The sequence below is a fragment of the Thermobia domestica genome, chromosome 2, assembly GCF_964235325.1.
Source record: "Thermobia domestica chromosome 2, izTheDome1.hap1.1, whole genome shotgun sequence".
Taxonomy (NCBI): domain Eukaryota; kingdom Metazoa; phylum Arthropoda; class Insecta; order Zygentoma; family Lepismatidae; genus Thermobia; species Thermobia domestica.
This window is the reverse complement of record NC_137455.1, coordinates 50,531,606-51,049,809: the sequence shown is the minus strand read 5'-3', so window position 1 is coordinate 51,049,809 and position 518,204 is coordinate 50,531,606. Positions and strand designations below refer to the sequence as shown.

Genomic DNA, 518,204 nt, shown 5'->3' with positions numbered 1-518,204 from the left:
CAACATCAGTTTAAGTGGAATAAAAAATGTTATTAAAAAGTACAAGGGCAAGACATACAACCAGGATCATTTCAGAGTGTGGGAGATTTGTCCGATTGTGTGGGGTTTTTGTCCATTTGTGTGGCAGTTGTGACAATTTCTGCATGTGGGAGTTTTGTCCATTTGTGTGGGGGTTTTGCCCATTTATGTGGGGATTGTGACCGTTGCTATGTGTGGCTGGTTTGTCCATTTGTGTGGGAGTTATGACCGTTGGAGGTTATGACCGATTACCAGTGTGGGGGGTTTTGGCTGTGGGGGTTATGACCGTTCGTGTGTTTGGGAGATTTGTCCATTTGTGTGGGAGTTATGACCGTTTGTGTGGGCGTTTTGACATTTCTTGAGTGTGGGTGTTTTGGCTGTGGGGGTTTTGACCAGTTCCCCAACTAATGTAATGTCGTATAATGCATTGCCCTTCTTCCTAAGACGCCACTATTGATACATAATGGGTTGTAATAACTTTATCAAAAACGTGGTATGTATAAGCTTTAATGTATGACATTTTAACGAACATTTATAAGACATTATAATACTTATATGCCATTAAATTGTATCATTGTGACTCTATATTACGTCTGCAATTGTAAAAAAGACACAGTACATTTTTTCTAAAAGGAAGTGACTGAATGAGAAATGGAAGAAGAAAACATGTTGATTTCGAAGTTATGACTACTTACTTTATAAATTTATAGTTTACAACTATTCTCAGGTTATCGAAATGAATAATGAAAAATATATTTTATAACTAGTTAGTAAATCAAAGAAATATGAGTCGAAATGTTAAGTTTTGTATGAATAAATTTATAAGTACAGAAAAGGGAACATGTCATACACATCGTTATTTTAGAGAGCCTAACCTATTCATTGAAAACCATAAAGTAAAAATTGTATGTAAGAGAATAACACTTACACAAATAATAAGAGAATATATATACATTATATATGCTGTATTATAAGTAAGCAATTTGTGATACTTTTATTGAAGTTATAGCATTTGTTCCAAAGGATCAATCTATATATGCCCATGAATATATTATAATGAAAGAAATACAAGAGAATACGAAGATAAATATGTGAGTAATGTGTTGGCTTATCGTATATTATTTATTCTTAAAAAGAATCTAAATGTATGTCGAGGAAATATTGTCTTGTAAAGGACAAACTGCGTTTCTTTACTAATATGACCGCAAAGGGGGTAACCGTGGCTAATATTGTGGAAAAACGGGTCTTTGGGGAGCCAGCTTATTTCTTTTCTTTGTTTATTTTGTTTATTCCGTTATGAGAGCCCCTCCGTGGCTAAGCGGTTAGCGTACGCGCCTTTGGCGTGGGAGACCCGGGTTCGATTCCCGGCGGGAGCTCATGTGGTTCGGATTCCACGTTAATCAGTAGGTCCACGTCTCATATATAGCCTCGCTGCTGAAACGGGCGCTAAACTAAAATCAACTCAACTCAATTTATTCCGTTATGAGTATTTCAAGTTTGAAGTTACCGACGAAGTGCCTGTGGTGCATCATCATGTAAGTAGCCCACTATGAGAGGGATACACTTTACACAAAAGCTCTTTTAATTTTCAAATTTAAAAGTAGTAGAAGAAATAATAAAGAAAAAGGACTTGAACCATATAAATATTGTTACTTGACTATTTCAACAAAAACGAAGTTGCAACTGTGCTGACGACCTTTACGGGGATGGAGATTTCACAAGTTTGGTTGGACCTCGCATAGAATTTGTGTGAAAGACCATGAAATCTACGAGCTATGGCTGACCTAATTCATTAAGCGGATGTCTGCTTCTTTTTTACATTTTCGAAATAAATCAATATATGTATTCCTTATTATAAGTAGAAAAATACTATCGGTAAAAGTTAATAATAAAAAGTCTTATATAGTAAGACTATTCATGGCTTTGCATTAATTGTTTTAACAAAAGAGACACTGACCAAAGCTTAAAATTTTACTTAATTTTAAATTATAATTTGTAACTGTTAAAAGAATTTAAAAATTTTTATAACAATGAATATATATATGACGGTTAAAGAATTTAAACTCTGTTATAACAACATTTATATATATGTCTGTATTTTCATTAATTTCGATCGTGTCTGAAGAAGGATATGCTAGATATCCGAAACAGTTACAAATTATAATTTAAAATAAAGTAAAATTTTAAGCTTTGGTCAGTGTCTCTTTTGTTAAAAAGTCTTGAACAAGAAGCTATAATCTTTAACAGAAAATGAATAAGGAAAGTAAGAAGAAACGCAATTATTTTAGCAATAATAACATCGTTAATAAGTAGGCAGTAGTTAGTATAATCATGACTTGTTTGCAAACACGTATCTTGAGATCTTTTTTGAGTACTCTATTTAGAACGTTTAGAATATATAGTTTTTTTATATATATAATTTATTAAGTCAGGTTTGCGGGGTTCTTAGATTGTAGGAACTTTGCCCATATTACAAGTAACTTTTGTCCTCTTGACCTGATTTACAGTCGTGAATTTTAAAATCGAAAGTTATAACAGAGAAAATTCTTTTACAACTATAAATTTTGGTATTTATTTTTTATACGATGTTGTACTTGGTGAGAAATTCTAGTTTGTAATTGTGAAAGTTGTGAATATTTGAAAGAATGTGAAGAAATATTTTCATAGCCTTGTAAAATATAAAGTAAATATTTTAAGTAAACACTTTTGTAATTTTCTTTAAAAATATTCTAAAGTGACGGCTTATATTTTGATGTCCCTATTCAAATTACCCGTTCCGAAAACAGGTTCGTATTCATTTTAACCAATTTGAAAATACTTATTACCAAGACTTTTTAATTAACTTGATTGTTATTACCTACGATTACAACTAGCTATCATGTTCGAAAAAGTGTATGTGTCACCTTACGAAAAGACAAGGAAACTGCTAGTTCAGTACTGCCAGGACAATGAATGAAAGCTGTCACTGATTATTGGCAACGAAAGATACAGTTGTTAGTGCAGCATTTTTTTTTTTTTTTTATAAACTAAACTTGTATTCGAGCATCTCATTTTATTTGGTTCGATGTGATTTATCGATTTATACATATATAATGTGTTTGACAATGTTATTTTTAAAGGAAGAAAATCAATCAACAGTGTGGACTATATCTCATTAACTGAGTAATGTAGTCTTAGAATTGGTGTAATAAAGATCTTAATGACAGCGACGACGACTTCTGTATAATTTTGGGGAGGTATTGAAATATGTGTATATCCTTGTCACAAATTCGAATAAAGATATCTACATCCAGGGAGGCCAATTCCAAGATCAGTGTGCATGGTTAATGACGATATAATTCAATTTCACTTTTATATCAGTAAGTAGCTGTAACAGAGCATCAATGTTCATATCTACGAATACGATATTTTATTACATGTTCTAGAAAAGTTTACATGGGTTTTTACACGCATGTATAACATTTTGTTTACCTCAATATTATCAATGGAATGATATATGTCTCGTCATTGGAAGACTGTTAGAACTACGCGTTTCATTCTTGGAAATATGTGTGTCAGTGTTAAGAGAAATCAAGTAACAAAACAGACAATCCGATTGTTAACAGTTAATATTTTTCACTTTAGAAATCTGTAATCAGGATCACAAAATTATTACAAAATCACTAAGCATACAAGTTACAAAACACCAGTTACTAATGTGTATTTACTAATAGATGCGAAGTGAGCTCAATTATACTAATTTTCCTTTTATATGAACTAATCTTGGATCATATTCAATCCACTTTAAACGTATTAACTACATAAAGAGAAACTTACTCTGAAAATTATTTGTTGGCTATCGAATAATTACAACAAACATTAGTCTTTTCGGGTTCGATTCCCAGTAAGAGGGCATTAAAATTCAATCGCGTTACGTCACGTTTCATATAACCTATGTACAGAAATGGGATACTAAACTCCAACAACCAACATCAGTAAACATTCATTTTGAAACATAACTGCGAATTAATTAAAGTAAAACACATCAAAATTAAAATACCCTTTTCCGCTTTCTTTCATAAATAATTCTTCTTCTTTTTCGTAATATTGTGGAATGATGATTGAAGAATACATCTAAAATAAAATGATAGTTCGGTGACTTATCCTTTGGCAGATTTGTCCATTGGCAGATTTGGTAATTGGCGGATTTGGTAATTGGCGGATTTGGTAATTGGCGGATTTGTCAATTGGCAGATTTGTCCATTGGCAGATCTGTCCATTCTCACGATTGGCGCATTTGGTCATTTTCGCGATTGGCGCATTTGGTAATTGGCAGATTTGTCAATTGGCAGATTTGTCAATTGGCTGATTTGTCCATTTTCACAATTGGCGCATTTGGTCATTTTCGCGTTTGGCGCATTTGGTAATTGGCAGATTTGGTAATTGGCAGATTTGTCCTTTTTCACAATTGGCGCATTTGGTCATTTTCGCGTTTGGCACATTTGGTAATTGGCAGATTTGGTAATTGGCAGATTTGTCAATTGGCAGATTTGTCCATTGGCGGATTTGTCCATTGGCAGATTTGTCCATTTTCACGATTGGCGCATTTGGTAATTGGCAGATTTGTCCTAGGCCCAAAATTTGGGATCAAGAGCAAAATTATACGTGGTTACGTTACTTGATTTAAAACCTATGGGATACTCCTTGTAGAATGAAAATTTGAAATTTGGCTCAAGTGAAGGGATTGTAATACGATCTTGCATCGTTTGGCCTAATCCTCGTTTCGCCTAACCAATTATCTGACCCTTTTATGACAGATAAAAGATAAGCTTTATGTCCGCCATTTTAGGCGAAGTAAGGATACTCGTTTGGCCTAATCCTCGTTTTGCCTAAAATAGTGGACTATAAAAAAAATCGTTGAGATAAAGCTGGAGGGAAATATTTCGAAAGAAAAAATCCCTACTATGTGAAGAACTGAGAAATACAGATGCTAAACGAGTTAAATCCCTCTTCCATATTCAGATTCATAAACTGTTAAATCCCAAACCTGCAAATAACCTAATGAGAAAAGCAGAATCAAACCCGGTTAATTCCATATTTCAAACAATTTGAGGTTTCGTACTGTATAGGATTAGTTTAGTAATCTGAATATTTATTGTAACTCTTCGTAAATCATTCGAAATTTTATTTGGCAGAATTTGAAGTGTGTGTTTTCATTATTTTTTTTTATTTTTGGACTGAAAATTGAGAAAAAAAAAAGAAAATGAAATCTTTAGTTTTACGTCCAACGGTTATGCCGGTTAGGCTAAAGGAGACGGTGATGATGAGAAATGAATGAAATGGTGGAATGAAGAAAGTGGGAGAAAACGGGAGAACCCCGAGAAAACCCGCAAGCACGGTGTTTGTCCACCACAAAGTCCACATGGTGCGAGCTGGGATCGAACCAGGGACCCCAAGCACCGGAGGTGAACGCTCTACTACTGAGCCACCGCGCACCCTGGACTGAAAATGGAGACACTATACGACTTAACCTAACTGTTCGTGAAACTTTTCTGTGCTTATTTGCTTTTCTTTAATAATTACTAGATAAATGCACGCAAAATCGAAAGAAAACAATACTCTAAGCAGCGATGATCATTATTTTATCAGACAACACCAAAATTGTCTAGAAAACGTACAAGACACATGAAAAACTGGAAAAGAAATGTAGCCAAAAAGATGAGGTGAGTGGACTATCTATGGTTAAAAGTCATTTGTTTTGTATTTCAGGGTAACTCTTTACTCTGAACAGAACATTGTTGGATTAGGTTCTTCTCTAAACGGCCTCTTCAGCTTCAGCAGAACCTCTTTCTTAAAATGTCTCGTGTCAATTATCATTCAAAATTATAACTGCTTCTGGCACAACATGTTAAAAAAATTTGCCACTTATTTACCATTTCTGATTCTCTTTCTGCTACTGTTTTGTTCAAACTCAACATTTGCACATTTTGTTTTGCTATATTTCAAATTCATATATTGGGATAATTGGCAAATTAACATTCACCCTATGTTAGTTCATAAAAGGTTACAAACTCTTCCAAAATATAGTCATTCAGTTTAGAAATGTATACGGATAGGTATAATTAACTCCGCTTGTAGCTACGAAGGGTTTGACGATTGAAAGCAGCTCAAAGCTCACGTTTTACAAAGAGGTTTTCGAGGAATAGAAAACCGAGAAAGTGGTGATGCACCAGAGGACGACGACGATATGGATTTCCATTTAGTAGATGATGATGGAGAGGAGGTTACATAATTCAATTTTTTGCACATTTAGATCCATTGTTTTCAATTTAGAACAAAATTAATGTAGCATTTATGTATCCATATTCATTTGTGCCAATCTTGTGCAATGTATAGTTGATAATACATCCTCCCCCCCAATATTTTAGTAGGCATAATACTGATTTCTGACTCCCTTTATTTTTGATAGGTTTTGTATCTTGAGCCTCAACAAAACTGGCCGCTCGTCCAGATGCAAAAGCTGTTATTTCCATTTACATACGCAAAACCTGTTAAATCCAAACTATTTTCTAAAATAACGCAATTCACAGACTAGTGTGATTATACAGTTTTCGACAGACCAACTGTTAGGTGCAGGTAGCCAGAGCCGAAACTACTGTTACCTAAGAACACCACCACAAATAATAAAAAAAATGAAGTGGAGTGGCTGGGAATATTCAAATTAGCAGAGATATTTACATAACATGCAAATACCTGACTTCTGAAATTATTTCTTCCCTCTTGGAGATAATGGTACTCTCCTGCAAGAGCCGCCACTCCTACAAGTTTAAAGTCGGTAGAGCATAAAATTTGTTAGTATATGAGAACAGCAGATCTCAGGGTTATCTGCATAACAGCCATGGTCAAGATGCTACTATAGTGAGTCATTGATGAATTATCAAAAAGGTTAAAAGAGAAAAAAAAATCTAATGTTTAACTTTACAGGTAGCAGCCTGTTTTAGAACTCACTATACTCATGGCTGTTATTTGGTTCCTTGGGCATTAATAGTCTCCCTGGGCCCCATTCAGGGAGCCGGTCAGACATACACAAGACAAGGGAAAATGCTTCCTTGTATCACACTCCTGAAAAACAAACATTCTCATTAGCAGTAGGTACTCACCCTGCAGCAAATTGAGTAGAACACAAATTCTGGATAGAGATGTAGTTTTATTTCCAATATAAGGCACATTTAGATGGGAGCGGACGAGGTATATTCACTCCAATACTCACACATTAATTTCCTTTTGTAGTGCACTACTCAACACTTACACAACTTTTATATATTTCTTTACTATATAAAAAAAATAAACAAAAAAGGGGAGGACGCAAACTTAATAAAATTAGGTCTGGTTGACCTTTAGAAGAAAAAAAAATATATATATATATACAGATTCTTAACTCCTCATTTTTGATGAGTTTATGGTCTCTGACTGTCTCAGAGAGGAGTTATCAATATTACACAGAAATTATTATCTTGTAATAACAAGTTAATTGACGAAACACAAGGATAACTGATTAACTAGCATAGTTTCTCGTGGGACAGTTCCTGTAGTTGAAACAGACGGTTAAACACGCACACAGTTCTAGTTCCACGTCACTAAGTCCTTCCACATTTCTATTCCACCACTGTAGGTTAAGAGTCATTCACAATGTTTAAAAAACTGGTTAATGACGTTTCTTGGAGTGGACATATGATATGTCCGTGAATGCCAGTAAATACCGATACTGGTAACCTTGTACAAAAATCCAAGGAAGGCTCTGTGTTAAGGACGATACAGGCCTTTTTAACTATCTCTACTAGAGATGTTGCACGTTACTGGTTCCAATAGCATATTAAAAAATGAAAATGCTTCCCCATAATTACTAGTGGGGTTTAGATAAGATATCCACTTATCTATACGTGACGGTTAGCACTTAAAACAAAAATTAAAAGTAATAAATGATTTCAATGGTTAAGTTCCATGATCAATTGCGGTAGTTGTATGTCTTAGTCGCAAACACTGCAGATATGCGCTCTGGTTAACACATACTTGGTACACTCGAAAGTGATATGAAGAAGATAAGTTCACTACACACACGAGTATATGGAATATCACGGGAATATCCACGGGGACTATGTCCAACACGTCTTCCCGGGTTAGCCGCCACTGATATGTAAGAGACGATATTTACATGTTATCACCACTGAATGCAAGAACGAACTCTCCTGTTTTCCCATGAAAACAAGTATATCTATCGCACAAAACCAGGAAACGAAGAAACTCGCTTCCTTTAGAGTCTCTGACAAAAGGTTTGTGCCTTCCGGCTATCTTCTGGGTGGCCCATACTGCAAAACACCCGTTCAGCCGCTTCTGGTTGCGAATTTAACCCTTCACCCCTCTGATAGGTGCTGCTCTTCGTAACTTTACGGAGAACTTGGAACTTTCTGCTCTCAGCAGAAGTCTATGAGAGTTTGTAAACAATATCTTTTTCTTCACTTATTACACACTTATGAAATAGAAAATTACATGTTAAAATACACAGAAATAAAGAACAATATTTATACAATACATTTTTATCCTATACAGAAACTGTCATCTCTCCCAGAAGCTAAAGTAAGCCCAATTTCCTGCGGCTGTCCTTCAAGCTGTCTGCTACTAATGGCTTCCCTGTTTGTATGGAGAGGGATAGAGGAAACATCTTTGTTTATTTTTACTTTTGATAATCACAAGATCCAAATGTCTTGTACGAATAAGGATCCACGCTAATAAAATAAATTAGGAATTTTGTACGGTATTTCCAAGAACGATTTGAGCGTAATACGTTAATATTAATATTATACCTAGAAAATAAGTCAAAACAGAGTAAAACATTTTAAACTGGTGTTGCATCTTGGGAGAAAACTAAAGGTCCGCTGGCTGACTTTACCGGTCCTGGGTGAAGAGGGGGGCGGAAGAGACGCTAGAGCTCGCTACATAGAAACTCACACCTATAGAAATCTAAAAACTCACATGTAGAAGCGAAAATTTTTATGACTTTTGAAACAATAGCAGTGGTGTGTTTCTACCCACTGTTTCCAAGTCAGTGTGGTTCCACTAAGGAAGTTTGTAGGCTACTTCCTGTGTATAGGGAGTCTTATTTTTCCATCTTCTGGTGATTTCTTTACATGGTGAGTTGTGAGGACCTCAGATATCGAAGTCTAGGCGACAAGAAGTCGGGAAAGAAAGAAAAAAAAACTTCTCTCAGCGCTCGCTCTGTCTTCCAGCATTCTAAAATCCATGCATGATTCCCATAGAATCTGCTTATTTCTTCTCTAATTAATCCATCGTAGATGAATTTAATATAATTCTTCCTTCATCCCCATTTTTGACATATATTATACAATGACTCGGTAATTAGATGCAACCCGTAAATACACTATAACTAACCTATAAAGGAAATAAACACAATGGAATAAATACAATCTAATACAATATTGTATTAATATTTCCGTACTACGCTCGGTGTTTTACAAATATATACTCTTAATATCTAATTAATATGCAACAAGTATGCTAATAATAAGCAATTAATTATATCACAAAATCATATATTTACATATTGATATGTAAATGTGCCCCTCATCTGCATTTCGATGTGCAGATGATGGAGAAGGACATTGGCCTTCTACACAACACTCATACTATTCTTAATTTTTTAATGTTCTCTAGTTTCTAAAGTTATTTTACAATTATGACGTGTTTAAACAGTTTTTCTTGATTTGTCACAAATTTTAAAATGTGAATTTAACGGGTTTTGCTATTCACCTACTCATATATATTCTTATATATCCATGGTCCTAGTAAATACATAAAGGAGTTTTGGTAATCCTAACTCCTCGAAAATAGTTAATATAATATTAGTCTATATATTTTGCATTTCTTAATTCTTTATATACTAGGAAATTTTCTCTTATATAATTTCCCTCTAGTTGAATTTCCGCGATCTTTTCTTATTGTCCGCCATTTTAGGCGTAACGAGGATTAGGCCAAACGAGGATCCGTTTTTCGCCTAAAATGGCGGACACAAATCTTATCATTTATCTGTCATAAAAGTGTCAATAATTGGTTAGGCGAAACGAGGATTAGGCCAAACGTGGCGACACGTTGTAATACAAATAAAGAAAATTAAATCCAAAAACTGAAAATTTTACACTCCAAGCAGGAAAATTAGGATAAAACATCAAAATTACAAATACTTACGTCTTGATTCCAATCTGTAGAGTACCTTCTAGTGATGAGCGCAAGAGTCTTGGTCTTGCAGTTTTTGCAAGTCTTGCATGCAAGACCAACACCAAGACCAGGTATCCCGATGCAAGACCAAGAGTCTTGCACAAGTACCGACACTCCTTGAATTTTTTTTATAGAATGTAAAGAAGAAGAAGATGGATTTCTTAGCTTCAGTAAAAATGCTGCTGGAGTGAATGTGTTCTCAGTAGTTTATGCAATCCGTGTGAGTCGATCTGCTCCTGTAGCATATAGCTACAATACATCGTTTTCTGAATTGGTTGTTCACGTTTTCTGTAGATTATTGCTCGTTTTCAAGCCACACAGGTGTCATCTTGCGCCATGTGAGCTTTTTTGGTGGACAAACACTGTGTGCGTGGATTTTCTCGGGGTTTTTCCGTTTCTTCCTACTTTCTTCATTCCACCATTTAAGTTATTTCTCATCATTACCGTCTCCCTTAACCTTGAGCATAATCGTTGGACGTTAAACTAGATACTTCATTTCATTTCAAAGTATATTAGTGGTGTTCTTCCAAAATCAAAGAAAAATGTAGTTTTGAATATCGGTAATACGGTACACCATAGGTGTCGCCTGGGTATGGCCATTAAGCAACCATTGGAAACTTTTAATGTGTTCTCATAAAATTAATATCGAAATAACATTTGCATGACATTGACAAAAACTTAGTGCATGTGAGCCTAAATTTGATTTCATGGGCGGATGCTTATACATTAAATAATTGTCTATTAATATAACTTTTAGCCTCCTTAGGTATACGACACATCGTGGATTGAACGATATAACATTATACTACAACAATAAAATTATATTATAAAATTGTAAGTGACTATTTTTGTGACTCCTAATCTCTTGAACCAGCCGACCGATCTCGATCAAATTTTCAACATAGATGAAGTTTGGGCCTGGGAGTGTTTTCATCATTTCACTTTGACGGTAAAACTTAGGGGAGAGAAGAAGGAGGAGTTATAAAATAATAAATAAAACTTAGTAACTCTTAAACCAAACGACCAATCTCGATCAAATTTTTAACATAGATGAGGTTCAAAACTGGAATGTTATCTATCAATTCACTTAGATTGAGCAACGCAGGGAAGGAGGAGGAGGGGGAGATATATAAAAATCAATATAAATAAAAAAAAAGTGACTAAGTTTGTGACTTAATAACTCTTGAACCGATCTCAATCAAATTTTAACATGTGTGAGGTTCGGTCCTGGAAAGTTTTTTTTTTTTTTTTTTTTTTTTTAAGATTTGTTTCACTTTGACGGTAGAACCTAGGGAAGTAGGAGGGGAGGGATATATATATATATATATATATATATATATATATATATATATATATATATATATATATATATATTAGGGATGGCCAAAATTTTCCGGAATCCGGATTCCGGAAATTTTGTTTTCCGGAATCGGAAAATTTACTTTCCGGAATTCGGAAAAATTCCGGAATTCGGAAAAAATCCGGATTTCGGAAAAATTCCGGATTTCGGAAAAATTCCGGATTTCGGAAAAATTCCGGAATTCGGAAAAATTCCGACATTCGGAAAAAATCCGGATTTCGGAAAAATTCCGGATTTCGGAAAAAATCCGGAATCCAGAAAAATTCCGGAATTCGGAAAAATTCCGGAATTCGGAAAAATTCCGACATTCGGAAAAAATCCGGATTTCGGAAAAATTCCGACATTCGGAAAAAATCCGGAATTTTTCCGAAATCAGGAATTTTTCCGATTTTACTTTCCGGATTCCGGAAAGTAAAAATTCTGGAATTGGCCATCCCTAGCTAGTAGCTGTTAAAAGAGAAACACAATAATGAATATATATACTGTATTAGTTTCTTGTAGTTGGATATGTCTTTATCACTTACGTAGACAATTGCTACTGCAGTTATTTACTGTTTTATAAGGGTCTTATTTTCACACACAAAAAAGTCGCCGGTATGTCTCAAACATTATCGCGTTCCCACCTACAGCTACTCCAAAGCACTGCAAACTACTTTGTAACCAGGCGAAAGGCAGTGGAGGAAAAGAAATCTCAACAAATATTCTAATAACATTCGCTTATTGTCAACATACCTACAGTGAGCGCAGAAAGTGTTCATACACTGTGCATACTTTATATTGAAAACAGCTAGCATGAGAACGGGAGGTGGAAAATATATATATAACCAGAATTAAGACTACACATTTATACATTTTATTTCTATATACAAGAGAAAGGAAAAACAAACTCAATCACTGTTTTGTTCAGAAGAAAAGAGAGAATTCCTTTTTTGTAAACGCAAAATGTCACCGTACACTTATGCTTGAATTAGTGCTTATAAAGTATATTACGTTATTTAATATTTTGTGGGATTACCCTGTGCGTTAATGATTGTCTGTAGTCTTCGTGGCATTGATTTCACCTGTAGTAGTTCGTAGTTCTGTAGCTTCGGGACTGATTATGTCCCATTCTTCTTGAATAGCTTTTCTTAGGCCTTCTTTAGTAGAGACAGGGCCGGCGCGAGAGAGGGTCGAGCCGTGCCACCGCCCAGAGCGGCAAGTCTAATGGGCGGCAAAATTTGAAAAAGAAAAGAATACTATCAAAATATAATGCTTCGTAATAGGCTCACATGGAAAAATAAGATTGTGTTAACCTGAGAATGTAATTGAACTTACTTCACTCACATTCAAGAAATACTCTCTCAGGAAATTCAGAGCATTCCTCCTCGTTTTCAATTATCAAACTACTAGCCACAGGTATCTCGTTCAATATTTCCCTTGCAGCAGTGTAGATAGGATTTTGAGCTAGAGTGCATAAGATTATCACGGTGTCTTTTTATATTTTTTTCTATTCAATAATGTTCTAACGCTCCGCTCCAAGTATGCAAAAGGTACACTCCCACTTGAGACAGGCCGTTCTAGCCTGTAGCATTCAGGGGCGGATCCAGGACGGACTTCTGGGGGGCGGTGGGTTGTAATACTGCTACTTAGAGCTACTTTTAAGAGCGTCAAAAAATAAACTATATATTTTATTTATATATAAAATAAAAAAGTTTCCTCTTCGGGGGGAAGGGGCGATCGCCCGATCGCCCCCCCTGGATTCGCCCCTGGTAGCATCTAGAGACATTTAGGTTCTAATAGCGAGTTTTTGACCAATTTACAAATTGTTCATTCCGAATATAGTAAATCGTACAGCGTATTATTTCTTGAGAAATGTTTCATTTTTTGTATAGCTAAAAAAAAGTTTGACTTTTTTTTCTGCGTCAGTTCAACGTTAGGCCATACTAAGGAACATATTAGTAGTCTCACTTTAAAATCATAATCCACCACAAGGTGGGAGAGCCGAATTGATGCTCTGACTCAGTTATCAAATATAGGAAGTTTATGATGCCTTACTTCAAATAAGTAATGACAATAGAACCGATAGAATGGTCGTCCACGATGCTCTGTGTATAGCAAACCAGCTGAGTTACTTTTCTTTCCTTTACTCACTCGTTGTCTGATATGACTTTAAAGCATTGATTCTCATGTGTTGGATGCAGTAGGATTTCTTGAAAATATATCTGGGTACTTTGAGAGGAGCAGAAATTATGCAAAGTTTAAATCTTACTTAGTTGATACGATGGACTTGGCATCAGCATTAGATACGGGTGGTCCACTGATACGTAATACAGTGCAAGCTCGAAGTCGAAAGAAGAGACAGTTTCAGTACGAGGCAGAGGATGAAGCTACTGAAAACATCCACAAACAAGATACAAGATCGATTTTTATTACAAAGTTCTAGAAGTGATTGTGTTAGCTTTTAAGAGAAAGATTTGAGCAACTTAAACATCACAGCGAATATTTCAATTTTCTTTGCGATATAAGTAATCGTAAAGATATAGCCTACCACCTGAACTTTTGGTCTGAAAAGTGTACTAAACTTACCACCATTTTAACACACGAAGAATTGAAAGATATTAACCCCAGTGATTTGAAAGACAAACTGAAAGTGTTATCCACTATAATTAAGCCTGTGAAAGTTCACAAAATAATAATAATAATAATAATAATAATAATAATAATAATAATAATAATAATAATAATAATAATAATAATAATAATAATTAAGGAACATGACTTTGCTCCCAATGTTAGTATTGCACGTAGAATTTTGTTAATCTTGCCTGTAACAGTGGCAAGTGGAGAAAGAAGTTTTTGGAAACTTAAGTTTATTAGAAACTATCTACACTCTTCTATGTCTGAAACACGCTTGAGTGGTCTAGCGACGATATCAATAGAACACAAATTGGCTAAAACATTGGACTACGTGATGTGATAAAGGAATTTGCTCATATCAAAGCAAGAAAAGTTTCTTTCAATTAAGATATGTTAAATTTATGTATGTCTATTGTGTTTTAGTACATTATAAGGCTTAAGCTAATCACTTACATTTACCATAATATCTGATTTACTGTATTATCTTCTTGCTCCATATTCTGTTGAAAACGCCTTTTGATATAAAATAAGCCTAAAAATTAAAATTCTTAGTCATGATTAAAGTATATTTTTAAAATTTTATTTTCTGTATGCGCTGCTCTATATTACAGATATACAGCGAAATCGAGCATACTGAATATTGTGTCAGTATAGAGTCGTTTAAATATTACGTGAACATTCCAGAAAGGTAGTTTTTTTTTTTTTGTTTACTTTTCCATTTTATACATGTTTTTAAATGACACTTGAACGTTATCTGTCAAAATAAGGTTTGCGGATTAAAGGGGCGGCATGTGAAAGCACCGCCCAAGGCGGCAAAATTGCTAGCGCCGGCCCTGAGTAGAGAAGCTGTGCCTTCTGATTGTTGTCTCCAGAACAGACCATAGATGTTCTATGGGGTTCATGTCTGGGGATTGGGGAGGTGTGCGAAGCTGTTTCAAGGTATTATAGAGTAGCCACAATCGAGTATTTTCCGCTGTATGTTTGGAGTCGTTGTCTTGCTGAACAATAAATTGTTTTCAAGAACCATCTTCTGCGCACTAGTATGGAGATTTTCCTTTAATATGTTAATATACACTTTGTGGATCATCACTCCATCGATAAGGTGGAGACGACCCACCCCTGAGGCACTCATACAACCCCAGACGAGCACGGACCCTCCTCCGTGTCTTACTTTAGGGACGAGATTTTGAGGATTCATCTCTGTATTCACCTTGCGCCATACAATACGCCTCCCATTGGACTCGATAAAGTTAAATTTACTTTCGTCCGAAAATATGACCCTATTCCAGAAAGAGGCCTGATCCCTTATCTTTATACTCTTTTTCAAACTTTAGTCTCTTTATACGATTTGTCTTGTTCACCCAGAACATTTTCCTGGCTATCCAACCATGATACCTTGCAAATATTCCGCACTGTACTGGCTGATACTTTAACACCGCGTGTTTCCAGATCCGTTGCCAATTGCACAGCACTATTTTTTGGAACCTTTTTTCTTTCCCTAATAATGTAACGTTTATCTTGTTCGCTCAACAGTCTTGGTCTTCCAGTTTTTTTTTTTTTTTTTTTTTTTTTTCGCACAGTGATAGAAACATTATACATCGCAATTATTGTTTGTACTGTTGTACGAGGCCTGTCTGCAAGGTTTGCTATCTTTCTCAAAGACTTACCCTTCTTATGCAATTTAATAATTACTTTTCTTGTCTCCTCATTTGTTTCTGTTCGGTTGCTTCCCACTTTGACAGCCCAACGTGCAGTTTTTTCACTTCTATTCACAACTAAACTCATTCTGTTACTCGTCATGCTATACAGAGGTGTATACTCAGGTGAATACTAGTAAACCCCAGTTGTGGTATCTTTGTTTCGTATTCGTACGTCAGGTGTACGATCACTTTTTGCGTTTACTCTATACACTTTCTACGGAATTTATTTACTTTCTGACCATTAAACTTGTCTTTGTGGTTCTTTATTGATACATTCATAAAGCTTAGTTTTCATTATTCACATTGTGTGTGTTATTACACTTCTTAAATTTTCTGTTTCTTTTTCGCAGGCATTCTCGTTTCAATAGCATAGGTGTACGAACACTTTCTGCGCTCACTGTATGTACAGTAAATACAAATTTATAATTTTTGACTTTACGAAGTGTACAATGTAATTGTTCAATAATTAACATAAGCAGGCATTCATTAATTTATATTAATATAATAATTAATAAAACTAATAAGCGGGTGATTGATGACTCAGTGGTAGAGTTTTCATCTATGGTATTCTAACCCAGGACATGTGGGTTTTCGATGGCTAATTTTGTGTTCGAAAATTTTCCCGGTGGAAGGCCTACCTTTCTTATATTTGTTCCATCATCACTCATTAACGAATTTAGTTTATCAAAACTCTATAGCCATATATTCATTCTGTCCGTCAGTGAAGCAAACAGTCTCAAGAACTATCTGATGGATTACCAATCAATTTTGTCCATGATGTACAGAGTCAATAGTTAAGAATCGAGTTCCCTGATGAATGTAATATTCAAACCGGAAGCGGTACAAATCAACCATTTCCGGTTTTAACGTTAATCATTATATAGTAAATATGGTAATAGATAGCGAGAAGCGGTTTCCAGTATTCGACATATATATAACATTCATGTAGATAGAATGTTACCCAATTTGTGCATCTGCTGAAAATAATGAGCTTAGGTATTTAGAGATCATTTTCCGCTTTAGAAAATGTGTGCTTGGTAAAGAATGTAGAGAATTAGCTGAGTCAGGCATGTAGCTAGAATATGGTAATAGGAAGGGGGGGGGTGTCTGTCACGAAATACTGTGGTTATTTACCAGGGGCTCAATCATTCTAAACTATTTTATTGGCAACATATATTGGTTCGTTTAGCCAAGATTTCTAAATGGGGGGATGATATGAAATACTGTGGTTACACACCAGAGGCTCGATCAATCTAAATATTTTACTGACAACATACCCATATTGATTGGTTAGGACAATAAAATAAGGATATATTAGTAAGTATTTTAATTAGAAGCTATGAAGAAATCTCGAGTAAAAGAATATAAAAAAGTATTGAAAAAGATATAGTTTTCCGAGGTCATTCGAACGGTGTCGAGAATTTTGCGTCTGGGAAATTTGCGCCCTACCTCAAGAACAGGGAAAATTGCGCCTGCGATGTACCTCCACCGGGAAGTTGAGCCCTGCGAAATAAAAGAACCTATTGGAGCTTACGCATTTGCTCGGAGGGGCTGACATTACAGCATAAACAATCCTCCCCCACAACCATGCCATTTGTGATTTATTTTCATTGTGGCTATAATAGGGGAGAATAAACTTCAATATAAGCCAAAAGAACACAACGGATCAAAGCAATCACTGCTTCTTCCAGAGATGATTTTGGGGGAACACTGGCCTCCCCAGAGCTCTCAGAGTGCCCCCTCGGAGGAGATCAAAATAATACGTCTATAATATAATAATAAATAGAATAGTACCAGCAGTGACCCCCCTCCGGAATACTAAGTGTGCCCCCCGGAACATTTTTTTCTGAAAGAACAACTGAACGCAATTGTGTGTTTGAATTCCAGCAAGTAAACACACTGTACATAGTTTTCTTGATAATATTACTGAACTGATTTTACATTCACTTTACATTTTCTTTTCTATATTTTGTGTCCTGAAAAGCCAAACAACTCGCAAGGATTGTGAACAGAGATATCTGGGTAGAGCCAAACAACCTTTTGTAGATTAAATTATACTCTTTGATTATATTAATAATTATATATCAGTCATTTATACTTTTTTGTAAATTTTGTAGTATAATGAAAAATTGTATTTGTATGGATTGCCCTTTAGTGAACTAAAATTGTATTTTTTTCATTTGTTCGGAATATTATAACGGATGGAGTAACTCACTGAGACGATGATAGGCAAGCCTAGTTCAAGTGTGAGTGGAAGTTACTTTAGACAATACAAAAATAAGTTGAATTGTAGGGCGCTAACATCCCAGTGCAAATATATAGCCGGCGCATTTTCCCCTCTTTTTGGGGTAGGGCGCAAACATCCCAGTGCAAATATATTGCGAGCGCATTTTTTCCTATTTTTGTGGTAGGGCGCAAATTTCCTGGGCGCAAAATTCTCTCATTCAAGGAAAATATAATGTCCGTGAAGTTGACAAGCCACTTATGTCAGACTCCAATTTCGACTTTAAACGTCGCTAGTGCTACGTTAGTGTTCGATAGTGACGCAAATCGTTAGTACTCCACAGATAACGTGTGCTTTTTAAATAATGGATATAGGTCTTCTAACTGCATGCCAACACGCCCCTTCTAAGAATCATCTCAAAAATGAGGTTAACCGTTAGAGCAAGTAAGTGCTCATCAGAGCCATTAACATTAATGCCTCCATCGTACGGCCCTATGAGTAGGCCTAATGATAATAGCACGCTCTTTGCTAGTCTCAATGCGTCCCTATATTCTCGCGAACATTCTGACGTGCCCAAGTTAGTTACTTTTTTTTTTTTTTTTTTGCAACTATTGTTTATCTGTTATTGTTTATTGCTAGTCTGCAGAGTAGTCCTTACATTAATATGCCATTGTCCTTGATAATCATTGCGTATTTACAAGCAGTTTGTTATTACTGTTAGAAGATATCAAAAAACAACAGATAAAATCTACTTAACGGTTCACATTTTTCTTTTACAGTACATAAACGATTAATAATAATAATAATAATAATAATAATAATAATAATAATAATAATAATAATAATAATAATAATAATAATAATAATAATAATAAGACTATTCCAGCATAAAAGTTATCAATTGCATCCCACTGGCAACAAGAGACGCATATTTTAACTTCACAAAAATTAGTTTCTCACGATTTTCTGGAAAACTACGTATGATAACATCTTCATTATGTCAAGTTGTTTATCTCAGTGTGATATATGTCTTACCTCTGGACAATATCACAGTAAAACAAAAATTAAATATTAGAAGTACATCGTACTTTTGGACTACATCTCATTAACCATGGGAAGATTGAGTAGTGTATACTTTAGGATGTAAGTTTCAGCTTAACTTGCATCATACATTCTTAGGATTACAAAAAGGAAATTTGTTCGTTTGCGTTTGAACAAAATTCTTAGGATTACAAAAAGAAAAAATATTTTTTCCGAATTCCGGATTTTTTCCGAAATCCGGAATTTTTCCGAAATCCGGAATTTTTCCGAATTCCGGATTTTTTCCGAAATCCGGATTTTTTCCGAATTCCGGATTTTTTCCGAAATCCGGATTTTTTCCGAATTCCGGAATTTTTCTAAATTCCGGATTTTTTCCGAATTCCGGATTTTTTCCGAAATCCGGATTTTTTCCGAAATCCGGAATTTTTCTAAATTCCGGAATTTTTCCAAATTCCGGAATTTTTCCGAAATCCGGATTTTTTCTAAATTCCGGAATTTTTCCGAATTCCGGAATTTTTCCGAATTCCGGATTTTTTCCGAAATCCGGAATTTTTCCGAATTCCGGAATTTTCCGATTTTACTTTCCGGATTCCGGAAAGTAAAAATTCCGGAATTGGCCATCCCTAATATATATATATATATATATATATATATATAAAACAACTTTTTAAACACCCAACCGATCTTGATCAAATTTTCAACATAGATGAAGTTCAGGCCTGGAGCGATTTTTATCATTTTACTTTGACGGTAAAACTTAGGGAATGAGGAGGGGATGGAAAATGTACAAAAATTAATAAAATTTAATAACTCTTGAACCACCCAACCGAACTGTCATATCACTTTGACCGTGCAGTTTAGGGGAGGGGGAGGGTGGAAATATTTAAAATGATCGAAAATGACCGATATTGAAATGAAATCTATACTCTAGGGAGTTTCTGAGATAAACAGTGACACTTCCGATGCTGTTTAAATCCAAATTCAGCCTCGAAGCATGGCGGAGGAAAATGAAGAGATATAAAAATGATCGAAAATGATGAACACTAATGTCGAATCCATAGTTCTCGAGGTCGCTGAGTTGAATACTGACACTTTCGATACCGTTTACGACCAATTTCAGCCTCGTAACTTGGGGAAGAGGGAGATACATAATAATGATAAAAAATGACCAAATATTAGTGTCGAATTCATAGTTTTCGGCGTCGCTAAGGTGAACAGGTGGCGGCAAATTCAGCACCGCAACTTGGGGGAGAAAGGAGACATAAAAATTATCGAAAATGACCATTATCAATGTCGAACACATGGTTTTCGAGGTTATTGAGATGAACAATGACACTTCCGAAGCCGTGCCTCGCAACATAGGGGAGGAGGAGATATATATAAGTTTATTGAAAATGACTGATATTAGTGCCGAATCCATAGTTTTGAAGATCTCTGAGACGAACAATGACACCTCTGATGCCGTTTAAATCCAAATTTAGCCCCGCAACTTAGGGAGGAGGAGGGGAGAGAAATATAAAAATAATCGATATGTCAGAGAGCACTTTACTAATAGTAAAAGGTGACTAACAAAATTTATTATTATTATTATTATTATTATTATTATTATTATTATTATTATTATTATTATTATTATTATTATTATTATTATTATTATTATTATAAATTTTAACCAAACGAAGTAGGTAATTGAAGCTAGTAATCCATATTCACAAGTGAGACTTCAAGTAGCTTGGAGTTTGATGCCGATATTTTGTATTTCTAATACAGGTGAAAAGTATTTATATAAATCGAGTTTACACAAAAGACATATTGACAGTTGAGTCGTTTTCAGTTTTCTCTCTCTCTTTTTTTTGGTCTATATTGGTAAACATATCATCATCATAATACCTATTCTGCCATTATTGGCAGGTTACTTGCTGCAACTGAGAAGGTTCGACGTTCGGTGGTCCTCAGCTAGTCTCATCGTCTTGACGTAGCAATTTTCTGTTTTAATACCTTCCTTCAACTAGTCTCCTTCCCTCCCTCCCCCTCTTTCCTTCCACAATACCATCGATCACGTTCCTCATCATACAGTTCCTCCTCAGCCTATAGTCTAACCAGTTCCTCTTCCTCCTCTTAACAATATCTAAAATTCTTTTTTTTTCTTACTGCTAATATTTCTAAATCACCTCATTCGTTTTTCGTTCAATACAGCTAATTCCGTCCTTTTTTTCTCCATATCCATGTTTCGAAAGCCTGCAATTTTTTCATCGCTTTTGCGTAATGTCCATGTTTTTGCCCCATAAAGTACATATTAGAATCAGTGAAACAAAATTTCAATATTTAATTGGAAGTTTGTACAAGGATTAGCTAATCGTTTTTGAAAAGAAAAATCTGACGCCTTTAGAGTGTAAAATATAATTTTGCAATTTATGGTATTTCAATAATCTGTGCCGACTTGATTTTCTTTCTTGCGTCTCAGGGGTAGCCTCCCTAGTTTGGGGACCAGTGAAGTGTTGGATCTGTTAAAAAATATAAACAGATTACGAAACGTTGTGATTTAGCATATCTTATAAGTAGTGAAGCGTGGGCACCCATTAAAAAAATAAAGGTCATCACCTATGTTGTACATTATCATCATACTTACACGACGTTAAATTATATTACATTTAGAAACATACATTGTATTTCCGTTACTACTGGTGCATTGTAGAGTTTATTATCTCTTATATCCATAGTAAAATTTACCTATGAAAAGCTTGAGATTTCTTAAATGCAAGACTTGCAAGATTCTTGCATGCAACACCAAGACCAAGACCAAGACTGGGTGTGCAAGACCAAGACCAAGACCAAGACTGGGTGTGCAAGACCAAGACCAAGACCAAGACCAAGGGTTCCAGTGCAAGACCAAGACCAAGACTGGATGTGCAAGACCAAGACCAAGACCACGACCACCCCGGTCTTGAACTTGGTCTTGCACTTGCTCATCACTAGTACCTTCTGTAGACATGTTAACTTAAAGTTTGACACAAACGTAAGATTTGGGATATAATAAAAGTAAAAGAGAAAATCCGAAAACCGGAAATTTCCCCACCAAAGAGAAAAATTAAAGGATAAACAAGGGCGCCGATCCTGGGAAGGCCCAGGCCTCCCAATGTTCATGTGGGCCCCACATGTATTTTTATGAAAATGTATTTTTATATACAATTTTTTATTGTTATATGTATTTTTTATGAATATACAATATTTGGCATAATTTGAATTGCATAAAAATCCTTCTTAGACTCCTTCTTAAAATCCTAATATATATACCTTCTTAGACTCTTGTCTGCAACCAAACACACATCTGTATGCCCCCTCCAAAGTTAGAGAGAAATCGGTACCCTTCGTGATAAGGCCCAAATTTACACAGTTCCGTCACTTATCTTCTGATGGGCTCTTTGGGCTATTAAATCGTCGTTGCAGATTAAGCAATAAATGCAATAACAGTTATTTTTCAAGATAACCCAATTATGTTTCTGTACCCGGCGATTGTTTTTATTATGTTCTTGTCTACCCATCTAAAATGGTTTTGACTTTCTTTGGAGAAATCTCCGGCGATTGCGGTAATCTAACACAAACTGGTTTGTTAAGTATTAGTGGGAGTCAAGGGCGCCGATCCTGGGGTCCAGGGGGCCCGGGCTCCCCAAAAGTTCTTGTAGCCCCCCTATTGTATTCATGAATATGCAATATTTGGCATAATTTGAATGTAATTTGTCTTAAAATCTTCATATATATACTTCCTGCATCTGAATGGGCCCTCCCAAATTTACGGAGAAATCGGCGCCCTTGGTGGGAGTCTAACTGAATATTATGGTTTGATACTTTTATTTGATTCCTTCTGACGGTTATTTTCACGAGTGAAAAAAAAAAATAATAAAGTTGTGTGTTTACGTCTAAGATCGTGATGGAACAACAAACTTGTGCAATCTATTGGCAAAGGATGGAACTAAAACGTACGCTACCAGTTGGGATGACTTAAATAGCAGGCTTGCCAACCATACTATATATTATAATTAAAGCCTTAATGCTATATACGATAATGCTCTTGCGATAATAGCTGAATATACGATAATTTTAAAAAGAATTTTTTTTTGCAGCATATGAATGTGCAAATAAATTGCAGATGTGCATTAAATAATTATAAAACACACACATTAAAGTTTTCAACAGTCATTTGTTAGTCGAAAGTCAAAAGTTTAGAGCTAGGTATCGAATTTTGAAAGTTGGAGGTTCTTCAAAGAATGTGAGGGTCACTCCCCACCCACAAGAGAGGGGGAGCTGCCGGAAACCTTTTAATAAGATATTAATATAGTAAAATGTCGTAAATAGGGTAAAATGGGAGCAGGTAAAATTTTAGTACTTTTTTCCCCAGATCCAGTACTTTTTTTCTGCAAGGGTTAGTACGAAATATTTTTGTTGGGTGGTCACACTGGTGGCAGCAACTGGAAACACCTGCTTGGAAAGCGCAGATTCAGAGCAGTTTTGCTATCGCTTTAAAGGTTTAGTTTTGCCTCAGCATTAATAAAAAAACGTAAACTTTCTGTTTACTATATACTTCTGTTATTTTTAAAGTCTCGACCAATTCAATTGGCTGAGAAACATGAATTTTAAACTGCCAAAGAAACGTAACTTCCGCAAGAGACCAAGTTTATCTATCACAAAGCCTGGTGAAGTTGTGTTCGGTCAGACTTGCTTATGCGATTATCCGTTGTCTCAAAAGTTTCTTCAAGAAATATAAAAGTAAATGGTAATACTATGTAGTTTATAAGTTAAAAAGAATACCGTGTTCCAAAAAAATGGACATGTTAAGAGAAAAATCTACTTACCCCTGGCGGGACTCGAACCCGCAATCCCCGGTTTAGGAGACCGATGCCTTATCCATTAGGCCACAGGGGCGACTGGTACCGTATACTAAATAAAATTATTCAATTTAGCGTCCAATCTTTATGCCCATAGGCTAAAGGAAACCCATGGTAAATGAAGGTGAAATATTCTGGAAGAATTGGTGGGTTGAGGAAAAGGTAGAACCCCAAGAAAATCTACAGACGCGATGTTGTCCACATAAACTCACATGCCTAGGGATGCAATTAGTGATTCTTATATAATTACTGTCTTGAGCAGTGTTCCACAACCTTTTTCTACTCACGGTACAGCATGAAATGTTCTGAACGTGGCACACCAAAATGTTATTCCGCCAAAATGTATTGTATTATACTATGAATATATATGTATATTGTAATTATTCTATTATTATTATTATTAGTAGTAGTAGTAAACAGAAAATGGACTCCTGCATTTATTAATTTATTAAATGAATTAAAATGTATAATGGCAAATAAAGGCAATATATTTAAACTCCATATTTGAAGTTATTGTCTGTAGAAATACACTTTTCTGTTACTACTACGCAGAGATGGAGTGGGTCAGTGGGTCGGTAGGTCAGTGGGTCAAGTGGGTCAAGTTTTCTGAGTGGGTCAGTGGGTCGTGGGTCAACAGCATGTGACCCACTGTGACCCAACACCCACCGTGACCCACTGCGACCCACCACCCACCATGACCCACTGTGACCCACCACCCACCATGACCCACTGCGACCCACCACCCACCGTGACCCACTGCGACCCACCGACTCAGTATGATCTACCGACCCTCTCTGCTCACTGCATTGTAGACAGTATCTTCTGAAGACTGGTAAATTTGTCTTCGTTTTACTTTCAAGACCTTCATTTCCCTTCCTTTTCCACTTGTTTCTGTCTACTTACCTGAGGTGAGTATATCTAACCAAGTGAAAAAAGAACTTCATGCACTTTTGGATATTGATATTTTTAATAGTAATAATAGCAATAGGACTTACACTACAACTTGGCTTTCGAGACCTGTGAGTTTTTAAAGCTAACTACTGGAAAAAATACATTTATGAATCACTGTAATATATAAATTATTTATAAAAAATTGAATATAACTATGTGTGCCTGATCATCACGATCAAACTGCAAAGTCAAATGAAATTACTTTTGGCATATAGTTAGGCCTCAATCCAAATTGGGATGTTATATTGCTTTTATTATAATGCATAATATCCTAAGGAGGTAGTGAGGATCTGAATTTTTGCGAAAAAATAATGAGTATCTCGCAAGCCGTTAAACTTACGGAGCTGAAATTAACTCTTTATTGAAAATAAACAGAATGTGTCCTAGCATTTTTTAAAATTCTCCTTTATGTGGGGGGGGGGACACTTTCTATATATGGAAAACTGGTAGTGAATCGGTTTGTAAAAATGATCGAAAACGATCGATGTTATTTCAGAAAAGAAAATCAGAAACAAAAAATACAGTGCTTGGCTTCATATATCCATTGCTTTCTGTTATAATAATTGCTGAAGCTTATGTTTATTATATGGAGCCCTCACAGCACAGGGCAATCAACCCATAAAGTTGTGAGAAAAATAGGCATAAAATTTGTACTGTAAGCTTTACACGGAAATTTGAAGTTTGGATTGTACGCATAATTGTACGGAAAATTTTACACTTTTTTCCCTTTACGTTGGTCTACTTACTTTGATTTGGAACTTTTAAATTTCGTCCTTTTTTCCACTGAAAAGTATTGATAATTCAACAAGGAAATAATTATACTATGATAATTTAATTGAAATGCATCGTAATTTGGCACATGGCAAACAGCAGTGTGGTAATTGAAGTTGAAGAAGGAGGGAAATTCCCATTCACCTCTGAATACTTTCCAAAAACCTCGTTCCCTTTCGCTTTCTAGACGGGGGAGGGAACTTGGTAATGGTATCAAACCTTCATGTGTAATTACAAAAATTAAATTTATAAACAAATAAGAAATCATCAGTTTATCAGGCTTTAATTGATGATTTATTCACAAGATTCCCTATCAAAGGCGTGGTAGATGACGTTTCTGTTCTACATGGGTCGACATTGCCAACTGACATGGTCGATATGGAAAAGATGTTGTATGATGATAGAGAGATGATACTTCTTGCTGAGTATTTCAAAACTGACCGAGAAAATCGTTGTCAGACTTAAGTCTAACAAATAGATTGTCGATGAGAAGTTGCAGAAATCGGGTAGAAGTATTATCAATTTCCACGACAGAGTGCGAACGGGGATTTCCCCTTATGAATTTACAGATGACTGATATTAGAAATAGATTAAGTGCTCAAAAATTGTCTAACTTGTTGCTCATCAATGTTAATGGCCCACCGCTAGACAAGCTCAAAGTAGACGAGCTAGTTATTTCTTGGCTGAAGGATGGACATCATTCCACTGCGGATGATTTACCGCCAAAAAGTTACCAACAGGAAATAAACCCGATTTCAGATTTGTTTTAAGGTGGAAAATTACGAGTTACGGAAAATGTATACTTGTATTACTAATGGCTTATTTGTGTTATTCAACTTTGTACCTACATTTTAGTAACTCTCTTCTTTGCTTTAGGTAAACTACTTTTGAATAAATATTCATAATAATTGCAATTATGCATATTTGTAACTTAAATTTAACGTGGTGTTTTAGTGATTACACAAATTACAATTATGAGCATACTTTATGGAGATGCTCTCACATAGGGTACCCGAGCACCTTTATACCATATGAACAACTGATTTTTCAAGTCTTTTGTAAGAAAAATACTGTGAACTGAGAAACCATAACCTTTTCCATATTGTACAGGGATATTTTCCTGCGAATAGAAGTTTCTTGTGGAATGCGTTCAGAAATTAACACTTGCAAGAATACTCTCTTAGTACAAGTATATTTTAGGCTCACACTAATTTCCCCCCACCTCGAACTGTTTCAATTTCCTCAATGACAAACACTTTACCATTTTATATCGTAAAGGTCAGATCCACCGTTATTGTAACAGAGTGGTGCTTGAGCGATTGACTAGAAATTCAAACTCCGATTAGTGACAATTTCACAGTCTTGTTTTATTACAAGTGTAAACTCTTTAGTCAGTTCAGAAGAGGCCGTGGATCGTGTTTAGAGTTGATGACGATGGATTTTGGCGAGTCTGAGTAGGTCAAAGTGGATGAGAGTGGTTCATGGTGGGTGGTGGGTCAGAGTAGGTGGTGGGTCAGTGGGTCGTGGGTCACGGTGGGTGGTGGGTCAGTGGGTCGTAGGTCAAGTTTTCATTGACCCACGCCAACTCTGCACTACGCATACGTAGACCGCTGATCCGCGGAGCAATCATTAGCAGAGAAGCCCAGTTTACACAGGTATGTAATTGAACATGGCTATAACAAGTTAATTATCATATCGGAGAGAGTCCGGTATTCACTCCTTGTTGTCAACCAAATACGAGGAGTTTCAATTTCAGTTTTCTGTCGGCTTTTAAACTTGCGAGATCTTCTTGTATATTAAGGAATGATTGCGTTCCGAATTCGCAACGAATGGATCACGAACCCAGTCAAAATCTTGAACATTCCCTCCGAAATGCTTTTTGAATCTCTGTTGCAGGATTTGTAAAAAACGTTGAATTAAGTTCGCCGCCACACAGTGGGAGATTTCATCGATCTAGGGAACTTTATTCAGTGTGTGATGCACATTTCCCTGTGGCATGTTTTAACGTTCTATTCGATTGAGATATGAGATTTCTTTGATAAAGAATGTTGTTTGTGTATTATTTACCAAAGAAGTAACACATGTGTGAGAAAGGTAAACACGATTACACATAATTGTTAAAAGGACAACAATAGGATTGATGTGATCAGCTTATATCTAAAGAAACGTTTAGTGATAATGAGTACATTACATTAGATAATCAGGACAATAAACAAGAGTCAGCGAGCACGCAAAACTGACGGGAAAAACAAGTTCATTAGTCTTAGTCACTGCTCTGTTCGGAATGATCAGAGAAATCAATCACATAAGGCGCTTTTAGCGATCATAGTACCTCGGACATTATGTCTGAATATTTGGTTTTGGCAGGAGCACGTTTACTAGCAATATATGGATCAGAGGTGGTCAGGAATCTATTAATTAAATCCATGTTGGTATTCACTCTGGATAATTTTCTTGTGAAGAGTTTCCTATATTTCTTATTGTCTTTATTTCGAGCCTCCTGTACTTCTTCGGAAAGCTGGCCTATTGGTAGAAATTGGACTTCAAGTACGCTTACGGGCATATGATACCAAGAATACTTTTGCAAATCCAGTTCCAAAGTGCAACGAGCGCACTCACTAAATTTGTTTGTATCAGTCGGAATAACACAATTTAAGCATTCTAAAATAATGTGTCATCGCTTAATTAAGTGGACATTTTACCCGAGTTATTTCGGACGATTTTTCAGCATTCCGAAAAAACTTGCAGGCTGTATTGCCATCATTGGTGTTTCCTGCTTGTTGTTGTGGCATATCTACCAATAGTCCAAGCTCACTACGAAATTTTGCTTGGATAAGTTTCTTTTTTTTTTTATTTATTCAATTTTCATCCGATTTTCTTTGCCTCGTACATGTCATGCTTTAATATCTAGGCGGTAGGCAATGTGAAGAGTACATTCCATAAGACGTATCCAAGAATAAACCGAAGATAGTCAGAGTCAAAAAGTTCGGATCTACAGTTTTATGAGAAAGAATACCAAGATTATTCATCTCTCTCGGTTTTGCTCCACATAAATAATATCGTCTGCTTAGACGCACATAAGAATACAAAATTACACACTTTTCCATCAATCATACAAAAAATCATCTTAGGCCGAACGATAAATTCCTTCTCATCTATGTTATTATGATCTGAGTGAGTTTCTCGATTTGGTCTTCTATTTTCTGGATTTCGTTTTGTACAACCTCAACCGTTTCTTTTGAAAACACAGAAGTTATTGGATGACAATATCTGGTAGAGGATGGAGCGGGATTTTGCCAAATAACACAGTTATGATTGTTAATGACACTGTACAGTTGAATAAGGACCATAGATAAACCAAACAAACTCTCGTCAGTTGAATGCTCATCTTCTAAAAAAGGTTGGCGATACATACTTTGTTGCTCACCATCACAGTTCCTCTTAATTGGTGATACATACTTTGTTGCGCACCACCACAATCCCCAGACAAAGTTCGAAACATATCTTCTTGTGTTTTACTGAGTCTTCTTGTGGTATTATGAAGAAGGGATTGCACCGGTATGTCAATGGATGTCTCTGTGATTTTTATTTCATCTGGATAACAACGTTGCTTAGCATCTCTAACCTTATTATAGGATGGATACATTTTACAGCCTGCTTATTTTGCCTGATCACGCATGACATTTTACTGGTTTTTCCAAAGATTCGTATCAACTTAACGACAAAGCTTCATCTTCTGATAATTTCGCCGGAACGGGAAGTGCAGCGCTTCCAGATTTCTTGATTTTTCGTACCCCGTGTGGGGAAAGAACAACAAAACTCATTGACGATCGCTGCCGAGTAGCGTTTTCCTGCCCATCGTAGTTTTAATTCAGTCACCATCGTCAGTTCCTCGTTGCTGGTTGATTCTATAAGTTCTTTAACTTTCCTACATTGTACTTTTGAGGTACATTTTCGGTCTACTGCATTTATTTTCAACAGAAGTATCCGTTGGCAGAACAGGCGCTAAGTTGAAGTCCACTTCATTTTCCAACCATATTACATCCTCTTCTATCAACCTCTCCTGGTGTGGATTGACTTAAAGGATATATACTATTCAGTGTTCAAAACCAAAATTCAAATTCTCAACAGACAATGCTGACCAAATCTGATTGTAAGGTGAACCAGCCTAACAATAATGATGCATTACATACCTAACAAAAATATTTTTATTCTTATTTTAGATGCCACGGACGTGCAAATGGAACTTAGAATCCTCAATAATAATGTCGAAAACAGATAATATGCTGGCAACTGTTGAAGCTTATGATCTGGTGAAACAGTTAATAATGTCCATACAATATTTAATGTTTCATTTGAGACATTACCCAGACGTGTAATCACGAGCAAAGGTAGAAAGGACATTGGTGGTCAACCTGTAGTTAGGGGCCGTCCACATATTACGTAACGCTATTTTTGACTAATTTTGACCGCTCCCAACCCCTTATTACACTTCGTAACGCAAGGCCGATGATCTATATTTATTTCGTCACTGACTTCGTTTTTACTTGTTCTTAACAGTAGGTCTAAATATTTAATTTCTTTCATTTTTCCTGTATTATTATTATTATATCATTATATTATTATTATTATTATTATTATTATTATTATTATTATTATTATTATTATTATTATTATAAATCAGTTTTGCCTTGTTACCATGTATTACAACGTTTTGAGAATAACCAATCTAGTTTACATAAAGTGAAATGGATTTATAAACGGAACTTTAGTTTGGAAGCTATGAAAAGAACAAGCTCTTTGGGCAGACTAAGAAAAGTTTGTTTTTGTTTCCATAGTGATGAAGATTCGAGTCTCTTAAAAGTATGGAATACGTACTTCATTTTCATTCATAAACCATTGATTTATATGGAAAAGTATTAATCTCTCTACTAAAACCGGATGTGGTAGAAACCCACTACCATTTCTGATTTCGATATTGAGAAAATATCACGCTATACAAACCAAACTCATTCACGTGGTGTACACGCGACCATGCTACTTGTTATTTATACAGGTGTGTTTAATTTATATATATAATGTAAAATATTTTGACAAAGCAAAGGGCATTCTACCAGACTTTCAGAAGAAATACGTAAAATCAAGCTATTAAAATACATGTTCATCTTAAAGAAAACATTAGAACTGTTCTCTATATAAGTGAAAAAAAAACCCTCATATATTTAGTTTTACGTCCCACGACCGGTTAGGCTCAAGGAGGTGACGATGAAAAACGAATGAATTAGTGGAATGAAGAAAGTGGGAGTAAACGGAAGAACCCCGAGAAAACCTACGCTCACGGCGTTTGTCCATCACAAGGTTCACTTGGCTTGAGCGGGGATCGAGCCAAGGACCCCACGCACCACAGGTGAGCGCTCTACCACTGAGCTACCGCAACCCCCTCCGTAATGAGATGGGCTATGAAAGTGAATATGGCGCTCGTAGTCAACTTCTATAAGTGGTTTGTAATTTAAAAGAATAAAATGAATTACTATTATTAGAATGCAATTAACGATATTCCTTTCAGTATTTCCAAGAATGCCTTAGGACGATTGCGTCTCCAGATACAGATTCCTACATCCTCCTCTCTCTCTCTCTTACATTCACCCACTCTCATACTAATAACGCCAGCTCAGAGGAATCAATTGACCCTGAAGAGCCCTATTGATTATAGACGTGTGCGTAAGAGTATATATAGGTTACATGGAAAATCAATTTGCTGGTGGCATAACTTAACTACTAACGGCGACATTGTATGAATTCAAAACCTTAGATTTAGTTTTCTTTCTAATACGTGATCGATTTACTAGTATTTAAATTAGAACAGTATAGTCATATATTTAATATTTTCCTTCTTTAGTTAATTTAGTTTGACATGTGAAATGATGTTAGCAATACAGATATCTCTTGTAGTTCTGATAAATATTTAATGCCGAAGGTTACAGAAAAATATCAAAAATGTCAATGACACCACAAAACTAAAGTATTGTATAAATAAATCCATGTTTGTAGTTATATTATTTAAATCCAGCATTAACCCAATATTTTCTCAAATGTATTCAATTAACATTTTAATAAATGCTTATAATCTATTTACTTTGTTGTGTAGGGACACTTGAAGAACAAATAAGTAAAAATCGTCAACTACCATAGAACTTACCTAATACTTGATAATTCCGTATCTGTCCTGGAAAATCATCTGGATTCCGTTCGAAAGCGACTCCATGGCTTTCCCGTAGTCCTAACAAAGTACATGAATGGTTATTTCTTTTTTTCATTCACTTATCCAAATATTACCAATGATTTTCAATTAGATAAGTATGGGGAGTTTGGGGTTATGCCCAACCTGGTCTTAAAACTCTTTCGTTCCTGTGAACAGGCAGTTCTGTCTTTGAAAGATGGAAGTATCCAATGCATGTTTGTCATGAAGATGGCAATATCTAATTACTGAGAGTATTTAAATAAACATGTTCATTCATGTTCACATTCACCTGTTTGACTGGGCTCAAGGGACGGTAAGACATTCCCCCTCCCCCCAACACATTATCACAAAACCTGTTTCAGCTTGAACTATCCTATGGGTGAAATGCCTCATTAGCTTTCCGGTGCACTCAACGCCTGTAGTCCAGTATCTGCTCTGGTCTCGAGCTCATTAAGGACTTGTAACAATGGGAGTGGCCTCTTTCAAAAGCCTATGATATTTTCAGAGCGTGAAATCGGGACATTTCTTGACAATGTAACTTAACGAAAATTTATTTGTAGATTAAGAGCAGGTTGTTTTGTTGCAGGTTTGAGGATTTCGGATTCTGACCATGTCTACCCGAGAAGCGGACATTTAAAATGGTGACTTGTCTTGAAAATTGGTCAAAAGTAGAAGTTAGGTCACTGATGCGGTTCCCGTTGGCCGAACATACTACAACTACTCACATTCATATGTAGATTATGAAGGCATATGAGGCGAGCTTAATTTCAAGGCATTATGTAGTGAAGTGATGTCGTGCCTTCAAAGAATTACGGACCAGTATTGTTAATGACAACCCTGGACACAGCGGTAGATCCAGTGCCTCAACCACTGACGTAAGCTGTGCTCGTGTGGATAGAAGAAGAACCTTACACTCAATATCAGCTGAGCTGAGACTACCATATGATGTGCAGAACATTGTAGTTAATCTCCTTAAGTATAAAAAAAGTATACCCAAAGTGGGTATCACGGGAACTATCCAAGAAACTTGTCCAGAATGGAGACGTCGCTGAGTTTGGCACCGAAGAGGAATAATTTTCTAATGCGGATAGTGACTGGTAATGAAATAATCTTGCATCTGTTCACTCCAACAAGGAAGCAGACGTCCATGGAATGGAATCATGCTTTTTCTTCACGGAAGAAGAAATTCAAACTAGTAGCATCGTTCAGAAAAGTTTCATGCACTGTATTCTGAGACGTGTTAGGTATGCTACTGCTCCATTATTTGGAACAGGGATATACCGTGAATACTGAAGGGTATTTCAGGAAACTTCTAAAATTGCGGTATCCTATCAGACGAAAACGTCCTGGTCTCCTTTGCCGTGGTGTGATTCTTCTTGATGATAACGTGAGAACTCATTCAGAAAAAAAAAAAAAAAAAAAAACTGTTGAATGTATAAATACAGCGTTAACGTTGGGAAGTGTCAGAATACCCCGTACAGACCTGACTTAGCTCTTTTCACCGTTTTCCTGCTCTAAAGAAAAACATTGCTGGTCACCATTATCTGACATCTAATGATGACAAAAGTGCTGTCACACGGTCGCTATGAAAACTTGACACGGAGTTCTGTGCAGCCAGTATAAAAATTCTCACCTACTGTTGTGACAAGTGCTAGAACAAAAAGGCGATTACATCGACGACTAGTGTTGAGTGCGCAACAGTGGCGGATCCAGGGGACGATCGCCCCCCCCCCGAGAAGAGAAAACTTTTTTATTATATATACATAAAAATAAAACCCTCCCAGAGTTTGAAAATGTTAAAAGTAGTTCTAAGTAGCAGTATGACAACCCACCGCCCTTCCCCCAGACCAGAAGTCGGTCCTGGATCCGCCCCTGGTACGCAATCTGTTATCAGGCATGTTGATCTTCCAGCTATGTCTGACACATAAGCCTTAATATGCTTCGTAACCTTTTCTCTTTCGATCATCACTTGCATATTATATTTTGGTAGTGCAATTACTAGCCACTTCAACAGAGCATGCTAGGCAGCTCGTAATATGATCGCAAGACGAAGACTTCTCAAAACTGAAAAATAAAATGCAGAATAATTTTTACTTAAATGCTATCAAATTGTCAGATTCTCTTTCTTGCTCGACAACAGTCAGTACTAGCATTAGGCTTACTCACAAAGCATGCCATAACATGTGCTGCGATCATGTTGTTTATGTTTTTCATTCAACTTCCAGAATGCAGATGGATGATTGCCATTTGTAGGTATAGAATATAACGGACGGTTTCAAGGGTGACACTGATAAGAATATTCAGCAGAATACATTAGGGTGTGATAGTGAACGCTTTTTTTTTTTCACCAAGGGGTAAACTTTTGTGACTGAAAGGATTAAGAAATGTTAGATAGAAATATGACGTTATTTTATACTGGAGACAATATGAATCAAAATTTAGGGAAAGAGTTGAGTTTGAGTTTAACGTCCCGTTCAGCAGCGAGGCTATATGAGACGTGGACCTACTGATTAACGTGGAATCCGAACCACATGAGCTCCCGCCGGGAATCGAACCCGGGCCTCCCACGTCAAAGGCGCGTACGCTAACCGCTTAGCCACGGAGGAGCTCAATTTAGGGAAAGAGTCGGCCTGGAACTATGAATGTATAATCCCTGTTTTCACTTAATGATATTAAGGGAAACACCTGAAAAAATCAACCGTAGATGAACGGACAGTTTTCCTGCTTCGTAAATGGAAGTTTATGATTCAAATTCCGAGACCGGTCAGTTTAAAGATGACGAGTGGTAAATAATTGCATTTAATACAAAGCTGCAAAATTTTGATGTTTCTTTGGAGCTCTATTCTCAAATTTAGTGTTCGTTTGAATTATTATTTTAGAGTCACTATAAACACTCTGGCTTCTTGACACTGTAGAATGTCAAAGTCCTTTATACGGAATGACTATTAATTGATGTTTATAAGCGACTACTTGTGTAAAGAATCTATAATTTCACAATTCTTCTACCACTAATCCCAAATCTCTTAACTTGTTCAATTTAATCCATCCCATAATTACCAGTTTGCTATATTACTTTTTGAGCCATGGGGAAAAGGAACTGGCCACCCGCCCTCTACTGGCTTAGTAACCCCCACATAGCCACCTTAAGGCAAATAGGCTAGAATCTGGCTTTGGTCAGAACACTCAGCCAAGGGTTATTTTGCACTTCCACCGTTAAGTTCCTTTTCATGAATTTGGTATTCATAGCCGTTTGGCCTTTTAAAGCAGTTTCAAAGACACACACACTCACAGAGAGAGAGAAAGAGAGAGAGAGAGAGAGAGAGAAAGGGAGAAAAAAGCAAGAAAAGAAAAGAAATGGTGAACGAGAACCACTCAAAAGTGAATTTTTCTTCTCTGCCCGTCCTGAATGCATTTATCGAGTGGAAAAGCTGTGCTTCAGTTAATGATAATGGATCAAAGGTTAGAGGAAAGGATAGAAACGGCGAGAAAAAAGGAATGGTTTTCCTGGTTACCCTTAGCAACCGTCTCGCATGAAGAAGGAAGAAAGGATTGAGAAAGAAAAACAATAGAAAAGCAGCCTAGTTTCAAGAAGTCAGAGCACTACATAAAAACATGTAGTGTCGTTCCCACTTTATCGTATATCTCCCACTTAAAAAGGAGCCACAGAATTTTAATGACGCCTTAGAAAGAGCTTTTTAAGAATCAGAGCAGTAAACTTGAATAACGATGATTCTTTGTAAAACTTCTCTCTTGTTCTTTTAGTACAAAGATAAATTTGAGGAAACTTTATATAATAATTACTTAGATTTGTCTTGTATTACTTGCAAATAATCGACTTTTTCTTTTTCCAACGTTGTCGCCTTTATTGAGGTTGACTTAGATTCAGTTCTGAGTGCGAGTTTGTAAGACTCGCATATTCCACGGTGGATGTACGTTCCATTTAATTTTGGATCTGATAAAGAACATGAGGCTCGAAACTATGAACCAACTCAGAAATTTGAATGAAAGTCAATAATTATGAAAAAATGGTGAAACAATAATGTAGGAGAAATGGGAGAACCTACCAGAAACTCATATAACATGTAATCTAATCAGTGACCTTCCATAAAACCTATGGGATTATTTGTCTATATGATATAGTTACACAAATATGAAAATATGTAAAATATAGAGCTGTTTCGTTACTAATCAGGAAACCTATACTGATCACCCTGATGCACCACTCTCTATATAACCAATTGAAATTCAAGAGTTCCTTCGCGGCTAAGCGGTTAGCGTACGCGCCTTTGGCGTGGGCGACCCGAGATCGATTCCCGGCGGGAGCTCATGTGGTTCGGATTCCATGTTATACAGTAGGTCCCGTCTCATATAGCCTCGCTGCTGAAAGGGATGTTAAACTCACAACCAACTCATCAGCCCAATTGAAATTCTAATCGTTCCCACATTGAAACGAAAGTGATATCGGCGACAGTGCCGATTACAGTCGCACTAATTAATTGCATCGTCTCCTACTGGAAACAGCTAATTATATCATTGTCTAATTCTATCAAACTCATTCGATTTGATTCGTTCTGCTACCCAACTGCTTTGAGTGGTGGCGCCACAGTCTCCACTCATGTGATTTAGTTTCAGTGGGAAGAGCAGCTGCAATCTCTCACATTAATCTATACTCTCTGAAACCTATTTTTCATGAAGCAGATAGATAACGTTCAAAATAGTGGATGCTATTTTGAGTACACAAATCAGATATCAAAATTCAATAACAACTTTATATTAGTTGCTATTAATAGACTATATTATTGAAAGATTGTCGGTAATTACTGAACGAAAAATAAAGTAGAAATACTTATTGGTCACGATACTGACTGCCATTGCATATTTTCTTCTTTAATATCACAATTTAGACAAATCAGTTCATACGAAATGTGTAGTAACGCCATCTTTATTAGCTACTTCCTTTATGACCGAAATAGATTACACAATTGAGTTGCTTTACTTTCCAAATATTTCCTTTATTGTCGGATTCTTGTTGGTTAGCATGGTTGAATGGTCCATTAGATTTGACTGGCGATTGCAAGGAATTGTCTGTCGTAGGTTCGAATCCGTCAGGACTTGGATATATTGTCATTTTCCACATTCTATTTTCCCAATTAATTTCTTTTTGTTTCTTGATCTAATGACAGATGCGTGGAACACAGAACTTCAAGGGTTGCAAGATCTGGAAGCTCCATGCGGTTGGCTAGGTTCGAAATACATTCTATGGGTCTACGTATCAATGGATCATAACTATATGCGTAAATAATAAATTTCCTATAATTAATTATCTATACCACTTACGCCTCATATGTTGCACTAAATTATTTCCGAGAATTACAATTTTATTATAAGCAAAGGCAAGCTTTAAATTATTGCGTCTGTATTATCACGTGGCAACAATATTGTTTCCTTCAATGATTCGACAGCAACAAAATCAGTACCTTAAAAGTAACAGTAGTTTCAATGGAAATGAACTGAACAATGATTTATCTGTTTGAAAATCTATCCACGTATAATAGTTATCAACGCTTGATACAAATAATAACAATTGTAAATTATGGAGTGGATTTCTCGGGAAAGCAGATATACCAAGCGTGTTTAAAAATAATGCAGTAGATTATAGCTATACCAGTCAGTAATGCACATGTCGCATGTCGATCTACCTAGGTAATGTTTAGTGAAATGAAAGCCAGATGATAGAAACAGAGTCTCAACAAAATTTCTGTTCAGATAAAGTTGAAAGTGTTTTGCCGAGCTTTCTAAAAAGGTGTCCTGAAATATATAATGGTTCTTCATACAGCTGGAAGTGCCAAAAAATGTAAATATTAAGGTAAGTTTCTATAAACACTAATGTTTTGTATTTTCATTTACTGTAATTTGGTGCACTTATAGTTGGAAAAAGAAACGAATTGTTTAACAGATTAAAATTAAATAATTATTTTAAGAATACGAAAAGATTCTACAATATTGTTAGTGTTTATATATCAATCGATAGTTGCCAGTAGAATAAAATGCTGTGCATCAGCCTAAAAGGCCATGCAGTTTACTAGAAGATTGAAATAAAGTAATTATTTTGTAAACCTAAAAAAGTGATGCTTAAAGAAAATTACACCTGCTAGAAGGATGAGACTGGTACTGACGTATATACTTAGGAAACTCTTCGTTATGACACTAGCAAGATGACAGATGATAGTTTAATGATATATAGCCAAAAATTATGTTTCTCTCTCTTCAATTTTATTACCTACTTAGCTAAAATAGCATCCAAAGACAAGACATACATCAGTTGATAGTTTTTATTGAAATCTTTCAGTTTATCGTCCGACGATTATAACCATTATGCTAAGGGAGACCCCTCACACCAAAGGTAAACGCTCTACCACAGAGCCACTGTGTCTCCCCCGATAGATGTAATTGAGCTTAACAAAATGTCATGCTTAAGGGTAAATTCTGATGTGCAGTTTCCGAAAGAATCGTCAAAAAAAAAAACTAGAATACTTTTATGGCACTAGAAAATATACAATCCGTTGCCAATAATAATTGATAGTTCTGCTAAAACAGATTGTTTAAAGTTATATTTATGTACTGTGTATGTAAAAAAAAATACTCTGTTAAATATGAGATCGTATCTTCTTCTAATAATGATACAAACACTTCTAGTAAAGATACACAAGGTCAGCCCTAGGCAATTGGCCGCCCAGTGCAATAGCATCATTTACCGTCCCCTTTCCACCAGAAAGAACAAACCTTCACAATTATTATTTTAAGTATGCTAAATTACCCCATCATGAACAGCGAAAGCAAGGGAAAAAGCATTCGCACTCCCAATTACAAGGGAATGGTCCCAACCTGACGAGTGCGAGTTGGACGAAATTTCGTATAGCTGCTAATTAGAGGTCGGTGAATAACGTGAGAACAGTAATACGATTCACTTTTGCATACTTTACAAGATATAAGGAGTGATGCGAAAGTAGGGTAACAGATACTTTCTTTATTACACCGATATAAAATGATGAAATCCTAAACGTGAATAGCAAAATTAATATGCGGAATCTCATGACGATAATGAGGAACGCAGTGGCGTCGCAGAAAAATCTTCCTTTCAGGAAAGTGTATGGTGCATACAAAATTGATACTTATATATTTTGCATATCAACTTGCATATTGCTCCATTTGCATATAGGGAAATGATCTTATTTGCGTATCAATATTTTAATTATATATATATATATATATATATATATATATATATATATATATATATATATATATATATATATATATATATATATATTAAATAAAGAGTTCTAGAAGCAGTACTCTATATTTAGGTAGTTTCATGTATGTGTAATTTTGTTATATATTTTGTAATTTGGGAAGGATGTAAATATGTCATTCTTTGATTAATCAAATATCTCAACAGCGATATGTATATATAGAATATTAGAAAGTTACTATATTTATTAAGTATTATATTGAATAATACTGGAACGTATAGAGCTTTATATTCTCTCAGAAAGCCACAATGTAAGAGCTGAGTTTTGAGAAAAAAAGAGTTTTATAGACAAAGTCTTTGTTTTCTAAGGCAGCTGTACTCTTGTACTGGAACATTTGAAGCAGAGTTGCTATCCGTAATGAGCAACTTATAGGTACTTGTTTCTGCATCCTGTGTACAGAGGCAACGTAGAAAAATATAGCTGATAATATTATGATAGAAGGATACAATAGTAGAAGGAGTCGCCGTGTCCAAATAGCTGTTGTTGGAAAAGTTCTAGAAAAGGTCGTAGCTACATGCAAAAACACGGAAAACAATGAACTGTGACTTCTGAAGGAAACGGCCAGTTTTCACATCTCGATAGGCGATAGCGTCACTTGGCAACGACTTCAACCGCCATGGAAAGCGAGCCTAAGATTTTGAACGACACGGATGCTTGGTTTGAAAACATGAGAGGGAGCAAGTATTCTCAAATGTATTCACCCTTGTAATGTAAATAAGCTTCCACAAGTAATTCTTTATATTTGTACAAATTTTCTTGAAATTGTCGTATTCGTAGTAGGCCGTATCTTGCAGTATATTTATATGTAAAATGAAAAGGCTTATTTCAAAATAGTGGTAGTAATCTCCAGCAGTCTCCATGGGGAGAAGCATGCTACAAGGAATAGCGGAAATATGGCCGAGCCTAGTAGAGGGTTTCTTGGTTGAAAAGCTGACAAAATAACAAAATTTTATTAAAATTCAGTAAAATACACATTGACAGGTCTTCATCTCTTAACTATATGTGTAAATATGTATATAGTTGATTTTAATAATGGGTTATAAGTAACCTGCTGCTTACTTTATGATTAAACAGCAAAAATGGTCAAAATTACCAAAGAAAAGCAGACACTCATGCAGGTGGAAACCTTTGGTATACCCACACGAAGAGGTAGCACTGTGTGGAACAAGAAAGTTACGTGCTGGAACCAAAATTTTGAAGAGTATTGTAGTGTTTTTATATTAATTTCAGTTTTTTATTCAAAAGTGGTGTATCATAATATACATCGCCCACCCAACACAAGTACATACTGGTCATGTGTAAAGAATGTTCCTCGAGGTACATTGGAATGTACATGATAGGTACGTGAATAGAGCAATCATGTGAAATACACATGTAAAGAATAAGGTTACTTCCGCCCAAAAGTACGTGCATGACACATACCGAGGAATGTACCTATCATGTGTATATCACGTACCGTGTATGTACTACGCATGTCAGTAATGTTCCTTAGGGCAGTGCTATGCAACCGGGGGTGCGAGTACTTAAATCCTAAAACCTTAACGCTTCATTTTTACGTTCGAATGTAGAAGCATGTACTTTTTAAAAAAGCCACGAAACTAACTCTGAAAAGAGATGCCCTCCTCTGGCATCTGTGTGGCAATTTAGCTATCTATTAAAATACTACAGTAACATTTAAGGGCGACCGAGCTCTAACTTATAATCTTAGCATTCAAATCTTTAACTTACGGTTATTTGTGATTTCACGTTTATAACAAAGACAAATATTTTTAAAAGAGTGTAGTTTAAATAAATTACTTAAAGAAATATTTTTTACAAAGTTTATCCTTTAAAATTATTGTTGAAAGGCCTTTGCCTTTAGTAAGCCTTCTCCGAAATAAATGCAAATGAATTGTGCTGCCATCTTTGGAGCTCTTTTAAAATACGCATATATGTTTCTCGACAATGAGATCTCAGAAACTACAGGCTCTAGAAAGATGACGTTTTCACTGATCGATTGCAAATTTCATGTAGATTGTCCAGTTCTAATTGAATATTTAAAAAACATGGGCACTATTTCTTTATTACATTTTTACGGGTACATTGGAAGTGTTGAAATTTTAAAAAAAATAAAATAAAACATCACATCCTAATCATTACACATTCCAACACCACACTGTTGTATATAGGGGTTGTATATGTCTCCGGCATTTGTTTCATAGCCAAATAATAATGGAAAAGGAAGGATAACCATTTCTCCAGTCTAAGATGAACTTTTTTGGGGAGTGTTTTGCCCAATAAACACCATATATAACTGACAATATATTAATTTTGTATGTAATGTATTTGCTTATTACATACTGCATGCAAGAAGAAAGAAAACACTGGTCGTACATGAATTAGAAACTCCAACCGGAAGTAGGCTCAAATCTTGCAAACGGTGCGAGATATTCAGAAAAATAATCGAAAAATCTCCCCTTTATGATACCCCTTGGCTATTTTTAAATCAATACGTCTTTAACTTGTGTCTGTAAAGAGACATGTACAGATGTTGTAAGGAATGATAAGGCGATTTATGCTCATATGCGAATAATGCGCTGTGTAGAGAGCGCAGGTTCAGCTAGTTTCTTGCAAAAATTCTTCAATCGAAGATTTATAATCGCCACTGATTTTCAATTTTGTCGATATTATCTTCAAATTCCACAGAAGGTGAAAGAAGAAGCTAAATCAGTAACAGATGTTTCACCGGTTTCAAGCTTATTGCCAGTGAAAAGCGACATTTCCTGAAGGATGTCTATATTATCAGGCTGAATTTCTTTAAGGAGTTAGTTTATACTTAAACTTACGACTTCCCGAAAATTTTATTTAACGTACAGGTTTTGAACTAATTCTCTGCTGTGTAACGTCACAATATAACCATCAATGCTAATTTTATGAGGACAATTCTGACAGTGGGGTTTAGAATGTTACAACCTAGAGAACGCATCAAACGTCAGAAAATTGCAAAATGACACACAGAATATATTAAAATGTGGCTAAACTCAGAAAGTGGCTATAGAAGTGAAAAGCATATGGCTAAAAAGCCACTATTGGCTCTTTGGAAATTATGTGACTAACGACGTTCTCAAAATGGCCAGATCTCGTCACAAAGTGGCTAAATTGGCAACCCTAGTCGCAATACGAAGCAACTTACGCACAACCATGCCATGGTACATGGGGTATGTGCCATTCACATTCCTCACATTCCAGTGAAGTATGTAAAAGTACCTTTCAAGTGTCAGAAATTCCTCGAAAGGCACGTACCTAGCGACACATGCTATGCATATGAAATGTACATTTCTAAAGTACCAGGTACGTAAACGATACATATGGAACTTAAATGGCACGTTCCTAGAATGTACCTGGTTGGGTGGGCGTTAGAAAGCTCGAACTTGTGTGAAGACAGTGGAAGTGTCGAATTTTAAATCAAATCCCACATACGAGTGTGATTAATTAAAAGAAAATAGTAAGTGTTATAATTAGGTCCCACAGAGCAAAGACTTGTAGTTACAAACCACCTCTCACCTCATATTCCCCGCCATAAGAATTGACCGAGCTTTAAGGCGAGCCCAAGAATTTCAAGCAACAAGGGTGCGTCTTAAATACAAAAACAGGGAAGGTATGAAGAGATTTGACTTTCAGACGTGAAGTAGTGAACTTCGACTTACGGTTCGAACGAGTTGTGCTTGTGAAAACAGCCATTATGAGCTGTGTGTATATACGAGCTATACGCCTAGTGTTGGTGACCTGAGAGTCAAGACTTTAAACACGAAATAATCACATAAAGTTTCTGTGGAATAATAGTATTTTCTTCTTAGTGAACTACAAAGTAACTACGATTACGAGAAAAATGACAGAACGTTGCAATTAGGTGTTCAGCACCTAGGACATTTACGTCTGTACACCAGTTCGCCTACGAAGACAGTGTTATCTTTCTTTGTATTATAAAGGGGATGAAGTTAGCTAGTCGTAATATAGCCACTTAACGCAGGTTGGATCGCGATAGTTAGTAAAGCTCGCGATCTCTTGAAAACAGCCCAAATTAAGCAGGAGCGTCATTTCAAATTTTGCTTGGGGGGCAAGACCCCTTGATATTAGTAAAATTTCGCGTTTTTCACTGATTTACTACTACTCTGTTGATAAAATCTATATACATCTCAAACTCAGGAGTGAAAATGCCCCTCTCTGCCCCCTAAATGACGCCCCTGAAATTAAGATGTCCGTCGTAGTATGAAGTGTGGGAACGCAAACACATTCACAAATCCAGAGTCTCTTGTTGCAAGAAGGACTTGTTAGCGCAGTAAAATGACTGAGTTACGTAGTGCATTCGAGATCTTCGAGACATCTGACTATAATCAACAGGCAGCCGTCTCGTCAAACGGAAGAGGCGAGACCTCCGTGGGATCAACAGAACATGGAAACATCGCAGGAACGCCAAGGACCAAACGTAGGACTAGGAACCGATTTGGTGAAAGTTCAAAATTTTGACGTGCACGAATATTTTCGCCAGGAAGAATAAAAGGCCTAACAAAGTAAAAGTGAAAATTTCAGAAAATGTTTTGGGTAAAGAATCAAATGTATCGCATTCTTTCGTGTGTATGAGTGAATTAAAGTTTATTTATCTCAATGGAATTGCTGTGACGTTTTTCTCCAGGAGGTCTACTGAGGTATGTAATAACATTTTCAGTATCATGTTTTCTTTCCAGCTGTCTGTAGTTGCAGCAAACCAACAAGGCATGATAACCACTAACTTATGTGTTGATGTGTGAGTGGTAATATTGGTTAAAATCTGAAGTTAAAACCACATATCGCCTGAAATCTAGTCTCTATTCACTTTTTCGAAATTATAAATTTATTTTGTTCAGTTAATCACTTTATTGTTTTGTTCTACTATATTTGCTCTACTGAATTTGTGTAATTAATTTGATCTTATTTGCATAATTTTTAAATTAGTCACTTGTTTTTCATATGCTTGTGGCCTTCAGCCATCTGTAACTCTTCTCCCCTAGAGCTAGCTGCACACCCCCTTTTTCACGTGAAGGTGAAAAGGGAAAGTGAGGTCGATGTTAAATTCCTGAAAAGAAACACCATTTCCCGTGAAGTCTCACCATCTCCGTGAAGTCTCACCATTTACCAGTTGCTGTAGCACAGTGGAAGTCAACATTAAAACGGAGGCCGACTTCCAGCGACTGTAAAGTAAACAGTAGTGAACAAAGTTTAGACGAAGTTTAGAAAAACAAACAGCGTGGATCACATGTTCGCATGCGGCAGACCATGCCCTCTTTGTCAGCTTCGCTTGCTGTGCATGTCAGGTTGTAAATCAGCATACACGATTGAAATTGACATACATGATCGTTTAACTCTGACTCGGATTATATAGTTGTCTTATGTTTCATTCTGTTTTGCATCACCTTGTATACCGCAAGAGCGAATTGAATGACTAGTCTCACGTTATTCATCGACCTGAAATTAGTATCTATACGAAATTTCGTCCAACTCGGACTTGGATTACATATTTGTCTTTTGTTGAATTCTGTTTTGTATTACCCTGTATATCTAGTAAAGTACTTAAAAGCGAATCGAATGACTATTCACACGTTATTCACCGACCTCCAGTTAGTATCTATACGAAATTTCGTCGAAATAGGACTCGTCAGGTTGGGATTATTCCCCTGTCAGAAGGTTCTAAACACTACAAATACAATCTCGTTGTGTCTGTTTTTTCTGTAAATAATCATTTATTATATTTGTGATAGATAATAAAATACACCTGTAGAAGAAAAATAGTAATCCTTTTTATAGAATTCAATATCCAGATTCAATATCAATATATCAGTTTGCAATTCTAGTGCTACTAGCTCTTTTATCTTTATTTATTTACTTTCTCCCTACAAGTGCAAAAAAATACACAAAAATTTGTTTCTAAGTTCAATGATAAGGAACTTGTTTCTGAGAAAGACAAGACTAGTTTCCATATCGAAACTGCGATAACTAACTATATTGAACAGGTGTTCACTACTGTTTGAGAATTGAGTTCTTCCATTGAAAAACAATCAAACAATTCATGCTGGGATTTGTTTGGTCATTTGCTTTAGCACTGTCCATTTTACCTTAAACTAATGCGACCTGAACAGGATTTATAAATGTAGTATTAGAATAGAAGGTAAGCTTAGTAAATTTAACTACCATCATCATGAAATATGTTTCCAACAAGAAATATTTATTTTAACTAACATAGTTATGATAGATTTTGCTATCGATCCCCAAGAAACTTGTGCCCCGTGGAAAAGCATATGTTGCACATATAGCAGAGCGAGCTCTGTTGACATTCAGACACACTCACAACAGTTATGATATTACTTGAACATGTTACAATATTTGGATATATAAAATCGGTTTTCACCAATGTTCTTGTCTTTTCCAAAAGTAGACCACTGATAAAAATTTACAGAGGAATCAAATTTCGTAATGTAAGTAGTTAGAATTTCATAATATTCACTATTTTCATTAATTCAAAGTACATAATTTAAAATTCAATACACATATATTAAAAATAAGACAAGATAAATATACAAACAATCTATTCAAAGTAATAAATTATTAGAACATTTTCAGAATAACACAATTCAGCAGAAATCAATAGATTTCAGATAGTCTAAAAATTGTTAAGCCTTTTGTGCACGAGAAAGCATTAGTGTTCCAAATATCAGGGTATGAGTCGCAGCGGGTTAGGCTTAACGTTATTCCACAGCTGATAGTTAAAACTAGTGGATGTACATAACATATTTCAATTTTTATAAACAGACGTTTCGTGAAGTGAACATTTCACAAACCTGCGCAATATTTTGCAATTTTATTTTTCAAACCGACGAAAAAGTTTGTCCTGCTTATGAAAAAGAAACATTATAAAAATAAACAGCCTAAAGATGGCTCAGTCGCTTTCACTCTGAAAATTTAGGTGTTCAAGAAACTCTTTATAGTGGGCAGCTAATCATAGTGAAAGTGGATAATGTTTGGCAAAAGTCGAGCAAAACCGGCAAGTAAGCAATTTATGGCATCGTCAATGACCTAAAATCCATCGGCAAACAGTGCTAAGCCATTTGGATTAAGTTGGCTACAAAAAGAAGTTCGACATTTAGATGCTGCATGATCTAACTAAAAATATGTACTAGATCGAATTTCTATCTGCAAATCCCTACCGAAACGTAGCAAACTCCAGTTATTTCTGAAGCAATTGATCTCAAGTGACGAAAAGTAGATAACCTATTGTGGTTCAAGCAAATAGAACTTCACAATCTGTGGCAAAGCCCAGACTGTCCTCTAGGAAGGTTATGCTGTATGTTCTGTGGGATTGGAAGGGCATTGTGCATTACTAGCTTCTGACATATATTCTAGCACATATGTACCATAGCAGAGGTGTATTTGTTCTCTTTGGTCTATTGAAAAAGACTTTGTACCAATCCTGTACTTCGTCGGGGACGCTACAGTAGTCCCAAAATACGATAGTCTTAAACTGCAGATTAGGGTATGCTCCGCGCAGAACCTCAAAAACTACAAAATTTATTAAATCGAAATTATGAGTGTCCTCTGTCTTTAAGTACAGAATACAAAAATATCTACAACACAGCACAAATTGGAGTTCTCCTGTTGTAGCAGAAAACCCACCTCTAGCTGGAAAACATCTGCGGCCACGGTTATGTAAGTTTTGGTATGTTAAATACGAATTGTAAAAATATGCCATGGCCTTATCAAAATCTCTACATGTAAGGTTGTAGGGACGTAATAGTTTTATTAACAGTCTGTTATATAGACATGAGGTTTTAGTAATAGTCTGTATAATTTTTGTTATGTTGAATATGTTCGCAGTCTGCTCATGTGTAATTGTAGCCGGAACTGGCATTGGAACCGAAATTGGAACTGCACATACGGCTCCAAGTGCTCCGTAACCCATGTGAGTGTGTGTGTGGGGGGGGAGGAAGGGTGAGCTAAAATCCAATTTCAAAATTCTAATTTTCCTATGTTACATAGGGGTTTAAAAATTGGTCGTAGTATTTCTTACGGAGAGGTTTAAGAATAAGTCATTCTCTTTTATTAGCTCTACTATGTTACATAGGGTTAAAAAAAGAACAGTATTCGCAGTTTTTGGTATTTGTCTTTTATATTTTTTTTTTTTTTTGCTATGTTAACTATGTTGATAGTCTGCTCCTGTGTAATCGGAACCGGAACTGACACAGGAATCGGATTTGGAACTGAACATACACCCCTAAGTACCTCCTTAACCATGTGTGTGTGTGAGAGAGAGAGCTAAAATACAATTTCAAAGTTTTACGTCCCACGGTTATGCCAAATAAGCTAAATAAGAGTGCTTTATTCACCACACGCGAGCTGAGAACGAACCACTGAACCATTACAGCTGTTTTAGGGGATGAAAAAAAGTGCTCGTAAAAGGCAACTGTTGCGTAGTATGCTCCTGTGCTCAATCGGAACCGGAACTGGCACAAGAATCGAAACTGTATATATGCCATTAAGTGATCTGTAAACCATGTGTGTGTGAATGAGCTGAATAACCACAGTTATAATGTTGTTAGTTTTAATAAATAAATGGGCATAGTCTTTTTCCACACCAAAAACGAGTAATACGGCTAGATATTGAGCGTTATTTAGGGTCAACGCAGCCGCCAACGTCACAGACTTTCTAGAGGAATATGTGTTGCGAAATATGCTATAACCTTTGCAGTCTGTGTAATTTCTGCATTTCTAGACTGAGTGTAATTTCTGCTATGTTCAATAACAGTTCATAACGCTCTCCAGGGGATGCTGTTGTGCCTTTCTTGTCTAAAGTCTACAATAGGTCATAGTCTTTTTATAACGGTTACAGCGTTCTGGAGGGCCATGTGTTAAATCGCAAAGATGGTATTTGAACTGGCGTTTCCAAGTAATGGAACAGGTGCAATGTCCGGGAAGTATGGCGGATGCAATATTGTTTCAACGTGAGGTTTACGATTGTTGTCCCGTAACACGAGGACAAGCTTCAGAGTTTTGACCAGCTGGTAGAAGTCCACCAAACACACAGAGTGAACGAGTACTATGTTATTTAGGGAATGAAAAATAAGTCATAGTCTTCTATAATGGTGCTGCAAAAACACCGCCGCTAATGTCATACTCATTCTTCTACGTTCGTAGTCTGCTGCCACTTCTGTGTTTTGTATACAGAACCGGAACTGGTACTGGAACTTGAGTCGGAACAGTAGTCGGAACCGGAACTGGAACATGAACCGGAACACTTAACGCATGCGTGTAATTTCTACTTAATTAAAACTGCGAATGCGCCACCAAGTGCTCCGTAAACCAAGTATTTGGTGTGCGAGAGAGAGAGAGAGAGAGCTACTTTGGGGGGGGGGTGAGGAATAGGACTTTGACCTCTAAATTTTGAAAAAATCATTTCTTTGTATGTAACTTGGTGCGCTGATTACGAATTTGAAACCACCGACTCACTGCGAGGTCATCTTGACCCATAAAACCCCACTTTCATGATTTTCAGATTTCGAATTTGACACCACCAAACTAATACCGATGTCATATACGCCAGGCACGAATTTGAGGTCCCCAGAGCTGTCACTCGTTGCGAAATAGGAGTTTGAGCCCTACATTTTGCCTGTTTTAAAAGAGAACAAATACACCTCTGCTGTATTACATAAGTGCCAGAGTATATGCTCTGTTAAATACTGATTGGAAAAGGGAACGAGGTTTTGGGGGCTGGAAAATACGGTCCATGCGAAAATACACCACGATCTTATAAAATTTCAGCATGTAAGGGTTAAAAGGTTGTAATGTTACATAGGTGTGTTTGTATGTTGTGTTTTAATCTCTGCTTCACTCTTTTCGTCGTAAAAGAGTGAACGAGTAAAACGGGGCAGACTTTGTATGTTATTTAGGAAAAATGATGAAATGCCGCCACTTTAGCTTTTCTAGACTGGAAGTTGGAATTTGTGTTGCGTAGTCTTTCTTGTGTAACCTTAAAACGTCTGTATGGTCGTACTCGGCTGCAACTTCTTGTGTGTTGAGTAGTAGGAACCGGAACTGGAACATGAACGGGAACAGTTTGCTCATGCGCCACCAAGTGTACTGTAAACCTAGTGTGTGTGTGCGTGTGGCAGAGAAAAAGAGAGCGTGCAAGAGGGGAGAGATCCACTGCTCCACTATGTTCATTTCAAAATTGTATGTGTTCGAAAAAGGTTATAGAATCACCAGCCTTCCTAAATTGCGTGTAATTTCTACTATGTTCAATAGGAGTTGGAATATGTGTTCATAGACCTATGTTGTAGCCTTTGTAGTCTGTGGCCATAGTCTTGTAGTCTGTTGCTGGTGGTGGTGTGCTTAATGGGAACCGGAAGTGGGAGTTGGGACTGTAGTTTTTCTGTGGCTGAGTGTAGTTTCTACTAAATTTGAAGTTTCATTTTACTGCGCATGAGCAACCAAGTGTGTGTGTGTGTGTGTTCGTGTGTATGAATAACCAGACTTATGCTATATTGTTAAATGCTGTTGTTATTTTTTAATCTCTGCTCTATTATGTTGAAATAGTTCTTTTTTTACATCAAAAAAGTGCTCGTAAAAGAGAACAAGTACATCCCTGATGTTATAATGGTTGAAAAAATACTACCGGCAGTGTCATGGTCGTTTTACTACGTTCAGAGTCTTGCTATTTGGTGTAATTTGAACTGTAATGTTTCTGCACATGTGTGGTCCGGTGTGGTGTTCATAGTCGTAAAAGGCCACTCGTTGCTCCGAGGGGAACTGGAACAGGTACTGGAACATGAATCGGAACCAAAACAGGAATTGGATCCGGAACCGAAACTGGTACTGGAACCGGAGTAGTTTGCGCATGCGCAATAGTTAAAAATACCCCCATGTGCCATCACCCTACTCTCAGAGAATACAAATTTAAATTTAAAAAAGACGTACAAAATTAAAGAACATCAAGGAGGAAGTGGTTTTGAAAGTAACTCGAACCGTCAACTTGATGCCTCAAAGATATTTTTTTCTGGTTCACCGGAAGAATCTCCGTAACTTGTCTCTATTATACTCGAATCCACTCGTTTTACAGTTATTTCCAGTAACCTTGAACGACAGGGACACGAACACAGATACATCGAGGACATTTAATATTTCAAAGGTTCTCCCACCGGGAATCAAAACCGAGACCCCGCCTACTCAACTATCTGATGGGTGGGGTACCTGGCTTGTTCCCAAGGCAAGTAAGCTTGAGACAGACAACATCGTGCTCGTGGGTTTTCTCGGGACACCCCTGTTTCCTCCCGCTTTCTCATTTCACCAATTCATCCATCATAATTCACTTGGTTTAGTCATGGTCTTCCACAAACTGACAGGCATAATCGTAGGACATTAAAAGCAAAGATTTCATTTTCTTTCATTTTGGAGCTGTTAACCCGAACCAATCCGAACCGGCAAACAGTTGTATTTTCTATTTCTTATTAATGAGTTCTGACTAAAATATTTAGAGAAATAAACATGGGGAATCGTAATTCCATTCAAAAATGAAACAGTAGATTCATAATACCTTAACTTAAAACGAAACTATTTACACATTTTTCGGAACTTTCCCCATATATACGTATATATGTATGTGGATATTCCGAAAGGTGGCAATATAATATCTGTTTTAAAACAAAGCTGAACCAAATTATGGTTCGATTTCTGAAATAAACGGGCACAATATGTTACAATCTTAAACCGAACCCAAACCAGTTAACCGGGTGTTGGAATACGTATAGTACCTAGTTGTAGTTGAGACAACTAGTATCAAAAGCCACCAATTCGTTTATTACCGAAATTGAGTTATATATCGCTTGTTATATGTTTGATCTAAAGGAATTCTATGAAAACGGAATTTTGTTTAAAACTATAATATTTGATAGAAAAAAACTGGTTCAAATATGGGAGTTTGTACACGTGTATATGGAGCTTTACTGCACGTTTTGCGAGATTGATCGAAACTAAGCGAAATGGATGTGGCGGATTTTGATACTAGGAGCCTCAGTTGATGTTACTATTGTCTCGTGAAATCAACTGTCAAGATAAGACAAAAAGTATAGACCAACCTGGGTGCACAAATGCTTCCTTTCGGAGTTATAGGCTGCCAAAACGACGAAAAAATTAATTTTAAAGGTTCATAGTTCCGAAACTATGGGACCTACCATGTTCGGGTCAAGACTTCACTTAGGAACTGGTATGTTCCCTATGAAAATATCCAATTTCACAACCCTACGGTACTTCCATAACAATTTCAATAGAGGGAGTTGGTGTGTACTTTAAATTATATTCCCGCAGCAGAACTCCCTCTTTAAAAATTGTTTCATAAGTGTCTTAGGATCCTGAAACATGAATTTTTGAATTGAGTATTGTATGCCTGCTTCCTGTTTATACAATATTCCTTGCTTGCATATTATCGAAATCTCGGTTTAACTCGCTTGTCCCAAAAATACATGGTTGCCCTGATAGCGTGATATTAACGGAACAAGATCAGTCATTCATCTTGAATTAAATTCTGATACTCAGAGTCCACAAGTATAGAAGTGTTAAAATACCAAACGGAACACTTCTCAAATTTTTTTACACTTGTAGGGTAATTCTCATAATAAGAGCATACTCATCGCTAAAATAGACAGATTCGAGTTTAACATCTCGTACTTGTGCTACAAATAAGCGACTTATGTAAAGGCGGTCCAAGCGACTAGCTGATTTTGACGTATGAATTGAGTGACCTGGGTCAGTGGGTCGAAAGTGACGCTACACATCAACTAGATTATGTGTCGATTAGTTGCTGGAGTTCAGGAGAAAAGTTAGTTTGGAGTCTGATCAATAGGCTTTAAAACTAAATTATAATCTCCACCTAATATACAAGGGTTGAAACCATTAACTAAAGCCTGTGCAAGGTCAGTGTTGAAGAAATCCTGCCCTTTTGTGAGAACCAGACGGGACATAAAAATTACATAATTTGATGTATTGAAGCATCCCAACGAAGATTCGTTCATTTGGGTGATCACTAACTGCTGTAAACCCAAGATCATTACAATAGATGATATCTGTACCTAGCCAACTCTCCGTAAAACGAGAATAGCATGTATGATTTGAGAGAGAACCATACTCTAGAAGGGCCACTTCTTAGCGAACAACACATCAATATCTGCTTTGTAAATAAAGTCTCTTAACGCTTCTTGTTTAACAGGAGAGGTAAAACCATTTAGGTTAATGGTAGCTAAACTATAACTATACATAAAGATAAATATAAACAGAAATATAAGCGAAATGGTAAGCACAGCATAAATGACTGAAATAGAGACCACAATATAACAAGAAAGATAATTATAAGTCGTCCCCAACGGGCGTACCAGCTTTCAACTTTTTTAAGGTGGCCTGGCTTCGTGCACCTGAAACTTGTGTAACATCAGAAGTACAGCCTCATTTCGAAGTTTTTGAAACTCCAGTAACAGTTGCCTTTAATTTGGAAAGTTTCCGTTTTTCGTATACAGGGGTACTGAGATCAGATTCAGTGGCAGTCACTGGTAAGTGATGGCGCATTCCTGTCAAGAGTGATGTTTGAGTCTGCTACCAAGTGTACATCAGACTTATTATCGTGATCCATGGGAGCACTAGGATCATCTTTTAAATCCTTAACTGACTGTTGGTCACCTACCTGATTAAGTTGTCCTTCCTGGATAGTTTCCTGGGCCTTGGGATCAGATTAGATGAGTACTGCAATAGTTTCCAGAGGGGCAAGAACTGCCGGGTCGGGGCGAGTGACGGAATTGTGGAATGTTTCAGGTACTGGAACATCATGACCTGAAGAAATACCAGGGCAAGCAGAAGTAAGCAGATTAAACTCAGTGTAGTTATCAGTATGCAAAGATTCTTTTTCATGCGGAAGATTATGAGTTGTACGAAGCGGGGGCGGTTGGGAACTTCGAACTCGCGGATTAACTTTGAATTGCGGGCCTCTTTTGCGGGGACATTCTTGAAGAAAATGGTTCTGTGAATTGCACAATGTGCAAGTTTGTATTTGACCTGAGTAACTACAAAATAGCCGCAAACCACACACTGTAACAAATGAACGAATATTTTGTTTAACCTTTATTTCAATTAATTTACGTCCAGTACGGGTGACATATACATGGTCCGCAGAATACTGTTCATCTAGGATTGACTGTTTCACCATAATAAGAAAAAAAATCGTGTTAACTGTTGATTACTAAGTTCCATGGGGCACAAAGATACTTTAACGACTGTAATACCATTGTCAGCGAGATCAACAGGAAGCAAATGTTCCTTGTCACTATCGGTGTATTTTACTTCACCATTAGCTGAAGAGAGAATTCGTTCACACAGAACCTTGTCGACTAACTTAATATATAGTTGTTTCCTTATGAAATCCATTTCTATACTATGGATTTAATCAATTGTTAGATTGAATGTTTCGTATCCATTCATGTATAAAAATTGAAGTAGGCTTGTGACTTACTTGACCAAAGTGGATACGTAAGGTATTCAATGCAAGCAACTCATGTTGAATTTTCGTCGTACAACGACCACAAAAATCTCTTAGAAAAAGAAACAAAGTATGTAGACCAGAATATTAAGAAGAACTATCACACTAGTATATTAACACAGTACACAAACAAATTTTGTGACTTGTCGTTTCTTACAACACAAACGGTCAGCGAGCGAGAGACGATGTAACCAGCACGAAGTCTCACGAACATATCCCGGCCACAATATTTACCCGGTCACTACGCGGCAAATGATTCGTTTTAGTCTGGTTACGTTCGGTTTCTTTGCCTCCGCTTGCAAAGTTGTACTTTATTTTTCTTCGTTTTAAAACGTATTTCTTTTATGGTTATATAAGTCAAGAATCTTCGGCATAGTTTATGTTAGTAACTTAAACTTTTGGTCACAAGTTTGTTTCTTCTCCATACGAAACTACAGATATGTCAGATTTAATTCTCATATTCTGCATTTGTTTCAAAGCAGACGCCATTACCTGATCAATGACTTCTGTCCGGCACGATACAATGTTCCCCTGTTTCATTGGAATATTCATTTTACATTTACTGATTCAACTACAAACAATTCTCTCACTTAATTCAGTGCATTGCATATTCAAAGCTAAAGATGATATTTAAAGAATTTACTTAAATATTCTAAAACAAAAACGAAGATCGAGACTGTATGACAAACAACATACAATAAAAAATGACCAGATAGATCAGTTAGCGAAAATGAAGATGGCGATTCATACCAATTGTCCTCATATTGTGCTGTTTCCAAATTCTCCTCTTAACTTAACATATGAACCATATGATAATATATTCCTGAATCCAAAAAACGACTTATAAATGTGTCGAACGTTTTTACTAAAGGCGAACCTTTATGAAACATTATTCCCATATAACCTGAAAATATCATTTCTTTCATTAAGAGGAACTTAATGGCGACAGTTTTGTTAATAGCATCATCATATGCTACATAACCAGTAGAAAATCGTGCACAAAGTAAAGCCAATTTATCCTCTTTGGCTAATTGAGTCATTTGATTATAATCTACAGATGTATGTCTCTCTACCAGTGTCTCTATTAAAGGGTGATTGGACTCTCTCAACACATCAATCCAGCCTACATCAGCTGGTCCCCATCTGAGCCCAGAATCTACTAACTGTTGCAAAGTATCAATAGGACGTTCGTATAGAGGAGACGTAAGAAATGATACAAGATTACAGTTATAAGCAGTTATCATGAGAGTTGAAGTTATAAAAAGCCATGTAATCAAATGTCCCATCACAGACGGAGTAACACCTATAGGCACTGGAAACCCAATTATAATGCTAAATACATATAAAAATATAGAACAACAATCTGGAAAATAATTTTCTAAGTGCACTGCGGAGGGTATCATTTTATAATACAACCCAGAGAAAATATACAAAACAATGCAAATAAATATCGTATATCCGATGAGAGTAACCCAAATTACAGACGATAATGGTGTAAATACAACTAGCAAATTGTACTGTTTTCTCTTGGGTGGAGGAGTTAAAAATTGAACATAAATCTGACTCAAGTAGGAAGAAAAATCGAATTCTTTTATGAGTGTGAAACTAATTTGAGCTTCTGGAACCCCTAAATGATATTCTAAATTCCTAAGTGATGATACTAATGAATTAGTTGTCTCGTTATCTATTAATCTACCATATCTGCGGAAAAAGCGTGTCTCCCATGTAAAATTATACCTTCTAGCAAGTTCTATCAATATACCATAACCAATCAAGTTGGCATGATAATGTTTAGTTTTATATAATTTATAATCGCCAAACACTGCTAGAAATAAAGTTATGCCGTTTAAGTCGATTTTGTGATCTTTGTTTATCTTATGATTTATATAGTCTGTTCTGTGCTTGTTCCAACTACTCAGTATATTCAAACTGACTGGATGTAGGTTTCTTCCAAAAGCGTGATACATAAAAATGCACTCATCAATTTTGTTTGTGGTTTCAGACATTTCTACGTGTTTCAAGATGTACGTAAACGGAAAGAACCTTACATACTCGCAATTTAGAAAATCATCTTCAGCAAATTCTTCGGTGTTTGTCATGATTATATAGTTCCTCATATTTCTAAGAATTGATAACTTGCTAATCTTATATATTATATTAAATAATGCACATATATGGTTAGCTGAGAGTATAACAGTATTACAATTCTCGCTCAATGATTTTAGTAATATTTCTTTATAGTTTGATTGTATAAAAATCCCTGGTATTCTCTTGATCATATGCCCTGATGTTTCCATACTTGGAGTTGTCTTATTAACATCATTCATAAATATAATACAGTATTGCTCCTTGAGTTCATTACCTACAAGTATTTCTAAAAAAGGTAAACAGAAGTTGTTCGTGTACACTGAAGAAGGTATATCCATCGTGTGAGACGAAACAAGTAAACTAATAAATTGTAAATAAAAAGATGCCATTTGAGTTCTCATTGCCTGAAAAAGGAAGAGATTTTTTTCTTGAATTTAGTAATACTTAAAATGCTTATACTTATCAAAAGTACGGTATAATTTCAAACACATCAAACGTCAGGAAATTATAACACAGAACACTTAAGGAACATCAATACAGACTTTCTGGAAGGTTGGAAACTTTCGTCCAAGAAATTGTACTACTGAGAAAGAGTTGGAATTCTGCTAGTTTATTTAACAGACGCTACGCTGTAATTAGAGGCCATTTCAACTCTCTAGCAGTTTTTAATTATTACATCAGTATGATTATTCGCAAGGTAGCCCACTTTAAGACCTTCAGTATAATCTTCAACCACTTCCCTTAAGCTACATAGGTATCGACCTATTGGTTCATTTACATTACCTTCATCAATATCCTATTCAAGATTAAGTTCTAAAATTAGTCATATTGTAATCTTTGATTTTTATAATTATCTTTTTTTAGAATATTATCATTCAATTCTTTTCATTAATCATTAGAGTCCGGATTTTTATGTAATATCAACTCCCTAAATATGTAACAAAAATCGCTTAAAATGTAAGAAATATGTAATATTATATAAGAATATGTAATATTACATATGTTACATATTTATGAAAACGTAATATTAACACGCGTATGAGTATGCAATATTTAAACGAATTATGAAAATAAAAAGGAAAATCTACTACACTTTATCCTGCTTAATGCAAGTCCTCCAATGAAGTGAAATCCCTGAACAGGTGAGACAGCCATACGTCACTGACGTGACTGATTGCAGGATAATAAAAATCAGACGCGAATGAAGGAAGATGTGTATCGGCTAGAGAGAAACAGGAAAGCCCCGAGAAAAGCAATTCGTACGGGATTTGTACGTCAGAAATCTCATGTGGTGTGATGTGGTCCGTTTTAAATTTAGAACCTTTTATGCGCATCCGTCACCATGGCCCAATCTCGAAAAGAATTATACGCAAAATACAAATTTAAATACTAAAAGCAACTTAAGACGAAATGTGTTGTTTTATATATATTTAATTCATGCAGGGAAAAGCAGTCCTATATCTTTTAAACAATACTAGCTGAACTAAGATTGAAGAATATTTCCACTAAAGAACATTTTTAATTTGAAATAAAGTACTTACAAAAGATGTGCCTGCAGTTCAACTGTGTGTTGCTGCACAATGGGTTACAAGGTACATTTCCAAACGATCAGAAATGAAATTTTGTCGGCAATCGGATAAAACATTCTTGTGTGCAGAGAATGATCTCTCCATATTACATGAGGTAACAGGATCGTATCTCAACAGGGGGATGTAGTTGGGGGAAATATCTTCAGCGGAGGTTCTTGTTTCACCACTCAGAATCTCATACACTGGCAATAGGCTGTCGAAACCCGGATTTCTTTTCAGCACTGCATTTAGTTTCTTTCGAACTTTTTCTCCTACATCTCCACACTCACACCTTACAGAAGTCTCTTTGCATCCTCGGTTCTAGGTCAAAACAGCGCAAACAATAACAACGATGGGTGAAAACCGCGTGTGTAAATACAGCGTGGGCAAAAACAGTGCATACAAATACCGTGTGGACAATAACAGCGCATGAACAAAAACCGCGCGAGGACAAAAACAGCGTATGCAAATATCGCGTGGACAAAAACAGCCCATGGACAAAAACCGCGCATGCAAATACCGCGTGGAAAAAAACTTTGTCCTTGCGCGGTTTTTGTTCATGCGCGATTTTGTCCACGCGGTATTTGCATGCGCGGTTTCTGTTCATGCGCTGTTTTGACCGGATACCACATCCTCTATGATTTTCATGGATTCCGAAAGAGGCCCGCCAACAGTCTCTAGCTTTTTAATGCTTGTAGGTAGCCAAACAAAATTTCTGTCTATGTATGCGATATTACACGCTACTTTTGAGTTATTAAACAGTTTCTGAGCAATGCCAACTGACACAGCAGACTCCGATGGAAATGAATGAACAACAGGCTTAATTTTTTGAAAATGTTCATTGTAGAAATGTACTGCCTGTATGCAAGTATCCCACGCGTTAGCACAGGCTCCGGAGGAAGTGGCACGTCTGGCAGTTGATCTCTGTAAACTTGAACACGTTGTGGCGCCTTAACAAACATTTTTTGTGGAAGAAACACTTCGCAAAAGTTGTCTCTCATCTCTTCAGCAACACGCTGAAGAGCATGGGCCATACAAGTGAAATAAATTAAGTGAGGGTAAAAAAAACTGTAAATGCTCTAGCCACTTTTAACATGTACGCTGCATTGTTTGTATAGAGAACAAGGACAGAGTTGAGAGTAAAGGGCGCTGCTGACGTACCCCGGAGGGAGGATTTTTACTAGTTTCTTCGTATATTTCTTTTGTTATGGGCGTAAATTCTGCGAAACATGGTTTGACAAATAATGAGAGAGAGAGAGAAAGAAAGAGAGAGTCAGTAAAGAAACGAAAAGATAGTCATAACAAAATTGAATCTAGATGCAAGCCTTGCACAGTTAGAGAGTTTATTATTTTTATTTTAAATTAAAATTTCAGTAAACGCAAAATTTTAAGACAGTTTTATGTAAAAATATGTAGAAACCATAGAAATATGTAATATGAAATTTGAGTTGAAGCACTCTACTGGTGTGAATCACAAAAATATGTTATTACATACAAATCCGGACATTATTAATCATTAGTCTTTTAAATGTTAACATTAATTACAAGTTTAAATTAGTTGTGTTGAACTAACATATATATACTCAGAGTTTTACAATATGTTTAATTTCTCTTAAATTTTTACTTTGAACATGTTCTATTCTGTTTGTGTTAGTGTATAGAATCCATTTTTACGGTAGCCTAAGAATGTTTATCTTTAGTGCCCTGTTGGCTGTTTCTGTTCTGTACTCTATCTGGTTGCGTATAATTTTCATTTTAATCAAAAATATATTATAATTATGTAAATGTGTCCGGAGTAAAATGGCCGACATCTAAAATTGACTTCAATTGCAATATGTTTCATTATCTTTCCAACACACATTTATTATCTCCAGAACAAACTACGTACCTCGTTAAAAATTTCCACCATAAATAAAACTTCAGCTACCTGGTCGGGAATATCCGGGAAATTTGTAAAAAAAAAAAAAATGTACATGACGTCAACCTGTTAAATTTTATTATGCAAGATTCCAAATGATATTCACATAACATTTGCTATTACCGATAGATAATTATTGTCTCTGTTAACGGACATATTAATTCGATAATAAGGCTTAATGAATATAAAACAAACGTAGCACCTTCACTTACTCGAAAAAATTACATCTGTTCCCTAATTAATTGACTCACTGGAACTTAATTTCTTTCTTAATAATTCTCTTATTTTAACTGCTGTAAATGTATTAAAGATGGATTGAAGATTTGACAATTAGAGTGATGTCATTATTTCTAAATTTATTTAATGATATAATAATATTTAACTAATAATTTCTAATTAATTAGGGGATGGTACATTCAATTATACGGAAATATGAGTTTTGATGAATGATTGAATATGAATTAAAATATTTCAATGATAATAAAATATTGTTGTCCGATATTTAATGCTTTTTTATAAATGGTATGAAAACAAACACTAATGGAATTAAGTAATTGGGTGTGTTTCATTGATACACACACATACACACACAAATGAAATTTTAAACAGAAGAAATCATCGTAAGAATTAAGTACTATTTTATATAAAATAAACTCTCTCTACTTTTAATATGGAAAGTCTGATATTCTGTTAAACGTCATTGCTTTGTCAACCGTCTATTCGCTCCATGATAGTCTTCTTCTAAAGGAATACTGTACTCATAAGGATCAAATTTATTTTATGCATGTGGGAATACATTTGTTGTACGAATTAAATATTTTGGAATTACTACTACTATTAGTACTACTAATCCCTACTAATACTAGAAAAATGATGAGGGTATAAATTAGGAAGAGTTTCGCGTAAGTATATGTAATACTACTCGGGTCAGCATCTGTATAAAGTTTAACTATATATTACAGGTCAGTCGTATCAGTTCCGAACTAGGGATCCCAGCTATCCTGATTGGAGCCGATAGGACGGACAATTTATATAAAGCGCAACGGAAAGAAAAAAAGTTTCAAAATATGCAGAACCAAGATCTTGTCCTTGGAAGATGTCGCAAAGAAAAAAAAATAATTAGAGTGATGAAAATTTCAAAAGCATTTCTTCTGTTCAACTGTTTAGTTTTGTTAATGATGATATTCGCCTACTCAAATAAACTATAGAAGGGTTTTCTTTAAAGTAGTCATGCATTATTCAAAGGAACATGGATGGTATTCGTTGATGACAGAAGGATTACAGGTATTTCAGAACAAAATAGAAAAAAAAATTACAGTTTTGTTATAAATCGTTGAAATATTTCTTTAGATATTATTATTCCCAAATTATCTTCCAATTAAGTTCTGTTTATGTAGTCCTCCTTTAATATTACCAGTTCTTCACCTTAAAATTAACCAATTAATGAATTTATCGACAAGAGACGGTCTTTCCACTAATGAGTAATAGTATTTCACTTGTGTTGCACAACCCAGTCTTTGTCATAGTTTATTTATTCACGTTTATTCACAACATACTTAAAATTCTACAAAGTCACTTGGTAACCAATATCTATACAAGATCAAAGTTATATCCCGCCTGGATGCGACTCGTGATACGAAAAGTGAGACAAGTTCAAACAATTCGGGTCGCCAATTAGAGAATAAAAGGGAACAGAGCATGCAATAATAATAATAATAATAATAATAATAATAATAATAATAATAATAATAATAATAATAATAATAATAATAATAAAGTCCCAACACCCACGACAATGCAACAAAAGCGGTACCATTCATATTAAGTCGGAGACACATTATAAATAGAGGAGCAGCTCATTCCGTTTGTTCATAAAATGCAAACGTACTTACATAAATCTTTCTTAAATTTAACATAAACACTTCTCAAAATAACGTAGGCATTAAACTAATATTTAAATAAAACGAACGACTAATCGCCTCTCAGAAAGCAGAAATGTGCTAAGCGCCAAAATGCAAATTTCTCAAGAGATGAATAAAAACAAATGAAACACTAATTAATTTTGATTCTTTCTTTCTTTCTTTCTTCTAGAATTTAGTTTTCAGTGCGTACATTTTATATTGTCTCTTGTCACTTGTCTCCTTTCTGCACAACATTAAACATGAAATGGGTAGTCAGAATATGCACTTAGTTGGAAATCAAGGAGAATGGCGCTTAGCACCTTTCTGCTTTCTGGAGGCGATATGTTTTCCATTCCAGCACAATAAAAAAATATCAACTTCTTCAGATTGACAACAAACGACATATCGCCCTGCCCCCAGAAAGCAGAAAGGTGCTAAGCGCCAAAATGCAAATTTCTCAGGAGATGAATAAAGACAAATGAAACACTAATTAATTCCGATTCTTTCTTTCTTCTAGAATTCAGTTTTCACTGCATACCTTTTATATTGTCTCTTACCACTTGCCTCCTTTCTGCACAAAATTAATCATGAAACGGGTACTCAAGATATGCACTTAGTTGGAACTTGCTTCGCTTCTTCGCTCTGGATACCACTTAGAAGGAAAATGACACTTAGCACCTTTCCTCTTTCTGAGGGCGTAATAAGGATTCAACGTCTCTCAACAGTATTATCGGTGAAGAAGCTAGGAGCTTGCAATCTCTATAGATGTGTGTTAATCATAAGGAGGGGATTTAAGTAATTAACTCTAAAGGACAGTAGTTACTGACTTTAGCCCATGCGAAGATTCCATATTACTTCAACCTTCATAAAAACCATATAAGGCAGTATTTAATCGCAGAAGTAAACTTTCAAATAACGAATACCTAAATAAAATGAGAAATAGTATTAATTATAAAGCTTAAAATCTAATGAACACACACACTAACTATAAAAAAGAATTCACAAAATGCTGTGTTAATTATCTGACCAATTACTCTGTATATTAACGGAAGGAGAGAGAGAAGCGACTATTCATCTTACCGCAAAACATTTCAAAACACAAATTTTAAGTAAATATTTATCAACACAAGGAGAGAGAAAACTCAATGAATGAAACAATCAAGTTCCAAATTATAACTATTTTACCCTTGGCAATAAATATCACTAATCGTTTACTTCTTTAAAGTCCCACAGCGATGGATGATTACGGGCTTCCTAAGTTTTTTTTTTTTTTTTTCATTTAGTCAACATTTCCTGGATAAAATTCACTTCATGAACTGCTCACACATCTTTCATACTTTATGCTTAATTCAAGGATTACTTGTACAGACACTAAGATAAGATTCGAAAATAACCACACTTGTTGGTATTAAAAAATGTGTTTTGATTGAACCGTCTTATTATTTTTAAACATCTTCTCGTAACCCCTTTTAAATGTCACTTAATCGGTGATATACCATCCACTCAGACTCCAAATCATTTAATGCGCAAATATTGAGCCACTTGTTCAAGGAATGACATAAGATTAGCTCACATTTCACAAACTAACTCTAGTTCTAATTATCTCCCTTTCTGCTTCACTAAATTTGTTTTAATTGTTTTTGTAAACGTTGATAAAAAAAAATGGCGCGTTCCAACATGGACGAATTTGCCTGTTCTAAGTAAATTTGTTTTTACACTATTTGTAAAATTCCTTGGGGGTTAGGACATATACTGTAAAAAAGGGTAATAGTATACATGAGAACCCCCTGATCTGCGTTTCTTCTGTGTTCTATTACCACTTCTACATGAAATACCATAAATTTCCTACGTAGTGCAATAGTACGAAGTATCCATGTGCACAAGACATGCGATATACGTTAAACCCCCCCACACACACACACACATAGTCATAGACAGTGGCGTAGCACACTTTTGCGGGCCCCCCCGCAAAGTAAAGAGATGGGGCCCTAGTCGTAAAGCCGATAGAAGTAAGGTTGAAGTTCTACTTCTTTAAATCTTTATTCATCGCAAGATTTCGGGGCCCTCTATACCTTGGGGCCCCCCCGCACTGCGGGGGTTGCGGGGGCAGCTGCTACGCCACTGGTCCTAGATAATGTACAAGGACACTACACATGCAGATATAAAGTACAGGCACGTTCTTTTTATTTTCGTATCAGTCGATAAGTAAATAAAAGTCGCTTTGTTACCCCCTTTGTAAGTTCGTACATACTCAATGAATAATCCCTAAAAGTATGAGCGTCCTGCTCCTTCGGGAACTGATGCAGCTTCATGTATACTATATCCTAAAAAAGATGTAATAATATATAAAAATTGTAAAGAAATTAAATCTTGTCAAAATTTAAAATTATGAACAAATTCACAGTTGCACAATTGTAAGAGCATGACATTCCAGGTGTAAAGATGTCCGTCGCCATCTTGTTCCCCCATTTCACAAACGTAATCAAATTATTGTATAACCTACATAGTTTTCCAGTTCTGTTCGGCATCATCCACTAATAAATCACTCAGAACTTCTTTAAACGACTGTTATCATCACTTAACTTCTACTGCACAATGCCTATAATTAAAGTTAGTGGATTAACCGATGACAGTTGATTAAGTTTGGGTTTTACGAACAAAATAATCTCCGCGTCTTCCTTCTTCCATAATTTCACCGTCACAGGCTACTCACCGTCCGACATATAATTGAAGTCGAAACCTATAGATACCAAGCACAACTATACATGTTAGGCTATTTGACATTAAAGTTTATTTAAAATACGTAAATAAAATAAAATGCAACATACGCTTTTTAATCTAAAATAAAACCTTAAAACTATTAAGTAGAAAAGAGAAGAAATGGAAAAGAGAAATAACTCAAATACGAAATAGGACCTGATTGCCTTCTCTCTCTCTCTCTCTCTTCCTCACTTGAGTACTTATAATGTGCGAACTGTTTATGTTTGTTCACGTTTATGTTTAACAGGGTAACTAAATGAAGAATGAGTCAACCCCTATACAGGATGACACTAATAAATAGCAAAACGTAAAATAACAAAACACTCAATCCAGGATATACGATACGCAAATAAAAGAATACATAAGAATAAACCGACAAAATAGAATAACACAACAAAACAAGTAAGTTTACATAAACATTAGGCAAATAATAAGACACAAAAGAAATAAACAACCATTAAATAGAGCACTTAGGCTTCTTTCACCTTGATGCGGCGATTTGCAGTCGTCGTTCGCAGCAGTTTGCCGGGTGAGAAGTGTACCCTTTCATAATACCCAGCGTTTTGCCGTGGATGAAAAATATGCGAGCAGGGTTGCCATGCAACTGAAGAAACAAAACTTTGTGACTCTTGTCATGCTTTGGTGGTTGCAATGGACAGACGTAAAAAGTGTTTTCTACTCAGTGTGCGAATTAGATAATCTATATGGGGGGGGGGATAAAATTAGGCCAACAGGACGTAAAGTCTAAAGATGCAGTAATTTAAAATGAAACAATAATATCTTACCCTCCCCCACACACATAAGTATTACATCTGTAATAAATAAGAGGTTTATTAATTCAATAAATCTAGACAATAACTATGTACGTATATATTGTCTGATATGCACACACCATGTTGTACTCACTCTTGTGCCAGTAACTCACTAAGGTTAATTTACTTAATAATTCGGCTCGAGTGATAGCCATGATCACAAACATAAATGTTAATTTTTCCACTCATATTGAAATCTTCCACTTCGACTTATTACACACAGCTTGCAAAAGAAAACCTACTTCAGCATTGTGAAAAACACTAAAATTATGAGTTCAGTTACTCATAAACCGGACTTACTTAAAAAAAAAAAAAAAAAAAAACTAGGTATTAGCCTATCATACGAGAAATGGATTGTTGCTGATCCCGATTTCTGGCATCAAGGTCAAATCGAAGGCCAAATATTTAAAAACTCTCAATTCAAATTTCGAGCTTGCGCTTCTACTCCCCGCTAAAGCTGCGCTCTTCATGCTTTTTAATTTAATTTAATTTAATTTTATTTTTCTTTTTTTTTTTTTTTAATCAAATATCGATTTCGTCACGGAGCTCAAGAAGTCAACACTTACAATTACTTTACTGTTAGGTTACAGATGAGTTGATTCACTATGTGCTACGTTATTCAAATGAAGTATAAACATTACATTGAAGTTTTCCAGACAACATTATTCGCGTGGACAGCAAACTGTACAGCGAAAAGAAAGATGGAAAAATGAAAGGTTAACTTTAAAAAGCCCGCTCCAGTTGAAATGCTTATACAGACACAGATAATGACATGGAGAACCAATCGTTTTAGCAAATGCTGAAACAAATCTTCAATTATGCGCTTACTCGCTTTCACTAACATGTCTGCTAGGGGGTGAATCCCCAACGTGTACGTTAACATATAGCCACGAGAGAAGATATACAGGGTGTTCATTTATTGTGTAGTCAAAATTCACTGGTGAAATCCTCACACCTAAACAATAAAAAAAAAGTCATTATGAACATAGGGTGAAAAACGCGTTGTTTCAAAGTTACGGGATGTCGAAATCGAGACAATTGTAATTTCGAGGCTGCCTAGCTCGAAAACTATGAGAGATATCAACGACCGTTAAACAAATATTAGAGAAACTAGTACACTGTCTATCTAAATAACCATGTTCCAGAGTTCGGTTGTACAGGCGCATATGATTTTAGAGAAAGGTGAGGAAGAGCGGAATCTATACCACATCTCCCTCTACAAATCCGTTGCGCCGATACGTCTCTATTCTGAAACATGGTTATTTAGATCGACAGCGTACTAGTTCCTCTAATATGTCTTTAACCGCCGTTGATATCTCTCATAGTTTTCGAGCTAGGCGGACTCCAAGTTACAATTTTCTCGATTTTGGCATCCCGTAGCTTTGAAACAACGCGTTTCTCGCCCTATGTTCATATGGACTTTAAATAAAGTTCCTCCTCAGCCAATGTCCCAACCAGTTCCTTTTTTTCCTCTTAATAACATCTAAAATTCTTCTTTTATATCCTACTGCTACTATTTCTAACACATTCTCATTCGTTTTCCGTTCAACCCAGCTAATTCTCTCCTTTATCGAAAGCCTCCAATATTTTTTTTCATCGCTTTTGCGTAATGTCCATGTTTCTGTTCTCTAGTGTACATATTGGAATCAGTAAAATAAAATCTCAATAGTTAATTGGAAGTCTCAATAGTTAATTCCAATGATTAGCTAATCTTGGTTGAACATAAAAAATATCTGACGCCTTTAGAGTGTAAAAATAATTTAGCAATTTATGGTATTTCAGTAATCTTTGCCGTCTTGATTTTCTTTTATGCTTCTCCCCAATTGGGGAACCAATGGAGTATTGAATCTGTTACAAAATATAAAAAGATTACGAAACGTTGTATTTTATCTTATAAGTAGTGAAGCGTGGGAACCCATTGAAAAAAAAATAAAGGTTATCACCTATGTTGTATACTATCATCATACTTACACGAAGGTAAACTATATTTCATTTAGAAAAATACATTGTATTTCCATTACTATTGGCGCATTGTAGAATTTACCCAGAGTAAAATTTACGTATGAAAGGCATAAGATTTCTTAAAAGCAAGACTTGCAAGACTCTTGCAGCAAGACCAAGACCAAGACTCGATGTGCAAGACCAAGACCAAGACCAAGACCAAGACCAAGACCAAGACCAAGACCACCCGGGTCTTGGCCTTGGATTTGCTCATCATTAAATCTATTCAACTGACTGTCACAAAATTTATGCTACACTTTTCCAGGCCTCTCCGCTAGCGTGCAGCAAAATAATCTGTTTCCTAACAAGCTTCTTTGAGCGTAAATTAGGGTGTTCGGCATTACCTCAGTGTTCGCGAATACCCCTCAGAATCTATCTATCTATCTATCTATCTATCTATCTATCTATCTATCTATCTATCTATCTATCTATCTAATCACGTAAAACACACACATCCATGTTATTGCAGCCACTCTACTCTTTCCTGGCAACACTTGCTCCCTCCCTAGCCCGGCAGATCGCAGCGTATATGTGAAGAGCTCCATTGCTTGTGATGTCCCGCTTGGCTATACACGGCGATCTGCCGAGTCGGATTTTAGCAGGGAGATCCGGGTGTTTTTGCTCGCCTTGTAAATGGACGGCGACCGCCGCACATATGTGAAGAGCTCCATTGCTTGCAATGTCTTACTACCCTGTCCAGCAATTTGCCGTCGCCGTACACGGCAGTTTACAGGAAAATGACAAAGGACTCTTATGAAGACAAATCTGTAACGAATGGGGTACGTTACACATCAGATGTCCTAATTGTGAGTTGCAGACGCACGTCAATACGAATATTGTCTTTGGATCCATAATCTTTGCAAACCACTCCACAACTTACTCAACTTCAGCTGCCAATTTGTTGCAGGTTTCGCGCAACTATCTAAATTGAAGGTGCAATGTTTTCCGTAAGGGTTGATCTCCATCCGCGAAGAACTGAGCTTCTGTGGCCCATTGAATACAGCACCCCATTTCCCCCAAAAGGGGAAAATTCCAAAATTCGTGGTAATAACGAGAGTTGATACGAAAAGGAATAATGAATCACAATGTCAGGTAAGTATTCAGCATGAAACCTCACGTGATATATCTTTTCCAAATTTTATCCTTAAATAGACTAAAATGATTCTAAAACATTTGATGTCAGGAATATATTCAGATATATACAGAACATTCAATATTTACAATACTTAAATTTTCAGATTAGGTTAGAGCCTTGCATTCAAAAACCTTATCGTGAAGAGTACGAAATTTCCACTTGTCTTGTCTTGTCTTGTCTTCTTCACCGTTATCGGTGTTATTTAAAGGAGCATCAGCTTTAAGCCTAGTATGCTAAAAATGTGGATAAATTGAATTACTTGTATTGAAATTGTAACTAATTTTACAAATGGCGGAAGCCGCCATTTGCATTTTTTTTGTCTACTTTCTAGTCGTATTACCCGTTATATATAGTAAGAAATATATATTTAAATATAAATTGTTAGTTATGTAGGTTAAAGTATAGAAAAAACAATTAGTGGAATCTAGGTTTAAAAAATATATAGTCATAATCACGTGTGAAAATAGTCAAAATCGAGAAGGAGTTCCAGCGGGAAGAACAGGGCCAGTTACCCAGATGTTCAGGGTGAAAATGTTGGATAAAGTGAAAAATAAATGAATTGAGTATACGTGTAGAGTAATTGTGAATGTATGTAAATGTTTTCATGAATATGTGTAAAGTGTGTAAATGGTGAACGATGAGAATTTTCCACTTTAACCACTTACTCTTCAGCAACTCACTATAGGAGATGTTTACGCTTTCACACTCACCGCGGAACTCCCATCTACATCAAATTCCCACATCGCGACGTTCATAAATACACTTGGACCTCACCAGACGGAAAAACATAATCAAATTGATCACGTTTTAGTAGATAGAAGAAGACGATCTAGCATAAATGATCTTCGGTCGTTTAGAGGAGCTGATTGTGACACTGATCACTATCTGGTAGTAGCGTTAATAAGAGAGAGAATATCGTAAAGGTAATAAAGGTAATAATCAATGTCCCAAAACGGAGAGTGTTAATTTAAAGAAATTAGAAGAGAGCCAGGTAAAGAGTAATACCAGATTGAAGTTTCGAATAGATTCTCGGTTTTACAAGATTCGGAGCACACTAGGGTTGAGGATACTACACAAAATTCCGCAGACGTCAGGCGGGAAGCTTCCAAAAGCTTTAGTTAAGCTAAAATTAAGGACCTTGAAGATAATAGTATAACTAAAAACATTCGGGACATTACTAATAAAACTCCAATTGACCAAAGCAGTATATATATATATATTTTAAGAGTATATATTTGGTTAGAGTTTCGGCTATGTAACACAAATATATAATCTTAAAATATATATACTGCTTTGGTCAATTGGACTTTTATTAGTAATCTTAAATTTTCCAAAGCTACAATGAATAATTTACAAATTCTTGACATGTATAAGGGGATCAATGAATTTAAGAAAGGCTATCAACCTAGTGCTTTTATATTAAAGAAAGATGACCGAACTATTCTTACTGATACAGATAGCATATTAAATATATGGACAGATTTCTTTGACGATTTGCTTAACACGTAGTCAAAAACTAATGTGCGTGGAGAAAAGGAAATACACACCGCAGAACCGTATATTCCAGAACCTAACTGAATAGAAATAGAAACCGCTATAAAGAAATTAAAGAAACATAAATCTCCGGGTGTAGACGAAATTCCGGCTGAGTTTACTTTAGCTGGAGGCGAAAAATTGTAGAACAAGATACACAAACTCATTCTCCTTATCTGGAAAAAGGAAGAATTGCCACAAGAGTGGAAAGAGTCAATCATTGTTCCAATTCACAAGAAAGGAGACAAAACTGACTGTAATAATTATCGAGGCATTTGTTTTTAGTCAACATCCTATAAAATCCTTTCAAACATTCTATTAGCAAGATTGACTCCATACGCAGATGAAATTATTGGAGATTATCAGTGCGGATTTAGACGAAATCGATCAACTATCGACCAAATATTTACCATTCGAGAAATACTCGAAAAGAAGTGGGAATACAATACCCCGGTATATCAACTATTTATTGATTTTAGAAAGGCTTACGACTCGGTTAGGAGAGAAACATTATACAACGTTCTTACAGAACTTGGTGTACCGAGAAAGCTAATTAGATTAATTAAGATATGTTTAAATGAATCCCAAATTAAAGTCCGGGTAGAAAAATTTTTGTCCACGAGTTTTCACGTCGAAAATGGCCTGAAACAAGGAGATGCGTTGTCGCTATTATTATTCAACTTTGTGCTGGAATACGCTATAAGGAAAATCAAAGATAGTAACCAGGGCCTAGAGTTCAACGGTATTCACCAGGTTATGGCATGTGCTGATGATGTAAATTTAATAGGGGGTGACAGGAGAACAATGGAAAGAAATGCAGAGGTATCATTAAACGCTTGCAGGGACATGGGTTTAGAAGTAAATGTAGAGAAAACTAAATACACGGAAGTTCGTCCGGATCGTAATACGGCAAATTATGGATGCGTTAAAATATCGAATAATATTTTTGATAAAGTGGATACTTTCAAATATCTAGGATCAATATTAACAGACCAAAACCATATTTACGAAGAAATTAAATGTCGACTAAAAGCAGGGAATTCGTGTTATTATTCAGTTTAAAATCTCTTGTCGTTGCGAAATCTGTTGAGAATTTTGAAGCTTAAATTATATACAACGATAATCATGCCTGTTGTTCTGTATGGTTGCGAAACATGGTCGCTTATCCTGAGGGAAGAACGTAGACTATAAGTATTTGATAACAAGGTCGTGAGACGAATATTCGAACCCAAGAGGAACGGGAATGGGGAACGACGGAAACTCCATAACAAGGAACTACATATTTTATACGGTGTACCAAACATTGTTAAGTTCATCAAGTCTTGGAGGCTCAGATGGACAGGTTATGTACCAAGGATGGAAGAAACTAGGAACGCTTTCAAAATCTTAACTGGAAGATCAATTGGAAAACAACCATTAGAAAGACCTAGGCGCAGATGGGAGGACAATATTAAGATGGATCTTGCAGAAATAGGAATACAAAGTAGAAACTGGATCCTGTTGGCTAAGGATAGACGTCAATGGAGAGCTTTTGTGAACGTGGCATTGAACCTCGGGTTTCATAGGCCATAGATTTAGTTTTTTAATATTGTAGAAGATAGAACTAGGTACCCTTGACCACGGGCATTTAAACACAAGGTGTGATCAAAAAGTACGGTGAATGTAGTTACACAGTCCCATCTATCGATGTATGCATTTCAACTAGTAAGCCCAGTAGTCTAAACCTTTGAAACAGTCAGTGTCGAGTTTAAACAAGTTGTGACATGTTAGTTGGCTTCCAGAGGCAGAAGGATGAAAACGTGTTACGAGTGTCTGTCGCACGCCAACATAAGTTTTGTTCTAAGCTGAGAAAGTGCCAAGGAAGTTCACAAAACGGCAAAAACAGTGTATAGAGATGAAGCTGTGCCATTGAAGTCTGTTTACAAGTGGTATAGGCGATTCAAAAGCAGCAAGGAGTCGTTTGAAAACGAGCAACAATCAGGACGTCCTTAGACGTCAGAAACAGTTCAAAACGTGCAAAAAGTGGCACAAATGATTTGTTCTAACAGGCGAAAGATTATTCGAGAGCTCTCCGAAGAGCTAAACATCTCGTATGGGTCCAAGAAAAGCATTTTGACCGCCGATTACATGGGCTTCCTTCTTCATCACGATAATGTGCCGTGCCACAACTTTCTTTATATTCGCAAGTTTTTGGTCGAAAAAATATTCCAATAGAGAAGGATCAATTAACTTACTGAAAGACCATCTAAATGATCAATCTCGTATCTCAGTGGTCTGTGCCAAATTGTGATGTTCTGTCAATCTATGAATTAAAAATTGCAGCTTTTTTTTTTTGTCAACACTACCTGAAATGTCTTGATGAATATGGCACCTTCAAAGTATTACAAAGTAATAAAAATAGAATAAATTAGCTACCATATTAGAATATACTTTTATGGTGCAGTTCTGAAATATCTGTCTCAAGTTTTACCGTAATTTACCCAAACCATATTAAACAATGTAGAAGAAATTAGTCATTGATATGATACATAACTATAGTTGCTAATTCTGGGAAATTAAATTGCTGGCACCCCATCACAAATTGCCTTTGTTATGAGCCTACGTTAATCAAACTATAGATATGCCACATTAACTTGACACCTAGTCTTCTGTAACAAGCGCTGCTATCGGCTGAAGGAATTCCACTCCCTTTGGCGTAGACGGCTGCAAGGCTCTCTGGCTTAGCAACGCTAATAATGATGTGTCATGGGTGGACTAAACTTAATTACAGTCCTTTAAGAACTAGCATAATAATGCACCTAAATGAGAAATAAAGATTGTCTGCCAGACTTTTCTCTTTGAATATCACAAAGCATGACAATGATGTAATTTAGTTTACATTTCATTCCTATGTAAATTCTTTATCAATTAATTACAAGACAACTTATTTTCTTTCTTTTTACCTCACATCTTACATTCTGTTTTTCATCCTTAAGCTATAATTTTATTTCAATTTACTGAGAACACGTATTTGTGTAGTTGTACACTATAAAATCTAATACGGGGCTTATTCGTCCAAATGTTATTTTCTTGATAAACTAATATGAGTTGATAGACAGCACTTTATTACTGTTTACATTGAAATTATTCTTACGTGTTTTCTCACATAGATATTCCCCTCAAGTATGCTTACTTAGTACACTCCGCATCAAAAAAACTTGCGACAGCTAACGCCGTGCAATTAGGCCACCCAATATACACCTTCTTATCCCATAATCGTGTCTGGTTAAGAGACCCCCACTCTCTCCTCCTTTTTTCTCTCCCATACTAAAATTAGCTAACAACATGTAGGCTATTCTAATTTCAAACTACGCATGTATTAGTATCGATAAAATGAAATAACAAAACCGAGACGAATCAAGATTCTTAAGTTTATTTAGGGAGAAACTGAAACACACACAATGAAAATTGAAACCAATGGATGTCTATTACACGGACGTTCAGAAATGAGGCAAAGAGAGAGAGAGAGAGAAGGCGAGAGAAGAAGAAAAAGAAAAGGGAGAACAGATAAAAATGTCGAATTTCAAACTTAGTAAGAAAAGAACATAATATTATAAAGTTCCGTTATCAGAAATCCAACAGTAATATAGAAATAACGTTTGTTTTTATATATATATATTTTTTTTTCAGGACTATTCGAATATATAGAGGATGCTTGAAACATTCATGAAGTCACTTTCAAAAAGGATAGCATACTCAATTTCCAGTAGAACTGTAGATCTCACAGACACATCTAAGATAATGTGAACAGTTTAACACATGCTTTGTTTTCGCGTGGTTCGGTTGTAAATTCGGTAGTGTTCAATGGACGAACTGATGCAAACTACATTCTAATAAACCCGTAGGTAGCGTAGGTCATATCTTCCATTCTAGACTACTAATACAAAGTGAACAAAAAAAAAAAAAAAAAGAAGAGAAAAAGTAAGAAAGATAGAATTGAATGAGTGCTATTTTACTGGTAAATTATCAGAAATATCCTATATTAAAAATCCAAACCGTACAATAATGAAAAGTTACAGATGTTGAAATGGAAAATTAGATGTTCCTTATAGATGTAGCAGACCTTGCATGTTTCAAATTTCAACGTAAATAAATCACATTGAATTATAAGATGGAACCAAATTTGTGACGAACTAGAATAAATAAATAAATTTTTGTTTCCAAATAACCAAAGAGGTTGCCATTTTCTAGTATTTTTCAGAGATTTATCTATTCCGAACATCCAGCATCACTTTCATCTGTTGCGAATATAACGTTCTAATTTGCACAGATAGAATGAACACGCTAGAGCTCAAATGGATGATGTTGCTTAGCTTATGGACCACCATTGGGTCGAGGATGCAAACCGGTAGTGACCCGGTAATTCTACTGAGACTCGGTAACCCAGATGAAAAAAGATATATTGCTTATTTCCTTGCGTTTAAACAGTATTTCTTTCAGAGATGACCAAGACTGGAGATGTTATACCCAGAGCACGAAAAACTCGACGCTGAAGTTGCCATTTTATTACATTTTCCAGACCAGGTCCATCGGTCTCTTGCTCCATTTTAACTTTGGAACATGAACACGCACATGTAGTTCGTATGTACGTGAGAGAGAGGGGGAGAAGTGAAAGATGCAACTACAGGATAGGGAAACGTCAAGAAAGAGAGAGAGAGACGAATATAAATATGAAACATACTTATCATTATAGTTTATGATGAAGAACGCACACGCTGTTTACTCGAATTCTCGTCAGTGATGCTTTCTAAATTCTCCAACAGAAGATAAATCTCTGTTTGCAGCCATTATTTTATACGAAAAAGTTATTCCACTTGATGGGTAATCGAACCCCGATTTTCCGCTTGGAAGTTTGGTACTTTACCACTACACCACCGATTGCTTTACTCAAACTTTGTTAAACAAATTCTGTAATATTTCATTCTGAGAACGATAACACGAAAAGTGTTTACTGCAGATGAATGAAGTGTTTCGAATGTCCTGGCAAATCCCTTGCCCTTTCACAATCAACATTCGTAAATCGTCTCTATCATGATAAAGGTGTTTACTTCCATATTCTTAAGCATTGCATGTCGAATATAAGAAATCGATTCTTCACTATCACTTTGTAGAAAAATGCATGTTTGGCGTGAACAGGATTTGAACCTATGATGGAGAGCGGTATTATTCGTAACTCCATTACGTTACCGCTACAGTATCAGTTTTATTATTTCCTTGCAGAAACTACAAACTGGAAACTCAACTACGTGAGCCAAACATAAACAACTTATAATTAAGTACAAAAGAAGGCTGAAACCTGCTTACTATATTACATAATGACAAAAATAACAATAACAACAACAAAAAACGGAGACGTGAGAGAAGAACGTTGTTACAAGAGAGTTGTTACAAGAGCCACTTCTAAAAAGCGGCTAAAAAGTGTCGGTCCCTGTCCGGGGAATATAACTTTCGACGTGTGCGTTTCAAAAAATCAAAATACGTGCGTGCATCCAACAAGGGTGTGTAGCGCTGAAAATATACTAGAGTGCTTGCAACAAGAAACAGCACTGCGCGATGTTTAGTGGGGGGATAAAAATGAAAATCAGGGAATAACATATATTGCACCGTGAACTATGGAGGTGTGCGGCGGGTAATACGTCCCAACATCTCCTGCATGGCGTGCCAAATTGGTTGTGAGCCGACACAGTGGTATAACGGTGAGCTAATGTGTCCTCTTGCTGGCAGTGCTCGCACAAGGCACCATTGAATCTCACAGACACGCGCCGGTGTGGGGAGAAGTTGGTGTACTACCTGGAACCAAAGAACCTGCATGTACTCAGGTAGAACCGGGTTCGATATATTAGACCACACTTGCAGCCAACCTACTTGTGGATACAGCTGTATCACTCGCAAAATAGTGGTGGAGGAAGAGTTTTCGGTGAGGGTCCTATATAATGAGCGCGCATTGTGTTATTGAAGATTGAGAAACACCCCGGAATAATTCCAATATCGGATAAAAGTCTTGATATATGCGGGACACTGATCAATGAATTTAATAAAAGGTGGGTTGTGCGGTTGGCCATAATCCTTCCAAAAACAACTTACCCAATGATTAGTGATAGAGCTGGGAGATGAGAGCGCCGCATAGGTGTCAGCCATTAACAACGTTTGGCATTTGATACGAATATTGACTAAGCCTAACCCGCCAGCGGAACCGGGCAAATAAAGGGCTGTACGGGGAATACGAAAATAAAAGCCACTCCAAATATGCCAAAATAATAATGATTCAAATCGTTTAGCATAGATTTCTGGGAAAGGAAAAACACGCGCACTGTACCACAACTTAGACACAACAAAGATATTGATAAAATGAATACAGGGAAGTAAATGGAGCCTACGGAAACGCTGGGAGTAGAACAACTTGCGAAATTGCGTTAAAAAAGGAGCCCAGACTTCATCATAGTTGGGAGTTGGGTTAGACGTAAAGGGGATGCCTAAAATAGTTAGTGAAGTGACATGCGGTAAGGCCGGAGAAACCAAGGGGTCCGCAGGTAGCTGGAAACTATTAAAAAACAACACCTGAGTTTTTATGTCGTTATATTGCAACCCCGAGCATCGGGAAAAACGGATCAGTACAGGAAACATGCCCTGTAGGGAGACAGGATCAACTCCGGTTATGGTTAAATCATCGGCATACCCAAAAATGTTTTGACTGCGGAAAAAGGAGGGGCCATTCGAGGACAACATTGCCAAACGATGTAGAAGTGGGTCTAAAACCAAACCAAAAAGAACGGTGCTAAGACAGCACCCCTGGCGCAGTCCGCGTCGTAAAGAAATATTTGAGGATAGGTGTCCATTTATTTGCAAACGGAACTGAGCCTTATCATATAGATTAAGAATAACCTGTCGAAAAACAGAAGGAAAACTTCAAGAATCAAGCGTCAGATGAAGAAACTGATGGTCTACAGTATCATAAGCTTTGGCTAAATCCACGGCGAGTGCGCCAGCGGGAACTTTACGAAGATGATAATACGCAAATAGATCTTGCAGGGAGCTAAACGTGTATTGAATGTTATACGAGTCATGTATCGCAGCCTGATACGGGCTAATGTACTTCTGAAAAATAGGACGGAGTCTGGCAGCAAGAACTTTCGTAAAGAATTTAAGGTCCACAGGTAATAATGACAGCGGCCGATAATCAGTCACAACTCGCGCAGTGGAGGACTTTGGAACGAGTACCACAATGGTTGTGTTTTGAAAAAAGGGGTCCCCAGATAACCATGCGTAATGTGTTGCTAAGAAAAGACCAATAACGTTTATAAAAAGCAAAGCTCAGACCGTCAACCCCAGGGGAGCTACGGCCTTTGTTTCCTCGAAGAACAGAAAAAATTTCATCCACAGTGATGGGACGTATTAAGTTTTGACAGTCAGTCTCTGTCAACTTGTGAGGCAGAGCAGACAAGAATTCAGGGGCGAGAGAGAGATCCGGAGTCTCCGCACACGTAAAGGCTGTATAATGCCTTATGAATTCTTGTAATATTTGTAACGAGTCAGAAACGATCATTCCATCCGCCGTTAGAATTGATTCAATGTATGTTGCTTTCCTCTTCCGAAACAGGAGGTCAACTTGATATATGGAGGCAGTTTCTTCCGGAAAACAATGATAAAAATCCTCCGTAAAATAGGCTTGTATTGTTGCGTGTGAATCTATGTGACGCAACCGACTTTTAAGTTCCTGAACTCTGCTCCTGTTAACCAAGGACGGGGGCAACCCATAACTCGCTAAGAGCTCGACAGAAAAATTCTGATAACGTACGGTCTTGTTGTCGTGCCAATTTACAGCGCAATTTTAAAAGACTACGGATTTTAGGTTTACCGTATAAATGCTACCATGTATCAACATTGAGGAAATGTCGCTGCATCTTACACCAATACTCAAGGCGTGTCGTAAATTCGTCTATCACTTCCTCACGAGACAAAACAGCGTTATTAATCTTCCAATACGATGGACCTCGTCCAGCTGGAAGAGAAAAAGTAAGCTTAAAAGCTACTTCAACTGCAGCATGATTGGAAAAAGGGGGCAAGAGGGTTAAAACGTGAAGCACCGCCTTGCATAAAGGATCTGTGACGTATACCCTATCGAGTCTGCTCTGAGTGGTCGCACAACGATATGTCATCACATGCGGAGAATTAGAGATGATAAGAGCATCATATAGCTTCATGGCACGCACAAGCTCAACTAGTGAAGGGGAGGGGGTGAGGGAATATCTGGGATCTATCACCGCATTAAGTCACCCACCATTATAAATTGATTGACACCGGGGGGATCAAAGACGGTATGGTTGTTGCAAAAAACTCATCCCTCTCTCTAATCTTAAGAAATCCAGAGTAAGCGTACAATAAAGTAATACAAATACCTGAGATATAACATCTGATTGCTCTACCGTCAGGTGAGAGCATGACACGGTCATAAACTAAACCTTTTCTCACAAGTATTGCTACACCAGTCGTAGCTCCACAATTGACAATTGCATTATAATCAGTGAGAAAATCGAAAGAATGAAAAGTCAATTCAGTGAGGCAACATACGTCAGGGCGTCGACGCTCTATAAACTGCTTTAGTAACGCTAAATTTTGTGCTGAACTGATCCTATTAATATTGAGAGTTATAAGGGTAGAAGCATTTAACATGGGCATGCTCTTAGTCACTATAAAAACACTCGTAACAGTACTTACTTGAAAAATCCTTAGAAATATGGGGAGAAATGACCTAATCAAATCTAATAATCTGATCCACTTGTAAACAGCTAACAAGAAAAAAGAAATGAAAAGAAAACCACACGTAACATGCGAGGTGATTCAACACATAAAACACTGTTTTGATCGTATCGTGAAAAGGAGTCAATCTATTAACACTCACTGCAGTTCAGAGTCGGAGGTAGCTCGTTCATGCGATAGCTTCTCACGTGAACTTGACTGTCTCGATCTTTGTGAAGCACACTGGGAAGCAGTTTGTTCATTCTTTTTATTTGCTGACCTTGAAACTCTGCGACGTTTTTATTGCGACAGAGAGTCAGACTCCTCGGAAATAACACTCTGCGATAAAGTAGGAAGAATAAAGATTTCAGAACAATTAGTATTAGACTGCCGAAATCGTTGTAACATTTTGATTTGAAAACTGCACCGACATCTTCGAAACTTCCAGTGGCGTATCGGGAGGTTGCTTCGGGGGCACAAGTACTGTGGGCGCTTCCATCTCGGACTGCAATGTTTTGTAAGACGAAGGGTCAACTGAACGACGGGGTAGTTCAGGAAAATCATCATCATCAAGAAAAGGAGTAACCTTCGCAGGGCTGGGCGAGGGGTCCCAGGGTGTCCCTGCCAAGCGATAGGCAAATCCATGGGTAGGAGCAGGACGCGTCACTTTCCCTATTTCCGTAATTTGGACAGGTACTGTGTTAGGTTTCAAACCCAGTGAAACCGATTATTTCTTGACTGGGCACGTACACACTGTGTGGAAGACACCCTGGCATAAAAAATGGGATATAGGTTGTCCCTCAAACGAGACGCTCACCTTATATACCTGCACGATTAAACGGGAATGAACGTGTTTCGTCAGTTCCATGTGTATAATTCCAACACCACTTTTTATACCAGTAGGAAATGGGGCAGTCCAACATTGCGGTTCTACTCGACGCATTGTACCATATGCCGAAAAATGGTCTTCTAACACCTGTAAGGGCACTTCAAGTGGAAAATTATAAACACGAACTATTTTCACTGGATCTTCAGCTGGCACAATGCGCACAATACTTGTATAACCATCAGCATGCTTAAAGGGCACAGTGTCCGGTACTGTCGATGAAAACTGGTCATAAGCCGTAACAGTTTTAAATTTGATATAGATACTATAAGACTCTTCGTGGAGCTGTAAGGCACAGATTTGCTCGAAGATACCTGGAAAAGTGTCAGTTAACCATTGGTAGACAAGGCTCGAATGGGGTTGAGAACTCCGGTAGCGCTTATCAAACATGAGTTTGTATTGCAAATCTTTCTTATATGGCATCGCACCAGAGTAGGAACCAAACTTACACTAAATTCACTAGAATATAATAACACAAATCAGCCAAAATAGGCTTCAACTACCGTCTGCTAACAATACACAACAGGTGTGGATAAAAAAAATAATCACTTCCTATACTCGCTGCGATCTGCACTGCTCGAAGTCTCCAGCGTAACTGACTATCATGCCACCTGAAACTAGAAACCAACCATTACGTACTTTAGCCTTGATCTTTGGAACGATCAAGCTTATTCCTGTATGGTTATTTGCACCTAAGTGCACAACGAAATTCATATATTTGACGACCTAGAGAGAAATTAGTGCCCACTAATAAAGGAAACCACATTCAATTCAGGAAAAAGTACAGAAATAAAAACATATTATGAATTAATTTCGCCCTGCAAGTTCAAAAGTACGTCAATAATAATAATAATAATAATAATAATAATAATAATAATAATAATAATAATAATAATAATAATAATAATAATAATAATAATAATAATAATAATTATTATTATTATTATTATTATTATTATTATTAGCATTAATTGGCCGCTTTGCTGGGCTAAATTGAGAAAAAATAATATGCTCCGTTATTCAGTCACCTTTTACTGTTACTAAAGCGCTCTTTGATATCGGTCATTTTTGATGAGTTTTATATAACCTCTCCCCTTCCCATGTTACGGAGCACGGTATCTTCAGTGTCATTGTTCATCTCAGCCACCCGGAAAACTATAAATTCCACAATCATATTGGTTATCTTGATCCGTTTTATATGTCTCCCCTCCTCCATGTTGCGGGCTGAATTTGGATTTAAACTGCATCACATGTATCACTGTTCATCTCAGGGACTCCAAAAATTATAGATTCGATAATAACATTGGTCATTTTTCTTTCTCTTTTAAATGTTTTTATCCTTTCCCCTTCCTTTAGTTACACCATCAAAATGATATGAAGAAAACCATATCAAGCCCCAACCTCATCTATGTTAAATATTTGATCGAGATAGTCGCGTGGTTCAAGAGTTATTAAGTTTTATTTAGTTTTATATATATATATCTCCCCTCCCCTCCCGTAAGTTTTACCTTCAAAGTGATATGATGAAAAACACTCCAGGCTCGAACTTCATCCATGTTGAAAATTTGATGCAGATCTGTCCGGTGGTCAAGGCTTATTAACCCATTAACATAGTCACTTTTATTTTTAATTACATTGATTTTTGTATATCTCCACTTCCTCCCCATTTTCTACATTCCAAACTCAAAGTGAAATGATTAAAAGCATTCCCCTGCACAAACGTAATCTATGTTGAAAATTTCATCCAGATTGGTCGTTTGGTTCAAGACTTATCAAGTTTTCTTTATTTTTATATTTTTCCATCCTCCCTCTCCCCTACGTAACACCTCAAAACGAATACATAAAAATACTCCTAGGTACAACCATTATTAATGTTAAATATTTGATCGAAAGTTGTCGGGTGGTTCAAGAGACTATAAGTCAGTCACTTTCAATTTTATAATATAGGTTATTATTATTATTATTATTATTCGCGTACTTTTGAATTTGCAGGGCGAAATTACTGCATAATATGTTTTTATTACTGTATTTTCCCTTGGATTGAATGTTTCCTTTATTAGTGGGAACTAATTTCTTTCCAGGTCGTCGAATAAATTAATTTCGTTGTGCACTTATGTGCAAATAACCACACAGGAAGAAGCTTGATCGTTCCAAAGGTCAAGGCTAAAGTAGGTAATATTTGGCTTTTAGTTTCAGGTGTCCTGATAGTGTAGCGGTAACGTAATGAACTTACGATTAATAAAGCTCTTCACTATAGGTTCAAATCCTGTTCACGCCAAAGTTGCAATTTTTACAAACTGATATTGAAGAATCGATTTCTCATATTCGACATGCAATGCTTAAGAATGTGGAAGTAAACACCTTTATCATGATAGAGACGATTTACGAATGTTGGTTGGGAAAGGGCAAGGGATTTACCAGGACATTCGAAATACTTCATTCATCTGCAGTAAACACTTTTCGTGTTATCGTTCTCAGAATGAAATATTACAGAATTTGTTTAACAAAGTTTGAGTAAAGCAATCGGTGGTGTAGTGGTAAAGTACCAAACTTCCAAGCGGAAAATCGGGGTTCGATTACCCATCAAGTAGAATAACTTTTTCGTATAAAATAATGGCTGCAAACAGAGATTTATCTTCTGTTGGAGAATTTAGAAAGCATCACTGACGAGAATTCGAATAAACAGCGTGTGCGTTCTTCATCATAAACTATAATGATAAGTATGTTTCATATTTATATTCGTCTCTCTCTCTCTTTCTTGACGTTTCCCTATCCTGTAGTTGCATCTTTCACTTCTCCCCCTCTCTCTCACGTACATACGAACTACATGTGCGTGTTCATGTTCCAAAGTTAAAATGGAGCAAGAGACCGATGGACCTGGTCTGGAAAATGTAATAAAATGGCAACTTCAGCGTCGAGTTTTTCGTGCTCTGGGTATAACATCTCCAGTCTTGGTCATCTCTGAAAGAAATACTGTTTAAACGCAAGGAAATAAGCAATATATCTTTTTTCATCTGGGTTACCGAGTCTCAGTAGAATTACCGGGTCACTACCGGTTTGCATCCTCGACCCAGTGGTGGGCCATAAGCTAAGCAACATCATCCGTTTGAGCTCTAGCGTGTTCATTCTATCTGTGCAAATTAGAACGTTATATTCGCAACAGATGAAAGTGATGCTGGATGTTCGGAATAGATAAATCTCTGGAAAATACTAGAAAATGAATACTCTTACTCTTTGGTTATTTGGAAACAAAAATTTATTTATACTAGTTCGACACAAATTTGGTTCCATCTTATAATTCAATGTGATTTATTTACGTTGAAATTTGAAAAATGCAAGGTCTGCTACATCTATAAGGAACATCTAATTTTCCATTTCAACATCTGTAACTTTTCATTATTATACGGTTTGGATTTTTAATATAGGATATTTCTGATAATTTACCAGTAAAATAGCACTCATTCAATTCTATCTTTCTTTCTTACTTTTTCTCTTCGTTTTTCTTTTTGTTCACTTTGTATTAGTAGTCTAGAATGGAAGATATGACCTACGCTACCTACGGGTTTATTAGAATGTAGTTTGCATCAGTTCGTCCATTGAACACTACCGAATTTACAACCGAACCACGCGAAAACAAAGCATGTGTTAAACTGTTCACATTATCTTAGATGTGTCTGTGAGATCTACAGTTCTACTGGAAATTGAGTATGCTATCCTTTTTGAAAGTGACTTAATGAATGTTTCAAGCATTCTCTATATATTCGATTAGTCCTGAAAAACTTTAAAAAAACAAACGGGAACGGTTCGGTTCGGTTCGGTTTGGAAACGGTTCGGTTCGGTTTGGGAACGGTTTGGTTCGGTTTAGGAACAGTTCGGTTCGGTTTGTAGAATGGTTCGGTTCGGTTTAAGAACTGTTGGACCCTGTTTGTGGACTATTTTGTTCAGTTTCAGTTCAATATTCGAAATCGATGGAAATGCAGTTTGCGTTATTAGGAAGCGACCAACCTGAGATTACAATAAGTGTGTAATGTTATGTTTTCGGTATAACTTTATTCAGATGTAAAATTATTTCGATATTACTGAAACAATTGAGGGTTTATACTGTGTGGGTACTTTTACTGATGCTTTGGAAATTGAAATAAAACTCTTAATATCAGTTGGAAGATAACTTTACAGAATATGCAGATTTAGGATAGATACCCTGGAAGGGGGGACAATTACTTGAAGGGTGGATGTTATTCCAGGAAAAGCTTCGTTTAGAATGAAAATTAAACTCATCCTGAAATGACTGGGTGGCCAATGGTTTACGACCTGTATGGTGAAATCAAATACAGAGCAGTGCACATACCTGATTTTTCTAGTGCCTGTTTTGATACGTTGTCTCCGGCCAGACGTTGCTTTTGTATAAAATGGGTAAAATAAAATATCTTCGGCAACTTTTGCTGTTATTAAATTAATATTATTAATCCTTGCAACGAAAAAGTAGAGGTGAACATGTATTAGGTATATAATAGGAAACGGTTCGGTTCGGTTTGAAAACGGTTCGGTTCGATTCGGTTTGGGAACGGTTCGGTTTAGAGACGGTTCGATTCGATTTCGATTAACCGTTCCAAACCGGTTTAAGTAAGAAACCGAAACCGCGGTTTACGTTTCCAGGAGCCGTCCACCCCTAGCGTGACTCCATCGTCAATTAAACCTGGTATCAGATGTACTGGAAATACACGTTAACTATTTTGCTAAACAGAAGATAACTTGAAAGTTCAATAAAGATATGACCGGTATTAAAGTGTATTTTATGTATAAGTATAAAAACGAGAAAATCTATTGTATATCTAAACGTACAATAATTCCGAAATGTGAAATTCTGTGATAAAACCTGCCACAAAATATGCATAATCCTAGTTTATTCATACAATCATTATAACTCTTCTTTCTGTTTTCACATAATAGTTACTTTTAGTAAAAATAAAGGGAGTGCTCAGTGTACGTTAAAATTAACTTATATTTTCACTTCTCGCTTTAGAACTGCAACCGTAATTAGAATAAGTGAGCTTCTCCCTTTAAACTGAGACGTTTGGACATTTGGCCAAGGAACAGAAAATACATACATTCATACATGTTGGAGATCTTTTTATCCCTGTTTCATTAAATTCTGTTCAGGTATCAAGTTATCATACGCACATTAATTTGTTCAGTGTCATTGCGAACATACATGAATGGCAGAAAAGCAGAATATGTTCGATCTTAAGTATCTAAATTATTTTATAAAATTAGTTTGTATGTATGTCTGGGTTACAATTTCATAACGTCCGTTCGTATTAAACCAGGAATGTGCAAGTAGGGACAGGGGTGGGCCAATCACAGAGGACTTACTGGCATCGAAGGTCATGTGAAACAATGTATAACATATCCATAGCAATCGAATGGCCATATTTAATGGAGAAATTCGATCGTCATACACTAACATCACAGGAACACAAAAACTGTTATAGCTGTAACCAAAATATTTATTTACTAATAAAGAAAAGCAGAAAAGTATATTTATTTATGATTTTACTGGGGAATTTAATTCTTCATGTTCTGAACTAGTCTTTCAATATTCCGTGGTACACTGGATGTTCCAATACACATATTTTGTAAGGTAGAAATAAGTTATCCAGGAAATATTTTCAATTCAGTTTAAGATTAGGTAAGAAGTGCAATTTCAGTAAGGGGTCAGGTGGGTCAGATGAAAGGCTTGAGTGGGCCTTAAGTCTTCATCCCGGCGAAATTAAAATACCGCTAATTTTACAGTAATTATATGATATCTTCAAATAGATAAAAAATAATTGAAATATGGAACAAGAGCGCCCTAGACAATATTATTTTGCGTGAGGTACCGTTATCACAAGTCACCTCTTGGCTTTCCGTTTCCAGCTGTTTAGAAACACGAAAATAAATGCCGATTTTCAAAATGGCTCGAAATCGAAAGCAGATAAGTGAGTCGCGATAACGGTTTCTCATGTAAAATAATATTGTTTAGGGCGCTCTTGTTCCGCATTTCGATTATCTTTTATCTATTTGAAGATATCACATAATTACTGTAAAATTAGCGGTATTTTAATTTTGCCGGGATGAAGACTCTTAACTGGCGCGGGGGCCAGCTGTTGCAAATGGCTGCTTTAAACACTTCTTTCATCACAGAAAAAGCTTACAAGTTTTTCAATTAACTCCCCAACACTAATCCAATACCTATGTAGTATTCAATTACAGTAACTTCTTCAGTCTTGTTCAGTGAACATTATACAGAAACTACAGTACTTTTTTATAAGCAGTAACACTCCCCAAAAAAGGATTAGTGGCTTTGAGGAACTGTCAATGAGTTAAATGTGGTTATCCTTCCGAAGTGAAACCTATACATATAGTTACTTGTCGTAGGCAAAAGAGACGCTGACCTGCATTTTCCTTAAATAATATTACCATGTTGGATTTTGATCTTTGGAGGATTCTTTTGTAGGGGAACTATCATATCATATGTCTTGGCAAATATTTTGGATCCAGATAAGAAATTTCTTATATTCTCAACGCTTAAATATATTTCCTTTATCGTCTTAACAATCCAGGAAATCTATCCTGTTAAATTTTATCACACAGAGAAAGAATTCAGTCTGTTATCCCTTTTCTACCATCCTACTAGTTTAGTTATTACATTTCTTTATTTAATGTCATCTTATATGACACTATTCCTTAATAAATTTCAACATCTAATTTTAATTATTTATACGCTCTTACAAAACCAATACGTACATTACCTCGCCAACGAATGTCACAAACCCAGTACACATTCCTATACACCAAATAATGAACAGATGTTTGATATGTTCCAGATATATTATAATCTTTGATTTTAATATTTTCTTACGTTTGAATACTTGTTGCAATTTTACATTAAATTCCAGATTATTCTCCCACTTTCTTTGTAATCCAGACTCAAAGATCCTTTCGGAAATGGTATTAAATCTTGGAAGATATGGAGAATGTCTCGGGACTGCATATCCTCCTATGTATGTTATCACAGACTTTTTCAGAAAATGTGCTGTTTTCCTTCTTCACTGACGTATTTTGAATCTAATAAATATTACAATACGGCAAAGTGGGCAAACGTAGCAGATGTTCCGTGATAAACTATTCTGTTCAATGATTCAGTAATATTTAAAGTACGTAGAATCCGCACATGAAATGCCATAGCTCGTAAGTGTTTATGTGAAGAGTTTTGTATTATTGAACATTGTGTAAAGTAACATTCAATATCCAAACTGGAATCTTGCAGTTCTTTTAAATTATTGACTTGATAATTATAAGGAGGCTGTGTAAGTAGAGCTACAAGTCTTCCTCTGTAAAGTGAATTCATTATTAAAGCAAACCACACGTACATAAAGAAAACTGTTCTTAATTGAAGTGATACAGGCTGGATAGGGATATCAATTTCCAGATACAAAGATAGTACAAACAATACAGTATTTGAATACCCATGTATCCTCTCTAGAGTGAGTATGGATTTTCGGAGCCAGTACCAAATCACAGTTATTAATAGAGTGATAGCAATACAATTCAACCACACTTGAGTTTTGAATGGCAAGATGAAAGCCATCCATTGGGGAACAATTTTAGTTTTTGGTACTACGAAATTCATACTTGATATAAGAGGCGGATTTCTGAACTCAGCGACTTCGGTACGATCTGCAGTTATCCTTAATCTAATAAGCTATATATCTGCTTTACGGTAACACATATCTCGTATCACTGAAGGTCTTCTTTCTCTTGTTCCATTTTCTATTATTTTTCCTATACTACTACGAATAATAATTTGACTTATAGTATAATTTACATATCGGGACAATGCCTTATGAAATTCCCAATCCAATCCTTGAAATACTTTAGAACCTGAAGTGAACTAAGGAGGAGCATATATACTTGATACTACTAAATGATGTTTTGAAAGATCTTGTAATTTATCTGGGAAAAGCGATGTATAATTTAGTTTATTCTTATCCATGAGTTCATTTACTAATAATGTTTTAATCGATATATCACCTTTGAAAGGATTAAAAAAAGTTAATTGTATAATATACGTCTGATTATTCGTCAAGTACAAGTAACAACATCTAATACAAAGTATTTCCAAAATATTTTAAGTATATTCTTGATTGTATCAGGACAAATTGTTATTCCTTACCACAAGAAACACCAGAAGTTTTGCTCTTGAATTCCAATAACCATATTTTTGCACTGTATTAAGAATTTCCTCAACGTAGTATTCATTCTCAAGATTCTCAAGTAATACATGAAATTGTGAAGGTTTCTTCCAAAAGTTTGATCCATTAAAATGTTTCTGCGAGAACAATGATATTAGATCTTCTAATAAAATAACTTGTTTTCTGCAATCTGTGTGAATACTATGTAGAACAACAAGGGATCGCTGCAGTTTTTGGGACATAATATAAGTAAATATTCTGAAGTAAGCGTTAGTGTTGCACAAACATATGGAGAAAATATGGTAAATGTGGGTTTTGTCTCAACAAAGTTGTTCATGGATTCATTCAAAGACAAATTGTAAGTTTCATTTGCGCTTAGCGAAACAAGCAGCAATATTACCTTCATCGATGATGTTGTTACCATTATGATTGGTACAATCTGAAAACAAAAACAATTATAAATTATTTGTACTTGTTACTTTAAAGAATGTAAGGTGCTACTTTCTAAGCGATTTAATAGTGTTGGTTAGCTTGAAATTATACTTATCTTTAACTAACGGTAATCGTAACGCACCACAAATCAAAATCATATGTTCACCCTTATAGAAACCTGAATTCTTTATTCTTCCATTTAATCGTATTCCTGTTCTTAAATCTTTTGACAACAATCTCTTTTCAATTTTACTAATTCATATAATCTTTATATAATCTTTCTATTCCTCGTCCTTACGACATATATTCTGTATCTTCGTTTCATCTTGTTTATCTTAACAACAACTGTTTTCACTTGACAACCATAAACTAACTAACCTTACGGAACACAGCATGTATGATATATTCTATCATGATATTTCTTACCAACAGTACTGTTTTGACAATTGTAAAAAAAACGAAACAATTGAAGGGCTCAATTCCAAAAGAGCCTAAGTCAAAAAAGTAACTTTTTCAGAATATGATTTTTACTGTGTGTTTCCATCATTCATTCTGTGAAACAAAAGTAATCTACATAAAAGAAAATTGTAATTGCCTACTTTTCGTGAAATTATCATCTATAGCGAGAGTTTTATAAGTGTTTTTAGGCATGAGTCAGAAAATAAAATCAGAGAATACTGTTAACTAAAGACATTTTGGAAAACAATGCTAGGACATTTTGTCTACAATTAACTTGATTTATAGACTTTTGGCATAAAACCCAGTTCAATATACGGAGATGCTAAACTGGAACTTAATATAACCAATGTCTCAAAATTCATAAAAATTGACATAGGCTCTTTTCGAATCCACCCTTTAATTATTGGTTTTGGGATTTATTTACTATTGAGCAAAGAACATTGAATAATATTAGAGTCTATTAACTGAATAGATAAGGTAACAATTATTATGCTTGAACCTTTGGTTGAAGTGGATAGAATTATTTATATTAATTTAGGTATTTAATGGAAGAACTTGGTTCTTTGTTTGGAACTAGATTGTAGTCTTGGTGTTTAATGCTGATATAAGCAATTCTTATGGTTTTGTAAAATCTTGGATACAACGGAAGACGAAATTGAAATTTTATGCGCAATGTTTCGATAAAGTAAAAACGTAATTGAGGTAGTATTTGCGTTTTAATTTGAGAGTATTATAAGGGAAATTCAAAGTCGTGTTTCTTTAGAAGGGTTCGTAAAGCTGATCATGCATCATTTGAAATTATAATTCTGATAAGAATAAACATGCTTAGTATTATTTAAGTTTAAATTAAATTATCTTTTTTTCAGACAATGAGTACTCAATTCACATCTCTATATTTACAATTTACTGCTTTACTTCTTGCCTCTCTAATTATGGATATACATATTTCAGTGGACAGAACAATTTCTGTTTACCTTATCTAGAAGAATTTTTCTAGTTAATGACCTCAGGGAGCAATATTGTATTATATATTTATGAATGATGTAAATAAGACAACTGCAAGTGTGAGAATAAGACCTGTGAACAACAGTATACCTGGGAGTTTTATGCGAGAGCAGTGTTGCCACAGCCCTAGCTCTGGAGCGGGCTGAAAAATGGTACGAAATAGAAACAAAAAGGGCTGAATTCATTATTTTATACCATTGTAATACATGGCTCTATAACACGAAACTAAAAGAGGTAAAGTTCTAACCCCCCCCTCCCCTATTCCAATAGTCCAAATCAAGAAAGTACTCTTTTCAAACAACTTAGCCCGGTAAGCCGCAACTACTGTACGTCAATATATTTTTTCGTACTATTATCGTTTTGGTGTAGAATCTTTGCAACGACACAAGACTTACTTGAGCACACGTTGGTCTTCTTCAGAATATTAAACACTTGATTCAACGTGTATGTGCTGCTTTCTTAAAATTTCCACCACATTGCTTCTTTCTCGTTTCCTTCATGCGCGGCGCAGATGCGCCCATCTAGCGTCATTTGTTTCCCGGTATAGTTCGAATAACGAATTTTCCACACAACGTTCGTAGCGTTATGCGGTTCAAGTGAGACAGAATGAATGTTCAACAGCATTTTTTAAGAGTCTAACACACAGTATGAGTAACATGAGATGTAGGAAAAGTCTTTTGAAAATGTGACAAGTATTTGTTAAATGGTGCTTAATTGGGTAAAATTGTACCAACTTTTACACAAAGGGGGCTGAAAATGCCAGCGTGGTACCAACGAGCCGATGAATGACAAAATTTGGTACAATTGTACCAAGTGTGGCAACACTGTGCTAGATTACTTAATATCACCAGAACGAACTACTTACATTTAAAAAATTTTCACAATAGGTTAAAATTTATACTGTATATAGAACTTACGCTACTTGGTCTTGCATATCTTCTAAAATGTAAAGAATCTGTCAAATTTTATTACATTAGGTCTCAAATGGCATTCACTTAAATTTGTAATTACTTATATGTAAGCACTACCTCTGACAATGGACATAACAACACGACAATGAGTCTTAATGAATATAAAACAAACAATTAACCCCTACTTATACGGGAAATATCACACATGTTACCTAATTCATTTATTCTTCTTAGACTTCGTTTTTTTTTCTTCCTACTTTTTTAAAATTTTAATTACTGTCAATTTGTTTAAGATGGAATAAGGATTTGACAATTACAATTACGTCCTTATGCCCTTATTAGTTTTTGAAGATATAATGATGTTTAGTCAATAATTGCCGTTAAACAATAGGTTGATATATGAAATTTCATGAAAATATGAGTTTTGATGAATAATCGAACATGAATTAAAATGTTCTACTAATGATATGAATTTATGTTAAAACTAATGGTCTACAATATTTAGTGTTCTTTTCACTAATTTTATGAAAACTAACGCTAATGACAAGTAATTGGACATGTTTCATTGACATAAATAACAAATGGAATTTTAACACAGAAGAAAGCATCGGAAGAGTGAAGTTCTGTTTTAAACAAAATAAACCATCTCTGCGTTTAATGTAGAAAGTCTGATATTCTATTAAAGGTCATTGTTTCGTCAACCGTCTATTTATAACATGACAATCTCGTTGTAAAGGAATGTTGTACTCTTAAAATTGTATCTAGCTTACTTTGTATGTGCGCTAGTGACGAATTTATATGAATTAAATATTTAGAAATTACTCCTGGAAAATATTTGAATAAAGTACACTCATTCTTGAAGGTTATAAAGAATGATCCATTTTCTTTTCGTCTATGTCAATCACATTAATTTCAAAGTATTTCATAAAATTTAGACTTACGAATGAAATTACATTATTATTCTTTGCATGTTTCCTGAAAGAAACTAATTGCCAACAATCCTATTTCCTAACATGAAAAGCATTCCTTTGAATCCTGATCATGTAGTTATATCCATCTTGTTCCTTTTGACTATGTCTTCGATAATATAGGGATAATATAGTCTCGTGCTATAGCAAGCGCCACTTAACTTGCATATTTCGAAATGTAATTAATATATCCACTAACAAGAGAACTTTTCCTGGTGTCACACGAAATGTGGACCGAGACTATGGTCAATCGATTTGTATTAGTGAACACAAAAATCCATAGACGGAAAAAAAAAAATACTTGATCGCAACCGCTCCGTACTTATGGAGGGGAGTAGGGACACTGGCAACAAAACGCGTTGTGGATAACGAGACGGAATATGGCGCCAGTTCGATGAAAATATGCATAGAAGCGCAGTTAAACATATACTACAATGTGAGGTAGCCAATCATTACATTTTTCTCTCATTGGGTATTACAACGTATAAAAGGAGTAATGTAGGCATCGCTAGCACTAACGCATCCCATTACTGTTATAATCTCCCTCTTTTGTTCTGTTGTAAAGGCCTGTACAGTTCGTCTTCCTTTTTTCTGCCAATACTTTTTTCAGGTTTGAAACTTAACTGTAATCCAGTTTCAGCACAATTGAAAATATGGGAAGATTGAATACGCTTTCCATTTGATTCAATAGTTAAAGCTTCAAGAACATTATGAAACTCTACATTCTTCTTTAATGCATCAGCTTATTCATAGGATAGTGGCTGCGCTTTCCGCACACCGACATTTGGATGTCTTCGTAGTAGTCCATATAACCAGTCACATCCTGCACTTTTTCTCCTCGGACTGAACTAATTGGGAAATTCTTTCTTCGTTGCAATGATAAGCTAGTCGCTTGGTATCGGTCATTGTAAGTGGGAAGCCTTTCGGGTCCAATTTTAACATATATGTTGAACTGATTCCTCTTCTCCAGAATCAAGGGAACTCGGAACCTAATTTAAGTTGATATCCATGGTCTTTCTGTAGTCTGTGTTGCAATATCCTTCGAGAAATTCCAAAAGTTTCACTGGTAATATATATTTTCATGCTTTCTCTTATCGCGAATAACAGCCTGCAGTGCTTCTTCTCCAAATGAACATTGTTGTGTCTGCTGTTGATAATCTCCAACCATTGGGCTGAAACAGGAAGAAAATACTTGTGTAGCTTCTTGTCATCAAAGAAACAACAATCATCAAATATCTAATTTGTTACGTGTTTGCTGTTGATAATCTCCAACCATTGAGCTAAAACAGGAAGAAAATACTTGTGTAGTTTCTTGTCATCAAAGAAACAACAATCATCAAATATCTAATTTGTTACGTAGTACGGAATCTTGAAACTGACTTGCAAATGTACACTATTATTTTTTAATTCTTTGTACTCCTCATTTGGGGTAATTTGCGCATGTGTGTTTTTTTTTAACCCAACAACAATATGAGAATTTTGCCCTTAACATATTATTTCCGTACATGTGCCAACTCTGATCTCAGCTTTCTTCTCAGCCAGACGGGCCATAGAATTGTATTCAATACTTCGCCTACCTTACTTCAATAGGTATATATCAACTAATGTTACATATTGTTTACAAACACTAGCATTTCTACAATGTATTAATATTTTATCATAAAATGTTAAAAAATATATGTGATATTTTATGTTCAATTTACCTACAAAATTCAGCGTTTGTTTCTGCAACTCTTCTTGCCTTGCAAAGGCTTACACGCGGTATCTCCCATATTAATCTGTGTTGCAAGATAACTAAGAAACTTTGTTCTGCGCATTTAACCCGCATGTGCGTTTTCCCCTGAATGACTCTACTTTTCCATTCTTACCGCAACTGCATTTAACATGCACAACGTGCTTCAGCTCACCTCTTAGTCTGCACGTATGATTTTTTAAATACCATCTAGGGTCAATCCATACGAAGTGGTTCAGAGGTGGTTGCTTGACCGTCTCCGAAAATTATAAAATAATTGAATGTGACGAACCTTGTGTATGAGAAGGCCAGTTCACGTTCACGAGTTCAAGTTCTCATATGTACAAGTGTTCCTGAATGGCGGCCATCTTTGTTATCTGTAGAGTGCCACTTTTTGCATTTGTATAGTTAAAAAAGTTTGACTTTTTTCTGCGTCAGTTCAACTTCGAGCCATACTAAAGATACATATTAGCAGTCTCACTTTAAAACCATTAAGCACCACAAGGTGAAGAGCCGAATTGATGTTCTGATTTCAGTTAGATATCAAATAAGGTATTTATGATGCCTTACTTCAAATCAATAATGACAATAGAACAGATAGAATGGTCACCCACGATGCTTTGTTTACAGCAAACCAGCTGCGCGACTTTACTTTTCTTTGCTCACTCGTTATTTGGTATGACTTTATACTTCACATAAACATAGTAATCAAACGTCTCCAAGGCATTGATTCTCATGTGTTGGATGCAGTCGGATTTCTTGAAAATATATCTGAGTACTTTGAGAGGAGCAGAAATAGTGCAAAGCTTCAATCTTAGTTAGTGCGATGAAGTTGGCATGAGCATTAGATATGGATGATCTACAGATAGGTAATACAGTGCAAGCTCGAAGTCGAAAGAAGAACAGTTTCAGTACGAGGCAGAGGATAAAGCTATTGAAGATCCACAAACAAGATACAAGATCGATTTTTATTACAAAGTTCTAGACGTGATTGTGTTAGCTTCAAGAGAAAGATTTAAGCAACTTAAACATCAACGAGTATTTCGATTTTCTTCACGATATAAGTAATCTTAAAGATATGCCACCTGAACTTTTGTCTGAAAGTCAGCATTTTAACACACGAAGAATCGAACGATATTAACCCCAGTGATCTAAAAGACGAACTGAAAGTGTTATCCACTATATTTAACTCTAAAGGTCACCAAAAGAGACTTTAAAGTAAGATAAGGAACATGACTTTGCTCTCAATGTCAGTGTTGCACTTAGGATTTTGTTAACCTTACCGGTAACAGTAGCAAGTGGAGAAAGAAGTTTTTCGAAACTTAAGTTTATTAAAAACTATATACATTCTTCCATGTCTGAACGATGCTTGACTAGTCTAGCGATGCTATCAATAGAACACGAATCGGCTGAAACATTGGACTACGCGAATGTGATAAAGGAATTTGCTCATGTCGAAGCAAGAAAAGTGTCTTTCAATTAAGATATGTTAAATTTATGTATCCCTATTGTGTTTTAGTACATTACAAGGCTGAGGCTAATCGCTTTGTTTTGGCGTAATATCTGATCCACTATATTATCTTCATGCTCCTTACCCTATTGGAAACACCTTTTGATATAAAATATTTGATATAAAATATAAAATTCTTAGTCGTGACTAAAGCTTATTTTTTTATTTTATTTTCTGTATGCGCAGCTGTATATAACAGATATACAACGAAATCGAGCTTACTGAATATTGTGTCGTGTATGGAGTAATTTAAATACGTATTACGTAAGCACTCGTGAGAGGTAGTTTAATTTCTTGTTTACTTTTCCATTTCAAACATTTTTAAATGGGACATCTTACTTTTTCGTGACATTTGAACGTCTGTCAAAATAAGGTTTGCGAATGAAAGGGACAGCATGTGAAAGTACCGTCCAGGGCGGCAAAACGGCTAGCACCGCCCCTGGTCCGAATATCCATCTCAGGATCTTGTTCTTAAATACTTTCAGTCTACGTTCTTCCTTCGAAGTAAGTGACCAGATTTTGCAACGATACAGAACAACAGGCATGATTATCGTTTTATATATTTTATGCTTCAAATTCCTCGGCAGATTTCGCGACAAGAGATTTTGAACTGAATAATAACACGAATTCCTTGCTTTTAGTCGACATTTAATTTCTTCGTGAATATGGTTTTCGTCTGTTAATATTGATTCTAGATATTTGAAACTATCCACTTTATTAAAAGTATTGTATGATATTTTAATGCATCCATAATTTGCCGTATTACGATCCCGACGAACTTCCATGTCTTTAATTTTCTCTGCATTTACTTCTAAATCCATGTCCCTGCAAGCGTTTAATAAGACTTCTGCATTTCTTTCTATTGTTTTTCTATCACCACCTATTAAATTTATATCATCATACGCCATGACCTGATGAATACCATTCAGCTCTAGATCCTGGTTGCTATCTTTGATTTTTCTTATAGCGTACTCCAGGACAAAGTTGAATAATAATGGCGACAACGCATCTCCTTGTTCATACATATATCATACATAGCTAAATGCAAATTTTAAAATAGAATCTTTGTGTAAATCAGGGTGACTTTTTTGCTTTATGATGAGTCTACTCGTTTGCCTATGTATTACAATAAATTATTAAAAAAAATACATATTTACCTGATATAAAATCAAATTAGTTTCCTTTTGGTTTAAATGTAGTATTTATAGACGCTAACATCCAACAATGCTTGTTACATAACAAAATGAAAATTTTAGAAAGGTAACTTTACACAAGTTATGGTTAAATATTTGCAGTAGTGCAATATTCCTCTGCTCCAACATACCCGGATACATAAATTTATTTCTTTCCTACATAGGAAATCCTAATAATGATGTATCATGGATGTACTATAGGCCTACTGAATTACAGTTCGTAATGTATACTATTACTACAATAATTAACAACTAGCATAATAATACACCTATACAAGAAATAAAGATTACTTGTCAAGTTTTTCTCTTTGAACATCACAAGATGTGATTATAATTTATCTTTCGTTCCCATGTCAATTCTTGATCAACCAATTGCAAGACAACTTAATATTTTCTTTCCGTTCGGTTCGCAATATTCATTCTATTTATTATTGTATACTTAATTAAGTTTCTTCCTACTGAGAACACGTATTTGTTCAAGTAACATTTACTCGCACAATCTATTGTATAGTAGGAAACTTATTCGTCCAAATGTTATTTTCTTGACAAATTAATACGAGTTGATGGAAGGTATTTATAGATGTTTACATAGAAATTATTCTTACCTGTTTTCTCACGTAGCTATTCGCCTGACATATGCTTACTTGTCTATTAATCAGATGTTCATGTGTAGAAATATACGAGTTAGTAATAGTAGAAGAGTAAAAGAGTAAGTAGTTTCTTCGCGTCCTACATTAACCCGAGACTGAGAATATTTCTTTGAATAACCCTTTGGCAATTTCGTTCTTTCCAATCGATTAGGAATCAATATTATACGAATTGCAAATGTAAACTGTCATAGCTGAAATCAAGAGTTTAAGGATATTTATTAGTTTCTCAAGTGCGGTTGATTCTCAGTAGGACCACATGTAGTGAGTCCCACGTTAAGCTGTAGGTTCGGGTCCCAAATATAGCTGCTGAAAGAAACGTTAAACTATAATTAACCAACTATTATCCTCTCATTCGTAATATAAATTCATTCAGAAAGATTTTCTTAACAAATATAGTATTTTACGAGGGTCGGCTGATAAGTTCTCGGCCCGACCTCCTTCCGAATGTACTACCCTGATATAATTGATGTCATGTGAAATCTTGATCTTTTATATGTTTAAGTACCAAATTTCACGATCCTACCGTTTTATTTTACAGATAATTGGATGAACCATGGCGGAGCCAGATGTCAAATTCACCAAAGAAGAGTTGCGAGGTGTAATGAAGTTCTTCTTTCTGCAACAGAAGTCACCCAAGGAAATCCATGGTTGCAATCTAGACACATTGGGTGGACAGTGCCCTTCATACTCCACTGTGAAGAAATGGTGTGCGAACTTCAAGCGTGGTGAATTTTTAACAGAAGATGGAGACAGGTGTGGCAGGCCAGTGACAGTGTCAACTCCGGAAAAAAGTGAACCAGATTCATGACCTGATTTTGAGCAACAAACGGATTTCGCTTCAGGAGATAGCTGACAAAGTGCATATTATCCAATGAACGTGTTGGGTCAATAATCCATGATCAGTTGGACATGCGCAAGCTTTCTGCGAAATGGATTCCGATATGTTTGAACGCGGATCAGAAACGCGAACGTGTGAGATCATCGCAGATGAATTTATGGCATTTACGATTTTTTGAATCGGCTTGTTACCCGGGATGAATCGTGGTTTCATTACTTTGATCCGGAAACCAAACAGCAGTCATGTGAGTGGCGCTACTCAGGATCTCCAAGGCCCAAAAAATTCAAAGCACAAAAGTCCGCAGGGAAGGTGCTTGCCTCAATATTCTGGGATAAGGATGGTGTTTTGCTCTCAGACTACCTTCCAAAGGGACAAACCATAATTGCAGAGTATTACTGCAGCCTGCTGGCTAAGGTAAAGGACGCTATTAAAGTAAAGCGCCGGGGAAAGTTGACACGAGGTGTCTTGTTCTTGCAGGACAATGCTCCCGTCCACAAGGCTGGCAGAACAATGGATTTTCTGAGGGATCTAGGGTTTCAGTGCATTGACCACCCACCTTACTCGCCAGATCTTGCCCCTTCTGATTATTATCTGTTTCCAAAACTCAAAACAGCACTGAAAGGGCAGAAATTTCACAGTGATGAAGAGGTGAGAACAGCTGCGGAACAGTGTTTTGCAGACCTTGATAAATCTTTTTTTTTTTTTTTTTTTTTTGGAGGGGTTGGAGAAGTTGCAACATCGAAGTGCCAAGACCTTCGAGGGGACTATGTTGAATAGCCTCACACTTTCATGCCTGCAGCTCAAGTCCTTCTGGGTCGGGCCGAGAACTTATCATCCCACCCTCGTATTTGCTTCTTGAAATGTATTTTGAAATGACAAAATCACAGCTTCTGTGTAAATGAATGCAGAAATTATAACAGAAATAACGGAAATCTTATCGTGTTTGACACGGATTTTTCTCTTAGCTCTGATTAAAACTCGACTACCATTTCGTAAAACAAGTCCCTTCTTAATAAAAACGGTACTTGAAACAGACAATTAACTCCAATTGGTTAATCAATCAATCAACCTAGCACAGTAATAAATATACAGTGCGTTGTAGAAATATAAGAACAATTTAGAGTGTAAGGAGTTTTGTTCTTTCTAAGAGTAAACACTTCATATCTTCATATGTAATGATCAAAACACATTTCACTTTTTGAAAGTTATATTTTTAGACATAACAGAGTATCAACATACCAAAATTCATATGCGTTGTATAGAGGTAAGATGTTCTTAGAAATAACAAGAGAAGAAACGTTCATAACACTTCACTGCTCATGCTCTGACCCAAAAATCGTTTTGTACCGGTTAGATCTAGTTAAGACCTGTCTGTGTACCAAATTCGATGTGTCTATACGATTCCATTGAGAAGTACTGTATGAGAACCTGATAACACATATAAATGGGTAAAAGAAGTCAGAAAATATTGTACTTTTATTAAATTTAACGTATCAAGAGGCAGGGGTGTATCCAGCTGGGGGGCCCCAGAAGATGAATCTTTATTATTTTATATATATAAATAAAACCCATCCTAAAGTTTTGAGCCCTTAAAAGTAGCAGTATGACAACCCACCGCCCTCCCCAGAAGTCGGTCCTGAATCCACCCCTGTCAAGGGGTAACAGATTTTACATTATCTTGTTTGTTATTTTCAATCTTTGAAATCGTATCACAGTCTGCTTTTTCAATTCACATAATTTTATTCCTTAGTATAACTTTTTCCACTCATTTCGTTGTAGACAGATCTAAGGCAAGGAAGTTACTATACTTTTTAGATTTATTAATTACACTGGATTCACTTTGTGCCTTAATACTAAAACGAGATTTACATAGTTCACTTTTTTGTAATGTTAGTATACGTGCTGTGTTAGGATTATTATGTACTGCCAGAGTTTACATTTCCAAATCTTTGATTCGCTGGACAAAAAGGGATATGATGCTTTTAATTCCACTATTAACATCTTATATCATCATAATACTTTCCATGCAGTTATTAACACATTATCAAAAATATATGGTAAAACGCTAAGGAGAATAATGTTTGTGAAAGACTTCACATGTCTTCTTACAAAGCTTCTTCGTACTGTAAAACTAGCTCTCTTCATTAATTCTTCAAACGATTGAAAACTGAATAAATAAACACATATATTGCTAACAGATACGCAAGAATCAGAACTTAGTTACTTGCATCTATAAAACCCAATACTTCAAGCAGATAATGGTCAAAAGTCAGTTCATTAACCAGATTGAAAATTACCTTTATTTTTCTGGATGGCATAATATTGACATTTTCCCCATTTGCTGAAGATACTATCACCCTTTTAATTAGATTTTTCATTCACTGTTATTGCCAGATGTACTGTTTGTGGCACTGATATTCACCACATATGTAAATGACGACAGTTCAAGATTCAAGTCTAAAAGTATAACTGGCAAAAATTGTTTATGAAGTTTGCGTTTATATTATTCTAAATCTACAAATCTTGCAGATTTCTACTGATTACTAAATTAGAAAAATACAGAAACAATAGATGAAAATGTGAAGAGGCAGACAAAATCTTTGAAAATTTTGTTGAACTTTTCAAGACCAAATTCTCAAAACCCACAGATAGACCGTGTTACAAATCGACAAATTATACATATTAAGCAAATTTATTAAATAACGACTTAATTAACTCGTTGATGTGACTTGTTTCCTCGAATTTTGAGAAAATATTAGAGTAAAGTTTCAAAAGAGTGTATTAAGTACGGAGAAATCAAAGTGTGGGTTCGAAAGGTTCCCTTAGAAAGCTGAAAATGGCAAAAACGCTTTCTTAATCTTTTTGATCAGCTAACAATTTCGATGTTTCTTACATCGTGAGTTGTAATTGAAAATATTGAACCCGAATAGAAACAAATTAAGGTGTGAAGATTTTTACTAAAGTTCCGGAGGAAAATTTAATTTATTGTGTTTTGAACATTTAACAACTTGTTTCGTTGTATATTTCTCAAAGTATAGTAACAATTTTACCCATCTACATAAGTTCATATGTGTTCCACATAACTCAGTGTACTAAACATCTGTCTTTCCAGTTAATATTTATAGAGTTTAATGAAACATTCTGAAACAAAAATGAATACCGAGACTGTTTGACCAATCACATACAATAAAAAATGACCAGACAAATCACTTAGGGAAAATGGACGTGGCGACTCGTTACAATTTTCCATATTTTCTGCTGTTTCCAATTTCTCCTCATGAATTAAAATATGATACATATGATCATATATTCCTGAATCCACAAAACGACTTATAAACATATCGAATGTTTTTACTAGAGGAGAACCTTTATGAAACATCATTCCATAATAGATTGATTGTATTGTTTGCTTCATTAGGTGCATCTTAAAAGCTACAATTTGATCAACAGCATACTGGTAATATATATAACCAGTTGAGAGGTGTTCGCAAAATAAAGCCAATTTACCTTCTTTGGCTAATTCAGTCATACGATCATAATTTACAGATATATGCTTATCAATCAGTGCCTTTACCAAAGGATCGTTTGACATTTCCAATACTTCTATCCAGCTCAAATCAGGCGGTCCCCATCTGACATCGGAATCTACTAACTGCTGCAAAGTATCAATGGGACGTTCATACAGAGGAGAAGTGAGAAACGATACCAAATTACAATTATAGGCAGTTATCATTAGATTTGAAGTTATAAAAAGCCATGTAACCAAATGCCCCATCATAGACGGACTAGCACCTATGGGCACTGGAAACCCAATTGTAATGCTAAATACATATAAAAATATAGAACAACAATCTGGAAATTTATTTTCTGAATGTGTTACGGAAGGTATTACTTCGTAATACAACACAGAGAAAGTATGTAAAAGAATGCAAATAAATATCGCATATCCAAAGAGACTAACCCATACTGCAGACGATAAGGGTGTAAATACTGATAGCAAATGGTACTGTTTCCGTTTGGGTGGAGGAGTTAAGAACTGATAATAAACCTGACATAAATAGGGAGAAAAATCAAAATACTTGTTCGAAGTGAAAGAAAGTTGAAGCGCTGGAACCCCGACATGATATTGCAATTTCATCAGTGATGATATGAATGAATTACTTGTCTCATTATCAGTTAATGTGCCAAATTCTCGGAATATATATGTTTCCCATGTAAGATTATACTTTCTAGCATACTCTTTCATTACAATATGATCAAACCATTCGGTCTCATTGCTTTTAACATGAGACATTTCGTAACTACTATATACTGCTAGAAATAAGGTTGTACCATTTAAGTCAATTTTATGATTTTGATTTCTACTATGACTTAAATGTTTTGTCGTATAATTGTTCCAACTACTCAATATATTAAAATTGACTGGATGTAGGTTTATACCGATCGTGTGCTGCATTAAAATACAGTCATCAATTTTGTTTGTGTTCTCAGACGTTTTAATAGGCTTTAGGACGTATGTAAAGGGAAAGAACTTTATATATTCACAACTTAAAAATTCATCTTCAGCAAATTCTTCGGTATTATCTGTCATAATTATATAGTTTCTTGTTTTTGTAAGCAAGGATAATTTGCTAATCTTATATATCATGTTAAATGCTGCACATACATGATTAGTTGAGAGTACTACTGTGCTACAATTTTTGTTCAGTGACTCGAGAAATAGTTTATTAACAGATGCAAGCAGTGTTTTATAATTTGATTGTATAAGAATAACCGGTATTGTATTCTTCATATTCCATAATATTTCAATATTTTGAGTTGTATTCTTGAAAACAATACAGGATTGCTCCTTTAGGTGGTTAACTACTAATGCTTCCAAAAGAGAGAAACAAAAATTGCCCTTGTGCGTTGAAATATGTAAATCCAATATTTGGGACGTAACTAGTAAAGTAAGAAATAGGAAAGAAACGAATGTTAGTTGGATGATCATTGCCTAGAAGAGAAAAAACAAAACGACATATTAAAATTTAAAAATTTAATTAATACTAATGACTATAAATTAGGATTCTTCTTCTACGTTATATTTGAAACTTTCTATGTTTAAAACTTTCAGAAAAATATTATCTGAAATACACGAAAATCAAGGAAATTAATACACAATTTCAGGTAATTCTTCTGAAGGAATATACAGAAGCCAGAACTACGAAATTTTCAATATCCTATTTGCCAAAAATAAGTCATTCTAACGATACATTTTTTTTGTATTCTATGTTAGACAGGTCACTTAGAGGTAGCTCCCTTCAAGATTTCCTACGGGATGGACACATTCCTAATCACGCAACTTTCTCACTTACTACGTATCAATTTCCTCTATATCTCAAAATTAAAACTACTTTCCTAGAGTTTTGAGTTACGTGAGTTACGTTGGTAGTGAAATGAAGCAAGTGTACTCATATGTCCGTTATTGCTTTTAGGAACCTTACGTGCTAAATCATAATGATTAAGTTCAGAACATCTGAAGAGAGTTGTAGAGCTTCTACAATGAAGGTGGATGTTCCTCAATAATTAATCTTTGGCTATGCTCAAGATTCTGCGAGTTTGTAATAAGTGGCGAATTTTCTCCAATATATATCCCAACCCAGAGATTGGAGCTCTTAAAAGTAGCTCTAAGTAGCAATATTACAACCCACTGCCCCCCCCCCCAGAAGTCCGTCCTGGATCCGCCTCTGGCCTAGATGCACAAAGCTAATCACCTGTTTCACTTTCTACCATTCTATGTTCGATACAGACTGCCTCATTCCATTAGCTTTCTCTTTCTAAAATTTACTTCCATACCATTCTCCGTATCTTTTGTTGAAGTGTTCTAATATCTTATTTATTTTATTTGCTGATTTTGCTACCAGTACAAGCACTATATCACATGTAAACGGTACAAATCTAATTTTTCTACCCCCTATAGAAATAATTTTCTTTCTTCAATATCTTTCCTAGAAATTATCTTCTAAATTCAAGTAATACACTGTTGTTCAGGCGTAGAACTCAGTTAATTTAAAAAAGAAAAATCATTTCATAAATACAAAAATGGCTAAGAGATAATTTCAAACTTCAGAAAAGATTAATGCAGTACCGTATGCCACAGGGAAAAAAGGCACTGTAGGACTCATAACAAATCACTATAATTGATTTTAGGATTTGGATATCTGGGATTTCGGCATCTAAGGCCATTTTAGCCCTTCACGATTTGAGGGATGACGTCCCTCGGCGAGCACACAATCCGGGGAAAGGTAAGGAAGAAAGGATTGGGGAAGGAAGTGGCCTGGGACCTACTTTAGGTACCACCCCGGCATTTGCCTGGTGTGAATGAGAAAAACGTAGGAAAATCTCATTCAGGGTGGCTGACCTGAAAAAATCGTGTTTCACTTTTTCGACCGGGTAAATCACTATAATTGAAAAAAAAAAAATATATGAAACTTTGAGACAATTGGAAGACATATTTGATCAAATGTAAAGGTTTGTTTCGGAGTTCTACATCAATTGACAGAAAAGTTAAAGTAAAACTTCAAATAAGATTTCTCTGTATATCAGAACATAGCTCTAAATGACTTATTATTTTATGTGTATATTCGTTTGTATAAATTTTACAACGATTTATAAAAAAAGTTAAGTACGTATTTACCTGGTACAAAATTAAATTATTTTCTTTTCTTGTGTAACTGTAGTACCTCTGGGCGATAACATGCAACAATATTCATTCCCTAACAAGATAGAAATTCCACAAAGGCAAGTTTGTACTTGGAGTGACGAAATATTAGCAATGGTGAAATACTTCTCTGTTCCAACATAGATTTCTCTCGTACATAGAACAATTGAAAGAACGTGCCAATTATATTTACTGGTACGCTATTATTTTTTTTTCAGCACTTAACGTGTATTATTATTGCAATTCATATTGACTAGCATATTAATGTATGTACAAAACAAATAAAGATTACCTGTCATATTTTGATCATTAAATGTCACAAAACATGATAAAAATATATTTCTTTCCTGTATCAATTCTTTATCAACATATTGTAAGAGAACATACTTAATTTCTTTTCAGATCACATCCTGCATTTTCTTTATAACTCTTTACTTATAATTAAGTTTCTGGAAAAACACATATTTGTTTCAGTATCATGAACAGAAACTGTTTATCTGTTCGTAGATATATATTAGCAATAACGACTCTCTATATTAGTAATAACTACTCTCTATCAATTCATCACTATTACTATATATATATGGTAATAGTGATGAATTGATAGAGAGTAGTTATTACTATTTTCGTAGAAGTGTTTTCTCAGATATGTAGATATTAGCGTATGCTTACTTAGTACTCACAAGACTAAGAAAATAGCTTGATATCACACTACGTCATCTTTACATTTTATCTATGTACAGTCTTATTTCAGAAAACCTGGACACCCAGCTCTCTATATAAAGCTCCATACTCTGTCACATTTGGAAGTAGATCAAACAAACACAATGGCGAAGCGTGCCGTGGGAAAATTGATTGATTGATTTTTTAAAGTTTAGCGTCCCTTTCAGCAGCGAGGCTATATAAGACGTGGACCTACTGATTAACGTGGAATGCGAACCACATGAGCTCCCGCCGGGAATCGAACCCGGGTCTCGCACGCCAAATTGGGAAAATTGAATAGGCAAGTAACACTACACACACACACAGAAAATCATATTTAGTCTATATGACCATTCTCATGTGTGTCCTCTATGGAGTAATGCCCTTATTTCTAGCAAATGTGATACCATTCGGAAGGTTTAAACTTTGGATGAACAACACACTAGCTTATGCTCAAAGACAAACAGTAAAAGATATATAGTGAACGATATTGAAAATTCAAAGCATATAATATGTATGAATAATCAGGAATTGTCAAAGATGGCCTTCACACAGGGAGAGCAGGCAACAGCCCCACCACTGAACAAATATTAATTTTCTTTGGCCAATTGAGATCATTATTTAGAGCCAAAGCTTTTAACTTTCCAGATGTTTACCAAAATATCTTTCTAAAGCATGGTGGGTGGCCAAGATTTTCTGAACATGACTGTACAAATAAATCTACTGATGATGGTCATCAGAGGAATTCCATTTACACACACCCCTATTCTGCAAAAATTTCTCACGACACTGTATCAAAAATTCTTTAGAACCTTCAATCTTCATTTTTCTCAACGATCCGTATATAAAGCTATTCAGTTTTTCGTGTACGGTGTATATAGATATATACATAAACGGGTATAATTAAGAACTTTCCCACCTTTTTGAAGTCGGTTAAAAATCAATGAAAACCTCAAAGTGGGGGATGGTGATTTTGCGGGAGAGGAGTAAAGCTGGTTTGTCCATCACTATTGATGTGACTTATTTCTTATAGAACAATGGAACCGCCACTGGATTCATGATTTGTATGTCATTTGACTTTAGAATAAATCAGGTTTCTGAATGGCACAGCATTCTCACGAGTGCGGACGTGAGAGATTATATCGGAATTTTCAACGAAAAGGATTTTTTTTTTTAATTTTGTTGCGGCCTTAGTAGGGCCAGGGTACTGGTACCTCTACGAAAGGTGGCTCAAAAACATGGCATGCCCTTACTTCGTGATGATTTTAGAATTATTTGGTTACAGGTAGTAGGTACCGTACGAAAAAGCAAAATATTTTCGAACAATTTGGAGCGAACTTCTGCTCACTCTGATTATCTAGGATTAATATGTCATTGTCTATAGAATAATCGTTATAATTTCTAAAAACTCAAAGAAAAATTCCCGAAAATGTTTTACTTGTTTCGGTACTCTTAGTGAAACTTCAGATGTTGATACTCGCACAAAAGATACTTTAAAAGTTTATATGTGACACCTATACTTTTATCAAATTTTATTCATGTACTTATACTAGGCATGAATATAAAACAGTTCAATTTAGAAATATCAAAACTAATATAAAATAAACTTCAGAAAATGCTATTTCTCTAATTATTTTAGATTCATGGTTTTTATAGCATTGTCTTCAGACTAGAGAAGGCTTTCAAATAATTTTATACAGATGTGTTACGATCCGTAAATTCGAAAACGTCTCAAAATTACCTTGTAAAAGATCTTTCCTAAAATTAAGGAGCCCCTATTGGAGCTATAGAGTCAAGTATCTACAAGAAAGATACCTTAAAAAAAGTGCTTCATGTCCTAGGATATATACGAGGGTCATTCGGAAAGTAAAGAACGTTTTTGTATAAACACTTTAATAACTGATATACAAAGGCGAAATTTGTGTTACATGCTATGTGATACTTCAGTTACTTTTCGACATAGTCGCCGTGTAAATTTAAACACTTGTCATACCGTGGTACAAGTTTTTCTATACCTTCGGCATACACAGTTGCCGCCAAACTGTTGAACCAATCACTAACAGCTTCCTTAAGTTCATCATCACTGCCGTTGTTGCTTCCACCCAAAAAGTCTTTCAACTTTGGGAATAGGTGGAAGTCACTGGGGGCTAAATCTGGACTATAGGGCGGATGCTCCCAAACTTCCCACTTAAACTGCTGAAGCAAGTCCCTCGTCAATGTCGCGGAGTGAGGACGGGCATTGTCGTGGAGGAGGATGACGCCGCTGGTCAGCAATCCGCGCCTTTCGTTTTGAATCGCGCGGCGAAGTCGACGTAACGTCTGACAGTAGACAGCTGCATTTATGGTCTCACCTCTCTGCATGTAGTCAACGAGCAAAACACCCTTACGATCCCAAAAGACCGTAGCCATAACATTTCTGGTGCTCAAAATTTGTTTGGCTTTTTTCGGCTTTTTCGGAGAATTTGAATGGTGCCATTCCATGGATTGGCGCTTTGTTTCTGGAGTGAAGTGCGAAATCCACGTCTCATCTCCAGTAACGATTTAAAAGTTCATCGCCATCCTTATGGTAACGGCTGAGAAAAGTCAATGCGGCTCCCATTCGCTTGGTTTTGTGTTCCTCCGATAACAGTCGAGGCACCCACCTTGCACTAATTTTTTTGTAACCAAGTTCACCACTGACAATTTCGTACAACACAGTTCTTGAAATTTCAGGAAAGAATTCGTGCAGCCCATCAATAGTGAATCGCCTATCCTCTTGAATTTTCCGCTCAATTCTTCCTTTGAGTTCGTCAGTCACAACAGAAGGCCGGCCCGAGCGTTTCTCATCGTGCACATTCGTCCGTCCGTCATTAAACATAATGCACCACTTACGAAGTGATGGTTCATTCATTACATTTCCATACACCTCAGTGATTTGTCTATAAATTTCTATCGGACGCACTTTTCTTGCATTCAAATATCTTATCACACCACGAACCTCACACTTGGCGGGATCAGTAATTGTATCGCACATTTTACAGTCGCACAGCGAAGCAATAACGTACCGTAGCGGATCGCAGCTGGTGCCAGACTGAGGCTAAAACATGCCCAGGGTGGGGGAACACGCGCACGCGCTAGCGCAAAATGTTCTTTACTTTCCGAATGACCCTCGTATTTACCAAGTCTTATCGAAATATTGATACCGTTATGAAGACATAGACATTTTTTGAACCAAAGTCATAAATTTTTGTAACAAATACGATATTGGAGAATTAATGGAGAGAGAAAGAAAGAGAGAGAGAGAGAGAATGAGGAAAGGAGTGTTTTCATATGTAAACTTCATGAGCAAAACGAGTGGGAACATGAATTTATAATGTGAGTATCATCAAGTAAGTAGTAGTACCTGATGTATTATCAGGGATTTATTTGTAGCCAGGGAAGCCTGGGAATTTCCCCCCTTGTAAGTTTTGACTTCCTTGTTTCTTAGTTCAGTCTTCCCAGGTAAAATACCCCTTTCATAGACTATACAATCTGTTATAAAGTACAATAATTCAAGTTCACGTTTTAGTAGCAATCCTTTATAAATATTCCCCCTTTCTACAAAATCCACAAATAAATCACTGTGTATTATAAAAAGTTCATGTTACTTTCATCCTATCTTTTGCTGTGAAATACTAGCTTGCAACTCTCCATGTTTCGTTTCGTAGTTTTCTGACGGTGAATGTTAGTGACCATGTCAAAACTAATAAAATCCATTAGAATACTATAGAATAAAAACCTTACGGTTTATACATTGCCGTTTTACTTTTAATGCGAAATTATTCCTTCGAAAAGCACCTTAGTTTTACCTAATGTATTTTTCAGTTACTTCTTTACTGTTGTTACTAATGATATAGTCTATGCTATCCCAAGTAGTAATTGCTTGCACCTTAAAGCTTTGAATTCTCAGCTTCTATAATTGAATTGCACAGCAGTTGAGCATTACTTTCGCCTTTTCTATATTCATTTTTAATTCGTCTTCCATGCTCTTGAAATCTAGCTCTTTTATGATATCTTGAGATTCTGTGACGGTGTTTCCCGAAGATGTTATCCACAAGTACTGACTTCAAGTTTAGATTAACCTACGCAATTATTTTAGGCAAAAAGTTAATATATCGTGAGGTGTTTTTATTTCGTGTTACTTTTAGCATTATTGTACTACACTAGAAAGCATGTAAGACTTTTCCCTTGAGACCTTGCAGCATTGTATTTCATAAGCACAAAATCAATTTAGGTTATGAGAGAAAGCTGTTACTATTAATCTTACAATAGTAGCCACACAATAAAAGGAGTATATGGTCCTACTAACTGAATTACATCTATGCCTATTGCTAGACGGGTTTATGATAGATGTTAAATAGATATCGGGCAAAAGATATCTTATTTACAATGTCTGACAAATATCAAAAGCCGAGAACGAGATCTCGAATTATTTATGTTATCAAATTAGCAATCTGACTTGATATTTAGCATTAATATCTAATAATATTTCATTTAATCAATATTTCACTAGTTACGGTATAGTTTCTCTTGGCAGATGTGAAGTAATTTTTCGTTTTTTTTTATTCTATATGAATTAATTAAGTGTGAAAGCAAATTGTTACAAATTAACTATCATGTCTAGTTTAGTTTCTTAATAAATAAAACCATCAACGTAGATTTAACTTAAATATATAGAGAGATAAATAGATAGAAAAACATGCTAATTATGAGATTTTATAATATCACTCATATTTGGATTATTGAGAAACATGCCAAGAATGATGTGAAAATAATTTCCTATCTGCTTATACACTCCTCAAAAATAATTGCTCATTATGCATGTCTTACGTTATTAGAGAAACGAATCGATTACAATTATTACTTTTGGAACGAGCGTTGATAATTACTTTGATGTAACAAAGAACGAAATTAATTACATTTTTAAATTTAATAAAAATATACTAATTAAATATAATATACAAATAATACAACTCTCCACATCATACAAAACATTAGAAACGAAATATATGTAATAATTTATCTCAAAATTCAGATCATAAGGTAAGAATCAATGTCCCTAGTGACACCTGACAAGACTTCAAAACAAAGTACAAGATGCTATCTCTAAGTTATGACTAATTGAATAATAAAAATGTTTTTAATGCAGTAGCTCAAAGTATACTTCTTCTTGCGGTTGAATTTGAAACCAAGGTTTTACTTTATTTAACTTCAATATCCGAAGGACTTTTATTAAAATGTCGTGTCCAATGATGTGAAAATTCAATTCTTTCAAACAACAATTATCTGTGAAATGTAAAATGGCATTACTATCATTAATATTCTATTAGTATAATTAATTTGCTTTTCTCGAAAAATTTGTTTCAGCAGTTAGATTAGCCTAGTGATGATGATATTCAGATCCATTAAACACCGTTAGAGGATAGTATTTCCAATTGTTAAACTTCCAATGAAAACCCTCTTGTATTTCATGATTAAACGAAATAGATTGTCACATATCGGGGAGAGTTCGTAAATATGTGTTCAATTGGAAGCTGTTTTACCTCTTTTAACATTGAAATGTCGGAGGTCAAAAACACCCCTATTAGCCAGGTGACTCTTCACACCCTTTAAGTTTCAACGTAAACCAGAACGAATACATCAGATGGTAATGTGATCATAATGTATAGTAAATTGAGCTAGTGTTGTACCAAATTTTGTTTTTATGCAAACGGGGTTCCTTACAATACTTTCTTGTTCAGTATATAAACATGTTATTGTTACTTAAGTAAAATAATGCAAGTAACATTAAAAGGTCTATATCCCACCATTAATTTGCACATAAAATCATTTCTGTTCTTACTTTCATTTTCCAATTTCAAAATCTTGAAGTACTTTCTAAATCTTGAAGAGCTACAAACAACACTTTATCCAAAGGTAACATTGATCTTTCGAAAAATGTTCCCTTCGGTGCCGCCTTTTCCCACATACATTTTTCATCCCGTATTCTTGCATTACAACGAAAACGAAACGTTCCTCCACGTTTGTTGATTCTTACTTCTTTCCCACACTTTGGACATTATGTTCTTAACTTCAGTACTCCTGGGCTTCACAAAAATTAACTGATTTTCTTCATTATTCTTGTACATTTCTACAAAACTAAGTGCTGAAATATCGCATCCGTTACACCTGTTCGCCATATTTTACGACTACCATGCTGCTGAAACCTTCCGCGAAAGCTTCTGCATCCTGCAAATAGTACCAATTTCCACATATCTTTTCTTGTATTAAATATAACTCTCCTGCCAAACTTACACATTCTAAACAACACATAAACACTCCAAATCATCATTTCTTACTTCATTTTTCCTGTAAATTTTCCTAATTTTTATAAAAACCGGAGGGTCAACTCTAAATTTAACCTGTGAAATGTTCTATGAATAGAGAATAATTTTATAATTAATAATAATAATAATGATACATATCTAAATATTAATGAAATAATATACTTACCCTTTAATGTGAGTTTGTTACTCTTCATTACGGGATTTGTCGGAATAGAAACATCACGTGGTAATCTGAAAGAATAAAAATAATAAAAATTACTATTATCTACAAATACAACCTAACTTATTGTTGAATTCATATATTATCGATAAAGCTTACTTGACTGATATATAACTATTTTGAGTACTCATACTGTAATGCAAGCAGCAAATGTTATTACGAACAAGCTCGATAAATCAAAATAATAACTGCAAGAACATTATACATACTGTGTAAGGGGCGATCAGCGTTGCCAATGTGTGTGTAAATACACAAAATGTGTGCAATTTTTCCTTGTGTGCATTTTGTGTGTAATGCCAATCTGTGTATATTTTGTGTGCACTTTGGTCAATTGACTGGAAGACCCATAGGAAAACGACCATTAGGAAGACCTAGGCGCAGATGGGAGGATAATATTAAGATGGATCTCGCAGAGATAGGAATACAAAGTAGGAACTGGATGCAATTAGCTAAGGATAGGAGTCAGTGGAGAGCTTTTGTGAACGCGGCACTGAACCTCCGGGTTCCATAGGCCATAGAGTTAGTTAGTTAGTTAGTTTGGTCAATTGAAAATTTTTATCATTGATGATTTTTGCGAAGTTCCTTTCATTCAAATATTCATTATTTCTATTTTTACTGAAAATTGCCTTTCAAAAACTACGATTGCCAACGTCTGACTCCAGGGCGGCGCAATAAAACCTACCTTGCTTCCTTGGTACCTCACTTCTCGTTTTCGAGAAGCGGGTGCTACGACTGTTAGCCCACATCCACAAGCAAAGCCTCTTTGTTCAAGCCAAGCAATATGAATGAATGTTGACTCTCGATGTTAACCAAAACACGAGGCCTAGGGGGGTAAGAAGTCTTTTTTGTCTTCTCACTAATAGTCAGGAAAAAGTCCTTTTTCAAGCAGATGAACGACAGAGTGAACGAGAGGGATGGGATGTTTTTTTATTGAACAAAGTATAAAAATAAAAAAGAGAGAAGTTAAATTAAAGATTCAATACTCTTTCTGTGACAATGGGCGGGAAGAAGGTGTCGGTTTTGCTATAATAATAATAATAATAATAATAATAATAATAATAATAATAAATCAAACTCTGAATCTGTGAACAATGGCTGATCGATGTACGTATGGTATGTTGTTATGTATTGTGCAATTTTATGTGCATTGTCTTCCAGTTTGTGTGTAAAATTGTGCAATTTGGACGGAAGGTGTGTGTAATTTCACTTGCCGTGTCTGGCAACACTGGGGGCGATATAATATGATGCTCTATCTAATACGCAATTTCTAACTCACGTAGTCAACTTGAGCTAACCGTAACCTAAACTACAAAGGAAGTGAACAATACTTACTTCAGTAACATTATTCTAAATTTTAATTCTACACTAAAACTAATATTCTAAGCTACCGATGGACCAAAAACTCTACTGAACTTATTTCTGTCAACTACTGAATCATCTAAAAGGTTCTAAGGGAACTTACGCACTTAACTCTTCAAAATATTTACCTTTTGGAATAGTTATTCCAACAGTTACCTTACTAACTGGAATACTTACCTGCATCAGTATTAAGCCCCGGCGTATGGCTCGCCGAGTCAGCAAAATTTTTTGTGGCGTCATAGGTCAAAGGTCAATGACCTTGGCCCGGGATCAATGACCTAGGGGTACTTAAGAACACCCCTCCAAATTTCGGCAGGGGTACAATGGCCTATCCCCTAAATTTTGGCAGTGGTACATAGGACCACCCCCTTAAATTTCGGAAATTGCCAAATCTAAAAATTGGGTATGGTAGCCTAGGACCATAGTATGTACCTCTATTAGTATTGGGGGTCCACCTCGTTCTCTTTCATGGGTAAAAAATTACCAAAAAATCAAATTTCGGGGTTTTTTGACCTCATTTATCCCCTTTGATGAGGCTTAATTACCTTATATAGTTATATGGGCGTATACAGGGCTACACTCCCTTTCACAGGACATGGGTATATTGATGCACCCCTTTAAATTTTTGGGAGGAGTAATTGGCCCACCCCTTAAATTTCGGAAATTGCTCAATTTAAACATTTGGTATCATAGTATAAGGCCTCAATATGTATCATGGTAAATTTGGATGGTCCACCTCGTTCTCTTTTAGGGGTACAAAATTGCCAAAATATAAACATAAGCAATACGTTGTACCACGTGTTTGGTTTTTGGTCCATTTTATCCCCTTTGATGAAATCCTATTACCTTATATAGTTATATTTTCATGTATAGGTGTTCATTCCCTATCATAAGACATGGGTATATTGGTACACCCCTTTAAATTTTTGGGAGGAGTAATTGGCCCACCCCTTAAATTTGGTAAATTCTCCAATTTAAGCATTCGGTATTATAGTGCAGGACCTCAATATGTATCATGATAAATTTGGATGGTCCATCTGGTTCCCTTTCATGGGTAAAAGATTATCGAAAATTAGTACGACCACGTGTTTGGTTTTGACCTAAGTTATCCCCTTTGATGAGAACCTATTATCTTATATGATTATATAAGGGTCAATTATCTGACATAAGACAGGTATATTAGTGACCCTTCTTAAAATTTTGGGAGGTGCCCACTTCTTAAATTTTGGAAATTGTTTAATATAAGCATTTGGTATTATAGTATAGGACATCAGTATGTATCACTATAAATTTGGGTGATCCATCACGTTCCCTTTCATGGGTAAAGAACTACTAAAAAATCAAATTTCGGAGGTTATTGACCCCATTTGATGAGGTCTTATTACCTTATATGATTATATGGGCATGTATAGGGGTCTATTCTGTTTTTTAAGATACAGATACATTGGCGCATCCGTTGAAAAATTTGGAGTACATTGCCCCCCACCTTAAATTTTGAAAATTGCCAAATGTAAACATTTAATATAGTACTATAGGACCCTAATACGTATTAGTATAAATTTGGGTGGTCCATTTTTGTTCCCTTTTATGGATAAAAATTGTTAAAAATTTAAATTTCGGAGGTTATTGACCCCCTCTTGGTGCGGTTATATTAGCTTATATGAATATATGAATGTGTTCAGGGGTTTATTTTCTTTTATAAGGCATGAGAACATCGATGCTTTCATCTTAAAATTTGGCAGAGGTACATTGGTTCACCCTTAAAGTTAGGAAATTACCCAATTTGGTATAATAATATAGATTCTTATAAATTTCGTTTCCTTTCATGGGTAAAAAATTGTCAAAAATGTAAATGAGCCCTTTGATAAGGATGAATGTGTACAGAGGTTTATTATTTTTATATTTTTATGTTCCCTTTTAAATTTAGGAATTATCAAATAACAATTTGGTGTCTCTCTTATGGAGAAATATTCGAATTTTATAGGTTATTGACCTATTTTATCTTTCTTGATACGGTTTTATTATTGAATGAGTAGAGGACTAATTTCTTTTTTCATAAGACAGGTGTATTTGTATACCAATCTTAAATTTTGGGAGGGGTACATTTCTTATTGTCATATTAATAATTGGTAATTGTTCTTAAAATTGGATGGTATCTCATTCATTGGGTAAATCATTGTCAAACATGAGAATGATCACGCGGTCAGTTATTGACCTATGATGGGACTAGGAGTCCAGGACATTGGTACATTGAAACTTTGTAGGATAATTTGAGAATTGTAAAAATGAAATTACGTCATTGGTTTTTATTATTCCCGCCAAATATAAACGTAAGCAATAAAATCTACCACGCGATTGACCTTGATGAGGTAGTGTATAGGGATTTATTTCCTTTGTTGTGGTACTTCTTAAGTTTGAGTACACACTTCTAGAAAACAGTTGGTTCTACTAAGGTAAACAATTGACGGACATTATTGACCTTATTGAACATATAATGGTATGATTAATTCTAAGACTTAGGTATAGGTACTCGAGAGAAGTATTCTTTAAATTTGGGAATTGTGATAAACAGAATTTTAGCATGAGGCGCGAAATTTGAAACAATACTTTGAACTTTAGTCACAGCTCATATAGTCTAAGATCATTGGTGGTGGTTGATTTGACCTTGAGCTTTATAAACCTGATAGCTAACCTTATTGAATCTTATGGCTCATAGTCTAAAGGCAATACATGCTACAACACTGAAATTTAGTCACAAGGTGATGTAATCTGACACTGGCAAAGTTATTGTTGATGCAATTTGATTGGTTCATCACTATCTTTCGTGCAATCTGATTGGTTGATCACTATCTTTCGTGCAATCTGATTGGTTGATGATTATCAAATCTTTGCTGAATTCAGTTTTAAGTTTTGTTTAACATTTATCGATTACTGTTTAAAAATCTTGGTTTCATTCAACATTTTACATTCTCTGATAAATATGATCAAAATCGTTTATTTGTTAATTAAATAGTTAAAAACCGGATAAAGTTTGACGGTTAAGCATGAAACATAAAATTTTTAGTTTGAAATTTTTTTAAAAAAAATTTATGAAATTTTTTCGTTTCAAAATTTTTGGTTTGAAATTTTTGTGTTAAATTTTTTCGTTTCAAAATTTTGTTTGAAAATTTTTTGTTTTCTAATTTTTTCGTTTCAAATTTTTGAACAAAAATTGTTTGATTTTTTAAAATTTTTTCGTTTCTAAATTTTTTGTTTAATTTTTTTTGTTTGAAACTTTTGTTTCAAAATTTTTGTTTGAAATTTTGTTTCGAAATTTTTGTTTGAAATATTTGGAAAATTTTGGTTTCAAATTTTTAAGTTTGTGCAATCATTGATAAAGAACCATTTCGTAACTGTTTAGAACAGAACCATCTGGCAACACTGTTTATCATGATGCAATAGTACACGTCAGACCATGAGGTTGTACTTGAAACGAAAAACACAAATCATTGAAATGGGCCATTATATTACACTGCACATACATCCATACCAGATAAAGAATCTGGATATTGTCGATACAATGTATTTTGAACTTCTTGCATTAGTTTGTCTTTAACGTATAATTCTAATTCCAACTTAAGTCTTTTAAGGCCTATTGCAATGTCAATTGGTGGAAACTCAATGTATATTTGATCACAAATAAACTGTTTATCAATACAGGTATGCACCCACGAACGATATTGACAACCATCACAACATCTAGATACATGTTGTACAATATGCATGATACATTTCTCAGAAAAGTACTTTTTCAGGAATATATTTGTTTTGTTGCACACTTCCACTGCATGTTTAACATACTGGAATACATTGATGAATTTGTTCCATTTCGTTTGAGTTAGATACACCATGTTGCAGGATTCATGCAATGTACTCTTTTTACGTAACGGAACCACCTTCTTCTCGAGGACTGTACGTAGCACAACTTCATGATTTGAGCCTAATGATTTGACTATGGTCACCTTTAGTTCATCATGAAAATAATCATTCATTTGCTCGATACGTGAACATAATATTTGCCATTCTTCAAAGTTCAGTTGTACACCAAATTGTTCTGCTTTGCCCAATCGAATCACAGGTTCAAACGTTGTAGCACAGATACCAACCATGACATGTTTTGTTTATTGGATAATAGCTTGCGAAGAGAAATTCTTTGTCGTTAGAAGTACACATCTTTCCTGCTGAAACGCACTTGCTCGAATGATTTCATGGCCTGACAGGGTATTTGCTGATTTCATAGAGTTATTGCTGACATCGAATGTGCTGACGTTTGAATTCATGATTTCATCACTATTGCTGACGAAACCAAGTTCACAGATCCGGCAGTGTACTAAATTCAAATCGATGACTCCATCCAACGAGTCACGTAATAGTTCTTCTTGTTTTGAAGCTTCCATGGTTAAATATCTTGCTGGTAAAACAATATCCTTATCACTACGATTCTTAATCCAAACTTTGTAGCTAGTTAAGATTCTATAAGGCACATTCTGTTGTAAATCGGTAAATGATTTCATCACATCATGTGAGTTTAGAAACTGCAGACAAGTAGCCATGATGACGTTATCATGAATACTATCTCGAACGATGATGCAAAACTGATGATGTTGCATAACCATATTCTGACGTGTACTATTGCATCATGATAAACAGTGTTGCCGGATGCTTTTGTTCCAAACAGTTCCGAAATGATTCTTTATCAATGAGTGCACAAACAAAAATTTGAAACCAAAATTTTCCAAACAAAAATTTCGAAACAAAAGTTTCAAAAAAAAAATTTCAAACAAAAATTTTGAAACAAAAATTTCAAAAAAAATTTAAAAATTTGGAAATGAAAAAATTTCAAAAAATTTCAAAAAAAACTTCGAACAAAAATTTGAAACGAAAAAAATTCAAACAAAATTTTCAAGCGAAAAAAATTTAACAAACAAATTTCAAACAAAAAAATTTTGAAACGAAAAACTTTTCAAAAAATTTTTAAAAAATTCAAAAAATTTTACGCTTCACGCTTAACCGTCAAACTTTATCCGGATTTTAACTATTCGATTAACAAATAAAAGGTTTTGATCATATTTATCAGTGAGTGTAAAATGTTGAACGAAACCAAGATTTTTAAACAGTAATCGATAAATGTTAAACAAAACTTAAAACTGAATGCAGCAAAGATTTGATAATCATCAACCAATCAGATTGCACGAAAGATAGTGATCAACCAATCAGATTGCACGAAAGATAGTGATGAACCAATCAAATTGCATCAACAATAACTTTGCCAGTGTCAGATTACATCACCTTGTGACTAAATTTCAGTGTTGTAGCATGTATTGCCTTTAGACTATGAGCCATAAGATTCAATAAGGTTAGCTATCAGGTTTATAAAGCTCAAGGTCAAATCAACCACCACCAATGATCTTAGATTATATGAGCTGTGACTAAAGTTCAAAGTATTGTTTCAAATTTCGCGCCTCATGCTAAAATTCTGTTTATCACAATTCCCAAATTTAAAGAATACTTCTCTCGAGTACCTATACCTAAGTCTTAGAATTAATCATACCATTAAATGTTCAATAAGGTCAATAATGTCCGTCAATTGTTTACCTTAGTAGAACCAACTGTTTTCTAGAAGTGTGTACTCAAACTTAAGAAGTACCACAACAAAGGAAATAAATCCCTATACACTACCTCATCAAGGTCAATCGCGTGGTAGATTTTATTGCTTAAGTTTATATTTGGTGGGAATAATAAAAACCAATGACGTAATTTCATTTTTACAATTCTCAAATTATCCTACAAAGTTTCAATGTACCAATGTCCTGGACTCCTAGTCCCATCATAGGTCAATATCTGACCGCGCGATCATTCTCATGTTTGACAATGATTTACCAATGAATGAGATACCATCCAATTTTAAGAACAATTACCAATTATTAATATGACAATAAGAAAGGTATCCCTCCCAAAATTTAAGATTGGTATACAAATACACCTGTCTTATGAAAAAAGAAATTAGTCCTCTACTCATTCAATAATAAAACCGTATCAAGAAAGATAAAATAGGTCAATAACCTATAAAATTTGAATATTTGTCCATAAGAGAGAGACCAAATTGTTATTTGATAATTCCTAAATTTAAAAGGAAATATAAAAATAATAAACCTCTGTACACATTCATCCTTATCAAAGGGCTCATTTACATTTTTGACAATTTTTTACCCATGAAAGGAAACGAAATTTATAAAAACCTATATTATTATACCAAATTGGGTAATTTCCTAACTTTAAGGGTGAACCAATGTGCCTCTGCCAAATTTTAAGATGAAAGCATCGATGTTCTCATGCCTTATAAAAGAAAATAAGCCCCTGAACAATTCATATATTCATATAAGCTAATATAACCGCACCAAGGGGGGGTCAATAACCTCCGAAATTTAAATTTTTAACAATTTTTTATCCATAAAAGGGAACAAAAATGGACCACCCAAATTTATACTAATACGTATTAGGGTCCTATAGTACTATATTAAATGTTTACATTTGGCAATTTCCAAAATTTAAGGTGGGGGGCAATGTACTCCAAATTTTTCAACGGATGCACCAATGTATCTGTATCTTAAAAAACAGAATAGACCCCTATACATGCCCATATAATCATATAAGGTAATAAGACCTCATCAAATGGGGTCAATAACCTGTGACTGCTAAAATTATTTTCCAAAAAACACTCACTAGTACTTCCCATTTTTTTAATAAGAACAACCATTCGTTGCCCTAAGAAGACCTTAACTTTTATGCAATTTGTAGTTCGGACTTCCATTCCAATTATCACAAGTCGAGCAGGTCCGGATATCATGCGTGGAAGCAGATTCACAGCATTTAACAAACATAACAATAGTCCTATAGATTCCTAATCTCATTTCCAAAATTGTAATGCTTATTTCAATTACCAGGATAGAAGAGCTATATTACAGCTGTCTGCTTTCTAACGATCCGGATTATAGGAGACATCCGTTATCTTATAACCATTTTACTTCCTACAGCAAGTACCTTGATTATTTCATTTACTATAAAGAATTCGACGTATATACTTCAATTAATTATAATATTTAACTCATTCATTACTTTAATACAGCGACGTATTGGTACATGACTGCGGAGCTTTGCGTAGCAATGGCTAAGAATACATATTTAAAAACATCCGTAACATCCATCTCGTAGTTTGAACATAAGCTGTAATATTAGCCTTTTAGATTCAAGAAACTCCATATTATTTAATAAAATAGTTATTTCATACGAAAATATAACTTGATAATTTAGCATTGGGAATCAACTGGGATACGGAAGTAGGAGGGGCTAAGCTCTTAGCAATTCATATTATTAACACATCTCAATGATATTCCACAAACACATCTTACCATATATATTAATTTGCCGCACAAAATAATATAATTGTCAATATTTTATGGCAATTCGATTAACACTATAGTACTCGCATGAAATTGTTGAAACATGAGTGCTCGCGCGGATTACGATTGTTGTCCATTTGATAAATACATATATCTTAGTGGTTATCCAATCGGTATTTTTTACAATATTTTTGTGGGTATTCACAAGCAATAAAGAACACATTTCAGTACTAACATTTTGTTTTTTTAATGAACAAAATGAATTAGAAGACAAAACTTTAGAATGCGTATGCAATTTTCTATATTTTTGTAAAGGTTCGTTTATTTTCTTACTATTTGATTAAACATTGAAATAAAAGAGGAAATTTGCATTTAAAGTGTTAAAAGCTGTTATAAATGTAAAAATAAATTGTTAAATTGTTTGAAAGTTTAACTTTTACACTTGAAAATAAGGTCAAAAGTATGCAAAATTTTGGGTGTTTCAGTCATAAGAATCAGTGCAAAGAGTGTGCTTGTGGTCAGAGCAGATCCACTTACTGCACCTGAAACATCTTTTTCGGGTACCCTTGTTTCTTCATCTTCCACAAAAAGGTTTGTTAAATTCTATAGCCACAGATTGCAAGAAGTTTCTACGGTTGATCATAGCATCATTGTTATTTTCTTTGAAAACAATGAGAGCGTTTACTCCACTAACGTTTAATACGTGGAAGAAGAGAGTGATTGGCCATCTTTGCGAATTCCTGGCTGTATCACACTTTGGACACAATTTATCCAATATGTCAACTCCAAATTTAGTATTGTTCTATCTTAATAACTATGCAGTGTAGGTATGATGTTATGACGCTGTGTACGCGTATTTCTTGGGTGCACTAGATCAATATACCATCTGGTAATTCTGTCCTTTCCAATGTAATATTCTCCGTGAAACCTCTCTTCCTGGATAACACCGTTCCTTTCTTCATCTTCTGTTTATTCCAAATCGTCACTACAACTTTCTTCAGAGTCACTACTCGACAACATCTTCCTCTATTTCATCTTAGTCTTTTATACTCAAAACACTTTCGTCGTCACTTTCAGTTTCTGTTAGCTACTGTCGTATCTATTCTTGCTCTGACATTTGAAACTATCATATATCACATATATTTGAGCGAATAATGTGAAATAATACATTCAAAACAAGAACAGTTAAAACGTTAGACAATAAACAAACTATCACGTCAGTGCTCGCACGGATTACAATAGTAGTCCATAAAAAATAACAATCCGTATAATATCAGTGCGTTGACTTTGGGTGCTATGACTCGACTAATGGTGTTCTAGAAATGTGGGAGGAAGGTAGACGACCGCTCAAGGTCACAAGTGTTGCCAACCCTCAGATACCAGAAAACTGAAACCCACTGGACTACAATAGTAATCCGCGCGAGCAGTGCAGTGTTAAATAACTCTTAAAATTACTTTAAACGTCAAATTAATTCGGTTTTACATTTCCCAACTTTCACTGTTTATTTTGTATATCCATCAATCGATCAACAATTAGAAAAAGATAAAAATGCATGTGTACAGAATTTAAAGCACTTTCCGCCCATTGATTCATTGAGTATTCCAGAAAAACTATAATTTATCGACTCATTTTAATAAAATTTGAGTTGAAATTTAATAATAACATTTTAAAATTAGTAACAGCAAATCTTAAAATGAAATTAACAAGTATTTACAATAAAATAAAACAACCAAATAATGACAATGTAGACCAAATAAATCAGATTTGTAACGATCGGTTTTCAGATCGTTACAATTCCCCGGCTTAACCGGAAAAATTTTATGGTCTTGATAGAGCAACATAAAATTTTCACCTTCTACTATTCATAGTTTTCTTACATTCGTCTCTTTTGATCTCTCAAAACTGAATAAACTAATTAAATACAAACTAAACAACAATTTGAAAACAGTAACATTAATAACATAGAATTCACTTTTTACAAACTCCTTTGTTTTTCGATATTTTACGTCACCTTTCAATTTATTTCGTTTCTTCCCCGTACATTGTCTTCCTTTTAATTGCTTTGACTTCTTTCTGGTATATTTCCGCATACTGGCTTCATGTGACTTCTTTACTTTCCTCTTCCGATGTTTCCACTGTCTTCTTTCATCTGGCTTTTTCCCTTTTATCCTCTTGTACTTCCTTGTCTCTTCTTTGAACTTCTTTCGTGTCTTCTTTTGATTTTTGAATTTCCTTCTTTTCCCTTTTCTACGCTTTTGAGTTCTGATTATTTCTGTCAGTCTCTTTCTTCTTTTCTGCTTCTGCTCTCGTTTTCCTTTATTTTCATCTTTCTTTTCCTGCAGCTCCTATTTTTACATATTATTGTATTACTTCTCTTCTCCAACTGTTGTATTGTTCTTTGTTCATTATATTGCTTTATCTTCTTATAAGGTCTTTCAACTAGTCCATTTGATGTTTTCGTACTTTCATCATATACTATCATATCTTCAATTACATTTGTTGTCCATTGGGCAGTGTTCGTCAGAATAGCTTCTATCAATCCGTCACGAGATTGATCCTTTTGTCCACTCACTTCTTCATTCAGTTGGTTCAAATGGATATCGACAGTTGGTATCTCAGTTCTCAAATCCTCCTTCATTTCTTGTCTGCAGTTAGTAAGTTCCTGTTTAGTTTCAATCATTCTTTTATTCATACGCTCTTCCAACTTCTGCCAATGAAGTTCAAAATTCTTATTCTGATTCTCGAATTTCTTGTCCAAATTTTTATTCATACGAGTCACCTCATCCTCAAAATTTCTATTCATACGCTTCATCTCCTGCCACAGTTTTGTCAAAATTGTTTCAGATCCTACATTACTACTTTCAACAAGTTCTTCTTCTTCAGAAGCCTCATCCTCTACTATTGACTGACTACTTTTACTGGTGCATCTACTACAAAGCCAAGTATTTAATATTTCTTCTGCTTTCGTTGATTCCACTTTTTCACAGGACACGTGAAAATAATTACGACAAGTATTATACACCATACTATTATCAGTATCCTGTCCAGTTACTTCCACACCTTCACAACACAGATACGTTAAATTGTCTCTGCTTTTAGCAGTTTTATCAACTTTATTCTTCCTTACCATATTATTCATATAATGTTCTGCCTACTTCCGAAGTCCCAAAATCTTCTCAAAAAATTTTTCTCTGGTATCCACTATCCTCAACGCTGATATCTTTTCAGATCATTGTCGTTATCTTCTGACTCTGGATCTGCTACCAGTAACAACATCTGTCTTCAAAGTCCGGTAACACGGTCGCCATTTTCTGTGGTTGCTAAAAATTATTTTCCTAAAACCACTCATTAGTACTACTCATTTTTTTATAGGAACAACCATTCTTTGCCCTAAGAAGACCTTAACTTTTATGCAATTTGTAGTTCGGACTTCCATTCCAATTATCACAAGTCGAGCAGGTCCGGATATCATGCGTGGAAGCAGATTCACAGCATTTAACAAACATAACAATAGTCCTATAGATTCCTAATCTCATTTCCAAAATTGTAATGCTTATTTCAATTACCAGGATAGAAGAGCTATATTACAGCTGTCTGCTTTCTAACGATCCGGATTATAGGAGACATCCGTTATCTTATAACCATTTTACTTCCTACAGCAAGTACCTTGATTATTTCATTTACTATAAAGAATTCGACGTATATACTTCAATTATTTATAATATTTAACTCATTCATTACTTTAATACAGCGACGTATTGGTACATGACTGCGGAGCTTTGCATAGCAATGGCTAAGAATACATATTTAAAAACATCCGTAACATCCATCTCGTAGTTTGAACATAAGCTGTAATATTAGCCTTTTAGATTCAAGAAACTCCATATTATTTAATAAAATAGTTATTTCGTACGAAAATATAACTTGATAATTTAGCATTGGGAATCAACTGGGATACGGAAGTAGGAGGGGCTAAGCTCTTAGCAATTCATATTATTAACACATCTCAATGATATTCCACAAACACATCTTACCATATATATTAATTTGCCGCACAAAATAATATAATTGTCAATATTTTATGGCAGTTCGATTAAATAACTCCTAAAATTACTTTAAACGTCAAATTAATTCGGTTTTACATTTCCCAACTTTCACTGTTTATTTTGTATATCCATCAATCGATCAACAATTAGAAAAAGATAAAAATGCATGTATACAGAATTTAAAGCACTTTCCGCCCATTGATTCATTTAGTATTCCAGAAAAACTATAATTTATCGACTCATTTTAATAAAATTTGAGTTGAAATTTAATAATAACATTTTAAAATTAGTAACAGCAAATCTTAAAATAAAATTAACAAGTATTTACAATAAAATAAAACAACCAAATAATGACAATGTAGACCAAATAAATCAGATTTGTAACGATCGGTTTTCAGATCGTTAAAAACCTCCGAAATTTGATTTTTTGGTAGTTCTTTACCCATGAAAGGGAACCAGATGGACCATCCAAATTTATCATGATACATATTGAGGTCCTGTACTATAATGCCGAATGCTTAAATTGGAGAATTTACCAAATTTAAGGGGTGGGCCTAGGTAACCCTCCCCAAAATTTAAAGGGGTGTACCAGTGTACCCATGTCTTTTGATAGGTAATGGACCCCTATACATGACCATGTAACCATATAAGGTGATAGAACCTCATCAAAGGGGATAAAATGGACCAAAAACCAAACACGTGGTACAACGTATTGCTTATGTTTATATTTTGGCAATTTTGTACCCCTAAAAGGAAACGAGGTGGACCACACAAGTTATAGTGATCTATATTAGCGTCCTATACTATAATACCATATGTTTAAATTGGGCAATTTCCAAATTTAAGGGGTGGGCCTAGGTAACCCTCCCCAAAATTTAAAGGGGTTGCACCAATATACCCATGTCTTATGATAGGGAATGAACACCTATACATGATCATATAACCGTGTAAGGTAATAGGACGTCATCAAAAGGGATAAATTAGGTCAAAAACCAAACACGTGGTACACGTATTGCTTACGTTTATAACTTAGCAATTTTGTACCCCTAAAAGGGAACGAGGTGGACCACCCAAATTTATAGTGATCTATATTAGGGTCCTATACTATAATACCAAATGTTTAAATTGGGCAATTTCCAAATTTAAGGGGTGGGCCAAGGTACCCCTCCCAAAAATTTGAAGGGGTGCACCAATAAACCCATGTCTTATGATAAGGAATGAACACCTATACATGACCATATAACTATATAAGGTAGTAGAACCTCATCTAAGAGGATAAAATAGACCAAAAACCAAACATGTGGTTGTAGTAAAATTTGGCAATTTGTGGCCGTGAAAGGGATAGAGGTGGACCATCCAAATTTATCATGGTACATATAGAGGTCCTGTACTATAATACCGAATGCTTAAATTGGAGAATTTCCCAAATTTAAGGGTTGGGCCTAGGTACCCCTCCCAAAAATTTAAAAGGGTGCACCAATGTACCCATGTCTTATGATAGGTAATGGACCCCTATATATGACCATATAACCATATAAGGTAATAGAACCTCATCAAAGGGGATATAATGGACCAAAACCAAACGCGTGGTACAATGTATTGCTTACGTTTATATTTTGGCAATTTTGTACCCCTAAAAGAGAACAAGGTGGACCATCCAAATTTATCATGATACATATTGAGATCCTATACTATGATACCAAATGTTTAAATTGAGTAATTTCCAAAATTTAGGGGGTGGGCCAATGTACCCCTCCCATAAATTTAAAGGGGTGCATCAATATACCCATGTCCTATGAAAGGAAATGTAGCCCTGTATACGCCCATATAACTATATAAGGTAATTAAGCCTCATCAAAGGGGATAAATGAGGTCAAAAACCCCGAAATTTGATTTTTTGGTAATTTTTTACCCATGAAAGGGAACGAGGTGTACCCCCAATACTAATAGAGGTACATACTATGGTCCTAGGCTACCATACCTAATTTTTAGATTTGGCAATTTCCGAAATTTAAGGGGGTGGGCCATGGTACCCCTGCCAAAATTTGGAGGGGTGTTCTTAAGTAATTCTAGGTCATTGACTCCGGGCCAAGGTCATTGACCTTTGACCTATGACGTCACAAAAATTTTGCTGACTCGGCGAGCCACACGCCGTGGCCTACTACTTGCATCTTTAGAAAATGTAACTATTTCTTGCAATACTTACCTGAAATACTACACTCTTGAAGTACATGTTTTATGTGAACTTTTGTTGAATACTTACTTTTATTTCACTGTTTGTTATGTTTTTGTTGTATTTGCTTGTAACTTGAAATAGTAAATTGCAATGTCATTTAAATAGGTTATCTGAGTTTCGTATTTAATCTCACTGTTTTCCTAAATCACTTATATAATATTGATGTACGAGGCCATATCAAAAGTAAGGTTCTTATCTTGTATGATGCAAGTTAGTTAAATTAAATATTTTAAGCTTATTCGTTCAATAAGTTTAACGCGGTGAAATTAACTTTACTGTAGAGTGTTATTTTTTTTTTTTTTTTTTTTTTTACCTTTTCTTCTATTGCAGAATATGAATGTGTTAACAGTTTTCGCGTTTACACGCGAAGGACGACTTCGTTGCGGGTCAATTACCTTAGCTTTTGCAAATATTGCCTCGGCCGATGGATGGATGGATGCACCGAAATCTTCATTATCAAAATTTAATCATTTTATCGTTCTTGGAAATAAATTCAACACGATAATCTGGAAATGGCGGAGCACTACATAGTGTAATCATGATTATATTCAGCCTAGAATACTTAATAGCACTGGTTATTCTTAACGGGTTAACATAAAAGGGCTAGCATAGATTGGTAAGTAAATGATTTCACAAGTTGGTGAACACTCTTAATCTTTAATGGTATCTTTCCGTATTACATAACTTACATGAAATGTCTTTTAGGGTTTTAAACAACTCATACAGTGGCGTAGCAACTGCCCCCGCAACCCCCGCGGTGCGGGGGGGCCCCGAGGTATAGGGGGCCCCGAAGTCTTGCTATGAATAAAGATTTAAAGAAGTAGAACTTCAATCTTACTTCTGTCGGCTTTGCAACTAGGGCCCCTTCTCTATACTTTGCGGGGGGGGCCCGCAAAAGTGTGCTACGCCACTGAACTCATATATTCTATATCAGTGGATTATAAATACTTATTTATCAAATCTAAACTATTAACTAAACATTATCTCCTTTTGTTACTACAATAATGTAACACAGCTATTCTTGTGGTTGTTTATTACATATTTTATGTACTTTCTGCCCGTCATAAAAATTCATATAAATCCGTCAGCAATGCTCCAGGATAATGCACCTTATACGTAAAAGAAAATTTTGTTTTGATCTACATTCAACGACTATATACAAGGTGTTTCAAAACAACACCGACAACGTCTGGGAGGTGATTCCTGACACCAAGATAATACGAAAAGTATAGACCAACCTGGGTGCACAAATGTTTCCTTTCGGAGTTATAGGCTGCCGAAAACATGAAAAAAATGAACTTTCGTGGTCCATAGCTACAATACTATGGCACCTACCGAAGTCGAGTCAAGACTTCACTTAGGAACTAATATGTGCGCTATTCAAAAATAAATGTTTCAGAATTCTAAGGTACTCACGCAACAATTTTTATAGAGGCAGCTTGGCTATGGGCATATAATTTGAAGTACTCACCAACTATCTCTATAAAAATTGTTGCGAAAGTGCCACAGAATTCTGAAACGTGGATATTTAAATAGGGCACGTATTAGTTCCTAAGTGAAGTCTTGACCTGACTACGGTAGGTCCCATACTTTTAGAGCTACGGACCTTTAAAGTTTATTTTTTCATGTTTTCGGCAGCCTATAACTCCGAAAGGAAGCATTTGTACGCCCAGGTTGGTCTATATTTTGTGTCTTATCTTGATATCAGGAATCACCTCCCAAACGTTGTTGGTATTGTTTTGAAACACCCTATATCTATATCTATATCTATCTATCTATCTATCTATCTATCTATCTATATATATATATATATATAGGGTGGCCAATTTTAATATTTCCATGAAAATATCTCGGAAACGGTTAAATATAAATGAACCAAACAAAATCTCAAATAAGAAATGCCATGGGCCACAATGAATGATGTAATTGTGGTGCCCGCTGGGCCACCTATCATGAGGCCCAGGGCCCAACATTAAAATTTTAAATGAAAACATGGGTCGAGTGATAACTCCTTCGATAGATCTTCAGACACTAAACAGTGTTATGGCAAAATATTTTTATATTTGTCACCGTGTTCAAAATGGCCGCCAGAGCATAGAGTCTGTATCAGATAAACGTTCCAGTACAACTAATATGAAAACGGTTGGACATAAATAAACAGAACAAAAAGTGAAACAGGAAAATTGCATGGAGTACGTCGAATGATGTCGCGGTGGCCCCCAGGGCCGCCTTTCATGAGGGGCCAGGGCCCAACTTTAAATTTTTAAATGGAAACATGGGACGAGTGATACCACGTTCAATAGATTTTTAAAAACTAAAAAGGGTTGTGGCAAAAGATTTTTCATATTGGCCACCGTATTCAAACAGGCCACCAAGACATGGTGCCTGTATCAAATAAAATGTCCAGTGTCCATAGAATGAAAGAAGTTAAAGATAAATGAACAGGACAAAAATTCTTATAGGAAATCACAGAGGGTATTTATTGTTCCCGCCTCGCGAATGTTGCAACAGAAGAAAAGATGATTAGAGTAAGAATCCAGTAGTATTCATAAAACCAGTTTGGGACCACTTCCTCAAACCAGGCTTTTTTATATATGAAATCCCCCAGCATAGAATCTAATTATACACATCGAAAATTACATCTTCCCCACATTGACCCCATACATCTTCAATCTACTTTTATGATATATAACCATAAAAGAATTTTACACCTAAACTTACATCTAAAACTTATATCTAAACATTTCTTAAACTTTCTATTCTTCGCTTTTCTTTTTCTTGTCTCCCTTTGATATAGCTATCCATTAGTTCTTTTAGCTTTGTTAGTAAATCTTCTTTCCTTAAATCTATCGAATAATGGCCCCAAGCTAGAGTATGTATCCCATCTTCTAATATGTATCTTTTATCATCGTAAGAGCTTAATGCTAGCTTGTTTTCTTCTACTGAATATACATTATGTCTTTTACTCCTAATAGTATTTTGCATTTTATATAATTCATAATCTTTTAAGACACAATCTTCGTAATCTTTGAAAGTTATTTCTGATTTAACAATATTCGATTTTATTCCTTTTGCCTTTTTACAACATTTGTCTTTATCAAATTTACTTTTAAAGTCTTTATCTTCGAGGTCTATTTGAGGTGCTTGTATTGAATACATCTTTGATTTGAGACCTACGACTTTTCCTATGATTTCACCTTTCAGTTCATCTTTGAATTTTCCTAATACTTTCTTGTTAACTTGTTTTATCCCATATTTGTTATTATCTTTGTAATCAGATGTATCTAGATGCTCATACATAGCTTTCATATCCTCATATACATCTTCTGTTTCTATATGTGCTATAACCGAGTCTGTGTCACTCATTAATAGTTTGACTTTATCTCCATATTTATTCTTCAATACATTGTAATAGAAATCATATAGACAAATTTTAGATATATCCAGAACAGACATCCCAACATAGATAGGCTTGTTAAAAGTAATTTTTGTCTTATACATATGAATAGCAGCTAGATCTTCGGAAAATATAGTTCTATCTTTAAAAGTAGGTTTAGCTATTAGTTTCTCTGCTAATTCTACATTATGTGCTAGTTTTATATCTACTCTCTTTCTTATGTTTTCCATAGTCTTTCCAAATACTGCATTATTCGCTAGTTTATAGAAGTCTTTTTCAAAATCATTCCTTGCATGCGACCTAAGTTCTGTATTTAATTCTATATATTTCTTTAACCAGCCTGATTGTTTAAATTCTAATATTTTATGTATCTTTTTAATTTTGAGACCTTGTGACACATAGAATTTTAAATTTTGATAATGTAATATATAGTTTTCTTTATTGTAAAGTGTTGTTAATAATTTTCGAAGTTTCTTGTTGTTTATATAATTTTCAGGAGCTAATGGCAAATCTGAATGTTTATTATGAAGTTCTTTTGGATACTCTAAATCGACTTCTAGTATATATCCAGTATTAGACTCATCGTCTGTCTCTAATATTTTATTTATCCAGTATTTATCATTTACACCATTAATAATCTTTTTCCATTTGAATTCTCCATAAGGCATATGATGATTTATAGCCCATCCATATTCGTTATTTGCATCCATGTACATTATGTAAGAGCTTTTCTCTTTAGGATTATAATTTTCTAGATACTTATTATTAGCTACTGCATATCTATTTGAACATTGAGAAATTCCACCTTTTATACCTTTTTCTATAAAGAGCAGTTTATCATAATCAGTTAACAATTCTAATTTTTGTTGTGTCATCTTTAACATTGCATCCCAGAAGAAGCCTGGACTTGTGAAATACCATGCAGGATCTAATTTATATGTATTAAGAGCTGTATCTCTGAAGTTTTCAATAATGTCTGTTAATTGAAGTAGATCTGTTTTGTTGTAGAATTGAGTATATTCTCTTAAGATTTTTAAATTAAATATCTTACAGATTAATAGATGATGGTTATAATCCTCGTCACTTATATCCTCTCCTGTTAATCTATTCTTAAACTTGTCTCTAGATAGTGGAACAGATTCATCTAGTTTTTCAGGTGAATCAGCATAATCATATGGATAGATACCTTTTCTTTTTACTAAATCAATTACATTTTTAGGAAAGAATTTTAATGTTTCTCTAAATTGTTCTGGTTTTAAATTTTTTGCTAATTCAGCTAGACTTCTTGATAAAAATCTAAACGAATCTACAAATCTTAATTGGATTGATCGTTCTTTATTTTCTTTATTCTTGTATCTTATCGTTTTTGAGAATGTAATATACTTTTCTTCTGTGTTAGGTATTATAGTTATCTTTTCTTCTAATTCTCCACCTCCTAGACTTTTTATAAATAGATGTGTATCGTATCCAGATAAGTTATGAATGAACACAGGAATAAATCTTGGGTTTGTATATTTTATGTTACAATAAGAATGAGCAGCTCCTCTAAATTTTCCAGTTAAATGATCATGATCAGCAACTTTGGTTATACATGATTTTATATTGTTTATAGTCTTTCTCAATTCTTTAGTACATTCATCAAGTATAACTTCTATATCCTCCTTTTGCTCTTTTATATCTATTAATATGTCATCTATATCATCAATATCATCATCATCATTTTTCATATACAATTCCTCTTCTAGATGTTTATAACCTTCTTCGATTTTCTTTTTTTAAATAACTAGTTAAAATATTTAACCTCTCTATTTTCTTTTCTAATAAACGTGGAAGTTCTTCAAAAGTTCTTTCACAAATATGACATTTTTCAGATGATTCAAATATATTTCTTTCTTCTTCTGTAAGGCGATTCATAGGTTTATAAGTATCATAAATCTTTGCAATTTTAATAGCTTCTTCTTTTAATTTTTCCACAAATACATCTGATACATTATCTCCTATATATTCTTCTGGTTTGCTTTTATAAAAATCTAAAGTGCTTTTGACATAGTATGTAAAACTATTTGGTTTATGTTCTTGATATGCGTTTGAATAAGATCTTTCTGGATCAGGTTGACATGTAATAATTTCCTTTAATAGTGATTCAAAGTCAGCAATAATTGTAAATGGAATTCTTAAAGATCGTTTATGATTAATAAATTCAAGTACCTTATTCCATTCTTTTGGTAAAACGATTTTTGCAGCTGAATATAATCCACTGTATTTTTCATGCTCTTTTAATAACTCTTCTGATTTAAAATGCTTAGCTAAACATCTTTCACATAGGAATCTTTTATGACCATCTTTAGTTATTTGACTGCCTACAAGCTTCCACAAGTCTTTAGTCCAACAATAATGAGTTTTCTTTTCACTTTTAAGATATAACAGATGAATATGTTTTTCTTTCTTTTCTTGTGCGATTCGAAGTGGAAAAATTGAATAGTTATCATCAAAACTAAATACACTAATGGAAATATCAGTTCTCTTTTCAAACTTGGCTATATCAGTAATTTGTACAGGAAATGGGATATCTTTAAAAACATATTTAAACTTATCTTCATGTTTTTTATATGTAGAGACCCTGTCTCCATGTTGCCCATGTTTAACTGGATATAATGCAGATATGACTGAGTATAGGAAACACTTTTGATCATTATTCTTTATATTAACACATGCTCTTCTCTTCTTAATCATGTATGGAAGTTCTATGTAAGAGGAACCTCTCATTGATACATACTTATTAATTCTTAATTCTAAAAAGTCTATAGAATGTAACATCCATCCAGATCCTTTACTTTGAAACTCTTCCATTTCTCTTATGAGTTTGTATGAAGGTTTTTTACAAAAGTCATCTAAATCTGTAAATTCGAGTATTATTTCATTTGAAGTTTTAAAATTATGTTCTTGTATCGTATTTTCGTTTTTAAATTTACAAATAAATGACATATTAACTTTAAGCGCATTGAAAAGTTTAAAACTGTCCTTGATTTTATTTTTAACAATCCTACTACTTGCATTTAAGAATTTCAAAGGATCTTTATATCCATCAATGTTTTCTATTCTAAATGTCTGTAATCTATATTTCAATGATGTTTCTTTCAATTCAACTTTTAGCTTAGATCTTTTCGGTTTTGGTCTTTCAAATACTTCTTCTTTAAATGGGAATATATTTCTAATCTGTCTTCTGCTTTGTTCATCATCATATTGTTTAAGAAGGTCTATCAGTTCTGCTTTTCTTAATCGGGAATATCTTCTGATTCCCCTCTCTTTACATTGTCGTCTTAAATCTATTACAGTAAATTTACTATAGTTACTCATCTTATTTATTATATAGAAAATCTTACTATTACTCAATTTTTATCTTCACCGGATTATTTCAGTTCATTTTCATTTGTCCTAATACAACGCTTAACATTGTACACTCCTGCCATTGTCTACATATTACGCGTTGTATTAGAACACGACTTTGATGAGAATACCCCATCAAAGTCACATATACACATATTAAAATTAAATCATTTTTGTAAACTTACTCATCATCATCATCATAATCATCACTACCATATTTATATTCATCATCACTACTCAAATCAGATTTTTTTGCTGCATTATTAATCATTCTTTTTCCTTTAACAGTATTTGCTTCTCTAGTAGTCCTGCTAAGAGTTTAAGATCATGGTGAATTAGTTTAAGTCTATTATGTAATAAATCAAATTCTTTTTCCATATTTGTCATATAGAAAACCAACAAAAATTAAATAAATTTAAAAATCTAAGAATAAAAACAAAAATGACTAGTGCTAAGGAAATATTATCTTACAAACCTATATTTGATTGTGTATGTAAATATTTAGATATTGGTGGTTATAATGATGAAGACAAAATAAATTTTAGCGTGTCCATAGGTATGTTAGATCATTTGTTCAAGAAGGCCACTAAAGAAAACAACTCATTTCTTATACAAAACATTCTCTATGCGAACGTTATGAACTTGTCTGATGAAATATTAGATTCACTGACTGATGAACAATGGCTATCTATAGGTTATGATGATTATGAGGAGGAATATAACTATGATCACATTACAGAAGACTTCATACGCAAATATCTGCAGAAAGTTAATTTGAGTGAAATATGTTCGTGGAAAAAGTTATCGGAAGAGTTTATAAGAGAATTAGCTGATAAAGTTGATTGGGGGATTATTTCAGGAAGCCAAGACTTATTAGAAGACTTTATAAGAGAATTTGCAGACAGAGTTGATTGGGAAGCAGTATCGTTAAATCAAAACCTATCTGAAGAATTTATTAATGAGTTTATAGACAAAGTTGATTTTGTTGCTATATCTTATGAAAGCACACTCTCTGAAGCCTTTATACAAAAACATGCAGATAGAGTTCATTGGTGGAGCTTATGTAGGACTCAGCAATTATCAGAAAACCTTATAAGAGATTACGCTGACGAAGTAGATTGGGAAATGATTTCGATGTTTCAAAACCTATCTGAAGAATTTATTGCAGAGTTCAAAGACCGCGTTTATTGGGATAACATTTCAATTTATCAAGACCTATCTGTAGACTTTATATATATATTTAGACACTACGTAGATTGGAGAGTTATAATAAGAAAATATCATAATAATCCCGATTTAGGTAGTATATTGAATTTAGCATTCGATGTTGCAACAGATGGTTTTGTTTAATGTTTAACTAATTATCTTTTATGGCTATTATACCATAAAAGTTGTAGCGCTAATTATAAGATAATAACGTATCATACAAGCAATCTATACTGTTAATCAATTCTTCTTCTGATAAGGGTGTCCAATACCCTTACCTCTACAAATCTCTTATACTTAAAAACAAATCAATAACAAACTCATCATCTTCTTCTCCATCTGCATTCTTTAGATCTACATGACAACCATGTGAAATAACGCAATCATACTTTTCTTTTACTTTATTGAGAAGGTTAATCGAGTTTGGGTCTTTGGTTTTAGACAGTATAGTCATGTCTGGATATTTTTCTTGGAGGCATTGTAATCTTGTCTTTATACTGCACTCTTGAATTCTTCCAATCCAATATCTGTAACTCTCATAGATCTTTACTTGCTCTCTTTTGTCTGTTTCGTACTTTTCTAATATCTTTTGTAGTTGAATAGGGGAGAGATTCTTTTTAATAATAACTAGTTTGTGTGCTTTCCCTGGATCTTCTGTATGTTCAGCTGCTATCTCTCTAAGTCTTGTGTTTTCTATTTTTAATCTTTCCATTGTTTGTTCTATCTCTACTACTTTTCTTTGTAGTTCCTCATTATTGTGTTGGCATTGTCTAAAACCCTGAATAAAGTAGTCTTCTATAATGTTACTACATTTAACATAAAAATCGAGCGATAACCATGAGGCTATTTCTAGAAGTATTCTTTTGTAAACATATGTTCCTGAAATTAATAAGTTACTTTTATTTGTACCTTTTGGTTCTATGTAATATGACTATTTTTGCCGGAGCACATCTGCTCCAGCTAATTTTTTTATCATAATATTCAAGTAGTTTTGTACTTCTTACTAATCTTAGCCAATCTTTAAATGATTTTCCACCACTCTGACACAACTTAGTAGCATTGAAGTATCCTGTACTCTTATCTATAATCAACTTGAAATCACCAAAGATACCATACCAATAGTTATCTTTGATCTGTTCATAGCAAATATCATTTAAACTAAGAGAACTATCCATAGTACCCATATTTATTATATAGAAAATCTTTATTTTTAACTTCATTTTCGTTACCAGCCTCCTCCTGTTATTTGACAAGTAGAGCGTCTGCCGGAAAGAATACAAGCGCTGGAAATATATGTTATGAGGTATCGTTTCGCTACCCCCTTATCTCATTTAAACTATCCTTTTATGGAAAATAGCCATAAAAGACAAACATCTATATTTACACTACAACATTACTTTTATCTATCCAACTATTATGCGAATCATCAAATCCTAGCCATTTAACATATACTTTATCACCTTTCTTTCTCAACACCTTTTCTACCAAGTATTCATCTTTGTGTTTCGTCTTTAATAGTTCTGGTTCGTAAAATCTACCTTGCACATCCTCTTCTTCTAAATCTTTAATTCTATATGGAGGCGGATTGGACGGAATAACTTCACTAATAACAAATACTTCTGTTGACCAATTAGGTGTATATCCTTTCTCAAATAACCCTTTCGACTTACTTATACGAACATGATCACCTAACTTGTATTTGGGCTTAACACGCTTATATTCTTTTTGATACACTTTCTCCAATATTGTTTGCTCATTCTTCTTATTAACTTCTATAGGCTTTAAACCAATTGTTCTATGAATTTGATGATTATACTCTTTAACTAGTGTTGGTAATATCTCTATCCATTTGTAATTCCCTTGTGTTGTGAACCTTTTTCACATGTTCTGTTTAAGTGTTCGATTAAATCTCTCAAAAACAGAAGCTTTCTTACCACTATAGGTTGAGTAATGATTAATCTTATTTTCCTCCATTAACTTCTTAAATTATTTATTGTAAAACTCTTTACCTTGATCAGTTTGTAAGTTACTAGGTTTTCTCATTCTTAATATGGATTCGATTGCTTCTGTAACATTCTTCCCACTCTTATCTTTAACAGGAACAGCAAACGCATATTTCGAAAACACATCTATAATCGTTAGCAAATACTTATAACCTTTATTTAATTTGGAAACACCTTTTAATACTCCACTATCCATTTCTACAAGATCAGCTTGCCAAAGATCATCGATACCTTTTATAACCACACTTAATCTGTCAAAGTTTTTTCTAGATGGTTTGTGAATTTCTTCTATAATGTCTTCTCTAACACCTTTACCTTCTTCTAGTCAATCAGGCTTTTTAACGAATTGAGTTTTAGTAACACCACATACAGAACAAATACCTTTCTTTAGATATCTTCCATTCTTTGTTTGTTCAATTCTAATGGTATCTTTCTCCGTATCTGTTAACTTCTTACACTTAACGCAATACATCCTGTTTATTATATAGAAAATCAATAACTATCGCTGTTTAATATTATGCTATCAACATTCTCACCATCATCATCATCACTATCTTCGTCTTCTCTTTCTACATGCATAATAAGCAATAATAATTTACCATGTTTCAGATCAGAATCTTTAGATGGTCTAACTGCTAATTTATCATTTATATTAAAGTGTAATGGAAAAGTTTCAATTAGAGAACCATTTAAATATATATATCTATAAAATACGTATTATAAGATGATTCTATATGCATTATCCTATCTTTATAAAGAAATTTGTATGCGGTAGATAGATTATGTATTAAAAAGAACGGAGTTTCAACATTTTCTGATATCAATCGACTTGGAAGCTCTATAACATAACTCCGTTTGATGAAGTTAAGCTCTTCTTTTAACATAGCAATATCTTTTCTCACAACTGTATTATCTAACTCTGATGTCATTTTAACATTACCAAAGATATCCATATTTATTATATAGCAAACGTCTTTAGGAAAGCTCTCTTTCTATGTACATTACAACAAACAATAATTGTCCTTCTTCCATAGCAGAATTTTTATTTGGTTTAATCGTAATTATATCGTTCTTCTTAAAGTCAAAAGGTATCTCTTTAGTCAAAGTATCACCCAAATATATATCTAGAAAGTATTTATCCAAACTTAATTCCATGTGCATTATTTTCCCATTATAGAGAAATTTGTAACCATTAGAAAGATTAAATATTCTAAAGATTGGCTCCTTAACGTTTTTATCTCTTAATCGATATAGTAGAGGCATGGTTTCTTTCTGCATAATCAATTTAGTAGTATCCATCCTAACCTTTTCAATATCTTCTTTCTTTATGTATGTGTCTTGTAACGTTTCTAATGCATCTTCAAATTGTTTTCTATCGTTCTCTAATTGGGCTTCTATTGATCTAAGTTGACTTACGCTAACAACATCATTTAAATTCTCCAACAATTTTAATTTTTCTTCACTAATATCAACATTATCTTTTCTATCTTTAACATTACCAAATATATCCATACTCATTTATTATACAGAAAATGTCCATCCTAATTTTTCAAAACATTTCTTTAACATCTCTATTTGTTTAGATGAGTGTTTAAAATCAATATCAACATGAACATCGTGCTTTTTCAACAGATAGTACAATACACATTTTAAGTTAATAAACAATGCTCTTTCCGGATACAGCTCCCTAAAGACCTCGTGTAAGTTTTCGAACTCATTTATAAGTGTTTCCTCCATATGTTGTAATTTTAATGGTTTTTGATCGGTAAGGTGATAGTGTATTAAATAGACATCATCATAATATTTTGTGTATTTGTTTTTCTTTAGTACTTCTAGAACATCTTTTGTTGATATTAAATCTTTTGATATATCTCTAAATTCATCATTTAACACTTTGAACACCTCTTCCGGAATAATTCTATCCTGTAAAGCTTGCAAATGAGATAACTGTAACTTAAATCTTTTAATAGTATCATACCATGGTTTTCGTACGCAAGCAGCTTTCGTTTCTTCACAAGTACTGTAAACCCAACCACACTCTACAGAACAATCATCACAAATGTATCTACTCATACCTTTTGTTAATGACTTACTACCACAATTACTGCATTCTAATGGTCTAGAGCTATAATTTGACAACAAGTCCTTTAAGGTAATTATTGGACATAACTTTTCCAACTCTTCTTCCGTGTAGAAAAATTTTGGTATTAGCATTTTCCATAAATCAATAACATTATATACGTTGTTTTTATCTTTTAAGCCTATCTCGCTAACATCCTGAAAATACTGATAAAAATTATATCTATTTAGTGCATCTAGTTCACCTTCATGCTTCTCAAAATAATCTAAAAATCTATTGTGTATAGCTTCCATATTTATCTTAAAGAAAAATTTTTATGGATACAAACCATAAAAGCACTTAATCATTTTTAATCATATACATAACATCGCTAAAAGAATACCCTTGATTTAGAAGATTTAAGACCTTAATATCAACGGGCATATAGAGATTTTAAAGGTGAGCAAAACGCTCACCTTAACACAAAGATGGCCACATACAAAACTTTACTAATATGGACAAGGGGGAGTAGAAGGTCAAAAGGAAGGTCGAGAGAAAGTCCAAGACTTCAACATGTATATTTTTGGTAGCACCGATCGGAGCTCCCTATCTCCCCCTTACAGAACGTTCATCCTCAAACAGTTTTTATCAACGAGTCTGGACTTTACTCACTTGTGTTTTCATCTAAGAAGCTCCAGACCGAAACTTTTATGGATGTAAACCATAAAAGCACTTAACCTACCGGGGGCTATGCTGTAGCCTCCTAATCATTTTTAATCATATACATAACGTCACTAAAAGAATACCCTTGATTTAGAAGATTTAAAACCTTAACACAAAGATGACCACATATAACTGAATTAAAGTCTTGTATTCGTTCGTCATTGTAAAATAAGTTTTCGGTACCAAGATATTGTACTAGTTGTTTAAGAGGAACACCACCATAAGAATCGAACACGTACTTTATGTTGTTATCTTTCCAATAGCATATCCAATGAGTACCAATGTTTTCTGATTTATCAAGGTTAACTACACCACACTCATTTACATAGGGTTTTTGTGGAAGTTCATCACTCATAAATACACTTCTAAATCGTTTTATCTTTAATTCTTTAGCCAACCTCTCTATATCGAAGTTGGTCAATGGTTTTAGTTTTTTGACTTCTTTGGTTTACCTGCTCCCTGCTTTTCTTCCATAGCCATATTGTGTCTTTTTTGTTCTTCAAGTTCTTGTTTATTCTTCTTAGCATCCAGTACAGTTTTAGTAATCGCTGCTGCACCACCTGCTAATGAGCCAACTGCTCCTAAAGCTGCTAAAATGGCTGGAATTGTAAAGATAAAACCACCCATATGCTCTTTCTTAATCTTTTTCATTTGTGCAGAAGTTAAAGTTAAATCCATTCCTTTACCTTCTTTAATTTTCTTAGATTTATCGTTAAGTTGTTTCTTTGTTAATACATGATCGATATTTAAATCCTTTAGTTCGTTATAAGGAACACTAAACATACAACCTTTAATAGAACACATCTTCCTATTTATTTAAGAGAAAATCTTAGTTAGTAAAAATACAGTTGTTGTTGCTCCACCAAAATCAATTAAGGAATCATTCTCATCTGTTATCCTTATCTCAAAATTATCAACCTTGTCTTTGGATATAGGGAAAAATAATGGATAAGTAGGCTCGTAAATAATACTATGTTTGAACTCGGCATCTGTTTTAAATGATGCAATAATTCCTGTTTCTCTATGTGTGTATTCTGTATCTTTAACAAACATGCCATCTGCTATATTACAGTGAACATTTATAGTATCAAACGGATGAAACTTTGGCAACTTACTTCCAATATGTGTTTTGTTCTTTTCTAAAACTTCAAAAACATTAAACCCGAGGACAGCGCCTATACTCCCAATTGTAACATCATTACTATCAGTTTCAATTTTAACTCTATTTCTTAAATGATCTTCTGATAATGTTATGTTGATGGATTGAGATTTTAAATATTCATTAAGACTGTTTAAGCTGTATTGCCCTTCTGGTATAAAAACTTGTCTATCACCATATGAGAAACTGTTTTTTCTGTTGTTATGTTTGGAGTTAGATGTGTACTGTAAAACCCAACTAGTCCTATACTTAAATTGTTGCTCCTGTTGTCTAATTCGTAATGGAGTTTCTTCTTTAAAACAGAAGTATCACTCGTTAGCTTAAATACCTTAGCCATGTATTATATAATAAATGAATGAGTTTGATTTACCTAGAGATATTCCAAGAGAGAAAGTAATCAAGTTAATAGAAGATGTCATTCAAACGTTAGAATACAGTTTAAAAAAAAGAAAAAGAGAAAACTACGAATTGTTAAATATGCATACTACACTTTGATCACGTTATACTTTCTGCAACAACTGGGTTTATTAATATTTTTATACCTGTAACAATTTACTCGATATTAACAACGTCTCTTGCAACTGGAAGTGCTATAATAACAGGTTTGTCTTCTAAGTTAAACATAAGCAAAAGAAAAGACGAATATAAAACCATTGTCACTTGTATTAACTCATTTAAAGAACAGTTAGAGATGATAATAACATTAAATGGTGAAATGGATAGCGAATATATAAAAGATACGTTGCTTAAGATCAGAGAGCAACTTAAAGATATAAGATAGTCTATGTAAATACAAGTCAAGTCCTTAAAGATAACGTAAGACCAAAGTTTCAGAGTAGATTTGAAGACCTGGAGATTACAAATGCGTCCGTAATCCGGACACCCTTCCAAATGAACAACCTCACACAACCTTCATCAACGAACCGGGTCTGTACTCTCTAATCATAAAAAGAGACGATTTTCTCTATAATAAATGAGTAAGAAAACTATTAATTGGGATGTAAAAGAGATGATAAAAGAAACAGCAGCTAAGAAAAGAAATGGAGAACTTATACCTGATGATATTCGTTGTCTTATCGTAGGTTCATCTGGGTGTGGTAAAACGTTTTTGCTACTTAATTTTTTATTACAGCCAGGTTGGTTAAACAATAATTACTTCTACATATATTCTAAAAGCATGAATCAGCCAAAGTATAAGCAGTTAAAAGATCAATTTGAAAAAGCAGAACTAAAGTTCAATAAGCATATAGCAACGTTCTTAAGCGGTTATGATTCTATTTAACCTATTGATGAATGCGAAAAGTACTCTGTAGTTGTGTTTGACGATTACATTTTGGAGAATCAAGATACTGTTAGAAATTACTTTACAAGAGGTAGGCATAGACATTTAGACTGTTTCTATCTCGCACAAACATATTCAAAAGTACCTAAACAGCTTATAAGAGATAACGTTAACTTCCTATGCATATTCAGGCAAGATGATACTAATCTTAAACATGTGTATAATGAGTTTGTTGGGGGAAATATGTCTTATGATAAATTTAAAGAGATATGTTCAAAATGTTGGCAAGAAGATTATGGTTTTATAGTAATTGATATGACAAGGAAGGTAAACAATGGTAAGTATAGGAATAAGATAAAACACTTCTTAAACGTTTGATGTTTTTGATGTTTGACGTTTTAACGTTTGACGTTCTTTGACGTTTATTAACGTTTTTTCACGTTTATTGACGTTCTCTGACGTTTATTGACGTTTGTTCGTTTGCTATATAATAAATGGATGAGAAAGATATTAATAAGAATATCAAGTTAAAGGAGTTCTTGATAAAGGGCTTCAAATCTTGGAAGAAAGAAAGAGCAGGTATATATGATAAATTTAAGACGCAAGAACAGCCTGTAATTGATGCTATTCAAAACTTAGGAAGTGAGATCAAAGAAGTAGCAGAACAAAATAAAAAATCTAATAACTGAACTGGTTCCAGTTGCACATAAGACGGCTTCAATAGATCCCAGTCTACTAGAAACACCTAAAAAGATATCTTATGATAGTTCTCCAAGTAGTAGTGATACGCCTATAACGGGCGAAATAAAACAAATGAGAAAACAAATTAAAGACAAAGTGGAAGGAGTAGAACCTTTAACAACAGCACAATCATTTGGTAAGATTGCAATGAAATATTATAGTAAAAGAAATGATAGTGTATTTGGAATAAGAGCTGCAGATGAAGATGGAAAAATAATAAATAAGATAGAAAATTCTGAAGTTAAAGTGAATGGTGATGATTTGATAAGTAATGGTAAAACTTATAAAGGAACATAAGGTCTATGGGAATTGTTAACGATGAATACTAATAAAACCATTGAAGATTATGATGATGATGATTTTAAACAGTACAAGGAAATAATAATAGAATCAGATGCCGCCTTCCAAAAATATAATCGAGATAAAAAGGTAGCATCTAGTAGAGGTTCTAAGTACATTAATATTATCAAACCTATTTGGGATAATTATATTAAACCATCTTTACCTCCAACACCGCCAAGAAAGAAAACACCAAAGTCTGGGGAAGGAATAAAAATATACAACGAATTACCTAAAGAATATATATGGATGGATGATGTGAGAAAGTTAATTGATCGGTTAATAGTTATAGACGGAGAAGAAAAGGCTGGAAATCATAACTTATACTATGAGAAAGTAGGTATAGTGAGTATGATTAATAATAAGCTTTCACAATTTATTCCTAATGATCCAAAAGGTATAGGGTATTTGATTAAGATCTTAAATACATTACCACCACGATTCTGGAATGATGAGAAGCTTGGGAAAGGACTAATGAATGATTTGATTAATAAACTTCCAGTTGAATTACATATTCGAGGTTTTAGATTTTGCGGGCCTGGGACTAAGCTTCAAGAAAGGTTAGAGAGAGGTGATGAAGGTATTAACCCATTAGATGAGGCTTGTAGTAAAGAACACGATATATACTACAGAGACAATAAAGATACAGAGTCAAGACATATTGCAGATAAGGAACTAGAAACTAAAGCATGGAAAAGAGCATTTAGTAGTGACGCATCAATTGGTAAACGATTAGCTGCTTTTGGGATTGGTACTGCTATGAATGCTAAGGTTAAAAAAAATGAAATCTGTAAGTTTTACGTCCCACGGTTATGCCGGTTAGGCTAAAGGAGACGGTGATAATGAGAGATGAGTGAAATGGTGGAATGAAGAAAGTGGGAGGAAACGGGAGTACCCCGAGAAAACCCACGAGCACGGTGTTTGTCCACCACAAAGTTCACTTGGCGGGGGCTGGGATCGAACCCGGGACCCCAAGCACCAGAGGTGAACGCTCTACCACTGAGCCACCGCGCCCCCCCGTGCTAAGGTTAAGTTGGGATGGGGATTATAAGTTTGTTCAAATGAAAAGAAAACAAACGAAGCAAGCAGATGGTACTAAATTTCAGAAAATTTTTAGCCCCTCTGTATTCGGAGGTCCAAAATGTCAAGTATTTTCATGAGTCTTTTATGGGTATATCCCATAAAAGCGCCAAGGGGGAGTTTTAACCCCCCTTACAGAACGTTCATCCTCAAACAGTTTTTATCAACGATGTTTCAAGATTTTCTTTATAATAAATGGATAGTGTTGAGAGTTACGAGTTACAAAGTTTTAAAGCAAACACAAGAACATTTAATAATTTGAATGAAGCTAACAAAGATATTGAGTTTGATTTCGATGTGGGTGATGGCTTTATACATCCACACAAAGCAGATTGTCATATGACTTTTGAAGTTGTTGGTGCATCAGTTGGAGGAACATTTGGCGCAAACGATACTATAAAACTTGTAGATAACTTCTTCCCATTCTTCTTTTCTCAAATTGAGGTTAGAAAGCATGTTGTTGTTATAGATAAGATTGAACTAAAAGGAATAACATCTACAGCTGTCGGAACATTAAAGATTTCCAAGCCAGAAGTTGAATATCTAAAACAAGCAGGATTTGAAACAGATGATAAACTTGGTCTAAGAAAGGACTTTAGTGTTTTGTATCCATTAAGATTAATTCCAGGCTTCTTAAGTGATTATAAAGAGGTTATGTGGAAAGGTGGATTGAGAATAACATTTACAAAAGCTAACAACAATAACAATGTCTTGTACAAATGGGCTGGATCAGGAGCAGCTCCTCATGATGGAAAAATAACAATAAAAAGTATGGAGATAAGAATGCCTATTGTTGAATACGAATCTAATTATGAAAACAAGTTAAAGTTGAATATTCTTAAAGAACCTAAAATCATGTTTTCATTCCATACTTATCAATGTGTTCAAAAGACTGTTACAGGTTCTTTCTTGGAGTTTGATGTTACTACTCAATTTAATTCTAGACAATTTGATATGCCTGATTTCGTAGTTGTAATGTTCCAAACTGATAGAAGTGGCAAACAAACAGCAGATGCAAGTAAGTTTGATCATTGTAAGGTAAAGAATATCTATCTTAAGAATGGAAGGAATGAAGTATTTCCAAAAGAATCAAGAAACTTAGATATTGCTAACAAGGATTATTTTAAGATGTACGAAGATTATACTGCATTTAAGAGAATAACATGTCGCAATACCGAAATGTACTATAACCCTAAAGAATTTATAGATAACAGACCAATGTATGTGATTAATTGTAGTAATCGGAAGAATATATCGGTAAATGAGAGAACAAACATAAAGATTGTGGTAGACTTTGCAGAAGCTGTGGCTGCTGATACTATATGCTATGCGATTTTAATTGGACAAAAGAACTTTACATATGACCCTAAGAATGAGAAAGTAGTAGAAGAGTTTTAGATAGTAATTTTCACTGTCCTTAACCCCTAACCTTGCTTTATAGACTTAGTCTATCAAGCGCTTAATCAAACTTCAACACACTAACGAAAATGAACCACTTGAGCCTTAAACAACCATACGACAACCAGTTATCATGAGCGTGTTTAAATTTCAAGACCAAGAGCTTCTAACTGTGATCGATGATGGCGGAGCAATATGGTTCAAAGGTAAGGACGTTGCTAAAATTTTTAGAGTATGAAAAGACAGCTGATGTCATTCAAAGCAACGTTAAAGAAAAATATCAGAAACAATTCAAGAATCTAAGGTCCACCAGCACTGGACCTTTATCAGTTGGTCACCCTCAAACTGTTTTCATTAACGAATCCAGTCTCTACTCATTTGTATTGTTTTATGGAAGTTTTTCCATTAAACGAAATTGACAAAAATGATTAAATATTTTTTGGTGAAGATAAAAATTGAAGAGTGTTGATTGATTTTCTATATAATAAATACGATGGCGAGTCATATTGAATTTTTAAACAAGCTTGGAAGTCTTGAACAAAAACAGGTTATTGGATTAAGAGAATTAGAATTAAATACAGAATATAAGATTGTGAAAATGGAAAAGATTAAAACTAAGTATGGAAAGAGCATTTTAATTGAGTGTGAGGAGTTTAAGGTTTTTCTTCCACCTAGATTTACAAAACACTTAACAGATAAAATGATTGATGAGATCGTTAAAGATGGAATAAAAATCAAATACACTGGTCTAAAAGATAACTATCCAACTGTTGAGTTCTGTATGTAAATTTCAAATGAGGATCGGTTTTGCGAATCCAAAAATAACAAAAATGAACAAAAATATGTCGTCAGAAGTAAAAATGGAGTGGTTAGAAATGGATCCCCAAAAGAAGTTCATTCTTACTAATAATTTCAATGTAATTGTGAAAAATGTGCAAATCGAAGTTCAAGTAGTTTTTGATATTAACGGTTGTCTATTCAGCTTGAATTATGATCAGTGGACGGAGTTTAAGAAGTCATTGTTTCCTATTGAGAACGAGGTTAACAGAAGATTCCATTATCAATATCCCAACTTGTAATTTTAAGTATGTTTTAAGTGTGTAAGTGTTTTTATAGTATCAACACTATAAAAACTATGAGTTTTTGTAAGTATATCCTTAGAGTTATGCAATTTATAAGACATTCAATAGATAGGAAATGTATTTCTCTATTGATTGCCGTTTGAATTTTGAAAATCGGTTAATATTTAATGAAGTTACAGCAAACTCGAAATTTCGGGAATTTTTTACGGGTGTATTTTTGAGTTTTCGGGAAAATGTTATTTTTTAAAAAAAGTCTTAAAATTTTATTTGACTTATGGTAGTAGTTTTTATTTTTTCGTTTTAATGAAATTTTGTAGAGATATTGAAAAAGGGAAAACTATCCTGTGGGTTATACAACCATTTATGCATTTTATAAAATTGGTTATGTTATTAGTATTCATTTACCGTTTGAATTTTTGAAATCGGTTAATTAGAGACTGAGCTATGGAATTTTAACGTTATTTGGGGGTGACTATCAATGTTGCCAACTCATTTTTAACAATTATCATATTTATTATTAATGGGGTGAATTCATCCCTATATGTTTTAAAGCGATATCTTGAAAAATTAAAATCCTAGAACGTTCCGAAAAAAATATTGAGTTGGCAACCCTGACTTTTCCTTTTTTCGTCTTGCAACTTAGGATTTAGTTCTGATATTCTGGTATCGCTGAGTGTTGATGGGAAGAAGAAAGAAAGAAACTCGAGAGATATTTCGTCACGGATTCAATGACGTCATGTATTACGTTTTCTCCCCGAAGGAGACTACGTCACGGATTCAATGACGTCGTGTATTACGTTTTCTCCCCAAAGGAGACTACGTTACTGTATAGCGCCCTCTGTCCGCTGCTAGCTAGAAGTTCTGTTGAAGGAAGAGGCTAATGCATATATATGTATGTTGGTGTGAGGAGAAGGAAAGAGAGAGGCTGTATACTCTTTGCTTCTCTGAACTAAAACTGGTTTGTAAGCTGAATATATGTATGTGCGTCTGGTGTAACCAGCGAATCAACATACTTAACTTTAACTTATCATCATTCGACCATCTGTGGACGGATTTCGATCAAACAAAAACTATTTTTCAATCAAAAACAGCACTATAAGTTATAAGTTTTAAATGTACGTTTAGGTGTAAAATTCTTTTATGGTTATATATCATAAAAGTAGATTGAAGATGTATGAGGTCAATGTGGGGAAGATGTAATTTTCGATGTGTATAATTAGATTCTATGCTGGGGGATTTCATATATAAAAAAGCCTGGTTTGAGGAAGTGGCCCCAAACTGGTTTTATGAATACTACTGAATCCCATAATTGAAAGAAGGAAATCTAATTCCTAGAATATTATCGCTGCAACCTCGCTTCGTAAGTGGGTGAAGCGGGAAGGAACGGTGAAATTGCAAATGAGAACCTTAGGCTTAGCAAATTGAATCTACACAACAAAATTATCTGAAATGTATTTTTATTAGAGACAGATGTCTCTGTAATGAGAAAAAGTAGTTAAAATTCGTGTTAAATTGTACCTTCCATTTTTATTGCAGGCAATGACTTGATGCAAAAATGAATCAACTGAAATTTGAAACAAAATTGTTGAACAATGCAGTTTTTAGAACAATGTGTACAAACGTTGGTTTTATTCAACTGTCATCTGCACGATATTGGTTCGATTTTTTCCTTCTGTGTCTTCTTGTATATTATGTACAGGGCTTTTTCTTTGTGAGTCTTCTCACCTCTCTCGTCTGGGGTGTTTTCCTTCGTGAGTCCCGTCTCGTTCATTATCTCCAACCGTTTTAATATTAGTGGTACTGGACGTTTTATCTGATACAGGTACTGTCTTGACGGACAGTTTGGAAACGGTGTCCCATATGGACAATCTTTTGTCACAACACTTTTTAGTGTCAGAAGATCTATCGAACAAGGTTCACTCGACCCGTGTTTTAATTGAAAATTTCGAAGTTGGGCCCTGGCCCCCTGCAAGGCGGCCCTGGGGGTAACCGCGACATCATTCGACGTGTCCCATGCCATTTTCCTGTTTCACTTTAGTTCTGTTCATTTATCTTCAACTGTTTTCATATTAGTGGTACTGGACGTTTTATCTGATACAGGCATCTGTCTTGACGGCCATTTGGAATACGGTGACCAATATGAAAAATCTTTTACCACAATATGAAAAATCTGTTTAGTGTTTGAAGATCTATCGAACGAGGTATCATTCGACCCATGTTTCAATTTGAAATTTTAAAGCTGGGCCCTGGGCACCCATGAAAGGCGGTCCTGAGAGGCACCACGACAACACCATTTTATATGCCCCATGGCATTTCTTATTTGAGATTTTATTCGGTTCATTTATGTTCAACCGTTTTGGAGATATTTCCGTGGAAAGATTAAAATGAGCCACCCTATATATATATATATATATATATATATATAGGTAGATATGACTGGATATGATTTAGTTTGAAAAACATTAGAAATGGATGTTAGATTTTCTCCATTTTCTTAAGCTATTCGTCAATCTTCCTCTGCTGGTACTGTTGTACTTTATACGATCACAAAACAGATGATAGTATTTACAATATTCATCATTTGGAAAATATATCGTATATATACAGGGAGAAAGCAACTAAAATTATTAGTCTCAACTATATAACTTTTAACATATTTTATAGTATTTAACATATGTTAACTAATTCTTGTATAGCAAATTACATCTGAATAGATTTTGACCAAAGAACAACAACAAACGCAATATTTCGTCTATGTTTCTATGAAATATCGAGAAATGAATCTAAAATTTACAACTTTTTAACCATAATATTATCACTAATATTTTGATATAACACATTTCTCAGTTTATAAAATATTTCTGTATAAACATTTTTTTTTTTTTAGGTAACCGAGTTTGTACTTATATTATTTACAGAAACTACTTAAATACTCTAGAGTGAAAGCGAAAATTGAGACTGCTTGACCAACGACAAAGATTACAAAATGACTAGATAAATCATTAAGAGAAAATGGGCACGGAGATTCTGTACAACTTTTCTCATATTCTTCAGTTTCCAACCTCTCTTCAAAACTTAACATATGGTAAATGTGATCATATATTCCTGACTGGACAATACGACTGAGAAAAACATCAAAAGTTTTCACCAAAGGTGAACCTTTATGGAAAAGTATTCCAAAATAATTAGAGCTTATTATTTCTTTCATCAAATGAAAGGTCTGAGCTACATTTCTATCAATAGCATCTGAATAATATATATAGCCAGTCGAGAGTACAGCGCAAATTAAGGCCAATTTACCATCTTTCGCTAATTCAGTCATTTGAACATCATCTACAGATAAATGCCTTTTGCTCAGAATCTCTACCAGGGGATCATCTCTCTCTTTAAGCACAGCTACCCAACCGTCGCTACGAGGTCCCCATACAATATCGGAATCTACTAATTGCTGAAAAGTATCAATTGGTAGTTCATATACAGGATGTGTAAGGAAAGACACAAGATTACAACTGTAAGCAGTGACCATCATAGCTGAAGTCATAAAAAGCCATGTAACTAAGTGTCCAATTACAGAGGGAGTAGTACCTATTGGTACTGGAAAGCCAAGTGTAATACTGAAAATATATAAACTAGAAGAGCAGCAGTCTAGAGATTTATTTTCTCTACTTATTGCTGGAGATGCTACTTTGTAGTGTAACATAGAGAACAGACGTAAAACCACAGAGCTAATCAACATAAAACCAATCGATGCAACCCACACTTCAGATGACAACGGTGAAAATACTGACAATAGATGAAATTCTTTTCGTTTCGGAGGAGGAGTTAGGAATTGGGCATAAACTTGACATAAGTAAGTGGAAAAATCTAGAACCTCTTTCAAAGAAGAACTAATACGTAATGTTGGAACTCCAATATGATATTTTAGTTTCTTAAACGCCGATAAAAATGTATTACCGGATTTATTATCAGTCTCTTTACCAAACTCTATGAAAAAATGTGTTTCCCATGTAAGATTATAAGTTCTAGAAAACTCTTTCAATACTTTATGATCACACCATTCTACAAACTTACGAAATTTCGGCTTATCCACTTCATAATCGCCTAATACAATTAATCGTAGTGTTATGCCATTTAGGTTGATTATCATATTATGATTTAATATATGGTACAGATATTTGGGTGTATAATTCTTCCAGCTGGCCAAAACATTAAATCGTACTGGATTTAAGTCTCTACCAATAACGTGCGACATCAAAATACAATCACCATTTTCCAGTGGTTGCACAGCCTTTAGTATATATACAAAGGGAAAGAAAGCTACATATTCACAATTCAGAAATTCATCTTCATCAAATTCTTCGCTATTCGTCATAACCAAATATTTTCTTATTTTCCTCTGGATTGACAATTTACTTGTATGATATATAGTGCTGAATAATGAACATGTATGTCTTCCTGAAGATATAATTGTGTCACAGTTTTCATTCAGAGATTTTAGGAAAATTTCATTAGCTGATGGAGACGTTTCTACTTCATTTCTCTGTAGAGAAATCACTGTTATTGTGTTCTTCATAACCAATGAGGTTTCAACATTTTCGGTCGTATTTACATCGTTCATAGCGATAATACAGAATTGTTCCCTAAATTCGTTAACAAGAAGTGTCTCCAAAAATGGTAAACAGAAAGAATTCTCCTGTAGTGGAATATATATGCCCATTATTTGTGATACTACAAGTAGAATTGCAATTAGTAAATAAGTAGAAGTCAGGGAGTTCATTTCCTGGAAATAAAAGAAGAAAACGTAATATGTTTTAGAATTTATTATATTACATCATTGAGATATTCAATGAAATTTGTGTAAATAGATTTTGGACATCTCTGCCATCATATATTTACTAGTTATTTTGGTACAAAAAAGAACTGAAATATACTAAAAACAAGCACATGAATACAGAGCTGTGATAAAGTTTGTTAGATATAAAGTAATTACCTTCATAGTAAGGAAACTTGTGAGAAAATCTAAGATACAAGTTGACAAAACGAGGAAAAAATTTAAAAAGGAGAGAGGGGGCGGGAGAACTTAGGCTAATTTTAGACGGAAGCATTTATCGTAGGATTTCTCGTAGCAGAGGTGCTGCCAAAAATCTCGTATAATATTCTATGGCATCGGAAGTATATGGTGCTTTTACACGATAGCATTTTGATAAGCATCTTGTCGTGACGTAGCAAACAAATTACTGGAGAAGAGCGCAATTATAGCTCCGAAACTAAATCGTGAAGTAGCTAAAGCTATAGTGGTTGTAACAACAGTTCTCGCCGGTTATATTAAAAAACGAAAACCACAAAAAGGTATGTGGGCAAAGAATTGGTTGTTGCGGAGGGATGATATTTCAGTTCTTTCTATGGTAAAGAAAAACTGAAGCCTGAGGGTCCTATTGCATTCAAGAACTTCATGCATATGAATAATGAAACCTTCGAAAAGTTCTTTGTACATACAAGGATGCTCCTCATATTTTTCAATCAGCATAATAATAGCATCCCTACTCCAACTTGTTTTTCTTTAATACAATTCAATTTCCCACACAAAACAATAGTATGGATATTTGGCACAAAATCTTTCGCTTCCTTTTAACACACCACGGCGCTGCAATCGGACCAGAAATGCTGGGGAAAATGTTACAAAATAGAACAGGTTCTATCGACAAGAAATGCCTAGGATATGCCATGGCATGTGAAATGCTATAGCATTTGCTACTTTACACGATAGGATATCGATGATACGATTTTTGCTAGGAGAAATGCTATGATAAATGCTTCCGTATAAAACTAGCCCAAGTCTTCAAGAATTCATACCTTAAAATACAAATGTCTAAACAACTTCGGGCTAAATTTGAACCTTGGTCCCTAGATTATCTACATATATAAAAATACTGATAAAATCGACGTTGTCTATCTCATCATCATGAAAAAGCAGCTGAATCATTTGAAATGAATGTTTTAATACAGTTAGTATCTACCTCAAACTGGCTTTTTAACACATCGTAAAAGGACCCCGCTCAGAGCTTATGGAAATCCGGTTTCCGTTAAATTGGTTGGTATTCCAATATTTATATAATTTCTATAATTGTGTATTTTGGCCCTCTGATGAAAAATCTCAATGAACACGACGCCCTAAAACCTCACGTTTTTGAGATATCCGCTGATAATTATCGTCACTTAAAGGCATACGCTCCCTCGTAAACTGAGAATAATAATTAGATCTACAGTTTATCTATGAAGTATGAACGAGTCTCACTAGAATATACTAGGGTTTCTGGGATCGCTGATTCCGAATCCGAGGTCGGTTAACCTCCATCACATCGGTTTCAAGGTCATTTGAAAGTCAAATCCAGATGGAACGTTTAAAAATCTGAACAAAAAGTACGTGGATGTTTCTTGAGTCTCTGGATCCGGTTATGTCATTCTCTTGACCTGACAAGATTATTTCATGGTCATTGCAAGGTCATTTCAAGGCCTAACTTGAAAATGTATGGAAAATCTGAAAAAAATCATAGATAGTTTTTTTTCTAGGGTAGCTGATTTTGAATTCTAGATCGGTGTTAATCGAGTTTACCGTTAGCATTGTCCATGAGTTTTTCCAGTCAGTCATTTGCAGTGTCTTCTTCTCCAATAAAGATCTGTTCTGCATCTCACATCTCATCATTCTTGAACTTCAACCTCCAGTATTTCACCTTCATGTCCATCGTTGTTCATATCATGATTACCAGCATATTGTATGCATTCTAGTGGAGCTCGATTAGAGTATTTAATTTGTTATTGATGCCGAGCCCATCGTAAAAACCATAGGACACTGTCTACATGTGTACAACAACCCAATGCCTTAGTACCGGACTTACAAGTACAATAATACCATAATATTCGAACACCTTCTACTTTCATAGCGGGCAATCCGTCATCATTCACTCCAAAGTGTATCCAAAGCTGATCTCGAGTAGCGTTTAAATCTTGAAAAGACTCTAAAACGTAACAATCCTCGCTCAAACCTATTTCTATCAAGTTGAAAAATATCAGTACTTTCATAGTCTAAATAATTTTGTATATACAAAGGTGCTAGTTCAATTTGATAAACACCCGACGTAATTGGAATAAGAAACGCAAAATCTAATTGAGGGAATTCTAGGATATTAGCTTGAATAATGTATTGTCCCATTGAATTTCTCCTTGCCAAATTCTCTGCTTCTACTCTAGCCTGCATGACATTACGATCTTAAATTTGCTGTACCAATTGTACAGTGTTCCAGCATCAATAAAAGACCACCATATATATTTATTATGGCACTAACAATCAAACCTAAAGAACTATCCCAGTACTTGTTGCATCCGACGAATGGGAAAGGAAATAAAATAGATAACATAGGTCATGGTAAGTCAGGGAAAAGTCAGAGAACTTTTCTCCAAATTGTGTGGACACCCTGTTTACATTTCCAAATGAAACTATATAAATTAGGGCTTCACTTCAAAAAAGTGGGGGGAAATGCTCCCTCTTGCCCCTTCTAATCGCCGCCCATGTGTAAGTCAGTTATGAAGCACGAGAGAGTGAATCAGGACAGTGCTGAAAGATCAAGAGAGACCACCGCCTTAGGCACCATCACCAGCATTTGAAGGCATTTGAAAGGGACCACATCGTGGGATTGCACGAGAATAACTAAGCATTTCATGCGATTTCCAGACAAGTGGGGCAATCTAATGTCACAGTGGTTCGATGTTGGGGCCAGTGGATACGTGAAGACACCAACACACGACATGAAGGGTAAGTTTGACCACGACCGTCCACAACACGGGAGGATATTTACATTATGCGTGAAGCATTACGTTACCCTGTGATATCTACGCCTGTCATACAGACACAAGTAGTGGACTCTCTACAATATCCTGCGCCGTGTCTTGATAACTGATATCAGCTGGATTGCAGGGGCGCGTCCCCTGCGTAGGTTGCCATTAGCACCAGTTCATAAACGACAGCATGTGGAGTGGTATCGTACTCAAGCAGTGTGAAAAAGTCATGAATGGTAATGGGTCGTATTCAGTTATGAGTCTCGATTCTGTATTACGACAGATAAGCATCGTATGCGTGTATGGTGGCTCCATAAGGAGAGGCCATATCCAGCCAATATTATGGAACGGTACACCGGCGTTATTCTTGGCGTCGTGGTAGGGGGGCATCGCGTATGACTTTCTGTTACCTCTCATAGTAATTCGCAGCACCTTTACGTCACAACGATACGTAGATAATATTCGGCGTCCGCATGTGATAACCCTTATGCGAGAGCACATTGGAACAATCTTTCAACAAGACAACGCTCGCCCACACACTGCATGTGTGTCTATGAGCTCTCCACGTCATGTTGAAATTGTTCCCTGGACAGCAAGTTCAGGTGGTCTCTCTCCAGTTGAACAGGTTTGGGACCAGCTTGGACGCCAACTCCATGCCACTACCACCAATCTGCAAGATCTCGAGGCGTGTTTACAGCAACTATAGACAGACTTGTCTCAGGTAATAATAAGGTAATTCTACGATTCACTTCCAAGCTTCATCAATGCATTTATTCGTGCCCGAAGGTGTGCTATAAAATTCTGAAGTGCACCAGATATTACACTCTTTTAACCAAATCCGTTGTCGGGTTGGTTCCTGTGCCTTGCAACCTGTGAAGTTTCATTTCATTCCCTCCATTCCCTCTGGGTGCTTAATGTTTTTGTCAATGAGTGTATAAATTACCAAACTTACTTCTGAAATTCTACAAGTTGAATATATGCAGCAGTTTTCTAGAATTCCAGCTCAAACAAGATAGTTGTATTCCTTATAAGATACCTCCGAAGAATGAGAGTTATGGTTTAATTATGATCAATATAGGAAAGTATAAGACTATAATCGATCATTTTCGTTGGTTATTCTTCCTCTATTAATTATATTTGATGTTGTCATATTAATTACTCTAACAATTAAGACTTGTTTTCGTAGTATTATGTATGTGAATGTTATTAATGTGTGTTTGTCGTAGGAGGAAAATTGTTTGATCGATGCGAAGTAAGGCGAAGCGAAAGGACATCTCTACATGTGTGTCACAATGAAGTATATGTCCAAAGTAAACTTAGAGAGTTCAGTGAATGTATATATATTCTCACTGAAGAGATAGAGCATGTAATCAACATTAACATCTTTTTCTTCAAAGCAACGCAATGTCAACTACTCATTTATTTCCTTCTCTCTACAAAGGTTATGGATTTTGGTCTGCCTCAAAAGTAGGGCTAGAATTAATAATAATTAAGCTGATCCATAAACCGCTAAAATCTACTTTGGTCTACTATACATATTTACTAGAATGTGTGTCCATATTTCCTAATAAAATCTTTAGTTCTGACCAGCGATCGACACCCGATTAAGATTTGACTTCAACCTCCGTTTTATCTTCAAAATCCATACTATGTTGAGACTCAGTGAGGTTTGTTTCTGGGACAAGCGTCCTTTCCCAGCGTCGAGTCTATATGAGACGTGAACCTACAGTCTGAACCATCGTAACGAATTTAAGGTCTTATACCGTTCCACCGGAAATTGAAACCAGAATCACTTGCACCAAAGGCGCACGTGCTAGCCACTAGCCCAGAAAGGGAAGGGTGGAATTCAGTAAGGTCGAAAGGTCTCGTTGGGATGGATTGAGGGTAAGGATGAGGGTTTGTAAGGTTGAAGCAGTGGCGTAGGCTGGGAGATTGCTTGGCTGAAGCGCCCTGCCTCCTCGCTTAGTATAGTGATATCGGAGAAGGATTCTGCTTACATTTGTGATTCTTTTGTTACGACGTTCTCTATAGTTTATCGCAAAAAAAAAAAAAAATGTACATCAAATTAGTTGTATATTGTATATTTTATACTTTTGAGCTCTTTCACCTTAATTTACCAACAGCGGGTACGAATATAGAACATTAAAAAGAAAAAAAAATTAAAAATATGTTACTGAGCTTCTGTTAGCTAGTTGTTAATACGCATCACTTCAGTGTGCTAAGCTCTTGAGAACAGACCTTCCCGGTGAGAACACTAAAAATTTCCTGTATTGATCCAGAATCATGCAGCAGTAGAGAACCTACCTGAATTAAGAGGTAACGAACTTTATTCTATAAAGGCCAGATATAATGGTTAGTGGGGACCAATGCGCTGATCTCGCCCCATCGAGTTGAATGTGTATAATTTGGCTGGGCATATCCTTTCATTCGTCGTACTTCCAGGGACATTAATACCTTTTATATTTGTGCTAATATAACCAATATTCCAATAAAGTTAAAATAAAGAAATTCGAAAAAATTGTAAATTTTTTGCTGTTGACCTGACAATTATCTCCACAATATTTTTCGGGCTACACTACTGTCTGAGAGATGAAGTAAATGCCTTGAGACTGAGGTTGTGTAATGTTTGCAACAACAAAAATGTGTTCTAAATATCGAGTACCTTTTTAAACATGAGTAATAAAAAGACCTTGCTGTAATAAGGAGTTAGCTCTAAATTTGGCGGTTTGGGGTATTTACCCCTCCGCGTCCTGCCCAGAAAATAGCTCAAATGATTGGTGCAAATATGAGTTAGAAATAATTGGGATTAACGCAAACTAAGCACGGAAGAGCAGTTTGGAGCTGGAGTAAAAATTGAACTTCTAAAACTTTTCCTTTAATTTCCCCAAAAGCACTAAAATTCTTATTGCAATAAGACCCCCTTATGACTACAGCTATTGGCAATCAATAATAAATTATCTTGAACAGGTTTTATAGCGTTATCAATGACGATGACAGTTTTACGTAATTGCATACAGAATGATACAAAAGTTTCGGCATACAAAAACATCTATTTTATGCATACAGAAAAGGATATTTCTTATTACTTGACCTACATTACAATACATCTCTCAGGGGTAGAAGTAGCCACCAAGGGGCCGTTCGCCCCCTTACCCCCACTTTGGTACAATCACTGGAGGTAAATACTGAAAATGGGCCTTTTTACCATCAAAGATATGGGTTTCTAATTTCGGACGGTATATATTTTCTATATGGTTCTATTAGATATTTTATAGATTTTTTTTTTACAAAGTATGTCTATTTCTTTGATAGTTCATTAATTATTTTTTTTTCTTGGATTCCTTTTCTAGCACTTAATAGCCCGAGCATAATTTGGACTGAGTGGACTGGACAAGGTAAGGAATTTAACATCAACGACATGAAATAATAACCATAGCCCTATTTACGTAAACGTAGAAGTCGACTCGAGTATATGGTTACAGCGCTAGCCAAAATATAGAGAAAGATAAATTCTAAAGATATAGGATTGGATTGTGGTATAAGGTAAGTTCTCAATTTGAACAACGTACCCTATCGCATCTATTAGTAATTATAGAAATCGACATAGCTTAAAAGACAAAAAATTAAAATACTATTCTGACTATCGTGACCACTGAAATAAACTAAGTAGAATCCATTGTAAGAAATTAATTGTATAGAATATTGTATCTGCAAGTGAAAATTGTAAATCTTGAAATTTGTGAAACTTTCAACTAACTCTGATAACAATAGAATTTTTAGTCTGCTTCAAGTAAAAACTTTAGGAATTTGGGATTTATATATATATATATATATATATATATATATATATATATATATATATATATATATATATATATATGGGATTTTATATATATATATATATATATATATAGGATTTTATATATATATATATAAAATCCCAAATTCCTAAAGTTTTTACTTGAAGCAGACTAAAAATTCTATTGTTATCAGAGTTAGTTAATTTTCTGACAAGAGGACAGGGTAAAAGATATCTACTTTTGTATTTTTTCATGACTAGACCAGTAAAGTTAAAAGTAATACAAGATTGCCCAACATTTTATTTGGAATAAAGAATCCTTTCAAACGAACAATATAGAGGTAATTCAATTATAATTGTACCATCATGCACAAAAAACTAATTTAATTGAACATACGAGGCCTATCCGGAAGGTACCAGACTTTTAGGCCTATCGCGTCAGTAGGCGTTGCTAGAGTCACCATCTTGGTGTCAGAACGTTGCCACAGTCAGTACGCATCCATCTGTGGTAGCGTGAGCACTGTGGTGCTCTTACTGTGCTTTCTGTGATGTGTTACAATGTGTGCTGTAAAAGAAAATCCCACCTCTTGTGAGGTGTGTTCTGTGATTAGGTGTTGGTTAACAAAAGAAAGAACACAAGCCAATTGAAATTCATTGCCAACTGTGTGAAGTGTACGGACATGGAATAATAAGGGAAGGCCGAGTTAGGCAGTGGTCCATTAATTTTAAAAAGCCAAGCGTACCCGAGAGTTTTTGGATGGTTTTGCATGGTAGATGTTCAATCACTCACCATACAGCCCGGATTTGGCGCCAAGTGACTAAAACCTCTTCCCAGCGATGAAGATATGGCTCGCTACACAACGCTGTGATACTGACGCCGAACTGTGCGCCAGTGTAAGCCAATGGTTGAAATCGCAGAAGGCAGATTTCTACCACGACGGTGTTGGAAAACATATGCCACGGTATAAGTGCCTTAATTTGCATGGCGATTATGTGGAAAAAATAGCTAAGGAGTATACCTTTACTTTCAAATGTATAGGCCTATAATACAATTCGGTTCGTTCATTATATTACTTTTTTATTTCAAAACGTCTCATACTTTCTGGACAGTCTTCGTATTAAATATAAATGATGAATTTATATTAAACACTAAAGAATACGGTATATTAATAATCTTTAAGTGTTCTTTAACTCATCTGAACAAAAGAAGACGAATACGATTTCTTACATTTCCGGCAACACACCTCTAACCTGATGTAATTCGACTCTGCTCTTTCTTTTTGTTCTATTTTTATGCCGTTATGTTTATTATTACGTCATATGTCGTTATTGATTTTAACATTAATTGATATTAAAATAATAATATTATGATAATTACAAAATTTCAGAATAGAAGTAGTAAAGTGATTTCCTCAATTTTAAACCTTATGAAATAAAACCTATTTGTATACACGATCCGCCATTAATTAATTACGCTATATATACTTTGTTATAACATTGGTATTTACAAAAGTTTAAAGAATACCTAAAGATTAAACTTTTATGGAAACAGTTTCTGTTGCTGAAGTAACAAACTCTTCAGATAACTTTCTTTATATAAACCAAAGATCAATAATCGTTTCTGAGGAGAACATTATCATTTTATTTTATATTGATTTCAGCATTCTCTTTTGTATATTCAATGCTATTATTAGTTTCAAAAAAAGCCTTTTTAATAAAACTTGAAGTAATATTTTGTTATTGTAATTTATGAGCTCTATAATTTTCATTTATGATTATTCAAAATTTAAAGTTTAGTGCAAAAAATGACATAAGATACTCTTGTCCAAATTTTTGTTTCATAATAAAGAAAGTTAGGAAAAGAAAAAACTGTAATAAGAAATATTAAATGTTGTTCTATTTCAAAACTAAATTTAAGATAGAAATTTCGAGAAATCATCTACTTTATTCGACATCTTAATATCCAGACTCCGGGAGTACGCAGAAATAACTGACTTGAAATTTCTTCATAAGATAGGTAATGGAAAAGATCGGAAACTCTACTTCAGGAATTACCCTTACGTGTCCCTTCCCGCATAACCCTGAATACCCACCTATTCCATCTTGTCCGTCCTTGGTTGGCAATTATACAGATATCTCTTTTTTACAGGATACCGAGCTATTGTAATCATCTAACAACTTATGTGGACATTGTTTCGAGCTACCCGATGTTTGAAAGAGCAATTAAACGAGTTTTGGCGAAATAATATTACTTTTTACATTCTTTGTTGACACTGTTATTTTGTTATTCGTTTTTTGTTTTGTTTTTTCCTTGTTTGTTAACATTTCCCTGTGTAAAATGACAAAGTTATGCTGTATCTCAGAATTTGTTCAATAAATAAATAAATAAATTTCGTTTTTTCATATGCCATATTAATCATTTATTTTATATTTTGTGGTTATAAATTAAAGTAATAAAGAAAACTGAAAAAGGAATTGTATCACAAATAACATAATGGATGAGAGATTTTGTTTGTTTGTTTGTTTGTAGTACAATAACAGAACACAAGAAAACACATACGGTGATCACTTCCCAGTCGTAAAAATTTAAGACTTCAACTACCACATTACATAACACATTCGACGTAAAAGGTAGTCGACCCGGCACTAATAGTATATCAAGAGAAAGACCAGGAAGTTAAAGGAATGGACAGCAGCAGTAATTAGTGAAATTAGCAATTGTTGCAAATTCAGTTCATAAAACTTACGAACGGTTACTAATGTAGGGTATTTTTCTATTTGTATTTATTTATTTTATTTATTTATTTGTAGAGTTTATAATCCAGATCAATTTATTAGTAAGATTTTTTAAATATAGAATCAACAAACAATCATTGACAATATTTTTGTTACATATTAGCCAACTTGTACTAACATTTGTTGTTATAAAACATGAAAGTAAATGTTTTACCACATTTTGCTTAGAACCTATGCATAGTTTCGTAATAAAAACGAAAATTCAATTCTTGTCTTTCTCATTTTCATCGAATATATTAATAATAATAGTGTGATAAAAATAATTAGCAAATACTAATTGTATTTTGTGATTTTCGCAAAAACACTATGGATTTCAAAGTTTCAGCTTAATCTCTGCATGTGATGATTACAATTAGCATTTCGCTAAACGTCTTTCGTTAATCGTTAGAATATAATATTTAATCATTTATTTCCCGCATAAGAATAGTTAAGATTTCATTTCTGTTAACAACTAAGTCTGTTCAGGAATCATTAATGTTAATAGTAAAGCCTATTACGGAGGCATTTTTGTTAATAATTAAGTCTTTTAAGTATTCGGTTCTGTTAACAAATAAAAGTTATTAGGAAGGCTAATCACTGCGAAATTAAAACACCACTAATTTTACAGTAATTATGTCATATCTTCAAATAGATAAAAGATAATCGAAATGTGGAATAAGAGCGCCTAGACAATATTATTTTGCATGAGATACTATTATCACGAGTCACCTAATAGCTTTCCGTTTGCAACCACTTAGAAACGCGAAAATAAATACCGTTTTTTTTAAATAGCTGGAAGTCGAAAGCAGATAAGTGAGTACATAATTACTGTAAAGTTAGCGGTATTTTAATTTCGCCGTGATGGGACTTCTTAAGGAGCAATTCTCTTAATTTGGAATTCTATTAAAGAGTCATTTCCTTTAATCATAAAATCTATTAAAGCATGACAAATAAACATATACCTTTCTAGAAGCTATGTTAAATGCAAGATGAATACTAGTAAGATCAAAACATATTTCATTGGTATTTGTAAAGCGCGTGATTGGTTTTCTAAATATGCTTTGGAAATTACAACCTGAAAAGAAAGAGTGATGATTTTAAGTTCTGGTTAAACGTTTTAAGCGATTTTATATTTCTTCTTAATGTAGAAGCTGAAAAATTTCATTTCAAAGACAAATCCTCTACGCTTTATAAAGAATATGATCTTTTACCACTTTTCAGTTCTTTTTCCTTTTTCATACCTTAAAATGACAACGAAATGAAGATAAAATTTTATATTTTTTTAATAAACATTTTATGACAACATTAAAAATATTTTTTCTTCTTTCTCCTTTTTCGACTGGTACCTGACATGAAGCACTTTTTATGAAATGCGTTCGATTTTCATTCACTGTGTACGGTATGCTTTCACTTAGTTATTATTATTACGTGCTTTGTATAACCTGCATTGATGGTTCACGTTTGGGGTAAAAAATTGTTCGTTATGGTAAAAGTTTTGAGAAAGTCTGGTTTAATAATTGTTACATGTTTTGAAGATCTTCAAATATTTATTTATGTATTCTTATTTTCATATATTTACAATGATAGTCATGCATATCACAGTAGTAAGTACAGAGCAGCGGAAAAATAAATGTTGGAAAAATACAATACTCCATGAACAGAAAGGTTGTTATCTTCAAGAGTTAAAGACTGAGCGTACACAATGTTATGTCCTTAATTTTAGAATTTTAATAATAGTCTTTAATGTTGACAGAACTATTTTTAATAGTTTTCAGGTGAAGATAGCATCTTTCTCAATACAATTACTGCAAAGATTCCGGAAAGAAATTTAAAAACATTTCTCAACAAACAGAATTAAACTTCACATTAGTTGTATATTGTTTCGTGCACAGCTGTTCTGCATATGCCATATTTACTCAAGTATTTGCATACTTTTTTTTTTTTTTTTTTTTTTTTTTTTTTTTGTAATGTAGGGCTAAAATTCTTGAAGAGTACTTATAATCACAATGGTTAAAATACCGGTAGATACCAGAGCATGCTTTTTAATTGTTGTTTATAATAAATTGTAAACAATATCAATGATTTTATAATTTTGGCAATGCAAAGTTCTATTGTCTATAGAATTAGTTCAAAATAGTGCATGTACGTTCAAGCATATTATTTTTCACAATGAATAGAGGTACTACTGATAACTCTATCTGTAAAGATACTTCCAACAAGTCACTGGCTTTGCTGCCAATGGCGATTTGTTAATTTGATAGCTGCGTGAATTTTCTGTACTGATCATACAGGGAATGTTTGTATCCGCACAATTAACGAATTCTAAGAACTTACACAAATTTTTAGAAGGAGCATATATTCGAGTAAATATGGTATTTTTCAGTTATACTTCTATTTGTATGTGACAAATAGTTACAGAACTTGTATTAAATGTGTATCCTTTCTTATTTTTTTTTTAAATAGCTTTAATTATATTTTATTATTAGATATTTTATACTTTATTAATTAAATATTATTCATGTAAATATTTTAGACATTATTTCCATGCTTTAATTTTAGATCACCTTAATATATCATTAGCTAAAATATGTATTAAATTACATAATGTTTATATCTCTGTCTACCATGACTTTCTGCTCTTATAAAGCTATCAGTAGCACATAAGGTTCACATTTTTATCATTATAAGTAAAATTAGGTAAACTTATGGTGTCTTATAGTCAAATAATGATACCATTTTGATTTATTCATAATACATAAGTAACAGTTGCTCAGAACAGAAATACAACAAAGGTCATAACAACGTATGGATGCTAAGAAAGTGTTTCTTAAACCACTTTTCTAAACTCAGATCTCAATATCGACTTAGTGCTTTCGTTAACATTGTATATATACATACGCACGTACATTAACTGACAGCGTTTAGTTTGATTTGTAATCACATAAGAAACGATTATATAAAATGGAAACTATATGGTAGAGATAGTATAGAAGGCAATTCCAAGAGATATGTACCAGTTGTATTATCTCCTAATCTACACAGAAAAGTACTCAACCAGCGAAGTGTATGTCACTTGCTTTGTGTGTTTGTTGGGTCAAATCTGATATCAAATGAGCTTCGATATGCATTTGTTTTAATCCCTTCTGAGTTTTAAGAAAAGAAGAACTATATTTTCACACATTTATCTAATATTGAGTAGTCTTGTATGGTTAAACACATTCAATAATCACGTTTATTCGACTGTAAATATATAGATGGTAGATTGTAGTTATGGTTGACCACGCTTGGATTTTGAAAGGAAATCAAAAGAGTGGGAAACAATCCTAGATGACTGAGGTACCTATTCAGTATAGTTGACAGAGGTTGTCAGATATTTTGTTTTCCATTTTTTTTTTTACACTGCTTTTGTTAAGAACTTGGCTTCCTAAAACCATGGTCAGAATGTCGAAGAAATATTAATTGTCGTTTGCAAGTAAATATCTATGTAATAAAGTTATAGCAACTCACCTATTCTTTAAATTCCAGATTCTCAAATACTAACTTGAAACAAAAGGAAAAGGAACTGGCTGTCCTACTTTTGCTCTTCTGGCTTAGTATTCCTACTAGTTACGTTAGGTAAGTGAATTAAATTGCCTTAGTTCAAAATATGTAGACACGATTTCGTTTACAGCTCTCTCGTGGCTAAGTGGTTAGCGTACGTGCCTTTGGTTTCGGTAATCTGGGTTCAATTCCCAGCGGGAGCTCATGTGTTCGGATTCTACATTAATCAGTAGGTCCACGTCTCATATAGCCCCGCTGTTGAAAGGAACGTTAAACTCAAAATGAAATGAAATCAAATGAAATGAAATCAAATTAAATCAAATGAAATGAAATCAAATCAAATCAAGATTTTGCTTTAAAAATTTAGATCTCTCATTCTTGAATGAACATGAAAAGTGTGATACTCAATTTACACGTAGTATGTGCATAAAGAGTATGTATGTCACAGTTAGGTAAATACGAACAACTTTACAGTTAACAGCGTATTTTGTTATATTATATATATATATATATATATATATATATATATATATATATATATATATATATATATATATATATATATATATACGTAAATGAACAAATAACAATTTTTTCAAGCAAAATAGAAACTGTCAATCATTTCCGACAACGGACGACACATTTTTTTAGTTCCATAAAATTTTGTTTCTCTTTCGATTTTCTCAAAAACTACACATGAGAATTTTCTTGAAGTATACCATTTTTGTTTACCGGTAGCTCAATGTGATCTTATCAATTAATTTGCACAATATTTTAGTTAATCAGAAATTAAAATTTAAGAGTTGTTGATAATTTTAGACTATATCTCGTTAACCATATTATGTACTGACATCTTGCTAGTGTCATAATAAAGAGGTTAATGACAATACATTTCATTATCAACTTCACCTCTATAAATGACATAATTCGCATAATATATATATATATATATATGCACATACTAAAAATAATACCAAATTTACCATTTTTTTGTTTGTTTCTCATAAGTGAAAGGAGATAATGAAGTGCAATTTACCACAATCATAGATAATGTTATTCTACAGCAGAAAATATGAACCTGAAGAATTTTCAGTGTTGCCATCCATAGAAATTAGTGTTGCCAGAATAGGGTTGCCAGTGAGGAATTAGTGTCTCCTCAAAATCTAAGTTAAGGCAGCGACTAGAGGAACAAACTTAATTGCATTTGATTACTTATCATGTTGGTTTTGGCATCCTGTGAACTACTTTTTAAATAACATTATTATTTAATTTTAATAAATGTATATTAAAACTGTTTTGTTTATTACAAACTAAATACGACTATTATTTAAAAAGTGGTTCACAGGATTTCAAGACAATACGATACGTAATCAAATGCAGTTGAGTTCGTTCCTCTAGTCGCTGCCTTAACTTGGATTTTGGGGGTAAATGTTATTCTGGCAATACTGTAATTTCTATGGATTTCAACACTGAAAATTCTTCAGGTTCATATTTTCTGTTGTAGAATAACATTATCTATGATTGTGTTGAGTTGCATTTCATTGTTTCCTTTCACTTATGAAAAACAAGCAAAAGAAAAATGATAAAATTTTTATTATTTTTAGTATGTCAAACTTAATATTTAATTTTATTCGAAAACTAAGCATGAGCTTTCACACTCATGCATGTAATTTTGTTCAGCTTAATAAGATCTATCAATTAATATATATGTCTCATCTTTAGACCATTTTTTTTCCTGTTAAACGCAAAAATTTTGTAAAATTTAAATAATTAATTACTTCAAAATAACAGAATTTGGTTGTTAATTAGGCATCTTTGTGAAGTCACCTTAAGATAACGAGCAATGAGTATTTTCTTTTCTTTTCTTATTCTTTTTTCTTTTTATTTTCTAGTAGAGAATATGTTACAGTAAATACAAAACACTATATTGTGTAACAATATTACACATTTTTTCTAATCCGTCCTTTTGATACATTTCTGTTCAAAATTGTTGCACTATACTTAGTTGCTTAGTAACCAAATGTAGTACAGATGAATCAAAAAATTAAGGAAGACAAAAGGGAAAGTTGTTAAATTCTACTTAAATGAATAAATCAAAGATATACAGTATTCGGCGATTTCAACTCTTTTTTTTTTTTTTTTTTTTTTTTGACATGAATGCATTTGTTCTAGAAATTACTAATGAGTTCTACAGTTAATATGCATCTACAATATTTAAGGTGAAGGTAAGAGAAATTATGCATAGGTTCAGAAATCCGACACTAAAGCTCCAATTTTAAATATATACTCTCTCATACTTAACAAATATGTGGTTGAGTGTTATATACAAGTCGAAACCAGTAATTATTGGACTTACTTGTTCTTTGATTAATGATAACAAATTTTCAAAAAAGGAGATAATAAAATGTCTGGTAGTTGAGAAAATGTATTGGGATAAAACAACGAGGGCAATAACACCATTGATAATTTTTTTTTAAGATTGTACACTACGTAGAACATTAGTTGATACAAATACATCAATCTCATCTAACTGTTGGTTTAAGTTAATTTACTGTAGAACATTTGAAAATGAAAACAAAATAGCATATATAAGAATTCAAGCACTGCTTTCTATCTTACACCTGGCAAATAAAATCTCAGCAAATACTAGCTATAATAGAGTACAAGGAACGAATAACTCTAAGAAGGTATCAGTTCTTCTTGCCTCAAGATGCCAATCTCGCACTTTTTGCCCTTTCTTGAGCATTAACTATAGCTCATACTCTCCATTCTTTACCTTACAAAGTAAATTCTCGGGAAGTTTGAAATGTGCACTTTGAAAACTACTATACTAAGCAAAACTAACGTATTTTCAACGTGTTCAATGACATTATTTAAAAGAGAGATCTTGGAGAAGTTAAATAAAATTTTGACGAATTAAAGTACGTAATACCTATTTGAATATATATATATATATATATATATATATATATATATATATATATATATATATATATATATATATATATATATATATATATATATATATATATAATAATTTGGTTTATTGGTTGTCAGTTAGTACCTTTTCAGAATGTCTTTATATTACCACTTAATTTATTTGTTAGAAATTTCACTTCTAATAATGTCACTGAAAACATCTACAGTTATCAAATGAGAATATAACGGCAATTTTTGATAAAATATTTCTGTATTAAAGTTCACCAGGTTGTTTCCTTATATTATATACGTAATATTGTTACTTGACTTAGTTATCCCTTGTAGTTATAATAGTAATCCTGTATCAAGTAAAATAAATATATTATTCTACATACTATATGTGTAAATTTTATCTCAACTTTATAAACTATAATTTCGGCGTCGATTGTATGTAGTCTAAGGCGTAAAATCAAGTACTTCAAAGTCCATGTTCAAGTTTTCAGCATCTACTATATGTACGATATGTTTCTCAAGTACAATATAATATTCATCATATATATTATACGAGATTTCTTTTTTTAAAAAGACAATATTCATACATACACTCCATGAATATTCAGATAAGAGAAATTAGAATTGAGAAAAGTCAATACAATTAAGTTTGGCATTGCAGTAGTTTAAAGATTACCATAGGTAAAAAATACCATAGGTAATTAGTTTATCTGTCTATTTTATTATTTATCTATTACATAAAGAAATTGTTTCGAATGATTCTATTTAAAAAAATACAGAAGTTACAAATAATTCTTTGGAGTTTAAAGCATATAGTTTCTACTTATATCTTAAATTTTACGTTACTAAAAATTTGACAACAGAAGGTATTCAGTTCGATGTTACATTATTGTGTTGATAATCATAACGTTACCATATATCAAAATATATATATATAATAAAATATAAAGATCAACAATATTGTATCATCAAACAATATATAAGAATCAATAATAATAAAATATTAGAGATTGACTGGAGAGCACTCTCGGAATATTATGAATTATTTCACATCAGACTTCAATTCCTGAATAATCCTTGCACTTTCAAGTTTTTGGCTCTCTTCTTGAGCCTCAGTGATAGAGGATAAATGAAAGAGTAACAGTAATACAAATCAATTGAAAATGCTCGAAGAGCATTTCCGGAACGAACTTAAAAAGAATTTTTTTCCCAAATTTATATGAAATTGTACATTAAATTTATTTGAATAAATTCAATAGATAATACAATGTCGTAGGAGCAATAATTGTTGAGACAATAACTAATGACGCAATCATTATTGAATCAATAAGTAATGATGCAATAATTATTGAGTAAATAACTAATAACGCAATAATCATTGAGTCAATAACTAATAACGCAATAATTATTGAATCAATAACTAATAACGCAATAATTATTGAGTCAATAACTAATAACGCAATAATTATTGAGTAAATAACTAATAACGCAATAATTATTGAATCAATAACTAATAACGCAATAATTATTGAGTAAATAACCAATAACGCAATAATTACTGAATCAATAACTAATAACGCAATAATTATTGAGTAAAAACTAATAACGCAATAATTATTGAACCAATAACTAATAACGCAATAATTATTGAGTAAATAACTGATAACGCAATAATTATTGAATCAATAACTAATAACGCAATACTTATTGAGTCAATAACTAATAACGCAATAATTATTGAGTAAATAACTAATAACGCAATAATTATTGAATCAATAACTAATAACGCAATAATTATTGAGTAAATAACTAATAACGCATAATTATGGAATCAATAACTAGTATTGGTATTGAATCAATATTGATATTGATCAACACCAATATCATCTCTCTATGACTTTGCCCGACATATGGTTTCTTAAATCTCCCGAAATAGGAACTTTTTTGGCCAATATATCGGGAACGGTAACAGCAATGCAAAAAAAAAAAAATCATTACTTCTTTCAGAGTGTTCTTGATGCTCTATCGAATGGAGGGTTCAAAATTGAAAAATTCGAAAATAAACAGACACATACACATACACAAACATAGAGAATTCAGTAAATAACTCTTTAAGTTAGTTGAAAATGAACAGACCTACCTGGGAGGAACAGAAATGTAAAAATACTTTATCCTAATAGCCAGACTTTCATTCGTCAAGTAACATTGAGACTCACTACGGCATTGAATGTAAGACTTTATGTCCCTTTGTTGTCTGTTAATATTGATGTTTGTGATTTACAATTATTTAATGTATTTTTAAATCACTCTTCTCCCCACCTGTACTTAACTAATTTTTATCTATGTCAAGATTTATTTGTTTTAAGAGAATAAAGAAATTATAAAAAAAAAGTCTCTTGAATTAATTTTAGCCCTAATAACACTGAATTTAAAATAACGTATTGCATTTCTTATTAATGTCTCAGAAGACCTAAAGTTGGTTTTCTGTTCTTGCTTTCCTGAGATGTTTCGCAAGCGTATTTTATAATTATAATTATATCTTGGAATACGAATTTAACACATTCTAGAACCCTATTTGAGTTTGAAATTATTCGAGTTTCAAGACAAGTTTGTCCATTAAAATAATAATCCATTCCTGGATCTCACCAACTAGAATGATTTTAACAATAATTGCATTGGATTTTAAGGTAAAATGTTAACAAATAATAATAATTCTTTTTTCTTAAAAAATGAATTTTTTGAAGACCAATGACGAACACTAAAGAATAACACAAACGGGTACAAAGGCTTAAATTAGCAGCCAAAATCACAGGAGATGTTTTCATTCCAGCTCACGACAACGAACTGCGCAACGAAGTGCAGAGAAGACGTATGCAATTAATAGAGACGAAATACATTCTGGGCGTTCGGATCCCAAAACAGCGTTCGTATTCCGAGTCCAAAATTTGCTCAAAGTTTTCGTTCGTATAGCAAGTTGTTCGAATACTGCGGCATTCGGATTTTGGAAGCAATACTGTATTTTTGTTCTATAATCTTTCTGACAACTGCATTTTATCGAGCTATTCCCTGTCTTTTCATTCGATTTCATGAACAACTTTTAAATTGGTTAATGTTTTTTTCTAAAGTTTTGGGGAAACTGAGTGCTACACGTAATTTAAATTTAAATATACTTTATTCAATGCTATTCGATGGTGTCAATGAGAGTGGAGATAATCAAACTTATTTATTCTCTGGTATCACGGTTTAAGTTCTGTCAATTTTATTACTATTTATTTAATCAATTTATTTATTACCTATTTTATAGAATGGATTCAGGATGCTCATTCAAGCTACGAATCCTCAATTCCTTTCCAAATTTGATGAAAATTCAAAGAAGATTCGCACCTATGGGTAATATATTGAGGAAAAATAGTTTGATTCATACTTTTTGACATAATATAAACTTTTCTGTCATCAATGTTCATTATATAATTGCTGGAATGTCGAACAAGAACCGAAGTTGTGGTACAGTTCATGTATTCTGAATTTCTGAGCACCGACTTCACGACTGAAGGATGTGTAACTGATCATAGAATGGACTGAGTAATTTACTAATTAGATCACCGCTATTGTAAGACGGAGACCTGGTTCGGTTCATGGATCAGTCGCATATTTTTTTACTCTGAATTCTTGCTATAGGATATATGGTAAGACAAATTGGTTGTTTCCTCCTATATCTTATACTGAGTGAATCTCGTTTAGTTTACTTATTAATAGATATAGCTGCGGGTTTTCTTTACAAAGGAAACATGAGTCATCAGCACATATATGAAAGCACACATAATTGTACTTTCAACTGTGGATTGAACTAGTTTAGCCAAAATAAGAAAAGCTAGTGAGTAGTGTATTTTCCATAGCAAAAACCTATATTTGGTGAAATATACCGTCCTCAAAAGAGAAAATTTTGTATGTTAAAAAAAAAAGAAAAAACTTGATTAACTTCAACATCTCTGATTTTAGCATTATGCAAATTTCTTATACAGAAAAGATGATACGCAAAAGAGAAACACATATTAACCAAACGTATAGAGGCACTTTAATGTTATTTACAGTATCCAATTTACAAATTTACATCTTCATTTCAGATACAGTATGGGAAAGTGATCATCTTTGAAAGCTCCTAGATAAATGATGCTGCTCTGACACAATAAAGCACAATCAGACACCTGATATGTGGAGCTTCTGAAGTCAAATGAATCTGAAACTTCAGCAGCATCCTAGAACAAGACATGGAGCTCCAACTACTATGTAGGACAAGGCGTTCCTCCGCTGCTCTTCTCTATTAAGTCCGTTCCTTTTCATATGGTAAACGCTTTTATTGTTCTTATTTCTATTTTTATCTTCCGTGATCAAGGTTCTAAGAAGAAGCTTGGACGTGCGAGTATTATTCAGTGATTGAAATCTGAAGTGAAGTGAAATCTGAAGTAAAATATGAAAGTTTCTGTAAATTAATGTTCTCTTTTCAAATATTAATTAATGAGTTTATAGTTAGTAGTAGATAGAATTCAATATCGGAAAATTTCTTTAATCAATGTTTATTTTAATAGATGACACAAAAAAATAGTATATTATTTTTTTAACTTAACTTCTTTCTGTAACAAATAAAAAAGAAATTCAATTCCAGACATTTTGTAATATCATTTCATATATAAGTCATTTGCATAAACGGTGGTCGGTAGAAGCTCCCATGGAGAAGAAGGATACCTTAAATGTTTTGAGGATACCTTTACCCAGCCGATTTGAAGTATCTCATGCAAGAGGAATCCTCAAAACATTTAAGAACAAGATACAGTAATTTTCAGACAACTCTTAGGCATCTCGTAGTTACTCCGAGATCTACATCATTGTGGCTTGGCATTACTAACTGTATAGAATATTGTTGTTTCTTGAAGTTTAGTGTCTCATTTCAACATCCACACTATATGAGACGTGGATTTACCCGTTTAAGGTAGAATCCATAATACCATTATGTGTTCAACTTTCAATATTCTCCCATCGGAAATCGCACCAGAAAACCCTGCACCAAAGACACGCACGAAAACCATTAGGCCAGTGGGAGGGCAACTAAATGTATAGAAACGTTTTTTTTATTTATTTATTTATTTATTTATCTGCCTACCGTTTGCAGTTATCTTTCTGTCTTTCCGTAGATTAGCGCGCAAAGCCATACACTTTTAAATTTTAGTGAAAATGCTGTAGCTTTCTCTTGTATGGACGCCTCTGTTTTGAACATATTTCACCTTACAATAGCAATATTAGATTACTAGACTTTAGGGGTTGAAGCATATTACAAGCTGAAAGTATTCATTTCGAGATCATCATCAGAAAGGTATTCTGCCATTATTGACGGGACACTTGTCGCAGCTGAGAAGCTTCCGTGCTCCACGGTCTTCTGCTCACCTCTTCGTCTTTACATACGATCTTTTCTGTTTTGGTATCGTCCATTAATTGTAGTCTCCTTCGCTCCCTCCCTCTCTTTCCTGCTACCATCCGCTCTACCACGTTCCTCATGATACAATTTCTTCCTAGTCAATGTCATGGCTAGTTTCTCTCCCTCTTCTTAATAATAACTAAAATTATTATTTTCTTCCCCATCATTTCTAACACCCTCTCATTCGTTTTCTGCTCGATCCAGATAATTCTCTCCATTCTTCTGCACACCCACATTTCGAAAGCTTCCAGTTATTTTTCATCATTTTTGCGTAATGTCCATGTTTCTGATCCATGCAGAACAATACTCCACACGAAACATTTTATGAGTCCTTTTCTCAATTCTTTATTCAAAGTCCCACAAAATAGCATTTTCTCCCTCCTAAAGGCTTCTTTCGCCATTCCTATCCTTGCTTTTATTTCACCTTCACACTTCACATCATCACTAATAATACTACCCAGGTATCGGAAACTAGATACTTGTTCTATTTTTCTCCCCTCCTACTTCTATATCTGACACCGACCGCTTTGTTCCAATTCACTTTGAGAAGAGCTACTAAAATTTATATTAATGATATCCATGTTTTTAGAGACTTTCTTATGTATGTTACAGAACGTTATGACTATCATATATTCCCAGTAAGCAAGAATAAGAAACAGACAAGGATCATGTCACATGCATATAACACATCGATGAATTATTTTTACTTTCTTTGTTTCAGTTACTCATTAAATTCCTTTTCTTCTCTAATTCTTGTTGTCTTTTTCTGTATACCAGTCACTCAAGCAAAAACAGTTACACAAGAAGTAATACCAATTGAACAGTAACCATTTCAGAGATTATCAATAGTATACAAACACTGCGATACACTTTTATTGATAGAAGTTGGTTTCTCCTATTTTTACTTCATTTCAGCAAAGATATTATCTAACTGTGAGAAACATCATAGAAAAATATGTATTCAGTTAAAGTTTGCAACATTTCTGAACTCAAGCAGCAAATATCACATTTTTCGACATAACACACAGACAATTGTTAACAAACTATGTCTGGTCACATTCAAAATAAAGGATCACGAGTCGTGTGTTTGATATACATTTCTTAGCGTCTCCAAACTCATATATACTGTATGTCATTTGTGTTATACAGTACAAGCTCGAAACAACGCGGTTCGAAATAACACGGATTCAGATGTAACGTGGGAAAAATCTCTCTCCCAATAATAATAATAATAATAATAATAATAATAATAATAATAATAATAATAATAATAATACCGTATTTTTTAATTAAAATTTTTCTTTTGAAAGTTCAGTTAAAATAGTAAATTTCTGCACAGAGCAGTTCTGCAGCACAATTTACAGTTAGAATATATTTTATATTACTGTATAATATTGTCATTTATTAGTGCACGAATGTTTCCCTCCTGCAATTCCACGGGGTAGATGTTTGTCACTTCTACGGTCATATTTCGGTATACCAAGATAAGACTATAACGCGAAGGTAAAGCATGTCTCTCAGCAACCGCGTTATATTGATCTTCTACTGTATTTACAGCTCCAATATTTTCCAGGAATTCTGGACAATAAAAGTCAACATTCTTAACAATTCTTACGGCATATGCTATGAAGCTAGCTGTTTGTATAATATGATAAATTGAGTAAAATAACCGAAATATAGCCATAAGTCACTTTACAGAAGTGTGTTTGAAATGAATTATTTCCCATCATTTGAGTCTTAATGTTTTCAGTGTCCTTTGGAGGCTTGTTTCTGAAACACCTAGCTATTTTGTTCGAAGAATACACAAGACATAGCACTACAATTATGATTTTTTTTCTGTGGTCAGACATTAAGACGTATTTGGTCTAGAAAGATCCGCCAAAGACACAATCTCTTCGAACCAGTTACCTGTCGATATGATGGTACAGTGTTTGGAAATCGGTACAGAAATAACTCTATCATATCTTGGTAATTGTAATTATGTAATAATTACTTTTAAAAAATGAATACATATTCATCCTTTGATAACTTTCTATTAATTATAAACTTATTTAATTACAAATGTAACAAGGTTTAAGTTTTTTTACTATAAAATCACTTCTTACAACGTATTATTCACGGACCACATTTTAATGTACTCAGAGCTTAATAACAGAAGCGACTTATGGCTTACACTGTATGTTAAATGCATGCTTCGTATATAATACAAGTGTTCGCAGAGATTATGCAAAAGATCTTCCAGTCAAGTAGCAAATTTTACCCAACATTTAGTCGCATTTAGTACACTGTATTACATTTTCTTACAAGCAAAATGCATACACATATACAGTATATATATATAGAGAGAGATACAGTACATGACAATGGAGAAACATCGATCAACGTTCAAGGGAAACAAAAGAAAATCACAATTATTTCGTTATCTGAAATTAATCTTATTCCTTTACGTTCTTCATTGAGTAATACAATCATTTTCTTCTCCTTATTTCTCCACTCCGATCACAAAAAGTCACGGACATCAAAGTTTAAAAAAATCTGTTTGCAGTTCTTTAAGTTACTTCTATAATCTATCATTCAGGATCACCAAGAACAAGCCATTGCGCAACTGCTGTTTTGCTGGTAAGAACCTCTTGAAAATATTCCAGTTCTTCCCCTTTACAATTTGGACCAATCACAACACGTCCTAACATTTCATTTTGTCCAAGAATACTATCGTTCATTACACAAAACTCTATTGAAGAATTCTTCAATAGTTCTTTTCCTATGCTAAACGTCAGTGCCTCGTTAAACACGGGATTCACAGTATTTCGAGTAACTGAAGTTTTCTTCTTCTTTACCTTTTTTCCTCCTTGAATAAGGGAAACTTTCACATACGGATCTGAAACAAAAACATACAATCCATTAATAGTGAAAGATCATGAGAGAACAATCATTATGTCTTCATAGAACAACATTGAATTACGTCATTATGACAAAATTAGGTCAGAATTCAACATAAATCTGACAAGAGAAGTTGTAGAAAACAAGAAAACGCTATATAGGCTAAAAAGAACGTACAGAAAAACAAAGTACAAACATGTCGAATATAAGACGGGAGCGGTTACCTGGTGTTAACTAGAAGCTGTAAAGAAGAAACTAAGGAAATACTGTTCGAAATTGTTAAATGGAAATCCCATACAATAAAACGAAAATTAACATAATATAATACAATACATACAATAGAACAAAAATTAAATACAACTTACTATATATATCAGTTTGAGAGCGGATTTAGGAAAACATTTAACCAGACATTAAATTCTAATGTCATTGGGATCGGGATACCTCAACCAAATGTTATTTTAACGTAAGATGTTGGTATAAATCGTGTAGGCTTATGCCAGTTATTGATCTTAATAAATTAAATATTAAATGCGTACTGTGTATATATAAAATATGTGAAGGGGTCATACAGAAGTAAGCAACAAATACCAAATAAATTACTCACATTTCATAAGTGTTTGATGCTGTTAAAATTGTTTCTTAAAAAGAAAACATATTTTTAAGTATAAATATTTTTTACCAATGACGTTTAGTTTTAACTGAGCGATTTAATGAGGAAGCTGAGATTTCCTCTATAAATTAGTGCAGGAGCTTAATAAAAATACCAAAGATTAGAAATCATGCCTGTTTTGAAGAGAGTAAAAAGAAAGTGTAGTAACTACCATAGAGGAACCTTAACAACCCAATATGCAACATTTTAGAAAGAATTTTGAAGGAATTCAGAAGAAATATCAAAAATAACGCGAACAATACGGTTTTACGAAACGAAAATCAACAATAGACCTCATATTTGCATTCGAGTAGTTAACTAAAAATAATGGAAAATAAGGTATGCGGTAATGTACTTAGATGAATGGTCAAGGTGAAATTATTGTTTATCTATAGTTCTAAAAATTTTACACAACGTATGCGTTTATTCTTGCTAGTAATGTGAAATTCTTATTACGCGAAATTCACTACTATCATTCTTTTTATCTTTATTTATCGTATCTATAATGTTAAATTATTTTAAAATATTATAAAGAAAAAGGCTCCGGCATAGATCTTTCGGATACAATGCACGAGTTTTACTGTTATTTTTATTACCGTCATTTTTAATGTAATTACATTGCTGCTTCCGCTGATTTTTAATATTCAAACTCTGACTTTTGTGCAATTTCTGTTGGACATTTATTATTTATGTTTAGGTAATTTAACAACTAATTGAACGTATAGAACACATTATCAATTAACACAGTACTGGCCTTGTATGTTCCATCAGTAATAATAAGTAATACCTATTCTTGAATTTCTCAAGTATAATTCTGGATTAGAAGTTTAAGGGTAGATGCTTAGATACTTAGTTATCATTACTGATGGAACATACAATATATATATATTACAATATATATATATTACAATATATATATATATATATATATATAATCTTTATAAAGTTAAGATGATATATTTAAGCTCCCAATTCATTAAAACTAACTTTAGCAACCAAAATTTACATAGATAATTACTCGAAAGAATAAAACTATTACTTGCTTGATTAATTGCTTATGTTTTTCTTAATATTTATTATTTCTGCGTTAGCAAATCAAACTTACATCTGATGCAAATGGCTTCCACACTGCTTACATTTTAACAATCTAAATGTCTGTCTGTTCACTATTTAATTGCATAAATGTGTAAATCTGGCCACCGAAGAAATCCATATGTTATGTGCCAGACTCTTGTCCTAGACAACATTTACATATAATTGTTGCAAAGTAATAGTAGAGATGTAAGGATATACTATGTCACCTTTTATTCTCAGCAAACCTACTTTGGCTATTTTAAATTTCTTAAGGAATTTGTTGTGGAAAATAATACATTTATCAGATATGCTAATGGTTCCACCATATACGTATGTTGTATCTTGTTTTAGGAAATTATTGTTAGAATATCGTTGAAATGTGCTGACCATTTGCTTTTTCGTCTGGATATTATTTAGTCAACTTCTGTGTTATAATCTTGTAAAAGAAGCGTTATTTTGTAAATTGTTTGGTACTTGTAAGTGCCATGTGTGTGATTGACTGTAAGTAGGGAAAGTTTTTATATATATTTTCTACGTTTATTTTTGGTGCGAGCTCTTGTGATTTGAATTCTACATTAATCTAAGTCCACATCTCATATAGCCTCACTACTGGAGGGGACGCTAAACCTCAAATCAATCAATTAGCCAAAGCCTTTATTTTTAATAAATTAACTACTGTATTTGTAGATGTATTTTAATGCCATTGGTTTGTAGTTTGAGAAATTCGTTTCCACGATTTGCTTTTCTTGATGATCAGTTTTTCTTGTTACTGTTCGTCTCTTCATTCCGAAAAAGTTACTTTTGGACGTCCACCCGTCTGTTTGTCTAGATGTACGTACACGCGCCTAGACGTTACACTGTTCAACATATCTGGAACAACGTTTAAACTTAGTATTGTAAAGTTTTCTGTCTTTTAGGGTAGAGCTAAAAGGTGGTACACGGGAGTTTGGACTTTCCCATCATCTTTCATTAAAAAAGTTTTCCTCTTGAATACAAAAATATTACAAATAAGTACAAATGCATCTAATTACTTTGGAGGTTTGTTGATGAAGTCTAAAGGAGCCCAATGACAATGCGGCTTAGGGTGTATAGGACAGGTATCTCTCAATGACTGTGCGTTTTAAAAAGGTAGAAAGGAGCTCAATGACCAGGCATCTTAGTGCGTATAGGAAGGGTAGCTCTCAATAACCAGGCATCTTAGAGAGTTGATGGTTTTATCAACCAGATGAGACTGATGTTTTCTATGGTGTCTAGTCTCCTTGCTATGCAGAAATGTTGCTGACAGCTTGCCTCTGCGTTACTTGCCGATCGTTGGCGATGATGGACGATGCTTTCTTCGTGGTTGTTGTCTGAAGAGTGTTTATTTCAAACACGTGGTGTAGGAACATATGGTTATATCCAGAGCTGGATTTAGGTTTGGTGGGGCATTAGGTTACTGAAGATAATGGGGCCCTTTATGTGTCCAGATGAGAGTAGGTCTCTATATACAGAAATGAAGAAACCAGTGATATTTTAGGAAGCAGACTTGCAGAAGGGGCCCCATTACTTACATCATAGGGGCCTACACAAACGAAGCACTGTTGCTATATGTAGATGTTACTTTATTTATTGTTTTTCTTATATTTTGGAAATGTACATTCAATTTCTTCCTTAATTTTTTGGGGCCCTAAGCTATAGCTTGTTTAGCTTATACATAAATCCGGAACTGGTTACATCCAGCATGGTGTGAAAACAGGTGGAAACTTACAATATTTTTTCCAAGATTCTCAGAGGGATATTTCTCGAATTTTCTTGCTAATTCCAAAATAAGGGTAATTTACTAGAGGGTGAAATATATAATATTGTGATTTTCTCGAAAACGGTTCTAACGATTTCGTTTATAGTTCATAAATATTTCACTAACAGTTATACAATATGGCGTAAGTCAGGGCTGCCCAAACAGTTAATCGCGATCAAGTGCCTCTGAGTATCGCATAGATCTTGAAACTATTTAGAGAAAGTGATATTATCTGAAAAGAAATCTTAAACGTCATTTTTTTTAGAGAGTTTCAATTGAGAGAAATAATTTCGAATAAAATTACGAAAACACCATTTCTGTAAAGAATGGGAATAGTATTTCTCCTATGTTTGACAAAGGATAAGTGAGTGTATTTGTTTTGCATTCTATAGACTTACACAGTACTCCTCCTTCTAAAAATATAATCTCTAAAATTTACAACTCAGCCAAGATATCCATTCGTACAATATACAACGATATGTTGTATCATTATCATTTTCTTGTATTAAGCTTGTAAATTTTTGGGCGATACTTGATTTTTATATGCACTAGCCAGCTATATTGATAGAAGAAGAAGAAGGCATTAAATTATGATTTTGTGTTTTTTAATGTTGTCATGGATACCTTTTAATGTAGGTAATGGAATGTTTTGGTAACCAGGACGACGGATTGTTTGTTTATTATACAAACGTAAGTTATAATGTTTTATGTTGTCCCACGTTAAGGATTTGAACTTTCTAATAAACGATATATGTGCGATAGTGAGTTAATTATTTTAGTTTATTCATATTGGCTCAATAATATCTTAAGGATCAGGACAATGTATGTTGTTAAAAATACTAGAAGCAATAAACTCATAAATGTCCCATATCAACAACTGTCCAAATCGTTAAATAGCCATGAGCCACTTGAAATAAAACTGTATAACAAGTTGCCTGCAATACTAACAAATAAACATATAGATAGATTTAAAAGTAAGTTGAACGATTGGTTAGTTGCAACGCCCTTTTATTCTTTACAGGAGTATTTTACATGTTTAATTGAATTGTAAAGTATTTCGTAATTTCGTGTTGAGATAATGTTTAATCTACGCATATCGTTATTGTCATTCGTTTTGTAATGTCATTTCATGATTAATTTTTAGATTATTATTCATTTATACTTATGTATCAATATTATATCATTTTGACGTTATCTATTGCTATGTATAGCTCAACGACAATATCATTATTATTATATATTATTATTATAACGCTTGTGTGGTTCTGATAAAGAAAGGAAATTTGAAAAGACATTATTCCACTTTGCATAAAAACAAATGTAACTGACTCTCCTCCAGAAAGTGAATTAGGGGAAAAGAAAGTGCAGTGCCGAGACAATTGCACATAAATAAATTGCTAAAAGACCATAGTGGAACGCCGAAGATTTTCACAGTCTTAAATAAATCACTGAGTCAAAATGTTCGACGACCCCTGGCGTAAGTAATTTGTTACGAAAAAGATCAACAAATAGTAGTTTACTCTTTGAGGTAAATTTTATACGGGCAGTTTTCGAAAAATAAATAAATACATAAAAAAAAATTAAAAGAAAATTTGTCCATATTTCACAAATAAATATTATATTATCAACTCTACAATGTGACATAAATTGTATCTTATGAAAACACCACAAACGATAATTTAACCATAGGTTAAGATTTTTAGGGCATATTTTTTTAAAAAAAATACCTTGGGTAATGTCGACGTTTTGGGTTCCTCGGGGCTGGAGAACGTCATTATTAATGAAAAATCTAGAAGGGTAGTTTACTCTTGGTTTTAGTGTATTTATCTTTTTTACTATTATTATTATTATTATTACAATTTTCTACAGAAGATTCAGTTGATTTTTTTCTTTTAATTTCATAAATAAATATTACGATATATTAACATTTCTGTAATATGGCAACTCTAGATTTAGTTTATTGTCACTAATTTAAATATTTTAGAGAAAGTGACAGTAAGAATTTAGGCCTATTTTATTCTTCTTTGTCTCTATTCTTCTTAAAACATTAAACTTTAGCTATTTCGCGAATTTGCTAAGCGAATTCCTAGAGAAAAAATAATAATACTTTCATCAAATATGCTAATGGTTCTTCGAATATGTTGAAAGTTTCTTTTGAAAATTATCATTAAGATATCGTTGAAACTTTACCAACCATTCACTTTATATATATTACTTGAGCATCTTCCATGTTGCTATCTTTTCTAAGATCAAAGAAACAGTTTTGTGAATTGTTTAAAGCTTGTTATCATCGTAGTGTTTAACGATGGCGAGTGCTTAGAAATATAGGGAAAGTTTTATATTTACTGTATATTAATAGAGTATTTTTGTTTTCAACAAAATGAAAGTGTACTTTAATGCCGTTGTTGTGAAGTTCAAAATATTCTTTTCCACGAATGCTGTTCTTTGAATGGTTAGTTTTTCTTCTAAACTATTAGCCATGGTTTTTTTTTCTCTTGTCATTGGACACGATTTCTTTTTTTAACTTCTGATCGATAACACAGGGCCGCATAGGTTCTGTTGTTTTTATAATTTTGGGTATTTTATATGTATTTGAACATGCTGAAACCGAAACTGGCACTAGTTTTCTCATATCACGTAAGAATGTCTTACAATTCACGATTTATATATGTTGATTGCGGTATGCATGTTTAAGCGTAATTCAACTGATTGACGCTAGATGTCACAAGTACGTGGTGAAATTATCCAGGCGGTAATAAAAATGAATGTGTTTTAAATGTAAGGAAGTTTAATTTAATTAACTAAAATTTTGCCTACATGAATATTTAAAATATTTATATATCAAACCTTGTTATCTCATTTCAAATAAATTTCATATTTAATTATCGCAAATCTTAGATGTGCTTCAATAGTATGAAATGTTAATATCTTAGGCTAGTTCTTTTTTGTAGTTCCTTGAATACTGTGTTGCCATGGCATCTCGTGGTTGTAAGAATAGATCAGATTTATTTTGTTACATCTGTGGTGAATTTGTTCCACACAAACAGAAACAGAAAGTTACAGATTTTGTATGAAGGGCATATTTCGGATACTTCCGTATGGAACTTGGAGATCAAGATAAATCGTGGACTCTACACAATCTGTGTAGATCTTGTGTGGAATCGTTACGAAAGTGGAGCACTGGAAAGCGGTCATCTATGCCATTCGCAGTACCAATGCTGTGGAGAGAACCCAAAAACCACAGCGACGATTGCTACTTCTGTTCCTGTGAAATTGTAGGACACAATACTCGAAACAAGACAAAGATAGTGTATCCCAATACTCCTTCTGCAATGAGACCTGTGCTGCACGGCCTAGACTTGCCTGTTCCGACACCTCCATCAAGTCTTGAGTCCGTAATGATCCTAGTTCGTACAGTGATTCAGTGGAAAATAGTGAAATTGAAGTTTACAACCTCCCTAGCGGATCTCGTGACCCTATACCACTCACTCAACGCCAGCTCAATGATCTAGTTAGAGACATAAATCTGTCTAAATAATCTGCTGAACTTCTTGGTTCCAGACTTAATGAAAATAACTTGCTGGCCTGTGGAACATTTTCCTGGCACAGATATCGGTAAAAATAATTTGTGCAGTATTTCTCAAAAGAAGGTTCTGTAGTGTTTATTTTGATGTGTCAGGTTTGTTGATCAAGTTAAATTTCCCTTGCCTTTCTAGTGATTGGAGATTATTCATTGACTCGAATAAAACAAGTTTAAAATTTGTTTTGTTATATAATGGAAATAAGTTCCCCTCAGTTGCTATTGCTCATTCTGTGTCACTGAAAGAAACATACGAAAATGTGCAATTTATTCTTAATAAAATTAAATACGACGTACATGGTTGTGTGGTGTGTGGAAATCTGAAGATTTTGAGCATTGTATGGGCAACAAGGTAGGTATACGAAAATACCATGTTACATCTGCGAGTGGGATAGTAGGGCACGAAATGACTACTGGGGAAGGAAACAGTGTCCATTACGGAAAACACTAAACGCGGGATCAAAAAACATCATTCAACAAAATTTAGTCAGTCCTGAGAAAGTTATACTACCTCCCCTTCACATAAAATTAGGATTGATGAAACAATTTGTTAAGGCACTCGACAAGGAAGGCGAATATTTCAAGTTCATATGCAACAAATTTCCTTCACTTTCATGTGCCAAAGTGAAAGAAGGTGTCTTTGTTGGCCCAGACATGAGGAAGTTAATGAAGGATAAAAACTTCGAGGCAACAATGACTAATGCTGAAAGGGATGCTTGGATAGCATTTAAAAGCGTGGTGGTGAACTTCTTGGGGAACCAAAAAATTGCTGAATACAGAGGTTGTTGAGAATATGTTAGTTAAATTTCAAGAACTGGGTTGCAACATAAATCTCAAGTTGAGTTCTCATCTTGATTACTTTCCACCAAATCTCGAAGAATTAAGTGAGTAACAAGGAGAACGGTTCCACCAAGACATGAGAGATATGGAGAAAAGGTATCAGGCACTTTGGAGTGTTAGCATGATGGCTGACTACTGTCGCACACTGCACACAGAAACTTCAAAAGAAAATCACAAGAAAATTAGGAAAGCTTATAAGAGAAAGCGTGCTAAAAACGATGTGAAAAATAAGTTATATGACAGTTATATGACTGTGTTGATTTCCATTTTACAACGTATATATTTATGTATATATTTCCATATTATATGTATATATGTAGTAATCTGTATGTGTAGAGAATCTTATATTCTTTTCTTTGTCTGTCTGCATTCACATTAAACAAAACATGTTCAGTTATTTACCATAATAAGCTCTTTAGTCTGATAGGAGATAAGAAATAAGGTATAATATAGCAGTATTGAATACGGAAGAAGGCCCAAATTTTGACATTGATTTGTAAGAAAACCTTACGTGACAGGGAAAAACGAATTCATTATTCGTAATCAGCTAGGAACAAAGAATTAAGTTCACCTATTAATCAAAAAACAACATGAACTTTTTTTCAATTTGCAGCCCTGTGTAATTAGTCCAGCGAGTTTCTCGAATTTTCTCCCTACCTCTCAAAATAGGATAATTTACTGGAGAGCAGGGCCCACTATGGGCCATGACCCGGGGCGACAATTTTTGGGAGGCGTAAAATTTTCTCAGATCATGCTTTTATACCCTCAGTTTTGGAAATTTTAGAAATTCATTACATACGCAAATATACATGTAGATATGACACAAGGTTTTTACATTTTTTAAATATTCATGCCACAAGAATCTGCTTTGCCAGAAAATCCCCAGCCATGATCCTGCAGCGAGGAAGGAATTATAACGTCAATTAAGTGCCAGGCTTAATTGTACGTCTAGCAAGTGTTTTTGTTAATATCGGAGCTATATATATGGTTTTTGCGTCCAGTTTCCGAGAAAAGGATTACAAGTTTTCTCTCTCACACACGCACACTCTCTCTCTCTCTCTGTGTGTGTGTTTATGTCTATTTATCATTCAACTAAGAACACAAGTAAAAATATACCAACATTTATTTACGAAAGTTTTTACCACATTTATGAACATGATAAAAACTCAGCTTTTAGAGTCGACTTGTTGATAAATGTAGTCAATTCTTTTTCTTTCTTTCTTATTTTTTCCTTCTTTCTGAAAACTTGCTAACAACAGTGAAAAATAATACACTTTTAGTAACATAATCAATTAAAAAAGTGCTCCATTGCAAATAAAACGAGCTATGATATGTGTTATTTTTGTAGTGTCGAACACAATACTCCCACTGCAAGCATTTTATGCGGTCATTGTCTGATAAAAGCTAAAATAAAACCAATTCAATTCTCCAAACACCCCTCCCAAAATCCCCCCTCAGATGATAATTATATTTTTTTTAAATATCCAAAACTTAAGATGCTATTGAACAGGCCCGGAATTAGGGAGGAGCTTAGGAGACTTTAGCAGTGAGTATCCAGTAAAAAATGAGGAATGGATTTTAAAAGATAATTACGTGATTATTATATAATTATGTGATTATTTTAAAATATATTTATTTTTAAATTCCTGACGTCACTTGAAACACGAGCACGAATGCACATACACACACACACACACATATATATATGAAGGGTAAGGGGAAAAAAGAAGGAATGTCACAAAATTACATTTTTGAGAAAACGGCATTTTAATATTGGAAATTACGTACAAAGAATAGGGTTATTAAATCTTTCGTCCCTTTTTACATGGATATTTCTACATCTACACGTGCATGGCACATACAATCAAATAGTACCAAGAGTCCCCAACAGATAGGACAAAGCACCCGGTAAAGCACATACATGGACATTCCTTGTTTTTTCCCCTTACCCTTCATATATAAGCAAAAAACTTACACTAATCATCATATGAAGCTGCGGGTAGTGGCAGAAGTCTGGGCGAGAAAGAAAAAACTAAAGTGTTTCCTGTTATTGCAATTTAACCCAAAAAAGGGTACTTTTAGTCGATAGGGGTCACGCCACATTACTAGCACCACGCCTCTCAAAATACATAAATCGGAGCTTGTTATTGAGCTAAAACTTAAGTAATGTGTTCCCTATTGATTACGATAAGTTTGAGTTTTTTACTCGATGTAGAGATAAGTTTTATATAATTTTGTTTTATTTCCAGTAGCAAAGTTTTGTTGTATTTCTCTGTTATTACAACAATGTCAAGGTGCTCATGAACTGGTACCAGTGTGTAAAAATCTATTTAATCACAAAGAAAAATAAGCTTTTATTTGTTCTCCTAATATAAACACGCTGGGAAACACGTCTACTTAAGTTAACTTCAACAAAACCATGTAAAGAGTAGCCATCGTCCATGCCTCCAATGTCTTATAAAATAATTTTAAATATGTTTTCCTATCAAGTTGTCAATAAGCCTAATAAATAAATTCATCACTATAGTGGTGTGTGGTTTAAAGGTGAAATAGATGAATCCTAAAAACACGAGAAATTCGGCCGAAATTGATAAGTATACAGCATATTGTAGCATCACTTTGATTTTTCTATATAAAGTTCAATGTTCAAATGTCAATTAGGCCAATGCACCAGGAACAGGGAAGAAACTTCAAAAAATAAAACAATACAAAGGCATTATACTCTAAGAGAATAGAAATGCAGACACATAAATGTTGTAACGCGGAACTGCTAGAAAACACTGACTGTAATTTTCTGTGTTTTCAAGGAATGCTTGGTATAATCATGTGTTGTCAAAGTTTCTTCTTACGTACCCATATTGAACAAGATATGAGGTGACAAACATCTGATGTTAAAATAATAAACAAAGAACCCAATTCAAGAACAAGATGAACAATGAAAACAAGAAAGTGTGAATTCGTATAAAAGATTAGAATTGGGAGAATTCGTGGTCTTTTTGCCGATGATCTTCGCCCGTGATCTTTCATTGTGGACATTCTGATTATTAGTCTTTGGACTGTTGGTCGCCACTCAACAATAAAAGACTCACTTGAAAGTTGATTGTATTCTCTTAAAAGTTGATTTAGAAACAAAAACAAAATATTAGTTAATCAAAGTTCACAATTGTAGTCAAACACTTTTTAATTGAATCAAAACACCATACAAAAAAAGAAAAAAAAAACACAACCGCTGTTAGGTTCATCGCCAGAAATCAACAAAAGTCACCATTTCTTTCTTTCTTTCTCTCTCTCTCTCTCTCAAAAAAAAAAAAAAAAAAGTGTTCCAGTACCAGTTAAAAGAAAATAAAAATAGTCTTGTTCATATATAATGTTGCGTTCCATGACAAATCGTGAATTCTGCTAAAACACTTTAAAACACACACACTCAAACATTCCTAAAAAATTAAAATAATATTAAACACATTCAACCAACTACATTCATGATTTTCATTTATACACTGAACAACAAACCAAAGGAGCTTAGGCTAATTTAAAGTTACTATTCACAATAAAGTGTAAGTAAAAATCGCTCACCCTCTTTAATATTAAAAATAACTAATTTTCTATCATACCAAAAAAGAAATCAAAAATATTTAGAAATTCAGTAACCAAACTCAAGGAGATTATTCCTAACACCAAATGAAAGAAAAAAGATCTAAAAAGCATGGGTCGAAAAAGTCTTTTTTCAAGCCCCGAAAATCCGAAACGTCACGCTTTCAAACCCCTACCTCGGAAACTATGGAATATCCAAATGATTGAAGGAATTACACAGGAACTAGTATGCGATCTATATAAATATTGATGTTTTCAAAGTCCACCAGTATCGGCGAAACGAATGTTCAATTAGTATTTAAAAGTGTATCTTCGTATTCCAACTTACTTTATACAATTCGATTCACCAGTACCGAGGATGATAAAACGTGGATATTTGGATAGAGTGCATTCTAGTTCCTGAGTAATTTCTTGACTCACTCGTGATAGAACCCTAGTTTGAAAAAATCGGTCGCTGCAGGATCATGACTGGGGATTCAGTATGACAGTACTATATATATATATATATATATATAAATCTTACTTCAAGGCTTTTCATGCGTGAAATAAATTGTTCTCACACCAGGAAATATACATATTTAATAAGTGCCTGGTTAATATTGGCATTTCATTATACAAATGGAAAACACATGGTACTTCCATATACGAAGATATGAGTTATATACCAAAATTAGGCACCGTTTTGTCATAGTTCAGAAACTAATAAAAAGGCAGATTAATATTATTACACATGAATCAACTTAAGATTTTAAGGCTTAACTGTGCACAACTTTTAGCTTCTAACTAAGTTTCCTTATAACAGATTAACCTGTGAAGGAAAGTATCTTCTGATACTGACCTGAAATGATAAATTTTAACATGAAAGGAACAATGTGCCGTAATAAAATGTTCGTCTGAACGTTATGAGAAAGTTGTCTATATTCATCGCTTGTTGAAGAACGTATTGGGGACACTTCCCTTGTGAATTGACTATGTGGAAATGGGTGCGTGAATTTACGTGAGACCAGGGATCAACTGAAGATCTGCCAAGGTCCGAAAGTTCAATTTATGTAACTACCGCAGAAAAGATTGCCCGTGTTGAAGTCTTGGAAGACAGAAGGCTAACTGTTCAGAATATCTGTAATCGTACAGGATTCTCTTATTGCGTCATGGAAATAATTTTGACGGATGACTTGAAACTTTTTCGAGGTCAGTTTACGTTGGATCCCTTGAGTGCTGAATATAAGAAAGGAGGCCTCCTGGATAAGAAGAAAGTCTTTTACAGAATTAGAATCGAAGTGGTCACTCATCTACCCTACTTCTCTGATCAAATTCCTAGTGACCTTTGGCTGTTTTTAAAACTGAGAAATTTATTGTGAGATTATAAGGCATACGCTTTGAGTTCACAAGTTCTCTCGGAAGTATCATTTTCCAGTGCTTTAAAAATACCCCAGAAAAATACTTCTAAGACGCTTTTCTAGTGGAATATAAAGATTGCAACGATGTATAGAAGTGAACAGGAACTGTGTTGAAATATGATATAAATATACAATGTGAAAACTGAAATATGCGAGAGTTATAGAAAAACAGTTCGTAATTTTAGTATGCTCGTACATTAAAAAAATGTATTAATGACACATGCTCTGGAAATTCAGCAAGTTACTGACTCTAAATCTCCTGATACTATACACAGAAGCGCAATATTTTTTATCTCTTTTTTTTAAAAAAATAGTAAACAATAAACTCACCTGATGATGTTTTCGTGTCATCCACCACCCTCAAATTTCGAGCCTTCAATACCACTACAGTTAATCTTTCAGCCGATTGAAGATATGCCAAGGAAACCATTAATTCACCCAATTCAACCTTAAAGTAAAACCCAAAGCATTATTTTTAAGTAGTAATCACAAGAATGTTTGATGAATCCAAGACAAATAGTCTAAAAATTTAAACAATACTTAAAACGACTTCTTTTAATGATTTTTATTCTTTTAACTTAACATTCTTTTATCCTTAAAATTGAAACTAATTTATTGTATGAACACTGAGATTTATTACGTAAACTTAGATTTCATTGAAGTAATACTTGGTTTTCAATGTTTCATTTCAACAGTTAAAAATTTGCAGAAAAAAAAAACTTAAGTCTAAGAAAGGTAAGAGCAGTTGCTGCTTCACATAAATTGCTTACTTCCTTTAATATAAAATATAAATATAGAATTAAAATGATTTATCTAAATCTTACTTTAACACATTGGCCGCCATGTGCATAATTCTGATGCACAAATAGTGGGGTGCAAAATACTCCCAAAATATGGCTTGGCGGCTAATTAGAAAGAAAAGACGAATACCAAAACTTTCCGAAACTACTTTGATTATCTCAGTTGATATTTTGAATATCATTAATGTTATTATTTCGATTATGTTTCTATTCTCGTGTTACATTAGTATAAGACCAACGCTGAAAGTTATTACTCAGACAAAACTGAAAAACATTAGATACTAAGTATTCTCATTAGGTTTTTCGAAAGAATTTCTCATTACAATTTATAACTTTTCCATTCGCTCAAACCATTTTGGAGTCATTCGTAGGTTATCTGTTGTGGGGAACCTATTCGAAAAACGTAAAAACATCTGCGATTGGACCTCCTCTCATGTTATTCCACTTTTCTGCTATCATAGAAGGACAGTTCAACTTGTTCTGGATATAACAAACATAAACTATCATTTGTGCTGTACTGCCACACTCCACAGACTATTGTCTGGTGGCATCAGCCTCTGTTGCTTTGTGTTGCCATCAGGCTTTCTTCCAGAAAATTTTGTCCTGGAGGGTTCAAATTCGTCTTGAGATGGGCTGCACTGGAACACTATTTGCGAAAGAACTTACCCGGGGGAAGCAAAGTCCTCCAGGAAACACATTTGGAAGAAATAGTGATTGCCAAGTCGAGAGAATAGTTACCATTTTCAGTGTCTTCTACGTATTTCTTCAGGGTTCTTGAAGACCTAGGAGATCAGGAAATATAGGGGGAATTTTATTTTTGTCAGGGAAAAATGAGGGAAGTTATTGAAAAGTTGTTTAATGTCGGGGAAACGAAGTAGAAGTTTTCGACAATGAAGCAACTTTGAAGTAATAAGGTTATTTGGAATTTAGAGATCATGCAACACAATAATATAGAATAATAGGTTACAAATATACCTATATTAAAGTATATCAAGCTGTATTGTGCCATGATGTATCATCACTGGATTATAAATGCGTGAGCTACAATATCTTGAATCTTTTAATGTATACAGTGTGACGTTTATGACCTTCTGGGCTAAGATAGATATGTCTTTTGTAATATTCATCTTAGTCACAATTGTTGCGTTATTCTTGCTAACAGCTATCTCTTTTTTTAAGGCAATAATTAGTATCACATCGTGAAAGACTTGCTTCAGTGATCAATAGTTGGATCAATCTGTATGTCCAGAATTTGCCGGATGGTTAAGACAACAGGATCAAATTCATGCCTTTTGGAGTGTTTACTAAAAGAAAAAAAATCAAATAAAGACCGTCAAGCAGTTGTGTCATATGAAAAATGTAAGTTGCATAGCAAACTGATGAAAATGAAATAATCTCAGACAATATTGACATCTTTTTTGAGTACACCTAATAGTGCAAGATTGTAAGTAGTTCATTAGACTATTCATTTCTTCCTGAGAGATAGCTACTACATATTTAATAATTCTCCAGCACATCTTGCCGAATTCATTTCTATAACAGGAGCAACCATGTAAAACATTGCACAAGAAGATGGCAAAGGACTGTTTTGAATCCACGGCTACTGATTCACTATGCTCTTCAAGCACTAGTACTTTTCCAAGGACAATTACTACATGTGTTGTCACTCATTGTTTCAAAGAGGATGTTACCCGAGCTAAAATTTTGTGAACATTGAAGGTAGTTCAAAGTAAAATGTCTTTTCATTCATGTGCTAAAGTAAGTGAAATGTTCAAAACTATGTTACAAGATAGTGTTGTGTTGAAGTTTCAATTAGGTAAAACGAAATATTAATAATTATACATGGACTTCTTTCTATCACATATGTAATTTTTTTTAAAAATGTAGAAAATAACCAAGTATTTTAAAACGTTATATGATGTTTATTTGTAATTTTGTAACATGTGCAACTGAAATAGAAGTAATAGGACTGAATTGAAATGTAGGGCTAAAAGGGAATGCTGGAGGACGCATTCAGGCTTATGTTTCTGTTGTAGAAATAGGTTAATCTTTGTCAGGAAAACTTCAAGAAAAGTCAGGGAAAACACTTTGCAAAAAATCTGTGAGAACCCTGTTCTTAGTTATAAAGGTTTTCGAATAAATAAAAGTATTTAAGAAATTTCGACATAACTATAAAATGCAAAAGTATCAAGAAAGCTAGTTAAGACATTATGAATGTTACGTTACGTTAGTTGTGTCTCAAACAATTTACAGAGTGAATGTAGTGAATAAAATTTCAATAGATAAAACTATATAACTATCATCTCTTCAATAAATAATTGATTGATTTGGAAGACGAATGCATGTTTTCTTCAGACAACCTATTAACAACATCTGGAGAACGTTTAGAGATGGATGCTGTTGTGAACACTACAGAAAGTTTCAATTTTTTCTAGTCTTAGGAGGGAAAGTAAAGTAATTTACATACTTCTGAAGAAATAAATACGTAAAATAAGATGTTGTATCTATTTTAAATACAAAAATAGGGCCAGGCGTATAGAACACATTGTATAACAAACTGTAACATAGGGAAAACAACGATATTATTAGCATTCAACAAAATAATAATAATAATAATAATAATAATAATAATAATAATAATAATAATAATAATAATAATAATAATAATAATAATAATAATAATAATAATAATAATAATAATAACAGTTATCCAAATATAGCAATCCGATTGATCTTATTTAGCTTAACAAAATCAATAAAATGATATAGGCAAGTATAAAATCTCATGCGTAGTTTTTGAAAAAATCAATAAAAACGAATCTGTTTGTAAACATAAAAATTGATGCTGTTTAAGAAACACGCTTCTTATGAAGCTGAAACCGATTCTGAAATATACCATAATTGAAGTTCTTCATTATGACTAGAGACCGGATGTTAGGCAGAATGCCTATTCTTTGATATTAAAGATATGATCAAAAATAGCGTTTTAAATTTTATATAGGAGGTTGTACTTTCAATTTAAGCCAATTTTGTTTTGCCCATTTTGTCTCTTATTGCCTAAATAATTGCTTTAGTGCCTAAATTGCCTATTCAAATTCACTTTCTTCAAAATAAGACTTCATTGGGAAAATATATAATATAAATAAGTTATATAAATAATGTATAATATAAAAATATATACATGGAATGTATGTCAAGCTTGTTTTCATTTATATACAGTAAAAGAAGATATTAACAAACAGGTATGTTTCTATATTCTTTGAACATTATCTATGGCTTGAATTTATTTTTTAATTGTATTGAGTATTTACCTTCATTATTTCGAGTTACATTTTAGTGCCTATTTTACTTCCTATTTTTTTTTTTTTTAATTTTAAGTGCCTATTTTCCAGGTCTTTAATTCCTAAACATCCGGTCTCTAGTTATGACACTAACAAGATGACAGTATACATAGTGTAGTTCATGAGATAATAGCTCAAAATTATAATTAACTTTTGAACGTTAATTTGTGTTTAACGAAAATAATGTTCAAAGTTGATAAATAGGCATCGATAGACGCCTATAGTCGATAGACGGCATCAAGTTAACAAAATAGTATGTTTGACGTTAAATTCACATGCATAACTATCAAGAAAATAGATAAATAAAATCTTATTTATAACTCACACCGCCATCCATATTGCATCTAAACTTCATCCTACCCTTGTCATACTTTAATTCTCAATACCTAACAACAGGGTTCCTGTTAACTCAATCGGTACTACATCAATTATGGCAAAAAAGAAATGTTACCTTAACATAATCTCACATAAAGTACTGTCAAAACCTATAAATCCTACAAAATACCGGGAAAAGACTTCATATGCTCACAGGCCAACATTAGTGATCATCTTGAAGATCAATATCAAGATATTTTTCTTCTTTTCAACCAGATAGTAATAGACATCCTTAGTATTTTTTCCATCTAACTTCAATCTAATACACACATTCTTAGCCTGATAACAATTCTTTATTTCTATTGTCAAACTAAATTACTACCGTCTTGGATATTAAGTAAATTACATATAGTCATATCATAAAACCTTCTCACTATTTTCTCCTTATTTATATTTTCATCTTACAGACAACATTCCACTTAATTAAAATGACATTTTTGAAATGCTAAACAACTACCTATTAAACCTCTGAACTCAGTTACACCCTACAGATCTTCCTATTGACTTCCGTTTCCATTAAAAATATCAAACGAATCCGTTAATTGACTTCACCCTCGTCTCGTATTAAGTACAAGCTACCTTTAATATCAATAATATGCTCTTATTTGTAGGGACATTCATATAGGGAAATACTTCGGATTTATTTACCTATATGGCGCAAGCAAGTAAGTAATATTAATGATGTTTCATTTTATGTTCCAGTTTTAATGCTATACCTATTTAAGATATTTTGGTTGACTTTTACGTTAAAATAAACACACACATTAAATTTATAACAGACCTTAGCGTCCTGTTCTAATCCTGGGCCCAATCCTTTCCACATGGTAACTTTTTCTGAAAGATCGATGTGGGCAAGAGGAAGCTGAACACAACCAATAGCATGATGACGTGAGTAGGCATCAAAATCGTAAAGAAAGATTTCCAGTATTCGACGAGGTAGTGCAGTTGCTTTCACCTCAAATACAAAGTCTTCATCAAATACTGAAAAAGAAATAAGTCAAAGATGTTAAATATCTTACTAATTTTCAAAACTTCCCACAAACAAAACTAACTGTAAGTATTATTCAAAGAAATGATGGGATGCATTTTTACCAGCTAGAAAGAATCAAATCTTTTTCCTACACGAAGCATTCAATAAAATGTATGGCTGCAAACAGTTTCGAAGTGAAACTCACTTCTTCTTCGCTGCTAAACGATCTACAGGGGAACGACTTCCTTTCACCTGTCCGATTCTGGAGTTTATTTGTAACAAAATAATTGTTATATGTCGTTTGTATCTCTTCTCACCTGATATAAAAAGCATGAAGATGTCGACATAAATTCAACTGAGCACTAAAACTGACATCCAGTGGAGTAGCCGTTTAACCTATTACTTTAGTGCTCAGTTCAGTTTTATGTCGATGCTGCACACTTTTATATCAGATGTCGAGAAGTAAGAATAACATAAAAACAATATATAGGGTGATACAAATAAAAGTGGCCGGACGAGTGGATACAATTCGACGTGAATGTAGGCATGGAACCACATCACGTGTACGTACACCACCGGTTCAGACCTTAGTGCGGGCTGTGTCAGTGTGAGTTGAGCAGTGCACAGGTGAAGATGGTATTCACAGTGCAGTAGAGGGTGTTCGTTGTGGAAGGTTACGCGAAAACAAATTTGTGGAAAGAGTGTGGTCAGTTGTTTGCTCATGAATTTCATGGTGCCAAAGTGCCAGCAAAGAGTGCAATGCAACGATTGGTCAGAAAATGGCGTCAGACAGGATCTGTTTTGAACAAGGCAAAACCATTCCGAAACATGTCCGAACACCTAAAATTGTGGTCATTTTCATTCACGTGTTCATTCAAGAGAAGAACACATTTTTAACATCTGCTATAGAAAACTATTTCCTTTCTTTTGCTGTGTTTCTTTGTACCGTGGAACTCTGTTCTCCGGGCCACTTTTATTTGTCCCACCCTGCATAACGATTGTTTTCTTAAAACTAAACTTCAGGAATTGAAGAAATCGTCAGTATGTAGTTCTTAGAAGCGTAGTCTTCGATATCTGCAGCAAGAAAGAACTGTAATGAGACAACATAAGTGGAGAATTACAACTTCGAGACTGTTTGCGGATGTACACTTTATTGGATGAATCAGGTAAGAGGAACTGACACTTTTAACTAAAAACTACGTATCTTTTCAATCCAATTTCGTTACTTCTGGTCTCAATAAAATTTTACGATTCCAGATACTACATCTGTGGTTTTAAACAAGTTAGTACGTAGGTGCAGAAACAATAGTTCGATTTAAGTCACATTTATTTTTTAAGTAAATACGTTTTATCTGATTAACTTCATCAGTGGTAAAGCATAATGCCGCAATCAAAGTATTATATTGAAACTAATATAATATTTATTCTGAAAGTATCATATCTTCAGTAAATGCAATGTTATAATTGAATCGAAAACACTAGCATATATATATTTTTATTTATTTTGCGAGTGTTTATTTTCGCATACTGCGGCAGTAACTTCATAGTAACAATTCTTTACACTAGGGGATAGCAGGTAACATTTTATTTACATTCAAAATAACACGAAAGTTCAACTGCGTATTCGAGGACATATACAATGGAGGTAAAACTATATATTGTAAAGCGGGGAAAATGTAGTTTTCTTTATTGTATATAGGCTCTACTTAAGGCTAAAATACGAGTAAAATTTATAAAATCTATTGGAAACTGTGCGCTTGATAGAATTGATAGTTAAATATTACTCTATTAGATTAGATTGATAAATGTTAATAACGAGTGATATATATATATATGAAGTCAGCGGGCTATGTTTTTATATATCAAAAGATAAAAAACGTAACAGTAATTTAGTTAGAGATACAGTATGTAAGGCGAATCAGGTTTGGAACTTGTTACATTGAAAGTGTTTTGAATAGTTACTAAAATCATATACGCGATAGATGTTGATTGAAAATTTCATTTCGGTATGCTAGTATATATGCTAGTATGTATATAGTATAGTATATATATATACACATTTTTTTAAAAATACTTTTTACTTATTTTCAGCATTCCAATCGTTAGCAATTTTGTAAAAATAATTTAGATTCCTTTCTATATTTTCTAGCCTATTATTATCGGAATTCTTTGAATACATGTAAAATCAATAAGACATGTAGAATAAAATGTTTACTTAATAATATTTAACATTGTACATTTGGAAGTTCAACGTGTAGACATTGATAAATTGTATGTATTGTTTATGTTTAATTTTCTTTTCTTTTACGTATTTAATTTTATTTGCTTTCTGTAATATATATATATATATATATATATATATATATATATATAATTGAAAGTGATCTTGTTTAGGATCGCATTCTAAAAAGATGGCTGAATAGTTTGAAATCTGAGTTTTTGAATAGTTTTGAATATAGTTTTTGAACAGAACTACCATTAGATCATGTCACTTTGATTAATATGTATATATATTCTAATAGGTTCTTCAATATTTATGCCAAAAATATAGTATTTCACGAGCACTTCAAGTTAGAAAGATGAAACTCCGCATATAAACTCATTAAAAATGAGCGGAAAGGTAAGCATAGTGTTTTTGAAAATTGTGCAAGAAGAAAGAGTGAAGCATTGTGTGTGTGTATATATATATAAGAAGGTATATCTAAAAAAACCGGAATTTTTTCACCTTGTTTTATTTTTGCTTACATGTACATCGTTTAGGTACATTTTAAAGTACATTTAGGTACGCATGCCTGCATGTGCATTATTCTAATCACCTTCAAAATATTGTCCAAGTACTTATATGCACTTATTTTAACGTTTTTCCACACTGTTGAAAATAGTATCGAAACTCTTCTGGCGCAATAATGTTCAAGTTTTTTTTTTTTTCCTAGTGTCTTTTACCTAATTGACGTCATTGAATCGCTTTTCTTCCAAATTCTTCTTAGGTCGTGGGAACAAAAAAAACAGTTACAGGGCCCTAAATTGGTTGAGTACGGCGAATGAGGCACAATCACCATGTTGTTCTTTGCCAAGAACTGTCGCATTGACATGCCCGTGCGGGCTGGGGCATTGTCGTGGTTTCACATTCGATCGAACTTGACATACTTTCTTAAAACATGGTGAATTTGGAGTTTTCCTCTGGCTGGAAATTTGTTTTGATTTAGGATCGTATCCGTAGCACCAGGACTCATCCCCAGTTACAATTTGTTTGAGAAAATTTGGATAAATACGTAGTTTAGTGAATTCGTGAAATTCACTCGAATGTTCCTCTGCTCCTCTGACAGCAAGCAAGACACTAATTTCACCGAAACCCGTCTCATCTTCAAATCGTCAGTTAAAATTTGGGACAGATACTCTAGGACAATACTCCTTTCTTAGAAATTTCCTCGATGATCTTCGTTAATGACATCTCGAACTTTTCGAATGTTTTCTCCATTTCTTCCTGTCAAAGGAAGACCATGCCATAGTAAGTTTTCAGTTGACATATTGCCATCTCTGAAGAGGGAAAATCACTTGTAGATTTGTGTCTTTCCCAAAGCAATATTATTAAAAACTTTGCAAAGCATAACAACGGTTTCAGCTGCAGCTTTATTTCAACAAGAAACAAAATTTAACACAACTGCTTTGCTCCTTGTGGTCTGCCTTCTTAACAATCAATCCAAAATCGTCGAACTCTTGCCGCAGCACCAAAAACAATACAATACTACGTACGAACCACTCAGCATAGAATAATGCCAACTTGCAGATTGATGTAAGATATCCCATACTAATGGCACTTAGTAACTACATCGATAATCCGCTCAACATTATGTTTCTGTTTTTTTTTTTTGGGGGGGGGAGGGGGGAGCTCTCCGACGTATATATTCGACACATTGAAATCGACACTCTTTGTTGTTCATGATTGCATCACGGAAACATCTGAATGGTTTGAAAGAAATTTGTGAATATAGTACCTACCTTGAACTGGATTTTTGTCATGGATTTTGATTAAACTGCTTTTCCTAATGGGGAAGAAGGGATTCAAATTTTCAGCCGAATATTTAGTATCTTATGAACCCCTCAAGTTAGGTAAATGAAAATCTGTACATATAAACGGACATGTGTCCCAGTGTTTTCTCAAATTTTGTTTCTAATGGAGGGTGCGAGCGGTCCCAGGTTCTCTTCCCGGTGGGGACACTCGGTAGAAAACGTGTAAAAGCTTTTTCAGGTCAGATATTCTGAGTGAGGTTTTCCCCATTCATACCAGGCAAATGGTGGGATGGTACCTAACTTATGGGTCCCATGTTGCATCCTTTCTTCCTTCCCTTTCTTCTGATAGTGTGATTGCCGAGAGAAATCATCCCTCATATTCCTAATCCTAATCTTAAGTGAGAGAAGAGAGATATTTCCTATAATATTGTATTTTTTCACTACCGAAAGTGAGAAAATGATTGAATTATTATAATGAAATTTTGAGCATAGCACCTGGACTGACTTGAGCTTTTGGTATTACACTTTGACTGATATGCGTATTTTAAGAAAAAAAAGGAAGTCCAAATATTCAACTCAAACATTTTCCTTAAACATGTGAAGAACGATCATTTCAGATGATTAATAAATAAATAATCATTTGAAATAGTGTGGCAATTAAAGTGCAGCAAGTGAAATATACGAAAATTAACAGAGAAGGCTCGCCTCAGGATCTCGTCAAACGCTTCCCCACTAAAGTAGCTCTTACTATTATAATCCTATAGTTTAGTGCAAAACAGATATCTACATAAAACTTATATTCAAGATTTAATTCATCAGTATTTAAAACAAATAAAAGTTGCCGTTTGTAACCGAGAGGCGAACGTGCGTTTACTGTGCGCTTAGATCTGGGTCTAATTTCCGCGTGAGATACTTCCTTTGGACACAAACCCGAATTTCAGTTTTACTTTAAACAGTAAGCTTCACCTCATATAGTCTTGTGTTGAAAGGAAACGTTCAACGTTAAACAATCAACCAATCAACCCTCACGAAAAATTATCAAAAAGCATTTAATATTTTCTTACTTCGCTTAGCAAATATAATTCCAGCTTTGATTATTTTTATTTTTTTCTGAGATTCATTTTCACCCTTTTGTGAAAGTGGCGTTTAGAAAGTTTTCGTATTTACACGAAAATGATAATGAAAATCTTAGCTAAATATACTACTTTCACTATTTCGCTAAAAGGACTATCACCAGTTTAAATTCTGATTGTATAGTTGTGTGAGAATTAACGAAAGTAAACAGCATCGAAAGTACAGTTTGTGATACTTACCCATTGATGAATGATTAAAGGTATAAAAATAACTTAGCATGTGTTCAATTTCCAATATTTGTTATAATAACTTTGGTAGCTAGTGTCCTGCATCTTCGTCAAGTCATGTGAGGGAATGTTTTCTTTCTTATCATTCTACTTACGGATTTCTGTAATTTCTGAATTATCTTTAAACTTCCAAGCTTTCGACTCTCTCCTGGAGTCTTGGTCACGAAGGACGAATAGAAACATCAAGGAATAAAACTGGAATGGACTACCAAGGGAAGAGTTGTGTCAAGTCTTTCAGTAATCTCCAGATGAAGATGATGTGAACTAAAATATGGCAGAGTCAATTTGTGCGCCTTTCTTGTTCCTTGTTGGAAGGTTGCCAACTTACGTTATTATTTTTATTGTTATATCAATGCTGTGAAAATTTTGTAATTATTCCGCCTCCCATTCGTCACTCAAGCATCCCTTATCTGAATTTAATTTCATTTTTATTAAATGAATAAATAAATTTTCAAAAAACAGGCTCTCTACATCATTTCTAGCTCCAAATAAAATTTTTGAATCTTCTACCCTGTGTTGTGTTTCTTTTAAATATTTCAATAAGCCTGACGCCGAATTTTCCGCTTTTGAACTTCCAATATGTTTCTTTACTCGGACTTTTATTTATTTATTTATTTATTTATTTTCATTTTGCCTATGTAACTCTCTTAGCAACTGCATTTTATTTCATAAATACAGACTTCTTCATTGAGATCCGTGTAATAACTTTTAATTTGTGTAATATTCTTTTCTAAAGTTTTGGGGTTTTTTAAGGCTGTACGAAAACTGTATTTTGTATACACGTATTAAATTAAACGTATTGTGTATATTGTGTACTTGCATCCACTTCATCTGGGGAATATTGACGTACTTTACAACGTGTTTCTGTACTACACAGCTCTTCCCTTTGTAAGTCTGTTCCATTTTTATTCCTTGATGTTTCTATTCTTTTTCTTCCTGGTTTTATCCTCTGTGACCAAGACTCCAGGGCAGAGTCAAAAATTTTGGAAGTTAAAAAAAAAAGAAAAAAATCTAGGAATTACAGAAATCTGTAAATAGAATGTAGTTAGAATTCTTGAGTGTGGTTTTACATTGAATTTCTTCTTAGGTTAAAATAATGTAAGGAAAAGTCAAAAGAAGAATATAAGTTGAAATGCTTGTATATATCTATCTACGAGTATATACACAGTATATAAAAATGAAAGTAACTATGTTTGTGACTTTATAACTCTTGAACCACCCAACCGATCTCAATCAAATATTCAACATAGATGAGGTTCGGGCCTGGGAGCGTTTTTTTTTTTTTTTTTTAATCGTTTCCACTTTGACGGTGCAAAAGGGCAGGGGAAGATATTTAAAAGTGATCGAAAATGATCTATATTAGTGTCGACTCCATAGTTTCCGAGGTCGCTGAGATGAATAGTGACACTTCCGATGCCGCTTAAAACCAAATTCATCCCCGGAAGTTGGGCGAGGAGGAGATATATAAAAATGATTGAAAATAACCGATATCAGTGTCGAATCTATAGTTTTTGGGGTCGTTGAGACGAGCAGCTACACTTCCGATGCCGTTTTATTTCAACCCAGCGAAGCAGGTAATCAACGCTAGTATATACAGTATATATATGAGTATATACAGTAGATATATATGAAAACTTTTCCAAAACTAAACTAAAAATCAATCAATCAATCAATCAAAAATAATTTTTTTTCTGTTTTTAAAAGTAAAGTTTATAAAAAAGACTATATGACATTTATTTCAAAGTGTTGTTAAAAAATGCTTTTTTACCTTTTCCACATTGAAAAGCTGACCATAAGATCATGGAGTGCTTATTTCACATTTTTTACAATGCATCAAATTAATTCTTTAATCTGCGCAACATGACTTCATGAGCAACAATATTGCTGAGACATAAAAGAAAAGAGTTTTTTTTTAATCCAAACGCAAGAAAAATAATAAAAATCGATTAGAAAACTTTAACTGCTCTCAAAAAACACGTAAAAACCAGTAGTCATATTTCGGAAACTATTCTGTTTCCATCATCAGGGCATTAAAAGAAAATTTGGAAACTGAAAGGGGAAGTTACATAAGATCTTCCAAATAGGGACAAAAAGAAACGAGAAAAGCGTAGAGTTTAAAATGACTATACTTAACATCTATTGACTGCCAATCCTAGACTAATATCATTTTATACAAGCTATACGTAACTTATACAGTTTTTTTCTTTTCTTAACTTTATGCATATACGACAATATAATATTTTATACGTTATATATAATAATAATAATGAATAGGACTTGGTTTGTGAGATGCATGAAAACCTAAAGCTAAACTGGTAGTGACATCTTGTATAGAAGCTTAGAACTACATCCGTAACACTCATTCCTGCAGAAACTCTGAGTATGCGAGTATTAGTCCAGGAAATCTAGAGCAATTTTACCCTCAACCTGGGCAAAATTGCAACACAAGCTTTTTAAACAGTTTTCGATTCAGGAATTACTACTGAATAACATATTCAAAATCCGACGAAATCGGACCACGAAAACACCCCCCAAAACGGTTTCAAAATGGCGGACCATGGTTTTTCGAAAAAATCGTAGACCTTTACGTTGGTGGCTCTAGTAACCCTCTTAATTGACACAGAGACATAAATAATACCTCGTTGAAACGCTCATAGACCACAAATTCCAACGAAGTGACTTTTGTACCCATCATGCCCAACCCGTAGAAGAAGAAGAAGAAGAAGAGGAAAATCGATTTTTGTTTTTTTAATTGATATTTCTTGGACCCTGGCAACACTGTGCGTCCTCATATGCCGGCAGAAAAATTCCTACACGTAGACCAGACATTGGTAACAATAATATTAAAAAATGAAGGACGTACGTTCAACAGTAAGGGAGATAAAAATTCGGAACCGCGGACCAAGGAGGGTCACTGTATATTTTTTACTGTGGTCTAACTTCTGTTTCTTAGATCTAGCATCCTCCCTAATTGTCACAGAGACATCAAGCATACCGCGTTGGAAAGCTTATGGAACCACCTTGCCAACGACGTATTGTTTGTGCCCCCTGTGCCCAACCTATAGAAAAAGAAGAAGAAGAAACCTTTAAAAAATTGGAAAAATATACACTTTTACCTTTCTTGGGCTCTGGCAACCCTGATAATCGTTGGGTATAGAAGGCACAAACGATACACCGTTGGAAATGGGGTTCCATAAGCTTTTCTACATATCATAGTTTTGCATGAACTTAGTCACTGAAGAACCATGGCTGATTCCCTTACACGTTTGAGTATCATCTGCAGAAGCCTAGATCCTGACGATAACCTCATCACACTTCAAGAAAAGGGAGGTGAAGGAGTGAACAATGCCAGTAAGGCTCGCGGTAGTAACATTCTCACCGCTACAAGTATGGTGGTTCATGTCTCTTGTCGCAAACGTTATATTGATAAAAAAGATATTGCGATTGCCCTAAAAAGGAAAACGTCATCGCCGATTCAAAAACGAGTTACTCGCTCGTCAGATGGGTCCTTCAATAGCGGAACGCCTGTCTTATTTGATGACCGTCACGTGTTGAAATCAGAAAATGTGCGAGTGAAAACACAAGCATTGCCACACAACATTTTAAAGTGTTGCAATAAACGAAACGATACCGGGTCACAAACTGTCCGAGGTCGAATTGAATACTTCTCATCTGATTTTCATGCAGGAGATTGTGTCTATCACAGATCATGTAGTATCAACGTTCGAACAGGTAAAGCAATTCCTCAACAATACTGCACCGATAATCAGTCAGCGTCAAAAAATTTCCGGGCTGGCCGACCTATGAGAGAATCCGAGCATTTCAGCGCATCTGTAGTTATTTGGAAGAGCACGATGATGAGCAACTAACTGTGGGAGAACTTGTTACAAAAATGGGCACATTTCTTGTAGGGACTGATCACATTGCATATGACAGACGGCACATGAAGCGTCAACTAATGGTGTACTTCGGTGAAAAAATTATAATTTCTAGTGACAGTGGAAAAAACGACTTCATTACACTTCGAGAAACTGCCAATCACATTCTACGGGCATATCGTGATTTACCACGAGAGTATGATGAAGAAAAGGAAAAAAAATAGAATAATAGAAACCGTAGCTCGACTGATCAAAAGCGACATAAAATCCAAATTACAAACTGGAAGTGATACATATCCTTCACCCAGCGACTTGACCATTCAGGAATTCCTTCAGTACCTAGCCTTAAACTATTCTATGCCACACTTTTTGCCGGAAAGGACAATGAAACCAAAATAGCATCGATTGGCCAGTGTTTGATACAAGCAGCCAGACCAAGAGATATGTTAGCTCCTCTGCAGTTAGGTGTTGCTGTGCAGCTACCACCACTATCGATCGAAATACCTGATTGTCACGCTGCATCACCTGGGATTTTGCTCTTCATACGCGGAAGTTCAGCGGTTTGAACGCTGTGCTGCAAGTACATTTGGTAATCGTGTGATCGAAATGCCAGCAGACCAGACTCTCCTCTTTGCAGCGGATAATGTAGACCATAATCTCCAAACGCTGAGTGGTTTAGGCACATTCCATGGTATGGAAATGTTGGCGGACATTACTCCATTCACTACTACCAGTCTAACCATTCTTCGGAAGTCCGTCTCTGATGCTGATGTGAAGTCCCTTGCCAGTGTTCCCATTCACGTATACACTGAAGCCAGGGCTATTCTTGAAAAGGTCAACTGTGAACTGGTAACAGCACTATCACCGAACGAAAGCTCCCTGGATATTTTGTGGAAACTTTCCTGGCACTTTCCGTCACGCACACCAAACTGGTCAGGAATGATGCAGGCCGTTCACGCAGATCCATCTCTTCAGCATTCAGGGAAATCCACTGTTCTTTGCTTACCGATTATTGACTTCCATCCATCTGAAATGTCATGCATCTATTCCACTTTAGTGTACCTGAATAATCTTGCGAGAAAATATAAAGTCACACCAATCATCACCTTAGACAACCACTGTTTTGGAAAGCTTCACGTATCCTGGATGACCGAGCACATAACACCAGTATTAAGGACACGGTTCTCCTGTTGGGCTCATTTCATACTCTGATGAACCTTCTAGGAGCAATTGGTTTCCTGATGGATGGTTCAGGCTTACGTGAAATCTTGCATGAGGTTTATGGAGAAAATTCGGTTGTACATATGTTAAGTGGGAAGTCCGTAGCAAGAGCCTTACGTGCGCACATGATGGTTGACCTCGCATTAAGTGCATTGCTTGTGGAAAATGTTTTTCTGGAGACCGACAACAGAACACACAGAGCTATCAACGTTGTTTACTCTCTCTACCAGAGTCTGATGTCGGGTGAGATTACTGTAACTGGAACTAGTTCTTCACCTCTTCTTCAAGAAGCCCGAGAAAAAATAGAAGCACGAAAGTCAGAACTTATTAACACATCAAAAGCAAGTCAGTTGTGGCTTGCATACCAGCGCATGTTGACTACAGCAAGGAAATTTGTGGCAGCAGATCGAACAGGAAGCTGGGAGGATCACCTTGATGCTATAGCAGAGTGCATTCCCATATTCGCTGCAGCAGGACACTTCAATTATTTGAAGCCGACGTGCTTGTACCTGCAAACAATGTTAACGCTGCCATCGGTTAATCCAACAGTTCACGAAAGCTTTCAATATCGGTTCGGAGTTATTAGAAGAAGCAACCGTTATTGGGCTGGGTTGTCCTCTGATCTAGTCATAGAGCAGGTTCTGATGAGATCGCTAAAATCCACTGGAGGTCTAACCCTTGGGAGTGGAATGTCGGAGATGCAACGATCTTTGTTGGTGCTCTCAATGCCAGAATGCTCCGAGTACAATCTGGCGATGCAAACTCTTACTCATACAGCATATGTCACTAGCGAAAACATAAAGAAGCCGAAACGTCAAGAATGTCACGTGATATCAGTGACACACGTCGCATTCTTGCAGGACTGCAGCCCATTTTACCACTTGACGGAGACAAATCGTTGAGAAACATTGCCACTGGCGTCACAGCGGATTCCTCAGTCAACATCCATAATTTATTTTTAGTTGGAGAAGGGCTTGCGAAGAAACTATCTGGGAAAGACCTGTTCACTGTGAAGTGGAAACCTGCAGATAAAGTCAAAACTCCAGCATCTCCGAGTAGTGTTAAAATCAGCAGCGATATCTCCGTCGATTCGAATCTTTTGTTTCAAAGACTGTTAGTTGTCGCTAATACAGGCAGCACATCTTTAGAGGAGACCTTAGCGCATGAATTATGTGCCTACCCACCAGCTTTATTTGAGTCACCCAGCATGATGCGTAAGGCAGACAAAGCCCCACTGGCCCGTGCGATACTAGAGTTCAGCAAGCAGCAGACCGCACAATATGAGGAAACGGAGCCAGACAATATTCTGTATGTCTTAGACGGAGGATCTCAGTTACATAGACTACCATGGTGTAAAGGCAGTTCGTACGACAATATCGCTGCATCATTTGCTGAGTATACGGTTCGTAAAAATGGCACATCAACCATCGTGTTTGATGGGTATGGAATTTGCTCACCATTGTTCATTGCAACTGCGCTACCGGATGTGCAAGGACGTATTGTACTTGCAGAAAGCATGCCCTTCCATATACTATTGCTTGTGGTGTGTGCCAAGAAACTGAATGTTTTAACTGTTTAAATGAATATGGTGAGGACAGTGTTAGTGTAGGCGATGACGATGTAGATGTGTAATTTGCCTCCCAAAGTCTTTCGTCTTCCTATTCTTTTGCTTTAGAATATTTTTGCTTCATATATATGATAAATTTAACTAGTCTTTTATCTCTTATTATATGGATTTTATTGTTTAAATACGTACACTCAGAAATAAAAGAAACATAAACTAAAACAACGTTAATTGAAAAGCACACTACTCAATATATCCGCTTCTTCTGTTTTTGAACCTACATCATAATCTATTCTTCCGGGTAGGTTACTAGAGTACGTTACCCTACTGAACAGTAACTCAACCAAAAACAACAGATGTTAACTTTAATTAACAGTTTGGTTACTTCAACACTCTCCCATGTTAATTAAGAGTTTTAATTAAAGACACACACATATATATAAAGACATTCAGACAGAAGAAATCTAGCAGTTTTTTTTTATACTAATCCCATTTTACTAATCAAAATTTGCAACCGAATCTTTGTTAGTGGTTTCGTCATAATGTCCGCTACCTGTTCCTGTGTACCAATTTGCTGTACTGCTAGTTTCCCTTCAACAACCTTTTCTCTAATGAAAAAGTTCTTAACATCTATATGCTTCGTTCTTCGATGGAATTCCGGGTTTTCTGCCAATTTTACAGCTGCACTATTGTCCACCTGAACAATTGGAATATGTTGTAATTTAGTAATTCCTCGAATGAGCCTGCTTAACCAAATAGCCTCCTTAGCTGCTTCACTAGCCGCTATAATTTCTGCCTCTGTGGTGGAAGTAGCAACCACTCCTTGCCTCTGACTAAGCCATGAAATGGCACCTCCTGCATGAGTCACCACCACACCTGAAGTTGACCTTCCCGTTTTGCTGCATCCACCAAAATCTGCGTCGCTGAAGCATTCCAAAACTCCTTTGTTCGCATTTGGAGAGTAAAGAATACCGAGCGTAATGGTTCCAGCCAAATAACGGAAAACCCTTTTCACTTTCAAAACATCATCTTGAGATGGATTTTCTAATGATCTCGACAGCACTCCCACACTGAACGCCAAATCTGGTCTTGTACCAACCATTAGGTACATCAGAGCTCCTACTGCTTGTCGATAAGGAAATTTATTTTCTTGAACATCTTGTGCCTCTTGTTTTGGCAAATCAGATGTCTTGAGCATTGGTGTTGAGACTGCTTTACACTCTTCGAACCTAAATCTTTTAAGGATTTTCCTTGCAAACGCCTGCTGACATACTTTGATAGAACCATCACTCCAGCGTTCTATTTCAAGTCCAAGGAAGTAAGATGCTGATTTCACAGAAACTTTGAATTCAGATTTTAGTTTCTCAATAAAACTATCTGAATCGCTCTTGTCTGTTGCCACGACAAGTCCATCATCAACATAGAGTGCAACTATAAGCTTCTTACCATTACTGTTTCTAATATATAAGCACGGATCTGCTTCACTCACTACAAACCCTAGACTTAACAAAAACCCACCGAATCTTTTATTCCAAGACCTTGGAGCTTGTTTCAGTCCGTATAGGCTCCGCTTGAGCTTGCACACACGATTGCTACCATCATTATAACCTTTCGGCTGTTGCATGTACACTTCTTCCTCAAGTTTTCCGTAAAGAAAAGCAGTCGACACATCGAACTGTGTCAAAAACATGTTTTCGCTTGCAGCAACACTTAACAATGTTCGTATTGTAGCTAACCTGGCAACCGGACTAAAGGTTTGATTGTAATCAACACCCTGACGTTGGTTAAAACCTTTTGCTACTAGCCTTGCCTTGTATTTTTCAATAGTACCGTCCGAATTTGTTTTTATCCGATACACCCACTTACAAGGGATAGCCTTAGTATTTTCAGGCAATTCAGTTAATTTCCACGTCTCGTTCTCTTTTAACGAAGTGATTTCACTTTGCATTGCCTTTTTCCATTCTGCACTCTGTTTGCTACTTACTGCTTCCTCATATGTTTCTGGCGTATTTATTTCACTGACAAAATCTTCTGCTTGCATGACAAAATCATCAAAGCGTTCTGGTCGTTTTAGCTTGGAACGGTCTCTAAGGCGTGGGCCATTAACAAATTCTCCTTCTTGTTCTGCATCTGTCTCTTCTTCATCCTGGAAGTCTTCATTGCGCTCTGTATTATACTCCTGATTCTCTCCCTCTTCCTTTGATCCTTCAGAATTCTTTCCCTGGTTGTTGTGATGACTTGTTTTCTCAGACTTTTCATCTAGAAGCGGGACTTGCACGTATTCTTCACATCCACTTGGTTTCTCTTGAAATGTTACATCTCTGGATATAATCAGTCTGTTTTCTTCCTTGACCCAAATTCTATAACTTTCATCACCATTGAATCCGACGAGATACCCTTTGATTGCTTTTCTGTCCATTTTCCTTCGCTTTTCCTTTGGAACATGGGCATAACATACTGAACCTACAATGCGTAAGTGCTTTATTCTTGGCTTTTTACCCATCCATACTTCATAAGGACTTGCACCTTCTACCGAAGATTTCCCGGTTCGATTCAGGACATGAATAGCTGTACTAACCAATTCCGCCCAAATTGCTGCAGGAAAATTTGCTTCTGGGTTTGAATACTTAAATGTTCTGGCCATTTCCACTACTGTACGCATTTCCCTTTCGCTTTCACCGTTTTGTTCAGGCGTATAAGGGGCTGTCAACCTTTGAACAATTCCACTTGCTCTAAGAATTGCTCGAACTTCTTCGTTGTCAAATTCACCACCATTATCACTCAGTAATTCCTGAACAGTGTGCCCTAGTGTTTTTACATGTGCTAACATGTCTTTCAAAACATTCTTTACCTCCGACTTCTGCTTAACAACATAACCATAACGAAACTTCGTGTAGCTATCCTTAAACAACACTAAGTACCGTTTCTTTTGAAATGATTCATCAAATGGTCCACAAACATCGGCTGAAATTAACTCACCAGGTTTTGATGCTGGCTTTCTATTACCAAACGGCAACCGATGAGCTTTACCGTAAATACAAGGCTCACAGAGTTCTTTACCTGACTGAACAGTAATACCTAACCTATCTTTCATCATTACTTTGATATGACGTTTGTCCTGATGACCCCACCTTTCATGATAGAGCTGAAGCAATGAACTGTCTGCGACAGCAATGTTTGTATCACTTGTTGGTTTAACTGGTTTAATACATGCTTTGTATAATGTACATCTAACTTCACGAAAGCCTTGAATCACCATTTCATTATTAATTACAAGAGAGCACTCTGTAGCAGATGACCTAAATTCGCTTTTGGTATTTCTATCCTGAGCAGCTAACACTGAGAACAAGTTTGTTCGTATATTGGGAACGTACCACACATCTTTTAATGTTATTTCCTTACTCTTCCCATTTACAGTTGACAAAACTTGAATAGACCCTTTTCCCACTGCCATCAATGTTTCCTTACCTGCTGCCTTAATACTACACTGATTACCGGTATCAAACATTTCAAAGTCGGTAAAGAAACAGGGACTATTTGTAACATGCCTAGTAGCGCCGTTGTCTACCCACCACGATGTTGAATCCGTTTGAGTTACGTAGGCCTCTTCATACACTGACATTAGTGCTGTATTCACTTCACTAGAACTTCTTTGCACTTCACTTCCAGTCATACTCTTGTTTTTGGCCGGTCTTCCATTTGCGATCCACTTTTTGCATGATTTTACCCAATGGCCTTTTTGTTTACAAAAATTACACACATCACTTTTCTTCGGTTTTCTTGGTTCTTTCTTACCACTCTGTTCATTTGATTTGAATAATAGCGCCTGTTGAGTTCCCTTTGCACTGTCTAAATTCTTTGTAAAATTTCTCTCGAACATACACAGCTGCACTGTTAATTCATCAAATGTTTTTTGAACATCTTTAGTGAGAAGCATCCAACTGGACTGAAATGTTTCAAATGTACCGGGTAGTATATGCAAAGTTTTACATACCAATAAAAGTTCCGGTAACGTATGTTCACCTTTCAACTTAAGTCCACTGTTCAATTCATTCCACAAACTTTTCAATTTCGCTACATGTGTAGACACATCTTCACCGTGAGTCCAATGGAACGCAAAAAAGTCTGTGCAGATCTTGAATAACTGGTCCTTTGAAGTTGCTTCAAACTGTTGCTTTAATGCTTCCCACGCATCATGGGCCGTTTCCTTGTCCATGATTTTCTGATACACCGAATCAGTAATCGTGCTTGTAATAACTGTTTTCGCGTAACTATTTGCTTTACGGTATAACTCACATTGTTCCTTGTACTTCTTTATCTCAGACTCTAAGGCACTTTCTCCGAGAGGTTCTGGTTTCACCAACTTTCCATCAATGGCATCCAGCGTTCCTTCGTGGTAGTCTAGAAGATCTCGAATTTTTCTCTTCCACATGGGCCAGTCTTCTACACCAGACAGGGGTTTGATGTTTCTAGTTAAGTCCATCTTGCGTACTGTTTGCAGCCTTTGCTATGTTAGCCACCAAACAGATACCTCTATGCACTTACTAATCTAACGTGTGCTTTTCAGACTTCGTTTAACTTCTAGTTCTTAATAAACTACTGAAGTATTACGCTTCTGAGTTGCTCTTTGTACGTACAAACAAAACTGCTACCACATGCGCTTTTTAACACGTGGCTGGGTTCCATAACCTGATAAATTTAACTAGTCTTTTATCTCTTATTATATGGATTTTATTGTTTAAATACGTACACTCAGAAATAAAAGAAACATAAACTAAAACAACGTTAATTGAAAAGCACACTACTCAATATATCCGCTTCTTCTGTTTTTGAACCTACATCATAATCTATTCTTCCGGGTAGGTTACTAGAGTACGTTACCCTACTGAACAGTAACTCAACCAAAAACAACAGATGTTAACTTTAATTAACAGTTTGGTTACTTCAACAATATATGTGTTATGTTTCTATAAAACGCATTGTCTTGTACACTGTATTATGGTATGACCTTCTATTTGCTATTGTTTGTGGTGTATGCCAAGAAACTGAATGTTTTAACTGTTTAAACGAATATGGTGAAGACAGTGTTAGCGTAGGCAATGACGATGTAGATGTGTAATTTGCCTCCCAAAGTCTTTCGTTATTCCCATTCTTTTGCTTAAGAATATTTTTGTTTTATGTATAGTACTTATATTAAAGCGACCTTTGATTTAAAGAAAGAAACAAGATTTTTTCATGCGCAGAACGATTATCAGGGTTGCCAGAGCCCAAGAAAGGTAAAAGTGTAGATTTTCCCAATTTTTAAAAGGTTTCTTCTTCTTCTTTTTCTACAGATTGGGCACAGGGGGCACGTCGTGGGCAAGGTGGTTCCATAAGCTTTCCAACGCGGTATGCTTGATGTCTCTGTGACAATTAGGGAGGATGCTAGATCTAAGAAACAGAAGTTAGACCACAGTAAAAAATATACAGTGACCCTCCTTGGTCCGCGGTTCCGAATTTTTATCTCCCTTACTGTTGAACGTACGTCCTTCATTTTTTAATATTATTGTTACCAATGTCTGGTCTACGTGTAGGAAGTTTTCTGCCGGCGTATGAGGACGTACAGTATTGCCAGGGTCCAAGAAATATCAATTAAAAAACAAAATATCGACTTTCTTGTTCTTCTTCTTCTTCTGCGGGTTGGACATGATGGGTACAAAAGTCACTTCGTTGGAATTTGTGGTCTATGAGCGTTTCAACGAGGTATCATTTATGCCTCTGTGTCAATTAAGAGGGCTACTAGAGCCGCCAACGCAAAGGTCTACGATTTTTTCGAAAAACCATGGCCCGCCATTTTGAAACCGTTTTTGGGGGTGTTCCCGTGGTCCGATTTTGTCGGATTTTGGATATTTTCATCAGGAGAGGTACCTAAACAAAATACAGGTGTAAAACTAAAGGTTGCAATTTTGCCCAGGTCAAACCGTATTTTGACTCGACTATATATTGAATTTCCAAAAGAAAAGGGGAAAATGATGCAATTAACATATAGTGCGTTAAATACAGGGTGCGGCACGTAAAACCGGCCCGTCGTAATATTCTGGTATATTGTGTTTTTGGCAACACTTAAATAATCTACCTTCCTACCAAGAGATGGCGTGTCGAGGTCGGGTCGACTTACGTGACCTGCAGCAGTCACGTGCAGCCGCAGCCAGTGAAACTTGTCGAAACCAGTTGAGAAAAAGGCCTCGTTGTGTTAAGCCGGGTGAGTGTCAGTGTGTGATAATGCCGTATTCGATACCCGAGTGTGTTGCCATTGTTGAAGGGTTCATTCTCACTGGATCTTTTGTAAAAACAAAGAATTTGTTTCGGGAGAAATTTCCAGGACGTTCTGTGCCAGCAAAAAGCACCATTCAGGAATTGATTGAAAAATGGCGGCGTATAGAATCGGTTCAAAATGCTCCCAGGAACAGACGACCATCTGTCTGCACACCTGAATTAAAGATGCAGGTTGAGGAGATAATGACAAGAAGTCCTCGAAAGTCAACCAGGAGATTGAGTCAACAGGTTCATGCGAGTGAGAGAAGTTGCAGACGTGTTTTAAGGGGACTGAAGTTAAAACCGTACCGGATAAGTGTTGTGCAAGAACTGAAGGAGCCTGACCTGCAGAAGAGGGTGCATTTCTGCTCATGGCTGTTGAGCAATGTTGCCAGTGGTTTCTTGGATCCACTAATGCTCATCATGAGTGACGAGGCGTGGTTCCACCTGTCTGGGTACGTAAATTCCTAAAACAACCGGTATTGGTCGACAGAAAATCCACACGCAATCCACCAGGTACCCTTGCATGATGAGAAGATTGGTGTTTGGTGTGCCATTTCCGCCACACGCGTTATTGGGCCCATATTCTTTGAGACGACAGTGAACAGTGACGTGTATATGGGAATCCTGGAGGAGTTTTATACACACTTGACCGAAGAGGAGCGTCAGTTATGTTACTTTCAGCAGGACGGTGCAACATGCCACACATCAGCTGCATCATTGTCCCTTGTGCATGAGATGTTTACACCAGAGAATACAATCAGCAAAGGCTTGTGGCCTCCTCGGTTACCAGACTTGTCCACGTGTGACTTTTACTTATGGGGACTGTTAAAGGGAAGAGTATACGAAACAAATCCACACACAATTGAAGAACTCAAGACCAGGATCCAGTATCTCACCAATAGCATTACAACACAAGAACTGACAAGAGTATATATGAATCTCCTCAATCGTGCTCACATGTGTGTTGAAGTGGGCGGAGGACACTTTCAACACCTGCTGTGAAGGTGAGTAGTCATATTCAATACATTACATTTCATTTATGTGTTGTAGTTAATCATATTCATTACATTACATTTCATTTTATGTGTTTACTTTACGGGCCGGTTTTACGTGCCGCACCCTGTAGAATTAACATAATATTTTATAGCCATCAGAGCTAATAGTGTATTCTAAAATTTAAAGAAAATTTGGTTTGTAATTATGGGTAAAATGTTAATTGCACTTAAGTTTGACTTAGAGAAACTAAGAAGCAACTAGAATTAACGCACAAAGATAAAATAATGCTTAAGTGGACTGTTAGAAGCAAGGTGTGGGCACAAATATTATATTGTTCATAAAAATGTTTCTGTAACAAAGCAAGTTATAACTTGTCTTCACTTCTTAAGCTGATTATTTGAAAAAGGTTAGAAATTTAGGAAATCGTTGTTAAAAATCTTATTTCAGGCCGAAATCATAATGATGTTTGATCTCGTTACGAAACAGATTAAAACTTTATTTATATATCTCAAAAGAAATAACGTCCCGCCAAAATACAATCCACATGTCTATCATTTGATGTATGATCTATATTTTGACAAGGTGTGCTTCAGCATAGCTCTACCTTGGTAAATCCGTTCCTTTTATTTGTCTCTGATGTATCCTGTCTTTATCTTCCGTGACCAATACTTCAGGCGAGAGTTGAAAGCGCGGAAGTGCAAGTGATATTCAGGAATTGCATAAACTTATAGATAGATTGATTTTTAAAATTCTTTTGAATTAAGGAGATGTTCTATTCAGCCAAAATTATTTTGTATGAAAAGTAAGACTTTGAGTTGGATTTAGGTTGTAATATTATGTAAGTAAGTAGTCATTGGAACTTAGGTGTCGACATATAAAAAAATGAAAATGCGAAAAAAAGTGGATTTAGAATGTTTTTCAATTCAGAACCTCAATAACAATCAAGGATTTAAAAAAGTGTTCAGAAGTCCTATGCCCTCAAACTACCATCGGGAAATATTTTTATTAGGAGAGAAAAAGAATTTTTCCAAAGCTTTTTTCAAGACCTATTCCTCCATATGTCACAGACTTATGTATTCTTATGTATCCTATTCCTCCTTATGTCAGAATACTACTAGAATAATACTAAGTAGTATTCTGACATTACATACAATTCCAATGATTAAAATGGCTAACTTTTTAGCTTAGTCATTAAATTAAGAGTTCGAAACTTTTTTCAGGTCAGCGTTCTAAGAGATATTTCACGTAACAGGACAGTACTTTATATAATAGCTTTAGTGGTTTTATTTTTCAATCGTTATTTCTTGAAAAAAAAAATCTTCAAAATTACAGAAGCTATCAGAATGACAGAATAATATATAACTGAAAATTAACCAATAACGACACACTTACTCAATCTAATATATTTTCAAATTTGACATACAATATTTCATTCAATTACAACTTATCACCTAAGTTAACCAGTATAGGTATAAAGAAAACAACATATAGCAAATATTTACCAGGATTAAGTGTCTTTTTATGTATCCGAGTCTGCCATACGTTTGTTCTATCAGGAAGCAGTCGAATTTTTGCATAAGGATCAGCAGTTCCACTGAAATCCCTGGGTTGTAGGTCATGAGCCTTAAAAAAAAAAGCGCTTGTTAAAACTATCTGCATATAAAGTTCTCACATTTTTAAGTTTACATCATATAGTTTGTTTAATACTCTAGCTTACTATAATATTAATTTATAGATTATAACTACGCATCAATTATACAGTAGCTTTATAATTTATTACTTTCCATACACAAATTCTCTTATTAATTTTCAAACAATATAGTATGAATATAACTGGAAACTTTTAAAAGATTACTTAAGTTCAAAAACAATCGACTTTACTCTGGATTTGTTATCTGACATTAATATGCTTTCAACACAAATTCAACATGTTGTAAACTTAAATAAATTCTAATTTTATAATTTTCGAAACTAGTTACTACTTCCAACGTCCCAAAGATTTGTGTGTTGTATCAAAATTTTCGAACTATATTTCCTCATTCAAAATAAGACATTATATCATGGCACATGATGAGAATTTATTTCTACTTATTTTGACATGACGAAGTTAAATTCAGTTCAATAAAAATAAAGAGTTATAGTTAATAATGCAATGAAAATAACGTACAGTATTTTTAATAAAGAAAATACATTGATATCTCCATGTCCTTAATATAAATTTGAAGGCTAGTATTTCCTTCATTCCACCATTTAACTCATCTCTCATCATCACCGTCTCCTTTAGCCTAACCGGCATAACAGTGGGACGTAAAACTTAACGATTTCATTTCATTTCGAATTACACAGCCACAGCCACAGCCACAGCCACACACACACACACACACACACAATAACAGTTTTATGCACCGGACTCCAGGCAGGCATGTTGCCAGGATTTCGTGAAGGCGGGGGGTCCGTGAATGAAATACTGTGATCATCACACCAGGGTCTCGATAATTTTAAACTATTTTACTGGAACATATATTGGTTCGTTTAGCCAGGATTTTGTAACGGAGCGGAGGGGGGGGGGGATGCGTCATATGAAATTCCGAAGGCTCAGGAGCTTCATCAACTACTTTACTATCAACATATATTGGTTTGTTAGGACAATAAAATGAGGATATGTTGGTAACTATTTTAATAACAAACTATGAAGAAATCTCGAGTAATAAAATAATAAAAAAAAGTATTGAAAAAGATTTTACAATATTTACGTTAATTTCTTTGTTCATTAAAATATAACAATTTTCCTTTCATTATGATCTCAACTATTATGAAAAGTACATATTCAGTATTATAAAAAGTACATACTCAATAATATCTGCGTTCCTTTTTCTGTTGAATCAAATGCTAATATTTCCTTTTCCATATGAATTTTTGTTTTTATTATTCCGTCAACTACTGTCGGTTCCAAATGACAGGTTAAAGGAGCAGTAGAAAATTGTTTTTGAAATAACATGTTTGATTATGCATTGATGCGATGACGAAAAATTATGATAAAAAATGTCTACGCTGTTACTCAACGGCACTATGCTTTCGGAAATTTGAAATCTCCCTGACTAGTAGCAGAAACTCTGAGAATTCTGTAACTTTTCTAGAAACTTCAAATTCTCAGACTCTTCCAGAATATCTCGCTCACCTCGCCACCATGTATTGCAAATGATACAAATCTCCTCATAAGAAGGAGTAACCCAAAGCTTCCTGTGTTTTTTTTATTATTATTTTTAACCCTGATTCTTCTTTTTCTCATTTCATTTTGTTTCATCCTTCGTTAATTTTTTTCATTTCTGGTCTCGAAGGGGGGGGGGGGGGTCCGGATCCCCCGGACCCCCCTTGGCTACGTGCCTGCTACAGGGTATGGACTTTATGTATTTTGTTACACAGAATCTAAATTTCGAAACTCCAGGACGATTGACAGTGTCAATATTTTGTTATGGGCGAAACACTTGGGCGATTTGGAATAGTGAGAATACATGTAACACAGCAATACAAAAAACAAAAGTTCTGTGCAGTGGATCGCAGGGTATGAATTCGATATACATATTTTGTAACACAGAATCCAAAGTTCGAAATCATAGGTCGACTGATTGTGTCAATTTTGTTTTAAGGGCGAAAAATGCGTGTCCTCCCTATTCAAAATCGCCCAAATGTTTCGCCTATAAAAAAATTGACACAGTCAATCGTCCTGGAGTTTCGAAATTTGGATTCTGTGTAATAAAATACACCGAATCCGTACCCTGGGGTCCACTTCAGAGAACTTTTTTTTTTTTTTTTTTTTTTTTTTATAGCTATGTTACATGTCTCCTCCCTATCCAAAATCGCTCAAGTTTTTCGCCCATAACAAAATATAGACACGATCGATCTTCCTGGGGCTTCGAAATTTGGATTCTGTGTAATAAAATATATCGAATCCATTCTCTGGGGTCCACAGAACTCTTTTTGTGTGTGTGCGGCTGTAAAATTCGTTATAAAGTTGTAAAGATTATAAATCCTAAACTAAGGTTTCTCATTGAGCTGTCTATATTTCATTAATCTCTTAATACGCCTAACTCCTTTCTCTTCCTACTACTGACTCAGACGATGACCAGGATCTTTACAGTCGAAATATCAGCCTTAAAATTTACAATAAGAACACTGAATTGAGAATCTATTTTGGGTATAAACAATATTATCTTTGAATAATAAAAGCGTACGAAACGAGTACAGATAATTTGAATTAAACTAAAGACACGAAAAAGAACAGCAGTCGTACTGAAAAAGTGTCTTTAAACCTCTACTCACATTGTCAGGTGTTTTCATTCCGTATGCATAACTATAATCTTGAAATTCTTAACGAAAACTTGAAAATAGTGTGAAAAAATTGGAAAATAGGTTATAAAATTTAATAAATAATAATCTGCGGATGAAAGAAAAAAAATATGTGCTCATTTTTACCTCTATAAGTTTAACATTAAGAATTCCAGCTGCTGGGTCATATGACAATCGAATATGAATTGATCCTTTTAAATCTTCTGGTTGACTGGGAACTCGTGTAGGAGCAGGCTGAAAAATGAAAAATATTACAGTAAAATATGTTTGTAGTGGACATTATGTTGATTCTACCAAAAATTAGCCAAGTTACTAAAATGATATGTAAAAAGCATATTCAAAATAATATATAATTGATGTGTTTTTAGTGACGTTATCGAATACCGTACCTACAAAAATTTTATAAAGAACACGTAATACTGAAAAGTATGTCTTATTAACAAAATTCATATGCATGTAATTACTATAGTATTTATTTTACATTATCATAGCCACAATTTATTTGAAATTAATATGCTATCAACCAGAAAGCACTAAAAGCTACATTATTTCTTTTACTTCTTCTGTCAGGCTCAATTGATATATGAATATTTACTAGTGACACTGAGGATGTAACTGTTTCCATAGAAAAAAAGAAAATGCTTTGAAGACAACATGTGATATGGAAAGATGTTCAATGATTTAAGAAGTGTTTACAACAGGTAGATAATCATGTTACAGACAAGTTAGAAAAAGCAATTAAATATAATTTTTCAATAATGAAAAAGGCACCGAGGGAGTCAACCAAAGTACTTAATTTAAATCTTTGAAATCGGCCTCCTTTAACATATTCCGTCCTCATTAATAAAGTGAGCATAAACTTTTCTTAGGCAAGCCAATTCAAAAGTGATTTTTCTAATGATGGATTAACATGAATCTTAGCAAGAAATTTAGTTCCTTTTTTTTTCTAATGAGCTAAAACATGCAAGTATTTTACATGTACATTTTTTATTCAGGAGGTTATTATGAGGACTAAATTAAATCTCTCATCAAGAAGTCCATTAAGAGAGTTATTAAATCTGAAAATACTAACTTTTCTATGTATAGTCATGCTCCAAAGGAGTTTGAACATATATAACCCCAGTTTCCGAAGTTAACTGTAGTAACGTCAGAAAACTCATCAGTGCTAAAGTTCGTTCTCCTAGTCCCGCTGATATATAGACTCTACTAAATAGGGAATCAAGCTAGTAATGTCTAATTTTATTATTTCTAATTAAGACAAGAGATACAAGGAACGAATGATCCCATAGATTGGCATAAATAGCCACTTTCTATATCATAGTAAAATTTCTGCTAAAACTCCATATGCTGTTTTTGTAAAACTTCATTGTAATATACGTATATTTCCGTTAACTCGGTAAAAAACGAATTTAAAAAGCAGGTACTTTTCCTATTGCTGTCTGAACGTCCTTTTGCCTATGGGATACTGTTGGTATACGAAAAGTCAAGGTATTACTATAATCGATATGATTATTTATATTTCTCACTTCTTTTACTCCAATGATTATTTATATTTCTCACTTCTTTTACGTCATTTTATTCATTTGTCACTATCTAAAATATGTTAATTTCATTCAGTTTTATCAGTAAATAATCATTGTTTATCTTTGCCTATTACCAGTATCATAACCGCTAAATATACATAAATTAGGTCGACTATTTAAGAGTTAAAATATTATTAATTTATACAACTCTTCTAGGAATTGCATAATAGCAATCATTAGTATTAATTACAAAGGCGGCTTAATTCCTAATCTCCAGGTAATTTTCACATTAAATTTCGATTTATGGAACACTTCTGAAAATCAGATTTCAACAACAATGTATATCAATATCGTATACTTATTTATCCATTAAAAGTTTTCAATAAGACAACATGACACTGCACTAGAACATATGTGACAGTTAAGACATATGTTAAATGACAGGATTAAGAATCAGAAATCAGGATTAAAGTCGATAATACACAACAATAGAAAATAAGACAGTTGGCTGTAAATAGAAAACCTATTAAACACAAAGATTATTTTTAAAAAAATCGAGTATGTACTGAACTAATTTGTTGATGGAGATAGCGATCTAGCTATGGAAATGATCATCAAAGTAAGATTAAGTTAAATACATATAACATTGTATTCACAAAGTTATTTTATATTATAGTTAAAAGGATAATCTAGGAAAACTCTACATTTTTCAATGTAGAGTTTTTCCTCAATTTATGCACATTGAATTGTAGAATGTAGAAAATTGTAGAATGTAATTGTAGAATGTGGAAAATTAACTTTATGAAATATTGGTAAAGTATTTTCTTGTTTCATAAAAAGTTCTACATTTACGGAAAAAAAAGTAGGACAGAGAAATAAAATCAATACGGAAATTATAAAGGAACGGTACAATAGTTAATTTGATATATGAAGATTTCACAAATTTTGCTTGCAAAACAATATTAACTTCAAGGAAAATGGACACGAAATGAATGCACATTTCGATGCACAATTAACTTTAAAGTGGAATGAAAAAACTTTTACCAATAGTATCATACATATAAATACACTCACAAATACACAGATAATCAAATAATAATTTTCTGTAAAATTGTTTATGGTAATAATGATAATAACAACTTCACAAGATCAGTATAAAATCAACAAAAAAATTATAAATCTATATTGAAAGGGTACTTAAATTACAACCAAAATAAAAATTATCTTTCAACCTGCAATCTCCCAAATATGCCTCGTTCTAATTATCCAAATAGGGTATCGTTCATCCTACCGAACTAGATAGGCTGTTAGAATTTCCCGTAACAGCCTATCCAATGCAAAATCTGAACAACTAGAGTTAAAATATACCTATAAAAATATTATCAACAATTTATAATAGAATACCATTAGAAATGGATATCGTATAAAAGGAAAGAAGAAAATCTGAGAACTATAAAAACATTGTTTAATATGAGGAAGAATTGGTTAAAATGAAAAAACTATCAATTAAATGCAGAATTTAAAGATTAAAATATTGTAATAACAGAAGGATAAGGAAAATATCGCCAAGAACAAAATGATGATTGATAAATATTATCAGCATTTAATGAAATGTTGAAAATTAATCGTGGTCATACTTTTATTTTCTGTGTTCACCAAAAATCAAAAGTATTCCCCGTTCTAAGCTATAATTATTCATGAGAATATTTTATCCTTGTAACTCGAAGTTAGTAAATATCATAGTCTGTCACAATGTACAAGTATGTAGTCTTAGTGCGCACTGTATTCTTGAAGAAGTCCCGAAGAGTGGGACGAAATATCCAGATAATTTTGAATATATTTAATAATACGGAACAGCCCAGTTTAAATCATTTTTGGTTTATAGATAAATTGAAACTAAATTATTAATGTTAAAACACATCTAATACCAATCTCAATCTCCACTGATTTCGTAAAGAGATTTATCGACTCACATTGGTACCTGAGTCAAATCAATTTACTGTTTCAACTTACTGTTACATTCACTTCACTTGCCAATCAATAAGCCTCGTTTGAACTTAGTTTCAAGAAAATCATTCACTCTAACGTCAAAAATAGTCACTAAAAAGTTCTATAGTTAAACTATTTCCTATTGTTACCCATACCTTTTGATATAATGAAGTATCAATTTTGGTATGATCTAGTTTCGTATGCATGGAAGACACTTTAGGCCTACTGGCGCTACTTGACGGTTGCACTGCATGCTTTTCCCCTCGTGCCAATGGAGAAAGTGCTTTGTCTGCTGGCACCACAATCTGTTGAACAGCAAATGGTGACACTTTGTATCCGAGTGGTGTGTTGGGAGTCCCAGGTGCTGAATCTTCTGTGAAATATAAAAATACAATCTTCGTCAGTTTCGCTAACGACATCAGTTAAAATCAAAGTATTTGCTAAGAAGTACAGTGTGTCCCACAAAGAACGCAACCTTTGAAATGTTCACAATTTCTGTTCTAGTAAATTGGTAGCACTGAATGTTACACAATCTTCGTCTGTTGTCCTTCAGAATTCGTTGCATGCTGCTTCTAGAAATATTCAATTGTTGTGAAGTCAGCGAATAGATTTCACCGGACTTACAGCAACATTATCACTTACGATGACGATGTTTTCCGCGGAACGACTAACACAAGGACACCTGGAGGGTTTAATGTCAACAACCAAACCGGTTTTTTCAAACCGTTTTAGCAATCAGTCTCATCACAGACGACTTATACGGTGCATTACATTGACAAAACATTCCATGGAGTTTGCGAATAATCTCTGCACCTCATTCACCACATTTGTAATAAGTTTTCACTATGACAACTTACTAGAACAGAAATTGGGCATTGGCGGGCAATTCAAAAGTTGCGTTTTTTTATGGGACACCCTTTACTTGACGTCTCATCAACAAAACTAATAACTTTATCGATGTCTGTACTTAATCATAATAGAATTATAAAGGCATCCAAGAAAGGTCTGTCGCTTTTTATGGAGGTCTGTGTCCAATTGTCCTTCACACCATAAGTTGAATGCGAATGGAGATAAGGTGAGGGTCAGTTGTTGGTATGGGTATATCAAACATACTATCCGGTTGTGGCAGTTCAGTTACACCGTGAACTTGAGTAAGGACAGTGAACATGGGACCTCCACAGAGCATCGTAAGGGTGTGTATGGTTTACGAGTTCAAACTGACGTCAAACGCCGCTGCAGCGGGGCGAAAGATATGCCAGGTCTTTGGTGAGGGTGTCGTGGCTACGCGGACAGTGCAGTGGTCGTTTAATAAGTTTAAGGACGGTGACGAAATACTCGAAGACGCACCACGTACCGGAACGCCAACACATATACAAAATGAAGATCTTCAGGCAGCAATTGAGGCGAACAGTGGCCAGACATGTGAGGAACTGGGATTAGAATTCAGTGTGAGTGGAGAAACGATTCGGCAGCACCTCCATCAACTTGGAAAGCACTACAAGTTGGGTCGATGGGTCTTACATGGTTTGACTTCGGGCCAGAAGGCAACGCGAGCAGACACCTGTGTTTCTTTGCTGTCTCGTGTGAGGAAGGAGCCATTTCTGGACAGGGTGTTGACATGTGATGAGGAGTGGGTGCTGTACGAAGCTCCACGGTGCCGTCATCATTGCTTAGCATCCCATGAACCAGTTCCAAAACAACCGAAACAGCACTGTACCAGAAGAAGGTACTCCTGGATGTTCGGTTGACTGCCTGCTACATCATGAATAGGGAACTACTACCAGTTGGTCAGAGTATCAATGCAACTGTGTACTGTCAACAGTTGAGCCGTGTTCAAGAAAAACTCAAAACCTTGGAGCCAGCACTTCTGAATCGCAAAGGGGCCCTCCTGGTACAGAACAATGCTAAACCCCACGTAGCTAGGATGTCCCAGGACACAATTCTATGCCTTGGATAGGGAACACTATTGCATCCGCCATACTCCCCGGACATTGCAACGTCCGATTGTCACCTGTTTCATTCCTTGGACAGTCACCTTAGAGAACGCCAATTCAAATCCCTAGTAGAGGTGCAAAATGCACTTGATAACTTCTTGGCTTCTCGGCCCACTGAATTCTATCGCGATTTAATCCATGGCCTTCCCGAACGTTGTCAGAAGGTCGTCGATGCTGATGGGGACTATTTATGATCTTCCAGGTACGTCTTAGGTGATATATCGAAGTTCGAAAGTGGTAGATGAAAAAGCAACAGAACTTTCTTGCTTAAGTTTATATTTGGTGTTCGAAGTGCAAAAGAAAGAGATATACCAATAATAATTAAAGAAGAAGGAGAAGTATGCATCCTGTCCCTTATATACACAAACTGTATTTTTTAGTGATGGTATGCAGTAGCAGTTACGGTATACTTTCAAGTCTATAATACTTAAACCACAAGACACACTGGAACTTAACCTCTAGGTTCAGTCGTTTGGCTTAACAGTTTGTTTTCTTGAATTATACAATAGCTAACGATATCTGATACAACTTGGTAAATATTTTATATAGAATTTACACTTAAAAAAAGAACTCATATTCACTCATTTTGAGGATATTTTTTCCAGTCTTTTCCCATGTTTCGACACAGTTTTACATAATATTAACAATGGATACTTAAAGGAATTTGTCTTTTTTAAAGCAGAAGTTTCCAGCTTTTTAAAAGTATCTTTTGTACGTCTTCGTAACACTTTTTTTCAAAGGTTGTATCCCTACTTAGATAAAAATACAGTATCTTCATTTACGAAATTATATACACATTTAATGTACCATAAAATAAACAGCTGTAAATATAGGTTTTGAAAACAATTTAGGGAAGAGCACGGGCGTCTCTGGCGAGGGGAACAGGGAGGACGCGTCTCTCTCTATATTTTGTACAGGCAGCAAAGTGATGAAAATTGGAAGTACTTATGTGGAAGAAGCAAAGAAATAGGAAGAACAAGTAAATGTTATATCTATTATTAAGCAAGCAATATTATTAGGCCTAGATTGTGTTTTTACTTATGTGAGCTTCTCTTCTGAATACCGTGGTATGATAGAAATAAAACAAAAGAGGGAAAGAAAGACTACAATTAACGTTTTCGAAATACCCTGTTCCTTGTCTTAACTACGGATATTTCGATTACGAAATCGTACTACAATAACTTTTGTAACACTTTTTATTGCATGTGTCTTTAATAAATAGAAGTAAAAACGGACTTCTTTGTAAACCCTTACGAAAACGCTTTAAATGAAGTTTAAAGATTAAAAAAAATACCTCCGCAGTTTACGGGTTAAAACATTAACCCCCGTAGTTTAAAGGTTAATGAATAATACCCAGGTATTAAATCATATATTTGCTATGTCAAGACATGATTTTTATACATAGAAATTTCGAAAGTTGTGGCAAGTGACCTATTAGTATGATAAAAAATTGTGATGAACGGCAATGGTAAGAGAAAGAATGCAAAAGTTGTCAGATCATCATGTTGTGCTGATTGAAGTTGAATCCCACTGAAAAATATAGCCAAGAATGAAATAAAAGGCAACAAGTTAGGTACTGGAAAGTTTAGAGGTGGAAAAGTAAAAATAATTCGCTTGAAATTTTGAAGAAAAGTAACTTGAGAGAAATAATAGACAGAAATAGGAACTAACTAGTAACTGAGCACTTCGAACTTTACGAGTAAGATATCGTATTACGAAACTACCCCCTTAACTAAAGATTATAGAATCTAGAAGAAACTTTCGGAATATGAAAAGAAAACTATGGAGAAAAGGCTGGAGTGAAAAATGTATTATAATATATAGAAAATTGAACTGAGAATTAACAAGGGATGCTGAGAAAGACACTACAACAAACGTAAAGGGGACAAGTTAAATTTTAAAGGACAGAAAAATTTAAATAATATATATAAAACTAAATGCAATGGAAATGGAGAGGTAGCAAGGGAAAACTACTATTTCTATTCCAATATGGAAACTAAGGGTAGAAAATTGTCTTTGACGAGCGAAATACAGCTTGAGACAAATGGAAGGGGTACTTTGAGATGTATGTCAGGAAGAAAAAACTGTGTATTTTTGGCATTAAAAAGAAAACGACGTAAACGAGAATGCCAAGAGATTATTATGCTAAAGTACACAGTTCAAGGACATGCAGTATATTGAAATGAGGAATGTAAAGATAGATAATATACGTACCTATTACGTTTATTAACAATGTAGAGAGGCAGGGAATAATCAAATATTCGGAACTTTTAATCAAATGACGAGGGAGTCGTCATAAGCTTCTTATAGAGAGTCAAGATTTCATTCAGTAAACAGATCTCAAAGTATGTAAGGACTATATAACTACACTAGCACGAATGTGTTTAAGAACACACAATACGAATTCACAGCTTTGGTCCAAAGTACGCTCAAAGAAAGTCATGTTAGGTAATGCTATTCTCAACATATCATCCATGGTACATCCTGAACATGCTACAAAACGTACAGTAGGCCTATTATCTTAATATAACGTGTGTCTTAATATAACATATAACTACCACAAGTGGCCGCACAACTGTTCGGACATGTGGCCAGTCAAATGCTAGGCTCTGTCTGTCTAGGAGACCATCGTTGCCGGGCCGGCTGGTGAACAGGGTCCGTTCCACCATATCTCATACGTACTCGAAGAGGCTTAAGTCCGGAGACCTAGTAGGCTAGAGTAGAAAGCGTATACTTAACAGAGTAACTGGGCTCACCGATTGGTATGGGAACGTGCGATGTACTGTTGAAGGACACAGTCCTGGAAACTGTCCAGATAAGGCTAGAGGACATACTCCTTTGAATGAAAACCAGAGATGAGTGGGATGTAGCTTATTGCCCCTTCTCTTACAAAGTACTAGAAAGTGAAGTATGAGTCCTATATGACGAATGAGAACACGCTGAATTTTCGCTCTCACCTGCAGATCTACATACGCGCACAGAACCATCTCTGTGTCTACTTTCATCACTAACTACCACCACTCTCCGTTCATCTTGTCACTGCAACCTTTCTCGATGTTACGGAAGGCAATTCTTGGCATGATCAGATTCCAGGAATAATTGTGCGAGAGTAAGCAGGATGGGAGATCAATATTCAGCAATCAATTGATTAGTATTTGTGCTCTCGCTTGTAAATAATTGTGCTGATAGATAGTATTTGTGCCCACTACCTTTGAATTCAAGTAGCTTCTCATTTGCCTCTCGATTTTGATGTAAATTTAATTCGAGTCCACAAACGTTCTTTGGTTTAGTCGTCCCCCTCAATTTTTGAATGCCAGAGACGCCCATGGGGAAGATAGGAAAATTAGCTTTTATTTTGTATTTTGTATGCAAGATGTTACATTTAAAAAAAAAAAGGTTTATTTGAATACAAATTCTATATATGACTACAAAATGAATTGAAATCATTAATTTACAGTTCTAATATTATATCCTTTAGACTAAGGAAGATGGATGATTAAAGGAAATGAATAATTATGTAACAATTATTGGAGGAATGAGAATGCTGGAGTAAACAGGCGAATCTTGAGAAACCTATAAAAACGATCTCGTTGGATATGATTACAATAATTACGTTAAATTAAAAGTAAACACTATTTACAACTCATATTGAAAACATTTTTGGTGAGATCCTTGAGCGCAGTAAATTTTTCAAAGTCAAGTTCAAAGTTTGTAAGGCACATACTCAAATCCGGACTTGTATTAAGCTTGCTCTCACATTTTCAGAAGGTTGATTGGGTTATATCTGACCAAATTTCAAAACATTATGGACTATTGCCTGACATTGCAATTTTAACTGCAACAAACTAAGTTCGAGCACAGGCATAGGAATTTCATCCCACTCCTACCTGTAGATTTTCTATACGCCATTGAGGATGTAGATGTTTTTTAATAGTACAAATGAACAGAAATTCATGGGGCTGACATCAGAGCTTTTTACAGGAATGCTATAGAAGAAAATAACAAGAACTTTTCCGTTTCTTGCTCTGAGTCATGATAAAACCGGAGGGATGATCTGGCGATATGACTGGAGGCTTTATACATGTAGATCCTTACAAACATTGGGGCAATCATGGATTCTTGGAAGTAGACCATATTCACCTTCACATTTTTGTCCAACGTACGTACTTTCAATTTCGCCTCGTATCATGATCTCCTATGGAAACTTTCTCGCCATTGGCCGTAAACCTTGACATATCCTTTGCTAGAGGTGTCACGCTATGCAATTGTCCAATTGTTGGTATAACGCGTGAGACAAATGTAGACCTCATCCAGTGTGACAACCGTCTTCCATTTTGACTCTGCCAAGAGTTTTTCGAACAGTTTGTCTTAAATTCAGCAAAGCGACACGGGAGAAGGTTGTGAACCTAACCCTTACTTATGCACTCCAACACAAGGCACTGCGAATGATGTGTCTGACAATAGACTGCGCCAGGTTTAATCACTGGGTCATGTTGCGTTGGTGTGTAGAATTCTTCCGGGTTGCCAGTCTACGAATTACACAAAACACTCCAGGCGATACATTTGCCTATAACTCGTACAGACCTCTTTTGTAGCCGAATGAGTTCCATTTGTGTTTGTGTGGTCATGATCTCTTTAGTTGAGGTCTCTCCAATGGTTAAATCATTTTCCCGACACTACTTCATTCTTCCCTAGTACGAAAAAAGTACGTGGAAAAGGTAAATTACGTACCGTTCCCAATATCGTCTCACTTTTGGCGGGATTTCACTAACATTAGAATCATACTAGCATTAGAATTATACTTCAGCACCTAGCAAGCTGAGACATCAAACTGATAGTGACACTAATTTCATGTTTTTGGCTCAACTACGGTTGGCGGCAGCCGTTGCCAAATCGATCGGATATAAACCGATTAACCTTCTGTTACAAAATTGGTAGGCCTACCCACATTTCTTATCCCCTATAGTATTTTTCGAGATACCTTTGGCTTGTATGCTTTTACCCAGGGCCACTCCAGAGGGGTCCAAAGTTGATGGGAGAGATTTCTGGAGAGAATTTTCCCGACATTCTCCCAATTTTTCCTGTTCAAGTACGTTATGGCCCCAATACATAGCACCTCTGGAAAGCTTGTTTCATGTTAAAGAGAATGAACTATAAACCATGACTTTCCAATGAATAGTGTTGATGCAATAACTATTTCACTGCAAGTCTATGATTTTCTTTATACTAACAGGGTTAATGGAGCCCAGAGACTTACTCCATTGTCCATGGCACCTAATTTTTTGTGCATGAACAGATCTTTGTTATGTTTATCGAATGGACTAGGTTTGATTTGGATGTCCGGATGATAGGTTCATGTCCCTTCCTTGTGAGACTTTCTTTTGAAGTCAGCTTTCAAAGAAAAAAACAGTTGAAAGCTGGATCAATTGTTCGTTTTCATTGAAGCTGCTTTAAAATTGTCTTCATTGGAAAGATAGTATGTTATTTATAAGTTCATGCTTTGGGAAGTAACGATTGAAAAATGATTTAAGTTCTTTGAAATACAATAATACTTTCTCTTTCATTCTAGACAAAGGTGCAGATCATTCTCGCGTAAGAAACGGTGCAGTGTGTCAGATACTCTTCGCTGGTCTTTCAACATCTGTTCCGCAGAGGATCAATTTCTTAGTAAAAATCTAATTTTGTCTTGCACTTTAAATATTGTTATTGAGCTGTTCTGAAGCCTCTCGTGAAGTTCGTTCATTTCTGAGAAGGTCTCATTAAAATAAGAACTTGATCACCATCGTAAAACTTCGAGGAAAAATGGAAAGGGTATCGTTTCTTTCTTTTTCTTTCTTTTTTTTTTTAAAAAAAAAAGAAAACTTCAGATCTAACACGTAAGATCAAAGAATCGTGTGAGCAATTTACCCCGAAAAAAAACATCTTAGTTCTGTATCCAAAGAGTAATGTACTGTGAAGACTGTCTATTTCCCCACACTGCTCTAAAAAGCCTGCAATTTGTTATTGTGGCTTAATAAAATTAACAACCTTTATAGGTTCATTAAGAATGTCTTTCAATGTTAGTTACTTGACAGAGGCTCGGATACGAGGCTTTATCTATGAATGCAGTAGTGGCTTCAGCTTCGTGTTACACGAACGAGAAAACGTCCATGAGGAGAAAACAAAGACTTTCTACCATCAGTATTCCCCTTTATGCCTTCGTTCAGAAGTGGCTCAGGGGAACATTCAGCACCTGAGGAAACCTTAGGACTAAAGGCAACTGGAGTGTGCTGCTGACAACCCCACCTCCTGTATGTGCCGAAGTCAAGAGAGTATGAAGGCTTTCCTCCAGAACGCTCGCTTAAGATATCAATATTGATTATATTTTATGACTTCTCGATATACAGCGTGAACCATTCATCCCCTTATCACATTTAAATTAGTACATAGAAAACGCTGAAATTTTGCGGTAAGATGGAGTTACTTTGCACCAGATTTAAGGAATATTAAAGGAAATTGCATGTAACTTACAAACATAATGATTGAGAACACTGTATTTTAAACATACAATAGATAGATATATAAGTAAAATATTCGTGCAAGTGCATTAGTAAACATTTAGTATGATAATAGTTATTGAAATATAAACTTTGGTGCATAGTAACCCCATAGGTAGGGATACTTGCACAACATACAAAAAAGTATGTTCAACATACGAACATAATGTTTCTGTGCAATGTTTTCCCTTCAGTATTTAAACATTTCACTTCCTACAAAAAACTGCATGCATTCTGCAAATATCGTTATTAGAATGATGGTCCAATATACACCCTGTTTCAAACAGAATATATGTATTACGAAGAATTATTTTGTCCAAACTATCGATCGCTGCGCCTCGGCTCGGCTATTGGAGAAACGAATACATAGTCTAGTTTATATTAATAGCCGCTAGATGTCAGTTGTCTTCTGTTTTGCTTGGTAACCGTCATATGTTTAAAATGGCTACTCCGCAGCAGAAATCATTTTGTGTTCTCGAGTTTGCGAAGTGCAATTCCGTGATTACAGTGCAAAGACGTTTCAGGTTGAGGTACCAAATTGATCCTCCGAATGGGTGAAACATTCGCAGATGATATCGACAGTTTGTAGATACAGGATGTGTATGTAAAGGAAAGAGTCCTGGCCGCCCTCGTGTTCCTGAAGAAAATGTTGCACGAATTCAAACTGCTTTCCAACGTAGTCCTTCAAAATCAACTCGTCGTGCCAGTCGGGAGTTACAAGTGCCGGCAACAACAATTTGGCGTGTTTTGAGACGTCGGTTGGTTATGAAGCCGTCCAAGTTACAGCTGTTACAAGCTCTGCGTCCTGATGACAAACGCAAACGTGTGGCATTTTGTAACGAGATTCTGGATGCTATCGACAATGATAACACTTTTGCACAACGCATCGTGTTCAGTGATGAAGCGACTTTCCGTGTTAATGGTCAGGTAAACAAACAAAACGTTCGAATTTGGGACCTACAGAATCCACATACAGTCATTGAACATGCACGAGATTCGCCCAAAGTCAATGTGTTTTGTGCGATATCCCGATCATCTGTTTACGGCCCATTCTTCTTTAATGGAAACACGGTTAACAGTCAGCAGTATCTCGCTATGTTAAAAAACTAGTTGTTTCCGAGACTGCACGAAGACAACTTCATTTTTCAACAAGACAGGACACCCCTTCACTGGAGTCGCCAAGTGCGTGAATATCTGAATGAAACTCTACCGCACCGTTGGATTGGTCGTCAAGGAGCTGGCGACTTAGCATGTCAGCTGGCCTCCACGGTCACTGGATTTTAATCTTGTGACTTCTTCCTGTGAGATTTCGTTAAAGACAACGTTTATGTACCACCACTCCCACAGAACCTGGAAGAGTTGAAGAACCGGATACGTACTGCCATAGCATCAGTGGCGCAGGACATGCTTGCCCGAGTATGGGAGGAGTTTGAGTATCGATGTGATATTGTTTGTGTCGCTGATGGAGGACATATTGAACATCTGTAATTTGAACTTTGAACTGTAATTTGAACTTGAGAGATTCGTAAATATGTGTGTAAAATTTCATATTCGTATGTCTTAAAGTTTAATAAATATATGCATTGGAAATACGTATATTCTTTTTGAAACGGGGTGTATTATTCGAACATTCGCTTTTGTCAGTCTGTGTAGTTTAAAATGTTTTCTTTACATGTTTAAATATCCAAATGATTAGGAGTAACACCTGTTCATTTATCTTACATAAACACACCAGACAAAATGTTATGGAATCCGACCATCCTGAACAAAAGTTTTTATACTAGCCTTGGAATAGCAAAATCTCGGTATACAATACAATGTCAAGTATTATAAGATACTTGTTACTGTTTTATCCTTTTCGTGACGAATGCATAATCATTTTTTTTTAGTACCGGTGAGTGGAAAAGATGTAACAGAGTGGCGAAAGGGAACAACTAAATTTGATAGGGAACATGATATTTCTCTGACGGAAATCGTGCAGTTTATAATGTCTCCAAGCCCATACATAGTGAATATGGCTGATTTGTGGTACGGTAAATCATTTCAGCACATACAAGCAATGTGTACATGGTATCAATTACACCTGAACATGAGCGAATTCCAGAAATTCCAGAAATTTGATGATAGACAAATGTCTCCCAAGGAATGGTTATGTCGGACGTTTGCTACTTGTATCCCACGTTAAAACATGAAGAAATATTTTTGACGTGGAAGGAAAGCAGTATTCAAGATAAGGAACAAAACATCTTCTCATGGTTTCATTACCAACTTTAATCAGAGAATGTGTCAATGTGATAGGGTCGATTTTCTGTAAGAATCACAGAAGGCTTCCCTGTTCGTTTTCATGTTCTAACAGGCTATTTATGCTGACTACTGCTACTGTTCCAGCACCTGGGACAATATAGATCCAATTAAAGTTCCCTCATAAATGCCTTACACGTATGCTCTTTCTTCAAAGCAACGCGCGGTACCACATTGCTCGCCAGACACAGCAGCAAACTTCATGAACGATTTTGTTCTTCTCCAACAACCGGCGTATTCAACCAACTTGGCTTCAAATTATCATCTCTTCTCTGACATATAGACACCTAATGGTAGAAAACTCACTTCTGGTCTGAAGGGTTTCTGGTTCGATATTAAACTATGTCATCTTGTAGTAGACCCAGTGGCGTACGCAAGTGGGATTTCGGCGGTTTTACTCCCCCTTGAGCAAAATAATCTTATATAAAAATAAACGTTCACCATATTAAGATATGTACACAACATATGAAATTATATGCACTTTGTAGCTTGACTCCCCTAACGAACTTCTTCGTACACCAGTGAGTAGATCACACATTGTGATTTTTCTCGGGATTGTATCGCTTCCTATTACCCTTTATTCCATCAATTCTTCCATCATTTTTCACCTCCGCTCAGAACCGGCTAATCTACCATGTGCAACACATGTATTTTCACGGGGAGACAAGTTTCGAGGGGCGGAAAAATCATCATAACTATATTATTTAAAATAATTATTTCTTGTTGGATGATTGTGGTAGTTAAATTTACTAAACTGAGATTCTATTTGAATAGTACATTCATCAATCATGTTTAGGTTGCATTAGTTTTAAGGTCACATAGACAGTGCTAAAGCAAATGGTCAAACAAACCCCAACATGAATTGCATGATTGTTGTCAAATACAAGAACTCAATTCTCGAACAGTAGCGAACACCTGTTCCAATTAGTTAGTTATTACAGTTTTGATATGAAAACTAGTCTTGTCTTTGTCACAAAGAAGCTCCTTATCATTGAAGGTGGAAACAAGTATTTTTATTTATTTTTTAACCAATGTAGAAGAAAAATCAAAAAATATAGATAAAAGAGCTAGTTGCACTGGAATTGCAAAATGATATATTGAGATTGAAGTCAGATATTGAATTCTATAAAAAGGATTAACATATTTCCTCTGCAGATGTGTTTGCTTTATCTTTCAATAACATAATAGCTTATTATTTAAAGACAAAATAAACACAAGATTATATTTGTAATGTTTAGGCCTTTCTGAGTGCGAGTACACTTTCCCTCCCCTTCATTGTTCATGATGATGTAGCCTACTTAAAATCGTGGCTTTTAAGATGTGTTCTTTCTGGAGAAAGCTTAGGGTCGGTACTGTTTCCACTAATCATTTGTCTTCTGTGGAATATGTAACTTGGAGGACGCTAAGTTAAAAATACAATCTCTCTTGCTCTTGCTTTTTTTTCCTTTTCTTTCTTTCTTTAATCATGATATCTGGAGTACGATGCTTTCATTGAAGTTTTGACTGGATGACTGGAGGACTGAATGACCCAAGAAGAACAGCATACAGCTACCCGTCTAACCATATACGTATATACTTCTATGTATAACACAATCGGTTTAGTGGCTAGTTGGTATATGTACACAGAACATATAGGTAATTGAATTTAAAGGATGTTTTTGACCTGCAATATACTCTAATAAGATTAAGAGAAACATAACTTAAGAGAAAGATAATAATAAATTACCTCCTGACGTATCTGGCACATCACTCTGGCAAACACTAGCTTGCCGTTGTAAATTTGGAGGAACCCAAAATTTATCTTCACTCGGTGATCTATTGAGGGTTCTACTGCTCCCAGCTTGTGACTCCACGCCAACCAAAGCTTCATGGCTGAAAGTAAACGAAAGAGAACATTTTTATTTTAAATGAATCTATACAAAATACTTTACAAACGCAATCTAAAGGGAACAATCTAATACATTATGTGTTTTAATAGGAGTTCTAGCGACCCTCTACAGGCACCAATGATCTATGAGCCAAAAGCTGCATCTAATATGAAATTAATTCGTCTGAGACCATGATACGAGGGCGGGTTCGAAAGTTCGTGGCCTGAATACGAAGGAAGTAATTATTTTATATTTGTATACAATAGCTGCGTAGCTATGTCCATTGGTAGTCACTGTGTAAAATTTCATTTCTCTATTGTTCCCAGTGAGAAGTTTTTATGGCGCTAAGTCGACGGAAATTTGTGACATGAAGAAAATCGCCAGGACAATGCGCGCGTTCACACGTCCATTGCATCAATGGCAGAAATCCATTCCTGCGGATTAGAACCGTTGGCGCACCCGCCCTATTTCCCTGATATGAGCCCCTCGGACTTTTACTTGTTCAGAAACCTGAAAAAGTTTTTGAGGGTCAGCGATTTTCTTCGGATGCAGAGGTAAAAAGTGCTGTACTAGGATATTTTGCAGGGCTCGAGGAATATATTTTTAAAAGTGGTATAGAAGCGTTACCGGAGAGGTAGCGCAAATGTATCTTGGTCGAGGGCGGTTACGTGGAAAAATAAAACATAACTTATCTAAATATGCTCTAATTTTGTAGGTCAGGCAACGAACGTTTCAATCGTCCCTCGTCTAATATGTAGCAGAAAAAGGAAAATAAACATCCAGAACTCAGGGTCCCACGTGAATGAAATTCTTTACTTATAAATATAACAACTAATTTTACGTTCTTCCATTTAATGAATTCCCGCATCTAATGAAAGATCAGATTGGTTTCGAAAAGTATCGCTGCATACAAAAATGAAATGAAACTTTAAAATAAATAAATAATGTTCTAAGATTATATCTTTTAGGCTAAAGGAGACGGATCACTGTATATAAAATCCATTTAAACTTACATTTGAAGAAAATCATATTTAGTAAATTTCTAGCATTTAACGAAAAACAATGCAGAAGAAACGTCATTAGTCAATAGAAAATAATGATGGAGCCCAGTGGTTCTCAACCTTTTCTGACTGACGACACACTTTACAGAATATCCAGGACACCGCGACACAATTGTTGATATTTTTATTATAAATAATAATAATAATAATAATAATAATAATAATAATAATAATAATAATAATAATATATATATATATATTATAATAGCGAAACCTATTGATATTTGTAATGACTCTATATAGCATTGAGCATTATTGCTACCGCTGGAGATGTTGACTAGAAAAGTCTGTCTCGATTTTAACTAATTATTATTAAATTCTTCATGATTTTTAAATTCTAAAATTTCGCGACACACCTTAGGAGACTGCGTGACACAGCAGGTTTCGCGACACATCGGTTGAGAACCACTGATATAGATTACTCAGTGGACGATGATAAAATCGGTAAGTCGATTTGTATTAGTTTTTCGCGAAACTATCGATAAAACTAGTGTGTCAATATTTCCATAACTACAGACTGACACTACGATCGATTTTTAGCTCGTGGCGTAAGCATACGAGAGCTTATACGTAGTTTCGTATGGATATGTGTATAATGTGTATCGGTGTATAGATCTTTATTTATCGGAAACTATTGGTCGGATTAAACAAACTTTGGTGGGCAAGTAGCCTATCACCCAAGGAAAAATAATGAAATGAAATCTTTAAGTTTAACGTCCCACGGTTATGCCGGTTAGGCTAAAGGAGACGGTGATAATGAGAAATGAGTGAAATAGTGGAATGAAGAAAGTGGAAGGAAACGGGAGGACCCCGATAAAACCCACGAGCACGGTGTTTGTCCACCACAAAGTCCACATGGCGTGAGCTGGGATCGAACCAGGGACCCCAAGCACCGCAGGTCAACGCTCTGCCACGGAACCACTGCGCCCCCTATCATCCAAGGAATATAGCTAGCTAGCTATATTTGGTGACCAAGCTTGGGCAGGCAAAGATTGTTTGACTTTGACTAGACTCGGCTCGGCCACATTCTAAGCTCAAAAATGTTAACATTAGCAATTCTTTTTGATAGCTTTTAATTTGTTACATTTTTGATCATTTCTGCTCTGGACTTCAGTACGGTATTTTTCAGTCTTGAGAAGATGAGAACAATAATCCTGTAGGTATTTTTAAGAACAGTATGTTAGATTTACTGGCTTGTTATTTAATAAACTGTTTGCAGCAATGTGTTTTATATGTTTATTTGAATATGGTAATTTTCGAACCATTTTAAAGGAACTACCTTTAAAGAAAAAAGTAAAAAATCAGAAACATTGTGTGTTCTGCTCCAGGTTCAATGCAGGCTAAGGGAGAATGCCGGATATCATAATGGAAGATGGCGTTCCATGCTTCTTCCACCTTGCGACGCAATATATATATATATATATATATATATATATATATATATATATATATATATATATATATATATATATATATATATATATATATATATATATATATATATATATATATATATATATATATATATATATATATCATGGTTTATTGCCGAGATTGAAGTAGAACTAGATGCCGTTGAACCGAATCTCATACCTATTCCATGTGTATAGGTCTGGTAATCGTGTAGCCCAAGGGGTGACATAGTTTGAACAGCACATTGGTAACATCATTGATATGTGAATGGTATTGTCTTGTTGAAAGAGCACTTTGACAGTATACGAACAGCATTTGAATGATTTGGGTGAAGCTCTGGCTGTACGCCGCACTGGTCAATGTTTCCTGTATAAACTCCAGATTAGAAAGGTCGTTGTGGGATATGATCCCCCTCTCCCCACACACTTTATGATGTCTGGCATGATATTGCTCCTGTGTGCCACTGCCACACACATTGTGAAAGGTGCTGCTCACCCAACTGATGTTACAACCACAAACGGTCATTACTAATGCCCAGGCTAACCGCCTCCTATTACTAAAAACAGTGCAATGATGCACCACTCGTCTTCCCACTACTTTATTTGGTGACACCGTTGGAGACAGACTGCACATGCGAAGAAATCCAGCGAGCACCATCAGTCACCATAGTCTTATGTAGAACAACCGATTGCGGATGGCCATGATTGATGAGTGAGCCACGATGATGACTGCAGTACAATTCGCAACTGATGTCGATGTCCAGTTGCATCCGTATGCTGTTGTTATCTGGAAGTGAACTGACGTGTGTATGCATCTTCCTCGAACTAATCTTACGGTTAGAAGAAAAAATATTCCTTCTTGTGAAGTAAAGCTGGTTAGAAGTCCCGTTATCATGAGTACGCCTCTCTTATGAATAGCAGAATGAGCTGTCAAAATATACAATATCTAAATTCTGATCGCAGTAGGCCTATAGCTTTTCTTTGCCTGTTTATTCGTATGAAAACATGCCCTTAACGGTTTGTAATATTTCAAACAGTGTTAAAACAGAAAGTGTAACTTGAGATTTATTTTCTTCCCACATGTTTTTAATTAAGGTGAAAGATATTTAAAATAACTAACTCCATAAACTTCAGTTGGAAATCTATTTAATTATTGTAGAAGAAAGAAATGGAGAAATAGATACAGACAGAGAGATTTTAGTAATATAATTAAGAATTTCATGTCAGCATGGCACAAACTTTTTCTTCATTATCATGCTTCCTTTGGTGATTTCTCTACTGAAGGATCTGGTAATGTACCTAATGCTTTTCCAACGTTATTTTACGAGATTAAAAGATCTCCTTTACTACGAACGCTACGGTAATATGAACCATGTGGCTCTCTAAATTAAGACTGATAATCCCGCAGTTTACGCACATGGCTGAAGAAAGAGTACCATGGTAGGACTTCGAGGCATGTGAACCCTGCAAAGACTTTCCATCTTTAGTAAAAGCGATATGTTCTTATTCTTGCTTCTCATATGAGAACTTGCTTACAGCGGATAATTTTCTACAAAAGCACCCAAAAGTTTAAACACATATTATTATTATTATTATTATTATTATTATTATTATTATTATTATTATTATTATTATTATTATTATTATTATTATTATTATTATTATTATTATTATTATTATATTTCCAAACTATGCTGTGCGTAAGTGTCGGAAGTCTTGTCTATAGAACGGCTTTGTTCGTCCGTTCGTCTGTCTGTCAATAGGAATCAGAGCAAGAACGGTAAGAGATATCGGTAAAAGGTTTCTTACAATCGATTCTGTGTTCCACGAATAGATTCCATCTCCTCCATTAGCATTCTATTAAAACCGAATGTGGTTCAAATTAACAATTTTTAGTTTCAACGTCTATCACCATAGAACAAAAAAACAGTAATAGACAGAGATATATGATTTTATGATATCGATTCAAGAGAATATAACATCATAACCCACGACAGTAAGTGGTTGAAATTTACTACACATGAAGTTTCATATAGATCCGACAACTAATCGTACTGGTACAGCTGGCCGAAGTGGATGTGTAACAGTATTTTTTTTTCACTGGACAAAATTGAACGGGGCGCGGACAAAATCCAAGCGGACAAAATCCAAGAGGACAAAATCCAAGCGGACAAAATCCAAGAGGACAAAATCCAAGCTAAATTCTGGCAAGGCGGACAAAATCCAAGCGGATAAAATCCAAGTAACAGTATCATGTGCATAGCTGTGGTATGTGCCTGTGAACACCCTAATTAAATTGTGTGTTTGTTTCTTCAATTGTCATGCATTCTAAAGTTTTATCTGTAATTCTTCAATTTATTGAAATAACATCTCATTTACTTTTAAAGAACTGAAAATCCAATAGAACATGTAAGATTGTCATAGTAAGAGTGCAGATGAGCTTTAATTACTTATCACATCCATATGAAAGTATGTACAAATACATTGTAAAAGTATGTATTTTCATCTCAATTTTATTATACACAGTATTTTGAAACAAATAATTCTGATATACTGATCAAATTATCAAATTTTCGTCAGAAATGATCAAAATGGAAATATGTACGGTAGTTGATTTTTTTTTTTTTTTTTGTATTCTCGTGTTTCGCTTATACTCAAAATAAGTGAAATATAGATGTATCTATCAAGATCAAAATGTGAATATGGTAATGGTAGAATGCTGAGTGTTTTTTTTTTTTTTTTTTTTTTTTTACTCGTTGCCATCCACCATTTATTATGTTTGAATGCTATTGAAGTGTGTATTTTCAATAATATAATAATGTGTGTGAATTAAATAATGTAACAGTGCTATCTAGAAAATCGAAATGTGAAAATGTGTCTAGACAAACTAAATGAAAATGTGTATATTATTGGTTATTTTCAAAAGTGTAACTGATTTAAATACTTTGAGGGTAGAGAAGTAATTTTTTTAAAATCTAAATTATATCTTTTTAATTTTATTTCTACTTTAATTCTTAATGAATAGAATAGAATTACGTAAGTGTATCTTTTTAAGACTGGGCTGCTTTGCTGTTATTTGTTATCTCTGATTTAGCAAGTCAGTGCTTTCATTTTCTGGTTATTTATGTGAATATACTCTTTTTAGCAAAATATTTCTGATCACCCTAAATTGGATCCACCTGGGCATGTTCTAGCAGTAGCCAGAATATTTTATGAGTAATTAAAGCTCATCTGCACTCTTACTGTGACAATCTTTCATATTTTATTGGATTTTCAGTCCTTTAAAAGTAAATGAGATGTTATTTCAATAAATTGAAGAATTGCTGATAAAACTTTAGAATGCATGACAATTGAAGAAAGAAACAAACATACAATTTAATTAGGGTGTTCACAGGCACATACCACAGCTACGCACATGATACTGTTACTTGGATTTTATCCGCTTGGATTTTGTCCGTCTTACCAGAATTTAGCTTGGATTTTGTCCTCTTGGATTTTGTCCGCTTGGATTTTGTCCTCTTGGATTTTGTCCGCTTGGATTTTGTCCTCTTGGATTTTGTCCGCTTGGATTTTGTCCTACACCCAAATTGAACATCGTGCAGAGATAAAATTCCTAGTTTTGGAAGGTGTTGCTGCAAAACAAATCCATGAACGATTGGTAAAAGTGCTGAGAACAGTAGAAAGATGCGTTGCTGAATTCACACTTGGTAGGGCAAGTCTTCAAGACGATCCACGTGAAGGACGTTCCAAAAAGTGCACCAACATCAGAAATCGTAGCAAAAATACAGGATATGGTTTTGGAAGAACGTCGAGTCACCAAGAGAGATCTAGTAGAAAGCCTAGACATCTCATTAGACAGTTTGAGCCATATTTTGGTTGACGTTTTGGGTTTCAGAAAACTGTGCAAATTGGGTGCCACATTCGCTAACAATGGAACAAAAACACATGCTAATGTGTCTTTCGCAACAACATTTGGGGCGTTTTCGAAAAGATAAAAATTATTTTGTGAGTCGTTTCATCACAATAGATGAGACGTGGGTCTCCTGAATCAAAACCAGAGGCGGAGGAGTAGTGTGTACCCGGTTCTTCGGCTCCGAAGCGAATTATGGTCCAGAAATCGGCTAAAAATGTGTTAGCAGAGGTGTTTTGGGATGCAAAAGGGATTTTGTTCGTGGATTACTTGCAAGCAGGGAAAACAATCAACGCAAATTATTATTGTAACCTTTTGGATTAATTGGATGCAAAACGTAGAGAGAAAAGACCTAGTTTACAGAGGAAAAAATCCTTTACCAGCATGACAACGCACCCTATCACACAACTAAAAGAAAAAAATATCGCCAAAATCAGTGAATTACAGAACGAATTGGTGGAACATCACCCTATTCGCTGGATTGAGTTCCCTCAAACTTCTGGCTGTTCTCATATGTAAAAAAAAAAAAAAAAAAAAAAAAAAAAAAAAAAAAAAAACTTGCGTGGAAAACGATTTGCATCGAAAGCTGAGGTCACAGCTGTCGTGGACCCATATTTCGACAGTTTTCCGGAGTCTTACTTCAAGGAGAGCATCCATAAACTGGAAGAGCACTGGAAAAGTGTATTGCAGTTCACGAAGAGTACATTGACTAATCACAGGTATGCCATACACTAATGTGTTTCGTATCGAACGACTAGCCTCGCTGCTGAAAGGGACGCTAAACTAAAATCAACAACAACAACAAAACTTAGTGAACAACCCGTTACATAGTACCTATCTCAATGGTTTTTATCATGTCAGATTGATCTAAGAGTGTATTATAAGGAGGATAGAAGGTATTTTATACCAAAAGTAGACCATCTTATTGGTATTTATAACTATACTTTCATTGAGATGTGTATCCTAAAAGGGGAAAGGAGGTACTAATATTTTCCATAAACCAAGTGGCTTGTCGATGTGAAGAATTGGAATTTTAATTAGTTACAAATACGAAAGTTGCAACAAAGAAGCTTTTAAATACCGTACAAAAAAGGTAACTATTCGGTAAGAACTATCGCTCAGTACCAATAAAACTGGTATAAAATAAATAAATGGCATGCAGAAGTCTTGCTGGAAATAAATACAGGGTTATTATAAATGATTGGTGCGATTTCACAGCTCTTTAATAACTGTTTTACTTTATATATTGCGATATTTTTTTCACACATAGAAAAACTCAAAACGTTTTTGTTAACAATTACAAAAGTTCGATATGTGCCCCCTTAATGATTCGACACACATCAAGCCGAAAATCAAGTTCTTCCCGCACACGGCGCAGCATGTCCTTATCAGTGAGTTCAGAAGCATTGTTGATGCGGGGTCGCAGTTCTGGCAGGTTTGCTGGTAGAGGAAGTGTGAACACTGAATCTTTCACATAACCCCACATAAAAAACAAAGGTCTACGCATGGGGTTAGGTCAGGAGAGCGTGGAGGCCATGACATGAAATGCTTTATCGGCGCCTGTCGCCATGCTCACTGCTGCGCTCTCGTGGGAGAAATCTGAAGTGCACCTGCAACAAACAAAACTTTTTGAGTTTTTCTACGTTACTGTTGAGTTTTGTTACAATATCTCAATTAATAGAGCTGCAGTTAATTTATGTAATCGCTTTATTTATAATAATTCTGTATAAATTGGTGAGATAATAATAATAATAATAATAATAATAATTATTATTATTATTATTATTATTATTATTATTATTATTATTATTATTATTATTATTATTATTATTATTATTATTATTATTATTGAGGATTTGAGAATTCAATGCTGCAAAACCCACGTACGATCAATGAGTGGGAAGGTGAAGGGGTGTAAAATGTGCAGGGTTTTCCAAGAGGCGTCATGTAAACAAAGTTAAAGGATCCCATTTTTCTATGGACTTACGCTTGACATTCACTTTACATTATACTATTACAATATAACATACTGTATTTGGCCATGAATCTTTTTGATCACATGCTCTAGATGAAGAAGCAGTTTGGTTACCGAAATTGCTTTATATAAATTCTGTATATTTATCTTTTCCCATGTGTCCGTCCGTTCATCTGGAATTTAAAAACAGTCTTAAGAACCACTGGATGGATCATCATCAATTCTGTCCAGAAGATAGAGGATCAAAAGTTTGGAGAGGTGATATATTTAAAGCGAAATTGTAGGGAAATTAGGAATGAGTTTCTGGGCCTTTGGCATCTATGGCCATGTTAGCCCGTTACATATGAGGGAAGACGTCCCTCTGTGATCACACTATCTGAGGAAAGAAAAGGAAAGGAAGTAGTGGGGAAAGAAGCAGCCGGCCTGGGACCTATATGTTAGGTACCATTCCGGCATTTGTCTAGAGTGAATAAGGAAAACCTGACTCAGGATGGATAGCCTGAAAAAGCTTTTACGCTTTTTCGACCGAGTGCCTTCACCGGAACTCGAACCCGGGACCGAAACCGAAACCGAAATTGTGAAAACATTTACGTTACTCCAGTGGAGTCGACCCTGCATCAAGAATTGTTTCGAAACCAGTAAAAAAAAATCTTTCGAATACTTTTCATAAACTTTATTCTTTCCGTACGAAGAACGAATATTCTACTGGTATATTATACGAGAAAAGATCGGAAACTAAGGTTACAAGGCCGATCGATATTTCTGGAATTTCGTCTTTTATAGAGGAATAAGGAGTATGTGGTAATTTTAATACATGGAGTTGGCAACTGTGCAGAGCTTCAGCCACCCACCACCTACAGCACTAGTTGTAGGTAAACACAAATGGTAACTTGTTTGGAAAACTGGTCTCGCGAAGAAGTCCGCTCAGTTATTCGATTTCTGTGTGCAAAACATGTAATCGCGACTGAAATTCGCCGGCAGAAATATGTATGGAGAGACTGTACTGTCTCGTCAGCATATCGCAGAATGGTGTCGAAAGTTTGCAGCTGGTAGAGAAAGTGTCACCGACGAAAAGCACAGTTACGAACCCAGCACGTCAACAAATTTAAACACAGGTCGCGTGAAGTCGCTGATTCAGGATAACAGGAGAAATGTTGTTTATCACATTGTCGTAGCTTCGCTCCAGACAAGGAAGTGAAACGTTCCATGACAACGTAGCTGAACACTCAAGGGCAGGATTTTTACCAGGAGGGAATCTTCAAACTCATCCCACGATGCGACAACTGCCTCAAACGATATGGAGCCTGTCGAAAAATACCCTAATGTATGTACTTCCGTTGACTGTATTAGTTGTATGAAATAATATATACACATTTCACTGAAGGTTTTCTAACCTTACTTTCTGATCACACCTCGTATATACATTGATAGCAAACTCTCAGTTACGCAATGACCACACAGCAATAAGGGAATACGTAGATTGCTGAGAAGAAAGGTTTGTGGGGCAGAAGGATTTGGTGGTAGGGCCTTCACTGTCTGTGTTATTAATCAAACAGGCTGTACTGAGCGATTTTCTCCGAACATTACTGTCTTAAGAAAGTATTGAAGTGCTTTGTAAGTTTTGAGAAGATCAAGAGGCTTTCCTAGAAAGCAAGCGACCATTTCTCCATGGGAGCTTATTTAGTTATTACTGATAAGGATTGGAAATGAATAAATATGGAATAAAAAATAACAGACGTAGTGAAAGAAGACGTTTTTTTTTTTATAGATTACAGCATCAACGAATAATATCTAGAGGTAGCATTATGTATTCCACTTGGTAGTAACATGTATTTTATCCTTGCGCGCCATCTGTCAGACACATCAAAAACTTCAGTAAAAATGAGGTACGTCTAGTTATGTGTAACACAGTTGTAAAACACAATGGCATAAAATATGTTGATATAGTTCGTACCAAATGTTTAAATTGAAATATACCGTAAAAATATACGGAATTTAAGATGGGTCAAAATGACCCATTGCGGGCATTTTAGGTATAACTATAAAATTTGCCTTAGTTTGTGAACCCACAATGCTCTGAATTTCAGCATTGGTGCAGGCCAATAGCATTAACAAATTCATAAAATATTATTAACTTAGTATTTCAAATACGTTTACAGTAGAATATTAAAATATGGTAATGGGTCATTTTGACCCATCCGGTCCTTCTAGTGTTAAAGCATTTCAACATCGTTCCACAAATTCATCAAATATAACTTAATTTCCATTTACGTACCGTACTCGTACATAGCACAATCCTAAAACGTTAAACTAAATGTTTCATTTCGGTAACGAAATGTTTAAGTGGGATTTCCTTCTGTGTGTTAGCTGCACTGCTTGTTGCAAGTTGAATTCCGTAGTGTTGTTTACCCATTTTTATTTAAATGGAATACATTTTTAAAATTTGCCAAGTCAAAAAAGCAAAAATGAAGATAAAGTAGAATATTTTTTCATCTATGCGTAAGGAGTTGTTTTGAATAACGTCGTACAGAAGTTTAATCCTAATGGAAAGGATCCTTTGTGGTTTTGAGTTCTTCAGGGCAAAGCCGTCGCTGTTTTAATTAATTCCTCTTGAATTAAAAATAAACTGCAAAATACAAAAATTCTCTTCTTTATGTTGTACTAGTGAATGTGTATGCTTTCTCTCTCTCTACTTGTGAAGCTGTATCACGTTCTTTATTTTGCAAATTACGTTTTCAGTTTTGCTTCCGAATTAACGTTTTAAGGAAACTCTAAGCTTTTACATGTTTATACTTTCTCCATTTTAGTTTGAGTTTTAATTCGTTGTTGCTAGGTTTTTTTTTTTTTTTTTTTTTTTTTAACTTTGGTTCAAAGTGCAAACTACAGGAGCAGGATATTGCTCTCTATGGAGAATTATAAATTGTTATTTCTGATTTCAGATCAAACACCAGCCCATAAATAAAATAGGTGAACGCTGAAGTACGTAAATTGGGTTCACGTTCACTGTTACACCAGGCCCATATCCAAGGGGGCATGGGGGCGCCCACTTAAATTTTTACTACTTCCCCTAAAACTTTTAAGGTAGGCTTGCAAATGAACTAATATGGCGATGAACTATAATATGATTGGATCTCCTCCCTCCCAACTTCTACCGGTCCACCCTACATTTTTGGGCTGGCTACGAGCCTGTTACATACATCGTTGTGTTGCATACATAAAGCAAGATTTCCTGCATGTCCTTTCTCACATAAAACGGGGTGTTTAGTCTAAAGAGTATATGTGCATCGGTGTGTTCCATATACAAAACAAGGTACCTCTGTATCCTTGACATGGAACCGTGCATTTCTGATATGGATTAGAGGAAGGTCGTTTGTACAACATTAACACTGTTATTCATTTCTTGTGTAACAACCCACAGATACACGTCCGTTGATAATTCCCCACAAATAATTATTAGTGTAGTAAGATCGGAAGCTCTAATGAGTTATTTAACGTCGGAGTACCGCAACTAATCCATTAACGTCCTGGAAAGTTTTGCCCTATTTCCGTGAAGTGTTAAGTGCATTCTTCATTTATTTTTGAGACAGAACGAATATGGATGTAGTCTACTAATCATGTGTCCAATATCTCTAAGTAAGCTACTATATTTATATGATCATCATAAAAAAAGGTAAGGATTAAACAACAATTTAAGACAGTAACAACAAACCAAACCAACTAACGATATTTTGCTATCGTCATAGTAATAGCGAGTTCACGCCCAGTCCGTAGAGTGAGAATTTTACCAAAATGAGTTAAAGGGGATCTAAATTGTCAATAGATATCTACACTTTCCCACATCTTAACCCACTGGAGTAAAATTTAAATATCTCCCGCTGTAAGGATAAAATTAGGTTTATATGTCCTAAGGGGAACCTCAACTGCATGAAAATTTTCAAAAATTCATAAAATAATAAGTTAAACTAAGAAATATTTTGTATGCATGGTTCTGAAACTCTAAAGTTAGATTCATTATAGGTCTAATGTGTTTCTATTGTGTGGTAGATCTCAAACAATTTCTGGTGTATATTGAGGAACAACATATATTTCATACCGCCATGCGCTTTTGCTTGACATCTCATCGTTCAATTATCTGGTCACCAAACTCATTGTGATCAACAAGTATAACAGTAACACCATAGATTAAGATAACGCTACCAATACCTGAAGAGTCACTACTTATAGAATCACTATCGAAAACACTTTCTATAAGTGCAGTTAGAGCTACTTGATCACTTGCACTACAATTCTTTGATGCTATATTAACTACTAGATATCACGCACTAAGAAATAGTTGCCTTTTTTCTCTTTCGTCAAACACATAACAGCATGTTTAACAAGCTGCTCCGGAGAGTAATACTTCCGGAAGTACGTTCTTTATGCGCGCTACCCTAGCCAACTGCTTTACGCGCTACCCTCGCCATCTGTTTTAAGTTAATCACAAAATTTATATCATAGGGGTCAAGGTGGAACAAAATGAGCCCTGCGGGGCTTCTAACCCGTTCCTCCTCCTCCTCCTCCTCCTCCTCCTCCTCCTACTACTACTACTACTACTACTACTACTACTACTACTACTACTACTACTACTACTACTACTACTACTACTACTACTACTACTACTACTACTACTGGGCCGTGGTGGCTCAGTGGTAGAGCGTTGACCTCTGGTGCTTGGGGTCCCGGGTTCGATCCCAGCCCCCGCCAAGTGAACTTTATGGTGGACAAACACCGTGGGTTTTCTCGGGGTTCTCCCGTTTCCTCCCACTTTCTTCATTCCACCATTTTCATTCATCACTCATCATCAGTCTCCTTTAGCTTAACCGGCATAACCGTGGGACGTAAAACTTAAAGATTTCATTTTTTACTACTACTACTACTACTACTACTAATAATAATAATAATAATAATAATAATAATAATAACTATTATTACTACTACTACTACTACTATTAGTACTATTTATCTGCATAAAAGTATGTAAATCACTTTTTTGAGTATTATTTTCATCTTATTTTAATGAAAGAAGTGCTATGAAAATTTTTAAAAATTAAAAAAAAAACTTTCCTCGAGCCGGGTTTGAATCCACGCCAAAAGCAATTTCCATTACTAGCCCGTAGCGTCAGCACGTTCGGCCAGAAGGGCAGACAGCAGCAAGGGTTTGATATCTGCTACATCTATGCTACGTGGGAAGACACTGATAACGCCAACCAATCAGAATCGTGTACTTAGTTCCTACCTCCAGGAGTATTACTCTCCCGATCTAGTTCTCATATTTACGTAGCAAATCCGTCTCATACGTCTACTCTAAAAGAACAACTGAATCCAAGAGACATCCATGAGTATGAAACTGTATATTACTTTCGATTATATTGACCTGCTACATTTTGTAAGTTTTGGTCTTCATGTGAAGCATCTACTTTCTATATTAATCCAATAAAATTATGATTGGTCTGTATTCATTTAATTTTTTTCTAGTTAAAAAAAAAAGAATACTTGTACTTTCACACATCTTTGGACAAGTCGCCCTACGATAGTACTATCTTGTTTCTATCCATTTGTGACCTAGTAATGGGAAAGAAAACAAGGAAGAAGAAGAAAGTGCTTAAAAAGTTTGTGTAAGTAAATCAAGGATTTTGGTGTAAATGCTCGTGTGATGGACAATCCAAGGGAAGAGAAAAAATATGTGAATTCTGTAAGTCATACCTTTGCCTTGACGTGTGTAGGAAGTGTATTAGCTTGAAACCAAAGGTTTTCTATTATAATAATGACTAGATTACAAAAGTAAAATAAAATACAAATAATTAACAATGTTAAAAATTCACTTTGATAAATTATTGGTAAATGATAATAACAATATGTTGATGTCTTTCTCGTTTGAAAGGAGATGATGGAAGAATGAGAACAAAGGTTGGTGTAATACGCAATAAACAAAGCTATGTTCTTCGCTCAGGGATGCAAAAGGTCTGAGGTAATGAAACTCAGCTCCTACAACATTTTTTTAAAATGACAAAGTAGTGCTAGCACGTGTAAAATTCTAAGTATAATACACAATTACTGTGCAAAATGCAAAATTACTTTGATAGACTCTGTGAGTGGTGATTTGAACATTTTCTTTGTTTATTTCAGCCTAAACTGCGTTCGTAGTCGTGTAAATGTTACTAGTAGTGGCTCACGGAGCTTTAATAAATGCAACGTACGAAAATTGTAATTGTGATTTAAGTATTGTAAGAGTGTCGTAAATGTTTGTATGTTTTTCAAAAGCTCTATTAACCAATAAATTATCAAAAATATTCTTGTCTTTCATTGAATAAGGATATTTACCAGATAGTAGGTATGATACATGTTGCATGATATGATGCTCGATCCGAAAGTAATGCCTCCTATTTTTTTCATGGAAACTAATCGACATACATCAATAACAACAGCACAGCTAAACAGATACAAACTGTCATTTTTACACATTGTTCCCACAATTCGTTATGCACTTTTTACAACGATGAACCAGAGGCTGCATGCCGTGCTTGTAAAAATCCATCCATGGACTGTCGACATGTCGCCATTCCATGGTCTCTTTCCATGGTCTGTGTTTTGGATTCTGACTCGTAGTGATGACACCACGTCTCATCTCCAGTGACGATGCTATCCAGAAAATTGTCACGTTCAGCTTCGTATTGGTCCAGCAGGTCCCGACAAATTTCCATTCGCTGAGTTTTGTGATCTGTAAGCATCCGCGGCTTCCATCTCGCACAGATTTTCCGATAATCAAGTTGTTCCAGTATTTTTTCCAAGGCAGCCGACATTCAGCTTTGTACACAATTCTCTGGTTGTTATCCGGCGATAAGCACGGATGAGTTGATCAAGACACTCTTCATTGCGAGGGATGACAGCTGTGCAGGGTCAACTGGGCCGTGGCTTGTCATGAACACCCTTTTCACCACATTGAAAATGTCGTACCCATCGCCTTACATTGCTCACATCTATTGTATCGTCTCCATAAACCTTTGCCAAGCGTCGATGGATTTGAATTTGCACAATTTCTTCAGCAGTGAGGGATTCAACCACACATCGTTGTTTTGTACACAAGTCCATATCAGGCTCCATTTTGGAACACTCCTATGCTGGCGCCAACTACCACAGAACAAAACGGACCAGCTTCAAATACAAGAGGAAGATTCAAGAATTAGCACTACACCAATATCTGGGACGGACATACAGTAAAAAAAAAAAAAAAAAAACCTAGGAGGGATTAACTGTGAAACGGCCCTCGCATAAGGTACTAATACAAAAGAAGGATGAAAGTTTACCTTTCCTCATTTTGTCTCTGTATTGTTTAGGCTAAGTGTTGATTGTATGACTTGCACCTACAGCATTGGGCTGTTTTCTTTTCATAAATACAAACATTTAGGAAGTCAATTTTGCTTCGGTTACCTCATCGCTTCAACATCTAAGTACGGAACTTTACCGGACTTAGTTGGGAGCGCGGTGCTAGGCAGAGCATAGCTAGTAATCTTGATCTCATGTTCGGAGGTGGTGAAGAAGTTCGGAATGAACCTACTTTGACTGTGATGAAATGCAAATGCTGGAAGTTGAATCTTTGCTCAAAAGATATCATACTGAATTATATGTATAGGATAATTCATAGTTTATTTTGATATTTTGTTTTGTTCGCTCTTTAATTTAGTTATTGGAAAGTATTTTCTTTTTGCCTAAAAGTAAATACATAGGAAAACTAACTTATGCTGTTTTATTAAAAAAGAAAATTCGCTTATGCTTATTTATTAAACAGGAAACTAACTTACTTATTTTGGTTATATTTATAACCATAAACCCAGTATTCATTAGTCTATTGAACATATCTCTAATAGGTTAGGTCAACTACAATAAGAATTAAGTAAATTGAACGAACTGTGTAAAATATCATTAAGTTTGTAAAATATCATTAAGTTTGTAGATAAAGTTTCAAAACGGAACTACATTCCTTAAAACAGACTTGACATATAGGGTTAAAATTGCCACAATATATTAGTGGTTGGTGTTCCTTTACACTCATCTTAAACAAAACACCATTATTAAAGAGGATGTGAGTATTTAAAATTAGTATTAGTATATTAAAAATATTTTGCCAATAATAATAAAGTGTTTAGACAGACATGATCTTAGATATTGTTTGGCAACACTTCAGCTAGAAGTCGTTTTACTTCAGGATGAAATCGAAATGTTCCCTGTCGCTTCGCTCCACTTTTGTGACTAGCAGTTCTAGTGGCTTCGTACGTGTTTCGAATGTACGTATATATATATATATATATATATATCTTTCCTCTTGTGAAAGCCTCCTATTTCTCTTCCAGGTCCTGAGGTGAAGTTAAATTGACAATATTGGTTGATAATATGATAAAGTAACAAACAAATTGAATTACCACATTTCTTCGAACTTCATACAAACAAAGATGTCTATATTAGAAGGCGTGCATATCATACAAATCGAAATCAACATTTGGATTTTCTTATGCTATTACAAAATGCAAAGGTAGGGTTATTCAATGAGGACTTTTACACGGTTTCCCACTTAGGAGTAGTTTTAAGGTAAAATATGTTCGTTGTAATATACGTAAAAAAATCTTGTGACACTTGTGATGGCTGACGTAACTTTTACAAATGCAATATACGAAAATTGTAATTGTGATTTAAATGTTGTAAGAGTGTCGTCAGGGGCGGCTCTACCGTATGTGCAACACATGCATTTCTACGGGGCAGCTAGTTTTGAGGGGCGACAAAATCTGTCATAACTATATTATTTAAAATAAATATTTCTTGTTGGAAACAGACTTCATGATGATGGTAGTTATATTCACTGAACTCACTTTCTATTTGAATACTGCATTCATAAATCATGTTTAGGTCTCATTAATTTAAGGTCACATGGACATTAGTGATAAAGCAAATGGTCAAACAAATTCCCAGCATGAATTGCATTATTGTTGTCAAATACAAGAACTCAATTCTCGAACAGTGGCGAACACCTGTTCCATTTAGTTAATTATCGCAGTTTTGATACGAAAACGAGTCTTGTCGTTGTCACAAACAAGTTCCTTATCATTGAAGGTAGAAACAAATTTTCTTTTTTTTTTAACAGATGTAGAAGGAAAATCAAGAAAGAAAGATAAAAGAGCTAGTTCCATTGGAATTGTAAACTGAAATATTGAGATTGAAACTCGATATTGAATTCTATAGAAAGGATTACCATCTTTCCTCTGCTTGCTTTATCTTTCACTAACGTAATAGATTATTATTTGAAAAAGAAACAGACACAAGGACATTGTATTTGTAGTATTTAGGCGTTTCTGAGTGCGAGTGACCTTTCTTTCCCCTTCGTTATTCATGATGGGTAGTATACCTAAAAGTGTGGCTTTTAAGAGTTGTTATTTCTGGACAAAGCGGGTGGCTAATGATGGCATTTCACGGGGCAGCAAATTGCCTAGGGGAGATATCCCTGAGTGTTGGAGATATTTGTTTGTTTCAAAAGATCTATTAACCACCATCACCAAGGGCATCCATCATCAAATATTGCAGAAAATATCACTTTTTTTAATCAAAGTTACTAGCTTTTGGAAACTACTAAAAAAAAGTATGTTGTAATAAAGATGCATTTACTCCAGAATATGATGGCAATATAGGAAAGACTTGTATGGGAACCCATACATGTTAAAGTATATTTTTCTTCAACGAATTATCACAACCTCCCTCATTTACAATTGTTTCATTATATGCATAAACATTGTTCCAGTCTCATGAAAAACATTCAAATGAGAGCATATTATTATCATATGTTATCATATATGAAAACATAATATACTATTATCATATGTTACCATATATGAAAACATAATATATTATTATCATATATTATGCATTTAATAATTTCGAATTTACTGTAGCACTAGTACTTGAGTTTCTCAAGAGAAAAGTCGCACTGATACAAACTAAAATTTTATCTTTTCATACTAGTGGAAAAACTTACTTACTGCACATTTTTTTACAATAACTCTTCTGTTTTTATATCTAACAATATATATATATATATATATATATATATATATATATATATATATATATATATATATATATATATATATATATATATATATATATAAGGTGTTACCTGTCTTCTTAATATAAAGTGGGATTACTGTTAGCATGCAGAACAGCTGTGATTCGTCGTGGAGTGATGTACGCAGAAGTTTGTTAAGTGAGTTCAAGCATTCATGTTTATATAATTTAAAATGATTGTAAACATAGATTAATATGATAAATGTTAAATGTTATGATTTATGCATAATATTGTGCTCAAAGTGGGAGTTAAATACTCGAAATCATCTATTGCTTACGCCACTACATGGAATGCAGGCATGTAAGTCATGGATGGTTTTCCAGAAGAATACTACATCATTCCTCATACAGTACAAAACTCTGTTCTGTCAGCAAGGATGATGAAGAATATACTTCGGGTTCTGAGCTCCACCACAGGTGTTCAAAAATGTTACGAATGGATGTACCGGAAACCGTTATAATTTTATCCCGATGTTCATGAAACGACGTATTAACAACTGTAGTAGTGTGAATTGGTGCAATGCAAACTTCGAAAATTGCATCTTTAACCGGAAACAACTTGACCATAAGATGCATGTACTCACTTAAAATGTCCACTAGATCACCGCCAGTAACGTATCCTATGAGTATAACCCAGGTTCCATTGAATATCAGAAAGTTGTGGTCCAGAGCATCACAAAGAAGCTGCATTTTTCAAAATAGAAAGGAGGCAGTTTGGAGCATACGCTTGTTTGAGTATCTATCATACATAAACACGGCCCGCTGTTGAAAACGTATATAAAGCAGTCTAATTGGACCATATTTTATCTATCTCCAATCATCGGTCCTCCACTTTTCGTTCTCTCGACACCATTTCTGCTGAGTTAAAGCGTTGTTAGCGGTGATGAGCGGCTCACAAACTGAATTTTACCGCGAACATTTAGATTATTCAACTTACATTCGGTTGTGTATACTCTGTTCCAGGAGTCGATTGTGTTTCGCAGTCACTTTTGTTGCATTCAATCTAATGGTAACAATACTCTTGAATGCTTTGCGATCCCTGTGATTGAAGCTTCTCTTCCGTCCACTATTCCTCTTGATTGATGTTCTTTTGCCTTGCTATGTAGGCTGTCATTATATTGGACACTGTGTTTTTGTGAAACATCTAACATGTTAAGTACTTTACATAGATTTGTGCAAAATAACCGCACACCTACAATCAATCTTCTTTGAACAAAGAAAGGTTTCCCTACTTGCATTACCATTGTCTAACCACTTCAACACACACTTCTGTTGCACTGAAATATTACAGACATCACCTGACACACCACTAACAGCAAGGAGCTGAAAAACATACTCAATGTTGCTATCTCACACATGTGTGGCAAACTATAACTATTTCCATTATTTTGATAATACTTTAGAAAATATACACTCTCTGCAAAACAAGATAATTTACATTTTCTTTTCTCAACAATTTCGAAGTGAATGTTGGTCTCATTACGTGTAGGACTTGACAAAGTTTGTAGATCTCAACGTAGTACAAATAATAATAATAATAATAATAATAATAATAATAATAATAATAATAATAATAATAATAATAATAATAATAATAATAATAATAATAATAATAATAATAAAAATAAACAATTATAACTGCCATTATAGTTGTCGAAAACTAAACGCAGGTTTCTCGCTGTGTTGACGCAAACCGTTAAGAAATGAGGCCATGAGTTGTGTCGTTTAGTGTAGTTTCTTGTAACTTCGAAACCATCATGTCTTCTTTAAATTACAGAAATATCCATCCAAATAGTTATATCTAGTTCGAAGTTATTAACAAAATAAATTGTATAGTTAGTTACTCACTTTTGCGAAAGTCTAGCTATACAAAAAGCAATCACTTTAAATTAAGCAAAATGGTGACACTAAGAACATATGTAATTGAGATGGTAATACCTTTGAGCAAACCCTTTGTTGCTTAGTCAAGTATTGAAATAGATTCCATGGGGAGAAGAAATACGCAGTGAATTGCTAGAAAGGGAATTCTTTTGTTTGAGTTTTCATTTACTAAAAGGTTTTCCATCGCTCCCCTCATTCGGTAGAGATTTGCGTATGGTATAAAGACCTTCCACGTGAATGTAAAGATATTTTTCTTATGCAAAATGGCAATGGCTTCACAGTGTATAAACCACAAGGATTTTATCTAACAATAAACAGAACTGAGACTAATATCTGTCTACAGATGGCGAGTTACGTGTTTTTCCTAAATACTCTCACCAGCTTCAATTTTGCTGTGTTGTTACTTTTCAATTGGCAAAGAAATATAGATTCTTTGAAAGAGAACAAAAGATGAATTGAAAATGAACTTCTAGACTTCCACAATATATTTTGCGTAAGTACGAAAAGTTTTATAGAATGATTGCGTACTTCTCCGTGTCTATCAATAAGTATAAATGTTATGCATATGTATGGGAAATCGTATAAAAGGACTTCGTCCTTCCCTGTGTCTGTCGATAAGTATTAATGTTATGCGTAATATGAGAAATAATAAAAACGATTTCGTCCTTTTCTCTGTCTGTCAATAAGCATTAATATTACACTTAAGCATAATAAGTCTTACCAAAAGGATTTCGTCTTTCCCTTAATCTGTTAATAATAATGTTATATTAAAGGATAAGAAGTCTTATAAGAAGGATTTCGCCCTTTCCTCGTCCGTCGATAAGTACTAATGTTATGCATAAGTATGAGAAGTCTTATAAAACGAATTCATACCTCCCTCTGTTCGTCGTTAGGTATTAATATTATGCAGAAGTATAATAATCTTATAAAACGAATTCATCCTTCCGTCTGTCTGTCGATGTGTAGCGTAAGTATGAGAAGTCTTATAAAACGAATTTATCCTACCCTCTGTGTGTCGATAAGTACAGCATAACTGTAAATTTTATAAAACGAATTTATCCTTCAATCTGTCCGTCGATAAGTGCAGCATAAGTGTGATAAGTTTTATCAAAAGAATTCATCCTTCCATCTGTCTGTCAATAAGTACAGCATAAGTATAATAAGTTATATAAAACGAATTCATCCTCCCGTCTGCCTGTCGATAAGTACAGCATACGTATGAGAAATCTTATAAAACGAATTCATCCTTTCCTCTGTTTGTCAATAGGTATAATGTTATGCATAAGAAATCTTATAGAACGGATTCATCCTTGTCTCTGTCTGTCGATATGTATTAATATTATGCATAAGTATGAGAAGACTTATGATAGGATATCGTCTGCCCGTCTCACCGTCGATTGGAATTAATCCAATGCATGTATGAAGAGTCTTAAAAGAACAAGTTCTTCCGTCCGTCTGTCTGTGGATAAGCATTAATGGTATTCATATGTATGGAAAGTCTTCTAGACAGACTTCATCTGTTCGTTTATCTATCGATACGTATCAGAGGAAGTTCGGTAAAAGATAGTATAACTGATATCTCAAGAATAGGTTTTGCTTCTATCCTATATTGATACCGGACGTGGTAGATAAATCACTTCCGGTTTCAATATTGGACCCCTATATCTCGAGAGTCTATGATAATAGTTTTACAATATTAAACGAAACTCATATTTTGTGTTTAAAAATTGATTATTTTTATTATAACAACAAGGATGTCTGTTGATTTTACATCGTTTTCCTTGTCTATGAGCGTCCGAAATATGTTGTAACTACAAAAGATTATAGCTTAGTAGCTAGAAGTATCCATCATTGCCAGGTCTTACTTCAGAACATGGATTAAAAGAAAAAGAGAGAAAGAGAGAGAGAGAGAGGAAAACGGATGTCTTTATCCCATTACCCGGGTATTTATCCTATGCTATTATATGAATCCGCACAACAAAGAAATAGGTGTGGGTTGCATATGCGCAAGGCCTTCTTATGTTAGAAATAAAAATAAATACTGTAATTTTTTATTTACCTACATTTTCAGCCCAAAATTAAAAAAAAAAAAAAAAAACCGGCTTCTTATACCACTAAATCTGGTGAAGATTGTAAGTGTACCAAATTTAGCGGCTCTAGGTGGCTTCTTTCTATGAGAAATTCTGTCCACAGACACGCATGCACGTCATTTTATACAAGTACTAGCTGAACCTGCGCTCTCTACACAGCGCATCATTCACATATGATAATGAATCTCCTTGTCGTTCCTCACAATATCTGTACATGTCCCTTTACAGACAAAAGTGAAAGACGTCTTGATAAAAATCGGCAAGGGAAGATTTTTTCGAATATTTTTTTCAATATCTCGCACTGTTTGCAAGATTTGAGCTTACTTCCGGTTGGAGTTTCTAATTCAGACATGATCAGTGTTTTCTTTCTTCTTGCATGCAGTATGTAATAAGCAAATACATTACACATACAATTAATTATAATGCCAGTGATATATGATGTTCATTGGGCAAAACACTCCAAACATACGATTCAACTTAGACTGGAGAAATGGTTATCCTTCGTTTTTCATCATTTGGGCATGAAACAAACGCCTGAGAGATATACTACTCCCGTATACAATTATGTGATGTTGAAATGTATAACTCGTAGGAAATGATGCTTTACTTTCTTAAAATTTCAACACTTTCAGTGAACCCCCAAAAAATGTAATAAAGAAATAACGGCCATGTTTCTTTAAATAATCAATTAGAACTGAACAATCAACACAACGTTCGCAATTAATTAGTAAAAATGTATTTTTCTCGAGCCTATAGTTCCCGAGAACTCGCTGTCGAAATGATTGGCTACAAACATATAAAGTTTTCTTGTCTACAAACATATAAACCTAGCATTTTAATATGCAGATAGAACATACACTTAATTTCTATCATTAATTTCATTAACGAAAAAAAGATTTCAAAAATATTACTTTTATGTACAGTAACAACTCAGAACTTAACGAAGGTTGTTCACTTTATTTTGCTCTATGTTTATATTCGTTATATAAATAGTTAATTCTGTTTTTAATAATAATTAACTATGTCTTATTGGCTGGATACAAATTAACTGGAATTGTAATACAGTGAAACCTCTGAATAACGGACACCACTGAGACATGAATTTTTGTTTGTTACTGAGAGGTGTCCGTTAAGGAGAGGTTACAGAAATTTAACTTCTCACAACGGTAATTGCATGCTGTAATAAACAGTAAATTAGTGCTCTCAACGGGTCGGGTCGGGTCGGGTTGAAGACCGACCCGACCCGACCCGTGACCCGAATTGACTGACCCGACCCGATGACCCGACCCGACCCGACTGACCCGAACCGTGATCCGATCTGATTGACCTGACCCGATAACCCGACCCGAGCTGACCCGGTTGACCCGACCCGACAACCCGACCCGAATAACCCGACTCGACAACCCGACCCGAATAACCCGACCCGACAACCCGACCCGAGTTGACCCGATTGACCCGTCCCGACAACCCGACCCGAATAACCCAACCCGACAACCCGACCCGAGCTGACCCGACTGACCCGACCCGAGTAGCCTGACCCGACAACCCGACCCGAACTGACCCGACAACCCGACCCGAACTGACCCGATCCGAGTCGGGTCGGGTCGGGTCGGGTTAACCCGACCCGTTTGAGAGCACTATGGTCACGACACTGGGTCAACGCCAAAATGCACTCACATTGGGAAACTAGTTTTAAAAGTATAATTTTAGAAAATAAAGCATAATTTAAAATATATAGCACAATTCTTGGAAAATTCTCTTTAACTGAAAGTTTAACATACTGTGTTAATATTTACAGCCAATATTTACAATGCCAATATTTAAAGCCAATATTTACAATGCAAAATCATTGAGAACATAACAATGCAACAATGAAAAGCTTATTTTCATTTCTGTAAACTTTTCGGTTTAATCCTTTGATGTGGAGAAAAGAAAGTAAAAGAAGAAATTTTTCCGCCAACAATGAATAGTATGCAAGAACTCCATACTATATTGTTACAGTGACGACGCCAGCTTTAAGTTCTTAGGGGGGCAAAGGAGGGGCAGATTCATTTTCGGGGGCGGCTATTTGCCATACCAAAAATGACATATTTATTACGTTTGACTTATTTTACATTACATTGTGTATTTCGTTGCTGTTTTTATGTTAGATCTATATGATTATAAATTAAACTTATTTCAAATAAAATTTGTAACTAACAAATAAGTAACGTCTTCACATGAAATATTTTTCAATGAAACTTTTGAAGCCTAAACATAAATTGAATTACTTTCGCGTATGCTACAAGTAACACATTCGTCTATATGCTACGTATCTCTCGCTCTCTCCCTCTCTCTCTCTCTCTCTCTCTCTCTCTCTCTCTCTCTATATATATATATATATATATATATATATATATATATATATATATATATATATATATATATATATATATATATATATATATATATATATATATATATATATGTAGAGAGAGAGAGACAGAGAGAAAATTTACGTGGAGCTGCTGAAAATGTCGTAGTCCAATCCAGAAGGAGTGTAGGTACTAGGTAGAAAAATGAAACCGTAGTTTAGAAAAACATATCTCTGTATGTACAAATATAAATTTTCATATTAATAATGAAATTCTTATTGTTTCTCAGGCCTCTGAAGTGATTATGCAGGGGTGCCCACAAGGGGGGGCTATGACGCAAACTGCGTCATTGAAATATTTGGGGGGGTTAAAATCTATATAAATATGTTTGATGAGGGGGGGTAAAATTAATCGAAAAGAAGATTTTGTTCATGGAAGAAGACCTACGGATAGACAATTGGGGGGGTGCGTCATAGACATAAGGGGGGGTGGGCACCACTGGATTATGTGTGCCCAAACAGATAATTTCACGAACATCCAGATCCTTACTGTTATAACATTTTTGTTCCACCAAGGAAAGTCACCGAAGTAAATTAATTAGGAAATCAGTGAAACACCACGGGACTCTCCTCCGTTATATATAGTGGTGAAGAAGTAAGTGGCTTAGTATAAACGTAGCAATTTCTCAACAAATTATGCTTTACATCCAGGATGATTAAAAGCAACGACTCTTCCTGAAATTATGGATGAAATTTGTGACATTATTCTTGAAAATTGCAGCATTTCAGCCAGTGGTGGATATATCCCGGGGCCGGAGGGCCTAGGCCACCCCAGTTTTTGTGTGACAAAAATAATTTAAGCTATTTATATTTTATTATAGTCTGAGGTCTGCACCCAGGTTTCTCAGTTTTTACCTTCTCAGCAAAACTTGTGTCAGGGATTCTGGGCATTTCTTTGGAACTCGTCGGTAGCATAATTCAGAAAGGCTTGGGTATGCGCAAGTTCTCGGCATAATGGGTTCCCAAAATATATGTCAGGAGAATAAAAGGGTAACGGCATTAAGAGAAGTATTCTTCCAATTTGACCGTAATGCTGATCAATTTCGCTGACGAATAGTAACCATAGATGAAATATGGTTGTACCACTATGATCCTGAATCGGAACAACAGTCAATGGAGTAGTAGCACTCATTTCTCCATCGCTCCAAGAAGTTCAAGACACAGAAGTAGGTTGAGAAACTGTTTGGAACATTCTTCTGGTATAAGTATGGTGTGGTAGACTACCTCCTCAATGGTCAGATATTTAATCCAGAATCTCTACATTACTTACAAAACTGAAAGAAAAATTCAAAGTACAACGCTGCGGAAAATGAAAAGAAAGGAATTCTGTTCCTTCAGGAGAGTACACTTGCCCATCAAGCCCCTGCGAACATAACTGACATTGCATAATCTAGGATTTCAATGTCTAGATTATCATTCTTATTCTGCAGATTTAGCTCCGTCTAACTATTACGTGTACTTATTTCCCAAACTTAAATAACACTTGAAAGACGCTATTTTAGATCTGATAGGGGTAGTGCTACGAACAGTGGTGCGAGGAAATCTAGATTTTTTCAACTTTTCTGCAAAAGCTGGAGCACTGTACAAGATAGTATATTGACTCTCGGGGGAAGAGAAGAAGAAGTAAAACCTCACCAATCCACGTGCACTCCTTCTGGGTTGGGCTACGAATTTTTCAGCAGTTCCTAGTCAATATGCTAGACGTCACGTTAGTACTTTGAAACAAAATAAGTAAAGGAGCACTAGTATAAACCAATTACTAACTAAAGATCAGCACTCTGACAATACATTTTATTGGGAATCAATTTCATTCCATAATTTTATTATTATCATTTGCAGGAAGGGAAAACACAACTCTTTTTATCTCCTTCAAAACATTAAGCCCTGGTAGTTGCAAACTAAGCTGTTATAAGCACATCCTCTGAATATTGGAAGCCGAGAATAATGTTTCAGAAAAAAGAAGTTTTAAATAAAACAAAATATGAAACTGAAAACTTCAAACCTGGACAAATACAAACAAGTTACGTAACTTGTATTACCTTTCTTTTGTTTCCAATCGAAGTTGATCCAATGAGAAGAAAACAAGTCCACCAAATCTACTATTGTTCGCTAGGCACAATTATTAAAAATCATAAGAAAGAAGTATAACTAAAATTTACCTCAAAAGGGGCTAAATTAGAAAACAGAAATATGCGTGCATACCCAGACGCTCAAAGAAGAAAGCTTGAGGATTAATCTGCCACATAGTAAATTCATGGAAAGTAGACTACAATTTGTCAATGAGATTGTTTATGATACTGATATATAATACTACATGAAGAATGTTTAAAGATTGTACGAGTCTGGGGGGGCAGTCTAGGTGGCAGTCAGGGGGCAGAAGTAGCTACTAGGGGGGCGCTCGCCCCCCTTGCCCCCCTCTGGCGTCATCACTGTATTGTTATGTTTACTTTTTGAACTTAAGCACTTTCTGTACTTTTTGGTGGCATCTTTTACTTTCCCTTTCTGTATATATGTACCTGTAAGGCGCACACAAATGATAGAAAAAATTTATTCGAGCAAAGCACATCTCTTTACAATGAATTAAGTAGAAAGTTCATTAAATATGAGAGAAACTAGTTGCAAAAAAATATCAATAAATAGATCAAGATATTTAGAATATTTGATGTATAATAAATATTCATTATACACGATTAATGTAAAATAATCATTGAAATCTATATATATATAAAAGAGAACGTACAAATCCTTTGTTCCCTCATCACGCTAATACGGCTGAACCAATTTCTTTTATTTTTGGGGGGTTATTAGGATTTGGACCCTAGATGGTTTTTATCATATCACTTTAATTTTTAATTACCAGTGTCTTGAGATAATTGACCATTCAAGTGTCCATAACGTACAAATCCTTTGTTAGATCATCATAGGTAAAAATAAACGTATTTATATGCAACCCGCATGACCGTGTCACTCGGCGGGTTAACATAAATGACAGGCGCTATAATGTTAACATTTACTGCAATCACTTGAAAGCGAAAAAGTAAAAATTATCTAAGTAACAAAGTTTATTGCGTTCCGGGGTGACCGCAGCGAAGCGGGGCGGGTTAACATAAATGACAGGCGATATAATGTTAACATTTAATGCAATCTTCTATGGTTTTTATCATATCACTTGAAAGCGAAAAAGTAAAAATTATCTAAGTAACAACGTTTATTGCGTTCCGGGGTGACCGCAGCGAAGCGGGGTGAACGCTGCTAGTTAACAATAAAGCATAATTTAAATAAAGCATAATTAAACAAGAAATAAAGCATAATGTGGGTTGCTCTAACAATTAAGTTGTATGAAGACGAGAAGAAAACGAAAGCTGATTCCTTAACGAATTTCGTTGAACTTCTTTGTGTCTACAGAAACGCATTCCTAGAAACCTACAAGCTAGATATCATCTCTGTGATTATATCAGTTTCTAGTGCTACATGTGAAAGGTCATTCTCTTCTTTGAAAAGATTAAAGACTTGTATACGCAAGTCAATGACTCATGATAGGTTGAAAAACTTAGTGTTACTTTATATTGAGAAGAAAATTGCTAAATCGTTAGATCTTTAACAAGTTGTGGATATGTTTGCTCCTGCCCACACGAATAGAAAGATCCTCTTCAAGTAGAGGCATGAACCTATAAGTTATTTTCTTTACCTGTAAAAGTGTATTTGCTTCCACTTAAGTCAACCAGCTACACATATTTTAAACGCCATGATTAAATAACTATTTACTTATATTAGAAATCAATTGCATTAATGAATCCTAGTTGTTTGAGGTACTAAATTCTTATATTTTCACTGTTTTCCAAAGAAGTAAAATCATGAACAATAAAGATGGAAACATTCACCTTGAATACACACACACACACACACACACACATACACACACACATATATATATATATATATATATATATATATATATATATATATATATATATATATATATATATATATATATATATATATATCTTGGAGATGTCCCCCTCAAAATCCTCTTGGGCCCTTCATTGCCTACTGTGAGGTGCAGGTAGCCTGAGCCGAAACTACTGTTACCTAAGAACACCAACACAAATAAATTTAAAATAATTGAAGAGGAGTGGCTGGGGATATTTAAAACTACAGAGATATTTGCATAAAATGCAAATTACAAAACATTTGAAAATGATTTCTTTTCTCTTGGAGATAATGGTACTTTCCTGCAAGAGCCGCCACTCCCTCAAGTTAAGTTGGTAGAGCATAAAAGGTTAGTTATGAAGCTGGAACAGCAGATTTTAGGGTTATTTGCATAACAGCCATGGTTAAGACGCTACTATAGTGAGTCATTTGATTTTTTAAAAGGTTAAAAGAAAAAAAAATATACTTTACAATTTATAGGTAGCAGCCTGTTTTTGAGCTCACTATACTCATGATTGTTATTATGGTTTTTTGGGCATTAATATTTTTTTTGGGCCCCATTTAGAGAGCCGGTTAGACATACACAAAACAAGGGAAAATGGTTCCTTGTATTACCCTCCTGGAAAATAAAAATTTTTATTAGCAGTAGGTACTTACCCTGCAGCAAATTGAGTTGAATACAGATTTTGGATAGAGATGTTGGTTTTATTTCCAATATAAAAACACATTAAGAGGGGAGCTGTTGAGGTATACTTACTTTACTACACTTACACATTATTTTCTTTGGTAGTGCACTACTATAACACTTACACGATTTTTATATATATTATATATATATATATATATATATATATATATATATATATATATATATATATATATATATATATATATATATATATATATATATATATGTATCACCTTTTTTTTCTATATATTGAAAAAAACAACAAAAGAGGGGAGGAGGAAACTGGAAAAATTAAGGTCTAGTTGACCTTAGTAATAAAAAATATATATACAGATTTCTTAACTCCTCATTCTTGAAGAGTTTATAGTCTCTGAACAGTCTCAGAGGAGTGATCAACTTTACACAAAATTTGTATTTGGTATAAATAAGTTATTAGACGAAAACACAAAATTAAATGGCTTAAATTGCATGGTTATCTCGTGGCACAGTTCCTGGTAGTTGAACAGACGGTTAAACACACACACAGTTCTAGTTCCACTTCACATGTCCTTCCACATTTTTATTCCACCGTGGGAGGGTAAATGTCCTTCACAATGTTGACGACTGGATAATGATGTTTCTCAAAATAGACATCTAGAATGTCCATGAAGGTATTCACATACTGATGCAGGTATCCTTGTACACAAGTCCAAGGAAGGCTCCGCGTTAAAGACGATATGGGCCTTTTAAAACTATCTCTACTAGAGATGTCTCACCATACTTGTTTCTCTGGAATACTTAAACTGAAATTCCTTCCCCATAGTTACGTGTGGGGTTTTGATAAGATATACACTTATCTATACGTGACGGTTAGCACTTTAAAAAAAATGGTTATTATAAAGATTTTCAATGGTTAAGCTCCATGATCAACTGCAGTTAGTTGTAAGTCTTAGTCGCAAACACTGCAGATATGTGCTCTTGGTTACCACATTATTGGAACACTCGAAAGTGATATGTAGAATTTTAAGTTCACTACACACACGAGTTTATAGTATATATCACGGGAAAATCCACGGGGACTATGTCCACACGTTCCCGGGTTAGCCGCCACTGATATGTAAGAGACGATATTTTACGTGTTTTCACCACTGAATATAAGAACGAACTCCACTTGTTTTCTCTCGAAAACAAGTATATCTATTCACAAAAACCAGGAAAGGAAGAAACTCGCTTCCTCCAGAGTCTCTGACAAAGGTTTTTGTCCCTTCAGGCTATCTTCTGGGTGGTCCTTTCTGCAAAACACCAGTTCAGCCGCTTCTGGTGGCAAATTCAACCCTTCACCTCTGTGACAGGTGCTGTTTATGTACATGACGGAGAACTTTGGAACTATCTGCTACTAGCAGAAATCTTTGAGAGTTTCTATAAGCAATATGTTTATTTTACTTATTTCACACTTATGGAGTAGAAAATTACATGTTAAAATACACAGAAATAAAGAACAATATTCATACAATACATGTTATTCATACACTGTCATCTCTCCCAGAAGCAGAAGTAAGCCCAATTTTCTGCGGCTGTCCTTCAAGCTGTTTGCTGCCAATGGCAACCATGTTTGTAGGGAGAGAGATAGAGGAAACATCTTTATTTATTTTTACTTTTGATAATTACAAGATCCAATTGTTTTGTACGAATAGGGATCACGATGATAAAATAAATCAGGAATTTTGAACGGTATTTCCAAGAACGTTTTGAGCGTAATACGTTAATATTAATTTTATACATAGGAAATAAGTTAAAACAGAGTAAAACATTTTAAATTGGTGTTGCATCTTGGGAACAAACTAAAGGTCCGCTGGCTGACGTTACCGGTCCTGGGTGAAGAGGGGGCGGAAGTGACGCTAGAGCTCGCTACATAGAAAATCACACCTATAGAAAACTAAAATCTCGCATGTAGAAGCGAAAAATTTTATGACTTTTGAAACAATACAAATGGTGTGTTTCTACCCACTGTATCCAAGTTAGTGTGGTTCCACTAAGGAAGTTTGTGGGCTACTTCCGGTGTATAAAGATACTTATTTAGTTCCTCTTCTGGTGATTTCTATACATGGTGAGTTGTGAAGACCTCACATCTCGAAGTATAGGCGACAAGAAGTGGGAAAAAAAACTTCTCTCAGCGCTAGCTCTGTCTTCCAGCATTCTGAAATCCATGCATGATTCCTATAGAATATGCCTATTTCTTTTCTAATTTATCCATCGTAGATGAATTTTAATTTAATTCTTCCTTCATCCCCATTTTTAATATACATTATACAAAGACTCGGTAATTAGATGCAAACCGTAAATGCACTATAACAACCTATATAAGAAATAAACACAATTGAATAAATACAATATAATACAATATTTTATTAATATTTACGTACTACGCTCGGTGTTTTACACATTTTTACTCATAATATCTAATTAATATGCAAGTGAGTATGCTAATAATAAGCAATTAATTATACCACAAAATCATTTAATTACGTATTGATATGTAAATGTGCCCCTCATCTGCATTTTGATATGCAGATGATGGAGAAGAACATGGGCCTTCTACAGTTTTCCCCCCTATGATTCTAGGTGCTGTACTTTCTAGTACAGGACGTAGATCATAAAGAGGGCACATTTTCGTTCCTGAAAATATAAGTACACAAACATCTAAGGTTAAAAAAAATTAAAGTAAAACACACAGTAAACATAATAAATGAAATATCAAGGCACAAAAGCTAAATATTGAGAATTCAGTATTTTTTGACTTTACTTAAACATGAATGACATAAGTCCCCATACATACACTAATACACTCATACACTAGTTCACTGAATACACACTAACACTAACACTATTTACACATGTCAACTCCGGGAATTGATGCATCATTGTGTGACCTGTTTTATTTTTATTGACCCATACCACTGTGATCCTTTTCTTCTTTAGAAATGAATGGCTTTAAGAGAAAAGCATTTCTGGTCATCTTGACCTCTTTTGTCCTGGATCACCTAGTGTGTACATATTTCGGCCAGTGGTAGCGACTATTTGCCATGGCCCCGAGTACAAAAGTAAGAGCTTTTTTGACACACCTGCTAGAGCATCCGACTTGGGGAAAACTCTAGATAGAACAAGATCACCCACTTTGTACTTTACAATACGGTGTGACTTATCGAAGTTACGTTTTTATGCAGCAGCATTCTTTTTGTGGTTTTTACGAGCAATTTCAATATAATACTGTACGTTATGGCGTTGGTCCACTTCTGGGATCTTAAATAGCCTTGCTATGTCTCTAGACATAGACTGTCCGAAATGACACTCAAAGGCTGACACGCCAGTGGTCAGGTGTTTCGCCGAATTTAAGCACTTCTCAATTTTATCCAAGTATTTGGGCCACAATCTTTGGTTATCATGGCACAATTTACGTAGCAAACGTACTGTCGCCTTGACAGCCACCTCGGCCATCTCGCCTTGCGGATAATATGGCGTTGAAGTGATGTGCCTGATACCAAGATCTGCTAACTCATTTTTCCAGCGGTTAGACTGGAAAGGTGACCCTCTGTCTGTCAAGACTAGTTTCACACTAGGGTTCACTTTTAAGTACTTCTTTAGTTTTTTAATTGCAGTGGTAGTGTTGGCTTTTTTACACGCATACAAACTAATGAGTTTTGAAAATGCGTCATAGAATACTAATATATAATGGACCCCCCCAATTCCTTTGGTTAGAGGCCCTAACCAGCCAGCGCAGGCCAAGTAGCCTGGCTTCTTAACAACTACGGGATTCAGTGGTCCCGGACGATAACATTGGAGAGGGTTGCTCTTTTGGCATAATTCGCAGGCAGCACAAAATTGACTCACACTTGCTCTTATCTTCGGCCATACGAAAAATTCTGATAGAAGTGGTAATAGTTTACTAGCCGACATGTGCCCTCGATCTGAATGGTAATAATCGAGCAGTGGAATTACTAACACTTTTGGGATGCATATTTGGACTCCTTCCCGGTCACGCTTGCATAAGCGCCCGTTTAAAACTTCAAAACGGTGACAAGCACCCTTCACCTTTGGTGAGTCCGTTTTTTCTTTGACATCTCTCTTGATCTTGCCGTAGACAGGATCGGAAGACTGCATTTCCGGTAGTATGGCTATCATCTTCCTCAACTCACATGGGATTTCCGTCAGGATGGACATCAGCGACTCCTGGAGGATAGGCTTCCGTGCAACACTGAGGTCTTCTTCTGTGTGAGGAGGGTATCTAGAGTGATAATCACTCAGATTCTTGTTTGACTTAACAAACTGGAATTCAAAATTGAAATTGGAGAGCAGCATCGCCCACCGGGTGATGCGCTGGTTTGTAAGCCTACAGTAGAGAATAAACTTAAGTGCAAGGTGGTCGCTGCGTATTATGAATTTAGTTCCTACTAAATATTGTTTAAATTTAACAACCCCATCTATTAGTCCAAAAAATTTTTTTTCTGTTACCGAATAATTTTTCTGTGCTGCATTAAACACACGTGATGTAAATGCAATGACACGGATATCATAATTATCATCACGCTGGTACAACAGAGATGAACACGCAATGTCACACGCATCACACTCTAAAATCAGTCGTTTGTCAGGCAGGACGGTTTTTAGCACTACTTCCTCCTGGAAGATCTGCTTGATCTTCTCCATCGCTGCCTGATGTTCTGGTTCCCACTTGAACCTCACGTTCTTCTTTAGGAGTTGGAACAACGGATGGAGAACTTTTGAGTACTTTCTACTAAAACATCTATAGTACTGGCAGTAGCCAATGAAGGAACGCAGTTCCTTTACGTTCCGGGGTGTTCTAAAGTCCAACACCGCCTTCACTTTCGCCGGATCTTTACTGATACCGGATTGCGAAAGATGGAATCCAAGTATGTTCAAGCTTTTTCTGGCGAAATTGCACTTTTTCAGCCTGAGAGTTAGGCCGCCCGCAGTGAGTAAACCCAACATTCTGTCGAGGTGTACTAAGTGATCATTGAAGCTCCTGTCGGCTAGAATCAGGTCATCAACGTATGCGCCGCAGTACTCTCTAGCTTTTGATTCAATCAGCATATCTAATGCTCTGACGCAAGAAGCAAGGCTTTGTTTTGTCCCAAACGGAAGTTTCTGGAAAACATAAGAAATGCCTTCATGTAGGAATCCTAAATATTTCTGGTCGCTTTCTTTTACTTTGATCTGCAAGAACATTTCCGTTGCATCGACGCAGCTAAACCAAGAATTGTCACAGATGTCCTGGAGAACAGATAGGGGTGGCATTGGTCTGTCGGAAAGATCACCTGAAATTTTGGCCAGAGCTCGGCCATCAATACAGACCCGAATACGTCCGTCACTCTTCGGTGTCACTACCAGAGGGTTTATATATGCCGTAGGCTGTTTCTTGATCACCCCCCAGGCCAACCAACGCGAAATTTCATTAGATACTAAATTCCTGAATCTCTTTGGGTAAGGATATAATTTTGTCTTGATTGGACGTTTGTCCGTTACTCCAATCTCATGCTCGTAGTTAGCTATGCAACCTGGCTTGACATCAAAAAGCGCTTGGTGCTTGAGAAGAACAGCTTTCAAACTTTCTCTTTGGGAGGCTGAGAGATCTGAGTAGTTCGAAACAAACTCCTTTATCTCTGAATGGGAGGCACGTGTGTTCACTTTCATCCACTCTTCTGGTGGGAATACGTGAACTGCCATTTCTTGGGCACTTGGGAATTTACAATCGTCCAAGTTTGGGGCACGAGCTGCCTTTTCTCTGCAGGTCTTAGGCTCATTATGTGCACTAACCCGTATGGCCTTCCGTCTTTCATCTGACGGGGAAAAATTACACTCAAAATTATCGACTTCATCATAAATACTAAAAGGTTTCTCGCACTCTCCACTCAATTCCAAACAACGAACTACTAGATCCTCAGTCTCGCAATTTACTGATCTAAACTTCACTTCTACATCATAAGGATGTTTGAGATGTAGAAGGCCGGTATCATAGTCTAACACGGCACGAGATTTGGTAAAGAAGTTGGACCCTAAAATCAAAGATCTGTTCAGACCTGAAATTATAATGCCTAGAGTATGAAATTCCTTCCCATGTATCTGAATGACTAACAGCGTTTGGCCTATGATCGTCGCTGATTTACTTCCAAAAGCAGACGTAACCCGTATATTCTTTGCACTCAAAAATGCGGGTGGGGGATGGCTATTTGAGACAGTGTCCCAAATTTCTTTTGAAATTGCAGAGCAAGTTGCCCCTGTATCCAATATAGAATTAACCTCTTTTCCAAACAAAACCACTTTTATCTCTGGCAGTGAGATGACGTTATTGGTAGGTAACTCATCATTACAAGAATCAAACAAATTCTTAAATATGCCATTCGCCTCTTCATAGATAGCCCTATCTAGATCAATGTGTTCTCCATTCCTACTCAATAATGTTAATTTATTTTCCAACATGCCTTCACTAAAATGCTTCTTTGATTTGATTGCTAAACATAAATTACAATTTTCTTCTTCTTTTTCTTCTTCAGTTACTAAATTTTTTTTACTGCGGTTTCGCAAGAGTTTTTATCAAAATGTCTATTTTCTACGTTATCTTCTAAATGTCGCACATACTTGGAATTTAAATTTGACAACTCGGGTGTACTCGTTTTCTCCAATTCCATCCTACCGTTGTTCCAAGCATATGCGGACAATCCTCATTCTCGTGACGAAGGAGAAGAGGATTGGTTATTCCTGGTATTGTTTGTGTTTTGACTGGTAGGAGGGGGCGCTCGGTCATAACGTTCGAGTAATTGAATTTCCTCGTCCTCTTGACGGAAGGAATTTCCTCGTTGTCTATCCGTGCTGCGCATTCCGCCCCTCCTACCGCGGGCTACACGACCGTTGTTGTGGGTGGAGTGGGAGTTCCCCCCACGTGACCAGCCAGACGACCCACTTCCGCTGTTCTGGTTTCGAGGCGGGGAGCGCTGGTGGTTGTTTTGGTTCGTGTTGTTTTGTCTCTGTCTCAGGTAAGGACGTTGGTTATCTCGGTTTCTATTTTTCTTCCGAGCCCCGTGCTTACCGCTATGGCCAGAGGGGTTATTTTCCTCACTTTCAATGCTCACTTGGAGCATGTTGACCCCTTTCCTCTGGTTTGTTTGGTAGAACTGGTCGCGATTAGTCATCGACGACTGCAGCTCTTGGACCAAATATAAAAGTTCGGCTATGGATTTAGGGCGAGACGAGACTATTGCCCTAAATAGCCAATTGGGAAAATGCCGCGGGAGTACCTTTAGTAATGTCGCATCTGACATGCGGGGCTCTAAAATACTGTTCTTGTGCAGCAAATCCAACAGATACTCTGCAGGGGATTTGTGCACTCTGCTGTCAAAATGGGAAGTTAGAATATTTGCCCTTAGGTTAGCCAGCCGCTCTTCGCTAAGATAGCAATTTCTAAATTCATACACGAAATTATCATAGCTTTTAATTTTACTTCGGTTCACCTGGAACCATTGGTAACAGGTGTTCCGGACGGCTCTAGGGATGAAGCTAAGTCTCATCTCGTTCGGTACTCCAGTGACCTCGAAGTACCGGTCGAGATCTTGGAGAAAATTATAAGTTTCAGTCTCTGTCTCGTTTCCTGTATACACAGGCAGGGTGACATCTCTGTGTATCAGTCCTAACGCAGTTGCTAGACTTTGTCTCGTCTCATGGGTACATGAGCGAGACGTCGATGGAACAGGGTCTGTCTCGTGTGCAGTAGCGAGGTTCCCAGGTTGAGAACCGGGCAGATCGCGACTCGAGGTGTTGGTTGGTGTTGGAGGACGTTTTTGGGTGGCGGAGACAGAGATGTTTGCGAGTCTCCCCTCAATCACCTCACTTGTTTCCTTCTGAATGGAGTTCTTCCACTCCTCCATTTTTTTTCTAGTTGCGTGCAAACATCCTGTACGGTATCTTGCATCTGCTGGATGCTACCGTTGCACTCGGATCGAATTTCCTCGAGTGGCGTTTCCTGCTCGATTTCCCCCCTGAGCCTGGCTAGTTGGGAAGCGAAACTCACTTCCACTCTCCTGACCTGATTATTAAGTTGGATCGTGGTCTGTTCAACACGAGACGAGACCTGTTGAATACTGTCAGTGAGATCAGAGTAATTTTCCTCCAGTTGTCTGGCTACGCTTGTGGCATTTTCCTGTACCTCGTCTAACCTACTAGAAGTTTCAGCTACACGAGTAGACAGTTCTTCTCGGGTATGGTTAATCTCCCCCCTGAGCTCTGCAGTAGTGAGCTCCAGACGCTCCGTCAGCTGACGCTCACTTTGCTCAAGTCTTGAACTCACGGACTCCAGCTGGAGTTCAAGACGAGCATTGCTAGACTCAATAGCCTGCTCTAGCCTTTTATTATTTTGCCTAGTTTCTGTACGGACTTGTTCTAAAGTGCAGTTACTCTCATCTATTTTTCTCTCTAACTTCTCCAAACCCTTTGAACTCTCTGCTAATTTGCTTTCTAACTAGGTTGTATTTTCTTTAAGCTTCAAGTTTAAATCTTCCCTTAGGTTCCTATTACTTTCTTCAAGCTTCCTTTGTCCCTGCAATATCTCACTAAACATGGCAGCTATATTTAAATTATTCATGTTATCCATAGAGCTACAAATGTTTCTGGCTGGGCTAACTTCGCTTTTATTTTCACTGATTTCTCCCCTTTCCTCCCGCAACGGCACTTCCGGTTCCCTACCTGTGACTGGCGGGACCGTTTCCACCACTTCAGCGTCTCCCACAACGCTGATGGTGCGCTCATTGTCACTATGTACTTCAACAAGTACCTCATCTGAGAGCTCGTCAGCTCTCTGACCGGACTCTTCATTCACGAACTCTCTGTCCATGATTTCAACTTTTCGAGCCTGTGCTCGCGTTAAGACCATTTACAATAGAAAACGGTTTTACAGAAATACTTCTCCCCTAAGTTCTAAAAAAAAACTGAATTCTCTAACACAATACGAAATATTCAAAACCACACATAAATTCAAAACACAAGACACCTTCGCTCTTGGAAATTTCGGGAAGAGAAAAAAAACATATACCGAAAATTTTTCTATAAATCGTATACTGACCAGGGAGTATATTAAGTATACTCTATGCCCCACGCTGGGCGCCACTTTTTTGTAAGGTGCAGGTAGCCTGAGCCGAAACTACTGTTACCTAAGAACACCAACACAAATAAATTTAAAATAATTGAAGAGGAGTGGCTGGGGATATTTAAAACTACAGAGATATTTGCATAAAATGCAAATTACAAAACATTTGAAAATGATTTCTTTTCTCTTGGAGATAATGGTACTTTCCTGCAAGAGCCGCCACTCCCTCAAGTTAAGTTGGTAGAGCATAAAAGGTTAGTTATGAAACTGGAACAGCAGATTTTAGGGTTATTTGCATAACAGCCATGGTTAAGACGCTACTATAGTGAGTCATTTGATTTTTTAAAAGGTTAAAAGAAAAAAAATTATACTTTACAATTTATAGGTAGCAGCCTGTTTTTGAGCTCACTATACTCATGACTGTTATTATGGTTTTTTGGGCATTAATATTTTTTTTGGGCCCCATTTAGAGAGCCGGTTAGACATACACAAAACAAGGGAAAATGGTTCCTTGTATTACCCTCCTGGAAAATAAAAATTTTTATTAGCAGTAGGTACTTACCCTGCAGCAAATTGAGTTGAATACAGATTTTGGATAGAGATGTTGGTTTTATTTCCAATATAAAAACACATTAAGAGGGGAGCTGTTGAGGTATACTTACTTTACTACACTTACACATTATTTCCTTTGGTAGTGCACTACTATAACACTTACACGATTTATATATATATATATATATATATATATATATATATATATATATATATATATATATATATATATATATATATATCACCTTTTTTTCTATATATTGAAAAAAAACAACAAAAGAGGGGAGGAGGAAACTGGAAAAATTAAGGTCTAGTTGACCTTAGTAATAAAAAAAATATATACAGATTTCTTAACTCCTCATTCTTGAAGAGTTTATAGTCTCTGAACAGTCTCAGAGGAGTGATCAACTTTACACAAAATTCTTATTTGGTATAAATAAGTTATTAGACGAAAACACAAAATTAAATGGCTTAAATTGCATGGTTATCTCGTGGCACAGTTCCTGGTAGTTGAACAGACGGTTAAACACACACACAGTTCTTGTTCCACTTCTCATGTCCTTCCACATTTTTATTCCGCCGTGGGAGGGTAAATGTCCTTCACAATGTTGACGACTGGATAACGATGTTTCTCAAAATAGACATCTAGAATGTCCATGAAGGTATTCACATACTGATGCAGATATCCTTGTACACAAGTCCAAGGAAGGCTCCGCGTTAAAGACGATATGGGCCTTTTAAAACTATCTCTACTAGAGATGTCTTACCATACTTGTTTCTCTGGAATACTTAAACTGAAATTCCTTCCCCATAGTTACGTGTGGGGTTTTGATAAGATATACACTTATCTATACGTGACGGTTAGCACTTTAAAAAAAATGGTTATTATAAAGATTTTCAATGGTTAAGCTCCATGATCAACTGCAGTTAGTTGTAAGTCTTAGTCGCAAACACTGCAGATATGTGCTCTTGGTTACCACATTATTGGAACACTCGAAAGTGATATGTAGAATTTTAAGTTCACTACACACACGAGTTTATAGTATATATCACGGGAAAATCCACGGGGACTATGTCCACACGTTCCCGGGTTAGCCGCCACTGATATGTAAGAGACGATATTTTACGTGTTCTCACCACTGAATATAAGAACGAACTCCACTTGTTTTCTCTCGAAAACAAGTATATCTATTCACAAAAACCAGGAAAGGAAGAAACTCGCTTCCTCCAGAGTCTCTGACAAAGGTTTTTGTCCCTTCAGGCTATCTTCTGGGTGGTCCTTTCTGCAAAACACCAGTTCAGCCGCTTCTGGTGGCAAATTCAACCCTTCACCTCTGTGACAGGTGCTGTTCTATGTACATGACGGAGAACTTTGGAACTATCTGCTACTAGCAGAAATCTTTGAGAGTTTCTATAAGCAATATGTTTATTTTACTTATTTCACACTTATGGAGTAGAAAATTACATGTTAAAATACACAGAAATAAAGAACAATATTCATACAATACATGTTATTCATACACTGTCATCTCTCCCAGAAGCAGAAGTAAGCCCAATTTTCTGCGGCTGTCCTTCAAGCTGTCTGCTGCCAATGGCAACCATGTTTGTAGGGAGAGAGATAGAGGAAACATCTTTATTTATTTTTACTTTTGATAATTACAAGATCCAATTGTTTTGTACGAATAGGGATCACGATGATAAAATAAATCAGGAATTTTGAACGGTATTTCCAAGAACGTTTTGAGCGTAATACGTTAATATTAATTTTATACATAGGAAATAAGTTAAAACAGAGTAAAACATTTTAAATTGGTGTTGCATCTTGGGAACAAACTAAAGGTCCGCTGGCTGACGTTACCGGTCCTGGGTGAAGAGGGGGCGGAAGTGACGCTAGAGCTCGCTACATAGAAAATCACACCTATAGAAAACTAAAATCTCGCATGTAGAAGCGAAAAATTTTATGACTTTTGAAACAATACGAATGGTGTGTTTCTACCCACTGTATCCAAGTTAGTGTGGTTCCACTAAGGAAGTTTGTGGGCTAGTTCCTGTGTATAAAGATACTTATTTAGTTCCTCTTCTGGTGATTTCTATACATGGTGAGTTGTGAAGACCTCACATCTCGAAGTATAGGCGACAAGAAGTCGGGAAAAAAAAACTTCTCTCAGCGCTAGCTCTGTCTTCCAGCATTCTGAAATCCATGCATGATTCCTATAGAATATGCCTATTTCTTTTCTAATTTATCCATCGTAGATGAATTTTAATTTAATTCTTCCTTCATCCCCATTTTTAATATACATTATACAAAGACTCGGTAATTAGATGCAAACCGTAAATGCACTATAACAACCTATATAAGAAATAAACACAATTGAATAAATACAATATAATACAATATTGTATTAATATTTACGTACTACGCTCGGTGTTTTACACATTTTTACTCATAATATCTAATTAATATGCAAGTGAGTATGCTAATAATAAGCAATTAATTATACCACAAAATCATTTAATTACATGTTGATATGTAAATGTGCCCCTCATCTGCATTTTGATATGCAGATGATGGAGAAGGACATGGGCCTTCTACACTACCCCCTGAAAAAACTCTAGCTACGCTACTGGACACCATGCACCAGAGATGAATTCTCTACCACTGAGCCACCGCGGCCCTGCTTGGGCTTGGTCGTCCATATCCAATCTCTCTTTTGGCGTTACTTAAACAACTTCTAGTTTTTTTCTAAATCCAGACTCCATATTGGCGTAGATATTAATATTACAGTCGATTGGTAAAATCAATCTTCCACATTTAAAAATTAAAGTACACACAAGTAGAAAAATAAACATTTATCATAAAAACACTAGCTGCAAGTGTTCAAAATAGATTTATGGTTTCTATAAAATCAATTGAAAATTGCTATTTTTAATTAGGCAGCTAGTGAAAAACAGGAGCTTTCGACTCCAGCCGAGTGTAAACTCAACCTAAACTCAGTTGACCAAAGTGAACTGACCCGACTGACCCGACCCGACAACCCGACCCGATAACCCGACTGACCCGACCCGACAACCCGACCCGAGTGACCGACCCGAGCTGACCCGATTGACCCGACCCGAGTTGACCCGATTGACCCGACCGGACAAGCCAACCCGAGCTGACCCAACTGACCCGACCCGATTAGTCTGACCCGACAACCCGACCCGAGCTGACCCGACTGACCCGACCCGATAACCCGACCCGAGTTGACCTGACCCGACCCGTTTGAGAGCACTACAGTAAATACATTATGTATGAGAAAAATACGTAAAATTCAATATGAAAATACTCTATTTAGTACGTATCTGAATTACTGGGAGAGATGAAAGAGAAATACATTTCTGTTAAATAAAATTATTGCCGGAGTTGTGTTAATATTTTCGTATACTGCAAAAGATAATGCGTGTATGGTAATTTTCTTAAGTACATGTCATCACCGTGTAAAAAAATCCATTAATTCACTTGTTATCTATGAAATTGTCGGGAAAGATGCAAGGTCCAGAGGAAAAAGGATTAAATTTGTTAGAGAAGGGAAAATCTTTTGCATAGAATTCTTGGACTAACGACTGACCCTGTACGAAAAAGAATAATTTCAAGTTCAGATTGAAGCTGTTCTGTTTGATAGTTCACCAGATCTAGACTCATCATGATAGATACACTTGTGGGAAAAAGACTTTTCTGTCTACTGTAATAAACCGCAGAACCGAGAATAATTTCTGTCCATTACGAAGAGATTATTTAAACGTTTTGGGGAAAAAAAAGGACTGTCCACGTCCGTATCTGAGAGTGTCTGTAAAAGGGAGGGTTTTGTTCTGTAAGAGAACATATTTTTGCCGGGACAAAAAAATCTATCCGTATTATAGAGGTGTCCGTTATTGAGAGGTTTCACTGTATTTTGATTTTAATCATTTTTTCAAATATTACTTAAACGTCCCTTGGTTTCTAAAAAATGAATTTCGATTATTATATAATTTTTAAAATTAAATTGAAATTATTAATAGATACTGAACATAGAAATGTATTTTACAGATTTTAATTTTCACAAAGAAACGGAAATGTATGTACACCTAAAAAAAAAGAAAGAAATCAGTAAAAATCAAATCAATCAAATCCCCATTCGTTTCAAAGAAAAAGAATATTTTTTTCTCCATAAATCAATGTGATGAGAAAGCAAAATGCTGTGAGCATTGAACAGCCGTAAGGTCTGATCATACTGTATAACGTTTATTATACCTATATAATAGTAGCTATTAAAAAAAAATTCTAGGAAATCTAATCTTTCGCTGCCAAACACCTAGATCAATTTCATCAGGTAATATAGTATGTTCGATACATCTCAACTTCACCTACAGACATAGCTCCGAGCGTTAGTGAAACCTAGTTTCCATATCCTTTATGTCTTTTGCAATATTAATGGCGTCATTCAATTTGTAACAGGATGCATCTGACACAGCATATCAACTTTTTTTTTTTTTAATCTAATTTCTCATTTTTAACTCTGTCATTCAACAGCAATTTAGACTTACTAAAGGTGAATTCTTCATTGCAATCTCTCTCTCTCTCTTTCAGGTTGAAATTATTTCAAACATTTAGAGATATTCTGCGTACGTTCCTGAATATAAAGAAAGAAACTAGGTTAGGTTTTTCTCCGATTAAAGCCATAATTGAGATGAGCGTGTTTACAACGAACGAACGTATTACTGATACCGGTAGCAGATCATGGACTACCATCCTGCCAATTTTGATCCAAGCGGGTGAGTTCGGTTGTTCTTGTTCGATGGATTATACAGTATTATACATATCAATTACACATATTTGTTGTACAGTATGAATTTTTTCGATTGGTCCCCAGACTTGCAGGTTAAGCGCCTCCCAGCTCCTGAACCAAACACATTTCAAATATATTCTTTACTTGGAAATTTCTACAAAACGGTACGAACCTGGCTCTGTGTGGACTTACAAGAATTCTGACAAAACTTCACTATATTAAATAACTGTACATACTTTAAAGCATATGAACAAACCCGCGTGCAACAATGTTTGATTTGATTGTCAGTTTAGCGTTCCTTTGCAGCAGCAAGGCTATATGAGACATGGACGTGGTACCCGAACCACATGATCTCCCACCGGGAATCGAATCCCGGTCTTCCAAATTCAAAGCCACGATACAGCTCATGCGCAACAAGAAAAGTCATTGTCGCAATGTTAAGTTTATGGAGCACATTTTCGGTGATCACTCCTCAATGACTTACAGGTCACCGATTTCTTTGCCATTAAAATCTAGTTATAGATAGCCTACTATGTAAAATTTGTTGATGTGAGTATATTCATTCTCTAGTTATAAATAGATAGTGAAATGCAAAGAGAATCCATAAGAACTTCGCTTGCCCCGTTCAGTTAAAACTACGAGTGTAATTAATGAAAAATTATTAAATAACGTAACATAACATAACTAACTCTGTGGCCCATGGAACATGGAAATTCAATGCCGCGTTCACAAAAGGTGTCCATTGACCCCTGCCTTAGTCAACTGGATCCAGTTTCTACCTGTATTCCTATTTCTGCGAGGTCCATCTTAATATTATCCATCTACGTCTAGATCTTCCTAATAGTCCTTTTCTGATTTGACTTCCAGTTAAAACTTTGAAAGCATTCCTGCTTTCTTCCATTCTGGGTACATGACTTGCCCACCTGAATCTCCTAGACTTGATGACCCTAGGTAAACGGTATAATATATGTAGTTCCTTGTTATGAAATTTTCGCCATTCCCATTCCTCTTGGGTCCGAATATTCGGTTCAGAATTTTATTCTCAAGCAGATACTTTCAACCTGGGTTCATCTCTCAGAGTAAACGATCATGTTTCGCAACCATACAGTACAACAGACATGATTATCGTTTTATATATTTTAAGCTTCAAATTTCTCGACAGAATTCGCGACGACAAAAAAATTTAAACTGGATTATAATACATGTTATTATTTTTCTTATGAAATAACATTTCATATGAAAAATGAATTTATGTCGGATCGAATGAATTCGGTTAATGGTTCATCGTTTGTGAAAATGACTTGAGTGCCGACACCTAAATTTGATGGCCGATAACTCGGAAATGAAAAACCTACATACTATAATATTTCACACGTTGGAGATGAAATGTTCTCTTCATACGATGAATTGAAAGGTAGGGGGGGGGGAGTCGTTTGGTATCGGACAGCGGGCGGTATCGGACAAAAGTAGTTTTCGTTACTTCCCGCTTGAGGCAGCACCTGTCAAACATACAGTGAGTTGATCGGAATGAACTAGCCAAGCCCACGCCATAGTAGATTTGTCCTATGAACGGCGCGTGTCGTGCTTCGATTTTCTTTGTGTGTTTTTGCGATTGATCTAGTGCACAGTGATATATTATTTCTATAACAATATTTATTACGGTGTATGTGTAATAATTTTAGACGTATAGTTGCATTCATGTTGTTACAAGCCGGTAGATAGCCATTCATTCATTGCAAGTCGTACGGCTGGTATCGGACAAAGTTCGAATCGGGTGGTATCGGACATTGCACTGGTAAATAAACTTGATGTTTTATAATGGTTTCTGGCTTTTTCAGGAAACCATAGGGGAAATAGGTGGCAATTAGGATTAAGAAAATATGAAGATGGCCATGGACAAAGTTATTTCCAAAGAAATGCCAGTACGTGCAGCCAGTGATAGACATGGTGTTCCTAAGAGTACATTAGGAGATTGTGTAAAAAAAAAACTGTTGTAAGGGAAAGAGGCAACAGATTAGCCTTACTGCTCGGATAACAAAGGAACGTTGAGTAGAACATTTGATCGTGACCTATACAATCATGTAAAGGCTTTGGATAGTCAACTAATGCGTCAAAATTCTTAAAACTAGCTTTTAAACTTGCTGAAAAACTAAATACCAAATACCGCTTCAACAAAGAAACACGTATGGCTGAAAAAAAAATTATTATGACTTTATGAACCGACACCCAGGCATAAGGTTGAGAACACCCGAGTCAACAAGCCTGCAGCGTGCTGTTGGTTTCAGTAAATATAAGATCAAAATGCTTCTCGATAAGCTAGCTAAGCTTATGGAGAAATACAAGTTCACACCGTCGCGGAGATTTCATGCGGACGAAACCGGTATATCTTGTGTAAATAACAACAGAATAAAGGTAATGTCTGTAAAAGGAAAAACAAATTGTGAAATTAACATCTGGAGGTTAGAAAGAAAAGAATGTTACTGTTCTGTTGTCAATAAATGCAGAAGGAGATCAGTTCATCCCCTCTCTGTTTCTATTTAGTCGTGTGAGGATTGATAATGACTTAAAAAAGGACGCTTCACCAGGAAGCACTTTTGATGGACAGATGAGTAGATGATTCTCCAAAGATGGATTACTGAAATAGAAAGTGTGTGTTGAACGTGTAAATCCTACTAAGAAGAGGCCAATGTTATGTCACACAAAATCATATTCACATGATAAGTTTGCTGCCGCACACTTCTCATAAATGCAACCAATGGATCGAACAATAATGAAACCATTTAAAAATGAATATAATGAAGCATGCGGTTTTTAGATGAGGAAGTACCCTAACATGAAAATAACCTGAAAGATATAGCTGGACTGGTGAACTCTGCTTTTTCCAGAATCTGTAGAATAGAATTGGCACAATCTGGTTTCGATGCACTAGAATGTATCCATTAAATCGAAATGTGTTTTCTGGCAGACCCTCCAGGCTCACTGATCAGGTCAACTCCGGAACCAGCAGAGAGATGAAAAACTCAAGTTCAGACATAGACGAATCCTGATCAAGTGGAACTTAATCAGTCAACTGATGTTTCAAACGTGTCTGATATTCGTGAGCCTAATTCAGACAATCCTGTTGATCAAAGACTAAACTTGTGGCCAGTGCCAAGAAGTAGCTACTTTGGTGTCACCGAGTACTCAACAGACATTGGAACTAATTTCATCACAACCAAGCACTTCAAGTTTAAAGCACAAAATACGAGAAAATCGCAGTGAAAATAATGAAATACTAACATTTTTACCTTACAAAAATAAGCTTGTGGAGGAAAAAGCCATTGTTGAAAAGAAGAAAGCTAAAGCAAAACATAAAATCAAATATCCTCAAAGTAGAAAACGGGGTTCTAATGCAAGAAACCTACTCTCAAGAAAACGTCTTAAACGTCATAAGTTTGATAGTTGTAACATTCCATATTGTTCAAGCAGCAGAGCTCCATTATTTTCATCTGTTCCTACATCTTCTTCACAGATCACATACTGCATACCCTGAGGGGTCTTTTGATGAAGATAGGATACAATGCAATACATGTAAAGGCTGGGTCTACGAACAGTGTGCTAATGTTGAAGATACACTTATCACTGTGATTTGTGTTAGAATAAAACATATACATGCTTGATGAGACTAAGAAGTTTAAGATATATTTTTCTGCTTTTATTTCAGGCTAAATTTCAAAGTCTAATAAAACTGTATTTTGTGTGTTTAAGAACTCCTGTAAGTAAAAAGTTAGTATTTATAATTTGTTCTGTTATTAAACTACTTGAAGAGACCAATTCTCTGTAGTTTTTTTTGTCCGATACCACTCTCCACTTTTTAAGACCACTAATTTGTGTTACCTTTGATTTTTTTACAAAAATATATATTATTAGTTTTTTTCCTGTCAAATCACCTTTAACATGTTGTGTATAAGATACCAAGGTATTATTTTGAACATTAAGTAATTGGATATTGGTATTTTTCAGCCTGACAGACTAAAGGAAGCTAAGGTGTCAGATACCAGACGACCTTATAACGTAACTCGTTATATACTGGTCCTCAGTCATTATTATAACTAAATTATATCACTAAAATCACTTATATATATATATATATATATATATATATATATATATATATATATATATATATATATATATATATATATATATATATATATATATATATATATATATATAGTCTATGTTGCATGGATTTTCCTGCCTTTTATTGTGGCACACAATTGTCGAAATAAATATACACCTTTTAATTATGCGTATCACACTTTATGATGGTTCCTGAATTATATTGTTTATTTTACAAAACGTTGCTATAACAACGTAAAAACAAAAACTGATCAAATCCAATCTCTACATAATAATCTTAGAATAAATTTTTATATATTCTTCTTCTTCTTCAAACTGGTTAGTGCATATTTTAAAATCATATATTGCCCGTACTGAAAATATAAGATGTCGTTACAACCTTCCCCTAATTCCCAGCAAAACAGCTTGTTGTTATTTCTTACCATTTTGTTCTATATCGATCAACGTTTAAATGAGAAACGGTTGATTACTATTACTTCCGTTTTTAATAAAGATTTACGAGAGGAGGTAAAACCTATTACGGTTAGCGGTAGCAGGTCGCGGTTTATCATCATGCCAATTTTGATCCAGAGCGGATGACTTGGGTTGTACTCGTTTCACGTATACTCTCCTTGATTTTTCAAAACGGTAAAAATAAACGAAAAATGAAAAATAAACCATTTGGGTGTATTTTTAAAATGCTAATTTTGAGTATTTAAGGAGTGAGAAAAAATATGACTGTGGGTTAAGTACCGGCAATGATTAAAAGAGTGACTTTTGTGGGGGGACAGTTTCAAAAGTATTTCTTGAGCGGTAATAATAAACAAATAACATTTTCCATTATGTTTAATTAGAGACGTAATTATCAGAGAACAGCATAAGTAATTTCTTGATTGTTTGCTTGTAATCATGGAAATATTATGAGCAGATTCTTACCGGAAATTTGAGAGAATTTATTTTACAATGCGAAAGCATATGTACATTCATGTCCAAAATTATTGTCGCAGGTCTATAAATATGTTGTTGTAGAAATATAATTTGATAACGAATTCCCCCAGTATTTCTTATAATGTTAGTATGCGTATAATCGGCAAAGACATGTATGCGGTAAATTTCATATCAAAAGAGCAGAAAATAAGAACAATAAAACGAAAATAAATCCTTCTTGTTTATTTAGTAACATTTTGTTTTACTCATTCTAATTTTCATATTTATATTTTTTTTCTATGAAATTTACCACAAATATACATTTCCCAATTATACACATAGTATCAGTATTAAAAGTACCCTGCAAAATCATTGTCAAATTATATGTCTACAAGAAGATATAGATATGCGACAATTATTTTGGACATGAGTGTACCTAAGAGTAGTGTTAATATGCAAACTTCAAAACAGTAAAACGTTTCAGGTTGCATAACTATCTAGGTGAAAAAATTAGTTATTCTTGAACCTTATTGCAAACACAAAAGGTTTCAATGTTAGCACGATAACTTTTAATAGTTTATTCTATTTATAATGCTTAAACATGTCAGTCTGTAAGGGACCGCGGTGACTCAATGATCATATCTCTGGTTCGATGTCAGCTCGTGCCATGTTCGCTTGTGATGGACAAACTCTGGATTTGTGAGTTTTCTCCAGGTTCCCCTGTTTTATCCCATTTACATTATTCCATCATTTAACCCATTGCCATCATCACAGTCTTCTTTAGCCTACACGACATAACCATAAGTTGTAAAATCAGGATGTGAGCATTGCCGTAGATCATATGCTAACTTGGAAACAAAATAGGGACCACGGTGGGTTAGTGATAGTGAGCTTACCTCCGGTGTGTAGGGTCCCTCGTTCGATCCACGGATAAGCAAGCTTGTCGTGGACAACATCGTGTCCGTGGGTTTTTTTCTACGTACTCCCGTTTCACACATGCTCATTCCACCAATTATGTCATCATCATTTACTTGCTTTAATCACCGTCTGCCTTACCCCAAAGGGCATAATCGTGAGACGTTAAACTGAAAGATGGTGGAAACATAATGGTTATGCAAAACGTCTTCAATATTATTCTTTTAATATAAGCTATCTAGATAAACAAACATAAAAAAATCAAGGAAAAATACTAACTTGAGTTACAGGTTGCATGAGCACCTAGGCTAAAATATATTTAGGTATTCCTTATCGTCATTATAAAAAGAAAAATGTCTTGGTTCGTTAGTCAATTTTTAATACTTTACCGTCAGGCTAAAAGATAGTTGTCGCTAATTGCGCTTGCTGCTACCTGACGGCAAGAGATCTTAGCGTGCAGAATTTGCAGAAGAACCGACGTCTTGGGAGGAACAACTAGATTCAATTTATAGGAAATATCCTGCATCAAGAGATTAATTATATTGTCATTTATTAGTGTGTTAAATATTTGTGTATTTAACTTAATTCTAATTATTAAGCCTTCCTCTGAGGTCACCCCAACTTTTTTTTTGAATTTCAATGAATAACATAAAGACAATGACATGTAGAAAGTAAGCCAGGCAGCATTTGCAAAATACTACTTCAAGAGCAAGAACTTTCTTATAATATTGTATGGTTACATACCCTCACCTTATAAACTCATGCTTCATCCCCAACCACGTACCATTGTGTGCAAACACTGATGATGGAAGAAGGACACTGGGAAATCACGAAGTTGGTTTGGAAGGAAACCGAAAATGGACGACCATCTCCTCATGTGCCGTCCTTTCGGAGGACACCCATAAAAGAGGACCGCAAATGGACTAAGGTATCAGTTAACAACTGATCATCAACCTATCAACATCTTCTCCGGGGGCTGCATTGGGTTAAAGAGAAATCCTTCTAAATCATATCTCTCGAAACTGCATTGGGCGAAAGAGGTATCCTACAACTACCTCCCTCAAGGGGTGCATTGAGCCACGGAGGAGTCCTACAACAATCTCCTAACCTTGCATTGGACAAAGGAGATTCCATGCCAAATTTAAAATTTATTGTTTTTCCCTTCAATTTTTAATATATACTGGAAGTACTTCTCTATCGATTACAATTTCTAGACAATAATTTTCTACAGGGTGCCCAAGAAGTCTCCGTGCTGCAGATAATTCATTGACAAACATCAGTCTAAATGCTTTCATATGCAAAACTTTCTTAATATGATTATGCATTGTTTAACGTGGTATATTTAGTTTGGTTGCTCTTTTGTGGAGCTATTTAGTTGAAGACATCACAATTGGCCGAGCGACAGCATCATATGTTTCCTCACGCATCTTTTTAACATCCACTATATAGCTTGTCTTTGACATATTCTGAAGCAAATGCATATTTTTTTCAATCAAGTAAGGTTACTCTATGAGATGAATTCTTGACAAAAACTTACACACACACACACACACACACACATATATATATATATATATATATATATATATATATATAAAGTGGCACTAACGGTTCCTCAACTGTGTAACTGGAACCATTCACATCACCCATGGATTCATAATTGAAATACTCCACATGACAAGAAGGGATACCAGGCAATACTTGAAGCATGTATATTAGACGATGCTGTCTGTGATCATGCACTGAGAAAAATCAGTTATCCGGACACCAGTATATTATACAAATATACGGAATGCATATGTTTGCTACGGAAATATGTACGGAGGATACATATGCCACATACATACTGCCTTTTGTAACGTACCGTACTGGTAACGTTGCATTCTGATTACATTTTAGTTGCACAGGGTTTAAATTTTCTTATTTTAGGTTGTGTTAGGTTGCACTTTATTCTTATAAGTGCTAAGTTGTGTTTAATCTGTTATCATCCGTGTTCCGTTCATTATATTTACTATTTTATATTGATGCCATACGTGGCGTACGTAATTTTTATCTGCGTCTTAGTTTTGGTACGTGTATTCTCTACCTGCGCCGTATGTTATTATCTTTAGAAACTAGTTAGGCGTCGGCTTAAATTAATTCAGTACTGATACGTAACGAATATTCTATGTTTGGTGAATATTATTGATCCGTGTATAGTATATCTGCAGACCTCGTTAGTGGAAAGAAACCCTATTAACTAATTATTACGTTGGAGAGAAAATTTAACATAGCTATCCATTGCGATAAGTGTGTGACCCTCTATACTCTAGAATGTGACATAACAACAAATGCATATTAACGTAAATTGCGCTATTATGTGGAAAATATATACTTGCATACATATGTATACATATTTTAGGCTTTACTCAACTGAAGTCGTGCATTTTATTAATACGATAATCGTTGGTATAAAGAAATTACTTACGTATAATAAATTTGTTACGTGTAATAAATAAATTTGTTACAAACGTTAAAGATTTTAGTTTAGGATTTATATATAGAGATAATAGTAGTAATGCAAATCTTTAAATTTGAGCGGGGAATGATGTTTACTTTTATTGTTATTATTCGTGATGTGAATTATCATGTATAATGTGCGTGCAAGCATGTCGAGTGTAAAATGTAAGAGGAAGAAAAGTGTAACATGTCTACTTGAGTTACCGTGACGAAGCAGAGTGATTTTAAGTTAGAAATTGTGGTGTTAAATTGATTGATTCAGCCAACCTATGGAAATTATTTGATTCGGTACAACCTCTAGACACATTTTGATTTTTTTAAAAAATAATTCATTTGAACTCTTTGAGTAATTCGTTCCGTTTCTCGATAGAACACTTTCTCCCACTTAGATATTACATCATGCTGCTGCAGGATGTCTCACATCTAACAGTTTTCCGTGTGTTACATACGTATGCGTATGTTACATACGTCCACCTGTATGTGAGATCCTTATACAGTTCTTTCTCTCATACGAAAAGTAAGTATAGATAGAATACTTATACGAAAAGTATTGTGAAACACGTTCTTAGTTATACGTTTGTTGCAGAATGTTACATAAAGTCCCAAAACTACAGGATTTGCGTATGTAACCTACGTTTTTACCTATCGCGCATACGTTTCTACTCTGTGTGAAAGCAGTGTTAACCAATATCACACCAAAATTACACTAGAATTGTTCCCTACGATACTGAAATATAAGAGTAAGGAGACTTCTCGGATTATTTAAAGATTCAATCAAAAATCTAATATTGAGGCCAAATTGAAGCGAGAAAACAATAATACTATCCCTTATATACCCTCTCATACAAGGAGAATGTGAGGTATATACCATCTCATACTCTAAGTATGTCAGATTTAACTTCACATTTTTTTAGATTTAACAAAAAATATTAAGCCTAAAAAAACTTACGCTCTAAAAAATTATATCTTTTAACTCTAGAAGATCTACTTCAGCACATTTTTCCATGTATGGGATATGGACAGCCAACATCAAATTCACTATTACCCATGAATATGATAACGGATTTACTTCATTAACGAATTCATTGAAGATAGTCTCTCTAGCTGTTTGATGAACAAACAAAAAGAGAATTCAAAAATTCGATTTCGTTCTAGGGTTATCATGTGGAGTAACGAACGGACGGATGGACGTCCCCTAATATTACCATCATATCAGGTCCACTAGCGTGTGATCCAAATTGTAATTTTTCTTCAACTCATTTCTAAATTCGAAATTGGATTGTTCACATTTCTTCTGGTACGTTACACATATCCAAATTGCTGTGAACACAGAATATGCAAACTGAGTCAATATCTTTGAAAAATGCTATTCGCTGTAACGCATATAAATGGGCTTGTTTTACTTGTTGCACAACCCTCTTTTATGAGCTTTTTTTATGCTACGATATCTGTTCTTTTGGGAATTACCTTGCTATTCTACTTCTCCAATCGTAAAAAGACATTTCTACAGGTAATTCTCATCCAATCTTACTACGTACATTCTCTCCTGGAAATGGCCTTTTTCTCCTTTCGGTTTCCAACTCCTTTTCTCTCTTTCTTTCTTCACATTTTCCCCTTTTTCTTTCTTTTTTCTCGGTTTTTTATTTCCTTTTCTTCCAAATTGTATAACTCAAATGGAAAGTACGGGGAAATTTGAAATGGAGGGCAAAGTTTCCAAAACATTTCACAACGCAAAACAAAAGAACAAAAGTCTTCCTTTGATTCCAGGGTTTCCATCCTAATTCAGGACAAAACGAACTCGAACAAATGCTGTCCACTTAGATAACTGAAATGATTGTTTCTTTCCTATTCAAAAAAAAAAGTTTAAAAGTTAATCAGAAGGTTTAACCATAACGCTGTATGTAGTGTTTTCAAAGTAATATCTTACTTAATATAAGAAGGCTATGCAACAACTTTATGGTATCTGTTTTCTGTCCATTTTAATTTTCCTAAGAAAGTAATAGCCACCTGTACTCTACGTAAAGGAGAATGGTTCGTAAGTCGTGATATTTTCTCAAAATTCATATTGTAACCGGAAGTGGTGTTAGATTTCTACCACTTCCGGTTTCATTAGAGAGATAAAAATGGAGATGAAATACAACTTACGCTTATGATGGCAGCAGGGTGAATACAGGGTTAAGTAAGAAAATATTACTTATTGATAGAGTAATCAAATGATTCAAAAAAATAACTTTTCGCAATCTCTTATCATTTTTGCTCTATGTAGAAGAATACTGAAACCGGAAGTTGTAGTGGTTTACTATCACTTCCGGTTTTACTAGAGACTTAAGGATAGAGATGAAATATATTCTTGGGACTCTTAACCTATTGTAGGAAACCACTTCTCTCTGTCAGTTACCGTTTTAGCTCTAGAGTGGTTAACTTTAAAACAGAAAATGGTTGGTTTCTACCATTTCCACTGGATAGATCATTTCCATCAACAAACTCGAATTTCGACTTTGGACCCCTCTACATTTTGGTCAAAATTGATTGTGAACCAAAAAATAATTCTTGCGACACTCGGACAGTCATAGTAAAAATACAGGGTGTAACACAAATGCATGGCCAAAAGTGACGAGGTGATTGTGGACAATCCAGATAAGTGAAAATGTTCCTATAAACATGAGTCCGATGCCGCTTCATTTCCGAGATACAGGGTGTTCAAATGTCGAGTCTCTCCAATGGTTCACTATGGGAAAGTGAACGAAAATGTTCAATATTACAGGAATAATATAATCAAGTGGAATTATGTCTGTGCAAATACATTTACACTAACATACATAATGAAACTAATCAACATTTCAGGTTATTGAGTTGTCAGTGTTGCCAACCTGGTACAAAGTATTTGTTTTCAAATAGCACTAGACATCCGCACGAAGTGGGCAACATTGTCACCCAATAACATTACTTTGTGGCTATTAACATTTAATTACTTTGTAGCTTTCTGTGCATTCATTTGTAACGAGACAATAACATTTTCATGCAAGAGTTATGATCTATGAACCGTTGTTTCCTATTCTGCGCCCTTAGTTGACTTCACTCTTGGACTCCTTGTCTTTCGAAGCGGAATCTACTCCATGTTTAGGAAGATTCAACAATCATATGCTAAGTGTGAAGTCAATTAAGTCTAGTGCTATTTAAAAACATAACACTTTGTACCAGGCTGGCAACACTAACAACCCAATAATCTCAAATGTGGATTAATTTCATTTTGTATGTTAGTGTAAATGTATTTGCACAGGCATAATTCCACTTGATTGTATTATTCCTGTAATATTGAATATTTCCATTTACATTCTCATAGAGAGCCATTGGAGGGACTCGACATTTGAACACCATGTATCTCGGAAACGAAGCGGCATCGGACCCATGTTTATAGGAATATTTTTACTTATTTGGATGTCCGCAATCACCTCGTCACTTTTGGTCATGCATTTCTGCTACACTCTATATAAAGAAGTATTTTTTTTTTTTGGTAAACCAAATTCCTTAAAAGCAGTCACAAGAACAGTATATATACGAGGCTGAGCTGAAAAGTTTTGCCTGTTGATTAATATCTCGGGCTACACTGAACACAATTAAATGAAATATAAATCAATGTGTACCTTGACATCTGAGCGTCAGATCTGGAACATCATTTCTCCACATAGTCACCATCCAGCTCTATGCACATTTTCTAACGGTGCACCAGTCCTTCCATGGTGTCACGGTAGAAGTTCTTGCCTTCGGAGCAACACCATGATCATATAGCATGCTGGAGGACATCCTCATCTGATGAGTAGTGGGAGCCCTTAATATATTCCTTCCGTTTAGAAAAGATGCAAAAAATCGCTGGGTGCAGGGTCAGGACTATACGAGGGTGTGGAAAGATAATATATCTAAGCTTGAATATTAAGTCGGTGTTGAGCTTGCTCGTGTGGGTTCTATCGCTACTGTCAGGTCTGGCACGTATCAGTCGAGCTTCTTTATGGTTTCGATGTACTGCTCTGAGTTCACTGTGGTACCGTTGGGAAGAAACTTGGTATGAACAACGCTATTCATATCGAAAAAGAATCAACATGGCTTTTCCCGCAGCTGTACAGACCTTGAATTCTTTGGAATGGGAGAACTTTTGTGACGGTACTCCACAGACTACCTGTTCATCATTGAGTCATAGTGGTGGACCCGCGGTTCATCATCTGTGACGATTTTGCACAGCAAAGCGTCACCTTTAGCCTCGTATCGTCTCAGATTTTCCTCGGATATCTGTTTCCAGGTAGCCTTCATTTCATCTGTTAGCATTCTTGGAACCCATCTTGCGCATACATTGCGGTACTTCAGCAATTCCCTGATTATGAACTCAACTTGTTCCTTAGATATGTCGAGCTGCAGCGCAATTTCTCTCTAATTAATTCGTCGATTTTCGCGTACCATTCAATCACTTCTTGATGAGTCACATCAGTGGCAGTTACTGGCCCTCCAATAAGATTGGAGTGGTATGGATCGGTTCCTCTGATTGCGTTTTCCATCTTCGAACGGTACTCTCGTCCACGCAGGCCTCACTGTACACAAGTTGCAGCCGGCGAAAACTCCTTCTAACATCAAGAATTCGGTTATGGCTCTCTGCTTTCTTGAGTAGCCGAGTTGGTGGTTTGGACTTAGGCAAGTTTTAGCCAAAAAGAAATAATATTAATTTCTGTTTAGAAAAGAACCAGAGGGAAATTGATAGAACAGACCTGTTAATTAAATACAGTGTATACTTATAATAAATATGTACAGCGGGGGACACTTCTAAATGGTAAACCTTAGCTGTAAATCTCCATATGGCTGTACCATTTAGAAGTGTCCCCCGCTGTACCAAAACCAATGAAGTTCGAATTTTATCTTTGTCTTCGAAGCACATTCGTCTAGTACTTCTATGAATTCTTGCGTTGGTTGAACGATAGGTTCCAATATACTTACTGTAATTTAAATAGTTTAGCGAATGTTGCAAAATAATTTAGATTCGAATTAGAAAAATTAATTTAAAATAAATAAAAATAATAGTGGACTCGAAAGGGAAGTTCCTCTACTCGCAAAAAAAAAAAAAAAAAAAGAAAAAAGAAAAAGAAAGAAAGAAAGAAAGAAAAGGAAAGGTACTAGTAAACAAGAAAAAGGTGGATAGTAACCAAGTTAGTATGGCAATATAAGGACAACAAAGTCATGTGTCCCAGCAACCAAGCCAAAAAGGTTAACGAGAGAAGGTGATCACAACCTTGTGTTACAGGTTAATATTGTTAGGTTACAGTGTAACAACTCAGAGTGGTACGCTAACCGATCATAGTTACTACTACCGATCATAGCCTGTAAGGTAACCTAGACTGCTCGGTTAACGAAACAGGGTGTGTCAATTTTTTAATCGCGTATTTTGATTAATATAACATATTTAAATAATTACAACAATTGGTATTATTCTTTCCATCATATCTCTGATGATGTGGTAACATCAAAAACGCAATATTAAACTGGTAACAACTACCTATTTATTGTTCACTCATACTAATGCGACACTTTTTTTGTTCGTCGTCCCGTTTAAAGGGTTGTGCCCTTTCTTCGAGTAAGTGCTGTAATGTATACCAATTATCTCAATGGAAATGTAGGTGGTCTAAGAGGTTGTCATGTTTATTATTTCTTTATTCATCATATTAATATTAAACATACATTGATTGAAATGATTCCAGAAAAAAAAATAAAAAAATAAATAACACAAGCAGTAAGAGGTTAGTGGCTAGAAATGAACATTGCAAGTTATTAACTAAACACAAACATTCAAAAGGAAAAGAAAAGGAAATTGCGAGCTGCAGTAAAGAAAAGAACAAGCGTAATGAATGATGAAATGAAGTGCTCTGGACGTCACATCACAAGGTTATGAAAAGCGACACCCTTCTAGGTTACCCATATCAGAAGTATCTCACAACTAATAGTGAGAATTTGTTTGGGTGTTACTCTTCCCTATAACTAAAGCTGTACAAGGTTTTTGGTATTGTACCGTAAAGCAACGTACAGGTATTATGTTTCCTGTAAACACCACGAAATTATTGTTATGAGTGTACCTATTTGACGACGGTTGCATGATTAGTAGTGCTACCTTCTAGTGTGAATATTTGTACTGGAAACATGTCTCATGAAATAATTTTCATTTAAATGTAAAAAAATGCATAACCTCCGTAAATAAACTTTCCTTCATATTTCTCTATTAATTCATGTAGAATCCATATTTTAATAATTGTTTTCTTATTCCTTTGGATGTATTCACAATTGTTAAAATTTTTCGATCTTAAAATTGCAAATGGCGACGTTGGTGTTTGTGCTTCTAGTAATAGATACAGTGTTACCAGTAAACAAGTTCTGCAGGGTTAAATTTACCTTGTGTAAAAATCGATTGATGACAACAGAGTGTTTTAAATTAAATTAACCTTCTTGAATTGGTTACCTTCTTCTATCCTACTTTATAGGTTAATAACAACCAAACATTGTATTATTTCTACGCATTTTTCAGTAACCTTTTTCTGATTGATTACAAGTTACCTCGTTAAATTAATCTTTTTTTTTTTTTTTTGTCTCAGAAGGGTTGCTGCAAATTATTAACTGGTTCTAGCAGCCAATTTGTCTATTAACCTCCACTAGATTACAGCTTGTTTTCCTCAGTGTGAACATCCCGAGAAACTTTGATACTCAAGTTATTGGCATATAAAATAACACTGCATAAGAAAATGACTTGATACAGGCACGTAGCCAAGGGGGGTCCGGGGGGTCTGGACCCCCCCCCCCCCTTCAAGACCACAAATGAAAAAAATTAGGGAAGGATGAAACAAAATGAAATGAGAAAAACAAGGATCAGCGTTAAAAACAAACTACAGGAAGCTTTTGTTTACTCTTTCTTATGAGGAAATTTGTATTACTTGCAATACATGGTTGCGAGGTGAGCGAGATATCCTGGAAGAGTCAGGGAATTTGAAATTTCTAGAAAAGTTGCAGAATTCTCAGAATTTCTGCTACTAGTCAGGGAGATTTCAAGCTTCTGAAAGCATAGGATCGTTGTGTAACAGCGTGGACATGTTTTATCATAATTTTTCGTTGTCGCATCCTTGCAATATCAAACATGTTATTTCAAAAACAATTTTCTACTACTCCTTTAACCTGTCATTTGAAACAGACAGTAGTTGACGGAATAATAAAAACAAAAATATATGTGGAAAGAAAGTTCTGCTAACATTTGATTCAACAGGAAAAGGAACGCAGATATTGCAAAATATTTTACAAGACATTATTGGATATACACTTTTTTTTATAATAGTGAATATGTACTTTTTGTATTAGTTGAGGTCATATGAAAGGAAAATTGTTATATTTGAATAAACAGTGGAAGGATGTAAATATTGTGTAATCTTTTTCAATACTTTTTTTTTTTTAATTTTACTCGAGATTTCTTCATAGTTTATTAAAATACTTACCAACATATCCTCATGAACCAATATATGTTGACATTAAAGTAGTTTAGATTGATCGAGCTCCTGGGCCTTCAGAATTTCATGTCACGCCCCCCCCCCCCCCGTTACGAAATCCTGGCTAAACGAACCAATATATGTTCCAGTAAAATTGTTTAGAATGATCGAGCCCCTGGTGTGATGACCACAGTATTTCATGTCACGGACCCCCCCTTCTTCACGAAATCCTGGCTACGTGCCTGCTTGATATCAAAGTAACAGAAAGCTACATATAACTAGGGTTCATATTTTCGAGAACAAAAAAAATTGATTTCAATTATATGGTATAAAAAAAGGTATTAAGTCCTTAGCTTTTCTATAAGAACAAACTTTCTATTCGGCATTAGATAATAATAATAATAATAATAATAATAATAATAATAATAATAATAATAATAATAATAATAATAATAATAATAATAATAATAAGTTTTACGTCCAACAGTAATGTCGGTTAGGCTAAAGGAGACGGTGATGATGAAAAATGAATGCAATGGTGGAATGAAGAAAGTGGGAGGAAACAGCAGAACCCCGAGAAAACTATGCACACGGCGATTGAACACTACGAAATCGAACCAGGAAGTCAGAAACCCACGCACCAGACGCGAACGCTCTACCACAGAGCCAGTGGGATTTCAAGTATAGAAATAATATCAGATTTACTATAGGGAGGACATTTCCTTCAGGATAAGATCATTATGTGAAATGAGAATTAGGCCAAGTCAGAATTCACATTTCGTCTAAAATGGCGGATGTGTGCTTTTCTTGTAAATGTAGCTGATAAGTGAAATGAAATGAAATCTTTAAGTTTTAGGTCCACAGTTATGCCGGCTAGGCTGAAGGAGTCGGTGATGATGAGGAATGAATAAAGTGGGAGGAAGCGGGAGAACCCCGAGAAAACCCACGTACACGGTGTTTGTCCACCACGAAGCTTACTTGGCGCGAGCTGCGATCGAACCAAGGATTCCATGCACCAGAGGTTAACGCTATACCATTGAGCCATCGCGGCCCTTATCTGATATGTTATGGGAAATAAGTAGTAGGATTGACGAATACATTTTCTGAACTGCAGTAGTTTTTTTTTAATTATTGTTACAGTATTTAAGTTTTGACTAATTACCCTCAGATTTACACTCCAAATACCTTCTCAAAAATGTATCCTCTTAAAAGTCATTGCGCTGGATTTGACATTGTCGACATAACAGGACCGCGAGAAAAATTTTCATAAGAACTAACACCAAATGTTAAGAGATAAAAAGGTCCATTTGGAAATTATTTGATTAAATTCCTTTATAGATTTAGAGTTGATTAAGTGTCTTTCCACCACCGAGGCTATATGAGACACAGACCTACTGAGACACAGACCTACTGCTTTTTCCCATCCAAATAACGAGTTCCCACTAAATCGAAATGAAATGAAATGAAATTTTTGAGTTTTACGTCCCACGGTTATGCCGGTTAGGCTAAAGGAGACGGTGATTACGAGAGATGAATGAAATGGTGGAATGAAAAAAGTGGGAGGAAACGGGAGAACCCCGAGAAAACCCACGCACACGGTGTTTGTCCACCACAAAGTTCCCCTGGCGGGAGCAGGATTTGAACCCAGAACCCCAAGCACCAGAGGTGAACGCTCTACCACTGAGCCACCGTGGCCCCACAACCACCAAGAATCGAGTCTGTGCCTCAAACGGAGAAGACACGTATGCTAAATACAGGCAGATAGCCACGAAGGATCTCGAAAAATAAAAGTAAAAGGTACAGAACACCGCACTAAATTTTCTCGCTGGAATTCGTTAAACTAAATCACGATGTGTTGCAGATATTAAAGAAAAAAATTTCTTGTGAAATACGAACAAAATTATAAAGCGTCTTCGGAAAATTTTGCGCAGAGAAAAATCACCCACAAAATTGAACCACTCCTTACAATTTTTTCCCATAAGAAAATAACTTATGAACATATGTTAGGGTTATTAATGAAATATTTTTAAATAAAATAACAAAATCACGGAAATATTTCACAAAATTGTCAAAACAAAGTCATCCTAAGAGTAAACTATTCCTTGTGGACTTTTTCATGGAAGTTATTTGTTCAACACCATAGAAATGTTAATGAAATATTTATTTACAAAATATAAGCAAAATTGTCTAAGTCTCTTTCTCTGTTTTTTTTATTAAAAAATCATCCAAAAAACACCCCAAGAATAAAGTACCCCTCGTACATGTTTTTTTCAGAACAAATGAAGGGTGACATATTGTCAGACTATTAATGGAATATGAACAAAAGTGACAAAGTCGTTTTTGACAAAATCGTCCAAAAATACTCACCCCCAAGAATTGCTCTTTCCCGATTTTTCCTAGACAAAATGACTTAAAACCACTCTATAGGGTTGTCTTGAAAAATGTATTTATGAAACATAAATAAAATCGTTAGAGCCGTTTTTGAGAAAATAGAATATTTTGACTTTCACCCTTCAGTAGACTGCCCTTATTTTTAGGGGTAGGAATAAAATTCGAATCCCGCTAAACAATTACATAAAAATCTTAAGTTTAGAATTTGATTTCAATACGTTGAACGGTATGGCTTCTGTAGGTAAGCGAATGTAGACCAGGGCGAATGGTCAAACAGACGAACAGATTTCGAAAAATATTTTTTCCGGTATTTATGGACCTTGAAAAGCGTAACTTCGTTGAAACCTCGAATTCATTTTTTTTTTAAAGATCATCGTACTTTCTTCTCTACTTTCGTCGCTCGAAACAAAATAAAGTCAAAAGTGGTAACGACATCACGACACACTGTTGTCACCAAAATCATATAGCTTGGGCTATTTACTTTGAAACAGACCCGAGAACGAATTTTCTATCACTGTTCTGTGTCAGACTGAAAGACACAGAGAAGTTTTCGTTGCTGAAAAATACAATGATATATCTATAACTTAGAACTATATAAAACTGAAAGTGACTATGTATGTGACTTTATAACTCATGAGCTACCCAACCGATCTCGATCAAATTTTCAACATAGATGAGGTTCGGGCCTGGGATTTTTTTTTTTTTTATCATTTCACTTTGATGGTGCAACTTGGGTGAGAGGGACGGGAGATTTGTAAAAAAAAAAAAAAAAAAAAAAAGAAAAAAGAAAAAAAGAAAGTCGAAAACGATCGATATTTCTGTCGAATCCATAGTTTTCGGGTTTGTTGAGATGAACAGTGACACTTCCGATGCCATTTAAATCCAAATTTAGCCCCGCAACTTGGGGAAGGAGAGGGGAACGTAAATAAAAATGTATATAAATAAAAATGGAAGTGTCTATATGATTTAATAATTGTTAAACCACCTGACCGATCTCGATCAAATTTTCAACATACATGAAGTACAGGCGTGGAATGTTTTTTGTCATTTCACTTTGATAATGCAACTTAGAGGAGGGGGAGTTGAAGATATACAAATATGATCGGAAATGACCGATATTAGTGTCGAATTCATAGTATTCGGTATCGCTGAGATGAACCGTGACACTCTCGATGCGTTTAAATTCAAATTCAGTCCTGGAACTTGAGGGAGGGTAGATATATAAATAATTATCGAAAATAACCTATATTAGTGTCGTTTCCATAGTTTTTGGAGTCACTGAGACGAACAGTGTTATTTTCGATGCCGTTTAAATCCAAATTCAGCCCCGCAACTTGAGGGAAGGGTGTGAGGATATATATAAATGATAAAAAAATTACCGATATAAGTGTCGAATTCATAGTTTTCGGGGCTACTGAGACGAATAGTGACTCTTCCGATGCCATTTAAATCCAAATTCATCCCCCATTGTCCTTTATGTCCAAAATGAATCATATTCTCCCCGTGCGAAGAACAGGCAATCTGCTAGTTGATTATAAATACAAGATCTCACTTTTAAAGCACTTCTAGTAAAGATATATTACAGTTATGGAAAGAATCCTCTAACAGATTTTATGTTTTAACTCACAGCAGTTGAAAAATGTATTATGTCTTCAGAAGACAAAAAGACGAAAGAAAATTAGGATATCTGTGTCATTTATTCAAATTACGAACATTTTCCCCTGATAATTGTCAAAAGTGGCACCACTGATTCCCCAAATATTTTCGTAAGTTCTTTGTCTTGAAGACCCCCCATTTCTTACGTTGTTGCTAGGCAACCAAAACCTTATTTCGTATTCTTCACCTGCTGAAGATCATGAGAGCAGAGGTGTGGTGCTTCTAACTCATTCACTCAGCTACCGGCAGATCTTGGGAGTAGTTCTGGATTTTCACGGAGACTCGTTTCCGAAGCACTTTAACACATAAAGGAATTTACATAAAACGTGTGCAACGACGAACGAACACAAAATATTACGAAGGTCAGGCTCTCTCTCTCTCTTCTAGATTCAGCACTTTCAGGAGGCAATGGAATGAAACATAGGTCAAAGTTCGCGAAAAGATCTAATAAACTAAGTTTTCGGAATTAGGACCTTTAAGATACTTAGTTACGAAGGTTGTTCTTTAAGGACCATGAAAAGGGTAAACTTCTGAAGGTATTGTATTCATTATGTAGTACTTATTCTCTCATAACCAATGACGTAACACGGGGGCAAACGGGACTTGTGCCCCGAACTCCAGATTAGGAGGGTGCAAAATTAGGCAAATATTTGGGGGAGCGTTTTGGTTTGGTTGGTCACGGGGCGCTAAGGCGAGTCCCTGGGCGACAATGTTCAGTAGAGGGATAGAGGCAGAAATGGCAGCTGTTCTTGGAACACTTTATCATATCAAAAGCTGTATATTTTTATGTGTCATCGTTCAGTAGAGGGATAGAAGCAAAAAAGGTAGCTCTTCTTGGAACACTAAATCATATCAAGAGCTGTATATTTCTATCTTTCATCGTTGAATACAAGGATAGAGGCAGAAATGGCAGCTGTTCTTGGAACAATAAATGATAACAAAAATTATATCACTCTATCTGTTCTTGCACTATGGTAATCAATGTTGAAGTCGGAAATTATCGATTTCAGCTACTTTCGTTTGCAATACTGGAATTAGAGTAGGCACTAAAGCTACACTTAGGACATTAAATTCATATCAAAACTCATTTCTAGCTATTTATTATCGTTTTCTTGTATAAAGATGAATATTAAAATCAGAAGTGATACATGTGTACTGTAGTGGCCGCGAGGAAACTTGACCAAAATTTACCAATTTCACTACCCAATAGAACAGTGTCCCGGTCGTCAAATCCCGCCCACGAAATTTTGTCACTGTTGTCGCTCGAGCTATACCGAGAACATCTCCCGAGACGTTGTCGGATTGTCGCTAATTTCCTTTTGGTTGATATTATTGTAGTTTTATATTTTTGTTAATGTTATTGTTACGTTTTAATTCAAATATTTTTTAGTGTCTGTCTTTTAGTCCTTTGTGCCGAATTCTTCCGATGCATCGCACGTGAGAACCAGTTCTATGATTCGTGTAGAGCCTAGGCTACACAAGTCGTTGTGGTCACTTTGGAATAGATAGATAAAGACGGAGACGTGACCTGAACTGAGGCTAAATTCGGATTAAAAATTCGTTTCCCCTCATGTCTTATCACTTATTCTCTGATATCTGTCAGCAGACGGACGGATGGCCATACCGGTTCTATTTAAATTTCTCGTACTTGTGCATAACAGATCTTAAGATTTAGTTTAAAAAAAAAACTAATAGTCACTTTTTTGCATTACGGTCTGCTTAAAAAGGAAGATTATTGAATTTTGAAGTAATTTCCATAACTATAAATGCATAATAAGTTTAAGTAATAATCGACTGTGAATAATAAAACTAGATTACTCACTTTAAATCCGGAAATAGTCTTTTATTGTATACATATTGCATCAAGATTCATGGAATATTTAATCAGGTTGACAGAATACTCAATTAACACCTTGATTGCTTTTCTTATTCGGCCCTACTCCAAGTTAAAGACTTTATAATTCTCTAATAAAGGAAAGCACGTCTCGAAAATTGCTTCTCAATTACTTATACTTCCAGAAGATAATAACAAACTACGTAGTTTCTGATTAAAAACAAAAAAAAAAAAAAAAAAAAAGAAAAGAAAAGAAAAAATCGTTTATCATTACCCTCCCACCAGGAACGAGTAAGAAAAGATAACGGATGTATATACTCATCTAACTGTTTTTGTTGAACGATGCACAAGCAATTAAAAGCTCCTTATTATTATTATTATTATTATTATTATTATTATTATTATTATTATTATTATTATTATTATTATTATTATTATTATTATTATTATTATTATGAGACCATTTTACACTCTTAATAATGTTAAGAAATTAATTTATATTACAAAAGTGTGCCCCGTCCCAATCGACGCCGACTTTCCAAAATTTATGTGGGTGCACATCAATGACGGGATGTGTTAGCTAGTTTTCAGGGAAGTCTCAATATTTTATTGTTTTATTTTTAGTCAAAATCTTTTTATGAACACTGTCATAAAGGCCTGTGCTGTGATAAAGTAAAATATACCGGTACTATAAGTTACGTTGGAGCTGCCCTAGCTCAGTCGGTAACACGGCTGACTTAAACATAAGAGAAACGGGTTAAAACCCGGGTCCAAACTAAAAATCTTGTGGGTGCACCGCACCTACAAGAATATATGTGTGGGTACGGGAGCCCTGGAGCACCCAGAAGTCTGCGCGCATCAGAGTCGGCGTGGGTCAATGAAAACTTGACCCACGACCCACCATGACCCACTCTGACCCACCACCCACTGTGACCCACCATGACCCACCATCCACCGTGACCCACTCTAATCCACTGTGACCTAGTCTGCCTCACCAAAATCTATCGTCATCAAATCTGACACATGATCCACGGCCTCTTCCCTACTGACTAAATAGTTTACATTTGTAATAAAACAAGAGTGTGAAACTGTCACTAATCGCAGTTTGAATTTCTACGGTCAATTGCTCAAGCACCACTCTGTTACAGTAACGGTGGATCTGACTTTTACGATATAAAATGGTAAAGTGTATGTCAGTGAGGAAATTGAAGCACTTCGAGGTGGGGGGAAATTAGTATGTGTCTAAAATATACTTGTACTAATAGAGTATTCTTGCTAGTGTTAATTTCTCAACGCATTCCGGAAGAAACTTCTTTCTATTCGCAGGAAAATACTTCTGTACAATATGGAAAAGGTTATGATTTCTCAGTTCACAGTATTTTTCTCACAAAATACTTGAAAAATCAGTTGTTTATAGCGTATAAAGGTGCTCGGGTACACTGTGTGAGAGCATCTTCATAAAGTATGCTCATAATTGTAATTTGTGTAGTCACTAAAACACCACGTTAAATTTAAGTTACAGATATGCATAATTGCAGTTATTATGAATATTTATTCAAAGTAGTTTACCTTCTAGTTTATAAAAAGCAAAGAAGAAACTTATTAAAAATTAGGTACAAAGTTGAATAACACAAATAAACCATTAGTAATACAAGTATACATTTTCCATAACTGGTAATTTGCCAACTTAAAACAAATTTGAAATCGGGTTTATTTCCTGTTGGCCCCCAGAACTTTTTCGTAGTAAATCATCCGCAGTCGAATGATGTCCATCCTTCAACCAAGGGCGCCGATTTCTCTGTAAATTGGAGAGGGGGGGGGGCATTCAAATGCAGAAGGTATATATATGAGGATTTTAAGACAAATTGCACTCAAATTATGCCAAATATTGTATATTCATAAATACAATAGGGGGCCCACATGAACTTTGCTCCCCCCCATGATCGGAGCCCTTGACTTCAACCAAGAAATAACTAGTTCGTCTACTTTGAGATTGTCTAGCGGTGGGCCATTAACATTGATGAACAACAAATTAGACAGTGTTTGAGCACTTATTCTATTTCTAATATCAGTCATCTGTAAATTCATATTGGGAAATCACCGTTTGCACTCTGTCGTGGAAATTAATAATACTTCTACCCGACGTAGAAATTTCTGCAACTCATCATCGACAATCTGCTTGTTAGACTTAAGTCCGATAACGAATTTTCTCGGTCAGTTTTGAAATACTCAGCACGAAGTATCACCTCTCTATCACCATACTTCTTTTCCATATCGACCATGTCAGTTGGCAGTGTCGACTCATGGAGAACAGAAACTTCATCTACCACACCTTCGATAGGGAATCTTGTGCATAAATTATCAATTAAAGTCTGATAAGCTGATGATTTCTTATTTGTTTATAATTTAATTTTTGTAATTACACATGAAGGTTTGATCTCATTACCAAGTTCCCTCCTCCCTAGAGAGCAAAAAGGAACGAGGTTCCGGGGAAGTGTTCAGAGGTGAATAGGAATTTCCCTCCTTCTTCCCCTTCAATTACCACACTGCTGTTTGTCATGGGGCAAATTACGATGAATTTCGATTAAATTATAATAATATAATTATTTCCTTGTTGAATTATCGATACTTTTCAGTGGAAAAAAGGATGAAATTTGAAAGTTCCAAATCAAGGTAAGTAGACCAACGTAAAGGAAAAAAGTGTAAAAATTTCCATATAATTATGCGTACAATCCAAACTTAAAATTTCCGTGTAATTAAGCTTACAGTACAAATTTTTTGTCTATTTTTCACAACTTTATGAGTTGATTGCCCTGTGCTGTAAGCGCTCCATATAATAAACATAAGCTTCATCAATTATTACAGTAGAAAGCAATGGATATATGAAGCGAAGCACTGTATTTTTTGTTTCTGAATTTTTTCTTAACTAATATCGATCGTTTTCGATCATTTTTACAATCCAACTCACTACCAATTTCCCATGTATAGAAAGTCCCCCCCCCCCTATAAAGGATAATTTTAAAAAAAATGCTAGGACACATTCTGTTTATTTTCAATAAAGAGTTAATACATTGAATTTCAGCTCCGTAAGTTTAACGGCTTGCGAGATACTCATTATTTTTTCGCAAAAATTCGGATCCTCACTACCTCCTTAGGATATTAGGCATTATAATAAAAGCAATATAACATCCCAGTTTGGATTAAGGCCTAACTATATATCAAAAGTCATTTCATTTGACTTTGCAATTTGGCCGTGATGATCAGGCACACATAGTTACATTCAATTTTTTATATAATAATTTATATATTACAGTGATTCAAAAATGTATCTTTTGCAGTAGTTAGCTCCTCTAAAAACTCACAGGCCTCGAAAGCCAAGTAGTAGTATAAGTCCTATTGCTATTATTACAATTACAAATATCAATATCCAAAGTGTGCCTTAAGTTCTTTGGTAGACAGAAACAAATGGAAAATGAGGGGAAAGTCTTGAAAGTAAAACGCAGACAAATTTTCCAGTCTTTAGAAGATACTGTCTACAATGCAGTGAGCAGAGTGTCTGTAGGCCAGACTGAGTCGGTGGGTCGCAGTGGGTCACGGTGGGTGGTGGGTCACATGCTGTTGACCCATGACCCACTGACCCACTCAAAAATTTTGACCCACTGACCCACTCTATCTCTGGCGCGCATGTCCCATCCTCATTTCCAGCTAACAAAACACAACACATCGCACACCCGGGCGAAGAATGTTACAACTCAATTAGAATGGAAATTTTGAGTTATTATCGCTCAAAAGAGAATAAAGAGAGAGAGAAGCGAGCTCTACCAGGTGGTATTTTCGCAGAAACGTAACTAAACAAATTAACCCGTAGATGGCAGAAATACCAGAATTCCAGGGAGCGATTTTGATACAATAACAAACTTTAAAAGTCATGTTCCTTCAAATATATATTTCTGACTTGTAACAGTCTTCCATCGAATGTGCGACATACTTAATAAAACTACATCAATCGAAGGTTTGAAGCACCGATATGATTCATAAGCATGCTATTTTAATGCTTGATGGACAAGTTTCTTTAGTGAATTCCGGTAACATACTTGGTCTGGATAATAAAATTTTTAAGATAAATGATTTAATTTGAATAATAATAATAATAATAATAATAATAATAATAATAATAATGACAAACAATTTAAAATTCTAAAGTTAAATTTATTTGTTTGATAAATGAGTCTACGATCGTGATGTGTAGCTATACAGTGTTTCTCAATTTAAGAAATGTCACTAGTTGTTTTTATCTAGAGAAAAACATGCAGGAAGTAAAAGGATATAAATGAAGACATATACCTACTGTATATAATTACAGTAGATTTATATGTTCACTCATAGTTTCTGAGTACGAGGCCAAAAGAGGGCGCAGCGGGAGGGAAGCAGAAGCAGACACGTGTTATGTTTCTTACTTACGTAGGTTCACTTAGACAAGATCTTAATTACAAATGAAGCACGCAATGGGATATCTCTGAGAAATAATATATTTACTGTACTACCTTAGTTCAACAGAAAGTCTACATTTCTTTCTCGACTCTCTTACGAGATAATGAGCGAAGAGGTAATTGTACCTTCAAGAGTACGGTACTGAATCTACATATCCCGTTCGCGATTTAACTCAATCAATAAAGAATTTCTATTAATGAAATAGTACAATTAAAAAAAAAAACGTTACACTACGAGAAATAAGTACTTTGTTTGTTCATAAGAATGAAATTTCGTATGAATCACTGTTCTCTTTAAAACCATGACCAGTCATTCAGAATCAGGCCGGTAGCCAGCCCAAAAATGTAGGGGGTCCCGGCTGAAGTTAGGGGGGGCGATCCAAAAATATTATAGTTCATCACCATATTACAGTTCATTTGCAAGCCTACCGTGAAAAGTTAGGGGGGCCCGCAAAAATTTAGGGGTCCCCCTAGACCCCCCCTGGATATGGGCCTGTTCAGAATTACTTCAAAGTTGTGATCCTGGACCCTATTTTTATTTTTAATCCCAGGTACGGACCACAATCACTTAATTTTTTAGTATCTGCTTAATAGTAGTAGTTGAGAGGTAAGCCAATTTCAACAATTATTAAATTACCAGTGTTTATTTATGTTATAAACATACAGCATACAGTTCATACATAGAGAAACTTTAGGGTGTGCATGTTTACTTTTGTCTCTTCATTCGAAATAATTGTTGAAGAATTCTAACTCTTTCACTAATTTCCTTCTTATTGTTTCCTAAATGATTTGCGCCGGACGACATGAAAATATCTCACATGGCACATATAAAATTCAAGGGGACCATCATAAGCAATTGTTGAAAAATTACAATTCTTTCACGATTTGCGTATAAACACGGCTTCCGGAAGTATACACAAAAACTAGAGTGATAAAAACAAAACCTGTGTTAGGAGGTCACTAAAAAGCATGAATGTTATCGAATGAGAGCAGGGCGAAGCTGGGAGGCCCGAGCGTCAGCGAGCGAGTGCGTCCGAAGGAAGAAGACACATCAGCGAAGGTGGGTATATACCCAAGTGAAAGTAGTGAAAATGAGTGGGATTTGGCAATGATACGAGTTTCAATAGCACTTTTCATGGTTTTATACTAGTAGCGCTCCACTTATAAACATAAAATACAGTTTCTGTACACTGTACAGAAATACACTGCCGGTGGAAAATTGTTTCTAATGCAGTCATCTTTTATATGCACCCACTTATTTTATCTGTCGTAAATCACTTGTAATGATTTTACACTAGTTACCCTATACTTGTAAACATAAAATACAGGTATATTACTTTTATTTAATTGTATCGCTTGCAGAAATTTCTTCTTTATAAATATCTTTTTTTTTTTTTTTTTTTTTTTTTTGCAAAGTATAAAATTTTATCTTAAATCTTCCAAAATTTGGTGGGCCAAAAGTAAACCAGTAACATTTATGGTATTATTTACATCTTACATAAATTATGAAATGTAAATAATTCCACGAACCCCATGTGAATGGCGAATCACCAGTTGGAGAAGATTCCTCTAGACTATATAGACCTAGGCAAAACGGTGTTAGCAAAGTTCGATCACTATCTTATATGCGATGTGAGGTTTTAAAAGTTCGTTTTTCACTTTTTTTTAAATTGGGTTTTCGTTTACGACCTTTTGCACACACACACAGATTTAGATGTGGGGAATTGAATGCAAGCAACATCTAAAATTCCATAAAAAGTGAAAATACGAGGTTTTGCACTTTCGCCGTCATCTGCATTAAAACATACCATATGACAACATTAGCCTTAATGCCCAATTACTTAATCCTGTCACTTTTAGAGGTATTTTCCATAAAGCTTTGAGACACAGTCTGCTTCAACAGGAAATTTTTAAATATTGACTTTGAGGGGAAGTTCCAAAGGGAAAAGTTCTTTCTTCTTTTCCTATAGCATCTCTTTCAACGCCCACATGTCGATGAGTTTCTGAACAGAGTTTATCAAACATCCTTGAGATTATGAACCCAGTTTACCTAAAAGTCTAATAGTCACCATAGCCCATTCCTAGTTTACCTTCTAACTTACATCCAAATTTATTTTGTTATAATTCACGCGTCTGTTATGGGGCGTTTACACTTAGTCGATTTGCGTTCGATTCAGTTGAATTGACGTCACTTTCAACTTAATCGACCGTGTAAACGGGAATTCAACTTAATCGCTTGTTGATCGAAAGCGACTAATCGACTGGCAACTGAATTGAAAGACGTTCTATTTTCTGTGGTTGAAATAATTGAACACATCCATCGATCTGATTCGGCCTAGTTGCTTCGATTTAGTGGCAAATGCAGCGAGTCGATTTAGTCGTGCGACTAAATCGACCAAGTGTAAACGCCCCTTTATAGAACTAGTTTCCTCAAAGAAATAAAAAAAGGTGTGAAGGCTGAATTTTTGACATTAATCTTTCGAGGAGACACAAAGAGAATTTTCGTCAAAATTGGCAACATATATGGAATTTTTCGTACGTTTATTCCATTAATACCAACAACGTTCTCTATGAAAAAGAAATAGGCTAATGGCGCTTGAATAAACATAAAATCAGTGTTGTAAATTTTATTATTTGCAAATGCATGTTAGTGTGAAAGTGATTTTATGCAGGAACTTGTGAATCTCAAAAAACAAGCGAAAAGAAACGTAAATTGTACTTTGGAGTTATTTTTAAAGAAAACATCATGAAGAGATGAAAGTAAATTACCGCATGAGAAATAGACAAATTTTAAAGGATTTAAGATTTAGATTTCTGGGCTTTCAGCATGTATGGCCATGTTAGTCCATCACGTGTGAGGGATGACGTCCCTTGGCGACCATGCTATCCGAGGAAAGGAAAGGAAGTGACCTGGAATTTATATGTTAGGCCACATTGCCACGTTAAATGAATCTTGCAGCTGTCATAAAAAAAAAAAAAAAAAACTTACAACCCGATCTTTCTATTTACTATTTAGATGTTACAACTTCTTGCAAGCAAGAAAGGTGTCTCCACACATGCAGCACTGCACTCTAGTGGACAAACAGTGAACCTCCTCATTAAAAACGTGTATTTTGGCGCACTTCCCCTCCCTGTCCAAAAGAATCCCTTGTTTCGGAAGCGGCGAAACTGGTTTTTCCTTTATGTCAGCGGAAGGGCGATAGCAGGTAGCAAGCAAGACGTCCCAGAATGTTACACATTGTTCAACTCCTTGCAAGATGTAAAAAAAAAAAATGTTTTATGACCCTTTCAAGACTATGTGTACATGGTGAAATATGGTAGGGTTTCAAGATGTTTTTATGACAGCTACAAGTTCTTCTAACGTGGCAACCCATCTTAAGATACTATCCTAACATTTAGCTGGTGTGAATGAGAAAAACCCAGGAAAACCTCTCTCCGAATGCCTGACCTGAAAAAGCTTCCACAGTTTTTTCGACCGAGTGACCTCATAGCGGGGCTAATTTTAAAACGTTCCATATGGCATAACTGGAGAATGAAGTTTGTCTAGTTTCATTACGTTCCGCAGAACATTGTGGCACAAAAGCATGATGAAAACTAAATTCTGACAACAAAATGTGCGTGTTTTCACTAACAACTTCAATAGCCTTTTATAATTACGAAAAATACTTAATAGGAATTTAGAAGATCGAAATTTACGAATAATTCACTCAAATACCGAAAAAGAAAGTAAGTAACATACAGCAATTTCTATTTTCATATTTTATGCATTTTGAAAACTTTCTAATTTGCATGAGAAACTTAAGAGCAGAATGGGAATTTCTGACTTTCAAAATGGAATTTTATAAGGCTTCAGACTGGCATCACTATAGGATGAGACTGGCCCCGTATATTTTATCATTGCTGTACTATAATTGTTTATGAGAAACATTTTTGTATTGGTCTGCAAAGCCACAACAAATAATATAGTGCATCAGATAAATTTCTTGTTTTTCTGTTCAGAACGAAATATAAAACATTGGTACTGTACTAGATAGAACCACCATATCTTTATCTGGGCTGGTATATCTTCTGAATTTACCATGGGATTCATTTATCTTCCTTGCTAAACCTTCATCGGGAGCGTGACGGTGAAAACAGCACGAAAGCGCCTCTTTTGGACTCGCGTTCTATAGAATACCTTACAAAGCGGACACTGTGTGTTCCTTTTGTCGTTTTTAGATTCTAATTTACGACGACTGACTTTGATGTATCGTTTGTCACTTGTTATGAAGATGGCTGAAACAATTTCTTTTTAGTGTGAGTGTCATATTTATTCAATGGCTTGTTTCCTAGCTAACAATACTGTATTCAATTGTAAGAAAAACCCTTTTGAGGAAAATATCGTTATCTTTTTTATTATTATTTATTTGAATGCGTTTTTATTCTTTAATATGATATGGGAGATAATTTTGGTCTCTCGTGACATGTTATTCAACCTGGAACATTTTCAGAAATTATGCAGTAAAATGTTTCAAAAAGACACGTTAAAATCCTCACGAATACTATCAATGTATGGAATTACATTATAATATTACGTGTTTACTAACACGCGTTGCTTTATTCTCATCATCATAGTCTTCCCTTATTTGCAGTGCACTTTCCGCAAAAACTTACAAGCTTCCATGTACCATCGTCTTCAGGCAGCGAATCTGTGCATCTTCATGTATGAATTTGTACATCCATCAACTGTAGCCCCCTACGCATCTCCATATTTTTCTTGCCACCATAGCTAGTAACATTTTCTTATGATACAGTTCCTTCTCAGTCTATATAACCCCAACAGCTTTTCTTAATGTGTTAAATTGCATATAAAATTGTTTTTTCTCCCTACTATTTCTAACACTTTGTGATTAGTTTTTCGTTCGGTTCAGCTGATTATCTCCATTCTTCTCCACACCCATATTCCGAAAGTTCCATTTATTCATTGTTTTTAGGTAATGTCCATGTTTCGGCCCCGTACACTACAATACTCGACATGAAGAAATTTAGTGGTCTCGCGTAACGTAGTCGCTAACGCTCTCGTTACTATTTTCTATACAGGGTGTTTCAAAACAACACCGACAACGTTTCGGAGGCGATTCCTAACACCAAGATAAGACAAAAAGTATAGACCAACCTGGGTGCACAAATGCTTCCTTTTGGAGTTATAGGCTGCCGAAAAGAAGAAAAAGTGAAGTTTAAAGATCCATAGCTCCAAAACTATGGGACCTGCCGCAGTTGGGTAAAGACTTCAACTAGGAACTAGTATGTGTCCCCAAAAACCCATGTTTCAGAATCCTGCGGTAATTCCACAGCAACTTTCATAGAGGTAGTTGCTGACTACTTCAAATTATATGCTCGAGCCAAATTCCCATCTTCTTTGTAAAGATATGTTTGTAGAGGTAAACATGTTACGTTATTTTCCTTTATCTTTCAAATGCAGCTAGTGTCTATTATTTCAAGCACTTTTTGTCCACGCTGGAAAATCGGAAAAGCTAACAACAATAAAATTATTATAAGCAACAGTAAATAATGTTATGAATATCGATGAAGTTGAAATCTTGTTAATAAAAATGATTGTCAGTTGGTTGTGACAGTTTGGTAAGTTGTCTGTGAGGTGTCCAGGGTGCGCGATGTCACACAAGGTGGCCCATCACAATATATCTTGCTTACCTCAGAACTTACATCCAAGCGAGTGCACACAAAACGAACTAGATCTTACCTCTAACATCGCAAGACGTAACAGCCGCACTGAAGGCGTAAGCGACAGCGAGCATCATATCCATTAGACGATTAGACAAAGATAAGGACTATGAAGTTATAGACAGAAAATAATATCACTATTCCAGGCACAATACGTATAGTATTCGCAATATCAAATATGAATTCCATTGCACACATGAGTGTTCTATTCTCTTTATGAACAGCTTAATAAATAGTCATAGATTTACCACTGAGGTTAATGAACTACATATAATGTAATATAATTTTACTCTGACTGCATGCCTTGCCTATGCATGCAATTTGTTAATGCCTTAGAATATATAATGAAAAACCTACCTTTCAGTCAATTCTGCAGTTTCTGCTTCTTCTAGAAGATTCTTTTCAAACCAGTTTAGTCTATACTTCTTGGAACAAGCGACGTATAGCAACATTACGACTAGCAGCACCAACAGGAACGAAATAAGAATATATACTGCTGTGTAGTAACTTGCAGCATCAAATTCTTCAGACATGATGCTCTAAAAATAAACAGAAAAAAAATAAAGTTAATTGAGTTGGAGCAGGTAAAAGGCATAAACATTGAAAAATATAGGCATGTTCCAGATATTTGCATACTATAGCGATCGCGAGAACTCGTGAAGCTTGGGCTGTACACCAATCACAGAACTGCTTTAGTTCATCTGTGATGTATCGGAAGAATTCTGCCTTCCTACCACACACTTGAGAAAACGTGAAACAATTGAAGTGTACCAACAATGTTGCAAAATTTAGAAGTCATAGCGAACGAGCGGGAAAAAAAAAATAAAGTACTCTAACACGAATACAAGCAATTATTCAAATTAAACGCTAACAATAATCAGAGCAAAAGTATGAAACATCAATAACAACAAAATGAAACTTAGAGGTAATCCAACAACACTGTACGCTCAGGAGAGATGTTCTTATTGCACGAGAAACGACACTGGAAAAAAAATTATGGATGGTGGTTGCAGATCGTACAGCGATACATTCCTATTATAATTAATCTGTACCCATTTTACCAACACTGATCAGAGGCGCAATAATTAAGCATATAGCTTAGATGTAATTAAAAGAAAGAACGCTGTTATTGACAGGACATGTTGTCATGGGAAAAGACTATGATGAAAACTATCAGTTTGTTATTGACAAGATTATTAGTTGTTATGGGAAAGATCATTACTGAGTTATACACACGAAATTGGAAGATATGTACAAAAGCTATGGTTGCTGTTGATATTTCATGTACGTATAAAACAGAAGAATAAATCGACGATATCTGGACACAATTCATGTTTATGGTTAGTAATTAGTAGTTGATATGTTTATTATAATAACATGATAATTTAAAAATACGTAAAACGAATCAGGGCTAAAGCGAAGTGTTTTTATAATATATTTCGTTTTATCTGGTGCCGAAGACACGGGACTATACTATACTATTTAGTTCCGAAGAATAGTAAGAACTGAGTTTATGTGTATACGTATTTTATGAGTTTCACTACTTTGAAAAGTGGGAAGAGAATCCAAAGAATTAGCAATATGCAGGATTCCGAGATTGAAGAAGTACCCAGTATTTCAAATGAAACCATATCTGGAAATGCCGTAACTGTGTCTGAACATTCCTATTCTAATCTTATTGATATGTTTAGTCAACTACTAGATAAAAAGCTAGAACAGAAATTTGATCAACAACAAAAATTGTACGAAGAAAAGCTAGATAAAAAGCTAGAACAGATACTAGATGCTAAATTCGAACAACACAATGAAAAGCTAAAACAGAAATTTGATCGACAACAAAAATTGTACGATGAAAAGCTAGATGAAAAGCTAGATGAAGATGGACGAAACGAAAATAGTGAAGAACAAGATGGTAATGAAACCATAGAACCTGTGACGAATGATGATACGGAAGATGCTACAATTGAAGAAGAACCGTCATCTCCGGTCAAGAAAACCTCCACTACTACTACAGGCGTATTCAAAATTGAAGTGAAAGGTCTGCCGAGATTATACCGGTTAGGGAAATTGAAGAAATTGTTGACTGATAATTTGAAGTTGGGAAGCCATACTATTAAGTCGCCGAAAAGAGCGAGTTCTTGGATTTATTTGATCTTCAAAACTGAAGAAGACCAACAGATGGCAGTAAAGATTTTGAATGGATACAGTTGGAAGAAGCGAGTTCTTTCAGCCGAAGTTGTCGAAGCTGATCAACGTAAGCGAAAATTGGAAAACTCTGTTGATAAGGATTATAAAAAGGCGAAAGTTCAGTTATCCGTAGAAGACAGAATAAAACAGGCTACAATACCTTTGTGGGATGTTAATTATAGAGAACAGTTGAAGAAGAATACTGAAGAAATAAAATCTTCACTCACGCGACTAATGGATTTGTTGCCGAGAAGGAATTTAGATTTAACAAATTGGGCAGAAGAAAGAAAAGAGAAGAATGAAGGACTTGCTGACTTTCTGAAGCATTCGTCTATAGAGAAGATTACGGATGATTTGAAAGATTATGTCCAAAACAGAGAAAGAAACTGCTTGAACGTAACATCGCTCTATTTCCAGATCTTCAATGAAAAGGAAGAAGGTGAGAAACCTCCACCACTACAGCTGTTGTTCAAGAAAGAATATGTGAAAGAAACTATATGTGACATGAATTTTCGAGTATCTCCAGATTATTATTTTCAAGTGAATACTTTGATGCTGTATACTTCCATCGCAGAAATGGTTGAAGTTGACGAAGAAACTTCCTTGGTAGATGTGTGTTGTGCCATTGGAGGAATTGGATTTATTTTTGCTAAGAGTTGTGCTCAAATTCTTAGCATAGATGTAGTTGAAGATGGCTGTATTCCCGTTTGTGACTTATCGTTTAGCTTGATTGAATCTTTTGGCCATGTAACTTAGATTTGAGTTACGGATGGATAACAATTCCTAATTTATTCTCTCAGATGTTATGAGTTGTGTTATGAATACTTCATTTGGACTTTATATTTGAGCAACATGTTATGATGTGATTAATTTATCTTATCTTTGTATTAACTTTGAATGTTATGTTTACCTTTATTTTACTTTACATGTTCAAAAGAGATTTGATTGTGTTAACTTGAAATCCATGACAGTGAACTTAAAATGAAGCTTTTAAATGTAATTATTACCTTCTGATCTTGTTGTTGACGTGTGATATGGTGGCAATCTTAATTGTGAATAATGTTGTTTGTATATGAATGTTATCGCTCAATGTAAAAGAGGAACAATTAACTAGTAACTCTGTGTAAGTCATCAGTTACTTATAATTTTGAATAGACCCACAAATAATATTTTTTAATGAATCGACGCTTTATGATATGTGATTAGTAATAAAAGAAAAATGTTGTTATAAATGAATTGATATATATATGGAGAAAGAAGAGAAGAGAAAACTACTTATATTGATGTAATAATAATAATTAATAGGAGAGTTGATTTAGTAATAATTAGTACGAGGGCTATTCAAAAGGTGAATGTTTTGAAAATATACAGGGTTCTTTCCTTCACTATAATACTGTTACGGAATTCCCGTTCTGGGCGACATTCATACAGCGATACATTCCTATTATAATTAATCTGTACCCATTTTACCAACACTGATCAGAGGCGCAATAATTAAGCATATAGCTTAGATGTAATTAAAAGAAAGAACGCTGTTATTGACAGGACATGTTGTCATGGGAAAAGACTATGATGAAAACTATCAGTTTGTTATTGACAAGATTATTAGTTGTTATGGGAAAGATCATTACTGAGTTATACACACGAAATTGGAAGATATGTACAAAAGCTATGGTTGCTGTTGATATTTCATGTACGTATAAAACAGAAGAATAAATCGACGATATCTGGACACAATTCATGTTTATGGTTAGTAATTAGTAGTTGATATGTTTATTATAATAACATGATAATTTAAAAATACGTAAAACGAATCAGGGCTAAAGCGAAGTGTTTTTATAATATATTTCGTTTTAATCGGAACCAAGGATGATATAAAACAGAGGATCGACCCATACGTATCTTCGTCATATGAACTCAATGAAGCCGAAAAACAATCGAGCATCGTCTGATCCGGCACGTCTGATTGGCTACTCTCGTTTCCGCCATGATTGTTGGCTCGAAATATGGCAATCTTAGTGGCGCGGAGTGAGCAGAGTAGGAGTGGCGAAGCTATGACGCATGGCTTCACTATTTTGTTGTATGGGCAGATCCTCTATTTTATAACATCCTTGATCGGGATATACCTTCGCGTTCTTTTGGATGTTGATATTGGTAGATTTAGGTTAAGCTTTTCGACTCCTTGCAATTAGTACAGGTGTCAGACAAATTCACACTGGGGAATATTCTCAATGCGAGGTGAGAAAAATTTTGTGAAAGAAGTCAGCAACGGCTTACGTATTTCAAGGTACTATACCTTCGTTCACATCGAGACACTTCCTTCCCCCCTCCGAAAAATAATAAAGTCAAGATAGATATCAATGGGACTTAAATCAGAGATATCTTCGCGATAACGAAGCGAGTACGTTTTTGACATTCTACGTAACTTTAGCAAGTCAAGAACTTCCACTGAAATTCTTCATGGATAAATAATAGCCTAAAGGATTTAGGAGACAGGAGTCATCTCCTTGTCTATGAAAATAAAACAACCTTCCCTCTTTCAGTTTCTACCCGGAGGTCTGTATACTCTTAAGAATAAGTTACAACTTTGTTTCCGGTGAGGTTACTTACAACAACAAAAAGAATGTGCTTTTAAAAAGCCGATGTAGCCTTTAGGGATAATATTTATAGTACTTTTATGCGTTATTTTGGCTCACTAAGCATATAAAGTTCTTATTTCCTAAGGGAGGAGAACTACGTCTACTTTTCCTACCTTCCAAGTGTCAATCCTGCTTTTTCTTCCTTGCTTCTTTTTATTTTTCTTTTTTCAAAAACAAGAGGCACCAGATGTGTTTTTCCAAAACTGAAACATTTAAGTTTTTTTTTTTTTTTCTTTCCTTTTTCAGATACATTTTCCCGCAAAGAAACTTGCATATGTCCCTAGAGTAAAGTTTCGATTTCTAGAAGGCAACGTAAAAGCGAAATTACATCTAAATGTTTAATAACACTTTTTTTTTCTGGAAAGGTTTCCCGCGATATAGCATCATACATTATTTGCACCATTAATATTAGGTGTAACATCATTTACGAGTGAGTATATTCAATATTATATTTGTAATAATGTATTGCGTTATTGAATTATAAATACCCACGTAGACTATAGCAATATGCAATAAGGAAAGAGAGTACTCTGAGAAAATAATCGTTACTCAGAATGAAACGAGCATTAGTTCAAAATGAAACGAGCGTATGTGAGATTCTACCATTCTATTAGGTTAACATTTGTGTGTCTGTTCGTCTGTTTGTTCCATTGTACAGACAGGTTTGTACCACGATCTGTTCGTAAAACTTATTTGATTTTAATGAAACTCGGTATGCATATTCTTCAACCTTCTGACATAAGCATATTTAGTGGAGTTGAAATCCATAAAGAATAAGAGGGTGAAAGGGAGTCACCTTGTCTTTCGCAAACGAAGTGGAATCTGCCCCGAAACGTTTTGATGTCAGCAATCATATGCTAACATGTGGACGCCTAGTGTTATTTGAAAACATAACACTTTGTACCAGATTGACAACACTGACAACCCAATAACCTCAAATGTTGATTAGTTTCATTCTCTGTGTTAGCGTAAATGTATTTGCACAAGCATAATTCCACTTGATTGTATTATTCCTGTAATATTGAACATTTCCATTCACTTTCGCATAGTGAGCCATTGGAGAGGCTCGACATTTGAACACACTGTGTCTCGGAAACGAACGGGCATTGGACCCATGTTTATAGGAATATTTTTACTTATTTGGATATCCGCAATCGCCTCGTCTCTTTCGGCCATGAATTTGTTACACCCTATTTATTGCAGATGAAATTATTTGCTGGACAATATTCCATTTTTTTTTCTATTGTGATTTTACCACTGAATTTGGTGGCCGGGTTAGAGTAGGGACAGACTCGGATGGACTGGACTCTCTCTTATGTGTGGTACTTTATTTGTCGGTGACTACTGGCCAGATTTGAACGAAATCCGGTGGTCAAGTAGCCTACCATCCAGGAATTAAAAATCCCTATATTTGATGTCCAGATTTGGCCAAAGATATGCTCGGCTTGTTAATAAAGGCTGTGATCCACAGCTTTGCACGCTAGAATCTTCTGAGTTTGGTTCACCTCGGCTTGTTAATCTTGTGGTAAGTATGATTCCTTTCAGGCAGTGATGATTTTATAACATTTCCTCTTAAAGTAGTTTCAATACATAGCGGGTAAAAGTACTCGTAGTGTTCTAAAATACTGGTGCCTCACGTTTAGCACAATTTGAGATATGCTCCGGGGAATGATTCTTACGGGCCACCTCCTGAAATCATCATTCCCTTCAGGAGTAGCAATTGAACCTATTGCTTGTTGTTTAAATCGGTCAAGCATAAAAGGATAAAAGAAAGGGGCGTAAATTCACCAACACTTTGAAGTTCTCATATATACATAGGGTAATAATAAAATAATTTTTCAGGAGAATTTTCGTTAAAAACATATGATTTAATTTACGACTAGATAATATATACAGTGTATATTTCCTTAAAATCTAGCCAATCATCTCTATTCCATTTTAGACCGAAGAATAAATTATAACAGCTTTTTGCCGATTTGGACCGCACGTAATTAACAGTAATCCATTAAAGTTTCACAGAAATCATATTTTACTGAAAATTGACTGACTGAATTTATCCCCAAACAATAAGGGTAATTCTTTAATCGCAATGTTACACTAAGAGCTTACAGTAGTTCAGCTATAGAACTTAAAGGAGGGGAGATATATATAAAAATAAATTAAACTTAATAACTTCAACCACCCGACTGATCTTGATCAAATTTTTAACATATATGAGATTCGGACTGGGGTGGTTTTTTCATATGTTTTTGATAGTGCAACTTAAGAGAGGGACCGAGATATATAAAAATGATCGAAAATGACCGATATTGTAGTGCTGCCAAAATGTCTTGAAGCGTGGCAAAAATGCGAACTATAGCTCACACCCTCTACACACCCACGCGTTGAGCCACTAAGGTTTCAGCTGTTGCTAAGCGGTAGAGCCTTAGCGAAAGAGAGTGGAATTCCTTCAGCCGATGGCAGCGATTGGAACAGAAGACTAGGTGTCAAGTCAATGTGATGCATCTATAGTGTCGAATCCATAGTTTTCGGGCTCACTGAGATGAACAATGACACTTCCGTTGCCATTTAAATCCAAATTCACCCCTTTGTGTCCAAAATAAACCGAATTCTTCCCGTGCGAAGAACGGGTATTCTGCTAGTAATAAATAAATAAATAAACAGTTTTACTTTATGCCCTTGATATCTGTCACTGTACCCTAAAAACTCATTTCTGACCCTCCAAGAAATCGGACTGCCTATGGCGTCGGCCATTACTTCTTGATCCTTAGTTTGGTCCCAGGCTGTGTGAGCTTATAGTTCATAACGTCACATCTTTGAATTTGAATTTTTTTTTTCAGTTTCCCTCCATTCTCTTTGTTTAATCAATTATTTCGTCATTATGATATTCAGTAAATTTAACAGCCGGTTGTTTAATGTTGTAGGGTGTGACCTCGAGACGTTAAACTGTTTACTTCACTATTCTGAAATTCCACATGTTCAACATAAGTACGTGTTTTTATTAGCAGAATACCACGATTTTAAATCGAATTAAGGGAAGCGCTTTGTTCGCAAGAATTCCGTTTTCGTGTTACGTTACTGCCATTACCACGAGCATTCATGGTACCAGTAAAACAGTCTGTAGACGAAGTAAACACAGCTATTCAGTACGTGATTTGTTTTTTGGTCATGTGAGAAATGTGACTTAACGTTTCCGCTCACAGCGCATTACGATGAGGCTATGTTTTGACACGAAGAGCATATATTTCCCAAGAATGTGTCACCAGATAAAATTAAATTCCCTCTTGGGCTGTTTTGTTTACATGTTTGGAAGCTTCTGAGCGTACACGTGTAAAGGTCGTCAAGTTAGGTATAATTACTAAGACAGCATCATATCAGACTAAAGGGAAGAGAAGGAAATTCATAGCTTAAATGATTCAAGTTCAGAATAAATAAAAATAGGCCTTTTCTCTTTAAAGAAAGTATTTTAAGATTAATTGAATTTATTTAGAAGTTCCAGAAATAAACCTGCCATATTTTTTTTTCCAGAAGAATACAGGACATCTTCGATCCCCCCCCCCCCGAAAATTTCCAACACAATTCAAGGAACTGTAGCACTGGTTATGAACAACAGTATAATAGACGAAAGTTCCTAAGCTGCAGCTACTTTTCTCTCTTCATTCGCTTCAATTAATATTGTACGAAGTAAAGATATTTACAATCCACTTAGGAAAAAAAATCGCCTTAAACACTTAAGATGATGTCTTATAAAAATGCTTTGCGGGAAATCAATATGCAAATCTCGTTTCGTTTAAATCAATGATAGAATCTATCTACAATATTCTTCGCGCGTTTAGAAATATTTATTTGCATGACTGTATATACCAAAATGATGTTTGTCAATTTAATCTGATGAAAAGCTGATTTTTCTCCTTGTGTCATGTAGGACCAAATGTACATATATCTAAGCCCTAGACCAAAGCACAATTCTCTGCACCTAGCCTTTCAAAAAAGATTATAATTCTTGTTAACGTATCTAATGTCTTGCTAGAGTAAAAGTTATCATTGTTCCTGTGCATGTAGATGTAGAAGTACTCGAAGCTGTCTTGTGTTTGCTTATTTTTAGGCGTTGGAGACTCTCTGAGTTTCCAGCGGATGCAATGGAAACAGTAGCATTGCAAATTTCCCTGTCAAATCGGAGAGGGTAGTCTGGTAACTTGCTCCAACTTGTTACATGTTACAGCCTATTGTTCATTCACTAATTACAGGATTCCCAGTCAATGTCAGAATTTTTGATTTTTCACTTTTCCAAAGAGCTGATATAACTAACTAACTCTATGGCCTATGGAACTGGGAAGTTCAATCCCTCCTTCATAAAACTCTTTACTGACTTCTATCCTTAGCAAAATGGATCCAGTTTCTACTTTGTATTTCTATTTCTGCGAGATCCATCGTAATATTGTCCTCCCATCTGCGCCTAGGTCTTCCTAATGGTCGTTTTCCGATTGGTCTTCCAGTCAAGATTTTGAAAGAGTTTCTATTTTCTTCTATTCTAGCTATATGACCTGCCCACCTAAGCCTCCTAGACTTGATGACCCTAACAATGATTGGTAAACCGTATAAATTATGTAGTTCCTCGTTATGAAATTCTGCCATTCCCCATTCTCGTTCCTCTTGGGTCCGAATATTCGTCTCAGGATCTTTTTCTCAAATACTTTCAGTCTATGTTCTTCCCTCAGAATAAGCAACCATATTTCGCAACCATACAGAACAACAGGATAATTATCGTTTTATATATTTTAAGCTTCAATTTCCTCGACAGAATTCGCGATGACAAGAGATTTTGAACTGAATTATAACACGAATTCCCTGCTTTTAGTCGCCATTTAATTTCTTCGTGAATATGGGATGAGATTAAAATACAGAATATTTGCGTGTCCTGACTGAATTTACGAGGACGCGAGACACTCGGGCGCAAAATCGGGACTGTCCCGTTTTCTACGAGATGTTTCAGGCTTATCCAGAATCAGCTATACTGTTAGCCTGGTCTACTCTTGTTTTAAGTGAATGTAGGGGTTGTAGCTTGAATGAGAAGACCAAATTGCGACTTTATCTATTGTGAGCATATTTTGTGTAATTCCTTTTATTTTCGTTTCTCTGTCAATTATTTTGGCTGTAGATGGTACAAGATCGTTAGAAATTATTGATATTTGCGATCCAGAATCAATGATTGATTTTACAGATGTTCCGTGAAAATTAACTGGTAAAAGTACCATGTTATTTTCGGAACAGATAGAGGCCAAGGGTTCTCTACTTCTATTAATTTTGTTCCCAGTAAATGTGCCTCTGCCGTTTACTGTGATTTTAGTTTAAAGAAATATTGCAAGAACACTGATGTTGATGTTGGTTTGCATTATTTGGAACAAATGGTTGTGCATTTGAATTTAATTGAGTGTTTGAATTTCCTTGACATGTACTGTATTGATGATGATTACAACATGATGGCTGATATTGATAGTTATTATATGTGGGTCTATTGCCTCTGAAATATCTGCCTCTTTGAAAAATTTTTGTTATTTCCTCTCTGTCTAGGATTTCTATTTCCAAAGTTATTTCCGGTGTTGTTATAATTTCTATTTCCCTGATTTCTAAAATGTCTACCTTTGGACTGTTTCCTATTGTTATTGTTGTTTCCTCTATTATTATATTGGTCTTGATTTCTCGCCTGATTATTTTTCTGGTTATAATTACCATCATTCTTTGAATCAGCTAAGGCTACTTGCAATTCTTCTAATTTCTTTTCTAAACTAGCCACTTGAGTTAAACTCGCGGGTTCTTATTTAATCCGCTTTTCGTCTTTTTTCTTTGCAATTTTCGACACTAATTCTTCTAAATCTGAGTCATCGTCACTGTCTTGCTTTCTTAATTTACTTAACATTTCCCGAACAGTTTCTTTAGTTTCATTGCTTGTACGATTTTGTCTCCTAACTATTTTCACCTTATTTTTCTCTAAGAGTTGTAAATCATTCAGAAATTCGTCTAAACTAGCATAGGATTTCGTTCCTACCTTGTCAATATAATAAGGTTATAACCTGATGCTATAAGTCCTACTTTCTTCTTATCGGACATTTTCTCATCTAGTCTTTCGGCTAAAGTTAGAATATCGTATGCAAAGTTAATTACTGGTTCGTCTTCATTTTGAAGTCTATCTCTAATCCGATCTTCAATGTCTATATTAAATGATGATCTTGTAAATTCGTCTATTAGCTGTTTTCTCAGTGTCGCGAAAGGTGTGGTCTCAGTATTCTTTCTTTTCAAAAATAATTTGACCCATTGACGGCCAATTCCTTTAAATACTGACGGTAATAACGCTTTTCTTTTATTATCGTCATTACCTGCTATGTCGCAAGCATCATCAAACTCTTCAAGAAATGACACTATATCTCTATCATTCGTGAGATCAAATCTTGGTAATCTACCGTAATCTGAAAATACTGTGTGTGCTATTTTCTGTTCTGGTGGTGTACTACCGCCTTGATTTGCCATATTTTCAACTTTAGATTCTATGCTAGGAAATTTCAAAACTCTAGTATTCTTACTTTCTTGTCGCCGTGGGGTTAATATTTTACTAATATTTTCTATGCCAACATCAATGTCCTTTATAGCTTTCTTACTTCTAGTCAAAATACCTTCAGTCATTACCAAAAATAAAATAGATATTGATAATATATAGTACACTACATTTATACCATCACTATTCCAGATAATTAACACATTATATTAAAATAAAACACGGATCAAGGTGTATGTGTATTGCATGTATGTGAACAATGCTAAAATAAACCACAATCGTGGGTGGGTGGGAGGGTTGACTGTTATATTATCTGATAGTCATTCAAAATAAAGGTATAGATCTTGAAGCATACTCTAGCATGTTGTGATGGGTTAATGTAATTGTTTTAGATTGTTTGGGGTCGTTACTAAGGCGCAAGCCTCAGAGCTTTCTCCACCATGCCTTAGTGGGTCTAAATGCAGTTAATATATGTAAAAATAAATTCGGGATCGTACAACGGCGTAAGCCACAGCATACTCCACCATGTTAGTCTGGTCTACTCTTGTTTTAAGTGAATGTAGGGATTGTAGCTTGAATGAGAAGACCAAACTAAACCTAGAGAAATATCCGAAATTTCTCTCTTAAACATGCCCCTGAAAGTTAGGCAAAATGAACTTAAAGGTTAAGAATAATTTAAGTTGTGATTAATGAAATTGTTATTGAATTCAGAGAAAAGCTTATCGTTCATTTTATAACAATTTATTGGTAATTGAAATTAGTGCTCTTAGATTTGACTCGTTTAAATGTTTGAAAGGTTGCGAGGAATAAAGTAAGGAAATCTGGCCATAAGAATATCATACCTTGATTGCTTCTGGTTCTATGCCGTCAGGAAATCTCCTCTGCAGATCAGCTTCAGATGTTATAAAGCGTCCATGGAAAGATGAAACTTGACACTCGTAAAATATTCATGAATGAAACTTGTGTACGAACTTTCTGAAAACTTAAACTGAAATGTCTTATTCCGATCCGTTACTTTAGAAATAAGTTCGTATTGTAAAGTAACATGTCAGGTTACTATTTCTACACGTGAGCTAATCGATATGAATCTTGACTTATTCTAACTTCGTCTGAACTTAATCTAACTTCAACTGAACTTAATCTGATTTCTCTTTCCAAGGAAACGGTTTTATATAATCGAGAAATGAGGTTGCAGATATCGGAGATATTTCATGACAACAACAGACTCCAGTTAGCACGTGGAATTGTTGAGAAAACTCAAGTGGGACAAAATATTCTGCTGACCAAAAATCCTAAGAATCTCCAGATACAATCTCTGATGATTTAAATTTTGTTAATCTAAGAAATTTTTGAAACAAATAAATACATAATTCTTACAATATTACAAACATTCTGTACTCAATTTTGAAAGTGAAAATGCTGATCCAATGGTGATTGTTTGACAGACATAATAACCTCATGAAGTGAATTCTCTTTTTAACATAATGCTAACTAGGTTGCAGTATTTGCTTTTCGTAATGAAGATAATAATGCATCAGCAAAGTAAATAATTTCCATAACATGATGTTCTTCTTCTTATTTGTATGACATGATTTTAATGAACAAGAGTGATGATTTAACTAAAATTAAGTTAAATAACATAAAATAATATAACTTTATCGAGAATCGAAGTCTAGTACTATAACATCTAATAATATCCCATAAATATTCTATAACATCATATAACATCCCATAACATCCTATAACAATATTGACATTTGAAAACAGCAAGATATATATATATATATATATATATATATATATATATATATATATATATATATATATATATATATATATATATATATATATATATATATATATATATATATATATATATATATATATATATATATATATATATATATATTACAGGAAGCTGGCAACAGTCTATAGTTAAAAGTGCTGTCACTGCATATTTATGGAAAGATTAAAGAAAAACTATAGAAAATTCTTAATGAGGATGTTCGGTCGAAGGATACAAAATTAAGATCTTAGACAAAAGGTGTATAGAAGTGCTTCTTCCTACGTTGTCCGGTGAAATTCGGATTGTGTTGGCTGCACGCGTAATAGCCAATCAGATTCCGTTAAGATAGTATTTACCCGGTACTCTGCAGCTTTTAACGCGGAGGGAATATTTAAATTAAGATCGAACTTCCACTAAGATTACAAGCAAATGATCCACTTTCGGCGTTTCACAAAGAAAAAAGAAAAATAATTAAATCATCCGAAATAATAGAACAGAAGTAATAGGCCTAACTAGATGACAAATCAAACTAATAACGCATGCATTTTATTTATGATGTACGTATTCATTTCAGTTCCTTGAGTCAGGTTGAAACCAATTTAGCAAGAAAAATTACATAAAGATCAAATTACAAAATAATGAAATGAAGTCTTTCAGTTTAACGTCCCACGTTATCTCATTTAAGCTAAGAAAGATAGGTGTTTAAGGCAAGTGAATGATGATGGAGAAATTAGTGAAATGAGTGTGGGAGTAAACAGGAGTGCCCCAAGAAAACCCCGGACAAGATGTTGTCCACCACAAATTTGCATGGCCGGGGATCGAACCAGGGACCCTATTTACTAGATGTAAATGTTCTAGAGGGCGCGGTGGCTCAGTGGTAGAGCGTTCAACTCCGGAGCTTGGAGTCCCTGGTTCGATCCCAGCTCGCGCCGTGTTGACTTTGTGGTGGACAAAACCCTGCTCGTGTGCTTTCTCGGGGTTCTCCCGTTTCCACCCACTTTCTTCATTCCACCATTTCACTCATCTCTCCTCCTCACCGTCTCCTTTAGCCTAACCGGCATAACCGTGGGACGTAAAACTTAAAGATTTCATATTTTTGGTAAATGTTCTACCACTGAGGCACTGTGACCCTTGCATAATCAAGGTACTGACGTACATAATCTGACACTACTTGACTGTAGAATCAGCACACACAATTATGGCCGTATATAGCTAAAAAGAAACATGAGACAACATTATATCAATATATTTAGCATTATAAAATATCCCATGAAGAATCCTACTTAAAATCACAACTACATTTCTCATTAAATAATTATTTCTGCGATGTTATTAGCGTTAACGGGAAAAATGGTCAAAGAATGAGACATACCAATCGTTAGCGTTTAACGGAAAAATGGTTAAAGAATGAGACATATACCAATCGTTAGCGTTTAATGGGAAAAGTGCTCAAAGAATGAGACATATGCTAATCATTAGCGTTTAACGGGAAAAAAATGGTCAAAGAATGAGACATATACCAATTGTTAGCGTTTAATGGGAAAAATGGTCAAAGAATGAGACATACCAATCATTAGCGTTTAACGGGAAAATGGTTAAAGAATGAGACGTATACCAATCATTAGCGTTTAACGGGAAAAATGGTCAAAGAATGAGACATATGCTAACCATTAGTGTTTAACTCGAAAAAATGGTCAAAGATTGAGACATATACCAGTTGTTAGCGTTTAATGGGAAAAATGGTCAAAGAATGAGACATACCAATCATTAGCGTTTAACGGTAAAATGGTTAAAGAATGAGACGTATACCAATCGTTAGCGTTTAACGGGAAAAATGGTCAAAGAATGAGACATATGCTAACCATTAGCGTTTAACTCGAAAAAATGGTCAAAGATTGAGACCTATACCAGTTGTTAGCGTTTAATGGGAAAAATGGTCAAAAAATGAGACATACCAATCATTAGCGTTTAACGGTAAAATGGTTAAAGAATGAGACGTATACCAATCGTTAGCGTTTAACGGGGAAAATGGTCAAAGAATGAGACATATGCTAACCATTAGCGTTTAACTCGAAAAAATGGTCAAAGATTGAGACATATACCAGTTATTAGCGTTTAATGGGAAAAAGTGATCAAAGAATGAGACATATATCAATCGATAGCTCTTATTGTGCTGAACAAAATGATATGCCTGAATGTGAAAGCTCATGCGTAGTTCTCGAAAAAATGGAAGGAACCAAATTTTTTTCGTAAACCTAAAAATTTATACAGTACTAGAACCATAGCACTTATGGAGGTAAATCTGACCCTGAAACATGCCTTCGTGAAGCTCTTCATTATGACACTAACAAAGTGATAGTATATCATATGGTTAATGAGATATTATCTAAAAATTGTGACTTATTTTCAAACTTTAATTTTTATTTAAGTACTCCTCCCTGCTGTTCTAGTTACTAGCGCGTGTGCGTTTGGTGCACGTGATCCCGGGTTCAATTCCAGATGGGAGAGCAAAATAAAATTAAATTTCATAATTATTCAGTTTAATTAGTCATCCGTCTCCTTTAGCCTAAAAGGCATAATCGTGGGACGTTAAACTGGAAATATGTATCTGTTTTTCTTTTCTATTTAAGTAAAATATGACCCAAAAAGATAGCCGACATATCAATTGACGGATCACAAGCTTAACAGAATGATATGTTAAAGGGTAAATTCTAACAGGTAGTTTCTCAGCATATCTACAATACGATTTTTTTTAGCGCCAAAAAGTATTACGTTCGTTGCCAATAATAATTGCTAGTTCTACTAAAACAGATTGTCTAAAGCAGTGATCGTCAAACTGTTAATCGCGAGCTACTAGTAGCTCGCAGGGAAATTTTCGGTTGATCGCGTTAACGCTCCGGTTCGTTAACCATGATTCCTCCACTGAGCTGATGCTAACGACAGGGGGCGTTGACGACAACAACTGCTTGTTTCTCCCAGGCAACTGTCGTTGTTAGCCTCACCTCACAGTTGATTGTGTTCATGTGGGGCTGTGCATTATGCTTTTCGTGTGTATATTAGACATTTGCTAACTTGGTTTGCTAGTTTGACTTCTTATATACTAGAAATGTAAATTTATAGGCAATAAACAAATGTAAGATATTTATTTTTTAAATGTTGGTAGTTCTTTTGGTTGGTAACTCACAGTAGGATTTAAAAACGGTATGGTAGCTCAGAGAAGCTTCATAAGTTTGGCGATCAATGGTTTAAAGTTATGTTTATGTACTGTATATGTAAAAATAATATAATCACTGGCATGACAGCCCTTATGGATCTGAACCTCTCCAACGTCATCTGTTAGCGACCAGCTGAACCATGTCCAGAGTAGCAACGAACACCTGGTCTGTGGTTGCATTGTCCTGTTTCTAATTGGCGTATCAGGCGCATTGTAGACCTAAATGTAAAAATAATGTGCTGTTAAATATCAAATCGTGTCTTCTTCTAACACTCACACCAGTAAGGATACCAGCTGTAATTTACTTAGGGGGCAAGTAGAGGGACGAAAAAATTTGTAAGCGGTAGCTATTCTTTTTATACACCGAAAATTACTTTTTATAGTAATTGCCTTACATTACTTTCACAAAATATCTGACGGGTAGTCCTTCATACCGGATGGGGATCACTTCCCCCACTTGCTTTTCCTCTAGCTTCGTCATTGAGTGACCCAGACACTTCCTTGACAGTGAAACATATAACTGACAGCTACAAATATTATTTCTACTTTAACGTCTTGCAACATTTGGTTATATTAAATTGATTTTCACATTCCTTTCTCAAACTTGAATCCACGGGTAAAAAAATTTACAGGATAACCACAATTTCGCAATGAAAGTACATAAAAAATCCATTACACCCATAATCTTGATTAGTTCAAAAGTATATAGTATTAAATGAAATATACATCAGTGGAGTCCCGCTAATCCGAACTAATTGGGACCAAACCCTGTTCGGATTAGGCGGAATAACAGCAAAATCGTGGCTTGAAGCGGATGAACGGGTCTATTGTGTTGTAATACATAGCGTTTGGTAATTCAAAACGCGTTTTCTGACTACAGTATATGTACTGTACTAGAAAAATGTTTAAAATGATCGAAAAATTTGATATCTTTATTTTTCCACGTACACTAGTTACAAATCTTTCCGTTAGGGTTATTATTATCTTTGTGTAGTTCACTCTGCAGCGCTCGGCAGCTTGTCAGCTGTTGTCTCAGTGCAAACTTTGTTTCCTCTGTTTTGTGTATTTGCGTATTACAGTGCGAGAGCCGATTGTTATAGCGAGTAAGCGCAGACATACAACCCTTACTCTTAAAGATAAGCTAGACGCTCTATGGTACTGTAACAGATACTAGTACAATACTAGTACTGTATACTACCAGTACTGTACGTTCAGTTTTATGTTACAGTACAGTACTTATTCTACTATATTACTGTGTTTCATTCATACTAAACTTATAAATTTCAATATTGTACAGTATGTACACTGTATTTTATTTCAAAACTTTGTGTAATTGTCATAATGTGGCTTAAGGCCTAAATACAGGTATTAAAGAAAAATATTGTATTTAACGAAAGTTTACTTCGTTTTCTACGAAAACATGCACCCATTTTCATTCTTTTAGTTATTAATTTCCTAAAACGGCGTATTTTCGGCACAAATTAAAATAAAATAAAATAGAAAATAAACTTTTCCTCCGACACCTGTTCGAATTACCGGAACTCCACTGTACTTAAAAATCTGACAATATAAACACATAAAATAGAACAGAATGACACAAATGTACTGAAATAAATGTATAACATCGAATATATAAACTTTAAATAGCAGTAAGAGGAAACAATAACATATCACTTGGGAGCATGCGTTCCGACTATGTGGGTGCTCCGGGGCTCCAGCACCTACACAAATAATCTTCCGCCGCACCCACAAGAATTTAGTTTGGACCCGGCATTGAACCCGTTTCTCTTGCGTTTAAGTCAGCCGTGTTACCGACTGAGCTAGAGCAGCCCCAACATATCCTTATAGTACCGGCATATTTTACTTTACACAGCACAGCCCTTTATGACAGTGTTCATAAAAAATTTTAACTAAAACCAAATCAAATATCGAGACTTCCGTGAAAGCATATACTCTAACATCGCTATTGATATGCACCCACATAAATTTGGGAAAGTCGGCGCCGTTGCTTGGGAGGTATCATCTTACGCAGTGGTCAAAGTGAAATGCTGTGCGGTGGTATGCCATACCGCCTCTGATTTTTCAGTGATCAAGACATACCGTCACTGGGGAGTAGATGCTAAATACAAATCCATTTTTAAACAAAATAGTTGACGAATAACTTTGCATGTAGGTCTAAAAAGATTTAATTTCGTATCTAGAAATAATTTCTAAATTGACAACATCGACATTTTTGTTATCTTTTTCCTACCTTTTGTTTTTAAAATGAGGTGTTTTGAAAGAAGTTCATCTAATTTATATTTTGATGTGCCATATTGAATTGTTTCTTTCTTGCATGTGTGAGTGTCTTCTTGCCTTAATGCATATAAATGTCGTGTTTTGAGCATGGGCCCATTTAGGGGTTGTCTGCTGCGGGGGATGGATCTTCCGGGGATTTGGAATACTCCTCAGTCGAGTGGTGGGTCCGGGAGATTTCCCGCAGGAAATTGTTATTATAAAAGCTCGGTTTTTGAGCATTTTCGTGTATAATTCTCTATAATAGAACTTTTTATTTCTTTCAGAAAATTGTTGGTGGGAGATCACAGTTTCGCCCCCCCCCCCCCTTCGTAACTAGAGAGAACCTATCTAATGGTTTTCAGTCATTATCTAAACAGAAACGCAATCTTGTAGGCAACATACCCTCACTGTATTTCAGCGTTTAGATAGCCGATATGTCAAGTCAAAATCATAACAAAATATACCCCCTCTATTCTCCCCCCCCCCACTTCGAATACTGATTTTAGGGAAAAATCTTCTGTAAGGAAACGGGCCATTACAAACGGAATATTCGAATTTCCTTCTTCTGATAACTGATCACAACAATTACTAACGTCTAGTGTAAAAATAAGAAATAAGATGCTTTACAGTGTAATTTACTGCAATTATTTCGATTGGTACAGTAGAAAAATTTGCATCTTGCTCTTTATAGCTTTGTAAATATTCCACAGTATTAATAAAACAAAAGTGACCAAAACTCTAAATATATATGAATAATGCTTGAGTAGCAGTTTCGGCGATAAAATATGCCGAACCAACATGATGCGTTTGATAGTTTTTATTTTGCTGGAATAATTATTTTTATTAATTTATGTACTATAAAAACATGAAAGGTTAAATAGTAGATTGTATCTACTGGTAGATTTTCCTAACAGTAACGCACATACTACTTGCAATCATTCTTCTTTTGTTACAGAAATTACTTTAATAAATTCATTATATATATATATATATACAGGGTGTCCAATATACAATGCAACCCGGAGTTTGGGATAGTAGAACTTTTGAACCTGAAGTGATACACAAATAATGGTTATAAAAAAATGAAGCCTTGTTCATGCATATATTTTTAAACTAGGAAGTAACGATTGAAGTACACTAGGGACCATACAGTGTTGTCAGATATAACCGAAGGTGTAAATACTTTTATTTATTTATTTATTTATTTATTTATTTATTATTATTATTATTATTATTATTATTATTATTATTATTATTATTATTATTATTATTATTATTATTATTATTTTTGCAAAACATGTAAATTGACTCAACTCATACGTATGGATGTTCTGTCGTTAATTTTCAGTTTGTTTAGTTGGAGTAGCTTGAAAACTATGGAGCAGAAAAAAGATTTTTTCATTTCCACCGATAAATAATCAAATGAGGCTTCTATAAGGGGGAATTAGGGAAACCGTAGTTTCCATAAATTAACACTCTGAATTGGCAACTTTGTTTATGTTCAGTGCGTCAAAAGATGTGTTAAGGATCTGTCTATACATTATGCAATTCCTGAAAACAATGAAAAACAAACTTTGAAATTATCATGATAAAATTTTTTACTTACATGCACCTGGCAACACTGCTATTAATTTGTATGGGGCTATTTAAAGCAAGAGGTATACAAGAACAATTCTCGAATTATCAAAGACCTGGAAACAAATATTCGCAGTGCCATTGAGAACATTAACAGTTCTAATCTTTGTAAAGTTGCTGCCAACCTGTTGAAACGTGTGAATCAGTGTTTGAATCAAAACAGGGGACACTCCCACTACCCGCTGTAGAACTGGTAACTCATTTCTGATAGCAGCAGTGGTATAACCATTATTTGTGTATCACTTCAGGTTCAAAAGTTCTACTATCCCAAACTCCTGATTGCATTGTATATATATAACAAAATAATACTGCTAGATACCGTATAGTCTTCCAAGTTGAGTTACAATACATTTCCGTAGGCTCATACAAGATATTTTCTGTTCATGCTTATCTTTTCTCTTGTTTTACAGACTGAATTTGCAGTTTCAGTTCATGAAATAATATTAATAATAACTCTGATATCCATTTCGAATTCTGCAAGCAAAGAAGACAACGACGAGTAAGCTTAGAACAGAAATTATGAGTTTTAGGTGGACATTTGATTAACTTTCATGTCCAGTTCACAAAACGAACATCTAACTTAAAACTAATATATTGGGGATACATTTCCTCAAATTTGGTGTGTAAGTAGAACTTTATTTCTCAAATTTGTATGGAATTGTAGTTTACAATACCATCAACTTTTAAAGTAAATTGCAGTATATTTCAGATACAGAAAAAGAAAATGTCACAAGATAAAATATTAACAGCCAACTCAATTTTTTAAAAAAAGCAGTTCCATAGACAGCCAAATATATATTTTTCTACACAAAAATATAATAAACAAACAAATACGTATAAGCTACGTTTGGAAACCAATAAACAATAATTACAGAAAAACTAAAATAAAATACTATTTCAATTACGTTAAATCATTTGTGCCTGTGATTTGTGGCTTTTGTCCGAAATCTTATTTAAACATTTCTATTTTGGATATTTATATTCTGGTTAAATTCTATTTGTTTTCCTTTTATTTGTGTCATGAAGGGCTAAATTTAAAGCAGGGGTGCAAATAAGCAACAAAATTTTACTAGCCCAAGAAAAAAAAGCTACCAGCTCACATCCCACAATAGAAATCAGTTAGTTATCTTCGGTATTATATTAAATACTCGCCCACACCGATGAACTACTCGCCGCGGGCGAGTGGTTATTTGCATCCCTGATTTAAAGCTCTTACAATGTTCTATTTGTATATTTGCATAACTTATTGGTAGAATTATTACAGATACATATCTTACTTGTGTTTTCTCATGTTTGTACTATTAATTGAATGTTTATTTTTTAATTTTTATTTTTACGTTTTTCTCTATTGTTTTGTTATGTGTCTTAATATTTACAAAGCTTGTGATTATGTAAGCCTATTGTAAATTGGAATATTGTTTTCACGTAATAGGTGAGCAATAAATAAATAAATAAATAAATAAATAAATAAAATACATGTTTTTTTCTTTGCATATTCCTTAAAGATTGTTGTTGATTTTAAGATAAATAATTTATATACAGTGAAACCTCCCTTAACGGACACCTCTCAATAACGGACACCTCTATAATACGGACAGATTGTTTTGTCCAGGGAAAAATATATGTTCTCTTACGGAACAAAACCCTCCCTTTTACGGACACTCCTAGATACGGACGCGGACAGTCCTTTTCTTCCCCAAACATTTCAATAACCTCTTCATAACGGACACGAATTATCCTCGGTTCTGTTATATATTACAGTAGACAGGAAATTTTTCCCCCACAAGTGTATATATCATGAGTCTAGACATGGTGAACCATCAAACAGAGCAGCTTCAAGCTGAACTTGATTTTTTTTTTTTCTGCCAGCAATACACTGCTCTGAAAATCCTTGAAAACCTTCAATAACACTCATGCAGGGACAGTTGGATGGTCAAGAATTCTATGCAAAAGATCTTCCCTTCCCTAACAAATTTAGTTCTTTTTCCTCTGGTCCTTCCACCTTTTCTCGGTAATTTCATAGATAACAAGTAAATTAATGGATTTTTTACAGGGTGCTAACATGTGCGTATGGAAATTACCATACATACATTATCTTTTGCAGTATATGAATATATTAAAAACATCTCTGAGTAATAATATTATTTAACAGAAATGAATTTCTCCTCCATCCCTTCCAGTAATTCAAATACGTACTAAGTAGTATTTTCATATTGAATTTTACGTATTTACGCTCATACATATGTATTTACTGTATATTACTACATAGAATTATCGTTGTGAGAAACTAAATTTCTGTAACCTCTCTGTAACGGACACCTCTCAATAACGGACAAAAATTCATGTCCCATTGGTGTCCGTTATTCAGAGGTTTTACTGTATTTAGTGCAAGAGTTCAGGTATGTTGGTTAAATATGCGATATAATTTACTGAAGACAAGGAAATGTTTGGGAAGCACGCCTTTATAGTTTCTTCTGATTGTGAACATGACTGAAACTGAGTTACGTTTTGGCAACGTATCACAGAACAAAATTGCATTAAACGTTCATATTCGCCACTCTGTTACACTTGTCTGTGTAAAATGATAGGTACGCTAAAACAATTAAAATAGTACAAAAATGTAAAAATGAAATTACCATTATATATATTATTATTTTGGCTATAATTCTGTATAGTGAACGTTTTAGTACGATTGCCAGCTCAATTACAAATGGAAGTTTTTTTAAATTATTTTTTTTTTCAGAAGGAAGCGGGAGTATTTCAAAACACCTAATCAGCAGAAAAGCACAATTTCCAAGATTACTGCACACGACTTGGTCAATATTTGGTGTATTTTCTTTCCTTTTCTTTCTTTATTATGTTGCTTGTTCCATTCGTGCTGCACCTGGCAACCGGGTGCTTTATTTACTGGTCAAATCAATGTTTCGAACTTTTTATACCATTTAAAATATTGTCCAATCACTTCAGTTGATGTTGATAGGTCATCTTCGGTCTACAAATATTTTAATTGACAATAAACGAAGTTTATCACCAGAAAACCTAAAAAAAAAAAAAAAAAAAAAAAAAACTGTTGATAGTGTGCTGTGGGAATTCATTCCACATGGCGTTAACATTTGCCGTTGCCATGCCGCAAGTGAATTTGACATGAATAAGCTGCTTCTAAATACATATTATATTTTTATGCTCATAAGTTTCTAACCTTTAAGCGTATATTTGCATGCATATTTTCAGGATTTTAGTGCATATAAATGAAGGTTCTAGTAATTGGCTATTGGTTATGAGAAATGCCTCAGCTTCATTGGGGTTTCATTAGGATTAGGTTTCTGATCTTTCGGCATTTATGTTGTGTTAGCCCGTCACGTTGAGGAATAACGTCTTTCGGTGAACACGCTACCCGGAAAATAGAGGAGGAAAAAAGGAAACAATCTGGGACTATTATCTTAGGTACCATCCCGGTATTTGCCTGGTGTGAATGAGGAAAGCCTCACTCAGGGTAGGTGACCTGAAAAAGCTTTTAAACCTTTTTGACTTAGCGTTCCAACCCGGAATCGAACCCGGGATTGCTTGCACCAAAGTGAAGAGCGTTAGCGATTATGCTACGCGAAGCCACTTACTGGTGTTTGAATCTGTTTGAAGTCGAACATTGGTTCCACCGGAAAGGTTACAAGATTGAGAATCCATCCACTGGGTACGCCTTCAGTTATGTCGCTCCCTACTTCACTTTAAAATCAACCTTTTCTTAATGATATCCCAAGACTTTAGAGAAAGGAAAGCTTGAAAGTAAGATTTTTAAAAATATTTGTTACAAGCGCAAAGAAAATGTTTTGTCTCAGAACTCTCACATATTGCATAGCTGCAATAAAGTCTTGTCCAAATTTATATATATATATACTGTATACAGGGTGTCCATAAAGTCCTTTGCCACCCTTAAAACTCGAAAACGGTTATATATATGTCAAAACGAGAAAACACGTATTTCATCATTCGAAAAGTACTACGTATTGAGCGAAACAAAATTGCCTCAGGGTCTCTCGGAGGGTCCCAGAAGGGGTCCAACTCAAAATTTTCAAATGGAAAAGGGGGGTCAAGTAGTATATCCCTTGCAAGCTATTTACAAAAGAAAGACGATGGAATAAGTTTCGATGTTCTAAGGTAAACCTGTACAAAATGGCGGCAGGTCAAAATGTGAATACAATTTGCATTGAGAAGTCTTTGGCCACCCCTAGAAATCTGAAATGACTCAGTAGATATCAAAACTGAAAAACACGTATTTTATCATTTCAAAAGTACCATGTATTGAGAGAAACAGAGTTGCTCCAGGGTCCCTCGGAGGGTCGCAGATGGGGTTCAACGCAAAATTTTCAAATAGCAAGGGGGGCAATAAAATTTTCAAATTAATACTGGATGACATCCATGAGCTGATTGTTATATATGCTTGACTAAGCCACACACATACACATTTGACTGACATTTTATTTATGTTTAATCGTTGTAATCACATCACTGTGTATTGTTAGTTTCCTTCACGGATTGTTTGGACAACGATGGAATTCACTCCTTTTATATACAACGATGATAGGGAGAGAGTTGCATAAAATATTCTTTAAAAGAGCACAAACTCAAAAATTGAAGTTCAGAGCAGCACAATTACACATGAGCAGAGGTAAAAGTGTAGGGGAATACAGGGGAACACCACGTTCTCTGACCTCCAAAAAATATGTGCGCCGTTCCCCCAATTCCTAAAAAGTTACAACGGGCAAAGATAGGCAGTGGGACGGCATGACGTCATGCCGCTACCTATCGCCCCCTCCCCTTTTCAGATTTACTTTTACCCCTGCACGTGGGAATTATCTATGCATCATGATTTCGAAAACACATACAAAAGACGAGAACTGTAGGATGCGCGGACGAGTGTCTAACGAAGATATTGCACCTTTCGTCTCTCTGTCGTTGTTTAAATGCTAATTCAAATTTTTGGTCGTTTCTGTTTTCCAAACTACGCTTTTTTACTCATTCGTTTGTTTCGAAATATTGTCTACTTTCTCTCCTTCTGTGTGTATCTATGTGTAGCCCGTTAGAATGGTTTGGATTTTAGATTTCTGGGCTCTCGGCACCTATGGCCATTTAGCCCGTCACGTATTTGGGGGATGCACACTATCCGGAGAAAGGAAGGAAGCGGCCTGGGACCTATATGTTGGGTACCACCCCGGCATTTGCCTGGTGTGAATGAGGAAAACCCAGGAAAACCTCATTCAGGGTGGCTGGCCTGAAAAAGCTTTCTACACTTTTTCGACCGAGGGTCCTTACCGGGAATTGAACCAGGGATATCCCGCACCGAAGGCGAGAGCGTGAGCGACTACGCTACGCGGGAAGAATGGTTTGGGTTACACCATCCCCGTAACCAATAAACTGACATCTTGACAGTTACGTAAGGTCTACTCCAGAATTTGCTGAGTGGTCAATGGAAAGTGCACTGTTTCGTTTGAAAAGTCCTTTCTTACCCTAGCTTCGCAAAACAATGTCGATTTAAAAAGTTTTAAAAACTAAATCTTGAATAAACTGAATTCTAATGCACTGTTTGTAATTTTATACGATATGGCGATTGTCACATGGTATGGTTATATTGATACTTGTATGCGATTAAAATATGTGTTTATTCGTACACGAATACATAGAATTTAATAAGTTTATTTCAACTTCAATGTTTAGTGGTCAGCTGTATGATATATGACGAAGAAGTGTCATTTACAGAACAAATAATATCGAGGGAGTCAAGACTTTTAAAAATAAGCTTTGGTAGTATCTATTATGACCATAAAGTTACTAATGGTTATGTCAAATTTCAAGACTTTGAAACTAGTTCCAGTTAAGTCATTCCATGTAAACTCGTATGTAACAATACTACATAATAAGGGTTTGCAATGTGTTCAACATAAGCTATATACATAAGCTATATACATAAGCTATATACTAAGCAGAGGTGTCCATACTTAGGGAAGTATCAATTTAAAAAATCACGATGTATTAAGAATCGTAGTAGGAATCATGTATGAAAACCATTCTGTTTTCCGTGAAAACAATTATTGACAACGATGTAACAATAATGCTCCCAAAGACCATGTGCGCTGCTTTTGTTTTTAGCCATCATCCCTACTTCCCAATAATTTCCTGTTTCCTCCTTTTTTTCCACTTTCAAACACTGTATAACAGTCTGTCAATTGAACTACAGAAGAATAACAGGAGAATGGACACTGTTGTTTAGCTTTCGCTTTGTGTCTTCCCTGTTCCTCTTCCACTCCTGCTGAACTCAGTGTTCATCGGGTGAGTGACCACACACAAACACACAGATGAATAAGTAAGGAAAATTTTATTTTTAAACACTCTAGAGCAGGGATGCAAATAACCACTCGCCCACTCGCCCGGGGCGAGTGGTTCATCGGTGCGGGCGAGTATTTAATATCATACCGAAGGTAAGTAAATCATTTCTTTTGTGGGATGTGGTCTAGTAGCTTTTTTTTTGTTGGGCTAGTAAAATTTTCTTGCTTATTTGCATCCCTGCTCTAGAGACAATATAATCGAGAACATAGCACTTACCTACTCCACAAGCTTCTATTTTCTCCTGCACTTTCTTTATGTTGATTAAAGGATCTTCTGCTTTGGTTTAATTAAAAAAAAAAAACTTTGAGAATACTAAAAAGGGTAGATCTCATTTGCTAGTAAATTACCTTATTATTTTTAAAGTAACTTATATTGCATATTGCAACACGACCACAACGAATAAAATGAAATGAACAAATTCATTAACAAACACCGTGTAAAAGTATGCACATATCACACACACACAGACGCACACCCAGAAACTTTTGTTGAGAGAGGTCCAATAATAAAATATATTACGTTTATGTAGCACTGAACAGGGGTTATTGTACAGTAGAGGTCTGCACGTGCAGGAATTTTTAGCCCGGGCCTGGCCCGGCATGTGAAATTATAATGCGAGGCCTGACCCGAGTCCGAAATATGTTTTAGCATTTAGGCCCGAGCCCGGCCCGAGCTCATGTAATAATCAGATGAGCCCAAAATAAACCCGAATTACAGAAACTGAATACCTAACGCAAAATTGTATTTTCATTTACAGTAATTGCAGTTTTAATTTTGTAGTTGTCCTTTAAAACTTCTCCAGAAAGAACTTTCCAATAAATATCATTGTACACTATATTTACTAAGTTAGGCCCAAAAAGTCCCGAGAAAGATAGTTGTATATTTAAAAATTTACAGCCCGAGCCCGGCCCGGACCCGAAGTGATATAGCCTATGTTTTGTAGGCCCGAGTCCGGCCAGCGGGCTGGATCGGGCTTAAGCCCGCGGGCTCGGCCCGACCCCTTGTAGATCTCTATTCTACAGCCGAAAATAGGGGGTGCGGTGGCTCAATGGTAGAGCGTTCATCTCTGGTGCTTGGGGTCACTGGTTCGATCCCAGCTCGCGCTATATGGACTTTGTGGTGGACAAGCACCGTGCCCGTTGATTTCCTTGGGGTTCTCCTGTTTCCTTCCACTTTCTTCATTCCACCATTTCATTCATTTCTTATCATCACCGTCTCCTTTAGCCTAATCGGCATATGCGTGGGACGTAAAATTTAAAGATTTTATTTCATTTCTAGAGCCGAAAAAAAAAACGATAAATAGTTTTACGTACTGTCACCTATATTCTTACGAAAAATGATAAACTGTTTTTAAACAGAAAAGAAACAGTAGAGATGATGAGTAAGGTAAAGTCTTTAGTGACCATCAGTCATTTCCCTGTTAAACAACTATAGTTTTAGTAAGAATGTGTATATGTATGTCGAGTTACGAAGTTCGGGAGGGGTCCGAACTCAGTGGACCTCCACGTGACTGCGCCCTGCACACATACACATTAAGAAAACAAAACGACCAATACAAATGCTGAACAACAAAATTGCACTGTAAAAAATTATTGGAATTTAACGGTAACAATAACATGAACAGTAACAACAACGAAAATATTAAACAATTATCAAAATTAAACTTTGGCGGCAGTCCGACAACATTGTAGCTTCAGATGTTCTCCCTGTATCGCAAGAGACGACACTGATAAAATTTCATGGATAGTGGTTGACGATTGTAACACTCCTTCATGTTCTATTGAGTGGTGAAATTTGCAAATTTATGTCAAGCTTCGTCACTCCTTGCGATCGCTATATTAGTCAAAGTTCCGTCTCATTAGTAGTACTGTTTCTGTTCCAGTCAGTGTGTCTGTGGTTTTCATTTTGTGCGTTAATGGAAAGAACACCAATTACAAATTACCGGTGAAAATAAACAGTAGGACGCTCGTTCTTTTCATATTTAATTAATAGTACTGTTCTCTTTGTTGCGGTCAGTGCATTGATTACTTTATGTAACGTTCAAAGGAACATTGATTACAAGACGTTGCAAAGTAAACATATATAACACGATTTTTCTTTTTTATTTAACCCTTACTATTGTTATGTTTTCTGTTGCAATAAGTCAATTTGGTTATTTCATGTCTTAATGAAGAGAACTTTAATTATTTTTCTTTCCCAAAAGCGTCCCAGGACTGAGGAGGTGAATGTAGATATTTCACGGTCTTTGTGTGAAATATATCAAGTTGAAAGAGTTGCTGAAAATCAGAGGAATGGAAGTAAAGTGGCATATATAAATACTAATATCAGTGTTTCTTATGTGCTAGTGGCAATTGTAGTGATCCTTGTCAACCATTGAATTTTGATTTCCTTTTGACTCGTAAAACCGACGTTAATGAAACAAAAACTTTACAAAACAAGTGGTTGGAAACACACAAATGGATGGATATCTTTTTTCCTAAGCACTAAAACTGTTTTCTGTTATATAAAGGTAACCAAGAAAGTTCTGTTGCTTTTTGTGGACGTCTGTGTTCAATTGGCCCTCACACCGTGAGTTGAATGCGAATGGAGATAAGGCGAAGGTCAGTTGTTGGTGTACGCATATCCAACATAATACCTGTTTGTGGGTGTAGTTACATCGTGAACTTGCGTAAGAACAGAGTGAATATGGGACCTTCACAGAGCGTCGTAAGGTCGTGTGTGCTATGCGAGTTCAAAGTGGGGTCAAACGCCGCTTCAGCGTAGCGGAATGTATACCAGGCCTTTGGTGAGGTGTCGTGACTACGCAGACAGTGCAGCGGTGGTTTAACAAGTTTAAGAACGGTGACGAAACACTCGAAGACGTACCAGATGCCGGAAGACTAACACATGTACAAAATGAAGATCTTCAGGCAGCAATTGAGGCGAACAGTGGCCAGACATGTGAGGAACTGGGACTACAATTCAGTGTGAGTGGAGAAACCACTCGGCAGCACCTCTATTAACTTGGGAAGCACTACAAATTGGGTCGATGGATCCCACATAAGCACAGATGTCCCTAAGCAGACAAGTATGTTTCTTTGCTGTCTCGTCTGACAAAGGAGCCATTTCTGGACAGTTGTTGACATGTGATAAGAAATGGGTTCCGTACGAAGCTCCACGGCACCGTCATCATTAATAAGCATCCCATGAACTGTTCCAAAACAGCCGGAACCAGCATTGCACCAGAAGAAGGTCCTCCTGTGTGTGTTTGGTGGACTGTTCCTGCGTCGTGCATCAGGAATTGCTACCAGCTGGTCACAGCTTCAATGCAGCTGTGTACTGTCAGCAGTTGAGCAGTGTTCAAGAAAAAAACTAAAAACTCTGGAGCCAGCATTTCTGAATCGCAAAGGGGTCCTCCTATTACAGGACAACGCTACGCTCCATGGCTAGGATGACCCGGGACACCATTCTACGCCTTGGATGGGAAATACTATTGCATCCGAATTACTTCCCGTACATTGCACCGTCCGATTATCACCTGTTCCATTCCTTGAACAATCACCTTAGAGGACGCCCTTTCAAATCCCTAGTAGAGGTCAAAATGCACTTAATACCCTCTTCCCTTCACGACTCACCAAGTTCTATCGCGATGGAATCCATGGCCTTCCATAACATTGGCAGAAGATAGTCGATGCTGATGAGGACAATTTTGACCTTCCAGGTACGTCTTAGGTGACATATCAATGTTCGAAGGTGGTGGGTGAAAAAGTGATAGAACTTTCTTGGTTACCTTCATATCCCCCCCCAAAAAGTACAAATTTGTCTTCGAAAGTGGTCTCAGTTTTCATAAATTTGGGTTTTGGAGCCTGTTAAAAAAGCCGTAGAATCATTTAAAACTCAGGAAAAGTCTTCTAGTCATATGGAATCTATAGATAACGTCATAACTATCTGTTAAACGTCCTGTTAAAATTGGTTTTTGAAAATAAGCCAGGCGTTCTAGAATACTACAAGGAAAAAATCATTATTTTTCTCATGATATTCTGAATGAAAGTTTGAACCTTATGAACAAACGCATGTTAAAGAAAATCGTTTCGTCGGTCCACAATGCAAAATGGTTCGGATTCATTGCCGATGAAACAAGTGATACAGTATCAGCATGTGAACAATTTAGATGTGTAGATAAATACAGATAGAATATTCATGAAGTTTTTATAGGCGTAGTAAGTCTGAATGACACAAAATTAGACATTTTTAAGTGTGATGCTGTACTTAGATGTAGTCTAGACCAGGGCACAAAATTTCAAAGTCAGATGCACTCGCCAATCCAAAAATGAGAGTCGCCAGTATCTCTCCCGTATAAATTATGAGAGCCTATCCTCATCCCACGGCCTTTGGTTTGACAAAGAAAGAGATTACATCAGGGCATAAAATTTCAAAACCAGACAATTCAGGATAATCAATTTTGAATTGGACAATTCAATATACATGTTAAAAAATACCTTACCTTGAGACTTCATGTTTGTGTAACACATTCACTGTGTACTGAAGTACCAGTTGTCGATTGCAATTTTCGGATCGAAGCCCTTAAGTGAAGGGCAATTAGGCCTAATTGTTTGCAAATCATTGAGTGTGTTAGTCTTCAGTAAGTTCCTGTAGGTAACCTTAATTCTGTTCAGACTGCTGAAGCCTCTCTCACACGAAGTAGTGCTCACAGTTAAAACTGCACAAAATGTGACAATTGGAAACAAATTTGGGAATCTCGTAATGAAGTTTTTCTGTAAATCTTTTTGAGAGTTTGATTCAACGTCATTCCGTGTTTTCTCTCACTCAGTGACAATTATTTTCGTGCGAAACAGAAACTGCGCAGCCCTGTGAGTTTAGGCAGAAAGCACTCCTACTGAAAACTGGTTGCCAACTCTAAATTTCTAGTCGCCATTGGCGACCTGGCGACCGGAAATTTTGCGCCCTGGTCTACAGATTCAAAATCGTCGTGGGCAGACATACGATGGAGCAGTTAATATGTCAGAAACAAAGTGGAGTTGGTCCTTGCAGTCGCGAAAAGGTTCCAAGTGCTCTGTAGGATCATACGTGTCCTTCAACTTTGTCTTAAGGATGCGTTCTATCACTGTTCCCCAATACGAGAAGCATTAAATTTTGCACGGAAGCGAACAATTTAATCAGGTTTTCTCTACTATACGCTTGCATGTACTTCAAGACACGCAAAATTCTATGAATCCGGGTGGACCTTCCCTGTAATCTGTGTGTCCATAATCAATTTTAAGGAGTTAGAGAGTACCGTGAAGGAAATTTCTTATTAAAGATGTGATCCCGTTATAAGAGCTACTGGTCTTCTGACGATGATGGAGATGTTTTCCACTTTCTTTGGACTCCACTTGTCCCTTGAAATATGTTCATTGACTGAGCATTATTCGAAACAACAGTAATTAATATCAGCGCTGAAATGATGAATAGAGCAGAAATAACGAAGCATGCCCTTTAGTCAAAACGTAACGACTGTGACGAAGTTTATGATAATGTTTTGGAGAACGTAAAAAATTCAACTTTTGAGCCCTATTCTTCTGCCACAGGAGAGAAGAATCCCTGACAAACTTGACATGGCGAAATCTGAAACTAGTCATGTTTTCCAAGCACCGAAAGAATATTATCGCACAAAATGCTTTGAAGTCTATGACTTGGATTTAAACACCATAATCAGAAGATTTGAGGGACTTTCCCTATGCTGAAACATATTGAACAACTGCTGACTAGTAGTGCCAATGAAAAATCCGTTCATATATATCCTTATTTTTAATCGAAATGTATTCAAAGGACATACATTTTGATAGCTTAAAAACACAGTTAAAGGTGTCTTCTTTATTTCTTCGAAGCCAAAAAAAAAAAAAAAAAAAAATCTTTAAATATAATTTATTGTATTCAAAATCTGGTTGCCTTATTGAAATCTAACCCGAAAGAGATAGCTCATGATAAGTTTTCGGAAACTAATAAGCTAATAACGCTTTATGTCACCGTTCCTATGACATCAGTGATAGCAGAAAGATCATTTTCGGTGCTACGAAGAATGAATTTTATCTTCGGTGTAGCATGAACCAACATAGACTAAATCATTTAATGATTCTTCAATGTCATAAAGATCTCGAGAAAGTTATGAAATCACCCAATATCATTGCCGAGTGTTCATATCAGTAAATGAGAGAACAACATAATATGGGAATTATAGTGCAGATAACTAATAAGGGAACATTCCGATTTGGTGAATTCAATTGCTGAAAATGATTGTTAGCACTGGATTCGGTATCAAAAGAAACAGAAAATCAGGGTGTTTAGTGGTAGACCGTACACAGGGTGGGAGATAAGTAGAGATGCAAGGGCTCGGAAAAAAACCGGCTTTTTTGGAAAAAAAACTCGGTTTTATCTGCTTTGCTTTTTTGCTTGGGAAATTTTGGGCTTTTTTGAAAATTCTGCTTTAAATTGATAAACCAGATTTTGTTTCGCTTCCCTACAACACAAAAAGGTCATTTAATTAGTGGTTGATGCCGATAATAATATAAAACCTCGAAAATAAACCATGAATTTCGAAAAGATATTTCAAACAGTTTTACTTATCAACATGTTTACATTATGAATTCCAAAGGATTAACCAATGTATATAATAAGATTTTTTTTAACCTCCTACATACAAAAGTAAGTAGGGTTGGCAAGAGCCATGGTTGTTTTTGAAAATGCCAAAAACCCGTTTTTTGGGGGGAGTTTAAACTAGGCTTTTTTGGTTTAAACCAGGTTTTTTTGGGTTTAGATATTTTGCTTTATGTATTTATATTACATATTGACAGAAATAAGTTTGTTTCGCCTTGGTGTTATTATGCAACAACGGGGTTATGCTGGAAGAGGTCACATAAGCTTAAAGAAGTCCGGTCAGTAAATTTCTTAAATTGAGAAACTCCCGCCCTAGCCATCGGGAAAATCCCGTCATTACTCTAAATGTAAAACAATAACGGAAAAAAATCCTGTTATTGCTTTGCATGTAAAATTTAAAGGTCAACGTATCATAATCAGTATGCTAAAACTGAGGTATTAAATTACAAATTTAGTGCGTACATATCATTGAAAATACAATCCAAGCTAATGTTGGAAGCTACGTAGGCAATCGATAAATTTTGTCAATTTATATCAGTATATTTAAGCAACCTTGGCTTCATTATAAAACAACAGGCATTCAGGCATGCAGAAATATACAATTTAGTTTCGTTTCGTATGTTCAGGCTTAACATCCTTACGTAATACCGAGGTTATCAAGGAGAAGACTTTCGCTTAAAGTGACATCCGAACCGCTACTTTGTTTACGCATGAAAGAAGGGTTGTGGTTCGACCGAGAATTGAACATGGGACACCTTGATTAAAAGGTGAAAAGGAAATAAAACTAATGCAGATAGTTTGATGTATGGAAACGTCACCATGAAGTTCACACGATTCGCATTTTTCGTACCTTTTATTTTTTTTCCGGTTTAATCCAGTTGTTTATTTAAAAAAAGAAGAAAAACAGCTGGTGTAAACCAGCCAACCCTAAAAGTAAATACTTCTTTTAAAAAATACTCAAATAAGTAGCAAAATTCTATGTAGTATTTTTACTTCAAAATATTCCATACCCTCTTTTTGGAACAAAATAAAATTAAAATAAAACATAAGAAAAATACTTAGATTTATATGATACACTTAAAGGCTGCACACCTAGAGCTTTTGGTTTTGTATATTCTTGAAATTCTACAGTTTTATATAAGCACCATCACGGTTTATTCAGTCCTCAAGTTTTCTGTATTTTTAACAAGAGGGATTGAACATGAAGGGTGTGAGATAAGAACATGGTAACCCATAATTTTACTATTTTAAGAAATTAGAAATTTTCTGCTGCACAATCCATTTTGAAAGTCGGAAAGCTGATTTTTCACATAAGTCTATACATGAGGGATTAAACGAAGCGGTATGCGTTGCTGCCTATCTGATGCTGCGTAACTCAGCAATTGAAAATTTGTTAGTTACCATGTTCTTGGCTCACACCCTTCATATCATTATGGAACTCTCCCCACCCCACCAACACACACACAAAAAAAAAGGACTACGGAATATATTTAAGTTAAGATAAATACAACTGCACAACAAACATGATTGACTGGAGCTTTTGCGTTTCTATCGAGAAGTCCGGAATTCAACTCAGCATTCGACCATTCTGACAAAACTTTTCTTCATTCCATCTATGAAGTAGAAATAGTGCGTGTACTGTGAGTTGGCTGACTTCATTTCTTATTGTTTTTAAATCGTTATTATTACTAATTACCAGCAGTGACGGTTTTGCGAGGGTTAGGGGGGGGGCGGTCTTTCGGACTGAAGCCTGTTCCCCAAAATTACGGAATGTCTAAAAACAAACGAAATACCTATTAGTTATGCCTTTACTCATTAACTTTAAGCTGCCGTCAAATAAAAATTACGAATGTTTAGAAAAACTCAAACTCCTCCCAAATAAAATTAGGAGATTTTAGAAAATGAAACAATCAGAGAAACCCGTCCCAAAGTACGTTTCTAAATCCGCTACTGATTATTTGTATAAATTAGTATTTCAAGGTTGTATCCGGAAAATTACTGCTAAATCGTTGCACAGCTACAGTATAACAGAAATGTGGAAGTACGGTTAGACGGATATATTGAAAACGTACGCTTTGACGGATATATAGAAAAACGTAAGTTTAACTTCTGCGTTAGAAGCTAGAGTACTAAGCTCTTAGAAATGAAACAGACGACAAACTAAAATAATCTAGAGAAGAAAAAATATCGATAACTCAAAAGTTAAAATAAAGTTAAATAGCCTCTAAAATTGCCCTCAAATACTACATTCTTCATGTTAGCTTTAATTCGTAAAACATGTGCTCCATCCATCTTGATGGTGAATTTTAGAGCGAAATATGGCATTTAGGTCATGGAATTCTTATCTAAGTATAGAATATACTATAAGAAAGCTATTTAGATAGAAAAATCATGAAAATGAAAAAAGCCAAAATTTCCAAAATTCTCGTTTTTTTCCCAAAAAGCCGGCTTTTTTATATGAAAAAAAAACATCGATTCAAAAAAGCCGGCTTTTTTGCATCTCTAGAGATAAGTGAGGGCAAAGTGCGAAGATAGAACGCAGAAAATGTCTAGAAATCCCTGTTAATTTTGAAACAAGTAGAGGGATTGAGGTCAAATGTTGGACATGAGGAATGCCTATAGAGCTCCACTGAATAGGCGTAATGTGAATCATGGGGGACATTTGAAAAACCACCATGTTGGAATTAGCGTAAGAAGAATATATGGGAAAGGGGTCATGTAACATATGGCTCTTGACGCACACCGTCTATTGAGATTAATAATGGCCAATACAGTGTGAGTACTCTGATTAATTGCAACTGTTATGAAGCTTAAGGATGATTGTGTGGTTGACACAAAAATGGAGACAACAGTGGGCACATTTGAAAAGCGATAAAGATGGACAATTGGGCTCGTCACAGCTGTCTTCGGTATTGAAATTGAAGCAGTAGTCGACAGGTGTCATGCTTCAGAGCTGTTTCCAAGTTTTGTAGTAGGCATATCTAATCATAGCTTAGAACCTTGGTGCTGTAAACTGGAAGTGGTGAGTGATTGGAAGTTAATGAAGTTGTCCCGTTGCATATTTTGAAGTCAGATGACAGAAGAATGGTATTTGTTAAATAGTTTACGAAATTCTTATACAGACGGAAGAAGAACAAATTCAGCGGTTGTATGAGATTCGTGCAACTATCAGGGATAAGGAGTCGGGTAAGTTTAACATTGTCCGGTTTCTGCATCAACTTATCTTTATTAATTCTCCATGAATCAACGAAGAGCAGTAGTCCTCTCTGCTCCAGACCTTATGGAAGACCAGGAAACGTCCGTCATGAACTCTTTCAGGTTGTCCTTGGTCATATTTGCACTTTTACCAGCATATGAACTAATATTGGGTGGAACGGGACATTTGTTGACTGTAAAGTGGCCTCATTCACGGTTGTAGTTGTTTCTCATTCACGTCACCTTTACGACAGTATTGCTACATTGCCATAGCGTGGAACGCCTCCTGTTACAGAAGTCTCAATCCGTATCGGCCACTATTGATTTCAATAGAAGGTGTGTGTCAAGAACCATATGCCACATGACCCCTTTCCCGTACCGGTACATTCTTCTTGCACTAAGTCCAACATGGCAGATTTTCAGTTGTCCCCCATGATTTACATTACGCCTATTCAGTGGAACTCTATATATATTTCTCATGTCCAGCATTTAACCTCAATCCCTCTACTCGTTTCAAAATTAACATGGCATTTCTAGACATCTTCTATGTTCTATCTTCGCACTTTGTCCTCACTTACCTCCCATCCTGTATACGGTCTGCCACTAAACACCCTGTTTCTCTCTGCATCTTTTGGTGCTGAACTTTGGTGCTAGCAATCATTTTCAGCAATTGAATTCACCAAATCGGAATGTTCCCTTTTAATTACGACGACTGGTGAGTGTATATTTTGTATCTTGAATGTATTGTGATAATACTCAATTCTAATTTAATAATGTCACTTTTTATAAATTAGATTCTCTTCCCTGTAACTTGCTAGAGACTACAGGTTAAATCACACACAATGAGTGTATCGGAGAAAGGAAGGGGTTACAACGTATGATAGACTTTGTTTCTTCGTTGATGCACAATTTTCTTTCTTGTTTTCCCCCCTAAAATCCAGTCCGGGGAAAGTTTTGGTGTCGTCCCACTTACGATAGTCCTATTAGCAACAGGAACTGTTAACTGTCCTATGAGCGACCGATTCGATTTGTTAACTGCCATATGAGTCACCGATTCGTTCATACTAAGATAATGGAAGAAGATAAGGTTCTCTCTTCTTTAACTTGTTTCATGCTAATGTGATTTAGAACCTAACAAAATTATGTACTATGAAAAATTTCGCTCTACCTGAATTTAATACGTAAGAATGCTCTCATTACATTAACAATCTTTTATACTTTTTCCTAATATTATATTTTTGAATTAATTTCTATGAATACATTGACAGGAAAAACTAACTAAATATATAGAGTAGCTCCGCCTTTGTCTATAATTCTAATATAATTAAAAATTTCATGTTAAAATGACACGGAGGATAAGTTTAGATTGAATATGTTTATGACATAAGAAAGAAATCAGAAAGAGGTAGAAAATTTTCTAGGAAGGGGCATCTTCATGCTTGCTGTATCACGTCTGGTATATCTGGTATTTAATATACGTGGTTTGCTATATTACGTATATATTTTTTTGAGCCAGGGGGGCGATCTCTACCTTCCCATCAGAAAGAGGGTGTTCACCACTTGAGGATATCAAGGAATCTGAAAACACAGTGTATTCGAAGAAATTATTACACAAGTTACAAATCTCTCGCAGGACTTAACAGTTCGTCTAGTTACAAGGGATTATTTCAGATTGCTATACGACAAGCTTTTATGCGTAAGTCAAAACAACGGAGGAAGGCAAATTAAGCAATTAATTTACGTTTTAGTAGCTTACAATAGGGTGGAAGGTAGTTTAAAGAGTTGGTTTACGTTTTGGATTGTTTAGAGTGAATAGCAATGTTATTGGTGGAATTGGTTGAGAATAGCCAATCAGATGTAAGGAATCTCAAAAGCTGTCTTTTATCATTGACTTTTTTTTTCATTTTATTCACAGTGTCTTAGGAAGTCTAAAAAGAAGATAGTTGGCGAAACTGTTACACGTTTAAATTTTTCAAAATAAAATATATTACTGTGCTTAGTGAGTAATTAGATTTGAATCAAATTAAGTACAGAAAGTAGAGCTTTTGAAGAAAAGGGATATTACAACTGGATTTTCAATAATTACATAGGAATATACTTTTCATGGAAATATCCCTGTTGTCTCGTTAAGTTACTTGACATGTTTTATGTCAAACCTAACTAATTTTTTTTAAAAAAAAAAGTTTTATTGGCACTTACAGTAGACGAAAAATATATTTGACGAACAGTATCACTGGCACGTACACTCATGTCTAAAATGATTGTCGCATATCTATAACTGTCTTCTTGTAAGAATATAATTTGATAATGATTTTGCAGGGTACTTTTAATACTGATACTATGTGTATAATCTGAAAATGTATATTTGTGGTAAATTTCATAGGAAAAGAATTATAAATACGAAAATTAGAATGAGTAAAACAAATTGTTGCTAAATGGACAAGAAAGTTTTATTTTCGTTTTACTCTTGTTATTTACTGCTCTTTTGGCATGAAATTTGCCGATTATACACATACTAACATTATAAGAAATACCGAGTGATTTCGTTATCAAATTACATTCCTACAGCAATATATTTATAGACATGCGACAATAATTTTGGACATGAGTATACATATTTCATACCGAGGTTGTTCAGGCGCTAGTAACGCCAGAGGCAAATATATTTTACGAACATATCATCTTCCATCATTTCAATGTAAATGAATCGGTCGCTCATAGGACAGATAGGGTCTAACAGTTTCTGTCGCTAACAGGACTGTCGCTTCTGGGACTAATTCAGTTTTTTATCTTCCGCCGCCACTGACACTAAGTATATATATAAAACTAAGTTTACGAAATGTAAATAAATAAGTAAATATTATAAAAATTTCGGTTATATTATAAATTTACTACACTTGGTTTCTCTTGAGTTTCTGAAGCATTCAAAGTTGATTAGATTTTTTTTTTCTCGATGCATCATTGTCTTTAAGGAGTTCGGTGGAAACTCAAACGACCGACACGAAATTGCTTATTCCAGTTTGGTAATGACGTCATTAAACTCTACAAGTTTTATCCTTCAAGTGCTTTACTTTCCCGCTTACAACCATGAAACTTTCGAAGAGGGAAAGGAAAAAAGATAATAAAGGGGGAAAAAGTGTTTAAATTTGAACTTTAAAAGTAACGCTCTAGTTCTCATTGTTAGGAACAACATATATTTTAATGTAATAATAATAGTACAATATGAATGTAAACAGTTTCATGTTAGCATTTCGACAGTACTGTAAAATCACGTGTAAAGATAACCTAAGAATGTTAATTTTTGGGTCTTGAATTCTAATTTGATTTGCCTTACGTTTTCCTCAGGCGATAATGCCGTCTTTGGTAGAAAAATGTTTGATATTGTACATTTTATTAAACTTCGACTTAGTTTTGAAATTTTTAAACAAAAATTTGATGGGAAATTATGATTATAAATTAACACAAATTAGAAGAATTGTGAATATTAATATATAGTATTAGTAGAAATGCCCGTTCTTCGTACGGGGACAATAGGTTTACGGAAAATATTTAAATCTTCTTCCTCTCTTAGGATACACATTGAGATTTCATTAACATTGTAATGATAATATCCCGTACGATACTACGTTTTCAGTGTAAATTTTTAACGTCCTTCTTCACATGTATCTTTTAATCAAAGAAATATCATAAAAATCTAGCTTGAAGTACAAAGGGTATTAGGAAAGTTCTGCAATATAATTATATTTATTTAATTTTTAAAAATAATTTTCATCACATTCAATATACCTCGCCAACCTCCGAAATTGATCGTTAAACCAGATCTGCCACGTTTCAATAGGGAGTAAGGCGCATTTGTTGCCCCAAGCCTTCGGAAGATCTTCATTACTGGGAAACCGCACTCCTTTCAGCTTCATTTTACATACGAGAACAGGGTAAAGTCACAAGGAGCAAGGTCTAGACCGTAAGGAGAGTGCTCAAGAAGTTTCAGTCCTGTTGTGGTCAAATATTCGGTAAAGGTTTTCGCGTTGTGAGGTGGAGCATTGTCATGATGGAGGAACCAAGTGCGCATTCTTGAATTTGGTCGTAGGTTCTTCATAGATTCGATGACTTTAAGCAGACGCTGTTCAGTGTACATCTTAGCTGTGACTGTCTTTTGTGTGTCCAAAATGACACATTCCACAATTCCACTCGATTTGAAAAATACAACTGTCATTTTCTTCTTTACTGTTTGAGATTTTCTGATAGCTACAGGTGTACCTTCTTCATCAAAGACCCTAACTTTGTTTTGAGTCTTGGTCGGCACATCATAATAATACAACCGAGTCTCGCCACAAGCATGATGTTGTTCGCATATCGATATTATCTGTTATCTGATGCATATCTGAGCATCTATCGGCACCACGTTACACGTCGTGTCATCTGCTCCTCAGTCAGTCTGCGCCACCCAGAGACAACAAAATTTCTTAACGTGCAAATGATCATGCAGAATCGAACGAATTGTTGGTGCATTTAGGCCTAAGGTATCTTCAATCTGTTCGTAGGTCACTCGCCTGTCTTCGTCAGGCATTTTCCTAACAGCAATAATGTTTTTCTTCGTAATTGACGATCGTGGCTTTCCCGCCGTCTCAGCGTCCTCCAGTAAGCAACAGCCTCGCAGTTCCTTGTACAGTGAAACCTGTCAACTTAGCCACCTCTCTAAGTTGGCCACCTGCTTATCTTGGCCTAGTTCGTCTTGAACCTGCATTTTCTCATAAGACATTTGTTACTTACTACTCTATAAGTTGGCCACCTGTCTATCTTGGAAGTTGGCCATACTGAAGCAATGTTTATCCTATAATGATAATGATAATTTTACCTATGTATCTTGGCCACGCAAAATATCGTTTTGTTATTTTTCTTAACTCTCTCGTTTCCCATATGAGAGGCAGATGTTCTGTATTTGTGACTGGAGAAAAGAAGCAAGGATCCGCGCGATTTGCTCGTGGAGGTCAATGGCCAGAAGACTACCCTGATAAAAGGGTGGTGAAGGAAGATGTGAATAAGAAAACGCACGTACAGGAATTCAGGAAATGGTTGTACGTATTTGTTTACCCTGTCTGTTTTGGTAAAACAATTAGCTATATCAGCTCCTCTCATCAGTGTGGAGCTTTAGTAATGCCAGAAAATTCTCAAGGTTAAAACTAACCATCTCAATTGTCAACTATTGGCACCTGTCGGCTTGTGAAAAGATAACGGAGTTTCTGAGATATGAATTCCCTCAAGATTTTCTCAAAACATCTTTTGCTGCGAGGGAAACATTTCTAGCTCATTAACAAGAGGTAGTTAACTACAATATTAGAATGTGCGTATCTGCCAAAAAAGAATAAAACAAATACGTCTAGAATGAACCACCATTCAGTAACAACTGAAAAGAAGTCATATAAATTGCATATGAATTTCTCAATTTATAACTTAGCTTTTCTTGTTTTCAATCTGAATAACTCAGTGTGCTATAATATCAATTTCAATAAACTGCGTACATACGCTTCTTTTCATGGTTGTTTGTGTTATTGTGTTTTCAATCCGAATAATCCAATGTACCAGACTAGTTTTCAGGAAGAGAAAGGTACGCACATATATTAAACATACTATAGTAATATTTTCTAGTACTGTATATTTTTATGATTACTCTATATGCATTATTTATAAGTAGCTGTCGTGCCACTGCTTATTAAAATTTTACAATCAAGTAATACTAGAAAACCTATTCTAAAAATGCACCAATCACACTTGTTTTCTGTAAGTTGGCCACCTGTCTAAGTTGGCCACTTTTCGATAGAACCGATGGTGGCCAACATAGACAGGTTTCACTGTAGTACCAGCAGTGTTATAACAAGAAAACTCAGCCGCGCCATTACAGGCATTGTTTTCAATGTAGATTTTCCTTAAATTCCTTTCTCTTCTCGTGTACGGGTTAAATCTGCCCCCTGGAAATTTACTGCCCTGACCCCGGACCTCTGTAAATACTGACCTTTTCTAATCATTTGAGGTAAACCACTGTGTACTGCAGGGTACAGCAAGGAACAGCAAAAGGTGGAAAAATGTTTTCGATCTTTTCTTTTCATAGATGGGGTATTCCTTAGAGATGACAAATATTAATCACTTGTTATAGAATTTCATCGTAAAATTAAGCCTATAGGTCATCTTTTAATATAATACGAATGGAAATAGAACTACTATTACAATAAAACAAACCTAACTATCAATATCCTTATTTTATCATTAGAATTTCCTTGGTCATGCACTCATGTTATTCTATAATTCACTGGTTTAACTATTCGACTTATGGTTTATTTTGAAATTACTTCGCCTCATGCTACGGCACAGTTTCATCTTTTTCTTCTCTGAATATGTTGACTAAAGTTACATATGAAGGAAGAAAGACAAACCCACATGGAATACATTAAATAGATCCGCATCCAGTTACTCTAACAACTTTCATCAATTTTTATATTGAATATACTATGCTAAAAGTATTTATTGAGTAACAAAACTCAGATGACTGGGACCAAGGTCTGCACCTGAAGACGTAAAACTTCATATGAATATGACGAAATGAATGAAAGAAAGAAAAAGAAATCCATAAATTATTGAAACATAAGTTGTAGCTGTTTCATGCATGAAGTTTAAATATAGCAGTGCCATTTCACTAAAGAAAGTACGTAAAAGCGTTTAATTATGAATTCAACAAGTTTATCAAGCGATAATTGTACACTACAAGAAAAATTGGATGATGATTTTAAATGTGCTAAGAACAAAGCAATTTCATGTATAAATGAAACTGAAGATTTAATAAGTGAACAGAATGAACTCTTAAAGAATATTACAACTACGTATCCAAAAAATATAATTAATAAATTGGTATCAAATACTAGTGCTGTGGCATTAGCACCCGTCTGGTTCAAAGATGTTCCAAGAAGTGAAGTTAGCCAGTCTGGAAAACAACTTGTAAAAGATGATTGTGAAAGATTTTGGACTTCACAGCTACCACAAATGAAAATTATTAATTCTCAACTTCATCTTAACAAAACTCTTTCTCCAGTAAACATTAGACGGAATGTTGAATCAGAATTATTATCCAATCTTCCTAAATCATCTACAATACTTAAATCAAGAGAATCTCTTGATACAGACAAATTGTCAGAGGTTCTAAGTTTAAAACAAACTTGTTATTCTAATTTAGTAGCAAAGCAACACAAGCATTGCTCAACTGAGAGAAGGTCTGATGATTCTTCCAAGCCATTAAGACGTTCGAAGTCAGAAATACTACATAGATCATCTGGTGAAACTCGTAAGTTGGAAACAGATCCATATTTTTCAAATAAAAGTTTATTTAGCCTAGATGTCAAAGCTGCTCGATATGTAATTCCGTCTAATAGACCTGCATCCTTCTGTATTGAACTTCCGTTAAGTTCAAGCGATGATACTGAAGCTTATTTACCAGCAAACTATTCTGATGGAGATAATGTAGATACAACCAAAAGATTTAAACAAGGTGATTTGTACAAAAATCCATTTAAGTCCAAGCCAAAAGCTGAAGAACGGAAACCTAAATTCACTGGTAAAAAACGCAAAATGCCACCACGTAGTTTGTTAATACGCAGGTTTGCCATGTATCTTAAAAAGCCAAAACCAAAGGAGTATATTCCCATATTCACAAGATATGATCTGCTTTATATACTAGGCTCTGCTATTATCTACCTCTTATACTTGTCAACAATTGCATACTTGATATGGGAGTATTATAACAAGGGAGATATGCTAAGCACTGAAATAGCGTTTGGCTGTATAATTTTCACATACTTTGTGTGTTGTGTGGTTAGTTTTCACTCGTAAGTATCATTTCCAAGTTTTCATTGAATAATAGCATCTAAAGCCTGTGACAAACATCTTGGCATTTCAGCTAAACGAATAAAACGCAAGCTCTGACGCGACGTTGCGGAGTGTTAAGGGGGGTGGCCATGGCTAAGCAGACGAACTATAGCGCGATCAGGTGGTAGAGGATGGACGTAGATGTGTACAAAATAAACGTGGCAATACCGCTCGCCTCTCATTTGCTAGCAGCATTTAAAGGAAACTGGGAACGCCGCCTTCAAATACCAAGATGTTTGTCACGCCGTTTATTATTAAATGATATATATATGACTAAGGACCAGTTCTGTAATCTTTTGATACTTTTCTGATAAGTTTCATAGTTGGAAAATTGCTGAATATGTGTTGTAATTATCATTGCCTGAAAATAGTAAGTGGTAATGTCGGATACAACTCTTTTCAAGTTTATTAGAAGGTAAGAGAATCTGTCCTAATCATAGCGCTCACTCTCTCAACAAATTGCAAGCTTCAATTAATTATAAAATTATAATTGATTAGGTTGAAGCTGAGTAATATAATACGTTTCCGGAAAACACTGAAAAAGTATGGTACTTTTTATTCTGCCTCATAATACTTATTTAAGTACTAGGTTGTTCTTGTACATATGTCGAAGTATTGTTAAAGCTATTTTAACATTCACTTTTTATGACACTTCATCTACTGGGTTGGTGAAAAAAAACTTGGCATTTTTAATCTATTATATAAAAATTACAGTATGCTATTTTTTTCAGTGCGTTAGCAATGCCCTCTGAAGCACATATAGTAATCACTAAAGCCCAAAATTAATGGAAAAATGCCATATATTGAACTTTTCATGATATATTCAAGAGTGGCGCAATTTCACAACTTAGAAGCAACTTGTTGCAATTTTCCATGTTCTCTTCCACTACTCTCTGTCCATGCAGGAATGACACAATAGCAAAGATTTGGCTCATGTTATCTGGTCAAGTGATCGCTGCGTCTAACAATAACTGGCGTTGGAATGTGGCAAATGGAAGCGGGTGCGGTGCGTCTCTTCAGTTCTTGGAATTTTGAATTACAAAGATAAACGAAAGGCTGACTTTAAAGAAATAGCCAAGTGTGAACAATTATTGTACGTTGCTGGTGTGTGTAACACGAAGCTGCTGTTGGAGAGCATTTCAGTACTTCAGAATGCCGAAAGTAGGTCTTTCTAGAAGAGAGAAGATGGAAAACTTTGTGAGTAAGTTTGGGTGTATTGTACTTTCAACAGATAGCTCTGTACTTTTTTCAAATTATGTGAAACTGTGTTTTCCGCTGAGAAATGTTATTTTGTCATACATTATATAAGCACCGCAAAACACAAATCAGAAACGACACGCAAATCAGCAGGTGAAAAAGATTCAGAATGTTCCAAGAACATTCTTGTTTCGCGTATTAACAGTTTTGCGAATAATCTGTGTGAATTTTTAATTACAGTGGACATTCCTTTATGGAAGCTAGAGAAAATATTTCCCTTAGAAACTTTCTCGACAAATATATATTGATTAGTGCGTACGTATAACGTTCATAGTGTGTACTGTACAACAGAAATATTGATGGTATCCGTAAAAGTGTTAGTGACAAAAGTATATAGATTTCAATTGATGAAACATTCGATATTTTAAGCCGTTCCATTGCTAATGTTGTAATTGGAACTTTAGCGGAACATATAGCGGAAGCAGTTGGCTTCCGCTATATATAGGTCATGACTCTTGATGTCCTATCTGTATCGGCCAATAAGATCAGAGTATATCTGAAACTCTTGGGATCCACGAAAATGTATGCTAATGTAGTTATTGACAATGACATGAATCCTTTCCATATTATTTGTTTCCAGTATGCTCTACTAGTGACATCTGCAGATGTAGAAAGATCATTTTCAAATCAGAAGCGAATTCTTTCTGACAAGAGGCAAAGTTTTTTTCTTTTCAAAATCTTATAAAATTGTTGAGAATTTCAGAGAACAAGAATATGAAATAACTTTCTTCATTGAAAATAAACTGCTAGTGCAGTGTACAGCAATTTCATTCTATTATTTCGTGTGCTTTGAATGTTTTCTAAATTGTTAACAGAACTGTTTATGGTAGTATTTTTGTGTTTATCATTTTCTTTCATTGTCACTACTTATGAATGACGAATGCATTGTTAGATATCATCCCTTGCGGGTTGCACATTTATCAGGTTTCCAGAAATTTTAAATAGTAAGTACTAACTGCAAAGTGAAATTTTATTCTTTTAGGATCATACCTCAGTTAGTAAACCAATTATAGGCTATTATAGTTTTAAAATATTTTAGTACGTCTTTCTTCCCAAAAGTCCTTGTTTGTTTGTTTATTTTCAATTTCACTTACCATTTTTAGGTTTTTATTTTGCAATGTTGCCAATCTTTTGAGCTTTTTTTTATTTTGCTATTAATTCCGGGCTCTTGTAATTACATTCTAGTTAAAAGTAAGTCAGTAGTGATGGAAAAATATACGATGCAGGAGCATGTAACTATTGAAAAATATAACAAATACGTAAGGTTACAGCTAAAACTGTGTTCAAATTACACGGGACAACTGTAAAGGGTGTGTCACTCAATAGGTTGAACAAACAGATTCGGTTAAGGACAGAAAAAGAAGTGTCCGTTCTTGTACCAGAAACCCTGCGGAAAATATTGCCTCTGTGAGCGCCAGTGTCACTGAATGTTCTAGAACGTCAAAGCACTGTCGGGTTTTTGAATTAGACACTTTGAGGAACACCATGCAGTGGATTATAGCGGAAGATCTGTCTCTGCAAGATTTAGATGACTCAAGAGCTTAAGCCAAACGACCACGTGCAGCGACCAGGATGACGTCACGTCATGCAGCGCACGAAAAACAATTGAGTTGTTAAAAGTTTCATGGGAGACTGATTTCACGCAACATTGATTACAATTGGCCTCCAAGATCATAAGATCTTAAATCGTGTGGCTTTTATCTCTGGGTATTTGTAAAGTCCAAAATTTACAGCAAATCTTGCACATGACAACTACCGGTATTCCTTAACTTGGAGAAAAACTCCAACGTACTATCCGACGACGGCAAAAATCATATCAAAAATTTGAGAAAATGTAACTGGAAATTTTGTCAAATGATTGTGCAAGTGTCATAGAAACATGGAGGACATTTTCCGGATATTATTTTCCACATTTAATTAATCGGAATGTTTACTCTTTCAAAGTATATTACAACTTAACAAATTCATGCATAAATAAAGGATTATTTCGTAAATTGAAATACTGCGTCACTTTTCGGATACCCTTTATGTATCATTTTCAAGTGCTACATTTGACTGCTTTCTTTTTGGATTATGATTCGTTATTAGTGACTAGTCCCATGTTATGTGCCAGAAACTGGTGGTTTTTGATTATTGGATTAATAATAATAATATAATAATAATAATAATAATAATAATAATAATAATAATAATAATAATAATAATAATAATAATAATTTATATGCATATGAGAGTGAGCACACCGAAAGTTAAAAAATGTATATAAATGTAAATCATTTCTGTCGCTAGAAAGTGGATGATAAATGAATCCAAATTTGTCACAGAATAAAAGTTTCCCTTCAAATGTCTGTAAAATCCAAATAAAAAAAATGACTTCCATTAACATTGCGCGCAGTGATACCGTTGAGATTTCTCTTTGTTTGAACGCTTTCTCCCTTGATTCTCTGCCTAAATTTGTCGTAGTATTTGCTTTTTCCACAATCCTCCGCCCCCCCCACGTTTATCTGACTATGACTAATTAATGAGTAAACGTTTCAAGCTTCGTCCTTCAGTTTTGTATCATCTCTCAAGAGAATCTCACTTTTATTTTTGCTGCTATATCTAACGCCATTAGGGTCATATTACAGTCCTGTATTAATGTTAACTTTATTTTATCTCTACTTTTGAGTGATGTATTGTAATTTGCAGAAAGAAAACAAAAGAATGATCATATTTTGATGTTTAAAATTATCTCTACAAAAGTTTTGACTGACTGATCAACGCCTTGCACAAACTGCTTAAGCTACAAGGATTTGTAATGTAAATGGTCACTGAAGATCTTTGAAACTTTTGACGTGGAAATTGGTAGTGGGGTGGGGAAGAAGAAATTAGGATTGAGGTTAATTTAAATAATATGCTTATATCTCGAAATTGCTTAAGGTTAAAGATATAAAATTTTGGTATTTCGAATTTCCATTTAAATTAATAAACATACGTTTCAGTATTTCTTTCATATTTGACTTAAAAGGGAAGAATAAAAGTGTAGGGGTTGAATGATGCATATATTTCTGAATTCCTTAAGAATAGATACACAAGGATAAAAGTGGATCTGTGAAGGTAGGGGGACGTCATGCCGTCCCGAGTGCCTATCTTTGCCTATTGTAATTTTTTAGGAAGTGGGGGAAACCGTAGATATTTTTGGAAGTGGGGTAATGGTGTCCCCTGCGTCCCTCCTCACTTTTACTTCTGAAGATACGTACATTATTATTGTTACTTGAATTTTTCATTAAATATAATTAAATATGTGTTTCAGCCTTTTGTAATTTTAGTGGGAAGGGAAGAAAAGAAGTGGGAAGAGAAAGAAATTATTGTTGTAATTATTATATTACGATGTCCATCCTTTAGATATACGAAATTCGGCTTCTTGTTTAAAAGCGTTTTTTGATGTTAGAGCTAGGATTGAAGAAAAATGGGTGAAGTGGTTCACTAAGATGCCCATTTACCTAGAATTGAAGAAAAATGGGTGGAGTGGTTCATTAAGATGCCCATTGACCTAGAATTGAAGAAAAAGAGGTGGAGTGGTTAATTTAGATGCCCATTGACCTAGAATTGAAGAAAAAGGGGGGAATGATTCACTAAGATGCCCATTGACCTAGAATTGAAGAAAAAGAGGTGGAGTGGTTTACTTAGATGCCCATTGACCTAGAATTGAAGAAAAAGGGGTGGAATGATTCACTAAGAAGCCCATTTACCTAGAATTGAAGAAAAAGGGTGGAGGGGTTCACTAACATGCCCATTTACCTAGATTTGAAGAAAAAGAGGTGGAGTGGTTCACTTAGATGCCCATTGACCTAGAATTGAAGGAAAAGGGGTGGAATGATTCACTAAGATCCCATTGGCCTAGAATTGAAGAAAAGGGTGGAGGGGTTCACTAAGATGCCCATTGACCTAGAATTGAAGAAAATGAGATGGAATGATTCAGTATTCTCATTGACCTAGAATTGAAGAAAAGGGTGGAGGGGTTCACTAAGATGCCCATTGACCTAGAATTGAGGAAAAAGGAGTAGAGTGGTTCACACGAGACGTTTACATTTCGTGCGATGACAGAACTGGGAAGAATTCCACATCCAACTATAGGCTGATATTTGCAGCAAGCAAAAAGATCTACAAAAGCAGTGGGTAATTATGGGTTGAGGCTCACTGCGAAAATTTAGCAGCAAAGAATAAAATTCTATGACCAACTTGTCCCTTTATAACAGATACAGAAGTTACTATACAACAAACTCCAATAATGAATATGGTTTAAATGTTATTATGACACATCTTTCGTGGACTTCTCGTGACGCGAAAGGTCTCTGGCAACTAAGCAAATCATGGGATAAATTTTTGACCTGAATTTACAAAACGAGTCGAGAAAGTTTTCGATATGAGACGAGAAAATGCTTTTCGAGAATTGATAGAAGAGGAGAAAGGCTTCTTCAAACATTACAAGACGTGCCGAGAAAATTTTATTTATCGTCTCGCCTCGCGAGTAACACAATCCAGAGTTTCTGCACCGAAAATAGTAATAATAACAATTTATCCATGAGATGCTCCAAGGTTAAGACATGGCGAGGGATACAGAATACGAGAAAGGAAAACACACACACAGAGGGTTTAAAAATGTTTGTTTTAAACGAAAAGGCAAATTAGAATTCATTGTAAGGGAAGAAGATGACCTGCGTTGGGAACACGTAAAAGAAATGACAAGCAAAGACGACGTGAGATGGCGACTCGTCACTTGATGCACTGAGGCGTGAAACGAGACACGAAGGGAGAAATATCTATCATGTGACTCAAGATGGAAAGGATGAGCACATGCTGAGACAGACAACATATATAGAAGAGCGAAGAAACTCTAGTTTATTGTCGGAAACAGAAATAGCATCACATTTCATTTTTTTTTATTTTCTTGCTCAGAAAGTTAATCAAGGATGATGTAACATGAGGTTTTGTTTTCGCAGGGCGTGGAAAACTTTTTTCTTGTAAGAATAAAAAAAACAATACTTACAGCAAAGCCCACTTAGTACAATACAGCAAGCACCGGAAAGAAAATAAACACAGTGAAAATATATATCAAATTTTGACGCATAATTTTTCAATTTAGAGAAGGAATCCACAGATATTTCATATTATTTCATATTCCTCTGATGATAGGCGTGTCTACAAGGTGCAAGGTCATAGTGCAAAGCGCGTTCATGATATGTCAGATTTTTTGAAACAGTAATTGAAATATTTAAACTAATTAAGGTTTTCTTAGTGTATAAAACCTGCCCAACTTATAAGAGAAAAAAAAAACTTTAATTAGCATCTACTTGGAGTTCGTGGTATTGGAGATAAGCGCTAATAACACTTATCTGAAGAGCATTGCAGATAAGAAATTCAGGAAAACAGGCTTTAATTAAGAACTAACAACGGGTATGGGAGGTAAATAGTGGTATAATTCGTATCCCGTGTTGATCTATAGATTTAATTTCATGTAATCTCAGAATACTAAAGGAACGCTAAACGCTAAACCCGGATGTGGAAGGGTGGAGGGAAAAATCCCTTAAGTCTGCCATAGTTTGACAACATACATTAAAAAGAACTGGAGCAGAAAGCGACTTTTAAAAAACTAATTTTTAGTTCCAGAACATTAGTACCTATTTTCCTACGCTGCTTTATCGGCTTAACGTACTAGTGGATCATCATAAATTTTTAAATTTATTGTCGCAATTATGTATAATAGGAAACATATGGGGTGGTTTGTGCTTCCATTTGAAGATGCTATTATTTTGCCCAACCTAATTAAGACATATTCTATCTTCTTTTTTATGCTATTATTTTGCCCAACCAAATTAAGACATGTTCTACCTTTTTTATGCTATTATTTTGCCCAACCAAATTAAGACATATTCTACCTTTTTTATGCTATTATTTTGCCCAACCAAATTAAGATATATATCCTATCTTCCTTTTTATGCTATTATTTTGTCCAACCAAATTAAGACATATTCTATCTTCCTTTTTATGCTATTATTTTGCCCAACCAAATTAAGACATATTCTACCTTTTTTATGCTATTATTTTGCCCAACCAAATTAAGACATATTCTATCTTCTTTTTTATGCTATTATTTTGCCCAACCTAATTAAGACATATTCTACCTTCTTTTTTATGCTATTATTTTGTCCAACCAAATTAAGACATATTCTATCTTCCTTTTTATGCTATTATTTTGCCCAACCAAATTAAGACATATTCTACCTTTTTTATGCTATTATTTTGCCCAACCAAATTAAGACATATTCTACCTTTTTATGCTATTATTTTGCCCAACCAAATTAAGACATATTCTACCTTCTTTTTTATGCTATTATTTTGCCCAACCAAATTAAGACATATTCTACCTTCTTTTTTATGCTATTATTTTGCCGAATCAAATTAAGATATATATATATATATATATATATATATATATATATATATATATATATATATATATATATATATATATATATATATATATATATATATATTCTATCTTCTTTTTTTAAATTATAATGGACGAGGGCTATTTCTTCAACTTTCGCTTAGCCCTCCAGGAGAAAAGCCATGTAAGATCACGAAATAGACCAAGATAAAGTTGTTCAATGGACCTCACCCCCTTCCTCTCCACAGTGTTAGATTGACTTCTGCCATTCAATCATTGTGAAGTAGCGAGCTTGGAAACTTATTAAGTACAATCGAAGGGCCCGCCAAGTGAAATTCAATTTCTCCAGGCTTCGATTTTTAAACTTCAGAGAACTTCACAGACTGTTCATATATTGTAATCTAGTGCTTTTTACAAACTACGCCTGTCTATCAATATGGGGCCCTGGGCAGTGTCTAATGAACAGTTTGTCTCGTCCACGTTTCGCTATATCATGTGGTTCTTCTTTGGCAGTTTAGCAGAGGTTGAAAAAATACCTCGTAATTCTAATGGAATCTTAATTTTAAAATTCTATTGGATTAGTGTAGATTAATTAATGGATATTAATAAGATTAGGTATAAATATGTCATATTTTTAAGTGTATTGTTCGTTTTAAATGCATTTCAGGGCCTATGTGCATTTCAGGTTGTATCGCAATAAAACAATGGTCGCTGGGGAAAAGTTTTTATCTGTTGCATGTACACTTTTAGGAGTCAATTTCCTGTTCAGGTAATATTTGTGAGATATCTATATATAATACTTAATACTGTAAAATACTGCAATTTTACTTAAAGAGTAGTATTCACTTAAAGAATAATGTTGTTGATCCACTGCTTTACCTAAATACTCAGTGTAAGGTTGTTGAAAAAGCATATCTTATAAAGGGAGAATACAGAAGAGTTATAATCAACCGACAGTTCTTACTTTATGAAAACCCGTTCCGACACTATTGGTTGCGTTCTGTCGGATCATCCACATTATGGACTATCGCCTGAATCACAATTTTTATTGTAGCAACCCTAACTTGAGCACAGGGATAGGAATTCTATCCAATTCCTCCGTGCAGGTTTTCCATAAGGCATTGACGATATGAGATTGTAGATAGCATTTTAACAGCCGGAAAAGGCATAAATTTATTGAGCTCGCATCAGGCGTTTATACGAGGTTATGGAAGAAAATAACACGGATTGCAGTCTCTTTCTTCATGTCATAATACAGCTAGAGAGAAGAGGAAGAGGTGGATGATGAATAATATGGACCCAGTATGTTGACAAATGCAGCAATACAAGTCATCAAAGACATGCAAAGGAGGAAGGTCACTGGAGACAACGACATACTAGCAGATTTGCTCAAGGTGTTAGAAGAATGTGATGAAAGTACTGACTTCATTTATTAACAAGATCCACCTGAGTGGAGAATGGGCAAAGGATTTTCTTGATGTTACAATGATGACATTACCCAAGAAAAAGCAAGCAAAGAAGTGCAGCAATCACAAAATCATTGGCCTTATTTACCACACTACCAAGATTATCGCGAGTATACTGAAGCGGTGGCTGTAAAGTAAGATAGAAGAGGTATTGGAAACACATCAACTTGGATTCCGGAAAGGAAAGAGCATCAGAGATGACATTGGGTTGATGATAATTAAATCAGAACGAGTTCTTTACTAAAAGAAGAGTTGTGTTTATGCTTCATCGACTGTCAAAAATATTTCTACCGGGTCATTTGGACTAAAATTCTGAAAATACTTAAAAAAAAAAATATTTTCACTGGAGACTAACGACTCATTTGCAACCTGTACATAGGACATGAGTGAAATTGTGCTTGAATGAAGGAAAATCTAATAGTTTGAGAGATTGCAAGAGGAGTCAGACAAGGATGTAACATGTCACCCCAATATTTATAGTGAATGTTTAATGAAGGAAGCATTCATTAAAATGCTCATTGGAGATTTCAAGATCGGAGGGCAGATCATTAACAAAATCAAGTATGCAGATTATACTTATTGTAGCTAGAACAGAAGAAGAGGTATCGGAGATTATTGACCAAATAGTTGATACAAGGAATATATATATATATGGCATGGAAATCCCCATGAGAATGTTCCGAGAGAACGCACCCTTACGAGTCAAACTAGAACAAAGAGAACTTGAAGAGGTCAATAATTTCAAGCATCTGAGAAGTGTGTTGACCAGATATCTTGCTGCATCAAAGAGATCACGTCGAGAATTGTCATAACCAAAGAACCATTCAAGAGGAAAAGATCATTCTTAACTAGCAGGCTTAATATTGGTCCGAAGGAGAGGTTGGTTTAGTGCTATGGTTCAGAGACGTGGAAATTACGGAAGTTAGAGAAGAAATATTTAGAGACTTTCGAAATGTGGTGTTGGGGGAAGATGGAGAAGATAAAATGGACGGAAAGAATAACAAACGAAGATGTTTTAAAACAGATAGGAGAGAAGAGGATGCTTTTAGCCAGCATTCTTCATAGGAAGGCCAATTGGATTGGTCATCTTGCGAAGCAATTGTGTTCTTTATACCGCCATAGAAAGAGAGCGAGGAGTAGGAAGAAAAAGAATACAACTGATCGATTATTTGAAAAAAATAGAAGATTTGAAAGAGGAAGCTGAAAATCGAAAAACGTGGAAGAAATATTCCCAGGCCGAAATCCAAATTTAAGGGGAAAAAACACCTCATTAGTCTCAGGACTTGCCAACAAGCATAATACTTATAATAATACTTATAATAATAATAATAATAATAATAATAATAATAATAATAATAATAATAATAATAATAATAATAATAATAATAATAATAATAATAATAATCATAATAATAATAATAATAATAATAATAGTGATTGACATTGGCACTGTGCGTTTGGAAGTTTACATATGCAGTAAGTGTTACACGCCATTTGACCGGGTCTTGAGAAAATAGATATTATGACATCTAATACTGTTGCGGCAGGAAAATGTTGTAATTAATTAAGGTGGCCAATACTTTCAATAATATCAATCGTGGATATGTATATAGTTATGTCTTCTACAATTTGTTTTTCTAGTTGTATGTTTAATTGATGTCGGATATTGGTTGTACAGCTGTTCGTGGATAAACGTTGCCAGGGCTTAAATGTGTTAATTATGATTACAGTCATGAATGAACCAGTCAATATAGTATATGAACTTTGCAGTAAAATGAAGATTATACATGATGCCTTTTATGGGTAGAAAACAATTCATACTTCGCCAGTAATTTAGCTGTATTTCCTCAATGGAAAACAATACAACAGATACTGCCCTTTACTTCATTTATACGATGTTAGACACGCAATATGACCATTTGAGTTGAGATATTTATTACTGATATCTTATGCACTTGGCTGTTCACGTCCTATACGTGATATTTTATAGTCCTCATTTCCTTAAATGTCACTAATCCTTTTAATCTTTATCACTGGTTGTAATGATTTTGCCACTGATATAAAAACAGATAGGTAATAAATTAAAATACAAGGTCTACACAGTTAAATTTTAACTTGTATTAGACAACTTTGGTATTATTTGGCACAGTCTTAAATAATCAAAAATTATTACTATATTAGTGCACAGTGTGAAAAGCCGTTGGATTCATGTATCCATACAATAGGTCGTTGAACTGCTGCCAATACCCATGCAGATTGATGTACGCGTACACAGTTATTTAGAAATCTCTAGTCGGAGGTGTGTTTAACCATTTCACATTTAATGTCAGAAACCTGACATCGATTCCCGGTTAAATCAATTGTAAACTATGTAACACTATAGTTTTATGTTTCATAACATCAGTGATAAAAATAAATGTTCGCCTCAAAACAAGTAGAAAGAACTTGTGTTTTCAAAGCGACTTCTTTGAAAGCTAATGTTAACTTAACTTAACTTACAAGAGAGGGGAGACACTTGTTCCAGGTCTATTGCAATCACACTTGGTGGGTGGGTAAATCTTGTCCCCAAATACTATAATCCGTTAAACTTTTTGCAACTTTTATCTGGTTCCGGAGTTATATGATTTTTGAAATTTTGCGTATTTTGGTTTTCGTACCCTTATAGGGAGATAAGGGGACGTTTATATATATATATATATATATATATATATATATATATATATGTGTGTGTGTGTGTGTGTGTGTGTGTGTATCAGTAAGTACTTTAAATTATTATCTCATATGACCCTATAGCACTCACACTATAGTCGTAAACAACGAAATGTCTCAAATTTGGAATATATATTAGGTCTTGGGGGTTGTGTATTCAAAATCAGGAATGCATTTAAGAGCTATTGCAATTGTCTACCCACGAACGATCTTTGGTGATCCTGGTGTCAACGGTTCTTAAGATACAAACTTTCAAAGATATTATAGGCTATGGAGCTTTTATGCTCTAACTACTGATCCTTTCGACCTATATCTATGAACTATAAATCATTCTATTCAGCTCAACGTTTTGCTCTCAATTTTAGTATAAATAGAAGAATCATGAGATAAATTTAATAAAAGTATGTTACAAATATGTTATTTTAAGTTTTAGTTCCCCCAAAATTCCTCGCGTACTTCAAGGGTGTGCCCACCCCAGGTTTAATACCACTTCTTCATATTCCCTTTCATATTCTTCATATATATATATATATATATATATATAAAGGTACCACATTTTATTGTCTTTATTTTCAGGACAATAGAAGCTTTACGCTTGGGTCGTAAATGTAAACAGTTTCAGAAGGCTGAAAATAAAGAAGAACAGTCAAACTCATTTGCTTCCATGGACAATGTATTATGTGAAATATCATTGGTTGGACTTTGTCAAGGTGCCTGTCTCTGCGTCCCGCTGCTCATTCAGCAACTCATCAATTATTGTCGCCTTCAACAGGAAAAGGAAAGGGAGCAAGAACTGTACTCACTTCGTAAGTTTCATGTTTTATTATGGCAGGAATAACGTTTCGAATAACGTTATTTCGGTACTGTTGATATTATTGCTTACGAGTCGAGACGAGACATCAGGTTTTCCTAATTAGTTTCCATTTTAGATATTTTTCTCGTCCCGTCTCGTCTTGTCTCATCTCGATCCAGGACCAAGCTAACAGAAACCATGCGCGTTAGAAAATTACGCCAGTAGTGTACGCAGGATCCCATCAATGGAAGAGGGGAGTTCAAGTCAGGGGCGGATCCAAGACGGACTTTTGGGGGTGGGGTGGATTGTAATACTACTACTTAGAGCTAGTTTTAAGAGTTCCAAGCTGTGGGATTGGTTTTATTTATATATAAAATAAAAAAGTTGCCTCTTCTGGGGGGGGGGGGCAATCGCCCCAATCGCTCCCCTGGATCCGCCTCTGGTTCAAGTACTTAATCTCACATGTTTTCAGGACATACGTGATTTCTGTTTCAATACCGATATCTTAAAATAGTAAATGTTTATTTTTCCACAATGTATTCCACAACATATGTAATATCCATAAGGCAGGCACGGTGGCTCAGTGGTAGAGCTCTTACCTCTAGTGCGTGGGGTCCCTTGTTCGATCCCCGGCCAAGTAAGTTTGTGATGAACAACATCGTGTCCGTGAGTTTTCTCTGAGCACTCCTGTTTCCTCCCATTTTATCATTCCACCAGTTCTTTCATTCACCATTCACTTGCTTTAATCCTCGTCTCCCTTAGCCTAACTTGCATGATCGTGGGACGTTAAATTCAAAGATTTAATTTCACTTCATTAATAGCCATAAGAGGAATGTTAAATTTCCGAAACACCCGCTTGTGTGTGCTACTATTAACAACGCTTCAAACGCTACGATTTCTGAAACATGTGTTTCAGCTGATTGATTTATGCACTGCTCGAGCAACCAGTGACTCGAGCAAACAGTCTATTATTAGCATCTCTGTTTTCTGATTAATTATGTAAAGGATATCATTATCAGACCACACGCTTAGTATAAAGGCATTTGTTAGCATATGTCGCATGTTATTGATTGATGCACGCGTCATTATCACTCTCTATCATCTATCGCTTCCCTACGTGTTTAGTGGCGTTTTGATGTAAAGGTAATATAGTTTAAACTCAATATAATTATGATGAAATATAAAAACTAAGTGCACTTTTTTTCATAGCTAAATAAAATGACTATTCTTACAGTCTATGTAGTTGCTGTTCTGAAAATATTCTTTAAAACTGCTGCTGCTTATATCCTCGGTCGCTTCAAATACAAAAACACTAAACTCACATATTTATGGATTCTTCATTAGACAAAACATTAATTATGATATGCTGCCCAACATACTGTAAATATATCGGAATAACAAAATAACCGAAACGGAACTTATAATTTATCCATCACTATCCAGAATAAAACAAAAGTAAATTTTATCACATAATATAATCTATGTAGATTTTGTCACTTTATAACTCTAGCAAAGTAGCACAGATGTTGGCTCAACGTTAGAAAAACAATTTTGCAACGAATTCACCGTTTCGTACCGTTGGGCCAACAATTTTCCAACGAATTCACCGTTCCCCAACTTTGGCCCAACAATTTTCCAACGAATTCATCGTTCCCAACGTTGGTCCAACAATTTTCCAACGAATTCATCGTTCCCCAACTTTGGCCCCAAAATTTTCCAATTAATTCATCGTTCCCAACGTTGGGCCAACAATTTTCCAACGAATTCACCATTCTCCAATTTTGGGCCAACAATCTGTGGGATTTGAGTATGGCCACTATGATCAACTGCTCCCCTATCACGTCCCTGGGCTTATATATAGTGTGAATGAATAGAAGTTCAAAACCTAATGAATTTTAAAATTGTTAATAAAATATATAATAACGAAGTCTCAATTCGTTTAGTAATTACTTCAATTCAAATTTAACTTGTGTTCTCAGGATCTTATATAATAGATTTAAACTCATTCCTTTCAATGTTTGATGAATTGTTTTAATGATTTTAAGCTTCTTAATACTATGAGTGGACATCGTTAGATATTTAGAAAGACTTGGAGCCACAGAATCCTAATCTTAAGTGTTTGAGTCTCTTACATATGTCTTGAGCCTGGTATCAATATTCCTCTTGATCATACACGTGTAAGAGGTTTTCCATAGACACACAGCTTCATATACTCCTCGTATAAGCACTATTCTTAGCGAAGTATTTTTTGTAATCCTGATGAAACAGAGGATGAAAGGAGCAATAGCTTTCAAAAATATTTTAATAAGCACATTAGCCCTGTAAGATTAGTTAGATCATATAGTAAATATAATTACGCTTACTAGCAGCGAAGTGGTTCTCCAAATCGTATCCTTTTAACAGGAATTGTGCTTGCTTGTTTAGGAAATTACTAATTCTGTAAATAAGTTGTATAAATTACGTTAAAACAAATGACAATCGATTATTTTGCAACCGCTGTCCTTCAAATACAGTAGTACTCCCCCCGTTGGCGCGAATGACTCATCCTCACTCTCTTTTATGACCGGAATTTTTGAAATTCGTTCCCTTTTACGGCCAGGCCCGCGGTCAATGACCCAGGAGTACATAGGACCACCCCCTCTAAATTTTGGCAGGGGTACTATGGCCCATCCCCTAAATTTTGGCAGGGGTACATAGGACCACCCCCTTAAATTTTGGAAATTTCCAAATTTAAAAATTTGGTATGGTAGCCTAGGACCATAGTATGTACCTCTATCAGTATTGGGGGTCTATGTCGTTCCCTTTCATGGGTAAAAAATTGCCAAAAAGTCAAATTTCGGGGGATTTTGACCTAATTTATCCCCTTTGATGAGGTGTTATTACCTTATATAGTTATATGGGCGTATACAGGGGTCCACTACCTTTCATAAAACATGGGTATATTAATGCACCCTTGAAAAATTTGGGAGGGGTACCTTGGCCCACCCCTTCAATTTTGGAAATTGCCCAATCTAAACATTTGGTATAATAGTATAAGACCCTAATATATATTACTATAACCTCGTTCCCTTTTAGGGGTACACAATTGCCAAAATATAAACGTAAGCAATACGTTGTACCACGTGTTTCGTTTTTTACTTAATTTATTCCATTGAATGAGGTCCTATTACCTTATATCGTTATATGGTCACGTATGGGGATTCATTTCCTATCATAAGACATAGGTACATTTGTGCACCCGTTTAAATTTTTGGGAGGCGTACTTTGGCCCACCCCTTTAATTTTGGAAATTGCCCCTTTTACATGTTTGGTATTATAGTATAGGACCCTAATATAGATTAGTATAAATTTGGGTGGTTCATCTTGTTTCCTTTCATGGGTACGAAATTGCCAAATTTTAGTACAACCACGTGTTTGGTTTTGGCTCAATTTATCCCCTTTGATGAGGTCCTATTACCTTATATGGTTATATTTTCATGTATATATTGGTCCATTTCCTATTATTAGACATGGGTACATTGATGCATCCCGGGAGAGGGATTCGGTATCATAGTACATGCCTCAACATGTATCATGATAAATTTGGGTGGTCCACATCGTTCACTTTCATGGGTAAAAAAATTGCCAAAATATAAACATAAGCTATATGTTGTACCACGTGTTTGGTTTTGGCCCAATTTCTCCCCTTTGATGAGGTTCTATTACCTTATATGATTATATGGTCATGTATATGGGTTCATTTCCTATCATAAGACATGGGTACATTGATACGCCCTTTAAAAATTTGGGAAGAGGTTGCTTGGCTCATCCACTCAGTTTTAGGAATTGTTTAATATAAGCATTTGGTATCATAATACAGGTCTTCAATATGTACCACTATAAATTTGGATGGTCCACCTCGTTCCCTTTAATGGGTAAAGAACTACCAAAAATCAAATTTCGGAGGTTATTGACCCCTTTGATAAGCACGTTATATGAATATGTACAGAGGTTTATTACCTTTATATGTTTATGTGCCCTTTTAAATTTGGGAATTATCAAATAACAAAATTCGGTAAACGTTTTCTAGGACCCGTTGTAGATGTTGGTGTTCCTCTTATAGCCAAATACTCAAATTTGAAGGTTATTGACCTATTTTTTTGATACGGCTTTATTATTGAATAAGTACAGGATTTATTACTTTTTCGTAAGACACAGGTGTATTTGTGTACCAATCTTACATTTTGGGAGGAGTACATTTCTTATTGTCATATCAATAATTCGTAATTGTTCTTAGAATTGGGTGGTATCTCTTTCTTTGGGTAAACCATTGTCAAATATTAGTATGATCACGTGATCAGTTATTGACCTATGATGGGATTAGGAGTCCAGGACATTGGTACATTTAAACTTTGTAGGATAATTTGAGAATTGTCAAATGAAATTGCGTCATTGGTTTTGATTATTCCAGCCAAATATAAACGTAAGCAGTACGATGTACTACGTGATTGACCTTGATGAGGTAGTGTACAGGGATTCATTTCCTTTGTTGTGGTACTTCCTAAGTTTGAGTACACACTTCTAGAAAACAGTTGGTTCTACTCAGGTAAACAATTGACGGACATTATTGACCTTATTGAACATATAATGATATGATTAATTCTAAGACTTAGGTATATCGAGAGAAGTATTCTTTAAATTTGGGAATTGTGATAAACAGAACTTTAACATAAGGCGCGAAATTTGAAACAATACATTGAACTTTAGTCATAGCTCATAGTCTAAGATCATTGGTGGTGATTGATTTGACCTTGAGCTTTAGAAATCTGATAACTAACCTATTGAATCATATGACTCATAGACGAAAGGCAATACATGCTACAACAGTTTGAAATTTAATCATCAGGTGATGTAATCTGACACTAGCAAAGTTATTGTTAATGCAATTTGATTGGCTGATCACTATCTTTCCTGCAATCTGATTGGTTGATCACTATCTTTCGTGCAATCTGATTGGTTGATGATTTTGAAATCTTTGCTGCATTCAGTTTTAAGTTTTGTTTAACATTTAAAAATCTTGGTTTCGTTCAACATTTTGCACACACTGACAAATATGATCAAAACCGTTTATTTGTTAATCAAATAGCTAAAAAAACCGGATAAAGTTTGACGGTTAACCGTGAAACGTAAAATTTTTAGTTTGAAATTTTTTGTTTGAAACTTTTTGCTTGAAAATTCTTGCTTTCAAATTTTTGTTTGAATTTTTTGTTTCAGAATTTTGTTTGAAAATTTTTTTGACAACTTTTGTTTTAAAATTTTTTGTTTAAAAATTTTTCGTTTGAAATTTTTTTAAATTTTTTCGTTTCAAAATTTTGTTTAAAATTTTTTTGAAATTGTTGTATGAAATTTTTCGTTTCCAAATTTTTTGTTTGAAATTTTTTGTTTCAAAATTTTTTGAAATTTTTTTCGTTTCAAAATTTTGTTTGAATTATTTTCGTTTGAAATTTTTTGTTTGAAATTTTTTCCTTTCCAAGTTTTTTTCGTTTCAAAAATTTTTTTCAAAATTTTGTTTCAAAGATTTTTGTTCGAAATTTTTGTTTGTAAACTTTTTTGTTTGAAATTATTGTTTGGAAAACTTTGGTTTGACATTTTTTAAGTTTGTGCACTCATTAGTAAAGAACCGGAACTGTTTAGAACAAAAACCTTTGACAACATTGTTTTTTCATGATGCAATAGTACACGTCAGAACATGATAATGCAACGTCATCAGTTTTGCATCATCGTTCGAGTTAGTATTCATGATAACGTCATCATGGCTACTTGTCTGCAATTTCTAAACACACGTGATGTGATGAAATCATTTACCAAGATTACTGATTTACAACAGAAAGTACCTTATAGAATCTTACCTAGCCAAAAAAATCCCTACAAAGTTTGGATTAAGAATCGTAGTGAAGGTTGAAAATGATAAGAATATAATTTTACCAGCAAGATATTTACTCATGGAAGCATCAAACAAGAAGAACTGCTGCGTTTCTTAAATACTGGATCTGTATCTTTATGTTAGAAAGGATTCTTGGGTCGAAGTCATCAATTTGAATTTAGTACACAGCCGGTTTCGTCAGCAATTGTGATGAAATCATGAATTCAAATGTCAGCACATTCCTTTGACGTAAGACGTAGCTGTATGCAGAATGTGATCTATGAATTTGGTTTGTCAGGATGACGTCAGCAACTGTGATGAAATCATGAATTCAAACGTCAGCAGATTCCTTTCCAATGACGTCAGCAATAACTCTATGAAACCAGCAAATACAGTGTCAGCCCATGAAATCATTTGAGTAAGTTCCTTTCAGGAGGAAAGATGTGTACTTCTAACGATAAAAAATTCATCTTCGCAAGCTATTATCCAATAAATATATTTAAAAAAAACATGTGATTATTGGTATCAGTGCTAGAACATTTGAACCTGTGATTCGATTGGGCAAAGCAGAACAATTTGGTGTACAACTGAACTTTGGAGAATGGCAAATATTATGTTCACGAATCGACCAAATGAATGATTATTTTCATGATGAGCTAAATGTGACCATAGTCAAATCATTAGGCTAAAATCATGAAGTGGTGTTGCGTACAGTCCTTGAAGAGAAGATGGTGCTGTTACGTAAAAAGAGTACATTGCATGTCCCTCGCAACATGGTGTATCTAACGCAAACGGAATGGAACAAATTCATCAACGTATTCCAGTGTGTTAAACATGCAGTGGAAGTGTGCAACAAAACAAGTATATGCCTGAAAAAGTACTCTTTTGAAAAATGTGTCATGCATATTGTACAACATGTATCTAGATGTTTTGATGGTTGTCAACATCGTTCGTGGGTGCATACCTGTATTGATAAACAGTTTATTTGTGATCAAATGGACATTGAGTTTCCAGCAATTGATATTGCAATAGACCTTAAAAGACTTCAACTGGAATTAAAATTATACGCCAAAGACAAACTAGTGCAAGAAGTTCAAAATACATTGTATCGACAATATCCAGATCCTATATCTGGTATGGATGTATGTAATTAACCAGTCCAATGTAATAAAATGATTCATTTCAATGATTTGTGTTTTTTCATTTCAAGTACAGCCCCATGTTTTGACGTGTACTATTGCATCATGAAAAAACAATGTTGTCAAAGGTTTGTGTTCTAAACAGTTCCGGTTCTTTACTAATCAGTGCACAAACTTAAAAAATGTCAAACCAAAATTTTCCAAACAATAATTTCAAACAAAAAAGTTTACAAACAAAAATTTCGAACAAAAATCTTTGAAACAAAATTTTGAAAAAAATTTTTGAAACGAAAAAAACTTGGAAAGGAAAAAATTTCAAACAAAAAATTTTAAACGAAAATAATTCAAACAAAATTTTGAAACGAAAAAATTTCAAAAAATTTTGAAAAAAAATTTCAAACAAAAAATTTGGAAACGAAAAATTTCAGACAACAATTTCAAACAAAAAATTTTAAACAAAATTTTGAAACGAAAAAATTTAAAAAAATTTCAAACGAAAAATTTTTAAACAAAAAATTTTAGAACAAAAGTTGTCAAAAAAAATTTTCAAACAAAATTCTGAAACAAAAAATTCAAACAAAAATTTGAAAGCAAGAATTTTCAAGCAAAAAGTTTCAAACAAAAAATTTCAAACTAAAAATTTTACGTTCCACGGTTAACCGTCAAACTTTATCCGGTTTTTTAGCTATTTGATTAACAAATAAACGGTTTTGATCATATTTGTCAGTGTGTGCAAAATGTTGAACGAAACCAAGATTTTTAAATGTTAAACAAAACTTAAAACTGAATGCAGCAAAGATTTCAAAATCATCAACCAATCAGATTGCACGAAAGATAGTGATCAACCAATCAGATTGCAGGAAAGATAGTGATCAGCCAATCAAATTGCATTAACAATAACTTTGCTAGTGTCAGATTACATCACCTGATGATTAAATTTCAAACTGTTGTGGCATGTATTGCCTTTCGTCTATGAGTCATATGATTCAATAGGTTAGTTATCAGATTTCTAAAGCTCAAGGTCAAATCAATCACCACCAATGATCTTAGACTATGAGCTATGACTAAAGTTCAATGTATTGTTTCAATTTTCGCGCCTTATGTTAAAGTTCTGTTTATCACAATTCCCAAATTTAAAGAATACTTCTCTCGATATACCTAAGTCTTAGAATTAATCATATCATTATATGTTCAATAAGGTCAATAATGTCCGTCAATTGTTTACCTGAGTAGAACCAACTGTTTTCTAGAAGTGTGTACTCAAACTTAGGAAGTACCACAACAAAGGAAATGAATCCCTGTACACTACCTCATCAAGGTCAATCACGTAGTACATCGTATTGCTTACGTTTATATTTGGCTGGAATAATCAAAACCAATGACGCAATTTCATTTGACAATTCTCAAATTATCCTACAAAGTTTAAATGTACCAATGTCCTGGACTCCTAATCCCATCATAGGTCAATAACTGATCACGTGATCATACTAATATTTGACAATGGTTTACCCAAAGAAAGAGATACCACCCAATTCTAAGAACAATTACGAATTATTGATATGACAATAAGAAATGTACTCCTCCCAAAATGTAAGATTGGTACACAAATACACCTGTGTCTTACGAAAAAGTAATAAATCCTGTACTTATTCAATAATAAAGCCGTATCAAAAAAATAGGTCAATAACCTTCAAATTTGAGTATTTAGCTATAAGAGAAACACCAACATCTACAACGGGTCCTAGAAAACGTTTACCGAATTTTGTTATTTGATAATTCCCAAATTTAAAAGGGCACATAAACATATAAAGGTAATAAACCTCTGTACATATTCATATAACGTGCTTATCAAAGGGGTCAATAACCTCCGAAATTTGATTTTTGGTAGTTCTTTACCCATTAAAGGGAACGAGGTGGACCATCCAAATTTATAGTGGTACATATTGAAGACCTGTATTATGATACCAAATGCTTATATTAAACAATTCCTAAAACTGAGTGGATGAGCCAAGCAACCTCCTCCCAAATTTTTAAAGGGCGTATCAATGTACCCATGTCTTATGATAGGAAATGAACCCATATACATGCCCATATAATCATATAAGGTAATAGAACCTCATCAAAGGGGAGAAATTGGGCCAAAACCAAACACGTGGTACAACATATAGCTTATGTTTATATTTTGGCAATTTTTTACCCATGAAAGTGAACGATGTGGACCACCCAAATTTATCATGATACATGTTGAGGCATGTACTATGATACCGAATCTCTCTCCCGGGATGCATCAATGTACCCATGTCTAATAATAGGAAATGGACCAATATATACATGAAAATATAACCATATAAGGTAATAGGACCTCATCCAAGGGGATAAATTGAGCCAAAACCAAACACGTGGTTGTACTAAAATTTGGCAATTTCGTACCCATGAAAGGAAACAAGATGAACCACCCAAATTTATACTAATCTATATTAGGGTCCTATACTATAATACCAAACATGTAAAAGGGGCAATTTCCAAAATTAAAGGGGTGGGCCAAAGTACGCCTCCCAAAAATTTAAACGGGTGCACAAATGTACCTATGTCTTATGATAGGAAATGAATCCCCATACGTGACCATATAACGATATAAGGTAATAGGACCTCATTCAATGGAATAAATTAAGTAAAAAACGAAACACGTGGTACAACGTATTGCTTACGTTTATATTTTGGCAATTGTGTACCCCTAAAAGGGAACGAGGTGATAGTAATATATATTAGGGTCTTATACTATTATACCAAATGTTTAGATTGGGCAATTTCCAAAATTGAAGGGGTGGGCCAAGGTACCCCTCACAAATTTTCAGGGGGTGCATTAATATACCCATGTTCTATGAAAGATAATGAACCCCTGTATACGCCGATATAACCATATAGGATAATAACACCTCATCAAAGGCGATAAATTAGGTCAAAAGACCAAACACGTGGTTGTACTAAAATTTGGTAATTTTGTACCCATGAAAGGGAACGAGGTGGACCACCCAAAATTTATAGTGGTACATACTAGGTTCTATACTATTATACCAAATGTTTAAATTGGGCAATTTCTAAAAATGAAGGGGTGGGCCAAGGTACCCCTCCCAAATTTTTAAAGGGGTGCACCAATATACGCATGTCTTATGAAAGGTAATAGACTCCTGTATACGCTCATATAAACATATAAGGTAATAGGACCTCATCCAAGGGAATAACTTAGGTCAAAACCAAACACGTGGTACTACGTATTGCTTACGTTTATATTTTGGCAATTTGGTACCCCTAAAAGGGAACGAGGTGGACCATCCAAATTTATCATAATACATATTAGGGTCCTATATTATAATACCAAATGTTTAAATTGGGCAATTTCCAAAATTTAAGGGGTGGGCCAAGGTACCCCTCCCAAATTTTTCAAGGGTGCATTAATATACCCATGTTTTATGAAAGGTAGTGGACCCCTGTATACGCCCATATAACTATATAAGGTAATAACACCTCATCAAAGGGGATAAATTAGGTCAAAATCCCCCGAAATTTGACTTTTTGGCAATTTTTTACCCATGAAAGGGAACGACATAGACCCCCAATACTGATAGAGGTACATACTATGGTCCTAGGCTACCATACCAAATTTTTAAATTTGGAAATTTCCAAAATTTAAGGGGGTGGTCCTATGTACCCCTGCCAAAATTTAGGGGATGGGCCATGGTACCCCTGCCAAAATTTAGAGAGGGTGGTCCTATGTACTCCTGGGTCATTGACCGCGGGCCGGGCCGTAAAAGGGAACGAATTTTAAAAATTCCGGTCATAAAAGAGAGTGAGGATGAGTCATTCGCGCCAACGGGGGGAGTACTACTAATACTGTTCAGTGACGAGATTAAACTTGCTAGAAACCTATGAACTTGTTAGTAATTAAACTTCCTATGAACTAGCCACTGATTTTGCTTATGCAAATATTCGTAATACAGCGTCGTTTTTGGGTTACTTTATGTTTTAAATTTAAGATAATCTGAAATATTTAACTGAAGTCTGTCTGTAACTCTTGAGAATCTGTTCCGATCAATTTCTGCGATATTATAATTCCCGACTATAACAGCAACTATATTATATCCATCTGAGCAAAATTTATTGAACTCGCCTTGTACAGTTAGCTCCAAATATCTTCCCATTTGGTGAAATTAGTTTCGTAAATAACTTGAGAATGGAAAGGTAATTTGAGTACACTTTTTCAGTAAAATAAAAAAGAATGTAGTTTTCTGTGCGTTCCAGTCATACTATCGTTGTACGTTCCAGCCTTACCACCGCATTACTCCAAAAATAAACTTTACCAAACGGAATGAACTTTTGTCGCTGACTGTACATTACAATTTGTAAATTTGAAAAGTAAACATGTATGTCAGTATCATATGAAGATTATATATTTTTCAGTTGTCGTATACAGGGGCTAGACAAAAAAAAATCTAAAAACACTTCATACAGGACACGTAAGTTTGGCCCTCCACTGTACAATACGTGTTGCGGTTGCCGTTCGTTTTTTGATTTCAATGTGTCATGTGAACCTTCCTCTTCCGTCAGCAGTAACCAGTTCACCTGTGAGTGTCGTGGCGTGAAAGTGGTGCAGTAAAATGGGCGACTTGACAGACTTCCAAAGAGGCATGATCTTTGGTGCCCGTCTGGTTGGAGCTTCAGTGGCAACAGTGGCGAACATTGTAGGGGTATCGAAAGGCACTATGTCCAATGTCACGAGGGCATACACAATTCATGGGCAAACGACGTTTGCAAAGCACAACAGTGGTCGAAAGACAATCCTGTCAGTTAGGTACCGGAAGACATTAAAACGGATTGTAAAAGCTAAAAAGAAGACCACTGCAATGAAAATTACGTCTGAACTCAATTCCAGCCTACAGAACCCGGTTTCATCGAAAACAGTGAGACGGGAACTTCATAAAATGAAAATTCATGGCAGGGCCGCTATCGCCAAATCCCTAGTCACAGCAGTAAATGCAAAAAGGCGTACCCAGTGGTGCAAGGACCACAAGGCGTGGACTCATAAGCAGTGGAAACACATAATGTGGTCCGATGAATCGACCTTCACCTTGTTTCCAACAACCGGTCGTGTATGGAGAACACCGTCGCAGGCCTATAATACAGACTGTCTGCTCCCAACTGTAAAGCATGGGGGTGGTTCTGTTACGGTATGGGCAGTAATATCGTGGTTTTCTGCAGGTCCCATCATAGTACTGCATGGAATGATGAATGCTAAGGCGTATGAGGCCATTTTGGGGGACTAGGTTCTACCCATGGCCCAAATATTGTTCCCTGATGGTGATCGCATCTACCAAGACGATTTGGCAACCTGTCACGCTGCAAAAACGGTAAAATCATGGTTTGAGGAGCATAGCCAGGAGCTATCACATCTCCCCCTGGGTCCCTTAATCACCAGATCTGAATATGATTGAGTCATTGTGGTCTGAGTTAGAAAGAGCGTATTCGGTCTCGTTACCCTCCACCAGCACTCCTTAAGGAACTGGAGCATGTTTTGGAGGAACAATGGTACAAAATTCCACACACCACGATTCAGGAGCTGTATACGTCCATTCTACGTCGGATCCAAGCTGTTTTAGATGCAAAAGGAGGCCTCACACCATACTAGGTATGAATTTAGATTTTTTGTCCGACCCCTATATATATATATGTGTGTGTGTCAAAATATTGTGGGAGTAGATTCCTCACACCAAAATAAGAAAAAATGTTCGTATGAACCTGTGCTCAAAAGTGGATAGTTCGTAGATATACAGCGTGAACAAGTGAACTTTATAAGTTCATAGCTCCACTAGGGACCTATCGTAGTCGGGTCAAGACATCACTGAGGGACTAAGGCATCCAAATATCCACGTTTAAGAATGCTCCAGTACTTGCACACCAATTTTTAGAGAGATAAGTGGAGATTGATCATCCCTTCCCCCAAGTACTCCCAAACAGCCTCTCTAAAGATGATTGTGCAAGTACCGGAGGTTCTGAGAGATGAATATCTGGATAGTTCACATACTAGTTCCTTAGTGATGACTTGACCCGACTACGATCGGTCCTATAATAGTGAAACTATAGACCTTTAAAGTTCATTTTTTCACGTTTTCGGCACCGTATAACTACGAAACTATACACTTCCGACCACAGGTCCATATGAACTTGTTTTCTTATTTTGATGTGAGGAATTTGTTCAGAACTGAGCGTTCTTCTCAATAAAAACTAACGCCAGTAAGTAAATGAAGAGGCAGCAACATAAAAACTAATGCTTTTTCTCCCTAGCAGGGGTGTGTGTGTGTGTGTGAAAAACAGGACACCAAGAAAACAACGATAACTACGTGTGATTGTGTTAATATCGCATTAATCCACATATAATAATGTTCATCTAGCAAGTTCGTTTGTATTTTTTTGAATTCATATAATCTTGTGTGTTATGAAATGCAAATATATTGAACAGTTTTAAAGCCACGTCGAAAAATTATTAAGAAACCAGCGCCTACACAAGGATTACATCGACCAGAATCTATTCGTAAAATATGACAATTTTTTGTGACACCCTATAGAGAGAGAGAGAGAGAGAGAACAGGAAAGATTTACTATTTCCAAAATTACTTTTCTCATTCTATCGACTTGACAAGTTAAATCTGTAAGATAAGAACGGTATCACAATGCTTTCTGTTGACATTCTTTGTTTTTCGGGTTTAGTTTCTCTTTTCATTTTTTGTTATTTCTTTTGAAAGGAAGTAAAATATGTGTTTGTGTGTAGCAAATGTTACAGAGAATTGTGGGTTTGTGGTGAAACTTTATTCTTTGTGATATTATTAGTATATCATTAATCTTCCACGAAATCTTAATTAATAAAAAGGACAACTTACTATGCACGTACAAGGAAGATATGACATCTGTGTTCGTACAAAATTATATTTAAGAAAAAGAACTTCTTTTTTTATTTTCTTTCCAGAAGTTCCTGTTTCTTCTTTCAAGTCAGCTTGCAAAGTAAAATATTGATTTTCTCGTTTCCTTGCTTTTTTCTTTGTACTTTCATATATCAGCAACTGGGGAGAAACAAGTCACATCCAAACGTTTGAAAGGTGTAAATTGAGCTGACAGCAGTTTTCTTTCTTTTCTTTCTTTTCTTTTTTTTTTTTTTTTTGTTTTTTACAGAACTTCCGCTCTTGTTTTATAAGAAGATCAGAAAGTCTCTAACATTTATTGATACAAATTTTATTTTGAGTCCTTTCATGTAAATAAGGATTCTATTGCCAAAAGGGGTCCTTGTAAACCGATACAGGAATTCGGCAACGAAGTGCAAGAGAGGGTCAGAAACTAAGGATACAACATCGATATTACTTAAGTTTCGCCTGGTATAGAGGAATGAAGAGTGTGCGTTAATTTGAATATATGGAGTTGGCAACTGTGCAGAGTGTGAGTGAGCCATTTGATATCTACGGCGCTAGTTGTAGGTAAACATAAATGGCCAGTCACTTGAAAAACTGGTATAGCGATTAACTACGCTCAGTTTTTCGATTTCCGTGGGCGAAACATGTTGGCCTACCTGCGTCTAAAATTCACCGGCAGCAGAAAGCAAACGTCACATGCTGTTTGCCTTCATAGGCGAGCTGGCTAGTAATGAAAATCGCTTTTGTTGTGGGTTCAAACCCTGCTCAAGGAAAGTTTTTTTTTTAATTTAATGACACCTTTTTCGTTAAAATAAGATGGAACTAATATTGGTTGGTAAGATTTTAACAAAACTCTATGTTATTTGTAAATATTGTAAGGATCCCCACGTCGCAGTATCATGCAATAGTCATGCGTACTACACGTGTTAATAATAAATACAAACAAGCAGACGACGATCCCGAAGAGGAGTCGCCCACCATCGCCAGCAGTCGGCAAGACGGAGATCACCAATGGCAGCCGACGCTCCAGGATAAAAGGAAGCTGCAAAGGATTGAAGCAACGAGCATCAATCTACCCAGGTTGATCGAACCATCTAAAACCCCTCTCACGACGCTTGGTCACTGAGAGGTATCCATCCTTAAGCCCACGCGCTTGGTCACCGGGTTCCTTTCCCCTTTCTCACGACGCCTGGTCACCGAGAGAGAGACACCTAATCTAGACCCCTCTCACGACGCTTGGTCACCGAGAGAACCTCATCTGCCCTATCTTAATCTTACCCAAGTAGATATTAGAGGAATTGCTTATTGTGTATATAAGAAGACTTTTATAATTAAAAAAAGTGAAGGGAAAGTCCAAATCCCGAGTACATTTAATTGCTCTACTCAATAAATTTTACAATATGCTCAATGAACACTTCAAGCGAGTGAAAAATTAAATAGACAAAACACTAGAAAAACAAATCCAGATTTTAAAACAAAAATATACGTAACTGATTTAATCTTTTTTTTACTCCCATCACTACAAGAAATCTATTAGATCATAAATCAATTACAATCAAAAATAGAACCTGAAATAGATTAAAGAAATGTAAACATATTAAAGGAAAGTAAACAACAATCCTTAAACTACTACAATACATACATGTATTTAACTTAAGTATTGAAATGGGTGGTTTCTCGGATGAATTAAACATTTCAGTCATAAATCCTATATAAAAAGAGGGACAAAAATTGATGCAAATTACTATAAACTAATTTCATTACCAGTAATAGCGCTAAAACTATTGGAAAAATGTATAAAGACTTTGAATATTTGCTTTTCATTTGCTTTGAATATTTGCTTTTGTAATATACATACACTTCGACAAACTTTTTATTTTCTCCAGAAGTTTCTTTGTGTGCTAATTTCTTAAAATGCATCTCTGATGTAATTATTCAAATCACCGTTACTCGTGGTTTTCGATTATAAACTTTGTCCTTGAGTACTTCTAAAAGAAAAAATAACTATTGGGTTAAAATCAGGCCAACGTGCTGGCCATCTTTGGGTAATCCACTTCTGAGGAAATGTTTCACCAAGGTACTCACGGTTGCATGAATTGCAAAGAAAATAGAGGTCAAGGCTGTTTTGTAACTATAAACAAGTTGATTCATTGGAATTCAAAATATTTATTGCCTGAGCTGTTCCCAGCATTTAAAAGAAAATGGTTCTAAAACACCGAAACTTGAAAAATCACCCCAAACAGCGACACCAAGCTAATTTAGTTGTTGCTCTATTGTTAGATGCATGTTCTCACTTATTATATGCGTTAATATGACCGGAGAATTTGAAATAAGCCTCATTGGTCGTCACAATGTTAACTAAAATTATTATATTTTCTCTAATTTCATTCAATATGATGTCATTCAATTGCATCCAACTGTTTGGACCATCCTCCACCTGTTTGGACTATCCTCCAATAAGCTATGAGTTGGCCGTGAATAACAAATTTTTAACTCAATAGATTTTAGAATTCGTACACCCTCCATTCCAAAAGAAACCGAACGTTTTAAAAAAACAAAAAAGCAATGTACATTTTGGAACAAATCATTTTTATTAATCAATGTATTCCCCTTCTGCATCGATACACATATTTGCACGCTCCAACAAGTTGTCAAACGACTTCTCCATGTCCTTTATTGGAATGGTCTTTAGGACGGCGGTCGTCGCCTTCTCAATGGCATCAATCGATGCGTGCCACTTTCCTTTCATCGCCAAATGCAGTTTCGGGAACAGATAGAAATCGCACGGAGCGAGATCTGGTGAATAGGGCGGATGATGCAACCGAATAATGTGATTTTTGACCAAAAATTCAGTTACAAGTCGCGAACGATGTGATGGTGCATTATCGTCCAAAAGAGTCCAACTGCCGATTTCGCGATATTCGGGCCGAATACGACGAATTCTTGCCAGCAAACGCTTCATGACGCCTCCAGTGACTGTCTGGCCGGGCTGAACAAATTCTTTGTGGATAATTCCTTTTGAATCGTAAAAACAAATCAGCATCACCTTAACTTTTGACTTCACCAAGCGACTTTTTTTTGGGTGTTCCTTCATCCGGCGCTCTCCATTCAGCACTTTGCCGCTTTGTTTCGGGCTCATATTCAAAACACCATGTCTCGTCACTAGTTACAATCGATTTCAAGAAGTTTCGATCCTGCCGAGCACTTTTAACGATGTCTTTGCAATGCGCAATTCGATCAACTTTTTGGTCTTCGGTGAGTTTGTGTAGTACAAACCGCGAATTAACCTTCTTAAGGCCCAAAACTTCGGTCAAAATGTGGTATGCGGTTGTTTGAGGAATGCCTAATTCCATTTCAATAACTTTCACCGACGATTTTTTGTTATGTTTGATGAATTCACGCACTTTTTCGATGTTTTCTTCCGATAATCCGGTTCTGGGACGGCCTGATCTTTCGTCATCATCCAGCGTCTCTCTACCCGATTTGAATCGCCTGAACCACTCGTAAACTTGCGTACGGGATAGACACTCATCACCATATGCATTTTGTAGCATTTGGTGCGTTTCACTAAAAGTTTTACCCAGTTTAACACAAAACTCAATTGCAGCTCGTTGTTTGAAACTCATTTTCCGACCGATGTACACAACACACTGACAGTTGAAACGCAATAACTTTGTTGCCGTGCATCCAAATGTCATGACATTTATACCAGTTGTCAATGAGGGACTACGCCATCTACCGGTAAAATATTACAACAGATGGCACTAGTGGTACTATTTGTTTTCAAAAGTTCGGTTTCTTTTGGAATGGAGGGTGTATAATAGACGTTTATGAAGTGCTGAATCCTGTTGAAGCTCTTCGTATGAACTTTTTTTCAGGAAGGGAGGAAGAACTGCGAACAAAGGCTTAGGCACCAAGTTGCTTATAATCCTCTGGGAAAACTATTTGGGCTCATCCAGTTTTTTGAGGCACTAAGTATTAACCAAGTGCTATCAAATTTGTTGGGAATGCGGTAAATGGTTTACTTCTTTGCGGCTTGAGTATCAAATGTTTCAACCGATTTTGTTCAAACGAGTTCAGAATTTTTTGAGACTTCCAATACTTTGTTAACACCCATTTTCTTGTATCAATATTTAATTAATTTGGCATTAAGTGTTCTATGAATTATCTCAAACGAAAAAAATAGATTAGATTTAAATATATTTAGCTATAAAATTTATAATACGTACAATATAATACAACACAAACACCATAGTTATAAATGAACACCATTATAAAACCTTAAAACAAATCCTATTCTACATACTATTTGTTCACCCTATATAGATATACAAACAGAGTCGGATCCAGGATTTTCTGACGGAGGTGCACCAATAACTATCAAAATAACTAATCATACTGAAACTCTTCAAAGTGGCATGTGACAATTCTTTACCCCTGACAACGCTGATCCATAGAATGGAGGGGTGTTTTAAAGAGAATCACAAGTACTATGCAGGAAAAAAGTTCTCTCTTCCTCGCTTCTTTTTTCTTTCATACCTGAGAAATGTTATATTGTTTTACTTGGTGAATCCTTTTCCTTCAATCTTCAGAAAATCGACTTAAACTATTGCTTTTGCAACCCTTCGTTTTTTTAAAGCTTCAAATGGAAACATAACGACAGAAAGTTTCGGAAAGTGTTGCTGTTTTCATTGCTAGCTTCTCATTTTAGTGACTGTATAATTACAACAAAGGGGGGTACACATGCACCATTGCACTCCTCTAAATCCGGCCCTCTATACAAAGCATTCAGTATTTTCTGACCGCTCATTGCCTATACAAGATAATAATTGACGGGCAAACAAGAAAGACCTCTTTTCAATTGCTATAGAAAAGTCTAATAACTGTGTTATCTTTATTTTGCCAGGTGTTGTTCAGCAGATAATCATTGGCTTTTCCTGTATCTTTCTGTCATGGAACATGGCTGCTTATTTGCCCCGTTGTGGACGAGAGCGGGTGGGAAGAAGGGACAACATTAAACATATCAGAGCTCTAATCAAGTTCTGGGCCACACTCTTGGCAGTATGTAAGTTCACTTTTTAACTACCTTTCTAACTTTAGAGTATGATAAAAGCAGGTGGTTGTCCCAAAATTAGGAGAGATGACGCGGTACGAGAGATGAGGCATGCGCAAGAGTATGTGGAAGTGGTGGGACGACTGTCTTAAGATGGCAGGAATACTGTTATCTTCACATACTTTTGCGAATTAGTAATTTTATTACTGTTATCTTCACATAGTTTTACGAATTAGTAATTTTATGACTCGATTTAGCCATTAAAATCTAGTTTAGCTATTAGCTATAATTTTACCCAATCATACATTCATAATTGGTAATTTCTAGTGATTTGTGCTTACTGATAATTTAATAGCCTTTTTAATGAAAAATTTTCTAAACTTGTGAATAAGACTGTTAGCTAAAGTTTAATTTGCTAGTTTGGTAATCTTTCTTTTTCTAGTAATGTTTATCTATTTAGCACAGCGTAATTCATTTCATAGGTTGTGTTAGATCAATAGCGACATAAATACGTATATAGACAACGTTACCCTCAAGGAGATTCAATGTGAACAATGTGCATTTTCGTCTTTCATTCAAAGAACATTGTATGAAGAATATTAACTGCTTTTGGAAGCAGTTTCAGGCAGTATTTATCGTTAACAATAAATAAAATGATGTATGTGCGCAGGGTCTTAACTTGTTGGGGGGGGGGGCAGGGGGCAACTGCCCTCCCAGGGAAGCTCTCCGCCATTCGAGGGGGCCCACTTTAAGACAAAATTTTCTTACTGTAAATGAAGAACATACATATACTGAAATTATACTGTAAATGAAGAACATACATAAAAAAACAGCACACAAACGATAAATAAAACCAAAATGAGTCGTGGGCACATTTCAGTAAAAAAAAATGTCTACTATTAGGGCCCCTAGAAATAATATTTATTCGTATGGCTATGAGATTTGTCAATATTGTCCCCTTAATTAATTTGTCATGTATAGAAAGGGTCCAGGGAAGTGCGGGAGGCCCCACAGGGTACGGGGGGTACAAAGAGTGAGAGAAAGATGGAAAGAAGGGCACCAATTTTCGAATTTTGCAGGAGGGCCCAAAACGACTTTTTCTAGGGAGCCCAAATATTAATGCTTGCCCTCCCAGAAAAAATCTAAGTTACGGCGCTTTATGTGCATGTGCGTGTGTTATCAGCTTTCGCACAGAAGGAAGTCACCTGTAACCACCAAATATTGTATACAGATATATTTTCACCGGATTTAATAGTCTATGAAGCCCTTTCTTTGACCTAAACTAGAAATCAAATCATTGAACGAAGCAACATTTATATTAAAAATAATAATTTCGGTACAGTTTGCCAACTAGCTGAACATATTAGCTTCATCAGACACTATTAAAAAAAAAACAGAGAGAGAGAGGAAGTTGCATCTAAATATAACAGGATCCGAGAAACTGATTCTGAACGCTGATTGGCTGGGCACAATGGACTCGGCCAATCATAACAAAAATTGACAAAAGTGAAATTAAACACCATCAATTCCTTTCCCTCCTTGGTTCGGCAGAAAACTACGTTACAAATTAAGTCTTTCGACTAACTTGCCCCATTGTTCATCAATTTTAAGTCCTGTGTTCCACTTCATAATACAGCCCTGCTCTTTTTTCAATAAATCTGGTCTCTTTCCACCTTTTTTTAATCAACGTTCTTTGTTCCCGTTCTAACATTTCAATCTCATACTAATTAATATCATGTCCCGTGTCCCTCACATGCTTAAAAATGGCATTTCACTCTCTTTTTAATCTTACATCATCTTTATGTTGTTTTACCCGTTTTTTTTAGTTTTTTTTCCACCGTTTCACGATTATAATAACTGTTACATTCACTACACTTTATTTGTAAACCCCTCCTCTTCTTCCATCAGCTCCTCTCGGATTTCCTCATTCTCTTCTTTCTTTTTTCTTTCCCATGCATCCAATAGTCTCTTACTCCTTTTCCTGTGCGTTGAAACGCTCTCTATTTTAATTATCTCCGTGTCTTCCGTCATACTTTCTATTCCCCCCTTTCTTTAATTTTTGCCTTGGAGGAAAGTCAGATTGTAGGGGAGGGTGAAAATACCATAATAAAAACGAGTCGATAAATATCATGGGCGAAGGATATCAGTAATGGTGGATTGGAATTTAGCGTCCCTTTCACCAGTAAGAGTATATGAGACGTTGTTATACTGCTTCACAGGGATTACGAACCACATGAGCTATAGCTGGGAATCGAACTCTAGTCTTCTACGCTAAAGGCGCATATGTTAACCATATAGCTACGAAGGAGCGCCTAACGGATATTAGTGTAAATTCCAGAGTTTTCGGGATTGCAAAGCTGAAGACGTTCCTTTTCTTTCTTTCTTTATTTCACTCATATTTATTATTTATTACATGCATACTGACAGGCACAATGCCAAAGGCATTGCTCTAACTAATTTCTTTGTATTTAATTCAAAATATAAATTGTACACTGCTCCACAAAACTTAAGCAACCCGAGAGAACGTGGTATAAGTGACGTGTGGGGGCCATTCAACACTGGTTAGTGACATGCACATACACAGAGACACACAGGCAAGTCGAGCACCCACTCTATCGCATAAGCAGCATCGTTGCAAGCGCGGTGAACAACTTATGCCATGAGCCGTACACCACAGCCCAGTAGTGTCCGAGGCTCCAAGCATTGAGTTAGTGGTTCTTGTGTGGGGTACACACCTTGCAATGGCTGGTAGACGACATTTGAGTGACTTTGACCGCGGGCGAATAATTGGGCGGTTGGAATTCGGCCGATCGCAAATGGAAGTGGCGCAGGAATTCAACGTGAACAAAAGTGTTGTGTCGAGGCTGTGCAATCGCTTTCAAAATGGAGGTGAAGTCAGTAGACGTCATGGAGGAGGCCGTCCGAAGAAGACGTCGGCCGCCGAGGACCGATTTCTCACAATTTCTGTCAAACGTAACCGTCAAGCTTCATGCTCTCACCTGGCCAATGAGTTGTTTCAGGCCACAGGACTACTCGTGAGTCGTGAAACTGTTCGTCGGCGACTCAATAGAGCAGGACTGTATGCAAAAAGGCCTGCGCTGTGTGTGCCATTGAAACTGGAGCACAAACGTGCACGTTACACATGGTGTCAGGAACATGTTGTATGGGGGGAACACCAGTGGGCGCGTGTCATGTTCTCCAATGAGTCGAGATTCAGCCTGTCGTCATATTCTGGTCGGACTTTAGTGTGGAGAGAGCCAGGAGCACGCTATCATCCAAACTTCAGTGCTAAACGGCCCTCCTATGGCGGTGGTTCCATTATGGTGTGGGGTGGAATTATGCTGAACGGGAAAACGGACCTCCATATTGTGCAACATGGCACTTTGACAGCACAACGGTACCTGGATGAAATTCTCAATACACATGTGTGCAATTTCCGCGGAGCATTTGGCCCAGACTTTCTGTTCATGGATGACAATGCCCACCCACACCGTGCACATCGTGTGTCCGAGTATCTGGAGAGCGAAGGCATTACGCGTATTGCATGGCCTGCATATTCGCTGGACTTGAATCCCATCGAGCATGTGTGGGATGCTCTTGGGCGGCGAATAGCGCAGCGCAGTTCACCAGCACACACTCTCCCTGACCTGCAAACAGCTCTCCTCGAGGAGTGGCGCCATCTGCCGTAAGACTTGATCAACACTCTGATTTGCAGCATGGAGGCCAGATGTCGTGCCTGTATAGCTGTTCGTGGTGGTTACACGCCATATTGACTGCCTATGCCCTCGCACAACCCAGCTTCACCTGTTGAGGTATCATAGTGCTGAACTTTTTGGTCACCCTGTACATCCTAACTGTATTATTCGTCTTCACTTGTGTTGCATTTTGCATCTGGACCGTCTGTTTGTTCATTATACTTGGTGCAGTGATCGTGTCGTTTTATTTTCTGCCACTTTCTTCGAGTTGCTTAAGTTATGTGGAGCAGTGTATAAACCTTGTCCTCTCTGCGAAGATGAGATTCATCTTTCCAGAGATTCAGCTAGTTAATCTGTAACATTTGAAAAGTTTTTTTTTTTAATTAAGTGAAATAATCTTTCATAAATTTTAAGAAATTTGGTTTAATAACCAAAATTCCTTTATATATTTACTGTGTTTGTCCGGCAGACAAAAGTTCTAAACAACTACTTTAAAATCTCCATCAATTTTGTCCAGAGCATAGTGTCACAAGTTACGAACTAACATTAACAGACCAAAACCATACTCGAGAAGAAATTCAATGTCCACTAAAACCTGGGTATTCATGTTAATATTCAGTTTAAAAAATCTCTTTTCTTTACAAATTTTCTCTAACAGTTTGAAGCTTAAAATATATAGAGCGTTAATTATGGCTGTTGTACGGCACGGTTGAGAAACATGGTCGCTTACATTGAAGGAAGAACGGAGACTGCAAGTATATAAGAATAAAATCTTGAGTCGAATATTCGGACCCAGGAAGGAATGGCGGAAATGCATAATCGAGGAATTGCATAATTTATACCATTTAAGGTTAGTCTGAAGGGACAAGATTTGCCGATAGATGCCTCTACAGTCTTCGTATTTCTCCCATGTATTTTTTACCATTCACGCAAATTTACAATTGCTTTTATAAATTTCAACCTAGAGACTTCAAATGTTTAGAGAAGGAACTTCATAACCTATTAAAGGGAACAATCCGTGGCGCTTTTTTATATAGAATTTTCTTCATTGTTGAAACAGCTCCATTCTTAAAGGTTTGGACATGCATTTCAACAATCAAGCCATTTCAACAATGAAGAAAATTCTAAATATAAAATCGGCACAGATTATTGCCTTCGATAGATTATGAAGTTCCTTTTCTAAAAATTTGAAGTCTGTAGATTGAAACTTTGTAAGAGAAATCGTGTATTTTCGTGAAAGATAAAATATACATAGGAAAGATACGAAGACTGTAGTGCCATCTATCGGCAAAATTTGTACCTTTAAACCAACCTTAAATAACACTGTTAGGATTATTATGTCTAGAAGATTCAGTTTGGAAGGTCATGTAGCCAAAATGGAAGAAAGTAGGGACACTTTTTAAACTTTTAATTGAAACCCAATTAAAAAAAAAAAAAACATTAGGAAGACATTGGCGCAGATGGGAGGCCGATATTAAGATGAATCTAACAGAAATAGTATACAAAGTAGAAATTGGGTCCAATTGGCTAAGGACAAGTCAGTGAAAAGCTTTATTTAATGCGGCATTGAACCTCCGGATTGCTTAGCCCATAGAGTTATTTTTTTTTAACAGTAGACCATTACATATTTTATAAATAAACATTTTATAAGAACTTTACTTGTTTATTGGTATCTTCTTTTAGAAGGAACATTGCATCCTCTGCTCTTAAAGGTTTTTCAGCGATACAATGGCTTGCCGAGATAGTTGTCTACTTAGTGAAAATTTTAACACCAATAGTTGCCGATCGACTTTATATGGCGCAGTATGGTGTTTCAGTGAATGTAACACAAATTGGGGAGCAGCGATTCGCGAAGGTGACCCCAGTTAACTGGGAAAATGTTTTAGAAGAAATGTTTACCGATAAATGCATCACTTTTAGACCAAATGCTCTGGTGAAAAGCTTCTGGGCAACACTTTTTAAAACAAGAAAATATTTATCTTTTTGTTCCTTCTATAACGTTTCTATAATAAATACGTATTACGCTACAATTCAATTAGTACATTCCTGTTTTAGACGCGTGCCTGACTTCGAGGCATTCAAAAATCCTACAATAGGAATTCAAACGAGAAAACCAAAGAAATGTGTTTCTCGTTCTCTTATTCAGCATCGTTATGAATATTTTATACTAGCAGCGTTCACCCCGCTTCGCTGCGGTCACCCCGGAACGCAATAAACTTTGTTACTTAGATAATTTTTACTTTTTCGCTTTCAAGTGATTTATAGCGCCTGTCAGTTATGTTAACCCGCCGAGTCACAGGGTCATGCGGGTTGCATATAAATACGTTTATTTTTATACCTATGATGAACTAATAACAAAGGATTTGTACGTATGGACACCTGAATGGTCAATTATCTCAAGACACTGGTAATTGAAAATTAAAGTGATATGATAAAAACCATCTAGGGTCCACATCCTAACAACCCCCTAAAAATGAAAGAAATCGGTTCAGCCGTATTAGCGTGATGAGCGGACAAAGGATTTTTTGTACGTATTGACACCTGATTGGTCAATTATCTCAAGACACTGGTAATTGAAAATTAAAGTGATATGATAAAAACCATCTAGGGTCCAAATCCTAACAACCCCCCAAAAATGAAAGAAATCGGTTCAGCCGTATTAGCGTGATGAGCGGACAAAGGATTTTGTGCGTTCTCTTTTATATATATAGATAGATTTTAATCAACGTGTAATTAATTATTAGAAACAATGTTTTCTTTGAATATCCGACATCCTATTATTATTAACAACTAACAAATGACTCAGCGTTTACAAAGGACAACTCTCTGGGTACCCTCCTAAAGATACATAACGTCAGATGTCTGGGTTGGCAATGCTCAGGCGGCGACAACAATATCAAGCTATTGGTGGTAGTGTTTTAGGGCAAACTCCGTACTACGTAAGCAGCACTAGAACAGAAGTGTGTAATGAACTGAACAGATGGTGATAGTCAGTAATGTATTACTAAAATTTTTGGAGGTATACGCTCAACCATTTTCAAAAATGTAGCTTATATCCAAGCCTATGTGCTCTGTACAGCCTTGATGTAAAATTAATATACACTGAACTATAAAAATAGTAGGTATGTATACGCCGTATATCTCCACATACCCAACGTTACATCCCTGGTGAAAGTGTAAAGTGAGCGATCATATTGATTTTCAAAGAGGGCAAATTGTTGGGCTTGACTAAGTAGTGCGTGCGTAACGAAAGTAGGAAGTGTGTTGGGTGTGTCACGGGGGACAGTGACCAGGTAATTACATATTATAAGACTCATGGCAAAACACATCGGCGAAGAGGAACAGTGGTCAGAAGAAAACCCTCAGGGTAAGTTCAGCTGAGTATTAAAGCAGACTATTACTCAGAACCTATGTGAAACTGCGATTCAAGTTACGGGGAACTTAAAATGTAATATAAATAGTTCTACCAACAGGTAGTTAAGCCAGAAATCTAAATTCTAAATCCTCCTTCGAGTAAGGCTGGATCATTGCCGAAATCACTTTCAGTGTCCTCATCATCTGTGCATTTATTATCCATCATTATTGTGTTAAACTTATCCACAGCAACCTGTTTTTCATTTCCAAAATAATGAACACATTTGCTAACAACTTTACACGTACAGTTTGTCGCATTTTGTAAACATAATGATGCACAACCTCCGAAGTACCCCCTCACTTTGATTACATTGTCTGTACCTGCCCATCGTGATCGAATGCTCACACAGAAACATCAGTATTCGCTCGCACTCGTTCCTGCTACTACAACTTACTTAGGTCCTACGCTCTCTGCGCGCTTTCTACATACGCATTCCCCTCTACTTCATCTCCCTGTCGTCCACAGGATGGCATATTAGACCGCATCTCTCTTTATTTTGTAGCACGCACAACAGCCATTCTTTACATTTCCGCGCCGCCTACGCGGAACCTAGCTTCCAGTCATTTATACTATACACAATGAAACCTTTACCACGGAATCTCATTGTTCTTCTGGTTCCATTTCCGTTTAGGATAGCCTTCCATTGCCTACGTGTTATATTGAACTGACTACTCGCTCTGTACTGCATGTAAGAGAATGTCGCACTGTTATAGCCAAGTACACTTAGTCTCATACCCAGTACACCCATGAACCATGATAATCATATCTATACTGAAGAGTCAAATTATTTGACCACTCGTGATTCTGGAACTGAACTCGCCCAGCTGTCACCAGGGTGAAGAGTCACGGCCAATATTAACGCCCGCGGTCGCAGAATTAGTGGCCTCCACTACATTATATACCCCTACTTTCATTTGCGTTTTCTCCATGTGTTCCCACTTCACTTTTATTTCTACATTTGGCTTTTCTCGTGTATGATATTTAGACATGAATATCGTTCACCCTTTTCGCGCATGTATAATCAATCTTTCCTATTGACTTTTGTTCTACTTTCCCGGTGCCCGAATTGCAGTTGTATTGTGCTATTTCTGACATATAAACTTTCTACTGAGTTGGCAGGCACAGCTCTGAATTTCAGATGGCAGTTCTGTTTATGGTCTTTCACAGTCCTTGATGACCATTTTGTGGTTGGTAGGTTAATTTTGGGTTACTTACTTTTACTCTTTGCAAGATAATTGGTTTCACCATAATTACTGTCTTTCACTTATTTCGGGGACATTGAAAATTTTCTCTTCCCTAGCTCCGCTCCATATGGTTCATAGTAGCTTAAATTTTGGTCATTTCTATTCCTTTTCTTGCTCAACCGTATGTTTGCATCAGATTTGCATTACGACTGTGTGTACGTCTTTAATTGTGAGATTATATGAGACGTCCATCTTAAGTTGAATGAGGAATTCGAACATATACCACTACATGCAGTTATAAAGAATCGAGCGTATTGATCATACTTGTTTATGAGGCTTTCTGAGCAGAATGGCAATAAACTTACGTCTTCGTACTAAACAAAATTTGAGAGTAGGATTTAAAGAAAGTTGTATTTTTTCTTACAAATCTTTCTGCTTCTCCTTTACAGAAAATGTTATCATATATAAAATCCCGTCTCCACTGAGAAACTGTTCTGTAAAGTGCAGTACAAAAGAAATAGCTGTTGTTGTCATCTGTATGAGATTAGGGTGGGGAAGCAAACAACAAGATACTGTGGAAACTTATTGAGTGAGCCAAAAACTTTTCTCGTGTTCTTAACGTGCCACTAGTTGAACACAAAGAAAGAAGGCCACGTTATGCTGTGCCAAAGCACTTCTACCGATACGTGACCAGGAAAAAATCCCATTTGAGCTACTAACAAAATATTTTGTTCCACTGGAAATGTTGCTTCAGTGCTGAATTTTTAATTTCTCACTACACTCCTGTACAGAAAGGATTAACATTTTATTCGGAGGACTATTTACGTGCACTGAGCTTACAACTAAATATTTAATTATTTAATGAAAAGTCAATTTTTTTTTTACTTGTGACTGTAATTCATAGTCACTGCAACGTACTTGGGATACAATAATTAACTATATTTAATATTACTGTTTTAATAAATAATCTCATAAAATCTAGATTTTTTCATATCTGATCATAAAAGTTAATTTTAAGCATTAAAGCAAGAATACTCGCAGCCTAGGAATAACTGTTCATGGGTAGAAAACACGCTGAGATTGGTGGATGATATAGTGCTGATGGCAGGCAGTGAAGAAAAATAAAAAGGCAAATCTAGATGGAATGCAACAGGTCTTAGCAACAAATTCAACGTGAAGATCAACAAGAGGAAAACAGTAATTATGAGATAAGCAAAAACGGAACAAGGAAAATTAAAATAAAAATAGATCGCCTGGTGGAAGAGGTCCAGGAATTCTGGGACTTACGGAATGAAATAACATGCGACAATAGATACAAACAAGATGCTAAATCCAGAACAATTAGGTGAAAACTCCATTGGAGTGAAATGGAAACTTCTTGCCTGAAACATTGATACAGAATTGGAGAAAAGGATGGTGATGGCATGTGTATAGAATGTGACGTTGTATGAATGTAAGACATGAAGTCTTGGATACTAGAAGAAATGGACAACGGAAGTCTTCTAAATGTTGTACTGTAGAAGGATGTTAAAATTATAGTCTTGTCGCTCCCATGCCGTAAACGTCGCCAACACCTAATGGCCCACTTGCCGATAAATGTTTATCATCAATATAGCGACGCGTCGAAGGATTGCCGCTAGTGTACTAGTGGCGGCAGGGTTTCGTCGAGTCGAAACAGCTATCTAGAGTCGGAATGTTGAAGTTACCACTGCATAGAAAGGAGCATTTCATTTTGGCCCGCGCTCCTTCGATTCGTCGGGAGAATCGCGAAGGGACCAACACGAACTATCGCCAATCATGTATAAGCGGTCATTATTACATATTATCTTTTTTCTGATGAATTGTTCCTAACGTGAGCTCTGGGGGTCAAGAATAACCCCTGCCTTTACATCATGAAGTGAAAAATCTTGAGCTCAGTGCGTAAAATTGTATGAATATGTCATGAATATGTATGAATATGAGTTGAATTGTGTCAAGTGTCCCCAATCATTAGAAAGCGAATATGAAAGAATTATAAAATAAAATAAATAGACGCGCGTCATTTTATTATAAAATTACGTGGCGAACGCATTTGATCTGATCCCAAACGGTTATCATCGAATATACTCGGTTAAAGGAGCACTCTAGTCTGATTAGTCAAATTAAAAAGAGCTCAACGATTTATCCATTTACAAGCAACGTTTTCACTGCTTCTGTGGCGAAGTCGAAAGAACAAGCGCTTGGTAATCATAAGGTTGGTGGTTCGCGCCCACCCTGAGGTATTTCTTTTAAACTTTTTTCTAGAGTTTTTTAGACTCATCTTGATGTAAACAAATCACGCATATAGGCGATTTAACATATTTTGGGGTAGTCATTTTGTGGTTGATTGGCGTTTCGTCGCGTCTCTGCTGCTGGTAGTATAATTTTCAAAACGGAAGTGGGACCACCGCGAATCGTCGTTGCGGGGCTGCAAAATTTTGGTATGATGTCGCTAGTTGCCTATCGTTGGTGCACCGACGCTTGCGTCATGGGGATGAACCGTCCTCGAATCACGTAATGCTAACGTCTAAAATATAAGACAAAGTGCTTGTCGTTAACTACTGATGACTTCACGTCCTTTAAAGCATTGGGCTGTTGCCACGTTAAGTCAATAAGCAAAAGTCATGCCGTCGTGGCTGATTGGGAAGTTCAGAGATGTATCCTAAATTGCAACACAGCATTAACTCTACGTGCTTTGAGGTCGGCGAGGGTAAATAAGTGGGTAGGGCCAGGTTGGAAATAACAGCAGGGTAAGTATAGTTGGGTGGATAATCTACTAAGTGAAAGTGTGATGGAAATTGCAGGAGAGAATGGAGTACAGTGAAGACTACTACACTGAAAAGAAGATATATAGTCTGGTCTCTTAACAACAAAAAAGGCTCGGATCGTGACAGATCGGACACAAGTATGAAACTTGGCAGACTGAAAGTACTTCGGTATTCAATTCGTTTTAGGGTCGGGTGCCAAAATTTTCTGGCCGCCATTTTGAAATATGCCGCCATATTGGATTTTATGCAATGTTTTCTTAAAAGATCATTATCTCGGTAACCAATGGTCCGATTTTGATGATTCTTTTTCTAAATTATAAGTTAAGCCCGAATGTAATCGATTATAACAGTAATAAAGACAAGGAAATGTGATAAAAACGAGAAAAATAGAAATATTTAAGATTTTATGAAACATATTTACATATAAATGAATTTTTCTCCAAAATGGTCCATTTTATGAAAGCATGTACCCTACAACATTTGAAAGAGCATATAAAGAGCTTCAATTTGATGTATAATACGTTAAAATGCGATGCAAAATAACCGAAATATAGTTAAATTAAGAAATCAGTACAATAGAATACAAAGAGTGTGCAGAGAATCAACTAGACGAATCTTGTTTATTTGAGTTATTAAGAGTCTTTGCATATATGTCAATTTTTAAATTTATCTCTTTCAAATATAATAAATAGCTACTGAAAAACTGAATATTCCAAATCAAAATGGTAACAAAGACCAAAAATTGATAACATCCAATCGCCTACTCCACAAAGAAAAAATACTTCTTAGTCACATTGCTGTTCATCACAGGAACTTCCGCAGCAACAAAGATCTGTATATTGAACTCCATTCGTTGAACATACGCACTGTTTTGTGAGCTTTGCAGCCATACTTTATAAATTCTCTTGAACTTTTAGAAACTTCTAGTTCGGTCATCCATAAGGGCTTCCACGATCCACCTTCTTTCACCCAGCCGAAGTTTTCTGGACTTGAAAATATTCAGTAGTTCAGACTTGTTTGACGACAGTAAAAGTTTCTCGTGATCAATGATGATAGCCAACTACGATTTTCATGAGAAAAAAGTCTTGCAGATCATCCTCACGCGGTTTGCATGACATACAGCTCACTGAACAAACTGTAATCATTTCTCAATTCATTTATCTTCTGTTAGGATGATTTCCTACCCTTCTTTAAGTTTTCTCAAGACAAAAACTATTCCTTTTTATAGGAGACTAAATTGACTTGCTTCGTTTTACAAACACCGAGTCAACATACTCTTCATATTGGCTTTTACTAATCACTTCTCTTTCTGCAACAGTTTCTGAAGATCCTGTAAGGCATACGCATGTGATGATAGATTCATTACCTGTTACGTATCTAAAATAGGAAGTTGTGTCATGCAATATTTGACAAAGATTCTTAAAACTTACATCACTTCCAACATAATTTTCGTTAATTATTTCCTCAATGTGTGCAGCAACTTCAGATTCTTTTGTGGGTCTGCATAACTCAGGAGCAGTGAGCATCCATCGTTGAAAAGCACGTGGATTTTTAGTAATGGTCCACTGGAGTCTCTAACACTTGTGTTATTTTCGTCGAACGGCATGAAACAAAACTTTTGGTTAGTTTTTGAAAACACCCAGATCTCTTAAATTCTGCCTTTTCTTCATTTAAACTCTTCATGTCCCTGAGATGCACAGATAGAGGCAGAAGACGCTCCAACACAGTTACATATAATAGGAAGTTACTTTGTCGGTGAGCTCTAACAAATATCAAAATTAGAAGTGCCAATTCCAGTACAAGATCCCAATATGAAAACATAGATATTTTCTATACCATTCCTTCCCGCCAGTGTTGGAATTCTTGTTTACAGTTTCTGGACTCTTGTTCTGTATGAAACTCTGCCATTTGAAGAAAGCCTAGAACTACAGCTGGTTTCTGCTGTGCTCTTCTGGTTCTGATTAAGTGTGAGCAGTCCAGGAATGAATCAGCTGACTCTGAACCTGCTACTCCGGCCTCAGCTAAGGACGATGTCCATCCAGTACCATTTAGTATGTGGCCTAACACTCTTCAAAGGGCCATTTCTATACGTAGTCCACCAAACATAACGATAGAACTTCTCCATGGTATGAATCGGACCATCTCCACTTTATTTGTTTTGCTATTGCAAAGAGAGGTTGCTCAAGGAAAATAACCCGTATTTGATTAGGATTACATCGATCAGTAATTTTCTTTATGATAGACATACCATGCTTCACCATTGAAAGAGACTCCGCTTTTCAGTAAAAATTGGCAACATGACATTGGTACCTTTAGTAGAACGTACACTTCCTGATTGAGTCAAATAATACTCTGCCCACAAGCATTTATTTTCATCTAGCGGAGAATTTCTTTCAATCCACCGCCTCTCTGTCTAAAGTGCTTCTTCGAGCCCTGACCGTACTTGAACAGTAATAGGAACTTGCAGTTTGTCAACACGATGATACTGATGGCACAATAACATAAATATCTGGTAATAAGTAATCTTATACTGATGAAGAAACTTCAATTCGCATTGGGAGTAAACCAGGGTTGGAATCGGAAGGCAATTGGAATACGCTAATACTTGTTCCATGGAAAGATCCTGTCGAAGAAGTTGATGATGTGTTGTGGTCTAAATTGTCCAATGCACCGATGGTGTACACATTAGTCATTAATGGAAAGGGGCACACAAGACCCTCTAATTTGTAACGTCTGCATGTTACTGCTGCTATTTGATCTTCAATTTGGATCACACGATTATATGTTACAAAAATGTCTAAGTTATGCAAATTACTGACAATCTTTTTTCTAGCAAGTAAGAGTGTGTACCTGTAAACCTACATACAGTGGAAGCGGCGGTTCATGAGATATGTTGTGCCTTTTTTCCGTGGTGCTAATCTTCTGTTCTTAAAATTAAAATATATTAATTGTCTTATTGTTAGGGCAGTTTGAGAATATGTTATAGAATTTTTTTTCTATGTTAGATCCATACAGCAGCAATTGAACGAAATTCTTTAGACTTTCTGGAACACTTTCATCTTGACAGTTTTCTCTAAAGTATCCTGAAAATGTTTGGCACTCCCAGTTTATCATATTTCTTCTTAAAGACTTTGAACACATTGAGAAGGCAAAACTCTCTCCTTGAGTAATTTGTAGCGTCCTTTCTTTAAATACCAATAAAATATTTTGCCATCACTGTTTAGTACAATCAGAAATAAAATGAACGAGAATTTTGTTCTTTAGTCTTGTTTTATTCGCTGCTTTTGATAAACCTACCGCTCTCAACTTGTTTTTATATAGACTGTGCAGCTCTGACAAATTGAAAATGAAATGGACATAATCTATTTTACATTCCAAGTGATCTATGAGTTCAGCAAACACACGAAATTCTAAAACATCATCATCTTGACTTTCGGTTTCATTTAAAGATCTGTTCTCCCTTTTCCAACTTCTGTACCTATTTTTATACATCCATAAAGACTGTATATGGTATGTAGCCTCCATTGCTACCAAGTCTCCTCCGGAAAGTTTTGAAAGCAGAAATATATCCTGTAATTATTAAGCCATTTCCTTAAGATTTTTGTCAAACGTAAGTAACAGTTTCTTCTAACCCCTTTCCCAGAATTACAAAAAATATAAACCGGTGGAATTACGTTTCATCTACTTTCATTTCTCCTCTTACGCTTTGGTTCATTATTTTCTGTTGATTTCTGTTTACTTTTTGTTTTCTATTCTTTTGCGATTTCTCTTTTTAGTTTTGAGACAACAAACTTCAGCCTGCACTGTTTATGCCACTTCGCTGCATTGTCAATTAGTGTGTTTACTAATTCTTCTTTTCCAGTGACAAGTTTCACAGATTTCTTCTAAGTTATCGAAATCTTTATAGATCCTTAGGAATTCTGAACACGAATCACATAGAAAACACTTAATAAACATATTATTTCAAATACTGCAAGGAATGATATTTTTCAACTTAAAAGGCACAATACACTTTTAATGTGTTCACGGTTACATTATAATAACCAATATTATATATAAAAAAATGTTCATGTTTACATAGAACTGCTGCAATGAAAACTCCCATAACAATACTAAGTAATGATTAAACGTAGTTATTATTAAGTAATTATGACAAGAATAATAACTAGATAATTTAGTGATAATAAATTTCTGCAAGACAACGCTAAATTTCACAAAGTTGACCGATTACGCAGATTTCCATTTGCATTGGGTTTGTTTTCAAGACTTATATTTCGACTATTTCTCATCGCATTTTAACGTATTATACATCAAACTAAAGCTCTTTTTATGCTCTTTCAAACGTTATAGGGTACATGCTTTCATAAAATGGACCATTTTGGAGAAAAACTCATTCATATGTAAATATGTCTCATAAAATCTTAAATATTTCTATTTTTTCTTTTTTATCATATTACCTTGACTTTATTACTGTTATAATCGATTACATTCGGGCTTAACTTATAATTTAGAAAAAGAATCATCAAAATCGGACCATTGGTTACCGAGATAATGATCTTTTAAGAGAACATTACATAAAATCCAATATGGCGGCATATTTCAAAATGGCGGCCAGAAAATTTTGGCACCCGACCCTAAAACGAATTGAATACCGAAGTACTTTCAGTCTGCCAAGTTTCATACTTGTGTCCGGTCTGTCACGATCCTATCCTTAACAGACCAGACTAATAAGGTTAATTGAACACATTATGGGACATGGAGGAATCACGCAGGAAGAAAAATATCTAGAGGAATTGCTGTGATTGAAATATACCAAATAAATAATATATTATTTAGGGAACAAAAAGTACATGAGATAAATGGCTTAGGATAGCAAAGTGTGTAAAACTAATCTATAGATTGCTGATCTGAGAAAAAGCAGCAGCTTATTTTCTGCTCTTTACTGGGTATCATTTTAAGCATCCCATGATAATGTCCTGTAAGCTAAAAAAGGCAGATGATAATGAAATCTCAAGAAAATCAATGAACGCAATGTTGTACACTACAAACTGAGATTGTTTAGGAGTACATCTGAAATTGTGGGTACAGAGATGAGCGTTCTGCCACTGAGCTTATTCATCCCTGCTCCGCATTCCAGCCTATTACAGCTGATTGAAAGAAGTAATACTGTTAGGGCATTTGTTTATAAAGTTAGTGATGGGAAGAAGCTTCATTAATAATCCAATATTAAATCAAATTTGGATAAGTAATGTAAATTCTGAAATTATGATAACTAACTAACTCATTCACTCTATGGCCTATGGAACCCGGAGATTCAATACCGTGTTCACAAAAGCTCTCCACCGACTTCTATTCTTAGTCAATTGGATCCAGTTTCTACTTTGTATTCCTATCTCCGCGAGATCCATCTTGATATTGTCCTCCCATCTGTTCCTAGGTTTTCCTAATGGTCGTTTTCCGATTGGTCTTCCAGTCAAGACTTTGAAAGCGTCTCTACTTTCTTCCATCCTAGCTACTTGACCTGCCCACCTAAGCCTCCTAGACTTGACGACCTTAACAATGTTGGATAAACCGTATAAATTATGTAGTTCCTCGTTATGAAGTTTCCGCCATTCCCCATTTCCGTTCCTCTTAGGTCCGAATATTCGTCTCAGGATCTTGTTCTCAAATACTTTCAGTCTATGTTCTTCCCTCAGAGTAAGCGACCATGTTTCGCAACCATACAGAACAACAGGCATGATTATCGTTTTATATATTTTAAGCTTCAAAGTCCTCGACAGAATTCGCGACGACAAGAGATTTTCAACCGAATAGTAACACGATATGACTATCTAATTGCCGTGTGTATAAACCATTATAAAAGATCACCTACCAAGAATAGGTCTTTCCTTATTATAAAGGATGGCCGATAATTATAATGGTTTATACATAATGGTTTATATATAATGTTTCAAAGACTGTGGTAAAGAAACTAGCAACTTAACTTTAACATAAACACACTACTCTCATACCTTTCCTTACAAAAAATTTAATCTCTGTTCTCCATTGCATGGCCCACCAATGCACCATCTAAATCGAAGAGCAACGTAGTCATAATCAGCTTGATAGACCCGTACTGATATCCTGTGGAACTCTTCTATGATAGCTTCCCATAGTTCGACCAAATTGCGTATGTGATGTTGATACACTTTGTTCTTTAAAACATCCCATAACAAGAAGTCAGGTGGTCACAAATCGGGAGATCGAGCAGGCCACTCCACAGACCCACATCGACCAACCAGCACACTGTTCCAGAGACAAACTTTTTGACCAGTCTGTCTGGCGTATACTAACGGTTCTAAGTACAGTGATGGTTATTCCCACTCTCAGCCTACACAATGGTGCAATATCGAAACTTTTAGTCCAGAATTACAAATACTACAATCATTCAAATATCATGTGCATAATTATGAGCAACCCTATATCATCCTACCTGAAAGGGAACTGGGTCACAGAAACATGCTATACTCAGAGCTAAAAAAAAAAAAAAAAAAAAAAAAAAAAAAAAACGTATAAATAGAAGAAACAATAAATAAAAGGATACAATTTCCGCTTATAATAGAAGTGGATTGAATCTATAAGTTTACAACATTTCACATCCCATTATCATTTCTAACTTCCCTTATTTAGAAAAGTACTTTGTCAGTTCCAGGGTCTTCTCATTATTGTTCCTTCGAGCCATTCAGAGAGCCATTCAACTAAAACATCAAAGTTACACAAGCTCATCTTTAGAGAAAGTTGAAAAATTACTGTCTAAAATTTAATAATGCCAAATTGCTCAATTGTTTTATCTCTTTTTCCATAGTTTTCAACAGAATTGGAAACGGGTTTCTAATGTTGTCATAGGAAGAAATCTTATCGATTGCATCTCCAAATAATATCATCTTTCTTCAGTTTTACTTAATAAAGAATTAAAAGAAAACTAAAAACAGACAGATCAAAAAATACATATTGTGAGAGTAATGCATTTTTAGTTTTTCGATTTAAGGTAATATTGATGGATTTTCCTTAAAATCAAAGACTCAAAAATGTCAGATGCTTTTTAAATCCAGAAATATTATTATCATTATTATTATTGCTGTATCTCGGTTTAAACTTAATAATCTGACGGGCGTATCTGGCAAATGCAGATTATTTGAAGACTTATTCTTCTCCAAAGAATTTTCTGATTACATGACAGATGTCTAATATTAATGATTTTGCTAAATTTGTTGCGAGATGTTCTGCGTTTATCTGTTCAAGTTGTGTCACTGTACTTTTAGGGATAACTGCTGTAGTTAAGATAATGATAGGTTTTTATTGTAACTTTCTGGCATTTCCATAACTTTTTTTATTTCCTCAGCCAGATCTTTATATTTGTTTATTTTCGTATCAAATGTTGTACGTATGTTATGAGTCAATAGTGCTGCTACATCTACGAGGGTTACTTCTTGGTCCATTGTATTGATAATAGTGATGTCGGGTCTATTTGCAGGTACTGTTACATCTGTTCTGATTTCTCGATTCCACTAGAGTTTGTATTTATCATTTTTTAAGTACTGAACTTGGCTATATTTGTAGTATGGCTTGGTGTTGATGATTAGTTCCATGTTATGTGCCCAAAAACTGGTGAATGCTTTTTGCAACATTGTTGTCTCCTTTTAGATAGTCTGTGGGAGTCATTATACGGCATGAGCCTGTGATGTGTTCAATTGTTTTTGATGTGTCTCCGCATTTTATGCACTTTTCATCCGTTATTGGAATTATTATTATTATTTGTGGATTACAAAAAGCATAATTTATATACGACTCAACGTTCTTAATGGATCTGGTGGGAATAGGCATTTGGAAAACGGATCCCCACAACAATTCATTTCACACCTACTTCCCAAATTTTTTGAGACTAAAATATTTAAGCTATAACAAATAGGGGCCTAATAGGCTAATTCCAAGATTTTTTAAAAAATAGTTGTCTTATGAAAGTAGTGCATTTTCCGGTAAGTCTTATTTAGGAGTCCAGACACCCGATTTAACAGGGGTAGTCATTGATTTACATAATCTGTTTCTCGAGAAATTGTTCGGATCTCCAATTATCCAGTTCTCCTATATCGTTTATGTGATATTTAAAGAGTTCCGTTTTTGTAAGTCATCAATATTTAACCAACAGAGAATCTCTCTCGCTCACTTTTGGTGAGTTTTATTACTTGTATATAATTCTGATATTTCAATAAAAAGCAAGTGCATATAACTATGAATATTTTGGAAATTTTCATAAGATTTTCCGGTTTAATAGTATAGAAATATATTATCTTTAATCTTATTAGATAGTAGAAATGTCCGTTCTCCGTACGGGAAGATAAGTTAATGCAAAATATTTGAAAGTAGTTAGGAAATACCTTGCGTTGCTCCACGAAGATCAACACTTTTATCCTTTCCTGTTATGTAAGCAGTTGCGTCATTTGGGGAGGGCAGGGGCAATTGTCCCCATTCCTGAGTTTGAGGAATTGTATACTTATTTACTAATAAAAAAAGTAAAACTTTTATGGCGGTGAGGAATCGCCTCCCTTAGCAAAATGAAGCCCGCATAGCAAATATGTATTGTTGGTCGTTTATGGACAAAGCGTTCTTACACTGAGAAAAATCCTTTTGTCCGGACAGCGGTATATTGTACAAATATACTGAATCCTTATCTTTACTACGGAAATCAGTACGAAGCATACATTATCCATATGGTACATACTTTTCCTCCTTAGATGTCACATCATACCGGTCAGGATGTATGACATCTAACAGTCTTCTGTACATTACATACGTCAGTTATATGTTAAATATGTCCATAAGTATGTGAGATTCTGACCGCCTATATATAGTTCTTCCGTTTGTACGGAAATTACGTTTATTCGGAACACTTGTACGAAAAGTGCATATAAGGTATACTTTTTCAGTTATACATTTGCTGTATGTTAAGTCCAAAAACTACAGGATTTACACATGTAATCTACGTTTTTACGTACGCCACATATGTTTTTTTCTCAGTGTAGAAACGACCAGAAGGGAAGCAGGTATCTCCAGCTTCCATAGACGCTACGCTTCTATCAATGGTAACTGTAATTCACTATGAGTGCACTTTGTAACATGAATAGTATGTATTTATAAAATAATGGATCATCATCATCATAAAATTGCACTGAATTAGAAATTGTAGAAGTTGTTGCTGCTAATAAAGAACGTAACTCTTTCCTCCTACGGTGTAGAGTTGTGCTACTGCCCTGAATACCTCACCTACGAGATGCCGTAACTTTTCTGGTTGTGGGGTATCTTGATATTTTGCAGCACACATGCCTTTAAACTACTTAACGGAATGTATCCTTACATAACAGTCTATGCGCTTTTCAAGAGAAAACTGCATTATTTTCCACTACACAACAACTACCAACATACAATTTCAAACAAAATACCATCAATACATAGTTACGGAAACCCTCAACATCTGATTCTATGGTCAACATCTAATTCTATATATATCCTATCTATAATGCCAACGTATTATTGTGCTATCTACCATCCGTATCGGTTTTATGTAAGATATATAATACAAGGTGAGTCAAAAAGGATTTACAACTCTGAAAGCATATATAAATTTATTGAGGTTACTTTCAGAAACGAGAGAGGTGTCAATTTGTTGCAAGACACTTCAAGTTTAACATCAAAGTCTCATTTTGGTTCGATATGAGTGCTGTTGGTGTTGTGGCAAACATTCCACCGGAACTAATTTCTTTCCACACTCGTTCCAGCTGATCGGGTATAATTTCTTCCCACACTCGTTCCAGCTGATCGGGTATAATTTCTTCCAACACTCGTTCCAGCTGATCGGGTATAATTTCTTCCCACACTCGTTCCAGCTGATCGGGTATAATTTCTTCCCACACTCGTTCCAGCTGATCGGGTATAATTTCTTCCCACATTCGTTCCAGCTGATGGGGTATAATTTCTTCCCAAACTCGTTCCAGCTGATCGGGTATAATTTCTTCCCACACTCGTTCCAGCTGATCGGGTATAATTTCTTCCCACACTCGTTCCAGCTGATCGGGTATAATTTCTTCCCACACTCGTTCCAGCTGATCGGGTATAATTTCTGAAGAGCAGAGTAGATATGATTTCTATTTCTGCAAGATAGACTGGAAGGGGCGGAACATATACTCTATCTTTAACAAAACCCCATAGAAAGAAATGCATGGTTACAAGTCTGGGGAGCGAGGTGGCCATGCAATTGGATCTGCATGGCCAATTCACCAACGTGGGAAGCAAATATCAAGGGAATCTTAAGCTTCCTTGAGGACAGGAGGCGATGCGCCGTCTTACTGGTAGTAATAGGTCATGTCTTGTTGTTCTTCATCTTCATCTATCTGAGAAATTTAAAAAATCAACATATCAAGATAAACGATACAAATAGCAGTGTTCTCCATGAATTAAAAAGGACCGTGCACTTTAAATTTCCTAAGGGCTCAAAACATATTTGCCTTTGGCCTGTCAAGGACGTGTTCAATGGTTTAATCTCGGTTTTCGCTACCCCAGACTCTATAGTTTTGGGCGTTCACCATACCAGTGATAATGTACTTTCATACCTGAAGATAATTGTATTAAGGAATGCCTCGTCTTACTTTATCCGATCCAACATTTCCACGAAGAATTCTCCACGAGCAACCGTATCTACATCAGGAATTTATGTAGATGTAGATGTAGATTTATGCCCTACCATTATAAATATGTATTGTTTCAAGTGTAAACGTTTACGGAGCACTCGTCAAACTGTCTTTTGTGGAATACCTGTCTCGCGAGACGCACTCCGCTTTGATTTTTTGGGAACTAGTGCAAATCTTTCTTTAACCTCTTCGACAACAGTAGTAGTAACGGGCGGGCGACCTCTAGATTCCATATGACGAACAGAACAACCAGTCTCAACAAAGTTCTTGTGTCAACTGTTAATTCTAGGCCTACTTACAGATTCCTTACATTGTTCCGTACGAAATATACGCTGAACGGCTGTTACAGAGTTCGTTTCATGAAATAACAACACACACCGAGCACGCTCCGCATTAGTGAAAGTCGTCATTTTAAAAATGCACTACAGTGGCGCTCGCGGTGACGGAATGTGGTACTACAGCACTACGTGAGTCAAACTTGAAATGTTTTCCTACAAATTGACCCCTGTATCGATTCTTTCAGTTATTTCAATACATTTGTATATGCTTTCAAAGTTGTTAAGTCCTTTTTCACTCATCCTGCATAAATTAAAAGAGAATGGTATATTTAAGGAGCTGTTGGTAGGTTGAAATACTGGTATCATCTTATAGTGATTGGCTGTAAAAATCATACTATAATACATTATCGGGAACATTTCATGCTACTTGTACAGTACAAAAAATGCGCCTACAGTAAGAAGAAAAATACTACTACCTAAATCTTGTAGTCTTTCATAGGAAATTGTACCTATACTGTTATAGTTATTACATTATATAAAAAGATAATTGCGTACTGAGTGAGTATAAAAATGGACAAATCTCTTCATTTCAGTATCTCGTTGGTGTGCAATGTATGTTTACGTAAAAACTTTTCACAATTACATGTTGGCTGCCTTATGCATTGGACACTGGCTTGTGATGTGTCTATGGTTATGGATAACTATGGAGAAGAATCCAACTATATTAGATGTTCTTCGTGTCCCGCTGGTAGGACTTACATATGTCATGGCATACATTAGCACAGAAAGAGGAGCTGTGGCTACTCATTACGCAAGAGTCTATTTCTTCATGGAATGTGAAAATATGTATCTGATAGGCCACGGAATCTTCGGGGGTAACCTATCTTCTATGGATTTTCTGCTGTCGTCATATAAAATTTTTGTGCTGCATATTGCGGCATTGTGCTGCAGTCTGTTGTTTTTTAGTATTTATGTGAATTGGTTGTATCCAAGAAATACCTCACAATTAAACGCCCAAGATAAGGAATACGAAGAATATAGAAAATGTCTCAGATATAAAGGTATTGGGAGCGATGATAGTGACTTTTACTACTAACTGTGTCGTTAAGAAAGTTTTATAACTAATTGATCCTCAAAAAAGCTAAACTTGTAACTTTTTTCAATTTTAGAAACTTAAACACTTGAACTTGAAATATTTTGTGTGTGTAGCGTGATATTTGATATATTGTATTGCAAAGTTCTAAACAAATAATATAAAATCTCTTACGTTAGCAATGATTATAAATAATTAATATTCTGTATAAACTGCATAAATATTAATAAACTAAATATGTACGTTCTGCCATTTAATAAAGTATGCACAATATGTTAGATGGCGTAACTTTATGAGGCGGAGTCTCATAGGGAGAGAAACTGGGGAATATTCCCTTCCCATTAATCCTGAGGATCCACAATAATTAATGTGCTCCGGTAAGTGGTGGTGTTTCAGGTTTTATTCTTGGCCAAGTAAGTTTGTGGTGGACAACATCGTGTCCGTGGGTTTTCTAGTTTCCTCCCACTTTCTCATTCCACCAATTCTTCGATGGTCATTCATTTGCCTAAATCACCCGTCTCCCTTAGTCTAAAGGGTATATACGTGGGACGTAAAACTGATTATATATATATATCAATTGGTTTTGCTCGTAATATACAAGGATAGAGCTGTAAAGTGTTGGTGTGTAAGAGAACTATGTTTCGAAAGTTGGACCAGCGTGCATGGATACAGATTGAGGTAGCTCGTGGCAAAAATCCGAGAATGACATCAGGATCTCGAGGAAGCCTTTAGCAGTGAAGCCTTAACATACTGGACGGTTACTCGTTGCGTAGCAACGTTAGACAAGGGAGCAAGAAACTGGAGGACAGTAACGACTTCAGGGGGAGCCCCGGAATATATCTCCAATCTGGGACGCCACAGGACTTTTTCCAAAGGAAATAAAAGGCCAATTCCAAGGTAGGGGAGGCAAAAGGCTCGCACACAAGCACAGTCAAAAATACATATACAAACTTCAAGGCACGCGTGCACTCGTATAAAAACAATAATTTACGCACATATTTTTATCAACTAAAGTAAATAAACAGTAGTAACATTTAATACAACATTTTAAGTACTGTGTAGTGTGTGAGAGAAAATTAGTATGTCTTGATATGTATTTCCAAGAACTGACGGAAACTTCGAAAATCCAGGGGGCAATTGATTCCTGTACAAACATAAGTAGTAATTCGGATTACGTTTAATGCTGTAGGGTTCTGTTTCGGGTAGCCTCGATGCAAAAATGGGACACGCTAAACTTAATAAATCAATCAATTAATAAAACATATACCCTTAGAGTTACTGATAGTTTACGTTTAACCGAATGATGTGCGGTAAGCCTTTAATTTTAAACTCATTATTTTTGGCTTTTTACGAGCGGAATTTGTTACCTCTTAATTAAAATGCATTTCTAATCGCCTCACGATGTTCTCTCAACGACAAAATATTATATACTATTCTAACTACGCAGTAGTGTTTAGTGTTACTCTAAATATTTTCCCTTTACAGAATGACGTTACTATGAAGTCTTCTTTATTTCTATTATTGGTTGCGTTTCAGTAAGATATATCGTAAAATAATGATAGTCTAATAAAGTGCTTACAAACGCAAAATAATGTATAACAATAATAAATAATTAATATAAACAATTTTGAAGTCGTGCAAGCAGAACAAATTAATACCTAATATAAAGCTATTTCGATGGTAATTTTATGAGGCATTAATATTTATCTTGATTGACTTTTAATATATATAATAGTATTAAATTATTTTCTACTTTTAAGCATTTTATTATTTTTATTTTCTTTTTCTTCAGCAATCTTATTATTTTCTTCCTTTTATTATTTTTTTTTAAATTGAACAAAAAAATATTTTATATTCTGCTTTTTAGTGTATTTTGAAGTCAGTTAACTATCTTAAGATTTTTGTTTCATTTTTTTCACTTTTTCGTTACCCCAGTAGTTTAGTAAAATATTTAAACTCGAGGCAGCACACTAACTTCTATAAAATAGATGTTTCTACGAAACATGCGTGGAGAAATGCGTAATAGTTAAATTACCAAAAATTATTGGAATATTTTTTTTATTATAGGTAAGTATCTTCTTTAGGAATAGTCATTACGTTAATGAAAACCTAATCAAAATCTCACGTAGTCTAGAAACGTATTGAGCGTTTTGCACACGAAATGGTATTAGTGTCCCAAATCGCAAGGTATATTGGTCGCAGTGGCCTAACATCATATAAAATTTATCTGTTGAAGCTAGTATATATGCAAAAAAAAAAAGAAAAAAAAGAAAGAAAGAAACAAAGAAAGAAAGAAAGAAAAGAAAAGAAAGAGAAAGAAAGAAAAGTAAAAAGAAATGGAATTCTTATAACCAAACGTAAGTTACTGTATCGTGAAGATGAGCAAACTCTCCGGGAAAACTGTAACATTTTACAATTTTATTTCAATAAAGACGCACATATTGCACAACCCATATCGCCGCATTTACCATCACCATCCGCACATCTGTTGCGCTTAAATTTATTCCTGCACTGCTTTGTTCGCACTAACAGGGCTTCCATTCTCTCAACCCGCCCAAAGTAGCCCCAGAGCATAAGATTAACGCCCTCGTCTCAGATAACATCATCTGTCCTTATGTTAACAACACTTCATTACTACCATCACCTCATATCTTATCTCATTCTTACAGTATGTATTAATGGCAATAAATAAATAAATATTCCTGATACCCACTCCTGATACTTTTTACTACACTTAAATTGATGTCATTGGTCCAAGAGAAGGCGTTACCCTCTGTAGCTCGCTCACCTATTGATGGAAATGAAACTGCACTTAGAAAAAACAGGCCCGTGAAGGAACTTACGCTGCTTATGGGCAAGATACATTAACAAAAGCAACAGCTAAAAGATGGTTCATACGCTTTCGTCCTGGAAATTTCGATGTCAAAGATGCTCCTTGCAGTTAGCAATAATTCACAGGAAAAGTAGATGATATTCTGGAAAAAGTTGAACTAAATTGGTATGTAAGCAGCCATGATATCGCCAAAAATCTTAATATCCGTCACCAAACCAAGTAAAGCCATTTGATGAAAGCAGGCTATAAGGATGTTCTTCAACCACTTGATGATATGCAACCCATTTTGCTTTGTTGATTATGTGGTTGCCGCATATTTTAGAAAATGAAATCTTTAAGCTTTACGTCCGACAGTTATGCCGGTTAGGCTAAAGGAGACGGTGATGATGAGATATGAGTGAAATGGTGGAATGAAGAAAGTGGGAGGAAACGGGGGAACACCGAGAAAACCCACGCACACGGTGTCTGTCCACCACAAAGTTCACTTGGCGGGAGCAGGGTTTGAACCCGGGACCCCAACCTCCAGAGGTGAACGCTCTACCACTGAGCCACCGCGGCCCCTACCGCATATTTTAGAGTATGATTTTTTCATTACGCGTTGCAGGAATTACTTGACTTTTTAATTAATTAAGTAAGTAAGTAATTATTAAAAAACTTCCAAATATTTTATACTTAAGAGCTTTACTTGGGATCAGTGGCGTAGGGAAGGGGGGGCCCAGAGGGGCCGGGCCCCCCCAAAGAGGTCCGACAATGTACTTTGGTACTTTGATGTTTGTAATTTTACATATATTTTTATGTGTATATATTTTTTTGTCTGTAATTTTTCTATATGTACCTATAACAGCACTTGGGCCCCCCCCAAACACACATCCTGGCTACGCTCCTGCCCAAGAATAGCATATTCCATTAGTAAAAACCACATCGAAATATAACCAACAGTTCTAAATATAACAGCGAACATATCTACAAGGTGTGATCAAAAGGTGCAGTGAATATAGTTGCACAGTGCCATCTATCGATGTTGTGTCCACTTCAACTAGTAAGCCCGGTAGCATAAACCTTTAGCACAATCAGTGTCGAGTTTCAACGTGTTACGACATGTTAGTTTGCTTCCAGAGGCAGAAGAGTGGGAACGTGTTAAGACTGTCTATCGCGCGCCAACATTAAGTTTTGTTCTAAGCTGAAATAAAAAGTGCGAAAAAAAAGCTCACGAAATGTCAAAATTCGGTTATGGCCATGAAGTAGTGGCATTGAACACTGTTTACAAATGGTATGACCGATTCAAAAGCGGCAAGGAGTCGGTTGAAAACGAGCAACGATCGAGACGTCCTTCGACGTCAAAAACAGATGAAAACATGCAAAAAAAGTGGCACAAATGATTTGTTCAAACAGGCGAATGACTATTCGAAAGCTTTCCGAAGAACTAAATATCTCGTATGAGTCTGTGAAAAACATTTTAACCGCCGATTAAATGGGCCAATGGCTTCCTTCTTCACTACGAAAAAGCGAAGCCCCACACTTTGCTTTTGATTCCTCGAGATTTTGGCCGGAAAACATCTTTCTTTCTCTTCATATCCGCCTTACTCACTAGATTTAATACCATTCCACTTCTGGCTCTTCCCAAAAATTAAAACCTCGATTAAAGGAAAACTTTTTGACACTATTCCTGCCATTGAGAGGGCCATGACAGAACAGCTGAACACCCTTTCAAAATAAGATATCTAGAAATGCTTCCAGTTATGGATTCAACGTTGGGATAAGTGCATTGCTAGCCAAGGACAGTACTTTGAAGGAGATTAAAACAAATTCCATGTATGCGTATTACTTTGTTTCAAAAAATTATTCACTGTACGTTTTGATCACACCTCGTACATACAAAAGAAAAGGTCATACTGAGAACATAACTTTAAAAAAAAAAAAAGATCGGTGAATGAGGTTCATCTGTAACTACATTTACCTTATAACGCCTAATAATAGTCTTCAGTTAGTGTGCATGATTGTCAAGTAAAACTAACAATCTTTCCTAAAAATGATTTTCCAAAGTAACGTAAACAGATTGTATAATAACAAAACAGGAAACTGTCAAAATACTTTTTATTATTTCGTGTAAGTGGAAAGAAAAAATGACCACAGAAAATTTATCCGTAATTGGAACAAAAAGCCACACAACAAAGTTCTGTGAACGGTTTTATTTCTCTGAGCAATTCTACGTAAAAAAAAAAAAAAAAAAAAAAAAAAAAAGAGAGAAAATAACTGTTAGTATTGACGATTATTATTCGTCACGAACTGTTAATATTATACGATTAAAAACAATATAATAAAAGAATCGAAACCACAATCAAGTAAGCCGTCAATAACACAATCTGAGAAGACGAAATTTAATTTTAGTCTTGTTATAAGAGAAGAGAAAATACGAAAGTATAAAGGAAACATAAATATCGTATAAATATTTTCCTTCACTGTCGAATATTCATATAGTAACTACAGTATTCTTTCATGAATGAGCTGCATGTGTGTTTAAACCACATTTATGAAGTGAATGAATAAAATTAAATTTTAGTCTAACATCTCGCTGTTATGGCGTTTAGGCTAAAGAAAATGAATAAGTAACAAGAATTTTAGGAATGATCCAAAACAATGGATCAAAAGATTACGATCTTGGCCATTAGTTTTTGCATCAGGGGCCACGAAATTTTTGAACTTCCTCTAAATCGAGTTTTCGTATTTTCTACGGAATAAGCACATCATACTGAGTTCAGTGATAGTTTTGGTTTGGCTACACTATATGTAGTTCTCCAGATACAAGGCGTATAAAAGTTTTTTGATTGAATGAAATATATTGGATTTTTAGGATCAGGGGCCTCAAAAGTTTTGAACGGCTCCTAAATGGAGTTTTCATATTTTCTACGGAATAAGCACAACATACTGGGTTAAGTGATAGTTTGGGTTTGGCTTTACTATAAGTAGTTCCCCATATATAAGGCACACAAGAAAATTTTTAGTTGAAATATATTGGATCTTAAGATCCAATATTGAAAGTGAGTCATAGTGAAATTAATCTTTTTAGTGCTCCCTTTCCCACCGGAAATAGAACCCGGAACTACGCACACCAAAGGCACGTCTTCTAGTCACTAGACCAACGGGGAGAGATAAGCCACATTTGTGTATTAATCACATGTATGTATAAGTCGTAGGCATTTGTGTATAAGTCCATGTGTTTAAGCCAGGGGCGGATTCAGGACGGACTTCTGGGGGGCGCTGGAATGTAATATTACTACTTTTAACAGCTTCAAACTCTAGGATGGGTTTTATTTATGTATAAAATAAGAAAGTTTCCTCTTCTTGGAGGGGCGATCGCTCCGATCGCCCCCCCTGGAACCTTTCCTGGCTTAAGCCACATGTATGTGTAAGGCGCAGACATTTGTGTATGAGCCACATGTGTGAATAAGTGGATATATATATATATATATATATATATATATATATATAAGGGAACAAAACTCTTGCTTGAACTACGATCATCTAATTAAATTTTTATGCTGCTAAAGTAAAAACGAAAATATCGAAAATTAAATTAAATTAAGTGATTGTTCTATATATTTAGGAATGGTGAAAATAACAAGTGTCAGATATGCTTATTGAGCTTTGACCTTTATTGAACTGAAAATGCAACAAGAGGGAATGGGAAAGTTTTACCTAACACAAAACAATATTGTCGTGTTCATTTTATTCTAAAAATCAGTTGCAACAGCTTTATAGGATAAAAACTGTTGTTTTGTCCGTTTGCAAGAAAGAAAGATGAAAGAATTTCACCAATGTGTCAGAAAACTGTGAGATACCTGTAATAAAACAAATTGGTTAATATTTTATTAAATGACGGAATAGACCTATCCGTGAAATTAATCCATCATGATGTAGGCATATGACTAAACGAAAGATTTAAAACTGAAAGAAGATCTATATTAATCGTTATGATGTATTGGTACTGGAGTTTATTCCTTGTTTTAGGGATTGGTTTTCAACCTTTCGATACTCACGGATCAGAAAAAAAAAAACAGGAAAAAATATAACTAGGTAATTCAGGACTGGGGAGCAGAAAGTTCATCAATAGTATGAAGTTTACAGTTCATGAGTTTACACGTTTAATTCTAGTTTTTTATTATTAGTATTATTGGTACTAATTACCAATTGAGTCATTGCCACATACAACAAGCAAAAATACATTTGGAACCATGTTGCATTCTACGATGAAATTTGATTTTTGCCAATTCTCGGCCAGGAGTCGACAGTGGATAGGCATTCAGCACAATATCATCAATCTGTGGTAGAATATGGTGATGGGTATGTCTTGTTGTGAAGTACAATTTAGAAAGGTGGTCGTAGTTTTTTTTCTTTTGCGATTAGCACATCAATGCTGCACAGGGGTGTAGCCAAGGGAGGCCCGTCGGGGCCAGGCTTCCCCAAATGGTTTCCTGCCCTCCCCCAAATGACCATTTTAAAACATCATAGTAAAATTATCTCGCTTCATTCATTTAAAAGTAACAAAGTTTATTGACAATTAATAATTTATGGTAAAATAGTATGGAGAAATATTGTTTTTCCATACCGATCGAAAAATAGTATAGTATCTCTTCCTTATACCGATCGGAAAATAAGATACATTTTTATGACAGCAGATTACACAATTTACTGCGATTTATATTTGACTGTTTGAAGACAAACGTTTTAACAAGGTACTACAAATACAGCCATAAAACAAAGGTACTAAACTGATTTGTAAGTACAGTATATTTTTATATGCTTTAGCAAGTGTTTTAAAAGACATTGAGGATGGAAAATTTGTTGAGAAACAATGTTTTTATTCAATTTGGATTTCATTCGCTCTCTCTCTTTTATTTCTACTCAGTGTAACAAAATAATATTTTTTTTAGTCACGAATAATAAATATTTTTGTCAGGAAACCGTAAAGAAATTAAGTGAAATTTAAAAAAAAATCAATGTTGTGTAGATAGGTTCTGTATACAAGGTCTTAAATTTAAATATAAAGGTAACCAAGAAAAGTTTTGTTGCTTTTTCACCCACCACCTTCGAACATCGATATGACGCCTAACCTGGAAGATCAAAAATAGTCCCCATCAGCATCGACGATCTCCTGAAAACATTGTGGAAGTCCATGGAATCCATCGCCGTAGAACTTGATGGGCCGTGAAACGAAGAAGGTATCAGGTGCATTTTGGACTTTTACTAGGGATTTGAACTGGCGTCCTCTAAGGTGATTGTCCAAAGAATGGAACAGGTGATAATCGGACGGTGCAATTCCCGGGGAATATAGTGGTTGCAATATTGTTTCCCATCCAAGGCGGAGAATGGTGTCCTGAGTCATCCTAGCCACGTGGAACTTAGCGTTGTCCCGTAAACGAGGACCCATTTGCAATTCAGAAGTGATGGCTCCAGAGTTTTGAGTTTTTGTTGAGTACAGCTCAACTGCTGACACTACACAGTTGCATTGATACTCTGACAAGCTGGTAGCAGTTCCCAATGCACGATGCACCAAATACAGAGAAGGACCTTCTTCTGGTACAGTGCTGGTTTCCGCTGTTTTGAAATCGGTTCATGGGATGCTAACCAATGATGACGGCGCCGTGGAGCTTCGTATAGGACACACTTTTTATCACATGTCAACGCCCTGTCCAGAAATGGCTCCGAAACAGTAAATAAACACAGTCGACTGCCGCGTTGCCTTCTGGCCCGGAGTCAAAACATGTGAGACCCATCGACCCAACTTGTAGTGCTTCCCAAGTTGGTGGGTGTACTGCCAAATGGTTTCTCCACACACTGAATTGTAGTCCCAGTTCCTCTTTGTACATGTGTTGGTGTTTGGCACGTGGTGTTTTCGAGTGTTTCGTCATCGTCCTTAAACCTGTTAAACCATCGCTGCACTGTCCGCGTCGTCACGACACCTTCACCAAAGGCCTGGCATATCTTTCGCCCCCGCTACAGCGGCGTTTAACCTCCATTTGAACTCGTTCAGCATACATGCTCTTATGACACACTGTGGATTTCCAATGTTCCCTCTGTCTTTACGCAAGTTCACGGTGTATCTGAATTGCCACAACCAGGTAGTATGTTGGATATACCCACACCAACAACTGATGTTCGCCTTATCTCCACTCACATTCAACTCACGGTGTGAGGTCCAATTGAACACAGACTTCCACGAAAAGGGACAGAACTTTCTTGGTTACCTTTATAGTTATGCACAAAAGTATGGCGTTTGGTCCCGGGCAGAAGTTCTTGACTAAGCGTAATAAAAACGCTTGAATATAATATATGGATAATAATAATAATAATAATAATAATAATAATAATAATAATAATAATAATAAGAAGAAGAAGAAGAAGAAGAAGAAGAAGAAGCTAAAACAGTGTTCTTAGTTTTCCAGAAGGAAACCAAATTTTCCTTTCTTTCAGGCCTCAAAAACACTAGCAGCAACACTTTTTTTGGTCTTTGTACATTGTAGCTGCCCCCCCTAAAAAACGACGGGCCCCTCCTACATAAACCTGCTGGCTACACCCCTGATGCTGCATAATATATCGCGCTATTGCAAAGATAGGTTGATGCCTTCTTTGAAGCAGACTATGTGTCAGGAAACTCATAGAATTCATGGAAATGGTAAATTGGGTTTTAACTCTCCCGTATCCAGGGCAATCCCTGAACATAATCCTATAGAAAATGTTTGGCACTTCCTACAACTAAAATTTCTCAACTAAAATATATATATATATATATATATATATATATATATATATATATATATATATATATATATATATATATATATATATATATATATATATATATATATATATATTTGAAATGTGAAAAATAGTAGTGGCTATCACAGAATCTTACCAAAGATTTACTGGATATGGCACCATGCAAGGTTCAGGCTTATCTCCTGCCAGAGGGAACTTCAGCATTAGGAATTTTTTTTCTCTAGACTGGTACGTAATAATGGCCACAAGCTCGTTTTTCAGGTTCGTATTTACTTATGTCATTGTAACGTAACTGAAATCCATACATTTTCTAAACCGTGAAACAAATGTGGCGGCGAATGAAGGTAGTGCTCCGAGTTTTTCTATTTTTTCGTTTGGCAAATGAGATGTCTGCAGTGTTACCGCCTCATTGTACCCATTCATGTATCTGTCTGTCACCTGCTCGCCCTGTAGTGCGTCTGCCTAGACCACCTCATTACCACATGGCAACATCGCGTTATATCTTTCGGTTCATTCGCTTAGACCACACGCCATCAAGTTTGTCCCACGTTTTAATGCAAACCGGCAAAATAATTTCACGAATCAGCACCGGTCCGCGGTACGATGGTTGAAAACCCTGGACTATATGAACTAAACTTCACTTTTGAAAATAAACTCTAACATCAGATTAGCATGCATAACCATCCTCTTCTCCGAGCAGCTATATTAAAAATTGACCCTTTTTTGGCTATGATTATATCTTTGAGTATCATTTACTGCTACAATCATGTATTTAAGTTAATTAACACAATTTTATTAATTAATAGAATTTTCTCTTTGCTTCCTTCAATATGGAAAGTTGTTTTACGTGATTTAAAAATCTAAAAGCAAGGCGGAAATCTATTTTTTAAATAAAAACTTTTTATACAACCTATAAATTTAGTACTTTTTAGAAAAAAACTTTCTCTTGCTTACCTTAGAGGCAGATATTCTCCCGAAGAAAAAATATTAGTGTGTACTTTGTTTACATGGGCAAATGTGAATCCTTTGCGCGTTTAGGGTGTCTGATGTTACGTACATGTATGGACTCCCATAAAACGGAAGCAGAACATTTACTTTCACGCTCCCTGAAATGGTAATCCCATGTTTCCGTAACAAGACTCTGGACCACAATCTCTTCTCTCGGTTTCTCACTCCCTCTCTTTCGCTACTTGTTCTCTGGAGACCACACCAACAAAAACTCTGTCCAGATTTAAGCTTATAGAAACTACCACCGCAAACAACACAAGAGGGGATCGTATTACATATATCTTTTCCTTGGTACAATTTATATGGAATCAAATTGCTGTTTATTAGCTCTACGCAAATATTTTTGACCAAGTTCAAATCAAAGAGTACTAGAATTGTATAAATAATAATTACGGCAAGATTATATACATCGGGTGTTCTGAAAATGACGCCCATCGACAACAGAGCGCTATTCTACAGGTCAATCTAAAGCGAAAAATATATATAATAATATACCTTCTGGAACCTCCTTCAACTACTATCGGGAATAAAAAATTTCGCTGTGGCAACGTCATAACTTAGGTTGGAACCATTAGCATCGCTCTACGAATCCATCAAGTAGTTACATTAATTGTTACGGTAATAAGGGTCCAAGTGTTACTGTTTACTGACTATAATTGCTACACTGAGAAAAATCCGTTCTCCGGATAGCGGTATATTGTACGAATATGCGAAATACTCTTGTTTACTACAGAAATCAGTATGAAGCATACATTATCCATATGCTACATAGGCACTGCCCTTAGATGTTACATCATGCCGTTGCAGGATGTTTGAAATCCAACAGTTTTCCGTATATCACATGCATATACTTATGTTACATTCGTCAGCTATATGTTATATACGTCCATTTGTATGTGAGATCCTGACCGCATATATTGTTTCATGCGGAAAGTGCATATAGATGGAACACTTATACGGAAAGTATCATAAAACATGCGTTTTCAATTATACGTTTGCTGTACGTTAAGCCCACAAACTACAGGAATTATGCATGTAACCTACTTTTTTAAGTACGCCCCCTACAATTTTTTGTCAGTGTATTTGGAAGGAATCGATGTAACTATTTGATGGATTGGTAGATCTACTCCATGGTTCTTTAGCTGCGATGTTGCCACATAGTGCAAGTGGCGTCACCAGACAAGGACCCAAAAAGTATTCAATTAAATGTACCCGATATACGCATATATAATCTGCAAGATTTAAGGTTTAATTATCGGTACAGCACGCGTAGTAGGAAATATTTCCAGACTACAATTAGTTTTACGTCTTACAATTATACCCCAGGACTAAGGGGATGATGATGGTGATAACGAAAGAAATGGCAGTGGGAAAGAACATGAAATCGAGAAATACCACAAACAAGGTATTTGGCTATCGCAAAGCTCCCCTGGTACAAGCTGGGATCGGAACCAGTGACCTCACTTACCAAAAATGAGTGTCCTAGAAGTTTACAATTAATAAGACTCTAGTTTGTAGCAAAATGCTTGTGAAATTGTTAGTATGTTAATTTTTTGTCTAATCTCGTACACTTTTTAGTATTCCCAACGGAGAAAAACAATATTAACTTCGTATATTTTTCATTTCTGAAGTAAATCTTAAGAGAAGATCTCTAAGGAACGAAAGACAAAATGCATTTTTACCTCTGAAACATTTCGAGGCCATCTATCGACTAAAGTTAGAGCAAAACACGTAACTTGGAAATTGAAATCCAAAAAAGTTGGCCTCTTTGCTACTTCCCGAGAGACCATCTCTTCATTTCTTCTCACCTCTTTTCTTTTCCCACGAAAAAGATCTTCTTCTCGCGTCTTACGTCTTCCTTCTAAAATACCCGTCTCTCGGACGAAGTAATAAATAAATTCTTCTGGGAACCAAGAGACAAGCAACCTCATCGTAAATCGTTATTTCTCAGAAGATTGGAATATCAAACCTAATATTAGTAGTAACTAGGCTCTGACGAAGATTTATGGTCACAGCTATCTTATGGTTGGATCGAGAAGTTTTCAACAAATGTAAAATACATTCGCTTCTAGAAACAGACTTTTCCAGTTTTCACGATTATCAATGCATATTTGTCCTGAAATATATGTATTCTCAAATATTTTTAGTTTGTTTGTGTTTGTAGCTGAATAGTATTCGCCAGGTTATGGTGTGTGCTGATAATGTAAATGTATTAGAGGATGATAAGAGATCAATTGAAAGAAATACAGATACCTTATTAAACACTTCTAGAGACACACGGGTTTAGAAGTAAATGCAGAGAAAACTAAACACATGGAAATTCACTGAAATCGTAATATTGCAAATTACGAATGTGTCAAAATATCAAATAATATTTTCGACAAAGGGGATACTTTCAAATATGTAGAATCAATATTAACAAACCAAAATCATATCCACGAAGATATTAAATCTTGACTGAAAGCTGGTAATCCGTGTTATTATTCAGTTCAAAATCTTTGTCGTTGCAAATGCTGTCAGGGAATATGAAGTTTAAAATACGTATATAAAACAATTATCATGCCTGTTGTACTGTTTGGTTGTGAAACATGGTCGCTTACTCTGAGGGAAGAACGCAGGCTGAAATATTTGAGAATAAAATCCTGCGACGAATATTCGGATCCAAGGGGAACGGAAATGAAGAATAGCGGAAACTTTGTAACAATGAACTATTTAATGCAAACTGTTTACCAAACATTGTTAGGGTTATCAAATCTAGGAAGCTCAGGTGGGCAGATCATGTCCTACAATGGAGCACTGTGGCTCAGTGGTTTGAATCAAATGATTTTATCGGGCTATCCCGGTTTTTCTTACATTATCATTACACTAATTATTCCGTAATCTTCATTAATCACCGTCTTCATTAGGCTAAAGAATAAAATCGTGGGACGTTAAACTAAAAATTACATTTATTTTTTTCTATAATGGAATTCCAACACAAGCGAAGGTTTGTTTCACGTCCCACCCAGAAGCACCATTTCAGATCTTGTTTTCAGGAAAGGGGACATGACATACCGATAAAAGTAAAATTTCAAGTTTTTCATTGATATATCATATTATAAATCTAAAACTAAGGGGGAGAAGGAATTGTTGCCTTGCAACCCTAAATGACGTCATTGTTCACACCGTATATGACTTAACTCTAAATAATTTTTTAATGAATTTTCTTCTTCTTTACTAGATGGTGAAGTTCTACTTCAGGATCTCCATTATGAACTAGTGGTGGGCACACAAACCGGTTTTTCGGTTCCTGGTTTTTATGAGACCCAAAATCGTATTTTAAATTTTTTCAAAACAACGGGTTTTCTCCAACAACCGGTTTTCACGGAAACCGGTTATCGGTTTTCTCCAAAAAGCGGTTAATTTTTTTGCCGGAACCAGTTTCGGTTTACTCCAAAACCGGATCAGTTTTTCATCGAAGCCGGTTTCAGTTTTCCAATACCTGGCTGACAAAATCAAAAAGATATGGAAACATCAGAAAATTACAGTAAGACCAATTATTATCACTACACCAATTTTCAATAAAAGTACTGTGACACAACTTGAACAGATAAACACAGAACATCTAACAAATCTTCAAAAATCAGTAATACTGTACTAGACCTCTGTAGTTCTTTGGAGGAGAATAACTTTTCAACAATCTGCACTTGCCAGAGACAGCCGTTAGATTACTAAGCTAAAACCGGTTTAAACCCAGATACATCAATAATAATAATAATAAGAAGAAGAAGAATAAGAATAATAAAAATGCCGAGAGAACAATATAATACAATAACACTTGAGAAGAGCCATTTACGCTAGTTCGATTCTATGGCTGGGTAGCCAACTTGAGAAGTCACCTTTTCAATAATTAGAATTTTGGCTGTGGACGCCAAACTTGAGAAGCGCTATTTACTTTAAATTGTATTCTTAACGGATGTTAGGGGAAAGGAAAAGAAGAGAAAAAGAATTTTGGGTCGCCGATATTATTCCTTTCTTACGCTATAATTATAGACCAGTAAGCACAACGCTATTTAACTCCAGACTCTTGCACACTAATGGCATCGTCGACACTGAGGAAGAAAAGATAGGAAAAGAAAAAAATCGTTTCAGAACAACACCACATATCTTGCAACTCTGTTTATTTAACTCTCTCTTGCAAACAACGTATAATATTGGAATTATCATTAACTTTAGCGATCATGGACAGCTGAACTCAATTGTCAAAAAAAAATCATATGTATTCAGTCTTTAAAGATTCCAGAGAACTTCCAGCGCCAACACAACTCAAAGATAAGTAACAATAATATTTAAACAGTATCCTTAATAACAGTAAGAGAGTTGTTTACATTCCTCGACTAAATATTAGGACATAATCTTCGGTAGGTTACTTCACAGAGAGGAAATTACCAATTACGTTACTGTTCACAAAACATCTCATCGCAGAGGGAGTAAACATATGGCTGTGTCGATTAACCTTCCTCCCTAGACACATAACGTCTCCACTACTTCCGCAACCAACTGTTAAGAGGGCATTTCCCTCGACATAACTTACAAATTAACAGCGTTGGTAATAACAATACATACTGCAGAAACATTATAGGAAGTACAAGACCAGCCAGTAAATTAGACTCTACCCCTGACACTATCACATCAAAGTGCGAGTGTTATCGTATACCCACCGTCTTCGACACGCCTTACTGAACTAGTGAACGGCATTATAGCTCAAGATATAACATAAAGACAACTCGAGGATTAACATAGATTATTGTTGTGTGGCAACTTAATACTTGGATTATGAACTATATATATATATATATATATATATATATATATATATATATATATATATATATATATATATATATATATATATATATATATATATGTATGTATGTATGTATATATATATATATATATGAGACAATACGGAGTGCCCGCTACTAGACAGACATGAGCTAGCCATCGCTAATCAATCTTTACTTTATCAAACGTAGTACTTGAAAAATAGACAATACGGAATGCCCGCTACTGGACAAACATGAGCTAGATAGTAGCGAGTGATACATTATACATCTACGCAACTCGGGGAAATGATTCCATTCAAAGCAAGAGAGAAACGGTGTTGATATCAGACTACCCCGCAGGCGTATGATTCGACTTACTGGATAGAGACTCACTTTCGCTTACTCGGACATGTTACGGACAGGATTTACTTTAGACGACATTTTAGACATTATAAAATTGATACACATGTAGTATGTAAATACACTGAGGAACCAATGATTAATAAATGTATGTATATTATTTGCTTTATAAAACGATTTGAGACAATAGAGTAAACTCGCAACGGTAATAATATAGCACTAGATATTGTAAACAGAAACAACTTGGACGAATTATATGAACGGTGAACAAATTTCTTCACAGTTTCCTGGACGACAGTACTCCTTCCATGGAATGAGATAGAAAATAATGAAACATAGTTACCTGGGACGGTGACCTTTCTCGCTTTACAAGTAGACAGCACTGACACCACAGGCCAGTTCAAAGGGCTCCATTGCGGGCAGCATCCTAGGTTGGCAACCGGTCTCCAACGACTTCTTAGGCATCTCACCATGTAGTAGCCGTAATCATAACCTCGGGCGCAGATTGAGCAAATGGTAACCTCTTCTTGGTTAATAGCAACCGAGTACACTTCACCACTACTCCCACCAGATGGAAAAGATTTCACTGTAAAGTTGCTGTAACGCTCACGTTCACAACAACGACCGCACAAAGGAGCTTCACTGAAGGATACATTTGAGTCCCACAAATGCAGGTGGAATCAGACAGCAAGTAACAAAGGACGGAGTCCCATATTAAGGAAAAGCAGTGGACGGAGATTCGCTACTTCAAGAGGAAAGGCCATACACAATCGAGATTAGTCCCAGAGACAGTTCTTGGAAAAGAAGACTGTTAAACTTCTTACATCGCAGCAAACGATTAGCGAGTATTGAGACTATCCTAGTAATATCCCATATGAGTACGAGCTGAGTGTTCGTAGGTAATTTATCGCAGTTCACTGCACACACACACTAATCTACCATCATTGTTTCGTCACAGCACCTCATATTTAAAAGGTTCGTGATGGAAAACAATCATTTCACTACATAGCACGCAGTGAACAAGTCAAAAGACAGGACACCAAAACTACGCTTCCACTTCGACTCCCGCCATATTTTTCGGTACAAAGAGCTAAACAAAGGGGAGCACGCTTCCGCAGCCCGCTCGCTTTTTGATTGGTCGCTCCTTACTACGCATCCGAGCGCGGTGCCGAAACAACAACTTTAATAATAATATATATATGACTAAATAAAAAGAGAAATTATATAAATGAAAGTTTATATATGTACGTTCATAATAATCCCTCCGTTTACAAAATTTCAAATTATTTCAAGCAGTCAACGCTATCTTCAGCAGCTGAAAGATATCCGCTCGACACGAACCATAGACATACAAAGAAAGTAGCATACTACGACTACACACACTAGTCCAATTGTCGACCATCTTGAATCCTTCATGAGGGTCGAGAATTGAGAAAATATAAAAGAAAATAACATTTACTAAGAGCTAATTAAACATTTCCACAAATAATCTCTTTGAGAAAATGTAACGCTCAAAGAGGAACGTTACACACACAAAGGTTGCAGAAAATACTCACAAGCATGTAAAGAACAATTAATAATAGACGCGGTGATGACAAACCAGACTTATGTTAAAAAGAGGAACATATGTACAGTATACATGGACTAATAGAAACCATGCGACTCAATATCACACACTATCTTGGATCTTGCACTGTTTGAAAATCTATGACGTAAGAATTAAACTTGAAATACAAAAATGGAAAAACAATGTACGTTAATCAAGTGAAACAAATAATATAAGTTAAAATTGCAATGTTTTGCTGGTAGAGTCTTTAAATAATAAATCCGGGATTTAAATCCTTTACATTTTATTACAAAAAATAATCTTATAACTGTTTCTACAAAGTTCTTGTAAGTCTCTAAATGTTTTCAGAGTTCAAGAAAGTCCTCGTCATATATAAGTGGCCTCGGAATAAAGGTTCAATTGTCTTTAACTCGTAATAGCCTTAGACAGGTATCGTGAATAACTCCTTTGCGCATGGTAGCCTCCGGAATGGATGAGTAAAGGATGTCTCCTTTGCTCATAGTGCCCTTGGGAGATAGTTAAAGGAGTTATCTGTAGCTCACAGAAGCCCCTGGGCAAAGGTGATTAAAGGATATCTCCTTTGCTCATAGCAGCTTCAGGAAATGAGTTTTTAAAAGTATTCTCCATAACCCATGGCGGCCCCAGAAGAAGGTGTTGACAGATGAGTGATCAGTTATCAATTGATGATTTCCTCCTGTCGTCGGCGTCTTTTATAGGCGTCTTTTTGTAGAGGTAGTCGACCTTCTTTGTAGGTATATCTGAATCCTTCTTCGTGTCTTCCTGGCGGTTTGTTCTTTTTACGACACTTACTATTGTTTGTTTATGAGCGTAAAACCATCTGTTTGTAGAACCTTACAATGTAAAGAATAGAAGATAGCCACACAAAAGAAAATAGGAGGCATGAAGTGAAAGAGTATAGAAGAAGTATTTAGGATTTACCCAATATAAATTGTCGAAAATTAAAAGAGTGGATAAGGTATCAAAGGAAGTGGTGATGGAAATGGTAGGAAAAAAGGGATATACCGAAGAATGTTTCGAGAAGAAAAGATAGGACAAGACAAGGAGAAAATAGCCATGGAAGGAATAACAGAAGAAAAAACAGGAACTTATGTACACCAACCAAATAGCACAAGATATAGGAAAGAAAAGGTACGTGGTAATGGAAAGCACGGCTCAGGATAGGGAAAGATATAAAGCTACGTCGAAACAATAAAATGTTTGATGAAGAACGAAGAAGAATTGTATAAAATGAAAACCAACAACATATTGAGTTTAAAAAATACCATTTATAAACATATTTTATACGGGGATTTTCAATCTTACTGTAGTTCGTAAGATGCGCATTCAATGGAGATAAATAATTGCAATGGTTATTAAAAGATAACCCTGGTTAGCTCGTTAAACAAAGTAAAATATTCCATTTGCAAAGCGAAGATAAAATTCGATATTAAGAAGAAAAGAGCATTATAAGAAGAAGAGCATTATTTTGATCATTTTTACGAGAATATTAAGGGAAGTGTTTAACATGTATAGGATTAATTTAGCATCTAAGCTAATGTGAAGTTTAAAAACGCGTTTAACACGGTATAAAAATATTTTACAGACAGCACGCAAATCAATTAGATAATCAAGTTGAATACACGTAAAAGATAATCTTACAATGTAACTCGAAAAATGAATACGAAGAGGTCAGATACAGGAAGCATATCAGAGATATTGAAACTCAAACTGATATCATGCTTATTTGAAACAGGAAAAAGTTCCGATGATGATAAGATTTTAAATAAAACGAATACAAATATGTAGAAAGATAAATTCTGGAAGAGTGGGGAATCACAATGGATATGTTAAGTTTTCGCACAAGCCATGTAAACGAAAGATATGATAATGAAATTGGTTACTATCCAAGCACATTGAGTTAGAATAAAGATACCGTCAGTTGATGGGAAGATTCATACCACGGATTCCTTAGCTCACCTGATTGCTAGGAGGCATAATTTACATAATTGTATATAAATTCTGACGACTCCATCGAAGACCTTAGGAACCTTGGCCCTTGCTCTGTCTTAATTAATTTGATTGCCAGTTTCCTCTTCGACTTGACAACATTTCGAAAAATATACCACAAGAGTTTCAAAAATATTAAGTTCATGCTTCAAAGTTGGTAAGTGTTAATGTTGTTGTTGAGTTCTTTTAACTTAATTAGATCATTTACTTATTGAATATCTTCTGGATGCTGTATGATTTTATGATGAATTATATTGTGTAATATGAATATGTTTTATTTTTAATATCTTATATCATAATTTATGTTGTTTCAATAATTTTTTGCGAACTTCTGCCAAGTTTATATCTGGATTTGGTAATATTCATAATTTCGCCATTTTTTAATAAGTCGAAAGGTCAATCTAAGCAGAACTTCTTGAGAATCAAAATTCTACATTCGTATGTCTATCAAATTAAGGTTATTTATTGTAGCTAAACTATATCATGTTTCATAAGAATCATATGTGAACGCTTTGTCACCGGACATAAGCGTGGAAGATTTCTTCTTAGTTTAATGCAGCTTTCCATTCTTTCCTTATCCTCAGCCAGTCTTTTCATTTTCATGTAGATTTTTTATACTTTACGTCATGTACAGGGTGTATCAAGAGTCGGTTCCACCCATCTTAAAATTCACATGGATGTAGTTTCCTTGAATGTGAGATGGGCAATACACATTAGGCCCAAGGAGACACTTTTGGGAGTATGTCATGCGGACAGCTGCCATCTTGTTTACTTCGGATTCGAAATTTTTATTATGAACGATAGGTGGGTAGTGTGATATATGATCATGGGCTAGAAGTTTCTCAGGATGTCAAATATGCAATCAGATTTCATGTAAGTTAATTTGGTAAAAGGTTATTGGTAACTGAAAGTTACGTTTGCCTCATTTTGTAAATGTGGAACCATGTCGTTAGTACATGAGGAATACATCTAAATAATCAAACTGTGTGATGGAAGAGTGCCGATATCAACCAGCCTCACTCACACATTATCTTGTGTCACATATTAGTTTGTCACAGTTATTAATCACATTTGAGAAGATGGGCACAGTCGTAGACAGACCTCGTAGCGGACGATCGTAGAAAGCCACGGACGAAGCAACAGTTACAGCAGTGCTGGCCTCCTTCTTGATGTCATCCCAACGAACCATATGTCGTTCATTAATACAATGTAAGGCGAATCATAGTTCAGTGCACGGGTATAAATGGCATCCGTATAAGGTGCAAATGCATCAACATCTATCCGAGGACGATCCTGATCGCCGAGTACAGTTTTGTGAGGGGGTTATCGACCAATTACACCTAAATTTTAACTTTGCTATGCAGATACTCTATTCGGATGAAGCTCACTTCTATGTAAGTGGAGAAGTTAATAGGCAGAACATGGCTGTTAATCACCTGACAAATCCACGTTGATAGATTCCTTCAAAAATATCGGTGCAGAGAAGGTTATGGTGTTGGCAGGTATAAGGGGAACACGAATTATCGGTTCCGTCTTCATTCCGGGAACTTTTAACTGCGGAACGATACATTGCGTTGTTGTTACAGGAACAGATACCGCTAGCTGCGATGTCCAAAGGTAATACGTAGGTACATTCAAGCGTTTTTTTTAACAAGGTGGCGCTCCCCCATTATTGCGTTGTAGTGCGTCAATGCTTGAACTAATAATTGCCTGTAACATAGATTGGTGAACGTAGGACAGTTAAATATCCTGCCCGTTCAGCAGACTCAACAGCACTTGAGCGAAACCTTTTGGAACATATTAAGGCTATAGTTTGTGCAGTTTATGTAGTGAAAATTCGTAATCATCGTCACCTGAAACAATGTATCGCTGCTATGTGTACGCAAATTTCACTGAATATTCTGTTTCTTGCACAGAGCAATTGGGAGAAACGTCTGTAAAAGTGCATTACTTGGTACGGACATGTGAAACACATTGTGTAAGAGATAAACCAATATGTTAAGTTGCCAATAGCTTTCCAGCAACTTAAATTATATGAAATCTGATTGAATATTTGACGTCCTGGAAAAATTCTAGCCCATGGTCATATATCACACTGCCTACTTATCGCTCATATAAAAAATATGTCCAAATTGTACATAATGTAAAGAATAAAAGTCTACATGAGAATGAGAAGTCTGGCTGAGGATAGGGAAGAAAGGAAAGCTGTATTAGATTAAGAAGAAAGTTTCCACGCCTATGTCCCATGACAAAGCGTTCACACATGATTCTTATGCAAGACGCTATAGTTTAGCTTCAGTAAATAGCTCTAATATGATTGACATACGAATCTTGATCTTTTGATTCTCACCGATGATTTTGAATTTCGCTTAGATTAACCTTTCACCTAATTAAAATAACGATGAAAGTACGAATATTACGAAATCCAGATATAAACTTGACAAAAATTCACAAAAGAGTATTGAAATAACTTAAATTATGTTATAAGAGTATTAAATATAAAACATATTTATGTTGGACAATATAATTAATCATAAAAGCAAAGCACATCCAGAAGATGTTCAATAATTAAATTATCTAATTAAGTTAAAGAGACCGAACAGAAACGTTAGCAGTTACCAACTTTGAAGTATGAATTTCATATTTTTCAAGCTTCTGTGGTGTATTTTTTTCAGGATTGTTGTCGAGTAGAAGAAGAAACTGGCAATCGCGTTAATTAAAAGAAAGCAAGGACCAAGGTTCCTGAGGTCTTCAATGGAGTTGTCAGAAATTAAATACAATTAAATAAATCATACTCCATCGCGATCAAGTGAGCTAAGCAATCCCCTGGTATGAATCTTCACGTCAACTGGCGGTATGTTGTGCAGGCATTGTTTGTGACTTAGCGTGTTTCTTGTTCAATATTTAGCAACTCCTTTACACGTAATTGAACAAAATTTCATATGATCAATGACCTTGCTGGCGACACCGTAAAAGCAATCCTAAACTGCTCAAACGGAGGGAACAGCTTAAACGTGATGGTGCCTGATGAATACTTTCCTTGTGATCGACTTTTTAAAAGAAAATTCAAATGAAGAACGAGAACCTTTAAAATCAAGTAGTGATGAGCGCAAGAGTCTTGGTCTTGCAGTTTTTGCAAGAGTCTTGCATGCAAGACCAAGACCAAGACCAAGACCAGGAATCCCGATGCAAGACCAAGACCAAGACCAAGGGGTGCAAGACCAAGACCAAGACCAAGACCATACCTGCAAGACCAAGACCAAGACCAAGACTCTTGCGCAAGAGTCTTGCACAAGTATGGTACTACTTGATTTTTTATAGAATGTAAAAAGGAAGGGGGAAAATCATTACATCTTTCACGTGAACTTCTTGGCTTCAGTAAAAATACCGCCGGAGTGAATGTGTTCCCAGTAGTTTATGCAATGCATGTGAGTCGATTTGCTCCTGTAACATATAGCTACAGTATGTCGTTTTTTGAATCGGTTGTTCACGAGACGACCGACAGCATAATTCTATGAATTGTTACAAGCTAATAACTTCAGTGTCTGATTTACTTGGTCATCATTTGATCATTCACGACGGCCCATGAGTGGATTTTGGAAAATCATACGAGGAATAGTTGTGTCCATAAGAAGTGGATAAGCAAAAATAAACTAGAGCATGTTATGGACACGGTAGCTCAGTGACAGAGCATTCACCTCTAGTACATGGGACCCTGGTTCGACCGCAGCTTGCGCTATGTGAGCTTCTTTGGTGAACAAACACTCTGTGCGTGGGTATTTCCTTTTCCTCGTACTTTCTTCATTCCACCATTTCTCATCATCACTGTTTCCCTTAGCCTCAGTGTAAAAAACGTGGGACGTTAAAGTAGATATTTCATTTCATTTCAAAACATATTAAGGATGTTCTTCTTCCAAAACTAAAGAAATGTAGTATTGAACATCGGCAATTCCGTACACCATAGGTGCCGCCTACATGGGTATGGCCTTGGCTCTGAGGTTCAAGCATCCGTTGGAAATTTTTAATGTGTACTTATAATATAACTTATAGCCCCCTTAGGTATACGGCATATCTAGGATTCACCGATATAACAGTATACAATAATAAATAATCTATATTCACAACTGAGAGTGATTTCGTACTTATTTCAAATAACTTGAAATTTGATGCCGTTATTATGTATTTCTAATGTAGGTCTAAATTATTTATATAAATTGAATTTACACAAAAGACATAGACAGTTCAGTCGTTTTCAGTTTTCACTCAAATTATTCTAAAATATTGTGGCCGCGGTGGCTCAGTGGTAGAGCGTTCACCTCTGGTGTTTGGGGTCTCTCGTTCGATCCCAGCCCCCGCCAAGTGAACTTTGTGGTGGACACACCGTGTGCGTGGGTTTCCTCGGGGTTCTCCCGTTTCCTTCCACTTTCTTCTTTCCACCATTTTCATTAATTTTTCATCATCACCGTCTCCTTTAGCCTAGCCGGCATAATCGTGGGACTAAAACTCACAAATTCATTTCATATTCTAAAATATTAAGAGGTTTAATTATTATTATTTTAATTTTTTTCTCTTTTTTGGTCAATATTGCAAAACATCATCATCGTCATAATAATAGCTATTATGTCATTATTGGCAGGTCACTTGCTGCAGCTGAGAAGCTTCGATGACTGGTCCTCAGCTAGTCTCTTCGTCTTAACGTAGCAATTTTCTGTCTTAATGTCTTTCTTCAACTAAATCTCCTTCCTCCCCTCCCTCTAGCACGTCCCTCATAATACAGTTCCTCCTCAGCCAATGTCCTCATCTTAATTACATCTAAAATTCTTCTTTTATCCCCTACTGCTACTATTTCTAAAACCTTCGCATTCGTTTTCCGTTCAACCCAGCTGATTCTCTCCTTTTTTCTCCATGCCCACATTTCGAAAGTCTGATTGTTTAATCGTTTTTGCATAATGTCCTTGTTTCTGCCCCATACAGTACATATTAGAATCTGTAAAACGAAATTTCAATATTTAATTGGGAGTTTGTTCAATACAAAGATGAGCTAATCGTGGTTGGAAAGAAAAAAATCTGACGCCTTTAGAGTGTAAAAATAATTGTGCAATTTATGGTATTTCAGTAATCTGTGCTGTCTTGGTTTTCTTTCATGCGTCTCACTGTCAGGGGTAGCCTCCCCAGTTTGGGAACCAGTGGAGTATTGGATCTGTTAAAACATATAAAAATATTACGAAATGTTGTGATTTATCTTATAAATAGTGAAGCGTAATCACCCATTGAAAAAAAAAGTAAAGGTCATCGCCTATGTTGTACAGCATCATCACACTTACACGAAGGTAAAATATATTAAATTTAGAAACATACATTGTATTTCCCTCACTATTGACGCAATGTAGGATTTATTATCCCTAATATCCAGAGTAAAATTTACTTATGAAAATCATAGATTTCTTAAACGCAAAACTTGCAAGACTCTTGCAAGCAAGACCAAGACTGGGTGTGCAAGACCAAGACCAAGACCAAGACTAGGTGTGCAAGACCAAGACCAAGACCAAGACCAAGACCGAGGGTTCCAGTGCAAGACCAAGACCAAGACCAAGACAGCATGTGCAAGACCAAGACCAAGACCAAGACCACCCGGGTCTTGGTCTTGGTCTTGCATTTGCTCATCACTAAAATCAAGGATGTTATAAATAGAGGATTTGCCCATATATATATCTTCATCTTATTAAATCGATGAAGCCAAAAAACAACCGAGCATCGGCACGTCTGATTGGCTACTCTCGTTTCTGCCATTGTCTGATTGGATACTTTCGTTTCCGCCATGATTGTTGGCTCAAAACATTGCAATCCTATTTGGCGGAGTGGGCAGAGTAGGGATGGCGAAACAGTGACGTATGGATTCAAGATTTTGTTGTAAGGACAGATCCTCTATTTTATAAATTCTTATTTAAAATTGATCTTCTCACCAAATAAGAAGATGAAAGGACGAAAGAAGAAAGAAAGGAAGAAAGTAAGTCGATCATTATTGACACAGAATCGTATTTCTCTTTTCAGTTGTTGAATGAGTTTCCTCATCTCGTTTTGTCACTCAAAATAATTTGATTAATTCTGCTGCTGTAATTACACAGAAATCAAATTAATAAATAGCTTTCAATTTATGAATATCTCTCAAGTGACGCTTACGTCTCCCAGGAGATCAGCCTCCATAAAACGTAGTTAAATGAGCTCTTTGTGTACACTAAATGTTTGATTTTAAGCTTTATTAAGTAGTGTACATATTGATGATGTTGTACCATTGAGGAAATCAATTTGACAAAGCTTATAATGCAATAAACTTTAATATGAACATCTTATTTACTTTGTAGCAAGAGTGGTTAATAATAGAACTGAGAGATCAAATTACTAAAATAGAATGGCATACCGTATATATACGTAAATAGTTACGAATACGTTAATCCCAAGAGAGATTATTTGATTTAATAAAAAGTTATTATTATTTGTTTTGAATTTCTAGGAGTGATAATTTAAGGAAAAATGAAAGATACTGTATAATCGTACATTGTGAACATAGTGTTCAATTATAGTTTATGCTTTCTTGATATGCAGCAGTAAGGGTATATAAGGCATGGACCTACAGTTTAAGGCGGAATGTGAAAATTCATATTGCACTCAAATTACAATGCTCTTCCACCGGAAATTTTTAAATATTTCAGTCTAATATGCCCTAGGCGATTATGCCCTAGGCTACGAGAAACGGATGATTATGGCAAGTGAATGATGATGGTAGATTGGTGGAATGAGAAAGAGGGAGGAAACGGAGTGCTCTGAAAATATCGAGCCGAAACGGAGTACTCGGGAATCGAACCAGGGACCCCACGCACCAGAGGTAAGCGTTCTACCACTGAACAACTATGTTCTAGATCCACCGGAAATCTAACCCGTCAAAATGTGTATCAGAGAACCGCGCTAGCCATTAGACAAGCGGGGAAGGTTGATTATAGTTTATTCTACGGTAAATGAAAAAAAGGGTAGAAAACGCTCAATATTATTTATGAGATTTATTCGAAAAGTAAGGTAATATGAATTGTGGCGGATGCCATATTCTTTATCTTGTTCGAATTTTTCGCCAGGTGGCAGGAGGTGACCAATGTTTTGTCACGTAGCCATTAGATGGAGCATATATTTCGACAGACCTTCGCATTCAGTGTTGCCAATTTAGCCGTTGATAAAAATTTAGTTCACGCCGTAAAAAGAAAATGGACATTCCAGCACTCATTATTGCCCATTTCTAGCCATTATCTCTACTTTAGCCACTAGTTAAAGGTTTCTCAATCATAATTCTTTAAACAAATGAATAACAACAAAATTAAAGGTGACTTGTCATTTTACAAATCCTAGTGTTTACTTACATTGGGGCATTATAACATACTTTAAGTATCTTATTGATATTTCCTCTTACTTGCCACAGTCTAACGATACTTCGGATATTTCGTCTTCCAATTGCTAATTTCAACCATAGTTGATTTAGAATGAATATTCTGAGTGTAGTATCTCTGGATAAGATTGTGCAATTTTACTGTTATGCAACATGAAGTGATAATAAATAGTCACGGTGACACCAATCTCGTATGCCACCAATCTCGTATTGGTAATCTTAGTCTTTTAGCAAAATAAACTCTTTGAAACACTAGTACATTCTATATCTGAGTTTAATAGTCTTTCATTGAACGTCTAGGGAATGTATGCTATTTAATGTAGTGCAGTGAATTTGTGTACGCAAGGAACATAATTTTCTTTTACTGACGTGCTGTAGATAATGTAGATTACTTCCCTCTTATGAATCTGAAAACGGTTAATGCTCTTGTATATTAACGAATGGAACTAAACGCGCAAAGTAAGTGGAATTTACTATTTAGCCAATAGAACTTAGAATGAGAATAGTTGGTAACTGAGAGTGTTATTTTTTATAGGATAGATTGAGTTTAGAGTTAGCGTTGCGGACTCGGCTGGATTTTTATCTTTGAAAGGTTAAGGTGCTAGTCTGCTAATTACGGGTGACTATACTATTGTGCTGCCAAAATGTCTTGAGCCGTGGCAAAAATACGAACTAAAGCTCACACCCTCACACACCCACGCGTTGAGCCAATGAGGGTTCAGCTGTTGCTAAGCAAGAGAAAACGAATGGAATTCCTTCAGCCGATAGCAGCGCTTGCAACGGAAGACTAGGGATCAAGTCAATCTGGTATATCTTTAGAGACCGAACAAATGAGAGTAGGAAGTCAGTAGCAAAGTAGCTAAATCTCAGCATCCGGAAGTAATTGGTCATCCAGAGTAGGACGACGTTAAAAACGGTATAGTATGCACGAGAAAGACCTCACCTGGAAGGAAATTATTTACTATCAAGAGTAGCAGAGGGAATAAATTGGTAGTGTTTAAGAGTATGGATGAGAAAATCACACAGACATTAAGATTTTATCGTGTTCCTAATTTAATATATTCCTAATAACAGTTTGTAATTATTTACCGGAAATGAATTGTTTAATAGAAGAGGGAGAAGAATGAATCATAAAGGTACCATTGCTAGGGTAAAGAAATTTAGAATGTTACAGTTTTAGAAATATGTAACATCACAAGACGTATAATAGCGTTTAAATATTACCCTGGTTTATACCTTTTAATTTTAGTATTCTTAAGAGAAAACTCTGTTTTACTAATAAATATGGAGTACAAAGTTGAAGCGACATCAGTGCCCCTTGTTAATCGTAAAATTATTAATCCTTAAAAGAGCAACAAGGAGTCATATTGATATGATCATTAGGTTAGTTCTGTTATTGTGGTGAGTGTACTAGCATCAATCACTATTATATTAATATTATTAGCATTCTCCGTGTTATATATAATTTTAATTTTACAATGATTCAATGTCTTATCAGCGATTTGTTGTAAGTTTGCTAAAACTATTATGATTATCATCAAAGTTCATCTGAAAGGATTGAGGTTAATATGCTTTAAGATATTTGAACAGAAATATTGATTATTCTGTCTCTAATCACCAGCAACCGCTAAGGTTTAACCCCATTAAAGCCTATATACCAGTTAAAAGAATTTACCTTTTCACCAGAACATGTTATGTGTATGGACATAATGACACTACTTGTCCAGTTGAAAGAGTTTACCATTAAATCAACGTGTATTACGATCTGTAATAACATTACTCTACTATAACTTGACTAGAATAGTTTACATTAAAATTCAAATTGTGAAAAAGTGAAACTGGATTCAGAATGGAATCTGGATCTTTGACTTACCGTGTCGATGTGCAACCACTTTGTTAACGGTTAACCAAGTCACTCACTGACCAGCAACGTACTTCCACTCTTGAGACCGGTGCTTAGGTATTCAGGCCACAGGACTGTTATTACAACTTTTGTCTTATTTGCACAACGGAACATCTACATATAACTCTACAAGGAAACTCAAAACGGTTAAATTATCCGAAATATATGGCTGGCGAGGAGTAGACTGGACACCTTTGAGGTTAGGGTAGCGAGACTCAAGATATATTCCTGGCCCAGCCACACTTTTTCTTATTTGCCACTGAATTCGCACTTATTGAGGATACGATATAAAGAAAAAATATTGATTCCTGTATTCATCAAATAGTTGGAATATTTAACTAATGTTAGAAAGAACATGCAATGTATCAGTACATTACTACACAATCGCATTGTACAGTATCCCTTAAATCTTGTATGGAAAACAAATTTGTCACATTAATCATTTTAAATCCATCTGCAACATCACAAGTGACATCCACGTAACAAGTAAATATACACTATATCAACGAATTGCTTTTCATCTGTGGGAGAAACACAAGCTCTGTGCTGGCTAATATCCGCTCCGCTGCTCTAAGCCTGTGGCCGAGTTAAATATTGGACAAGATCCTAGGATATACAACTCATACATTATTCATACGTGGTCTTTAAAAAAAAAAAAAAAAAAAAAAAAAAAAAAAAAAGATGAAGAAGAGAAACAATGCCGGACAACGATTTCTATATCAAGTCTTCTACACACACACATCTAACACAATTTAGTATTGTAACATGTATGTCATTCAAACGATGAAGAAAAAAGCCCCCTCTATACACGTATATAACAGGAAAAAGACAAGCATCCAGAAGGATGAAGAATGAGCAATTTGCTTGTTATGATGGATAACATTAATGTCAGCATTTCCAAGAGAGGCCAACACGTGGGTTTTTATTTTTAAAAAAGACACGCTATTCAGTTAAAGTTTTACGGTAGGCAGCAGCGATTTGATAAAAAGCACGGCACGTGTAATGCACATTTTACGAATTTTCGCTCTTGGCTTCAGTACAAATAAACTGTTTTAATTTCTAGTAATCTCAGGGTTCCTTAGGCAGAGTCGTTTTTAGTGTTGTATTTAGCCCTTGACTAACATGTCATGCTAACTTCCATATATAGAAAAAGACAAGCCACGACTTTGTACAGGGTTGTCCATACACTTTAGGAAATTCAAGGTAAGAGAGGCCGCAGAAAAGTCGTCACTGTCCTTTTTCGATATAAATAATTGTTATCTTCACTAACGTATTTCTAAGTACGGACGTTAACATCACGTGTCAATCAAGCGCTTACTACAACGCTAAAGACACTCTGCATAGGAGCCAGGTTGCTTAAAATTTAAACACTCCTTCACACACAGTAACCATGGTTATATGAATGCAACTGATAGACGCATTAGTAACAAGCAAAAAGTACTCCCAAAAATTTATGGTACACTTTCCTCTAAGACCACACATTTTATTTCACCGTTTTAAGTTGTTTTTGAAGAATTTCGTATAGCCAAATAAGTACTACACATGCCTTCGCTGTACGTAAATTCTGGATTATGAATAAGTGAAAAATCAAACGAATGCACGGACCAACGAATAAGTTGGGTTTTACTAACATGTCGTCCATCTAGGAATTATTAGACGTTGCGTGCATTTGCGGTTTTAGCACGGGACCGGAGGACTTAGGTCCCCAGTTTTTTAGTGACAAAAATAATTTAAGCTATTATTGATATATTTTTGAAAGTGTATAGTAAACTCATGATATATCTATCACAGTCTGAGATGTGGCTGGTCCACCCAGTTTTTACCTTCTAGGATTGCTATTGTTTGCGTGCTACTCTCATGCGTGCTATATGTGGTCACGGATTGTCCTGTTGTAGAATGGTTCATTTAAGAACTGCAAAACTGGACAATAATAGATTGTAGTAATAGCTCAGTAATGTAACAATAGTTTGCTAATATCCATTAATAGATATTAAGCGTTCACCTCTGGCGCCTGGGGTCCTTGATTCGATCCTAGCTCGCGCCAAATAAGCTTTGTGATGAGCAAATACCGTGTGCATGGCTTTTCTCAACCACTTTCTTCATTCCATCATTTCATTCATTTCTCATCATCACTGTCTCCTTTAGCCTAACCGGCTTAACCGTGGGACGTAAAACTTAAAAAAAATCATTTCATTTCATAATAGATATTAGACTATGTAACAACGAAATCCAATGACAGTCCTTACTATAACGTCGTTGCCAGAACCGGTATGGCGATGCAGAATACATGCTTCCTCCATTTACTGTCATACTGCTGGACACCTTTTCGGCCATTATAACGTGGGACTACAGATAGAAGCGAAATTTGTTGGACGAAAGGATGTGTTAAAGGACCTACCATTCTCGAGTTCTCGGCAACGTTCTAGCAGTAGACGCCTAAATGTGCAGGCAAAGTGAAGTGCAGCAGAGGGCGCTATGGACAATGTTTAAACAGGCAAGATAACGTAGAACCTTAAGCAGAGCACTGGATGCTATGCAACTCTCCGGAGTCTACGCACGAGTGTTCGTGATGTCCTGTACAATTCGGAACAATCATTAGATAGCATGTCTGTCTTCTTTTCAATGTTATGATGAGACTGTTGGAATTCTTAATATTCTTGTGTTTCTTTAGAGCCACTCTCATGCTCACATCATTCTGCTATGTTCTATTTAGTATTTGGGAGCTTTCTCGTGGCTAAGCGGTTAGTGTACGCGTTTTTGGCGTCGAAGGCGGGGATTCTATTTCCAGAGGGAGATCATGTGGTTCGAATTTCACATTAAGCTGTAGGTCCATGTCTCATATAGCCTAGCAGCTGAATAGGACGCCAGACAAAAGAAACAAACAATATTTAGTATTTGAAATATTCTTGTAGAATGGCCTCAATACTCAGAAAACTTTTAGAATTGTTTAATAATATTAGTTAAGCTTTGAAGGATATATTATAAAAAGTAATAGCTCTGTTCTGTTACATTACATCCTACTGTCTTTTATCAGAACTAATTTTCAAACATTTAAGATTTTAGATCTTTTAGAATGATCAACCTTATAACTTATAAATGTGCTTTATTATACGAGGGTATTCCCCCCCTGTTTTTTTTTTAATTGTAATCTCGTGATTATACGTAAAATTAGAATAGTTAATATTCTACGAGTATTTTCTTTTTAGTTTTTTCATGTTTCTTTCTTCCTATTCTTTTAAACACCTTTCTTGTTATATGTTTTCTGTTATTTATTTATTTATAGTACTTTTGCGACCTTTATTTTCTTATAAACTCATGTAATATTGTGGCATTCCATTAAACTTGTATTGAGTTTGCATTTTTTTGGAAGTTTTATTTCTGATTATATAACTCATTTGAGAAATGCTCTTATGGGAAGAATGTGTTAGCCACTGGACGTTTCGTTACGGAAACAAATAGCCTCGGAACTGACGTCCCCAGTAACATATCAGTCAATCAACTCTATTGTATTTAAGAAGGGCGTAAATCTCAGGTAATCATAATTCACAGTTTTGATATTGCACATTTCTTCTGCGGCTAAAAGTGAAAACATTCAGATTCGGTTTGCACATTTGCCGACCGACAAGATATATTACTTCAACCTTCGGATCTCACTGATGATAGCTAAACGCAGTTGCATTAAACAAGTGCAGTTTTCTGTGCTTTTGGTCAGTGCCTTTGACGAGGAAGTTAAAAGTCTGACAGTATCATGTCTTTATACGTTTCACAGTTGCAAATATTAGTTGATAGGATATCATTGTTCTAATTTTAAAGGCCAGTAGTGTACATGGAGATACAAAGTAGAAAAGGCAAATCTTAAAGCGATGTAATAGCATGCTACGTGTGTTTTTAAAACTCTATTACCCTGATTTTGATCCCAAAACTTCTAGAAATTCTTTTCGGTTAATAATTTATTATTTAATTGTGTCCCTGGAATTAATCTAATAGTACTCTGCGCAAGTAATAGTTCTGTTCTGTTACATTACATCCTACTATCTTTTGCTCAGAACTAACTTTCAAACATTTAATATTTTAGAGCTTTTAAAATGGTCAACCTTGAAACGAATAAATGTGCTTTAATATACGAGGGTATTCCCAAAACAATTCTGATCTAAGACTGAACATAACGATGGCTATTCATATCCAACACATGGAAAAATGTGCTGAAGTTAGAATATTTTTCGAGGTTGAAAGGTAAAATATTTTTTGTGCTCGAAAGTGTTTATGAGGTTAACAAATACCTTGGTTAAACCTAAAAATATTGATGAAGTTAAAACCTCACATTCTTGTGGCATGAGAAACTGTATAAAGCTTAGAGAATTGTTATTTATACTGAACCCGAACAGGTGTATCTAGGTAATTTCCAAGGATTGAAAAATACATTCTTGAGGTATGAGAGGGTGTATAAAGCCTAAAGAATTGTTGTTTAAACTGAAGCCAAACTGGTGTGATTTCCACAGGTTAAAAAAACATTCTTGAGGTATGAAAAGGTGTATAAAGTCTAGGAAATTGTTGTTTTAACTGAAGCCAAACAGGTGTGCTTTTCAAGAGGTAAAAACACATTTTTAAAGTTTGGGAGGGTGTATTAATCCTAAAGAATTGTTGTTTAAACTGAAGCCAAACAGGTGTTCTTTCCAACGATTAGAAAAGGGATTCTTGAGGTATCAGAGGGTGTATAAAGCCTGGAGAATTATTGTTTAAACTGACGCTAAACAAGTGTGGTTTCCAGGGATTAAGAATACATTCTTGGAATTTAAGAGGCTGTATAAATACAAGAGTTGTTGTTTAAAGTGAAGCCAAATAGGTATTCTTTCCAAGGGTTAAAAAACACATTCATTCTTGGAGTACGAGAAGATGCATGAAGCCTAGAGAATTGTTGTTTAAACTGAAGCCAAACTGGTGTAATTTCCACAGGTTAAAAAAACATTCTTGAGGTATGAGAGGGTGTATAAAGCCCAAAGAATTCTTGTTTAAATTGAAGCGAAACAGGTGTACTTTCCAAGGGGTAAAAACACATTCTTGAGGTACGAAAGGGTGTATGAAGTCTAGGAAGTGGTTGTTTTAACTGAAGCCAAATAGGCGTTCTTTCCAGGGAGTTAAAAACACATTCATTCTTGGTGTACGAGAAGGTGTATGAAACCTAGAGAATTGTTATTTAAACTGAAGCTAAACAAGTGTGCTTTATAAGGGTTCAAAAACACGTTCTTGGGACACGAGAGGACATATAGAGCCTCAAAAAATATTAAATATAGGTTAAACCTCAAAAATATTAAATATTGGTGAGGTTAAACTCTCACTTATTTAAAATTTCACTTAAAATACTTGTGTATACCTCATTTACTTTAGTATGAGAAAATATATAAGGCTTAGAGTATTGATATTGTTTCGCAACAGTTGAACTCCAAGTATAAGATTTTTAATTAAACGTCAAAACATATTGATGATGTTAATGAGAGGGTACATAATACTGACCGTTTCTAAGAGAATCATTCATGTGATCCTCTTTACTGACTTGCCCAGAGTTTATATTGTTTACTGTAATATTATATTTTACGAACCTGTTGAAACGAGAACGGATTTACGTAGACTAAAAATAGGCTATACGAGGTGTAATGTGTGAAATTTTCTCTATGCCTCATTTTATGGCTAGCCTTTCAGAGAATTATTTTTGATTTTAATATCTCTTTTTTAAAAAATAGAAAATGTATGGTAAATGTCAATACGAAATAGCGTAATAAAACATGTGTGAAAATGTCAACATTCACGCTGTACTGTATATGGTGTCAGAATCATCTACGTAGTTATTTATTATTGAATTAACCATCGCAGTGGAACTGTGTCAGTGTTTCTTATTCCGACAAGAAGTCCAGTCAGTAGATGTGAAAACACACGGCTGTCGACGGTTACGAATCTAACGAAAGGTAACAGCACACTCAAACCCATTTCCGAGTCGTTGGAACGTGAAATTACTCGCAGCTTCACATCATGCAAATTAGATAGAAGAAGTGGAGTGAAGGAGAGTTAGAGTTTACATGGTGGGGGAAATGGAGAGAAGAGGTAAAGTGTTAGTTTTTACAGAAAATAGCCTTCCCGTCCAGTTTTCGTTCCCAAATCCTTATCACAAGCAGTGCTTGAAAATTTCCAGAGAGAAATTTCGCTCGAACTACACAAGTATTATCTTTCTTAGTTAAATTTTCTTTACTTTGTAAACGTTGATTTTTCTGCAACATTGATCATAGAAAACATGCATTTCCTTGTTGATAAAGAAATGTCTTAAATATAATGATTAAAAAACGTACAATATTATTATCAAGGATGTTATAAAATAGTGGATCTTACTATACAACAAAATCTTGAAGCTATACGTCACAGTTTTACCATCCCTGCTCTGCCTACTCCGCCCAATAAGATCGCAATGTTCTGAGCTAACATTCATGGCCGAAACGAAAGTGGCCAATCAGCCGATGGTGGAAACGAGAGTAGCCAATCAGACGTGCCAATCTTCGGTTGTTTTTTGACTTCATTGCGTTAATAGGATGAAGATACATATGGGCAGATCCTCTATTTTATAACACCTTTGATTATTATACTTTACATACATTATTATAAAATAGCAAAAATTGGTACTTTGCATTAACCACGCCAACAATTAAGACAAAATTGAGACCCTCGGTTGTATACCCTCATCAATATTTTTATTACGATTTTAGTAAGACGACAATACACAACACAGTTGATGAGATATAACTCCTAAACTCTAACCTTTGTTATATACAGGATGTAACGGGAGGTAATACAAATACTGCAGTAGGTAATTGTACGTGACTATTATATGAAAGAAAGGTAATATGAGCATATATCGCGAAACGCCTAGTTTTCGAATAAATTGGAGAAAAGGAGTAACAACGAAAAACACCACGTACATATTCACCGATTTATTACTAATAGTACCATTAATGCGTACAAAAGTGTGCAAATGCAGTGTGAAGGCTTCTGCCGGGTGAGCCTAGATTCAATGCTCCGCGCCGAGTAGCGAGACCCTGATTCGTCAGTACGTCGGCGTATACTACAATCCGTGAAACGCAGCCCCACAACAAGTACCAGACGCATAGTACGTCGGCTCGAGGTTGGGTCTCATATGGCAGTGTGGAGAATATTAGCGGAGAAGGCCTCGACGAGGCTACTTTTACTCAAGATGCCATAAATAAAAGCCACAATTGGCATTATTGGTGCAATGCCAAGCCCCATGTTACTATCCCCACAAATTTCCAGCGCAGATTCTCGGCTAATGTGTGGTGTGCCGTGGTCAATGACCCAATCGTCCTAGACAATAACCTGAATGGACAGACTTTCCTTAGTTTCTGGTGACACTACCACCTTCATTGGGGACATTCCACTGGACATTCGCCAAAACATGTACTTTCAGTTAGATAGGGCTTCAGAACACTCGACATTGCAGGTCCGAGCTTTCCTCAATCAACATTACCCTGGATGCTGGATTAGACGTTATACCACACACATACGTTGCCCACCCAGGTCACCTGATTAGAGATCAACGGACTACGGAATCTGGGGGTGGATGAAGAATGAAGCGTACAAAGTCAAATCAGCTACCCTGATGAACTCATTGTGTACATCCGTGACGCTACAGCACGTATTAAACAAGATGTCATGGATCTTCGCAGATGTACACAAGCCTTACGACGACATGCAGCATTATGTCTCCAGATTAGTGGTGAGATTTTTGAACACCTAATCCACTCTGAGATGTACTAATTAGTGTCTGGACACAGTGTGTCACATCAGGTACATTGTGTTTCTGTCTTGTTTTCTCATCGTGTTCTCGCATTCATGGTAATACGTATCATGTATTGGTATATATCACTTGTTAGTATACGCATTCTTATTTGTTGTTTTTCCGGCAGAAGCTGTCACACTGCATTTGTACACTTTCGTATGCATTAATGGTATTACTAGTAATAATTCTGTGAATACGTACGTGATGTTTTTCGTTGTTACTCCTTTTCTCCGATTTAATCTAAAACTAGGCGTTTCGCGATATATGTTCACTGTTCATATTCTTTTTTTCATGTACTGGTCAGGGACAATCACCTACCGCAGTATTTGCATTACCTCCCGCTACACTCTGTATAATGTACTCTAAGGATGAGACAAATGCCAAGCGATATAGACGGCATCAAGCTGAACAGCATGCGATACTTGCAAGGTAAATTCTAATGCACATTATTTGAAAAAAATCGAGAATAATTAACTGTATAACGCTCAAAGGTATTTTGTTCGTCGCTAATAATAATAATAATTGATATTTTTTAAATAAACAGATCATACTTAAGAATATCATTTCATGGATATAGCAACGATATAAAGCGAAAGCACTAAATTTTCCTCGATGTCTGCTGTGTGTCAAGAAGCAAATCATAGAGACTTCAAAAATAAATGTTTCAGTAAGCAAGGAAAACAAACTATTTTTGCCTTCTCTTAAGTCATACATATTTGGAATACACTACATTATACTAAAGTTTATATAACTATTGTGTTTATGCTTCCTTCACAGGCAATATTTACAACTTAACTTTTTATATGGTTTTCTTTCATTCATAGCATTTGATATTTGTCCTCAAATCTTAAAACCTTAATTGAACGCTTAATCCGGATGTCATATCTTGTTGAAATTTTGAACAGCATCGTAAGGGGGAATGACAATACAATATTACATTGATAGTTTCAAATATTTCGAGATATTCATGTATTTTTTTTTAACTCGGAGCAATTTTAGTTCGATTGTACAGAGATAGATAGTACCGATAGTGTCTTCAAATCTTATAATCTTAAATTATTTCCCGACCTCATACAATGATTAAATTTTTAAACAGCAACATCAGTTAGGTGACAATACAATACTTCGTTGATACTTTCATATATTTCTATATACAATTAGACCTCACTAACTCGAATTCCATGATAACTCGAATTTTTTCATATTCCCTTGAACTCTCCATAACACTCAATGTTAAAATAACCTCTATAAGTCGACTATTTAAAAATTACAACCTCGATAAGTCGAATTTTATGGGTTTTCTTATTATATTCAAAAACCTCGATAACTCGAACTTTCGTATTTCCAAATCTCTACAAGTCAAAGTTTAATTCGAATTTCTTTTAATGTGACCTCGATAACTCGAAGCTCTATGCTTTTACGTAATTGTCATTTTGCCAATATGTACTGTAATTGTATTTTATTCATGTTTAGACATGAAAGCCTCTAGCCCCCCCCCCCCAAAAAAAAAACAATACATGTACAGTATTTAATTTTTACTAGTCACCTTATTTACGTTAAGGAATTTTCACAACTTCGAGTTATAAAGGTTATATAGTCACTTTTAATGAGGAACCCTAGAACCTCGATATCTCGAATTTTTGTTGTGACCAGCTTGATAAATCGAACCTTGATTACTCGAAGAACTTGATAACTCGAATTTTTGTCTATTCAACTTTAACTTCGAGTTATCGAGCTCAAACAGTATTTACACATTTTTTTTTTAAATTAAAAGTAATTTCAACTCGCACAACCTTACTTTAACTGATTTCTCAACATAATACAATGTTGAAATTTTGAACAGTAACAAAAATCGGATGATACCACAACATTCTAATTTCACTTTGCTTTCTTTATATATTTGTAACTGAGAATAATTCTTAGTTCGACTGTAAGAAGATGGATCTATACAAAATACAATACCAATACTAACTGTATGAAATAATTAAATGCAAACAGAAAACGAATTTAATTATGACTAGAAAGTAGAAAACAAAATATATTTTAAAAAAACATGCTATATTAAAAAATAATATAAACCTTAATAAACCATACTACAAAGTAAAGAATAATCTTACTTCAAGAAAACTACTTTTTAAAATATTCTATTTATGTATTTGTAAATGAGAGCACTTTCCATGCATTTCTTTTTACTTATGCGTAAATAGATCCTTTAAAACAACTAATTTTCTAGCAAACTAAACTTTTGTTTTTACTTTTTATTTCAATTTGTTTCATTTCAGAAAGCACGTTTTTATAATATATTTATTTTACTTTTTTTAATTATAAACGAAATATTAAAAATTAGTCCTGCATTAAAAAACTCATTTTTAGATAGGTAGCTGATTTGCCAAGATTTCGAAAAAAGGGAGACTTGTGACAGAACTGAATAGAATTGAAGTTTATCGATTCTTCTCAGTAGAATGTAGAAAGAAATGAGGAGTATAAGTTTGGTCTGTAACTCCCTACTCTTTGTCCGGAACAGACCGCGGTGGCTCAATGGTAGAACATTCACCTGTGGTGCATGGGGTCCTTGGTTCGATCCCAACTCGCGCCAAGTGAAATTTGTAATGGACAAATACCGTGTGCGTGGGTTTTTTCGGGGTTCTTCCGTTCCCTACCACTTCCTTCATTCCACCGTTTCAATCATTTCTCATCATCACCGTCTTCTTTAGCCTAGCCGGCATTAACGTGGGATGTAAAACTTGAATATTTCATTTCTTTGTCCAGACTTCAGCATTTCACCCCAAAAATTAACTTTTTTTCGTATTTCCTAAATTTTCACACTGTTTTTTCTAGTTGCCGGAGATTTTCCTCAATTTATGACCACTGATGTCAACCATGAGACACACACGTACGTCAGAAACACATACAAGGAAGAAATAAAATAAAATGGTTCTCATTTCGTTTCCCACATTTTTTTGTGTAATTTGTGTTGCCTTACGTACGTTCTTGCTTGTTCTCTTCATCCTTGCTTACGCTGTCTTCAATTTATCCGATCACAATCATGATAGTTTAATCTGTTAGCGGGATTTTCAACTTTTATTACGATCTTGTTTTTGTAGGAATTTTTATTTTCTTCATTTCCGGATCTTAAAGTTCGTGGCAGAGATGCGTGCTAAACTCAATTGAACTTCGACCGCACGCTAATTCAGTGGCACACATTCGGCCTTCAAGTTGGTCTAGTGGCTAACGAGTGCGTTTTCCTGGGTTCGATTCGCGTTGGTAGAGTATTGAACGCTTTACAGTGGTTTGGAGCTGATCTTAAACTGTAGGTCTACGTTCTACATAGCCTCGATGCTCAAAAAAGACGCTGAACTCAGGGCCGTGCCGTGGAAAATCAGTGCCTGGGGCGAGAGGATACGACGGCGCCCCCATACATATATTCCAAGCAATTTTTCCTATCTTTTTCCTTTTCTCCCGAATTTTTCGCCCCTTATTTCGGCACCCGAGGCCGTCGCCCCGCTCGCTCCCCCATGGCATGGCCCTGCCTGAACTTCAAACTCAAATGGAATTTTGTATGATTATGCACATTGATTTTGCACCATATATGTATTGGCTTCCTGACTGATTTGGAGAAAAACTCGGTTTTCAGCATCGAGGCCGTAAAGAAAAGGACCTACTGCTTAACGTGGAAACCAAAAACATGAGCTCAAAAGAGAATTCAACACGGGTTCCCCGTACTGATGCTGTATATGTTGCTATAAACACGAGGAAGTTAAATCATAGATTTAAAATGAAATGAAATATTTTAATTTAACGTTCCAAGGTTACATTCTTCTTAGGCTAAAGAAGATGGATGATTCTTAAAAATTGAATCATTATGAAGGGATTAGTGGATTGAGAATGTGGAAGGAAACGAGAAAACCTCTGGAAAAACCCATATACACGATGTAAGTCACAGCAAACTCACTTGCTCTTCAAATGGGCCCGCCCCTAAATCTCCCCCTGGATTCGCCCGTGGAAAAGTTTATACGGTACGGTAGGGTGAAACAAACGGAAAAGCGAATTCTATGTTTTACATTACACGAGATATTTACAATACATGGACATGAATCCTGAAAAGAGCTTTAGGTAGAGATCCTAAAGATGAACTATGTCCCAAAAAGGGGGCTTGCTTCCACGTACGAAATTAGTCAGTGTGTCCCCAATTGTAGATTTAAGAAGCGTAAGATATCGCAAGAGAGTCAGGATTTAAAAAAAAAAAAACACCCTGTCTTGCCAATGGACCCAAATAGTTTGGCATGACAACCTGTTCGTTGCTATAGAGATTGCAAAGTTTTTATTCTGCATGATCAAATAGAAGTAAATATAAAAATCAGGTGGTAATGTGTTACATTAAGCATTATATTCACTAGTACGGTAGGAATATTTGTACGTTTTAAGATTTCGGATGGGTTTCAATAAATAGAACAGATAGAAAACACAGTAGTCAAAAACTAAATACTACTAATACATGACAGCTGTGATCAGGGTCGTACGCAGGGGGTAGGTCCTGGGGGTCCAGACTTCTTCCCGAAATTTCGACTTTTGTGTAAATTTAGCCTAATTTTAGGGGAAGTTGTAGGAATTTTAATGTAAAATACCATCATATTGAGTTTGGACCCCCCGAAATAAATTCCTGCGTACGCTACTGACTGTGATTAACATTAAACTGAAGTAAACAACTCTTGATTTATGTAAAACTATTCCTCTCAGATCATATGGTTTATCGCTTATATAACGAGTATTCTACAGTTGGCGCCCACGGACAACAGAGTTCCGTTCTTCGGGTCAAAATAAAGCAAAAATTCTATATAATGGTATACCCTCTGAAGCCTCCTTCAGCCGCTATGGGAAATCAAAAGTTTCACTATGTGACAACGTCACAGATTAAGTTGTAACCATTAACATTGCTCTAGGAATCCATCAAGCACTTACATCGATCTTTACGCTAGTGCTAGTGTCAAAGTCTATCGACTGTAACTGTCATCTTAAAAAAAAAAAAAAAACTCAATGTAACTATTTGATATATTGTATTTGTACACTATATTTCTTTAGCTGCGACGTTGTCACATAGTGCAATTCGCGTCTCCAGTCGAGGACCCAAAAAGTATACAACATTTCTAATTACAATAATGTTCTGTAGTCCGTGGTAGCCATTTTAGAACACCCGATATATACAGAGTGTTTCAAAACAACACTGACAACCTTTGGGAGATTATTTTCTGATACCAAGATAAAAAAAAAGGGATATACCAACAACTTGGGTGCAGAAATTCGTTATTTCGGAGTTATAGGCTGCCGAAAACATGAAAATATGAACTTTAAAGGTCCACAGCTCCAATACTATGTTACCTAACATAGTCTGGTCAAGACTTCACTAGGAACTAATATGCGTGCTATCCAAAAATACATGTTTCAGCATCTAAAGATACTCACGCAACAAATTTTATAGAGGGAATTAGGCCACAGGCATATAATTTGAAGTACTTACCAATGGCTATATAAAAAATTTTACGGGAGTACGGCAGGGTTCTGAAACATGGATATTTGAATAAGGCACTAATAGTTCCTAAGTGAAGTCTTGATCCGACTACGGTAGGTCCCATGGTATTGGAGCTATGGACCTTTAAAATTCATAGCCTATTTTCATATTTTCGGCAGCCTATAACTTTCTATAACTTCTGCACCCAGGTTGATCTACACTTTCCATCTTATCTTGGTGTCAGGAATCATCTCCCAAACGTTGTTGGTGTTTTTTTGAAACACCCTGTATATGGAGCGAGAAAGAGAGAGAGAGAGAGAGAAGTTGTATTAAGTGTTATAATGTTCAGACGTCTTATATTATCACACAGTACGTTTACACAATACTGGAAAATTTTAATTCATAGTATTAGTTAAAAAAATAATTTTAAAACTTAATTGAGGCTTCCCCGTGTGTAATATCTAAAGCTAGTTTATTTTTCAGAAAGCTGTTGAAATTGGCCTTATTTCTATATTTCTTGTATACTACTTGAGAAACTACATTTTAGAAACAAATTTATCACCCTTGACAGGTTAACAGACTGGAAAAAGTCAATACCTAGAACGAACGAACAACGTTTTAACTCACAATGCTTGAATTTCCATGTCAAATCCTTGAATTATTAATCACGTACTTCTTCGGCAGAGGCGCTGCTGAAAGGAGTCTTTCCAATATCTTATCTGTATTAGTCACCGTTGCGTATTTTGAGATAATAAATTACAAGAGAAAATGCTGGTGGTTGCACCATACCAGTGTTGCCACACTTGGTACGATTGTACCAAATTCAGCCCATTTTGTCATTCATCGGCCCGTTGGTACCACGCTTACATTTTCAGCCCCTTTTGTGAAAAAATTAGTTCAATTGTATCCAATTCAGCACCATTTAACAAATACTTGTCACATCTTCAAAAGTGTCAGTAAGTATTTTCCTACATCTCGCGTTACTCATAATGTGTGTTGGATTCTTAAAAATGCTGTTGAGCATTAATCCTGTGACGTTGCACCGCATAACTTTGTGTGGAATAGGCCTATAATTTTATTATAACCTACTGTTTACACACGAACTCGGAGATGATTGATTTGTTCCTCGTTTTATATATTTTTGCATCTATGACCATAATACCGTTTTGGTTTATTGGCCACTTTGAAATAGAGGCGCGTTTCGTTTTCTTACAATACATATCGAAGATGAAAACTGTTTTCCCTTTTAATTTGAGGGCTCTGTTATACTTTCTACGCGCGAGAAAAGCCTCATCTACTTCCATGGTTGTTCGGGGTCCTGCTATTTGGATGTTTTTAAAAAGTAGCTACAGTTTTTAAAAATAGCACTTTCTTGATTTGGACTCTTGGAAGAGGGTGGAGGAGTGTACTAGAACTTTACCTCTTTTAGTTTCGTCTTATAGAGCCATGTATTACACTGGCATAAAATAATGAATTCAGCCCTTTTTGTTTCAATTTGGTACTATTTTTCAACACTGCACCATACCCATTAAGTCACCAATAAAGAAGGGCAACGCGTGCCTGTGTGTAGGGTGATTCTAGGATCACTTCCGAAGCTTACATCTTTTACAAGTGTTCTTTACAAGTTTTAAAATAATATGTGCTAAAACACACACAAAAACAAGAGAAATAATAAAAGTTAATTGTAGATACTAAACGGCGTGACAAACATCTTGGCAGTTGAAGGCGGCGCTCCAAGTTCCCTTTAAATGCTGCTAGCAAATGAGAGGCCAGCGGTATTGCCACGTTTATTTTGCACACATCCACGTCTATCCACTGTCACCTGATCGCGCTGTAGTTTGTCTGCTTACCCATAGACACCCCTTTACCACTTGGCAACGTCACACCAGAGCTTGCGTCTTATTCGTTTAGCTGAAATGCCAAGATGTTTGTCACAGGACTTAGTGTTGTTCCTTTTAATTTGCTTTCTGGGGCTGCTCAGAGGGAGAGGGTTTACGTCTTGTGCGTGGAGTCTCTGGAGATGATTAGTGACATCGAAAGAAGACAAAAAGTTCTGTTGCATGTCGTCGAATTCCATGGCGTGTAAGAGTAACAGGGGTTTCAACTTGCAATCGAAAATCGAATCGTGACATTTGGAACGAAACAGAAAGATGTGCACATACTTCGGGAAGAGATCTGTGACATGAAAAGAAGACAAAATGTACTTTTGCATGTCGTCGAATTTCGCGTCGTGTACGCTGTGCATATCTTTCTATTCAAACCCAATTGTCACAATTCGAGTTTCGATTCCAAGTTGGCATCCCTGTGATTAGTACTAATAATGCATATGTTATAATAAAAACTGTTCACTTCGAAACTTATTTTTGGATTGAGATAATTCACGTCAGATTTTTTTTTGTAAGAAGTGACAATCTCATGCAAGTGAACAAGTCTTGCAACTATAAAAAAGCAAAATATCAAGAAATATTTAATTATACTTTACCTATAGTATTTCCTAAATTGGGTCCTTTTTATTATTCGATGTCTAAGAAACCTTTCCCTTTAGGTTAACAAATGACGGCACACAAATGCTGTATGGTTTCGGAGAACATAATGCCTTGTTTGACGAAAACACCAGATCAAAAGCTGTAACAGAAAAAAAAAAGAAATACAATAATTATTTAGTTATTTTAATTGGGTGAAACAGTTACTTAGACTTTTTATTTGCTTAAAAATGTGTGTCTTGTGTTAGCTTATTAATTACACTTTTTTCCCCAAAATTGGACAGACGGAAAGAATAAAATAGTACACATTATATCAGGGATGCAAATAAGCAACAAAATTTTACTAGCCCAAGAAAAAAGCTACTAGACCACATCCCACAATAGAAATCACTTCCTTACCTTCGGTATGACATTAAATACTCGCCCGCACCGATGAACCACCCGCCCCGGGCGAGTGGTTATTTGTATCACTGCATTATATATTTAATAGTGTTGAGCATAAAAAATATATTTTTCTTTTTCTTTTTTGAAAATCGAAATCAATTTACGAAAACATTCCTGTTTCAAAATTCCGGGTCATTTTTCTATCAAAAAGCGTTTCAGTTTTAAACTTGGCTCGGTTTTCTACGAGAAATTATCTGCTTCGTATTTTCGTTAACTTGTTTGGAAATGAGTACCAGAAAAACAAGAAAGGGATAGCGGCTTTGGCGAAAATCACACGGTTTCGGTAGAAACCTAAAACTTCTGGAAAAAAGTGAAAACTATTTTGATTTAAAAAAATGAATCGGTTTTTGAAAATGACCGAAACCGTTTCGGTGAGAAACTAAACCTGTTTTTGAAAAACCAAACTCGTTTTGGAGGAAATGGAAATGATTTTTTAGAAACGGTTTCAGATTTTTATACGTAAAAAAAACTGGTTTTGACCACATCTAATTTTTATATGCTTTTCTTTAAAACTTACAATGGTTCAATCGTGTTCTCAAATCTGTGCAAATTTAATTGAACTTATTTTCCGACCTTATACAGTGATGAAATTTGCACTGTAAAATAAATAGGTTAACAATAAAATATTCTATTGTTAATGTTATATATTTCTATATTTTTTAAGTAAGAGAAATTTTAGTTGGACCGAGGGAGTTGAGGTGGATTATACGGAGTATGTCATAAAATGTTGCAACCTTAATTTAAGTCATGTCCTGACGCCATGAATGGATGAAAGTTTGAATAGTGAGGCAATTCACTTTAGAACACAATAGTCAATTATCAGTCTCATACGAATATATTTATATTTTTTTTACTAAAATAAATTTTAGTTGGACCATACGGAGAGGAATCGTACGGACTATTTCTTCAAATCTTGCCTTAATTTAACTTATATTTCGAATTCATGCAATAATTATATCTTGCACAAATACATAAATTGGGTAAAAATACATTACGGTCCTACTTTCATATACAGTAAAGCCACGATTATCAGTGAAATTGGGTGGCAAAGGCCCCGATGTAACGCTCCTGTCCCCCTGGGCTAGAACCGGAGAGAATTCAGAATAAAAATAAAATATAAATAAATTAATCCTGAGCTCTGCCCAGTAATCCCTTAGAAGACGGAACTAGTGATGAAGGATCTCAACGCTTCTATCTATTCAAGTTGGTTACTACTCATATGAAATCATCCAATACTTCTCTTAAGAAAAAACTATATATATATATATTCAAATATATAAGAAATAACGAGACAAATTTCAATCTTAAATAACAATTTATTTCAATAGTGGGTAGTGTATATGAACCAAAGCGTTTGAATGATGCATATACACCATATAGACCAACAACAATAAATAATTAATAAAAAATTATATATAGGAATATCCGTGCTTATTTAAGACATTAATGCTGAAATCTGACTATAAATATATATATATATGTATCTTATTTTCTATAAAAATCTGAATAATGAATTTAATATTTCATAAAAAAAACGATCCTATTCTAAGTTGATTTTAAATTGTAATGTCATTCGACTTTCAAACTATCAAAGTCCAAGCTCTGAGTCAAATTCTAATTCAACTCTATATTTCTGGAAATCTCGAAATAATTTAATCAAATTTAATTTAATAAACAATTAATTTCAATTTTCATACGCTTCCAAGACTAATTCAGAAATTTTTTACTTTCATAAGGCTTCTCCAATCGAACAATTCTCAATCCATGCAATAATCCGTGTATATAACTCTGACACCCTATACATATAGGAATTCTCAAGAACTCATTGTATAATAAGTCACAATTATTTCTATAATTTAATTGATTCTCAATTTCATTATCTAATTTCAGAAAAATAAAGAGATTGCCAATGTATGTTTCAATAAAAACTGACGAACTCAATCGGTCGAAATATTTACTCTTATTAATATATATAAATCGTATAAATAAAAAAAAATACAATGAACAATACATCAAGAGAAGTATTGGATCAGAGTCGTCGAATTATTTCAAAAATAAATCCAATCAGATTATCAAAAAATATTGTAATGATAATGTAGGAGTAAAAAAAAAATAAATTTCGATTGTACAAAATCCGAACTCGAAAGAATAATGAGGATCGTGAACAAAAAAAATCCAAAGTAGGAATCCGATAAAAAAAATACCTATAAAATGAAAATGTGGGAGGAGAAAAAAAAAACTAAATTTCAATTTTTCAAGGTCCGAATTCGAAAGAATGAGGATCGTGAACAAAAAAAATCCAAATTAGGAATCCAATAAAAAAATATCTATAGAATGAAAATGTGGGAGGAGAACAAGTCAACAAAAAGCAAATTGGGAAAAATGTCGTAGTCAAAGCGGAGCAGAACAACGATCTATCCAACAATCTTTCACACCCACAAAGACGGACGTAATACTCACTATTACTTAGTACAAAAATGTTCACTCACCTTATGAAAAATTACTTATTGTCACCCTTTACCTCCTCTTTACTGCTTAGCCAAATCCGTAAGTTGTTGTCTGACTTCATTCAACATTCACGCCAATCGAGAAATTTGTTTGAATGCCTTATAACAACTATAATCTTTTTTAGGGGGGGGGGGCTGCACACGTAGCTCAAGAACCCAAGAAGGATTAGCTCAAAAGATCCTGGCAATTTAGTTGGCCAAAGGAACCACAAGATCATAAAGGACCAACGTCTTATTTTTCAAGTTACAATAATCTAAATTGGCTTTTAATAAAGCGCCAAAGCATGCAATCACTGAGCTATGATGCGAACCTTCAAGGAAATAATATTTGACGTTATCTACTGTAATCCAATCGGCTCTGAACAAGTTTTCTTTTCAAAGTTACATAGCATACGTCTCTTGCAAGGAATGTTCCTTTCACCCACATTCGCATGCCACCAAAAAAACTAGGTGAAAAAAAATAGTTCTTTAAAAAGAAATATTTTGCCGATTATTCACAATTCTATTACTGTCTATAGATAATTTAATCATAGATTTAGGCTCAGTTTACTTTCCTTACTAAACCAAGGATGTTGCCACCAAACCACTATTGATTCGGGAACGTGAGCTATACTATTCATAGGATAGCAGCCAAAATATCTACTGCCTCATTAAGTCAGATCTTATTATCATAAATAAATCTTATGATCGTTCCTCTAAACAAAATAGGAACTAGCATGCTACTACTGCACCAGCCTTATTTTTTATTAGTCACCTTTAAAGAAAAATACCAGCCACACTTAGTCTAACTGGCCAACTACACATATTAAAAGGCACTATAACTCTGTTCTATTAGGCTTATTAGGAATAAGCATTCAATCATCAACTCACTAGTAGTACATTCTTGTACAATAAAATACTGACTATAAGTTCCGTTACCAATAACTTGATTAATATAATAAGTTATTTTTCCCATTTGAGGCATAACCTCTTAGAACTTTATTAGTTCTTTCTTTGGAAAAAGTTACGGAATTCGTGCCTTTAAAAAAAATCCTTTAACCATATTATCAAAAGAGAAAAAAATAATAATATGAGTTTTGGCATTCAAACTAATTTTACTCGATACTCACTTGCTCCACTATACAGTCATTCTCCACGACGAAGAACAAGGCTGGACACAACAACTCCACCAGGAACAGACAGAACGGAGAACCTTCTCACGTTACGAAACAAAACGTTAAGACAAAGCAACCAGCTGGCGTATCGAGGAGGAAGACTTGGAGGGGAGGGAACCGCGCTAATAGCGACTCACGAGAACTACCGAATTGATTCATACATTGGCACCCTTCATTTTTTTAAAAAAACCTCTTTTAAAAGGAGAAATATTAACCATTTTTTTTTTTAACTTTACAAAGCGATTAGAAGACTCTTTCAACAGTTCTTTCATTAGATATTTTTCCAATTATTGACAATCTTATTTTACATTTCTTTCTTCCTTTCTTATTTTTATCTCTTTATATTGTAATGAAGCATCCGGGAATGGGAGTTACATCAACGACCGCAGGATGGTTTCTTTACAACCACCACCGGCCGGAAAAAAATTGCACAGCAATTTTCTCAAATCCTGGAAATCTAAAAATATAAAGAAAACAATAAACATCAATATATAATAAATATTTACAAATATTTTCACCTATAGAAATTTTAAAGGAAGAACTATATATACGATCAATTAACAATACTAATAAATATTATTTAAAAATCCATAATTTAAATAACTTTGAATATTTATTTGAGAATTTTTTAAAATTCATGGCCATGAATTTATATATTTTACAAGTATAAACATTTTTTCCAAATATTCGTAATAAAGAAAATGAATACATTATTTACAAATAAACACAATTGTTCCAGGAATTATACGATTGAAATTTATTAAATACAATAAACTAATTTAATTTTCAATTTTTTCCCATTCTGTTAATATTATTTCCAACTTCTTCAAGTCCTAATTTTTTCTCTCAATGCCGCGATTCTCGATAAACTTTTACTTCTGATACGTGGCTCTTACGATAAGATCCAGGGCTGTCTTGCTCGTCTGAAACCAAAATAGTATTTGGAGTTAAGAATTTCCGGACAATCATAGGCCCAAACCACTTGTCGCTGAGGGACTTGGCTACCTGGTCTTTCAGGGACGATTTCACGTGAGACCTGATCAGGACCTTACTGCCGATTTCGAGGGAAACTTCCCTCCTTCTCTGTAACATTAATTTCTTCCTCTTACTCCAGGATTTCTCCATGTTTTCCAGAGCTTTCACCCACAGCTCTTGCGTAGATCTACCACCCAAATCTGTCTCAAAAATGTTCCAACGAGCTTCTAAAGGGGTAGAAAAGGGACGTCCGAAAAATGCTTCAATTGGAGTCATCTTGAGACCTGAGTGCTCGCTAATATTAAGTGTAAACTGGAGATCCGGAATGAGGGTCGACCACATATTTTGCTTGTTGGCGAAATAAGCCCTGACCGATGATTTTAGGGTTTTTATGAATCTCTCTGAAATATTTCCCCCTGGATGATAAGGACTAAGTCTGATATGTTTTATGCCTAATCCAAACAGGTATTTCTTAAACGTTTCTGAAACAAACACAGAGGCGTTATCAGTCGAGATAGCCTCCGGAAAACCAACTCGACTGAAAATTTCGGTTAATTTGGAAATGATAGAGGCAGACGTTAAAGTACGCAACTTTTCTAATACAGTAAACCTACTGGCATTATCCACCCCTATCAAGATATACTTATAACCTTTGGAATTAGGTAATATACCAATGATATCTATCATCCAGTGTGCTCCAATTCTTTTACAATATTCAGAGACAAGCTGACCCATTTTCTTTTTATTGTCTTCTTTGCTGAGCTGACATCTATGGCAAGTTTGGACATATTCTTTCACTTCCTCCTTCATTTTTTCCCAAGTAAAGCATTTCATCAGCTTCTTTAACGTCCTGTATACCCCTGAATGACCACCCACCAATTTGTCCTGGTGGTAGTATTCAATCAGGACTTTTGTTAGATTCCTTGGTATAACGATCTTATAAGGATTATGGACCGAATTTGTCTTTCTCAAAAGAACCTTTTTATTGAGAATATGACCAGGAATATTCTCTCCATTATTTATTCGATCCTTGATGGCCTTCAAATTTGGGTCCTCGTCCTGAAGCTCATCAATTGTCCCTTGGACTAAAGGTAACTTCCAAGTATGCGCAAGTCTCAAATTGTTATTGAAGGCTGCTAAACCCAAAGGTCCCTCGACTATACTAAATTCGAAAGGGTCGTAAACTCTGGTCAATACGTCGGCCACTAAGTTATCGGCCGATCTTACATGTTTGATCTGGAAATCAAACTGACACAGGGTTTCGACCAGCGGGCCATATTTCATCAAACGCTTGGAATTGCTAAGAATCCAAGTCAGGGCTTTGTTGTCAGTTAATACATCAAATTCTTTTACCAGATAATTCCTAAACCTCGAGATCGTTTTTACTAAACTTATAAATTCGATCTCATAAATACTTCTATGTTTATCGGCCTCAGACAGTTTTCTGTTGTAGAACGCTACGGGTTGCATATCCCCAAGACTATTCATTTGAGACAGACAGCCGGCCACACTTTTCCCAGAACCGTCCACATTAACGGTGAACCTTTTGTTAAGATCGGGAACCTTCAACACGATGTTATTAATCAAAATATCCTTAAGCTTATTCAGGATTCTTTGATGATCCTGAGTCCATACAAATTTCGAGTTAGTGGACTTCAACTCGCTCAGAGGACCCATTAGTTCCTGCATCTCTGATGCGAACTTCGAGTAATAACTAAAGAATCCAAGAATCCTCATTAGGCCTCGTCTATTTCTCGGAGGTGGAATGTTTCTAACTGCCGCAACTCGAGAAGGATCGATCTCCATTTGATCTCCTGATATTATGTAACCTAAATACTTAATCTTTTTATAAATAAACATACACTTATCAGGAGAAATGGTTACATTATATTTACGAAAACGTTCCATTACTTTCCTGATAGTTTCCTTGTGAGTTTCTAAATTTGATGAAGAGATTAAAACGTCATCAAAATAACATTTAACTCCCTCTACTTCAAGATCTCCAAGTATTTTACTCATTACCCTTGAAAGTATATTGCTCCCAGTCTTTATTCCTACTGGAACCCTATTAAATTGATATAGACCCTTTGGTGTCACGATCGTAGTGATGTCCCTTGAGCTCTTATCTAACTGGATTTGGAAATATGCTTTTCGTAAATCCAGCTTCGTATGAAATTGTTTATCAGCTAAACCAGTTAGAAATTCTTCCAAATTAGGCGATGGAAAAGGATCATTAACAATTAGCTCATTCGCTTTCACAAAATTCCCAACTATGCGATAGGTGTCATTTTTATTCCTAACTAAGAAACAACTACTCGCGTAATTAGAATGATCGACTTCTGTTAGGATACCCTGAGTTATCAACTCTTGTATTTGCTCATCAAAAATTTTCTCCTTATTTCTTGGTATTGGGAAAGGAGTCTGTTTGAAGGGTTTTTCTTCTGACAAATATAAATGACCATAATAATCCTTTATGCATCCTACCCTTTCACAGATCACATCATCATATTCCTTTGTGATCGAGTCTATGAACGATATAACACTTGGGTCTCGATATTTCCAAGTTTCATCAAAATTATGGTTTTTCACCTGTATTTCATCTTGGTTTTTCACCTGCTTTGATCGTCTCGGTTTGGTTTGTTTTCGAGGGATAGTTTCACTAAAATACTTTTTGTTCTTATTCACCAACGAATGAAACTTCTCGGCTAATTCAATATCTACGTCGGAAGCTTCGGATTCACTGTCTTCCCAACTCATAATTGGTTTCTTCTTTTCATCTTCTTGCTGTTTCTTCTCTAAAGTCTTAGCCCCATCGTTAGTATCTTCTTTAACACCGACAATATTGCAGTCCTTTGTAACCATCTTGGTTCTATTCTTCTTCTTTCTTTTCCTCTGTGGTAACGGTTTATTTGTTGAAGACTTAGCAAATTCTTCTCCCAGTACCGGATCACTTCTACCGTTAACATCATCCTTCGACTCCAGGGAATCCAAGTTGATTGCTGATACCATGGCCAAGTCTACTGATGGTTGAGATTTTCCACTGTTCACAATAAGTTCCTTATCTATCTTCTTCCCCATCTCGGATAGAACACCGGAAGTATTCAAAGTCTCATTTTGATTCTCGAAAGAAAGAGCGGAATTACGTCTATCACTGTTAGATGGTGCACACTTAATTAGATTTTTAAGTTCCAAAAGCTGTTCTGAACTAGGCACATTAATCGTTAAAAGTTGCTCCTCTAGTTGATTTAAGTCGAAGTCACATTGCACTCCTTTACTTGAAGATCCCGACGAATTAATATCGGCTCGAAAATATAACGATGTTTGTCCAAATTCGCCTCGTGTGTCATTCTGATTCATCCTTAATTTCTTGTCCTGAGATCTTTGCTGGTTAGCCCAAACTCCAGACCTTAATCTACTTTCATTTCCTCCAACAGAATATTGCTGAAAGAAAAGCCGAACTCTCTTTTTACCCTGATTCAAAATCATGATTCGGTTATGATAGTCCAAAACTACTTGATTGGATTGAAGAAAAGGCATTCCCAGTAAGCAATCACACGGCAACTTGGACACTACTCGAAAAGTTATTACCTGGAAAAATCCAGATAAATTCACGTTCAAAACTATTTCTTCGTTCGTAATGAATTCATGCCCCGACGTAGCATTCACTAACCTCTCATCAACTTTCCGAATAAATTGTTCCACATTACAGCGTTGCACCAAATCTTTCGCCACTAGATTGAAACTAGAACCACCATCGACACAGATGTTAGCAAAAACGTCATTAACTTTCCCGGACACAAAGGTTGCCACCATGCCGTCCAACTCCGAAGGAATTTTCTTGAAACGTTGTTTATTTTTCTCGACCGGACGATCGTTAGATTTAAAATTACTCCTTGGAAATAACGAGTCCCTACATGCTTCGTTCATTAAGCCCGATTTACAATTACGATTAACATATCCTGATTCCTTAATATTTTTAAAGGCATTCTTAAGTTCTGATCCCTTACTGGTCAATGCTGAAATTTGTTTTCCCTTAGAAGTTCCAACTAGTTTATGATACTCTACTTCCTCCCGATGTCTTTGAACAAAGTTTTCAGAAATATTTAAAAGTTCTACTCTAGTAGAAGGAAGATAATAGTTCAGCATTTTAAATTTCACACTAGGGTTAAGCCCATCTAAAATGATCTTAGTTAATTGAGATTCCTCATAAGTTAATCCCAAAATTTTCATCGCGATCATCGTTGATTTCACATAGTTATCTACATATTCATTCAGCCTTTGCTTTCTATAAACCCTTTCGCTAATCAGCATATGAGCAGTTATAGGCGTTACAAATTTACTAAACATAATTTGCCTAAAGGTATCCCAATCTAAATTTTGGCTCATAGCATCGGTCACTACTCTCAATACAGGACCTTCACACTTGGTCATTAATATAGATAAAATCATCCCAAAGGAATAACTATGATCCATCAAAGTTTCTTCTATCTTAAACAAAAGTTCAAAAATCTTTAAACTACATTTACCATCTATTTTCTTCAAATCACAAAATAATTCCTCAAGAAATTTCACCGAACTCGCATAAGTATACTTTACAATTAGTTTTTGTTCCAAGTTTCTTTCAAAACGATGTGGATCTAAAACCATTTCATTATTAGTACTAGAATCTCTGACATTAGTACGATCACCGACATCTCTCCTATATAAATTATTACAATCAACCCTAGGCGTTGAATTTCTAATCTGGGTAACCCTACGATAATAATTCCCTAAATTAATATATCTATTGTCAACTCTTTCATTAGGGTTTACATTTCGCTCAAGGGGAACACCTGAATGTCTATTATTATGATAAGGTTCAGCAAAAGAAACATGATGCTGATCCGATATCATTGGTTGAACATTAGACGCATTTGCCATTCGGCTAAAGCCATATGAAATACTGGAAGCATGCGAAGCTTCGCCCGAAGGATTGGGAAAATTTTGCGGAAAATGCCTTACATCAATACTTTCCCTACATGGAGGAGTTAAACTCATATTCACGTTACCAAAATTTGAAAATCTTTCAGAACCACTCTGACCGGTTGCATCTAGAGTCACATAATCCATCTCTGGTATGTTAATACTAATGTAGTCTCTATTAGAACTCATATTGAAATCAAACAAACAAAGCAAAAATATGAAACAATTTACAAAAAATAATTCATAAATACACTAAATTCTAACTACACTACATCTACTCAAATAATGGAAATCGATCGAACGCATGTCACAGACAATCAAATTCAAAAGCCAGGAAGAAGTTGGAAAAAAAATTTGTAAGTTATTTTGCTTTATAATAATTTAAGAACTCCGAAGTAAATTATACACAAAAAGGTAAATAGGTAATATTCAATCAACCTATTTAATTTTCTCATATATTATAACCAAATGATACTTCACAAAATAAAGATGCTTTCTTTTTCTTTTTTTTTTTTGAAAAATGGTCTTAACGTTTTGCTTACTAATTGTAACGCTCCTGTCCCCCTGGGCTAGAACCGGAGAGAATTCAGAATAAAAATAAAATATAAATAAATTAATCCTGAGCTCTGCCCAGTAATCCCTTAGAAGACGGAACTAGTGATGAAGGATCTCAACGCTTCTATCTATTCAAGTTGGTTACTACTCATATGAAATCATCCAATACTTCTCTTAAGAAAAAACTATATATATATATATTCAAATATATAAGAAATAACGAGACAAATTTCAATCTTAAATAACAATTTATTTCAATAGTGGGTAGTGTATATGAACCAAAGCGTTTGAATGATGCATATACACCATATAGACCAACAACAATAAATAATTAATAAAAAATTATATATAGGAATATCCGTGCTTATTTAAGACATTAATGCTGAAATCTGACTATAAATATATATATATATATGTATCTTATTTTCTATAAAAATCTGAATAATGAATTTAATATTTCATAAAAAAAACGATCCTATTCTAAGTTGATTTTAAATTGTAATGTCATTCGACTTTCAAACTATCAAAGTCCAAGCTCTGAGTCAAATTCTAATTCAACTCTATATTTCTGGAAATCTCGAAATAATTTAATCAAATTTAATTTAATAAACAATTAATTTCAATTTTCATACGCTTCCAAGACTAATTCAGAAATTTTTTACTTTCATAAGGCTTCTCCAATCGAACAATTCTCAATCCATGCAATAATCCGTGTATATAACTCTGACACCCTATACATATAGGAATTCTCAAGAACTCATTGTATAATAAGTCACAATTATTTCTATAATTTAATTGATTCTCAATTTCATTATCTAATTTCAGAAAAATAAAGAGATTGCCAATGTATGTTTCAATAAAAACTGACGAACTCAATCGGTCGAAATATTTACTCTTATTAATATATATAAATCGTATAAATAAAAAAAAATACAATGAACAATACATCAAGAGAAGTATTGGATCAGAGTCGTCGAATTATTTCAAAAATAAATCCAATCAGATTATCAAAAAATATTGTAATGATAATGTAGGAGTAAAAAAAAATAAATTTCGATTGTACAAAATCCGAACTCGAAAGAATAATGAGGATCGTGAACAAAAAAAATCCAAAGTAGGAATCCGATAAAAAAAATACCTATAAAATGAAAATGTGGGAGGAGAAAAAAAAAACTAAATTTCAATTTTTCAAGGTCCGAATTCGAAAGAATGAGGATCGTGAACAAAAAAAATCCAAATTAGGAATCCAATAAAAAAATATCTATAGAATGAAAATGTGGGAGGAGAACAAGTCAACAAAAAGCAAATTGGGAAAAATGTCGTAGTCAAAGCGGAGCAGAACAACGATCTATCCAACAATCTTTCACACCCACAAAGACGGACGTAATACTCACTATTACTTAGTACAAAAATGTTCACTCACCTTATGAAAAATTACTTATTGTCACCCTTTACCTCCTCTTTACTGCTTAGCCAAATCCGTAAGTTGTTGTCTGACTTCATTCAACATTCACGCCAATCGAGAAATTTGTTTGAATGCCTTATAACAACTATAATCTTTTTTAGGGGGGGGGGGCTGCACACGTAGCTCAAGAACCCAAGAAGGATTAGCTCAAAAGATCCTGGCAATTTAGTTGGCCAAAGGAACCACAAGATCATAAAGGACCAACGTCTTATTTTTCAAGTTACAATAATCTAAATTGGCTTTTAATAAAGCGCCAAAGCATGCAATCACTGAGCTATGATGCGAACCTTCAAGGAAATAATATTTGACGTTATCTACTGTAATCCAATCGGCTCTGAACAAGTTTTCTTTTCAAAGTTACATAGCATACGTCTCTTGCAAGGAATGTTCCTTTCACCCACATTCGCATGCCACCAAAAAAACTAGGTGAAAAAAAAATAGTTCTTTAAAAAGAAATATTTTGCCGATTATTCACAATTCTATTACTGTCTATAGATAATTTAATCATAGATTTAGGCTCAGTTTACTTTCCTTACTAAACCAAGGATGTTGCCACCAAACCACTATTGATTCGGGAACGTGAGCTATACTATTCATAGGATAGCAGCCAAAATATCTACTGCCTCATTAAGTCAGATCTTATTATCATAAATAAATCTTATGATCGTTCCTCTAAACAAAATAGGAACTAGCATGCTACTACTGCACCAGCCTTATTTTTTATTAGTCACCTTTAAAGAAAAATACCAGCCACACTTAGTCTAACTGGCCAACTACACATATTAAAAGGCACTATAACTCTGTTCTATTAGGCTTATTAGGAATAAGCATTCAATCATCAACTCACTAGTAGTACATTCTTGTACAATAAAATACTGACTATAAGTTCCGTTACCAATAACTTGATTAATATAATAAGTTATTTTTCCCATTTGAGGCATAACCTCTTAGAACTTTATTAGTTCTTTCTTTGGAAAAAGTTACGGAATTCGTGCCTTTAAAAAAAATCCTTTAACCATATTATCAAAAGAGAAAAAAATAATAATATGAGTTTTGGCATTCAAACTAATTTTACTCGATACTCACTTGCTCCACTATACAGTCATTCTCCACGACGAAGAACAAGGCTGGACACAACAACTCCACCAGGAACAGACAGAACGGAGAACCTTCTCACGTTACGAAACAAAACGTTAAGACAAAGCAACCAGCTGGCGTATCGAGGAGGAAGACTTGGAGGGGAGGGAACCGCGCTAATAGCGACTCACGAGAACTACCGAATTGATTCATACATTGGCACCCTTCATTTTTTTAAAAAAACCTCTTTTAAAAGGAGAAATATTAACCATTTTTTTTTTTTTAACTTTACAAAGCGATTAGAAGACTCTTTCAACAGTTCTTTCATTAGATATTTTTCCAATTATTGACAATCTTATTTTACATTTCTTTCTTCCTTTCTTATTTTTATCTCTTTATATTGTAATGAAGCATCCGGGAATGGGAGTTACATCAACGACCGCAGGATGGTTTCTTTACACCGAGGATAGTAAAAATCGCGGATAACCCGAAAAAAGGCTAAAAATGACTGCAAATGCGAAAAAAACAGTATTTCAGCATGAAAACTATGTTTAGTTATTTGTATTGCTCAGGTCCTCAAGGTCAGTGATCAGATAATGTGAAAGCTATGACCAAAACAAAAGAGCAAGAACCTGCCACTCATCCACAAATTCCGAGAAGGCCTCTGTACAATAAAGCAGTCAGTAATTTTTGACCTTCATACTGTAGGGTCTATTGTATTTTCGCGGTTGTTGGCTTGGATTATTATTATTATTATTATTATTATTATTATTATTATTATTATTATTATTATTATTATTATTATTATTATTATTTGAGGTTTGTAATTAACCCTCTACAGGTCGCCAACGGACTCTCACTCTGCAGTGAACAATGAATGTAATTTACTACCACACAAATCACTTTTCCCAATTCCCGTTTTTCATACCTCATAATAACCGGCTTCTGATAATGAGAGAACAGTTGGACTTCAAAACGTGCACTATTGTTGGAAAGATTGATTTTTACACTGCAATTTATTTTTATGTTTTAAAATATACTAGCAGCGTTCACCCCGCTTCGCTGCGGTCACCCCGGAACGCAATAAACTTTGTTACTTAGATAATTTTTACTTTTTCGCTTTCAAATTGCAGTAAATGTTAACATTATAGCGCCTGTCATTTATGTTAACCCGCCGAGTGACACGGTCATGCGGGTTGCATATAAATACGTTTATTTTTACCTATGATGAACTAATAACAAAGGATTTGTACGTTATGGACACTTGAATGGTCAATTATCTCAAGACACTGGTAATTAAAAATTAAAGTGATATGATAAAAACCATCTAGGGTCCAAATCCTAATAACCCCCCAAAAATAAAAGAAATTGGTTCAGCCGTATTAGCGTGATGAGCGGACAAAGGAATTTGTACGTTCTCTTTTATATATAGTACTTATTTGCATGTAGAGTGTCGTTCCGCAGCGACTAGACTCCAGCAGGGTTACATTTTTTAAAGCGGCATTCGCGGATAAACCGCACCGTGGATCTTTCCCTCACGGATAATCGTGGCTTTATTGTATTTCTTTATATATATTTTAATTTAAGAGTAAATTTTAGTTACACCATAAGGAGAGCAGCAGTATAGAAATAAAATGTAAATGATAAATGTATGAAATAAAATAAGGTAAAAGTAGAAAATGTATCTAATTATTTCTAAAAGAAAGAAGAAAAGAAATTATGCTTTTTTGGAACGTGAAACAACTCGTACTGAAAAAGTAAAAAGAAAATTAAAATCTTGTTAAAAATAAAACATAATTTTGTTTTCAAGAAAGCATTTTTAAAAAAATGCTATTTATGGATGTCTGATAAGAAAAGCATGAGGAATGCTCTCACATACAATCACTTTATAATATACATTTATGAGAGCGCTCCACATACTTTTCTTATCAGACATCCATAAATAGCATTTTTTAAAATAAAGTTGTTTTCTTGAAATCAGAATTGTTTTACTTTTTAACAAGATTTACTTTATTTTTTAAGTTTTAGTACAAGTTGCATTAGTTTTTTTTAAAATAAAGAAAGCATTTTTTTAAAAAAGTATTTTTCTTTTCATTTCTTTTGTTATGTTTTGAAAGCAAAGTAAATATAAAATCCTGTAAACCATTGAAAATAGAGTAGAATACATCAATATGGAAAATGTCACGCAATAACTGTCTACAGAAACAAAAGAAAAAATAGTTGAGTTTGAGATTCTGAATTTTACGTCCTTATGCAGAAATTATTATTATTATTATTATTATTATTATTATTATTATTATTATTATTATTATTATTATTATTATTATTATTATTATTATTATTATTATTATTATTATTATTACTGGCTCCAAACTACTAGTGGGGCTTGAATTCGCTGCAGTTGATGAATACATAGACCATCACGTAAGTTCAATTCTAAATATTGTAATATTTGGTACAGTAACGGTGCACGAGTTTTTCTCTCGCCTTTTTTACTATAAAAGTTGCTATACAGTTTGTACACTAGATCATAAATAAGTAAATTCTCTAATAGTTATTTCCTTTATAAGTTGTACCTCCTGCCCCACTAAAGCTCGTAGGTTTTAAGGTTTGTTGGTTAGGAACAACCCTGCCCGATGCAGCTGGGTCTAAAGGAATCTCTTGCCCGATGCGGCGTGAGAAGGAGAAATGATCCTATTGCCCGTTGCAGTGCGGAGGTAGGATAATCTCTCCTGCCCACTACAGCGCGGAGATAGGTGAGGATATCTCTTGCCCAATGTAGTTAAGATGTAAGAGTAGAGAAGTTTCTCCCGCCCAGTGCAGCTTGGAGGGATAGGTAAGCATGTGACCAGTTGATAACTGATATCTTCTGTCTTGATTTGTCCGTCTTTATAGCCAGTTTTGGAGGCGGAGTTTGTGCAGGAGTTGAAGGGGTCTTCTTCCTATTTCCTCGGAGATGATATACGTCGTCTGCTTGCTCGTGCTTGTGCCAAAGCTCCTAGTGTTGTTAGTAATATGAGGGGATATTTCTATATAGACCGTCCGCCACCACTCTATTTCGCCTTCAACAGAGTTCAATTATAGGACTACTCTGCTTGCCTCGACGGAAGGGAAAAGAATACTACATACAATGCTTCGAATCGACTAATCCCGTTTTAATTTGTAATGTACAGTCATAAATCAATTAAGTTGTCTGGAATAATGGTCAAAGTGTGATTTACGAAAAGTACGGAATCCATTACCTTAAAAAAAATCGTTTAAAGCATACAGAAATATAAAGACCATAATAGAAACGAGATAAAACTGTTCATCGGCGACATAGCCGCATTTTAAAACTATTCTTGACATCACAGGATATTATTAAAATTCATGTGTCATTTTGTAGCTAATATAGAATACTACCGAAAAACTAGTACACAGTACTGGGTTGTCTTAATTCATGCGCAGTTCGTCGTCAAATTCTACAACGGAAAATATGTCGAAAACACATACATTTCATTTACCCTGTTTTCTAGTGGTATTTTTGTGCATTTGGACTATTAAAACGAAACATCAGAATACTTCGTTCACAAAACTTAAGGGGCTATGGAAAGTATGCAAAGACGAATGGCTCAACTCGATCAGGCTGTGCTGAATAGAAGCTTCCTTCAATGGAAGACCCGATGCCATGTAAACGTTCGTTTTCAGAGCCATCAAATTTGAACAACATAAGGGGTGGAAAAGTTTTAAATTCATTTCAGTGTAGCTTTCACCAGCGAGGCGATAATGAGACATGGACCTACAGCTAAACGTGGAATCCGGACCACAATAACTCTCGCTGGGAACCGAACCTGGATGTCCCACGCCAAAGGCACGTACGCTAACGGTTAGCTATGAGAAAGTTCTGCTGGAAAAGATCTTTTACAGGTTACGCTTGGTAAGTATAATTCACTATTTTCAACCTTTTCAACTATTCAAGTCAATGCTAGAGCCTAAAGGGAATGTTATGTTCAATTATCAATATTAAATTTTAAAGAGAGCTTATCATTTTTTGTTTTTTTACTTTACCAGTCGGAGCTTTGACAAATTTCATATTAATTTCCTAATGTACTGAATGCGGTTTCTGCTTCGTATCTTACACGTAGTGTGTAAATATAAGACAAGTAAAGTAATATAAAGATTGAAGAAATACATTATACCTTTTTCGAACTAATTTTATCATAAATACAGTCGTATCATTTTTCTTTTTGAATGTTGAATAAAAAAATTCTTATATGTGATTAATTCAACAACGATGTGAGAAAACTTTTTAATATTAACAAATATTAATATATATATATGAGGTGTATTTATATATTATTACTATTATTATTATTATTAAAAATAATTTGAACTTCCTCTGGGCTATATGATCAGTGTGCGCGCCTTCGTTAGTAGATATCCTGGTTTGATTCCCGTAGAAGCTCATGTGATTCAGATTTCACGTTAAACTGTACGTTTCATATAGCCACGGTCCTAAACGGGACGCTAAAATCCAAATGAACTACACAATAGGGATCTACTAATTAAATCATCAGTTTTATGAAAGGAATCAGTCTAAAAACCAAAACGTTGAGAAATCGAAGAAAAAAAACTGTATAAGTTCTAAAACATTCATTCAATAACCATCAAATAATGTACTGGAACTTGAGAATTATACATTTTACCATTCACGTGTTTTAAGGTGGTTTACCACCCGGAAGTCAATAGATATTTTAGCTCATTCCCTTAATTACTGTGGAATGAAACGTTACATATTATAAATATTGTACTATAAGATAGTTTTGTTTCCGCTACAACAAAAGACACTGGTTAATTTGTTTGTGTCTTCTGATATCGAAAAAGATTCTATTCGTTTTACAATGATGGCACTTGCTGTCAGATCTTACTAGAAGTGTTCAGTTTCGTGAAATGTTTCTTTGTATGTGTAAAGTATTTTAAAGTAACGATCTTATTAAGAAATAGATATATTGTTTGACCGTTTTTCGTGTTGCGTTTCAGATTTTATTTAAATATTAATTTACATATAAGGAAATAGATTTTAAAAACAAACTTGCACAGAACGCCATAATGCGCTGTTGCCAAATTTGAACGTTTACTGTGGTAGTCACAATAATTGAATTCCTGGATACTAGCGTTGCAGTTTGCGAAGCAGAACTTAGCTGTGAATTGCGGTAAGGGTCGAAAACTAATTCCTCCAGTAGGTATCCAAGCAGAATTTCATCATTACTTCCTTTATTATCTAGCATCAGTAACACTCGATACTACCTGGCAACGCTGCACTATTTAAGCAGCGTTTAGCATAGCACCAAGAACACCTAGTGACCCACCTTAAATGATAAGGAGGTAATGTAGAGTCCAAAAATGTAATTTTGTCATTTGTTGATCTTCATTTCGTTCTTAAAACTGACAATTCAATTAGTGATTCGCATTTCCTCCGTTATTAGCCGAAGTCTGAACATGTAGTCCAAATGATTGTCCCTGTCCTTCTCGTCTCATTTTATCTACTACTATTTCATTTCGTTTATGTTGTACAGATTTTACTTTATTATCGAAATAAAAATAAGTGACATTTAATTGTCCAAATAAACAGTAGTCATGATTTTTAAATATTGTAGTTTTTTAAAATATTTTTTAGTAAAAAAATACTTTTAGTTTCTAGGTAGACCAGGCCCGTATCCAGGGGGGTCTAGGGGGGCCGGGCCCCCCTAAATTTTTGCTGGCCCCCTCTAAAATTTTCACGATAGGCTTGCAAATGAACTATAACATGGTGATGAACTATAATATTGTTGGATCGGGCTCCCCCTAACTTTAGCCGGGCTCCCCCTAAATTTTTGGGCTGGCTACCGGCATGGGTAGCACGGTGGCTTGGTGGTAGAGAGCTCACCTCTGCTGCAACGGATCTCTGGTTCAATCCCAGCTCAGATGAATTGGTGATGAACAACATCGTGTTCATTGGTTTTCTCGAGGCTCTCTCTGGCTAAAGAAAAGAGATAATTAACCCTTTTAGGATTTTTAGTAACTTTTGTTACCGTGGCTTAGTATCGTCTTTGACGACTTATTTAGGTCTATAACAGGTATTTAAGATGGATATTTTTATTAGTAAAGCCAAAGGTGGACCAAAGAACACCCTAGATGCGTTTTGGAGCCGGATGGTCAACTTGGTGGCAACAAGTGGGAGCGGAGGGGCGTGATTTTTTCTTTTTTCTTAAGACAAAATTCAAAATTTTTTCATGCTTTTAGTAGTAGTTCCTCACCTCATATTCCTTCTTTTGTGATTGCCCAGACTCCCTCTCCATCTTATCCACGTGCACAGTCACCATCACGTACGTACCTTTTTCTTTCACAGCATACAAATATGTGCAGCTCATAAACAAGCTAGTGGCATCATAACTATCCGAAACATTTGTAATGAACACAATTATCAATATCTCGTCGGTTTTTTGTTGCAGATGTTCGAAATATCCTATATTCTTTGGGAGCTACCTTTGCACCACCCCTGCTTTCAATCCATTCCAACATGAAATGTGCAGGTAAAAATAATGCACACTACCTTTAACCGGAACTTAATCTGACATTTCCTTCTCGAGTTAGGCCATTTTTGTGTTGTTGCGACAAAAAATTGTCGGCGGCCCCTATCTCCAAAACGACGCATTTCTGGACACTCGTTCCTATCCTTAAATTGCTTCTTTTGACATAATCTTTCATCTCTCTGAGTTTTCCACACCATCACAGAAACACCCTGGATATATATGGCCTCAATTCAGATTTTCAACATCTTTTCCGCCCTTTGTTTTTAAGATACAAGATTGAAATTTCGCACAAGTATTATGTACAGTACATTAAGCGTATTTAAAAAAAAACTTCAGATCCCTACGTGAATCCAGGCCCGGGCCCGAGGGGCAGAGTGTTTTGACGGGAGTTATAAAAAATAATTGAAATTTCCCGAATTTTCCGGTTCAGGAGTATGATACGGACATGTGAGTGGTACCGTTGGAAAGGGCTTGTTATACTGAAGAAAATGGCGTTTGAACCGTGACTTTAGGTCAAATAGTAATGACGTAGTACATTTTTCATGAAAAAATGAGCCACCTTCAAAGTTTCAAAAATTTCTCCCGATCTTAGTTTCCAAGATATAAGATTGAAATTTTGCACACGTATTACGAACATAACAACGTGTTTTTGTTTTAATCAGACCCCTACCTGAACCTGGGGCCGGGTCAGAAGGGTGCAGAAATTTCGATTTTTTTCGAAAAATCGCCCGGTTTTTCCCGACTTTTCCGTTTTTGGTGTATAATATGAACAAGCGAGTGGTACCGTTGGAAAGTATGCTTTATTTTGATAAAAACGAGGTATGAATCATGATCCTATGATATACAGTAAGGTAAAGAAACTGTAGCTGTTTGAGTGAACGTCTAAAATTTAGTGGAAATCCTAAAAAGGTTAGTGAGAGTGAATGATTACATAGTAATTGATAGAATGGGAATATGGTAGGAAAGGGAAGAACCTCAAGAAAACCTACACAGACGATCTTAAACATTTTTGTTCAAACGCGAATTAAAATCTAAGATACAGGGTGGCCACAAAGTCCCGTTACACCTTGATAAGTGCTAATGTAAGTTTTCCCGTTCTTCTTTTATAAATGCTAATGTAAGGTTTCCATTGTTTCAGATTGTGTGAACCTAGGCGTTGGATTGGTCGTGGTAGTCTAGATCTACCCACACCACTTGCCTGGCCACCACAAAGCCCAGACCTCACCACCTGTGATAATGTGCTATGGGGGTTCATAAGGAGCATCGTTGTACAAAACCGTTACGATTTCACTACCAAACTAACAGAAGCTGTGGAACAAGCTTTCACTCAAGTTACACCTGCAATGCTCCGCAAAATGTCGCACAGAACCTGGTGGCGTATTATTCTGTGTTATGCGAATGACGTTCGACAGAGTGACACTTAATGTTTCCTACCTCAATAAAACTTCTCGAAAGCATCGTTGTTCATGTCATTCAGTTCCGTGATTATTTACGTATGTTTAGTGGTTCATGTTACTTCTTTGAAGGATAACGGCACTTTGTGGCCACCCTGTACTTTGCTGTTGTTACTTCAGATTAATTTAAAATAGGGAAAGAAATAATGTATTTTTCATTACAATACAAACACATAAATATATTAGATAGAAATAAATTATTATATTCATGTTATGTCACTATTTGAACGTGCTAATACAAAGTATTATAGTGTTTTTTTTTTTTTTAAGTTACATGTATTACCTTTGCTTTATTGTCAAACGTTAAAACTGCCAAGCGTCTAACATAAGGTTATTATATGGAACACAAATATCAATATGGCAATCGAAAAATGAAAATGAAAAGAAAATATTGGAAATTTGTTTTGGTGTGAACAATGTACATCCTTTTTCGTTCTCTTCCCAGAAAATGGAAAGAAAACATTACCTAATCTATTTTTTTTAAAGGTTTCACTATCTTTCAGTATACACTTGTCAAACTTCTTGAATATATTTGTAGAAACTATTTTAAATGTAAACTAAAAACGCATTTTAACTTCAAATGTAGAACAATATTAGAAAAATAATTTACTGTATATAAAATGTGCACAAAAAGACGTGTCTGTTGCGAAGAAAAGTGAAATAAAATCTTTATTTCCAAGATAAGCGAATACTTCATTGGATTTTAGCTTTACTAAGATTAACAGTTCAAGAAGTGTCGGTTAAATTTAAGAGTACTAGAGTTTATACCATTTACAAGTAATCTAATTATATATATACCGACAAACTGTAAGAGGTGATTTTTTACATCAAAATAAGAGAAAAAGTTCATATGAATCTGCGGGGGAAAGTGCATATTTTCAGAGATAGGGTTGTTCAAAATCGCGAAAAAGCAAATTTCAAGAGGCCCTATTTCGAATTCCGAAAACTGTGGATGGTGGTCCTTATCAGTGTAAAGGAAGTCATGCATACGCAACCCAAAAAACCATATTTTATTAATTTTCAGTGGGTGTACAGAGTATTTCATACAGAGTGAATTTCCCAGACATACCATCAACCAAATTTTGAGATATGCTCTGACTTTATGATTGGTCCAAAGTAGGCAAACGATAAGCCTTCCTAACAGTGAACACAGAATCCTTTGGCGCGATGTAGGAAGTGTTAGCAGCACGGTTTCTCGCACTCGGAGAAACGCATGTTGCAATGTTTTCTTTCACGTTTATAACTGAAGAAAACGTGAATATACCGTGACGAAATACATCGGAGCACACATTATTCCGAACACAAAAAAACATGGAGCTGCGGGTTCCTAACACTTCCGACTTCCCTCCGAAGCATTGGATGTTCATAGTTGTGAAGGCTTACCTCCTGTCTACTTTGGGCCCTCCTTGAAATAAGGGTATATCCGAAAGCTCTGTTGGGAATACCCTGTATACCTATTGAAAATTGACGAAATATGCACTTTTGGATTGTGTATGCGTGTCTTCCTTTACGCTGATAAGGACAACAATCCACAGGTTCTGAAATTCGAACGATAAGTGCGCAAATAAGTTTTGCTCTGAACCACTTCCAAATATTGTAGAGCGATGAAATTTTACATGTGTAATCCTGCTTACCTATGTAGGTCATATGGTAATGTACAGCTCGTAACTCTGCACCATTTTTGAATTATAGGCATAAACGTGGAGTAAGGTGTAATGGTAATAAATCCATTACTCGCCTCAGAAAGCAGCGTGGTAACATCGCAGAAATACTTGCCCCTAGAAAATGACTGTATGGTTGGGAAGAGGTTGAATGAATGATACAAGAGTTAACTAATTTTCTTTTGCTCGTTTTTCGTAAGTGAAAAGAGATAATGAAATTTAACTTACCACAATAATAGATAATGTTATTCTACACCCAAAAATTTGAAGCGGAAGAATTTTCAGTGTTGCCATCCATAGAAATTACTGTGTGGCCAGAATATGCATTACCCAAAAGTCTTGGTTAAGGTAGCGACTAGAAAAATGAACTCAACGGTAACTGATGACTTATTATGTTGTCTTGTTTTTTTTTAACTACATTTTAAATAATACGTCTATTCAGGGCCGGATTTAGTGGGTGCACTGGAGCACATGCACCTCCCTTCACTGCAAATGTACACTGTATAAAATAAGAACTTAGCACTGAAAAAGCAACATTCTCCGTAACTTTCTGCTGTCATGTGTCCGTTTGATGCTTAAAAGAAAGCTTAGTTTTGCAAAAACAATAGTTTAAGTCGATTTTCTGAAGGTTGAAGGAAAAGGATTTACTGAACGAAGTAATATTCCTCATTCACACCACAGATGCCTAAAGGCATTTAAAAACTTAAAAAAATAAATCAAATGTAGTGGTAGTTATTGGTGCACCCCCTTCAAGAAATCTCGGATCCGGCCTTGCTTGTATTTATTTTGTAATAAACAATACAAATAAAATACAAATATTATCTAAAAAGTAGTTTACAAGGAACCAAGACAACACGATAAGTCATCAAATACCGTTGAGTTCAGTCGCTGCCTTAATCTAGATTTTTGGGTAATTCATATCCTGGCCACACTATAATTTCTATGGATAGCAATGCTGAAAATTTTTCCGATTCATATTTTGGGTGTAGAATAACATTATATATTATTGTGGTAAGTTACATTTCATTATCTCTCTTTTCGCTTACGAAAAACAGGAAAAGAAAGATGGTTAGCTTCTGTAGTTTTCGTACTCTGCCCCCTTAAGTCTTCATTCCGGTGAAATTAAAATACCGCTAATTTTACAGTAATTATGTGATATCTTCAAATAGATAAAAGATAATTGAAATATGGAACAAAAGCGCCCTAGACAATATTTTGCGTGAGGTACCGTTATCACAAGTCACCTAGTGGCTTTCCGTTTTCAGCTATTTAGAAACGCGAAAATAAATGCCGATTTTCAAAATGGCTCGTAATCGAAAGCAGATAAGTGAGTCGTGATAACGGTTTCTCATGTAAAATATTGTCTAGGGCGCTCTTGTTCCACATTTCGATTATATTTTATCTATTTGAAGATATCACATAATTACTGTAAAATTAGCGGTATTTTAATTTCGCCGCGATGAAGACTCTTAAGAGAAAACGCGGTCATACCCAGGGTCGTGCATCTGTCTGGCCAACATTCGAGTAGTGAATGGGCACGTTGTTTTCCAGAAGACAGACATCTTTTGTCAGCAAGCCGCGTTCTGGATTTTCACAGAATCCCGCAAACGCACCTAGCAGTGAGGCATCATAGTATATCCTGGTAATTGTGGTACCCTTTGCCTGGAAAGCAGGTAGTAATACCTCATGGTGATCACAAATAAATGTGATCATTACATTGGTCACTCAGAGTTGAACACGGACTTCCACACTTTGAGTTATGAAAGCGATGTATTCGATTGTTATTTCTTTCTTTCCTTCCTTTTTTTTATTTATTTATGCAAGGGAATGATTCAAGGAAGGGTTCAGATCTCCAAATCCGGGGTCACATCGATCTTTTAGGTGGGTCTAGGATTTGGGATGAAACTGTCCCTGGTCTTCTAGAAGGTACCATCCCGGCCTTCGCCTGGTAGGAGTGAAGAAAACTAGGGAAAACCTAATCTAACCAATGACAGCGTGCCGACATACAAACCATCAAAAGAAGTCCATGTTCAACTCTGAGGGACCAAAGTGATGATCACTTTTATTTGGGATGAGCATGGGGTATTATTACTTGTTTTCCAGGTAAAGGGTATCACAATTACCATGATATGCTGTTACCTCATTGCTGGGTGCGTTGCGCGATTCTGTGAAATCCTAGAGGGTGGCATGCTGACAAAAGGTATCCGTCTCCTGGAAAACAACGTACTAGTTCATTGCTCGAATGTTGGCCAGACAGATGCACGACCCTGGGTATGAAATCTGTCCTAGTTCGCGTTTTCTCATGATCACACAGCTTCTTTATTCTACCTCTTCCCAACCATGCAGTCATTTCCTAGGGGTAGGTACTTCCGCGATGTTGCACGCTGCTTTCTAAGCTGTAGTAATGGATTTTTGGACCATTAAACCTTACTTCACGTTTAGACCTATAATGCAGAAACGGTGCAGAGTTAAGATCTGTACATTATCATATGACCTACATAGGTATGCCGGATTACACATGTAAAATTTCATCACTCTACGATCTTCGGAAGTGTTTCAGGGTAAACCTTTTTCCCGCATCTATCGTTAGCCAACTAATTTCAAAGAAATCACATATGTGAATTACTCAAAAACTATTTATTTGTGACCCCCTGTTCAAATAGGTAAAAATGTTCCAAAGTACTTGTAGAATATCCCCTTGGAAGCAATGCCTCCAATTACCAGTCACCCTGTATATATAATTTTATACCTTTCAGGTCTTCGTCTGGAGACAAGAATTGCACTTTATGGCAACGTCGCAGATAAAAAACTACGAGGAAGATCATCTACCAATCTATCAAATAGTTGCATCTATTCTTTCCAGACCGAAGTTAAATTAAAGTCAATATACATTTACACAAGCAGTATATGTTAGCATAACAATTTACGTAACTGTTCGATGGATTCGTAGACCAATGCTAACGGTCCATCAACTGCGATGTTGTCAAATTGTGAAATTTTGATTTCCTATAGCGTCTGAAGGAGGTTCTAGAAGGTATGCCATTATAGAGAATTTTCGTTTTATTTTGACCCGAAGAATAGCAGTTTGTTGTTCGTGGGCGCCATTTTTCGGAACACCTGCGGTTCGCGTACACGTGTTTAATGTGGGATACCTGGATTCGATTTCCCAGCGGGAGCTCATGTGGTTCGAATTCCACGTTAATCAGTGGGTCCCGTCTCATATAGTCTCGTTGCTGAAAGGGACGTTGAACCCAAAATGTACTCCTGTATATATATATGAGTTAATTTTTCTAGGAAGTAGTGGCGGAGAGGGTTTCTTTCTACATACACTATGTTAGAATTTTAATCAACGTTCCTTCACGAAAATGTGAAAAGAGAATAAAAATTTATACGTTTTTCTTCTGTATAATGCTTCTAACATCTCTTCATAGACATCCATACTTGAAGCAGGAACTAATAGCGTATTCCCGTTTTCTTGTTCCTTTGAAGGCGAGTGAGGTGAGGAACGGTCTATGCTGTGAAGATATATCTGCATAACAATCTGTGGAACTTATAACTGCATCAAATTGTAGGCCCGCTTGTGGTTAATAATACCCCCAGTTCTTCATAACCTGACTGATACATACGAACGTAAGACATAAAACTTAAGCTGATCCAAATTCGGACTGTGTTTGGGGTTTGAACCTGTTACAAGTACTGCGGTCCTAGCAAACCTATTTGCAATATTTTCCATCGCATAGCGAAGCTGTAAAGATTCTAGATTTGATCTCTGCTACGAACGATATTAGTTATTATCGTATGTTCATGCACTTCTAAGCTATTCGATGTTGTATATATACCGTACATTATACGATGCCATTAGAGACTCTTTGTGTGTATGAAAAGTGGATTTTTGCGTAGGCCGCAAAGAACATAGCTTGGTTTGCCAAGGCCTTCTGTGCTAAAGAAACAGGATATAGCTTTGAGGAAGACAACGAGCATTTTGAGGGTTGCAGCACAATCAAGCGAAACGAAGATGACAGATACAAGAAGAAAAAGAAAAGAAACATGCCTAGACAGAAAAAAATAATAATGTCTTTCCTTTCCTTTTGGTATCTATTTGTCTGTAAAGAATGTCTTTGTACTCGAATGATTTAAGGATAAAACATGAAAGAAAGAGTGTATTTATTAACAATTCACAAAAAGGAATTGGTAAAGTAACTTTGATCATTCAAATGTAAACAATCAAAGGAAGAATTTCTCGTTGCTCTCAATATTTAACTATCTAATACTTGAGAGTTTCGCTACAAAGGATTTTGAAACATCTTAAAGAAAAAGAAAATATAATATATGACCTAGGGGGACATAATACGCAAACTTTGACTTCGAAGGACAGAAAACTAGCCTCACGGACATATATTGATAATTTACATTTGCTTTTCATATATTACACAAATCAGAGTTGACGATGAGGTGAGAGCTCCCTTATAACTAAGCGGTTAGCGTACGTGGCTTTGGTGTGGGAGACTCGGGTTTGATTCCCGGCGGAGGCTCATGTGTTTCGGATCCCACATTAACCTGTACGTCCATGTCCCATGTAGCCTCGCTGCTGAAATGAACGGTAACTCAAACGTTGAGGTGAAGGCTACCAAGAATCACAATCTGCATAGATTCTGGTGTAAAGGTTTACTTCTCAACGATAATCTATTTCATTTTATTTTTTTAAATCCCTTTCTAGCTGCACAAACACTTTGTTTCATAAGGCTAAGGAGGGGCTAGAACACTTATTTGTTTATGTAGTTATAGATTTAATATCAGGTGAGAGGTACAGTGAGCATTACGCTGCAAGGTATTATACAATTTGTAGAAAATAAAACACTAATATTTGCTGGTCTTGAGTCAACTAATTTTGGGTCTATTTGGCACAGATAGAAGAAATGCACTTACTCTTCTTGACAAACATTTATTATTCAATGTTCTAATATTCAGAATCTACACGGAATCTTGTTTGCAAACGTGAATATAATTGCTTATGTACCAGCGCACATAGCGCAGGACGTTTCTTAGGAAAACAAAACTGTCAATCTCTTGCCAATGAGATCGATTTCAGCACATTCTACGAGTTATGCAGATCCGGTAAACGTAAAAGTTATGTGGGTTGTGTATAAAAAACTTTCTGAATAGTTCTAAATATTCGTATTTCTACTCGTTACTGATACTCCAATTACTTATTTGAAGTTCGTGATTATGAGCTCCTTCTTTCAGAGTAAAATTAAACACATATAAAAAAATAAAAAAAAGACAGTGATATTTATCTCCTTACCCATGATCTATTGCTTCACGTACTAGAGTTATTATTGGTTCTCAAATGAAACATACACCATTTTTCATGGATATCGGAAATTTCTTGTACACTCATGTCCAAAATGATTGTCGCATATCTATAACTGTCTTCTTGTAAGAATATAAATTGATGATGATTTTGCAGGGTACTTTTAATACTGATACTATGTGCATAATTGGAAAATGTATATTTATGGTAAATTTCATAGGAAAAGAATTATAAATACGAAAATTAGAGTGAGTAAAACAAAATGTTGCTAAATGGACAAGAAAGTTTTATTTTCGTTTTATTGTTCTTATTTACTGCTCTTTTGACATGAAATTTGCCACATACATGTCTTTGCCTATTATACACATACTAACGCTATAAGAAATATCGGGCGAATTCGTTATCAAATTATATTCCTACAACAACATATTTATAGACATGCGACAATAATTTTGGACATGAGTGTACATACTACTTGTAAAATTACCATGAAACATGTTCTTAACAGTAGGTTAAGCTACAGTACCTTCTTTCATTCTGAAGTCTCAGAAGAAAACACGCTCCTTTTCATGAAAAAAATGTTTACGAATTTTTATACTGAAACATTATGTTAAACATATGACATTTATTTCTGTTACATATCACACTGACTTGTATATTATATTTAACATTCGTCAAAGATTTTTTTTCTATTTTTGCCTTGTTATAGAACAACATAAGGAAAATATTGTTATTATTGTTGTTATTTCACTCACCTTCTTGGGCAGCATTATCAAAAGTGATAGAACTATTTGAAAGATTAAAAACATATTTTGTATATCGCTCAAATCTTTAGTTCCATTTCAGCCGCGGTGACTCAGTGGTAGAGCGTTCACCTCTGTTGTGTTGGGTCTCTGGTTCGATCCCAGTTCGCGCCAAGTGGACTTAGTGGTGGACAAACACCGTGTACGTGGGTTTTCTCGGAATTCTCCCCTTTACTCCCACTTTATTTATTCCATCATTGCATTCATTTCTTATTATCACCGTCTCCTTTAGCCGAGCCGGCATAATCACGGGACATAAAATTGAAATATTCCATTTTATTGAATTTCATTTGTTTATTACCGTATTTTCCATTCCTACTGGTCATAGTTTGATAGTGTATTTGATTATAACAATACCTTGGTTAAGGAAAGAACAAAAAATCAACGTCACACTTTACTACCAAAAGAGAAAAAGAAAAAAAACTGTTGAAGACACTTCTTCAAGTGGAGGTATGGAAAACAACATGTTTTGATCGATAAACAGACATAAACATTGTGCATTCTTGTAACGTGCTAAGTAGTAGGCGAGCAATCATGGCACGTAAGCGAGTTCATACTCATTGGTGTTCCAATAACTTAAAGCTACCAGTGTAACTTTATAACCAGTTTAAAACACAGCAAAATTTGTAGCGTTATATTGGAAACGAAAATCTCATAAAGAGACTTAGGGAAACATAAATTTCACAGGTGTTGATCCTAACACAAAGTAAAAGCTACATAAATAATCATAATACTAATAAAACTTCTAAACAAGAACTAATATATTTGTATGCTTAGCGTAGAGTGTAATATACTACGTTGAAAATAAGTATGACCTACAGCGCCACGGATCAATAAACGACAGAAACAGCAGCTGTGTTAATTCGTTTCGTGATCCGTGACCCCCCAACCAGTTGCCCTACGTTGTTTCTTTCGACCTTTCATTTCTCCACTACAGGATACGTGTCAGTGTTAACAAGGGATCAGTTAATGGCTAAAATGAAACTTATTTTATTAAAGCCATTTCTTTGTTCTCTCGCTCTCTCTATTTTCTTTTATCTGCCTCTTTCTCTCTTTCTTTCTTCCTCCTACGCCCTAACGCCACAACACAGACTTTTAAAACAACGAAAGAAACTCTGCGAAACAGAAACCTTTTTTTATATAAATAATTGTTAATGACTTATCTCTCACCCATTGTGAAATATGTATATACACACAGGCGCACACCCAGAAATTTTTGTTAGGAGGGATCCAAACTTTGGGAGGGGGATTTCAATACTACAAGCCACTACGTCTATTTAGTATATAACAGGTATTATTCAGCACCCGAAAAGTCGATAAATAATTATAAAATACTTTCATCTATATTTTCTGAAAAAATATGAACTAGATTTTTTTTTACTATAGAAAGAGTATAGAGAAAGCGTAAGATCAACTTTTCATGCTACGCCAATCATTTCCCTGTTCAAGGAATATGGTTTTATTGAGAAAATGTACAAATGTATGTTGAATTAGGAAGTTTTGGGAGGTTCGGAGCCGGTGGACACTCTCTGTAGGTGGACACTTTCATATATGTGAAGGTGAAACTGGTTATTGTTGACTGAAGACGGGAAGAAACTGTGTCCAGGTCTCAACAGTATATAACAATTTAAAACTTTAGAGGTATAAAGTACTTTCACCGATATTTATGGCATTTTCCGTTATGAATGGTGACATGGAATGATGGCATTTTCCGTTCCTAATTTCTTTCCTATGGTTTAAATCCTTTTCGAAGTGTGCCTAGGCTGAAAATGAAGACGATGTTCTTCGAAAGTACTTCCTAATAATGTGGTTTGTTTCTTGAGGTGACTATTAGCCTTTTGCACCCGTTATTTCTTCATAACATTTTAAGTAAGGCTTTTGTCGATTTAAGATATAATGGGGGAGGCAAAAATAGTTGAAATTAGTGTCCTCATTTATTGGGAATTTCTTAGTACTGTATCCTTGAATTGTATTAAATGACAATTACAGATTTGCTTGATATAGATATACTCTCACGCACTAAAACATATATACTAAAGATCGCAAACCACACGTAATATTTCTCCTTCTTCCTTGTGCTTTAACACAGGATTTATTTACTGATACAGTAACGTTCTCTTGTCGCTTGCCACAAAAAATTTTCATTAACAAGGCGTCGATTTAGAAAGAAAATGAGTTGCGTGACAAAACCCAACATAAAATTATCTAAAGATAAGAGCCCGGTTCTTATCAGTCACTATTTACGTGTGAGGTGTTGCGATGAAGCCAATCATTATGAACTAAATAATAGCAGATACCGTACACATTCAAATCAGAGCTTTCTCCGAATTCATTTCATTCACGAAAGTTCGGTAATTTGCTTCAATCAGTTGCACACGCAAGAAATTATTTAAGTATGAATAATACGTTGTACATGAAGAGAAAAATGGAGCACATTTACAGTAGAAGGAAAATCCGTATAGATTCCGGCTACAGGCGGCTTTCTGGGTGCTGCTTCTGACACGGCAGGAGAACTACAATCTGTGTTCTGGTTGGTTGCAGATTTTCTGTACTGCGTTCGAAAATGAAAATTTATATTTTTAGTTTAACGTATCATGTTTATTCCCTTTAGGCTAAAAGAAACGAATAATTAATGAAAGTGAATCATGTGAAATTAATTTTTTGTCTTCTTTCATTGGGAAACAAAGCCAGGACCACAAACACTAAAAGCACACGTATTAGACCCTAGACCAGCGAAGAGGTGGTACTGCGTTGGAGTTAAGTCAACTTAGGTGTTGCATACGTACTCCTTATCTTTGTATGTGTGTTCCGTAAAAAAATCTAGTAATGCTTCGTACTCAATTATCTTTCCCGTACATTTATTTCCAGCTAGAAAGAAAATTTACATCGTATACACAATCGGGACTGTGTAACTTCCATGAAAACCAGATAATGCTTTCCAAATTACATAACCATGATTATCTGTATCTTACACATGATTTTCGTCTATTTTCGGTTGTATGGATTAATCGTGGCTAAGCAACCGATCTGTATATAGCCTGGTACAAAATTTTTTTGTTTATGGTACAGAATCATCCTAAATTCCCCCTCTCCGGATTTTTAGACTAAAAATAAGCTTTTTCAGAGTTTTTGTTCCCTCTGAAAAGTTATCGAACTTTTCAACCTAGTGATTAGTTGCACATTCCTTTGGAGTACCGGGGCCAGGTTTCAGTTTCCGGTGGGAGAGCATTAAAATTTTAACTAACAGCGGTTCAGATTCCAACTTTAAAAAAACTATAGTTCCACATGTCATGTCATATACCGGTAGGTGTTGAAAAAGAAAAGCTGGACCATAACCAACCAATTTTCTATAAAACTAATGGTATTAAGTTTACATGTATTCTAATTATTTATTATCAAACTTATTTAACAAGATAAATAGAAAGTCCATTTTCTATTGGAGACAATTATGAAATGAAAGGTGAAAACAAATTTTGGTACAGTCTCACGAATCTACACATTGTATATCTAAGTACCGGAATTCACAAGCTAGGCCTGGGGGAAATTATCTAAGAAAATAAAAATATCAGCCAGGATTGTCGGCCGTGAATTCAACTCAAACCAGTTTTTCAAGAATTACAAAGCGTCACTAGGTGTTTACTTAGGTCTACTCCCGCTTGGGGATTGTAGTTTGAATAGTAATATGATAATAATTATTTTTATGTGGTTTATTTGTTGAAATGATGTCACATGTTAATCAAACGGTATACTTTTAACTTGTTTAAAGTTACAGCTAGTTATTACCTACGATATTCCTTTAAATATATTTAATTTTGTATTCATGAATATTGTCCAAACATGACACCTAGAAGCTCAACGTCAGCCTTTCGAAAGGCTGTTATTATATAGCTTCCCAGTGGCTCCAAAGTGTTACACTTATCTGGAAACACATTTGGATGTTGAAGTAGAAACTGTTAAGTTTGTTACTGAGGAGTCTTATCCCCACCTGTTGGAAGCATACTCTCAGCCGCGAAGTCCCAACCGCTGCGATTTACCAGCCAAAATCCCATCACAAATACCTCTAAGCATGTGTTTGTAATGCAATATTCCGATCTAATGTAATATTAACTTCACGATGAAATCCATATTCGATGCTGAATTATTATAATTTAGTTTCAACAACCTGAAAGCGGGATGGGTGCTGGATTTAATCCATTATGCATTATTATTGCTATTCTGATGATTTGTTTGATGTTATTCGCAATTACCACTGTTCAGACAATATGAGAAAAATGTCAATGTTGCTATTCAAGTCTCTTTTTCCCTTTTACTTTCATTTTTTTTTAAATTTAAAAGTTTACATTATCTTTTTGTCAAAAGCGTACAGTAATACAAAATTGTACGCATACTATAGGAAAATTATTATTTCCAACAGTGACAAATCACAAATTACAGTCGATTGGTTACCCTGACACACTGTGTTTTCTCTAATTATACAGTATACATACTTTCGGGTACAAGATGGCGTTAGTACCCCAAATCTCATGATGTATGACTTGCAATAGCTTAGCCCTAACGCATTTGACAGCTGATAGTTGCAGCTAGTAGATGTGCAAAAAGTGGTGTAATTCTTATAAGCAGACGAAAGGTATTGGGCCGTAAAGGTGAGTTAGCTATCGGAAAAAACTTAGCTACATTTTAATTTTTTTAGGGGGCGCGTTGGCTCAGTGGTACAGCGTTCACCTCCGGTGCTTCGGGTTCCTGGTTCGATCCCAGCTCGCGCCGTGTAGACTTTGTGGTGGACAAACACCGTGCTCCTGGGTTTTCTCGGGGTTCTCCCGTTTCTTCCCACTTTCTTCATTCCACCATTTCACTCATCTCTCATCATTACCGTCTCCTTTAGCCTAACCGGCATAACCGTGGGACGTAAAACTTAAAGATTTCATTTCATTTTTAAATTTTAGTCGATAAAGACGCAAATGCTGGGCAGACTCACGAAGAGCATGATGAGCTGTTGTCACCAAGCAGAACGATTGACTCGGACCTTACTGTCGACAACTAGCGGGAGTGTAGCTAGCAATTCAAAAGAAACGGCCGGAACTAGTCAACATAAAGGTTTTCGTATACCACATTGACAATGCCAGATCTCGTACATCTTTAATGACCCCTCAGAAATTGCGAGAACTTGGCTGGAAGTTTTTAACGTATCCACCGCATGTCCTGGACCTAACTTCCTGAAACGTATTAAGTTAGTTTCTGAAAAGATCTGTGAAAACGTGTTACAATTTTTTGACGACCGGAAACCACAGATGTTCTATAACGGCGGGAATATGATGTTGCCGAACAAACGGTACAAGGTTATCGAACATAATTGTGCATAGATAGTTTGATAATGTTAGCTTCAAATCATAGTAAATATATTCTCCATATTGATTTTTCAATGACGTAATACTATACAGAGAATCTGACAAATAGTAAGAGATTTAGTAGATCTCTTTCTATAGAAATAGATATATAAAAATAGATAATTGCAAATGTTATAAGAAAATAAATCGAGTGATAGATAGAAAGAGATATAGAAATATATATTTGCAAATGTAATGGGAAAATAAGTTATCGAGTGATAGATAGAAATAGATATAGAAATAGATATTTGCAAATGTAATGGGAAAATAAATTATCGAGTGACAGATAGAAAGAGAGATAGATATTTGCAAATGTTATAGGAAAATAAATTATCGAGTACAATTTAAGAAACATATGGAGCAACTTGAGTATTCAAGTATTAATAAATTATTTTTGATAATACTGTATAGATTTCATATTATGTTGCCTAATTTCATCATCTTTGAGGCAATTCTTATACTTTTATTTTCTAGAACTTTATCAGTTGGTTAAGCTGGCGTTTAGTGTCCGTTTCAATAGTGAGGTTATACGGAATGTGAACCTATAAATTACGTGAGATCCACCAACACGAGCTCTAACTAGAAATCGAACCAATGTCTACTAAACTCGTACACTAACACATAGCCACAGGGAAGCTTTCATAGAACTTAATAATCTATGTATACTCCAGTAAAAAATATAAGCTATCCTTAACGATAACTAAATATGGTATTCAAAGGAACAGCAAACCAATGTTTTCACACAAGAGTTAGAAGGAAAATAACATCAACAAATACACATAGTGGTGTGTAAAAGATGGAAAAACAAGAATTTTTAGGAAAACCAAAAATGGATAAAAAAGATTGCGATCTTGGCCAATACGTAGCTTTTGGATCACGGGCAACAAAATTTTTGAACAGCCCCTAAATCGAGTTTTCGTATTTTCTACGGAATAACCACATCATGCTGAGTTAAATGATAGTTTGGGTTTGGCTACACTATATGTAGTTCTCCAGATATAAAGCATACAAGAAAATTTTTGATTGAAAAATATTGGATCTTTTATTCCAAAAATGAAATGAAATTTTTAAATTTCACGTCCCACCCTTATGCCGGCTAAACTAAAGGAGACAGTGATGATGATAAATGAAGGAAATAGTAGAATGAAGTGGGAGGAGACGGGAGGACCCCGAGAAAACCCACGCCCATAGGGTTTGTCCACCACAAAGTGCTCTTGGAGAGAGTTGGGATCGAACCAAGGACCTCATGTACCAGAAGTGAAGCTCTACCACTGAGCCACGACGGTCCTATTGTGGGAAAGATGGAAGACGCTAGATAACAGAAATAGAAACTAGACGTTCTATCAGCGTCTCAAGCACGAAGTAGTTCCGTATACACAACGTATGGTAACTATATAAAAATATGCTATTGGCCATTACTTAATGTCATTTTAAAAACTGTAAGATAATGTTGAATCTCATGAGAACATCTTCAATCTATTTCTTTTCGGAACGAGATTCATTCGGCATCTTTCTCATCAGTCACTCTTCATTTCCTTGAATTTTTACATTTAAATTACCTCGCTACGAAAGCATTATTAATGATATCACTTAACGCTACCGCATGCCGTGTCATGTATGGCACATACCCTTTTTTCACTTTAGCTTTTTTGTGATTTATAAAAGACATCAAATGACTGTTTTGTCTGTTGTGTGATATATTGGCGTGTATAAATAAGAGATTTTGGTGTCATCAGGCATGTTCTTTGTGAGTTGTAAGTGTGTCATATATGGCACTTACTTATTTCTCGTCGGAATTAAGTGAAAAATCTAAATTTCAAGTTTTAATTCATTTTTCAAGTTCCCATATGAGGATTTCCAATACTGATTTTTTTTCGCTAAAAGAAAAAACTCATGCAGAAAGGGGTTAAGATTATGAAAGAAGCTATAATTTGTTTGTTGTGATATTCTCTTAAGATAGCGGACAGGTAAATAGCAGAATTTTACACTCACCTTTAATACACACTTTCTACTTTTAAAACAAATTTGTTTTGTAGTTTGTACATGTAGGCTATGTTATCTTATGAGTTATTATAATATGTAGTTTAATAACATATAACAAACGCCAATAGCAGGCCTTCTCATAACAATTGAAGTGTTTAAAAATATTACTCGAATACAGGCAATCTCGGACCCGTATTCGTGGCACTTCAGTTATGTATTGTATGTGCTGTAACTGTTGAAACTTTTTCTAGAATTTGTTACAATGAACTTTGATATAATTTAAGAACATTAGCTGTCGACATGGATTTTTATCAACGACATAAGAAAAAACATCTTCTATAGGTGTATATACATAGAGAAAATCTATGTACCATACGTAAATAAGTAGGTTACATGCGTAAATCCTGTAGTTTTTGGATTTAACATACGACTATAAGTAAAATCCTGCAAAAATCGTATAACTGAAAAGGTATTTTTATAGTATCTTCCGTATGAAAGAAAGAATTGTATATCGGCGGTAAGGATCTCACAAACTTTCAGACGTATGTAGCATACAAACTTTCAGACGTATGTAGCATACAAACTTTCAGACGTATGTAGCATACAAACTTTCAGACGTATGTAACATATAACTGAGGTATATAACATACGTATACATATTCAATATACGAAAGACTCTTAGATGTCAGACACCCTGCAGCGGCATGATGTGACGCCTAAGCGGGAAGAAGACAGTACGTATGTAGCAAATGGATAACGCATGCTTCGTACAGATTTCCGTAGTAAACATATGGGTTCCGCATATTTGTACAATATACAGCTATCCGGATAACGGATTTTTTCAAAGTAGAATAGAGAGAATTTGTTGGTTCTCTACAGACGATTACAGGACTTTAAGACATTCGAAAAAGAAAGGAAAAGCGTCGAATTCAGAGGGTGGGAAATGTACTATTGTAATAAACGAAAATTATTTTAAAAATTTATCATTAGAAAGAAGTGTTTATTTTTTCAAACACTTCATTCACAGTTATAGTAACGTTGAGGAAATCAGTGCAATGTGGTGACTTTTAGAGAAATATATGCTTTTGAACTTTAATAATAGATCGATCCTTACACCACAAATGTTTCAGAAAGTTTTTTTTAGGACGGTTGATACAGTTGAACTGAAGCGAAGAGAAGGTGCTTTCGTTGAAATATGTAGAAGAAGAGAGACAAACATCATCCATCATGTAGATGGGAGATTCAGCACTGTCTTTGCACCTACGCTAGATGAAAAGTAGTGCTTTGTTGACTGGAAGTACCACAAGTGTAAAAAACGAAAATGATTTTTAAAATTTATCGTTAGAAAGAAGTGTTTTTTTTTTTTTTGAAATCACTGATTTTTTTTCACACACATATACATTTTGTATGCATGAATAAGTTTGTTGGACTTTCTAGTAGTTTTCACAAAAAAAAAAAGAAAAAAAGAAAAGAAAGAAAGAAATATAAAGAAAATCTGGGAGAGTGAAAATAAAAGTTTTCTAGAAGAATATTAAAATAGCTTTTACTCTCAGGGACCCAGAATTTCGTTCTCGAAGAATGGAATTATATTCTACCTAACATATCTTAGATATTGGTTGGATAAGAAATTGAACTGAAAAGCAGCTTATAGAAGAAAAACGAAAGAAAAAATAATAATAATCTTCAATATCAAATCCAGTCATGTACTTGTACTGTCAGAGACAAAAGTTTTTTACGTTTGGTAAAATTGATTTTGGTAATAACGGTGGTATTCCTGGAACGTACAGAAAATTACATTTTTGTAAAAAAAAAATTACTGAAAACTGTACTCAAATTGTTCTTCCATTTTGACGTTATTAACGAAACTAATTTTACAAACTTTTGTCGCTGACTGTACACTAATAATGAAATCGGACTAATACTGGCTGAGTGATTGTACACAGAATAAATCAAGAAAAAATACTAATGATTGACTGGTTGATCCTGCATCTTCAGATTCCTTTGTCTAAATGCAGTGATTTTTTAATTTTTTTTTGTGAGTTGTGTTTCTTAACGCGTTTTTTTAACATGTACTCGTTCGGTGAGTAATATTGCCATGTTTGGTGAATAGTATACGGAAACATAACTTGTGTGTTTTATAAAACATATTGTAATATATTAAAAAATACATTAGAACATAAATGTTTCTGTTACTGTTATGTATCGCAAAACTACAAAGTGAAAAGGAGAAAAGAAAATGAAATCTTTAAGTTTTACGTTCCACGCTTATGCCGGCCATGCTAAAGGAGACGGTGATGATGAGAAATGAATGAAATGGTGGAATGAAACAATGGGAGAATTCCGAGAAAATTCGCGCATACGATCTTTGTCCACAAAGCTCAGTTGGGACCAGCTGGGGGGAGTGTGTAATTAGGAAAAAATAATGATAATGAGGGAAATAACGTTCTGATGAATGTTCTGTTCATCAGTTTAAAAAAAAAACAATGGCTACCGCATATGCATCTCGCATGTGTGGTCGTGAGTTCAATTCCCGGTGGGAAAGTAATACGCATCTAATTTCACAACCATTCTTTTTCGTTAAATCATCAGCAACTTTTGTTCCAAAGGGCATAATCGTGGGTTGTTAAATTGAAAACTTCATTTCATTTTTTTTTCATACAAAATTTATGTCGTAACTATCTGTTTAATATAAAATAATATTTTTTATTTTTTTAGAAAATAGAAATGAACTACAATAATACTGCAAGCAACACTATATCACTTCTTCCTTTTTAAGTTATATTTACTCATTTACGGATGCGCTGAATAGTTGTAGTATCAATATTGAAGTATATTGCCAATCATTACATAACTTTGCTATCTAGTACATTATTGAAGAAGCCTCCAGGTTAAGATTCAGTTTGAAAACATCTCCACTTTTACTTAAAGCTCCCGAGACCCGGGATCAATCTGAATGTTGTAAAAATGTTTTATTATTTTTTTAATAATAATGAAGACCTACTGAAACATAAATTTTTAGTTTTCTTGAAAAACATGTAACTTTAAGGTATTGGGGTTAGGTTCCCCTAGCAACCTTCAGTTTTCATGGCTACACTTAAGAACAATGTGTTTTCTGAACTATAATTTTCTAATTATTTCCCCTTTACATTACCTCTTTCATTAGAGAATGACATTTACATTGATATACTGTATTTGGCAACCTCGTGAAAAAATATAGGCTCAAACAATGCAAGTATTAGGTGCCAGATTTTACCAATAATAACCTGCTGGTTATTACAGCAACTACCTACTTTCATCAAACATTACAATCAAATTATTTTCAAATTCAGAATTCTAGGTGTGTGTGGTAATACCTTACACAATAATTTTGCTCCCCTCCCCCAACAACACACAAATTTTGTTCATTGCATAACTTACAAATTATGAGAAAGAAAATTAGCATACTTCTCCTACATGCATGTCCATTTTAATAGGACTGCTGGTTACTTCTAGACTGTGCTGCCACTTGTGGCGGAATAAGAAACTTCTGCAATTTCCATTACGCTCCTACAAGGTTGCTCAAACAATCATCAAGTTCACGATCGTTGAGAGTTGAGGCGACTCATGAAATCTGAAGAACCCGAAGGTTGCTTCAGCAAACGAAAATTAGCTTTAGGTCCCAGTTCTCAGATCACTGGTTTGAAATATAATATTAACTTAATTGACTCATTAACAAACATTAACACTGTAACAATAATGAATTTATAAATTATTACAACAGTTCTTGCTTCGCTCTGACTAAGGACGCTATATCTAGAAAAAAAAATATTTTCAAATATATCCATCTATAGTGTTACATAGTGTCATAACTTGAAATATAGTATTTCCTTGGAGGGCAAACAGGTATTAATATTTGGCATCTCAATTAAAATATGAAATTCGGCCCCCTATAACTTAAAACCCTAATGAACATTTTTGTTACTTCTACCGACCTCAGTTGCAGTTTTAGTGTTTACATTTATGGGCCTATATACTCACCTTAGGAAAATACATTTTGTTTGGATGATGGGACAGCAGCAGCATTTTAAACTATTTTCAGTTCTTTTGGAAATGATATGGTGGGTCCATTTCATACTTCACAGGTTAAATTGAAGGGACAATATTTGACACAACTTAAAGTCTTTGGAAATATATATTATTTCGATGGGCCCTAATAGTAGACAATTCACGGAAATGGAATAAGATCACATTTTTGCTCCATTTAGGAATTTTTGTGTTGTTTCTGGAATGTTGTAAATCTATTCCATGTTTCATTTATACATTCATGTTTGTATCGTATTATATATGTATAGTTCATTATCACCCTGTTTATATATATATATATATATATATATATATATATATATATATATATATATATATATATATATATATATATATATATATATATATATAGGGTGTTAATGAACTATACCTATACCGAGACAAACTGTAAGAGGTGATCCCTTACATCAAAGTAAGAGAAAAATTTCATATCGACCTGTGCGAAAAAGTGCTTAATTTCAAAGGCAGGGCTGTCCAAAGTCGCGAAAAGTCAAATTTCAAATGTTCCTAGTTCGAATTCGAGATACTGTGGATGGCGGTCCTTATCAACGTAAAGGAAGTCACGCATACGCAATCCAAAGATGTTCAATGGGTGTACAGATTATTCCCTTCAGGATGAAATTCTCAGACGTGCCATCAACCGAATTTTGAGATATGCTCTGACTTTATGATTGATCCAAAGTAGGCAAACAATAAACCTTGACACCAATGAACACGAAATCCTTTGGCGGGACGTCGGAAGTGTTAAAGATCGTTAGCAGCACGGTCTCTCGTACTCGAGAAAACACATGCTGCGATGTTTTCTTTCACGCTTGTAAGTGAAGAAATCGTGAAATACGAGTATACCGTGACGAAATACATTGCAGTACACATTGTTCCGAACACAAATATACATGGAGCTGCGGGTTCCTAACACTTCCGACTTCCTTCCGAAGCTTTGAGTGTCCATTGTTGTTAAGGATTACCTCCTGCCTACTTTGGACACTCCTTGAAATCAGGGTATATCTGAAAACTATTGCGAGCATGTCTGACAATTGCACCCTGTGGGGAATACTCTGTAAACCTATTGAAAATAGATGAAATATACACTTTTGGATTGCGTATGTGTGACTTCCTTTACGCTCATAATGACTACTACCCACAGCTTCTGGAATTCGAACTAGGACCTCTGGAAATTCGACTTTTTCGCGAGTTTGGACAACCCTATCTCTGAAAATTTAATGCTCCTCGAGTCTGTCCTTTAAGCTTAAAAAAAAAAAGAATTAGTGATGAAAATGAACGATTACAAAGGTAAATATTTTGTGCTTTTCTACCGGAAAATGAACCGAAGGCCATATATACCAAAGGTCACATGCTAGCCACTTATTTCTTTAAAAGATTATCATTCCTCGATTTCCTGAGCACCCGAGTTTTTTCTCGTATAGTGTTCTTTTAACCCTTATTAAAATGCACAGGGGCACAAACATATGAAGGACAGTTCAAATTTCAAAGGATCTTTCGGCGGGAATCGAACCCGGGATTACGCATACCGACGGGGAATACGCTAGCCACTAGGCCAGCTAAGTAGGCTATATCCAAAAAAAGGTTCTGTCTTGAAGTGGGCCTCCTTCGAATGGTGCAGAGCTTAAATGGGAGGGTACTTGCCCCCACAAATTATTGCCCTGGGGGGTATTTATATCACATAATGATGATAGGCGGAAAGAACATCGATAGTGTAGCTATGGTTTTGCAGATATTTTACTCGTTATTCTATGACTATTTTTCCACTGTCATTCTTATTTATTTTATTCTGTTTCCTTATCTCGTCGTTTCCCCTCCTTTGATCTTCCTGTTCTCTCTGTCTGTTCTCCGATCACAAAAGCCATAGACCAGTTGGAAATGACTGTACAGCCAGACAGACAGATAAATATAAATATACATTCTTATATAGAAGCAGACATAAGATATAATCATTTCGAAAGCCTCGAAGCCCTGAACTGCCCTTGAATAGCACTTGAATCCATCCTTCATGATCTAAACTTCTTATTAGTTGAAGTATGTAAAGCTTAAATATTAATCAATGTAATTCCAAATTATCCGTGGTATAGCTTATTCTATTGAATATTTCTTTTTTTTAAAAAAATAAAATAAAATAAATGAAACTATTTTCTGTCTTTATGTTGGAATACTTATTTATCATTATTAAGTCCTTGTCTGAGCATACATTTAGTAATAAATTATTCTATGCAGTTTTGTTTTTGTATTATTTAGTTCGCTCCATTATTTTCCTCCATTCATTTTTTCATTTAACTCTGGCTATACACATAAATAACAAAGGTTTCGCCCACACAATGAATTTTTAATGGGTGCTATGGGAACATTTTCAGCCTTTACTGGAGCTCAGTTCGTTAAACAACATAAATATTAGCACCTAAATTTTACAGTTAGGTATTGTTTAACAATGAGATGAATTATTCCGTCGATTAATGCAAACAGAGAGAAAATGTTATAGAAATTTTACTCTCTTCTTCATGCAGAATTATAAATCTAATGGAATAATAATAATATACCGTATTTAAAATTTAAGTTATATGTTGTATATTGTATACGTTTTAATTTTAAAGAATTCATTTCTTAATTAGCTTCGTGATTTTAAAAAGAAATGCAGAAAGCGATACACTCCACATGCCTTTTATATGTGTAGTAGAGATGGCGTGTCAATGAAAACTTGACCCATGACCCACTGACCCACCACCCACCATGAGCCATTCTGATCCATCACCCACCAAAACCCTTTGTCATCAACTCTGGCCCATGATCCACTCCCTACTCTCCACTGACTAAATAGTTTACACTTGTAATAAAACAAGGTTGTGAAACATTCTGAATTTTAACTCCTGAAGTTGAAAGGCTCTTCAGATACTCAGTTGTTTGCAAAACTTCGGAACCCTATTCACCCTTTAGAGTACGTATTATAATGAAAGCGATATGATAACATCCCAGTTGGGATTGGGATCTAACTATATACCAAAAGTCATTTCATTTGACCGTGATGATCACACACAGTTACATTCAATTTTTTATATAATAATTCATATATTAGAGGTGATTCAAAAATATTTTTTCTAGTAGTCAAGCTGTGTATCAATATCCAAAAGTGCCTCAAGATTTTCTTCATTTACGTTAGATATACTCACCTCAGACAAATGAATAGAAACAAATTAAAACGGAAGAAAAATGGAGCCCCTGAAAGTAAAACGTAGACAAATTCACTAGTATTTAGAAGATGCTGTTTACAATGCACTGAGCAGAGTGGATCAGAGTTGGTCACGGTGGGTGGGTGGGTCGCAGTGGGTCACGTCCTGTTGACCTACGACCCACTAACCACTCCCTCTCTGGTGTATAGTACCGGGTTTGATTCCTGATGAGGTTATAGAACATTTGGCATTCATTTAGCGCTGTGAGGTTAATGGGATACAAGGAGCAAGTAAAGTTATCTACGAAGTCTGAAACAATGCTTTGGAAACAATAATGCTTTGACCATGCCTCACTCAGAATAATATGCAACATCTAATTGTCCGTACTCTCTCGCGAGTTGTAGCCATAAAATTTTACATTTGGTGAAGGAAGAAACACTGCAATAACGTTGCACAAATCTGAATTGTTCAGTGGAACAATTATCGTGATTAAGACAATACAAGGTTTGAAAGATGAGGGACAAATTCGAACACCTATTTCAAATACTGAGCTGGAACATTGTTTTAAAATTTATTTAGTCATTGGTGAAATTAGGTCATCGGTGAAATTATTCAGTTAGTCTAATGTCTATTTACTCATCTAAAACAATAATAACTACTACCGTAAGCTGGGGTTACTTGTTATTTATTGCAATTAATTTTTCTTCATCTTGTGATGTTTCTAGAGCTTAGTCAATGTTACTTTTTCCTGCAGTCATAACAAACTTTTGCTGAGACTGAAGCCTTCCAGGAGCTAAAATATACTGTTTCCAAGTAGCCCCAAAAGCGGGGCTACTTGGAAAATACAATTCTTTTCATAGTAGTAAAACCTGTGTGAAAGATGGGACTATTTGAAAAGAACCACTTGCAAGATCACCCTTTCCTCAGAAGATTGATATGCAACATGCCTATGTTTCTTTCATTTTAATATGTTCCTAGGCTGTTTTAAATTAAAGAAAAGAGATTTTTTGCGCAACCTTTTTAGCTAAACACAATAAATTGTTGAACCAATCTAAACTAACTACAGTGGTAAACTTGTCTCCCTGAAAGCCTACACAACTAGCAAAAAAAATTGTTTTTGCAATATGCTTTCATAAACGGCAGTTTTTCAAACAATATAAAGGAAATTTTGGCAAATGCCAATACATACATAAGCTCTTGAGATTTCTTTAAGACACTAAAACATGCCCTACATAATTTTATGAAATTTATGTATGTATCAGATCAGTAATTTTCTTACATTGGTTTACAAAATTACCTGGTACCATTTTTACAAGTGTACATTTACGTTAACTCTTTGCAAAAAGATCATACGGTACTCTGATAATAATAATAATAATAATAATAATAATAATAATAATAATAATAATAATAATAATAATAATAATAATAATAATAATAATGTAACAGTACGAGAACAGAAAATTCACATATTAAAATTCTTTGCGAAATCATGTGGAAAAAAACTTGTTCTCTGCGGTTGTAGGTAGGTTCAGGCAAAATTTCAATAACGTCATCGTTGTCTATCCTCTGATCATCATCATTTTTAGTAGAAAAATAGAAGGATATAAAAATATGACCACAGATTATCCCAAAAAGGAAATGTAAATGTAAAACTAATTCGTCTCATTAGGAAACTTCTGAAAACAATTATATTTAGCACAACCAGGTAAAAAATCACATTTCATTGCGGAAACACAGGGACAATTTTCACAAAAATTCAAGAAACACAAAAAGGTATCAATTCGTATGAGAATTTTTAGACAAGTCTATATATAAGGAGCACTTATGACCATCCATATTGTTTACTTTATGTGCCTAATTTTCATTTGTCTGTAAGAAAACGACGTATCTGTCATAGTTCTCTCATTATTATACTATATAACACAAAAAAAATATCAGTTTTCCAAATAGCCCCAGATTTTCCAAGTAACCCCAGTTTGTGGTACTACAACAACAACAAACAGAAAGAAAGGAAGTTAGCTATTTAATTGGACGTCCTACGTTTATGCCCTGTAGGTTAAGGAAGATGGATGATTAATGATAATAAATGATTACTACGGAATCGGTGGAATAGAAATGTGGAAGGAAACGAAACAAGCCTGAGAAACCCCACCGGTACGTATTGTCCACCGCAAGCTCCCTTGACATGGGATCAAACCAGGGACTCCTCGCATTAGAAGCGAGTGATCTATCACTGAGCTACTGCGCCTGTCTTTATTTGTTAGATGAAATACAAATGAAATGATTTTTTTTTCAGTTTACCGTTGCACGGTTATGCTTTTTAGACTAAGTGAGAGGGATGATTAAGGCAAGTGAATGATAATGGAAGAATTGATGGAATGAGAAAGTAGGAGGGCACTGGAGTACCCCAGAAAACCCACTGTCACGATGTAAAATGAAATAGATCTCTAGTTATAAGATCTAAGCTTTTTCTATTCTTTACCGGTACAGGTTTACAGGTTTAATTTTAGCACCGGCATAGAAGAGATTCATCCCAAGACAGGGTCTCAGTGTCAGGAGGTCAAGAAAAAAGAGGTACAATTTTTGTAATTGTCAGTGGCCGATATAAGTGATAATATTAATTTACGGTGTCTTATAGTAAAAAGTTTTAATTGAAGTATATGTGAATATGGGACCTGCAAGTTTAGAGGAGAGTATGTTTTATTGTATTAATAAGTGTTCTTTCATAGGTAGGAGGGGAGGGCTTATAAGATAGCTAGAGACGAGTCCAATTGTTTTATCTTTTTCATCGTAAGTAAGTACTTTGTAAGAATTCTTCCTTGTAGTTTTGCTATGTATTTCAAGTTCAAGTTCAGTTGTTTGATTACATTTATGATAAGTGTTGCATCGATTGGAGTAGCGTCCCTTATTAACAGCGGAACTATAGGATACATTGACTTATGGTTTAAAGTGGAATTCGCACCACCGTAATGGGTTAAAATGTCAAAGCTCTCTTACCGAAAATCGAACACGAGACTCCATGAACCAAAGACGCACGTGCTAGCCGCTAGACTAACAAGAATGGTTATAATGGATTGATCGTATAATGTTTATGTTGGCGCTTGATAGTCCCTGTATATTTTTCTTTAATCAATATTTCTCAGTAGTTGTCGCTGTAGTTAATATTTCTCCGTGTTTTTCGCATATTAACGTTGTAGAATATGTATTCATGTAAAAGTATTGAAGCAGTTATGTTTTGGTATAGACAGATCTTTTTATATCTTGCTTTTTGCGATTTAAAGATAGTTTAGAGCAAAAATTCTTTTTATTGTTTTTTTTTTATTTATCCTTATATGTTCTTGAGGTTTATTTTGTTTATCCAGTGTGCTTCCTAAACATTTGCAGACTTATTAGTTGATTTAAAACATTCAATGAAACTTAGTAACTAAAACCCGAAAGTTAATCGCCGTAGAATCAAACACCTGCTATTACATTCTATCCTATGTTAAGCTAATGTCATCAGTATCATCCATCTCTACAATAACTAATCATATAGTATATACTACAAAATTATTCACTGACAGAAAAATAGTTGCAAGATTTGATATTCCTATCAGCAGATAAAACATTTTCATCTGAAACATTTTCAGTACATAGCTTCTAGATTAAAACAATTAGTATGTCATTTGGACAGGAATGTGTAAATTCAGGCAAGTAACCGAAAGAACTACCTTTCCTTTCGAGAGAACAAATTCCTCCCGGATAAAATTCCAATATTTCAATTAAATATTCTACAAAATACAGAAATAATTGTTACATTACAAGTATTTAATACGATCTACAACAGTTTTTGATTCAAAAATAAATTGATTTTCTATAGGCTGGCCACTTTGGCATGGAACTGGTGGTGGCCAAAATAAACAGGTTTCACTACACCCTCCTCCTCTACTCTATGCTGGCTGAAATTACCTAATCATCTACTGCACTTCGAATGAATATTTAAAAAAAAATAGAAAGAAAAAGGTGCCTAGCGTGGTAATGTCATCCATTTCCGTAAACTGGTTTCATTTATTTAATTATTTTAAATATGTTTTGTGGCTTTCGTCTTACTTTATAGGCCTTTCTTATGTGTTTTGATCGATTAGATTACCCTTAATTTCTGCGTGATCCAAAAAAGATAAAAGCAAAATTAAAAACATGAATATCCTAGTAAAACGGAAGTGTTGCTCGTGTTGATGAAGTAGGAAAAAAGGCATGATGTAACACTTGCGTGATATATATATACTTTTTTCCCTTTAATTCTTTAGACAGCAAAATGGCATGATCATAGAGACAGCTACCATATCACGAGCTCATGGCAAGCAAATTAACATAAAACACATTTGCATGTATTATGAAATATAGTCAAATTATCTCAAGGTCATATTTAAAACAACAGGACAGTTGAAGAACGTAGTTTTTTTTTTTTTTGTTTTGATTTTCTAAATATTGCCAAGATTACTGGCAAAAAAAAAATCCAAAGCAAATGTCAAGTAAAAATTATGCGTGAAGAGAAAAGAAGGAAGAAAACTATGAAAGAAATTTCGAGAAGAAGGAAGCAAGAAATCACCGTCTTTATAATGCATTTCATGCTAACAAAAGCGTACACTCATTTTTATTCCTCGGTGCAAAAAAGGGTACTAAAGCAAATCATCACAGACTGAACGTTAGTTAACTCTGAAGAACGGAAGCAATAGAACTTAGTTTTATGTTTTATATGGCCGCCTTAAATTTCAGTAGTATACAGGGGATAGCCTTGAGGGAAATAAAAAGAAAAAATATCTCTATTCTGCGTTACTTAATCGTAGTACTCGAAGTTTTCACGTACTAATGCACTGTTCTCATTCAGTTCTTATGTATGTATACACCAAGACCACTCCAAATTATTAGTACAATTACATTTTTTTTAAAACAATGAAGGCAGATTGTTGCACCTTACACTTATAAAACTACTTAAATCTATTGAATTTTTTAAAAAATTAAAAGAAAATACATTTTGTTTCACTTCATGATACAACGAACTACCTGCCACTTTAAACTTTCCGCCAGAAAATTTTGGCACAGATAATTCATCCGCTTCATGTTCTCACAAGTGCAATAAACTGAAAAGAATCAACTATGATACATTTATTTTACATGACATTTAAATGAAACTAAAAGTATGTAACAATTTCCAGAAATAGTGCCTCATTGGTTTAGATGGCATTTTCCCTAGACGTTCAATTGGGAGAAATGGAGCGCATGTAGAATTGCACCAAGGCCGCCTAACTTCAACCCCTACGAATTTACTATATACATTTTTAAATTTAAAGTGTTATGATAATTCTGCATTGGATCATTCGAAGACTCTTCATGGCTTATAAGGTTGCACAAGAGGCAAGACGAACAAGGATTTTCGTGACAAGATTCGAGAGAAGAGAGCTCTCCCGATATAAAAAGATACATTTTTCGATACGATATACCCTCCTCCACTCTTGTTCCGAGCGCATCCCTAGTTGCTAAATGGTAAGCATTACTTCCCTCGATGCGAGAGAAACGGATCCCAGTTAAGAGATTATGTGATTAAGATCCCACGTTAAGCAGTAGATGATGTCTCATATAGCCTCAGTGCTGAAACAGGAAGTTAAACTCCAAACGCTAAACATAGCTTACTTCCTGGCTAAACGGTTAGCGATACATCGGTCATTTGTGTGATCTTTCGATCTGACTGCGATATCTTTTCCGGTTCATGAGACACTCGAATTCAAATCAGAGAATTCGCCGGATTTTTGAATTCCTCTTACGATAAAACGGCACCGCTTTCTATCCACGTCCATTAGACACTTTTTTGCTTAATCCCATGCTTATTATCGCCCCTTCAGTTTGTTGGTGTATCAGCGTCTCACCCAGTTTAAGTATGTAACTATAGCGTAACATACACAATGGCGAATTAGCACATAATAGATGGTGAACATTAGTGTATACTAATTAGTTTCTCCTAAGTCTTAGGCTCGTATGGATATTTCCGGCCAAGCTAACGACATCTCTTGGTTCTAAGTAGGAGGCAGTGCAAGTTGCCATAAGTATTAGCCTAATTGTGAACTATTGGAAATTAGCCTGACTAATAGACAGATATGTCTTACGTTTAGAAAATAAGGATTAACAACATGCAAATAGTATTTTCCCCTGGATGTTTATGCAACTCGTAACTCCTGACTGTTTTGAAGGTTGCATGTTAACATTACTCACAGTCTGAGATGCTTTTGTATTATAAATGTGATTCTATCATTAGTATATATTCTATCGATACTTTCCATAGTTGGCATTTGAAGGTTAAGAAAAGTATTATTATTATTATTATTATTATTATTATTATTATTATTATTATTATTATTATTATTATTATTATTATTATTATTATTATTATTATTATTATTATTGGAACGTTTTGTAAGTGAATCAGCTCTCAGGAGAATAATTTACAGTTAAGCTTAAAGTCAACCAGTCTTTTAGCATTTATTTTACAGGTGTTAATTGGAGTGGGACAAAAAAAACTTTAGTTCAATTACAGAAAAAAGCGTCTCGCCCTTTTATTCATTCTACACAAGCCACAACTTCACACATGCACATGGAAAACTAATTTACATTCACACTTGTCTTTGAGAAGAAGTTATCTCTCATATCCTCTTCACGTTCTGATCTGCCTGCATTCAGTTGTGATTTTAATTAAAACTTTTTCTTTATATTCATTAATGACGTTTGTTGAGTGTATATTCACAGAATCAAAAAAAAGAAAAAAATAATAAAGATAATTAAAAGTTTTAAAATTGTAGGGAAAATTATTGCCATATAAATGGTGTGTACTTAAGACTTGTAATATAATATATATAGAGAAAAACTCAACATAATTCTTAGAAGGGGCCATTCCGATTTGGTGAATTCAAATACTGAAAACGATTGCTATCACTGGATTCAGCATCAATAGAAACAGAGAAAAAAGAGGGTGTTTTGTGCAAGACCGTTTACAGGGTGGGAAATAAATGAGGGTAAAGTGCGAAGATAGAACGTAGAAAATGTCTAGGAATGCCACGTTAATTTTGAAATGAGTAGAGGGATTGAGATCAAATGTTGGATATCAGGAATGCATGTAGTTCTTCACTGAATAGGCGTACTGTGAATCATGGGGGAATCTGAAAACCCGCCATGTTGGACTTAGTGCAAGAAGAATCTACGGGAAAGGGATCATGTGACATATGGCTCTTGACGCGCATCATCTATTGAAATCAATAGTGGTCAATACAGTCTGAAACCTCTGTAACAGGAGCCGTTCCACGTTATGGAAATGTATCAATACTGTCTTAAAGGTGACGTGAATGAGGAACTAGAGACCCTGCAGTATGGCCCATAAGCACGTATTATGCACGAGGGGTAGAAAGAGATAGAATCGAATCCTGGAACATCAAGAAGAATGTTTGCAACGTGTAACGGAATGAGAAGTAGTTCCACTGGATGAAGGCAGGCGTGGTATCTTGCACAAGGACACCTATCCCATTCAGAGTTCTGATATATTAATGACCCCTCCACCAAAACATGCCGGTTGTAACATTGGTGACTCTCCTTAAAACCAGCACTGCCCACATCACGTATTCAGTGGAGCTCTACATGAATTTCTCATATAAAACATTTGACCTCAATCTCTCTACTCGTTTCGAAATTAACATGGCATTCCTAGACATTTTCTACGCTGTATCTTCGCACTTTATACTCGTTTATCTCCCACCCCATGCCTGTAGTTCTGTATGGCTGCGAAACATGGTCACTTACTCTGAGGGAAGAACATAGACTGAAAGTATTTGAGAACAAGATCCTGAGACGAATATTCGGACCCAAGAGGAACGGGAATAGGGAATGGCGGAAACTTCATAACGAGGAACTACATAATTTATATGGTTCACCCAACATTGTTAGGGTCGTCAAGTCTAGGAGGCTTAGGTGGGCGGGTCATGTAGCTAGAATGGAAGAAGGTAGAAACGCTCTCAAAGTCTTGACTGGACGACCAATCGGAAAACGACCATTAGGAAGACCTAGGCGCAGATGGGAGGATAATATTAAGGTGGATCTCGCAGAGATAGGAATACAAAGTAGAAACTGGATCCAATTAGCTAAGGATAGAAGTCAGTGGAGAGCTTTTGTGAACGCAGCATTGAACCTCCGGGTTCCATAGGCCATAGAGTTAGTTAGTTAGTTAGTTAGTTAGTTAGTTAGTTATCTCCCACCCCGTATACGGTCTGCCAATAAACATCCTCTTTTTATGTTTCTTTTGGTGCTAAATCCAGTGCTAGCAATCATGTTTAGCAATTGAATTCACCAAATCGGAATGGTCCCTTGTCAGTTTTATATTACAATAATTTTAGACAATAATTTTAACTAACAACAGGAAGCGATTTAATTTGTGGTCTGATGCATGCTTACTGTGTCGTTTAATGTATTCGAACATTCCATGTTTCTTAGCGATACAATGGAACTAGGAAAGGATTTTCCTATCCTATACACATGGCAACAGTTTATTTGTTTATTAAAATGGTATCAGTCATCAACCAATAAAAATCTCTCAGAAACAACCAGATAATGAATTCTGATTTTAAATTGTAACATGAAAATATAATGCATTAAATAAATAACACGTTCGTTACAAATTCACAGATACAATGATCTATCACAAACAGCGCCGGATTTTCATATAAACTAAACAAATTATAGCTTAGGGTCCACCTCTTTCTCGGGTACCTTCAAAGAATTTAAACGAAAGGAAACTGGATGTACATTTCAAAAATATAAGATAAAAGCAATTAGAATAAAACCTCCCTAGCCTTAAAGCAACAGTTTTTGTGTTCTGTAAGCTCCTATGATGTAAGTAATTCGGGCCCTCTCTTGCTAGCCTTCATCCTAAAATACATCACTAATTTGATCATCTCTGAATATAGGGTGCCTGCGTTTTGCATGGATTGGTTGCATGGCAACATATAGTCCACAGCCAAAGACTGCAGTGCAGTCAATTTTTGTCATAGGAAAAGAAGAGCTGAACTTGTTATTGCGAGATATGGGCTTCGAAAGATTAACTTTCAGAGTTTAGTTTCCACGCAGTGTTTCCACTTTCTACCACTAACTGTAAGAGAAAGCAGCGAGCAGTTAAAGAAAATAGCGTTGACTAAAGAACAGAATTTTTTCTGTGGGCTTGATTATTATGTAAACAAGTCTGTAATTAGTGCCCACATGACTTAACTTCATGTGATTTCTTCATGTGCGGTTTTGTAAAGGATCATGTTTACGTACCACTACTTCCAATAACATTGGATGACCTGCTTGCCCGCATCACAACATTGTTAATATTGACCGCAACATGCTACGAAAGGTTTGGCGGGAGATATGCTATCGACTTGATGTGTGTCGTGTTACCACGAAGGTGTTCCCAGAGAACACTTCTGATATATTTGAAGAAAACTTATACAATTTAACTTTCTTAGCACATGTCTCAGAATAACATATATTTATTACAATTCACAGAATACATTTTTGAAATCGGACCCATCATTTTGGCTTGCCTTAATATACGACGACAGAGTTATCAACCATGCATTTTTGCATAGCGCAGGTCTGACTTCGATAGTCATTCACTGGACCGCCCTCTGTCCAATTCATACTTTTTGAGATATTCGTCTCTAAACCTCATTTTCCCGCACTTTCGACAGCCCCTATCTCCGTTACGAAGCGTTTGCGGACACATGTTTACTAAGACTTTTTTGTTAGTTTTGGTGTGTACTATCTACGGTTTAATTTATGACCATTACTTATTAAACATCCTATATATATATATATATACAGGGTGGTAGGTAACTCCACCGACAATCTTTGGAAGGTGATTCCTTATAGGAAATAAAAGGAAAAAGTTCTTATAAACATAGGTCGAAAAAGTCTCCTTTCAGAGTTATGAGTCGCCGAAAATTCGAAAAATCATGTTTCGAAACGCCCTGCCTTAGAAACTATAGGACCTATCCCAAGCGGTTTGAGGAATTACACAGGAACTAGTATGCAAACTATCTAAATATCTACGTTTTACCATCCTCCGTTATCGGCGAAACGAACGCGTTAGTAGTTCTTAAAGGAGTATACCTATACCTCAATTTCCTTTCTACAGTTCGTTTCGCCGATAACGGACCACGGTAGAACATAGGTATTTAGATAGAGCGCATACTAGTTCCTTTGTAATTCCCTATACCGCTTGGGATCGGTCCTGTAGTTTCTAAGGCAGAGCGTTTCAAAATGTGAATTTTTGAATTTTCGGGGGTTCATAACTCTGAAAGGAGACGTTTTTCATTCCATGTTTATTAGAACTTCTTCCTTTCATTTCATATAAGGAATCACCTCCGAAAGTTTGTCGGTGAAGTTACCTACCACCCTGTATATATATATATATATATATATATATATATATATATATATATATATATATATATATATATATAGATAGATAGATAGATAGATAGATAGATAGATTGATTGATTGATGAAAATGAAACGTCTACTTTTTCATTGGTGCGAAAAATCACCCCAGCAACACAACACAGAAATAGACAGAGATAGATCCGTCTAACATCAAACTCAGTACATATGTAGCAAATAAGCTGGGGTGCCGAGACAGGAAGGAGCCAGTGCGTTGTTGAATAAAGTAATATGAGAACAAACTACTCATACTGCTGAACCAAGGAGAACAAACGATTGCGAGTGATTTTTCTTTACGAATTCATCAAATTTAGGACCTCATAAAACCTAAATCCAGCCTTGATCACAAACTTCTATCATTTTGGATGTATGGTTAGTGTACGCACTCTTGGGAGTAAAGATTCGGGTTCTATTCCCTGTGGCAGCCCATGTTAAACTTCACGAGTCATATAGCGTCGGTGTTAGAAAGGTCCAATTAGACATATGATCTGGAATCGAGCCAGAGATCCTTTACATCACACTTACTGCTAATGTATTGTGGCTACGCTTTAAGGTAGAGACCTGCACGGGCCGAATTTTTCGGCCCGAGCCCAATCCAGCCCGAACGTACCTAGGCCCAGCCCAGCCCGGGCCCGAAAAGTTTTGGAGATTTTCGGCCCGAGCCCGGCCCGGCCCGATAAGTATTTTAAAATTCTTGGCCCAAGCCCGGCCCGGGCCCGATAAATTTTAAAAGTTTTTGGCCCGACTCCGGCCCGATAATTTTTTAAAAAATATTAGCTCGAGCCCCAATCTTTCTCAAAATTTAGTACTAAATTTGACCTAACCTCAGAAACATTTACTAAACTCTGCTTTACAACCTGACGCTTGCAACCTGGTACCATTGCCTCCTAGAACTTTGCCTGTCATCGAGAGAACAAAAACTCCACTCCCTGTAACAAAAATCTAACTTAATTGATTTTTAGCATAAAGTGAAGATGGCAATATTGTTTAGCGATAGGCAAAACATTCCCACCTTTTCTTGCTATATTTTGAGTTCAGTGAAGGTCAAGGTCAGAGCTCAATTTACTGCATAATGCCTGCAATCCTCTATAGTGAAAGTGGAGCAACACAAACTGTAAATAGCTATTGCATTCTTTGTAACATTTTTCACGGACACACTTCTTCAACGTTTGGTTTTATTCCAATTATCGTTTAACGAGAGTCAATAATTATTAAAGAATTGCAATTGATCGGCCCCAGCCCGGCCCGACCTGAAGAGAAATCAGTGTCGGCCAGCCCAAGCCCGGCCCGGCCCAAAGAAATAACAGTGTCGGCCCGCCCAAGCCCGGCCCGGCCCGGCCCAAAAAAATAACAGAGTCGGCCCGCCCAAGCCCGGCCCGCGGGCCGGGCCGGGCTTCGGGCCTCGGGCCAGGCCCGGCCCTTGCAGGTCTCTACTTTAAGGTAATATGGAATTATAAGTTATTGTAAAGCAACATTGTTAAGTGACTTCAAAACACTATTGATTTCATAACAAATGAAGACTGCATGTCTGATATTACATCTTGCTTTCACATGTCTATACCAGCAAGCATATCATTGTGAATAAAGAGCCTAATTTTGATACGATGGGTCCCTGTTTCGATTTCAGGCCAAGTGAGTTTGTAATGGATTAAATCATACCTGTTGTCTTTCTCAGGGTTCTGTACTTGAGTCTGATATTCTAATTCCATTAAATACTGCTAAAACCACAGGTACTATGTGTATGTCACTTCTAGGTGAAATCAAACTACAACAATGTAATATGGTACTTCACAGTGTCTATATTTCATAAATTCATATAAGTACAAAAGTAAATAAATAAATCCCGCAGAATAAAACAAATCAAGTCCATCAGACTGGAAATGATCGACATACTTTCTAGCGCCATAAAATTTCGCTTTTTCTCGAAAACTACGCATGAAAGTTTACCCTCAAGTATCTCATTTTGTTCAGCTATTGGAGACGTAGTATCAATTTTTGTGTTTTCAAAAAAGTTGTCTTTCTTGATTTTCTAGAAAACTATACATGAAGATTTACAGGTATCCTATAATCTTGTTTAACTCAATAAGTTCTGTCTATTGGTATATGTACGATTTTTAGACATATTCCTTCGTTAAAAGCTAATAACATTATAGAATTAATTATTCTTTATCATTCATATTATGTTGAGCAGCACAGTAAAGTTGAGCAGCACATTAACATCAAATTTCTGGTGAAATTAAACAAAACACCGACGGAATGTTGTGCAATGTTAAAAGAGGTGTATGGTGATAATGCTATGTCACGTGCGCGAGTTTTCGAATGGCACAAACGATTTACAGAAGGTAGGGAGGAGGTTGAAGATGATGAACGACCCGACCGCCCTTTGAGTTCAAGAACGGACGAAAATGTTAAAAAAAATTAATGAACTTGTGCGAAAAGACAGACGTCTGAGCATTCGGATGATCGCAGACATGACGAACATTAACAAAGAGACAGTAAGATAAATTTTGCATGATAATTTAAACATGACAACATTTTGTGCAAAAAATGTCCCGAAAAACCTCTCTCAGGAATAAAAAGACATTCGAAAGACCATTTGCTGTGACATCATGGAATGACTCAAAGCAGAACCAGACTTGTTAACACGTGTCATCACATGTGATGAAATATGTATTTTCCAGTATGACCCCGAGACTAAGCGTCAATCCATGCACTGGAAGACTCAAACATCGCCAAGAATGAAAAAAGCACGAATGAGCAAGTCGAAAGTGAAGGTAATGCTCATCTTTTTTTTTTTTTTTCGATATCAGGGATATCATCATGACTGAATGGGTGCCTGAGGGTCAAACGGTGAATCAGATCTACTACAAAGAAGTCCTAATCAAGCTGAGGGAAAGAATAAAGAAGAAGAGACCGGATTTGTGGAAGAACGATGCATGGATCCTCTACCAAGACATTGCGCCTGCCCATAATGCCTTTTCTGTGAAACAGCAGCTTTTTAGCAGCCAATCGCATTCCTGTGGTCGACCATCCTCTGTATTCTCCAGACTTGGCTCCCTGTGACTTTTATCTATTCCCAAAAGTGAAAGGTGCATTGAAGGGAACACATTTTCAGTCTGTGGAAGAGGTGAAACGAAAAACGGCAGAGTTGTTGAACAGGGTGACATCTAATGGCCTATAGCATTGCTTTGAACAATGGAAGGCACGTATGCAGCGGTGTATAGATAGGGGAGGGGAGTATATTGAAGGGGATAGCAGCCAATTGTAACTTTCCTTGCAATGCATCACATTTATGACATCAGTCTTGTTATTTAATTGCCACACCTCGTATGGAATTTATTATTATTTATCATTTATATTATAGAATTCATTATTATTTAGCATTCATATTACAGAATTCTTATTATTTAACATTTGTGTTATAGAATTAATTATTATTTATAATTGAAGACTTGCTGTAGGGAACAGTGGAAGTGCCAGAAACAAAAGTTACTGCAATAGTAGAGACAAAAAGAACAGTAAATTGTGTCCAAGCGTCACAAAATAGGAAATATTATTGCTTAGGAGTACAACCTAGCATGTAGCGAAGTATGAAAATCTAAGGGATAAAGGTATTTAAAAAATAAAATAAGTGAAACGATCTCAAGGTGGCACTTACATTGTTTTCTGTAGCGAGTCTTCAATTCATATTCTTCAGCCTACAGAGCATTAAATGGTACACTCATCTAGAGTTTTCATTATATAATATATCATCTCATACTATAAACACCTACACAGCAATTTTCAAATATTACAAATCTTCATAAATCCTTGTACTATTGATCAACAAATTTACTAACGTCATACGAAAAGTTTACTGAAAGTGTCATTCAGTATAAGTTTCACCACACTAAATAGTATTTTTCTCGTCTTTTCTAAGTTTATAAAGAAATTCGTATCTTTTCTTTTTCTCGAAAATTACGCATCAGCTTTTACACTCACACATTTAATTTTGTTCATATCAATATTTCAATTAATATATTTCTCTTTACTAACATTGTAAAATTTCGAAGTTTTGAAAGTATAAAAAGTAAATTACGAGTTAAATACCCTAACACAAGATATTCCTTATAATTTCCACTACTTGAAAACAAAGCAAAATGAATCATATTTTTTCTGGATAAATCGTTTGACCTTTCCTGTCTTTACATATTACATTTGCAACCTTCAATTTCTTCCAACATTTGCAACCTTTAATTTTTTCCACAACGACAATGTTACATAGAAAATGTCATATGAGTTTACATACAAAATATTGTACTAAAAGTCAAGTCAGGAGATAGTCCTAAGCATAAAATGTACAAAATGGTCTCACGTAATGTGTGTTTATCTTTGACGAAGCTAATCTTTGAACAAGATTAAACCTCACGTCTATGATTACCAAAACTAACTGCGTTCGGTTATTTAGCACACACACACACATATACAGTATATGCACAAAATACTAACGTAAACTGAAGATTGTGTTTTGTTTCAAAATGATTGTAAACTTACTTCCTATCACATACGAGACTCCACACTTATACATTGTGTGTAGAACAGCGGACAGGGCAGGCCCAAGGGAAATCAGACGGAAAACATGGCTTGTTTCATAGCTCAAGTTTCCCTCTAGTTATCACGCCTTTGATTAAAACCAAATAAGATCGACCTACGTGTTCAAACAAACACTTGTGGCTGTTGTTGACACTCGTTGCTTCTAGTTTATAATCTGTCTATATGAATCCTAGGATTATAGACTGTTCAAGATATTTTGAATACTACAGACTTATATAGAAGAAAGAAAAGGTCGTTTACAACTTGACTAAAAAATATATTCAGTTATATGGAACACGCTTTTAACTGCCCTACTGTTCTTGACGACTAAACACGCACGCGAATTTTACACGAACATCTTTCTTGACGAGTTTATACGCATGTTCTTTTTTTAGCTATGCAAAGTTGTTCATGACGCAGAAACACGCCTATTCGTTTCGTTTTAGTACTGCTGAGTTCCATCATCTTGCAGGCTGTGTTGTATAACATATTTAGACTGGAGCTAATAATCAAAAGAGTAATTTATTGGATAACCATCAGTCATATGTAATGTTAATTTTTTTTCACATGTATTAGTTTGTGCTGTGTGTTTGTGTGTGTGTTCTGGAGTTTGTTGATATGTTGTGCTCATAATCTGAAAGGAAAACCAATAAGATGTTAGAAAACTTGAAGCGCTGTTAAGAATATGGGATGAAAATAAATATTAAAAAGATAAAGGCCATGGTGATAGAACCGAAGCTGTTGGTGCCAAATATAGGAATAGGAGGGGAGAAAATAGAACAGGTGACTAGTTTTCGGTACCTGAGTACTATTATTAGTGATGATATGAAGTGCGAACGTGAAATAAAAGAGGAGATAGGAATGGCGAAAGAAGCCTTTAGGAAGAAGATAAGTCTGTTTTGTGGGATAAGTCAACGAATACAGAGTTGAGAAAAAAACTCATAAAATAACACTAGTTAACAAATTTAAACATTTTGTTTGTTACATGAGAAAAATCATCTGATCTTAAAGGAACTTTTTGCGCTGAATTCGAATATGCACTCGGTTTCTCTCCATCACGTACAGTTTTCCCGTAACAGAGGGATTTTCGGGAAATTCCCTCAAAAATTTCCCTTTTTCAGATATTTTATTCCCCTAGCTCCTGTCCCCTTATATATAGTAACATAGAAGTTATACCTAAGTATACCTTGATTTATATTTAATAAACCCTAAAAGTTTCGTAAAAATCGCTTTGTTCTTTCTAGAGAAATAAATATATTTGTATGTATACTGTGTGCACTGTTTATTGCACCTGATAGTAATGCTTTCAGATCTCCTGAGTTGGGGTAAAAACGATTTGCTAGTCAACTACACACTTGTATTGCTCTCTGTAAATTAGAAACGTGTATAAAAATACAATGTACTTCCAACGTATATTTTTTAAAACGTACAGTATATGTATGTATATCTTAATACATATATATACAATTCTCCAAGTTCTTTTGTTTTGTTCATGAAATGGTTATCGATATTTGTTATCAAATGTAACAGAATGCAAAAGAAAGAAAGAATGGAATACAGACTCATTGTTGACAACAATGAACTAATGCAGTCTGAATTTTCCACTACGGTATCGTTTTTCCCCCCTCCCCCCGCGCATTTCTTTCTTTCTTGTGTTCTTGACACCTGGTGAGGGAGTTTTGTACATTTTTATATTGACGTGTGGTTTAACACTACTTCACTTTCAAAGTTGTCTTTGCTGCTAAGAGTGCTTTCATGTTTGATCTTAACGGCATTATACCCAACTAATACCAGAAGTTTAGTTTGTGATCAGTACAATGGCGTCAAGAGGACGGCGTTCGTGTGTTAACTCACCAAATAGTTTTTGTTATGTGTGTGGCCAGTTTGTAGTTAAAGGACAGTGTAGATCCATTACGCCATCGGTGAAACTAGCATATTATATATATTTCGGATGTCGTGTGGGAGATCAGGACAAAACTTGGGCACCCAACATAATTTGTGTGTCGTGCTACGTCACTTTACTTGCATGGGCCAAAGGGAAACGGAGGTTCATGAAATTTGCTGTACCAATGGTGTGGAGAGAACCCACCAACCATCTGGATGATTGTTATTTTTGTCTCACAGTAGTTAAGGGACATTCTAAAAAAAAGCAAATATACAATAAGTTATCCCAACGTTAAATCCGCAATTAGACCTATTCCGCACGGGGATGAACTTCCACTTCCCGAGCCCCCTACCAACTGGGAAGAGATATGGCCAAAAGACTCTGATGATGATCATGACCTTGATGAACCATCGACATCAACATGTACATCCAAGGATCCAACGTTCATCCCTGACTGTGTTCGCGAGCCACATTTCATCCGGCAATGTGAACTTAATGACCTAGTCCGTGATTTGCACCTGACAAAACAAGAGGCGGAACTTCTAGGATCAAGGCTCCAGCAGTGGAACTTATTGGATGCAGAAACGAACATATCAGTGTACAGGAAAAGGCATGTTCAATTTTCAAGCTATTTCTCAATGCAAGATAATGTGTGCGTATGTACGGATATAAATGGGTTGATGGCGGAGCTAGGAATTCCTTACGTTCCAGAAGAATGGAGGTTATTTATCGACGCGTCAAAGGTCAGCCTTAAAGCTGTCCTTTTACATAATGGAAATAAAAAACCTTCTATACCACTTGCGCACTCAGTGAAGATTAAGGAATCCTATGACACCATGTCAACTTTGCTAAATCTTATAAATTACAAGGACCATTGTTGGCAAATATGTTGTGATCTCAAGGTAGTTGGTATTTTATTAGGACTGCAGTGCGGTTACACGAAGTACCAATGTTTTTTATGTTTATGGGATAGCCGAGCTGATGACAAACATTATGAAGTGAAGGAATGGGAACCTAGAGTGAATTACGTACCTGGAGAATGCAACATCAAATACGCTCCTTTGGTCGATCCTAATAAGATATTACTACCGCCACTTCATATCAAGTTAGGACTTATGAAAAACTTTGTCAAAGCCATGGACACATCTGGTGAAGGTTTCAAGTATTTGCGAGATAAGTTCCCTAACCTGAGTGATGCTAAGATTTCAGCGGGAGTGTTTATTGGTCCCCAAATTAGAAAATTAATGCTTGATGATAGCTTTGACAGCAAGTTAAACAGTGCTGAGCTAGCTGCCTGGACAGCATTTAAGTGTGTTGTGCGCAACTTTCTGGGCAATAACAAAGCTGAGAGTTACACAGAAATCGTACAGGACATGATACAGAAATACAAAGAGTTGGGTTGTAGGATGTCTTTAAAAATCCACTTTTTGCACTCCCACCTCAGCTTCTTTCCTGCTAACCTAGGTGCTCTCAGCGACGAACAGAGGGAAAGATTCCACCAAGATATAATGGCAATGGAGAAAAGGTACCAGGGACGATGGGATCCTTTAATGATGGGGGACTATTGTTGGGGTCTTGTTAGAGAATGCAACATTTCTTACAAAAGAAGGAAGTAGTGTACGTTTTTGTAACCCAATGGAAGTTTCATATATTGTGATAGTTTTGATTGTCTTTTCATGACCTTTTGGTACATTTGTATTATTGTTTATTGTAAATTGTCACACTTGTAAATTATATTGTATTATATTTTATATATGTGTTTGTGGTAATAAAGCAAAACGTTTTACCTCAACTTAAGAGATCTGAAATGTACATGAAAAAATCGTACATGAAAACAAAAAGGTTAGCGGAAGACCATTGAGCATGGAAGCTTCTCAGTTGCAGCAAGTGACTTGCCAATAATGGCAGAATACCTATGATTGTTGTTGATGTCGATGACGCTCCTGCACTACAAAAAAAAAAAAAAAAAAGTCAAAGAAAGAGTGAAATGTGATGTTTCACGCAAATCAAGTTTCAAAAAATAATGCAACGGAAATGGCGCAAGACACCGAGAAATATGGAACGTCGAGCGACAGAGGGTGGTAATTGATTTAATTATACTCAAGGTGTTTTAGGTTTCCCTTACAACGTTTCCCGTTACAACGATCTCAAAGTTCAAATTTATATTTAAAAAAAAAAAATACCCCTACTTTGAGGTGATTCTTCTCTCACTCCAATGACAGATATACTGAATGTAGTCCCATTAGATTCAAGATCCTCAACATTAGTACAAAAAGTACAACTTCAAATTCATCCAAGCGTAGTTACTTTCTACCAGGGAATGAGCGTTAGTTCTTTAGGAGACACAATGATTGATCTGAGCAGAGAAGCTGTTCACAAACAAATGGACAGCATCTAAACATAGCTTTTTCGTCTGTATAAGTCATGAACGTTCTAAATATGTCCAAATGTCTAGCTCAGCATAACGGCTCGGTTCTTTTTGGCCATTACAACTAGAACTGCACGAGTTCATCAAGTTCCATAGTCGCTCGAAAATTACAAATACCAGTAATAACAATAGACTTTATATTGCTAATTCAGGAGTTCTCTCAAACACTTAGAATGTTCAAAATTAATTTCTTCTCATATCTCAGAAGAATTTAAATTATGCCATCCTATTAAAGGACAGAATCCTTAGAAGAGAGAAAGGGAGAGAGAGAATATATCAAGTGATGTGAAATGTTATTGCATTGCCATATGTAGTAGAAACATCGCAGGTGAGATAGAAGACCATATACATGTTTTAAATTCAGGTCACACGAAAGAAAAGGGACAGAGACCGAGAGAGCAAACTGAGTTGTGAAATAGAATACAAGAGAAAAGCAGAAAAAAAAGGTGTAATGGAAGATGGTGCTGTCTACAACCTTCTTCTCTTACCAGTAGCATAATGTATGCGTGTTTGTGGTACGTGAAGGAAAATGTGTGTTTAAGCTTAACATTTTGTATCTGAAACATTGAATAAAACATATAGTAAGATTGTGAGGTTTGCCAGATGTTGGTTATTGATTTTGGAATTTTTGCAGGTGTTTTCACCAATTAATTCTACAGCAATATTAGGCTATAAAGGAACAAGAATTGTAGGAAACAAAATATGGATCAAATGATTGCTATCTTGGCTAGTAATTAGTTTCTGAATCAGGAAGAACAAAATTTTTGAACGGCCCCAAAATCGAGTTTTCGTATTTTCTACTGAATAAGCACATCATATTGAGTTAAGCGATAATTCGGATTAGGCTACATTTAGGAATGTGTGATACTTCGATATATCGATCGATTGATCGATATTTTGTGCATATGGAAATTTCGATATTTTGTAAATATCAAAATCGATATATCGATACTTTGATATTTTTCGATCTTTCGATACTTCGATATTTTTCGATACTTCGATATTTTTCGATATTTCGATATTTTTCGATATTTCCATACTTTGATATTTTTCGATATTATCGACCGATATATTATCAAACCTTCGATATTTCGATATTCGATATATCGATCGACTTTTGATATTTGGTCGATATCGAAGTTCGATATTTAAACCGGATATCGCATAGCCCTAGCTACATTATACCTCCAGATATAAGGCCTACAAGAACATTTTTGTGGGCCAATAATTAGTTTTTGGATCAGGTGCCACAAAACTGAACGGTCCCTAAATCGAGTTTTTGTATTTTCTACATCTAGTTCTTTAGACATAAGGCGTATAAGAAAATTTTTGATAGAAATATGTCTATATTAGATCTTTTGATCCAAAAATATCTTTTTCTTCGTAAACCTAGCAAGTAGCAGTACCACAGCGTGTACCAGATGATCTAATTCGGTTTTGTATTTGGTAAAAAAATCTCCTTTAACCCTTCGATGCGGGACTTAAATACCCATCAGCCGCAGCAAGAGGCGGTAATTTTAAATTACCAAAACAGCAATTTTGGCACAATGTCACAAAATTGATCATATCTTTAAAAATCTATTTGCTCAATTATAATTAATATTTCAGGTCATCTAAATGAAACTTCACACTACACGAAAATTGTACAAATAATGACATTTGTACTGTAATAGCTAAAATAATAATAAGAATAAAAAAAGTTACATGATTCACTTAGAAAGTACTTCTTTGTCTTATGTTCCTGTTTAGAAGTC

General features: G+C 35.3%; 3 protein-coding genes and 1 non-coding gene across 6 annotated transcripts; 1 reads left to right on the top strand and 3 right to left on the bottom strand.

Annotated features, from left to right (window-relative positions):
• Positions 1-24,075: 24,075 nt before the first annotated feature.
• On the bottom strand, positions 24,076-24,148 carry TRNAR-CCU (transfer RNA arginine (anticodon CCU)). The gene has a single exon. It is a non-coding gene; the product is annotated as a tRNA-Arg (tRNA).
• Positions 24,149-149,088: 124,940 nt separating this feature from the next.
• LOC145679007 (putative glutamate receptor) lies at positions 149,089-150,552 on the bottom strand. Its single transcript, XM_081749608.1, has one exon. The coding sequence runs from the start codon at positions 150,550-150,552 to the stop codon at positions 149,089-149,091; it is 1,464 nt and encodes a 487-aa protein (XP_081605734.1).
• A 20,958-nt stretch (positions 150,553-171,510) lies between these two features.
• On the bottom strand, positions 171,511-453,658 carry Sytalpha (Synaptotagmin alpha). Its single transcript, XM_081741250.1, has 9 exons — positions 453,520-453,658; positions 310,078-310,259; positions 233,550-233,695; positions 221,148-221,365; positions 217,607-217,714; positions 214,636-214,756; positions 193,617-193,816; positions 188,650-188,767; positions 171,511-175,406 (listed from the first exon to the last, which is right to left on the bottom strand). Exons 2-9 carry the CDS (start codon positions 310,251-310,253, stop codon positions 175,099-175,101), a joined length of 1,395 nt encoding a protein of 464 aa, XP_081597376.1. The 5' UTR covers positions 310,254-310,259; positions 453,520-453,658; the 3' UTR covers positions 171,511-175,098.
• On the top strand, positions 352,833-474,473 carry LOC145672025 (uncharacterized). 3 transcript variants are annotated; one of them, XM_081741238.1, is made up of 5 exons: positions 352,833-354,085; positions 362,480-362,581; positions 366,564-366,793; positions 385,684-385,842; positions 474,349-474,473. In XM_081741238.1, exons 1-5 carry the CDS (start codon positions 352,932-352,934, stop codon positions 474,387-474,389), a joined length of 1,686 nt encoding a protein of 561 aa, XP_081597364.1. In that variant the 5' UTR covers positions 352,833-352,931; the 3' UTR covers positions 474,390-474,473. The 3 variants fall into 3 exon arrangements, with proteins under 3 accessions (XP_081597364.1, XP_081597354.1, XP_081597345.1); XM_081741228.1 differs by lacking the exon at positions 474,349-474,473 and adding an exon at positions 408,503-409,258 and having other exon boundaries at positions 362,498-362,581; XM_081741219.1 differs by lacking the exon at positions 474,349-474,473 and adding an exon at positions 408,503-409,258.
• The last annotated feature ends 43,731 nt before the right edge of the window (positions 474,474-518,204 follow it).

What these genes read in the sequence shown, in the direction of transcription:
- LOC145672025 (XM_081741219.1), top strand. Translation starts at nt 352,932, where the DNA reads ATGAATTCAACAAGTTTATCAAGCGATAATTGTACACTACAAGAAAAA. An exon ending in GGAGTCAATTTCCTGTTCAG is followed by an intron (nt 362,582 to 366,563) that starts GTAATATTTGTG and finishes CTTTATTTTCAG; the next exon opens with GACAATAGAAGCTTTACGCT. An exon ending in GCAAGAACTGTACTCACTTC is followed by an intron (nt 366,794 to 385,683) that starts GTAAGTTTCATG and finishes TTATTTTGCCAG; the next exon opens with GTGTTGTTCAGCAGATAATC.
- LOC145679007 (XM_081749608.1), bottom strand. Translation starts at nt 150,552, where the DNA reads ATGACGAATAGCGAAGAATTTGATGAAGATGAATTTCTGAATTGTGAA.
- Sytalpha (XM_081741250.1), bottom strand. Translation starts at nt 310,253, where the DNA reads ATGTCTGAAGAATTTGATGCTGCAAGTTACTACACAGCAGTATATATT. An exon ending in ACTGCAGAATTGACTGAAAG is followed by an intron (nt 233,696 to 310,077) that starts GTAGGTTTTTCA and finishes GTTTACTTTCAG; the next exon opens with CCATGAAGCTTTGGTTGGCG. An exon ending in ATACTTCATTATATCAAAAG is followed by an intron (nt 217,715 to 221,147) that starts GTATGGGTAACA and finishes TTCATTTTTCAG; the next exon opens with CCTGCTCCTACACGAGTTCC.